Source organism: Ochotona princeps, chromosome 27, assembly GCF_030435755.1.
Source record: "Ochotona princeps isolate mOchPri1 chromosome 27, mOchPri1.hap1, whole genome shotgun sequence".
Lineage (NCBI taxonomy): Eukaryota > Metazoa > Chordata > Mammalia > Lagomorpha > Ochotonidae > Ochotona > Ochotona princeps.
In genome coordinates this window covers 26176935-26642482 of record NC_080858.1, presented here as the reverse complement: position 1 = coordinate 26642482, position 465548 = coordinate 26176935, and the positions used below count along the sequence as shown (strand labels likewise).

General features: G+C 47.7%; 4 protein-coding genes across 10 annotated transcripts; 2 read left to right on the top strand and 2 right to left on the bottom strand.

Moving 5' to 3' along the window:
- Positions 1 to 58875: 58875 nt before the first annotated feature.
- TMEM117 (transmembrane protein 117) lies at positions 58876 to 328752 on the bottom strand. 3 transcript variants are annotated; one of them, XM_058656042.1, is made up of 8 exons: positions 328484 to 328752; positions 321871 to 322175; positions 278801 to 278933; positions 200276 to 200375; positions 155137 to 155234; positions 107522 to 107681; positions 67896 to 68025; positions 58876 to 59867 (listed from the first exon to the last, which is right to left on the bottom strand). In XM_058656042.1, the coding sequence occupies exons 2-8, from the start codon at positions 322145 to 322147 to the stop codon at positions 59221 to 59223; spliced, it is 1545 nt and encodes a 514-aa protein (XP_058512025.1). In that variant the 5' UTR covers positions 322148 to 322175; positions 328484 to 328752; the 3' UTR covers positions 58876 to 59220. The 3 variants fall into 3 exon arrangements, with proteins under 3 accessions (XP_058512025.1, XP_058512027.1, XP_058512026.1); XM_058656044.1 differs by having other exon boundaries at positions 321871 to 322171; XM_058656043.1 differs by lacking the exon at positions 328484 to 328752 and adding an exon at positions 328073 to 328296.
- Positions 328753 to 341057: 12305 nt separating this feature from the next.
- On the top strand, positions 341058 to 351164 carry TWF1 (twinfilin actin binding protein 1). 2 transcript variants are annotated; one of them, XM_004597865.4, is made up of 9 exons: positions 341058 to 341203; positions 341791 to 341868; positions 343472 to 343650; positions 344608 to 344703; positions 346944 to 347048; positions 349100 to 349225; positions 349458 to 349608; positions 349769 to 349890; positions 350875 to 351164. In XM_004597865.4, exons 1-9 carry the CDS (start codon positions 341179 to 341181, stop codon positions 351043 to 351045), a joined length of 1053 nt encoding a protein of 350 aa, XP_004597922.2. In that variant the 5' UTR covers positions 341058 to 341178; the 3' UTR covers positions 351046 to 351164. The 2 variants fall into 2 exon arrangements, with proteins under 2 accessions (XP_004597922.2, XP_058511919.1); XM_058655936.1 differs by lacking the exons at positions 341058 to 341203; positions 341791 to 341868 and having other exon boundaries at positions 343472 to 343583.
- Positions 351165 to 359858: 8694 nt separating this feature from the next.
- IRAK4 (interleukin 1 receptor associated kinase 4) lies at positions 359859 to 381920 on the bottom strand. The gene is made up of 12 exons (XM_004597885.4): positions 381896 to 381920; positions 378481 to 378650; positions 376730 to 376875; positions 375744 to 375911; positions 374781 to 374941; positions 373561 to 373625; positions 368042 to 368156; positions 367480 to 367589; positions 364944 to 365127; positions 363739 to 363801; positions 360559 to 360717; positions 359859 to 360438 (listed from the first exon to the last, which is right to left on the bottom strand). The coding sequence occupies exons 2-12, from the start codon at positions 378639 to 378641 to the stop codon at positions 360403 to 360405; spliced, it is 1368 nt and encodes a 455-aa protein (XP_004597942.2). The 5' UTR covers positions 378642 to 378650; positions 381896 to 381920; the 3' UTR covers positions 359859 to 360402.
- Positions 381921 to 382078: 158 nt separating this feature from the next.
- On the top strand, positions 382079 to 401484 carry PUS7L (pseudouridine synthase 7 like). 4 transcript variants are annotated; one of them, XM_004597886.4, is made up of 9 exons: positions 382079 to 382149; positions 383205 to 384126; positions 388724 to 388883; positions 390563 to 390755; positions 393489 to 393587; positions 395561 to 395642; positions 397776 to 398056; positions 399585 to 399638; positions 401073 to 401484. In XM_004597886.4, the coding sequence occupies exons 2-9, from the start codon at positions 383217 to 383219 to the stop codon at positions 401397 to 401399; spliced, it is 2106 nt and encodes a 701-aa protein (XP_004597943.4). In that variant the 5' UTR covers positions 382079 to 382149; positions 383205 to 383216; the 3' UTR covers positions 401400 to 401484. The 4 variants fall into 4 exon arrangements, with proteins under 4 accessions (XP_004597943.4, XP_058511959.1, XP_058511961.1 ...); XM_058655976.1 differs by lacking the exons at positions 395561 to 395642; positions 397776 to 398056; XM_058655978.1 differs by lacking the exons at positions 382079 to 382149; positions 395561 to 395642; positions 397776 to 398056 and having other exon boundaries at positions 383208 to 383347.
- Positions 401485 to 465548: the final 64064 nt, after the last annotated feature.

Genomic DNA, 465548 nt, shown 5'->3' with positions numbered 1-465548 from the left:
CTTGCAAGCTAAAGAAGAATACATTTCAAGGTCTGAATGGGACATTACTTTGAAATATCCCCCGAGAACGCACTAGGCAAACTCTCGTTACAGAAAGCAGCCATCAAATTGCCAGGATTTGTCCCAGCGGCATGAGAACTAGACAGCAAGACACCGAGGAGAGAGATCTGTCTTCATTTGACTTTGTCAAGCGAACAAGCACCTGAGCTGCAAAACACCTCACTCGCAGGCTCAGACTAGAGTGAGGCCCATAAAATTAAATGATGGACGTGGGGGCTCAGCTCTCCTTTGTAAAAATCACACCTTTTGAAACATTTCCCAGGGATGCGTGAGAGGTGTTTATCTGAGCCCTTGCCCTGCTCAGCTGGAGCAGCATTCCCTGTGTTCCTAAGTGCAGGGTTGGCGGAGGGACAGGCAGCCTGTGCCCCGGGGCTCCTCCATCACAGAGCATGTGCTTGCGTGGGGAGGGGTGGGGCGAGAATCCCCCTTGGAGGTCAGGTGCAGGCTGAGCCAGTGGCTCAGTGGCTCCCTCAGCTCTCCTACACAGCACAGGTTCCAGGGAACATGTTCATTCTGCTCATCAAATGTGCCAGCACAGTGTGTGGAGGCCACCCCAGCAGCCGCGCCCTCTTCCGCCCCCTGCTGACTGTTTCCTCCTCAGCTGAGATGTCCACTTTACTTTTCTGTGTGACCAGTGGCAGCATCAGAGGTAGCACAGATCCAGTGGTGACCTACTGTTCTGGAACTATTTCTGAAGGCCCAGATTGGAACTTGACTTGTTAAGGAACTTTTTCCTATTTTATAAGCGCCCTGCTTCCTAAACCATCACATTTCCTGCCTCTCTGAATGGTTTCTGCCTCTTGTCCTGAGGCATGGTTAAGAACATGACATCAGGGCTCACAGTCCAGCAGCCGGCCCTGGAGCAGCCCCAGTGTGTGTGCCTCTCAGTGCACCACGCCAAAGAGAGGAACTTATTACTGGCACCAAGAAACCATACCACCTCCTTAACTGATACTCAGAGGGCAAGTGCTCTGGCCATCTGCCATCCTGCGCCATTATCACAGGCCCAAGGAGCCGGGGAGAGTGTGGCAGCTTCTCCCTGTAGGGCTCGGCCCCAGATCCCTTCTGGGAAACACGTCGGAGGTGAAGGAGGAGACGTGGCAGAAGGCACACCCAGGAGGTGGACGCGCTTGCCAGTCGTCCTCCCCTTCAGCACTGCAACCACAACACCTGCACTGGTGCCTGACCGTCAGCACTGAGTGAGGCGGCCGGCGCATGCCGACGGGTGAGGTGCCAGTGCATGCCGACGGGTAAGCTAGCCGGCCTCACAACTCCTCAGTGCAGCAGAGGGCCTGGAGCCACAGGTTGCCCAGGGAAATGGAGGATGAGCTGCGGGGTGGTTAGTACCAAGTGTGGGATCCTTGCAGCTCTGCCCTCTGTCCCCTGGGTGTCTCCACACCGCGTCGGTCCTCACTTTGAGGCTGTGCACTGGCATCCCACTTGGGTGCCTTCAGCTGATGCTTGGAGCACACCGTGAACTGCTGGCCCCTTCCGTCAGAAGGCCTGGTACTACCTTGGACTAGTGTTCTATACTGGTGCATCGAAATGAGAACAGCAAGGTCATGTGCAGGATCACAGCACCCACACTTGCAATTTCTACAGCTGTGTTGCAGTGGCCCTGAGCGCTGGGCTGGTCCTGTGTACCCCACCCCTGCGACCGTCAGACAGGGCCCAGATATCCTGAACAGCCCTTGACTGGTGGCAGACGTGGGGTTCACAGGAGCTGGCTGCTGTGTGAGGCGGGGCTGTGCTGGAAGCTTTGTTTCAGTCACTCCAACACTGGCAGATCCTTATCATCAGACACGGAAATCCCAAAGTTTAAACAGCTGGGAACTTGGGGTCAGAGTCTCCGCCATATGTGACTTGAACCTCCCTGCTGTGGTGCCCTGACGGCCACTGCTCACTCTCATTCCCCTGCAGCACACCTGAGGTGCTCTGAGCTCATGGCAGTGAACTGAGTGAACCGCAACATGCATGCCGTCCCCCAACCCCGAGGCCCCACTTGCAGCCTCCTCAGGGGCCTGCACGTTTCCTCCCATCTCCAGCCCAGCTTCCAGCTCTGAGCCGCTTTCCCATTTCCACAGAGCAGGCACCTTCCTAACTCCATCTCGGATTTGCCAATCTCCCTCAAAAACATCCTCCATTCTGATGTCAGAGTTTTTCTCCCACAACTCAGTGTTTCCAGACCACTCAATTTAAATCACTTTTTCTACATCTGAGCAAAAGCCCGGCTATTACATTTATAATACATGTTCCAGGAATTAGTGACCCTTGTACACAGCCCACTGATCTCACGTGGCAAACACCTGAACGTCCAAACCCGCACATGGAGCCAGCTCTGTGCCCCATCCAGGGTGGCAATGATGATGCCTGCCGCCTTCGCCCGTCACAGAGCTGCCTGTGGCCTGGGGGTCAGGTCCACAGCATACAACCAGAGGACGAAACAGAAGCGCCATGCAAAGTGAAGACCCAGTGTGGCAGACAGCGAGAAGGAAGGCGGGGACAGCAGACTGCCCTCTGTGGACCCGTGTAATGTTGGCTGTGTGCTGCCAGGGCCCGCACGATGTCAAGGACGTGCTGGCCGTGTGCTGCCAGGGCTTGCATGATGTCGCCGAGAGGGGACTTCCAGGGGTCCCTGGGCCTAGGCTGCACAGTTCACTGAAAAGGCTCATGGAATGGTATGAGGGCCACATACTCCCTTCGCTTACGGCAAGAACGGGAGTAGAAGCTGCAGTCCCGGCTCCAGTTGAAGGATACTTTAAATAGCACAGCTGCCTCCTTGATTAGCCATAAAATAATAAAAGGTCACTTTTGAAATAAAAGTTGTTCAGTGAAAGATTCTTTATTACACCCCAGGTATCTCAACGTGTCGGGTAAATTGCGGTAAGAAATTCCAGCTCTACAGTTTAGAACACAAAGCAAATTTCCTGGGAAGTCAGTATTTGACTTGCATGGTTAACAGGGTCACAGGTAGTTTTTGGTTGACCTCGTGACCCTGTAAGCTCTCTCACTGCACAGACATCTCCCAGACAGTCCTTCTGCCAAGCACCACCCTGGCTCTCGAGGGGCAAGGAGGGGACAGCATAAAGCAGCCCACAGATAAAGCTGTGCCCATTGCCATGCATCTGGATGGCAGCCCCACCACATCCTGCAATGCCAGGTCTGCAGCCATTTGTTCTGGATTTCTCAGTGCCACTGGGATGTACCTGGTGGGTACAGAGAGGAGCCTGCCACATCCCGCCTCTCCAGGTTAATGCCCCTCAGAGCACACGCCCCAAGGTACCTGTGTTCACCCTGCAGATTGAAACAAGGTTTAGTCTAATATGTGGATTCTGCCAATGTTATGGACCATGGTACCAACTGGGCTCTCCTAGCAGAAAATGACATGGGCTCCATCCCAGGTCACAGCAGTTGGTGCCACAGGCCCTGTGGGATAGTACAGCCACTCGTCTCGCTCAGCACCAAGAACATTCTCCAGGAAGCCTGACTCAGAGCTCTCTGAGTGCCTAGAATATACATCCAGGGAGCTCTGGCTCATCTCCTAGCCACACTTTTATCCCTGTGACTGTGGCAGACAGGACCCCTGTGCCTGTCAAGGTGACAGCTGGTGTTAAGACAAAAGAAATCAGAGGCAACTCTCCTAGGCTCACCTAGAACCAAAGAAGCAGCCGAGGAGGCCCTGCACTCCAGCTAAACCGTCCCAATAAAACCAACTCAATAAGGAGGGACGATTGAACCAGATGTGCAGCTGACAATGAAGGTCCCCAGGAGATGTGAATAAGCAAGGAAGCATGTCACCTCCCAAAGACACAATAACCCTCCAGGATTAGAGCCTGAACTGAAAGAAATCGGAAATGACAGACACACAATTCGAAATTATGAATGTAAGGAATTCAGATACAAGAGCATGCAGAAAGATTACAGAAATTAGGAAATTAATGACATGAAAATATTACCAGGCAGATGAAACTGATTAAGAAGAACCAAACAGAAATTTTGATATGAAATCTTCAATCAGCGAAATTAAAAAAAAAAAAAAAAGGACTCAGAGCTTTATCAGCAGAGCAGAACAAGTGCAAGAAATCATTTGAGACCTCAAGGACAAGAGTTTTGAGAAAATCAAACCAGATAAAAACAAAGAGAAAACAGTTTTTTAAAATGGAGACAGATGGCTTCTTCTGCTGCTGGCGTGGCCGGGCTCCTAAGGGGCTGGGGGTGCAGGCTGGCAGGGACCTGGGGGAGAGGATGGTACTGGTGGGGGCACATGGAGGACCTGAGGGCTCACACCTGAAGCAAGCCTGGAATTTTGCCACGTGCTTAGTCCTGAGTGGGGCTGGGGAAGGTGGATGGGAAGTGGAGCAGCTGAGACACAAACCGACGGCCATATGGGATCTCAGTACTTGCAAGGTGAGGATTTAGCCATTGAACTATTGTGCTGGGCCCCCACAAAAATTTAACCAAAAGGGTAAAAGACTTCAATAATGAAAATAATCAAACATTTGGGGCCAGCACCATGGCATCCTAGACCAAACCTCCACCTGTGATCCTGACATTCCATAAAGGCACTAGTTTGTGTTCCTACTGCTTGTGGCCAGGGAAAGCAGAGGATATATGAAATCCTTTGATCCATGTACCCATGTGGCAAATGTGGAAGAAGTATTGGTGTCTGGCTTCAGATTGGCTCAGCTCTAGTCATCACAGTCATTTGGAGAGTGAACCAGTAGAAGGCTTCCCTCTGTCTTTCCTTCGCTCTAAGTAACTCTATCTTTCAAATAAAAATAAAAGTGAATCTTCATAAACGGTATGGCAAAATTCAATGAAAATTTAAAATTTTTTTTAAATTAAAATTTTAAGAATTAAAGTTAAAATGAAAAAAGATTATCATTTAGAAAGAAATCATCAAGGACATAATTAAGTGGAATAATATTCCTTGCTCAAAGATTGGAAATCAATATCATTAAAATGTCCATACAGCCTAAAGCAATCCACAGATTAAAGGCAATACAATATCAAAATAACAATGGCAATTTTTAGACTTTGGTAGAAAATCCTAAAGTTCCAATGTTATCACAAAAGACCCAAAATAGAAAAAGTGAACAGGAAATATCAAGCTAGGGGCATCGCAATCTGACTCCAACACACACTACAAAGCTATAGTAATTAAGAGAGCATAGTTCTGCCATTAAAACCGATACACACATCAGTGGGATGGAATGGGGAGCCCAGTTAATCCACGTACTTACAGCCAACTGAATTTTACCAAGGTGTTCAGACCTACAGCACAATGAGAATAATTTCTTCATCAAATGCTGCAGGCATATTTAGAAATACATATGTCAAAGAATCAATTTAGATGCATATCTCTCACCATCCAGAAAAAAATCAATTCAAGATAGATCAAAAACCTAAATTTAAGTCTGCATTTCTGTGAAATGTCTGGAAGAAAATGTAGGGAAACAGTCCAACAATAGTGTAGTGTGTGTGACTTCTTACATAATACCTCCAAAGCCTAGGCAACAAAAGCCAAACCAAGCAAATGGGGCCACATTGAACTCAGGAGCACTGGCAAAGCCAACAGGACAACGATAGTGTGAAGAGACATCCAACGGAATGGGAAAAATAGTTGTAACCTACCACCCTGATGAGCGATTAATAATTAACCACAACAATACCAAAATAATAATGAACTGATTCAGCTGAGAATGGAGAAGGACTCCAACAGGCCTTGAAAGAAATACAGATGGCCAACACATGCATGAGGCAAACGCTCAACACCACACCACTGTCCACCACAGAAACACAAGCCCAGACCACAAAGAGGAATCGCTAAAACCCAAAATGCAGACAGTAACACACACTGGTGAAGACAGAGAAAAGGTAGGAATGCAAATTACTGCAGCCACTTGGGAAGGAGTGTGAAATATGCTCATCTATGATCCAACAATCCCAATATTGGGCATATATCCCAAAGCCTTGAGCATGCTGTATCAAAGACACATCTGCTTCCACTTTTATAGCAGCACTGTCTCCATTAGCCAAACTACAAAATCGGTGTCCATCATGAGAAAAATAAAATGTGGTGTATACACACAAATATTTTTCAGCTATAAAAGGAATGAAATTCTACCATTTGCAGTAAAATGGACTCAACTGAAGGACATATGGAGTGAGATAAGCCAAACCCAAAAGAACAATGGTGCATGTACTTCCTTAGATGGGGAACTAAAATTTAAACAAGAAAAAGAAAATGTCTGTATCAGTACCTCTGCAAATACAGTTTTATCAATCTTTGCTTTACACCTGTCACCAAGGGTTACGGAGGTGCACTGCAGTAGCTGAAACAACCTGTGATGCCTGGATGGTTCATCTTACGTGGGCGAGATGTTCATTGTTCTATATAATTCTATCTTACACTTGTTGTGTTTCCACTAAACTGAGGTCTTTTTGTTTTTCACTTGTTGAGTATTAAGCCTTTCACTGTGGCAAGTCTAGATTATGTTATGTCAATACTAAAAAAAATTTTTAAAGGATGGATGTGAGGGGAGGATGGGATGGAGGCAAAATAAGGGAGGAGGGGAATGCCATTGTGTTCTTAGAATTGTATCTGAACTGCTGAGTATTAATTAAAATTAAAATGTAAAAGAACAACGATAAAATTAAATCACCAAAAACAATCCTTTGCCTGTATTTTTTTTTTAAGATTTATTCATTTTATTACAGCCAGATATACAGAGAGGAGGAGAGACAGAGAGGAAGATCTTCCGTCCGATGATTCACTCCCCAAGTGAGCCGCAACGGACCGATGCGCACCGATCCGAAGCCGGGAACCTGGAACCTCTTCCAGGTCTCCCACGCGGGTGCAGTGACCCAATGCATTGGGCCGTCCTCAACTGCTTTCCCAGGCCACAAGCAGGGAGCTGGATGGGAAGTGGAGCTGCCGGGATTAGAACCGGCGCCCATATGGGATCCCGGGGCTTTCAAGGCGAGGACTTTAGCCGCTGGGCCACGCCGCCGGGCCCCTTTGCCTGTATTTTTACCTCTCTTAGGATGCCTCGTGTACATTGGTGTCTGCTAGCTCTGACCACACTGCTCAGGCTGTGCCTGCAATGTGGGGACTTACAAGCTAGTCTTCCCTAAGGACAATCTGCAGGGAAGGCGCCCTGTGGTGTGCTAGTGGGTGTCTCCTGCAGCAGAGGCCAGAGCATCTGGTCCCACTCAGCAGGGGGCCTCCTTGCCCTTGACCCTGGTTTCTATCAGAGTGGGAAGAATAGGAAAACAGTAAATGGAACTTCTGGCCTCCATCCAGATACCTAATGAGGAGGAAGCAGGCTAGAGTTGGGATTGCCCAGAGCACAGCTTGATTCTGGTGCTCAGGGTGTCTGCCCTTGGCAGTGAATTTCAGCCCACTCTCCCTCAGACACGCAGCTGCCGTGCTCACTGTGCCACGGGACATTCTAGAGCTGGTGTGACTGTGTGACCCTGAAGAGCTGATTGATATCTACCCTAACACCTGCTGCTGTCCTGACAGTCGCCTTACCCAAGGATGCCTCCATTGTTTAAGATGTCCGTAACATTCATTATCTGTATATTTCACACGTGCTCCTGATACGCAGCACAGATGAACTTTCCCTTCCTTTAAGCTTAGTGAGGTAGGCAACTACTCCAGCACAACATGAAGGACTTGTGTGACAGCCCGAATGACCACAGCAGAATGTATGACACAGCTTTCCTTTGTGTCTGGTGTGATAACCTGATTTATTACACTAAAACACATCATGGCTGATAAGTGGACTATAACCGTAGCATGCACAATGGCTTCCCCTTGTGTCTATAGTGATAACCCAACTGTAATACATTCAGGGCTGGCACAATGACCTGGCTCACACAGTGGCATACACACAGAGGTCTCCCTTTGTGCATGGTTTGACAGTGCTCCGTCACATCTGGGGCAAATACCTGATTTTTTTACAGCGGAACACACATCACGGCCTCAACCACCCTCTCTGGGATGACAATCAGACCTGACATGTGAGGACACACACAGTGCGCTCTGGTGAGATGACCCAGCTTGTTAGGGAAGTGCACACACACCAGAGCTTCTTTGGGCAACAGCCTGACTCTTTACGGCAGCACACATATCCTGGGCTCCCATCGAGGTTGGCGGCACAGCCTGACATCACAGAACGCACAGAAGAGCTTCGTTCCATGTCTAGTGGGATTATCTGACCTTCGTAAGGGAGGAAACACGCTGGGATCCCTTGTTCCGGTGGTGGTAGCTGAACTGTTAGAGCAGGATGAACACACAGCATCCCTGTGTGTCCGGCGTGGTGACATGAATCATTACTGCAGGGCACACACTGCGGCCTCGTTCTGACTGCTGTTGGTCCTCATCCCTGGCCTCCAGTTCGGCGTGGTGTGATGACCCAGCCAAGCTCCCCTTCAGCCCCCACTGATTACAGATGGACACACACCATGGTACCCTCCTTCACTTCAGAACACACACCCTTCCCCTCATGCCTCACTCCAGGAAGCACTTTCAAGTGGAGTGAACTTAGAACAGCAGCATACACTGTGCCTTCCCTGGTGCCTGGTGTGGCCTTGCCCTTCCTGCCTCGAATAACACACACACCAGACCTTCCCTTTGCGACTGGTGTGAGAAGCTGGCTTATTATAGCAGCATACGCTATGGAGTCCCTTTGATGGGGCACACCTTGGCTTCCCACCTTCTCAAGGTAATAACCTGCTTTATTACAACATCACACGTGTGGCTCTCCTCTCTGCCTAGACAGCCGCCTTTTGGCACACACACAGCATGGCTGCCCTGCCTGCCCAGGGCGCTGCCTCACTTACTACAGCAGTACACACTTGGCTCTCTTTCATGGCCGCTGTGACAAATGGACATATTACAGTAGAACACACATCTTGGCTTCCCCTCCTGTCTCATGTTGTTAGACTTACTGCATGTCCAGTGTGACAGCTTGCATTATTACAGTGGAACACACACAATGTCTCTCCTGGGTCATAACCCCGAATATTCCAGTAGGATGTGTACCCTGGCTACCCTTCATGTCCAGGGTGGGACAGAATCCAGTGCTTGCCTTGTCCCTCCAGGAATGAGCCCACTTCTTACAGCACGCATGCTGTGGCTTCCATGTCTCTCTGGCACTGTGGAACGCACAGCCTAAGTTCCCTTCCTTCCTCAGGTGACAGCCTGAATTATCTGAGTAGAACACCCACAATGCTTCCTCACCGTTCCAATGTAAAAGCCTGCTTTGCTACAATAGAGCTACACCACTGCTTCACTCATGTCTATGATAACAACACTTTCTATAAAGTGAAATGTGTATGTTTACTTGAAAAGCAGAGTTACAGAGATAAAGATCTTCCATCTGTTGATTCACTCCCAAATTGGCCACAGTGGCCAGGGCCGGGTCAGGCTGACCCCAGGAGCCTGGACTGCCATCTGGGTCTCCTACGTGGATGTCAGGGGTCCAAGAACTTGGATCATCTTCTGTTGCTGTCCCAGGTGCCTTAGCAGGGAACTAAATCAGAAGTGGAGCAGCTGGGAGTCAAACTGGCACAGCCTGGCAGGTGGCAGCTTAACTTACTGCACAACAATGCTGGTCCTGTGACAGGACTTATTACAACGGAATATTCACTATGGTTCCTTTGGACTCAGTGTAATAGCAGTACAGGAAAAAGCACAGCTTCCCTCAGGAACTGAGGCTGCCAAACCTATTTTATTTTAGCTGAACAGAGTGGCTTCCTTTCATGTTTGGTGTGATGACTTATTTCACAGAACACACACTATTTCACTCCATGATTTGTGTGATAATCTTTACAGTAGCACACACATGGTTTCTCTTCCTGCTTGAGTGATCACACGACTTACTACACAACACATACTTTGGCTTTCCTTTATATATAGTGTGATCACCTTATTACGGTAGAATATAAAAATGGCCCCCTTTGTGTCCGGTGAGGCAGACTGACTTACTGGAGTAGAACAAACATGGCTTTACCTTGTTTGTGGTGTGATAACCTGAATTATGACATAACCCACCAATGGCTTCACTCTATCTGCTGGAATAACTTGGCTTATTACAGTGGCTTCCCCTCACGTCTGGCATGATAAGTTTACTCGTTAGATAGAACACACACCAAGGGTTCTGTGTCTGATGTGACCATCTGACTACTACAGTAGAATTCATGCCATGGTTTCACTCCGTCTAGTGTGACAGCTTGACTTGACACAGTGGAACACACAATATTCTCAGGCTAACATTTGGCTTTTTACAGTGAAACACACACCACACCAATCTTTGTGTCCAGTTTTATTATGGAACACACATGCCTATGGTAACAATGTGATTTATCACAGAACACACACACTGGCTTTCATTGCCTTCTGGAGCCACAGCTGGACTTGTTACACTAGAATACACATCATGGCTGCTTGTTGGGGCCAATGTAACGGCCTGTGTTACTGCAGTAGAACACACAAGAAGTCCTCCCTTCATGTCAGGGAGACAACCCTGACTTGTTCCTGTGGATTGTTTCCCTTTGTGCCCCAATGATTCAGCACATTACCATACAACACATACCGTGGCCTTCCTTGTGCCTCGGGCAATTCACCCAACTCACTACAGGCCACCCTCGGTGGTTTCGTTACAACAGAACATACATCACACCTCCACTTTGTGTCTGTTGTGGTAACCTTACTACAGAACGGTATACTACATGGATCGTTCAGTGCCTCAGCTGAAAGCCTAACATACAATAAACACACAAGGCTTTTCTACATGTCCTGCATGATAACCTAATTTACATAGCACAACACAACACACTACTGTTTATCTCTGGTGTGAGAACTCAACTCAGTGCACAACACACACTATGGCTTCTGTTCACTCCAGGCATGGTAACCTCACCTATTACAGAAAGAGACAAGCTGGCTTTCCCTCAACTCTGTTTCTAAAACCTGGTATTATGGCAGAACACACACTATGGGTTCCCTTGTTTCTTGGGCAACAGCCTGACTTACTACAGCAGAACTCACCCACAAGCTTCCTTTCATGGTTTAAGAACCTATTACTCCAGTACAATACCCACCACAGCTTTCCTTCATATGCTGTATAACTGGAATTGGTATAAAACACACCATGACTTTTCTTCATATACAGTATGACAATGATTATAGAACAGTCCTTTGGCTTCCTTACTGCTTGGGATCCAATTTCCTGATGCATTACCCTAAAACAACTGTATGTAAACTAAAAATGAAATGTCAATGAAGTAGTCACAGGATGTGGTTAAGAACTTGCATTTTTTAACATATTGATTACTCAATACCATATCAACTAATTCCATAATGTTGTAAATTGTTGTTGATGCTGTGTTGGGGCTTTTAATTGATCAGGATAATATTCTGCCACCCCTACCTTCAGACAAGAAATGATGTCCCCAAGAAACCGTTGAATTTATCTGGACAATAAAATGCTGGACTCTATGCTTGGTATATGCTTGCATGCTTGGTATATGCTTGCAATGAAAGAATCTTGACTGGATTCGAACTGTAATACTGCAACAAGGTGGAGGAATCCACCATGGGGGAGGTATGGGGAGGGGTTGGGGGAATCCCAGAGCATACCAAACTGTGTCACATAATGCAATGTAATTAATAAAAAAAGAATACATATGTCTGGGATGAAAATTTGACTTTTGTGGCAGGACAGAGAGCCTAAACTTCTGACTCTGTAGTGGAATGTGTAGAGAGGCTTCCCTTGGAGAAACAATGACCTATTCACACAGAACACACCCAGTGGCTTCCCTCAAGGCCTGGGATGAAATCTGTACTACTACAGTAGAAATCATACCATGGGTTCCCTTAGTTTCCAGTATGACAGCCTGACCTATTACATCAAACATTGAAGTTTCCCTTAGTGTCTGGGGCTACAGGCTGACGGACAACATGTAATATGGATTCCCTTCATGTGGGGTGAAAGCACACCAGACAAAACTGCCCTTTGGTTTCCCTCCAACCTTGTGTGATAACCTGAAATATTCAGAACACATACTATGGCTCCCCTCCATCTCCAGTGTAACAATATACATTCATCATAGAAAGACACACATCATAGACTCCCTTCAGGGTTGGTATGACAGAACAGCTGGTTACAGCGGTACACATGGTACACCTTAACTTTATGTCATGAGTGATAGCACAATTGTTACACCAGAACACTCAACATGCCTACATTATCTCGGATACATACAAAAAATATTCAGAATATCATTCAAGGCAAGAAGCAAAGAAACAGAACGCACCTCCCTTACTGTGTCATGTGGTGGCCTGAATTATTACAAAGCAACATACATTGTGCCTCCCTGTTACATTAGAACATACAATGTCTCTTTATTTAGTACCTCAGATGATGTCCTGACTTGCTACAATAGAACACATGACACCCTTTCTCTTGCTACATTAGAAGATACCCTGGATTATTACAATAAAATTCAATATGCTTTCTCTTAGTACCTTAGTACCTTGCCTGACTTACCGCAATTGAAGGCACAATATATCATGCCTTACAGCAATAGTCGAATGGCCTGCATTACAAAGAAACATGCAATTATTACAAAATGAACATGGATGGTGCCTGATAAACAATAGAACACAAACCACAACATGCTTTCTCTTAGTACCTTAGGTGATGGCCTAGACTATAGAACATGCCTTCCTGAAGTGCCTTGGTGGATATGCTGACATAGGACACAACATAAAACATGTCTTTCTTTCACTCCTTGGACGAGGGCCTGACTTAATTCAAGACAGACAACATGTCTTCCCTTAGAACTATGAATAATGACCATAGTAAGCTCCAACTTCTTACGCTGAGATACACGACACGCTAGTGCCTTGGACAATAGCCTGACTTACCAAAACAGAATACACAACATGCATCCCCTTGGTGCCTTAGAGTATATCTGACATATTACAATGAAAAACACACAATACCTTCCAGTGATGCCTTGGGTGACAGCCTGACTTTGTACAGAACACACAACATGCCTTCCATTATACCCTTGGAAGACTGTCTTACAATCCCCCACACTGCATACCTTCCCTAAGACCGTCTAACAATCCCCCACACTGCATACCTTCCCCAAGTGCCTCGCATGACAACCTCACACAACACAACACAACACAACACACAACATGCCTTCACATAGTGACTTGGGTGATGGCCTGAGTTATTCCAGAAGAAAGCAGAAGATGTCTTAAAATAGTGTCTTCAGTGACAACATGACAATGGGACATACAACGTGCCTTCTCGTAGAGCCATGATGGCCTGAATTGTTACAGTGGGACACACAATCTGCCATCCACTATTGCCTTGGGTGATGGCCTGACACATCAAAACAGAACAGACAAGCGTGCCCTTAGTGCCCAGATTCTATTCTGACATAGTACTATGGAAAACATGTCATGGCTTCCAGCAGTGCCTGACTCTTCACAACAGCATACAACTTGCCTTCTCTTAGTTCCTGAAGTGATAGCTTGACTTACTACAATAAGACGCACATGTTTCTTCCTTTAGTACCTTGTGTAATGGCCTTTTACAGAAGAACAAGAAATACTCCTTCACTTCTGGCCTTGGAAGATGGCCTGACTTATTACAATGGCATATACTGCAGATTTTCTTTTACTATGGTAGATGATGCCTTGAATTGTCACAGTGGATCTCAACAGTGTCTTGATGATGGCATGACTTTCTACAATAGAACATATGACATGAATTCCCTTATGCCTTAGATTGTAGTCTGATACGTTACAATGAGAAACACAACATGCCTTCCGTTAGTGCCACGGATGATGGCTTGACTTATTACAGTACAACACGACCAGTGCCTTGGATGAAGACCCGACTTCCTTCAGGGCAAACATGCTTTCCCTTAGTGCCCTGGAAATAGCATAACAATTTAAAATATAATTATTACAATAGAACACACAACATTCCTACCCACAGTGCCTTTATGATAACCATACCTACTACAAAACACACAATATGTCTTCCCTTATTGCACTGGACGGTGGCCTGATCTGTCTCCTACCACGAGTGATTCGGATGATGGCCGGACTTACTCAAAAAGATACAACATGCCTTCCCGTAGTGAACCACACAAAATGGCCTTTACAAGAAAATGCACAACATGTCCTACCTCAGTACCTTGGATGATGGTCTGACTTTTACTGAGCAAAAAATATTCCTTTGTTTCTTCTTTGGATGATGTCCTGACTTACAACATCCTTACTGCATTACAAGATGCTCTGAATTATTACAATGGACTTCAACATCCCTCCTCTTAGTAGCTCGGATGATGGCCTCTCTACAATTGAAGCTGCACACACCTTACTACATCACATGATTACAAAGGACACACAACATGCCTTCCCTTTGTGTCTTGTTCACAGCCTCACTTATCACAGTAGAACCACCACACGCTTCCTTGGCTCTTTGGACTTTAGCCTGACTTCTCAAAATAAAACACATGCACTCCTTCATTGCCTTATAGCCTGACACATTACAACAGGAAACACAACTTGCTTTCCTTAGTGCTTGGATGATTGCAATAGAAAACAGAGTACCATGAATTACTAATTACAATAAAATATACACATGCCTTCCACTAGAACCCTGGGCTTACTTAAAAACAGGCCACAGAGCCTGCCTACCCATGGTACCTTGGATGATGTACTTACCTAGCAAAGAGAACACACACATGCCCATCCATTATGTTTTGGATGACAAACTGAATATACTAGAACATACAATGGGCCTTCAGTTAGTGCCTGGGGTGACAGCCTGACTTGTCTGAGTATAATGTCTACCCTTATTACCTTAGGTGATAGCCTACCTCATTATAACAGAACACACGTAATGCCTTCGATTACTGCCTTGGGTGATGGCCTTGATTTTCACCATAAGCACAATGACAATGCCCTCACTTAGTACACTGGATGACCATCGGATTTACCAAAGGTACACTACATTCCTTCCCATGGATTATGGATTATAGCAGGGCTTATTACAATAGAACATGCATGCGACTACCTTAGAGCCATGGACGAGGGCCTGACTTACTACAGCAGGCCACACAACATCCTTCCATTAGTGCCTGGATGATGGCTGACTCATTCAGGACACACAACAGGCCTTCCCTTACTGCCTTTAATTATTCCCTGGCTTGTGACAATGTAACACACAACTGCCCTTCTCGCAGTGTTTGGATGACAGCATGAATTATTACCACAGACCCACAGCAGCCCTTCACTTAGTGCCTGGCATGACAGACTGGCTAATTTCAGGGCATTCAACACGCCTTCCATTAGATCCTTGGATGATAATCTTACATTTTATAATAGAGTATGCCTTTCTGTGGTGCCTGACCCACTACACAGAACACACAGCATGCCTTCCCTAAGTCCTTGGATAACAGTCTGGTTGATTTCATTAGAACACATACTCTGAATGATGGTCTGATTTTCATAGAACAACAAAAAACAGTCTTTCATTGCTTGCCTTGGATGATGCCCTGACTTAGGCGTAACACAACACACACCATCCCTTCCCATAACGCCTGGCATGGTAGCCTACTTCATCACAGTACAAGACGCAGGCCTTCTCTTAGTGCCAAGGATGGTGTCCTGACATTAGAACACACCATGTCTTCCCATGGTGCCTTGGAGGACAGCTTGACTTACTACACGATACAGAACATGCCTCCCCATCGTGACTTGAAGGAGGGCCTTGATTATTACAATAGAACACACAACGTGTCCAACGCGTCTTCCCATAGTTCCTTGGAGGACAGCTTGTCTTACCACATGACACACAACATGCCTCCCCACAGTGACTTGGAGAAAGGCCTGGATTACAATAGAACACAACTTTCTTCCGTTAGTACACTTGCATGATGGTCTGACTTACTGAAATGAACACATGACCTCCTTGGATCCTTGGATGATGGCTTGACTTATGACTTTTCATAGTCTTCCATAGTGCCTTGGAGGAGGGTCTGACTGATTAGAGCAAAACACACAGGACGCCTTCCTTTTTTCCCTTGGATAATATCCTGTTACAACAGAACACATAACATGCTTCCCATAGTGCCTCGGATGTTAACCTGAACTATTATGATACAGCACAATACAAGACTTCCCTTAGTGCCTCAGATACCAGCCTGATTATTTCAGGACCCAAAATATGCCTACTCTTAGTGCCCGGGTGATGGCCTGATTTACCACAACAGAACACACCATGCTTTCTTTCACTTAGTACCTGAGCTGTGGCCTGAATTATCCCAGTAGAAGTGATAACATGCTCTTCATCAGTGCCCTGCCTGACAGGCAGACTTAGCACAACAGGACACATAATGTCTTCCTTTAATGTCTTTGACAATGACCTTCTTAAAACACAGTTTTCTTCATGCCTTGTGTGATAATGTTCCCTAATACAGAATGGCTGCATGGCTTCCCTTTCCTCTGGTGTGATAATCTGACCTATTGTAGAACACACAGCACACCTTCCCTGTTATGCCAAGGCAATGCACCAACTTGTTACAACAGATACCACACAGCGGCTTCCCTTCCAATCCACTGTGAGAGTCTGGTTCATCACATAGCACATGTGTTTTGTGATAGTTCAGGTTTTGGAAACTGTTACATCAAAACACACTGTAATGGCTTATATTAGTGCATGCGGTGATATTCTGCCTGATCACAGTAGGACACACCACATTATCTCGCTCCTCTCTGGTGTGGTAACGATTTCCAAACACACAATGTGGCTTTGCTTAGGGCCTGGTGTGACAGTCTGACCTCTTGCAGAACACGCACCGTGGCTTACTTTCGTGTCTGACAGGTTAGGGTAGAACAGAAGGTCATCCCTTTGTGCCTCACTGCAAGTCTGAGCTGTGACACCGATGATGACAGTGGGACACACGCAATTGTGCCCCTTCCATGCTTTGCTTGATAACCATTCTTACTACCAAACACATACCACGGCTTGCATTTTTGTGAACCCCAGGACACCTACCAAGCCTTTGCCCTGGTGCCCAGTGTGGTGACCTGGTGCATCACTAAATCACACACACTGCTTCCCCTTTCATGTGTGCCCAGTGTGGTAACCTGGCTTACTATTCAAGCACACACACCATGGTGTCACCGTGTCTGGCATGATAAGAATACACACAAGGGGGAACAGTGTGGTGCAGGAGCAGTCCAATCCTCAGCCTGCTAGGGTGTCTGCTGGTATCCCGACTGCTCCACTTCCCATCCAGTCCCCTGCTTCTGGCCTGGGAGAGCAGCAGAGGACGTGCCAAGTCCTAGGGCCCCTGCACCCATGTGGGAGACTGGCAAAAGGCTCCCGGCTCCTGGCTTTGCATTGGCTCTGCCATTTCGGAGTGAAGCAGCTGATAGAAGACCTCTGTCTCTCCTCCTTTCTCTGTAAGATCTGCTTTTCAAATACACATGTCTTTCAAACACATATATGCGCATGCGTGCGCGCTCGCGCGCACACACACACACACACACACACACACACACACACACACACACAGGCTTTCTCGTTTGCAGGCCATGTCAGAACCTTGGGATTTCCCAGCTCCATTCCTTCCTCTCCCATGCTTCTGCAGTGCTCTGTGGTAGAAGATGCTCCACTGTCCTCTGGCTTACGTCACTCCCTTCTCAGCTAGACTGGACCTTGCTTAAACCCTCTGTCTTGATGCAGCTAACTGAGATTTACTAACTCTTTGCCTGACGTTCACAGCAATTCCTGACTAACTCTGGATGTGCAGTGCCTGTTCTGAACAATGTCTGCCTTCACACCTTTGCCTCCATCCTGTGGATGCTCCCCCATTGCAGAGTGCCCTCCGTCAGCCTGCTCGGCATGTTCACTCTCACATGTCACTGATTGCACATCGCTGTTTTTCTTTGTGTTTGCGTTTGTCCATATCCATGTATTCATTAGTGTCATTTTAAGAGAATTCAAAACATCTCCAAGGGCCATCCTCCCTTCCCCCAGGTCCTCACTAGCTTAAACCCCGGGATACCACGCAGCAGTACCTAGCTGCCTGCAGAGCCAACCACCACCCAACTCTTCCCCAGAACAATGTAAGATCTGCCTGTCCACTGCTCAACACCAACACTGACTAGTGGGCAGTACTGTCTGAGCCATCTCACCCCACAACTCAGACCACATCCACAGCTGAGTTCTGAGAACCACTGCGTCCCACGGCCACTCAAGACAGACACAATGGCAGCCGCAGCCCTGGCGACCAGTTACCGACGGTCCTCACCCACAGCCTCCGTGATTCGGAGCACACCACCCCCCCAGCTCTGCAGTCCAGCCTGGGAGAGGAGCTGGTGCCACAGAGGGTGCAGGCAGCTTGGCCGACTCACCCCACCCTTCCCTGTCCAGGTGCAGCCACCAAAGGCCCTCCGGGAAGGCGCGGCCTCTGGGGCTAACAGCCTGGAGACGCGTACTCCTGAGTCACGCAGGGACAGTGCACATATTGAGGGGCAGGATGGAGTTGGCCCCAGCCTCCTCTCCTCTTCTTCCAGAAGCTTCTGTTTCCCTGAGCTTCTCCTCTGCACCAAAACTCCCGTTCTTTCCGCTGCATCTCCCAGCATCCTAGTCCAGGCTCCAGCCTCAATTCAAACAGATTGCCCTGAGCTTGTAAATGACCATGGAGGCTAGATGAGCAAACGGTGCCACCTGAGGGAGTTGTGGGCCAAAGGGACGTCTGTGGAGGGAGTTCCGGGGGGTGGTCAGGCCTTGGATGCAGCCAGCCCTCTAGAACGCACAAGGAATAAGCTCCCTGCCAGCACAGGGGCCTGCCTGAGCAGAGGGCAAGCCCTGAGTTCCGGCCAGCATCGTGGTTACAGAGCAGCAGTTACTACCTAACGGGAGGGAACAAACACGCGTTTGCGCACAAGCAGGCCTGCCGAGCACAGAGAAACACCCAGCATGAGGGCCACAGAGAAACTGCAAAACTTACCTGTAAACCAGGGCTGGAGCTCTAGGTGAGAGTGGGCTGGGCTGGCCCAGGCAGGTACGCGGCACAAGTCTGGAGCACATAGCCAGAAGAAAAGATTTACACCCCTCGTCCACCTCTTTATAAGCAAGGAGTGGTTCCCCAACCAGCTATGCCACAAGCGTGGGGTCCGAGCATGGTCCTGGATGCAACAGGTGCACCCTGGGAAGGTGGGCGTTTTAAGCCGCCTGTTAAAGAGACAGCATCACTGTGAGGGCCTGCAAGCGCTCCGGCTGCCTATATTTGCACTAACTGCCTCCTTACACCACCCAGCCTCAACGACTTGCAAGAGCTCCAGCTGCCTATGCTTGAGCTAATTGCCTCCCTACACCACCTAGCCTCAACAACTTGCAAGAGCTCCAGCTGTCTATACTTGAACTATCTGCCTCCCTACACCACCGAGCCTCAACAACTTGCAGTTGCTTTGAGCTCGGGGTGGGGGTGGGGGTTGGGAAGCAGGTGGCACACATGGGATGAGAGTTAAAGTCCCTCAAGGGGGTCAAAGGAAACTTCTTTGAAATGTGCCCCTCATAGATCACAGACTGCAAATGCCACCGGAGGGCTGCTAGACCCCCTCAACTCCTACCTTTAAAATCAACCAACCTCCAATCTTGATTTTTTAAAAAAATATTGATTTTATTTATTTGAAGGGCAGAGTTTAGAGAGAAAAAAGGGAAAGGTAGGGAGAGAGAGAGAATCTTCCATCTGTTGCTTCACTCCCCAAGTGTCTGCATCGGTTGGGCCGATGCCAGGCTGAAGCTAGGGGCCAGAAGCATCTTCTGGGGCTCCGACATGGGTGCAGGGCATCAAGGACCTAGGATATCCTCTGCTGCTTTCCCAGGCACATCAGCACGGAGCTGGATTAGACATGGAGCATCTGGGACTCACCTGGTACCTATTAGGAATGCCAGAACTGCAGGTGGCAGCCTTACGCGCTACACCACAACGCTGGCCCCCAACCTTGATCTTGAAAAAAAACAGTCATGTTCTGCATCACATACAGTGGACAGTGAGCTGCACAGAGACTGCTGTAGACAGGATGTGCAATCCTCCCAGTGGCTGCCACAGACCATCAACTCATGTCAGCCACTTTCCATGTACCCCTCCCTCACGCACCACACTTTAAGTAGGATTAGCATGGAAGAGAGACACCACCTGTGGCCTTCAGTGTGTGTGCACTTGTGTGCACATTTGCGTACTAGCATCCTTTTTTTCTTAACTTTTTATTATTATTTGAAAGAGTTACTGGAGCCAGCACAGTGGCTCAATATGTTAATGCTCTACCTGCAAGTGTCAGCGTCCCATATGGTCACCGTTTTGTATCCCAGTTGCTCCACTTCTGATCTAGGTCTCCATTTATGACTTGGGAAAACAGTGGAGGACGGCCCAAGTCCCTGGGCCCTGCATCCACACGGGAGACCTGGAAGAAGCTCCTGGCTTTAGATTGACTTATCTCCAGGTATTGTGACTATTTGAGTCAACTAGCAATGCAAGATCTTTCTCTCTCTGCCTCTCTCTGTAAATCTGCCTTTCCAATAAAAATAAATCTTTTAAAAAAAGAAAGTTACAGAATGAGAGAACAAACAGAGAGAAAGGGAGAGAGAGAGAGAGAGAATCTTCAACCAGGTAATTACTCCCCAAGTGGCACAACAGCTAGAGCTGAGCAGATCTGAAGCCAGGAGCCAGGAACTTCCCCTGGGTCTTGTGTCTCAGTGCCAAGGCCCAAGCATTTGGGCCATCTTCTGCTGTTTTCTCAGCCTATTAGCAAGGATCTGAATTGGAAGTGGAACAGCTGAGGTTGAACCAGAGCCCATATGGGATGCTGGCGCCGCAGGAGAAGGCTTAGCCTGCTACTCCATGGCACCAGCCCCTTGTGTATGTGTATGCTTTAATTAGAGGCATGTCCATGAACCAAGCACTTAGCTGAAAGGATAAAAAAACCACTGCTCTGGACTCAAAGCTGGAAAATATCAGGGCAGATCCTAACACACCTACTGTCCTTACTGTATCTCCTGGCTTCCTGCCCCAACAGCAACACTCTCAGGGGAGGATTCCTTCTCAGACGGTGGCAGCTCCACTTGTCCAGCTATGCTGCTGGTATCCTCCCCTCTGCTTTCAAAGCCCAGTAGGAGTTAAGGGTGAGCAGAGTTCACCTGGCACTTCACTGTTTCATGTCAGTTTTAAGCCAGGGCAGAATCAACGGGGAGGACCTTGGCAACTTACAGATTCCTGGGGTTTGGTCAGCAGCACTGTGGGTCCTGCACAGGCTGTGGCCACCCCCATGCGGGCCACCCTCTGTGGACACTGTCCTTAGAATCACAACCTTGTCTCTGGATGGACTTTGGGCCACCCAACGACTGTCACGCCACAACCTGGATGAGCCCAGAGATCTTCCCATCACCCTTGGGAGGCCTGGTAGCACCAAAGGCTGCTTTGGTTCATAGAGGGTGCCCTCATGTGCACACAAGGCAAGTGGACTCTCTCAGGCCAATCCCCACACAGGAGCAGAGTCTTACGACCTCAACATGTCCTCCACACTACCCCAGCAGGCACTGGTGGCACCAAAGGCTGCTTTGGTTCATAGAGGGTGCCCTCATGTGCACACAAGGCAAGTGGACTCTCTCAGGCCAATCCCCACACAGGAGCAGAGTCTTACGACCTCAACATGTCCTCCACGCTACCCCAGCAGGCACTGGCTTCCAACACAGGGACTCTGGGGACACCGACACAGTAACTGCTGTCTGTCTGCCCCATGCCCCGCGGTCTGGGGTCAGAGGAGAGGTGCAGCTGTCTCACAGACAAGGTCGCACCGTCAGACAACCCTGCAAGTGTCGGTTCACCAAGGATTCATGCCAGTGCACAACAGGAAATGAACCTGGGCTAACTTAGCTAATCCTGGCAAATCCAATCGGACTGTGTGTTCTAAATTCCCTGGATAAAAGATGGCCCTCTGGTTTGTCTGCGTCCTGATTCAAGCATATGTTGGGTAGAGGGGCTAGAGACTCTCTAACCGTGATGTCTCGGCGGTTAGAGGATTTCATCCACAAGTCAAATGGTACGAGCACCTTTTACTTGTCTTGTAGCCAGAGTCCCCAGCTGGGCACTCAGCTGGGCACCCCAGGAAAGGCTGCCTCTGGGTTGTGGCACAGCAGGCAAAGCAGCTGCCTGTGACATCAGCATTCTATAAGGGCACCAGTTCAAGCCCTGGCTGCCCTACTTACAATTCGATTTCTTGCTAATATGCCTGGGAAAGCAGTAGAAGATGGATCCAGTGCTTAGGCCTCTGCACCCACGTTGGAGATCTGGAAAACGTTCTGGGCTCCTGGTTCCTGGCTTTACGCTAGCCTTGCTCGGGGCCTTGCAGCCATCTGGGGAATGAGCCAGCACATGGAAGAGCTCTCTGTCTATTTCAGATAAATAAAAAGACCAATCTTAAAAGAGCACTGAGGGCCAGTGTGGCATAGGGGAGTAAGTTGTTAACTGTGGGACTGGCATCACATATGGGCACTGGTTTTAGTCCCAGCTGCTCCACTTCTAATCCAGCTCCCTGCTAATGTGCCCAGGAAAGCAGAGGAAGGTGACCCAATGCCCACTGGGAAACTCAGAAGAAACCTTTGGCTCCTGGCTTCAGCCTGGCCCAGCCCTGAATTCAAGGGCCATTTGGTAAGTGACCAGCAGATGGAAGATCTTTCTCTCTCTCTCTCCTGCCCCCATGAGCGTATAAAAATCAGTGTCTTTCAAATAAATAAATCTTTAAAAAAAAGAAGGAGAAGAAAAGGAGAAGAGAAGGAGGAGGAGGAGGAGGAAGAGGAGGGGGGAAAAAAGAGAAAGAGGATGAGGAGCAGGACTGGAGGAGGAATAATATGTTGGAAGGGAGCCGCTGACAAATGAGACTAGTTGTGTCATTCTTCGAGCAGCTCAGCAGGAGGACCTACTGTGTGCCTGTTATGGGCTCAGGCCACCAAAGACAGAGCTTGTCTAGGGGAAAGAACACAGCTCGGGCAGGACTGAGCTCAGAGAAAATCAAGCAGATCCAAAGAGACAACACATGTCCTCAACTTACTCTCCTCCAGCAGAGAGGCCAGGCCCACGTGCTCCCGTGGTGAGAGCATTCCCAGGTAGCAACAACAGACACCCTGGCTCCTGTGGCATCTCCCCCACCTGGGTGGGGTTTCCCACACAGGCGACCTGCAGCGTGGTGCTCCCCTCCTCGAGGGAACGGCTGCCTCCCACAGGCCGCGGGCTTTGGGACTCCGCGGGGAGAACAGGCAGAACGCAGCACTCAACGTGCTTTATTCACAAAGACAGAACTTACACATACATGGGCTTGTTCCCAGAAAAGAATCCATGTTTTCTTGAGAGTTTAAAAAAAAAGAAAGAAAAAAAATGTTGACAGTTGCTAATTGGTTAATTAGCGCTTCACTAAAGTGACTCCAGATTTGAGCACTCCCAGATGCACAGTAGGAAGAGTGAGCAGAAACAGCCCCATGCCTTGAAGAGGCCGCACGTGCTGGGAGTCAGAGAAGCAGCTGGCTTTGGTCCTCCGCCCTCCCCTGCAGAGGCAGCTCCATGTGCTCCTGCACCCCACCTCCTTCCTGGCCCCCCAAGAGAGAGTCCAAGGCTACTGCCTGCTGCTGGGAAGGAGGCATGCGCCCCTAGGATCCTGGCGCTCCATCACGTTCCATGGGGACCCCTAGAGCAAGCCCCAGCTGCAGCGGAAATGGGTCTAAATGCAGGATCATTGGCCAGCCCTCGCGATGCATGCCTGTGGCAGAGGGTCAACCACACCGAGTCCCGTGAGTGGAAAGGACCTGCGTCCAGCCCAGAAGCAGCTTCCCTCCCAATTCCTTCTTGTAGCCCCTCCCGCAGCTCAAGTTGTGCACCTGTCACCAAGGACAGGGGGTGGTGTGGCCGAGCTCAGGAGGGCAGTGCCCTGCCAGAGATCACTTCCCTGCATCCCTGCCAAGCAGCCACTGGTATGCTGCTTTGCACTGGAGAAGGTCCTGGAAACACTGCCGGAAAGTCGGGCTTCCTTAGAACAGGCCCCCTCTGAGACGGCCCTACTTGTTTGGGCATCAGTGAAGGACACTGGCATGGCACGAAGACCTGACCATCTATCATCTCTGTCCCCAGTGTGCCCTGCAGCTTCCTAGCTGGGCCATTGCTTCTGCCAGACACTGACCATTGCAAGGTCTTTAGAGCCTGCCAGTGCAGGCCTGTGAGAGCTTCATCATTGCAGCCACCCTGCATCAGCAGCACATGCCAGCCCTGCCCTCCTTCCGGCCCCAGGCATCTCCTAGGAGCCTAGAGAGTTCATTTTGAAAGCAGCCCTGGAATCAGAATCTCCAGCCCACATTTAACCCAAAAACAATGCTTTTTTTTTTTTTACGGCATCTGCTAGGGCAAGTCACTTGCCTTGTGGCACTGGCATGACGTCAGACCTAAGTCCTCGGTCAGTTTGACAGGCTTCCTAATAAAGCCCCTAGATGCTGCCTTCTCCACCAAAGTTGCTGCCCAAAAGAGGCCAGAGTCAGCTGCCATCACTTCAAGGGAATCAACCCAACCAAGATCCAAGGGAGCGCAGCAGGCTGCCACCTGTTCACAAACACTACTCAGGGCCTTTCTTTCCTCTTTGTCCTAAAAACGTTCTCTGGGCTCAGCACAGCCAAATGTCTACCGCATCCTTGATTTCTTTGTGCAACCATTAAAGAGAAAATCCTTAGAGTGACTTGCAAATTTCTCTGCTTCCATAAACAAACAAATGAATGCTTCATGCTCCAGCAGAGAGCTGAGCAAACTCATTTTGTTTCAGAGTATTTACGGAACGACTGGCAGAGGTCCTGCAAGGTGGGTTCTCTCTGATTTGGAATCACTGACTGGGGTCCGAGGAGCCATAGCCGCTTCAGCTGGGTGTGTCATGGGAGCTGTTCTTCCCTCTGCGTGATGCGGCGTTCCTTGGGGCTCTGGCAGCTTTGTGTGGAGGCCGACACCTAGAATGATCTATGGGAAGTCTGAGGGTGCATCCTCACCATGTCCGTGCAGACTCCACTCTCGGGCCGTTGAGGGCACCTGGGCGCACACTGCCTGGGGACTTCACCTGACTCCCAACATGGGCCCTCTGATCATTCCCGTTCATTCACCCCCTTCTGTAAACTCTCACCCCCACCTCCCAGTCTGCCTCCCAGCTCATTGCATTGGCAGCTGGGTCAGTGGCTTCCTTCCTGCTGGCTGCACTCCCCATCCCTGGGACCAGCAACCCCATCCCTGCACACACGCCCAGAGCAGCTCCCTGCCCTGGCTGCCTCCGCCTGCCTCCAGGCAGCCACCCCGTGTCCTCTATGTCCGCACCCTTTGTCACTCGCATGTGCAATGACCCCATTTGTACATCAGGTCCCATCGGAGAAGTTCAGCACCGGAATTTGAGGGGTGGGGGCACAATTTACCTCTCTGAACCCCCTTTCTGTTGCACCACACACTACAGGCTCCAAAGGCTTTCCTGGGACCCCCCAAACACACACACTGCGTCCATGTCCTCACACCCCTGGTTTTGCCCTGACAGACTCGTACTTACTACCCACCCACTCACTTGTCACTCCTCACTGAGGCTGCGCAGGGAGCATGAGGACTGCTTTCTTCAACAGCAAGTTCTCAGGATGGACACTGGAGACAAAGACGGGCCACGCAGGGAGACGTGGCAGAGGCCGGCTGGCATACACAGTTCATGTGCACACACGAGACACCCAGAGAATCAGAGGTCTCCAAGAAGTGGCTTGAAGGCCAGCGTGCCCAGCACCTGCAACAGAGGCCAAAGCCATTTTAGACAAACTTCAGGGAGGACTTGGGGCAGACAGGGCCCATGTCCCAGACGAGGGACCCAGAGGTGAACTTGTCACAAGCACTCCTCAGGCGCCCTAGCTCACCATCACGTCCATTTAAACATTTGTGTACATGCAAAAATACATGGTTTTGCATATATGAATTATATAAATACTTTTTACACATTCATGACATAAACAAGAACAACACATTCCTGTATTATTGAGCAACAGCAATGTTTTGACTGAGTTACTGGAGACTGTGCCTCAGTATTCACAGGGCTCAGCTCCAGAAAACCCACTAGAAATAAAAGCTCCCAGACACTGAAGTTCTTTGTGCGAACAGCACAGTGGGGTCATTTGCATATTACCCACACAATCCTCCCATGTGCTTTAAATCATCTCTAGGTTGCTATAACACCTCATCGATTGTAAATGCTTTTAAACAATGCTGCATTGTTCAGGGAAAAATGGCAAGAAAAAAAAAACCGGCTCACAATCTGCACAGATCCCACTTCCTCCCGAGCGCTTGACTCTGGCAGGCTGGAGCCATGGCGTGGGACCCAGAGAGGCCTGACCAGAAGACGGGATGTTCTGGGGACAGCTCCTTGACACAGCTTTGCTGTTGACCTTCCGCTTTGCTTTTCCTTCTGTGACTGACTAAAGCACTAGTTGCAGAGGTGAGCCCAGCAACCGCACGGATGCCTAATGGATGCAGGGCATATATGTGCTACATTCACATCATCACAATCACATTGTGATAAAATGAGCTTGGCACAACAGGACATGCGAGTGTGTTGTCACCGTGGGTGTGTGCCTCTCCCCTGCACAGACCACCACAGCATTACACACTCAATGACAGAAGCTAACGACAGGCAGAACTGAGCCTACGTCTCCAAGGCATTCCCCACCGGTGAGCAGATGTGAAGACACTGCTCATGTACTTCTTTACTCACTTGAATACTGCACAATGTTCAACATCAAATGTTCCTAATAAAAAGCTATGCCCTTTGGAACCAGTTCCCTTGGCCCCTGGAGGTCCCTTTGGGTGCCATAATCTTTGAGAAGGTTCCATCAGGCAGCACTGCCGAAGCAGTCAAGTCCCACAGTGGAGAGATGGGCAGGGGAGACGCTGCCTCCCAGTGTGGTAACTCAGCCTGTGCGAAACGGTCCCAGGACGGTGGCGACACTGCTTCCTGCCTTCTCTCTGGTTGCGCGTCCACGCTGGAGAGGGGCTTGAGACAGTGCCACATTCTGCTCTCTGTAACAAAGCCTTGGTGGTAAGCGTGTCTTCCCTGGCTCCTTTTCTCTTGAGGAGACACAGCAGTGCCCCGTGGATGAGGGCTCTGCAAGCTCTGGCATCCCTTGTGCATGGCAACTCCAGAGGGCAGCAGCTTAACGCTTAGCAGCTGTGGGTCACCCAGGAGAAGGTGTCCAAGTGAATATTGGCTACAGAGTCAGCAGGAGCCCCAGAAAGACCAAAGAAAACAGAAGGAAAATTCTGGAGACGGAGACATTGTTGTTATTGAGTCCTTTAGGTTTTAGTATCTGTCTCTATAAGATGGCAAGTTTTACTAGAATAGAGAAAAATCATAGACACACGTTTACTTAGAGCATAAGTTATGCAATATTGATATTCCCTTTTTAATCTTTCTTGACATGAAGTCCGTTGTAGAATCCTACCTCAAGGATGGACTAGTGCTTCACAAAGACGTCACTGGAACAGATCAGGACGTGACTCTTCTTGGCCCACGTTGTTCTTCTGCAGGGTGCCCTGCAGGTGCACGAGGGCAGTGGAGGACACTGGCAGGTGCAGAGCATCATGGGAAGCTGAGCTGCTCACACAGAGTACCTACCTTGCTGGACCGAGACAGCATGACTCAGCACAGGGCTCAGACAGCATGACTCAGCACAGGACCCAGACAGCATGACTCAGCACAGGGCCCAGACAGCATGACTCAGCACAGTTCTGCCATTACAGTGGTCACCCTCCAAGGTCGCTGTCAGGCTGATCCATTAGCATTCACTGTGAATGTTGGGAACAAAGCCCAGAGCAGACCACGCTCCTATGACCTGGCACACCAGCCTGGAAATTACAATCTCAGCCAGAGAATCGACTCTCCCTTCCTAACAAGACACCCAAATCACACCCACACTATTCCAGGAGTCACTAGGCGGGGCCTCTTGGCTGTCACATCCTGTTCCCCATTCACATGACGACAGCTCCCACAGAAGTCCTGACTGAGTGAAGGCACCAGGATGGGGTCTGCTCCCAGTGTCAGGGATGTCTGCTGTTCTGGCTGCTGGGCCACACAGAGCTCCAATGGGGGCTTCGGTGGTGGCCCCACAGTCTCCTTCCACCCTGGCCTGCACAGAACAGCTGCCTTGCACCCAGCTCCCTCCTCTGATCCTGCTTTCTCTAGAGTTGCTATAGGTCCTCTGACCTTGTAGACGAGAGGCAGTGGAGCTTTCTAATGGCTCCCTTCCTTGGGTATGGCTTTGGCTCTTTGAAGAGAGCCATTGACCTTCGTTCAAATCTGTGAACTCCAGCCTTTAGTTTCCTGGGTAAATTTATTATTATTATTCTGGAGCAGATACTCCCAGCAGTGGTGCCTCTGTTCTTGGTGACACTTCATGAAGTGTTCAGTTGAGGGAAAATCCCAGAGCGAAATAAGTGATACAGACAGACCTCCTGCCCTTAGCAAACTATCCAAGCCATGAAGTACTGGGATCCCATGGACAGTCTACACTCCAGGGTACTCCAGAAGGGGAGTTCACGCAGTTACCTGCACAGGTGCCCCTCCTTCTGCCTAGAAGTGGGCTGGAAAGGAGTTCATGCACAATCAGCAGTTCATACACGAAATTCCCTCTAAAACGTCAGTGTGCCAACCCTGTGTGCATGCCAGCCCATTCACTGAGAGACTGCCAGGAGTGCCTACCTTGCACGTGTCTGTCAAGGCACTGGGTACTGAGTGGTAACAGCAGCAGAGTCCTGATGCTAGCAGAGTTAAATGATCCATAAGCAAAACCTGGAGGGTGACAGGTGCTGCACAGCAGGCTGTGTTGGCGACCCCAGGCTGCCAGAACAAAATGCATTACACTGGGATATTGAAACAACAGAGCACACTTCCTCACAGTTCTGGGAGGGGGCAGGGGGGCTCCTTCAAGGGAAAGAGCTCTTAGGAGGTGCTGCTGAGGAAGCAGCAGGCCCCCAAGACCTTCCCCGTGTGGTCAGCAGGCATTGGCTGAGTACTAGGAGCTGGGCAGGCAGAGGTGGCTGGGGACAGAGGGGCAGCGCTGGTGGTGGCTTGGCCCAGAACATGGGGAGCTCAACAGGACTGGCCATCAAGGCTCGTGAATTTGCAGCAGAGGTGAGGCGAAGGGGGATCGAGGCGGCTCCTGGGTAGCTAGAGCCACGGACAACCCCAGAGGACATACCTGAGCAAGAGCAACTCTTCCTGAACTCAGAAAAGCAGCAAAACATTGACACCAAGGACCTTACCAAACCTGATCATCCCCGAATGTGACTAAGTTGTTTCTTATCTGGCATAGTAATTTCTTACTGACATAACTTTCAAAACTATTAGAACGGATCAGCTGAAAACCCAAAAACTGAAACTGATCAAGAACCAAATAATGAATCATGAATGTTGACATTTGGATGTGCCCTACCAATCCGTACTCCATTTTTATGATTTGGCTTGTGAGAAGCCTTTACTTTCTTTCTTAAAATAAATAATGAATTGTCCCACCATATATCGGTATAGTGCTTGCTCTCTTCTGGTTCTCAACACTTCACATATATTAGCTAATTTAATGAACTAATTAGAAACCTAATCCATTCCTTACAACAGTGCTGCCAAGCCCACGCTGTACATGGCAAAATGAAAGTGCACATACCTGCTATGATGTTCATCAGGGGCCTCAGCAGGCAGGTCCAGGGATTGGAGAGCCAGGCCCAGGTCTGTGCCCACTCATGGTCACGCTCTTGCTCATGACAAAGGAGACTGAGAGGCTGGGCCAGTGTGCCCTAAAGGTTATGTACTGTTACCTGCAAGATGGAGCACTGTGTAAGAGCACTTGCAAAGACGCCCCTACTGACCCAGTGCAACCGCACACAGCACGACTTCCCAGCATTTTCAGTTCTTTGTAACATGATAAGCCACATTTCAGACTAATCCAACTAGTTGGTTGGGACAAAAGTCCAGTCCACTTTGTGGTTTCTCTTCTCTTCTCTTATTGTTCTCTAAAAGATGTTTTGGCCATGTTCAGTTCGTGCCAATTAACAGCACTTCCCTGTCTGAGCAAGCTGCCAACAGTCGCACTGCCATCAAACGCAGAGCAAGCTAGCATTTTCCTCTGCTCGACAGCCCCGTTATTTCCTGGGTTCCTGCTCTGTGCCAGCTGCTGTCCTGGGCAGTCTCAGTTGCTCCTTGGTGAACCCAAGACTCACTTTCCTTTGGGCACTGACAACAATAATGTGACAGTTTTAGACTCAAAGTTCTCTCTTCTTTCTTCTTTTTTTTTTTTTTTTTTTTTTTTTTTTTTTTTTTTGCAGTGTGGTTTTGTTTTCTGGTAGCAGCACATCATTGCATCTGGAAGGTTCTGAGTGAGTTCAGTGACTTTCTGGAAGAAGCTTTTTCAAAGCTGTCATGTATTTGCAGAGCAGCAGGCTCTGCCCAACGCTGCACTGATCCGGAGTTGGGCCAGCCTTCTGCTGGCTGTCATCATGGTACGGCTGCTCTCTTTCTCATTAGCTCTATGGTGTACAAGATCTTCCCGCACCTCTTTCTTCTCAGCCTCACAGCCGGGACCTGCTCCGAACTGAAAAAGAGCCTGTGCAGACCTCCCTCACTGGGGTGTATCTTTCAGGAATCAATCGTTTATTTTTAACACCAGCGAGATGTCTGAGCCCAAAAGAGTTTCGGTCAAACGTTGTCAAGGAAATGCACCTCGTTCCTGCTTGCAGCTGCATGGTTTGCAAGCAGCACTGGGCAGTTTTGCCGGGCTTCCCGACATGAGAACTGTCTCTGGCCTTTGACAGTCTTGCTGCTGTGCCATAAGGCATCCGTTACCGCCCTTTCCTGCCAAGTTCTCCTCCCTACAAATTTTCTCTCCTTGAACACTGGCTGAGCGATAGGAAGATGCAATTGATCAGCCACACGGCTGGAGGGCAATGACTTCATAGTGAGCAGTCACAGCACAGTCAGCGTCACGAGGTGCAGGGCCGCAGCGATGGCGTCACAGAGTCAGGAGGTGCAGGGCTGCCGCGATGACGTCACAGCGTCAAAGGTGCAGGGCCGCCGCGATGGCGTCACAGCGTCAAAGGTGCAGGGCCGCTGCGATGGTGTCTCACTTGAAATGCTGTCATAGGTGTCCCATACTGCCACTTGCTGAATTCTGCTGATCGTTAGAGAAAGCCTCAGTGGGAAGTTGATTTATTCAGAGCTGGAAGCCATTCAGTGCACTTGTGCACAATTCTGCCAAACATGCAAATATTTGGATGCACCTATCTGATTGTTGCTGCTCTTCAGAACATGCCGGCGGAAAATTCACCGTGTTTGTGAGTGAACCAGGACAGGGAGACTCCTCTGTCTTCTTAGCTCTGACTTCCAGGCAGATGAACATGATGGGTGCCAAAACTGAGGGTGCCAGGTCAGCCGCGGACAACAGCAAACCTGCAAGGGACATTCTCAACAAGAGATGAAGATCCCTAAACACTTCTTGAAAAGCAATGAAACACAGCTCCACCAGCACAAGCCTGAAGAAAAGAACACCAGCAAAGCACTGCCATCACGAGGGCATGTGTTCTAATCAAAGCAGAATCGGGGCTGGTGTGCGGCACAGCACGCAAAGCAGCTGCCTGTAACACCAGCAGCCCATATGAGCACCATTTTGAATTTCAGTTGCTCTACTTGCAATCCAGTTCCCTGCTAATTTTCCTGAGAAGTTCTTGAATCCCTGCACACATGAGAGAGGCTAGGGAGAGGCTCTTGGCTCCTGGCTTCAGCCTGGCCTATCCCAGTTATTACTGCCATTAATGGGGTGAACCAGAGGATGCAGGAGTTTCTCTTGCCTCTGGGTGTGTGTCTTATTTTCTTTTTGTAACTCAGCTTTTCAAACATTTTGACAAATCTTTAGAAAAAAAAAGTAAAATTGGATGGTAAAGAGCAAAGGTCAAGAGGTTAGGGCAACAGCCTTTTTGATGAAGCTCTGTTGGCTTTCTGAAGGTCAAGACCACAATAACATCTACTTATCCCGAGAGTGTTTTGAGGAAGTTTGTCAAAGTGTTGGCAGAGGAACACCCAGGAAACTCCCCTTGAGAGTTCCTCTATACTTTGGTAATACTCTCGCTTATCTGTGATTAAACAGGGGCAATCTGTGAAAATTTCAGTGAGAAACTATTCAGAATTCAAGCTACAGCTGTAATTTTGTTCCTTCTGCCTTCTTTTTGCTTCTTCACTTTAAAACAGCTCTAAAGAGTACCCATTTTTCTCCAATAGAATTTGTAAAATAGAATTTGTTGACCTGGTTACATTCTTAAGACACTCAGTTTTTCCACGATGGACTAAATGGCATTTTTCTCTTTCAAAGTGTTTTGGACTTGATGGAACTTGTGCTGAGAAATGAAACTTACTTTTCTCATTTCATCTTGCAATTACTCTTTTTCACACACTGAACGGAGTCCTTTTGTATACAGCTCTTCGCCCAGGAACCCTAAGGCTCCAGGATTGTGTTGGGTCTACAGGATGTCATGGACTGTTCACAGTACGACTGGGCAGTATACAACATGGACTGTTCACAGTACGACTGGGCAGTGTACAACATGGACTGTTCACAGTACGACTGGGCAGTGTACAACATGGACTGTTCACAGTACGACTGGGCAGTGTACAACATGGCAGAACAAGTGCCCACGTGTGACCCTGTGTGAGGACCTGCATGTGCCCAGCCTTGGGGCATTTCAGACCAGTTTTATCACAGGCTGAGCAGGCACACAGGAGGCACCCCAGCGGGCTCTGCAGTGGACAGGGTCTACATTCTTAGCAGGGCTGAGACCAGCAGGCGTCACAACTGACAGGATCCTGTTTCCTGGAAACTTGGGAGGGAAGTAAGAACTTTCCAGATGAGCCAACTGGAGTAGACTGCAAAAGCAGGCTGCTGCTGTGCAAGCTCCCTGCCGCCCAGCAGCCAGTACCTCTACCTGTGGGCAACAAAACAGACTCCTCTGAGCGAGCACCCCGCCCCCACCGGCCAAAAGCTTGAGCAAATGAATGGAAGTAAAACTTGTGCCCTGTGACACCCAACATGAAAGCCTAACAGACTGAATGAAAGAGGTTTTCCAAAACACAGGAGGAAAACAAACACAAAAGATGAGAACGATCAGGTACATACAGAAAGCCTTGGAAGGCCAGCAGGGAGAACCAAGTCCCACATAATGAGAGGAACACTACAATTCAGGTGTTGAAAGAAAATTTACCTGAGTTTAAAAAGTGACATGAATTTCATCCTTCTTTTCAGAGAGGCATGAGTGAAAAAACAATAAAAACAACAACAACAACTAACCAGACCTAGGCCAATCTGGGATAACATTTTTAACTGCAAATGTAACAACAGAACACAATTTCCATATAGATGAGTGCCTCTTTGACCCCGTACAGTGAAACTGCTTCGTTCCCTGTTCCTCAGCAGTAGTAAGGGCTGAGGGGAAACCCCACAGGCTGGTATGGAAAAGCACCTCTGCCCAGAGAACCTTGGTCAGCAAGGATACTTCCCACCAGCCAGGACGGACAAGATGCTGTCTTGGCTATTCCCATGAGAAAAAGACTCAAGAATATTGGGCACCGCTATCGACGTAACAATTGGGTAGGACACGAAATTCTAGTAATTGAAGTTTACAGGGGATTGCTGTCCGTTTCATAAAGAACTAAAATGGGGGTGGTGGTGGTAAAAAAATTATAAGCACAAAGAAATGGAAAATATCAGGAACAGGACACACTGATCCCCCTGACTTAATCACTACTCATCATAAGTGTGAGTGGGGTTATCATACTGTAACCACAGGTAGGGACATTGTTATACATCAGCGAAAAGCAAGAAAAGAAGCAACCAGCTAATTTCAAAACTGCTAGTTATGTGCAAGGAATTCTGCACCATGTGTGACTACATCTAAACACACTACATGATGATAGAGTAACTAGGGCTAAACAGGAGGAATACCCAATTAAAGAAGAGACACACCATGATTAGGGCAATCTCTCTGGACTCAGCGACCCACAGCTCCTGAGCCACCGGGTGGCAGGGAGAGCAGTGCCTCTTCCCGCAGTGACCCTTGGCTCCTGAGTGACCCACGGCACCTGAGTGAGTGACCCACGGCTCCTGAGTGACTTACGGCGTCTGAGCCACAGGGTGGCAGGGAGAGCAGTGTCTCTTCCCTCCAAAGGCCCCAACGTGGACGCCCATGTCCTGATTCCATCTGACAAAAAGAATCTGCAAATGAGGCTGAATCATAAGGCTTATGATGACCAGGTTTAGTTTGATCTAATGATACGATTCTTTAAAGACACAGAAACACTCCCAGATAACCAGTGGGGAGTCCGCATACAGAAGCACTGTCAGAAGGTTGCAGCACTGCCAGCTTTGCAGAAGGAGTGAGAGGACAAATTCAAATAGCCTCCCTGCTACATCAGCATTCCTGCCTGCACACGGCAGAAAGGAGCTCAGGCACACCAGCACCTGGAGTTAGTGCATGAGGACTGGGGACTGGCGACCAACAGAACTCTACAGTAATGCATGTGCGTCTTAGAGTTTTTGCCTAGGACGGAGAGAGTGCGAAGGGGAAAGGAGGAGGGATAAAGAAACAGAGAGATTCCTACCCTCAGGTTTGGCATCCAAATATCTGCAATCACTGCACATGCAACCCAGACACCCAGGTCTCCCACATGAATGACAGCAAAGTGACGGACAGGGCCGCCACCATTCAGGGCCCACGTTACCTGGAAGCTGGGCTCAGGAACCAAAGCAAGGTGCACCAGTGTAGGACACAGGCATGTTCACACGAAGGTAAATGCTTGCCCCAGTATGTACTGTGAGTCACTAGGTTGTGGCTGTTAGCAAAAACAGTAATAAGAATTTAACACATAACAATACCCACTCCACATAGCTGTTTCTAAAATACTCTGTGAATATACAGTCAGATATGCTTTAAAAACCAAAAATGTATCTACCATATGACCCTGGTAACCCACTTCTAGGGGTCTAGCCAAAGGAAAGGAACGCAGTGTATGAAAAATGTACCTGCTCACCATATATACCGCAGCTGAATTAATAACAGCAAGGGAATGGAATCAGCTTAGATACCCAACTGATGATAAGACAAAATAATGCTAGAACATTATTCGGCCATAGAACAATGGACTCTTGACATTTGTAAGAAAACAGATAGACAAGTTTAGTAAGCCAGAAGAAAGATAGATTCCATGTGGAAGTGAGCGCATAGGTGTAAAACCTGTGTGATGTCAGATCATTTAGCACAGTTACAAATGGTGCCTTCACTGAGCCACACGTCCACATTCAGATATATCCTTCTCCCTTCTCTTCACGATGCTTGCCATGAATTCCATGTTCTGTGCTATGAATGTCCCCTTTTCAATAAAAGCAGTATTACCCCTTAATATAATGTTAAAGGTTGTTAAATTTAAAATACATGAATAAATATTTTGGAAAATTAATTGGGTAAATCTAAAAAAAACCCAAATGTTTCTAAATATAAATTTGAGTGGCTTCTTAAGGCATGTAGCCTGTAAGCGTTGCCATGTGACTGCTCAAAATCTCTCACTGGGTTGTCAAAGGAAATGAAGATCCTGACAGACCCCATCATGGTCAGAAAGCGCTGTCCAAGATTTGCCAGGGAGCAGAACAACTCTGTGTGGGAAAGAAAGTCACGTCTCTGTCAAATGAAGACACAGGATGTGAGGGAAGGGTTTGGGGTCAGAGTGAAGTTTGTCCCAGTGTAGAGTGCCTGGTGTTCCCTAAGGAGAAGGGGGAAGGTGCAGGAGAAACCAGGGGAGTGGAGAGGGCCGGGTGTGTTTCTGGAAGAGGAATCCCATGGGACTGTTCCTGCTGAAATGAGAAGGGAATCATGCTTGTGGGCTTCTGGTACACTGCCAGACCCCCAACTCCCACCCCCGGCATTGAAATAAAAAGGCTTTCAGAAAACAGCGACCCGTTAGTCCATGTCTGTGAGACGTTCTGTGCCCCGCTTGGCCATCTGGCGTGCGCTGTGCTTGTTCAGCCTCTGTGGGGAGGGTGGCTGTGCTGCTCGAGCTCAGGTGAGCTCCCAGGAGGCTTGTCTCCCTGCCTGCTCTGATGCTGCTGGGACTGACGCCGAAACTCCTGCATGTCCTGCTGCCAGACTTCTCTGCCTTCTGGAGACTGCACAGGGAGGCAAGCTTCTGCGTTGCGTGGGCACGGCTTCCTGGGCTGTTTGCTGCCTTCTTGGGCTTTGATAATACCACAAACGTGAGTCTTCAAATAATTGAGATTGCTTCTGGATATCTACTCATGCTGAGCTGTTTGAGCAGTCACCCTCGGAGCGATTAGATCCGGCCCACAGCTTGTTGAAGACAAGCCCATTGAATAGGTCATTATTACTGCACTATGAGCTGGGATCCCAAATCCGCTTCACCTTTCACAGATTACTTTTTTTCAGATTCCAACCTGCAAATTCAGTCTTTGGTAGTTGGGCCCCTGGCACTCCTCAAGAGGGCGTGTCTCATTTTGTAGAGACAACATGGACTAATGTGCATCATGTAGAAGGCCAGCTGGTGGGACGACGCTAACCTTGATGCTTGCACAGTTCTGCTGCTCTCTAAGGTTAGGTGAGGTGTGCCGTGCTCTTGCCGACACACGATCCATCATCACTGAAAGCTTAACAAGACGGGAGCTCACAGACCTTTTAGACATCTTCAAGACCGCCACTTTCCAACAGGCTGGGAGGGCTCAAGGGACAGAACTTGTATGAAAGGCTATTGTGCATTCTGAAATGCCATACACAAAGAAAATCTCTCGTGCCCTGGTCAATCGCTCGGCTGTCATCCATATCACAGTGGTTTGGGGCTTCTGTTGTTTGCAGCCCTGATGCTTCTTGGGAAACGTTCACAAACAGGAAGGGCTCCAACACTTTTTAATACAGGATTCTGAAGAAAAGATCAGTAGCCTGATGAAAGCTTCACCGAACTCTGATGCAGAGAGATACACAAAACTGCCAGCAGAGAACACACAAGACAAGCAGTGCTCCCCAGGCCTGGGTGAGCTGCCGAGAGCCGCAGGCTCCCATGGCTCTTCCGAAGCAGTCTTGGTTCTCTTGCAGAGTTTGTCTTCTGGGCTTCAGGCATTCCTCTCTTGACATTTCTAAGTTTTGCAATACCTTGATCAAGCAATATTTTGTAAACAAATACAGAAATCATTTATCTTTTCTTCCTACTAAAACCACAAGTGTGTGTGGGCACATACACACACCCCTAGGAATAGAAATCTTATATGGAATATCCACAAGGCAAAGTGATAAAATACAGAAAACAAATGAATTCAAATAAAGTTTCACAGGCAACGCAGAACATCAGGTAGGGGAGAATTTAAGACTAGAGTCCCCGGATAGGCAAAATGTTGAAAAATAATGAAGCACAATGTTTGAAGGAAAAAACTATATCATGTAAAAAACATCCGATTTTTCAGCAAAATGTTTGTATAAATCATTATAGCAAATGCAAGGGAAATACAATTTTGAAAATATAGCTATAATGGGATATTTAAGATCTCTTTCAAGCCTAGACAAATACAATAAACAAAAACCAAGCAATAATGGCACTTATAATTCAATCAATGAAAGAGCGCCTTTGAAAAGAGAACATATTAGTTTTTCATTATGTACCTTGAACAGTTATCAAATCAATTGTGTGTTCGTACACACACACATGCAGATTTCAGAGCACTGATGGATTTTTAGGTTCCTTTTTTTTCTTTCTTTTTTTTTACTCAGAATTTTAAAAGGCATTTGAAAACATCTTAGCTGTTTGGTAAGAGACATCTTCCCATACAACCCTTGGAGACAACATATGTGTTTGCTTAGGGAATAACTGGAAAGCAGGGAATGCATGATCTTGAATGGATTGAAAACAAAAGGCAGCTCTTTAAATCTGTCTCAGCAAACAGAAGGTAAACCAAATAAACAGCAAAGATACGAAGGAAGGGTTATTAAAGGAAGCAGCTGATTTGTTGAAGCAGGAAGGAAAAGTCAAAACAGAGACATCTGAATATACACATTAAAAAGACAAATAAATGGGGTCAGTGTGGTGATGCGGAAGGCTAGCTTTCTGCTGCAGTGCCAGCATCTCGTATGGGATGGTCTCTGGGCTGCTCCATTTCCACCTAGCTCTGTGCTTGTGGCCTAAGAATGCAGTCCACGATGGCTCAAGTCCTTGGGCCCCTGCACTTAACTAGGAAATCTAGAAGAAGCTCCTGGCTCCTGGCCAGCTCAGTCTTGACCAGTGTGGCCATCTGTTGGAAGATCCCTCTGTGTGTATCTCTCCTTCTGTCTGTAATTTGCTTCATGTGCACAGCCAAGCACTAGCAGAGAGCCAACACCTTCCCCATCCCTCCTCTTAAACACTGCCTTGGTCTTTGGACTCTAAAACAACACAGATTTTTCTGTGAGGCACCATTTGGCGCATAATCCCTCTGGCTAGAGGAAGGCTTGGTGTGCTCTGCTGTCCTCTGCTGCTGTCCCTGGGCCGCCTCTCTGTGCTCCTGGAGCTCTGGAAGACTCCTCAGAGACACTCAGCCACATTCCTTAGTTTACTCCATACACCCTTCTCCCTCCTGGATGTTATCACTTGATGCGCTGCTTTGATACCTTTGTCATCAGTGTGATGTCCAGCAGTCCCGATGCACCTGAGTCCAGGACACAGTCCCGAGAGACTCTGTCTGGGGCCAAGAAGCAAGCTGATGTTTTATCTGTTCTCAGACACACTCAATTGATTTCTCCTGTGATTGGCAAACAAATATCTTCAAGACAGTTCCCTAAACATGAGACTAACTTGGCATTGTCCCTGACCTCGTGGCATTGCCCTGTGCAGGCTTTCTGCCACTCTCCTCAGACACCTAGTTGCTTGCTGAAAAATCTTGCTTTCTCCTCTGCTAGAAAAACTGGACCAATGAGAACTGCCCGGACTCACAGCACATCTTCCTAGCTTACTAGATGAGGGTGTTCATCACAGGTAAATGAGTGTACACCATGGAGTACTACTTCATCCAATGCAGAGAATGAAGCCCTGTCCTCCACACACACAGGCAGGACATTCTGTGAAGGCAAATAACACCCTTTCTCCCTCATACATGGAAACCAATACTGATTGCCAGTTGCTGGGGTGCATGGGGAGGAGGGAGCTGGATTTGGGATACCTGGTTAGAGTTTGATAAAAGGAAAAAGTTCCTAGCGTTACATAGTACTGGGAGCCTGTAGTTAACAAGATGATTTATATATATGTATTTCTGAACAAATAGATGAGAGTAGTTCCAAAGTGCCAACCACAGAGTCATGACAAAGAGGAGGAGATGTTAGTTACTGATTTGGTCAGTACACACCACACACATGTATTACAATATTGCATCGTACCACGCATGTACAATTATTATTAATAAAGAACACAGAATTCTCTACCATTGTCTAATACCATTCTGTTATTTAAATGTATCAGTGTCATGATGAACTTTGACTATTGCTGAAGGACTATACTAGTGTAATAAAAGGGAAAGTCAGGGTTGTGGGGAGAGTGAAAGGGGCAATCCCTGAGCCTCTGGAACTGTATTATGAAAAGAAAAAGTTATTTAAAAAAAAAATAGCTCTTCCCATGATTCCACTTTTTTCACCTACAGCCGACTTCATTCCATCAATGAATGACAGAAACTCACTGTTTCCCTCCCGCCTCTTTCATGCTCTCTCTAAAACCCATCCTAACCCGTGTGTCACACTCACCATTTTCAAGGTAGGATCACAATGTAGCAAACACAAGGACCATTCTGTTCAACCTATTGTTGGATTCCACAGTGGTCACTCCTTCCAGAGAGACTGTCTTGACTGTCACACCAAGTTGGTCACTTTCAACTAGCCTTCTGTAAGTGTTTCTATGCTTGAGTAGTAAAAGTACATCACATGTTATTGATACTAATATAAACCCGTATTTAGATGTTTATAAATTTTGAATACAAATCTTGTTAAAATTGGGAATATTTTCTCCCTTTGGAGTTTGACTTTTCAGTTTCTTAAAATTATACCTGGTTACTTCAAAAAGTTTATTGAAAATATACATTAGGAATACAACTATGCATGGGTCTGTACTTTTTACACCAAAATAAATGTATTTGTCGGCTCCATTTTCCATGAACTTTTTCAAGTATCCCTGAATTTGAAAGAGCAGATGTTCAGGCCTGGCACAGTAGACTACCAGGTAAAGCCCTCACCTCACACACACAAGGATTCCATATGGGCCCCAGTGTGTGTCCTGGCAGACCTGCTCCCCATCCAGCTCCCTGCTTGTGGCCAGGAAGGCAGTCAGGGACAGCTCAGAGTCTTTGGACCCTGCACCCCCATGGGAGACCCGGAAGAGGCTACAGGTGCCTGTCTTCAGATTGGCTCAACTCCAGCCACTTGGGAAATGAATCATCAGATAGAAGATCTTCCTCTCTCTCCTCCTCCTCCTCACTGCATATCTGACTTTCCAACTAAAAATAAATAAATCTTAAAAAAAAAGAGCAGAAGTTCAAATAAGTATTTCTTAAGCTTTTTTTTTTTATGGTCTAAAAAATGCCTACCTTCCACAAGTTGCCATTTTAAACGCAAGCATTATCTAGTTCAAGGTCTCTCTCACAGGTGTGAGGAGCAAGGTGTGTGTGCTAAAAATGTTGATAATAGAGCTGCAGAAACAGATAGCACAGCGCACTGTTATCCCAGGGGCTTGCTGATGATCCAGGATTGAGGCAGCCAGTCGGGCTGCAGAAAGCACCACCACAAGGCTGGCATCTGTCACAATATCCCCAGAGCTCCAAATCCAGCAATGACTCCCACAGGCACCAGACACACAGCAGAGCCAGGCCTGCTCCCCACACAGATGCACCTTTAGCAGGCCACAGCAGAGCTCACATTCTGGGGGAATCTGCTGGAGCAGTGCTGGAGGGCAGGGCACTGCAGGCTTGAGGCCCATGGCATTTCAGGACTTTGCCAGGACATCTTGGCTGCCATCACCCACCTGTCACAGCACACGTTGACTGATCAATGTTCTAGATGTTGCAGTCAGACTAATGAACATAACAGGTGGAAATGCTGGCCTTCGTGAAGCTTGCGGTGCTGGGAAAAGGACAGTGGACACATTGAGTCATTCCTACGTGGCTAATACCAAACCCCAGCCGGCCTTCCCCAAAGTATGTGGGGGAAGCACCCACAGTGATCAAGACGGCCTCTGCATCACATATATGCAATGGGGGTTCCTCTGGTGTAAGGAAGGAATAGCATACCGGAGAGGAAAAAAGAAAGAAAAGAAAATGTTATAGCATGCCAACCTAAAAGACAGCTGAGTCCTCCTTACTATTTAATGCTTACTAAATAATTTTGTATTAGTAACAATATTCTACCATACAAGTTAGTTCCACATACATTACTTCTTCTTCATAGTAATCCCATAGGCCCTGAAGTACCAGACACCTTTTTTTTTTGATAAGAAGCAACTGGAATTGCCATGCAGTTGTTTAGGTCGCCCGAGGCTGAGGGATAGGGTTCCTATCCAGCACATTTGTTCCGGGTTCTGTGAGTTTTCAGCTGCCCACTCTCTTCCCCAGTAGACAAGTCTAGGCCTTGAAATCTCGATGATGGGAAGTGGATTTGTGCCCGTTCACTGTCACGTGGCTACTGTCCCTCACTCCACTCATGATAAATGCCACAATGCCTCTCATTCACGGTAGTGGCCTTTATGATGTTACAGCAGCCCTTGCTGATATATCAAAATAAGGACTGGTCCCTACTACAGTCCAAGGTGGACAGTTTCATTCTGGAAAGCAGAAGACGACAAGCAGTGGTTGTTATGTTTCTGACTGAGAAACACCAAGTCAGATCATAAAACACCCCAAAATGAGTCCACAATCACCAACAAGTTGAAGAGTGTCTTCCCTGACCCCGTAAGTGCCTGGGGTTGATGATGTGGGGGTCACAGGAAGAACCATATTGTCGCTTGCTTTCTTCCATTAAGTATTCATGCTTGCTATTCCACCCAGCCATGCGCTCAAGGTTATACTGTCAGTGAGATTGTTAGCTTTGCAATTTTTCAAAAGGCATTTGCATTAGCAAATGTTCTTCCCGCCTTCAGTGAGCATGTTTATGTGCAGGTGTAAATCCTGCTGCTTGAGCATCACTTGCTAATTGCACTGGGGTCGTTCTTTATCTCTCTGGGCATGAATTGGGCAGCGGAAATCCATCAGAAGCTGACATCTCCAGCCTAAGCTCGGGTTGCTGGGCCTCGGTGAGCAAAGGCCTGGGAGAGGTCAGAGCTCCATCAGCCCAGCGTGAGCAAGGCAGCCAGGAGAGGTGCCTGAAAGCGCCTTGAGAAGGCAGCTCTGCATGAAGTAAGCTGATCAGGGCTGACATGATGATCCCGGCAGAGTGCTAGGCTTCTGTCCCTTACACCACCAACAAAGACCACATGCGTCACCTTATGTGATCCTTGCAGTAACCCTGTCAAATTAGTGCTACAACTATTACTATTATTATTATTATTATTTCATGAATACAGAAGAAGAAACAAAGGGACAAACAGGCTAAGCCACTTGTCCAAAATACAAAAGACCCAGCACAGTGCCTGGGGTCTTCGTTACTAAAATGAGAAGGAGGATCCTGTGAGTGGCTGGTTTGCCAGGTCAGCAAAATTCAGCCATTTTCCATCATCAGAAAACCCGAAACTCAGGTTCCCACTTCCCTTGTCCCCACTCCCTGCCCCTCCTCTCTCCCTGAATGAACACTTCCTGTAAGGTTCCCATCACACCCGAATCCAGGGAAGCTTCTTTCTACACAGTACAGTGGCTGGGAAGTGGAGTATCATTTTCCTCTTCCTTCCTCCCATCCTCTGATTCTCTCCCTCCATCCCCATTCCTCCCTCCCTGCCGCCTCCCCACTTTCTTTCATCCTTGTTCACATTGTAGATGAGACCCTCACAAGGCATCAAGCAGAACAAACAACATGAGCATTTCAGGGCACTGTGACCTCTCCCTGTATTCATCAAACCAGCAGATCAATGCTTCGGGACATGCCATCTCTAAGCTTCAGGTTAGGGAAGACAGCCTACAGAAACAAGGGCTGGGTCCTCTCTCCCTGTCGAGGGAGTTAGGGCACACCGGCCTAGGGGCACATCGGCAAGGCTAGGACACTGAGAGAACCAAGACTTGCAAAACTCCTTGGTGATGGCATCCCTCTGGAGGGCGTACTGCTTCTTCTCTTTCTGCCAACGTCTTGCAAGAATGGACAACCCCTCTTTAGAAACTACCCAATCTCAATAGACCAACAGGAGACCTGGGACAAACCTGGGCTAGGGGAGCTTCTAAAGCTCAAACAATGACAACACATTAGGGTAGTGTGTGGTGCTGAAAAAGTGGGAGTATCCACAAGCTTGGCGAGAATAGACAGACTGTTCAGACTCTCTGAAGGCAGGCACAAATAAAGCCTGGTTATGAACCATGGAGAGGCCCAGAAGACGCAGCCAACAGGCATCATGGACACGCAGGGTGCCATGACTTCACCCAATGTCTGAAACGGATACATGCAAATTTGCTGATTCAAAAGTTAAAATAACTGCTTTTTTCAAAGATTTACTATTTTTATTGGAAAGTCAGATATACAGAGAGGAGGAGAGACATAGAGGAAGATCCTCCATCCACTGATTCACTCCCCAAGTGGCTGCAATGGCTGGAGCTGAGCCGATCTGAAGCCAGGAGCCAGGAGCTTTTTCCAGGTCTCCCATGGGGGTAGAGGGTCCCAAGGCTTTAGGCCGTCCTCCACTGCCTTCCCAGGCCACAAGCAGGGAGCTGGATGGGAAGTGGGGCTGCGGGGACATGAACTGACACCCATATGGCTAACGTTACTGTAGGTGTGAACTTGTTCTAAGATTGAAGCTGGCTCCCCTCGCTCTGCTCTGGCCCTCTGCTGCCTTGAGATGACCCAGCAGAAAGGCCACATTCAGGATCTGGTCCCCCGGCCCTGCTTCCCAACCCACAGAAATGGGAGAAACACATTTCTGTTCAGTACAAGCAATCTGCTTGCAAATGTTCTGTTGCACCAGCAAAACACCAAACTGCCTGGAGAGCTGTGCAGCGATGTTATTGGTCATTTCAAAGAACTGGCATTTTGTTTTGTTGATTTTTTTCCCTTTGACTTTTTGTTTTCAGTTTCATCAATTTCTGATCCAATTTTTATTATTTCATCTCTTCAAGGTTCCTTTAGGCTTAAATTGATCCTCATTCTATTGTTTCCTAAGATGGAAGCTTAGGTTGTTGATTTTACACATTTCTGTTTTTCTAGGACTAAATTTTGCTTGTGCTGCATTCCACAAACACTTTGTGAAGCTGTATTTTCATTTTCACTTATTTTAAAGCACTTTAACTTGTCTGAGATTTCCTTTCTTACCGTTTGCCAAAGGAGATATTTTTTGAGATGTTGTATTGCCCAGTTTTCTCCATGTTACTGATCTTAAATTGCATTGCATCTAAAAGCATCTTTAGCATAACAACGCTTCTTTCAAGTTTTTAATCTGTCTTTTATTTACTTCCCATAAGTGGCATATCTTGATGAATGTTCTAGATGAGCATATTAATTCCTATTGTTAGGTTCACCATCTAAAGTTTTGTGTGTGTACTCAGCTGTTGTTGGACAAAGTGTTTTACAAATATCAATGGGTTCCACTGGATTGATGATATTTGCTTCAACTATATCCTTATTGATCTTCCACCTGATAATTTTAATTACAGAAAAAAGGCGTGAAATTCTCTCACTATGAGAGTGGATTTGTCTATACATTCCTGTAGGCCTATCCATTTTGGTCTCATTTATTTTGATTTTCTGTTGTCAGGTGCATACATGCCAAAGAGTGTTGGGTCTTCTTGGATAATTCGCATCTTCCTCATTATAGACGATGCTCTTTCTCCCGAATGACGTTCCTCATTTTGAAGTCAGGGATGAAGTTAGTTTATGCACTAAAGCTTTCTCTGAGCACTTGCATGGTATTCTTTCCATTCATTCACACTTAGCATGGATTCCTTGTTTATAAGCAAGTTGAGTTTTGCTTTCTGTTTCACCAATTCTTTTAGTGCCTTTTTAAAAAGAGTTATTTTGTTTTTATTTGGAAGGCAGAGTTATAGAAGGAAGGAGGGACAGAGAGAGAGACAGAGAAATCGATCTTCAGTGGTTCACTCTCCAAATGGCTGCAGTGACTGGAATTGAGTGGATCGTAAGCCAGGAGCCAGGAGCTTCTTCTAGGTCTCCCACATGGGTGCAGGGCCAAGGACTTAAGCCATTTTCTGCTGCTTTTTGAAGCCATAAACTGGGAGCTAAATCAGAAATGAAGCAGCCAGCACTTCAGGCAGTGCCCACATGGGTTGCCAGTGCAGCAGGTGGAGGTCTGCCTTACTCTGCCACGGCACAGGCCCCTGTGCCTGTCTTTTAATTGGTCAGTTCAGACCATCTGTATTTAAACTCGCTACTGTGGAATGGATGTTTGTGCCCTCCACCCCAAACCATTTGTTAAATCCTCAGCTGCAGTGTGGCTGTGTCTGGAGTCAGGCCTCTAAGGAGACAATGAGGTTAAATGCGGCCATGACACAGGCCTTAACCTTGTAGCAGAATGTCTACTAGAAGAGCCACTAGATTAATCTCCCTCTCTCCTCTCTCTCTCTCTCTCTTTCTCTCTCTCTCTCTCTCTCTCTCTCCCCTCCCCTCCTCTCTCCCTGTCCCTGCTTCCCTTTCCCTCCCTCCCCCTTTCCCTCCCTGACTCCCTCCCTGCCTTTCTCCTTTGGTCCCTCTCCCCCTCCCTCCCTCCTCCCTCTCCTCCCCTCCCCTCCCCTCCCTTCTCTCATCTCTCTCTCCCTCCCCCCGTTCCTTTCCCCCTCTACATCCTTCTCTCTCTCCTTCTCTCTCTTTCCAGTGGTCCCTCTCCCCCTCCCTCCCTCGCTCTCCCCAGCCGGCCCTGCCCCTGAAGCACACAGCAGCGGGGAGAGCCCTGTGAGGACTGAGGACACAGAACGCAGCATGCTGTCTGCAGCCAGATGACAGCCTTTATTAGAAGCCAAGTTGGCCAGCACCTTGATCTTGAACATGTAGCCGGCAGAAGTGTGAGGAGATGATCGTCTCCTCTCTGAGCCAGCTGGTCTGTGCTGTCTTGCTGTGGCAGCCAACAGTGACGCTGTTGGTTTACCATCTGCCACGTCTGTGACCACCATGCCTTTGCTGCCACGTTGTCTCCTCTGGCTAGTTTGGATGGAGCACTGAGCAGATTTCCTTTTCTCTCTTCTCTTATCATACCAATAAGTCCCTTTTTCCCTGTGTTCTAAAGATCAAATCCTGCTTCCTCCATTGATGCTTCAACACTGTGGCTTTCCACACGTTTCTTGGCTGACTTTGTTTCTCAGCAGCTAAGCCAGAAAGCTGGAGATGCCTGGGAGGCCTCAGGCAGGAGGGACAAGGATCCGACCAAGTTATTTTCTTGGAGATCCTCATGTCGTGGTCAGTCAGGGAGCCGTCACACTAAGGCATTCCTGAAGATATTCCTCCAGAGTAGTGTGAAACAAGAATGTCAGAGGTCAGGCGGCTGAGCTGGCTTCACTGCTGAGACTCAGGACTCAGAATCCAGAGAGGACCCTGCAGCTTGGTCTCCCACCCCTGAGAGCGCCCACTTCCACCACGGCCTCAGCAGCAGGGAGCCCGGGACCCATCTGCCTCAGGATTTCCTGGGCTTGTGTCCTAAATCAGAATCCAAGGGGTTGGAGTGTGAGAATAACTCCACTCTCTTCTACTGCACCCCATCACCACCCCCACAGTTCTCACATAAAACTGAATGGCTGAGCTTTAAGATCAGAGTCAGGAAACCACTAAGCTAGACTAAGTATGAAGCATGTTGCCCTGTGAAAGGTGAGACAGAACGTGTAGACACAGATAGAGGAAGACCACAGGACAATGCAGGGATTTCAACCATGACTGGACAACCGGGGTAGAGGAAGGCACAGGGCAACCATGCTGGACTGTGACAGTCCTGGACCAACGTATGCTCCATTCTGCTGTTATGCAGGAGGAGCACTGGTGGTTTCTGCATGGTGGGTGGCATGGCTGGCCCTGTGAACTATGACAGAAATGTGGAAGGAAAGCTGAGGTGAAAACACTTGAGAGTCAGGCGTAATGCATGCGGCCAACCAGCAGCCTCCGGGCTGGGCGGGAGCCAGAACAGAGCTTGGGGGTGGAAGCTTGTGAGAAAGGTTCACTACTGCTACCCAGTTCAGTGTCTTAAAAAGTAACAGCAGGATCATTTGAAGACTGACTCAATGTCCTGGCGGTGTAAGTCATAGAATGGCAGCCATAACCTGTACAGACTCATGTTACTTGGTACACCTTTTGTAGGCACTTTCACACAGAAATGGAACCCTCAAAATTTGAGGTAGACAAAGAAGTTTGGCTCTTATGAAATCAAAGAAGCATTTGTAAAGAAAGCAGTTCTCAGATGAAATTATATCACACAGAAAATGGTTAAACATTTTCCAAGTGAACATAAAACAGTGCTAAGACTCACATGAAGGATTTGCTTGACGCTGACTGTAACATTCTAGAGGCTAAATACCCTCTCCTGTATCAGCGGCCTGGAGCCTGGGATCAACAGACAGCGGATTCCTGTCCTGAGGGTTCTTGCATGCCTCTCCAGGAGTAAGGGCCCACACACACACCCCCCCCCCGACATGCTTACTCTGGGCTAATTAATGCAAGCATGGGAAACAGTGAAAAACTACCTTTCACCCTTGAGTAGCCCTGAGTTCACCAAGCAGCACTTGCTTCCGGCATGGTTCACTCTCCAGTGGTTAATCACTGCAGAACCATCAGAGGTGTTCTGGAATGTGACTATTCTGAGGGTGGCACAGCTGATGGCTGGCCAGCCAGGCAGAGAGAGCGCCCCCAGGGCCAACCCGGGGATGCACTGTGAACAAGCGGGCCTGGATTCACACTGCTTCATCTCACACACAGCTAACACCCAAAAGAACAACCTGGGATTCTACAGGAACACAACCGGCCACAGAGGCGGCTGCTCTGCTTCCAGAAACACTGGGTCTTTGCAGATCCTCAACAGCATGAAAGCACACACCCACAACAGAAGCCTGGGGCCCAAGCCAAGCATAGCTCTCCACGTGCAGCTACTTCCTGGGGTTTGCGTTTGAGAAAAACCGGCTTCACAAAGGAGTGAAAGGGTCAGAGCCAAGATTTTCAGAACAACCGACTCCAGCACGGTGGGTACCCAGGGTGTTATTCCTCACGCAGGCCAGCAGTGTGCCACACTGAGACAAGGACGTCCTCACCCTGAACTCCATGAGGCACCAGGACACAGACAGAAGGAGCCGCCTGTGCCAGTGTTGCATGACGCCCACGCAGCTCACCCTGCTGCTGCAGAAAGTGACAGCACAGCCTCGAGTGGGGCTGCACACAACATAGATGCCCTTCACTGAAATCCAGTTTCAGCCCTTACCGGTTCTGCAACATTGTCCAAGCTCCTGGACGTCTCTTGGTCTTGATTTCCTAACCTACAGGAGGGAGAGAAGAATTGCATTTGCCCCAGAAATGTGGCAGTAACATGAGCTAATGGGTGTGAAGTGTGCCACAAAGGGCTGCCGGGTCCCACTGCCCTCAGCTCTGTGAGCCCCACATCCATGGAAATACTCAGAAAGAGAAACCGCATTGTCATCTCCCTAAGCACCGGGCAGCAGCCACTTACGTAGTACTTGCACTGTACTGTTTGTCACAGAAGGCAAGTAGTGGAGAGAGGATTCAAAGCATAGTATTTAAACTACACAAAGGATCTAAGGGGGTTATACACTCATATGATAAGGAGGAGTACAGTGAGCACCCTGATCTAGGAACAAGAGCTCCTTCTCCTCCACACCTGGCTCCCCTCCCTCAGCGGCCTCCAGGGTCCACACGGGCTCAGGTCTAGAGAATGGAAAGGCTTAGATTTTTCAGGTAACTACCTGAGTCTTCTGAACTGCATTTTCTCTGGTCAGTGAGGCCCAAGCAGCCTGATCTAACCATAGGCTGTCTCATATTAGGATATTCTGAGAGACACCCGAAATATTGCCAATAATCAAACAAATGAATGCATAAATCCTTAAATCTATGATTATACCATATTTTAAACATGCTTCTCAGAAATACTGTTATTTCCATCTTGCTTTTAGTGAAGGTGGCCTGAGATAAAAGCCAAAGCATTTTTTCCTGCCTTGGCATTATTTCTGTCCTTTTCTTGGGCAAGAACATCATTCCATCTGCGATGTGGCTGTATTCGGGTCACTGGGTGACTCCTATCAAAGCCCAGCAGGGTCCCAGGAGTCAAGTTCCACATGAGGTCTGTCCTCACTAGCCAGTTCTTCCTGCTAGGGAGCAACCAAGATGTTACTCTCCTCCTATAGTGTATTTGGCAGGAAGGGACTGGAATCTACTGGCTGCTATCTACAGTCCAGTTCCACTCTGAACCCAATATCCTCTGATAGGTGACCAAGGAGTTGGCCAATCACAAATGGCAGCCATCAGCCCCAGAGCCTAGGGGACCCCTGTCACTCCCCTTCAGCCTCTCCCAGAAATCCTTCCTGCTTTGAACTGGACTCATGTTTCTCTGGATCTGAGACAGTTGTTAACTGTCATCTTCAGCCCCATGTCAGACCCTTTGGAGAAACAGGGGCCTGGCCCAACGGCTCAACTTGCTACTCCTCCAACTGGAAATGTCAGCATCCCATACGGGTACTGATTTCTGTTCCAGGTGTACCACTTTGGGTGCAGATCCCTGCTTATGTCCTGGTAAAGTAGCAGAGGTGGCCTTGGGACCCTGTATCCTTGTGGGAGACTGGAAGAGGCTCCTGGCTTCAAAAAGCCTCAGCTCTGGCCATTATGGCCACTTGGGGAGTGAAGTAGCAGATTAAAGATCTTTCTCTCTTTTTCGCTGCTTCTCTCTGTAAGCCTGCCTTCCCAATAAAAACAAAATCTTTTAAGAAAAAGAGCTATATGTGCCCTCCAGGGCAGTCAGACATTTGTCTTCTCAAACAAGTGTGCTCACAGCACAGCTGGCCTGAGCCCAAGCTTGCCTGTGTGCAGGTTCATGGCCCGGCTTTTAGGCACAGGCTGTGGCACCCACATGTGTGTATTTCTAAGGAACTCTTGCTAAAATTCACTTTTTATGTGGGGGGTAGAGATCAGCCTTCCATTCATTGACTCATCTTTCATACCAGCCAGCACTAGGCCACACCAAAGCCTGGAGCTGAAAATGCCATGCAGTTTTTCAGCGTGGTTAGCAAGAACCCAGTTAGACACCTGTTACCTCCCAGGGTATACAAGGACAGGAAATCGGGAGTGGAGCCTTCCACGGTGGAGGCAGCGTCTTAACAACATCACCAAATGCCTGCTGCTCTGACAGATATCTAAGCTTTTAGGTCAGGGAAAATGGCTCTGCTGGTTCCCCTGTCCTGCCATGGTGGGGCAGGGCTGGAAGCAAGTTCAGAGCCACCAGCTTGAGGTGAGCGGTGACTGACAGCCGAGTGCCGGGGAGGCAGGAAGAGGGCACATCTTCTCCCTAATGCTCTAGTCCCCCTCTGGGACCACCAGGGGGCCAAATCCTAGGTCGGCCAGGGATTCACACTCTCAGACCCAGGATTATTGATTCACTCATGGCTGTGAGCCAGGATCCCCTTCCAGATCAGACACAACTAATCAGATTAATGGAAGCTGCTGCCGGTTCTCATCAAACGCCACTAAAATATAACTCTTTCATGAATAATTCCACACATCGACCCAAAGCAATTGATGACCAGAAGCACATCTTCCAAATGGGAATAATTGATGTTTTCAACACATAAATAGGCTTCTAAGAAATCCTGAGACACCCGTTGCAAGAGTACAGCTATAATCAGCTCATTTGGGCTTTAAAGCTTCCAACTTGTGTTTGTCTTTCAAGCTTAACTTCCAGAGAGCAATATGTAAACAGCTGCAAACCTGCCCCGTGATCCCAGCTCACTCTACCCAGCCTTGCCTGCGGGCTCCCAAGTGCTTGCATCTGCATTCGCAGAGCTGTGAAGGCTGACACTGCTGAGTAGCACAAGAGACTCTTAGGGTAGCTGCCTGGCCAGGCCAGCAGCCAGTCCGCCTGCACACACTTGGAGTGAAGGTCAGGGGGCAGCAGCTGAGGACTTTCAGCTGCCCCTGGGATGGGCTGTTCCTCTTACAAACTGTGCCTCTACTGTGTCCAGAATTGGTTCTCAATACCTCCCTTGGCCTTCAATTGTGTTTTGCAGATTTTTCTGGCTCAAATGGCATACTCCCTTTTAATTGGATTTTATTTTTTGCTTTTGAATTTTTAACTTTAGTTCTCTTCAAGTTAAAAAGAAAAAGACCTGCCCCCACCTCCCCTAAAGGGCTGGATGGGCAGCGTCTACTTTCCTATAACATCTATTGGGGAGGGAATTCAAGAGCATCAGAGGGCCACATTACTTCATTCAATGCACATAATTACCCAAATTTTTTTCAGTAAGAAAGTATGATTTTAAAAATGACTAATATAGAATGCCTCTTCCATCCCAGGCAAGCTGCAGTCTGACATACAGAACAGCATCTACAGACTCCATCCTGGATGAAGGGAATGTCACCCCCAACACAGCGCAAGGGCCATCAGTCCCACCTCGGAGATGGAAGGAACAAATCACAAGAAACAGAATCTGGAGCTGACCTGGCGGCCATGGCAGAAACGGGGCTACACACAGAGGGTCACGGGGGCGGCAGAGACAAGTGTGAAAGACTGGAGCTAGCATCTGCATTTTATTAATGATTTTCAGATTGTGATATACGGAGAGAGTCTCTTACGGAACTCAGCTTCAGCTCATTTCCACCCCAACTTCTAACTTCTCAGTCTAAGTCAGAGCTGGGCATGTCCTCGGACTCCAAGTTTTCCCAACCTGCTCATCTGTTGCGGGTACACACTCAGCACATTCCCCAGGCTCCCCAGCATTCAGGCTCACCCTGAAACTGAATTGGGACCTCAGAGTGCAAAACGGGAGCAATTTCACTTGTAGTGCAGTTCCTGAGCCTTCCTACAGGACCCCACTCTCCTCCCTCACTACCCGGCTGCACAGAGGCCCCAGAACCCTGGATCCCTAAAGAATCCACATGGAGTAGGAAGCCACGAGCTGGATGACTAACTCAAACAATACATCAACAAGAATCGGACTTCTGCTCAGTTAAGTTCTCTGGATTTGGGAGTTGGGCACGATGACATCCAAAAATACTGCTGGGCAGGACTTGCCATGCAAAGAAGGAGGCAACAGGATGAGTTCCAGTAGAAGCATAGAATGGACAAGGTGAGATTCAGGAGAGACCAACTAAGTAACCACAGTCCCCTGGAAAGAGGAGAGGAGATGCCTGCCTGAGAGCATGCCATGGCAGATGGTGGAGAGTGGGTCATTCCTGGGCCATTCCTGGGACACAGGAAGACCACAGAATCTGTCCATTCTGGAGATCATGTGGACATGGACATTCAGTATCTCAATTCTCTGGCATATTTGAAATTCCAAATATTGCTCCTCTAATGCAGGAGTATTATGATTTGTTCAAGTGCAATTTTACAGTAATTTCATGGGTATCCAATCCAGACAGTAACTGTTCTAGTCATCTTCCTCGCACTGGCCATCATTCTGTCTTTTTACATACTTTGCTACAATTGACGATAACCACATTTTAACTTAGATCTTTCCTAGTGTGGCTAGGTAGAAGTCAGTTGTTTAAATACAGTCAACAGACTCTATGGAGAGGAGTTTGTAGTCAAAGAGGGTAAGTCTGTTGCTGAATGGGACACCATGACATTGTGTTAGAGTGTTTTCTGCAAAGCCCTGCAGTTTGGTGGAAGAGCTGCTTTCTCTACACAGACACTAGGGTGGGCTCCCTCCAAGGAAAGGCTAGAGAGATGCCTGCAGTCAGAACCAGCCATGTGGATGGCAGCCAAATCCAAGAGGAAGATCCTCCAGTGTAAATGCCATTCTCTCCACATGCTGAAGACACAAGCAGTCTTCAGCATCTAGGCAAGATGCTCCTTTTAAGAGGAGCTGGTAAAGCAAGCGCATAAAAAAGCACATCATATAGAACTCCATTACAGAGCCTAGAAACCCTAGGGACCAGTCGGGCCCAGCAGCTTCACAAGATTAAGGCCACTTGTTTCAGACAGCACACCCAGAACTTTGAACATCCGCTAAAGTGGACAGGGACTGCACTGCAGCCCTCAGAGTTGAAGAGAGCCGCAGGGGCTGGCCAGCAAGAGCTGAGGACGTCCTCTGCAAGAGCAACAGCATAACTTTTGCTCCATGGCAACCCACCCTCCCCCCGCCCCAGAGCTGCAGGTGGGCAGAGGGAGCCGGTCTGTTACAGGCTACAGGAACCCCCTGCACCACTCCCTCATGGTGGTGTTCAGTGGGACTCTGCAAGCCCTGCGAGCTGTTCCCAATGAGGACCTTGCAAAGAACATCTATGCGTCAAACATCGTATTTCTAGAGTCTACATTCAGATGGACATTAGTTACTTGTGTTATTCTTGACTGAACATTTCTAACCACCTATAAGTCCTCTGTCATTCACCTTGCAAATGGGTTCAGAACATGCAGCAAACTTGTGGCAGAAACCAACTTCAGGGTCGAAAATTGTACAAAGACAAATCTGTGTTGTGATCATGTAAATATTGTAGAAATTGAAATGTCTGGCAATAAACCAATGTTACTTAAATCAACTTTTTCCACTTCCATCACACCATTTAGCTTGTAAATTAAATCCAGGAAGCTATTAGAAATGGATATTTAATGTAGGTTCTTGGGAGATAAGAATTGCTAGAAAAACCTTAGGCTCACCAGGTCATTCTTATCAAAGATACCTTTGAAACAGCAAATTACAATGTTTGGAATCAGGCAAACCTGATTTCCAATATCACTCTACAATTAGGCCAACTCTGTATCTTGGGCCATGCTCATCCTCCGTAGAATGATGTTAGTCCTGCTTATCTTTAGTGGTTAAGGGGATTAAGAGGGATAGTTTACTTGCACATAGAAACTACTAAAATGATAGAATTGCTAACATGTGAATAAGGAAGATCTGGGTAGAGTGCAAACTTTAGTGTAACGAACATCTAAAAATTGGTTTTGATTATATAATCCTCAAATATGAGTTATAGCAACCTTTTCCATCACAGTAAGTCATTGTACAGTTATTTGGTTTTAAGAAACTTATGACTTTCAGAAAATTCATCCAGGCAGAGAGCGGAGAAGAAAATGTCCTATTAACACCCACACCAAGCTAAAATGCTGCAGCACTTTACACACATCTAAATAATACAACTTTCTACCTAAACATTTTTCAGATAAGCACCTGAAAGACATTTTGTGTAAAAGATACCAGTTTTTGCTGCTGCTGATTTGCTTACAAGGAGGCCTGGCCCAAGGTTTGTTCTCTTCCTTTAGGATGGTTGAGTCTCTCTGGATGGTTAGGACAATTTTTGTCATTCTCTTCTCATGGAACCACTCCCCTCCAACTCTTACCTCTGCAGTTTCACAGGTCCTGTTCCTCATCTGTGACATTTCACCATGCTTCCTGGGTAGACACAGAGTTATTTCAATGATTGAATTCTGAAGAAATCACCCATCCATCCATCACTCACTCATCTGCCCTTTAACCATATATTACCTCTCCAGCTACCCAACCAACCAGCCAGCCAACCTTTTAGGTAATTCGCTCAGCTAGCTTGAACACAATTTTTGAGTCCCTTATTTCATATACAAGAGTATTTCACCCATAAGAATTTTGTTTTGAACTTGGCTTACAAGGACCATGATTCTCTATAGTTCTAAAACCCCTTCACAGTAAAATTACTGTTTCTGATTTAATCGCAACAAGTACTTGTTCTCTCCGTCTGCCTAACCTTTACTTGTGTTACAAATATCCACCTTTTTTTTTTCTAGTTATTTCCAATCAGGCCTAATGAGTTACAAATGCTACATCTCATCTTCTCTGGTTCAAATGACAGTAGATTTCCAGTTTAGCCCAAACAGTAGAAAAGTCAAACATTATGAGCACGATTTTCTTGTGGACGCTGGTTCCCATTAACCACAATCTGACGCAGATAAACCCGCTTCACAGTGAACACAGGGAGCAATGAGAGAAGTGCTATTCCACCTGCTACAAATCTGTGCTGCTCTTTCACTCCTGCGTAGAGGGCAGGCATGGACGGTGAGGGACAGTCCAGAGGAAATCAGGTCAGAGAGAGTAGGGAACCAAGTCATTGTCTCAGAGGGAAGACCCAGCTGAGCTGCACTAGCAAGAGGCAGGTCTGAGCGGGGACATTCAGAGAGGACAGGGGATGACCCGCTGGGCACTAGGAGCCCACAATTACAGGAGCAGATAAATATGACTGGTTAGCACTGTCTTCTTGTGTTGTATTGGGTTGGACTATGGGAACATGGGAACTGTAACCCAAGTGTCTGTGTCAGGTCTCTATCCATGTCATGGCCAGCCTGCAGGGCTCAAATGCCATGAAACTAAAAGGAGATTTGTGTGTGATGGACTCTTGAGGAAAATGGAGAACAAAAACATTTCTTAACATTCCTAACAGTCTCTTCTGATGACCTTGGATGTGATAAAAGACAGCATGATATGCAGCTACCTTAGGGAACGAACAGACCAAGAAACTGTGACTACATAACCTGGACAGGGGGTGAGGCTTAGGACCTACGTGCAAATCACCAGGCAAAAATTCATTTAAACTGCTAATGAAGTGCTTTGTAAATGTAGGATGCTAAAGTTATGTCAGATTAGTAAAATTCTGCCCTGCAAGAAAGAAAGTACTGTAATCACTTAATCGCAGAAATATAATTGTTTACAGTCCATAAGTGCCACTGCAATTAACATACACAATGCTTAAGCTCTTAGAATCCCTTGCTAGTTACTTTTACAGAAAACATGTATTTATTTCAAAGGCAGAGGGAGGGAGGTTCAGCGAGAGAGAGATCAAGAATGAGAGCAAGCTTCATCCACTGGCTTACTCCACAAATATCCATAGCAGCCAGGGCCAGGCCAAAGCCAGGAGCCGGCATCTCCATTCAGGTCTGCCACCGGGAGGCAGGAACCCAAACACTCAGTCTGCTGCCTCCCAGGAGTATCAACACGAAGCTGGTTTGGAAATAGAGGCGGGATTTGATATTTCTTTCTCTCTCTCCCTCTCTCTCTCTCCACACACACACATCTACATCTATTTATCTATACACATAGGAAGAGAGAGAATCATCCATCCACCCAAGTACCTACAACAGCCAAGACTGGATCAGGCTGAAGCCGAGCGCTGGGAACTGCTTGTATGTATGTAGGAGGCAGGGACTCACACATGAGCCACCATCGGCTGCCACCTGGGTGCACTTACAGGAATCTGCAGAGGAAGGCAGCACCACTCAACGTCAGACACTTCTATATGGGACGTGGGTGTATCCCAATCGGTGGTTTAACTTGCAGTACCACAACACCCATCCCCGGATTTTATGTTTGTTTTTTCCTTTGGTTTTGTTCAATTTTCTAATACTTGAGAGAAATAAAATATTACTTGAGAGAAATAAAATATCAGAAAAGATAATAGCAAAAGGTAAGAGGGAGGAGATTCAGATAAAGGCCAATATCAGGAGTGGAGATGAAGAGAAGAAGCCTTATAATGTTCAAGTCTTCTTTGCCTGTCAAAATGTCAACTCTGGAAATTATCCCACTTGCATTTATTAAAACCATAAGTATATATTTTCCTATTAGTTGACAGTTTATCAACCCACCTCCAGAGACATTTAACGATGGTGTTCTTGCCTTATGACTTTTCTATCTCACTTGTGTTAAGCAGACAGCCCACTAAAACATTTTCCTTATAATATGCACATGCGGATTCTTGGACAACATTTTACTAAGGAATGCATACTGGTAATAAAGACATTTTCTCTTTTTAATTTTACCTTACGAAGATTACTTATCTGTTTGAAATACACAGTTGCAGAGACCTGGAGTGGGGAAGCAGATCTTGCATCCAAGGGCTCATTACTCAAATGACTATAAGAGCCAGAGCTGGGCTGGATGGAAACCAAAGGCTTAGAACTCCAAGTGGATCTCCAGTGTAGGTGGCAGAGGCCCAGTCAGGCAGGCCATCTTTTGCTGCCCTCCTGGGTGCATTAGCAGAGAACTGCATTGAAAGTGGAGTAGCTAGGGCTTGAACCAGAACTCAGAGGGGATGCCAGAATCACAGGCCAAGGCTTAAATTGCTTTACTACAATTCTAATTTCTAAATTTACCTCCTTTTGGCTCACTTGAGATAGTGACTTTTAGAATCAATAAAAATGTATGGTCCCAGCAGCACTGTCTGCTTGTCCCATAGGTCCTAGGCTGTGGAAATCTGAATGTGTCTGTGAGATGGCCAGCACACCACCAAGGAGATCTTTGACTGTATTTTTAGTATCAGAGACGTTTATGATTCTAGGTAACACCACACACGACTCTTAAAGGCAAAAGAAGCAGCAGGTGCACAGTTCCAACTGCTTAGTAAGCAACAGAAGAAAGCTGTATATTAGAGCGGGTCTCCAACGGCAGGTAAAGGCACGGTTTGGTCATGCATGCTCAGTTCGGCACGTTGCAAGCTTGGGAACAGATTGATCAAAGGAAGAGAGACTTAAAAAATCATAAAGACAAAACTCAGCTTTGTCAGCATCTGACAAGAAAATAATTTTGTCTTAATCCTGATCTCCACTCTCCTCCTCAAGAAGCCAGATGCGATGTGATTCAGTGGCGTTCCACGTTTGAACTCACCAGGCACAAGCTTTAGGAAATGTTCTCTGATGGACGCTTTAGCTAAGGCACCACTGACCTGTCCCCAAAAACCGACATCACATAACTATGGTGTGTAAGTCTCATTTATTAATGTGTGATGTCCATTCTTTAAAAAAACAAAAACACGCACGCACAGAACAAGACACTAGAACAGATGCCGTCATGCACTGTTTTCCCCACTCCACAAGCCTCCCATCCTCAGAGCAGCTCGCTGGCTCAGCGCTGGCCTGCATCTCCAACCCCAATTGTCCAGGGACCCCAAGCTTTGGAGACGGTGGACTTGATGGCAACCACAGCCCTTGCTCGTCCAGTGCTCAGTGTGAACGCCAACACACTTGAGAGTTCACCCAGCTGCACCTCTTAACCTTTATTCCCGAAGGTGAAGGGCAGGAGTTTTAATGAAGCAGCAATTCATCTTTAATTAGGAAAACATAATTAGGTATTATTGCCTAATTATAGTTACTGGCTGGAGAAAGTCACATTTCACGAGCAGTGACCCATGTTGGACGACAGTCCTCCTACAAGTGAGGCTTCTCCCAGTTGGAAATTAACAGGCAAACACCCCCTAGCCCGGCTTTCCTGCACCCCAGCTGTCCAGTCAGGAACGCACAGCCTTCCAGAGTTGGCTCAGCTCAGACACCAAGGGAGGATCAAGACAAGTATGCACACAACTGCCCTGTAAAGCAGGCGAGAGCTGTTCCACACTCATTTCTGCTACAGTGAGAGACACTTCAATGTCTCAAGGCACCACTATGGTTAAACATCAGACACATGTGGAGGCTTGGGTCTTCTACCGCGTTGTGACGTCAGAAAGCAGCTTGTGCAGAGGGAAAGCAGCCTTTAGGGGAGTGTCGGATGTACTGGAGGCACGTGAATCATAATACAAATACAAAACAAGGGATTCTAGAAAAAGCATGTTGAGCACCGTTGTGGCATCATCTGTGTTTCTAATGCTACGTAAACCTGACATTGACAAAAGGAAGGACTAACATTCTAAAGTTGCACTCAAGGCTGCTGCTGCTGTGCTGTCCCAGAGTGAGGGGCTCTAGTTCGTTGGGGAGCCTTTGGGGGTCACGGGCTCCTGGCCGGCCTCTGCCACGCTAGCTGCCTCCTTCAGGTGTGAGCTCAGGTTTTCCGATGTCAGGTGCGAAGACTTGTAGACGATCTCGTTGAAGTCGGGCCCGATGCACACCATGGGTGGGTCGTGCAGTGGGTCCTCCACCGACGCCTGGGTGTTCTCTCGAGTTAGCCCCATGTCTTTGCTGTGTTCTGACGGGGATTTCCTTCTCATGCGAGTGTAAGTTTTGTCTTGGTTCTCCATGCCCTGCTCATTTTTCAGAAACCGCCCAAAGAACCAGATGAAGAATCCAAACCACACAAAAGCAATCAAGCTGGGAACAAAAGCCAGACATTTGACATCGAGACTGGCGCCCGTGAACCTGCTGTGCAGGAACAGGTCTCCCTCCGCGTACGTCTTGTTGGTCTGAGGGTTGGTATGATTGGACCGCCACTCCCAGGAAAGCCTGGTTCTGTTCAAATCCTTTAGGCTTTCTGAATCTTTCACCGTGTAGATCTTCTGCCCTGGACCAATGTACTGCCCATATTCGTGAGGTTTATAGAATATTTGGTTCTTCCACATATTAAGATCCAAAATCAAGACGAGGAAGATAATCCCGTAGTTAAACCATTTACCTGCATTAAAGAAGAGAAACACTGCATTAACCAGTAACCCATCGAGTTTTGGCCAGTGAAATGCAGGCATGGGTATGTGATAGGACAAACTGCTGGTGCTTTGGGCCTGCTAACAACCAACCTTTGAGAGTACTGTGCTGGCAGTAAGCAGACTGGCAAAAGGAATTCATTACATGGATTCTGGGCTTTTGAAAAAGACAATGGCAGGTCCGGAGCCAGCTCATGGCACTTTCACTAGTAGCACTAACAGGAGGAACTCTCCTTGTTTTATGGGCACCCCAGGCACACTCAGGCTTGGTTCCATGCAGAACATTTCAATTAGCATTGAAAATAAAAGTTCTAATGAAATTCGTAGAAAAGTCCTACGTGTGACTGAACATCTCTTACAGTTCTATAATTATGTCTGGGCAAGAAATAAATCATTTTGCAATGTAAGCACAGCAGTATATCAATTGAATTCACAGTGCTGTTTGGAGGTGACCTGTTGATTAAACCATTAGTCGGTGTGGTTCAGATCAATAATCCTTGAGCATTCAATTCAGGTCTAAAAGTAACTGCACCAAATTTTCACTGAAGAGAACACCTTTGTCAGACATATAAATACCCAAAATGAATGACTGTTTTAAAAGACACAATCCGTGGAGCTTGTAGCTGTGATTCCTTTGTAGTATATACACTCTAATCCAAGTCAGACATTGCTTAGTGATAAACTATCAAGTGTAAAGGTACAAGTGCAATGCACAGGGAAAAACTGTCAAGGCATGCCAGATTCCCCAACAGTATGTCATAATTTGCTGTAAGTTTTACAATATCAAGTCTATCCTGATAAAAGAGCAGACTGTAACACATGAGGTGGTCTATGCCACAGATTGTAGAATACTTTTTAGTTTTATGCATTAGCCCAAGAATATTTTCTTTAGTACTTGACATTAAAAGTGCAGAACATTACCAAGATATTACTTTGTATGATCATTTATTTAAAAATATACTCTAACGGACCACAAAATTGCATAAACTGTTCAGACATCGTGATTTTAGGAAGGCATCTCATCTTCATGGTTAGTATTTACTTTCAAGTTCCTATTAAGAAACCAAGGTATTGATCCTGACACCAAAATCTACAAGCTGTGTAACTTGGATGCAATGGCTTAAGTCCTTCCAGCTCAGCTTGTTTATGTTCCATAAAGAGAAGTACTCATTAGACTTGCAGCATTGTGGGAGACTTTCAGGGCCAAGCACATCTCTGCCATGAGAGAATCAGGAACTGCTCCTGCGATCAAGGCAGCTCGCCGGCTGCAGTGGCTGCTCCTTTCACATCAGCAGGTGCATCACAGTTGGAACTTCACATGTCAACATGATACAAATGCGTCACTCCATCTGGAAACAACGCTCTGTGTGTCTCTCCAGCTCAGCTTCACGGGAACAGCAGCTAACAGAATGGATGAGCAGTGGCCGGTCAGCAGGCATTAGTACGACCTCAGTACAGAGAACAGGGCTCCGACAGGCAGCAGCGGCCTCTGGGTCCCTGTTTGCTGGGAAGCAGGACAGAGAGCCTCCATAAACTGCCAGAGACGGCCAGGCCTGAACCAGCACAGAGGCAGAGAGCTAGAGGCCCACCGAGGGACACCGTCCTCAGCAGAAGCCTCGGAGAAAACTGCAGTTCACAGGGTGCTGGAAGGCAAAGCAAGACGGAACGCAACTCGGGAACGCTCAGCTTGTGCTTCATTGACACTGCAGGTGCAAGGGCTTGCAGAAAACCATGACAGCGCTGGGAGGAGCGCGAGCGAGGCAGGGCACAGAACAGCACTGGGAGAGTGGCAGGAGCTGGGCAGGGAGGCTCATCTATGCCAGGGAGCTGCAGATGTGCAGTTTCCCTCTCAGAATGAGGCCTGGGCTCTTCTCCAGCCAAGGAACCAGGCCAAGGGACAGCGGCAGGCCCTGGAACTCTCCAGGGTGACTGAATATCACCTTCCTGGAGAAGCAGGATTGGGGGTGTCTTATCCTAAACTCACACATCATAGGACTGTTCCGCAGGGTCACGCGCATGCAGAGGGGCAAGAGAGCAGGAATCAGACGCGTGACAGAGTCAGGAAGGAGGGTGACAGTGCCTGGGCCAGCCCGACAACCACGATTCCCTGACAGTGAGTAAAGGAGTGGCCAAGGGTGCAGGTGCCTCCTTCTGTGGGAACCAGCTGTCCTACACCAGCACATCTCCACTGCAAGGACAGGGTATGTGGACACTGCTGACCCAAGGCCTGAGACAGAGCTGCTGGCCGCTGCACAGAAGCCGCACAGCTTAAGTCGCAGGACTGACCCTCTTCAGCCCACAGCAAAGATTGTTTGCAAATGAAAGAAATGGAACCAGAAGCTTCCCAACTCCGCGCTCCTGCCTTCCTCCCATGGCTCCTTCCCCTCACCAGCAGGGCAAAGAATCCTGTTTTCTAATTCCATGAAATGAAGACTAATGCCAGTGTAAGTACATGCACGGGTTCCGTGTGTGTGAGGACAAAATGAGAGCTCCATCTGAAGTGCTTTAAAATTCGTTACATTTGCCAAAAATCAGGGTGCTATTATTTCGGCAATTTCTCTCTGCCTCTTTCGTCGCGATCACACAGGATCTGGGTGAGAAGGTGGGCAGCGAGTAGGGCACGAGGAAAGGCTGGCGACAAGCACGTGTCCTGAGAACACGCACACTCCTCTGCTGGCTACGACAGAGCTTAGTACTGCCCAGGAACTTCTACAGGCAGCACACAGGTGGCCAGAGACAAGTGGGGACCTGGGTACAGCTCCATGGAAACAGCCCTACAGTTAGCTGCAGCAGGTATTAAACCCTGCCAGCCAGGGGCACGGGGTCTGCAGCTTGCCTTGGCACTAACCCTGAGCAATGGTCTTTTATGTCTACATTCCCTTTCTGGAGATAGTGTACTAGTGCCCTGCCTTGTGGGAGATGGGCACTGGGGGCAGTAGGGAGGGAGGCAGGACCCTGCTCATCTCCACCATCATGGGAGCCCACGCCTCGTGTTGCTCGTGGCTAGGCGATGCAGGTTCAGTCTGTCTCTCCTTTCGCGCAGAGCAAGGCTGCCTCTGTCACGGGCCTCCCATCTTCCCACACAGAGTCGCACTAGCTTGTCTGGCTCCTTCCACCTAAAGTGAGTCCTTTGGCCCTGAAAGGTGCAGGCAGGTCAGAAAACAAAGGCCACAGGGAAGCTCGGCCCCTTGTTCCTGGCCATGAAGACAGAGAAAACTCCGGGAGCTTCTCCCGTGAAGTCTGAGGAGTGAGACTGCTTATTCTGCTGAAATCTTGGCCACACGTTCCAGGGAGTGGCACAGCAATTTCCCAATCACTTCCTAACAGGCTGAGAGACCACCAACGGGGAGCATCTTCCCCACAGGTTCCCACCCAGACAAGAAGGGGCCAGGAATGCTTAAAATCCTGAGATTCTTTTGAAAACCGTTGGTGTCTCTCCCTCCCTCCTTACAAGAGCCCCCACCTGCCGGTGCTCTCCTGGGAGGTACTTGCCCCTTCGCTATTCTTTCTGTGTTCATCTGGTCACTTTGCAAATAAAATTTCTCTGCAACCCATTCCCTGCTTTTTATTTCTGCACTAAGCTGAGGAAGGAGCCCACAGAGCTTCGCTGGTAACAACAAGGCTGGCGGGGTGTGCACTATTGCAACCTTCATTTTCATGATGGGTCAGGCAACCTCTGCACTAAAGTGGAGCGTGTGTAAGAACTCAACAACCTGCTGGCTCACCACAGCGCTGAGAGCCACAGGTGTCCCGTGAGGTGGGGCTGACACAAGGAGGACACAGGAAGCATGGCCTGGGCCCCCACATTTACCACTGCAGCGCTTCTGCGAGTGGAGCCCTCATGTGGTTTCCCTTAATCTCCATGCCGGAACATCTCACCGACTCTCTAATGAGAAATCACTGTGTGGTATTGGTGGGATGAATTTTTCCTTACACTTTGCGCTTTTAATGAGCATTATTGATGGCCAAAAAACGATAACATGACGGAGATTTCTAGCTTGTTTCTTTGTGGGAGTTTATGGAATCCTGGGATGGTTAATTTTAAAAGGATTATTCATTAAATGTCACCATCCACTAATAAAGCCAATGGTAATGATTTGAGCAAAGGTATTATTTTTTTCCACTAGGGAAGACTCTAAGGGCTGGCATTTCCATGCTGTAAGAAACCTCTCCTGCATCAAATGAGCAATTTCAATCGTTCAAAGTCTTTTGTTCGGCAAGCTGGCCCTGAACACGGGGACTGAGCCATGCTGGGGGATGCCTCCACACCTGAATGACACACCCTGGCCCGACTGGCAGTGCAGGTGCACCAGGGGGTCCCCTGGCATCCATCGGTTTGCTGTCCTGGTATCTCACAGGGTTAGCTTCTCTCTAGGTCTCCTCAGGCGGTCTAGGGGTGCCCAGAGGCTATGCTACATGCTTGGGCCCCGGGATGCCACTCTGTGACCTGGAGAGATTGACCTCAGACGAGGAGACGTCCTGGCAACAGGACTGCAGCAGGGGACCACTGGCCTGTAACCTGTGCTCTTAAAGATTTCTTTCACCTGATGTTTTGTTTTCTTGCGTTTCTATCAGCAGGTAATCGTAACATAGGAAGTTTAAGAGGTAGCCAATCTGAACCTGCATCAGTGACTTACAGAGTTGGGGAAAGGTGGGGAGGCGTCTAGAGAGAGGCTGGACAAACATGCTTGGGAAGGGCTCCAGCGTCCACAGCACAGCAGGAACCATAGCCATGATACCATGTGGCCTACCTATGCTGGGACGCTGCTAGCCACGGGAACCATGTTACACTGATTTCTGGGTTGCCCAGATTCTAGCTTAGCTCCCAACACACTGCGACTCAGAAAACATTTGTGAACAAAGACACAGATTGTGACAAAATACAGAATGGGGCCTGGCATTTCAGACCATGCATGTGTGCCACAGTCACCTGGTACCCAGAAGGGTACTCATGTCTCAAAGATCAGGACTCACAGTGCATCCAAATCTTCCTTGCCTGTGTGCAGCAGGTGAGCCTTGCTGTAAAATGCTGATTGTTTCTCACAGAACTGAGGGTGTGGTGACCCCACTGGGTTAACCCACTATTTATGGTGGAGCTTGCCAGCTCACCAGCTCCACCTTCTCTGTGGCATCTTGAATTTGATCTTCAGAGGCCTGCAGCTCCTCCCGTCAGGTCTGAGCTGTCCACTGGGCACATGTGCCAGTGGAAAGACGCTCAGGCCTCCGCCATAGCCTCCCACTCACATCGGTGTAGCCTGGACTCTTGTCCTCTCCTGGACAGCACTCCCGCTGTCCTGTTCCCAGTCCTCTGACCCTGAGCCAGACCTGCTGGGCAGGAATCACCTGGGAGGAGGGGCTCTTGTTTCTCCAGGGATTTGGCCAAACACTCTGCCAGAGTCTTAATTCTTCTCCCACCTTTTGGCCAAACTCATTCACATGCAGTCTCCACCACAAAAATTCAGCTATTCTTTCTTACTGAAAAACTTACTAAAATATCTATTTATTTGAAAGGCTGAAGAGTTCTTCTATCCACGGGTTCACTTCCCAAATGCCTACAAAGGCCAGGGCTGGGACTGCCAGCAGCCAGGAGCTAGGAACTCCACCCAGGCCTCCCACATGGACAGCAGGGAATCCACCGTTTGAGTTCGCTGCCTTCCAGGGTGCATATCAGCAGGAAGCTGAAGTCAGGAGCCAGGGTTGAGAACTGAACCTGGGCAAAGTGGGGTGCAGGTGTCTTAGCCAGGGCCCAATTACCTGCTCCCAGCCTTCCAAGTTTTAGAATGTGCTCTGAGAGCAAATGCAAGTCCAGTGTCTGCACCTCTCTACACACACCTGACACTCAGGCCAGGGCAGCTTCAGGCTGCCCCGCCCCAGGGCTCACTTCCAAGGCCCTGAATGGAATGTTTAGATGCAATGTTGTCCTCATTTTCTGAACATTCCAAGCTGTGTAAACTCGGAGCATCAGACACAGAATCTGCCTTGCCCATTTAATCACGATGTGCGTGAGCATACCAAAACCACACAAAACAGCCCCACATGAAGTACTTGTAACTGCTCAATCTTCCCCTACTAATACTGTCCTCTAGTCCTCTTCTTAAACCATGGTTTTCTGCTGTTAAACGATACATTGTTTGACAGATGTTCTGGGACTCGGTCATAGACAACATTAGTGCGATGACGCCCGGGGACAGAGCGGGTAGCAGGAACAGATGGCCCAGGCGAGGGCCCCTGGGGGAACGCGAGCCACCATGTGTATGATAGCTGTGCTAGTGTCTGGGAGGGCTGCGTGCTGCACAGATTAAGTGGGGACTCTGAAGCTCCATGATGTGACCAGAACTCAAATGGGTTGATTTCCTGGGTAATGTGCTAGCTAGGCCTCATTCACAACGAGGAGGGAGAGACAGGCTGTGGTTTCCCTGTTCATGAGCTCATTCTCTGAGGGCAGCGACGGTGCGTGCTAACAGCACCACAGCCTCCTTGCTGGCAGCAGAGGTTTTCTGCAGGATTCAGATGCTCACGTTGTCTGAGTTTGCGCTGTTTCCCGTCAGCAACACAGACGGCCCGTGCAGCCACAAATCTCGACCACAGCCTCTAGGCCAGCAGGAGTGTCTAGGCTACTGTCCCCAAAGCATGGCCCCATCAGCATGTGCACTGCCACCGGGTCGGGCACGAATGCCATCCTTCATCTGTGATCACTCAGATTCTTACCATCAGAGAACAAGGCATGAGAAAGTCCATCTTAGATGGAAATGCAGATGCTGTTTAAGGACACTGCCGCAGATCATACTGGAGCCATTTCAAAAGCAGAAACCACTGGAAAAGAAAGGATCTGGGGCTCCACGAGAGAATCCCTGAGACACACCTGGGCACCCCGGCGGGCTTGAGGCCATCAGTGGGAAATGACCTCAATCTCCAAGTGCAGGTGGGCTGTGGGGGCAGGGCACTGGGGTCCTGCTGCATCCCTCTCTGCGATAAACAAAGACAGGCTGAGCAGGGAATGCTGGAAATGCATACTGAGCAAGAGGCCAGGAGTGAAATGCATCCAGCAAGCACGGGAGGGAGAGCTTCCTCACACACAGCAGGCTTGTCCTCCCCCTCAGGAGGTGTCCAGACCACCAGACCTGGCTGGCCTTGGCCGCAGCTGCCCACTGGGGACAGCACATCTCTGTTCTTGCTGGCTGTACCTGAGCCTGTCACCAGCTACCACCAACAGAATGTGAGTACGGGAGACAAGGTTCTTCCCCAGGCTAGGCAGCAAGAGCCAGGGGACAGGGGAGGCCCCATGGTGCAGCAGGTGAAAATGTCACTGTCCCATGGGAGCACCTCCGCTTTCCATGAAACTCCCTGTCAGTTCACCTGGGAAGAGCAGAACAAGTACTGGAGTCCCTATCATTCAGCAAAGGAGACTGAGCCTGGCCCAGGCCTCACAGGGGGCAGCAGTGCAGTGAGCAGACCAGCAAAGGAAGCCTGGCCTGGCCCAGGCCTCACAGGGGGCAGCAGCACAGAGAACAGACCAGCAATGGAGACTGAGCCTGGGCCAGGCCTCACAGGGGGCAGCAGCACAGGGAACAGACCAGCAATGGAGACTGAGCCTGGCCCAGGCCTCACAGGGGGCAGCAGCACAGTGAACAGACCAGCAAAGGAAGCCTGGGCCAGGCCTCACAGGAGGCAGCAGCACAGAGAACAGACCAGCAAAGGAGACTCTCCCTCTCCAGCCCTCCCTCTCTGCCCATCACTCTTCCCTTTAAAGAGAAGGGAAACGTAAGAATTTCCTCCATTCTCTCCCTTCCTGTTTGTCCAGGTCTGAATGAGAACACTGTCAAGGCCATTGGCAGCCCATACCTCGGGGTGATGCCAGCATAGGACCAAAAGGCAGGGAGGCACCTGGCTCTGTCGGTGAGACGGGGAACTTGGGGGCATGCGGTGCTTTCCACAGCCTCCAGGGGCCCCCTCGCCCCCTTGGAGACTATGGCCCAGCTGTGCTCAGCCTTGCAATGTACCTGTGATATGGATGCGGTATTCCTCCTTGAAGATCTTCTGGAAGAAGGGAATCTTGAACTGCATGTGAGGTGTGTGCAACCCAGGAAGATTCACGTCCACGTCTCCCATGAAATGCGGGAACTCCCAGTCCTGCCACAGAAAGTCAACATGGAACACATTTGTGATTTGGTTCATTTCTGGACAGCGAGACGTGCCTGGCTTTGTACAAGCCTTTGCTCTGGAATCGACCCATTGCAGCCAGCTGTTGGACGTGTTTCCGCTGTGATGGTTATCTTACATAGGTGAGGCAAGCAGTAGGCCTCTGATGTGGTCATAAGAAACCAGTAAGCACAGAAGTGATTTGCATCCACACCTTCCTCTCTTTTCAAAGAAAGGAAGCTATCTGTATTCAATAAATATGGGGTAAATTTGTCAGATTTTGTTTTGCTACTTTTTAAGAACATGAACTCTGTAGCAACAGGTTCTATGTAAGAAGAAAGGGGAAAAGCTCTGACTGCTTAACCACGTCCTTCACTTCCCATCAGGAGCTGGTGGCAGGCTGTGGCAAACATCAGGAACATCCATGCCAGCTTCCTGCCCTGCTCTCTTGCACTCAGTGCCAACCCTGTGCCAGGCAGCAGAGAAACTCATGTGGCAGCATCAGAGAGCAGCAGAGAATTAATCCCAAAACCTCCACTGCTTGTTTCTTCACAGTCAGGAAAGAAGTTTCAAAAGGGAAATGTGCAGGCGAGACGTCTGTTCTCAGTTTCCAGGCACAAGAATTGGACAGCAGCTCGGAAGCAGCAGGTGCAGCAGCAGCACGCCACATGTGAAGCAATGTTCCAGATACATCCTGGACACTCACGCTCAGTTACTAAATGGTCACTACGCAATCACTGTCCTGGTTCAGCTAATATTTTCAAATATCTTAAATGAAAAATACTTAACAAAATATCAGAAAATCAAACTCAATACAAACAATGGAATTTATCCAAGACTTTGGCGTATGCGATCAAAAGAGCTGTGCAGATACACAGCGCCTGGAGATCTTACAAGTTTCCAGGCCCACCTTCTTTGCTGAGAACACTAGTTAAGGAGACACTTGGTAGGGAGAATGCTGGTTAGGGAGACTCGGGTTAAGAGGGAGCTCTTTGCAAACAACAGACATGTCATCTGGAAGTACAGAAACCCAACCAAGCACACCGAGTTCAGTGAGTCTGGAACACTGACAAAGAATATGAGCACAGAATGGACTGCTAATAATACCATGAACATTTGTTCTTCCTGCCCAGAGATCACCCTCTTCATTCTTTCTGTCTTTTGGTAGACTCTTTCCAAGAAAAGAGACACTGACTTTAGTCTTCTGTAAGGTTCCCTGGAGAGAAGTGTGGCAGGCAACAAAGAGCCTAACAGTCAGTCTCCCTCCATTCCTGGACTAATGACATGAAGTACCATCAGGACGCTGATTCTCCACCTTTGTTGCTGTAAATGGGAACGTGGGAGTCAACCCAGTTGGTCCTGGTGGTGACTGGACCAGCACAGTGAGAACTGGTGCTTAGGAGGGGCTATCTCCTCCTTTCTCCTCAACAGGCCAGCCTAGGCTACGGGGAGGGCTGTCTGCTTCAGAGACACAGCAGTGGCCCCTGAGGCAGAGGAAAGGCTTGGTACTTGTTGGATTCTCCTACAGAGTCACCCACTGGGGCCCTCCAGAAACAGGCACAGGGACTTCCAATGCTGCTGACAAGCATGCAGACAGCAACCAGATCTGGGAATGTCCTGCCATCACAGCCTGTGCCTAGCTGCCCACAGCGACCAGCACTGAGATGTCCAGCCATCACAGCCCGTGCCTAGCTGCCCACAGCGACCAGCACTGAGATGTCCAGCCATCATAGCCCGTGCCTAGCTGCCCACAGCGACCAGCACTGAGATGTCCAGCCTTCATAGCCCATGCCTAGCTGCCCACAGCGACCAGCACTGAGATGTCCAGCCATCATAGCCCATACCTAGCTACCTGCAAGCCTGGGATGTCACTGATATGAGCAGCAGCACGACTCGGCAGGTGCACATACACAAAGTACACATTCTGAGCATGTGACAAAAATGCAAGATACACTCAGCTGCTCAACCTGGGGCAGCCTGCCCAAACCTGCCACGGCATACTGGGCGACAATACACTCAGCTGCCCAACCTGGGGCGGCCTGGCCAAACCTGCCACGGCACACTGGGCTACAATACACTCAGCTGCCCAACCTGGGGCAGCTGGGCCAAACCTGCCACGGCACACTGGGCGACAATACACTCAGCTGCCCAACCTGGGGCAGCCTGGGCCAAACCTGCCACGGCACACTGGGCGACAATACACTCAGCTGCCCAACCTGGGGCAGCTGGGCCAAACCTGCCACGGCACACTGGGCGACAATACACTCAGCTGCCCAACCTGGGGCAGCCGGGCCAAACCTGCCACGGCACACTGGGCGACGTTCATCTGCATCGTTCTCAGCGAGTGTTAGCGGTGCTTAGCAACGCTCAGTGCTCTTACTGTTCTTGGAGGAGGTCGATCTCATTGGCGGCTCAGCGATGTGAGAATGATTTAGGCATGTAGCATTACGCTCCTGCAGTTCTCGACGCCTTGCGGTGCTATTCACAGTGAGAACAGGCTGCCAGCTCGGCACCTCACTTCTAGAGAGGAACTTGTTAATTTTCATTCATAAGGCCTTATTTCCCTCATAAAGCTAAACGAGCAGTACCTTGATACATATCTAATCTTAATCCTTAAGTACTTTGCCATACTTCTGCCTAGTGAAATAAAAATCATTTGATTGCTGCCATTTACGGGCATCATTGGTACAGACCTTTAGGACAAAGCTAACACTGTGGGCGAGATGGTCCTTCCTCCCCCGGCCCACACCTCAGGGTCAAGGAAAATGACTGGACGTGATTCCAAAGATCTCAGACTGGACACGCCCTCAGAGTCAAACTCCCCAAGACAAAGGAAGAGCCCTCATTTCTCTTTAGAAGTGAATGGTAATGGTATTGATAGCTTGCACTGGCAAGACAACAGCAAGAACGAACGGCTGGAGATGAGCTGCAGAGCAAATGAAGCTGTTGTTTAGGTTTCCCTGAAAAGTCAAGAATCATTCAGAAGAATATAGCTGACAGTGAGCTCTAAATGTTACCATAAAAGATCAACTTTTTCATATCATAAATCGGATAACTCCTCTTTCAGAGGTATTACATTATTGAGTTTTCAATTATTTTAAAAGTCAACTCGACAGACACATTTCTCTCTTTTTTAGGGCCAATCTATCCCTCTACATTTCAGAACTGAATTTAGATGCATGGCTGTCGGAGCACCATCCTACCAGAAGTGTCCCCAGTGTGTAAAGTGGCCCCTTGCTCTGCCACGCTCAGCGGTGTCCTAGCAACGGGGTCCTTAGAAGGCAGCAGCTGTGTGGCCTGGACGATTGTGCTGGCGCCTTGGGGGCCATTTTTGTTTCTTATTAAAAAAACAGAGTGCCAGATTTCTCCCAGCAACCCTGGATTGCTTCTAATTGGCAAGTTGCTGTCATATCACCAGTCTGAATAAATCCTTGGAAGCCCTGTCAGACAGCAGGTTTTGCTTTATTTATCGCCTGCTTTTCCCACTGGAGAGCAAGCTCTACAAAGCTTAGTGGAATTCTTCCCCCTGTTTTGTTCACTGCCGTATTCCCCATGACACTCACGGGGCTCAGCATATAGAGAGCTCAAGTATTCACTGAATCGGTGAGCAGCGCATGCTGCAGCTCTTTCTAGCTGCATGTAAATGGGAACGCAGGAGCCAGCCTGCTGGACAGCAAGGAGACCACCCAGGCTTGTGTTGTTAAGAAGCACACCCTGCCAACCCAGATCCATGATGCTGACCTCGGGTTTTGCAGGTCAGGATGGAAAGCCGAGGACTTGCCCTGTCCATCAGACTGCATGGCTTTCATATCAACACTCTCACTATTTTGGTCGTCAGCATTTAATGCTCCAGTTATCTACACACTTAATCCACCTGTGTTGCTGTTGTGTGTTTGTTGAATGTTAACTTACACCTGTAATGAGAACTTCCCGTGGAAGCCTGGCTCGGAGCACCATGTTCACCATGTTCTCAGGATGAGTTTGCCCACTGTGAGGAGGCAGTGCTGTGTGACTGTCCCTGAGAAGTGAGGGTGCGGCTGTGGGTCTATGTTAACCTGCCAAGGACACAGGCTCAGAGGTACATTTAACTCATGATCTTGTACAGCCATCTTAGACTTTTACTGCCAATGAAATGATCTAAACTTAGAGCATTTCCAGCAATCGATCCTGTCTCTCTGAGCTCTTGGCACTTGGGATTTCTCACTGGAGGGCATTTTTCATCTCACTCTGGCACTGTCACAGCAGGCCCCTGTATCACTGTATGGGACTGGGGGGGATTCAGTGGTGATGGTGGCTGATGGTGGCTTCCAAACTGTACAACTTGCAAAAAAAAGACACCACTTTTATATTTTTTGAGCTCCTATAATAGGAATATTTGTGCTGTTAATATATTGTGGCTGCACATGTCAGAACATGGTAAGACTTCTATCACGTGCATGACTTGAGGCAAAGCAGAAACATAAGAAAGCAATTTGTATGGATAATTACATACATAGTGTCAGTCCAGGAAACAATTTTACCTTAAATCTTCCTTCTGCTGTGTGTCGATGGAGTACTTGGAACATGGTGACGCAGGAGCTTCTCAAACCAGCGACTCCCCCTTTCCCCACAATTCAGATGAGGAGATGACAGAATGTTCATCTCTGTTCTACTCTGTGCCGTTTGCACACGGACTTTCAGGTAGAATTAGCAGTGCAGCCCACTAACCAGCACACCCAAGATGGTCCCTCAGGCTGAAGCTACACACTCTCTCTGCAACACAGAGATTTCTAATGGAATATGTCACAATCCCCAACGGTACAACCAAGGTCACTAGGGATATATGCAAACAAAGTCACACCTAACTTTGGATGGTGGGAAAAGCTATCAGAAAATAATTTTACACTACCTCAGGATAATATAATCTTTGTGCTGAAAAAACTGACGACAAGCTTATGGTTCTGAAAATCAACTCCTAATGTACAGAGACGCTATAAGGAAGCAATCATAAAAACTAAACATAAAGCATAAAATTTTGCCTTCCAGCATCAGATTGAACTTGGTGAGTTGTAGGTAAAAGTAAAATTATTACATTTCCTGGTTGCCGAGGGCTTTGCATTATGGATTTTTGCAATGCTGTGTACATAAATCAATTACTGTATTATATTCCTGATAGCAGCCCATGTGCACTTGATTTATTGTTCTCACTGCTGGAGGAGCTGGCAGGCTGACATCATTGCGGGACTGTTAAGGGATGGACCCTATTCAGAAATACGTTCCCTCAAAAAGCTGGTGGGCTTTATAAATGTATGGTTTGCTGACTGGTACCCATCCCCAATTCCCATCTTAGGAACTGCTGAACTTCCAGGACTGCATGTGTATTCTTACATGATCATAAACCACTCCAATGAACACACACAGATCAAAAACCTCACCTGCCACGCGATTAGCTTCAGCCAGAAGCAAAGGCTTCTGCCGTTGGGGAATAGGCAATCTTGCAGAAACACTTGCAAGGCATGCTAACCAGGAATCGGGGAAGGGTCTCTTTAGGTCTATTCCTGAAGCCCAGTTGTGGACAGTATGAGAGAACAAACATTATTATCATAATTAAGCATTTTTCCATTTCTATTTCACGTCAGTGGTTTATGATTCAGCCTGCCCCCATGAACACTTACACAGTCTGGTCAATAGCTCACTTCCGTTATGGTCCAAAATAAAGTGATGCCCCCTGTGGTTATTTCAGTGAAAGTTCTGTGCCTGCCACACCCCAGCAGGGCACCAAGCCACCGGCTGCCACATGAAGCAGCTTTTGGGCCAGGCTCAGTTCTGGACACCTGCCTTTGTCTTTAGGACAGCCTTTATTTGCTGCAGACGCTGAAATTCAAAGGAGATGTCTGATTGAACCTGAGACCCAAGATAACATGGCCGACATGCGGACAATGAGAGCCAGGCTCAGGCCATGCACCTGTGCACTCTGAGTGGCACTGTCTGTTCCGGCCCAGCTGTTGTCTCTCTTTCTTCTTCACTTTCTACATAAAAGGCAGAGTGACAGGGAAGTAAGACAGATGCAGAGCGGTCTTACATCCATCCTCAGCTTCACACCCCAAATGCCTGCAAAAGCCAGGCCTGGGCAGGCTGAACCCTGCTCTACTCACCCGTCACAACGCTCTCCTTTGGGGGTAGCTGGTGTCATGGCTATTCCCTGGCACCTTCTGCTATGGCGCCTCCCTCGGTGACTGTACAGTGCTCATTTCACAGGTGTTGTGTGAATTCTGGCTCCTTGAAGTTAGACTTCTGAGTCTCTATGTGTCCTCAGCACAGGGCTGACACACAAGAGCAGGCAGAAGGCGTTCCATGGCCTCATTATTCACCAGTGTTACCAAGTGTTCACCATGTGCCAGAAACACTGCTGGGCCCTGGGATGCCAAAGGCAGAAATCAAGCCTCCTGTCTCCAGGGCAGTGGGGGGATAGGTGTGTGAGCTGAACAACACCAACCTGTGGCCTTTCAGAGGGAATTGCCCATTCAAGCCCGGTCACTCTCTGTAGGCACCACAGGCCACTGCCAGCAGCGTAGAAGAAAGCTGTAGCCAAACTAACAATGTTCCTGCTCTACTTTGCACTATGCCCTTCAAATGTACTCCAAATGGACTTCTGCTGCTAACTCTGACTGACATCAGGTATCTGAAGACCATCTTCTCGTAGGCCTTTTTCTATCCTGACTACAGTCCCTTTTTTCCAGACAGACCCTGTTCATGAGACTAAAGGTGACCTGCGAAGCGCCATCTGCAGGTTGGCAGCAAAACACCATGCCTACCAAGTGAGGATTGCTGCCAAAGCATGGAACAGCAGTGGCCAGCAACCATGTCTCTAAGCTGGTGCAAATGTCCAGGGCACCCCACGCCACCCTGAGAGAAACTGCAGCACTGTGCCCAGCCACCACACAGAGAACAGCAGGCGTGTAACAGATCAGCCAGAAGACCTCCGAGAAACTGACTGACTGCAAGGTGTCCGGATGCCTGGTGCCGAGGCGCTGCTGGCTCACAGCTGTCATCACACTGGCTGACAGCCCTCTGGAGTAACACGGGCTTGGCAGCTTCCTTGGTCAGCATGTACATTCTACAGGAACATTTCTTTAACATTCTTGTTTTAACCAAAGTCAGTATTTTTCATCCTTTACCCCTGAGGTAACTACCTCTGGTCAATGACCATGGTGTAAATCAGACAGCTATCGAACAACCGACTTGGAAAAGTCAGACACTGTGACTTCCCCCTTCGGCTTCTATAATTAATGAAAAAAGTTGACGCTCATCTACCTTTCTGGAAATGCACGCATTGCACACACACACACACACATTTTCCTAATTACACACATGGATCATCTACAAATGTCAATTACAGTGAGGAAGGCAAAGAAATCACCTGTTCCACTTAAGCGAATCTACTTTTCTGCACCAGACACAAATTTCTGTTTCCTAAGACAGTGTCCTCTATGCGGGCTGCTTCACACTATCAAAGTAATTTAATTCAATGAGAATGTGATGGAAAAATCAAATCAAATCACTTGTTTGTGCAGAGAAAACAAATCAGTAAATGTGTGCTTTCACAGTCACTGCTCTGCTGACTTGTACACGTCGTCAGTCTGTGGGTGGGGTCATCTGCTCTTCCTTCTTACCGCACTTGCGTATTAATTCGGGAGCAGGTTCAAACGGTCATCATTTAGCACATTTATACACCCAACTTAAGTGGGTGATTCTAATCCTGGAAGGTTTCTCTACCAAAGAAGTAATTTTAAGAACTGAAACATACACGTGAACAAAGAGTGTTCAATCTTTTGTTATTTCTTTCTGAGGAAAACAACAACCCCAAAGCCTCCTTGCATCCCCGTGACAGGGAAGGCCACACAAAGTGAGTGTACCTTTCCAGAGAAGTTATGCAGCCCCTCAGTCGTAATATGCAAAACTGTGACATCACCCTAAGTGAAAAATACCTGGCACAACATGCAATATATGCTCTAATGTCGTGGAAAATCACAGATAGACAGAACACAAACCAGACGTGAGGAGAGCAGGCTGAGTCAGCTTTGTTACTGCAGTAAAATTACAACCTAAAATGATCTTGCTTTTAAAATTTCTAGATTGTTCACATACGACAATGTTGTGTACACCTTCACTCCTACATGCGTGCCCCCCTTTTTAGAACAATTCTTGCTTTTTGCTCTAAGTCTCAATTTAATTCTAACATAGCCAACATCTTCCTTTAACCTTATATTCTCAAAAATCCTGCTTTCATTCAGTCTTGCTTGTGACAATCCTTCTCAATTGTACTCAGTACCATGTCATCCGCCTCTCCCCACAGCGGACCACACTCCTTAGAGTGCTCGGAAAACAACACATTAGGCACGTTTATGTGCTCACATAAATAACAATGTCCAGAGAGAGACAGCGGGCAGTTCTGTCCAGGACAGAGGCTGGGCACAACAGTCAAGGACTTCTCAAGATTGGAAATGCAATATTTTGGATTTCATATAAAATTCACAGATAATCATTTACATTTATTAAGTAATCCTATTATCCTCTCTTAGTTCCAACTAAATGCTTTCCCATTCTCCATGTGGGAGATAACAGAGTCAGGTAACATCAGATGACTTGGGTTTGGGTATCAGAGAAAAATATGCACTCTGGCTTGAACAAGAGCATGTTGGCTGGGCCTCCTGCTGTCTGCTCCCCAGATCACTTCCTCTCAGAAGCTGAGGACAACTCCAACGCTTCTGAGGAAGGAGAACTTGCTGCTTTCCAGAAAACGGACCCCCAGCACCTCCACGCGACACTGACCAGACCCTATCCACCTGTCCTCCCACCCTCTGAAGCTGGTCAAGTTGCCCTTCCTCTGGCTCAGCCACTTGCCTGCGTTTCTTCAGCCAGGCTGAGGACCTCACATCCAGTGTAGACAGAGCCCCAGCACTCAGATGAGCATCAGTGTGGCCAAGGCTGTGAAGCACAACGGCAGAGCCTGGAGCAATGGTTGAGACCATCAGCAAGGCTTGTGTTGGAAACAGGAGTAAGGTATTGGTGTCCCCACCTGGAGAGGGTGCAGGCCCCTGCCCAGAACACGGAGAAAGTCATTGGGCTGGACACCATGGGTAGGAAGGACAGAGAAGTAGCTGGTGCTGGAGGAGTTTTACTGCCAAAGGCTTATGAGACTGGACTGCTCCCTGGGGACCCTGGCAGGAGGCTGGGGTGCAAGCAGCTATGACCCACAAGTGGAGAGTCAGCCCAAGCATGAAGCGACTGGGCTGAGAAGCCGTGCAAATGCATGGGCAAGATTAGGACCTGCAGCCCAGTGCTGGGAACATGGGAGTAACCACTGATGTCCGTGCTGGAGGTGGGAATCAGAGGGGAAGCCAAGGCAGAGCTCGGCTCCCTTCTGGAGGTGGGTGCCTGGATGGCTGAGCTGATCGCCACCAGCAAAGCATGGGAGGCTGAGCAAACTGCAGAGATGGAAGGTGCACAAGTGAGTTCGGACTCATTAGGAATGAGAAAGTTGGACATGTGGGTCTGTACCTGGAGGAAGAAATGAGGACTGAAAAACAAATTGAAAACCAAATAAACTATGTGCAACGACGCTCGGGTGAGTTCAGCTGAGGCGAAGGGTGGAGCTACTGCTGCCTCCCTTTTCCTCTTAATTCTGTTGTTTCTGCAAAGATACTGTGGACAGCATGAAAGCACACAGAAGGCAAACATGTAAACAGAAATAGTGCGAAGAGCTCAAATGAATCAACTTTTGTTCCTTATTTTATACTCACTGTGTTTGAGAAAGACAAGAGTGAGAGAATTTCCCAACTCCTGTAACAACCAGGGCTAGTTCATGCTGATACTGAGTCTAGAACCCAATCCGGATGTGCAGTGTGGTCGGCAGGCACCCAAGTACCGAGCCATCACCTGCTACCCCCGGTGTGGGCATCAGTAGGAAGCTCACTCAGAGGAGGCACTCTGTGTGGCAGACAGCCACCCCAAGCAGCGGCATTACTGCTGCCCCCTGTTGGTCCTGCACTGTGCCCTGGGGTTCAGGTGTGTCGTGAGCACTGCAGTGCCTCTACCTTGTCTGCCTAACATGCCGTCTGTTCACGGGTTGTGCTTTCCAGGTCACTTCTGCCAAGACACCTCCAGCAGAAAGAGTAACAGAACATCCAGGATCTCGTCCTTAAGCTATTGCCCTCTGCTCGCTCACTCACTCGCTCTCTCTCTCTCTCTCTCTCTCTCACACACACACACACACACTTCTGATAAACTAACTGTCAGACACAGAATTGTGTTTGAGCTTGGGTTTCTCGTCTACCAAGTGGCAGCCACCTTTCCCCGTCTTCTGATTTACAACAGGCATCTAACCTGGAAGATGATGCCCATGAACCTGCTGGGACAGTGCCACGCTTGGTCATCAGAGCTGTCTCGGTCCACTGCTGGCCCTGCCAGTGCCAGTGCTGCCATGCACTGCTCTCCTGGGTCATACTTAGGCTGTGCAGCCCCAGCTGCCCCCCGCTCGCCACCCTGACTTAGTGCCATTGCTGCTCTCCCAGGGCTATCACACAGACCTTCTCAAGGCTTCCAAAACCACTCTAAAACCTGGAGAGCTCACTTCAAGATTTCCTCAAGACACTGCCTGGGAACGGGACCCAGGAACCACAGGGCCGTGGCTTGGCCCTTTTGCTCAGCTTGCGCTGAGCTCTCAAGCCATCTCTCTGCCTGTGGGCTGGATCACTCCCCAGAATTTGGCTCAGTCCTTCACATACGGTGTGTGCGAACCTCATCACTCAACGACCCCACGGGCCCACCCTCTCAACACCTCACAGTGGGGACTCAGTTCCAACCTGGCCATTGGCTGGGACATGCCCTGTTCAAACCACAGGATCCTGGGTGGTCCATGCAATCCCCCACAGCTCACACAGTAATCAGCAAAGAGCCTACACAAGGTCTAAAGATCCATGACAAGGAAACAAGGATTCAAAGAACAAAATCCAGGTCTTCTGAGAACCTCATTCTTATAATTCCGACAGCAATTTCCATCTGCACAGTATCAACCAGAAGATGGACAGAGTTCTTGACAAACAGAGAACTGACAAGGCCAACTTGTACAAGGAAAACTTATTTTTCAAGTTACTGTGCATCATTTAATTTTTCCAACATTATGCAGGAAAATTCAGTTACCTCAGCATTTGGAAATAATAATAAAAATGCTGTGCCATCTATCCATTTACGTTGGGTCTGCTGACTTCATTATTTTTAATTCTAATAAAACGTTCTACGGCATTGAGTGTACTGGTCAGAGTAGCTCTAACTGCATGCTTTCCCCAGCTATTATAGCTGCACAAAGAGTTCTGAAGAGACCCGAAAGGACATAAAATTTCTCCCTGTGACTAATTCTCTTTACAGCTTAATGCCACTAAAAATTGTTTCCCAAATTAAAAGCACTTGACTTTCTTCTCATGGAAATGTTCATTTTACAACTTCTATTGACCATACACCTGCATCTGTCTTAAAGCAAGAAGAAAGGGAGGAAATGTAAGAAAAAAAGACCAGTGGAAGCGGACCAGCTCTGCCCTGGCCCCCGGGCCTCAGGAGAGAGAAGCAGTGCAGAGGAAGCCCCTGGGAATGGCACCTCGCTGCTGTGTGCCCATGCCACCGAGGCAAGAGTGGAGAATGAAATATCTACAACATCCTGGGCCCTACCCTAATGGCTGCAGCCCACTGGCTTCTGACCAGCTCGATAATCATTTCTAATGAAAATCCATAGGAATTTTCCTGTGCACTCTAAGTCCAATTTCTGTATCAGAACTGGAATTTACCTGTAGGCCTTGAATGAGTAAGGAGAAAGCGCATGAGGCAGACAGGATGTGGCAGTGACGAGCTGTTGCGGGGAGATGGGACGCTGTCATGAAGATTGGCTGATAGCATAATCCCACCACGCCACTCGTGCAAGCACCCATCCCGCCACTCCTTCCCTCAGACTGAGTTTTTGAGGCTCACCTTGCCTTGCCTGTGAGGCTGACTCTGCTGCTCCTGGCTCAGGCAGGTGGTCTCCACAGGAAGGCTGATTTGGGCATTGCACCTCTGTGATACTCTGTGTAGCCTAAAGGCAAACTCCGGTCTTACTCGGCTCTCATGTTCTTACACAGTCAGAGGATTCAAATCCTCTAAGCACAACAGATGGGGCAGTGGTGGAATACGGGACTAAGTGGCTGTCTGTGATTCTAGCGTCCCTTGTGGGTACCAGTTCAAATTTAGCACTTCTGGTTCTGCTCCCTGCCAAGGTTCCTTAGAAAGCAGCAGAGGATGACCCAACTGCTTGGGTCCCAGAGGAAGCTCCCAGCTCCTGGCTCGTGGGTTTAAAGAAACAGAGCTCCAGCCATTGTGGCCATTTGGGGAGTGAGACGAGACAGTATATGAAAGATCTCTGTCTCTCCCTGTGTGTGTGTATGTGTGTGTGTGTGTGTGTGTAACCCTGCATATCAAATAAACAAATTAATCCATTCTGCAAGGCAGCTGTGTCCTCCTAAACTGGGGCACGTTCAGGGTGCCAACCATATTCTCTCCAAAAGAGGGCTCAGCACTGTCCAGGAACACACAGTGCAGGTTCAGCATGTGTCTTGAGAGAGCAGCAGTCCCTGATCCCCCTGCTAGACACAAGGAGGTAAAACCAAGCTCACGGATATCCGCCAGCCTCACTCCACCCTCACTGTGAAACATAGATCACTCTCCCTGGTGCTGGCAGTTGAAGGTCTCCATGGCAACCCCTGGAAGCCACCCTATGGGGACAGAGAGGGGGTCGTAGATAGGCCTAGTTGCACACAGGCTGCACTGTCACCTGCTCTTTGCTACTTTCTCCAATGAAAATCCCTACTTCCAGTTTGCTGGCCTAAGACTGACAGAACCCGAGGACCTGCCTGGAACCAATATGGCTCCCACAGGGCCCCCAGGTGTGGGACATCAATTTCAAATGCAGCAACACAGAGCAGTGTTAGGCTAGGGCCAAGTAACCACCAATGTAGGTGGGGGAGCAGCATGTCCTGATGGGCCCAACTCACATCTGATATGCCAGGTTCGCCTATTCCCAAGTCTGCAGAACTCTCAGCCCTCTGCCAGCCTTGCTCTTAACTGTTACCCTAATCCTCCCCCACAGCTCCCTGAATGAGTGACTTCCTCTACACCGGTAGGGATCACAAAGGAATCCACTTATTACATAACGAAGAGAAATTAATTGCTACTACGGAGGCCTTGGGGAGTGAGGTCAATGGGTCCACTAACTAGTGGTTAATTCAGACACATAATACTGAAAGTGTGAGGATCCACACTCCCCTGAGCTTTAGGGAATGCTCAGGGATGTGTCACTGGCCTCACCAGCAGGGATTCACGGGAACAGCCACACGGCGTATCCAGCCTCCTACTGGAATGATAGGGTTCAAAGGTGTCACTGACAACTATATGGATTTGGTGCTCACGGTGATGGGGGTGTGGGAGTTGGGGGTACTGCTGCTTCAATGATCTCATTGGCAGCAGGCTTTGCACCTGGCTGGAAGGGATGCTCCACTGCCTAACACTGCCCCTTTAAGAATGAAGACTATAACTCGGAAAATTAAGTTCACAGCCAAGAGGCCAGGTCCCACCGTTCTGGTTCCACATCCAAGGTTGTTTCATTCTGACCTCTGCTGCCAGCACCAGCCTTCATCCAACCACACCAATGTACCAAAGTCTCCTTCCCTTCATCAGAGATGAAGCCCAGGAACTGCCATTGTACACTGCAGGCTAAACCGTTCCCTGTGATAGCAGAATCCTAAATCTAAGCTCCAGTGCCAACTCAACTCTCTGCCAATTCCCCTGGGAAAGTGGCAGAAGATGGCCCAAGCGCTTAGGGCCCTACACTCCTGTGGGAGAGCCGGATGCAGTTCCAAGCTCCCAGGTTTGCCTACCCTGACATAGGCCGATGGTGCGGTTCTGGAGTGGAGCCGTGGATGGAAGATCTTGTTCTCCCCCTCTCTGTCACTTGGCCCTTCAAAGAACTAAAATGAATCTTTAGGGGAAAAAAATGAACCAAACCCACAAATGAAACCAAATGCCTCTGGTCTTGCTCTAGCAGTGACTTTCCAAAAAAAAAAAAAAAAAAGAGTAAAGGAAAACATTAAGATTTATCAATACACAACATGTCAAAAGTAAGTGCATTCAACTGGATGCCTTGAAGACTGTCGCCAGCCAGGTGTGTCCACTGTGGCTCCAGGAAAGTCTGTGCCAGCAGCTCTCACACCCTCCTGAGGACAATCTTCCCCAAAGGGCCTGCATCAGACACACCAAGGCCACCTGCAGGCATCCACTTCCACTGTTCTAGAACAGGCCTCTTGGATAGGCATTCTTTAGAAATCCCCAAACTACACCAGGAAGCCAGTTTGAAACAGGTTCTTTAAGAGCTCCATGAAGAAAAGTCAAGAGAAAAACAAAATTCTGACCATAAACAGCTGGTGGCTTTTGTTCTGTCAAACACTGTGTTCTAACTTGGATGCCCTGACTCTTGTTGAAGAAAAAATATCCCTCTATTATTATTAAGCAGAACACAAGAAGTCCAAAGGAAGGAACATCTTTCTCACTTGTTGCCCTTTCAAATTCTTTTGGGAATGCTACCAGGTCTAAGAAAACAAACTAATCTTGTGGATGACTGTGTCTTGAGTGACTGTCCAAGCACAGAAACAAAGGCCATCAGGTTTATAACAAGAGAGGTTCCCCATGTAACGAAACAAAGACCCCATCCAATGAGAGGCTGTTTCCAAAGGCTGGAGTCATTCAGAGAAAGTGAGAGTTCATCTTCTGTGAATATTTAAGACTTAAGTGTCCTTGAACTCTGGGATACTTTTGGAAGCATACTTGAGATTTTATGATTCTATCACAGGCTGAATTTTCTGAATTTAAAATGTATGCCTACATTTTGGTATTCTTAGCAGCAATTTAAAATGCATAGCTTTTGAAATCCTTCCAGAATCTGTTACCTGTGAGAAAATGACAAACAACCAGGAAGGCTATTTGCCGTGGAATAAAAGGTTATGAGATAGTTGGGTTGATTAAACTGGAAGGGCAGACAACAGGGAAAAGGTTAATTCTCACTAATTTGCTGTGTGGGCATGTGTGTAAATTTGGGGTAAACTGTGTGATTCATGCTTGTTTAATTTTCACATTAAGATTGGGAAAGTATGCCTTATCTGCTTCATGAAACACGTAAATGACCTCAGAGAGGTAGCACACCCCGTTCACTCCTCACAATGCCAAGAAGTGAGTTGAAGTCCAGCTAAAGTCCAGGAGCAGCTCCCTGCCCTGCTCCACAAGGCAAAGACAAAACCAGTGGGACTGCGTACCCTGAGCCAGGTGTGCAGAGAAGCCAGCAGCAAGTTCACAGCAGACACAACATTCACAAACTCCCTGCAGACTCAGTTCAGAAAATGTCTCCTAAACAACACACTTTGCACAGTGAGGCTAAGTTTGCTTGCACCAAGCTCCCTACCCAGCTACACACCCCTCTACTGAGAGTGCCTTTCCTGTAGGCCAGTCTCTGCCTCTCAGCCCTCACCCAGGTACAGCCTGCAGCTTGGCAGCACCCTTCCCCTCCCCAGTGCCCAGGAAGCTGAAATCGCGGCTCCCGCTCCTGATGACTTGTCAGTGCAGCCCTCTTTGGGCAGGTCCACCTGCCTGGGGATACGGAAAGCCACAGCAAGTACAGGAAATGCAATGCAACGAGAGCCTGCATTAGTCTCCTTGCTGTAAGCAAACACCTAGCAAAGCCACTTGCCAAGACACAGGTTGATTTTGGCTCAGGGCTTGGAGCTCACAGGCCAGCAGTTGGGTGGGCTCCGCTGTCCCAGCAGCTGCTGAGGTTGGAGAAGAGCTTCAGGGGACAGCAATGGCAGGATGGGTGCAAACAGACAATCCCAATGCAAGTCAGGGAGCAGAGACAGCAGCTGGGCCTGACTCAGGCTTTTTCACTAATCCTCCTAGCAGGCCACCTTCCCAGGGCAGACTCTCGCTAAGCTAAGGGGTTCCCACTGAGGCCAGCTGCAGACAGACCCAGGACCACCCAGGACCTTCTTGGAGAACCCCCATGTTGCTCCTTAGGGGACCACGCCATGAAGGATGCACAGCTGTGGGCTTGCAGGCCTGGTCCTTGTACTAGTCCACGTCTATGCATTTAACACTGAGTCAAGTTTCTAAATGGCAGCTTACCATCACAAGCACAAGATACTACACACGTAACAATATTTTCTTTCTCTACCATGTCGAGGCGTACAGCCAAAGCTCGACTGTGTGAGCACAGTCCCACCTTGGTCAGAAGCAGCGTCGGCCACCTCCAGAGCCTGTCCTATTTGCCCAAACAGAAACTCCGCACCTGCTAAACTGTCCATCGCCCAGTCCCTAGAAACCCCATTCTGCTGTCTATTGCCTGGAATCACTCCATGGACTTCATGGGTGCGGGATTTGGGATTGTTGTCTTTCTGTTGCTGTCTTACTAGATTCTGACTTCTTGTGTAAACTTTTCAAAGGAGTAGGGAGAACTGTAGGAAAGACTTTCAGGGGCATAAATACTTGACTGTGTTCTAGAGAAATCTGCTTCTTCTGTGTGAGGGAGTGGGGTCTGGCCCTGGCTTAGAGCCGAGTTCTCTGCCACCAGAACCTCCGTGTAGTCTCTCTGTTCCTGGGCTCCCTATTTCTCTAGAAAATCCAAATGCACTAGAAGCCAAATACCCCAATCTCACATTTCTTAGGTTATTATAAGAGGAAAAAATCCTGCCTGTCTTATACTAGTAAAGAAAAACTGATAAGACCAGCTGACTGTCAAACCTTGCCTCTGTTTGGGAAGTGCTAGGCTCTCATCTCTGTTCACTCACGCTCAGCTCACTCTTGCAGGGGGACAACTTGCCTGATGGTGATAAATGGTTGTATGTGCACACAAGTGGGATGTGTGTGCACATGTTTGCTTGTGTACGTGTGTGTGTAGATTAGCTCAGAAGTCATTTGGAACAGAGGCAGGACCCTTCTTGGAGGGTGTTAAACATTCATTTTTTGGACTTGGGGGTCTGGAAGGAATAAAAGGTGAGCCATGACTGCTTTAGCTCCTGTGCTCTAAGGCTGCACTAGCTCTTGCCTGAGACAGCTGGAAGTTGGCAAGAAAGGAAGGGCTGCTTCTGCAGGCTTCCTGAAGGCCAACATGAGGTGGTGCTGGCTGGCCTTTACAACATGCAGAGAGCAGAGCCAACTGGCACAGATGGCACAGCAGTCCTGGGCTCGGCCTCGCTTCAGCCTTGAGGACCCGAGGGCACAGTGACTGGCCATGCTTCACAACATACTTGCAGTTCTAAGGCTGCACACAACCGGTGCTTTTTCATCTCTCGAAATACCCACAGCTGCTGCCTGCAGTGTGCTCCAGACCCTCTGGGAATCTCTGGTTCTCTCTGCATTGTCCCTGCCTCTCCCCAGCCTGGGCACTAGCTGCTTTGGGGAAGCTCTAGCAGGGAGCCTGCTTGCTGCCATGGCTGTCAGCTTCTTGCTGTCCACAGCTCTTCCTCCTGCAAGCCGGGGACGCAGCCCTTGAGCTCCTAGCATGACTGCAAGTCTCCTCAGAACATGAGTAGGTCCTGAGCTCCAGCTGTTTAGCAGCCTCAGACCTAGTGCCCACCCACAGTGACTGCTAGGGGTTGAGCAAGACAGTTTCCATCCCTCCTCTGTGGAGTGAGCAGACCTCCACACACAGGCGCCTCTGCACCAAACCAGCTCCCTCCACCTCTGCAAACCCAGCCCCACAGCTTCCTCTAGAGAAGACGCCTCAGGACCCATTCAGAGAACCAGCAGTAGGTGTGCAGGGCTGAACCTGCCTGCGGGACAATTTTCTCCTCTGGGCAAGGAAAGAGTCTCCAGCTGGGAACCAGGGAGGCTCCTGGGTGCCACCAATAGCTGTGGCAAGGCAGCTGGCCTCTCCAGACATGTGTCTCATGAGACCTGTGGTCTGGAATGGTACTTCTGCGTTTGTTTGGCTTGCCCTATTAGGAGGCTGAAGCGCCTTTGAGAAGCTGTTGTGCATCTGGCGGGCATGTCTGTGGGCCAGGTGTGGGCGCTGAGTCTTGCTGGTGCCCTGAACTTGCCCTTCCCAGCCTCCAGGTTTAGAAGAAGATGCACTTCAGTTCTCGTGCAGGGCCTGGTGCTGAACAAATGGACCAAGGCTGCTGCAGGCCTCTACCATGGCAAGGCACATCAGACACGGCAGAAAGGAGCAGACAGCCCCACTTCTTCCACAGAATCCCACGGGCAGGCTGGGAGGGGTCCTCCCCTCCTGGGCGTTCAGTCGGGGATACCAGTTCGAGCCATTCTGAGCCAAGTGCATCTGATGCGCCAGGAAAGGGAGAAGAATGTGCCTTCACCCTTTGATGCACTTGCTCCTGATAGGCCTGCTACTTCACACATCACTTATTTAGGGGAAAAGCCTATAAAACACAACCTCTGGGCGTTGTTCCAAAGCCTAATGGATCACAATGAAATGTTAAACAGGAATCCCGGAATTGTCTGTTTCTGGCTTCCTATAATGCTTCGTTAATCACCGCAGATCACTGGGAGCTAGTAAAAGATTGCAAATCTTCCTGTCCACGTCCCTGCACATCCAATGCTGACATTTCCGGGATGAAGGACTAGAGCAGTGAGTTGGGGGCAGGGTGGGGGGAAGGGCAGGCATGCCGTCATGTGCAATGTCTGAATCCCCATCAGAGTGCCGGGGTGGAACCCTGGCTCCACTCACCATCCGCTTCCTCCTAACACACACCCTGGACAGCAGCAGGTGGTGGTTCTAACGTCTGGGCTCCTGCCAGCCATGTGGGACACCGGTGCTGAGTTCACGGCTCTGGACTTAGGTCCGGCCCATCCCTGGCTACTGCAGGGACTTGGGCAGTGAGTTATAGCAGCAGATCTGACTCTGTCACTGCACCTTTTCAAATGAACTTTTTTTTCTCTCTCTCTTTTTTGAAACAAAAAAAGGGAAAGTGAATGGGTGAGATGTGTCCTGTAATTCAAGTGAGCAGCGAGTGACAAACAGGAATATGTGTATGCAGGTGTTGGTGTGTGAAACGGGAGTGTACCAGTGGTTAGATGTGTGCATTATATTATTAGATGTGTTATTATGCAGATGCATAATAACAGTTATGTGCTCACATAGCATCTGCATAGGAAATCAACTAACCGAGGCCATCAAGAGAACCTTCTGTTCCATACCACCAATTCTTTATTTCTTCCTGTTTTAAAAACAACCACAGATAAAAGCCTCCTGAACTATTACCCTGATTGTCCCGATAAAGACACTAAGACTTGCAGGGGACCAGAGTTGATAGAGCCATTAGGATATTCCGCAGGACACATCCCACACCGCAGTGCAGGTCATTCCCCGCTCACAGTGCAGGGGTCAGCTCCCCGCTCACAGTGCAGGGGTCAGCTCCCCGCTCAGCCACCCACTGCCGGGGAGAGGAGGTGCTGACGGCCAGCCTAGGGGCTCTTCCCCCAGCTTGGGAGATTCAGGTTGAGGTCTGGCCCAGCTGCTGTGCTTGTAGGCATTTAGGGAGTGAACCTTGGGGTAGGAAGCGCTCTCTCTCTCTCTCTCTCTCTCTCTCTCTGATACAAATTCACTCAATTTCAGAAACTTGTTATAAATGCAAGGGCCAGACCACAATGTGTATTTCAGCCACCTGACCCTGACTCTAGGCTGCCTTCTGAGCACAGCTAGGTACTAAATGTTCAGACCCGTCCCCACATCAGAAAGGGAGCCAACCTAACAGCACTCAAAGTTACGAGTGTTAAATGTGTCATGTTTCAATGTGCTCTGTTTACAGAATACAGATCTTATCTCAGCTACAGAAAATGCAGCTTTTACAGTCAATTCAAATTCATCTTATTTCTCTCACTTCAAGCATTTCCTCATAGACTGGAGTATATGTAGTAGCTTTGATGGAAAAATTGCTTCTGATTTCTACTATAGGAACTAATTAACATGTGTTTCTATTTAAGTATATGACACTTGGGTATTATAAATCTAGGTTAATCCAGCAAGATCTTCCTTGTTCTCTTCAATGCTTCTGTGTAGAATTATAAGGAAACACATTTTAGTCATAAGCAAACAATTCACCAAGAAAAACAGCTATACATTTTTTTGGTCAGGATTATGTGGATTGTGTCAATACTGGTAAACATATATGGAAATCCAAGTTGCTACCATTTGGCACATTTTCATTCTCAGCTGAATGAGATATGAAATTCTGGATTATTTTTTCTAATATGAGTTCTGCCATTGACGAACAAGATAACCTTGAACATGCCTACTACTCCTTGTAACCAGTTACAGCAAACGGAGCTGGAAGAATTCCTGTGGTTGTGAGCAAACATCAACAGTGCAAGGCGACATTGTTAAGAACTCTTACAAGAGATTGCTTCCTAATGACTGTTGAGAACCCTTGCTTAGACTAGTCCTGTGGGCTGACACCTCTCCTGGAATACCGAACACCCTTTTCCAGGCACATCATTTGCCACTTGAGTGTTCAATGCCACTCCTGCCTCCACATTTCTGGCCCACTCAGTCCACACTACTGAGTCGCCTGCCCACTCTAAGTTCTCCCATTAACCACCAAGCCCAGCCATTCCACGTGCTCCTGCCAGCCACCATGACCGGCCAGTTCCTGGTTCTGTGTCACCCACCACAGACCATCTGCACATTGACCCAGTCTGCTCATGTTCACCTCACGTGTTGAGACTTCTCCCTGCTCTCCTTGGACACTTCTAAATCCTAAATTTCCCAAGTCCATTTCTGCATCCCCTGGAGTAGTTATCTCGATTGTACCTTATATCTTCAGGCCCTCCATATTTCCTGAATTTTGTCTGTGTCTTACTGGTGCTCTCCTCAATAAATCTGGACTCTCTTTTGACTATGCAAGGCCACTCTATCTGCAGCGCTGAGCACAGGGCATTGAGGCCCACCCAGCCTGCAGGTGGGCCAGGCAGCTGCTCAGAGAAGGTGAGCTTTCAGCTGAAAATCTCAGAGACAAAGGATCTGCCTTGCTCTTCAGCTTGCCAAGAGGATCAATACAATGGGTTTGAGGCCCACTGGGGCCCAGCGCTGTCCCAGCCTTTTCAAGAGCTGTGACAATTGTGTCCACTGCATCACCACCTGGTGAGCTGCTTCTCCGGAAGCCATTGACTGCATACCCAGGCAAACACCCAACTAGAAACAAATCACTCTAAATGGAACATAGTATTTCCGCAGCAGATACAATTTCACAGTGTAATTGCTCGCCGAGGCAGTCTGGCCTGCACGGGGCGGGGGGGGGGGGGGGGGATTTGGGAGACTACTTGAGGAGAGCACAACTCTATTAGGCATTAAGGAAAGTTGGTCAAGGAAGCATCAAGGGAGCGATGGTGGGAAAGGCCAGGGCTACCGTTTAATGAGTGCATGCTGCGTGCCAGCCACCCACAAATCAATTTTACAGCCTTCAGGAATCCTAATGAGGCAAAGCCAGGAAGCCAGTTACGAAATTTGGGTCCCAGGAGCTTCACCTCAGCCTGTGCTGCCTGACCAGATTCTCCACTAGAAAATACCCGGCACCCCAGGGCCTGGTCACACACGTGAGCTGAGGCCGGGCTCCCAGACCACGCCACCACACCAGGTACCTACTTTGTCACACACGTGACCTGAGGACAGCCTCCCAGACCACGCCAGATGCCTACAGTGTCACACGTGACCTGAGGCCAGGCTCCCAGACCACGCCAGGTGCCTACAGTGTCACACACGTGACCTGAGGCCAGGCTGCAGACCACACCAGGTGCCTACAATGTCACACACGTGACCTGAGGCCAGGCTCCCAGACCACGCCAGGTGCCTACAGTGTCACACACACGTGAGCTGAGGCCGGGTTCCCAGACCACGCCAGGTGCCTGGTCACACACATGTGACCTAAGGCCAGGCTGCAGACCATGCCAGGTGCCTGCCATCTGGTGGCCTCACACCTCCCTGGAATTTCCCATAAGACTGTACCTATCTACGTATGTCCCCAAGTTACTGCTCAACATCCACTTCTTCCCCAAGGCCCAATTCCAGCAAGCCAGTGTCACTGTTACCCACACATTTTCAGGCCCTGGCTGTGTCCCTTGTCAGCATTTGGCATTTTCTGACCCAGTCAATGGCATGTTCAACACAAAGGCTCAGTGAGGCATGTGGGGCACTTTACTGCCTCCTGTAAGAACATGATCTCACACTGGGGACCAGCAGTACACTGGAGGGCACCCGTGTTGTCTGTCAGTTCTGAACCGTTAAGAGCCACTCTGCAGCAATCTTACGTCTTGGTCCACTGTAACAGGAATACAGACACGGCCAGAGATAGCCAACACAGACTTCCCAGTTACAACTGAACAGTCAAGAGACGTAGAATGATAGGACACTGATGCTGCACTGTGAACACTCCACCTTGAGCTGTGTGTGCAGCTCCACTCCCATAAGCCCCTAACAGGAAGCAGGCTCTGCCTAAGAGTTTTTGCCAGATCTTGCTCACCTTGCTTGAGAACTGAGGTTTTAATCGCACCCGGGTGGCAACTTTTTACCTGCAGGATCTGCAGTGATCCTACCAGCAGTCGTGGGAGGAACACGCCAAAGCTTGCATACCAGAAGCCTACACGGTTGTCTCGTGCCCCAGCTCTGTCCTGGGCACCAAGGAACCCAGCACCCGACAGGGACAGCTGCTTCCACCTTCGTTCAAGTGAGAGAAAAGCAGCTGTGCACGGAGCACTGTGCACTCTGCAGAGGGTGCGTGGGGCAGGGTTCTAACCACACAGCACGCAGCCTCCTTCTTCCCACTTTACAGCCACAGGAAGCTGAAGCCCGAACGAGTTACACGGCAGCTCGAGTGCCAGAGCAGGCATGTGACATAGTCCCTGGAGGTGACTTCCCAGGTCTCAGCTGACACAAAGGGAACAGGAGAGCGACCACTCAACCGTGCCTGGCTCCTGTGCCGCCGGTGCCTCCAGCAGTGAGGCCGTGCTGGCCAGGGACTCAGCCGTAATTACTGAGTGATTTTATTATTTTAACTAACTACATTTTATTCGGGGCAGTGGAGGCAAAGCCCAGGGGTCCAAGGGGACAGGCAGAGGAATCCGCTTCACCAGCAAGAGGATTATCGAATGTCACAGAGCCCTGCTGCCGGCCACAGACTCGGGGGCTAGAGCCAGGCAGCAGGGACAGCCTTGGCTGGCGGGAGGCTCCCCTGCCCCCCCCAGCCGGCCAGTGGCAGCGGGCAGTGCTCCAGAGAGGTGACACGCCTTCCACAGCACAGGGCGCTTGCAGGGATACTCAGCGGTACCCATTACATTTCAATGAACTGTGCCACATCATTAATTCATGAACACTTGCCCTCCAAGCCAAATTGTCAACGTTTAAGCTTATATCCACAAGAGGCTGTTTCTGAATTGCTGAAAAGCTCCCTCGCTTGCTGGCAAAGAGGACACGACAGCAGAGCCAGCACATACCCTGAGGAGCACAACCAGTGCCTGGAGCTGGGGACCCCGGGACCTGTGAGGGCCCCCCTGGACCTGTACCCCAGGACCTGTGAGTGAGGGACCCCAGGACCTGTGACGGCTGAGCCTCATGTGGGAAATGCTACTGCCACTGGACGGAGCTACTGAACATCTGAGCTCAGTGACACAGCTCTGTCTGGGTGGCCCTGGCACCTGATCCACATCAGAGTGCAGGAAGTTCTACAGGAATCGCAAAGCTACCTAGATGCTGAAAGAGTTCCAATGCAGCCACCTCTGTGATTCAATCACTGCTGACAAAAATAAAAAGCAAGGTCAAGTTGCCACCTGTGACGCCCGCATTCCACATGAGTGCTCGTCCGGCTCAAGTCCCAGCCGCTCCACTTGTGACCCAGCTCGCTGAAGTGCATCTGGGAAACCAGCACAAGATGGATCAAGTCCATGGGCAATTTCACCCACTGGGGAACTCAGACTGGGTTCCAGGCCCCTGGCTTTGGCTATAACCAACTGGGACTGTACCCGCAGATAGAAGACCCCTTTGTGCGCCTTCCTCTAGCTCTTCAAATACAACAAATCTGTTAGTGAAAGGGCCCCATTAGGACAAACAGGACAACTGCAGTATTTCACTCTAGCTCAAGCATTCAAGTGATTCAATTTATCAAGGCTGCGGATGGTGAGGTTCTAAACTGTACGAATCGGTTGCTGGGGAATCAACACTTTTGTAGCTAGGTTCCAGAGTAGCCAGGCACAACTGTCAACAGTATAGCTGAAATATGTGAGCTTGAGGCAATGGCCTTTACCTGACACTGGCAGAAGCACACAGAGGCTGCAGCGGCCACCAGGAAAAGGGCCTCCTGTCCTGGCAGCGTGAGCAGGACGAGGATGTGTTCAGGGCTGAGGCAGGAGTACCACCTCACCCGTGCCCAATGCCCACAGGGTGAATCACCTGTGGCCAACTGATGGCTCTGCCTCAGAATGTCTTCCAGCACTGAGCAGCTTCAACCGTTCAGGATGTGAGCTAGCAGCCTGTGTCCACCGAGGGCTGGAGATGTGGAAAGGGGGAATGCTCCAATGATTTGACCTTGCAGCAAGGGTTCAGCCTGGAGGCTCGGTGCCTGTGCCTCACACCGAGTACCTGTGCCCCTTCACGTCCTGACAAATGGGCACCCAACGAGACAGCCACTCCTCTGCTCCGGCTCCTGACCCCACGGAGGCAGCAGGTGGTGGTCACCCCTCTGCTCTGGCTGCTGACCCCACGGAGGCAGCAGGTGGTGGCTCATCCAAGTGGTTCTCTGCCTCCCATGTGACAGATGTGGATTAAATTTCCAGGACATAACTTTGTCACAACCCTCTACCAGAGAGTCAGCCAGTATGTGGCCTCTCCAATAAATACAATTTAATAATCAAAAACCAAATAGTTTTTATAATTATTGAGTCTAAAATCATGACATCTTGAATATGTTTGATTAAAACACAACTAAAATGTAGATTCCGCACTATTTTTAACTTGCAAATTTTTCTACTAGAAAGCTTGAGGTTACACATGTGATTCCTACTGCTTTTCCACTGAGCAGAGACAACCTGGAGGTCCCATGTTAGAAGGCTACAGGGTTCCATGTCACTAGGAGGCACAGTTCCAAAACACCCAGTTAGAAAGAATGGCTTATTACTATTATTATTATTATTATTATTATTATTATTATTATCATTTGAAAGACAGATTTTACAGCGAGAATGAAAGATCTTTCATTCAGTTGATTATTTCCCAAATGGCTGCAATGGCCAGAATTGAGCCAATCTGAAGCCAGGAGCCAGGAGCTTCTTCTGAGTCTGCCACACAGGTGCAGGGGCCCAAGGACTTGGGCCGTCCTCTGCTGCTTTCCCAGGTTAAAAGCAGGGAGCTGGATGGGAAGCGAAGCAGCTGGGACACCATTTGGAGTGCTGGTGCTGCAGGCAAAGGATTAACCATTGTGCTGGCCCTGTGTTTCTGTTTTTTAATTATATGAAAGTGCATAATTATAAAGAAAAACTAGAGTGGCTCATGATGAAGGAAAGCAGATGAACCCACAACGGGAACCTCTTCACACCGATTCCCAAGCTTCTAACCCAGGGAGTGCCAGTGCTGGGGAGGACATGGAGGAACTGGCAGCCTCCTGCACCAGCGTGGAGAAGGAACTTCACCAAGCAGCCTGGCGTTCCTCAGACAAGTCGGAAACAGAACCATCACATGCTCCACAAGTCCAGCTCTGAGAACAAACCCCAAACCAAGAAAGCACAGAAGGCCTGACACTCCAACCATTTCATCACAGTGTCATTACAGTGGCAGCAAGGCAGAAGGCGCTCAGATACCCACAATGCAACGCTCAGGTGTCCACGCATGGAGCGCTCAGGTGTCCACAATGCAGCGCTCAGGTGTCCACAATGCAGCGCTCAGATGTCCACGCATGCAGCGCTCAGATGCCCACAATGCAGCGCTCAGATGCCCACACGCAGCACTCAGATGTCCACACGCAGCACTCAGATGTCCACGCGAGCAGCGCAGGACTCTCAGTTCTAAAAAGGCAGGCAGTTAACCACAGGATACAACATGGGCGAAGCATTAAACACTACACTCAGTGAAGCAAGCCCCTCGGTGGTGCGTGAATATGGACAATTCAACTTCTGGAGCAAGCTCACACAGGCAGGAAACAGACTGGCGGAGGAAGGAAAGAGACATTCAGGCTAAATGAATACTGCATCTCAGGACCGCAAGAGAAAACTCTGGAGAAGGACATGAGGTCAGAGAGGGTTTCCAGACAAAAATCAAGGTGGCAGTTGTTAACATGGTGAAAAGGTGATTCTAACAGATGTCCAAATCACCACAACAAGGAGGAGAAACAGAGACGGGCCTGGATGGTGTTAGCAAAGACAGCTGGGGACGCACAGCGCAGGAGCCAGGCAGGCAGGGCTCTTGGCCCTAAAGCCAGTGGGAGGAAAACTAGGCAGAGGCGACCTCAGGAGTGGTGGGACGCCAGCAAAGCCAGCGGGACAGGACTCCTGCTGAGGGCAGGTCTGAGTGGCCCTCTCTCCAGGGTGGCCCTCTCTCCAGGGTGGCCCTCTGTCCAGGGTGGCCTCTGTCCAGGGTGGCCTCTCTCTACCTGACACTGGTGACTTCTGGCCACAGCCAGGGGAAGCAGTCACTATCAGGGATTTTTAAACAAACTTCAAATTCCTGGGAAATGAGATCTTTCTGCTATAGAAAGATTCTAAAATTGTCTAAAAGCAAGTAAGCCGACATGGTAGAAGGAGATAAAACTGGGAAGAGTGAGTCCAAATTCCAACCAACCATATCTTTTTCGAGGTAAATTACAGCACTAATTGCAACATGTGCTTTGTTTGGCTCTAATTTACTGCTATGGCTGCTTTTAATACTAATTTTCTGGAAGTAGCTGAATGAACAAACTCGAAGAGTGAACCGTTTTCTAAGGGAGTCATTTACTTACTGAAGGAAAAAATTCTTGTAGCTTTTAAATCACCCGTGACAGAGTTAATTCAGTTCCTTGGGAGTCCTTGCTCCTTTGTGGAAATCCCAGCACTGTGCTGGTCCTAGAGGCTACTGGTGTTGTGGAGTTTAATTTTGGGGGGTGGGGGTTCATGCACTGCTTTGAAAACCTCAGAGGAAGTCAGCTAGAGGTAACACAATTTGATCAATTCTCAAGATGTACTGGAGTGAGAGAATAGAAGCTTATTAATCACCCACAGAAAAACCCAGGGTTTTGGAGCCACTACAAACAACAAACCATCTCGGATGGCAACACTCTGCGGTTTCCAAAAGACTGAAGTGGCTCGCTGCTCCAAGGAGGAAAACACATTTATAACCTGTCACAGAAGCTGGGGCGGGTCTGGTCCTGCTGCTCCCTGGGAAGGTGGCAGGAAGCATCTTCCCTCCCTGGGCAGCCCAGGCTCCGAGAGGCTCTGGCAGTGTGACAGCATGGGGACTTCCACCTTGAGGAGTCTGGAAGACTGCCTCCCAGTGCAGCACAGCAGGCGTGCTTGGCTGCTTGAGCAGCTGTAAACCCAGACTGAGTGACAATGAACAAAAGGAAGCTTCCTCGGTGAGGGGGAAGGGAAATGATCCATTAATGGCCACCCAGAAACATAAGCATAACAGATGCTACAATCCAGAACAGGCTCATTATCCCCAGACACTCTGCACATTAACTATGCACGTTTCCTTTTGTTATGCAAAAACATGCAGGCACTTTATTGCAAGTTATCAAGATTTCTAAGCAAAGAAACCTGAGTGTGTCTTTCAGTGGACCAGGGACAGCATCCTCCCCTTCACCATCTCAGCCAGACCCTGCCTTTGGGTTCAGCACACAGGCCTCTCCGTCCTCAGCAGCACTCACACCAGTTCAACCTTTTTTCTCTTACCTGGCTTCCTGAACACTGTGTTGTGTGGGGCAGATTTATGCCCATCGGTACTCTAAACTCCAATCATAAAATGTGAAGTAAATAGTGGCAAACCCCTCTCCAAGTTTTAAATATTGATTTGTATCTCATAGGGAACTGCCATTGAGACATTGAGGATATAACAATAGAGGATACATATTTTATCTTTGTAGCCCATGTTACAGTACAGTTAATAAGTATTAACACATATAAATAGATGTAAGTAGATATAAAGGTGAAAGTGTCTTTAGACATTCATGGAGATGATGGAATTAAACGATGCCTCTGCATCGTAAAAGTCAATGCATCATTTTCCACGATGTATATCTGGATATTTTGAGGCCCCTCCCCCAATGACATCATTAAGGTTTTCAAGGACTTCTTCCAGGGTAAGATCACAGAGCTGACATCAGACAGAAGATCATGGGTGAGACTGACCAGAGGCCTTATGGGGCTCAGACAAGCGTCTGCCCAGGAGGTCAGCCCTGCCCAACTGGCCAAGAGCTCACATTTGAGCAAAGGGGAGAGGGCATGCTTTGCAGAGGGGGGGAGTCTGGGACCCCCACCTCAGGACACAGCAGAGCAGTGGGTGCAGCACAGCTGGGATTGTGAAGGCCTTCACACCATGTGGGCGCCTACAACAACAGAAGCTCTCCAAATAGGCAGGTGCTGCAAGCAGAGCTGTTTCCTAACGAAGATTCTCCCAGAACAGCCTGCTGGGTGACCCACGCCTGCCCGTCCACTCGTAACAGGCAGCAGGTCTCTTGCCTACATGACGGGAATGACGGGCTCCTCCCTGAAGCCTGTGTCCAACTGAACCTGCTGTCCCCCAGAGACAAGTGAGCGCATGCTCGCTGCCTCCCTCGCCAGGCTGGTCACTGTGTAACACCGTACAGAAGTCACCAGGGAACTTAAACTGGAAATGACTGTGAACACACCTGGCTGCCAGCCAGAGCAAGGCCGTCTCCACACCTGTACCAGGAGCACACCCATTCTGGAGTCCCAGTCACCTGGCACAGACAACTTCACCTGAGCTGCGTTCAGAATGTGTGTCTGCATCCACACCACACCGTGCCACACGTGGGTACATACCACGTGAGCTTAGAACAAATGACAAATCAAACTCAGAAAAGACATACATACAACACATGTGACAGGGAAAGGGGTAATGTGCAAAGAACTTTGATAAGCCAATAAGAAAAGCATTAAACATTCTTAAATGATGTGAGCATCCAATTCATGGAAGGAATAAATACTTCACTGACCTGTCTACCAGCTTATTTTGAAATATAAAAAGCTCTGGAAATAAGATTCTGCATCATTGTTTCAGCAGCAAAACCTCGCTGGACCAGAGCCAACTAATGGTGAGACTTGGGGCTGGACAGCGGAGGGATGCAGGACTCTGCCTGCCCACCTGGTGGTCACTCAGCTCTGCTTCTCCACAGACCGAGGGCTGGGTCTCTGCAGTCTGTGGTCTCGAGCCCCCCGAGGCAGCCGGCGAGTGCGCTGCTGCGGGACACCCAGCAAATCATCATGATGACATCCCCACTTTGAAAGAAGTGCTGAGCCCCAGAAATCACGGGCATGTGTGATTAAACAAGTCCCCTTTTGCTCGTGTTGACTGAGCTGCAGAACACGAACACAGACCCAGCATTGTTGGCTGGTCTGGGGAAAGGTGGTCCTTCCATGTCTGTGGGGGAATGTTGAATCTGAAACTGTCTTGGAGGAACATTTGACCAAGTGTTAGAAGTTCTTTTCTGTGCCACTCCCAACCCAACAAGCCAGCTCCCAGAACTTCATCTCCAGGAAAAAATCATCGTGGCACATCTTCTACCACATCATAAATAGAATAAAATAGAAAGACGTACTTAATAACAGGGGAGCTGTCAATACTATCACAGATAAAATGACATGTCATTCATTCACATGATGTTGGAAAAGAATATTTAATAGTACAGGAAATATTAGTAAGATACTACGAAGTGAGAAAACAGATCACAAAACAGTAATGAGCTAGATGATTCTGTTTTTGTAAAAATACATATGAAAGGCCCAGCGCAGTAGCCTAACATCTAAAGTCCTTGCCGTGCACATGCCAGGATCCCATAAGGGTGCTGGTTCTAATCCTGGCAGCCCTGCTTCCCATCCAGCTCCCTACCTGTGGCCTTGGAAAGCAGTCGAGGATGGCCCTAACTTGGGACCCTGCACCCATGTGGGAGACCCAGAAGAGGCTCTGGGTTCTTGGTTTTAGATTGGCTCAACTCCAGCCAGTGCAGTCACTTGGACAGTGAATCAGCGGACAGAGGATCTTCCTCCCTGTCTCTCCTCCTCTCTGTATATCTGACTTTCCAATAAAAATAAATACATCTTAAAAAAATCCATATGCAATATCATGGACGGACTGCAGCCTAAAATTAACTGTGGATTTATTTGGAAGCTCAGCCCATAAAAATTTAATATTTGCCTTTGTATCATTTTTACATTTGCTTTTCAAAGAACATATAGTATTTCTGTAATTTTGTGAAAGGTCAGTACACTGCAAATGTAATAGCCCAAATGCAAAACAGTTCACGGAGAAGCCCTGCCTCTGTCACTCGCCTCGTCCCGAACACTCCGAGCATGGCCCAAGTTCCCAGCAAGGAGTGAACTAACTGTTCCCAACGCGGTGCAGAGTTGGCAGCTTCTAACGCAAGGTAACACAGCGCATGGCAATGATGAGGACGATGACGAAAATGATAATAATAAAACCATCACCACAGGGAGGAAACGTGACAGACTGTCACCCAGTGGGTCCACACGGACAGCCCGGGGTCAGACTGCTACCCAGTGGGTCCACATGGACAGCCTGAGGAGAGCACTGTCCACGTGGCTGCTGCACTGACATGGCGGAACATGAAAAGGATGCACTTCCCTTCCTGTCATGGCAGATGCCAACAGCCAACACGTTACTACACAGACAGACAGACCAGTGACACGATGTCGGAGACCCCACAGTAAAGCTGGGCAGCGGACAGCACCGAGGCACACCTAGCCAAAGCAGAGGAAGAAGCCACTAGACACAGTGACAAGGCAGAAGTCAAACAGCGATGGTTCCAGCAGACTGGAGTTCAGGAACACCCAGTGTCAGCAGCAGCGCTGGTTACCACTCCATTTGGCTCACTAACTTCACACACGAAGTCTTCACATGCGGTTTTCACATGCCACCAACTCCACTGAGAGCAACACAGACCCACTGATTGTGGAGGAGGTCGGAGCTGAAATATGTCCTGGTTATAATCAGGCCAAGGTGTGCTCTGGCCACCCAGCTCCTTCTGGATGTCTGGGAGAACTGTTCCTCCGAGTCTCCCTGATTCTAGTGGCTGGCAGAGGCCTTGTTCAGCCCAGGCTGCCACCCTCCGTCTGCTCTCTGTGCTGCCTGTCCCCACTTTCTCATAGACCGTGCTCACAGGGGCCCCTGGTCAAGCCAGCACCGTCTCCTTACTTCCTGTCTGCTGGCCCACATCCCTCCTGCTTGGGCAGTAACACATACCACACAGTAGCTCGGGAATAGAAAGCAGATCCATGTGGACTGCTCTGCATCATAGGACTGTAAGCATCTAGGAAATTTTTTTAATTATGTATTCACTTGAAAGGGCAACAAAGAGATAGAGAGGGCGAGATAGAGATCTTCCATCTGCTGGCTCATTCCCCAAACGTCCACAACAGACAGGACTGCACCAGGCCACACTGGGAGCCAGGAACTCCATCTGGGTCTCCCACATGAGGGGCAAGGGCCCAGGTACTGCAGTCACTGTTCCTTTCCCTGTCTGGTCCATTCACTCTCTGTTGTGCTGGATCAGAAGCAGGGTAGCCAGGACTCCAAGCACACTCTGACATGAGGGTCGCCAGCTTAACCCACGATGCCCTGGTACCAGCCCCACAAGTACTGACAGCACTTATCCCTGCCTGCCTTCCTTGGTCCAGGAACGAGCCAAAACACTCTGTGCAGAGGATTAAATCAGGATCTTGTTCCTGAGAGATGGGGACCTCATCTTTGGATGTCCTGAGGCTCCCTGTGACTCTGAACAGATAAAGGGAGGGTTCCTGAACACAGGCTGCCTCCAAGAACCTCTGACTTCAAGAACAGTCCATTACGGACGTAATCGCCTCGTTGGGTCAGCCTCAGGAAAGAATCCTGCAGAAGGGGTCGGGGCTGCAGACACGCACGGCCTGAGGTCTTCAATGTCTACCCCATGATGGCCCTCAGCCAGCATAGAGCACTGACCGACTAATTCTCCATCAGATCTCATGCAACTTGCAAACAAATGGACTCAGCTACTGAGATTAAAAAGGGAAGTAACAGGGAATGTTTCAGACATACACACCACTGCCAGCAACTGGATATTTGTGAAATGCAGTCCAGTGCGGATCTGTTTCCTCAGCTTTTTATAACACACACCACGAGAAGAGGTCACTCTAGAGGAAGAATGTGAAACTCTGAGCACCAGCTTCATCGGCTGAGATGAGTCTGGAATGCATGTGGAGTTGGGCCTTTCCTTGGGGCTGCATTCCACGCCATCCTCGCAAGCAATACCACAAGCTCTGCACTTCAGTGCTTCCTAGGGCATGAGGTTCAAGGAACTGGGACTGGTGCTGGTGACAGTGCACTTCTGAGGGCTCTGTGAGATGGGATCTGTGTTGCTAGGCAGCAGGCAGGTTCTCCCAGGAGCCTCCTGTCACGAAGCAGACATGCAGATGTCCAGGCATCCTGAATACTTCCCAAACAAGAACCTTCTGGGGGACGCAGGGTCAGGGAGCTTACACTGCTGTGAAGGCCCTGGTGCTCCTCTGCTCACGTTCTCAGCTGGAAGCCTCCCTCCACCTGCACCTCACCCGCCAGATCACTGCATCGTGCCTAGGGTCCCAGACCCCGGGTGCTCCTCCACCACCATGCTTTCTTGGGCTTCCTGCGCTGACATCATAGGAAGTCTGAGCAGCCAGCTATGGCTCAAAGAAGAGCTGGGAAGCCCCGACTAGAGCCATTTTACCCTACAAAAGATGGACTGCTGAAGCACCAAGCCAGCACACTCCCAGGCCTTTTCAGGTGACCATCGCAGAATGCCACAGCAAGAGCCAGGGAGCACCATCCAACTAAGAGCAGGGCCAAGGAAACACCGCCCAGCGGAGAGCAGGGCAAGGCCCTATGGAAGCCAGGGAACATTTCAGAGTGCTCACCCACCCTGATACTGAGTCCCACCTGCAGGCTCCAGCAGGAGTGCCCACGCCACTCACCAGACTCCTGTCACCTGCTTGTGATGGTGTATGTTATTCCATCTGAAGTACATGAAACCTGTGTCAGCTCTGGAGTGGATATATCTGTTCTCTATTGCTCAGACTGCCTGCAGAAACTTGGTTTCTCCCGGTGATAACATTGTATAAACCAGCCACATAATCTGTGCAGGGACGTTTGGAAGGTTGAACAGTGCCCAGCATGCAGAAACGCTCAGCAAGCTGTAGCCTGTCTCCCCAGCTCCCCCACCCCAGAGGAGCTTCTTCCAGGATTCCCACATGGGTCAGGGGCCCAGCTACATGGGCCATCTTCTGCCACTTTTCCAGGCCATAAGCAGAGAGCTGGTTTGGAAGTGTAGCAGACAGGTCACGAACTGGCAGCCACATGGGATGACGGCACTGCAGGCCGAGGATTAGCTTACTACACCACAGCACCGGTGCCCCTCCTCTTACAGAACCTGCTGGGCTTTGGCTGTAATCCCAACTGTTCCTCCTGCTCTGACATCCTACAATAACACTGACTGTGTCTGTCTCCAATAGCTCTTCTCCGAGTCTTACTTAAGATTCACCTTGCCTGAGTGCTCTGAACTTGAGGACCACTGCTGCGGTGCCTCCTGTGGCTTCCACTGATTGTGGAGTCTCTTCTGGTTCCCTCACTTGCCTGCACCCTGTGTCTTAAAAGGAGACCAGAGAATGACCAGAGAGCCCTGACGCTCTCCATCACAAGTGACTGGAAGTGACCAGGTCACATGGAATGGGCACAGGAGTCCAAGGAATGTATGCATGTCTGGTTCCTATGTTAAGTGCCACAGTTCATAAGGCAACACAACCAGGTGGCCCACAGGTGCTGGGCCAGGGCAGGGTCTAGACATGTCAGGTGTACATGATGCTGTGTGGTGCAACGGAAAGCCCACTGCTACCCAGGACTTTCAGGGACAGGTGCACCACACAGGCAGACAGCAGGGAGGCAGGGCTCTGGAGGACTGTTAAGATAACAATCAGGCACTCAGCGCAAGACCTTCTTCCCCCCAAAACACGGATCTGCAGCCCAAGTTGGAGCACGGGGCTCTAGAACAGAGTGAGGGAAAATGCTGCCAATGTGCAATTGTGTAGAATTTATATCTTTCCAGTTTCTTAATCATGGTCTAGTTCTCGCTTCAAAAAATACCCTGGGGAGTGAAGCATTTTACTTTAAATTGGGATAAAACTTGAATACCTCCATTTTCCACTTACTCAACCGAATCTTGTAATTCCTTCCAGCTACAATCTTCCCACACTCCACATCAAGACTTGACTGATCCGTCTTGCTCACCGTCACCTTTCACAGTTTGCCACCTGTGTCAAATGCTGCTCTCTGTTCTATGCTAACTGGACTGTTAGCATCCTTTGCAGGTGAATGTCACCTGACTGTCAACAGGAGGAATGATCAGATACAAACAGTCACTGCCTAACATCCCTAACATCCATGACGTCATGGACCACCTGCCAAGATGACCCCCAGACACCTCAGGCAGCCTGCCCACCTGCACAGACTGGGACACAGCCCAACAAAGGAAATCTGTCTGCTCCCTGAAGACCAGGGCTGGGGACAGCTCATGACACTGAAGAGCTCCTCTCCACACTCCCCATTGGACATCCATCTCCTGCCTACACAGTGTGGCAGGGGAGACCTGGAAGAGGCTCCTGCTCTCAGCTTCAGGAGAGCTCAGTTCCACTGTGGCAGCCATGCGCGGAGTGAGCCATCAGATGGAACACCCTGAAGATCTTTTTATCTCTCCTCATTGAAAATCTGCCTTTCCAATGAAAATAAATATTCGTTTAAAAACTGAAGATTTAAACCAAGCACAAAGATCTTAAAAGACTTTATTGGAGCTCCTGAAAACATCCTTATACCTCAGGCATGAGGAAAATTGGGTGGACAGTTGCACAACGTTTGCCTTTTTGTAGGCCCTGGTTTCCCAAGGGTTAACTCCACAGCTGAGCTTATTTCTAAGGGGTAACAGGATGGGCAATCTTGGCCTGATACATTTAGCCCCAGGTTTGACAGCAAGTTCCCTCTTCCCTGCTTCCCCCTTGTTAAGATGCCCCCAGGGGAGCTTAGGAGTTGCTTGAGCATTGGGATAATACTGGGAGAAACTAGGAAGACTATAAAAGAGGCAGGCTAACCTCGAATAAAGGGCATTCTGTTTACAAGAATGACCCACTGCATGTTGTCTTGTGTGTTGTCTTTTTGTAACCCTAGTCCCTCCGCTTGGCTCGGGGTACATGGCGACTAGGGCATTGCTGACATCTTTTGAGTAGTCTGTAACCAGAACCAGCTGGAATAACTGACCCTGAAAATATCTCCCAGCTGTTTGGAATAGCAGAGCTGTTTAATTAGAACAGGTTGTTTTGATGCTCTGCCCTGTGTCTCACAATGACGGAAGCCACTTTCCACGGCTGTGACTTGACCCAAGAGTCCAGAGCGAGCCAGGTCAACAGGGCTTTAAAATAGAGCTTCCAGGATGCACCCACCGAGTGTGGCACCTGTTACCTCTTTCTGGGAGCCATGGCCATCAGAAAAGGAACATATTTCAAATCTACTACAAGCTTAAGGGTTTGTTAATGCAATTTTCACCAGGATTCAGTGCATTAAGAATTAATTGCTTTTCAGGAAACAGCACTTCTGTCCAAGTGCTTTGGGAACTGGACTACAGCCCTTTTTAACACCTCACTACACAGTTTGCATTTTTGTTTCTCTTTTTAAAAAAGATTTATCTATTTTTATTGGAAAGGCAGATTAGATTTATGGAGATAAAGAGAGACAGAGAGAAAGATCTTCCTTTGGCAGGTTCACTCCACAAGTGGCTGTAAGAGTCAGAGCTGAGCTGATCTGAAGCCAGGAGCTTCTTCCAGGTCTGCCAAGCGGGTGCAGGGTCCCAAGGCTTTGGGCCGTCCTCCACTGCATTCCCAGGCCACAGGCAGGGAGCTGGCAGGGAAGTGGCGCAGCCGGGACATGAACTGGCGCCACATGGGATCCCAGGGCTTGCAAGGCAGGCACTTTGCATTTTTCTTTAGATATTTAGTTGCTATAAGATCACATATCAGCAGAAATTATCTAATTTAGTCTTCCTGATTCTCCTGCTGTTAGTGAGCAACTCACCTGTGGAGAAATCACATGCTTTTGGCTTTTGTAAAATTTGTACATTAGCACCTTTGTTTGGCAAAGCAGCTACAGCAAACCCGCACTGCAGTGAACATGACCTAAATCTGAGAACAAAAGTGCTGATGACACATTCCCTCCCTCGGAGGAGCTCCGTGTGACAGCAGCTACTTGGGCGCAGGGGCCATCGGCAGGTGCCCAGATGAACTAGTGTGAAGGGGCAGCTGAAAAGCCACCTCCGCAGCAGGAGCGCCCCCACAGTTGGCTGCCTGAATCTGGCCCCTTGCCCTATCCCAGGTCCTCTGCACAGCATCTTACACACCCTGAGATCACCAGGCTGAGCCATTACTGCACAGACACACGCACAGGACTGGGTGATCACATGCATGCACAGAGATGTCTGTTTAGTCATTCAGAATGACAGGCAGACTTCTGTATTACAGGAGCTCCTCAGTGTCATGAGCTGTCCCCAGCCCTGGTCTTCAGGGAGCAGACAGATTTCCTTTGTTGGGCTGTGTCCCAGTCTGTGCAGGTGGGCAGCCTGCCTGAGGTGTCTGGGGGTCATCTTGGCAGGTGGTCCATGGCGTCATGGATGTTAGGAACGTCAGGGACATCAGGCAGTGACTGTTGGGATCTGATCATTCCTCTTGCTGAGTCTATCACTTTCCTGTTAATTCCCTCATTTGTCTTCACGAAGTATTTTATTTTAATTAATATAAGAGGTGGTGTGATGTAATGTGATGGTAAGTGTGCATATAGTGGGATGAGCAAGTGAAGTTAATGAAGGCATTTGCCACCTGCAGGCCTGCTCCTCTGAGGTGAGTCCCTGGCCAGCACGGTATGAGTGGCTCAGAATCATGTGCTGCACTGTCCTTACCAACACTTAGCTCCTCTGGGGAGCTGAGACGCTAGCTTTAGGCCAGCACCTTTTTTGGGGGGCTGAGAGGCCCACCCTTGGGCCAGCACCTCTTTTGGGGGGCTGAGAGGCCCACTCTTAGGTCAGCACCTCCTTTGGGGGGCTGAGAGGCCCACCCTTGGGCCAGCACCTCCTCTGGGGAGCTGAGACATCTGCCCTCAGGCTAGGACCTCCGCTGGGGGCTGAGAAGCCCACCCTTGGGCCAGCCATTTGCACACTGTGGTGTCCTGCCTAGGGCCAGACTTCACTGCTCACAAAATTCTCAACCTGCTTCTTTCATCTTATTCTTGGCCTTAGTTAATGGTTCCACTATGACTTTCCTGTGTTTCCTGACATCTTTCAGTGGCTTAGAGAGTCAACAGATGTTTATAACAGCTGTGAGGCTCCAGGGTCCTGTCTGTCAGTGTTTTACAGGGCAAGAAGCTCAAAGCAGTGAGTAAGGCACAGCCTCCACCTCACAGAGCCCATGGCAGCTGGGTAAACCATGGGCTAAGACTCTGTCTTTTCGCACCAACATACATCCACATATAACACACATGTGCCCATTCCTAGTCCTCAGACTGCAAGCATCCGCTAACATGCTATCCTCATGCGAACTCGACCTTCCTGTCCACATCATTCTTCAGAATGAAGTTAAAGTCACTGTTCATTTCTTGCATGAGTCACACACAGACGTGATTTTTCTCATTTTCCCTCAATATCGGCGGCCTTGTGTTCTCCCTCCATCTGTCTCTGTTAAACACTTTCAAAATGGAATCCATAATGGTGTAAATTGCAAGGCTACATTTTGCCACTTGAAAGCTCCAATTTTTGAGAAGATACCGGAAGGGTAATAAGAATTCGCAGGAACAGGGAAGGGGGCAGAGCGTGATAATGGATGACCAGCGGACAGATGCTCTTCCGCATTGGAAGGGAAGCAGGTGTAAGGAGCCAACAGTCTGGGCAGCCAGCACCTCTGGCGTCATCATGGGGCCAACTGCTACTAGCTGGCTGTGGGCCAGAGGCGATGTTATACATTAGGAAGCCAGGAAACGGAAGGAGATGAAAATGGCCTTTCTACAAGTACGGATGCTTAACTGCCTAAGTGCCACAGGCCAATTCCATAGCTACCCAGAGGTGGGCTGCAGCTGGCAGAAACAGATGTGGAACGGGTCCAGGCTCTCTCCATAATAAACTGCCTCACGGGCAATAAAAACAGATGAGATAAAAATAGCCCATCTCCTGGCTTCAAATAAATTTTAAAAACCATAACATCCTTCTTTTAAAATATTGCCTATTAAAATCGCGTGATGCCGGAGCATGCGTCTCAAACATCATTCTTGGCATACATTGTATCCCAAATAATCCTCAGAAAAATCAACTCTTCCCTTTAGAGGCAACACAGAAAGTCCCCGAGGAAGGCCTTGGTCTCTGGAGATGGAACAAAGCAACACAGTGCAGGCCCCTCCCCTGGGCAGTGCAGACCCTCCCTTGGGCAGTGCAGACCCTCCCCTGGGCAGTGCAGGTCTGTCTGGCCCCGGTGGCCCCTGGAGGGCAGAAGGTGGACTGGCCTCCCCCAAGGAACAGAAAGGTTGGCTTGCACAGACACTTAAAGAGCAAGCTGAAATGCCAAGAATCAGTGGCCAGTGTCTGCTCCTGCCCCAGTGACGGCAAACCCCTGGAAGCCGACACATACACCACAAGACCACCCATCTGACCTGGTTAGCAGGACGCCTCTGTCCCAGTGTTGGCTGCTAAGCAGGGCAGTCACACTGTTTCCACGAGCGGAGAATACTGAGGGAAAGCCGTCATTCGGTGCTATATAAAGAATCTGACCAGCTGTGCTAAGCCCCAGCAGCCCTGGGGCCGTCGATTAGCCCTGCTTCCATAGCTTTCCATTTACTCAGGGACTGTGGTTTCTCTCTCTCCCCGCCCAATGCCTGAAGTTCTGCAAGAAAACACCGTAACACTGTCTCAATTCCTCATGCCCGCTGCATCATCTGCACAGGATGAATTCTTGGTGCCCTTTTCGTGAGAAGTCAACTGGCTTTTCCTCCCAGTAAGATAGTTGGAAATACACCAAGAAGAGCTCCATGGACAGCCTTCTGTAGCTGGTGGAGGTCGTGGTCACACAGCGGGATGCCGAAGGAGGCAGGCAGGAGGCAGTTTCCAGGAAGGAAGGAGACGAGGCCACTTACCTGCATTACAATCAGCAGGTCAAAGACCAGGATGAAAGATGCCAGGAACGCCCTGGAGACTTCATCGCTGGGCAGGAATCCCCGGTTCAGCTTGTCCCAGCTGATCCAGTCGGTGGTGATGACGAGAACCACCACAGAGGTCAGCGTGAACAGCACTGTCCTGCAAGGGACAAAGAGGCATGACAGACAGCGTGACACAGTGTGACACAGCCACGCTGGTCCCAAAGAGTCCCTTCCCACCGCAGAGCTGACTGGCATTCAACACAAGCAAGGCACATGCTTTCTCTCACGAGCAATGAGGGAAGCCAGCATCTCTTCCAAGAGTTTCCCTAAAGAGCATTAAAATAGCAGTAGTTAAACAGGAAATTGACAACAAAAATATAACAAATGTTCTTGGGCAGGGCAGGGTTTGTCCCAAGGGGAGCCTCCTTACAGACGCAGTGTCCTACAGAGGGCAGTGGACAGAGGCAGGTGGCCAAAGGAAGATGCTCTTGTGTTCCACGACTGTTCTACAGGAGAGAGGCACATAGCCTCCAGCTCCATGACCATCCTAGTGTCTGATGGCCCTACAGTATACTCACTGCTATTCACACAATGCAGTCCACAGGACTTGGGCCAGGAGGCCTGTTCCCTAGCTGGATTGCCCATTCTCTAATACGACATGCAAAGAATCTGACAATGTTCTCTTATACAGGGTTTTTGTATTCATAAAACCTTGCACAGATGGAATCCACTGAGTATTTGCTGAAATTAAAGCCCTTCTTAAAAAATAAATACATTACTGGAATTAGTCTTTAATATTGTCATTCAAAGTGGATCAGAAGTGTGAGCAGAGAGAATTTAATTTTCCAAGAAGGGGCCATCAGGAAGCCTCCGCTCTCGGGAGTCCATTCGCCCCTAGGCATTGTGGGAAAGGCAAACGCGTTGCAAAGCCGAGCACTTGGAAACAAACACAGAAATGAGTTCATATATAAAGGGAGATAAAAGAAAATGGAGGAAAAAGAAAAAATATGAAGGAGGAAGACAGCTTCAGAATACCAGAAGCCCTTTTGGCACTCACAAGCTATTTTTGTCCTCTAACATCTTAGAATAAATGCTGCCCCCATAATACTGACATTAATCTTCCTACAAGTCTCTTCTCCAATTGAACAAAGGGCACATTTCTAAAATTTCTTCTTTTGGCCAACTTACATACTCTGAGATAACAATTTTTCCTACTGTACCCTATTCCTAGGAATAGAAAAGATTCTGATTTTTAATGCTTAGAAAACAATTGTTTCTTTGAAATCCTTTACTGTGTTAAAATCACAGATTCTCAAAACAAACTATAAGGTCTGTAAAGTGTCCCAGCTGCTCCATTTCCTCCCCAGCTCTCTGCTGATGGTCTGGGAAAGCAGCAGAGGATGGCCCAAGTCCTTGGGCTCCTGCACACACATGGGAGACCCAGAAGCAGCTCCTGGCTCAGCTGTGACTGTTCGGGGAGTGAACCAAAGGATGAAAGACTTTTTCTCTCTGTAAATCTGCCCTTCCAAGAAAAATAAATCTTTAAAAAAGATAGAAAACATGGTCTTTCACACAGAAAGCCTAAAGATACACACAAATGCACCAAACATTGCTAGAACTAATACAAATGAATTAAGTTGCAGAATACAAAATCAACATTGTGTTTTTTATCCACTAACAATGAAACATTTTAAAAGGAAATCAGAAAACAATCCCATCTATAAATGAAGCAACAGAGTAAGTATACTTAGGAATATGTTCCACCAAGGAGATGGAAGGCGCTTATACTGAAAATGTTAAGGCATGCATGAAAAAATTTGAAGATGACATAAATAAACAGGAAGATACTCTGTATTTACGAATTGGAAGAATTAATATTGCTAAAAATGACACTGCCCCAAGCAACCTACAGATTCATTTCAACCCCTATAAAAATTCCCATGGCATTTTACACAGAAATTAGAGGCAATCCTGAAATTCACAGAAACGATAAGAGACTCTTAAAAGCTTAAGGAATCTTTTTTCCCAGTATAAGATCCCAAACCCAAACCATGATAACCTTCCCCAACAAGCTCTCCTGGCAAGCAGGAGTCTTGGTTTTCAAATAAATCTACTTTTACATGCTTCACTAACTGCTCCCTGCCTTTATTGTTTGCTTTGCAATTTTTCTTTGCCCTAATTCCAAATTTCAGTACCAATAGGAGCTGGGCTGGAATCTGCTGCCCAGCATCACAAGACAGCCCTGGGACACACAGCACGGTGCGGCAGATCCAGGAGCAGTTCCAGGCGTGACAACCACGGGACACACACAGCTTTGGAACCATCACCAAGGAACAATGAAACCGTAAAGCTAGACAGGCCTTAAATCAGGGACTGCCGGTGCTAGACACCAAGGACAACCAGTGACGAACAAGCTCCAAGAACCGCACGGAGGTTGATGGACAAAGACTAGTGATGAAGCGTTAAGGTTGCTGTTTCCTTTAACACAAGACTGCTTGGGAAATACACAGCTGGGATCTAAACATGGTTTCAGATACTTTCTCTGTAAACTCCAATATGAGCTTAATTTGTACTTTGCTCCCAATGGGAAAGGAGAAGAGAAAATGATGAAATTATTTGGATAATTAATTTAAGATGATTTGGTTCAGCTGACCAGCTAATTGACATTTTTATTGGAGTTTACTCAAATCTGAAGCAAAAGTATTTAAACACTTCCATTTTCCCTTATGTTCACAGTCAGAGACTAGTCACATCAAGTTATCCCACTTTGGAGAAGTACCTCTCAGTGACACATTTGGACTTTGACTTGATCAACACAGAGTAGTCAACATGTACACTTTGAGAGACAACCATGTAGCAGCCTGAATCATACGCTGCAGATACTCACTGATGACCTGATAACAGAATTAGGGAGACTGGCTGTGATCCAATGAGGGAGACGGTGATGCGCTCACCTGTAACCAGGGTTAGAAGTGTGAGAGGAGCAATCACTGCCTTGTGGGAGGAACACGAAACAGGACCACCAAGGCCGGGAGCAGCTCCCACCAAGGGAGGTGCAGGGCCCGGTCTCCCAAGGGTTAACTCCACAGCTTAGCTTGTTTCTAAGAGGTAACACAGTGGGAAATCTTGGCCTAATGCATTTAGCCCCTGGCTTGACTGCAAGTTCGCTCTCCCTTACTTTCCTTTTGTTAAGATGCCCTCAGGGGAGCTTAGGTGTTGCTTGAACATTGGGATAATACTGGGAGGGACTAAGCAGACTATAAAAGATGCAGGATACTTGGAATAAACTTGGCATTCTGTGTACAAGAGTGACCCACTGCATGTTGTCTTGTGTTGTCTTATGTGTTGTCTGTAACCCTAGCCCCTCCGCTTGGCTCGGGGTACATGACAACGTGGGCGTTGCCGACAGGGAGGCCCATGTTGGGAACTGCAGCCCTGTACGGCAACGAACAGGGAAATCTACCCACCTACAAAGGGCAGTGTAGACAAGCATAGCGAGACTGGGTATTTACAGTGACACCTTGTTCCTGCTGTCTTTCAAAGTCTCCAGGGAAGACTGTGATCCAACTGATTGGCTTCTGGGGAGTAAGAGAGCTCAGATTAAAGAGTACAAAGTACAGTGCTCCAGGAACTTGTGAAGGGAGCCCTGAGAGCAGGAGACTTGTGTGAGAGCTTCAAAAGCCTGCACTCCTCGGGCCGGAGCCCTGCTCGTCCTTCCTAGTCAGTCACTGAGCTTTATACGGAACAGATGTCTTGTACTTCATCCCCACAACCTGAAGGACATTTTGAACCGTTCCATCTTCTCTGCCACCCTCCCTCCCTCTCTTTGCTTTCTTATTTTTCTGTTAATGTTTGAGATGACCTACCTTTAATTTACTTTATAAGCACAAGCCTCATTCCTCCACTAAATAAAGAATTCAACAAGTAGGCAGTAGAAAAAACTTTCAGCTGGTATGGAATTTTCAGTCTTTTTACAGTATAGTATAAAGACATTGCATCCTGTCCAAAGTGTAGTTTTTCCCATGTGATGATGAAGGTTTTTAAATTTTGTTTTCATTTTTTATTTTTTGAGGATACAGTTCCATGGGTTCAGGGATTTTCCTTCTGTCCCTGAGCCCACCCCCACCTTCCGCCCACCCCGATTTCTCTTGTATTATTACAAAGAGCTTCAGAAACTCAAGGAGAGTGAAATAAACAGCCTTGTGAAGAAATGGGTGAAGGAAATGAACACACATTTTTGAAAAGAACCAATCCAAACAATTAACAGACACATGAAAAAATGCTCAGGCTCCCTAGCTATCAGGGAAACGCAGATAAAAAGTACACTGTATTTTGCAAAGACAAGGATACTTCCAAAAGTGGATGGGTGTACTCAGGAAAATACCTTTACTTTGGTGTCCAGAAATTTCTGAAATCCACACACATCGGATCTTCAGGAAGTTCATGGAAAATGCATACTATGAAAAATCATTGCAGGGATTTTTTTAAAAACACATTGAAATAAACTTGCCATTTAAGCCCATTTTGTCAACAAATTCAAAGAGCACTCTCAAATTCCCTAGACCAGATATGGAAAAGAATATGAGTAGCTAAAAAGGTTCACCCCAAAGTGGAAAATAACACAATAAAAAATCGGCTTGAGAGAAACATGCGCCCAAAAGAAAATGCTCATTGAATTAGGAAATGAAAATTAGCATGACAAGAAAATCTGCTCCAAGTACTTGTCTTCAAAGGCACAAATAATTGCACAAAGAAGGCTACAGCCGTGTCTTAAACTATTCAAGCAGAACAAAACGCTATCTAGCATCTAACTGCAAATCCTCCTCATTCAGTTTAACAACCGTGCTCCTTAAGGCTGGTTGTCAGGATCTCCTCGAGAAAGAGTCTGTGTCTATTTAAAGACAAAATTTGTCACAAGAAAGAGAGGATCCAGCTATTAGTCACAACTCATACTAAGTATATTTTTATTTTAAAAGTAAAAACACAAGTACTTAGTAGTTTATAACATAGTACATTTATATACATGCATTTATAAATAGCTAAATCAAGATAATTAACATACGCCTTATTCAATGCAGTTCTTTCTCTCTGTGTAAGCAATGACCACTTAAAATCTTCTCTTAGAAATATTAAGTATACAACATATCATTATTAACTTCAGTCACTGCAAAATAAAACCAACTTCTAGAAATTAGTTCACCCCAAATCTCCCTCGGTAACCACCACCACTGCACTTCCTTCTTATGAGCTCAGCTGCTCAGTTTCCGTATGTAAGATCATGACTATTTTTATCTCTGAGCCTGGCTTATTTCACTTATCACAGTGTTCTCCAGTTCATCCATATTGTCACAGATGACAGGATTTGCATCTTTAAAAGGCTGAAAAGTATTTCATTAGATACAGAAGGCATAATTGGCCCATTCATCTAGGGGTAGACATTTAGATGGATTCTAGAACTAGACTAATCTGAGTAATGTTGCAAACACGGAACTACAGCTATTTCTTTGAGACTCTGATTTCAATTCCCATGGCTATATATTGAAATGAATCATATGCTAATCCCATTTTTATACTTTTGAGCAACCTCCATTCTGTTTGCCAAAACAGTACTAACTTATCAGCAATGAAAAAGGTTTCTGTTCCTTCACACTGTGTTAATCTCTCAGAGTTTAATATTCCTTATGCAAAAAGAAGCATTTACCTCATAAAGCTGGTTTTCAAACTAATCAAATTTATGGATATAGTAATATAATTTTAACCGTGCGATAAATTTTAGCTATCTTCATGTCCTCCCTGTTACCTAGAGTCTAAATGCAATTTCTCCGGATTAATTTTAACTACAGTAGCCCCAAAGAGTCTTAGTCAGAAAGTACCCCTTTAGAAAAACTCCTCACGTATTTAAAAAAGGAAACCTTGTTGTAGGAAAGAGATTCTATTATCCTTCGCCTTCCAAATCCTAGCCATTCCAGCAAGTATCAGCAACACTGGGATTTCAACTGGCATTTGCCTCATGGCCCGTGATGCTGATCATTTTAAATGATATTGTGTTTATTTAGATTCCTTGCCATTTTTAAATAAATGGGTTTGTGTGTTCTTAACACTGTGTAGCTTGAGTTTCCCATGTATTTTGATACCAACACCTCGCCAAGCGTAAGGTCAAGCAACACTTTCACGGTCAGTTGTGTCCTTGCTCAGACTGTGTGCTTTCCTTCGCCCCGCAGAAGCTGCTTCGCCTGGCTGACAATTACCACATTTTTCTACTTCTGCCTCCGTTGCCTGTGCTCTTGGAACCACACCAAAAACCCATCATACCAACAATATCATGAAGAGATTCCTTCTGTTATCTTCTAATGGTTTCATAACTTCAGGCTATACATTTATCTTTAATCCATTTCTATTGTGATGTGACGTTTCTCACACCACTAAAACAAACAAGTCTTTTTCGTTGTGTGCTCTTGGCATCTTTGTCAGCATCAACAGCCTGTGGATGCACAGGCCTATTTCTGGAAGTTACAGGGTTCCAATAGTCTGTTTTTCTTACTAATTATTTACATGTACTTTGAAAAGATCATATCCCACGCAAGCTTAATTTCTTGATCTCTGAAATGAAGGAGTAGGTGGAAGGGAACACGAAGCTAAGGTATTACAAGGTTATAACTACACTGTTATACCCATATATTTGAAGAGTTTGCAAGTCAATCTTACAAATGTTGGACTTTTGAGAGATGAAGTAACCTACCCCAGACTGCATGGCTATTAAATATAAATCTCCTGCATTTAAATTCTAACTTCTCTGACTCCAACAATGAAGTTCTTAGGCAGGATGATATTCTGATGTACCCGTTCATATTTTTTGGAGTGCTGAACAATACACAGCATGTAAAATCATATTTAAAATAAAGCACAGCAGGTAAGCTGTCACCTGGAATGCCCACAGCCCACGGTGGCACGCTGGTTCAGATTCCAGCTACTCTGCCTGCTCCTATTCCAGCTTCCTGCTGATGTGCCAGAGAGAAGATGGATGATGGCCCTAGTGCTTGGGTTCCTGGCAGCCAGGTGAGCGACCTGGCTGGAGTTTTGGGTTCTTAGCTTCAGTGTGGCTCGCCCTAGGTGTTGCAGGTTTTGGGGAACCAGCCAAGAGAAAACCAATCTCTGTGTGTGTGTCAGTTTGTCTTTCAGATAAAAAAAATTTTAAAACATAAATAAGATTTGAGCTACTATTATGTTTAGAATATATTAGCAGAATTACTCTTAATACTCGTTCTCCAAATTATTCTTCAGATACTCTAAGAAAAGACTACCAAACACGATCTCACAGGTAGTTAGGGAAATATTTCAAACTACTGGCCAGAGTTCCTCTTTCAGAGGTGATGTCTTTAATCTCTAGAGCCTGGTTTCTCATTGGTGGGTTTTCTGGGTTTTGTTTGCAGCAGTAGGTGGGTAAAGGACCATTTATTGTCAAACAGGCTCCACGGTGATTCTAATGCTTAACTATCTGATCTGGTTGAAAAAGGCAGAAAGTTTGTTCAACAATCAAGGGCTGAAAACCTTCCAAATCTAAGGAAAGTGTGTACATGAAGCTTAGAACACATTTTAATAAGTGTTCAAAAAAAAAAAAAAAGAAGGAAAAAGAAATTTGAGAACAGCATGAACAAGAGGATCCTCAGAGCAGCAAATCTCCAGGAAACCCTGCGTACACTTCCACGCAACAGTGAGATGCGTGTTCCATACACACTAAGAAAACAAAACCTGTGGACTGAAACACCTCACCCTGAAGAGCTGTGCTCCAGCTGTGAAGGCAAGAGAAAGACTTTCCCCGACAGACGAAACCTGAGAGAGCCTATGCCAGCGGAACTACCCCAGGGAAATGCTGAAGATCTTCACGCTTAGAGGCGAGAATGCTCACAAGTATTCTCCCCAGAACTACAAGAAAAGATGACTATATGAACTGATGAATGTGTTAACGAGCCTGATAGTGGCAGTGATTTCAATATATCAAAATATGGTAAAGAAGTCAACACATGCATAGAGTGTCGTCAATTATAGCATAATAATATTGGAAAAACTAGAAGAAGATGTTCAAGCACTGCTAGTGTAAATGGTGTGTAAATGGTGAGACTCCAAGCTACATGAAGGGCAGCTGTCTTCAGGCACCCTAGCCCTGGCACCGAAACAGACACACAGGTCAGTGGAACAGAATGGAAACCCCAGGAAGCAATCCAGGCCTCCACGGCGAACCAGCCCTGGAAGAAAGGCCAATCTCTGACAAATCACGCTGGGAAGATTAGATCCACATGTGCAAAGCACGAAGCCGACCCTGCCTTACACCTCACGAGAGCTGGGGCTGCAGCACTTGGCTCCTTCAGCCTCCATGAGGACGGGGTGCTCTGGGGGCGACCACTCTCCCTGACTGCTGAGGGAACGCAGAGCAGGCGCCTTCCAGTTTTCTGAGTCTCCATGTCAGACTGATGTGGCATTATTCTGGTGCACAGATGTTTTGACCGGGGAACTCCACATGAACATAAAAGGGTAAAAGGTGTGGGCTGCGTGTGTCTTCTGGCTGACAGAAAGCAGCCCCCCACGTGGAAGCACAGCTCAGCGCCTCAGAAAAGTGCATGGGAACAGTCCTCCCTCCCGCTAACACGCACCTGACGCTGCAGTGTCGCTGCTGCCAGATGAAGATCCATTCCTGAGTCATTTCTGCCTGGAAACTCAGAAAAGCCACTGCGTGTCTGCGCGCGGGGCGTGGGAGTGTGGGGGGGTGTTTGTGAGGCAGTGGGAGCGTGAGGGGCGTGGGGGGCTGTGAGGCAGTGGGAGTGTGAGGGGCGTGGGGGGCTGTGAGGCAGTGGGAGTGTGAGGGGTGTGGGGGGCTGTGAGGCAGTGGGAGTGTGAGGGGCGTGGGGGGCTGTGAGGGAGTGGGAGTGTGAGGGGCGTGGGGGGCTGTGAGGTAGTGGGAGTGTGAGGGGCGTGGGGGGCTGTGAGGCAGTGGGAGCGTGAGGGGCGTGGGGGGCTGTGAGGTAGTGGGAGCGTGAGGGGCGTGGGGGGCTGTGAGGCAGTGGGAGCGTGAGGGGCGTGGGGGGCTGTGAGGTAGTGGGAGCGTGAGGGGCGTGGGGGGCTGTGAGGGAGTGGGAGCGTGAGGGGTGTGGGGGGCTGTGAGGCAGTGGGAGTGTGAGGGGCGTGGGGGGCTGTGAGGGAGTGGGAGCGTGAGGGGTGTGGGGGGCTGTGAGGCAGTGGGAGTGTGAGGGGCGTGGGGGGCTGTGAGGCAGTGGGAGCGTGAGGGGCGTGGGGGGCTGTGAGGTAGTGGGAGCGTGAGGGGTGTGGGGGGCTGTGAGGTAGTGGGAGCGTGAGGGGTGTGGGGGGCTGTGAGGCAGTGGGAGCGTGAGGGGTGTGGGGGGCTGTGAGGCAGTGGGAGCGTGAGGGGTGTGGGGGGCTGTGAGGTAGTGGGAGCGCGGGGGGCGTGGGGGGCTGTGAGGCAGTGGGAGCGTGAGGGGTGTGGGGGGCTGTGAGGGAGTGGGAGCGCGGGGGGTGTGGGGGGCTGTGAGGCAGTGGGAGCGTGAGGGGCGTGGGGGGCTGTGAGGTAGTGGGAGCGCGGGGGGTGTGGGGGGCTGTGAGGTAGTGGGAGTGTGAGGGGTGTGGGGGGCTGTGAGGCAGTGGGAGTGTGAGGGGTGTGGGGGGCTGTGAGGCAGTGGGAGTGTGAGGGGTGTGGGGGGCTGTGAGGTAGTGGGAGTGTGAGGGGTGTGGGGGGCTGTGAGGTAGTGGGAGCGCGGGGGGCGTGGGGGTCTGTGTTGGGGGGTATTAGGTAGTGGGAGAGGCTGCAACAGATCTGGCTAAGGCATGGCTGCAGGTCCATATGCTATGAGGAGTAAGACAACAGTGTGAAAGAAGGTTGGCATTTTACCCTTTCTTTCTAATATCTAGAGTATGATTCTTGATCCTAAGAGAGCTTTCTGAATCTCTACCAATAACCACATTCTGCACTTTGCTTTTTCCAAATAAGCTCTAGGACTACACCAAATCCCAAATTCCTCAATGTGTAAATTTGTCAGCAAAGAACATAATTTATCTTTTTTACTGACAACTTTATTTGCAGTGGTCCAGTATTTGACTCACAGCAACATTAAACCTTAGGTAATTAAAAGGTGTGTGGTATGAGGCAGGTCCCATGCATTTTTTAAACTAATTCATTTGCTCTACAAAGAGAAGCTGAGTCTTCTCCACCCCAACAGGGAGACATACAAAGGGAAACAAAGGGCCACAAGCACAGGGAACATGAGTGAGAATGTGAGAAATGCTCAAAACAAGATGTGAGGCTTGTTTGCAAGTGGCACAGGAGAAAGCAGACAGAGATACAAGCACGGAGGCTCAGAAGAGGGGCCACCACCCACCATGTTCCAGAAAGATCCAAGGTGAGCGGTGGCGCAGATGAAAGGTGGGAAGGAATGTGCAACAGTAATAAACTGGTCTCTCTCCATGACCCTGGACAACTGACTTTGAGAACAGAGCTTCCACCTGACCTTGGCAATAGTTAGACTATTGCTAAGCTTGAAGGATTTAATGTCATCACCTTAATTACATTGACAGTCATATTATTTGATTCTTCAGCAAATCAAATTAAAAAATGCAACATATAATTTAAAAGCCATTAATGGATTTACAAATGTCGCACTGAATCAATACGCAAAATGGAAGGCAATTACATTTCTAACGACAGAATACGTAATTAACTTTAACAAGTATGAAGACAATATACCTCATAGAAATTTGGAGAATGAGGAAGGGAGAAGTCTGGGACCATAACTCAGAAACAAGAAATAGGAAAACCAAAGCTAAGAAAATAAATTGAAATCTTTGCATAGAATGTTCTGGGAGGGGCCTTGGGAAATAGTATAAGAGAGGAAATATCCAACCTTTGATAGTTTGTCGTTAATAATTGCTGTTTAAAGCAGACAAGTTATCAAGTTACAGCAGTTAGTCTTTTAGGGGTATGGAAACTCTAGGAACTGAGCACAGCACAAGTTCTGAGAATCCCTCTGGGGAGCGGGACACAGTGGATGGAGATGTGCTTTGCATGGGAGCCTGTGCAGCCATCTGGGCTCCGGCAGAGAAGCATCCCCCAGGGAACCTAAAAGTCATCCTGGTTTAAACGGCAGATAACAGAGAAAGCAGAAAATGTTCCATATGTATATATGGAACATATGTATATCACACACACACACACATATATGACACACACATGCTTTCCTGTGTGTTTGACAAACTTGAAAAAGGTCTTGCGAAAAGTAAAACTATGGACCACCACATAAACAGTGCTCATATTTACTGCATTTCAATGAAATTAAAACTTAACCCACCAAAAAAACCCCTTAGTATCCCAACTTAGTTTGCCAGAAATTAAAAGTCTGGCAAGAGCAAATACTATTGAGCATACGGAGCAGGTGTTAGGAACTGACCTCTACGGGAAACCAGGTAGTATCAGTACAGCAGTACAGCCACATCCACGCTCATGCTACACGTTTTGGGGTTCCATAAACCCAAAAAAGACTATTTCCAGCTCTATCCACCACCACTACAACAACAACGAAAATGCTGCAAGCAACAATAGCACAAATGGAGCTCTAAGTTATGTTGATTTAAGGAAACGTTTATAGCAATACAAAGGGATATCACAAAAGGGATGCTGCATGGAAAAACAAATAGAAGAATGCACACATTTTCATAAAATCTGAAATGAGCAACCTAGCCCCTCTCATTTAGGGATGCATGTATAGCGTTAAAATGATAAAGAAAATCAAGTAAGTGAGTACAAATAAAATCAAGTGCACAATTATTATAAAACGCAGTTTATGGTTATCTGAAAGAGGAAGGCCCGGGGTCTCCATAATTGTCTGTTTCTGGACTTACTGGATCGCTAGTACTGGACTAGTACATGCAAATTATGAATTCACAAGTTACAAAATGTTCAGCTTCATCTCTCCTTTCAATAAAAGATACCATCATCGAACAAAATTTCTTTAATCTGGGGTCAAGGTAGTGAGTCAAGCCATGACCTGTGATGCTGGCATATCCTACAGGAGCCAGTTCACTTCCAGTCCAGCTTTCCGCCAAGGTGTCTGTAGTGCAGCCGGCCCAGGTGTCGGGCCCCTGCACCCATGTGGGAGACCCAGGAGAGCCTGGCTTCTGGTTTTGACATAATCCAGCACGAGCCATTGCAGCCATGTGGACAGTGAAGCAGCAGGCGGAGACCCCCCGCTCTGTCTCTGCTGTTCTCACTCTCATTTTGGATTTCAGATGAACACATCTGAAAAGAAAAGAATATCTGACCCCTCAGATGTAACTGATGAATAACTCACAGTATTAAAAACATCTGATACAATTTAACATTTTCTGATAAAATTCTTGGCAAATACCAAATGGAAGGATATTTTTAATATAACTGCTTAGAACCTTTAAAATCATACCAGAAGCGAATAAAAATGAACACTGCATTTAGTAAAATTACCAAACTCTAATGAAGAACTCAGAGCAGATTCCAACACATGGAAAGCTATTCCACGCCTCTGAATAGGAAGGCTCACTCACTGCCCTGAAGGCCATGATCTCCAGAGCCAGGCACTTGCCATGGATGTCCCAGGAGCCTAGGGATGTGCTCACAGCTCCGTAATGCTGATGCAACAGGTAAGGACCCAGGAGCCCGGTGTGGTCCGCACAGCACACACTGTCTTCCGCACACAGTGGGAAACCTCTATTTGTTGTGTCAGCCTTGGACCCGTTCGCTCTCATGTAGAGACCACAGAGTGTGTTTCAGGACCATCCGAGTCAGACATTTCCTTCACCCTTAGAACTACGTCTGGAATGATCCAACATTTACTCACTCCTTATTGATCCTAGCAGAGAGCCAGCACCCTTACTAGCTGGGGATCTCTGGATCAGGGTGAAGGCCACAGCTCTCCCAGGGCCAGGGCAGACCTTATGCCTCCCTCTGGCAGACACAGACATTCATCCACAAGTCTAAGGAAAGCTGGACAGGCTGTAACTGCTCAGCCAGTCCATGTTTACCTTCGAGATGCATCCTCCTCTTTTACCCTACCAAAGACAATATCCATCAAAGCTTCACACTAAGAAAGGACCAAGAGCTGTAGCAGACAATCTCAAGGTGTGGGGACTTGGAAAGCCATACAACAGTCCAATGATAGGGATTCAAAAGCAACACGGAGAACGGAGACCAGAAAGGCATGCCCACTGGTCAATGAGACAACAGTGCCCTAACAGGCTGTGCTCCCCAGTTCCCACACCCTGCGTCTCACTGCTACTCTGGCTCATGTCTGAGTTCAGTCTTGCACAAACACAAACCTCTCAAAGTCGCCTGGCCTCTCCTAGAGATGACTCTGGCCTTTGTTCCAAGCTCTGTATCTTCAGCTTGGTTGGTAGGTTTGTTTCTCCCGTACTTGTAGTACGAAGACTCTAGAAGATCATGCAACTGGAACCTCACAAGGAAACAGTGCCTTTCGTTGGAACCCAAGTCCCCTGAAAGGTCCACCTTCGGCCAACCCTGGTCTGAGCATGGGCCCCTACTTGGCCTTCTTCAGCTTGAAGAAGCCAGAGCAGTTGCTGCACTGACCCCTGTCAACAGCCAGGCTTTCCACAAGCAGAGGGAATGAGCGAAACTGGTCGAAAAGCTGGTCACACTGACATACTGCACAGCTCCCTGCCAGCATGTACACACTGATAAAACACAATGGAATGCCCTTGTACCAAATACTTATTAACAATGACAAAAACAAACAATAAAGCCTCCATTAAGACTGCCCCGGCCTTCTCCTAACTCATATATAACCACTACCTGTGTTCCTTGGAGGCAACGTGGTGAGGATATGGATTCCCCTCCACTGAGAGGCCTCTCCTTCTAACAGCCCCTCCAGTCCTACTGCTTCGAGCTTCTGTTTTCCTTCCTTAAATAAAACTTCATATCTTCTTAAAAAGAAAAAGATCAGTTCTCTATGCATTTAATCTATGGACTCAATCTATAGGCTCAAGGCAAACTCAAATTCCTAAAGCAAGTTACTTTGTATAGATTGACCAATTGAATCTATGAATGAATGACACAGCCACACTACCCAACTTGCATTCTTACTGTAAGCCTACAGTAAGCAAGGCAGTGAAGCAGCAGGGAAAGGACAAACAGGGCAAACAGTAGAGTGTAGAAACCACAAAGATATTGCCATGAACACAGCTGATTCTTAAAGGATTAACAGCAACTTATTGGGGAAGAAACAGGGTTTTTAACAAATCTTATTGGAACAAATGGACAATCACAGATACTAGCAAACAATGTATCTAGGCAATGGCAATAAACTTCTTAAATAACTTGGGCCCAGCGCAGTAGCCTAGTGGTTAAATTATTTGCTTTGCTCACGCAGGGATCCCATACGGGTGTCAGTTCTAATTTCAGCGGCCCCACTCACCCAAGGCCTTGGGACCCTGCAGCCGCGTAAGAGACCCATAAAGGTTCTAGGCTCCAGGCTCCTAGCTTCGGATTGGGAGTGAAGCAACAAACAGAAGATTTTCCTCTCTGAGTCTCCTTCCCTCTGTATATCTGACTTTCCAATAAAAATAAAATAAATCTTAAATTTAAAAAAATTGACTCAAGTTGGACTTAAGTGGAAAATGCAAGAATGTAAGACTATAGTGCCTGGTACAGCAGCCTAGAGGCTAAAGTCCTCCCCTTGCACACACTAGGATCCCATATACGGGCACTAGTTCTAATCTCAGTGGTCCCACTTCCCATCCAGCTCTCTGCTGGTGGTCTGGGAAAGCAGTTGAGGATGGCCCAAAGCCTTGGGACCCTGCACTCATGTGGGAGACCCAGAAGAGGCTCTGGGTGCCTGACTTCAGATCGGCACAGCTCTGGCCAATGCAGCTGCTTGAGGAGAGAATCATCGGATGGGAGGATCTTCCTCTCTGTCTCTCCTCCTTTCTGTATATCTGACTATAGAAGATAACATAAAAGAAGATCTAGGTAATCTTGGATTTGTGAATGAGCTTTTAGCCATAATACCAAAGGTATAACCAATGAAAGAAGTAATTAATGAATTAAACCTTATCAAAAAATTTTTGAAGCCTCTGCTACTTGAAAAACAATTAAGTAGAAAACAACCCACACTACAGTGCTTTAAGGTTTTAACTGTTACTGCTGGGAATACCAGTATTAAAAAGAATTTGTAAATATTATAGTGAAAGAAACAAAATGGGAATTTAAATGACACCCTATAAAATATCCATCTAATACAAATGCAGGAATCAATATAAGCATAAAAGCCTAAAGAAGGCAAAGGAAAAGAGAAAATAAGTAACAAAATAGCAGACATTACGTCTGGTTACATTACATACAAACACTTTCAGACTGAAATCATTAGGTGGAAATCCACAAACTTTAGATGCCAAGACACAAACAGCTTGGAAGCAAAAATATGGAAAAAATGTCTCCAGCACACAAGGTGATCTGTGTGCTGAGTTGATCCGAAGCCAGGAGGCAGGAGCTTCGTCCAGGTCTCTCACAAGGCTGCAGAACTCCAACGACTTGGGCCATCCTTGCTGTTCTCCCAGGGGATCAGAAGAGCAGCAGCCTGGACTGAACCAGGGCCCAGAAGGGAGCTGGTGCCACAGGGTGGAGTATCAACCTAACGAACCACTGGAACGGTTCCACAAAAGGGCTTTTAAGACAACAGTTTGTGGCTTCAGTAACTCGCTTTCATGAATGCACTGAATCATAAGACAAAAGACCAAGGAAGCAGAAAACCTGAACATCATCAGTATATCCAACAGACAGATTCCACTAAAAGAAAGTGGAATACACACTGTCTTTAAGGACATCTAGAACATTCTTCAACATAGATCATGTGCTGGGCCATAAAACAAGCCAAAGTCTACTTGAAAGTATTCAAAAATGATGAAGTCCTCTAATGACAACAGAACCCTCCGACATCAACACTGAAATAGGGAGACCTCACCAATACACGAAATCAGCCATGAACCATCCCCAAAGCCAATGAATAAGTTGCAATAGAACACAAAAAATGCTTAGAAAAAAAAAGTGGAGCAAAAAACAAAACATGCCACGTCCTGACAGTGGTCAGTATTGATACAGATACTTTAAGATTTATTTACTTATGTAAAATGGAGAGTGACGGAGAGGGAGGAAGAGCGATAGAGGCGGAAAGGACACACAGAAGGAAAGTGTGGCCTTCCAACTGCTGGTTGTCTCCCCACACGGCCTCAGCGGCCAAGAGAGGGTCCCAGGACTGGGGCCTTCGCAGGTGGCAGTGGCCCAACTGCATGAGCTGGCATTCGTTGTCTCTGCAGGTGCACTAGCAGGGAACTGGACTTGAAGCAGCTGAGACTCAAACCAGCACACTGGGATGCTAGCATCACACATGGTGGCTTAACGTGCCACAATGCCCACTCTTATATCTGTATTTTTAAAGAAAGAAAGATCTCAAATAGATAAATGGGCACCTTAATACATCAGGAGAGGCAAGATCCATGTAAACCCCAAATAAACAGAAGAAAAATAAAAATAACCATGGAAATAAATATTCGCTAGACCAAGAAAAAAAGATTAAAATTCCAAAAATCAGAATGAAATAACAGACATCATTATGGAACTTACATATAAAAATCTAAACAAAAAAACAAAAACAAAAGAGAGAGAGAAAGGAATAACTTAACTCCAACGAGTCAAACAACATAGGAAAAATGGGCGTTTTCCTGGAGAGATACAGACTACTGAAAAGGAAGCAGAATTAATCAGAAAACTTAAGCGTATGGCAAGTAATAAAGTAGTATATAGTATTCAGTAGTATAGTACAGTCTATACAATGTTTAAAGAAGAGTTAATATAAATCTTTCATAAATAAATAAATCTTAAAAATCCCAATCCTGTGCAAGCCATTCCACAAATAGAAGACAAAACTTCTAACTCAAGAATAGTAAGAAATTTTCCTAAGAAGGCAAAATTGAACATAGGAAAGTCAGCCAGTGCTGACAGAAATATGAACAAAACACTACTGATCATTTCAGTAGAAAGAGAAAAATCCATTTCTAAAATCCAAAAGACTTAGTCTTTCACAACAAAAAGCATTCAAGAAGCTAGGAATAGAAGGGAACTTCTTCAACATGATGTAAGCAACTTAGGAAAAACTCATACATAATGGTGAAAAATGAAAGCTTTCACTTTTTAAGACAAAAAGAGAGAGTACTTGTGCCTACCACTTCTATTTGGAATTGCTGCGGAGACTGTGTCCAAGGAATTTGAGTATATACAGTAATAAAGAAAAGTTAGAAGGAATGCCATTTAAGTGGGAGAAAGGGACAGTATATCTGTGTATCTGAGGAAGATACGATCCTGCACAGGGAAGCCCTAAGGCGTACACGTGTGTACACACAGACACACACACACACACACACACACACACATCAACAGTTCAGGAAGATTTCAAGATACAAGATCAACTGCGGTCTGAAAGACAATCTGATGGGGCATCGGCGCTTGTTCTACCACCACCATGTGTTGAATAGCCATTTGCAGCTGAAAATGCTTTCATGAGCTCTCTGGAATCTAGGAAAGGGGACAGCATCCACACGAAGCACAAAAACAGTCAGAAAAGCAATTTCACTTTGCCAGAGTTTGCCCCTCCTTCAGGTGCCCATGGCCCAGGTTCCTGGGAGACCCCTCAGAGGGTGAACCTGCCGTGGAGCATAAGCAAAACAAAATGAGCCTCTGTGACTTCCCAGGCCCTGGTTCAAGGCTTACAGGCACACAGGCCTCATCACCTGGACCATGCGTCTGTGCCCCACGGCAACGGGCCTGCTCTGTGTGGACCTGTGCCAGGTCCCCTGCCCACCGTGTCAGGCTGGGGTGGCCAGGGAGGGGATTGCTCCGCTGAGCTCAGTGTGCGAAGGCTCAAAGAACTGACTGCCTCTTGAGACGTGCCGACACCAGAGCACGGTAACGGGATCCCAGAGGGCCAGGGATGTGAGGAAAAGCAGGGAATTAAAACCAACGAAGTGGACATACAGAAACTACCTAACCAACCAGTCCTCTCAAACAAACTCAGTGAGCTACAAGAGGACACAAACAACCAAACAAAATGTTGGAATGAAAATCAGTGATTAAGTCATGGATATCAAAAGGAACCAAGTTAACAAACATAACAGATGAGCTAGAAAAACTCATTGTAATTCTTTATTAATAGATTCATTCATGCACAAGAATTAGCAAGTTTAAAAACCAGTTATTTTGAAATTAGCCAGTCAAGAGAACAAAGATATCCCATGAAAGCAGTAACCACAGTAAAGTAGGAACGCTACACTCCTATCACACAATACAAATTTCACATCAAAAACTGTCGCGAGAGAAAAAAACCACCAACTACTGGTAAACAGGTGAACAACAGAAGGATGCTCCGTGTGCACGTGTAAGAGCGTCTAAACATAAAACCAAACACTGAACGACCGCGGAGAAGGTAACCAGCAGTGCAGTGACAAACTTCAAGGCCTGACTTACCATCAGGGGCAGGCCATTCGAGCTGGATGTCAATAAAGCAGCAGCACACTTGATAATAAGTGAGCCTAACAGAACAACAACAGCACACTATCCCACCTATTAGCAGCAGCACAAAGCGTGTTCCAAAGAGTACACCGTCCTTCCTATGGGACAAATCACACACTGGGTCACTAGATAAGTTCTAACAAGTCTAAATCCTCAAAAGCATATTTCTCTGCCCCCTGGAATACAACTAGAAATCAACAACAAAAGCAAATAACAAAGTTCAAAAACATTTCGAGATTAGGTGACATGCTCATAAACAACCAAGGCCCCAAGGATAAATCCGATGGAAATTAGAAAATGTCCTGGAGAAACCAAACCAAAACACCAACACAGCAGAGCTTGAAGGAAGCGACAAGAGCAGTACTGACAGGGATAAACACCTGAAGAAGAACAAGAACCTCCAACAATGCCTCATCATTCAAACTCCAGAAAGTGTGAGAAATAGTAAACCAAGGCCAAATCTGAGAATGAAACAAACACTAGAGATTACAGCATAAATAAGTAAAATCAAACAGAACAAGGGAGGAAGCAAAACCAAGAGTTAGTTTCCTGACAAGATCGTCAAAATTTATAAAGCTTTAGTTAGACTAAGAAAAAAGGAGACAGACTGAAGTAAAAAGAGATTTATTTATATTTATTGGAAAGGCAGGCCAGATTTACAGAGAGGAGAGACAGAAAGATCTTCTATCCGCTGGTTCATTCCCCAAGTGGCCACAACAGCCAGAGCTGAGCTGGTCCAAAACCAGGAGCCAGGAGTTTCTTCTGGATCTTCCACGGTGGTGCAGTTTCCCAAGTCTTTGGGCCATCCTGTGCTGCTTTCCCAGCCCACAAGCAGGGATCTGGACGGGTAGTGGAGCAGCTAGGACACGAACTGGCATCTAAATGGGATCCTAATAAATGCAAGGGGAAGATTTAGCCATTGAGCCATCACACTGGGCCCAAAAACCTTTTTTGACAGAAAAAGCATTTTTTTTAAAAAATAAAGATTTGTTTATTTACTTTGAAAGTCAGAATTACAGAGAGAAAGAGATCTTCCATTCACTGGGTCACTCCCCAGATGCCAGAGGACTCATACTTCTTAGCTTCTAATCTCAGCTCTTTGTTTCTATGGGGACAAACTATATTCTCTGCCCATAATTTATAAGGTTGTGGTAAAATTCAGCTGTGGAGATGTTTATAGAACATGCAGACACCTGGGGTATACCAGAAGGCTCTAGCATGTGCTAGCTATTGTTGCTCGTGGAGTTTTTCATGAACAGTCTTGTTCATGAAATCACATGTCATTTTTGTATGGTTGAAGCACATCTTTATCCATTTCATTGTTTCTGTTGCTTTGCTGGTGTCTGGCCAGACTTCAGAGGAGGCGGGAGAGTCCTGGTCTTCCCTCTGACACTGCACAACACGATGCCCAGGCTGCAGCCGCTTCATTTGTACCAAGAGGAGGACAAATCTGCTCTCCATCTCACAGGAGGGACCTTCGAATGGCCTCCTCCCTGCCACGTGTCCCCCACATTTCTACTCTGCCCTGAGAGCAGCAGGTTGAGGCTGGCAAGGCAGCTGGTCCTTCCTTCACCAGCACCACTGTAGGGAGGAGCTTGGCTCCCAGCGTGAAGTGAGCAGGTGGCAGGCTTCAGTGAAAATGTACTAGGTTTTGCCAGCTAGAGCGACAATCCACAAAGACAACAGAGAGGAAGGTAGTCATTGTATTCAAAAATCAAAACCAAACTCTTGCAGGAAAACCCAGATCAACAGTTTCCGATGGGAATTGGATCACCACACACACACACACACACACACACACACACACACACACACACACAGTCCTTGCTATCCTTTTTGCACATTCTCCAACACTAAGAATCTTCAAAGTCTGGAAAATTATGAAATTGAATTAGCAACATTCTAGAGCCTTAAAAAGAAGTTCCAATCATTGAGTAGAAATGTTACAAAGCATTAAAAGGTCCTCTTGGGCCCGGCGCAATAACCTAGTCGCTTAAGTCCTTGCCTTAAACGGATCAGGATCCCATATGGGCACCGGTTCTAATCCCGGCAACCCTGCTTCCCATCCAGTTCCCTGCCTGTGGCCTGGGAAAGCAGTTGGGGACAACTGTTGTGGATGGTTGGGGAATGAATCTATGGATAGAAGCTCGTCTCTGTCTCTCCTCCTCTCTGTATATCTGGCTTTCCAATAAAAATAACTAAATCTTTAATAAAGCAAAGTCCTCTTGCTCTCTAAAAGGTCTATGCGATCGTCCAGGGCATAAAGGCAACTTCACTAAGAAACCCAGAGCTGTGCCAGGTTCCAACAGGCAAGGGAGGGCAGGCAGCTTCTACTCACATACGCACGGCCCTGGCTACGTATCATACACGAAGAGTAGCAGTCTTTCTATTACTTTTCCTTGCGAGAGACATGATATGCAATGCTAAAGAAGGGGCAATACCACTGAAGGCAGCTCCATGAAATCACAGGTCACCGACAGGGACACTGACCTTATTTCCTGCCCTTAGAGACATTGTGTCAGGCAGGAAGTGGTTACCATCCTAAGCGCAGAAGCAATTTCATGTCTTTAAAATGACAGAAGGAATTAGAGGAAATAAATACAGGGAAATATTAGCTTTCTGAAACACTCTGTTATAAGTGAAAAGCAACTCTGAATTTATTTTGCCAAATCATTAACTTGCCCAAATGAAAGTACTATCTATTTCAAACACCAGGCTCTTGAAATGAAACTTTTAACTGTGAAGTTATAAATGCCATTATCTGTTTGTGACATAGCAAAAGAGAAGCCTTAGTCTTACACAAAGCACAATTTCAACAAGGAATTGCTGCACAGAAATAGAAGAGGGATTTACATACATCATAATCGCATTACTCTTTCTTACCTTACTTCTTTTCATTAGGTAATTGCCTATTAATAAGACAGTAGTATACTGATCCTGAATCCTAAGCAATAAAAATAGTGGTAGATCATAATAATTCAACTACTACAGAAGTAGTTGGGTACAGTTCAAAAAGTTCATGGAAACATGGAATTAAAAGGCAAATTTATTATGGGGTAAAATGATTTAAAACCTGTCCTTCATTTTTTTCATAGTAATGTTTCTTTCCATGAAGTTAAAAAGAACTTGTCGTGCATGGATTTCAAGACCCCCTGTAGACATGCAAAATGTATATTAGATTATAAAAAAAAACCTGCATACATATTTTTTGAAATGTATTGTTGCTTTTGGTGTGTTTTTGTAGTGGTAAAAAAGCATCTTTAAAAACTTGCTGAAAAAGTCAATATACCAGTGACACCTATGTTCTAGTCATGCTGATGTTTTCGGTAAAGAGCCAAGAAAGAGATCTCATAATCACAACCTTAATTAGTCAAGAAAGGGGTAGCATTCAAACACAGGGAGACCTAACTCAAACACGAATCACTCTGCTTGATCCAAAACTATGTGAACATCGCAAAAATAATTCATGAACTGTTGGTCATTACAAGCCAAAAGTCTGGATTTCTGGTGTGATAGATATAATATTTTTTGCAATGATTGAGGGTTTGACCTGTTTTGTCCTGCATTTTCTCAAAGGTTTAGAGTCAAAGATTTTGATGTTACATATGCATATAAGCGATGTGGTATGATGGGGAAGAATCATATTTAAAATCCAAGCTTTAAAAAGTAGCCCAACTTACATAACAGGACTTGGTATTCAATCAACCTGCTGTTGATACTATGACACTTGACTTAAAAAGGAAAGCCACTGCAATTTTGCAAGTTTTGTGGCAAATTGAAACCCAGGAGTCTTTGAAAAAACTCTGTATGTGTCAGAATGTTTAATGGTGTTAGGAACAAAGTACCAGAGTGAAATTCAATTAAAACGAAGTCCACAAGCGCTTCTGAATGCAGTTCTGCACTAGCTAGCTCTTTGTACTGTGAGATTCTTCTTACTGTAATTCTCCATTGATTTGGGTGTGACTTACAAGATAATCACCCTTGCTCCCAGCGAGAAAATGACCTTTTTGAATGAAATGGCATGTAAACAGCCCATGTTTTTACTATTAATAAAGAGACCTACGTGGACTTTTCAGGAAAGAAACATGGATGGGGACTCAGACAGACGGGAGCAAATTTCTCTAGAGTTCACTGCTCTGGGACACCCAGCACCTGGGACGTGCCAAGCTACTAAGACAATGAACTGTGAACTTCCGCAAGGAGATGCCAGCTCACAGGGTTCACATGGCACTCTGCACCTCTCCCAACAAGACTGCTTGCTGCTCAAAAAGAACCAAACTAGGCTCCAAACCCTCTGCCCTTGTCCAGAGAGGATCAACTCCTCCTCGCTCCTCCGTCAGTCATCCCTAAAATTAAGTTTCATCCATTATAACTGTCTCCTTGTCTTCATCAGACTCTAAAATCCTAAAACCTAATATATTTAAAAGATAGGAAACAACTGCATCGAAGAGATACTTTCCTCACCATGCTCACAACATGAAATCAACCAAGGCACCTATCATCAGACATACAGATAGAAAACAGAGTGTGTACACAGTGCAATACTGTTCAAATTACACAATGAAATCCTGGCATTTGCAGTTTCATGGATGGGAAAGGAGGGAATCACGTTAAGTGAAAGAAGCCAAACAACTCGTGTTCTCCTTAGACGTGGGAGTTAAAACACTAAGCCCACAGACCAGTGGGCTCACTGTGGCAAGGGGACTGAGCTGCCATGAGCATTGCCTGCACCCAGAACTGGAATGCGGCTTCAAGTCTCGGCTACTTTGCTTCAGATTCACCTTCCTGCTGATGTGCCTGAATACTTGGGCCCCTGTCACCCACGAGGGAGACCACATGGAGTTCTGGTTCCTGGCTACGGCCGGGCCCAGATCTGGCTATTAAAAATCATCTGAAAAATGAATCAACAGAAGCAAGATCTCTCTCTCTCTTTTCTTCTTTTTCTCTTTTTTCTTCTTCTTCTCTTCCCACCCCACCTCTCTTGCTTTCTTGCTCTATCAATTAAATAAAAATAAAAAAATTAAAAACACATGCAAAATATTGCAAAATAGTTGTGACTGCAGGCTGGGAGGGTTTGGTGAAGTTGAGTTTGCATAATGGGTACTACATCAGAGTTAGATCAGCGCTGAGTTACTACAGTTACACAACATGGTGGGTGAGCACCGCTCACAGTAACTACAGATATTTTCTCAGCAACAGTAGAGAGGAATGCCAAGGCTCCAAAGGAAGAAAATCCCAAAGGAGGGGAAATACTTATCACTCTGACTCGACCAGTACACATCGTATTTCAGTACTGAAATATGTAGTTATTGTTAATAAAATGTATTGTTAATAAATAAATATGTAGTTATTGTTAATAAAAGTTATATGTAGTTATTGTTAATAAAACAGTTCTAAAAAGAAACTTAAGAGACCTACTAACCAGCCACATGTATGCAATTCACTGCAATAATTTTCACCTTCATTTTAGCTATTGACATCTAACTGAAAGATTAAAAGTATATACTTTCATCGTGGATCGAAGCAACTGGGTGACCATGGTCTTTTCTAAGGACACTGGATGACCATGGTTTTCTCTAAGGACTTGGGAAGAAGTAACGCTCGCAGTGGAGATGCAAGCCTGTGCACACACCTGCCTTCACTGCCACAGTGGGTTTCCCACTGGAGGGTGTTGCAGGTAATCAGAGGATTCTTTGAAACAAGACTGAGCTAATTCCCCGTCTGTGAATGGGCACCTGCATCTTTTTTCTTCGCAACTCAAGAACCTGAGCTGCAAGCTGTTGTGGCAAACAGGGCTCGTGGAAGCAGCCAGTTCCAAGACAATCCCACCTCACAATAGCAGTTTTTGCTGAAGACAGCGTATGTGTGTGTGTGTGTTCCTGAATGAGCCAGTAACAGATGGAGTATTCATGGAGTAAGAAAAGAGGACATCAAGAAGTTCTCTCCCACCAAGAACTCTGCTTGGAGCAAATACAAAACACAGCAACAGATGACAGGAAGGGACAATTTCTCTTGAAATCACATTTCAGCTCGGGTGAAAGGAGTCTATACCTGCATTCTGTAGTCTGAGACAGGATCTGAGGTTAGGTCCAGAAGAGGCTCCACAGGTGCGAGCTCGAATGCAGGGCAAAGCAGAGGGCTTTGTATTGCGCTTCTCGCCCACCTCAACCAGCATCCACCTGCCAGGAGGGCAACGCTGACTGCAGAGCCCACACCTGGGCAACAGACCTGCACAGCAAGGGTGACCCTGCACTCAGCTGGGAGCAGCTGGGGCACAGTCATCAGGGCCATTCCTGGACAGGAGAACTACTCAGCAGGGGTGACCCCATTGCCACCACCAGTGCCCACGCTGAGAGCAGCTGGGAAGGCGCCCACTGCTGTGACACAGTCAGCAGTGCCTGGAGAAGGTTGGCTTGGGGCTCGTGTGTGCTCCAACCTCATGTAATGGCCATGGTGGCTGGTTTGGGAAGAGACTTGTGGCTCCTGCCCGCACTGTAGGAGATGACTACATGCTCTGGTGGGCTTCCACCCTCCCTCACCAAAAAGCAGCACTGCTACCTGTGGGCCACACCACAAAGGACTAGATACAGGGAGTCTAGCAACACTGACTTGCTAATGCTTCTTTTTCTCCTACTTCAAAAAAAAGTGTGTTTAATTCTGAAGAGGAGTGACTTTTTTAATAGGGTCAATGCTATGGCCTGGGTGCATACAGGCACATTTAGATGATTTTCTTTGCTTCATTCTGTGAGCACACAGTTAACTTTGGACTGACTGTCGTGCGTCGTCACCGTGCCTAACACCAGCTTGCAGGAGTCACCTCAGTGTAGGGAGAGAAGCACCTGCCCGGCAGGCGAGGACCTTTGCTCTGAGTCCTGATTCAGAGCTCCTCTTGCTCTTCTCAGGCAGTTTCAGCTACTGAGAAACAGCTTCCCTTTCTCCCCGCTGGGGCTGTGATAAGCACATCACTCCATGCCACACACTCAGAGGGGAGCCACTTAAGGCACACACGGGGTGTTGCAGGGCCTGTCCCACAGCTTGTTCTAAAGCAGCAGGCTCAGCCCTTAGGGGAGACACTCTACCTCACATCTGTAAGAAGCTGTGGCCCGACGGGAAATGGGCAAACACTTCACAAAGGAACAAACCCAAATGGCAAATAAACATATGAAAAAATGCTCAAGTTCCCTGGCAAAAAGGGAAATCCAAATTAAAACATCAATGAGGTACCACCTAACGCCAGTAAGACTGGCCCACATGAATAAAAACACCAACAACACTTGTTGGCGAGGTTGCGGGGAAAAGGGAACCCTACTCCACTGCTGGTGGGGCTGCAGGCTGGTACAGCCTCTATGGAAATCAGTATGGAGAATATTCAAACAACTCAAATTCAACATACCGTATGATCCAGCAATAGCACTCCTAGGAATATATCCAGAACACTTGTTTTATGAGAAACCAACATGCACTCCTATGCTCATAGCAGCACAATCAGTAATTGCAAAAACATGGAAGCAACCAAAATGTCCATCAACAGAGGATTGGATAAGAAAGCTATGGTTCATCTACTCCATGGAATACTACTCAGCTATTAAAAAAAACAAAATGCAGTTCTTTGTGGCCAAATGGGCCAGACTGGAAACCATAATGCTAAGGGAAATGAGCCAATCACAAAAGGTTAAATACCACATGTTTGCCTTAATTTAAGATGATATGATGTTATGTATAACATGCTATGTTTTGAATGTTATATGTTGTGTATAAACTAAAATTGAAGTATAGGTGAGGTGGTCACAGAAGGTGGCTTTTACTTTTAACATATTGGTTACTCATTACTATGTCAATTAATTCCATAATGATGTAAATTTTTGCTGATGGTATGTTGGAGCTTTCAATTGACTGGGATGATACTCTGCTGGCTCTGTCTTCAGACCAGAGAGGGTATACCTAAGAAGCCGTTGAACTTGACGGGACAATAAGATGCTGGACTCTATGTTTGGTATACGCTTGCAATGGGGGAATCTCAACTGAACTTGAGCTGTGGTTATGCAACAAGGTGGAGGAATCCACCATGGTGGGAGGGTTTGGGGAGGGGTGGGGAGAACCCAAGTATCTATGTAACTGTGTCACATAATACAATGTAATTACTGAAGTTAAATAATAAATAATCAAAAAAAAAAAAAAAAAAGAAGCTGTGGCCCGGAGAGGCTGGGAAGACAGGACACTCCAGGGAAAGTCAAATGCATTTGCACTGAAAAGCTTTCCATGCAGAAACAAAACACAAGACACAAAGGGGGAGCCCAATGTGCAAAACCGAATGTTCTAGTCCAACATTGTGACACCTAAGCAGGAAAAGCTGACGCTGATACAAATCCCATATATTCCAAGTCTATCACAACATATGATCAATATAAAATACCGATTTCAATGTTGCACACTTTCTCCTGCTGCAACCCAGACAGCCACCACTGCACATCTCAGCTCGGACAAGGAGAGCGCCGGGCTGCCGCAGCGGCTCCCAGGGGCTCCCACACCACAAAATGCAGAAAGAGGAAACCTCCGGACAAGGAGCTGGTCTGACACTACTCAAGTCCCTGTAGCCCGGCCACACCCGCACACTTGCTAAATCTGCACATTTCCACGCGGTTCTCAAGGAAACCTGCTTTTCTGTGGAAAACTCTTAACATCCGCTTCTCCAGCTGGATTGTGCAGGGCGTCCCAAGGTAAAGTGTAATTACAAATGCTCGGCACCTGTCTTTAATGTTGCTTCAAAAGAGCTTGACTATAGATTATTTCATCTAACAATGTTGGTTTTTCTCCAATAAGAGTTTAAATAAAAGAAATGTCAAAACACTCTAATCTTATTTTTCCCTGGTGATGCTTTCATGTTAAAAATGTTTCCCAAGAATGCACACCATATGTCATGAGAGAATAAGAAAATAATTTTTTAGATGTGAATGAAACTTCACAGTAAGACATAGGAGCTACAATCTTTCGGCTCTTAAAAGAGATAGAACAGCCATTATTCACTGAACCCACATCTGCTCACATACTACAGACAGTAACAAGAACTAATGCCAAAGAAAAACCATAAATGGATTTTGTCAAACATGCTAGCATTAACAGCAAGGTTCATTTGTGCTTCGGAAAGGTTTGTTCTAACACCGGATTTTATATCACAGATGTCTTTTTCTCATAAATGCCTACCTAATGTTTTGGTTCCCACTGAGCTGAATCCAAAGTTAAGCCAAGATGAGGAGATTCCTAGGAAAAATGTAATTAAATCTATATTACAAAAAAGATGATATTCAAACTAAACTCTATCTTTCCATAAAGGTAATAAATACTAATATTATTCCCAATTTACTTAGTTATTAAATTCAAATTATTCTAAGAAAGATGATGAAAACTAAAAAGTGATGATTTCAGCACAAGTAGGTTCAGAACCATGACAGCAGAAATGCTTTATTTAAAACAGAAGCTCTATATCTTCCCGTAAGATTCCTCCTTTGTTGCTGCTCTGAAATGAAGACATGATGTGAGAAGTCCCTCCTCTCGGGGTGCAGAGACCTGAGCGTCTAGAGCCATCTAGCTTTGGGCAGCAAATCTGACCTGGAGATGACTAACGGTACTTCACAAGGACATCTCTATGGTATTTTGCCCCCAACTCCATGAAAATTCTGATTCTGACTGGGAGAGAAGGCTTGAGGTAGAAGAGAAATTCAAAATCAAATGTTACTGCAAGATGATCTCCCAAGCTTCCCATGTTCTGGGTGGCCAACCCTGATGCAAGGTGGACTCAGGGGGAGCAGGAAACCACAGCAGACAGGAAGGTCAGACAGGAAATGGAGTGAGGACTGGAATGTAAAGTGTGAGCTGACACGTAAGGGGGTGTCAGCAACAGCTGGTGTGTGGAAGCACTTGGCTTAGCCCTAGCAGACAACACGTACTTCCTACAGCCTCTCTCTCTCCTCTCGTCTTTGCCCGAGATCTTAGTCCAACCACAACCTCAGACATGGGCTATCTGGGGATTCAGTGAGGAACACTGTGTACAAACATCGGGTGGGGGTAGACATTTTCTACGCCCTCTCTTCCTTTACTCCCACCTTATAGAGCTGGACATCACTCATCAGCAGGCAGGGCTGGGGACCCCATCACACACCTGGAGAAGCAAGGGCTCTCGGTCTGAACCCTGAACTCTGTGTAGAATAGTCATACTACAGATATAGTTGTTTCTTTACATTTTTTAAGTGAGAGAAAATAAAAATAAAAATAACAAAACCCATGAGTTGCAGCAAAAACAATTTTGAAAGGATTATTGATCTTATCATTTACATTACAGTTGCCTTCTATCACAGAGAACATACGGTATTTGTCCTTTTGGGACTGACTTGTTTCACTGAGCATAATGGTCTCTATTTGGGACCATTTGGTTGCAAATGGTAGAACTTAATTATTTCAATGACTGAGTAGTATTCCATAACAGTAAATGTACCACAGTTTCTTTATCCTCTCCTCTTTGGACGGGCAGCTGAGTTGTTTCCATGTCTGCTATTTTAGATTGTGCTGCTATAAATATTGGATTACAGATGCCTTTCTCATATGCTAGTATTTTGTTACGGATCTTTGCATCTATGTTCATGAGGGATATGGGTCTGCAGTTCTCTTTTTCTGTTGTGTCTCTATCTGGCTTTGATATGAAGATTATACTGGCTTCATAGAATTTGGAAGGATTGCCTCCCTTCCTCTACTGTTTGGAAAAGCTTGTCGAGAATTAAAGTAACCTCTCGAAACCTTTGGTAGAATTTAACAGTGAAGCCATCTGGTCCAAGGCTTTTCTTTGTTGAGAGGGCTTTAATTACCAATTTGATTTCAGGCCATTTTATACGTCTATTTAGATTATTAATTACCCCATAATTCAATTGCAAAATTGAAATAGACTGTATGTGTCCAAAAATCTATCCATTTCTTATAGGACTTCTGATTTTTTGGCATATAGTTGCTTGTAATAGTTCCTAATAATTTTCTGTGTGTCTGAGGTATCTGTTATATTTCCTTTTTTGTCTCTGATGCTATTGATGCATATCTTCTCCTTTCTTTTCTTTTCTTTTTTTTAAATTAGTTGGGCTAATAGTGGGGAATCTATTTTGTTGACTTTCTCAAAGAACCAGCTTTTTTCATTTTTGTTATTGTTATTATCATTTTATGATACTAACCCTAACCCTAACTCAATGTATTTGTGATCTCTATTTGACTTATTTCCTCCCTTATTTTGGCTATTTCTTTTTTCCTACTAATCTTGAGCTTGCTTTGTTGTTGTTTTTCCAGCTCCTTCAACTGTAAGATTAGCTCACTTACTTGGTGCTTTTCTAATTTCTTACCATAGGCATTGATTGAGATGAACTTTACTCTTAACACTGTCTTGTTCGTGTCCCATACGTTCCGTTTTTATTTTCATTTCTTCAAAATAGTTTCTTTTCTCATATTAAATTATTCACTGACTCAGAGATCATACAGCAGCATCATTTTCTCCAAGGTTTTTTTTGGTTTGTTTTCTTTTTCATTTCCTCATCGACACATTGGTTATTCAGTAGCATGTTATTAAACTCCATGGTGCTGTAAATCTTTTTTTTTTTAACTTTATTCCTGTTGTTGATTTGTTTTATGGCTTTTCATTTAAGGGAATGTATAGTAACTGTGTAATAGAGACTATCATATCCAGTTGTGAAGATACAATGCAGTATGCACCTCTACTTCCAAATCAACGATGGACTCCCAATGGAACTGTTGTATATATCTTGACAAAAGGATGCTGGACCGTCTGCCATTGTCTGTACCCAGAATTTCAGGACACATTTAAATAGCAGAATGACGGACTTCTGACTGCTTATGAAGGACTATACCATTGTAATACTATGGGGGAAATCAGTTGGGGAGAAGGGATTTGGGGAGGGAGTAAGGGAAATTCCACAGCCTCTGGAATTGAATCATAAAATTAAAAATAAAATAAAGGAGAAAAAAAAATAGCGCGCGACAACAACAGAGAGTGTGCAAGTCCCTGCCCAGTGGTTCTCCAAACGCTCCCAAGCCAAGCGTTGGGAACTCCATCTAGGTCTTTCCCTCGGCAGCAGGAACCTAGCAGGCACATTAGCAGGAACATTAGCAGACAGCTGGGTCAGAAAAAGCTGAAAGCAGAACCCAACACTCAAACAGATTCGAGTAAACAAAGCAATAACCTAACATCTATGCCAAGCACTCACTGACACACCTTTTGAAAAATACTCCAAAATCAATCAAATCGTCATCACATACTAGGAATGCTGGAGTCAACTGTGAAAAGATAACAATAACCCTTTGAAAAACATGATTTTTTAAAGAAGTTTTAAAAAAATTATTACAAATATTTTTTCCTCAGAAACAGAAAGCCACTACAATGAAAGCATGTATTAATATATTTTAATCACATCTATAAATTTTTCTGGGTATTTGTGATATCAAACTAAAATCTAATATATTATGTTTCTACTGGTTATAACTTTCCATAAAAAATCCAAGAGTGCACAGTAAACTTAAGCAGCAAATCTCACAGTGTATAAATCCATTTCAAGATTCACATGAAATACCCATGTATTATTTATAAGGGTAATTTCATCCTGTGATTCTGATCAAATCGTAAATAATGAGATGAAACCTAAAATAGAATTTAGCTTTATTGGGATATGTGATTGCATATTTCTTCCTTTCTTCATTTTTAAAAGGTTAGAACATGACATTTAGGGTCCACATTCAATAAAGTAGTAAGTAGTTTAAGTACAATAATGAGATTCCAGACGCTTCACCCACAGAGCTTTCAATATTGCAGGCTGGATGGGACAGCTACCAACAGATGCAGAAACACAATAGAAAACAGAAGAAATCACGGCCCTCTCAAAGTACATGTAGATTCTGTACGAATATATATCTATATACAATTCACACATACATTTAAGCATGTGTAAGTTTTGCATTGTCCTTATTTGTGTGTACACATATGTGTACATTATGTTTTTATACACTGATGTGATCACTTATAGTTTTCTCAAAACTGCCACACCCAAAGATGTCCCCAGTTGGGATTTCCAGTTGTATGACTGCAGCCGCATGTGATAAAACTAATGTGAAGCACCTCTGGGGATCCCGTGTTGTCCAGGGACCTCCAGTCAAGCCATGAGCAAGCAGCCTCCTCCACAGCCGTCCACGCCTGCAGCAGTGTGCAGCAGGAACCCCCCACAGAAAACACGCAAAGGTACACAGCGGAAACTAGAATGAGCCAATGGGAACGGGGCTCACTTTACTGCTGGGGCCTTGCTCTTGGGCTGGTCTTCATCCAGATTTTCTTAGAGGCACACGTGTGCGTGTTCTGTAAGAATGCAGTGTCCATGTGTGTTGTGAGCATGCTATGCCTGTGTACATGTGTGAGCTTTATGCATGTTGCTCATGTGTGGGAGTGCACGTGTGCTGTGTGTTTGTGCTGTATGCGTGTGTGTACATGTGCAGAGTGTGCACTTTATGCAGGATGCTGTAAGGATCTGTATGTGTACCTATGTGCTGTGTACAGCCGCACTCACATTCGTCCCGTGCATATGTGTGCTGTGTGCATTTATGCAAGCATATGTTTAATTATGTACTGTGTATATAGATAACAGCATGCATGCTCGATGTGTGCACGTGTGTCCATGTGTGCTATGAATATGGTTTTTGTAATTTTAAAGATGTTTATTTGTGTTTTATTTGAAAGGCAAATTTACAAACAGAAAAAGAGACAGAGATCTTCCATCTCTTGGCTAACTCCCCACAAATAGCAGCAGCAGCTTGAGCTGTGCCAATCTGGAGCCAGGAGCCAAGAGCTTCCTCCAGGTCTCCCATATGGGTGCAGGGTCCCAAGGCTTTGGGCCATCCTCGACTGCTTTCCCAGGCCACAAGCAGGGAGCTGGATGGGGAGTGGAGCAGCTGGGACATAAACCTGTGCCCACAAGGATACTGGCAGTGCTAGCACAGGATTAGCTTGCTATCTCACCATACCAGTACTTACATGTATGTTTTGCTCACCAAGCTTATGCACACATTGTATAAATGTGCACCTGGGTTGTGCATGCATGTATGCCATGTGTACAATGTGTTGAAACAGTGGCACCTACACTAGTGAGTACATGCACATGTGTTGTGGGTGGGACATAACTGTAAATGCTCTGTGTACAGGTGTACTATGTATGTTTGTGCACACATGTGAGACTGTGCACTATGTGTATAACTGCACATGCTTTATGTGTGTGTTGTACACATGCGTGCTGTCGGTGTGTTTTGCCAGGACACTAATGCACATATATGCATTTTTGTGTGTACTGTGTGTACACTGTGGTGTAAGTATCCTGTGTGTGCTCCATGCGCATGTAGGCTGTGTATGCTGAAAAAGCACAGCAGCTTCTCTGCAAGTTCTGAAGTCGTCCTGGATCATAACCGGGTTTCCACCAATTACTAAGGCATAACCTAGGACCAATCATGTGTTTCTCTGCCCAAGCTCTTCCATGTGAAGCATGGTAACAAGAACGCCAGCCTCACAGAGAAGCCTGTCACAGGGAATGGACTAGCACGGCCCAGGCCCCTGCTCAGTCAGTCTGGGCAGCCACTCTGCTCTGCCATAGCCAGGAGTCCACTGCTCAGTCGGCCTGTGGCCTGGAGCTCCCCGCAGACCCCACGGCCTGAGCCCTGTGGCTTTCACTCCCTGGAGTCTCTTCCTGGCCTTCCCTGGGCTCTGCGGGCCTTTGCTCCCCGGGAAGCAGGCAGCCGGCCCTCCTGGGCAGGCCCCTTGACGCAGATGGGACTTCCCAGGGAGCCTGGGATCTTGCATCTGAAGTGAATCACAGGACGATCGTCTCATCACTGCTGAGCTTGCCCCTTGGCATCCTTCGGCCAAGAACGCCATGTTGTCACTTCCTGAGCATGTCACTTAAAAGCCAATCTAACAGGTCAAGTATGTCTCCTATCCCACATATATTTGATCCATCCATTCACATTGTTGGGCAATTTTCAAAAGTTCCTATTTCTCTGTTCTTTTGCTGGGCTATGGCAGGAGGCTTCATGCGAACTGGGAGTGCTGGACACACATCATTTCATGCCAGAAATCAAACAGTTTCACTGACCTACAGGCACTTGCTGTAGACCTCAGTATTTTTATTAAACTTTAGTCACATCAGGGAATGGGGATGAGAAAGAGAAAGATACAGAGCAAGGGCTGCTTTTTCCCTTCCTTCTGTCCTTCATCTTCTCCTCCTGTCTCCTTTGCTTCTTTCTTTGCCATATGATGACTGTCCACAACAACCACCATCATGTCCTCAGGATTCAGTGTCCTGGTTTTACTTGGGTTGGAGATGGTTGCCCCTGGGAGGAGTGCAGCTCCCATGGTTAAGGGAGGTGCTCTGCGCCGTTAGGGCGGGAAGTGGATTCTATCTCAACATCAGCAAAGGCTGGGCAAAAACCAAAGCCAAACATGAGCAAATCATGCTGTCAGAATTCTCAGATTTGCATCCAGGAGCCACATCCAATCTGTTTCATCCACATTAAAAACACATCACCATGGGGCTTCCCCTTCAATATCCCCCTTTACCTCAGATACAAGATGGAAACAATGTGGACATAATAGTATTACCCACTTCCCTATCCCCCTGAACCTTCTTTTTTTTTTTTCTTTTCTTTTTCTTTCTTTAACTGTAATTAACTATGTAAAGATTGTCAACAACACAATAAAATAGATTATAAAAAAAAAACAAAAACACATCACCATGAGAACTGATGAGCTTTGTATTGAAGTCATTCCAACACATTGGGGATGTAACTTCTAAATAAAATCCCTTAAAGAGAAGAGTGAACCAAGGAGCCCTGGGGACCCAGACAGGATAGGAAAGAGGGGAACAGAGCAGAAGAGAGGCCTCTTAAGCAAGGTGGACCATGACTATATACCCCACGGGAAACATATCAGGACCTGGAGCAGCAGGCTGGAGTGAAGGGAGCCAGGTGAGTAAGGGATGGAAGGTTCCACAAGGGAAGGGTATAAGCAGACACCAAAGGCACTGAACATCCAGCCAAATCTAAGTGTCCCTGCACACAAAGAACCATGGGCAGGCAAGCAGGGGGGGCGAATGCCCTCTGTGCCACCTGGAGTGGGGGCTTCTCTGAGGGGCTGGACTGCATGCTCATTTTAAGAGGCGGGCACTGGCATTTTCACTGGTCCACTCCTTTTCTTTGCGTTCACGGGCTTGACGTATGCAGAGAGAAATGACTAGAAAAGCTGTGACTGACTGAAGACCTTAAAGCACTTGTGGGGTCAGGGTCTAACGCAGTGGGTTAGTGTCTCCCTTTATTGTGGGGTGTGGTTTATGCACTCTGCATAAATCCACCTAACGCAGGAGGGACTAAGCTGGAAAACAGGTCCTCTGTGATCTAGCACAGCAAGCTGCAGCCGGCCTCTGGCTGCTGCTACGCAGAGGACTGGGAGCAGCTTTCCGGGGAGCCGTGTCCATCATCTCAAGGCCACCCTCGGGATTCCCTCAGAATGAGAATAGCATCCAATCAATGGCCTTGGAGAACTCAGCAAACACAGCTCACAGGCGTTCACACTCATAAGCCAGCAGGGACAATCTGTCAAGGGCCTCCCTGGGTGTCAGCTCTGCACTTGAGGGCTCTCTGCATCTCCCCGCCAGGTGAATTATGGAGATGCTCATCCTCTCCTTTCATGAAGTCGTAACTCTGTGTCTATGAGGAAAGCCTGGGCATGGCAGGGCATCCCACAGGGGTGTCACTCACTGCATCCTTGGGTGATAACAAATTCCAAGCCACCACAGCAATCAATTAGCATCCTCACAAATTCAGGACCCTGCTTGGATTTTTTAAACTTATAACATGGATTCCAGTTGTTGGCCAGCTTTCATTCCTACATATTTCACTCTAGCGTATGAGTAAATCTGTCCAGGAAGAGACTACTTTAAGTATGCCACACCTCTGCATGAAAACTCCCAGAAAAACAAAACAAAAGCAGACCCAGTCCTTCCCTATGTTAAATACCCTGCCTTTTCTCACTAAAAAAAAAAAAAAAGAGGATTCTGTAAGAAAATCTTGCCTTCTCGTCTTGTCTTGCAAGCCTTTTTGGTAGCTGATCTAATCAGTGACATCACAGTAGCCCCAGTATTCACTGAGAGCAGAAACAGCAGCACGTTCCTCCAGACAGAGTTCTCTCTGGGAAGCAGCAAAGCAATGATCTGAAGATGTCACTGCTGTGATAACAAAGGCGGCTTGTATTAGCAAGGCCTAAATCCCACCACGTCAATGGAAATGGGAGACGCTGCGATGCTGAAGCTTTCATTCAGCAGGTGGAAGGCCGTCTGACACGCTCTCAATGGCACCAGGTTTACCAACAAGCCACTACTGGGCAGCTGAATCCGAATCCCAAACTCCCAGCTCCCTCTCTGGCCTGTTGTTGAAAGAAGAATAAGCACTATTTGTGAGCAACTGTCAGTCAAAGCTCCACCCAGTACATGGGGATGCAGGGCCGGGAATGTATTTAGCCCGTGAAGCATCAGCTCTCTGGAAGGTGCTGAATAAATTAAACCAACTTATAAACCCCAGGTTGATGTGTCTGAACTCCTCATCAAACAGTCCCCATCCATATTTAATTGTTCCATGGAGACCATCGGCAGTGGGATGAGGTTCCAGGCATTATTTCCATTCCATTAGCAAGCTCACAGGGTGTCTACTCCTTAACCCAAAATGATTGATTCTCTAAATGGCTTTCCACTTACTGACCTGAACACTAATTGAGTTTGCCTATAGATTAAAAGAAAAAATGTGTTTTCAGAAAATGTTCAAAATATATTGCTGTCACTTAAATTGCTCATAGCAGGAGAAAATGGCAGGTCTAAATGATGACACTAAACATTTTATCTGAATTGGCTTTGGAAAACATGGTGTGCAGCAAATGAAGTTAAAAAGCTGGGATGGGGAAGGTGGCTGGAATGGGTTATTTAATGGAAAAGAAGACAGCTATTTTTAACAAGGGAATAAATATCCATGGACGTATAAAGACCTTATGTGACACATCCCCGTTCTCCAGCTTGGTGTAAATGTGCTGCTTTAGAACATCAGGGTTGTCCTGTACCTAGCAGAGAGAGTATCACTAGCACCCCTGACCTTGTAGTCATTCCCAAGGTGAAGTGGGGACACGGGCTGAAGGCCAACGCGGGCAGAGGTGAGTGGGGACACGGGCTGAAGGCCCAACGTGGGCAGAGGTGAGTGGGGACACGGGCTGAAGGCCAACCCGGGCAGAGGTGAGTGGGGACACAGGCTGAAGGCCCAACGCGGGCAGAGGTGAATGGGGACACGGGCTGAAGGCCAACCCGGGCACAGGTGAGTGGGGACACGGGCTGAAGGCCCAACGCAGGCAGAGGTGAGTGGGGACACGGGCTGAAGGCCCAACGCAGGCAGAGGTGAGTGGGGACACGGGCTGAAGGCCCAACGCAGGCAGAGGTGAGTGGGGACACGGGCTGAAGGCCAACCCGGGCAGAGGTGAGTGGGGACACGGGCTGAAGGCCCAACGCGGGCAGAGGTGAATGGGGACACGGGCTGAAGGCCAACCCGGGCAGAGGTGAGTGGGGACACGGGCTGAAGGCCAACCCGGGCACAGGTGAGTGGGGACACGGGCTGAAGACCCAACGCAGGCAGAGAAACGCCAGCGACCTTTCCCCTTCCCTCACTGCAGTCTGGGAGCTGGATCACTACAGGGGCCTATCAGAGCAGAACACTGCCTGGGCCGAGTCTCCCAGGGTTCCATGCAGGGGCTGGAGCTGCCTGGGCCCAGTCGCTCAGGTTCGAGTGCATGCACAGCCAGCAGCGGTGCTGAGCGTCCAACTCACTGCCTCAGACACCTGCGTATGGCATTCTCATGCTGTGCACAGACAACTATGCACAGTAAAGTCAAAGATGGTGATGATGTTTACACAGAAGACAGACACCAAGGAAATACATAAATGCCTGCATGGGATGTGGGTATGAATTTTGGATTCAGTGGAGGTATACTTATACACCTATATATACATACACACATATATATACACACACTATAAATAAGGCTATATGTAATATACACTTACATATAAACATCCTATGTTAAAAGGAAAAATCAGCTCACATTTTCCTAGGAAAAAAGACATGCTAAATTACCACTTTTCGTTTCAACCTTGGCAACATTCTGCTCGTTTAATTCCAGAATTGCTATCACTGTGCTATTTTTGCAATGCCACCGGGGTGGCTGAACACATGCCAAGGACATGCTCACGCAGCTCCTGGCAGTCCTCTGTGATGCTTGCCCTGCATTTCCCTGAGCACGGGGCAGCTTCAGGTCTCACAGTGAAACCCCGACAGCTGCATCACCACGGTGTGAGCGGCACCCCAAGGCGTGTGTGCCTTCGGATTGGACACAACAGAGAGGCCTCTGTCCTCACACAGATCCCTCCATTCCTCCCTCCCCAGACTACTGGTTTCCCCAGGGAGCAGACATGGGAAGATGCTGCAGGACCAGGGCTCCCAGCATGACCCACAGCACCACTGTGCACATGGACTGGTCCTGCAGGGTCTGGCTCTTGGGACTCAGCTCTCCCACTCCCCACGAAGAGGCAGACGCTGTGCAGAGCCTACTGCGGGGGTTGTGCTCAGGACCACTTCAGGACACAGGTCTGGGGAGACCGAGGGCAGAGAAGAGGAAGAGAGAGACAAAGGGGGCCTGCGGGAAACAAAGCAATGACAGATGTTTTCACGAAGTCCTCCACTAACCCAACAAGGACACCTACACTCACCTGTCCATCAGAGCAAATGACATCGCCTGGCAGTAGTCTGGCTATCAACAGGCAGGAATCATGCAAACCAAAAGACAGTGATGTGCACGGGAGGCTTGGGAAAGACCTATACACAGAAGGCATGGGGACGAAGCCGGAGCTCATTGCCACAGGCGAGAAGAAGGGTTATCCGGGTTAGGCTGGGAGGCAGTGGGCTGAAACATGCTTCTTGGAAAATGAAGTTAAAAGAAAGTGCATTGGGACTGGCCTCATGGTATAGCGGGTTAAGCCTCCACCTACAGTGCTGGTTTGAGTCTCAATGGCTCCACTTCTAATCCAGCTCCCTGCTGATGTGCCTAGGAAAGCAGTGGAGGAAGGCCCAAGTGCTTGGGCCCCTACACTCACATGAGAGAGTTGGAAGGGGCTCCAGGCTCCTGACATCGGACCATCTCAGCTCTGGTTATTGTGGCCATTTAAGAAGTGACCTAGAAGACGGTCTTTCTATGTCTCTCCTTTTGCCTTTCAAACAAAAATAAATAAATACTCAAAAAAGAAAGATACAGCGCATTTTCCACAGACTTTCTGAAGTTCTAACATCCATATACACACATGTGTATATACTGTATATAACATGTGTGAGTTTCCATGCATGTATGTTTGTGCACATGCGTTGACTGCACGCAGGTGCATTTGCCTGAGACGCCCTGGCACTGAGAGGGAAGCACTGAGGGACAGTCACCAGCGACTCCGGGCTGCCAGGCCAGGTGGGTCAGGGCTAGCTGCACACACCTGCCATCATCAGCGAGGTGACTCAGTGCTTTGGGAGGTGGCCCTTCCTGTGACTGCAGAAGGGTGTGGAGGAGCTCCTTGTCACTGCGTTCTAACAAATACACAATCTTGGAAAGACTGATTCCAAAGAGACACAGAATGTTAAAATCATGTAACATTCACAGACCCTTGGGACTTAACCTGCAGGAGACTGAACAAACTATTGCTGACAGTGTTATCCACGGCAGTAATGTCTACCACATTTCTGCAGACTCCATGCTTCAGATCAAATCGGAAACCTCACCTCAGATTCAAGAGGTGGGTGTTAAGCTGCAGAGCCTCAAGCATTCAGTACCTGTCCACACCGGAGACCAGCTTCTTCACACCGGTGATCTATTCAGTCTACCTCTAAGTCAGTAAGGACGTAAGGACCCACAGAGATGTACTTGTACTTGATAGTCCAGGCTATAATCCAACACTGAGCAGCCTGTGGATCAGACTTCTCCAGCTGAGCCCGCTGGACACCCTATCAGGCTGATGCCTGTCTTTGCTTTTCCTCACTTTCTTCCTTTCTGGAACAGCAAAACATTCCTGGGTCACCTTCCACCTTCTCAGCTCAAGATCCAACCACTCCTCCCAGGAGCCCTGGCTCTTCTGTCCGGCAATGACAGCAGACACCAAGGTTGGGCCCCTGGGTGTGCTCAGTGCTGCAGGGCAATTAATCGGCTGAAACCCTCTTGTATTCAGAATGAGGAAACACACACCCACCCAGAATCTCACCCACAGATCTCTGTGTGCAAACCTACCTAGCATCCTCTGTGTCCTCGTCCGCCTGCCTTGCATGGGGACACCCACTCCTGCACTGCTCATCACCACCAGTTCCATCCCTTGCTTCTGAGAAACTCAGTCTCTGACAGTGAGAAGTCGGGCTTCCGCCATGCAATGCTCGTTACTCACCGATCACTGGCTGCGAAGGTAAGGCAGCCTCAACATTGTCCGCTGACATCTTCAGCAGAACTATCAGCCAACACAATGTACTCCAGTTCCTTTGGTCTTAACATTCCCCATTCAAAACATTATTCCCTAAAGTCATCTTGTCTGTATCCTTTTTTTTTAACTTTTAAAAAAATTCCCAGGTCATTAAATAACGTTCCAAAGTGTGACTTGTAAATCCCAGACAGCATTCCCTAGAATGAGTATGCTAAAGTTAACTTTGATTTAGGTTGTTAGCTTTAATATTTACTAGAAGCACTTTAGGACCTTCCCAAACACACAAACAACTTTAGATGAGAAAATGGACCAGCCAAGGTCATGGAACTTTACAAAATAAAGATTTTTTGATACTATTGTCACTAGAAGTCCAATGCGCTATCCAGTGTACTACAGAGCCACCTGCTTTTTTGATACTACTGAATCTACACTCATATCCATTTCTGGAATATGGGCTCTCCTGCAGGTGTTTTCTGATGGAAGTTTAAAATTCATTAGTTTCTAAAGGTACAGAGTCCCCATTGCCAGCACATGGTTGCTTTGGGCAGGACCGCTAAGAAGCTCTGGTCTCCAGACCCGCTGGATGCCCTCACTCGACCTGTCTCTAATTGAAGGAGTTCCCTGGGTCTCACTCCAGAAGCCCCTTTATTCTCACTTGATATCTGCTTACTTCCCTTCAAACACTGTAAACTTGTAGGTGGCACCCTCTCCAGGAGGGTAGAGGCATAAGCTGAAATGCTCCTATCAGACCATGTCTATCTCAGACGCTACTTCCACGCTCTGGGTCCAAATACAGAGTGTTTATCTGGACCCTGCCATGCCTCAGTGCCACCAGTGACCTCCCCCCACATACCTCCACAGCCCCATCAAACACACATCTCCTGCTGGCTCATTCCTGTGTATCCCAAGACAACATGGCAGCTCTTAATTCCTTAACAGAACCATCCCTGCAGCTCCCTGAACTCGGCATCATCGCAGCAAAGGCGTGCTTAGTGCTGCCTCTTCATTTCTGTTCTCATTGAAGCTCTCAGTTTCTCTTTCAAATGAATGCTCTTAGCACCACAAATGGTCTGGCACGAGTAACAACACAGTTACTTAAAAGCCTTGACAGCTCACAACAGTGAGGAGGGAGGCAGGGTTGGAAGCCAGGCAGGTGACGCAGGAGCATGCTCCTGACCGTGATTCTACATTGCGCTCAGCATTTAATAAGTGTTTACTTGGATACATTAACAACAACACAAAAAGTAACTCAGCAAGAACTGTGCTAATGCTTAGCTCCAGATGTAGAAGGAAGTATCTAAGGCGTGAATAGAGGATTTAATTTTTCCATGAACACCTCCGTGTAATATGACAACACAAAAAAATGCACCATTAATCTCATCCTTATCTGGAACAAGGAATCCACACACAGCAGGAAAGCCACCTGAGGCTCATCCTCGGTGCTCCCTGCTTAGGTCTAGAAGCAGACAGAGTTAAACAGAAGCCTGGTAAAGCAGCGCTGTGCTTAAGGTTACGGCAACTGACACAGCAGATAGCAACATCTGATACTGATTAAACATGTTCTCCAGTTAGAGGCAGAGTGTAATCAGAGATGGGAGGCTGCTAAGAGCCATGTGGAGACAGCCTCGCACCAGCTCCAATGAATATCACTGCTGTCTTCTCCAGTCACCAGACAGTGAAAAACACACAATACTTTTCCTGGTTGAGAATACATAGTCAGGGCTGGCGTTGTGGCACAGCTATTAAGCTGCCACTCGTGATACCAGCATTCCACATGGGGGCCAGTTTGAGTCTGGCTGCTCAACTCTGATCCAACGTGTAGCTTATGTACCTGGGGAGACAGCAGAAGCTGGCCCCAGGCTCAGGGCCCCGCCACCCATGTGGGGAAACCATGGTGGAATGTTCAACTCCTGGCTTTGGCCTGGAAGATGCCTGGCCATGTTGTCATTCAGGGAATGAATCAGCAGACGGAAGACAGATTCCTCTCCCTGTCGCTATATCCCTCTCTATCACTCTGCTTTTCAACAAATAAATAAATCTTTCTTCAAAAATAATGAATAAAAAGAGTATATACAAAATCTTCAAGTGTGACGGAAATTTCCAGCAATTTTTTCTTCTCAGTCATTGTGAAGATTTTTCAATAGCATGCCCACCGGATTATTATCCAGCCTTCACAGAAACACTTCTACTGATTGGGAATTCCAGACGCCATCGGGCAGGCTTATTCAGCATGAAGAAGCTCAGGTTTTTAGGGGATTAGTTCATGTCTGCTTCCCGGTGACTATACACATCGGTCTATATGCTGCCCTCTGGAGCAAAGCCGAAGAGAATTCTGTCCTCATCCGAAGCTCAGCCTTAGAACACAAAACCGCTTTACTGAGCTCAAAGAGGGCTCAGAAGCAACTGCACAGAAGAACAAAACTATCTCTTTTGCAAGCAGAGGAGGAGGAAGGGGTGGAGATGGAAGAGGAGAGAAGGAAACACTAAGTGGCAACCCAAGGTAGCTGTCCAATCACAGGCAATGGCAGAGCTCTGGCTAAAACTCTTTTACCTCACAGGCCCTCCGATTCTGAGTCTCTCTCTTTTTTTTTCTTAAGATTTGTTTTATTTTTATTTGAAAGGCAGAGTTGCTGAAAGAAGCAGAGAGAAAGATCTTTTCATCTGCTGGTTCATTCACGAAATGGCTCCAATGGTCAAAGCTGGACCAATCAAAAGGGTGCAGGGCCTCAAGGACTTGAGCCGTCCTCCACTGTTTTCCTAGGCCACAGTAGCGAGCTGGATGGGAAACGGAGTAGCTGGGACACTAACCGGCACCCATACAGGCTGTTGATAGTGCAGGCAGAGATTCAGACTTCTGCGCTATGGAGCCAGGCCCCTGAGGTCATGTTTATTTGTTTTATTGTTATGATTAGCATGCTATTTTCCCATACCATATTTAATGACAATAATAATATCTTGCTTAACTCTGGTATAGTGAGTGTTAAATAAAGAAATTCCTTCAGTTAGATTTTAATAACTAGGACATTCAGAGCTGGAGAAACACCATCAGTCTTGTTCCCCAGGTAACAACATCTAGCGCTGCCATTGTGTGTAGTGAATTAAGCTGTCACCTACACTCCAGGATACCATGCAGGTGCTGGTTTCAGTCCCGGCTGCTTCACTTTCAATCCAGCTCCCTACTAAAGTGCCTGGGAGAGCAGCAGCATAGGCCCAAATACTTGAGCGCCCCCAGATGAAGCCCCTAGCTCTTGACCTTGGCCCAGCCCAGGCCTTGAGGCCATTTGGGGAGTGAACCAGTGCATGTAAGAGTTCTCTCTTGCTTTGTCTCATCGTGAGACTCCCTCAGCTTTTCAGATAAAAAATGACTCTTCAAAGGGGGAATTAAGACTATCAAAGTCAAGAGATGCCCACCTAAATCGTTGCAGTCCTAGACAAAGTATTTTTCAAAATATGAGACACCACAACCCCAAAAGGAAAATAAAATGCAAACCATAATGGAAAACAAGTGTACACAGCTCACAGAGGAGCCCAGGACGCTGTTTGTGCCCAAGGCTTGCCACTAACCATGTGACCACACAGTCATCATTTGCATCTCTATTCTCAGTGTCCTTGCTGCTTGCTGTCCTGCCTGGAAGACACAAACGTGAGCCTTCCGCTGTGGTGACCTGTTCTGGGATGGGCCAGGCCATGCACTAGAATTTAACAAATCCCACAGACCTCGGGAGTGTGCCACTGCCAATGTTACTTTCTCAGCAGCCTGGCTGTGCCCTGAGCTGGAGAGGAAGCTGGGCTTCTCCTGGTCACTCTTCAATGACCAGCCGCCCCAACACGGGCTCCAGCTAGGCACAAGCTGCCACAACTGTCCCAAGAAAGAGTGTCCTCCCGCGCTCTTCCCTGGCTATTCCATGTTTGTATTCAGGGGCACCACAGGCCACCTGATCCACACTGCACTGAGCTCAGAGGGGCCAAAATGTGGAGTCTGGAGGGTTCGGCAGATCTCCCAAACTGCTATTGCATTTTCTCCACTAAGCCCAGAGCAGCATCTCCCCCTTACAGCAGCAGCAATGGCAATAAAGCTAAGCTTTCAGGAGAGATACAAGATGTTCCCCAGCAAAAGCAAGCAGGATGTGTCTGCAAGAGGAAACAAGTATGAGCCAGCAGCTCTCATGAGCATCCTAGTCCTTGCCTTATGTGGGTTTTTCCTCTTACTTCCCATACAAGCTAGTGGGCATGCCTGTCAGAAGCTCCCTTGCAAGCCCAAAGACAGTAGGGCATTGGAGCCTGGCATTCCCACTCATGTACACTGCCTAGTAGATGGCGGAATGACTTTGAAAGTGGTCAATGAATGTCCTTCCTTCCAGTTCAGTATTTTCAAAGGCAACCACAACTTGCTCTGCTCCTGGTACGGAAGCCTGGAGCCCCCGAGAGCAAGCTCTGGGCGTTCATGGGAAGTAACGGGTCCTAGGACACAGCACGCAGTGACCAGGCACAGGGGAGCCGAAGCAACCTCAAGCAGCTACAGAAAAGTGCCAGAACCAACTGCTTACGGCTCGCCTTGAACCACAGTGCATGGCAACCCAAAAAGAACTGTTCTCTGAATTTTTGCCACAGATGGCTCACACTAATCTCTTCCCTTAACTAGAGGAAATCAAAAGGAAACACTCGTTCCAAGGGGGCGACACACAGTATGTAAATACTGCCTTTTGTCTCATCTAAAACCTGGTTGATAATGTCTGTATTTTATCTCCTTGGGCTACAAAGAAAAGCAAATGCCCTTTATGCTTGCTAAATCTCTTTTATCTGAAAAGCCTGAATAGAAAAGAATATTTATTTATTACCCACGTAATTTTCATGCTCAACTTTTTACATCCAATTTTTCTCTTCTTCTTTTTTAAAAAGATTTATTTATTTTTATTGGAAAGGCAGATGTACAGAGAGGAGGAGAGACAGAGAGGAAGGTCTTCCATCCGATGCTTCACTCCCCAAGCGACTGCAACAGTCGGAGCTGCGCTGATTTAAAGCCAGGAGTCCAGAGCCTCTTCTGGGTCTCCCACATGGGTGCAGGATCCCAAGGCTTTGGGCCATCCTTGACTGCTTTCCCAGGCCACAAACAGGGAGCTGGATGGGAAGTAGAACTGCTGGGATTAGAACCAGCGCCCATATGGGATCCTACTGTGTGCAAGGTGAGGACTTCAGCCTCTAGGCTACTCTGCTGGGTCCAGAATTTCTCCTTTTAAAATCACGAATATTGTGCCAAGATAATCAAACAGTACAGGAATGAATAAACTGAAAAAAGTATTTTAAACTGGCATTTGAGCTTTTCAGTTAAATTCTTAATTCTATTTTTAAATAATAAAATGAAAATCTCTCAGTTACTTCAGTCTTAATTTTACTGAAAACATAATTATAAGAATACATATAGATTTTATTTGTTCCTCCTTTAAAGCTATAATCAATCAGTGAAACATTAAATTACTATTTCCACTTTTCCACATTCTTTAGGGGTAAGTGCTATGGCAAGGCAGTAAAGGCATTGCTTGACACATCCACACCCCACCTTGCAGCAGCTGGTCTGACTCCAGTTACCCTGCTTCCCACCTGACTCCCTGGTGAAGCACGTCCCGGGAGGCAGGTGACGGCCCAAGCAAGTGGGTCTCTGCCAGCTGGTGCTCCTGGCTCCTGTGTGCAGCCCAGCCCAGCTCTGGATACTGCAGGCATTCAGACAACAGGTCAGCAGATGGAAGAACTCTCTCTATTCCTCTTGCTCTTAAAATTTTTTAAACATAATATAAAGATAAAATCGTGGTTCTGCACTTAAAAACGTATGCTGTAGATTACTCACAGCGACCATGCTATAACAAATGCCCAAAATAGACCGATTGCATAAGACAGAACAGCAATGCTTAGAGCTGGGAGCTTCATTCATTCCAGAACAACCTGCTGAGATGGTTCAGGGAAGACCAGGTGGCTTCCTCTCTCGTGGGAGAGCAGCTGTGATGCAGAGCGGCTGAGACCACACCTGCAGGGTGTGACCCTACACGTGATTACAGGGAATGCTAAGCACCAGGTGACCAGAAACCAGGGCTACTACAACGACAGTCGGCGGGTGCCACCTTGAGAAACAGTCTGCAAATGCCTTCTCTCTCAGTCTGTCTCCTTTCACACTGTGGTTCTTAGAAACCATCAGAAGGTCTCTGTAGAATGCAGAGATTCCCCACATTCCCATTCAACACCATTCGTGCTAGAAATAATCATTGAAAATGTGCACACGGATGGAGCCTGGTCTCATGGTGAGCAATTGGAACCCCGGGGCCTGAGACAGTGCCTGCAGCAGTGGCCTGTGCAGGAAGCATACAGAATAGAACTGCAATTAGAGCAATTCCAGAGCAGCCACCTTAGCAAGGGTCCTGGAGCAAAGCCAACCCAAATATATGTCTGCCACAGTCACTGTGTTGTGTGTTACTCATTTGAACTACAAGGGACCTCACAGACAGCACAAAACATGGAAGTGAAACAACACCATAAAAACACATTGTCACACTTGACCCCTAGAAAAAAGTGCGAATTAACACCTACAGTTTTCACATTATTCAGAAATCCACTTTGGCTCACCTGCTAAAAACTGAGTTCAGAAGTCATGTATTATCTAGCAGCGTTTAATGACTGTTAAAGCACGTGAGATAACCCAGAGGGCATATATTTCCCTCCAAGTGCTTAGTTTCCCATAAAAAACAACCCAGAATTAAAACGAGGGGTAAGCAGATTTCCCTCCTGTGCTGCAGAGGGGCCTGAATTCAGCTTTCACCAATGCGACATGTCTGGGTGCGGGCATGTCAGTTTCCCAGAGTAGGCCCTGTGCCTATGGAGGGTACATGCAAGTGTCCTGCTTGCTGTCTGCTGCCTAAACTTGTACACACGCACAGAAAGTAGGGCCACTGTGAGGGCTGGCCCCTGGAGACCTGGGCAGGAGTCTTTAACGCATCTGAGCAAAGCAGCAGCCCTGGGAGCCAAGGGGAATTGGGGAGGAGGCTCCTCCGGCTGCACCTTCAGCTCAAAATCACACCCTGTTGAGCAGAGTGGGCAGGCTAGAGCTGGGACGAGACATCTTTCCTCCGTCACACTTCACCGATGAAAACTGCCACTTGTTTTGTTGAGCCAAAGCCCCACTTACCTCTGGTCAAACTCAGTGCTTCGCTCTGTCAGCAAGGCAGCTCTCCTGTAAGCATGACCCACAGCGAAGCGTAAGAAAAGAAGCAGGCACCCCAGCATTAGGAGAGGGGCCCGCAGGTGTGCAGCGTCCCCGGTACAGCCTCTCTGAGTAGCAATCTACCTACCCAAGGAGTCCTTGTGTGAAGGTGACAGGGCAGAAATAAACAAATAAAACCACGTCCTACCAGAACAGAATAATCCTAACGTTTCCTTTCTTCCAGAAAGCTCTTGCGGATTTTCCCCAGTCGGGGTAGGGCTTGTCCTGCAGCATCATATCCGTGACCTGAAGCCAGGAAAAGGGTTTACTCAGCGCTTGATGCAGACACAGGCTGCTGGGAACTGAACGTGTACGCACTTTCACATTACGGTCTATCAAGAGATAAGAATCAGAAGAAATACACTCAATCATAAATGTCACCCTTGTATTTGACTTGGACTATTGAATAAGCCTATCCAAGGACACTCAGCATGTCAGATATTCACAGGTTTTTCAAACATGACTTAAGGTCATCTTTAATTAGGACTTTTGAGAATTAGCATTTCTGTAGAAATAAGATACATATAACAAATAAAATACCATCATTCTTTACAAGTGTGCCTAAACCAGAGACTCTAAAGTCCAAATAACTGTTGCTGGGTCTAGATTGTTTTCATTTCCTTCAACAACGATAGCTCTAGTTCCAACCCTGGGCTGCCCGGTGTGGTCACTCAGCTCCATCCCCGGGTCAGGCACCTGTGCCCCCACCCTCTAGGCTGTGAGATCCGTGAGGCTTAGAGGTTGATTTTTTTTCTTGCTAATGTCTTCAGATACTGGACCAAAATATTTGTAGAAAGAAGAAATGATAAAACAAGCTAGGATGTAAACACTTGGTTTTCATGACCCATTAACAAAGTTAATTGCTCATTAGCTGCGTGACATAATAATGTTTTGGGCAAATGTCCAATTATCATAAATAGGCAACCTATTATCAAAGCATTAAAAAAGTCTCACAGGGATTTCTCCATCTGAAAAAAAAAAGAAAGAAAACCCAAACCGCGCTTGAGTATGCACATGAACACACAGTTTTCCTTTTGTCCAGAAAACTTACCGTTCCTTCAAAACAAGACAAACATTATTTCAGTAATTATGATTTTCATCAAAATTGCTCAAATTAAAAGGAAAGAAACATCCATACTCAAGGAAACTGACATAGAAGGAAGCAGCCTGCAGTGCCTTCGTAGGATTCCCACCATCCACATAAGTACCCTTTCTTTTTCTCTTGTTCTTAACACCTCAGCATTACATGTAACAGTAACAATGGACCTTGGAACAGGTGCAACTGCATCCTTTATGACGAAGGACTGTGACTCGATGGAGGTGGAGAGGTCCCTCTGTGACAGGCCCTGCAGTGGGCCTGGCAGCAATGCCACATCCAGGAAACGTCTCTTTGAACTTTCTCAAGGCTGACCACACTTCCTGATCCTGCCATGAGGCATCACAACAGCAGAAGGAACTGGTTTCCAGGAAAGACTGGTTTCCAGTTCTCTGCACTCCACCTCAGCATCATGTCCAGGACAGCGTCCCCAAGAGTGCCCTGGCTGGTGAGAAGCAACATGGAGAACTGCAGACCGCTACCATCTACGACTCACGCACTGCTCCATGGAGTTCTACCATCTACGACTCATGCCCTCCATGGAGTTCTACCATGTATTCTACCATCTAGGACTCAAGGCCCACACTGTTCGACTTGTGATGGCTTCACTGTTGATGCCAGATTTCAGAATCAGAACTGCCTTTAATATACACTCTGAATTCACTTTGGTAAATGCTCGATAAACATGAAAGTACCTAATCATAAAATATTGAGGAGGAAAAATGCTTGTTTCATTATTTGAAAGGGAGCTAGTTCACTGGTGGTTTTCTGAGCAATTTGCTTTCTTTCTGAAGCTCTAAAATTACCAGGTTTTGTTTTCTTAGACTAATACTCATGGATTGCATTTCCACCAAAAATGATTCATGATAATTATCAAAATGAGCAAGGTGAAGAAGACAGAATAAAAATCAACCACGAATCAAGTGAATTATATTGTTACTAAAAGCGATACAGGCAAGAGTAGAGAAAATATTAAAGTATCGACTCACTTATTTGAAAGGCAGAGTTACGCAGAGAAAGACTTACAGAGAGAGAGAGCACTTCCACGCTCCTGGTTCATTCCCTGAATAGCCACACTGGCTGCGGCTGGGCCAGAAACCATGAGTTGCTGAGTCTGTCCAGTGGGTGCAGGGACAATGGCTTGGGCCATCTTCTACCACGTTCCCAGGCCATTAGCAGAGAACGGAATTGGAAGTAGAGCACCCAGGACTCAAACCAGTGCCCATCAGGGATTCTAGCAGTACAGACAGTGCTTCAGGCACTGGGTCACAGCACCAGGCCCGACAGTGGGGAAATTCAAGCTTCACTGACTCTCCAGCATTGGGATGTTTCATAGCATGACTTCCCTTAAGGAAAGAACTGCTGTTTTTCCACCTACAAGAATCTCAGCTGCCACCCCTTCACAATTCTTGTTATTCTTGTGTCCAATATTATAAAAAAAAAACCCTCAAGGTTAAGTAAATAAATATTTATATAAACATTTTATGTTTCACCAGATTTTTAAAAGACTTAATTAACTCTCTTCAGCATTATTTATCTTGTCCCAGGAACAGTCCGCACAGCAGTTACTGTTTTCAAGGAACAGAATGATTACTGGGCGGGTTTTATTCAATTTTCAATGTTTTCTCCAGGGCACTTTCTGGGAAACACTCATTCTATTTTCTAAAAAGAGGCAGTCTGCTGTTCTATGGCCAATTATTACAGCAGCATGTGTTGTAAAAACGACATTCAAGGATGAAACATTTTTCTGAGGGAAATTGCAAGATGAGGCAAAAAGCCTTTTTGATGCCAGGCAACTGATCCTTTCACCCTTGCTGCAAGTCTTTATTTTAAGTCATGTCACCAGATCAATGTCAGGCACTTGCAGCTAAATTGGCAGATGCAGGCACAGTCATTAAAGGGATGCATTCAATAACGAAAAATCCAATTACCTTCTGCATTAGAGAAACCAAGTTCATTTCTGGTGTTGGTCAAGGACAGTCTGTGGGAAAGATGAGGGCAAAGAAATGGAGGTGAGGAAGACGCAGACAGGCAGTGTGTGTGTGTGTGTGTGTGTAACACATGTGTACGTGAGCACACACACACAGTACAAGGAGTGGCAGAGCCGCACCCACAGGAAGATGTGAGAGCTTGGAGTCACAGGCCTTGCTTTCCAAGCTGGGTGAAGTGTGTTGGATACTCTGTAATGCTTGCTACCCTAGCCTGCAGCCTCGCTGTGGCACTACCTGTGCTGTGCCTTGTCAAGCAGTCCTTTTCAATACAACATAAGCTATTTGGAGGCCTGGGCATTGTGCAGTCTGAGCAAGAGCACGAATTACCAGGTCCAAAAGTGAGTAAGGCATTGTAACAGCAATTTCTCTCTACGGGAATCTAAGCGAAATCCTTGTTCCTCTGTGAGTTGAGCCTGTGTAATGATGTGGCAATGACAGAGTGGCAACAGCGGTGAGAGCACCACAGATTTAAGATGTACTTTTATTATTACTTGTGACAGCAACTTTACAAAGTCACTCGGTGGTGTCCATCATTTGCCAGTGGAGCAGCCCAAGTCAAAGAGGCTTAATTACAGAGCACAGCCACACCTAACAACTGCGCTGCGCACCTGCTCTGAGCCAGCCAGCACAAGGTCTAGTTCTAGCCTGGCCTCATACTTATTTCCGATTTAGGGCAAGGCAACTAGCCCATTGTATCTCAGCTTTCCTCTCTTCAACTATGAGCATGCAATACATTCCAGCAGTGGTTACAGTGCCTGCCAACACCTGGGACTGGCAGCCAATAATGTGTGGGATTGTGAGTCACAGGGCTTGGAAATCAGTCTTACCTCTTTTGTAAAGAAGGACTCACATAAGCTACACTAACAGAATACGGGAATGATGTAACACAATGCTAAAGTACCATGTGGTCTCAAACTTGCTAGCAATGGAACGGAAAAATCACTGGATTTACAACAACCTTACGAGGCATCACCGAGCATTTATGTGACATAACCTACCCCATTTGCATCTTGAATCACTCTTTAATTTTGTCAGTCTTATCTTCTTAGCCTGAACACAAGTTACTCATTCGCAGATAGCATATGCTACATACTGCTTCTACAGTATAATTTCATGCAATTTTTTAAAAAAATTTTTTTAAAGATTCATTTATTTTTATTACAAAGTCAGATATACAGAGATGAGAGACAGAGAGGAAGATCTTCCGTCTGATGATTCACTCCCCAAGTGAGCCGCAACGGCCGGTGCTGTGCCAATCCGAAGCCGGGAACCTAGAACCTCTTCCGGTCTCCCACACGGGTGCAGGGTCCCAAGGCTTTGGGCTGTCCTCGACTGCTTTCCCAGGCCACGAGCAGGGAGCTGGATGGGAAGTGGAGCTGCTAGGATTAGAACCAGCGCCCATATGGGATCCCGGGGCGTTCAAGGCGAGGACTTTTAGCCGCTAGGCCACGCCACCAGGCCTAAAAATTTACTTTTAAATATTTTTATTTGAAAGGAAGATTTACACAGAGAGAGGGAGAGACAGAGAGATCTTCCATCCGCTGGGTGACTCCCCAAATAGCTGCAACAGCAATATGCTGGGCAGCCTGGAGCCTCCTCCAGGTCTTCTACATGGGCACAGGGGTCCAAGGACTTGGGTCATCTCCTACTGCTTTCCTTGGCATGTTAGCAGAGAGCTGTACTAAAAGCAGAGCATAAAGGGTTGCCTTCTATCAGAGAGGACATATGGTGTTTGTCCTTCTGGGACTGACTTGTTTCACTGAGCAAAATGGTCTCTAGTTGGGATCATTTGGTTGCAAATGATAGAATTTTATTCTTTTTAATGACTGACCAGTATTCCCACATGGTCCAGCCATTCCATTCCTGGAAGCACATCCAAAGGAAAGAAGATAGGCAGGTCAACGAGCCACCTGTACTCCCACAACCACAGCAGCTCAGTTCATATCAGCAATCAACCCAGATGTCTGCCCATCAGCATTGACTAAAGAAAATGTGGTATCTCTGCATCACAGAATATTATCACACCATTAAAAATGAAATTTTGACATTTTCTACAAAATGGATGCAACTGGATGGCATTATATTAAGTGAAATAAGTCAAACTCAAAAAGAAAATATCACACTTTCCTCTTTCCTGTGGTATTTAAAATACAGAGAAGAAATAAATATTGTGTGGATATCAGATTATTTGGTATACAGTTCCAAATACCACTATATAAATGACATTTAAAAAATCACATTAAAAAAAAGAGCTGGAGTGGGCTTATTGAGGACTCGGGGGATACTGGTAATGCTTTGTTCTTAATTTGGGTGTGGCATGACTATGATCAAATGAGAAGGTTTACTCCTCGTATACTCAGGGGATCTCTTGGCATGCACACTGTATACTGATATTTAAATAAAAAACAAACCTCCCTGCTTTAAAACAGAGATTCTGCACTATCACAGCCATGACAAGCCTTTTTGAAATTTTGAGGCTATCCCCCACAAAAAACCATGATGACTAAATATGTCAGATGCTCATTTTCATTTTTAAAAAGAGTATCTAGAAAACCTTCATTCAACTATGAGTTTTTAATTAACAATCTTCTCATTAATGTCTTCTTCAAATACAATTTTTTTCAAACTATTATAATGAAACGTAATAAGTGATTTCACAGGCATTTGAATGAAAGGCACTTCCAGCGTTTTTGAGCGGTGGTTTGGAGAAGACTCTTCCTGTCAGCATCTGTGCTGATGTGACATTCTGTAAGACAATCCCACTCCCACTGATGACGCAAATGACGCACAGAAAGTGGAGGGCTGAGTGACCGGCTCAGTGCTCTGTCATAGCATTTAGTTGGTAGGGTTTTCAACCCCTCTCTTGTGAGTAATTCTGTCTCCTATCTCATGAAAACTACAGAAATATATGCCAGCAGCAACTGTTCATTTCCCTGGATTTCTATAATTACAGGTTCCAGTATACTGCACTCATGGCTCACGACCAGTGTTTCCCCCACCCCCACACCTTTTTTTTTTAAACTCCCTTCCTAGCTAAGTTAATTGAAACAATAATAAATTACTGCTCCCATGGTGACATACTCATTTCCTGACATTACTGTCACTTTTCATTTAGATTTGACTAAGACTGTGGTCACTAGCAGTGCACTTGAGGCACTCAGGAAGCAGAGAGAGGCCAGAAACTGAGGCTCTCTACAGATAAAGAGCCTTTACACTGGCATGTGCCTGGAAAGTCCCAATCGTGACTCAGCCGTTGGGAACAGAGTGGGATGCTGCAGGATCACCTTTAATCTGCAAAAACAGACTTGACGTTTCAGGAGTAGAGGAGACTTCTGTGAACAACCTGGGCACTAAGCAGAGCTGGGAGTTTTCTGTCTTTCATCACCAACAGGACTTCAGACCATGGATGACACCCCCCCTCCGGATGCACCCTTCATACCCCACAAAAAACAGCCAGTCTTCTTCCAGGCCATGCTGAGCCCCCCATCCCCACCCCAGGGAGTTACAAAGGGCTCACTACTGAGGAACAGATCTTCTGCTGCTGTCTTGGTGTAAGTGGATATTGTGAGCCTCAACAATCAAACTCATACATGGTGAATCCAATTTGCACAGAATGGTCACAATACCAACAGGACAAGCAGAGAATTTCTGGTGATTTCTTTCTCCTATTCTTGTGAAATCTTGACATATTCTGCTGTGATCCTATTCTCATTACTAAACAGCAGAGCAGCAGGTCACACGAGACATGTTCCTAGGAGAACAGGTGAGGGAAAAGTCAACGGACTCCTGAAACCCTAGCACCACGCCTCAAAGGCTGATGTTATATAAAGACCAAAGTGGATGTTATATAAATGCTTCATACAAAATACTCAGAACACAGAAGATCCTGATTCCGGCTGACCGAAGCTGAATGTAAAGGAAAATGGCAGGAAATGAAAAGATCTGAAGTTGCAAACGTGCTCCCCACCAGAAGGGCCATCCAGGGTCACAGAGCTTCCACAGCCTCCTACGCAAGCTACGGTCACACCTAGCAGGCTGTAGGCTGCCACGAAAAAATCGGACTAAACGGTTGACCTAAAAAACACGGGAGAATCAAAGCAGTGTGGGAATAGAACAGACCAGTGGGGAGCAAATCCTCACAGCAGGAGCTTACTCAAAGCTCCTTCAGCATCCACCCTGGAAAGTAGCTCCAGCACTGTTGGTACGAATGATAATGGAGGTTGATGGTACAGTCCCAGCAGCAGCAGCAGTAGGCACAGCACTTAACACAGTTCTCCCAACCCTGATCCTTTGCCTACCTGGGGAGAACAGACACAAGGACTCAACTCCTGGAAAAAACAAAGAAATGAAATGGGATTTTCAGTTAAGAGAGATACTATCGCTGACACATGCACTTACTCACATAATTCCTGTGTAAGGAATATCTGCCTCACTGTTAATCCAGCCACTGATGAGCCAAACAACATCACATGGGAATCATAGTACACACTTTAATAAACTCACTTGCAACCCTGGGATGGCAGGGTGTCACTTCATGGTGAATGGTGGTCTCCAGAGTGGGTCAGGGCATAAAGTGTGCACTTGATCGGGGGAGATCCTGGGTGGCTGGCACCTTTGCACCTATGGTAGCACAATATGACTCTCATGCATGCACTCAGTCCCTCTGCTTGAAAGCAAAAGTCCACGTGGGATTTCCTTGACACCAGGACAACACTGTGTTGTGCACAACAACGCATGGAGATACTTGGCTTTCCTTTTCCCGTCCTTTGATCCCTACCACGCCAACCCCACAACATAGGCACATACAGCGATCAGCCTTAGCCAACAGCACTCACAGCTGAACTAAGGTCTAACCGGATAGGACTACGCACACTCACTGAGTTGTTTGCACAGTGAAGGGAATGGGAACCAGGGATGAGCGTTTCTTATATCACCTAGTGATGCCTTAAATGAACTGCTACAAGATGTATCTGAAAAATCACTAGCCAACACCTACTGGTGAACATTAACCCTGGAATGCATTCTGCAGCTTTAGTGAAGCACAACTAGGCTTCCATAATCATGAATATTAATGCACGTGCTTATTATCTCCAATGATAGCCTGCACTGCTTCTGTGATGCACTGCACCTTATTGCTGGATCCCTACTGATTTACAATGAGGCATGAGCTATTTTATTATTGAGTAAGGAAATTGGGCATGCCTTAGAATACAGAAGCAGGACACCAGCATCACCTGAATACAGAAACACACATAATCAAGAAGCATCTTTCCAGGAAAGTTCTGCAGAGTTTCCAACAGTGTGTTAACCAATACAGAATAAATATGATGTGCCCAGATACAATTTGCTTTCCACCACACTGAATTACAATTTAGAACAAATGGGAGAAATGAGAATGCTCACTGGTTCTGTTGAATAAGAAGACAGCAGAAAAAAACATTTACATTTGCTTTGTACACATGTTCCATGTGAGCGGCTGAAGAATCCAACAACAGTAGCTCAACACTACACGGCGAACATTTGTTTTGGGGTTTTGCCTGAAACAGTGGGTGGCTTTCAGTGTGATATCTTCTCTACACCAGTCATTACTTAGAAAATCAATCCTACAAAAAATACACATCATGATGACTTTGCAGCTCTGTATGTGAATATGGGTCTCAGAGAAGGAAAAAGAAAGCACAGCTGAGAAATAAGACCCTAAGAACCATGGTCCAACTAAATGCTCTCAGACCACAGAAACACAGCGTCATCCTGGCTTTCCAGTTTCTAAATGGCATCTCATGTGTCCTGGCCTGAATAACAGCAAAAAGAGATGGCTCAGTCACAGGCCTAGCACACCAGGCACCCTGCCTAAAAAGGTACCAGCAGCAGCTGGTTCAATCTCATCAATCCAGAGTTCATTCTGCAGGCCAGTCAGGGGACAAGGAGTTGGAATGGCTGTGTTTTCCTGAGATTTTCAAGCCGCAATGCAGATGAGACTGACCACTCAGTCATCTGGTCCAGCCATGAGCCCACCCAGCTTTGCAGGTTTAAGGAAGTGTGGTTCCATGTGCTGCTGCTGCCTGAGACCAACTGAATGGGCGCAGTGCTGATGGGACAGACATACGAAACAGCAAAGGCGTCCTAGGCATCAGCATACAGACAAATACTGCAAATGCCAATAAAAACGAAATATTGGTTTCTGGGGAAAACCGCACCTAGAAAATCAGTTTAATCAGACCAGATTTTTCATTTATTTGGCATAGCTACACCTTCACAATGTCTTGATTACAATTACTAGAAGTCATGTTTGTGGGTGCTTTGGTGGGAAATAAGATGAAAAGACAAAATTGTCTTGGGTACACAAATTTTGGCACTTACAGTCATAAATGGGAGTGTCTGTATATACGGTATAGAGAACAAAGATGCACAGCCAGCTCCCACCACCTATCCGGAAAAAAAACGCAACAAAACCAAAGGCCTTTCAGCCTTCTGTGAACTTTTCCAGCCCACGGCAGGGAAACACTAGAGCAGATTTTGTGTTCGCTATCGTCATTTGCTCAACTGGGCAGTGACCATAAAAAATGTTTCTGCACTTTCCATGCGAACAAACAGCAGTGTGAGGACAGGGGGACTTCCCACACCAAACACTTACTGCTGAGGTTTGCCACCATGAAAGCAGATCATTCCAACTTTGATTTCTGCTGCATCTCGATTGGCAATTTTTCAATTTTCATACCATTCATTTCAACTACTTTTGTTTCAATCTTTGTTGATCTTTGAAACTGTATTTTTCAATTTTATTAACTTTTAAAAATTTAGAGGCATTTTAACCCTCTGTAGTTTATGTTTATACTAATTTCTGCTCATATCTTTATTTTCTTTCTACTGTTTTTTTTGACTGATTGTCCCTTTCGCTAATTTTTTTCACCAAGTTCTTAATATTGAAAGCTTACCTCATTAATTTTCATGGTTGCTTCTGGCCACAGTGTTATGATACTGGAATTACATTCTGTCAATTTATTCCTTGTAAGTTTTTTAAGTGTGTTGTAGTGTGCATATAACTTTCAAATTGTTTTGCCCTCCTTTTGAGCATATCTTACAAAGTGCTGTTTCCTCCTAAAAGGTTATTTTGCTCAACATCAATGTAACTATACCAATTTTGCTTCAGAAAGTTCCTGGGACATAATTTCCAATCTTTGACTATCAGAATATCCACTTTATTATGTTTTTGGCCTGCCTCTGAAAATGGAAGGTGCTTGGCAGGATCCCAAGACTGACACCTGTGGGTGCAAGCTCCCGCCAGGAGGAGCTGTCACTTGCGCAACAATGCCATCCATGTGACCAGGTGGCTTATCCTGTCATTGGCATGATTTACCATTTACATACTATCATTTACACGATAGGTTGGCTCTAATGAATTGAGAGTCCTTTGAAAACGGTCAGAGATGCCTGAAGTTTGACAGGGATTCACTGCCAGGGATGTTCCCCGTGTCTGACAAGTGGGGACCCTGTGTAAGAACAGTGACCAGTGCCGACAGTGAGGAAACACACACCTCGGCCTCAGGGGGCAAACTGAATTCTGCAGAGCAGCCAGTGAGCTGGGAGGCAGCTCTGTCCCAGCTCAATCTCCTTATCCTTTAATTACATCTTTGCAAGACCCAGAGCTGAGAACTCAGAGAGGCCAAGCAGACACCAGCACAAGAGACCAGTGAACTGACTATTGGGTCTTAGTTTGCACAACTTGTTACACAGCCACAAAAAAACCTCAGCATGGAGGTGGAAAAAGAAGCTATCTTGAGAATGCTAGTCCTGTAGCAGAAAATTCGCATTAAATGTGCTTACTAATCACTGATTTCTACCGTTCACTGTAGACCTTCTATTGTTAATATATTTTTCTTCCAATTTCATCATCTTTCAAATCACCTGAACTTGTGTTAATTTTTTATTTCTGTTTTGCTTCTCTGTTTAGTGGATATGGAATTACTCGTATTCAGTAGGAAATTTTCCTAGAAGTTTTACTCTGCCTGCATAAATGAGCAAAATCTACTTCAGTGACAAAAACCTCTGGTTAATCAGTGTCTTCACTCTGCTGCGCCCTAACCAAAGCACCAACAACGACTGGGCTCCATGAGTTCCTTCCCAACTGACATGTATTTCTATTTTTAAGAAATAAGTCATTATGGTAGCTAGTTAGTGTAGTCAGGGCCTGTGGCTTGCATCCTACATTGCTTTTTTTCAGGTTATGTTTTCTTTATTCTTAACTGCAACTTGTCTTGAAAAATTTCTTCAGTGAGGGTCTACTAGGAACAAGAGACTCTTCAATTTTTCTGGAAATTTCCTGGCTCTTGCTTTTATAAGAGAATTTTTTTTAGCATACAGAAGATATGAGGAGACTTGGAATCATCATTGGAAATTCTTATTATGAAAGATGATGCGTGGAGTTCGGCCTTTGGAGTTATCACTTAATATCAATCCTCCAGAGCTTTCCAGAGTACCTACAGACCGAGACCCTAGCCTCCACTGCTGCTCGTCAGAAATCCGTCCTTTGCAGGCAGCTGGTGCTTTGTTCTCTCCTGTGATGACGTGTGGTCATACACGCACATGTCCAGCACGCCACAGCTTTTCCCATTTTGAACTTCCTGTGATGACCAAGTCCAAAGATTTACATATTTTAATCAGAAAAGGAACCACTAAACCTTTTTCTTTTTAAAATACTGCTTCTATCCCATCTTCTCTATTTTCATCTTCTAGAATTTCTACCAGTGCATGCTGGAACTTCTTGCTCCATTTGCCTTATCCTCTTTTAGCTCTTTCTCATTCTCCATCCATCATTCCGCTAAATTATATTTCAGTGTATTTAGTATAATTCTCCACTTAGACAACTGAACTTTTCATTCTAATCATTTCAGTCACTTATTCCCCAAAGTTCTCTGTGGGTCACGTCCAGGTGACTCAATCTTTATTCGTATGCTTTCAATTCCTTATGTATTTGCACTTTATTTAATGTCCTCCATGATTCTATTATTTAATATCTTTTACTGCATACATTGTGTAATTTGGATCACTGCAGTCTGTGTGGGTTGATTCTGCCCAGCTGTGCTCACTGCTGTCTATTTCCCTCTGGGTTTTGTAATTTCTTACTATGCTTTCATGTTTATCAGCATTTGATTTGTGGAGATATTTTAAGGGCTGATTATTTTTGGATCTATGAAGGGACTGAGGAAAACTTCCAACCAGAGGTCACTTTAAAATAAATTCTGAGTATGGAGGTTTTTTTTCCCCAAACCCGCAGGGAGTGGAAATTCGGCCAGCAGCCCGGCTGGAGCCGAGGTTTTCTCTCTCCAGGACCCAGGCTGAGATGCCCAGCTTTCCAGGGTGCCTCTGCCCTCAGGCCGTGCCCCTGCACTCTGCTTTCCCAAGGGTGCAGCTTTCCAGGCTTCCGATCCTGCCCCTCCCAGGAGCACAGCTCCAAGTCATCAGTGGCCAGCAGGAGCCCTCCAACCGTCTGCAGTCCCAGCCCTCACCTGCCGGAGTGTGAGTCCCTCTGCAGACCTGGCTAAACAAGGCCGTGGTTTCATAATCAGCCTGACTGCTTTTCTGCACAGGCTCAGGGCATCTGTGTGGGAGGCTTTGCTTCTGGTGCCGCTTCCTGGTCGCCTGGTCACCACATTCCCAGGGACAGTACCTATTATTCTGCGCCCTTTCTCCCACACTGTCTTAAGCACAATATAGAGCGAAACGTTTGCACAAAGAGCACTGGTTTTCACTGTCGATCCTGGGAAGACATGATGAATGCCTGAAAGAACTGGGTCTAGAGAGAATAAAGACAGTCAATAATTTCTGCAGCTCTTGGTTGAATAAACCCTAGAGATTACTCCTTTGTTTCTAAGGCTGGTTACACTAGAAAGCACAGCCCCCAACTCTCTCTCTCTCTCCCACCCCAAACTAGGCCTGTCTTATTTCTGTGCGGCAGGGAAAATGCTAATCAGGTGTTCCCTTCTTGCCACTGGGGACCTCCTGTGTGTTCAGTGAAGGAATGGGTATTCTCTCCATGATTCGTGCGTGAGCTTTACAGGACAGGAATAGGCAGCAGAGACGGGTCAGGTGAGCGGTTCAAGGTGCCTGAGGGGCATGGTCAGTGTGCAGATCAAACACAGGAATACCAGGCCCCAAGGCAAACCTCTAACCTGAATATTTCGTGTCTATCTCCTTACTATTCTAAAAGTCGCACAAAGCAATGCTTTATTTTCAAACTAATAGGCTATCTTCCATTTGCAGAAAACATGTATTGCCTCAATGCAGTCAACCAACAGATTAAATACAAAACATTTACACACAGATTTGACAATTCCATCTCCCCAGCGGGTAAGCAGGCAGAGTGGTTTAGTGTGGTGGCCACACCAGAACAGCCCATCCCGTCTAAATCCTCCCTCTGGCTCACACTGCATCAGAGAAGGCTGTGCACCCAGCGAGTCCTGAGCGGCCTTCCCGCTGGGCAGGGGGCACACTGCCACCCCCAGGGAGCAGAGGCTGCAGCTACTGTAGTCCTGAGCGGCCTTCCCGCTGGGCAGGGGCACACTGCCACCCCCAGGGAGCAGAGGCTGCAGCTACTGTAGTCCTGAGAGGCCTTCCCGCTGGGCAGGGGCACACTGCCACCCCCAGGGAGCAGAGGCTGCAGCTACTGTAGTCCTGAGAGGCCTTCCCGCTGGGCAGGGGCACACTGCCACCCCCAGGGAGCAGAGGCTGCAGCTACTGTAGTCCTGAGCGGCCTTCCCGCTGGGCAGGGGCACACTGCCACCCCCAGGGAGCAGAGGCTGCAGCTACTGTAGTCCTGAGAGGCCTTCCCGCTGGGCAGGGGCACACTGCCACCCCCAGGGAGCAGAGGCTGCAGCTACTGCGGTCAGAGGCCTAAGAGTGACGCACATCTACTCTGCACCCTTCACACCTATTTTTCCATTAGAGGTTGAGTCTGTCACGAGAAGAAAAAGTCTAAAACTGAGTGTGGTGGCCATACTGGACATGAAACATTATATCGCACATTTTGAATGTCAGAAGTTAGAGACATCCTGGCCTTCCACACTGAGGTTCACGCTTACAGACTCGGATCATCCACACATAAACGCTGGCCTTCCACACTGAGGTTCACGCTTACAGACTCGGATCATCCACACATAAACGCTGGCCTTCCACACTGAGGTTCACGCTTACACTGACCTGGATCATCCACACATAAACGCCTTGCATTTCCTGACCTTCTGCATTTGTTGATGGGTGTTAAAAAAGGCTTACATGTCTCATAAAAGGATTTGTTTTTCCACTTCACAGGCTTCTGGAATGACACACGTGTGTGTTCTTTCACAGACAGGAAATAATAATATACCAGTTCAGCTCCACATAAAGCAAGGATTAATCTACTCCACGCTTGGGGAGCACGAACTCCAGCCTCCAGTGAGCCCTTTGCTGGCCATTGGTTGTCACCACACTGTCCGTTCTAACAGAGATGGGGAGCCCTGTGTCCTGCCCAAGATAGCCATGGGCCTGGGCAGGCTCCATTCAGACATCCTACGGGAAAGATTACTGCAGTACATGGACACAGAGCCTCTGGTAGCTAAGAATTGGGCAGTGGTTCTTTGCACAGGACAGAATAAAGGGCCATTGTGGCACAGTGGGTTGTCATGACCCACAACGCTGGCATTCACATGGGCACTGGTTAAGTCCTGGCTGCTCCATTTCCAACACAGCTTCTTGCAAGCATCATACGATGGTCCAAGTGTCTGGGTTCCTACATCCATGTGGGAGAACTGGATACAGCTGCTGACTCTTGGCTTCTGCCTGGTCCAGCAGTAGCTGTCTTATCCATTTGGGGAGTGAACCAGTGAATGAAAGATCTCTGTCAGTCTCTCTCTCCCTCTCGCTCTGCAACTGTGCCTCTCAATAAATAAATGAATCATTTAACAAATAAAGAAAAGAAAAAAGAAAAAAGAATGCCAATGAAAGCCATTACAATTTAAAGACTCAGAATCCTCCAGAGTCTAGAAGATGCACATACAGTTTACCAGACAGAATGAGAACAAAATACATCCATAACAAAACATCTATAACAAAGTACACGGCCTCCTCATAGCACGGTGAGGCCCGCAGAGAGCCCAGGGCAATCACTCCAGAAGTACTTTGACTCAGAACTGCAGGAAGGCATTGCTGGCTCTCTGACATCTTTCGTTGTTTGGCTTTCAAAGCCTGCGAGGTGTGTACGTTATGGTGCAGAAGCTGTCAGCAGCAAGAGTGTAAACGTAGTGATGGCACAGTACCAGTGTACTGCCCCATGCTTCTGTGGGTCTCCCCCAGTGACTGGCTCCGATTCACCTGCCACAGTGTGACTGGGTCTCCCCCTTGACATGTGGAAACCTCTATGAAATGGAACTAAGGACCACGACAAATGATTGGCCACCTGCCCTTCACTGCCAATGGAATGTGAACAACCAGAAGACTATACTGACATACAATACTATAAGAAGACTAGAAGAAGCATATTGCTTCAGGTCTGTGTGGCTTCGGGGCATGGGGAACTGCAACCAGAGCAGTGCATGCAAAATTAAGCACTCCTCAAATCTTAGTACCTTGGATACTACCCAAACTTCCTGATCCACCAAAAAAGCTAGCTGTCCATTCTACTGATGTCTATGTTCATGACTATTATTTTCCGTGACTAAGTCACACTACGTGCAGCCCATATAACCCAATCCTTGGGCCACAGACAGCCTTGCATGACACCACGGACCACTCCCAGGCAGTTCCATCAGCTTTGGACTTGGCCAGCAAACACCGCATTGAGAACTCAGGGCTGGTTGCTATGCATTTAAAAGGGGATAACTCTGGCATTTCAGCCAGCTTACCTAGCACAAAATTCCTAAGACTTTAGAAGGAATGATTGAAACTTTATAGACTTTTATATATAAAATAAATCTAAGTTTGTGAAAGTCTCCACTGTTTCCCTTACGGTAATGCAGAGAAATTGATGCTGATAGCACTTCTATAGTCTATCCATACCTGCTGAAGAATACCAACCCTTTGCTACTTTTCTTTCTCCACAGGAACCTTTTTCTTTCTCTTTTATTACAACACATCTGTAAGCATTGCAGGTTACTCCAATTTTTGCCCTGTTTTTAAAGATTTGCAAGGCAATGTTTTATTTTTTCTCCCAGGTGTAGCACATTGTCATGCTCTATCTTTTTTAAAGATTTATTTTATTTTTATTGCAAAGTCAGATATACAGAGAGGAGGAGAGACAGAGAGAAAGATCTTCTGTCTGATGATTCACTCCCCAAGTGAGCCACAACGGCCGGTGCTGTGCCAATCCGAAGCCAGGAAGGAGTCAGGAACTTTCCTCCAGGTCTCCCACACGGGTGCAGGGTCCCAAAACTTTGGGCCGTCCTCAACTGCTTTCCCAGGCCACAGGCAGGGAGCTGGATGGGAAGCAGGGCTGCTGGGATTAGAACCGGCGCCCATATGGGATCCCAGCGCATGCATGACGAGGACTAGGTCACCGGGCCGGGCCCTGTCATGCTCTTTTTAAAACAAGTTAATAGAATCCAAGCTCATGATAATGGGAGCCTAAGGCAAATGCTTTCATTTCCGAAAGTAGACCGGTGGAAATCAACAAGACATTGTTGTAGTGTCTCCAGCCTATCAAAGCCATGCTCACATGTCTGTGACAGCTAATCCTTTCACACTGACAGAAAAATACCACTTCTTGGGGGAGAAGCCGGGGGGGGGGGGGGAGAGAGAGAGAGAGACAGAGAGAGACAAAGAGAGATGAGCCCTCAATCCTCAGTTTGACTCCCTGAATGCCTTCAATAGCCATGTCACCTTCCACCTTCTATCTGCACCTGGCAATTCAACGAGCGTGACAGCGAGCCAGCAACTGGAGCCATCACCTGCTACCCCCCAGGATGCCCATTAGCAAGAAGGCGGAGAAGCAGAGGTGGGCTCCTTCCCATGCACTCTGATACTGGATGTGGCATTCCAAACAGCAACTCCACCACAAGGCCTGCCCAACATAAGTCTTAAAACCAGGAAAAACTGGCTTTGACAGATACCGATCACAGGAACAGGTGGGACATTAAACATCATCATGGCCTTGATTTTGCTTCCCATTTACAAGTACCCATCTGGATTAGACTGATAAGGTGAAATAAATATGCAAATACAAAAGTCTGGATACAATTAACAACCACATATACATTAAATAGTTTTAAGAAGCTTCCCTAGAGAGCCCATAAGTGCAAGAAACTAATCTGTGCCTCAGGCATTAAACATGGATCCTAAACGCAAAAGGACCAATTTACACATGTTCCCACGTCCGACCCCTTCCAAGCACTCCTAGGAGCAAATCTCACTGCTTCAATACAGAGCTCCTTGTCCACCCGCAAGCCAGCACACAGAGGCGCCGTCCTGGTCTCAGAGCTGTGGCACCCACAGTGCAGGGGGCGCAGCGCCCACAGTGCAGGGGGCAACAGCACCCACAGTGCAGGGGGCAACAGCGCCCACAGTGCAGGGGGCACAGCGCCCACAGTGCAGGGGGCGCAACGCCCACAGTGCAGGGGGCACAGCGCACTGTGCAGTGACGACTTCTTCATGCAGAATGTAGGGAGCTCTTCCCCTTGGCACACATACAAGGCAGTGACATGGAGCAAGTTCTGGCAATGACATAGGTGATCAACACGTGCTCCTTATAAACCCAGGCTGCTACTTCCTGTCACCTGCCCCTTTCCACAGAAGACAGGCTCGGTGGTCCACGTCTGGGGAGACAGCAGTCGGCACTGCTCACATGCGAACCTTGGCCGCTGCCTCCCCTACTGCATGCGGACGCAAACAGGCCATGCAGGGAGCTCTGCTCCCAGTGGATTTGTCATTCTTGGTTTGCCAGACCCATGTCTCTGGAGAGAACAATGTTCTGCCTCCTTCAGTGAGGCCAAAGTCTGGCCACAGGGCCTCCTGTCAGCTCCCACAGGCCACAGAGGACGTGCTGAAGCAGTAAAAGATGGCTCAAGTGCTTGGGTCGCTGTACCCATGTGGGAGACCCAGATGACGCTCTTGGCTCCTGGCTTCGGCCTGGCTTAATCCGGTGTTTGTGGTCACAAGGGGCATGAATCAGAGGATTAATGATCTCTCTGTCTCTCTTCATAACACTGATTTTCAAATAACAAATACATGATATCTTTAAAAGAGCTGCTCTGTATTGGGTGGTAGGAGTCAGAGAAGAGGAACTAGGAATGATTTGCAAGGAAGTGGGGCTCTGAAGGGCGTGTTAGGCAGAGCTGACAATGAGTAGGACTAGCTCCTGCACCCCTAACTTCAACCAGCACACTTATTGTTTGCTGTGTGTCTTTTAAAGCGGAAGTGAGCAAACTGTGAAGTAAATGACCCTCATCCACATCCAGCAGCACACGTGAGTCTGGAACGCAAGACCTGGATGATACAGAGGAACCTCACCGAAGGTTAAACACAGGCTGCCATCATCATTGCCAGGAACCACGTATAGAATGGGAGAGGGGCAAAGGTCACGTGACAGAGTTAGCTGTCAGAACATTCAATGTATGGCAACATACATACGTGATTTCCAAAAACAAATGGCATCTTGAGTAAATGAATCACACCCCTGAAGCGTGAGAGGTGATGGGTGGGTGAGGCCACAGCTGGGACAGTGAATTCCACTGCAGCGTCTGCATTTGAAGAGAAACAGTGGTAAAGGACCATAACACTGTGGCCAAGTAAACTGAGAAATAGCTTGGAAAGCTGCAGGTGGACGCCCAGCTATGGTTTGTGTCTTTAAATAGGAGAAGCTGTCATGTGGACGAGGGAGCCGTGGTATGTCTGTGACACACTGACCGCAGGGACACTGGCTTGAGGAAACACTCTCCGGTGGTCACTCACCCAGGCCAGGTGGGACTGTCCCCTGGAGGCAAGGGGCTCCTGCTTTCTGCAGGCCAGCAGGCCAGCAGGCTGCACGAATGCAGTTCACTGAGGAGTTCATCGTCAAGAACAACCCCACAACTGCTCAGAGTAACAAGACAATCCCCACACTTCTGCAAATCTGAGGAGCAGTAACCGAATAGGTGATTTGTAACTGCAAATTCTCACCAATCCATAAGCCCAGCTAACCCAGCCCTAGCTCATCGATTGTGGAGTCTGAATTCATAACAACTGTGTGGAAGCGTGGTGAATCGGGCACGGCCCGAGTGAACCCAGCTAGCCCCAGCTAATTACATTGGCAGCCATCTGCTGCACTCCGCCTGCAGAGGCACAGCCTCGGGCAAATGCGGCAAAACAAATAAGCCATAAATAAATAAATATTTCAGTTACAGTGCAGGGTTGGGTGATATGACATGTCTACGGTGAAACTGCAAGAAGTCGTCCATTCTTCACTGAGCCTTGGAGGAGCTGTGACGGTCCACAAGACAAACGGGATGCATGCCCAGCAGAGGCCATGGGTTCCAACATCTCTCCACTTAGTCTGAAACAAGTGTGCATTTTTCACTGTAAAGCACAGCTCCTCTCCTACAAAGATAGGTGCAGCATTACAACAGAATGTCCTTCTAGGAACTCTGTAACAAACAGTTCTGGATAATCCGGTCCCACCTCTATTGTAGCTTGACTTCCATGCACCTGAGAAGTGTGGCTGAAGCCCCAGGTCATGATCATGAGTGACAAGACTGGTATGGGCACTGTATGGGTCACAAAGACTAACCCTTCCCTAGCAAAGCTGACCCACTTTCTTTTTTTTTTTTTTAAGATTTATTCATTTTATTACAGCCAGATATACACAGAGGAGGAGAGACAGAGAGGAAGATCCTCCATCCGATGTTTTCACTCCCCAAGTGAGCCGCAACGGGCTGGTACGCACCAATCCGATGCCGGGAACCAGGAACCTCTTCCGGGTCTCCCACGCGGGTGCAGGGTCCCAATGCATTGGGCTGTCCTCAACTGTTTTCCCAGGCCACAAGCAGGGAGCTGGATGGGAAGTGGAGCTGCCGGGATTAGAACCGGCGCCCATATGGGATCCCAGGGATTTCAAGGTGAGGACTTTAGCCGGTAGGCCACGCCGCCGGGCCCAAAGCTGACCCACTTTCACACTGGCCCCACCTGAGGGGCAATCTGGAATGTTCTTGATTTCATCATGTGGCTCACGCAGCACAGGGTTCTTTCCACCTCAGCAGGATTTCAGGAATGACAGAGGAGTCCCAGTGCAGAGAACAGCTGATAACATCATGGGGAGATCCCCAGACTTGAATTGCCCTGCAGAACTATTTCAAAAAACAAAACAGTGCCATCGTTGTGGCCCAGTGTGCTAAGTATCCCAGTATCCCAGGGTTCTAGCCCCTGCTGCTCTGCTCCAGCCCCATCTTCCTGCTAATGCATCTGGAAAGACAGCAGAAGATGGCACAAGTATTGGGGTCCCTGCGACCCTCATGGGAGACGCAGATGCAGTTTCTGGCTCCTGACTTCAACATGGCTTAGTCCTAGTTATTGCAGCCAACAGGGAAATGAACCAGCAGACTGGAAACCTCAGCTCTCTTTAATTCATTCACTCATATGTTCATTATCTTTCTCACTCTCTGTCATTCTGACTTTGAAATGAATACTTTTTTTTCAAGGCATGGGAGAGGTACTTTCTTTTGGATGCAATAAACCAGAGTTTAAGGAAGAGTTGAAATATCTCTGAACAATTTCCTGTAGACTTGGTAAATTACTTGAACTCTACCCATCCATACCCCATTTGTACAGTCAAAATTGGTTAACTGCACAACCACCTACACAGGCGCAGTAAGTGCCAAATCTGGCACCGAGTGATGGGAATCCGAGGATGAACAAAGCAGCTCTTGCCCTGGGAGTGGGCAGCTGAACGCAGACCTCCAGTCAGCAAACACCTGACCTCCATCACCTCAAACCAGCAAGCTGCATTCTGCAGGTGCGCGCTCTCTTCCTGCTCTCCATGTCCCCCGCCGCTCTGACACAGTCTCACCAGCACAACCTCTGAAACCACTGTTGCATCTGCCCTCTGTCTCCACCATCACCATCTGCATAGCAGCTCCCTCTCCTCTGGCTGGCACTACCAACATCTCTGCATCAAGCTTCTTGTCTGGCACAAGCAAAGTCTTAAGTAGGTTCCCCTACCCTGGAAATTGAAATACTTACAACTTACAAAAAAAGACACTTAAGACTTGGTCATTCTTCCTCCCCAGGCCGACATTGCCACCACTCTCCCTCCAGCCACCACGGCATGTTCCCAGTTCATGTTCTCACTCTCCTCCAGCCACCACAGCATGCTCCCAGTTCATGTTCTCACTCTCCTCCAGCCACCACGGCATGCTCCCAGTTCATGTTCTCACTCTCCTCCAGCCACCATGGCATGCTCCCAGTTCATGTTCTCACTCTCCTCCAGCCACCACGGCATGCTCCCAGTTCATGTTCTCACTCTCCTCCAGCCACCACAGCATGCTCCCAGTCTCTGTCCTTCTCCAGGTCTTTTTCTCACTATATTTGCAAACATCCTGTGCCTCATCTGAGACCCCAGGCCCCAGCTGTTCCAGCCCATCCGCCTGTTTCCATTCTGCAGGGATCACTGCTTTTCCCATGTGTCCTTATCTTTCCTTCCGGTTCTAGCAGGATTTTCCACTGTGTGTTACTCTCATTAGGTAAACTACATAAACCCTCAACAGATTTTAATACACAACCATCCCATGTCTCAGGTGGGGGATTTGTTCCCAGACTTCCATCAAGGACACCACAGTCTTCAGATATTCAGGTCTCAAATATAAACTGGCTTAGTGTCTACATGTAACCCGTAGACCCCAGATTGGGCACTTTCAGTCATTTCTGGATGACTGTAATATCCAATGCTAAAGTGTGTCAATGTCTCAGACAGTGCTGTTTAAAACATGACAAAGAACGATAGTCTGCCACAGTTGTACAGAAGCAACATTTGCCAAATCCTTCAAATCATGGAGGTCTACCCCATCCAGAGAGAGGCCTACTGTGCTGCTCTTTGCTAAAGACTGTAAACTTCAAGAAAGCAAAAACAATGGGCTTCTTGTTTATGAGTGGATTTTCAGAATCAAACACAGCACTGCTCAGAAAACAGGCACCCAACGGGTCAGTGTCGAACTGAAGAAGGAATAAAGGTAGGATTGTCTGCATGAAGGGAGTAACGAGAGATGGTCTAATGAAAGGTAACAGTAGCAGTTTATTGTCAAGTTGTATTGTAAAGCAGGAGTGAATTACTCAGACCATGAAACTCAGAGTAGTAAGGGGAGGCGAGAGGAGCTGGCGGCTGTTTCGCCATAATGTCCTGCATGGTGAACATTATCAACATTACACAGACAAGGGCCTTTGTCTCAATTTCCCAACTCCGCACACACATAGAGAGGGCCAGGAACAATTCATTAACAGGTAGAACACAAGTGTATTCTGATAAGATCTTATTTTCAAGACCAGTATGGCTTTGTCCCTGTTTGTTAACGTGTATCCCTTTGATGGTTTACATGCAGGGGAGTTGCTAATAATGACCGACAAAAAGTGTGTCCAATCAAGCACTCAGATGGTAATGCTAAAGAACATGAGGCTCTGAAAATTGCACGCAGAAAGTTAGTTACTATGGTTTAAAGTCGGCAAGAAAGAGATCTTAAATTTAAAAAAAAATGTTAACCACAGTTATCACTGGGTCATAGATCTATGGAGAACAGATTTCTTTTCTGAGCTTTCCTGAACATTCATAAACTAACAATTTCTTTTACATTTAGAAATAAACACAGAATACATTACTTTTAATGACTAAGGGAAATAATCATTCAGGATATTTACATATAAAAGAAACACACATAGTAGCTAGAATAAAATCAGGAATTAGGAAAAGAGTATTTATCTGGCATTTTCATGGAAGGACTCTCCATAATATCTAACAATATCCAAATCAAACATCTTAAGATGAATATTCAAAATACCCAAAACAAACTGAAATACTTTATCCAGAAAATCTGACAGGTGGAATATAATATATTTTCTGCTTTAAGAATTCGTAGGGGGCCCGGCGGCGTGGCCTAGCGGCTAAGGTCCTCGCCTTGAAAGCCCCGGGATCCCATATGGGCACCGGTTCTAATCCCGGCAGCTCCACTTCCCATCCAGCTCCCTGCTTGTGGCCTGGGAAAGCAGGAGAGGACGGCCCAATGCATTGGGACCCTGCACCCGCGTGGGAGACCCGGAAGAGGTTCCAGGTTCCCGGCTTCGGATTGGCGCGCACCGCCCCGTTGTGGCTCACTTGGGGAGTGAATCATCGGACGGAAGATCTTCCTCTCTGTCTCTCCTCCTCTGTGTATATCTGGCTGTAATAAAATGAATAAATCTTAAAAAAAAAAAAAAAGAATTCGTAGGGCCCAGTGCAATGGCTCAATTCGCTAATCCTCCCCCTGGGATCCCACTGGGATCCCACATGGGCACCGGTTTATATCCCAGCTGCTCCACTTCCCATCCAGCTTCCTATTTGTGGCCTGGGGAAGCAGCAGACGGCCCAAAGCCTGGGAACCTGCACCCACATAGTAGACCCAGAAGGTGCTCCCAGCTCCTTTTGGCGCAGCTCTGGCCATTGAGGGCACTTAGGGAGTGAACCAGCAGCTGCAAGATCTTTCTCTGGTCTCTGTTTCTCTGTAAACCTGCCTTTTCACTATAATGAGTAAATCTTTTTTAAAAAGAACTTGCAGACAGTAACAAGGAAGATCCAGTGTTGAGTCAGAAAGATGATTGTATGACATTCACTTTATGGATATGCTAACAATGCCATTCAGACTGAACAGGCCAAGGAAAGGTGGCTCCCAGTTATAACACCATTGTAACACTGATTCTAATCCACACCTTCAGGAAAGTGAATGAGCGACTCAACTGAAAAAAATAGGAACAGGTTACTTAAACAGGAGACAGTTGAATAGTACCCTATAACCATTTTAAGGTTTATTGCAGCTGGTTGTGTATATATTAAAATTGAGATGTCAAGGAAGTAGTTACAGGATGTGGTTAAGAACTTGCATTCTCTAACATACTGGTCACTCAATACCATGTTAATTAACTTGATGATGTTGCAAATTGTTGTTGAAGTTGTGTAGTGGCATCTCATTGCAGGGGATGATATTCTGCCAGTTCTACTTTCAGACCAAGGATGATTTCCCAATGAAACTGTTGAATTCATCTGGACAATAAGAAGCTGAACTCCTCCTGGTCCATGCCCACAATGAAGGAATCATGACTGGTTATGAACTGTACTACTGTAATAATATGGAGGAATTCAATATGGGGAGAGAGGTTGGGGAGGGGTTGGGGGAATCCCAGAGCCTATGAAACTGTGTCATAAAATAAAATTTTAAAAAGAGGAGACAGGAAAGCATGAGAAAGTTTTTGAGAACTGTACAGAATGCTAACATATATGTAGGAATGTGGAGGTGTTAGAACACACTGATGGAGGCAATGTTAGAGGTTTAATTAAGCCACCCCACTTACACACCCAACAAAAAGTATATGTTGAATCCTAAACTTTGGCTTTTGTTGGGAAATTGCATGACTGAATATGCAGTTGATTAGCTTGTCATTCTGGGATGAAGTGAAGTCCTAGTGCATGGATCCCACACTTCTGTGAAACTCATGTAGAAAAAGAGATGAGATAATCTTATATGAGATGCTGGCAATACCTTCAGGAAGAACATGCTTTGATGAATTGCTGCAAACAAATTAATTGATTCAGTAAATATTTATGCAACAACTACTGTGGGGCAGATATAATACTAGCATGAAGTGAAAAATGACAGGCTTGGAATTTTGACAGACTGTTCCATTTTATCCTCATAATTGATGAAAGTCTTATAAATTGTGCAGGAAGACTAATATCAGAGACAGACGCATTTAGGTCATTTCAATTTCTGGGCTGAAACCGCCCTTATTTATTCAACAGAGGAAGACAGTTCCACAGGAGGCTTGCATTTTGGGGCGCCTAAGAGGTTATCTAAAGGGCTAACAGATACCATCTTTCACTGTGAGGTTTGCAGCGGTGTGACCGGTGAAGCAGTAAAGCATTTTTGTTTTAGAAAACTTTATTACAAATGGAGTAGTGGTGTGTAATTCACTCCCTAAAGACTGAAATTGGTGCCAGAATGCAAGCGTTTTCAGTCTGTGTTAAGCAATGTTGAGATACCTTTGGTACGAGGGCTTTAGCTGCTAGGCTAGCGTGCTGGGCCCACACTGAATTTTCAAAAGTGAAGTTAACCTACCCAAATGAGCTTTGTTGGCAGGGGCATCATCGATGCTTGTGGAGGAGACGCTGTGTCCCTCTGGCTCCCAGGTCTCCAGCAGCGTGGCCCAGTTTTAGGCCCAAGGCTGGAGGGTAACCTGAAGTGCTTGAGGGACACCTGGCTGCAGAGTGGCTCTGAGAGCACTAAATGAAATCAAGGATGAGAAGGGCCAGGAGGTATCCAGGGGAGCGGAAGGGACAGGAGGTGTCCAGGAGGCAGCAGAAGGGACAGGAGGTGTCCAGGAGGCAGCAGAAGGGACAGGAGGTGTCCAGGAGGCAGCAGAAGGGGCAGGAGGTGTCCAGGAGGCAGCGGAAGGGACAGGAGGTGTCCAGGGGGCAGCGGAAGGGGCAGGAGGTGTCCAGGGGGCAGCGGAAGGGACAGGACAGGAGGTGTCCAGAAGGCGGCGGAAGGGGCAGGAGGTGTCCAGGAGGCAGCGGAAAGGACAGGAGGTGTCCAGGAGGCAGCGGAAGGGACAGGAGGTGTCCAGGGGGCAGCAGAAGGGACAGGAGGTGTCCAGGAGGCAGCAGAAGGGACAGGAGGTGTCCAGGAGGCAGCAGAAGGGACAGGAGGTGTCCAGGAGGCAGCAGAAGGGACAGGAGGTGTCCAGGAGGCAGCAGAAGGGGCAGGAGGTGTCCAGTGGGCAGCAGAAGGGGCAGGAGGTGTCCAGGGGGCAACGGAAGGGACAGGAGGTGTCCAGGAGGCAGCGGAAGGGACAGGAGGTGTCCAGGAGGCAGCAGAAGGGGCAGGAGGTGTCCAGGAGGCAGCAGAAAGAACAGGAGGTGTCCAGGGGACAGCAGAAGGGGCAGGAGGTGTCCAGGAGGCAGCAGAAGGGGCAGGAGGTGCCCAACGGGCAGCAGAAGGGGCAGGAGGTGTCCAGGAGGCAGCGGAAGGGACAGGAGGTGTCCAGGGAGGCAGCAGAAGGGACAGGAGGTAGTAGAAGGGGCAGGAGGTGTCCAGGAGGCAGCGGAAGGGACAGGAGGTGTCCAGGGAGGCAGCAGAAGGGACAGGAGGTATCCAGGGGCAGCAGAAGGGACAGGAGGTAGTAGAAGGGGCAGGAGGTGTCCAGGGGGCAGCAGAAGGGGCAGGAGGTGTCCAGGAGGCAGCAGAAGGGACAGGAGGTGTCCAGGAGGCAGCAGAAGGGACAGGAGGTGTCCAGGAGGCAGCAGAGTGCTGCCAGGGGACATGGCACTTGCAAACATCAGCTCGTTTAGGCAGCCGGCACAGTTCCTGAAATCAGTCGACCCTATGATGCTCACCCTGTCATTCTGGGGCAAGTCAGGGCAGCAAGTCTTCTGATAACTGTTTGTGTTAAAGCAGTTTACAGCAACAAATTCCCCTAAATGAAATGACTGATGAGCAGAAATCTCTATACCACTGCTTTCAAAAATGTCACACATTCTACTTATTGCTTCTGAGGCAAAGCATGGGAAGATAAGAATTTATTTACCGACTGATTCTCTTAACTTTTTGTACCTTCAGCAAAAGATCGTCTTGGAAATGCAGACTTGGCTAAAGATAGAAATCCTGGACTGTTGCTAGATAAATGTAGAGCTTCTTCTGGGTGCGGAGAGCAAGGTTTGGGGGAAAGCCTGAACCTTCCATGTCGTTCAATGTAACGTCATGAAATCCTTTGGAGATAGAAGCTGTTAAGAGGCATGAAAAGCTTCCAGGAGCACTTTGGAAACGATGCCCTGACAGGGCTGGCATTCACACAGTTCGAGTCCCAGCTGCTCAGTTCTCACCCAGTTCGCTGCTAATGTGCCTGGGAAAGAAGCAGAGCATGGCCCAAGTGCTTGGGCTCCTGTGCTGTGTGGGAGACTGTGAGGCCGCTCCTGCCTTCTGACTTCAGCCTGTTTCAACCCTGCTGTTGTGGCCACTTAGGGAGTGAACCAGTAAATGGAAGATCTCTCTTTCTCTATAACTCCACCTCTCAAATAAATACATCTTGGGAAAAAAAAGCAATTTCAAAGTTTCAATCTCATTTCTTAAATGTGGTCAATGCCTAATTTTTTGCTCTGTTAAAGTCAAGATATTATGGATGGGTAAAATCTTTCCTTCCTCCCCAAAAGAATGTGTTGGCTTTGTGGCTAGCCCGGTTCTTCAGAGGCAAAGCCTTACTTTAAGATGCCGCAAGAGGCAGCTGGGGCAGGAACCAGGGCCAGGCCACGCAGGTGGCATGCTCAGTCACGCTCAGCTGGTGTGGCGGGAAGTGTGCAGTGAAGCAGCCTGTGCTGCTGAAGCATCCTGAATATCCACTGAACAAAACTCGCTTGCAAAAGACTGTTCTTAAACCTTTGGTACAGGTATTAATCTAGAGAAAAGCAAGTATGCAACATCCACTCTGGGCTCATACCCGTCAGCGAGCGTGGAGGGAGATGACACCAACAGCATGTTCAGTGGAACAGGTAGAGGGCCACACATGAGCTGTGGTTGATCAGACTGACAGTAACCACTTTCCATCCATGTGACGGGCTCACAGACAGGCTGAGTGCCAGACACAGGGTGATCTAAACGATGAGAAATAAGTTACAGAGTCCAATATCACTGAATTCCAGGGAGGGAGAGAAAATGCCTCCTGAGGGCAGGATGCACTTGTCACTGCTGGAGAAAAAGGAAGAAGCTGGCTCCAGGGGGAGACCAAGGCAGCTGCAACGAAGAAGGTGCTGACTCCAAAGCTTGTACAACAGCTTAGAAGAAGGAAAGGTATGGGGAAGGGTCCTCTTCCTCAGCCACTCCCCACCACCACCTAGGTATTCGCTCCTGCCTATTTGTGACTCACCTATCAACCGAGAGGGCACAGTATTGCACTGTTGTGTAACAACTCCCCTCACAAGCCCCTTTAAAAGGCTCATGAAGCACGGGCTCACCCTCTTTCTGGTCAGGTGCTTCCGTTGCTCTGACCCTTGGCTGACCCAGGACAGGTAATCCCCTGAGCATGGTCCTGTGCACTGCTTAGATGGGGCAATGGATATAGCAATGTGATTTCTGGTCTGTGTACTATGAGGAGTCCCAGGAGAGGTGAGGCCTAGCAGTGATGGAATGTGGGCAGAGAAGCCAGGGAAAGGTGAATGTCTGCAGCTCTGTAAGTGTGTCCAGGTGATTTGTTGCAAATGTCTTAGGATAACTTATGTTGTTGGGGAAGCTGGGACATAGGTCTTCAGCTTAACGGACAGACTTAAGAGTAATGACCATTTGTTCCTCTTGGAGTTATGATTGGTTGGATTGCCATATGGACTTGTGATTTGCTATTTCTAGTGGGCCCTGTTATCACCAGCACTGGTTAATAAAGACTCCTTAATAAACCTTAGACATGTCTGGTGTGTTCTTGCTTGCAGCCCACAACAATTTAATTTAAAGCTTACCGAATATTGGGAGGCTTTGCTATACACACAAATGGCACAGACGTTGATTTAATTCACAAATCCTCTTTTAGAAGAGGTGGGCATTATTCTCACTTTCCATATAAGGAAATGGAAGTAATAAAAACAATCACAATACCTGGCTCTTAGAGTGCCTAACATGGTCCCTGCTAATGCATGCACAGGGTGAGAGCTACCCATTCACTCCACCCATAAGGCAACGGAGACCCCAGTTGTACTACTAGTAAAAGAGATGTGAACTGAGCTCTAGGACAATTCAAACATCTCTCCACTGCTGATGGGAAGCGGTGATCACCCACATCTTTTGTCTGTTAAGACTGAGGCAGACGCAATAACCTCCAGAAACGTTTCGTCAAGGCACAGCCGTCATTATGAACTTTCATATAACTTAACACTGATTGAAGAAAACATATGTCTTTAATGTTAAACAAACAATAACAATGCTCATGAAATATCTTGGATACAGTCACTTAAATCAATGAAATTTTATATATAATGCCTCCATTCTCTCAATACTAAAATGGGAATAATAATAAATGAGCTCAATTTAGCTTGGATCTCCATAAATGAAAAGACTTAGAAGCCAGAGAAGGGGCCGTGGCCCACTGCACCAATAAACTTGATATGACTGTGTTGCCATGGTGGATGTAATGATTTGCTTTGAATCAGATCACCATGTGACTTGATGTACATAAGCATGATTTCCTTTTTATTGTTTATTTTTTCATGTCTTATCTGAGATGGAAACAGAGACAGGCACACGGAGGAGCTTCCCCTGATAATCCGCACACTAACTGCCCAGCAGCAAAAAACATATTCAGGCGGCACAGCTCCAACTGCTCAGCCGCCAACTGCTGCCTCCCAGGGAGGCAGCAGCAGGAGAGGAAGTGGGAGCTGGGACTCAGCCCAGGCCGCTCAAGTGGGAGCTGAGGCCTGAGCAGCACCTGCCCCAGAGAACACAGCATGAGGCAGTAGCCAAATTCTGGAAAAATTACATCCAAACAAAGCTTTTAATAAAAGTATAATTTAAAAACTTACTTTCTGAAAGAAGCTTCCTTTGTGGCTTATTGTGCACTGTGACCAGTCATTTCCTTTTGTCATTTCTTTTCTGAAATAAATTTGCACAGGGGCGAGCAGTGGAGAATAATTATACTGAAGAGTAAATAATTACATTGAAGAGTAACATCTGTGCTATATACATGTGTGTCTACATGCAATGCACTTAGTAAGTGGACACAGTCATCAGGATGGCCAGCAGGACGCCACTGAATGTACTTGGTGACCGCGCACAAGTGCGGGGGCCCGGCCTGCAGGGCTTGAACAAGCACACACACTCAGCACTCTCATTGGTCCTTGGAGCTGCTTCAGGAATTGTCACACTGCGCTCGAGGGCAGCAGCAGGGCCCCACTAACCAACAATCTGCCACTTCTCTGTGCCTCCTTCTGGCCAGGGCTCCTGCGCTTCCCTCTGCTCTCTGACTGGAAACGAGGAGCCCGTGTGGAGATGAGCGCTGCTCTGAGTTGCCTCCATTTGTCTCTGTGCCTCCCCGTCATCTCTCCCCCACCCCCGTCACTTTGTTGCCCCCCCCCCAAGCCATCTAGTAGCCTGGATTATTTTTTAACTTAATTTGCAGGATCCTCAAGAACATTCTTGCTGAAGCTTATTCTGTTAAATTTTTTTTTAACAAATTGACAAAGTAATTGGTAATGATTTGGTAGGCATTTTGGCTGGTAATAGCATGCTTAGGAAGAATACTCATTTGCAGGGTATCAGTGCTAACTCCTGGCATGCAAAAATTGTATGTGTCACAGTTTGACACCCAATCTTGTGATTATCTGGCTCTACGTGATACTCATGAATTCAAGCACGAATGGCAACAGGCTTCATTAGAAATTCTGGACCCATTATTTAGGGGAGAAAAGGCTAATGTCCAAAAGGAGACTCGGATTTGGTGCGCGTTCCAAAGCAGAGCTCTGCAGTTGTTTCAGCCCGAATGATCATTCACACCTCTGCGTTTGTATTAGCGTGCCCAACCATCTGCAAGGTGAGCCTGAAATAAAAAGTCTTGAAAGAAAAAATAAGGCTCCTGGACAACAAATCTGTTTTTCCCACAGGTAAACAGAGCAAGAGCTCAAATCCAACTAGTTGATGGAGGGTGCTTTTCAAAGCAAAGCAAGTGAGAAGACGGCAGGCACTTGGGGGACTAAGAGCCATGCTGTGAGCAGGGAAGGGTCCCAGGACCCTGTGTGTGAGCTGCCCAGGTACCAGCCGTCCACACACCATGCCTGTGAATGTGGAGATCACTCCACGCCAGCCACAGTTCCTGCTGCTGAAACATCATCTGTGCCTTGCCCAGACCCTGCAAATCCCCCCGCTCAGTATGGTCTGTTCTGCCCTTTCCCAGTTTTCCCAGTTGCCACATAACCCTCGGAGACCTGCCCTCCCTCCAGCACTGGCTGCCACACATGCTCATGCCCGGCCCTTGGCGCCTGGACTCCAACCCCTCCACTTGTACTTGGCTGCCATCTGTCCTCCAGCGGCACCCAGCACGGACGCCAGGAGCAGACGAGCATCGCCGGCCGGCCGACAGCTTGGACAATGATCACCTGCCAGGGTGCAGCACTCCTAGCAAGGGAATCTGCATAACTGATTTCTTCAGACCGAGCACACAATTTTCTAAGTTCTCCACTGCAATTTAATATGGACAGTAATGCTCCTGGAGCTCACTGTCTTCAACCCATACAAGAACATCCTATATACACCATTTAAAACCCAACAACATAGGGTTCACTTTCTTGTAAGATGCCATAGCAACCAAAGATTAAATTTGAATTTGAATAAAAGAACTCAGCCTTCCTCAAAAAAAATCTTCTCTAAGCTGGAAAGAATACTAATACAATTTTATGTGGAGTTTTGTCAAATACATTCAGGAAATGTCAAACTATATTTTTAGCCCTGGAGTTGGCTTAATCCCATGCCTCTCCTACGCCTCCTTGTTGACAAAGAACAGGATGGGAACGCGGGGGATCGGAGCCATTGTCAAGACCCATGGTGTCAGGAGGTGTTGCCCCTGTGCAGTGGTCTTCTCAGACTCCAAGTTAAAGCCCACACTCATCCACCTTCACACCCCCCGAGTTTGCTCTGGATTCCTTTGTTGTTGCACCTCAACTGACTCTAGGTTTCACTTTCGTAGACAGGGCCAGGGAGCAGGAGGAAAATCAGAGACTCGAAGATGCTGGCTGGGGAGGAAGGCTCACCTGCGTGTGGTGTCACCTGTGGCCCACACCCTGAGCTCCCACCCTTGCTGTTTTTCTGCAGATCATCCACATTGCAGGATATAAAATTAGTGCTTTTTTAAAAACTGCCATTTGAAAGCAACTACAAGTACATAAGAGAAAATGACTTCAAAGAGCATCTACTTCTGGTCCCAAACACTCACAGACTTTACAAAGAACTTGTAATCCGCCAGCAGGCCCAGCTGCAAAGACCAGGACTTGCAGCCACTAACCATCTGTCTATTCAGTGCCGAGATGGCACTGAATGTCTTTTCCTGTTTAAGTCCCTGATTTTCAATAGCAGAGACCACAGATCATGCCCTGACTGCCTAATCATCTCTGGAAAGTACACCTGAGATAGACGCATTCTCTTGACACCATAAGCTTTTCATTGTGATTTTTATCATTATAATTCTATAATTCATACCTTAATTCCTATAAGCAGACAAAATTCTGTCAAATGACCTAACATGAACATCAGGAATAAATTTATAACTTAAAATGACTTACTTAAAGCTGACCTCATTCAGGGGAAAACAAAAAAAGATTTCCCTGTAAAATGACGCTTACAGAATCTTAGTATCAGTTAGGGTTAGCTGCTAAAGGAACCACAGTGGTTCACAATTTTAAAATGATAAAATTAGTAAAGAGTCATCACGCAGAACAAGTAAATTTTGAAGTATATTTTAAGGTGTCCCATTTTTGAAATACTGTACATAGTGTTCAAAATGAAGTCACACTGATAAAATGAACAGCCATCATTCTACACCCTTTGTCTCACAGCATTCACTTCTACTCACTCTATGGAGCCCACCCCGAGACTCCCCCCAGAGAGAATGGAAACCGTGCTTACAAACTAAAGCCCAGGGAGAACTGGAGCACGGCATTTGATTGTGGAGGATGTGCACGGAGGAAGTTTGCATTAGTGACGCCGTGGTCCAACAGGCAAAGCTACACAACCAGTGTTCTTTGTGTCAGGAGCTGGAGTAGACAGGGTGCAACCGTTAAGTGGGAGGGGAAAGCTTGATCCTGAATAATCAGAGTCATTGTCCGGGCATGCTGACATTTGCCAGCTTCTGGTTAAGGCTGAGCATCACCAGCAGAATATGTGGTGAGCACTGGAAGGAGCTTGCTTCTTCAGCTTCCCTTCGTCAGCTTGCTCCCTGTGAAGCCCACATGCACCAGAGGCTAGGCAGGCTGTACTGATGCTTAGAGGACCAGCGGGGATGTGTGGACCCAAGGGGGCTGCAACTCAAAGAGGAAGCTAGTTTCCTGATCCCTTGTTCCCATGACACCTGCTTCTTTGTTGTCTAGTCTCCCACCTCTGGAAGAGTCTTTCCCCGGCTTCCTTTGAAGCCTTAATATCTGATGATTATAACCCCATAAAATCTGAAGGTGTGACACAGCATATGTCAAACTGCTCCCGTGCCAGACTTCCAGGAACCACCTTTGAGAAAGGGAACTTGCTTAGAAGTTAGAATCTGGAAGCATCTTCTGAAAGTGCTGACACCCACATGACACAGACACAAATACAACCCCAGGCTGCACGAAGGGGCCAGGGCATCTGTGTCAGTTCCAACATGCAGTCAATCATGGAAGTGAAAACTGACTGAAGTCACCAGCTAAATATAAGTGGGCTCACCGTCTCCATACCCTGACACTCAGCTCAAGAGCTTCGCAGATTGATACTGCTTGCATTCACCCAAGATCTGTGCAATGCACGCCCATCAAATAACATCTCTTGCTGAGAAACCAGAGTTAGCAAGTCAGTCAGCAAGCACAGCATGGGCCTGAGGTCTCCGCACTCCTGGGTAGAGCTAACCTGGCCACAGTAATGAGTATGTCATTAAACTTCATCAAGTGTGATTATGAAGATCACTTGAGCCTTGATTGTGTGGGTGGAACAATCGCCAAGCCATGCAAGGATTCTGGCGGCTCTTATAGGCTCTGCTTGGAACACAGGGAGACATCCTGAGGGCAGGAGGACTAACCCTGGGGCGGATGGGTAAGTGGGTGGGGTGTGAGGGAGCATAGAATCTGGAATCCAGATTCAAAAGCAAAGAACATGAAAATCTCCCAGTTGACTGGCGGGCAGAATTTGTGCAGTTTACGGCCTTCTTGGCATTGACGGTATTTTTGTATTAAACTGAATTTTAATTCCTCTTTCCAGGGAATACACCTTGTGGCTCAGTGAAGCTTCCCTATTCCCCCACAGTGCCCTTTAGCTCAGTCCCCACTGCTACTATCTCACCCTGACCTTGGGGACGGTGAACGTGAATTCCTGCTATTATTCTTTATGCAAGGTGAACACAGAAGGCCGCTGTTGCTTAGATGTCTGACTATAAATCAAAGACTTGAGAGACAGGAGAAGGTTGGAAGATCTACAGAGATGGAGAACAAAGTGCAGGACCACGGCCTGAGATTCTTCCAACCCAGCAATCCTGTGAGGGGCTGGGCCGGGCGGACGTATCACATTCAGCATTGTCTAACTCCCTCAGTTAAAGGGATGACTTTGTCATATAAAACTATTTGAAGAAAAAAACTTAGAATAGAAGCAAGAAAATGCTAACATAGGAAGTACCTGGGCTAAAAGTAAATACACAGTGTTCTCTGTAGTAGAGCCAGTTCTGACTTTCTCAAGCGCCTAGACACCAGAAACAGTGTCTTCTTGGAAACACAGTGAACAGTTTCAACAAGATGCACATGGGACGGAATTGCGATGTACGGAGCTAAGAAAACACATACCAGGAAGACACACTTTGCTTGCCTTTTTTGGATGTTTTTAAGTCCTCATATAATCTAAATAAAACAATATTCTGGCTGGGCAGACAATTCATTTTGATAGTTTGATAATATAAGCAAAATAAAATGTGCTTTATATATCTTCCACTGATTCATTCACCTCTAGTTGAAATCAAAAATCCCCAAGAGAAATAAGAATGCTCCTAAGACAAATCAAAGAGACGTGTCCAGCTCTTGGGGGTCGTTTTCTTCCACAGTACCTTTGATCACATATTTTAAAAACTTTGAGAGGGGTTCTGTTTTTTCCTATGGAAACAGATGGTTTCTCTCCAGGTCTCTTACTCATCACAAGCCCTTCCCATTTATCCCACGGCTAGTGGGTTGATTGGAACTGCTACGCTAGCACAACTGGCACCTCCATGCTTTTGCTGAGTCCTGGTCCTTTACTACCGTGGAACCTAGCTTCTGCTTAGCTGACTTCCCTGGAAGGCTGCTCCTCGGGAGCCCCGGGACGCTTAATGACACTGCACACTTCATTCCTTTCCTTGTGCAACAGCACGTTCTAAAAGCCACTGAGGAGACATCATGGCAAACGGGTCAGGCCCAGGTCTGGGATAAGCCTTAACATACTTGGCAGATGAGGCTAAAGGAAGTTCTTTATTTTCTTCAGCCTTCAGCTAGACAAGAACAGGCAAAGATACATGCCAAATATGGCTTTACGAAAATTCTTATTTTACTATTTCTTATCAAAATATTCAGACACTTCAGTCTCTTGAAATCTGGCATATGACTTATAAAACAACAGCATCAGTACAAACTGCTACATGGCTATAAATTTCTTTGTTACGTTTACAGAACATTTAACTAGAAATGTGACACACTCTGTGATCACAAAAGTTTCAGTGTTCTTAAAGTCCTCAGGGACAACGACTGCTGAAGGATCGCCATTTCAGATAAACACACTTCGCACTTAAACAGCCAGGGACAGCACTTGGCTCATAACTAACAGTACGGCATGAAACCTTCCTTCCCTTTCTTCTAGTCCATGGACTCCAATGCATTCTGCCATCTATATTTTCCAAAAGGGAACAGGAAGAAACAGCTGAATCTGTTGGGGTGGCATGAGAGTGCCCAGCCTGGGTTGGCAGTGTGTCAGCGGGTACTGAAGGCTACACGATCCTCCCAAGCTGACATGCAGCAAACCAAGATCTGTGCCTATCCACAGGCAAACGAGTCCAAGAGAATAACTTGCCTGTCACTGTAAGACGGTTGTGGGGTCACCAGAAGCTTGGAAACAAACTGCCTGATATCAACCAAGATCCGCTTAAGAGCAGAGGTGTGACTGAGCCAGGAATTCAGTGCCTCAATGCTGCAGTGTCTCCACTTGAGAACACAAGGTTAAGAGTGAGAAAGCGGGGGCCGCCGTGGTGGCACAGCACATAAGGCTGCTACCTGAGACACAGGCATCCCATGAAGGCAATGCTATGTACCTGGCTGCTCCACCTCCAACCCAGATCCTTGCTAATGTGCCTGGGAAAAACAGCAAGAGATGGCTGAAGTGCATGGACCCCACACCCTCGTGGGAGACACAGAGAAAGCTCTGACCTGGCGTGACCGTGGCCACGGCAGCCAAAGTGAACCAGCACGTGGAAGGTATCTCTCTCTCTCTCTCTCCTCAAATAAATAAATCTCTAAAAAAAAAAAAATAGAAGAATGGCAAAGGACTTTACAGAAAACACAAACTCCACAATATAACAAAATTATGTACTATTAGTGTTACTTGAGATTAGAACTTGAATAAAGAAGTTCCTCCTTCACAGCACACTTAGAAATTGTTCTGTTGCTACCCTACTTATTTCTCTCTTTAATTTTTGTTATTATTTTTCTAAATTTTACTTTTTATTATATGATACAGTTCTATAGGCCCTGGGATTTCCCTTATCCCCTTCAAAATTCCTTCCCCCCTCACTGAGTTCCCCTATATCATTACTAAAGTATAGTTCTTCATGCACAGTCATATGTCCATTATTGCAGGTATGGACAATGGCAGAGTCCAGCATCCTATTGTCAAGAGATAGTAAACAGTTTCAGTGGGAGTCCATCTTTGTCTGGAAGTGGAGATACATACTGCACTGTATCCTCACATCTGGACATGACTGTCTCCATTACACAGTTACTATACATTCCCTTAAATGAAAAACCACAAAACATAATCAACAATAGTAAGAAAAAAAGAAATTAACAACACAATGAAGTTAAATAACATGTTACTGAATGACTAATGTGTCGCTGAAGAAATGAAAAAGAAAATCAAGAATCTTCTCGAAGAAAATGATGCTACTGTATGATCTATGAGTCACTGAATAATTTGATCAGAACAAAGCCTTTCAAAGAGATGAAACTAACAAAACAAATCAAAATCCATGAGATATAGTTTCCGCTGATCTTTGTTGGTAAAATGTGTCTCCTTTAAGCAACAAATACATAGGTTTTGTTTTTTTTTTTTAAAGATTTATTCATTTTATTACAGCCAGATATACAGAGAGGAGGAGAGACAGAGAGGAAGATCTTCCGTCCGATGATTTACTCCCCAAGTGAGCCGCATCGGGCCGGTGCGCGCCAATCCGAAGCCGGGAACCTGGAACCTCTTCCGGGTCTCCCATGCGGATGCAGGGTCCCAATGCATTGGGCCGTCCTCAACTGCTTTCCCAGGCCACAAGCAGGGAGCTGGATGGGAAGTGGAGCTGCCGGGATTAGAACCGGCGCCCATATGGGATCCCGGGGCTTTCAAGGCGAGGACTTTAGCTGCTAGGCCACGCTGCTGGGCCCAGGTTTTGTTTTTTAATCCAGTCTAGTAATCTATGACGTTTGATTGATAAGTTTAAGCCATTTACATTCAGAGTTAATAAAAATTGGTGGTAATTTGGTTCTGTCATTTTAGCAATGGATTGTTCATTGATTTAGTCTTCCGCTGTTATTTTATTGGGATGTTCTTCACATTTGCCTTTGGTTTTGGTGGGCACTATTCCTTTTCTCTGTCAAGAGAACATCTTTGAGTATCTTTTGTAGGGCAGATCTGGAAGAGGCATATTCTTTCAACTTTTCTTTCCTGTGGAAGAATTTTATTTCATTTTCAAAGACAAAGGAGAGTTTTGTTGGGCACATTATCCTGGGCCGAAAATTTTTTTCTTTTAGAATCTGGAATATATCACTCCATTCTCTTATGGCCTGTAGAGTTTCCTGTAAGAGATCTCCTGTGAGTTTAATTGGCATTCCTTTATATGTCAGTTGATTTTTTTTCATGTGCACATTTGAGGATCTTTTCCTTATGTTTGATTTGAAGAGAGCTTGATGATCATGTGTCTTGGTGAGGATCGCTTCTGGTAAACCTTGTTGCAAGTTCTGTGCCCTTCTGGATGCTGTTTCCCAATTCTTTCTCTAGATTAGCGAAATTTCCCCTTATAATTTAGTTAAATATACTTGTAAACCCAGCTTCTCTTTCTGCACCTTCTGGGACTCCCATAACTCTTATATTTGGCCTTTTAATAGTGTTTCTCAACTCTTAAATACTTTTTTTGGCCTGATCCAGCTCTGCTTCCAGCTTTTTGTTTGTTTCCCCCTGGTGACAGGAAATATCTTCCAATTCTGAGATTCTTTCTCCTGCCACCTTCATTCTATTTTAGAGACTCTTCACTGTACTTTTAATTTGCTTCACTGTATTCTTCATTTCTGATATCAGCTTTCATTTGATTCATTTCCGGTGTGACATATTCCTTGAATTCCTTGAATGCCTGCTTTACATGCTTCTCACTGTTGATAAGAAGTTTTGTAATACGTGTTTTGAATTCTGTATCCCCCATTTTCTCAATGTCTTCCTCAGTAAATTCTGAGGTTGGCATAGGGTTTTTCTCCTTTGCAGGAGATTCTTTAGTAATATTCATTTTGCCTTCTTAAACAAAATGGCTCTAGTGGGTAGACTGGGCTGTGAAATCCACCCTGTCCCACACTGCCTATCTGGGACCTGCCGCTCTGTCTCTGCTCCTGGTCAAATCAAACAAACCAGCAGGACAAGCAGTTCTTTGTCTGAGTTCACCTCCAGAGCTCCTGGTAAATGTCCCTTCCCACATTGTTGCTGGTGGAGTTCAGATAGCCTTTCGCTGAAAGCCGCTAGGGTATCAGTCACTGCAACTCCACACCGTTGTGTCTGCTGCTTTCCCGTGTCTGTCAGTCTCCGGGTGCCCTCTCTGCTGTCATTCTGTCCTCTCCTATTTCCTGGAATGTGCCCTCTCTGCTTCACACTGGCTGATATTTCTCTGTCTATTTAAATGTGTCCTCACCCTATTCCGTCATCTTGATTGTCCCCTACTCATTTCTTTGACCATCTACTTTGTACCTCCTGTGAGATTAGCACTACTCTCATTATGTATGTGTTTGTATGCATAAAATGTATTTATGTATAATAAACACCACTCTGAATAATTATATTAATATAAATATTAGTGCCACAGCAGGCACTCAATGAAAATAAAAGCAACAGGAAGGGAAGCGACCCAAGACTTGTAAATGCACGACAAATGCGGCACATGGCTTCCTTTTGTAAGGCTCCATCAGAGCACCCAGTGCCCACCACATCATGCCACTGACGTTCAGGGGAAATATGGAGCCAGAATGCCTCCTGGCTTTTATTCAAACACCTGCGGGTAACTGATAGATAAAACGGCTCTTTAGCAAGTAGGATGTTACGTTAGGAAAATCATAAAGCATATCAGACAAGAGGACACTTGCCTTCAGGAACATTAACCAAGAAAGAGAAATACAGCACAAGGGGCCAAGAGAGGCTTAAACTGTACTTGGTTGGTGGGATCCCAAGTGTGCACCCCTGGCTCTGCTGGGCATGTCTATTCCAAGAAATGTCCTCCGTGTTTGCCAAGAGTCAACTTGATACCTCTTCAACCTTGGGATAACACATTCTATAAATATTTAATAACTGAATATAAATTGCATACAATACACCCACTACAGACCACAGAATTATCTGACATCTTTGAGAGAGCTTGAAGTTGGGAGACTTAGAGCAAAAGCTAGAATTTAGACTTCTCTTAGCCATCCATCTACTACACCACACTATTTCTACTCAGAAATTCTCTCCTATTGCACATCTTAATCTAGTTATTTGTTAAAATCTAGGAGTCCTTAAAATTAAAAGACCCATGGTCACCATTTCTCACGTTCTCTGAACACAGGAGGCTAGACTTGCCTGTCTTATTAATTTTTTAGAGAGAACTTATTATTTTGAAGGAACATGAAACACAAAGCTAAAATATTTATAGAGACTTTAAAATATTTATACATGGCAAAGCAAAGTGACCACGTTTAGCTCCTTCTGAATTTCCTAATGAATAACAAGGAAATAGCAAAGAGGAACTTCTCTGCTGTGCTCTTGGCTTCCATCCAACGATCAAACAAACTGGCACAGCGTTGGGGTCACCATGGATGTCACAGAGTGGGCGTTCGCAGTCCTGGTGTCTGCCCAGAGGCCCTTTACCCACTGTTGCCCCAGCACACATGAGGCAGCGCAGGGAGGGACCCTACACCACACCACCACATCTCCACCAGCCTCTCTTCCCCTGCTTCTCCAATCTCCTCACAGGTTTCTCTAAAAAGAACTTTCTCCATAAATCACGTGTCTGTGAGTGTCTTGTGTGTGCTTTTTTGCTCATAGAGTCTCACTTCAGTAATTCGCTTAATTGAATGCTTGATTCCAGTTCCGTTTTCACGACACAAAGCCACACGATGTAGCCTACTCATTGATTAAACACGGAGTCTCCACACAGGCTCAACTAATTTGGAAGGAGGTAGAAGTCCTGATAGAGCCCAGTGACGTGGCAGAGAAAGAGAACAAGAGAGCGAAACTCAGACTCGGCGCTGGCCCTGCAGCCAGCACGAGCAGCTGCCATCTGGTCTGCTCTCACCTTTGGCTGCCACCCACTCAATGAGTCCGCTAAGTCTGTTCTCTAGCACACCTCGCAGTTTAAATTTTTTTCCATTATGAAGATCAGCAAAACTATTACTGTCATTTTATTCCAGGTGCTAAATCAAATTCAATTATGCTTTTCAGTCTGTCATTTTAAACTATCAAGTGGCAGAGAAGTAATGAGAAAACTGGCATTGATCATAATATGAATGTCAAGCTTAAGTCCTGAAGGAAGAAACTGAGTCTGATGCTGCTTCTGCTCAGGTTGTTGTTCATGGGCAGACTGAGCATTTGCAGGACAGTCCCACATAATATGAGGTGTGTGCAGAAAAGCTGGAGCTAAGTAAACGATTTTTAATGGAGAAAAAGAAGGTGATACAGACGGTCCAGGCTCTTCCTCAATGTATCGTGTGCAGATCACGACGACAAAAACACCTGACCACATTGCAGGTTTACATACACAATGTTAAATTCAACGATTTGTATCTTGAAGGAATACCTAACTTCCAACCTGCAGAAACACTCCGCCCTATGTTCTGTTCTGAATGTGTAAACAAGCATAAAACCAGGACTACAAATTACTCTCAGGAGAAGGAAGGGGCATGCCTCAGGCCAGTGTCCCTCTGCCCCAAGCCGGGAGAAACAGCACCCCATGGACGGCACTGGCAAGCACTCAGACGGAATTCTGGCAGCACCTCAAGAGCCCTGCCTCAGTGGTGCTCCTGGCCCCTGCATGCCCTCAGGACAGCACTACCATGGAGGAATTATCCTGATGCCCAAGGACTCCCACTCCCATGGCCCCCAGGTTAAGGGAACACCCACAGCATGAGGGATGTGGGAGAGGCGAGAAGCCGAGTTGATGTCCTTCCTTGATGGAGTCTCAACTGAGTGAAATATTTAAACAAATGTTAAACATTCATTTCTTTCTATAAACCAGCACAAAGCTATGTTTTATTCATTCAAAGGTGTTACTACACAAGTGTGTGCTAAGTTTGTCTGGTTGCCACAAAAATGAAAAAAAAACTATTAAAGCCACACACAGTTGCTATGGAAATGTGTGTACACACCCCAGATGAAGGTGAAGTACCCTGCGTATGTGTGAGCTGGGAGCACCATTGCCCGTGGACACGCATCCTGGACCAGCCCGGAACCAACCTGCTCTGCCTGCGCTTCTGAAGGATCTTGATGAATCCGTGCTACCCGTCAGGACCGTCGGCTTGCAGCATGACACAACCCAGCTTCTCCCCACACCAGACAGAAGTTAGACTGTTCACTGTTTTTGGGGGGGAAGCTACTAGAACAGAGTGCAGCAAGGGCTGTTCAGCAATAGTGAACAGAAAGTGCCTTTCCCCACTGGCATTGAGGGGTAGGAGCAAGTGCCACCAGGAGGCCCCAGAATTGTGATCCTTTGCATGGAGGACGTGCCACGGAGCCAGAATATGCCACAGCTTGCCTGGAAACTTGACCCACGGCTGTCTGGGCTCACAAACAAGAGGCCAAAGACATTTCTCAGACCAACTGATCAGCCTTATGTTTGGATTGCATGGTCCCAATTTGCCTTTTAATGCCAAGGTAAAGTTCTGAATTCTTCCATTTGGAAATCAGCGAGAGAAGGCCTTGGATGATTAATACAGTCACTCACTTCCCAGGGCGGTCACCCTTGTCAGTGATATTCACTTCATGATGAGAATTCTAGAGGAAGATGAAGGTCAAAGCCACCTTAGACTCCCCTCAGGAGGAAAAACATTACGCTTTAAATGTTATCAACACACACATATGCAGACATATAAATATTTATGTGGAAACACACAGCCCGCCCGGGAGGTGCTGGGGAGGCACACCTGCGGCTGCAGGCAGGGGAGCTCTCATCGGCTTTGCTGTCCCTGTGCATAAGCCCACGGGGGAAGGCTGTGCCTCTCCCAGCAGAGGCAGAGATGAGCTCCATACACTGCATCAATAGAAAGGAGGGGAGGGCAGGCCCCAGAGGCTGGGATGGCTTCTCCACAGTCCACCGTAGAGAGCAGTGAAGCCTGGGGCCCGAGACTGCGGGCTCTCATTTCAGCCCCAAGCTGGAGGTGTAGCTGTGTGTCTCAGTGCATTTCCTGTTGCTATACCACTACACCCAGGACTGAGCAATCACCGAGAAGAGGTCTGCCTGAGCTCCCGGGCTGAACGCTGGGATCCCAGCTGCCGGGCTTCTGGTGAGAGCCTGCTGTGGCTTCAGCTCTGGCTGGGAAGCGGGAAGTGGAAGGGCAGGCAGTGTGTGCAGGATGCAAGTGGTAACCAATAGACTCCTGCTGTCACAACTGAACCAGTCCAGGGAGAGCTAACCAGCCCATAGGAAAGGCACCGGTGCTCTTCTTCAGCTACTCACCCCTTCTCACCCCATGGCACTGTAAGAGGACCGTGCCATCAGGCTGGCTGGCAGGGGCATTGAATAGCTGATTCAGGAGATACTATGAAGACCAGCCCGCCCTGGAGAGGGGCAAGGAGCACGGGCTGGGCTGTGGAAGCAACAGTGACCCCTGGCCACCTAAGAGGCAGAGGAGCGCGTGGTGGAAACCCAGCCAGGAAGGGTTTAGCATCTTTGGTCAAAGATTTATCACGAGTCTTCCTCTTAAGGCTGCCCTAACAATTGGACTCCACTGCACAGTTAAAAACGTACAAACAAAACACAGCCTTAAGTAAAATAATAACGGTAATAATATAACAAAAACTTAATAGGAAGCACCATTCTGAAGGAACGCCTGAGAGACACTAGATGGAATTGGGTCCCAATAAATATGAGTGCCACATGGGAAAGGATCAAACAGCTGACGTGAGCCTGCAAGCTCTAGTGGAAGCTCCCAGGGACTGCTGCTCTCTCAGGAAGCCATGGGCCTTGCTGTCTTCGCCTCAAGCAGCAGCCTTGAACTCTGGTCCCCAGCCCGGGGTGGGATGCTCACAGTCCTGCAGCCCCAGGGAAGCCTTGGGAGCCCAAGGTTGGATGGGAAATCTGCTGGTGTCATCACTTCAAGGCCCCAAAGACAACTGGGACCAGAACCCCAAAACGCCAGCAAGCAAAAGAAAGCACTTGGGGAAACGACGCACTCCAACATTAGAGGCCCTGTCCCATTTGATCTCTATAAAAAAATGTACATGTGTGACAGAGCACAGCAAGAAACTACTGCTCTTGCCGGAGTCCGAATAAAGTACAAGCACAGCCTGCAAGCCACAAAGACGGTAGCTGTGCCGTGGGCAGAGTCCCTCCTGAACTGTTGGCCTAAGTATCTTTTCCATTTCATCAAGCAAATTCGCCATAAAGTCAAGTCAAAATCACAATCCATAATGCAAAATGTTCAAAAGATATCTCCTCAATTTCAAGAAACAGATTTCTCAAAGTCCTTTTCAATAGCTTTCCCCGATGGACATGAAAATTTTGACACAGGCGGCGTGGTCTCAATGCCTAGCCTATCCTAATGGCTAACAAAACAAGCCAATTCTGAAGCTTGTGTTTTAACACTGATTGGAGGGATCCCTCTGGTTACGGTCCTGTGAGCATCCTAATAGCCAACAGGGTGGCGAGGGCGAGGAGGCACAGCAACAGGCCTTGTCCCCTTCCAGGATGATCTCGAAGAGAGCAGTTAATCTATCCCTGCTTCCTGGTTCGGGGAAGCAGCTGGAAGCCTGCGTGGTATCCACTCCGAGCGCCTAAGACATCTCAGGAAGGGTGTGCCCCCAGGACCCTGGCCTCAGTCATCACCCTTCCGTTGGTATGGTCAAACCCACACTAGGGCACTGACAAAGCTACCAGGACTAACTGCACTGGGAGCAGGTGTCTTTGGCGTGGCTCCATTTTTATGAGAGCTGAGCTCTCAACACCCTGTGATCTTCTTAGAACATACAGCACACAGTGCATCCTAGCAGGGCGCTCTTGAGTATAATTAACCCAGGGGCTAAAAACACAAGTTCTTGCCACAGGAGCTCAGCACGAGACATGGTTATCTAGTGAACACAAGCTTGGAAGGATAAAGACTAGTCCCACTGAACAGATCACAGCAGGCGAATCTCACCGCTCTCAGATCCCATTAAGTTACTAGGCTCCATGAGATAAACAAATGAAGATAACTATTTTTCAAGGCCTTGAAGATTCTAAATTAGGCCAGGCCACATTCCTTACTTGAATGTTATACATGACAAAAGCATAAATGTCACAAAATTACTTCACAGGGAAGAATTTTCTGTTGGATTTACGGATGTGCATACACTTATATGCTCAAACGTGTGTGTGTGTGTGTGTGTGTGTTTACACACCACCTGGTGGAAAGTCCTTATTAATCTCATTAACATTCCAATTAACTGACACTTCCCGTGATGCACAGACAGTGCGATGTAATCTCTGGTCTCATCTATGCCCATAAATCTGCTCCACTTGAAAGAGAGGTGATCATTTCACTTTGGAGAAGCAGTGTTCCCAGCATTCTGCACATGTCTTCGACGTGGTGTTCCTGTGAACTAGGCCAAGGGAAGCTGCCTTACCATCCAGGCTGTGACGAAGTCCCCCATCCACGTCCCAACTGCAGCCAATTTCATGAAGCTCTCATTCCGGATGCCCATGTAGTCTGTGATGAGATAAGCCCTGTGGAGACAGCAACGAGCCATCAGAACTCAGCGAGTCATGCAGTCTGGGGTCCTGAGAGCAGCACCCACCCACACCCTCCACGCCGGCGTGCTAGCAAGACCTCAACCAGCGCCTGGGTCGGTTACCCGGTGAGTGTCACAGCAGAGCTGTAAGACAGGAGCTTCTGAAAAACCACACAAAAACGCAGCAGAGCCATCACACCGGCCCCACCCAAGTGCGAGGGGAGCAGCCACATTCCGGGGCAGGGAACTCAAGGGGGAAGTACAGAACAGGCGGCCCTTCAGCTCTGTCATCAGATCCCTGCCAGAGGAAATTCCCGCACAAGGAGTTACTGTCAAATACGATTCAGACCTGTGAGGGTCAGCTGTCACTCAGGTAATGCGTGGTAATTTTATCACTTTTTTGGGTGGGGGGACCTCATTCTCCTTTACTTGAAATACCCCGTTGATAGTCTCTAGAGCTCAGAGAAAGATTCAAGGTTATAATCAATTGCTAAATGCCTATAGCACTCCATGCTTATCACTTATTAAGCATTCTCACTTCCATATCCTCACCTCCTAACTTGTCTAACACCCCAGGAACCGGTGGGTGGCAGGTAGGACACACACTTGGAGCCACACCTAACTTGTCTAACACACAGGGAACCGGTAGATGGTGGGTAGGACACACACTCGGAGCCACACCTAACTTGTCTAACACCCCAGGAACCGGTAGATGGTGGGTAGGACACACTCGGAGCCATTACCTAACTTGTCTAACACCTCAGGAACTGGTGGGTGGCGGGTAGGACACAAATTCAGAGCCATCACCTAACTTGTCTAACACCCCAGGAACCGGTGGGTGGTGGGTAGGACACACACTCGGAGCCATCACCTAACTTGTCTAACACGCCACGAACCGGTAGATCGTGGGTAGGACACACACTCGGAGCCACACCTAACTTGTCTAACACCCCAGGAACCAGAAGATGGTGGGTAGGACACACACTCGGAGCCATCACCTAACTTGTCTAACACACAGGGAACCGGTGGGTGGTGGGTAGGACACACACTCGGAGCCACACCTAACTTGTCTAACACCCCAGGAACCGGTAGATGGTGGGTAGGACACACTCGGAGCCATTACCTAACTTGTCTAACACCTCAGGAACTGGTGGGTGGCGGGTAGGACACAAATTCAGAGCCATCACCTAACTTGTCTAACACCCCAGGAACCGGTGGGTGGTGGGTAGGACACACACTTGGAGCCACACCTAACTTGTCTAACACCCCAGGAACCAGAAGATGGTGGGTAGGACACACACTCGGAGCCATCACCTAACTTGTCTAACACCCCAGGAACCAGAAGATGGTGGGTAGGACACACATTCAGAGCCATCACCTAACTTGTCTAACACCCCAGGAACCGGTGGGTGGCGGGTAGGACACACACTTTTCTCTCTTGTTGTTGCTGCTGCTTTCAACTAAGAGATTTGTTTTTTTGTTAACTCACCATTTTTTTTAAATTCTATTCCTTTCTTATGTCATATAATGCTGATATGTTTTAGGGTATTGGTTCAGCTTAATTCTTACATTAATTTTTAAATGACAGAGAAAAGTTAATGATATTTTGTTAAGTATCTACTGAAATCAAGAAGCAAATGCTTAAAGTTTGATGAATGGAAAATTAATTCTAATTCAGTGTTTTCCTTTTTTTCTTGTTACTTCAGATGAATTTTTATCTACAAAATAAACACATTTAAATACATTTATTTAACAACAGAAAAAATTTTTACTAATTCTTTAAAAATCCTTTGCCACAAACTTCACCCACCTACTTTGGGGGATATAGGTAAACAACTTAAGGTCTCATCCTTAAGGATCCAGGATCTCAAACTGGGTAACAGCCAACACGCACACGAGCCTTACCCACTACCAGGTGCGTGCTGGCAACACGTCAGGGGCTTCAGCAAGCTCATTCTCCTGTCAGTACAATGAAGTGTCCTGGCTCACAGACGCAGAGTGGAATCCAGAGGAGTCCTGCTTGTTCAAGCTCAAGCACCCAGCAAATGGACAGGATCTGAACAGGAACCCGACCAACTCTCAAATCCAAGCTCTCACCATACTTTCTTTACACATGTAGTACTGAAGGTACTATAAACATGTTTACACAAAAGCACACGTGGGTGTGCACACAGACTATTTATTCTGTACCCCCGTGTTTTCAAACATTAAAAAAGCAACATTTACTTCCCTTGAGGATCAGCCACCACACAGTCAGCAATGGCCTGCAGAAGCCTCAATTCCTCCAAGCTACCGTCCAGCCCCGTGATGACTTGGGCAGCATGGTCTGCACCAGCTGGAACAGCTCATGAGTAGGGAACACTTGAACTCTCCAGAACTGTCACAGGTATAGTCCTTTCAATCATACCTATCTTAGAGAACACACCCAATGCTGCTTCCCTTCCTGTCCACCTTTCTGGCAAGTTTCAGAATACACTGGAACAGCCAGGCAATGTCACAATACATTCTCTGGGACTGTAAAGATACAAGACCAGTATCACAGATAAAAGCTGAGAGGGTCTAGATGCACTTTAAAACAGATCAATGGTGCAGCCAAGAACAATGAAAGAGAGGCTAAACAATATACAAAAATTATTCCCCCAAAAGCCTCTTAGAGACAGCAGAGATCAAGTGATAAGACTAGGACAAAGAAGATACCAATGTGGAGAGAGCTGTGGAAAAGTCAAAGCCAGGCCAAGGCCGGCTAGAAATCCTCCAGGGACACTTGCAGAGTCTGCAAGAAGCAAGAGGAGCCAACTGTGGGGTTATCTGGGAAGACACAATCACGAGGGCTGGAGACACAGGGTCCATTTGCCAGTGGAAAGTAGGAGTGCCGAAGAGGGTCTGACCCATCGCTGATGGCCCAGTCTGTACCTGCTCAGAGGGGCTGCTAAGGACATCTCCATAAGGTATCACGGAGATGTGGCAATGTCTCCATGCTGGAGAGACTGGCGTAGGTCACGTCCTGGCACAGCGTAACCCTGTAGAAAGCAGGGCTGTGGAGGGCCTGGGCTATCCTTGGGGACAGCGTGGAGAGACTGCCATAGGTTACGTCCTGCTGTCCTTGAGGACAGTGCCAAGAACCCAGACAACAGCCAGGGTTTGGCTTCTACTCTAAGCACCTAAAACAAGCAGAGGGGAATGTTCCAGGAAAAAAAATCCAGATCCTCTGTGCATCAGAAACTGGAGAACTACTTTGGAAGAAACAGAAGCAGCCACTGTAAACCAAGAGGTAAAAGTCACCATTTCAAATGAGATAACAGCTCCAGAGGACAGAGAGCTCTGTGATCACTCCTGAGTTTCTGGGGCCTGCAGCACTGCCCAGGAAATGACCCTAATTATTCATATTATTTGCATATGGTAGAGGCAGATCTACAGGTTAGTGTGTTAAATCTTAGAAAGCAGCAATAAAATGAAACGGATTTGGGAAGCTTTCCCCACAGAGACAGACCCTAAACATAGTATTTAATTGCTCTGCATGCTTATTTTATGTTCCCAACTATATGTGAAGATCCTTAAGTGCTGCACAGCCATCAAGAATCCACCCAGAAGGTTCTATCAGCATGGAAAAAAGGAATTCTCCTTCCCAGTGACTGCAGTACTGGAAGCTTTAACAGTGAAGAGGAGGCAGCACAGGACATTCATGAAGTAGCTCACACATTTAAACATGAATAGTGACAAATAAAAAGACTAGACACTGTTCTTATTACTGTTGCTTTTACAAAACAAGAGGAGGTGTTACAAATATGCAGATTGTCATGAAAATGTTCAACTGCTATGCCACTGATTTGCATATCTATTCACATAGAACAGCATTCTTTGCAAAACTTCGGTGTGCTGATCCTTGGGTCAGCAGTGCCAGCCAATGTGAAGGTCTTGCCATAATCTAAAAGCATGAAACAGCAGGGTTCTAACCTATGAGGTTTTCCCATGGCTTTGGGAAAGATTCCGAATTCAATCATCTTTGCCAGAAGTTAAAACCATCCAAGTTACAGTGTTGTGGTTTGGCTGGTTATTTCCACTACACAAGGATCTAGAAAATCTTGCAGTTTGATCAGCCTTCCAGGTCAGCACTGATCATCCATGTAGTCTTTCAAAATCCTTAAGGAGTTTCTTCTTGGGCTCTAACTTCAGTTCTTATTTTTTCATGAGATTTCAGACTTACCACAACAAATGTGTGGCACCTGCAGTTACATGCTCTGGGGAAAGTGAGTAACCATCCTCACGGGTCAGCCAGGTCAGCTACCAAGATGACTGTGGCCAGTGAGGCCTGAGTGCTCCGTGCCTCGCCAGGCCCCATCCGGAGCTAGAGCTCCACAAAGCTGCCACACAGGCAGTGGCTCTCAGATGGTCACTACTGACCACTAGCAATAAAAACTGTAGCTCATCCAGTCTATTATTCACAAATAACTGAGTGCAGAGGAGGCCTGGTGATTTAGGGGCCAAGACTCTCAGTAAATACAGATCACCAAGCCGACATGGCTTCATGCTTCACTGAAGACCCGTCTGTGGCCAGGTGGATCTACCTGTCACAGCTGTCTCGCTAAGCCACATTTGGGTGATTTAAAAAACACTGGAGATTTCACACACAATTAAATCATAATAAGGAAAAAACTCACATGAATATAGAACTGCATTCAACAACACAAACCAAAGCCAATGTAAGTATTCTGCAGGCACTGAGGGTGACAACTGTTGCTGCAAAGTGCCAGGAATCAAACCAAGGCGTACTATTGCTTTCAATATTTCTGAATATGTGTTAACACACATGCACGTGTGCATAGTACAATCATATCAGCCTTTAGTCGGTCAACTATAATGTAAATAGCCACATCTTAGTATTTTTGTTCAAGATTCATAGTTCTTGACTACTGAAAAACACTGTGTGTGTAAATCAGAGGAAAAACATCTTCCATTCATAGGGCATTCTTGAGGATTACACAGAATAAAGCAGGCAAAGTTTCTGGCACGACTATTTTCCAAGAAGTAGGCATACATGACAAACTTAACGGCTTCCGTTGTCTACCACAATGATCCCATCACCGCAGGGAAAGCTCCCCGTGCTGCAGGTCCCCTCCTCCTAGCTCCCCTGCCTGTCTCCCAGCCTCCAGCAGGAATGCAGCATCCCCTCTCCGCACACGGTGGGGCACGCCCTCCACCGCTCAGAGCATCTCTCCACCGCTCAGAGCATCTCCGCAGGCCTCACCCCGGCCCGAGAGCCCGGAGGAATCTCTCCTCAGAACATCACCCCTTCCCTGGTGTTGCCTAAACACTTCAAATACACTCCACGTCAAAAAGCCTCGGCACTCTAATGATTCCATCACCTCTCACTTCTCACACACACAAGCTATCACTGATTCACGGCAAATGAACACATTCAATTCACTCAGATGAAATTCTTCACCACAAATAGTAAGATTAAGAATACAATGAATATTTAAATAATTCAAGCAATCAAATGATTACTATAAAGTCATTACTTAAAAACTACCTGATACCAGGGTCAGACTGCGTGGGCACAAAAGCACAAAAGGTGAAGAGAATATTTGTAACATAAGATAAAACAAACAGAAACAGCAAAGACAAATGGTGAGCCGGGTAATTAAGATGTCCTAACCAAGTTAGAACACAATATCACTCCATCACTTTTATTACCGCCACTAGTGAACAGAGTTACAGGCTAGAATATAATAGAATCTCAACAAGGAACACATCTTCAGCTCTTATCACGTGCTGCGTATTTATTTGACTACGAGTTAGCTGACTAATAAGAAAACAAATACTGCAAATCATATTGTTTTAAAGCAATCGTTTAAGTGAAAGGAGATGTCACCACCTAATTTACTGTTCCAGTTATCTGCCACAAACAATATGAGAGCTATATAATAAAATGCATTGATTTTATCGATGAGAATAATACCCAAACAACATCCATTTCACTGCCCTTCAAAGAGAAACTGTCAAGATTATTTTGTTGTTTGTTCTTCAAAGACAAAATTTGGAGATTTATACGACTTCAAAAAACTGTGCAAGTATACCTGGAAATTTCACAGAAAATGGGATTAAGAGATAAGCTTACATTGGTGCCAACAATTTTGAAATACATAAAGTGTTTTCATGACCTACATTTACATGAGCTTATTGAAGAGCCCCCTCATTTAAACTGAATTGTAGTTTCAAAGTTAAATAATATTATATCTTCCTTCTTAGTTCCATTTTTGAGGGGGTCAACTTCACAAACACTACTCAAAATTAACGTGCTTTCTACTTCTAATGAACTAAACACAACCAAGCTGCTTTATTTAACTTTAGTAAAGTCATTATTATAAAAATAATAGAAAAAACAAGGTATTATAATACTAAGGTCATTGCTAATACATCCATAAATGAATCCACAGTAACAAATTACCTTCTAACTAGTCACATTGTTCATGTGAAATAATATTCAATGTGCTTAGAACTATTCAAATGTTATATAATGAACTGCAATCAATTTTTATTATTGCAAAAAATGAATTGCAAGCTAAGCCAAGATGTCATTCATTAATTTACTCTAGATAGTAATTTTCCAATGTAATTAGAAAGATATAAAATAACAGAGATTTAGCTAAGATTCTGTTGCTACTCAAAGTAGTACAGAAAGCAAGTTCAATATTAACAGGTGTGAGTCAGAGAAATAAAGGGAGGTCAGGCAATGTAAGGTCACAACAGGTATGAAACAGCTCATTGAAGACCACTGGGACATCAGCACAATATTTAGTTTCTCCAGGAATAAAATGAAAACAAACAAACAAACAAAAAACCTGGGAAACAAGGCTTTTTAAAAAACATCCTACAAAAGCCCCAAACCCAAAGCACTTGCGACCATTTTTCTTGATCTTTTCTTATTCCTCTCCTCCTCTGTCTTCTGCATTGAAATGGAACCACCTCCATTCTCCTGACCTCACATTCTAAGCTCCAGGTGTTTATTCTCTGTTCTTGGTGAGGCAATTTGAGGCTCCAGTGAAGTGCAGAGCAAGGAAGGGAACAGTCTTTCCACCCAAGAATTCTTCTCTCAGGTATGCATTATAGAAGATAAGCATCTCATTTCATATTTATTTATTCATTCAACAAATAGTTACTTATGTCTCAGTATGTTCCAGACCATGAACCTAATCCTTGTAATCTCCAAGGGGAAGGAAATAGCACCTGCAGTTGGTGCCACTTTCGGGGCTAGCCCCTGCCCGTCCCATCTAGCAGTCCCCTTCTGCCAAGTGGAAAGTCTGGGACAGTGTGGGGCAGGGGTTCCCACCATGCTGATAACCCATGCTTCCTTTTCTGTGATTTGGAACCCAGAGTGAAAAGAGACGGGTTATCTCCCTCCAGGGAGCTGAGGGGGTAGGAAGTGGTGATCAAGCTGTATTTCCTGAAAACTGGAGTACAAAGTGTGCAAAGAGTGAGAGAGGGAGAGCGAGAGAGAAAGAGTTCTAGAAGGCAAGGAGGGGAACTCCAGTGCCCTCAGTGGACCTGTACTCCTGCACTCTGGATTCTGTGATCCGCCTTGTCACTCCCTCCTATGTAACCACCTTCCCCCAGGTCCAGCTTTGTTCCACTGCTAACTTGGCTGAGTTTCTACAGCCTGCAATGAAGTGTCTGAAACTTTCCCCAATGAGAGGCATTAGAACCCCATAACGTGGTGTTGAGTAGCTTGCTCATTTTTTAACCATATTCAGACAGCAAGGAATGACAGCAAACTAGAAAAGAGCCACAGTGTGGCTAATAGACTGAGGCCATGTTCAATCATTCCAAGAATGAGAGCAAATGCTGTGAACCCAGTCTCCGTGACACTACCCCAAAACAACAGTGACCCTGACATTCAAGTCTTAAGTTGCTAAGCGTGGTAAGAGCCAAGCAAGCAAGCACTTCCTCCCCCCAGGTAAAAATGCCTGCAGATGCTCTACTCAGGACCAACCTGTTCGAAGGAAGGTACCTTGTTTTGAGAGAGCAACAAGTACGAGGTTATCTGCCCTGAACACACAAGAATCTGGGTAGAGGAGCTCCACCTCTTAGCCAGCTAGCCTAATGGGATCCTGGCTTTGAAATCTGAAGGACTGACAGTGGCACATGATGTGTGGCATGCAGAGAGAAGAGGCGGTATTGTGACAGATGAGGGATCCTAGGGTCTCTCATGAAGCTCTGAGAGCAGGGAATGAAAAGGTGAGGCTGACCGACATCTCCGAGCAATGCAGCTAGAGCTGGAAGGGAAGACAACGTGAGACAAGAGTCAAGAATTCAGTTCCCCACGGAGTGGACAGTAGCTCTGGTAGCAGGGGGAGGACCCTGACAGACGTCCCCGTTCGTGTCCACTGAGGAACCCTATACCCCACCATATCACTGTAATTGACAATGCCATCTTCTATCAAAAGCCCTTCAAATTAGAAGTGAGATGGATTTTATTGCTCCATAAATTTGTTCTGCAGTTTTTCTAATGACATGGCTTCATCCAACTGAATAGCAAAGAATCCCATACACCAAAGACATAGTGCCCAAGCTGCACCATACCAGGCTGCCGTTAAATCGAGACAGATGAAGACAGCCGTGCCACTGGCCATGTTGTGAACGCTTACAGCCAACAAGCACCTCCCAACAAACCCAAGGATGGTACGTATCTTACAGCTGGTGCAGTACAATGTTCTCTCCTCTTCATGGCAGTGAACGCCAGTCAAGGACACACTAGGCTCAGAGACTCCTTCTCCCACTCATGTGCACAAAGAGCCTGCTGCAGAGACTGACACAGAGGCGGCTGGCCTTGAGAAGGCAGCACAGGCAACGAGCCCAAAGACCCCAGGCGCCCTCCTTCAGCCCAAGGACATAAGGGCAGGGAGCAAGAGCTCAATAAACACAGATGTGTGTGTGTGTGTGTGTGTGTGTGTGTGTGTGTGTGTGTGTGCATGCCTGCAGAGAGAGAGAGAGAGAGAGAAAGAGAGAGAGAGAGAGAGAGAGAGAGAAGAAGAAGAAGAAGAAGAAGAAGAAAGGGAAGGACAAGGGCGTGCATGCCATCACAGTATCATCTGTCTAGGCTGTTTACAGAAGCTAAGTACCCTCACCCAAGGCTTTCTGACGAGGTCTTCCCAGCAACAATGCCGCATTCACTTCGGCACAGCAGCCTCTCCCACCCACAAGTCTCCTCCGTTCACAGACTGCTCTAGTAAAGCAAGTTGCACTCACCTTATTACCCGCCCTTAAACAGAAACAAACTTCGTATATTTGAGGAAGAGTTCTAAACGGGACAGGGTGGGGTAAAAACAACAAAACCAAGAACCTGAGAGAAAACAGGAGTAGGAGGGGTGAAACGGGGAGAAATGAGCTGAGGAGGAGAAGAAAAAGAAGGAAAGAGGAAGGGGAGGAGAAGGAAGTAGAAAAAAAGGAAGGAAGCAAAGGAAGAAAAGAGAGAGAAAAGAAAAAAGTGTGAGGACAGGATAAAGACCTTTTCCAAATATGCCAACTCTAAATTCAGTTGTATGCTGTCCATAAAAACCACATCTGGAGGTGCACACTGGACAAAGTGGCTGGAGCACCACTTTGTGTGCCCACGTGCCCAGCCATACACCTAGATATTTAGTGTGCCCACGTGCCCAGACACACACCTAGATATTTAGTATGCCCACTTGCCTGGCCACATATATAGATCTGAGTCCCAGCTTCCTTTCCTTCTTTTTTTTTTTAATTTATTTATTTATTCAAAGGGCAGAGTTTGACCACTCTCCAGATGGTCAAAATGGCCAAGGTTGGGGTCAGGCTGAAGCCAGGAGCTAGGAGGTGTCCCATGTGAGTAACGAGAGCACAAGCTCTTCTGCCACTTTCCCAGGTCATTAGAGAGCTGGATCAGATGTGGGGCAGCTGGGACTTGAACCAGTGCCCACATAGGAAGGCAGCATCACAGGCAGAGGCTGTACCCACTGCGCCACACCAGTGCCCAAAAGCACTGCTGTGACTGGTGCTCCCTGCACACTCAGTTCTGAGAGGCACCAGGTGATGACGCTCCGGCTGGGCCTGCTGTCCTTGACTGTTGCAGCCATTCGGGGAATGAACCCTGAAAATGGAAGCTCACGCTTGCACATGCATGCTCGCTTTCAACTTCTCTCTTCCCACTTCCCTTCTTGAAGAAATAATAAATAAATGCACCTAATTTTAAAATACACACCCAAAACCAAGGTTCTATAAAGGTTGAAAGTGGAAGCATATGGGAGAAAATTTTATATAAATGATGACAGAAAGAAGCGCAGTGCTGAGGTGTGGCTCATCATATCAACTGCTAAGGAAGATACCACTATCATAGCAGAGATCTTTATTGCTGATCGAAGTTGGAGCTTATCTGGAAGATGCAATGCGATCTCAAAATGTACAGACTAAAATGTATGAATAAAGGCTGTGAGCTATCCATCTAAATCTCGCAATAGCCAATGAAACAAAAACATAAATAAAACCAGTAAAAACATAAAGCGTTTGTGTAAGAGGATTAGCAAGCTCTACCTAATGAACAGATAAAAAATAACGCAGGAACGCTGTTGGTCCTGCAAGAAGTTCTAAAGCTGATGGTTCCCTGATAAGACTCATCAAAGCATAAGCTGAATTAGCCGGTGTCACAAATGAAAAGGAGGCATTTTGACAACGCTGTAGAGACCAAACAGGCAGCAAGTGTGCACAATAAGAACTTTCATGCCGATAAAAGGAAGAATTCAGATCACAGCTACTCAGGAAAACACACACAGGAATGAAGAGCAGTACAAAACAAAAGTACAAATACTGACGAAGTTCAATGTGTAGTAAGAAACTTCTCCAGCCCAGACGCACACAAACAGGCACCAGGAGCGTTGTTTATGACAGCCGGCGACTAGCGACAACCCAAGAGTCCAGCAGCAGAATCCCAGGCGCAGCCTACAAAGAACTAGAAGCAGAAAAACAATCCACACGGATTAAAGCAAGGGCTGAACCAGAGATGAGGAGGAACGCAAGAGAGCACTGTCAAAAACCACAAGCAAACTGAGCATAAACAGGGAGACCAGCAAAAGAAATGACTGACAGTATGAGATGCTTAAATGAGGTGAAAAAAATAAGAACTGAAAACGATCTGCTAAATGGGACGCTTAGATCACTGCTGACCTCCTAACAACAGCTTAATGGCTGCAAAGCGGCAAGTGGCAGAGTGCAATGAGCTGTATCCCAGGCAGGAATTAGGGATGGGAGTGCAGGCATTGATGCCAATGAGAGAGAAAGACACACAGCCATGCTTCTAATGCAGCAAACTGAGCCAGAGGCACTTTCCCTCATACCAGTGCGAGTTCTAGTCCACGACTCACTTTCTCTTTCACTCTAAATTGCTCCAAGACAGTCATCAGTCATTGCACACACAAAGAAGCCGCTTGCAGATTTTCCCAAGTCAATGAGTCTGGGAAAATCACTAGGAACATAGAGGACATTGGGAATAGAACGGCTGCAGCCAAACTTGAGAATCACAGACAGCCTAACGCCGTGAACAAAGCCGCAGTGGTGACATGTGTGTCTGGGTTTTAGTCCCCATGATGCCAAAAATAATAAGTTCTAGGACTTCAGTACAAAATCTTATCATCTTGGGCTTTAGATGATTCCCCTGCATATAGAGCTGACCACAAAGGGCCAAGAGGGCACTGGCCCTTCCCCCAGCTTCACGGACATCCCAGCTGCCCAGAACACCACGAGCACAGAATCCTGAGGTTCTGTCTCCTCTCAGGCAAAGCCTCCCGTGTGTGGAAGGAGGATCAGGGGCCACTGACACTGCATTTGCCAACCTGGGCCGAGTTCCTGTGCACACCCCTTCAAGATAATACATATCAAGCAGATGTGATTTTTAGTCTGTTGCCAAACGTTCATTCAGAATGCTTTTGAAGTCCAGTAGTGCACTGTGGTTAACATATCTAGGTAGACTTTTTTTTTTTAAAAGATTTATTCATTTTATTACAGCCAGATATACACAGAGGAGGAGAGACAGAGAGGAAGATCTTCCGTCCGATGATTCACTCCCCAAGTGAGCCGCAATGGGCCGGTGCGCGCCGATCCGAAGCCGGGAACCAGGAACCTCTTCCGGGTCTCCCACGCGGGTGCAGGGTCCCAATGCATTGGGCCGTCCTCTCCTGCTTTCCCAGGCCACAAGCAGGGAGCTGGATGGGAAGTGGAGCTGCCGGGATTAGAACCGGCGCCCATATGGGATCCTGGGGCTTTCAAGGCGAGGACTTTAGCTGCTAGACCACGCCGCCGGGCCCAGGTAGACGTTTTGTCAACAATCTAGGTTGGGTTGATAAATTCTGATACCAAGCTAGTGTGCCCACGATCCACGGAGTCCGTATACAGAGGATTTTGCAGGCAAGTACTTGCACAGGAAGCAGCAACGGTTGCTTTTTCTCCCTATCAACAAGGATGAAGGGAGTGATGTGGGCCCTCTCGGCCTTGCACTACACTGGGACTCGGGGCAAGGCTGCCCAGCTCGCATGCAGCACAGCGGGCACAGGCTGTCAGCAATCCGTGGTGGAGTTCAGGGCTGAGCAGGATTAGCCTCAGCAAGCACAGGCACCAACAAAGCACAGAGAACCAAGTGCTTGTCCAAAGCTGCAGAGCAAACTAGCGCTGGGTTTGGAAAGGAGCTCCTGGCTCACAGAAGGGAGCTGGTCAGGAACTAGTTTCAGAGGCACAGAAAGGTCCTCCTGGCATCGGAGCTGCAGCCCCTGAGACTTAGCATTGTCCCACTGCTCCCTCCAAGGGAGCCCCAACTCTGGGTGTGAGCCCCAGCCTCTCGGGGTCACGGCAGTGGCCACAGCCCCTGCCCCACTCCTGGCTGCCATCACAAATAAACATGAGCAGGACGCAGAAGAGGCGACTGCTGTCCCTTTTCTTTAAGATGCTTCATTTGGCACAAGTGGTTAGAGTTGCATGGGTAAAGAGAGAAAAGAGCTGGTAAATTGTGTTCTGCGCACTCACTGATCAGAATCCGACAAACCTGTGCTGGAAGATCTGCCTACATCGAGCCGCTCTAAGTTTGACTCATTTTGCTCCCAACTGTCAACCAGGTAAATACAGAGTGAACCTGATCTGCGGAAGCTGGATCAGACACTGGGGGTTCACCTCGTGTAGGATGCAAAGCTCACTCTCTCTCTTTCTCTGCCCTCAACTCTGACTCTCAAATAAGTAACATAAATCTTTTTTTAGACAGTGAAGGATAATAAAAATCATTAATCAAACTAAAGTTAAAGGAATTCATTGTCAGTAGACCCGTCTTGCAAAGAATGTTAAAAGAGCTTTCTCACATAAAAAAAGGAATTGTATGTTGGAAACTCAACTCTATGTCAAGAAATGGAAATCATTGGAGAAGGAATAAAATGGAGAGAATAAAACCAAATCCGGAGACTGCACACCTCAAATGAGCTAATAAACAAGGTAACACAGTAACTCACCAAGTAAGTAATTCAGTATTAGCTGTCCAATACAGGTAAAGATACAAAAGAAGAAACCCTAATCTGAACTTACTGAATGTGGCACAGTGTTAACTGAACTGTATTCAAAATATTTGATGAAGAAAATGGAAAGAGGGTTAAATAGCAATGGGAAAAGGGAGAGTGGAGGACAGGAAGAAGGGAGAACCCCAGAGCGAGCACGGCCATGACAGGTAACAGAGCAGGCACTCTTCCTGGGCGGGCGTCCAAGAGACCTTCGCTTCCCAGGACTTGCTGCGATGGTAGCGAGTAGCAGTCACTCCCACACTGCAAGCCCCTCTCATGCTGGAGCCCTGCTCCTTTCCCCAAGCTCGCTGGACGTGCCCATTTCACTCTTTTTGCTATAGAGTGTAGAGTTTTAGTTCCGGTTTCTTTGACTCTACTGGACACCGAATTGTTCTCTTCAACCATAACATGGGATTAGTAAATGTTTTTTTTTTTTTTTTAAAAAGGAGCAAAATTGATTTGCTGCAATCTTCCAAAGCACTTGGTGGAAAGCTCTAAAAAAACCCAAGATAAAACAGTAAAAACTGAGATGGGAAATGCAGGACACCAGAGTGCACCACACATACGGAACCAATCTCAGGAAAGGACACCGTGGGACTTGTCCCCAAAGGCCGAACATCAGAAAGGAATGAGGGAAAACCGTGGAACAGAGGAAACACGAGGCAGAGTTCATGAAATACAGACACACAGGATGGGCACCTGCATCCACTCAAGAAAGGACAGGAGCTACAGAGAGAGAAGACACAAAGAACATGAGGAATTCCACGGCGACAAGGGCAGCCAAAGCACACAGCACAGGTGCAGGGGTCGCACACCCAGAGAGAGACAGAATGAGACAGGAAAAAATAGGACTGCAGGAAGCCACGTGGCTCACCTTTCCCTACACAGGTCCCTGTGTCGCTAAAGTAGCTAGAAGCACCAAGTCTGGGAGCCTTGTGCACACGCTGCTCCCTGGAGAGGGAGATGCTCCTGGCACACATGTAACTCCTGTCAGTATTGCTGTGGAGCGCGGCTTCAATCTGTTCTCCAGGAAAGAATGCTTTTTGCATCTCCCCTCAGGCTCCTTCTTCTATCCCAGCTGAATAGCTGTTCCTTTTCGCATGCTGTATGGGTCTCATTTTCCAACATTTAATTATCTTTATTGGTTTCCTAACCATCCTCCAAGCATCCTCCCCACCCCTCCCCCACAGTCACCTGGGAGTAGTGTGGTAACCAGAATCACAAGAATACTTGACGGAGCAACTCACTGTAGCAGCAGGAATCCACCAGCACCACGGGCCTCATGTCACTCAACTACGATGGTCTCCCCTTGACACAAACACTGCAGTTATCTTGACATCATCACCAAGGAAAACGCATGAAGAAATCAAGGCCCTGAGCTATTCATGAGACAGAGCGAGAGGCACATGGACAGCAGTCTGAGCCCATCTAGGGGAAAAGAAGAATGGGAGACCATGACATGCAGAGGACCCAGGCTCCAAGGGGTCACGGCCCACTGCAGGGCAGAGGCTCCAGGCTCCAAGGGGTCACGGCCCACTGCAGGGCAGAGGCTCTAGGCTCCAAGGGGTCCCGGCCCACTGCAGGAACCTTTCATTTTACCCACTTGCGCAGGTGTTGGAAGCTCTCACTATAGGGATAAAGAGCTGTTCCCGCCAAGGACCATCTTGGTTTTTATAACATCATTCACAGGCCACAGAAAATGTCTTCAGTCAGCCTGCTCAGTAGGTTCATTGAATTTTGCGTCTCACCTGCTGTTGCCCTGGCTGAACTACACAAAACAATTTTATGTGTTTTATGTAGCTGGCTGGGAAGCCTGCAGGGGTGGCTGAGTTCCACAGTGTGCACTGTGACCTGGAATGGGTGGGATACACTTGTGCCCACCACCCTCTGGGGATCTCGGGAGTTTCCAGTGAGAGTGCTGAGTGCCACATGAAGGCAAAAGCCACAGAAGATCTGGACATGCATCAAGGGATGGACAAACGGAGGAAGGGCAGCCCAAGAAGCCAAACAGGAGCTACGGCGAGTGGCAGTCCTTGGGTTGGGCCCTAACCCACAAGGTGGTGGGTTTGGGGGGATGGGAGGTGGGCATGTAGAAGCCAATGAGGTCCCGGGAGTGGATCCTGCCCCTTGTAAACTCATGGCTGCGATGCCCACCACAAACCCGAAGCCAACAAACTTCAGACACGCCAGGGTCTTGATTCTGCAGACTGTGAGCCATGAGCTTCTGGAAAAAAGCCTTTTGAAGTATTTGGTTCCAGATGCCCAAGTCAACTAAGACAAGCACCAGATCCCAGGACTGGACCAGCTAGCTAACCCTAACCCTAACCAGCTGTGGTCCAGAGGCAGCCGAGAAGCCCTGCGATGCTTGCAGAGGATGGTCCTGGCCCGGAGGATGAGGGTCTCCCTGCGGAACATCCACTGGGAAGTAAGCACTGAGAGAACTACTTCTCTCCAGGCGGTGGGGAGGAGGAACAAGGCGAAACAACTTGAGGGAAACAGAAGGAGTCTGGCTTTGGGGCACATGAAAGACAGAGGAGAGCAGGTGAAATGCGAGCACAGTACCATCAAGCATTGTGCTTTTATGGGGTGAGCACACTGCCACTTGGCAGTGAGTAAGCCTTAGCTAAAAGTAGAATGAACCTGGCATTAAATAGCCCCACGATATGAAGTACTAAGCATTCATGTGTGCAGTAAATCTAAGAGACAATTAGGATGTTTAAATGGAATTTACTGGTCTCTGCTTGCATATATGTATGTATTTTAAATGCTTGTCTAGAGCTGCCCACGGACAGGAAAAAAATGACCAAAGTACTGAGAGTAAAATGTGAGATCCCAGTTTTTCTACATATCTTGGCACTGTGCATCACTGCTCCACAAGGTGTGTAACTAAAGACTCATGCCTCCTATCTGGCATGTTTACGGGACATAGAATAGCCCAGGACTTTTAGCCTCAACACTTTTTCCGGGTACCACAGTCTACCATGACTGGCCCAACCCAGAAGGTGAGGAACTGCCAGAGACTGTGTTGCCGTCTTACAGCCCTGCTGTCCTGAGACAATCCCAGAGAGTCTGTACAACTGGAAACCCTGCTGACAGCACCTGCTCCTAACCTTCCTCTCCCCCGCGGTCGGCACCCACACTCACACTTGCTGGCCGCACAGTGGCTTACCATCCTCCAAGCTGCCATGACTTCTAGGCGCATCTTGTCTTGCTGGACAGCTCCAGGCCCTCCCGCATATGCACATGGTAAAACACTGTCCTGTCTCTTTCTCTCTCCTACTCACCACCTACGCCTGACCGTGCCATCTGACCTCTGGCCTTGAAACCACATTTTCACAACTTGAAACCGAGGACTCCACCCAGTTCACCTGCCCATCCGGGCTTCCTGTAGGAAGTATCTGTATTTTCATCTGGTAACAGCCATGATGTTACCCGAACGTCTCTGACAGAAGCAAAAGTTGAAAGCTGCAGACACCTTACGCGCCTGAAAAGCTGCACATACCCAAGGGCCTCACCATCCCTGGGAGCAGCGTTCACCACTTGCATTTCCTTCCTGAGTTTGGACAGGATTTGTTCCCTGTGACAGAGGCTGGGTCCCCAGGGTAGCAACACTGGCAGGTAGCCAGACCTGCAGGGTGTGGGGTCTGGTGGGAACCCCAGCTGTGACTGCCAGAGTCCCTTACAAAGCAGGAACCCGGCCCCTCTCTGCTCTCCAGCTTTTGGTCTGCCCACCCTGAGGTGTCTCCCTCTTGTACACGTTCCACCTGTGACAGCATCCTCTTCCTTGTCCCCCGAGACACAGCTGGAGCTGAGCAGACGCCAGCACCGCACTCCCAAACCTCCCAAACCAGAGCTCAACACTGCATCTCATCAGAGGTTTCACTATAGTCATGGAAATGTACAAATGCAGATGAAAAGACCATGGAGTTAATAATAATCTCTTTGACCAAGTCCAAGGTGGTACATCATACAAGACATGTACAGTCACTAAAATATCACTGAGCTCTAGAAACGACAGTGATAAAAATAGAGTGGCTCACTAGCCCGGAATCTACTAAAGGGTTTCAGGCTGAAAGATGCTTAAAACTGATATCAAAGCAGGTGGATTTTGCTACAAGATAACACGCTGCTGTTCTCCCTAAGCCTGCTACAGCAGGTTGCCATTTTATTTATTTATTTTTTGAAGACAGCCTGAGTTTGGCTTTGCTAGGAACCAAATGACATCATACCTTTCAGAAGATAAACAAAACCAGATGTCAGCAGCAAATGAACACATCATGAGACAGTCCTGTCCCCCATGCAGTCCAAAGATAGCCTGCCCTGCCTGCCACGCTGAGTCAGCAGACAGTGTCAAGAGACAAGTTAAATGAACAGGCAAGGAGAGCAGAGGGGAGCCCCTCATCTACCACCACTTCAAAGGCTGCCCATGTGCGAGCCCCAGAAGAAGCTCCTGGCTTCAGCCTGGCCCAGCCCTGGCCACTGTGGCCATCTGCGGAGGGAACCAGCACATGCAGCGTCTCCTTTCTCTCTCCCTCTCTCAACCTTTCAAATAAATAAATAAATAAGTAAATCTCTTTTTAAAAAACTTTTTAAGAGCCAGATGTCCCAGATCCATCTACAACATAATCAGGAGGAACCACGTGAGACTCAGTTTCAGATCAGCCAACTGACAAGTGTGGGGCTGCACCACCACCCTACTCCTGAGAGTGACTCTAGCACAGGGTGTGGCCCCAGCATTCAAGGCTCCAAACCTGAGTTGGGCAGAACTCTCTGGAGGAACAATGGCTTGATGCTCCCACTGACGCACAGGATGAGGCTGACTCCCCCACTGTGAGGTATCAGGAGGCAGGATCAGAGTACCATTTCCTCATCTCTTCCATGGGCCTGCGGGTTTCCCTGAGAGGAGTCGCCCAAGGCAGACTCTGCCCTCTCCGCAGAGGAACTCTGCACCAGCTGGTGGCCCTGCAGAGGACTGCACCTGCAAGAAAAGTCTCACCAGCGAAGCCCCTGAACCAACAGTGAGCTGAGAAAACGCTTCTTTAAAATACCTCGCCCAGCCTGTGGTATTTAATTTCAGCCACAGGAAAAGATTGTAACAGGTGAATCTATCCCTAGGAGTGGACTCATGGTGGATTGAGGTGACAGTGCACCAACAATCACTCATGTAATAGCCCTTGTGTTTTACTGTTTTCTTTCCCAACAGCCAGACACACCTGGGAACCCAAAATACAGCTGGAGTCCTGTAAGGTTAGCACAGGTTAGAAAACAGAGACGCTAGATGATTAGTTCCTCAATAATAACGGTGAGAATGCCTGCTGCCTCTACCTTCAAAACCCACTGACAGCCTCTCTCCTGGGCACCGTCCTCCAGCTCCCTCTGTGGCTGGGAGACCTCAGCAGGACCAGGGACACTGTGTCGGTCTCATTCGCATATCCCGTCTGGCACCCACATAAATACTGGCTCTCTGAAGGCAGCTCACACTCTTCCCGATTTGCAAAGCTGATTCTATTTGCAATTGTGTTCATGAATATTCAGTGTCATTCCTTGGGCCCTGCTGACCTTGGAGCCTTCCACAGGAAAGCTGACTGTACCCATCTTCTCTCTAATTCATTCATTTCTGATTTCACAATTCATTAGGATAAGCATCCGAACTCCAGCAACTCTCATTTCCACCATTCCATGCTCATTCATAGCTGGTGTCATTCCCTAGTGAACTGGAATTCCTCTGAGTCTCGCTAAATGAGACCAGAGCTAGAAATACAAGCAGCCTGAACACAGCCCTTTCCTCCCTCTTCTCTGTCTCCCCAGTGATTCTCTTCCAGAACTTCCCTTTGAATTCAAAGTCCTGCTCTCATCTTTCTTTCCACTTCTGGATGATGCAGACTCGTGGTCCGGACTTCACTGCATTTGGCTCTTAATAAATAAGTTCTGCTTCTCCTCCACCTTTCTGCCGGCCTCCTGGTGGTCACATCAAATTTCAAATTTCTGTCTGCAGACCACCTACCCCCTTATTCAAACGCATTCCCAACAGGAGCTCTCTGCAAGACTTTCAAAACCTGGTCAGGAATGAATTTGCTTATTTTTCTTGTTTTTTTTTTTTTTTTTTTTTTGTCATGTTGTGAGGCTCTGTGCACTGCACAAAGATCCCAACCAAAAAAATTAAAATATAAAACTGCATAATGCAAATGACAATTTTAAGCAACACTGATGCTTCAGGAGTACATCAGTAGAGTGCTGCATGGGTTGGTCCAAGTCCGCTACATGTGAGAAACATTGGCTCTTTGCCCCGCCTTCCCCCAGGGCAAAAGAGGCTCCCTTTAAAGTTTGAGCAAACAGGCAAGGTCATTTCAAGATCTCACAGAAAAATTGAGACTAAAAGGCAAGTTTATTCTGGTACTAAAAATACTGAAAGCTCATTTTCAGAGTATACATTTTCCGGAAAGCTTTTGAAATCCTTCCCTATATTTTTTGCATTGATTCCATCCCTGACAAATAAAGTTGACCAGCATAGCAAAAAATTAGTTAATAAGTCTTCAAGAATGCTTACACGCAGCCATGACACTGCATGCATATGAAACAATGGCACGTCCTTGGAGACAAATAGCATTTGCCAGTTATTCATAAATTAGGCAGTCTCTCAGAATCCCCTGCACACAGGAGGATCTTATGAAATTTTCATTCCCGATCTTCCTCTTCTCTCCGCTCAAGTGCCCCTCTACCCACACATGCCAGCCTCTAGTCATTAATTAACAATGAGCACACTTGGAGAAATACTGACATGGGTACTCGCAAGATAGACATTCCTGATGATCATGGGATTCCTGATGGATCTTGCATGGCATGAATGGGAAGAAATGAAGACTGAACATGAAAGACAAGATTAAGGGAGCTGACTGGGGCTCCTTCTCAGCCATCTGCACCTGCTCCTGGTGCTGCAGATGCCAAAGATAATTTTTGAAAAATACTTTCCACTAATGTTTTCCCTTCATTACTCCTTCTGGAGTTTCCTGTACCATCTGAAAGCTAGTCAAAATAAAAATCTAGGATCTATCACTGTTAATAAATGCAGGCTCCTGGGTAAAGTGACAAAACACTTGTAAAGGGCCAGACTCTAGCCTCAATTGCATTCCACTGACATCTGACCAAATGCCAAGTGCAGCCATGCTAACTGAGCAGTACAGTCCACAGTGTAACATCAGATGCCCACACAGAGATCAGAACCGGGCAGATGCCCACCACTCACTATGATTTACATTCTTGAGGCATAGCGCGTGGTTTTAAAGTACTCTTCTCTCTCCCCTCCCTTTCTCCAGCCATTTAAATGAAATCAAGCCTAGGTACAACATTAAGTTTAGAGGTGCCCTCCCTCACTGAACGGTGAGGCTTTATTACAATCATGGATCAAAGACCTGCTTTCTTCTCTACTTGAGCTCCTGTTCACAAACCCTTTAAACATCATTGTGAATCCTTTGATAAGCTGTTACTAAATCCCCATGACCAAATCATGCCTGCCCAAGTCATAAACATCACACACACACAATAGCTCACAGCTCTCAACAGGGGACATTGAAAGGAAGGAGCCCCACTTGGCCAACCGGCCCATCTGCAGAGCAGATGAAGGATGGATCTAGAACCTTCCATAAATAAAGGAGGGTGGGGGAAAGTAGAACTTTCTGTGGCCAAACTGAGAGCTCAAACACAATTTGCCTTTCCTTTTATGATAAACATCGAACGTCTTCTAAAACAGAGCAGTAGGTTGAGCCAAGGCCCTCTTCCCGCCTTGAAAAGTCCCCTAGACAATGTGACCCGTGTATATAATAATTGTAAGAGCTGAATACAATGAAAGGGATACAAGTATATAGAATACTTAATAAATTTTAAAATGCAACACAATTACAGTAATAACTATAAAAGAGGGGCTGGCCAAAGGCATAACAAAGGGAGTAAAGCTAGAGAGAAAAGCTAGAGAGAAAGGCTTTTTAGTTTGACACTGTGGACAGCTACATAGAGATGATTTAAAGTGAAAAGTGGGGAAAAGATACGGTTGAGCCTAATCTGGCTCCAAGCCGCAGCAGCCTTCTTGCAGAAGGGGAAATGCACACCCCTCCCACAGACCCTGACCTGCCACAGCCCCTCCTGCCTCCTTTAAGGCTGGATTTCCAGGTGCCCCTCTGACTATAACCCCAATGCCCCAGACCACCACTCAAACGGGCCAGGGTAGTCCCCTTATTCTAGACTTTGAAGACACCCTGCACCCTTCTGCTACGTAGCATTAAACTGCCTGGCGGTCAGTGTGCACTCTGATCGTGACACAGGCTCAATGTGCACAGGGTTAGAGTTAGGTCAGCCATTAAGGCTCCCTCCCAGGAAGAGTGAGAGAAAGAAGTGAGAACTCCTGCTGAGCCTCACAGGCCCTGAGGATCTGGAGGAGCTCGCTGCGCAGGGAGCTCCAGAGACGTCGACCCCTAGCTTGGCCTCCATCTGCACAAGGCAGCCCTCGCGGCTAGGCCTCCCTGCAGAACGCAGGCCAGCGGCTCGGATCAGCACTCAGGACAGACACCACTTCTAGGCTGCATGTCCTGGGAGGGGTAATCTGCTGGACGTAGCTCACTCACTGTTTTGCTTTCTGGCCCCCAAGCAGAAGGTATGAGCGAGAACCACTTTCAGAAACTTCTCAGCAAGTACAGAATTGAGACCATGGAAAATTCCACATCAATCCCAGCTCACCCACGTCTGCACTCAGATATGTGCCACCTCCCCGACAAGAGCAGCTCCAGTGGAGAGCAGTGTCTTCCCTACCACCAGCTCTCCGCAAGGCAAGCTTGGCATTCCAACACCAGGCACCGAGCTGAGTGCCCTCTCCTGTCACTGGGAGTCACACTTCCCCTCCTGTCACTTGTACAAACCTAACAGCTCGTCACCAATCTGCTCCGTCTCCCTCCATGTCACCAGAAAATACAGGAGTAGCATTTACAATGAACAATTCATGCAGCCAACAGGTGGTTACAACACAGCATGGACAATATTGGTGATAGTTCTACACGGAGCAGAATTTTCTCACGACTAACAAGGAAATAAGACCCTGAAAACACACAGTTTTTAGGGGCTCCTGTCTCTATACCCCAGTTTCTCCTGCATGACTCGGGCAGCGCCAGGACTACCCCTTGTGAAGCTGTACCTGTAGGAAAGAATGCAAAATTCTATTCTCCTTGCCGCTGCCCCAGCAGAGCCTGCGATGCTGAGAATAGAGACGTTGCCCGTTCTGACCTTAATAGCAATCAGTGAACACTGTCAGACTTGACATTGGATTGTCCCTTCCTCCATGGCATGCTGTAAATAGAAACATTATTGTTATAAATCGTTTTAGAAGTTTGACATTGTACAAATTACTCTGGGTACTCTACCTGATTAAATGGAGAAGCCCGGCAGGCTTCCCATCAACCTATGGTATTTGTCCTCTGAAGGAGTGAATGCTGTGTCAGCAGCTAAGGGGTACCTCATCAAACCATTTTGTCAGCAGCAAAGTCGTAAGGTCTTCCTCTTAGGACATGCTTCAAGACATTTATCCCTATCCACGTTAATATACATCTTAACATAAAGACGTGACGTGTGATATTTCAACGTGAGCTAATACCTATTTTACACACACACAAAGACATGTAAACACAAGATCCAGTACACAAGGGCCCGGCACTGTGGCCCAGCGGCTAAAGTCCTCGCCTTGAAAGCCCCGGGATCCCATATGGGCGCCGGTTCTAATCCCGGCAGCTCCACTTGCCATCCAGCTCCCTGCTTGTGGCCTGGGAAAGCAGACGAGGACGGCCCAAAGCTTTGGGACACTGCACCCGCATGGGAGACCCGGAAGAGGTTCCAGGTTTCTGGCTTCGGATCGGCGCGCATCGGCCCGTTGCGGCTCACTTGGGGAGTGAATCATCGGACGGAAGATCTTCCTCTCTGTCTCTCCTCCTCTCTGTATATCCGGCTTTCCAATAATAATAATAAAATCTTTAAAAAAAAAAAAAAGATCCAGTATACAAATAGAAAAGAAGTTTGCAGGAGAAATCAAATCAGAAGGTTTCAGGTCCCAGGACTTTTCTACCTGGGTGACCAGCTCACCGTCCCCTGACTGCACAGATGCTGTGTGTGAGCTGGTCATTTGTCTCCCACCAGGCGACCAAGAAAACAATGCCTTCCAGTGGGCAATACAGAAGTTGTCCAGCCATTTTCTAATTGGTTAGAGACCACCAATGGGGAAAGTCTTCCTCAGGTTCCTGCTCAGACAAAGAAGAATCAGGGAACCCTTAAAATCAGGTACCACAACAGAAGAAGAACAGAACAAATTGGACAACTAGCCCAGCCAAATGATGACAGCAAAAATGTGGTCGAATGGAGACCATAAGGTTAACTGTGTTGGCCAATAGACATTGAAAGGTTTCCTCATCCTTGGATTGGCAAGATCAATAGCATTTCAGAACTACTGAAACCACCTGGGCAGAACCCTCAGAGCGTGTGTCACATTGGGACCCTGGGTTGATATCAGGAGGCTATTCCCCATCCCCAGGTACTGGGACAGCTGAGAGGCTGGGTGTAGCTTCTCCCCTCATCTCCTCTCTTCCCCCAGAAATATGAACAAGTAATAGAAAATTTGGAAACAATGATCACACCCACTTTTTCTTAACTCATCCAGGTCAACTATGCAAACATCATTTAAAATAAACTATCCGCTGGTCTGTCTGTCTCTCTCTCTCTCTCTCTCTCCCACCTTTCAAGAGACACCCCACTTCCCAGATCCCTCAAAGGAGGTGCTTTTCCTTTCTTCCTTCTTTCATGTTCACTCTGCAAATAAAACTTCTGCTCTATGAGTGATTCCTGGCTTAGTACTGCTATATTAAGCTGAGGACAAAACCCACCAAACTTTGCCCTCACTACGGTAACAAAACCTACATTATGATATCACTTCACCCCAATTAGAATGACTATTGTCAAAAAGACAGAAAATAGCAAACACCAGTGAGGCTATGGAGAAAAAGGACTCATGTGCTGGTGGGGACCCTCCTTGTTCTGAAACAGCACATCTGAGCAGCAGCAGGCCAACCAAGGGCCAACCTAGGGCAAACCTAGGGCCCAAGAGGCCAGCAATATTTACAGGCTCTTGAGCCAAAAAGGTTCCCGTGCTAAGTCTGGAGGTTAGAGGAAAGGAGCTGTCCAGCACTCATATGCTAATCCGGGCTGAAGAATGGGCGGAAATCTATGACGACAGCCAGTGAGGGACAGGAGCTCGGCTGTGAGACACCCCTGGGGCCCAAAGCAGAGGTGGGATCTGTGGGAAGGATGGCCATGGTTCGTAGAAGGGGAAGCCAGTGGAGTCTGAGTTTGACAAAGATTCAACCAACCTTGAAGGTTCAGTGAGGAGGCAGGGACTTTCTCTTTGCAGTGAACAAGGGCTATGCTGTGGTTTTTATTTGTTTTGCTTCACTTTTAGCAGAGAGATCAACCAATGAAAAATACAGTTTAGAAAATATAAACACTTTTATTGCAATAGAGCAGCTTTTCCCCCTCTAACTACATCAGTTCACTGCCCAAGAACTCCCCGAAGCCATCCTGGTCTTTCATGTGTTTCTTACCCGGTCCATGTCCACCTGCCTCACGCCTGTGATCCACATTTTCTTCATGTGTCATACTTGAAGAATCAAAGCCCTGAGCAGCAATGGGGAGAAAGCACGCTCTTTGACCCTCTCCTTTTTGATTTACAGGGAGCACAGGGGCTGTCATTTTGATGTGCCCAGAGGTCACAGCTCAAAGACAGCACAGAAAGTGCTCTCCTCCAATGAGACGAACACATCAGGGCCAGTTCCCAGGGAAATGGCCTTTGATACTTTAGTTCCTGGCTCCTGGCCACTTTACTCTAAGACTGGAGGCAACGTTCAACCAGCAAAGGCCTGGCAGCCAGGGTCCCTGAGTAGTGTAGCCCCTTGCTCAGAGCTCAGACAAGCTTATGGCAGATTCTTAGAATCATCCAGAAGCCATCTGAGAAGCACTCCCTAAGTCTCAGGTTACCCTGTAACCAAATGCTCCTCTCAAAGCAGTCACCCAGGACCCACCCCAGCACACTTGCTCACCAGTGTCAGTACCAGAGGCTGGGAATAGGCTAGTTATCCCTCAGCTAACCAGCCTCACAGAGAATGTTTATGCTGATGAGCACGAGGGGAAATACATGATAATGAGAAAAATCACAGGCTAAACATCTGAGTTTAACACTGAGTATCCTGAGTCAATCATTTAATTTCCCCAAGTACATTTTTTCCCTGCCCATAAAATTACATAGTCATCATCTCACATAGTTACCTGGGAAATCAAGTAAGCACCACCTGTAAAAGTACACTGGAAGGGCTGACTGGTTTTGTGTGCAGAGGGATGACGATGCCTGTGAAATGGCATCCCACACGGTTCCTAGCCAAAGTCCTGGATGCTCCACCTCCCATCCAACTTCCGGTCAATGTGCCTAGAAAAGCGGAAGATGTCCCAAGTGACTGGGTGCCTGTACCAACGTGGGAGACCCAGACGGGGTTACAGACTCCTGCCTGGCCAAGTCGAGACCTTCAAGGCCATTTATAGTGAACCAAAGGATCAAAGCTCTGTCTCTCCCTCTTTCTTACATAAGTCTGCCTTTCAAAACAATACATCTATTTTTTTAAAGCATAGTGGATGCAGCCAGTTTCTCTATAAATACTTATTTTTTTGTGTTCCTGATAACAACTTTATTTCCTAACATACGCTGCCATACATCATACATAACATTTTACATATAAACATGCTAAAATCCGTAGGAATGAGTCGCAAAGTATTCCCATGTTATTGATAAGAAAACTAAAACTCTCAAACTTAACTGACTTGGAACTATTTACACATTATTATTTGAATCCAATTTACAGTTCTAGAAATCACATTATTACTACATTCTGTATCTCTAATAGCTTAAGCCAACATAAACAAGAATCTGTATACAAATGACAACTTCAAGGAAAACTATCAGGGTTAATTTCTATTTACATTAATTTCATGATTCTAATTTAAAACTAATACCTAAATAATTTGATTCTCAGCTTGTGAAGCAACATGAATAATATCTGATGATACTAGGAAACAAGTATTTTACATATGTGTGTACAATGCATGCAAAAATCCCATTATTAAACCTTGAATAACAACTGCTTCATTTTGATGGGGGTTCCTTCATGTGACCAATGGATCTGGAAGACAGCAAGACTCTCTTAGCTCTGCCACAACTGAGCCATCCTGGTCACAGAACTGACCCGTTGTCTGACCACCTCCACATGATACTGGGGATTTATCCAGAGGCTGTGATATACGGCACAGCATCATTCTGTCAGTTCACTTGCAATTTCCAGAATTTTCTGAAGCAGATTTATGGGACCCTTACAGACTTCAATCATGCAAAGGAGTTTTGACATCGAAAAGTTTGAGAATGGCTGTTTGGTCAGGACAGAAAGACAACCATCTCAAGCTGAGACAGCAGCCAGGGTGCTCTCTGTACTTCACTGTACAGTAGGCTGCTCTAAAGCACACACAAGCAAAGGGAGGCCTATTTTCTGTTCAAAAAGCCTTGAAACACTTAGTTGATTGAGGGATATTTTATGGAGCAATGCAGTAGGTTTGTTAAAATTCTGACTGCACACCTGAATTGGGTAGAGGGAGCAGTACAAATGGACAGTTTGTTACCAAACGCTCTGATGGTGTACCACCAACAGAAGCAAGAAGCTTTGAGAAAGAAGCAAATCTGTGACAGTGTGTCGAGACAAAACAGGGACCCCGTGTCTTCTGCAATCACATGATGCATGACATCATAATGCCATAAATAATCGATACAGGTGTAATTCGGCGAGATAGACTCACTGCCCATGGCAGACCTCACTCAGTGTGGAAAGCTGGCAACTGCACCATGGGCCATGAGGGTGGCTGGGCTCTTGTGCTGAGTTCCTGCATTATGCAACTAAAAGTGAAAAGTATTTTTAAAAATTTGGCTTCAGTACTCTGTTTGACAGTAAAATAATCTCCCGAAATCTCACACATACACACAGCCCAGCTGCTTGCAAATGGCCCTTAACCATCGGGGTCTCTGATCTCTCCATGCAGATCTGTGCCTGGGTTTTGGGCCAGAAGCAGAGCACGTCCAGGAGGTCTGGATCTGAACGGAAATGGAGCTGAAATCAGCACACAGGACCAGCTGGCTCCAGAAAGGAAAGCAGGGCCAACACAAGGATTGGAAGCAACACCCAAGACTCTCAGAGCCCTACCAAATGGAAAAGTCGCGGCAAACAGCAGCGTTAGCTTCCGTTTTCTCAGCTCTCCGGACAGAATGCCTAGCTGTAGTTGACTGTCCTTAGGTGACTCGCAGCAGGAAACCTTGCTAAGTTAAGGACAAAAATGCAAGCGACTCAAAACCCAAAACCGCTCCCTCTTGCCCCTCTTTTTTCTTCTGCCCCCCAGTCCTTCCTTCTCTCTGCCATCTCCCACTGCTTCCTCTCACCGTCTCCTTCCTCCTCCTCTCATTCTCTCCCACTCTCCCTCTTCTCATTTTCTATCCCCTTCTCCCTCTCCTCTTCCTGCCCTCTCTACATTGTACCCCCCGCATTTCTCCTTTCAATCCCCCTTTTCCTGCTCTTACTCTCCCGCCCTTTTCAGCAAATGTAACTTCAGAAGTGACAATTTTCAAAGAAGTTTTATTTTAATTTTCCCCTCATTCACTCTGGAAAGTACAGTGTCCCCATACAATCCATAACTGCTAGCTTCAGGCACAAACAGGTGTGGGGAAAAGATCATTTCTGCCAGGGAGAGAATTCCAGAGGACAGACTGAATGATGTAACCCAGAAGGGCTAAAACAGGACAGCTGCCTTTACAGGCAGGATCCCCAGCTAGTCTCCCCCAAATGTGTTTTTCTGTTTATGTCCTGCACTCCTGGGAGCTGGCACTTGCAGCCCTGCTGGAGGGAGCTGCCACCAATATCAAGGTGGCCAGGAAGTAGCCCTGTGGAGGTGGTCACGACTCCACCATCACAACTCTTGTGTGCCAGTTCAGGGAATCCCGGGACACAGACCCAGAGGCTGTCTGCAGGGCTTGCCCCTGGCTGGCACACAGGATGCACTAGCAGCGATTTGTACCAGCACAGCCTTCACTAAGCTGTCCCCACCCTAGGCAGTGTGGTGGACACATGAATGTAACCTGAGTCTGCTTGCCCAGCGTGCACAAGCCAGCACCGACAGCGGCTGCTGGCACAAACCTAGAGCTTGCTCTGTGATGTGCAGAGCAGAGCTGAGCAGCCACAGCTCAATTCCTGGGTTTCTTCAGTGATGGAAGACAGTGCATCTTAAAGTCAAGATGAAGCAGGACTTGACCAGCCATCCTTAGACTGGCCATGACAGGTCAACCAGCACGTTCTTCCTAAGGATGTTGTTATGGCAAGATGCGCACCAGCCTGTGTGGGATCTGCAGGTGAACTGGTTACTGTTTTGCCTGATCAGGACCTGAGATGTCTCAGAACATAACCTAGCATTGGGGTGTCATGGCAGAGGCAATCTCTGAATTCTGAGTATGACCTGGGGTTTTGTCAGCCCATCCTATCTGAATACTAGCCCGTTAATTTACTGAATTAACCTTCAGTGAGAAAACCTTCTTCTTCTTCCAAAACTGGATAGGAAGGAATCTCTCATCTGACCTGGACCACTGGTTTACGGTGTAAGGACATCAGAGGAGACACAGCGAGAGTTAACAGAGGAAGCATGGTGAGAACACTCACACCAGGGAACCCAGCATGGCCCCTGCAGTCAGGGCATTGTGAACATCCTGAGCCAACCAGTAAGCGAGGTTTAGCACAGGGGCCTGGGAGACAATGAGGTGCCTGACAAAGGTAGCATCCTGCTAAGCTAGGCCACTTCTGTCGCTCCAATTCAGAATGCAGGCATGCTGAGCCATGCTGCAGCTGCTGCATGAAATACCCAGTGCAGGCATGCTGAGCCACGCTGCAGCTGCTGCATGAAATACCCAGTGCAGGCATGCTGAGCCACGCTGCAGCTGCTGCATGAAATACCCAGTGCAGGCATGCTGAGCCACGCTGCAGCTGCTGCATGAAATACCCAGTGCAGGCATGCTGAGCCACGCTGCAGCTGCTGCATGAAATACCCAGTGCAGGCATGCTGAGCCACGCTGCAGCTGCTGCACGAAATACCCAGTGCAGGCATGCTGAGCCACGCTGCAGCTGCTGCATGAAATACCCAGTCCCATTTCATATTGTCGATGTCAAGTCTACATGCCCAGATATCATACTAACAGAAAGAGCACCAAACTCCTGTTCCCACACACACACACATAATGGTGGCTTAGTCTGCTTTCTGCCTTGAACACATTATTATACCAGAGGTGCATATTTCCCTGTGAGAAAACATTATAAGTAAATAAATTGCACTAATTTAGATAATATGCACAATGTTTTAAAACTCTGCTAGGATCTTAATTGTTTGTTATTTTTCGCTGCTGTATTTAAGGATAATTTTACTTAGGAAAATAAGTTTAATGCAAATTAAGAAAAAGACAAATCAGATAATGAACAGGGGGAAATGGATAAAACACCCAATACAAGACATTTCACAAAAATTCAATAATAATAAAAACTGTAAAAGGTGTTCATTCTTTCTGGTGATCAGGCAAATAATAATTAAAACCACAATGAGGTCACGTTGCACCCAACTGGCACAAATTAAGCTGTCGGACAACATCCAATGTTAGCAAGGATGTGGCTCAGATAGACCCCTGCCAGGGAGAATGCGGATGGGCACAGACTGCGGAAGATCATTCAGCACCCCGTGGAGGAGCTAAGCATGTGGATCGGCTGTGACCTTCCAGTCACTCTGGGCGTGGTCGTGTAAAACCAGAGGCAGAACTGGAGACACAGAACATGATAAATAACCTGTGGAATATTTACACAGCGGAATATCACACTACACAGAAAACTAAGTACTCTTCAGTACAACATCAGGGTTGCAAAAAATAAATTGTAGAAAGAAAATCAAAGATAGTGCAAAATTGAACAACACAGTTTTGGCTGAGTGTGTGTGTGTGTGAGAGTGTGTGAGAGTGTGTGTGAGTGTGTGAGTGTGAGTGAGTGTGTGTGAGTGTGTGTGTGTGTGTGTGTGTGTGTGTGACTGGGAAAACAGAGGAACTGGGACAGCAGAAACAGACCGCATAACAGTCACAGGCTCCCAGGAGTCCCGGGTTATCCCATAACGCTGTTCCTACTCGTGGTCTGTGTGGCAGTGCACATGACATTTTTGCACTGTTTAATACATCCTCATTTATACAAATTAGTTTGTATCTATCAACTTGTCTATTTCAATGCCTATGAAGCTTTATATGTGAATATTATGCAATTATTACTCAGTTGTGTGTATTTCCAATTTTTCTCCCTTACCTCCTGGGAGATACTTTTATATATTTTCCCTTCACTCTACCCATATTGATCAACCATTCCTATGCTTTTAAAATCCCTGGGAAAGGAAATAAAATACGATATTTACTATTTTGTTTATAAGAAACGCATTTCAGAATACCTACAATCATATTTCTATAGACAGACTGACATGAAATGGAAACAGAAAATAGTATCTACAGATCTCAGATAGCATGTCCTTCACGCACGGCTACAGGCCACTTAAAACAGTTGGTAGTGTTGAATCTCACATATTCTTTGTAGGAAAGTGTTGGAAATATATTGAATTAAAGACCCTTAAGATGTTCATTATCTAACTCCCACTTAAATCTTCTACACTCTCTATAAACAACATGTGCAACACTGATTTTACACCTGTAAAGATTAGTAGAGTGTCGCTATCATTCTAACAAAATTATTCTGTTTTCCAGATGAAAAGTAGTTGCAGCGTATTGCCAGGAAATGATCTTACATCTTTATTATAAAATCTCACAGTCAGAAGTGATTTAAGACTTTTCCTATTATTCCCCAGGAATGCTTCTGTCTGGTCTACCTGGCTGCGCTAACCTGTGTCAGGGGTTTCTCACACATTCACATTTCCGCAGCTGCCTGTCTCAGAGGCTCTGGCTCTGACGCTGCATCTGTAACATTAAATTATGCTGATGCAATTTTACTAATGGAACTGTGGGACAGCAGGATTCTAATTTACAAGGCCCTGGTAAAGAACCTGCCTGATGAGATTAGAGATTTATTTGTTTACTAATTTGACCAGAGGTGGGTTTTTTGTTGGTTCCCCCCCACACATGTTGGACTCACTCAAAAGAAGCCTCGAGGGAGTCATTAACTTTAAAAATAATTGCAATCAATAAACCCGGATGCCTGAAACCCAGGACTCAGAGGAAAGCCAGTCTGCAGCAGAAATGTCAGATTTATAGCCCAAGCCCATCTGATTATTGATTCTCTACAAATCAGTTTCTTTATGTATAAATGGATGATCACAGATTGCAGAAGCTTTTACATCTCAGTGTGAATAATCACAGAGATTTGCATATATGTTTAATTCTGCACGGCACAGAGGAAGCTTAAAAAAATGAGTCGGGAGCACCATCAGCTAGAGCAGCATACATCTAATTAGGTTCCGTTTAGCTGAGTTAAGTCAGACACAAACATCCTCTGTGATTCTATGAACATATTGTTTTCAAATTAACAGCAATTGACTACTTCAGGAACAGGACAAATATTTCTAAATTAAGCAAGTCGTCAAGATTACAGCTTCAACCGAATCATGAGAATAAGTAAGTAGCTAAAATGGATTCTTTCAGTGCTGATTTTTTCAGAGTCGTGAGCCAATTTATTTCCCTATTTCTTCAAGGAATCTGTTGGGGACCTTCTGCTTGCTGTGCAGCTTTGTACACAAAGTAACACAATGGTCTGATGAAACAACCGTGAAGACATGACCATCATATCCATTCAGAAACATGAAAAGTCCAGCAAAACTATAACAATCCCTCACTTTCCCTATGCAATCACCTAACAAAGCCAGAATTTAATAATTTAGAACAGTAGTAGGCAATGTTTTCTGTAAAAAGGAAAGCATAAGCGTTTCAGAGGTCACCTCTGTAGCCGAAAGTCCACTCTGCATCACAGCACACATGAACTGACCATGGCAGCACACACCAAAGGACACTCAGGTGACCAAGGACTGCAGCAGTGGACAATTACACTTCAATTTCACGATATTTCCAGGGATCGCTACATACCATTTATCTTCTGACTTGTTTTCAATCATTCAAAAGTGTCAAGGTCAAGGGTCAGTGCTGTGCTCTAGTGGACAAAGTTGTTGCATGTGACAATGGCAGCCCATATGGCCACCGCCTTGTGTCCTGGCTGCTCCCTGCTTAAGACCCGGGAAATGCAATGGAGGATGACCCAAGTGCTTGGGACCCTACACCCACATGGAGACCCGGAACAAGCTCCTGATTCCTGCCTTTGGCATGATCCAGCTCTGGCTGTTGAGGCCACCTGGGGAGTGAATCATCTCTCTGTGTGTCTCTCCCTCTCTCTCTGTAGCTCTTTCAAATAAATCCTTTTAAAAGGACACAAAGATCATTCTTCACTCATGGAGTCCACCAAATGGAAGGAAAAGGGACTTGTACCCATGGGCTAGAGTGTGCTGACCTCAAACTAGGATCTAAAACTAGGAAGCATTCTCTTGATGCAGGACATGAAGAAACAACTGTGCCTCTCCACTGGCTCGACAGATTCTAGGCTGGCACTTCAGACAAAACTACTGAATCCCAACACACTTGGAGGGAGACCCCCATAATGCACTGCATTAAATGTCTTTTAAGCAACATCTCTCTGAGAATAAAGAGCTGGGGAGCTTGCTTCCTCTCAGTTTCATACAAATTGTACACTGAGTTGATCAGATCCTCCCCCCTGAAATATCTTTGTGTGTCTTTATGCATTCAAGATTGTAACACACAGTAGTTCTCCCTTTCCTGCCCTAGGCCCCCCAGCAGATGCCACAGACAGAATGGCACCAAACCCTACACCTCTCGGAGGTGTCAGCACACAGTTAAAGGGCATCTGTTCTGCCATGATTAGTCCCCGAATTCCCTCACTTCTCTTACAGCATCTGAAAGCACAATTAAGCCAACCAGGGCTACCTGCACACAAGCACAGCTGCACCCCGACAGTCTCCTGAGCACTTGGTGGCTGTGAGGGGGACTGAGGAGCAGCAAGCAAATACAGCGTGCCTACACCAGACAAAGAGACAGGTTACATCCTGGCCCTGATGTGGAGGAGGGGCATGTGCTTGAGAAATCACAAGTTGTTTGCTTCCAGAAATGTGGACCACTGCTGACCATAAGTAACCAAAACCAGGGCAAGTGGACCACTGCTGACCATAAGTAACCAAAACCAGGGCAAGTGAAACCGTGGAGAAAGGATGGCACCCCTTGAAAGTTGAACCCCAACGTGTCCTCTTTGTGTTCTGCCCAACCATGCCTTGGCCCTGGCATTGCCACACAGCGCCTCTCACTGAGCCATTCTCCACAGCGGGCAGCCAGGGATGGGTGCACCAGTGCCGTTGACATGGACAACTGGCAGTGGAGTTACTTCCCCAGGAACCGTCGAGAGCTGTCTTGTGTTTGGCATGATGACCATGCTCAGAAATTCAACTTTAAATCATTCCACCTGGTTTTGTTGTCAACTAGGACAACAATCAAACATCCCTTTGGGATCTTACTTTTTTTTTGGATGACTGCCACAGTTCTCTGCCCTGCAAAACTTTATGTGAAGAAAAAGAAAATGCTAATAACATGAAATGGTCTTTAAACAGTGCTCTGTTTCTCAAAATTCAGCATTTTGGATAACTGTACCATTGCCTTTTTCTAAATTTTAAATCTTTAATATAGAAATCTTTTTTTTGTCTTTTTGGGTTTTTTACATTTTATTATTATTGCTATCATTTTATGATACAGCTCCATATTCCCTTATCCCCTCCCCAATTCCCTCCCCCCCACCTAGTTCCTCTATATCATTACCAAAGTATAGTTCTTCATACACAGTCATATGTCCGTCATTGCGGGCATGGACAATGGCAGAGAGTCCAGAATCCTATTGTTAAGATATAGTAAACAGTTTCATTGTAAGTCCATCTTTGTCTGGAAGCAGAAATGCATACCACACTGCATCCTCACATCTGGATGTTAGTCTACATTTCACAGCTACTGTACATCCCCTTAAATGAAAAGTCATACAAAATCAACAATAGAAAGAAAAACAGAAATTTACAATGCCATAAAGTTAAATGACATGGTACTAGATATGACAGTCTCCATTACACAGCTACTATACATCCCCTTAAATGAAGAGCCACAAAACAAAATAAACCCATCTGTTTATTGTCTGGAGGAGATACACTTCACCAACAAAGATCAGTGGAAACTATATCGCATGGGTTTTGTTGTTTTCTGTTGGTTTCACCTCTTCAAAACACTTTCTTCTGATTAAATCATTCAATGACTCATAGATCATGCAGTGGCATCATTTTCTTCAAGAAGGTTCTTGATTTTCATTTTTTCAGTTACATGTTAGTCATTTAACAGCATGTTATTTAACTTCTTGATATTGTTAATTTCTTTTATCTCCCTGATGTTGATTTTGTTTTGTGGAACACAGAAATCTTAATGAGTCAATCCATATATTTTTCTGTGTCAATTCTATCTCTTGGATTTTCATTTCTTGAGTTACCTGTTTACAGGGAATGTCAAGAAAATATTGGAATTTTTCCCCTCTACTTGAGTTTGCATTAAAAAAGCAAAACAGTATATTATAGCATCAGATGATTTTTAAAGTCATGTGTTGGAGACAAAAAGATTTTTCTATAAATATGAAAACACAAGACCTGAACCGAGAGCCTGGAGGTGTCAACAACAGTGGGAATCATTAGTTGAGGCACTGTGGCCATCCTGAAGCAGCAGCGTCTGCCGTCTTTGTCATGCTCATAACCGCAAACAGAATCATCTCCGTGCTGACTTGTTCTTAGAAAGCAATCACTTTGTTTAAAAAAAAATAGTACATAAGTTAGCAATGCAGCAGACGGCATTCCAAAATGAGAACAGAATCTTCTAGGAGTTACTTCCTCCAGACCAACATAAAGGTAAAGTGAATCAGCCAAGCTCAGGCTAAAACATGACCTTAGATTGTGGTCCCCAAAAAGGCTTCAAAATATATCAGCACAAGCCACTATTTATCTTCCTAAGAAACAAATTTAAGACGGACTATTTGAAAACAAGCAGAAAATACAGTTCTTTTTTGAAAACATCCTCATTTAATCTTTAAACTCAAATGGCCCAAATACTAAATGAAAACAAATCTCCCTGAACTGCACAAAGCCCCAGGGCTGAAATCTTCACCCCATTGCAGGAGGCTGTTCCCATGAAAGTGGCACAGAGCCACTGCTCTGAACACGGTCCATGCAGCCACCTGAACACAACACACAGAGTCACCTGAGCGTGATCCACCCCGCCAGCACCCTGTACACGACACACACAATGCACACAGCCACTTCTGCCTCAGATTCCACAGCCTGCAGCAAGTTAGCACACGAAGGCCTTCTTCCTGGTGAGCATGCCTGAGTGTCTTCTATTTGCTACCCGCCCAGGAACTTGTTGGAACGTCTCCTGGTGGGTAGACAATGGTGCTGTTCACAGTGAGTGTCGGTGGAAACAAACACCTGGCCTCTGTACTTGTTCAACAGCATCTATCTTCCTGACGCAGGCTTGACAGACTGAGAAATCTGCTTCTTGGCTTGGCCTTTTGTTTATTGCCCAAAATGTCAAACCAATAGTTCAAGGCCTGTCTTCACCTCCCTGCTCCTGGAAACGGTGGGTGCTTGTTTATTTCGTCTCCCCTTGGGTTGATCATCTACAACCTGCTACAGCAACCCACCCTTGGTCGTTTGCGCATCACTGCTTTCCAAGGATTCCATTCACCACACCAAAGCTATTACTACACCAACTGTTTTCATCCACGCATAATCACAAAGTATCATATTGTTGTGGACACTGATTACATAAACACACCTCGGCGTGGGCTCATTGGGGATTTGTGCTGATCTGTCATTCAGATGTCAGCCTTCAGCACAAGCATAGGACCTGAAGCCAAACAGCTCACTCACCTAGTAAAATCTTTCAACTTCTTCAGCTGAAATATGCAAACAAGACACAAAAGGGCTCCTGACACTGAACTGAAAAGAAGGACTATTTTGTATAAAGTCAGAATGAATTAGTGATGCTTTTTTCCCAGGGCTGTGTTCCTTTGACTTTGGTGTTCATGCTCTGATTTGCTGGAATGTTTTGTTGTCTTACGTATCACAGACATACAGATCTTCTCATCACCCATCCAAGGAAGAAAAAGTTTCATCTCTCAAGGCAACTTCTAAGTCACAGGCCACAAGACAGGTCCTCACTTTATCGGTTTCTCCTTCTCTCATGCCATTTCCTCACTAACCTCAAAGTGCCTCCAGTTCTTCTGGCCACTTCTCCTAGAAAGCAAGCAATGGCTCATGTGCGGTTTTTACCCAGAATCCAAAGAACACCCTGGAGTCTCCTCCACCTGCTGCTGGTTGTGGCAGCAGTGGGTAGGTGGCTGCTTGGCTTCTGAGTCCTTCAAAATCTAAAAAGGACTTACCCCTGTTGTTGTCAGCACTTAGCCACAGCCAGGCTGCCACGAAGAGTTTCAGAGTTGCACTAATCCTGTGGTGCCAGGTCAAGTTTGCTAGAGTAGACAACCTGGGCCCAGCCTCCCCACAGGACACCTGGACCACATGAGAGCTGCATCACAGTGTGGACCAGGTGTGGCTGGGCTATAACACCCAACAGTAAGAATTGAAATGGATATGGGCCGGTTGAGCAAGGCCACTGTTCCTGCCAGGACAGGAGATGGACAAGTTAACCTGGGCCAAAGACCCACTGGTGTGCATGACTGCCACTTGGAGGAGACCTGATAGAGGAGCTTGGGAAATTCACTTGTCAGAACACAGTCTCTGCAGGTGAGCACAAGAACCAAAGCAAGGAACTTCTCAGGCCAGGACAGGTTAAAGTACCCACTGGCATATGTGTAGCTCAAGCATGGGGGCAGGCAAGGCTGGACCAGTTCATAACACCCACGGGCAGATCTGAGAACTGGAATTGGGTGAAGGACAGGCTAGGTCAGGCCACAGCATCAGCCAGTTCACATTAGGGCCAGGCCTGGGGGCTAGCTGGGCCAGGTTGGACAGCAGCACCCACCAGTGTGAGCAGAAACTGTAGGCAGAGAAGGCCAGGTCAGAGTACAGCACCCACTAGCAAATGCCTATGTGAGACAGGCCATGCCAGACTGGGCCGCAGCACCCACCAGCATATGCAAGACTAGGGGTGGCGGGTGAGTATGAGCCCAAGAGGGGAATTGTGACGACCCTCCTGCTGGGCTACTGCTCCTGCGGTGAGCATGAGAGCTGGAACTGGGGACAGGCCAGGCTGGGCATGGCTACGTAACTGCTTTACGTGGATTTTGCCAACGTTGTAAATTGGTAGAGTTTTACATGCAACAAATTAAAAATTTCTCTATGAAACATTTATCCACTTTTTTCTAGTAAGTATGCTTTGAGTGTTTCATTAATTACAGACAGTGCAACCATCAGCAGGTACCTACTGCCTGGAGTTTATACCACGACTCTTACATATTAATTTCACCCTAATTTGATTAGCTCACACTAGGAAAACTAAAGGACTAGGGTTCTTGGTTGTGAATATTTAAAACATACATGACTTTCAGTACTCTGGTATGCAAATGATTACCATAGTCAAGAAAATGACACTCTTCAGCTCACCTGCCTCCCCTCTATGTTGGTCCGGAGAGCACCTGTAATCTCTCAATGCAGTTACCCTCCACACGACGCATTACGGTAAGGACAGCCCCTCACGATCTCCAGACGCGGACCTCCCCCAGATCTGCATCTTGGCATCCTTTTGCCCTCCAGCTCCACAGGAAAGGGCTGTTACTACTGAACAGTAAATTACGCAGAAGCTCCCTAGTGTTTAAACCCAAAGGAGAAGGCAGAGCTTCATCACACCAGGCTTCACACAGTTACAGAGCACTCCCTTTGTCGGAAAGAACTAGCTTCTAAAGGAAGCTATCACCCGAATCATTAGACTAATGACAGTAGAAATCGTTCCACAGGAGGCAGAAGACGAGGCCATCAGAGGGCCACCTGCTAAAATTTAAACGGAATTTAAACAATTTTAGTACCAGTTAAAGTAGCTCATGAATTTGGTTTCGAAGTAATTTGAAAGACTTAAATTTACTGACACAATAAATGAGCGTGAGCTTCCCACTCCTCTGTCTCGTTCCCACTGTAGTGCGTGTGTTGCTGAGGCAAGCAGCCAACTCCTTCTCTAACTGGAATAAAACAAAACCATAACACACGTATGCACACACAGGTTAAGGTTTCACTGAAACATCCCTACTTCAGTGCATGCACGAGATGTCTTCATCAGGCTCATGGGAAGTGGGTATTATAAAGAATTACAAATGGATTTCAGTTTTCTTGCATAGAGGCTGGCGCTGAAGCATAGCACACGCAGCTGCCACCGGCAGGGCCGGCATCCCGTATGGCTGCTGCAAGCTGTAAGGCTTCCTGTGTCGGTCCAGCCAGAACTGGAGTTGCCATCTCCATGACAGCTTCTCAGCAAGGTCGCAGGGAGGCCCCCAAGAGACTCAGCAATCCCCCACCCAGGGCAAAACACCACACTTGGGGTCTCCCCAACACGACAGGAGCCCCTCCTTGCAACTGACTCATGCTGTGTCTGAGCAGAGCCAGCCCGCTGTCTCACAGCCCCTTTACCATTAGCCCCTGGAAACCAACTCTGCTCTCTGGGACCCTCAGCAGGGGGTCTTGTACAACCCTGGAAACAGCATGTGAGTGCAGGGGTTTTATTGTCTTCCACAAATAAAACATAGGAGAAACAATGTAGGCAATACAGAGACAGACCCAGGACTGGCAATGGAGTATGCGGTTCAGCTGAGAGGATGGCAGAGCTGACTCAGCATAGCACTGCATCTTAAAAGCCACTCACAGGTCAGTACTGTGCACAGCGCATTAAGCTGCTGTCTGCAATGCTGCCATCTCACACTGCAGCTCCAGATCCAGTTCCAGCGTTCCCTTCCCATCCAGCTCCCGACTCATGGCCTGGGAAAAGCGGCAGAAGAGGGCCCGATCCCTGTCTGACCGTAGGATTCCCACAATGATGTGCACCCCTCCTGCTTGCTTTCTGTAACTCCCAGAAAGGATGGAAGGTGTTTGGGTGGACACACGTGACACTTTGTTGTATACTCACTGTCTCCAAAACAAAAATTAGAAAGAAAGAAAATGGTTCTGGCCACACACAAGGAAAGGTAGGGTAAAATTCTGGGCTCCTGGTTTCAGTGCGGTCCTGCACTGTCTCGCGGTGAACCAGTGGATGGAAAGCCATCCGCTCTCTATGCATACACATACATATATAAGTGTGTGTATAAGTGTATATATATATGTGAAGCTCTCATATATATTCATATATATATACAAAGTCAATATTTTAAATAAAGGGATCCTAAAACTAGATCTTTAGGCTCACACTTCAAAGTCATTTTAGAAACCAGGACTGGTCTGTCAATTCTGACACAATGAGACTTTAAACATCCTTTCCATTCGCTGCCCACTGGCAGTGCTGGCCCTTATTAAATAAGGCTCCCCACTGGGCAGCCTGCGCTGACCCAACATACTCCTTCCTGCGTGGCCATGGATTCCGTCACTGAGTAACTACCTCTTAGCTGTTCCACAACAAGCAAACTCAAATTCCGGTCAGCCATGGTTGACATGGACCAAAAACCATGGCTCCCAGGCTATGCCTTCAGTGGGAATTTTAGTCAGAGAAGTCTCTTTACCAGGGGACAAAGGGTAGAGAAATGCTGTGAATGATTTGATACAGTTTCAGGAAGAAAAACACTAAAGCAGGCAATAGTGCGTATACGGATTACTCCTTCAGCATGAGTTTTGGAGGCTGAACAAAAATGCAAACATTCCACACACAGTACCAGCGACCAGATATCTTCATTCATTTTCCTGGAATATATTAATTTAGTTAGCTGGAATCTCCTTTAAGAAGACAAGTTCAGGGCCTGGCACAGTGGCCTAGGGGCTAAAGTCCTCGCCTTGCACATCCCAGCAACCCATATGGGCACCGGTTCTAATTCTGGCAGCCCCAATTCCCATCCAGCTTCCTGCATGTGGCCTGGGAAAGCAGTGGAGGATGGCCCAAAGCTTTGGGACCCTGCACCCACGTGGGAGACCTGGAAGAGGCTCTGGGCTCCTGACTTTAGATCGGCGCAGCTCTGGCCATTGCAACCGCCTGGGCAGTGAATCTCCACTCTTTCTCTCTTCCTCTGTACATCTGATTTTCCAATAAAAAATAAATAAATCTTTTTTAAAAATGAAGACTAGTTCAGGGCCTCCCACCTGGAGCTCGGATCAAGGCCCTGGGCCTTTGCTTCCAGCCCAGCTTCTGCCAATGAGCATCCCAGGAGGCAGCAGGTGATGGCTCAGGCACCTGGGCACCCACCACTGACACCAGAGACCTGCATGAAGTTCTCAGCTCCTGACGTCAACTTGGCCCCACCCTGGGAGTGAACCATGAACAAAAGATTTACCAACCTCCACCCCCATTTTCCCCTGGCTCTATGCCTTTCAGGCAAGCTAGAAATGTTCAGTTGGTCAAGTCCTCTTGATGCAACTGGAGCAGGGGCGTGTGGTTCGACCTGCTTCCCTTCTGGTTCTCTGCCTTCCCTTCAGCCTGCCCATCTCCCCTTTCGCATAAGTTTACTAACATAGTCACGAAAGGTCAAGGAAATGTAATGTAAAATAATGGCAAATCAATTGTCCAGTTAATGCTCCTCCCTAATGAGTGACTCTCTCAGAAATCCTCAAACGCTGTTTTAAATCCCCACACTTCTTACAGTCTGACAAAATCCTAATCATGCCAGGAACATCCCACATTTTGTAGTTTCACAAAGGCACAAAGGTCAGCAGGGGTTGGGGTCCCATGAAGCTCCAACACCCTCAGGCACATCCGGAGCACACACGTCTGTCCCTGGCCGTCCCCTGCAGCCTGGCCACTGGCCCTGGCTCACAACCTCCCAGCCAACAGCTGCCCAGCTGACCCCCATGATCCTGTGCTCCCACGGAGTCCTCTCAGACGCCTTCTTCTGACCCCGACAGCGAAGCTCTGCCATGGTGTTGTGAATACAGGCCTACTGATTTCCTAGAGAAGGGTTGGAGCTGAGGCGAAAGCCGGGGTACAGGTGTGGACTAAAGAGGCCACCCAGGGCCTGTGCTACCACCAGCCTGCAGCAGCCGCAGACAGAGGGTTGGGAGTTGGGTGCTATCCTAGAGCTGGACTGAGAGCACCAGGACTCTAAACTTTATTTTATCCAAAAGCTGCTGGAAAAGTAGTAAGAATGACTTATTTTTTCCCAAGGAGCAGAAAGGGGCAAATAAGCCCCTTAAGCTGTCCAAGACCCAGGATGAGCCCTGATGTGCACAGTCAGCAATACCAGTTTCTACTGGCGCAGGACTGAATGGCGCAGCCGCTGTCGGCTGAGTTCTCCCACGCACTGCACGAATTTCATGTGCAGGATATCTGTGTGAACTGCAGCTAACACAACCACCATGCTTCCATGGGAGAGGGAAACTGGGAGTCAGAGAAATGGCGGGACCACATAGGCTGCCCCCAGGGCCCGAGCGGGGCACCTAGCTCTCAATAGTAGCAGGACCACATAGGCTGCCCCCAAGGACCCTGCCCAGACATCCAGCTCACAGCAGCAGAGCAGCAGACACAGTGCCTGTCCATCGGGCACAGGATTCCAGAACAATACTGTCACATGGCCGACAGGACTGCATCCATGTGCTTCCTTGGGAAGTTGCTTCTACGGGAACCGGACCAGTGAGCAGGACTCCTGAGACACCCCAGTGTCTCATCACCAGCCCCAGTCACATGGCCTGTGTGTCCATCGTCGTATGTGTGCGCTGAGCACAGCACATCCACACGGATGTCTGAACGCTTCCCTCATCTACCCCCACAGGAAGGAAGTGTTCAATGAAAGGAAACATAATGTACAATTTCTTCCGACAACATGAGCTCTGCTCGAGCATAGTTCTACAATAATTTTTAATTATACACCTCCAGGCTTCAAGTACATTTTATTATTCATTTATTCTGGAGACATGAATGGAAGGCCACATTCCTTGCATATGCACATAGCACAGCCTTTGCCAGCGTCACTGATGCAACAGACTTCCATGATCACCATTATTACTGCTTTCCTCCCCTTAGCATCAGCCGGCCCCAGCCGGAAGGAGCTGCTTGTCACGCCTTCGACACTCCGCAGGATTTATATGCCCATTTTGAGGCTGCAAGCTCCCCTCTAGAAATCCAGGGCACACATGTGCACATCAGCATACGTGTCCTTCCCGCCCTGAGCTTCCTAGTCAGTCCACAACACCTTTGGGAATCCTTCAGAAGGAAAGACTCCTTAGCACAGGATACGTAATGGGATTATTGTTGTCGCTAATTATCTGAAATCCCAAGGATCATAACAAATGAAGTCTTAGGAAAAATGAAATCATACATTTTTATTTATAGGGAGCTGTAATCTGAACACACTCGATACATGCCATCACTCTCATTCTTGAACCTCCCCAGACACGGGTGACCTTGCCCACGAACATCCAGGGCCTGACAGTCGGACTAAACCTTGAATCCTTGCTAATGTAAATTCTTATTTAATGTTCTGCCACAGCCTTAACAACACTATAGAGTTAAAACATTGATTTTGATGACTCTTCTAAAATATCAAAACTTTAAAGGTATGTATACCATTTTCCTACTCTAAATGTCCCAGTGACAGTTTCTGAAACTATAATTTTCAAGTTCTTTTATAAATACTAAAACCATAAGATAGCATACTACCCTTTACAATGAAATTAAGAATATGAACAGAATGCATAAATTACTAAAAATAGCCAAAATTTACACTAAAATACAATGTTTCAACGGGACTAAAACTATAAAAGAAATTAAATTTGTAACTAACAGGTTTTTGCCCCAGAATTTCAGGCCCAGAAAACTGTTCCCAGGAAAACCAAGGCCAGGTGTGAACAGTCGCTTCCACAGAGCAGACGGAAGGGAAGCTTTTCCATCTTAGAACACCAGAGGGGACCACTGGAGAGAAACCATGGGGCAGAGTTCTGCAACACCTTCAATGGAACACAAATGAAAATGAAGAGCTTATTTCTGTCAAGCATATTGGGAAACAATTTTATGCTTTGCAAAATCAGTTTTTCCTGATCTAAGCTGATTCTAGCACACTACTGATTAAAATCTCATGGTTATAAAAGTTGTAAAGTTCTTAGAGGTCCTACAGACAGACATACCAATATTAATAATTTTTGCTTAATACTTCTTAACTTTGATAACAAAAATATTTTAAATTATGAAACATAAAACATGAGTATTTTAAATTATCTCTCATCATTGGGGGACCCAAAAGGGCACAGCAAGTCAATATGCAAGGGATGTTGTCGCTTCTTAGCTAAATTTTAAAACTGTCTCTACAGAATTGTATCTCACAAAATCCTGGAATATTTTGGTGATGATGTCTACAATTTCACAGAAATTAATCAAGTACTATTGATTTAAAAGTATAATTTGCTGAATATTTTTGGTATTTTGACTTAGGTAAAGGTACTAGCCTAGCAAAAAAGTACAATATTAGGGGTGTCGAAATATTTATGGAAATTATGTATTTATATTTCATATGCACAATATGAAAAAAGTGTGCAAAAAAATTTTTAAATCTTTGCACCAAACTTTAAATTCCATTTTATATGAACTTTTAAAGTCCCATTGTATATGTACTATATCTTGGCACTTTTTTAAAAAGATTTTTATTTATTTTTATTGCAAAGTCAGATATATAGACAGGAAGAGAGATAGAGAGGAAGATCTTCTATCCATTGATTCACTCCCCAGGTAAAAACAATGTTTGAAGCTGAGCCAATCCGAAGACAGAAGCCAGGAACTCCCTCAGGGTCTCCCATGTGTGTGCAGTACCCCAAGGCTTTGGGCCATCCTCAACTGCTTTCCCAGGCCACAAGCAAGGAGCTGGATGGGAAGCAGGGCTGCCGGAATTAGAACCAGCACCCAAATGGGTATATGGGATCCTGGTGCATTCAAGGTGAGGACTTCAGCTGCTAGGCCACCACGTCGGACCCTCTCAGCAATTTTAAAGTTAAACTGATTCTACAACCATGTGGAATGCTGGGCAAACTTTTAAAAAAAATCTAACGCGAAGATACTTGTAACTCATTCAGTTAACACGAGATTTTGAAAGCTGAATTGGATCAAGTACCATTAATAAGGTTGAAACTGAGCAAAATCTTAAAGTTAATTTTTGTTTTACTATGAGAGACTTCTTGCAAAATATGCCCACCTTACTTTAATTTTTGTCTTCGCATGATTTTACAAACTTACTCCAAGAATCCTGAGCCGGGAACACAGTCAGGTTTCAGGACAATCTGATACTGGCTTTTCTTAATTCTCTTCTAAGCATTGGATTTCAAACAGGGCTATCTACAGAACGCCATAAATTAACTGTTTTACTTAGATTTGGAGAGATAAATAAAATCAGAAGTGATTAGATACTGATGGAAAACTTAAGTTTTAAAAATTTTATAAAATCAGTTGTGAACAATGGATTCATTAAATTAAATGCTGACTTTCTAAAAATAAAAGTAAATTCCCCAAGAAAAAAAATCAGGCTGCAAGTGTATAAAAGATTAGTGACAAACGAAGCAACCATTCACGTTAGCTTGAAAAATTATAGACTCCTGCCTAAGCAAAAATTCTGGAAACACAGTTATAAAGGACAAGCTCTAAAATAAAACACACTCAGCAACACAGAAACAAGAGATGTATCCATCCTTCCCGAATCAGAACAGCCAGGCACTGAGGTCAAAACCATGCAGGAAACTGACATCAAGTAATCCAAGGTGAATGCAGTTCAAGCAAACCCAGACTCTCTCTGCAGTAAAATTCTTACAGAATGGTACGGTAAAATGCTACCACCAAACCAATGTATAAAGCAGTCAGAATGCAAAAACCAAACAGAACTAAACTTTGTACTTAGCAGATGTCCAATATAGAATAACTATGCTTAACAACATTTGAAAACATTTTTAAAAGCTTCTAAGACAGGCCCAGTGTGAAGGTTCTGTAGCTAAATCCTCACCTTGCAATAAACTGGGATCCCATACAGATGCCAGTTTTCTGTCCTAGCCGCTCCACTTCCCATCCAGCTCCCTGCTTGTGGTCTGGGAAAGCAGCAGAGACTGGCCCAAAGACTTAGGACCCTGCACCCACGTGGGAGACCCGGAAGAAGCTCCTGGCTCCTGGCTCCTGCTTCAGATCAGCTCAGTTGCGACCATCATGACCACATGGGAACTGAACCAGTGGATGGAAGATCTTTTTCTCTGTCTTCCCTTTTCTCTATAAATCTGCCGTTTCAATTAAAATAAGTAAATCTTCTTTTGAAAAAGTTTCTAAGAGATTATTTTTTTAAATGAAAGCATATACTCACAAATTTTTAAAAAGCTAACAGAACTTACAGAACTGAAAACTATAATTAAATATTAGACCAAATGAATAGGGTAAAAGGCAAATTATATGGAGTTGAAAACAGAATTTGAGAAACGGGAATACAAATATGAAGACATTACCATGTCTTCAGCATGTGAGGCTTGTCAGAAAAACGTGCGTGTGACAGCGTGTGCGAGACTTGTGAGACCTGCTTCCCTCCGGCCTGCTCACGCAGCTGAGCGCACCGTGCGTGCTGAGTGACTGACTGCACTGCTCTGTGTTTCCTCCGGCTCAAGGAGCTGTGCGTGTTACTCACAGGTATTTATTTTCAATGTATTATTTTTCCATTTCTCCAACGACTCCCGTCAATCATCACCTCAACATTATAACATCACGCTGTGAGGAATGTCATACATACTCTCGGCGACCTGGAAGCTTCCTGCCACACAGCATGTGATCTTATCAATAGACGCAAAATACTCATGTCATAAAACCCAACAGCCACTCACAATACACTACAATATCTATGAATAAAACTCCTTTTGTCACATGGAAATTAACAAATGCTGCAAACCGTTCCCTTTCTCCCATTCCCCAAAGAGCTCACTGTTAAACACATACTGACACATTACTGAGTTAAGGAACATGTTGATCAAGAGTTTTTAAAAAGACCTTTATGGAGAAAAATCTAAAAAACTGCTTGATTGGGCACCTACTAGGCACCAACTAGGTCCTATTCCAGGAAGTAGCCAGACCGGCAGAAATCTCTGTTTTGCTACATTATCCGAAGGAGAAACACTGTGTGATGTGGGGCTCAACCTTACTCAGTTGTCCGGTAGGCACAGAGCACTCAGGAGGAGGCTGGGGACAGTGCTTCTCACAGGCTGGCAGGGAGTCAGGACTGGAATCGGGACAAGGGCGCCGAGCAGAGCAGAAAGCACAGCATGTTCACAGAGCCCAGCTCCAGGAGGTGAAGGATGGGACGTCCCATGTTGATCTGCATGGATTGTCAGTCACAACGCCAAGAGGCCAGTGCTGTGGTAGAGTGGGTGAAGCTACCACCACCCTGCAAGGCGAGCATCCCACTGGACACAAGTTTGACCTCAGCTCTTCCACTTTCAATCCAGATCCTTGCTAATGTGCCTGGGAAAGCAGCAGTTCATGGCCAAGTTCTTGAATCCCTGCCTCCATGTGAGAGACATGGATGGAGTTCCAGTCTCCTGGCTTCAAACTGTTCCAGCCCCAGCAGCTAGCTGCAGCCAACTGCTGGTCCAGAACCAGGAGTTGGAGATAACGGTTTCTCTCTCTTTTTCTCTCTCTCTAACTCTGTCTTTCAGATAAATCCAGAAAAAAAAATCCCCAAAGTTTTCAGTAGAAATTTACATGAAAGAATAAGAGACTAAGAACAGAGATCCCTGAAGTACAGCAGATCTGGGGTTTTCTCCCTATTAACATTGATTTGTTATGAAGCTATAGTGATTCAGAGATAAGGGACAGATGATCCATAAAAATCAGAAGAAAATGACAGACCAGAGGAGCATCAGAAATGTGTATGTGTGTGTACATGTGTGCATGTGTGTGCATGTGTAGATGTGTGCGTGTATGTGTGCGTGTGTGCGTGCATGTGTGTGTACATGTGTGCGTGTGTGTGTACATGTGTGCGTGTATGTGTGCACCTACACAGAGTGACAACCAGGGCTGGCTGAGTGGCAGGGCTATAAACACCAATGTCTCAAGAAACTTCTACAACATTTAGGAGAAAACAGAATATCCTCATGACTTCAGTGTCTTAAACAAAAAATAAAATACAAACATTCCTTCCCTACAAGGAAAAAGGGGATCAATTCAACAACATGAATTTTATGAACTTTCATCACTCAAAACAAACATCAATAAAGCGAGAAGCGCCACAGTAAAATGATGTGGTCCATGGCATATCCTCCGAGGCAGAGGTATGGAGAGGATGAAAGGGACCGTGAAACAGCCGCACATCTGGAGAAAATGCCCATCACTGCACGTGCACTTTGAAAATTAGATTAGTGTCCAGAGTACTCAAGGAATCCTGTTTTAATGTAGCAAAAACGGAATTCAACAGAAGGAAAAAAAAGGCCAGCAGGTAGGAATATGTCTTCTACAGAACATGAAAATAAAAGGTCAATAAAGAAAATTGTTCAGTATCTTCATTATCAGAAAAATTAAAATAAAAAACACAAGGGGATACTGTAATACGTGACTGACACGGAGTTTGGTAAGGACACAGTACACGCGATGCGTGACTGACACGGAGTTTGGTAAGGACACGGTACATGTGATGCGTGACTGACACGGAGTTTGGTAAGGACACGGTACACGTGATGCGTGACTGACACGGAGTTTGGTAAGGACACGGTACACGCGATGCGTGACTGACACAGAGGAGTTCGGCAAGGACACGGTACACGCGATGCGTGACTGACACAGAGGAGTTCGGCAAGGACACGGTACTCAAGTGGAAGAGCACAAACTGAGGCCAACCTGCAGAACAAGCGGCCGGCCACAGAAAACCTGTGCTGTGAACAAGTGGCGCACAGATTGCACGAACTGTTTACACCAAAATAAGTTTTGATTTTAATTCCATCTTAAAAATCTTTTTGACTTACTCTCAGTGAAGTTTATCTGCCTGGACTACTTGACCAAGTATGATCTATACTGTTTATACTGGTTATTTGTGTTTAATATGAATATTATGATTTCTCTTCAAGGCCGTGAAAACCTAGGAGAAGCTGCTCCCGAGTCGGGCTTAGACCCAAGTCTATCAAAGCCAGGGGCATCACAAAGCTGCCTAGGCTGTCACCCAACATCACCCAAGAAGAGTGACAATAAAGTGTGCTTACTCTATTCTGTTCAGTCGTTCCTGAGGGAGAAAGAAGCAACAAAGAAGTAAATGTGAAAACAAGCTTCTACTCCTAGAAGCTTTTCTTCCCACTGAAGAGATGAAAAGGATGATCCAACCACCTGGGGAACATCATAAGCAGAAAGCCCCTAAATGCAGCAGGTGCAGGGGGAAACTCTGGAGAGGTTCTCCTGCAGCCCTGGGCCTCCGCCCCCTCCTCTGTCAGCCAAGGGGCTGGCTGCCCACCTGGGTCACGGGGGGGGTTCTATCCAGCATGCACTGTGGAGATGAGCCAAGGATGGCACATAAATATTCTGAAATAATGGTGAACCTGAATATGTTTGCTGAATTACAACACTGTCTTTAAGACTGAGTGGTTCTGAAACAGTGATGGAGACGCACACATATATACACACAGAATAAGAGAGAATGAGTGGCCTGCCCCAAAGGCCTGCAAAAACTGGGTTGGGTTAGAGCAGGAGCTAAGAACTCCATCTAGCGGTATTACGGACTCAAGCAGTGGGGCCATCTTCAGCTGCTTTCCCTGGCCATGAGCAAGAAGCTGGATCCTAAGTGGAGAAGCTAGGGCCTCAAGCAGCACTCAGCAAGGGCAGCACACAGGCCAAGTGGCAGCTTGATGTACTGCAACACACTGCCCACTCTGCCACACCTTCCATGAGATACAACCCTACAGCCCGTGGTGTTAGTGCACAGTAAAAATACACAGATCAGCTTCAGAAAGGGAGCACCCGGCAGCAGGCCTGAGCAGGGCCCTGCCCACATCTCCACCCGGGCTACTGCACAGGAGGCCCTCGTCCGCAGAACACAACCCTACAGCCCGTGGTGTTAGTGCACAGTAAAAATACACAGATCAGCTTCAGAAAGGGAGCACCCGGCAGCAGGCCTGAGCAGGGCCCTGCCCACATCTCCACCCGGGCTACTGCACAGGAGGCCCTCGTCCGCAGAACACAACCCTACGGCCCGTGGTGTTAGTGCACAGTAAAAATACACAGATCAGCTTCAGAAAGGGAGCACCCAGCAGCAGGCCTGAGCAGGGCCCTGCCCACATCTCCACCCGGGCTACTGCACAGGAGGCCCTCGTCCGCAGAACACAACCCTGCTCTTGGTTCTGTCATGGCTGAAAATCACAGGGCAACACAATGCCAGACACTGTGTGCGCCACAGGATACAACAGGAAGCAACATTTCCGTGAAAACCCCCACATCTGAACCCATTCCTCAGGAAAAGACGCGCCCAGCGTGAGGGGCAGCCTGAAATATTACCGACACATCCACATTACACAGGCAAAAAGATGGGGGGAGGTGCAAAGAGACAAAAGTGATGGGGCAACGAAGCCACGTGTGACCCTGGACTAGGACAGCCGTGAGTGGACAGCTGCCCAGCTCAGTAATCCGCCAACGCTGCACACAAACACAACGGCAGGATGAAGCAGTGCATACGCGACAACAGCACACGACAAGAGAAAGCAACGGCACAAACCCGCAGGAACGGTCATCGTGCCCAGCGCAGGTATGTGGGAGCTCCGCACTTTGTACAGCTTTCCTCTTGGTCCTGGAAGAACAACTGCTGTCCTGTGTGAACTGAAAACCCAAGTCAAATGCACATACACCGTGATCCACACTGATAAGAACTATGCAGTGGGAGGGAGGGGAAAACTTCCACGTGATGTGCAGGAGGCGGTGTAGACAGTTTCATAGCCTGAGTACAAAGCTAGTCCTTGGGTTGCAAGTCACAGTCCAACGTGCTAGAGAAACCAGGAGGAAGACCTGCGACAGAACAGCCCAAGGAACTCCTTCAACCCCGGGACCACAGCATTGTTCTCCCACCAGCCTTCCAGAGTTAGGGCCGTCACAAGACCAGCAAGCATAGCGTTTACATATAGGAATGTCACCTGCTACAGCACACCCCAGACCCCGTGCTCTGCCATACTGAGGGACAAGTAAGACACGCAGGCCACAAGCATTAATGCTGCCTTTGAGAGGGGAGGCGAGTACAGGGCCCTGGGCCACCTGAAACACGCCCAGAGCAGTGGGTAAGGCCTCCAGGAGGGGAATCATGAGTCCCGGATGGCACCAGATTTCACAGTCTCTCTACCCAGAACTGTAGCTGTGTAATGCATCTAAATTTGGAGCTCCATCACATATGTGGCTGACAGAAGATATGAAATACCATCTGTTATATTTAAACTTCAGAAAGTTTCTCTAGAAATGTTCCTTTAATTTTTTTTCAAAGAAAGAATTTTTTAAAATGAGATGTTCCAACAGGCTGCCAGCAACATTTTTTTTCTAAAAATACAACTGAGTTCACAAATTGTCTGAGTCTCATTACTACATGCTCCTAAATCATGAAAAATCCTTTCAACACCAATGGATACAGTGAGGGCCTCTCCCACTCTTGTTTCCTGGCTGTACCAGTTACACGGTCTTCTCCAGTCCTGATACACCCACACCGTTCATGTTCCTACAGCTTCACACAAGGTCTCAGCACCGCCTGTCTCCAAGTCAGCAGCAGCAGAATCCCAGCTACTATGAATATTCACTCAAAGATAAGCAACTCTAGAGTTCGTTCTTAGATGAAACACGGCATGCTATGAGCCCTCGCCTCTGATGGCTGGACGTCTCTGGACTGCGTCGGGTACACTGGACGTCTGTCTGATGGCTGGACGTCTCTGGACTGCGTCGGGTACACTGGATGTCTGTCTGTACTCAGTGGGGTCAACGTGTTGCAGGCACCACTGCAGCAATGCTGTGAGACAACCGGCTGGGGGTGATCGCCTCCATTCCAGAAAGGAGGGACACGAAGCTTAGCAAAGCCTAGTTACTGGCCTGAGCGTCACTCACTCAGTTACTAAGTACCAACTCCTGTGACATCCAAAGTTGGCACTGTGACAGGAAAGCTGGCTCCTGATTCAAGGGACTCGGCCTGCCTACATATAGGGATGGAAAAAAGCAAGGAAAAATGTAACCACACTGACAGATGCTACGGATGCACAGACACATACCTTTGGAAGTAGTACACCTCTATTGTCTGACAGTGAACTCAACCTTGCCTGTTAAAGAGCTTTGATATGAAATATCCGAATGAACCTGCCCTCAGCCACTGTAAACCTTGCTTGTCTCCTCCCTCTCTGTCCTTCCTTCTTCCTCCCTTCATCTTTTATTCAGTATCTCCCGCCTCCTCCCCAAAGTTTAGGGCAGATACACCTGTGCCCAAGAAGGAGGTACCGAGCAATCCCTCTGCCCTCTTGCCTCAGAATTCGCTTTCCCCACGGCAGTGAGCAACCCATGCTCTGTGGACCATTCGTCATGGAAGTAAGTGCCACAAGGCTCCCCAACAGCAGCACCATTTTTACCCAGCCTGCATCCCACCCAAAGTCGCAGGCTGCCGTCTGCTTGCTTAGCTCCGTTTCGCAGCAGAAGCATGTTCATTGCCCAGCATGTTCCCTGCGTGGGTGCCATCAGCTGACTTCTGAGCACCGTGATGCAATGTGTCAGACCACATTGCATCTCCCCAGCACTACCACGCATGGGCTCACCAACAGCAAATGCCAGCTGCTCCCTGCTTACCCACCCCCACTTTGTCACACCTGTCTTTGGCAACGGGCTTTCCTGGCTCTCTGTTGAGAACAGGTTCACCAGCCTAACATGAGTAGAAGCACCTGGTGTCACATTTAGTCACTGAACTGTAAGGCACCCATTAATCTGCCTGCTTTATTGCTAGTTTCTGATTAGAAGCCAAACCTCATTATGTAACCCATTATCTAGAAGTTAAATTAAAAGACTCCTTGCTCTTTCAATCCATCTGTATACTCGGCACTAAAGTTTTGGTTTAAAGACAACACACATGAGGACCACATCCAGGTGCCTGGGGCACTTTGTTCTTGGGAGGTTCTATTCTGTTGCACCCATCTCCGGGTCTGTTTTTATGCCACCACCATGTCATTTATCAGAAGCTCTGAAATACGTCTGGAGACCCAGTGCGGTGACTCCCCCAGCTACATTTTACTGCTCATGACTGCTTTTTCTTATGTATTTTCATACAAATTTCAGAAATGCTTTTTCTAATTCTGTAACAAATGTCACGGCATGTTGAAGGGGACTGTGTTGAGTCAGTAAATCACTTTGGGCGGCATGGTCATTTTAATAATATTTTAACAATATTAATTCTTTCAATCCTTGCGCATAGCTGACATTCCCATGTCTTGAGGTCTTCCCCATTCCGGGATCAATTTACCCTATGATACTTAGTTTCTGTAGTTACTGTGAATAAGACTGTTCTTGGGCCCGGCGGCGTGGGCTAGTGGCTAAAGTCCTCGCCTTGAAAGCCCCGGGATCCCATATGGGTGCCAGTTCTAATCCCGGCAGCTCCACTTCCCATCCAGCTCCCTGCTTGTGGCCTGGGAAAGCAGTTGAGGACGGCTCAAAGCCTTGGAACCCTGCACCCGCATGGGAGACCCGGAAGAGGTTCCTGGTTCCAGGCTTCGGATTGGCGCAGCACTGGCCGTTGTGGCTCACTTGGGGAGTGAATCATTGGATGGAAGATCTTCCTCTCTGTCTCTCCTCCTCTCTGTACATCTGACTTTGTCTGCGTGTGTATCCTGCGGCTCTGCCATGCTGCCAGACTCGCGGTCCATTCTGCTGGGCTCTCAGAGCAGCCCCTGCTGCCCCCGCGATGGAGCCTGCTGAGTGCCGTTACCAACCAGACTCCATCCAGGGACTGCTGTTGTACCGGGAGACGTGCCCGCTGGAGCTGGGGACTACTGTACATGAGACTGGGAGAATCAAAGAACTTTGGCAGATTTAGGAGTCACGTGACTGAAATCTTCCAGAACTTCCCAGAGCACAGTTCCTTCTTTTGATCACTAGGAATGTTAAGGAAGACTTCATCACATGCAAGCCACACAAGCCCTCCTGCGTGGTTTATCACCTGCACAAATGTACATGGATTGACAAACCTTGGACTTGCATCAGAAATTACACTTTGCCAAAACTTCAACTTCACTGCCTAAATGTCTTCACCCAAAAGGAAATTGAAAATAACACTGAGGCCGACAAAGAGCCAGCTGCAGGAAAGCAAGCGGAGAGTAGGCAGCAGCAGGCCTCAGCCCAGCGCCCTGCCTCAGCCCAGCGCCCTGCCTCAGCCCAGCGCCGTGCCTGGCAGACGTGTGCGAGTCCCATCTCCCAGCACAGCCCTCCAGGGCTGCGGCCGGTGCCTGCGCCTGGGAACTTGCTGAGCAGCGCAGCTGCAGGCCACAGTGACCATGCAGTGCAGGCCCCGGCCAGACCAGAGACATCTCTGAGGAGGACAGACGCGCCCAGCTCAGATGAGCAGCTGATCGCCCTAGCCGCCGCCCCCACAGGAGCACAAGCCTCCACCAGCCTCTGGGACGCATAAATCTCCTGAGCTGACCTCTGCCCTGAGCCGCAGGCCGAGATGGCATCCACTTAGGGCTCAGCTCTCAGCTGAGTGCTTCCTGGACAGGATAATTGATAAGGCCCCGTGGGCTCTCCAGAGCCGTGAGCTCCGAGAACTCCGCACAGTCCTCCGCTGACAGCACAGCCGGCATGAGCAGTGCGAAAAGCTGGTTTTATAACCTGAGAAATGTAATGCTTTTATTAAAATAACCATCTCTAAGGCACAGTGGCCAATTCTAATTAAAATGCTTTCAAATACCCCTCACTGGATACATTCTGTTCTCCAAAAGCATGAGAACAATGCTGAGAGCACACCGACTTCACTGTGCACTCCAAACTCTTGCAAATTTAGTGGGTCTGACCTTTTCTTTACAGCATTTAAACTGAAGCCAGCACTGTGGCACAGTCGCTTAAGCCTCCACCTGTGGTGCCAACATTCCATATGGGTTCTGGTTTGCGCTCTGGTTGTTCCACTTTCAATCCAATTCCCTGGTAACGTTTCTGGGAAGGCAGCAGAAGATGGCCCAAATGCTTGGGCCCCTGCATCCATTTGGGAGACCTGGACTAAGTGCTCAGGTCCCTGCACCCATGTGGGAGACCTGGACTAAGTGCTTGGGCCCCTGCGCCCATGTGGGAGACCTGGACTAAGTGCTTGGGCCCCTGCACCCATGTGGGAGACCTGGACTAAGTGCTTGGGCCCCTGCGCCCATGTGGGAGACCTGGACTAAGTGCTTGGGCCCCTGCAACCACATGGAAAACCCGGAAGAGGTTCCTGGCTTTTGGCTTTGAACCAGTCCAGATCTGGCCATTGAGGGAGTGAAACACAGGATGGATGACATATCTTTCTCTCTCTCTCTCTCTCTCTCTCTCCCCCTCCCCCCTTCCTTCTCTCTCCTCTCTCTCCTTCTCCCTCCATAATCTGCCTTTCAAATAAAAATAAAATAATTTGAAAAGATAATGTATGTGTGTGTGTATATATATATATACACTTACAAGCAATCCAAGAGAAAATCCAAAGCTTAGGAGAGAAGGCAACGGAGGAGTTTCAGTTTTGGTTTTTGCCAGCACTGTGAATGCCTGGTTGGCTAAGCAGGGTTAGTGCAGCTCCCACACTCCGGTGCAAAGGCAGGGAAGGCTTGTATGTGACACAGCTGTAGCGCACAGCGTGAGGCGACCCGGCAGAGTGGCCCCGCCACCAGGAGCAGCAGGCACATACCAAATTGGGAGTGATTAATGCGTGACGCACCAATTAGATAGTCTAATTAAATAACAGTTCTTAATTACTAATTAGCATGTGACTTATGTAGATGGAAGCACTTACACTCATCAGATGTTAAAAAGAACACTGAAAAAAAAAATCTAAGCCTTGTCACTTCCAGATTTCCGTAAAATGAAGCACCAGAGCAGGGTGTCTGGCGAGCATCCGGCGAGCCCCACACAGGGCAGGACCGGCCTCATCGCCCGAGCCTGACGACCACAGCACACTGCAGGAGGAACACCTGCTCCAACGTCCTCAGGTGTGCCTGGGGCGGGGCAGCTCCCGTCACCCCCTGGAACACCAGCACCCACCGCTGCACCTGCTACTCACCAGAGGGACGGGCCATGGGCTGTCCCTCCCCAAGCTGCTCCCACTGCGAGCCCTCTGGGAGCCAGCTTGGTGGCCAACGTTCCACCATGCAGCCCTCCTGTCCCCACGTCCTGCCTGGGCTCCAGGAAGTCCCAGGAGAACCCCCATCGCTGCTTGGACACTTTCTAAGATTTGCTTCCACCACTGTGAGTCTTAGGAGCTTTTTTCTTTTTCTTTTTCTTTTTTTTTTTTTTCTTGGCATCTACAGAGAAAAATACCATCTGCTTCCTCATTCCCCTAAAATAAGGCAGGGGAGGATAAGGGGAGTGGGCCACGTCAAGGCATGTGCAGCTACTCACCCCCCAGACACGCGCCCCCCACGTTCCCCTGCGGGCGGTGTCTGAGCGGGACAGGGGGCACCAGTGCCACCTGCATCTGCTCAAGTCCACACTGTGGCGCCTGGGCAGGCCCGTCCCATAGCCCTCCCAACAGACACCAGCAAAGCCTTCCCACACACACACGCTTTTGTCTTGCTGCAGCCACCCGCAAGCCAGAGAGGATACCTGGCCCCTTCTCCAGCTGGCCCCAAAACCACACCCTCAGCCTCATCAACCCCAGGCTTACAGGCGCTGCCTCTGAGAAGGACACATTTAAGACTATGTCATTGACTGGTTTGTAATTTGTCTATTTTAAAGAGAAAGATCTCTCTGCTGGTTCACTTGCCAAATACCCACACTGGCCAGGGATGGGCCCAGTCAAGGCCAGGAGCCGGGAACTCAACCCAGGTCCCCCACGTGGGTGCAAGGCCGCGAGCACTTGAGCCCTGAGGTTGGCGTGGGAGCTGGAGGAGCCCCAGGGCTCCAGACACCCAACCCCAGCAGCTGCTAGCAGAGCAGTGCTGGTTTCTCCTTCCAGGGCCAGGGAAGGGGCAGCAGGACGTCCGCGTGAGGAATCTATTGCCATCCTTTGTTTCCTGTCTGGTGTAAAATTCTCACTGATAGACAGACTGTGTAGACAGAGGCTGTGGAGAGGAGGAGCCACTGCTGGGAGCACGGGACCCACACCCATAGGAGACCAGGTCCTCCCTGCATCCCTGCTTCTCTGCTTCTGACAGCTGGAGGTCCCACCCAGCTGCACCTGCAAACAGGCAGCATCTGTCAGTGTCCCCTGCTCCCAGCAACAACTACAGGCCCCTCCGAGTCCCGATCTCTGAAAGCCTATTCTGTCTGGACAGGAGGAATGGCTTTATTCACAATTCCCTTGGTTTCATACTGTGTGCTTTTTATTCTTGCAAACAAACCTGAGTACTTCTAACAATAAACAAGTTATTGGGAAACTTAGAAACCCACTACTGCTGATTCCTATTGCTTTCATAAGAAAGACACATTCCAGTCCGAAAAAAATAACTCATACACAAATCCAAGGCCAAGGCTCACTCTTAAACTGGATAGGCCAGGTCTTCCTCTAAGAGCAAATTCCAGCCCGTGCCACTGCCAGATTAGCCACCAAAGGTTTGTCCACAGCGCCCCCTAGTGGTTCTGTTTCTAACTTCAGCACAGACATCATGCAAGCCCTGTGACGCTGGCATGGATTTCTGTCTCCGACCCACTTCTAAATTTTAAATTTTAATTTCAAACCCGGAAAAACATTCTGGAGAACATTACTTGCATGAATTACACTGTCATCAAGTAACTGCCAGACACCATCGGAAGAGGTCTTCCTAGGTTTTAAATTATTCTCAATTAAAGCCCTTAGAAGGGACACAGAGGAACTGAGTCTTTTTGTCTCTGTAGAATTTTTCTGTTTTTAAAGGTTTATTAATTTTAAAGGTTTAGAAAGTGAGAGTTAGAGAGCCAGGAAAGGAGGGCGCGGGAAACAGAGACCTTCCATCAGCTGGTCCACTGCCCATATGGCCACCACGGCAGATTCGAGCCAGAGCCAGGGACTGGGAACTTCCTTTGGGTCTCCCACGTGGGTGCAGGAGCCCACGCACTTGGGCAATCCTCTGCTGTTCTCCCAGGAGCATTTGCCTGGGGACAGAGCAGCTGGCAGGACAGTCCTGGACTTTCAGCCTCTTTCACTGAAGGGCAGTTAGGGACAAGGAGGTTGCCGTGACATCCACAAGTGGGTAGGAAGGTGGGAGTGAAAGTTGTCAAGAACTCCTATGAGTTCAGGAAGGACCTCATGGAGAAGGTGTGGCAGGCAAACCTTGATGGACCAGAAGCCCAGAGCCTGGGGAAAGGAGGTTAATGCAGGCTCAGAGCAGAGCAGAGCTGGGGGTGAGCAGCCCTCAGCATGCATGCAGAGCTGGCCACCGTGGCCACTGCAAAGTATGGAGGACAAAGCTGGCACACCAGTGTGGCGCACACCACCCTGTCATGCTTCAACCTTAACTGAAGGGCATGGCCAGCCCAGCAAGTGCATGCTTACGGAACACTGAAGGGTGCGGACTGGCAGATTCCGACTGCAGGGCACTGCACGCTCCAGCCTCCAAGCACACAGGCAAATGGCCAAGGCCGAGACCAGCACTACCGAGCCCAGGCTGGAGGCCACCAGAGTCATGCCCACTGAGAAAGGAGATGGCCTAACCCCAGCGTCTAAGATTTTTTTCTAAACTTCTAACCGTTTGCCAACCAAGCATAGTGTATTATTTTAGTTGACACAAAATTAGAATAACAATAGTCTGATTGAAATTGGCGGTATTCTGTGACTAACTACAGGTTTTAACACACAGAGTTGAAAGCTCTATGATCAAGTACTTTTGTTTTCCTACAAACACACAGATGAGTATTAATTTTCAACGTCCTGCAGAAGGCCAAGAAAGACTCATAAGCTGAAGGTGTCACAGGGCTCAGAAATGAATCACAGGGAACCATCGGGAAAATGGGAGACAGCTCACCGCGCTCGTTCTGGCCTTGGAAGTGTCATGTGAACAGCGCCCCTGTCTCTGCAAAAGCAGAGATGCATGCCACCAACAAGCCCATGAAAACATTCCAACCTGTGATAAAACAACACAAATAACATGCAATGCCTTTGTCTCCCGGTATGTGACTTTCTTTTTTTTTTTTTTAACTGACCCAGAGTGTTGTGAGAGACATCACTGTACAGAAGGGTAAAACGGTGACTTGAAATACAACAAGATACAATTTGCAGAGACAAAAACTGCAGTTTGAAATCTTACATCTCAGTGGTAGATGACACTGCAGCTCAGCTATGACTTCTAAAACGATCATTCCAGAACTGTAAGCGATCTGTAAATCATCTGGCATGGTCCAGACAGCCAAAACCACAAACAACCAAGACAAGGAGAAGAGGAGGTGATGGTCTGATCTAGAATTCACTCAAATTCCAGGAAAGATTCACAGACTGTGGGAGAGGCAGTATGGAAAGAGGCGATACCTACGAAGACAATGGCTGGGAATTTGGCAAAACTCGGAAAAAACTTGGCTTCCAAAATTTGGAAATCACAAAGCAGGAAAAACTCAAATAAATCCACTTTTAGAAATATGTGGTAGAATATAGAACTTTAAAACACAAAGAAGTCTTTAAAACCTTAACAACAGTCATGACAGTGTGGAAGGTGTTCACCTGCAATGGAATAAAAGTTACAAAGACATCAGGGTCTGAAATGTTACAGACAAGAAGATACTCTTCAGTGTGTGGAAGGAGGAGGATAGTCAATTTCCTTTTTTTCCCCTTTGCAAGACTTAGTTGGTTTATTTTAAAGACAGAGGGACAGAGACAGAGAGCGTACACCTGCTGGGACACTCCCCAAATAGCTACAAGGGCCAGTCGGGAACCGGCAGAAGCCTGGAGCAAAGGAACCCAGCCCTGGTCTCCACAAGGGCGGCATGGGTCCGAGAGGTTAAGCTCTTCTCTGTTGCTTCCCCAGGTACACTTAGCAGGGAGCTGGAGCGGAAACAGATGAGCAATCTGATACGGGATACCAGAATCCCAAGTGACAGTCAACCTGCCACCCTGCCACCGAAAAGGAAGACATGGAGGAGACACCAGGCTCCTGGCTCCAGGCTGGCCAGGCTCCCACAGTCATTTGGGGAGTCAAGTAGCAGAGGGAAGATTCTCTCACTCGCTATCTCTCTGTGTCTTTCCAATAAATAAATAAACCTTAAGATCAAGAAAATACTTAAGAAATAATCACACCAGAATTAGATTTAATGTGCACTTTGAAAATGTAAAAACTATCATAGTTAACCCCTTGGGGGAAAAAAAGCAATATTCTTCAACACAATCTCTTAATTTGGGACAATCTCAATCTTCCTTATTCACTACGATAAATTCACCTCATGACTACGTAGGGCACTGCAGGTGAGGGGCCGGATCTGCTCCAGACCCGGAACAGCAGGGGCCACAGGAGCCAGTTACGTCACCGGCCTGGCGGGATGCCAGCAGACCAATGGCACACCTGAACGGACATTCCTTATCTAATTAGGGCATAGACAGCCCCTTTGCCAGCCCATGTGTCTAGAGGGGTGTCCAGAGATCCTCAATACGTATCTCGGCCACCCCTTTTGCTTCCTCCTCCTCTCCGCGCTGCATGAAGGGGGCCCAGGATTTCCCAATAAAGCTTCCATTACAACTATGGGCAACCTGCTGATACTATTCCACCGGGGGTGGGCAGCAGAGGTCACCCATAACATAACCAACCACTTCTTGCAACATCTCTTGGAAATAGGTCACATTTTTCAGAATTCTATTAATTTTCCTAACATTATTTTCATGTAAATAGAAGGCTTGGACCTGGCAAGTGCCCTGTGGTTTGTGCTCTTTATGCTTCCTGGGTAACTTTGAAACAACTAATCTGAGAGGGAGGGGCTTCACCAGAGCCGAGCTGCAGGAATGTGTTTTCCTCAAAGAATCTTCTCCTGAAAACACCCGTTTCCTGGATGGTTCTCTCAAGTCTCCTTCCTGCAACTTTTAATGGAATAGCTTGATTTAGCGAATAAAAGGAGACAATTCAGCGTGCGCGCTGATTTAAAATGAAGCTTCCATTTTGTTTGATTGAAGAGAAATGAGATTAAAGGGAAACTGTGATGGATTGTGACAGAAAGCGTGTCTTCACTGCTCCAGACACGCGATCTGATCAGGCGAGGCTCTTCCCAGTCCACAGCACAGCAGCCGGACTAGTCCCAGGCCGCCTGCGCTCCGCAGCTTGTGAAAGGTCTGTCAACAAGGGAAATTTACAGCCTGCTGTCTTTCATCCCAGAATTTCACATCTTTTCCCTAAGGTCATATTCTCATTAAGTCGGGAAGAAATGTTAGTAGATGCTGATAAAAGGAGAGTAGCTGCAGTGGAAGAAGCCAGCTGCACATCACTTGATTAAAACACAGTGTCAGCATGCTGTCGTGTCAAGGCGTACCTCTCCGATCAACCAAGACAGGCAAGCACTGGGACATTTCCTTTTAAAAATATGTATTTACTTGGGAGTTCGAGTTACAGAGAGAATCTCTGATCCATGATGCACTCCCCCAGAGGGTCACAATGGCCAGGACTGGGCCAGGCACTTCTTCCAGGTCTGCTCCCTGGGCAGCAGAGGTTCAAGTACTCAGACCGTCTTTCTGCACATCTTCCTAGGCCAGTAGGAGGGAGCTGGCAGCACGGCAGACAGGGCACAGAGTGGTTCCCTATGGAATGCTGGCATTCTGACAGTGGCTTTAGCTCCTACACCATAAGGCCAGCTCCACTTCGTGGGAGAGCCGAAGGAAGCTTCTGGCTCCTGCTTTCAGATGAGTTCAGCTCTGGCTGTTGTGAGCAGCAGATGGAAGCTATCTCTCTCTCTCCATCTATCTGTAAATCTGCCTTTCAAGTAAAAATAAGTGAATCGTCAAAAAATAGTGCAAAAAAGTAAAAGTAAGGGTACTAATGGTTAAAAAGAAACAAACAAACAAAAAAAAAGGATTCCTGGCTATTTTAATTCATAGACATACAAGAATAAGCAAATTTTAAGATGTGAGTTATAACATGATAGTCCATAGGAAATCTGGGATATAAAACACATGCATGGTACAAGAAAAACAAATTAACATATCCCAAAACAAAAGTGGTAGATACAAGCGAACAGGCTTGACAAGTTAGTGTACAGCATTCTTTCCTTCCTACCAAGCTTAACGAAAGGGATTCATGGATTTCCAGGCCAGACCTGCCTCTTCCTGGGCCCACACCCAGCCAGTGAGTGGACTGAGCCTGCTGACCAGACAGCACCTCGTGTGGATGCGGACAACCCTTCAGGTGGACACACTGCAACGGGATGTCCTGAACCACCTGGAAAAGCACTCGCAGCAGCACTTCAGGTAGCCTGCGTAGCCCGCGGGAACGCAAGCTTGCTTGGGAAAGAAGATTTGAGTCATTCATAAGAGGGCTTCAAAAAACTTCATGCTGATGTGCAGTACGGGGTGCAGTACACGGGCCTCAGGAGTCCCTGCTCCAAAACAAACATGTCTGAAAAAGGAGCTTCTCTTGTCCCTCTGCACCCCAGACCTGCCTGGTCGTCTCTCCCTCAGCTAACCCAGCAGACAGCTGCAGGCTCAGCCTAACATAACAAACAATAAAAGCAAGTACAGCTCTTGGAAAGGTAATCTTTATGTAGAATCCAAGTTCCTCTCCATTTAAAGTTAATTTTACAAGACAATAGTGTGCTTTTTGTGTTTTTTTTTTTTCTTTTAGAATATTAAAGGATTCTGGACCAGCCAGACAACCAGAGGTCAGCAGGTGCAAACCTGCACTCAAAGTAGTCGCTTCGCTCCTCTCTCTTGGACAGTGGAGTAAGCAGGCTAGGAGCTGCTCCAACTCTTATCTGGCAGGGGACTCAGCACCGCACCCAGAATCAGGGAGCTCCACTTCCCAGGGCTCTAACAGCAGCTAGAAGCTCTGCTCGCACTAAGTGCAAATGGACCCTCTCAAACATCCGTTCTCCACCTGTCCACCAGCTCTGCACAGATCATTGTTCCCATCTGCGCAGGACAGCGCTCGACTATTTGAGGATGCTGCTAATATTCCTCAGAAACTCTAAAAGCCCCCAGGTAGAACTATCAGGAAAGCTTCCTTAGCATGGCCAGGCCTCCAGATGCAAGCCAACAGCCGATGAGCCTCAGGAGCAGGGTTGGAGACGAGGGCAGTGCGCCACATCCCGCTGGCTACAGCACAACATCACCCATTTCCTTGCTTCAGCAAACAGCGCTATGACAGCTGACAGTCACATCACTCCAGCGGCTCCCATTCCCCCCAGGCAATCAGCATTCAGTGAGCTTTACCAAGAGTGCACACTCTCTTTCTCTGCTAAACTTTTAATCAAGTGTAGGATTTAAAGTTACCTCTAATTTTACCCTTATTACTTTAAAATAAAAAAATTAGGGCCCAGCGCGGTGGCCTAGCGGCTACAGTCCTCACCTTGAACGCCCCGGGATCCCATACGTACGCCAGTTCTAATCCTGGCAGCTCCACTTCCCATCCAGCTCCCTGCTTGTGGCCTGGGAAAGCAGTCGGGATGGCCTGAAGCCTTGGGACCCTGTACCTGTGTGGGAGACCTGGAAGAGGTTCCTGGCTCCTGGCTTCGGATCGGCGCAGCACCACCTGTTGCAGTCACTTGGGGAGTGAATCATCGGACGGAAGATCTTCCTCTCTGTCTCTCCTCCTCTCTCTATATCTGACTTTGCAATAAATAAAAAATAAATAAATCATTAAAAAATTAAAGATTTATTTTATTTTTATTTGAAATGTGGAGTTACAAAGAGGTGGAGAAACAAACAAAAAAATCTTCCCACATGCTGGGTCACTCCCCAAATGGCCATGAAGGCAGGAGCTGAGTTGAGCTGAAGCCAGGAGCTAGGAGCCTGGTCTTCCAGGTCTACCACGTGGATGCAGGGACCCAAGCCATCCTCTACTGCTCTCTCGGGCTATAAACAGGGAGCTGGATTGCAAGTGTGTGCAGCCAGAACTGAAACTGGCGCCCACATGGAGTGCTGGTGCCAGGGGCGAAGCTTAGCCCTCAATGCCACAGTACGGCCCCTAACCTTGTCATCTTTAGCATGTCACTCAACCTGCTACAGGTTCTCGCTAATGCTGACTCCTTTAGCTTCTTCCCACCACCTCCTTCCCACCGAAAGTCAGCACAAACTCTTGGTGGCATCCACGACCCTGCAGGAGTTTCTCAGCTGCTAAAGTTTTCAATGCATGTTCCCATGTTGTCCTAAAGCTAGACATGCTCTGCTTGCTCTCAGCACCACAGTATGAATTTCTCCCACAAAGACTGAGTTTCCAGCCAGATGGCTTTGGTTTAATGGAGGAAGCAATGCACCCTGGGAGTTTCCTGTGTTTGATACATAAAGACTAATCTTGAGCAGAAAGACAGTGTATTTGCTAGACACACTGTTACAACAGGGTTAGGAGAACTGGCAAAACTACCTGCAGTGAACACCGCAGCTTCTGTCCAGGCAGAACTGCTGCATCTGGATTCTGACTGCCTGCTAAGCCACTGGACACACAGCCGTAGGCAAACTACCTTACCGGGTTAATCAGTGGTCGGTCTCCACTCCTAAACAGTGTCATGAGCGCTAACTAACATGGAACACACAAACCCCAAACCACAGGACTGGCAAACATGAAGGTCTCAGTGAGCAATTATCTGTAATTGTTATCCCCAGTGCAAAAGAGTTAGGGCTCAGGATAGGCAAGATTTGAAGCAGAGTCCATCCGATCACTACAAACACAGCCAAGATGCCAGGAACTAATTTTATTTTTCCTGTAGCAAATGCAATCTGTCTTCCTGACCATACCCCTTGACACAGCAACAACAACAACAAAAATAGAATTTGGAGACTAATAAAAGAAACAATGTATCCGGACATGGCCCACTTAGAAGTTCTAGAACAGCAGTCTGAAAACCAAGCAGGGCCAGGAGTAGGTCACAGAGAGGAGGCGCCGAAGGAAGGCAGGTGGCAGCTCAAGATGGGCCAGGGGAAGCAGCAGGGCTCATCTGCCAGAGAGCCTGAGGGACAGGCTGGCCGGGCTTCCGACGCCCACGGGTTAGACAAACCGTCCTGGCTCTCCACTCCTTCCATCTTCATGAGCAAAATCGCCACATCTGGGAAGTTCATCTTATGTGTAACTGACACAGCAATATGTATAACGATAAAAACAGGAATAGATATATTTGTCCACTTTGTCTTTTTAGTAAAAGATCTATTTCCATGTTATAGCAAAATCAAGGACGTTATATTAAATATATGGTGATTGCAATAAAGACAATAATGTGAAATCTGGAGCAAGGGCAGGAAAGCAGACCCAAACTTCGAGAGTCATTAGGGAAGAGGTAGCAAGCAAAGCAGAAAGTAATTCCAAAAAGCATTTCTCTGACTATCAGGTGCTAAGGTGTCTAAGGTGTTTGTGAGGCATGGGCATCAGGCAGTTGATATGCTGCCTAGGGTACCTCCTGTCCACACCGGGTCCCGGCGGCCAGGCTTTAGTTCAGCTCAGAGTCCAGCGTCCTGCTGATACATGTCCTGGAAGGCAGCAGATGGCTCAAGTAGCAAACGGAGACCCAGGCTCCTGGCTGCGGCCTGGCCCAGCCTAGGCTGCCGCAGGTATTCGGGGAGGTGAACTAGCGGGCGGAGGGTCCCTGTCATGAAGCACTCTTCAGGAATACATTCAGGAAACACATTCTCAACAAGGCAGCAACTTCCTCGCAAACACATTTCCCAAGGAACAGCACTCACCACCATATTCCTTAATTTTAAACAAGCAATATTAATATTCTCCTAGAAAATAAGATTTTATGAAATCTAAAAGATTAAGCTTTGCAATGCCAAAGGTCGGGACCCAGCTAGAGCACCGTCGGGGCCCGTGCGAGCAGGCAGTGTGGAGTTGAGGGTGCAAGGCTGGGTTCATGCGCCTAGGAAGCCAGTGGGAGATGGCCCACTGCTGGGGTCCGTGCAGTGGGTGTGAATAATACAAAGGTGTGAAGAGAACAGCTCCCCTGCTTGGCATGGCCCGGGGGAGCTTCCAGCTCTTTGGCAGGGCCTGACAGATTTCTCTCTGACCACCTTGACACAGTTTCAGCCCTTTTCACATGGACACTCAACCACCCCACTAAGAATTTCGTAATCTATTGAGGCATTGTTTGCCCCTGTGAGATGACTTTTGCAACCAACATGAACTTGAGCGTTAATGTTACTGATAATGCCTTGGTGAGTGGGCCTTTAACTGCACACAGGAGTACGATTAAGCCCATGCTGTTTCCAGACACCTTATTGTGTGCCTACCCATTGCCATAAAATCTGCCCCAGACATTCAGCATGCTTTCTGGGAAATGGCTTGATAAGAATTTTACAAACTAATGGAAATGATGGGAGTATGGGTTAAAACTGCCATGACAAAATATAGCTACTGGGACCCTAAAAGCTATCATGTTACTATGACCCTAAAGGCTACCCTGCTAAGGCAAAAAATATAGTTACTATGACCTTAAGGGTTAGCCTGTCCTTGCAACTCTTTAGAACACAGAAAATATAGTTGCTTTAGCTGTTTTTATAATTTTTTAGCTAGAGGAAATATAGGGTGATTTCATTAACATCATAAAGATATACTTTTGATTATTGTTTGCTCACTTATGAAGTTGTAGAGCCTGCAGTTGTAGAGGAATGTAATGTTTAAAACTTTTTGTCTTAGATCTTCATGTTTTTTCTCTCTTGATGTATTTCTCCCATTTAGTGATAGATAAGTTGAATAAGAATTGTAGCAAGAGTGTATTACTGCATAAGATGTGTTGTCTACTGAGAAATTCTTGGCTGCAACGTTGAAATGGATAATGCCTTGTCTAATAGTGAAACAATTTGTAGAATTGTCTTTGGAAACACTCACTCATCCATTGTAGAGTTGAAACTTAAATAGAGTAACTTAGCTCATTGCTAACTGCAATTCTTTCCATCGTTATAACCCTTGCTTTACTTGTTTGGTTAACAAATTGTGTGAGCTTACAGACCTAATGCCAACTAATGTCAATAACCCCAATCCCCATAAACCAAGGCCCCAGACCTTTTAACTCATACGTAATTCAAGGTAGGGGTCTGGTTGACACAGATGGCGCCTAGGTTATAGCCCAGACCTGAGGAGAGCAGATGAAGACTGGCAAGCCAAGATAAGCAAGGAATGTGGAATCCTTCCTCAATCATTTCTCAAGAAGTTGTAAATTGTGCCCCCCTTAAGCTATGTCAATATGCCCCTAAAAGAAAACTTTGTACTGCTTCTGTATAAATAAAGCGGACAGCTTTCTCGCGGGGTCCACAATCATCTTGGAATTGTAGTGGTCCGTCTCTCTTTTTCTTTCTACGCCTATCTCACGCACCCTTCTCGAGCTCCGAACTGAGCTGGAGCTGGTCTCCGGCAGCCCACGTGCCTAGGCTCCTCCACCCACGTGGGAGACCTAGATGAAGCTCTGGGCTCCTGGCTGCAGCCTGGCCCAGCCACAGTTGCTGTGGCCACTTGGGAGAATAAACCAAGTAGATGGAAAGGTCTCTCCCCCAACTCGACTGTTCAAATAAATACATCTTAAAAAAAAAAAAAAAACCAGCATGGAACAGAGAGGGCAGGCAGAGAGAGGGAGTGGGGGTGAGGAATTCCATCCTGGATTAAGGAGACTGAATATTGTTGTGATACTCCAATGGGTACTTCCAGAAGCTACTTTGATATTCAGCTAAAGAGAAAAACCATGGAGAGACAGGTCCATCTGAGACCCTCCACAGGAACACAGTCACTCAAGCCAGGAATGAGGGTCACATTCAGGGGGCATGGGCACAGCCTTGAGCGATGAGATGCTTTAGAAAGCCATAAACAATTCCTCAGGAACAGAGCAGGGGAGGGTATCAGAAGCAAGGATATGGAACCTCTCTTGGGAGCAGAGTTAGTGACACATGTCAGAGGACAGAGGGCAGCTGGTAGGATCGAACCTGTGGTCTGACAAAGAGGTGGCTGTTTGGCTCTCAGGTTGGCCCAGGGCCACGGGAGTGGCAGCCGAATGTGAGATGGGCAGTGCAGCCTTCCCATGTGGGGGGTGCTGGCCAGCAGGTGGTGGGATGACTCCCAGAACTCTGGGTTGTCATTTTTAATTAATCTTCACAGAGATGATGAATCTGCCCTGCACGATGACAAGCATCTGCCGCCAAGCGTACTCCAGTGCTCTCTGGTTCGAGAGCAGTCAGAGCGTTCATCGCTTCATCCTGGAAAGCACAAGGCCACGCCTGTGCCGTGCTGTCTTTGATTTGGAATGCTGGGACATCAGCCGTTGAATTGGTGGTGCTATCATCGTGTCTTCCTCATAATTCCTTGTGCAACATAACTCCTACGTGCTGAAGTGAAATTCAGACTCATTTCCCACTAAGAGGATATAAACGTAAATCTGTGTGTCGTGCCAAACTCAGCAGGAAGTGCTAAGTGATTTTAGTAAAACTGATTTATCCACATGCAGGCTGCTGTAACAACTGCCAGTCTGGAAATGGTTTTAAACACAGCGACCTGGTCCTGCCTGACGGAAGCAGGCTTCTGTTGCTCTTCCTAGGTTCAAGTGGCGCATAGCACCTGGCACAGCAGAGAGAGAAACCACAGCACTCAGGCCCTCAGCTCCCTGAGGTCACACAGTGTCACAAGTCACACAAACACCAAAGCTTTGTCCGAGCCGAGCCGAATATGTACCTTCTTTCCTAACAGATTCTGGTGCGGCACAGATAATAAATCAAAACGTTATTTAGCTACTTTTAAAACGGAAGATGACAACATAAATTACTTACCCTTCCTTGCCACTAGAGCCAGGAACTCCAAGCTAAGAGCTCAGAGCCCTCCTTTGTCGTGCTGGTCCGTGCAGCTGAGAGAGACAGTGGTGCCAGTCGCTCCCCTTGGGCCTGGTGCTGCAGTGTGCCAGCCGCTCCCCTTGGGCCCGGTGCTGCAGTGTGCCAGCTGCTCCCCTTGGGCCCAGTGCTGCGGTGTGCCGGGCGAAACTGCCCCACCACGACTGCCAGGGTGAGTGCTGGTGCGGTGCGTCTGATCCAGCTTTCTGCCCATGCGTCTGAGAAGACAGTGGCACTGGCACAGCTGCTTGGTTCCCGCACCGGCAGGCAAGACCCAGATGGAGCTCTCGGCTCCTGGCTGCAGCAGTCTGTAGCCTGGTGTTGTGACCACTTGGAGAGTGAAGCAGTGGTGGAAGATACTCTCTCCTTCTCCCTCTCTTCCTTCCTCTTCCAACCTTGTCACTCTGTCTTTAAAATGACTAACTGCATCTTGAAAAACCAACGTTGTTGGAGCTGAAGAAGTTCCCCTCGGCTGCCATCCCTCCACCCAGGCCAGTCCTCACACCCTAAGAAGACCACAGTGGCAGACGAGGGGGAGCAGGAGTCTGACATGACTGCTTACGGAAGGGATGCAACGGGCAACCATTCTCGACATCTTAGAATCCACTTCAGGAGAATCACAGGGAAACTCTCTGGTTTCAACCCAACAGATCAGTGGTGCTTCTCCCAACGCCTCATGTATGCTAGCACGACTCCAAGAGTCTTGGAACAAAATAAAAGGTAAGTTTTTTTTTTTTTTTTTTTTTTTGGTGCAAAATAAATCCAAATGTACTGAGTGCCCCTTGAATAGCCTGTGTGTCGGCTTTGCTGTGTCTGCCTGCAGGCTCCTGGCTACCTGTGTCTGCAGGCTCCTGGCTGCCTGTGTCTGCCTGCAGGCTCCTGGCTGCTATATCTGGCGGCTCCTGGCTGCCTGTGTCTGTCTGCAGGCTCCTGGCTAGCTGTGTCTGTCTGCAGGCTCCTGGCTAGCTGTGTCTGTCTGCAGGCTCCTGGCTGGCTGTGTCTGCAGGCTCCTGGCTGCTATATCTGGCGGCTCTTGGCTGGCTGTGTCTGTCTGCAGGCTCCTGGCTGCCTGTGTCTGCAGGTAGTTCTCTGCCAACCATGTGGACTTCTCCTGGACTACTCTTCATTTGGTAAATTCTTGCTTCCCATCTTCCTTTGCCAAACCCCACTGGCTACAACTGAGCCATTCTAGGCTCTACTTCCAAAAGAGGAAGGGTGTCCATCCACCCTCATCCACAAAACAGGCACAGTCAGGTCAATGTCACAGGGACCCTTCCTGATTCCAGTTAGAATCTGAGGGGAAAGATTCAGGCAAAACAGAACAGGTTCTCAGTTTCTGGGATGACATGGATGGGCACAGACACGGAATGAAGCTGGTCAGCAATCCTGCATCCATGACATGCTGTATCTTCTGGAAAAGCACAACGAACCCCTTATTTAAGCAAATGACACCACAGTCCCCAGTAGACGCTGGATTTGTCTGCAGCTTATGTAAAACAGTCTGCACACACTGAGCATGCGTCAGAGCCGGGAGTCCTTCTGGAGGACTCTCAGCCTGGACATCACAGTCTGAGCTGCTCCTTGGTCACCACAGTTCTCCCTCTCACTGGCTTGGACAGGAAACCCAAAAGCCTTGACAACTTCGGATGATGTTACTGGTGTTCTGGTTTTTATTCGGGTTGGCTGGGGAGGAGGGGGCGGACACAGAACAGAGCAGCGGCTTGTATCCTGTCCTTTTCCTAGTGAGCAGGGCTCGGGGTGGAGGCAGGTGCCCGGAGAGAGCGCTGTTCTCTCAGCTGACTCCCAGCTTTAGTGCCTCAAGTCCTCACGTGCATCTCACATCCATTTAAGAAACGCCCAAAGGTTCAGGCCATTAAGCTGAATTGGAGCAGATAGAATAGACCTATGGACAACATTTAAAAGGAAGTGAGTAGAATGCATAAAAGAATACAGGCCAGCCTGTGTTGACCCTGTCTCGGCCCTCTGAGCAGCTGGGAATTTTCTGGGTAAGTGTCAGAGCAGGCAGAGCCCTGCAAATAGCAGGTGACTCCAAGTCCAACCCATTCACATGGGTCACAACTTCCCAGCCCAGAGCCTGCTGTGGGCTACAATGCAGGATACCACGGCTGTAGATATGCAGCCACCTGGACCTCAACCAAGAGCATGGAGAGGCATGCCACAGGCAGTGCTGCGGCTCAAAGCTTCAAGCCTAAGCTAAGCATGGTCCCTTTGCTTCCCTTCGTGACTTTGATAACAGCGAGAGTTTTCCCCAACACACAGATGTTTCTCCCAGTTACCACGTTACACTGTAACAGTACCAGCATGGGCGCCCCTAGGCCGGAGGGGCTCCACCACAGCAGGCTCCTGTGTTCTGCAGGCACTGTCCCCACTCACTTCAGTTTTGCAGACATTAGAAGATGGAACACTGTCTAATTCCTCTTATTATTCATGCAGTATCCACCTCTTTCATACGGTCCTCCTGATGTGTCCCTTCTCTCCTGAGTTCATTCACTTAACTCATTTACTGACAACAACCAGGGATGACATCCAAAGTTGTGGGACGGGGGCGGCCGAAGAGCTGACTCAGCGGACAGTTTTCCCAGCTGCGGACCCCACAGCAGCCACCAGCCGAGCAGCTCACTAACTCCGAACTCCTCACCTCCCTGCTGCACCTGAAACATGCCTCTCCCCTGACCAGCACGTGTCTGAGGAAGAATTACATCTGATGTGAAATGTGTGCACGGTGAGTAGCCACAGGTACTCCCTCAGCTCGACATCTCGGCCTGAGCTGCTCCTTGGTCACCAACAGCTCTCCCTCTCACTGGCTTGGACAGGTACAACATTCTTTAACATTCTTCTTGTCTATGGATGGGCTTTTCCTCCACAGAAATGAGGACACTACATGCAAGCTGGGAGGGATATTACATACCTCACAGGCACCAAAAAAGCAAGGTACCAGGATATCCTTAACTGCCCCTGAGGGACACAGAAGCAGCCCTCGTGGTCCCAGTCATGTAACCTGCCTCCTTGTCTGCTTCGACAACAGATGTCCATAACGTGCTTCCTGAAGGAGTTCCAGAAACGTGCTTGATCTCAGAGCCTGTCTCTGTCGTAGTGATGGCTGCATGCTCAGAACACAAGGCTTCTCTAAGTCGGCAAGGTAACAGCAACATCAGCACATTTCCGGCTCTGTCTGAGACCTGGTTCCTAAAACCATTTCGCGGAAGCTCATGACACATCAGCTGCATTCCATAGTTTGCTTCTGCAGTATTCATGGCAACCCAACGGTAAGCTCACACCGAAGGGAATGGGCTGAGCTGGCTGAGGGCCACGGGCCAGAGCCTGTGCTACTTCTACAGTACCGTGCCACCTCCCAGGTACAGCCAGGCTCAAGGCAGCCAGCACCGTGGTGGCACTCCCCCAAGCCGATGCCCTGGGGAACAAGGACATGGATAGGAAGAGTGAAGCTCACAGCCTTTCCCAAAGACCAAAGGGGGAACGCTCACTCTCCCACATATTTTCCAGAAATGCACTCTAAGGGCCATGTCCAGGGGCTCTGCCACCTGGGTCCAAGTTTCCCCCAGACGTGCTCTGAGACATAGGGGTGAGCCACCTGAAGGAACAGCACAGCCCTCCTCTGGAGTGGACTAAGCCAGCGTGGATGCTGGCAGGGGACCAACCTCATGATCGAGGGCCACAGCAGCTGAACTGGCAACGGTGTGAATGAGCTGCAGAATTTTACACTTGCAGAGCCAACGCCAAGGATCGCAAAACTGAGTGGTGTTCAAAGAGAGGTGTGTACTACGGCTGCTCCCCTGTCTCTCTCCCACCCTCCCTCTTTTTCTCCCAGCCAGGCCCCCCAGGCCAAGCCTCCAGAAACCCACCACTCCGCAACATTTAGCTTTTCTTCCCAGGACCCCTTCCACAGCAAGCAGCTCTGCCCCTGGTCAGTCATTGTGCTATTATTGTGAGTGAATTATACCAGCAAACCAATGTTTAACTTAATTAAGAGTGAGCCAGCACATCGCTGAAAGCACCACCACTCCAGCAGCAGCTTTAGTAAACACAGCTTTGTCCTGGCACCAGGGATGCCACCCAGCTACAACCTGAGTCCTTGGGGTGGCACTAAAACCCACAGCTTAGCTTTCCCTCCACCCAGCTCCAGAGCCCTGCCCCACCTTCTATCCACCATTGTTTTGTTATGAGCCTTTGCAAATAGTATCTCTCCTTTTAAATTTACTACAATTAAAATCATTAGCTTTGTACTTCAGCAGTGCTGTCAATTTAGTTCTCAATAAAAACTATACTTAAAACTTACTAAAGACCACCTGATTTGCTTCCTTTTTCTCAAAATTTAATACCTTTGAAAACAAAGAAATAAATACATAAGCCCTCCTTCTCATAAGCAAGCTCCCAGTGTGTCCAAGAGTCCCCATTCTTTTTGTTGCTGTTTGATTTGTCAGAGGAGAGGGAGAGAGAAAGAGAGAAAATTACATTCTACCTGCAGGTTCACTTCCCAAATGTTCTCAGGGCTGTTCCAGACCAAAGCCAGGGGCCAAGAACTCCATCCAGGTTGAGCACAGGTCCCTAAGCACTGCTCTTACAGGAGCATTAGCAGGAAGCTGGACAGTCACAGAGCAGCCAGGACTCACAGCAGTGCTCCCTCATGGGCTGTCATGTCACCAGATCACCCTGCTGTCCAACGCTGGCCCCCAAATCCTGGTTCTTGACAGTGCAGACTTGCCCCTGGACTCCTTTTCCGTCAGTGATGACTAGAATGGACAGGGATCTGAAACTGTTGCTGATGGCACTTAAAACAGCAAATTCAGCCCTCCATCCAAAAACAGCCAGATACACCAGGTGGATGAAAACTCATCCAGAAATTTGTCCATCCAAGGGTAACTGAGCCTTCCAGAGAACAATGTGTTGGCCCCTGCACCTGTGCCCACAGCTACTAGAACTGCTCATCAGCCTTCTTCACCAGCAATGCAGACAGACAAAGCAAAGTACTTGTTCTTTAAAACACGGGCCAGCCATGTGCCTGGGCTTCGCTGAGCGTCAGACTTGGGCCAACAAACTTCCACCCACCGCACACTCAGCCTGTCTATTCTTGCCCGCATTGGCTGCCCGCTCTGTTCCCAGAGACCACGTGTCTTAGAGTCTTTCTAAGGTGCCCATTTCAGGCTGCTGCTCCCGCCCCCTGCCCGGGGTCTGACCGCTCACCATGGGCCCCCTAACCCGACCAGATGACCTCTCCCTGCGATTTCTTACACAGCTCAGGAAGGGGCCAAGAGAGACCGAGTCCATTCTGCTGTCCTCAAACCCACTGCCCACCCGGATGCGAACTTTGCAAACCACTGACTCACTCTTGTTTTATGTTGCTATTTCTCTCTGTAAATTCCTTGGCATGTAAATAATTCAGTATGGCAAAAATTCTATGGGAAAGCCTTTACCTCAAGGAAAAAATGCAACTTTTCTTTGTGATGAGCACAACAGAACAATCACTTCTTCCTACGTTGCCCTAAACAGTAAACACGAGTGGTCGGGAAGCTCCTACCAGTGAGGCAAAGGTCTGACTCCCTCGATGCTCGCCACAGGATCCTGCAATGTCTGTAATACGTGGATGGGTTCAGACACTTACACTGCCTCGGAAGCTCAAGCGAAAAAGGCTGGGGGACTGGAACTGTGGGTCACAGCTTATACTGCCACCTGCAGCACCAGCACACATGGGTGCCAGTTCAAGTATCAGATACTCCACTCCGATGCAGCTCACTGCAAATGGCTGGGAAATCAGTAGAAGATGGCCCAAGTCCTTGGGACCCTGACTCCACATGGGAGACCTGGAAGAAGCTCCTGGCTCCTGGACTCTAGCTTTGGACTGGTCCAGCTCTAATCTGCTGCAGCCATTTGGGGAGTGAACTAGCAGACGAAGATTTCTCTCTCTGTCTCATTCTCATTCTCTCCTTTCTCTATAACTCTTTCAAATATATAAACAAAGCTTTAAAAGCAAAAAACGACAAAGGGGGTGTCAGGCACATCTCAAAGCACTCGGTGTTTATCACAGCAGTCGCTATGTGGATTTCTTCAAACAGCCTCAACACCACGGCAGCTGAATTTCAGCACTGAGGTTAGACTTCACAGGGGGCACAGGTCCTCTGCGTGAGCACAGGCTGGACTCAGGGCAGCGCAGGCGCTGCAAACGTGCCCTCTGCTGCCCTCCAGTGGCTCTTGCCGGCACATTCCCGGTTCCTCCCTGGAGTGTGAGCCCAGCTTTGCTCCTCAGGCTTTATCTGCAAATGAGCTCATCTTTTGCGAGGTCACAAAGAGAGCCTCAAAACGTGTTTAAAATGCCCACAAACCACACATCCAGCCCAGTCCCATGTGACCTTGGCCGGACCCTGGAGCGTGCCTCTCCCTGTCGCTGCTAAGGACAGAGCTGCCCAGCACCTTACTGCCCAGGACTCCGCAGGTAGCGGGGTCAGACAAGCCATTCAGAGGCATCCTCAGTCCACCATGCACAAGACCAGAGCTGCGAGTCTGCACGAGCCTCTGACACTGGGCAGACAGCATCCCCTAAGGCAAGGCCACACACAGGGCAAGGTCACAAGGTCAGACGGCATGGCAAGGTCACGGGCTGACCATGATGACCACACAACCCACACTGGAAGGAGTCTGCTGCTTTGCCCTTTTCCTGTGAGTACCTCCCCTTTTCTGCCCAAAGAAACCACCTTCAGGGAACGCTGCCAGTGGCTGCTTGCACCACACAAAGATAAAACCCCTGGCAGTGGCCGGAGGGAAGGGGGTCTTGTCACAGCTGGCAGTGGCTGGGTGGGCGGCCGCTTGCCACCCCTCACAGCGGCGGAGGAGGGGAGCTTGTCACAGCATGACAAGGCAGGGACACTGGTCTCACACTAAGGCTCTTCTGTCTTTTGCTTTTAACAACACAAAGACTGATTTCTCACTTCATGCCTATTCCAAGTGGTCACAGCCCCTTGCCCCTGGGACACGGGGTGATGGAACAGCTTCTGCTGGTGATCCTGCTGAGCCCACTGAGGGAGAGCGCAGGACGGGACATCCGTCACCTCCCTGCACGCCTCGTGCTGGACCAGCCTGAAGCAGCAGAGGGGACAGCAGCCTCTCCTGGTGCGTGCGTGCTCAGGAATGCCAACTGCATTTCCTGTGCATGTTGTCACCGTCAGGATCCAGGTAGCTCCATTCGGGACAGGGCCCTGGGACAACAGGTGCTACCGCCTAGGTCACTGGCTGGTCTGTGTTGTTGGCTTGTAATTGGTCACCTGATGGGCTCTGCAGTATTGCCCGTCCTAATCCATCAAGGAGCCAAGCCATCCTGGCAGCTGGACCTGTAACGCCTGCAGGTTTAGCCCAGGCAGGACACGGGGTGCGCCACCTACTGGCCTCTCCCAGCTACAGCTGGGTCAGAGGCTTTGCCTGGGCTACATATCTTCTTCTCTTCATTTTAATGTTTAGTTAGTTTTTCACAGATATAGTGAGGTTTGTAGATGCAATTCTGAGAACATTATGATATTCCTTTCTTCCCTCACCCAGAGCATTGGCTGCTCCGATGATTAAACACATTAATGTGAGGCTGGCACTGCCTCATGGGACGCCATCGCCTCGTGTCAACACCAGGTCACCAGGGCTGCTACACTGCCCACTCAGGTTCTTGCCAATGTAACTTGCAAGGCAGCAGAAGATGGCCCAAGGGTTTGTGCCCCGCATCCACGTGGGAGGCCTAACAGCAGCTCCTGGTTTGGGCCTGGCTGGCCCAGCTCCGGCGGCCATTACAAGCATTTGGGGAATGGACCTTTCTCTCCTCCTGCCCTTTCTCTGAAACTCTCCCTTTCAAAAAGAAAGAATCAGTACATCTTAGAAAAATGCATTACTGTGATTCAGATTTTTGCAAAGACCCAGCTAAACCAAAGTGGACAGAAGCCAATCCAAGTGCCTGACACAAGAACACAGGGATGTGGGCAGGTTGTGGGTGGCTTTGGGGCAAAGCCAGAGCCCCAGGCTGGACAGAAACATAGCCAGCATCATGAACAGAAGGTCCCCATGTCTGCAGAGAGCACAGACCTGCACCCATGCCTCCACGTTCCCTGGAGAACCCTGGCAACACACACCCTGTCTCAGCATCCTCCAGGCTGGCATGTCAGCATCGAGGGGCTCCCCTGGTCAAACGACAGGGCATGGAGATTGGCAGTGCAATTGTTACATACAGGGACTTGGAGGTCACATCTGCAAAATAAACCATCTGTCACCAGGATGAAAAAAGAGGCGCCGTCACCTCTCAGAAAAGATGCTTTCCCAAGAAAACGAGGCGTCTTGAGGAAAAATCCAACTGTTCATACGAAGCTGTGGGACTGGGACAGAGTGGTGGCACAGTGAGTTAAGCCCCTGCTTGCTGCACCGTCATCCCGTCAGTGTGCTGGTTCACGCCCCAGATGGTCTATCTCCAACTTACCTCCCTTCCAATGGCCTGGAAAAGGCAGCAGAAGACAGCCCAAGAACAGGGAGATCACAGAGATTCCTCATGACAAGCGGAAGTGTTCAGTCAAGATCATTTCAATTCTGTATTAAGTGACCCACAGTGCAAGGGCGTTATCGTTGCACTTAATGTACAGCTTTCAAATCAGCTTCTTGCCTCAGAATAAGCACTTTTCCACAACACAAACCACACTCACAGCATAAAAACAAACGGGTCAGAGGTCAGCTTCCGAGAAGACACAGTTTGCAGGTTATACAACTTAGTTCAAGATTTTTTAAAAATGTGGTAATCTCACAGCCCTGCTGGCACTGGACAATTCCCACCACCGCTGTTCCTGAGGACAGATGCTCGGGCACGCAGCCTACAAGGGAGCACCCGGGGGACAGTCCTCCGGAGAGACCAGCCTTGTGCTTGGTTATCAAGTGAAACAACTGGAGAGGCTAAAGGAAACCCAGCCTCCTTGGAGGCCGATGGACTGGAATCACAACCCTAAACGCATGCCAAGTGGCCCACGTCTGGATGTTCTCTGCTGATCGGGGGTGGGAGGCAGCAGCAGCCACCGTGTGACACGCAGTCTAATTCTCGGATTCAGTCAAGCCTTGATGAGCAATGAGCTGCACCCTGCAAACCACCCTCAGGATGCTCCAACTCTAACACCGGCTATGCGAGCCCCTTGAGCCCCGTGAGCCCAGTGAGCCCCCAGACTCTCCTACTCTCCCACACCATGAGTTAGAAGCAGCCCTCCAGACACCCCACAGCAAAGTCCTGCAGAATAAGGAACACTAGCCGCACACTGCAGGACGCTGTCTGGTGCCGACAAACATCTCCACGTCTTGTCAGGAAACGTGTAGAGACTGGGGCCGAGCATCGCAACGGAGCTCGCGATGATCCCAGGAAGCACTCGGACCTTTCGGTCACCTACCCCATGTTTCCGTCCATCAGAAGAATCGTGTTGTAAATGTGGGAAAATATGAAGAGGAAGAGGATTGTGCTGAAGAACATCGTCATCCATGACCCATGGTCCTCTCGGAACATTTTTAACCGGAGCAGCTGACCTGAAACAGAGGCGAGATGAGAAATCAGTGGCTTCCTCTCGGGGACTCCGGCCGGCTCCGATGCCCTGGCGTGTTTGCGTAGCACTGCGTGAGGGGCCAAGGCGCGGCAGAATGTCTGTGAAGGACATCTGGAACCATCCATTCACCGCCTTCTGTCCTGGGACAGGCAGGCCTAGCACGAGGATCTCACACACACAGACTGTCCCGCCTGCAGAAAACAAGACAAAATAGAGCGCTGCTGTCCCCCATTATTTTTTTAATCTCTCAAACATGTATTTGGTTCACCCTTAAACTGCTTATGGCAATGGTTTAAAAGTGGCATAAACTGCACATCATTTAGTTTGGGTCCCATAGCCCCAAAGTTGCAAGATGACCAAGGTTGGACCAACCTCCCCTATGAGGTCTAACTGCTTAAGCTCCAGGAAAACTGGAAAGCAGGAAACCTAAGCCCTCCTCTGTTACCAGCCCCGAGCACCTCCCCTAAGCTGCACTCGTCTCTGGGCAGTGCAAGGGGCAGGCGGACGGGGACGGGGTGGCTACTGGACGCCAATGTTAACCCCTGTCTTATTTACAAACACAACTGCTAATAATCGGGTGGAAAAAATTATAGCAAAATGAACACTATGGTAAAAAGTCACTCAGGTTAGAGTGAATCCAGAGAAGTGTTTTGACATATGGCAAAGATGAGAAACGGGATGACAGGTATCGCAGAAGACCAGGAAGTAGAAACAAGAGAAGCAAGCAGCGAATGCAGGTGCACTGGCACCTCCTCAGATACAATTTTTTTAAGATTTATTTATTTTTATTGGAAAGTCAGATATACACAGAGGAGGAGAGACAGAGAGGAAGATCCTCCATCCACTAATTCACTCCCCAAATGGTAAGAACCAGAGCTTAGCAGATCCAAAGCCAGGAGACAGAAGCCTCCTCTAGGTCTCCAACATGGATACAGGATCCCAAGGACTTGAGCCATTCTCCGCTAATCTCCCAGGCCACAAGCAGGGAGCTGGATGGGAAGTGGGGAGGCCGGGATTAGAACCGGCGCCCACATGGGATGCTATCGCTTGCAGCCAGAGGATTAGCCATTTGACCCAACATGCCAGGTCCTCTCTCTGTGCCCTTCAAAAAAATGATGAACAAGTATTTCTTTTTAAGAAACAAAATAGGGTCCAGCACGATAGCCTAGTAGCTAAATCCTCGCCTTGCAAGCACCAGGATCCATATGTGTGCCAGTTCTGATTCCACCTGCTTTACTTCCCATCCAGCTCCCGGCTTGTGCTCTGGAAAAGCAGTGGAGGATAGCTAAAACCTTGGGACCCTGCACCTGCATGGGAGACCCAAAAGAAGCTCCTGGCTCCTGGCTTCAGCTCAGCTCAGCTCTGGCTGTTATGGCCACTTGGAGAGTGAACCAACAGATGGATCATCTTTCTTTCTGTATCTTCTCTCTGTATATCTGCCTTTCCAATAATAAAATAAAATAAATATTATTAAAAAGTAAATAAATAAATGAAGTAAACCTTAAGTCTCACAATAGGTTTTATCACTACATATTCCCTTTTGATGATATTTCAAAATAAAGAAATGTTGAGGCTGTTAGCATAGGAAGAAGCAGTCTGAACACTGAGCCCTAGGCTCCTGGATCCGACCCTGCAACAACCTGGAGAGCCAACCAAACATGAGAGGTTCTCTGGGTTTCTCCCCCTTCCTCTCCCTCTGCGACACTGCCTGACAAATAAACTTCTTTTAAAATTCATGTCCCGTGGCTAAAGAGGCATCTGATGTGGGTCCTCTGCCTACAGCCAGGCACAGTGCCAAGTGGTGGGTGCCTGGTGCCAGTGACTCAGCTGGCAGCAAACCAGAAAAGGTTTGCGGTCAGTCCCGGTGGCAGTGGTGGCCCGGGAAGGTGACCTCAGCCCGGACTCAGGGCTCTCTGACTCCTTTCAGCCTCCAACCAGGCTCATCAGTTACTGAAGAGCTGCAAGGACTGACAGTGTATGATTTAAATGTGAATTCTTAAACACATGTATATGTCATCAAAAAACCCCACCTCACTAATGGATGTACTTTCAGAATCAAATAATGGTGCTTGTGATTTAAGCGTGTGTTGCAAAGAACGCAGTGTGGCTTCTGTACCCTGGCTAATGTCACAGAGAGCCAGTGACAGCAGTGTGACAGCGCCACTTAAGCTGTCATTGTCAAACCCGCCATTCTGCCCTCATTTCAGCAAAGCAACAGGATAACATGACTCGAAATTTACTTGAAGAGCCTAATAAAGGTACCGATGTATTAAGACAAACTTCCTGCAGATGAGGAAAGGAGTACCAAGGCACTGTCTGTCTACTTCCTTCTCCCGTCATTCCTTCCTCCCTGGCCCACCCTGTTCCTGAGCTACATCCGTGTGTGTGTGTGTGTGTGTGTGTGTGTGTGTGTGTGTCTGTGTGTGTGTGTGTGTGTGTCATTTTATCATAAAGACCAGGAATGGTATCACCCAACTGTTGAGTCAAATTGTGCCATAAAACTTCCCTCCTGGGCTGACCTGTAGCACAGGGGTCAAGCTGCCATTCAACAACAGCACCTCACATGGGCATCAGTTCAAGCCCCAGCAGCTCCACCTGTGACCCAGTACTGCTAAAGGCCTGGGAAATCAGTGAAGAACGGCCGACGTGAGTGAGCCTGTGCACCCATGTGGGAGACTCAGAAGAAGCTCCCTCTCCTGGCTTTGGCTTGCTCAGCCCTGGCCACTGCGGCCATCAGGGAGTAAACCAGGGAATGGGAGAGCTCTGTCCCTCTCACACTCTGTAGCTCTCTGACTCCCAAATAAATAAATGAATAAATATTTTTAAAAGTTGATATCTACTACTTGAGAGTTAGCTCAGCAAGTGACCCATCTAAGGCTAAAACAGCCAAAAAGAGATGCCCACAAGAAGTCCTCCCACATTGTCTCAGCAAACCAAGCAAGCTGGAGCTCCCTGAGGCAATCATAAGAGCCTGTAAGATGAACATGTGAGGCTTGCGATAACCCACTGCTGTCCCAACATAATTATAACTACTAACCCTTTCCTTCTTAAAATTGACTGGTTTGGGCAATAAATTATATACCATCTTTATCACAAATCACAAAATTCAGAACTTCAAAGAATCCATCCGTTTATTTAAAAGGCCGAGTTAAACAGAGAGAGGAAGAAACAAAGTCCCTCATCTGCTGATCTACCCCCAAATGGCCGCAACAGCCAAAGCCTGGCCAGGCAGAGGCCAGGAGCCATCTGGGCCACAACAGCCAAAGCTTGGCCAGGCAGAGGCCAGGAGCCATGTGGGCCACGACAGCCAAAGCCCGGCCAGGCAGAGGCCAGGAGCCATGTGGGCCACGACAGCCAAAGCCCGGCCAGGCAGAGGCCAGGAGCCATGTGGGCCACGACAACCAAAGCCCGGCCAGGCAGAGGCCAGGAGCCATCTGGGCCACGACAGCCAAAGCCGCGCCAGGCAGAGGCCAGGAGCCATGTGGGCCACGACAACCAAAGCCGTGCCGCTTGCCCTCTGGATTCCCATGGACAGACCCCAAGAGAGTCCAAGAGAGCGAATTGCTCCCTATCATGGGCGTTTATGGGGGCTTGAGAGTGGTTACGCAGCAATGCAATACCTCTCGGGTTCCAGGTGACAACAGGTGAGCGTCACGCGATGGGCAGAGAGGACCACGCAGATGGGGGAGGTGTGGCTTCCAAGTTCATGACCCTGAAGCAGCTGCCTAAGACTGGGCTGTTGTGTTCTGATCAGCAAAAGAATGGAGAGGAACACTGCCCCTTTACCTTGCTGATGCACTTCCAAATCCATGATTCTGGTTCCATTTTTCTCCCATGTTTCTCACAGGGGGGACTGTGAGGGAGCGGAGCCGAAACGTGTGTTTGTCAGTAAGAGAATGGTGGTGTGAACAGAGAGGGAGCTCCAAGGTTCATGGAAGATGCAGCAAGCATTCAGGCCTCTTGGGCGGCAGCACCTTCTCTGCACAGAATCACCCAGCTACTGGTGAAGGCCACGGGCTCAAGGGACACAATCTTGGAAGTCCAAATCGCAAGCAGAGTGGTGATGGACTGTGCCAGGCCCTGTGCTTGCTAGAACATACAAGAATCTGGTCTGGGAATACCTCAAAGTTTCTTTGGAGATCTCCCCAATCGAACTGCTGGACTCAGAACCCTAGCCAAGAAGACAGAGGACAGAGCAAGTCAATCAACCACCTCAGCCATATGTTGACAGCGAAATACTGGGCAAATGAAGAGTATCTGATGGACTGTGTCAATCAGTGGACGACCTCATCGAGTGAAACTGGCAGCGATTCATAACTGGAGAACTATTAAAATCATTTGAGCAAGGATCTCAGAGCATGCCCCACATCCGGGACTTGGGGTGGGTGAGAAACCGGGTGGGGCTTCTCCCTCAATATCCCCCTTTACCTCAGATACATGATGGAAACAATATGGACATAATACTATTACCCACTTCCCTATACCTCCTGAACCTTTTTTTTTTTACCGTAATTAACTATGTAAAGATTGTCAACAACAATACAATAAAAAAAAAAATCTAAAAAAAAAATCGCAAGCAGAGCTAGACCCAAGGGAATGGGCTAGGAGGGCAGCCACACACCTCCACGGGGAACATGGTGATGTGAGAGCACTCAGCCCCCTTAACATTACGGAACCCAGGAGGTAGGGAAAGAGCATTCACAGCCCAGGCAGCACCGGGACAGGTGGGAGAGGCTGGGAGGGAAAGCAACGCAAGGCTTCCTTTTTAGCACCCCCAGCACCCCTGAGACTTCACTAAAACCCGAGGGGCAGGAAAGGTGATTGGAAAACGCACAGACCGACACTCACTGCCACCCACCCTGGGCAGGAATCGAGAGCCAAGCCAATCACACTTCGAGGGACACTCTCCCTGAGTGGACACCAAACAGAACCAACACCACTATCCACAAAAGCTCTGTTCAAAGCCTACTGAAATCAAAGATGTTCAGCCTAGCAGTCACTCCGTACACCAAAAAGGAAATGCTCAATAAAAACTGAATTCTTTGGCCACTGCCTTCCTCCTCAAGTTTTCTTTTTGTCTTAAGTTCATTCCTAAAGAAATCATCAATAATCTGCTTCTAATAAACGTGCAGAAGATAACACAGGTTTAGCTTAACTATAAAGGAGTGGCAAAAACTTCAACTCAAATATCATTCAGGCTGAATGTATTTCATCACTTTGTTCCATTAGGCTGGCCAAATCCTTATTAATTCCTTCCAGCTTCCTCCCAACACACACACACACACACACACACACACACACACACACACACACACACACACAGAGGCAGAGAGAGAGTTACATCAGGAATCAGGCCACATCCTCACCCCTCGCACAGCACAGCGCGACCCACCTCCAAGCCAACCATCCCAACCCCAAATCAATTCTACTTCCACCGGCCCTATCCCATCACTTTCAGAATAACTCAAGGCAGGACTCGTGGACTTTTTTTTCCGGACACCTTCCACTTCAATCAACAGTCCTGTTACCTTATGGCCTCACAGCCACACACTGCTCACATAACCAACATTCTTGTCTTCAGTGGCACTGTGGCCACAACTTTCGAAAGTGCTGTTTCTCTGTGTTCTCCACCTCCACTCCACCTGCTGCTTTGCCAGGAGGTCTAACTATAACATGAACACAGTATCATCACCCCTTCATTTAAAACACTTCAACCTCCTCCCAAGACCACACAACCTGAGATTACTGTCAGGGTACACAGGGCATCCCTTGATATGCCCTCTTGAACCCCTGCCTTCCCTCTCTCTCCTCTACCAGGAATACATCCCTTCTTTCCTTACCACCCGACTAACTCCTACATTTTCTGTAAGCCACAGGATGCTGCTCAGGGGACATGGGTTAAGCCATGAGCTGGGACACCACAATTCTCCATCACAGCACTGATTTGAGCTCTTGGTTGATCTACTTCTGACCCAACCCCCAGTTAGTGCATCTGGGAAGGCCCAAGTGCCTGGACCGCCTGACTCCCACACGGAAGCCAGAAAGAAGTCCCTGCCTTCTGGGTCTAACCTGGCTCAGGCAATTGCAGAATGAGCCACAAGACCAAGGACATGTCTCTTTCTGTCCCTTCCTCTCTGTCACTTTGTCTTTCAAATAAATCAAATACACTTAAAAAAAGGTGGGGATTGCTAGTCAAAGATGACTCTAAGAAGTCTTCATCTTAAATATTTCATGGTCAGGAGCAATAACACAAGGTAGGACTGGGCTTCCTCGGGAGGGGGTAATGACCCCTTGTTGTATATCAAATGCACTGTTTTTAAGAAGTAGTCTGCTTCCGGGATTGTGCAAATGTTAGCTCAAAATCCAATAACTCAAAAGACGTGAGTTTAAAAGAGTAATACCCTTATACATTAAAAGTGTAAGTTTAATGTTTTCTCACTGGATCCATCTCTAAAACATGAAATCTACAGTAATATCCTGACAATATTCTTTAAAGGTCAAGACAAGAGGCACCATGTTAACTATAAGAACATCTGACAACAAATGCAAGCCAAATTTCCTTATGGCTAGAACAAGAGACAAAGATGAAATGAAACTGGATCACAGCTCTTGAAGATTAATTCAAGCTCACTTCCATTCAGAGTAAAATAAGTATGTGAAGCATTCATTACAGATTTGTGTTAATTTATAAAAAAAAACAGATTCTCCCCCATTAAGGCTCACTAACTGAGAAATACTAAACAGAATAAAAATAGCTAAAATAAGGGAATTATTTCATGACTGATACATCAACAGAGAAAATTATCTCACAAACACATCAGAATATCACTGGGGAGAAAGGTCACCTTAGCTTGACAAACATGGCTTCATTTGGTAGGTACAGGAAGATAATGCTTTCATTAATATTCAGATCAAACCTTGGTCCTCTGGGGCACAGAGAGAACCACAAGCACTGAGCAGATGCTCGCAGCCCTGAAGGGGACCCAGCTCTTCCTCACAAAATGTTTGTTATTCACAGAATGTGACAGAACCGAGAACTGAAATATAATCCCACATAACACTGAAAATCTTATTACAGTGTGGACAGACAAGTGGCTCTAGAGAGGGAGACTAAATCTGTCATCAGAAACCAAGCAGAGCGAGCACTGCCAGACCAAGAGCTTACAGTCAGTCTCAAGGTATGAACTAACAAGGATAAATCTTAGTGAAGCATGACTCTACTAAATAAACTCTCGATCTAAATTATCATCAGGAAACGTCACGAGCCTTCCAGCTGTTGAGACTCTCCAATCCTTCTTCCTGCCTGTTACTCATCATTGTAAGGAGAAAAACAGCCATCTACTAAAAAAGAATGCTCAATTCATGTTTCAGCTTAGCAGGCAGTTCAAGATAAGAGTAGTGGCTTGATATGCAAGCATAGGATCTGTGCTCTGGTTTCGATGGAATCCATTGGCCCATATTTTACACATGTGGGTTAAGTGGAATTACTTGAAAGACCATTTTAAGGACAAACTTACCAAATACGAGTGAGTTCTATATTGAACATTCTAAAGAAAAACATAAGAAACTATCTTCAATTTAAAAACTGTTTTAGCAATACGACCTTCTCAACATTCAGAATTCAAATTTTTTATCTTGCATTTTGAAATGGGCAATAGGTTACTGACTGTAGCTCTCTGTATTTAAGAAAGTGAAGACTATACGAACAAAGCAAACGATGACACTAAAGCACAGGGTGCAGACAACGAAACACCCAGAATATGTACAGAATTTAAAAACAAAAACCCAAATAATCCCATTTTTCAACGTTTAAATGAAGGTACATGGGAATCATAACTTCTCAGTTTTTGTTCTTAATCTTTCTTCACAGTCTTAAAATTCTTGTGACAACCATATTCTAAATGGAATACTTATTGAGTCCACTTGCGCTTATGCAGTCTCTGATCTTTTGAGGTTTAAAACTATCACTGTGCTGTAGTGATTTTTATTTCACCTTTCATTCGTCTTCAGATAAGCCAAATATTTTTCATTTTTTTTCCCACTCTGCATACTCACACAGTTCCTTCTCTTGGTGACTGCTGGGACAGGCCACCTCCCGTCATCCTGGGGACAGGTCACCTCCCGTCATCCTGGGGACAGCCCACCTCCCATCATCCTGGGGACAGCCCACCTCCCGTCATCCTGGGGACAGCCCACCTCCTGTCATCCTGGGGACAGGCCACCTCCTGTCATCCTGGGGACAGCCCACCTCCCGTCATCCTGGGGACAGGCCACCTCCCGTCATCCTGGGGACAGCCCACCTCCCATCATCCTGGGGACAGCCCACCTCCCGTCATCCTGGGGACAGCCCACCTCCCGTCATCCTGGGGACAGCCCACCTCCCATCATCCTGGGGACAGCCCACCTCCCATCATCCTGGGGACAGCCCACCTCCCGTCATCCTGGGGACAGGTCACCTCCCATCATCCTGGGGACAGCCCACCTCCCATCATCCTGGGGACAGGTCACCTCCCGTCATCCTGGGGACAGCCCACCTCCTGTCATCCTGGGGACAGCCCACCTCCCGTCATCCTGGGGACAGGTCACCTCCCATCATCCTGGGGACAGCCCACCTCCCATCATCCTGGGGACAGGTCACCTCCCATCATCCTGGGGACAGCCCACCTCCCGTCATCCTGGGGACAGCCCACCTCCCATCATCCTGGGGACAGCCCACCTCCCGTCATCCTGGGGACAGCCCACCTCCCGTCATCCTGGGGACAGCCCACCTCCCATCATCCTGGGGACAGCCCACCTCCCATCATCCTGGGGACAGGTCACCTCCCATCATCCTGGGGACAGCCCACCTCCCATCATCCTGGGGACAGCCCACCTCCCATCGTCATCACTCCATTCGAGTCCACTTACTTCCCTCTGCCCTTTAACCTGCTTGTCACAAGCTCAGTACCTACACACTGTAAATCTTGGGATAGGCTCTTGCTGTTTTAGTTTTGACAGCTGTATGGAGCTGTGACTGACAGTCAGCAGCACATGGGGAAGCACGCCCTCTGTGTGTGTGCCTGTCAGGCCATCGCAACAGGCAGGAACAAAGAGTAGATCCAGTTCTTTGGTAAAATTCATCCTCTTACCATGTGTTTTCTTGAACCCATCACCTGTAGTGATTTGGCTGCCTGTTTTACAACATCAGTGAGTCTACTTTTATCACCTAATTGCTCTTGGTTTTCAGCTATTCTTGGCCTTGTGGTTTTACATGTTGCTGTATTTTAGAGTTAGTACGTGAGAAACTACAGGTTCATAATACTATGATTCCTCCTCCCTTGAGAAAATCTACACTTCTGGGCATGCAGATAGGAACTGGCTGTCTGGCTGTCTTCAGGCTGGTCCACTGCTAGTCCACGCAGCACAACTCCATGCCAGGACCTGGCCAGGCGCCTCTCAGACTCTGATGCTCCCTGGACTCTCAGTGTGTTTCCTCGGGATCAGGAGGCTGCCTGAGTCTGTAGTCAGCATTTCCCTGTGGTCAGCTGCTCTCTGCCTATTCTCGCTTTCTCTGGGGTTGCTCCTGTCTCAGCAAATCCTCTCCGGGAAAGGCACCGGATTTCTCAGTCACTCCTCAGCTCCACTTTTCTTTTTTTTTTTTTTTTAGTTTTAAAAATTTTTATTTCAAATCTTATCCTTTTTTAAAATTTATTTCTTTTTCTTGGAAAGGCAGATTTACAGAGAGAAGGGAAGACAGAAAGATCTTTCATCCACTGGTTCACTTCCCAAGCAGCTGCAACAGCCAGAGCTGAGCTGATCTGAAGCCAGGAGCCAGGAAACCCCTCTGGGTCTCCCTCACAGGTCCAGGGTCCCAAGGCTTTGGCCCATCCTCTACTAGTTTCCCAAGCCACAAGCAAGGAGCTGGATGGGAAGTGGGGCAGCCATGACACACACTTGCGCCCATATGAGATCCCCATGGTTGCAAGGCGAGAATTTAGTCACTAAGCCATCACGCCAGGCCCTGAATGTCCCTTCACTATTACTTCCAATCGAATCTCTGCCTCCAGCCTCTGCTGCCCCACATGGGCCCTCTAAAGCACTGAAAATCAGCCAATTTCCCCAGAGGGAAATCAGGAGTAAAAGGGGCTCTCCCACTAGCACTTCCGCTCCCCCAGATCTGTGCCTTTAAGCAGGGCTGTTTAGGTGCCTCTTTGATGTCTTCAGGCAACAGCCTTCCATGGGATGGATAATTTTGCTAGAGGCACTGTTCTACAAATTACTTAGCAGCACTGGACAGCACTGCCTTATGACATCCGATATTGCTGCTACTGGGAAGTCTTCTATTGGTACAATCCTTGATTCTTTCACTGTCTATCATCCTACTTTAAAATCTTCTCTTTGTCTTTTGGAATAGGTGAGCCCTGGGAATACCTGCAAACATTTAATAATTAAGTCCAGGTCCCAGCACAATGGCTAAATTCTCACCTTGCAGACACTGGATCCCATATGGGCGCCAGTTCATGTCCCTGTTGCTCCACTTTCCATCCAGCTCCCTGTTTGTGGCCTGGGAGAGAAGTCGAAGACGACCCAAAGCTTTGGGACCCTGCACCCGCATGGGGGACCCAGAAGAAGCTCCTGGCTCCTGGTTTGGGATCAGCTCAACTCCGGCCATGGTGGCCATTTGGGGAGTGAACCAGCAGATGGAAGATCTCTGTCTCTCCTTCTCTCCATAAAGCTGATCTGCCTTTCCAATAAGAATAAATCTTTAAAAAATAATAATAATTAATTCCAGTTTGTTTTACAAACCATTCTCCCTCAAGACCTTTTAATTCACTCCAAAAATCTACTTTAGAGTTTAGCTATTTAAAAACATGACTAATATTAAGTCAAATCAGAGGTTCTGGTACTGAAATTTCTATTGTTTTCCAAATTTATTTTAAAGTCTATCAAAATTTAACTCAGAACTAAGCACTAACTCCCTGAATTTCCACCTGAGAGCAACTAAGTGGGGACAACCCCATTGGCACTGGGAAGTAGGGGCTGAATCTCCAGGTGTGTTTCACTCGACATCGTGGGGGGGAAAGCAGTTACCCTTAACTAGGAAGAACCTGCCAGCCACAGGCTGGAGTCTGAAGCTCCCTGCTGATTCTAATGAGTTTAGCTAAGAATCTCACACAGTCAATATTGAACTGAATTATTTCCACTAATGTGCCAAATGTTCCTTGACAGATATATTTAATAAACAACTTCAAGATCTATGAAACCAAAACCTGGCTACGTTGTTTTCTACATATTTGTGGAGTATACAGGGTAATAATATTCAAACTTCAATGTTTTTCAACAAATATTTATTCAGCTAAAAAAGGTAGTGGGACTGTGTCTGTTCAAACACATTCTGTTACACATGTGCAAAAGGTGTGCTGGTTTGAGCCTCACACTGGAATTCTGACTAGTCTGATGGATTGAAAGGAAAGAACTCCAATAATTTCCATAATGTGCTTTTGGAAGGGAAAGCCATTCATGTTTGCAGCTATCACAGTGAATATGGTAGTGTGTCAGGTCAGGCTGCCATGCGGCTTCCTACATTCCAAATCAGAATTCTGATTCAGGTTCCAGTGGCTCTGTTTCTTATAAAGCTTCCTGCTGAGGCACCTGGAGGGGCTGGGGTGGGAACACAGTAGACACTGGTTCAAGTTCTGGGGCCCCGACACCCAAGTGGGAGAGAGAGACTGACTCTAGCCTCCTGGCTTCAGGATGGAAAATACTTCTTTCTCCTCTCTCTCAATTTCTCAATCTCTCTCTCTTTAACACACACACACATAATGACACACATTACCTTTCAAATAAACAAATCTTTCAAAAAAACATGTCAGATCCAAATTTGGTTAACAGATTCAATACAGCACTAGCGGTCTTTTGCAGTTATTAGCTAATCGATTTGGAAACTTGTTGGAAAGTGTAAGTATCACAACAACTAAAACAGTCTTAAAAATAATCAGAAAATTCACATGTCCTAAATTTATAATTTACTACAGAAGTATAATAAGTAAGATATGGAGATATTAGTATAAATATAGCTATAGATTAATAGACCCAAATTAAGCCCAGAAATAAACCCTTTTGCAGTCACCAGATTATCACCAAAGGTGCCAAGAAAATGTGATGTGGGAAGAAATCTCTTTTCAATAACTGATGTTGGGACAACTGGATATCTATATTTCAAATAATTAAGTTGAGTTGCTAGTCAATATTTTAAATTTTAACTCAAAGTACTTCACACACATGGATATTAAGCTGGTATTGTGGAACATCAGGTTAAGCCTCTGCTTGCCACACAGCATCCCACATCAGACCAATGGTTCGAGTCCTAGCTGCTCTAAGTAAAATCCAACTTCCTATTAATGTGTCAGAGAAGGAGGCAGAGAATGGATCCACACCACCTCTGTGGAGGACTGTGGGGAGACAGAAACTTGGAGAAAAGGACTCCTTGCTATTTTAAGACCATAATCAGCCGTTTTGTTGAGAAAGCTGCAGGAATTTGGGACAAAGGTCCTAAAGCAGTTGATATGGGAATACAAGGGTGGGAGCTCCCTGATCATCATGTTTACACAGTAGATCCAAGACAGGCGTTTCTTCTCCCTACACTGTTAATCATTAGTAGCCTGCTGGAAGACCACACTGCTTGCTGATGGAAGCCCCCTTGCGTGGCTGCACATAAACCACGTCTTGCTTCAGACCCCCTTCCTTACCTACGTGGCCCTCTGTCTTTGAGTCTGAGGCTGTTAACAAACTTTGGCTACCGACCATCATTCAGTAGTCCACATGTATTACTGGCCCCATGCACCAAGTCCATTGCTGCCGGAAACCATACGAAATTTCCGATTCTTGGCTTCAACCTGGCCAGGCCAACTATTGCAGCCTTTGCAGGAGTGAATCAGTAGATGGAAAATATCTCTCCCTGTCTTTCTCTGTCTGTCTCTGTTTCCCTTTTTCTCTGCTTTTCCAATAAACAAAACATTCTTTTAAATCTTCATAACAAAAACATCTGAGGCTGAGATAGGCTAGAAATCGAATGTTGCAGAGAGTCCATGAAATTGGGTTATCTACATAAATGTGACCCTCCTGCCAACTCAAAACTTTTAACCAAAAAACAGGGCACAATTGCAAAATGTGAAAGTCAGTAGCCAACTTGGCTTGCAGCCATGACAGGCCTGAGTGACAATGAGTGACTTTCAAGACAGCTAGTCTGTTCTCGGGTCTCTGCCTCAACTGGCTTACTCCCAAGCAAATCAGCTATCGCCCCAGGAACCAGCGCACACGGTGTGGAACACCCCACCCCAACATCCAGCACCAACTGCAACACCTAGGGGATCATCTTCAGTGAAGTTTATCGCAATGAAACTCCAACCCCAAAGCAGCCAAGCTGCTCCTACACAACTCACTGAAAAACTGAAATTGCAAAGGCTTGTTTGAAGATCACACTTCACAGGATCATTTCTACCGCTCATCAAACTTTGCTCCAGCTTGAAGGCAGAGCCACAGGGCTGCTTGCTACATTGCAATAGATAACTTGGTGCTCTCAGATCATTCTGGAAAGCAACAGGAGTCACTGGGGGAAACTGTGATGAAAATCTAACACAACATCATCTTTAGAAGGGAGATCTGAGCTCACAAATTGCAATAAAAGGATTACATCCGTGGTGGCAAGAGCTTGCTTTACCTGAATAAAATGTTTGACATTATAAAGTCAAAGTAAAAGAACCTTTGTAAAAATAACCTTCATAGCTCGAAAGCTTCGAAATAATTAAATATTTTGAAAGGGCAGCTCTCATGTTGCAGTAAAAGTCACTAACGCTGGGCTCCACACGGTGAGTCTCTTTCCTTGCCACATTTTACAGCCTTTTAGTCAGAACGTCAATACCTTTACACTACCAATAAAACAAGAGGCATGAACGTAGTCTTCCCCGATCGGGGTCCATGCAAACTGCATGACTAACGAAGCACCATCAGCTCCATGCTTCAGATTCTTCTCATTCACACGATACTGCCTGTGAGCGCCTGTCATGGACAGCTGCAAGTGCCGCCCACAAGGAAAGAACACAAAAGTAAAACCACACCACATTAACAAAGAGCTTACAGAACTTTGTCAGGTCCACTGTACCAAACCGGCATGAAATCCCAGCCCACGGAATTCAATGCTTGACTTTTTTTCAGCATCTATCAGTCACTTCTACAATAGAATCGACTTTCAGGCTTCTAAAAGTCTTACAAAACTGCAATATATCTGGTCACTATTCTAACTTGTGATGACTATAGTTTAATATTTATTATTTATATCTTATAAACTATATTTACAGCTTGAATAATGTCTATGAATTAAACACTTTTGACCTTTTTAGAGATTTACTTATTTGTCGGAAAGTCATATTTACAGGAAGAAAGAGGAAAAGAAGATTTTCCCATCTGTAGATGGCTGCCGCCAGCAAGGCTGGCTGCATCAGATCGAGGCCAGAGGCTGGCAGCTCCATCCAGGTCCCCACATGGGTGGCGGGAGCCCAGACACTGGACTGTTGTCTGTTGCTTTTCCCAGGTCATGAGCAGGGAGCCAGATCAGAAGCAGAGCAGTTGGGATATGAACTGGCAGCCACAAGGGATACTAGTGCTGCAGGCGGCAGTTCTACCCACCACATCACAGCTGCCTCTTGCAACCCTGTGTTTGCCCTGGGATGAGCTGAGCAGGCAGGGAGAGGACTGGAGACCGCTGCTGTCACACCCATGTCCCAGAGCACACGCCAGGATTAAGTCCGCTGAAGGGCACCAACACAGAGGAGCCCAGTGGCTCCTGGGTCCCACATTTAATGCCACCTGTAATGCACACGCTTTTGATTATAGCCCTCTATGTAACAAGAAATCAAGTCTGCTGCTGGGGTAGAAATAAATAAAACACCTATACTAAATTGTACCACAAAACTCAAAAATTCAAAATAAAAATATAACACAAAAATAAATAAATCAAGCACCCAAATGCTGTGCAAATCTTTGCACTTTATCACAGCACATGGATGGTGCTGTGCACACACAGTTTGCACGTATTTACAAAACAAAACAAAAACGCAGGCTGCACAGGCACGAACAGGGATGACAGAGTCTAGAGACCTGTAGCCACCAGGTTCAGCAAGAGCCACACCACTGTGCTGGCAGCCCCCAGCCCTCCACCTGCCAGCGACACAGCCCTGTGGGCGAGGCCCTCTCCCACAGGCGTGGTCAGCACCCACGCAGGATGTGCACAGCTCTGTGCGCATGCGCTCCCACCCACATGTGCACCGGGAGCTCAGCTCATAGCCATGAAGCACCACGAGGCTCCTTCACTGTGCACTGCCTCACTCCACCACTGTTTACCAAGCCCAAGGCACTTCCTGTGCTGAAGGGACAGTCAGATCAGGGTGCTGCCAGTGTGCCTCTGGCTTCAGTCAGCTTCCTGGTGGGACAGCATGGACCCAGGGCCATCTATAGGGAGCTTCCAGAGGCCAGCAAGGGGTTCATGTGTGGGTGTGTGCATGGGACCTAACTATGTTTGAGAAAATCAAATTCTCAGAGAGGAGAGGAGGCTGAGAGAAAGACAGGCAGAGAGAATCTTCCATCTACTGCTTTACTCCCCAAATACTGCCAACACCCAGGGTTGAGCCAGGGTGAAGCCAGGAGCCAGGAGTTTCACCCAGGTCTCCCAGCTGAGTGGCAAATGCGCAGAACTTCAAGTACCTGCTCCTGCTTTCCCAGCTCATTAGCTGGGACCTAAATTAGAAGCGCAGCAGCCGGGACTGCAGCTGGTGCACATTTGGGATGCTGGTGTCACAGGAAGCAGCTTAACTCTCTGTGCCACAATGCTGGCCCCTTAATGCCTTCTTCAAATCCCTCCTTCAGACACTTCCAGCCTGTTTGCCTCTGTGAGTGACCTCAGCCATGACAAGCCCTGGCTTTCACAGCCATCCAAAAACGCGAAAGAAGACATTTAAAGTGAGTCACTGATGGTTCAGTAAATTCATGCAAATATAAAATAACATCAATTTGTTTAAGAAATTAACATGGAAAGGTATTAGCAAAATCATAAATATTTTAAACATAAATGCTCATGGGGAGGTCATATCTTATTTGCTCACTCACTGAACAAATACAACATGTCTGTCATATGCTACTCACTCTGGCAAGCATGGAGGTTCCTGGTCATCGCAGACAGACAAGAATCTCTGCTCTCAGGGAGTTTCCTTCTCCTGTCTTCACCGAGAAAACCAGTTTGTCTAACGTGCACGGTCAGTGGTGAATGAGCGTCAGGAGTTTATGGATACAGAACTACCCATGGCATACATGATGTAAAGTCTCACACTGAAGCAAGGGTTATTTTGGAATAAGAAAACTGAAGAAAAGACTAAATTGCCTGGACTAAGCCCAGAGAATGTTTTCCATTGCGTACGGCACCAGCAAGATGGAAGTCATGGCACCAGCCCAGAAAGGAAAAACAGATCCCACAGAGCTGCCAGCAGGCTTGGGAAAAGAGGATGCAGCTTATTTTTGACACATGTGTAAGTCGTGTGATGCCCTCAGGTCTTCGCCAGGCCTCAGGCCAACAGCAGGTTAACAGGTGCGGACTGTGCAAATGGGCAGACTTGTTTGCTATGGGGAAAGGCGACCATTAAGGAACAGAACTGAGGTATAACCCGAGGGCCAGAACTGTGCCAACAGAGCCCTATGACATGAATACCCCAATGCTCCATGGGGATGGAGAAGCAGATTCCTGCGACGGGGACTGCATCGTGGTGCTGCAGCTAAGCTAACGCTGGCAACGCTGCACCCCTCATGACAGTGCCAGTGCCCGTCCTGGTTGCACCACTTTCGATCTAGCTCCCTAACTTGCCTGGGAATCAGTGGAAGATGGCCCAAGGGCTCGGGTTTCTGCTACTTAAGGTCAACCTGAACCAGCCTCAGCTCTGCAGCCACTTGGGGTATAAATCAGCCGATGTAAGGCCAAGAAAAGAAAAGAAAAGAGAAGAGAAGAGAAGAGAAGAGAAGAGAAGAGAAGAGAAGAAAAGAAAAGAAAAGAAAAGAAAAGAAAAGAAAAGAAAAGAAAAGAAAAGAAAAGAAAAGGAAAAGAAAAAAGGAAAAACAGGGGCCAGCAGTGGCTCCACAGACCAATATTCTACCTGCAGCACCAGCATCCCATACGGGCCACTAGTTCTCACCCCAGACAACTCCCTGCTTACGTACTGAAAAAGCAGTGGAGTATGGCTCAAATCCTTAGGTCCTGCACCCACAAGGGAAACCCAGAAGAATCTGTGGCTCCTGGCTTTGAATCAACTCAGCTCTGGTTGTTTGGATCATTTGGGGAGTGAGCCAGTAGATGGCTTTCTCTCTCTCTCTCTCTCTCTCTCTTTCTCTCTCTCTCTCTTTCTACTTTCTGTAAATCTGCCCTTCAAATATTTTTAAAAAGTCAATGTAATCCTCGGAAAAATAGACTTATTCCTAGACATGAATTTCCCATTGATTTCAATGCATAGTTCAAGCATTCAGAGTTCTCAGCTCTCACTAAGTAAAAAAAAGGTCATATTATGAAAGGGTTACAAATAATACAAGGTACACCAAGAAGTTTCTATTCAAAAAACAAAGATATTATTCAAAACAGTAAAAACGAGTATATGGAAAACCAGAGAGAAAAAAATCCTGCCAAAAATAACAGAGGTTGTTTATAAGAAACTTTTTTTTTAAATTTAGTGACTGAATCTCTTTGTATGATTTTTAAGGAAATTAAAAATCATTCTTCTTTATCTGTGGAGATGCCCAACTACTTGTGCAAAGTGATCTTGTAAAACTCAAAGGCTCTTTTGAAGTGATACTATCTGGCAAAATGACCACACATTCACTTGCAACCCAAGACCAGGGGATTGCACAATCCTTAGCAGGACAGCAGGACAGGGAGAGAATCAGATGTTGTTCGTGCTCTGGAAAGAGAAGTTCAGCCACCACAATGAGGGTATTTGAGAACATAAAGCAGCCATTGAGGCCAACAACTGCGCAGCCAGTCCCTGTGGTGGGAAGATGAGAACGACAGGCTAACTCGAGCACCAAGACCACATAACTAGCCCAGGTCTAGGCACTGGGTGAGGTGGAGAATTCTCGGTGTGCTGAACCATCCCTGAGACAGGCAGCAGACAAGACATGAGAAAAGGAAGGGAACGCAGCCACTTTGGCAGGTGAGCCTCTTGTCCAGGGTCAAAGCCCACTAGCCCACAGGTACCGAAGTTCCCATTGTCTTTATACTGACTGGGGTTAAGACCCATCAGTCCTCATCTAAGGTACTAATGTCCCCATTGTCTTTATAGTGTCTGGCATCAAGGCCCACCAGCCCTCATCTAAGGCATCAATGTTCCCATCGTCTTCAAAGTGTTCTGAGGTCAAGGCCCACCAGCCCACACCTCAGCCTTTACAGTGTCCCGGGTCAAGGCCCACCAGCCCACACCTCAGCCTTTACAGTGTCGGGTCAAGGCCCACCAGCCCACACCTCAGCCTTTACAGTGTCCCGGGTCAAGGCCCACCAGCCCACACCTCAGCCTTTACAGTGTCGGGTCAAGGTCCACCAGCCCACACCTCAGCCTTTACAGTGTCGGGTCAAGGCCCACCAGCCCACACCTCAGCCTTTACAGTGTCTGGGGTCAAGGCCTACCAGCCCACACCTCAGCCTTTACAGTGTCTGGGGTCAAGGCCCACCAGCCCACACCTCAGCCTTTACAGTGTCTGGGGTCAAGGCCCACCAGCCCACACCTCAGGTACTAACGTTCCCTTTGTATTTATGGGGAAAGATATTTACCAGCTTCAGCTGATTAACTTTTTCAACTCTCATAATTCTAAGCAGACACAGATCATCAACATAACACAACATTGTCATGCTGTTGTGGTTAGGGAAGACTCATTCTCAGAGCCTTTCAGCTAATTTGTGTTTTTCTTCATTCTTTATTCAAAACCTCCCTCTTCTACTTAACTGACCTCAAGTCTTCAACACTCAATTTTCTTAATAAGTTGTTTAAAAACCCAGAAATGCATAATTAGCAGTACTCAGTAACATTTCCCTAGCCAGCACTATCAAAATCTAATTCACCTTTTCATAATTGCATGGCATTCATTTTCTTCAATTTGTAGCCAAACATAATAATAGCAACAATAATGTTTATATCTTATTTTGGAAATAACCTGCCAAGTAGCAGCAAGAGAAATCTGATCAATATTTTATTTTTCTTTCAGCTGTATTTGGACTCTTCAAAATCTGGTAAATTTTAGGATAGTTTCAACTCTCCCAGAATAAAGTTATTAACGTCAGAGTTTAAGAATCTCATCAGATTTCCAGAAAAGGTCAACCAGAAAGTGAGACTTCCATGCTTTGGCCTGTAATTTAGAATAAATAACTCACTCGCAGCACGCACTCTTCTCCTCAAAGGCACTGCTGTGTCTCTCCCCACCCAGCTCCTGTAAGGCTTGAGTCACTTAGCCAGCTTTTTAAGGTGACGCTGAAATCCTATCTCACGTCCAAATATGGAATCACCTATTTCTATTTAATGTCATTTGGGTAATTGATGGCTGACTTCTAAGCTATCAATCCAGCGGAAGTGTTGAATAGCACTGAATCGGGCTGGCTCCTCCAAACCACCACGTATCCATCTCGTGTCTGAAACATTCATAGCCACCTCTGGCCAACACTGCCTCAGTCTGGCCCAACATCCTCCCACCCTCTGCCTCTCTCCCCGCCCGCAGGAGTCACCCAACCTTCCCTGGATGCTGATTCTTATTTCAGGTGCTGGACCAATAGCATCCTCATGAGAGGGGAACTCTAACTCCACACACTGCACTGAGTATCAAGTCCACCTGCTGCTCCTTCAGCTCAGGTAACTGACTCTAGCGGGGTTCTGACAGCAGGGTACTGTCCAGTTTCTGAAACCAAGTCCCAGCTGCTCTGTGATCCTTTCCCTCAGAGCCTGGTCTGCTGTCCTCAGAAGACCATGACGACTGGCCTAGATACCCCGAGACCCCTTCCTGAATGCACCTTCTCCCCAGTGCCTAGAGACAGGTCCTGGCCCATAGCCATTACACCTCCAACTGCTCCCACTGAGGGCAGATCTTCTCCCAACTTTGAGGTCTCCCAAAGGTCCCTGTCCCAGTGGAATAAACACTGCCATGCCAGACTGTCCAAGATGAAAGAGAAAGGCGGAAATTCACTCAGAGTACATCCTGGCTCACGAAGGATATCTGACAGGTTTGTACTACGCTGAGTACCCCAAAGCCTTGCCAAGGCCATGCCTTCAAGTATAACGAAGTACGGATCTGTTCGAGTCTGCTCTACCTCCTTGGTAAATCAGCAGGGCTGTTTTTCCCAAAGAGCCCTGCCCGCTGCTCTGTTTTCCCTGTCCACACCTGGGCCCCACCCACAGAACGCTGAGGTGCCTGGTAAACAAAATACAAGCAAATGAACAAGTCTGAAAGCACTGTGCCCAAGCCCTCTGCCCAAAAACACCATGGTCCAGCCCATTCCCACTATCAAATCCCACCACTGATTTAGGAGAGAATGCACTTGGGTAAGCCCCAAGTTTAACAGTTACAATTCTCCTTCAATTCTAAGCCACCTAGTTCATGAGGAAAGGATCAAGGCTAAGCTAAACACAGAGACCCACTTCTCGCCCATTTCAACCACCTTGTGATTAAGATATGTGAGGACACAACAGTGAACATAAACCCTTACGTGAGCCTCATCAGAATGGCAGGGATCACCAAGCTCCTAAGGCTGCATTGTGAAATACATGAAATATATTCACCTTTAATTTAAAACATAAAGAAAAGCATCTTGCACAGTGAGATCTATGGAGAGGCATGTCCAAGTTTGCCTGCGTCCAAAGTTTATTGTTTTGATCAATTTATTTTATTTGTACTGAAGTTTACAGAGAGAGGAAGACATGGAAAGAGCTCAGCTTTCCATCTGCAGCAGCCGGTGCCCAGGCTGAGTCCAGGTCTCCTTGTGGGTACAGAGGCTCATCATTTGGGCCAGCCTCTGCTGCTCTTCAGGCACCTTACCAGGGAGCAGGAACAGTCAGGACATAAGACGGCAGCCATTTGGGCAGCTGGCATCAGAGATGGCACCGTGACCCACTATGCCACGATGCCAGCACTCGCCCCGCCACTGCTTGTAATGAGCATGGGATCCGTGACAGTCATCTTACACCTGACAAAGCTAGTGACGTCTGTGCATTTCTTGCTTCAAAAACAATTAGAATGGCACAAAAACCTAAACTTAATTTCAAAGTTCAGTTGTTCATTGGAATGCTCACTTCAAACAGAGGGCGGTGTCACTTGGAAAGCGACAGCACTGAGAAAGACAGCATCCTACACAAGGGTGGTGACACGAGTCCCCCAAAGACGTCCCAGGAGGGAAGGACGGGGACCCTGTGCGATGAGCAAGCTTGCTTTCTTTTTCTAAATGGTACATACACAGCCACACTCACTCTATAAAAGTTCAGCTACCATATGTGGACATTTATGCTCTATTTCAATTAAAATTCAACCAACAAAAAAACACAACAAAATTTAGTCTGGTCAGTTTCTATTTGTTCAGAATGCTCACAACATGAAGCTGCTTAGGAGCGCTTCTTCAAGACACGTGCCACCAGCATCTCACGCAGCACGTGAGCATGCAGCACAAAGCAAGCAAGCAAGCATAGAATCTTCTGGATCAATCTAAAAAGAAGACCCAGCAACCAAGACATCCAGGGAGCTGTGAGCTCTTGCAAGGAAAATCAAGCAGCAGCCTATGTGGAACTGCTTCAAACACTGTCCACTGAGCATAAATGAAGGGGCTGGAGTAGTGGCACCGCAGCTTCAGGCACCAGCATCCCATAGCATGGCACCTGGGTTTCCATCCCACTTGGCTCCAACCCTGCTTCCTTCTCAAGACAGTGGTGAGCGCGCTCCAGTCCGGGCCTGTCACTCACATGGGAGACTTCCGCTTCAGCCTGGCCCAGTCCTGCTGCTGTGGGCATCTGAGGAATGAACTAATGGATGGAGACATCTCCCCCCTCTCTTCCTTCCTCCCTCCCTCTCCCTCTCTCTCCCCTTCTCTCCCCATGCACTGTCTCCTGTCTCACACCTTTGGGCTGCACCCACCCAGGGTCCCATCAAGACCTGAGGGCTCGGTTCCCTAGCTGACCCTGGGAACCCTGAGCCTCTCCAGAACCCCTGTCCATGTCATTCTCTGCCCAGAGTACCCCTCGCCCCACAGCTGGCTGGTGTCAGGGATCAAAACCCAGATCCCCATGGCAAGGGACCTTCTGGACTCAGAGCTGCCATGGGTGCAGCCAGGCCCTTGCTGTGACTGACAGACCCTGCCCCCGTTTACATAAAGCTGTACTGGCCACGCTCAAAGGGGCCAGCTGGTCACCCTGCGCTTGGGAGACCAGGGTGTTTCCCAGCTCACTGTCTCGCTTCTCTTAGTGGGATGTGACAAGAATGCAGATGGTAAACAAGCAGAAAGAGGATGGCAGATGAGGCAGCATGGCTTGGAAGACCTCGGGTGAACGAATGCTTTCCCACCATCACTGGCAGCGCCTGTGGTTCTGGGGACACTGTGTGGCGACCCCTCCTCACAACTGGGGGGCCACGATACAAGCATCCACCCCGCAAGCTCAACACAGCTCCCTGCCAATCGAACGCTAAGTGCAAAAGTCAACTTTTTGGGAAAGGGAATGTGGATGATTTTTTTTTTTTTTTGCACTCAGTCAAGAATTATCTAGTTAAGAAGGAATAAAAAAGAAGTTCCGTACAATATTAATTAAGCTGAAAGGCCACTGCCATGAGGAAACCCAGGAAGTCTTCTAATTAAAAAGCAGTAGACACCATTATTTCCACAAGAACAAGAAAGCTGCCGAGCTCTTGGCGGACAGCGCAGATGGACGCTGGCTGGCTCACTAATGGAGCAGACACCTTCCTGTTGGCTTCTGAGGACAGATGTCCTACCAACAAACACCAGCCTGTGTATTACAGCCTTGTAATCAGAATGGCTGTTCACCTTGTACTGAGTTCCAGAGAAACTTCACACATGAATCAAGCATGGCTTGGAAACAGGCTGCCAGGCTCCCCACATTGCAAATCCAGAACAGCTTCCTTAGCTACTCCAAAAGCAGGACGTGATCTGGAAACTCTACTGAGCGGCTTGGCTCCTTGCTGAACTGCGTGGCAGACTGGGTCACTCTAATTCCTTTTGTTCTGCATATTAGCATTTCGGCGACCTAACAGTTCCTTTCTGCAGGCTCGAATGCCACATCTGGTAGAGAGAGGACATGAATTAGTCATCAGTTCATGTGTGTGCATGTGACACAAGAAGGAGAAACTAACAGACTGAGTGCAGGATCCAGAGCCTCTCAGATGCCCACGTCAGCAAAGTACGTAAAGCAATTCTTGGAAAAGGTAGGCTGATTCGCTTCTATCCTTCCTCCTCCTCCTTTATCTAATGAAGCTTACTTGCACGTACAAAATATTTAAACATCCTCAACTTCCACATAGAAAAGGGACAAAAATATAGAGGAAAAACAAAACAAACAAAAAACCTGGATGAGAGCTTAGCATGTTCACAAAGCGTGCCACAGAACGCTCTTACGCCAGAGATCCAAGCCCGAGAGCTGAGCCAAGGCAGGTGAAATACGGGCATGAGTTGTCCCACTCCAGGCTCCTTGGGCTCTTCTGACCTTGGATCTGCTGCCATGTCCCACGCAGCCCACAAGACGGCGCCCTTTCCACAAGCAGCACGTCTGTCCCCCTGGCAGCTGACCTGTGCCGCATGCAAGCCCACCGGCCCAGGTGTCTAAAGCAAGCCTCCTACAGACGACTCCGCTAGTACTTCTAATGAAGCTGCTGAAGCACCAGATGAGACAACATGAAACAGTTATGGAAACTGCAGACCATTTCAAGCTGTCTGCAAAACCAGAGGTCACTTGAGGCCACTCGTAAAGAAGGGGACAGGATCTGAACAGCTGGCTTCTTGCCCCAGCCTGGTCAGAGCATCCCAGCGGCTCTGCAGGCAATCCTCCAGCAACCAGACCTCAAGAGCCAAAAAGAAATCAGTCTTAATAAATTTCACTTAACCCGACCTAGACAAAATATGGTTATTCCAACATGCAGCTCACATAAACATCATTTGTAAAAAAGTTTTGTCATTTGCCTGCACTCGTTCTGGAGCACACACAGCTCATAGCTGCTCAAGTGAACTTGGCTTGAGACTCCAACTATCTCACTGAGCATCAAATACAATTTTAGGACACTCGACCTGCGTTTCTTAGGTTACCTAGTTGCTAAATAGTTTGTTTCTTACGCTTACCACTAATGCAAAGGATTGCTCAAATGCTTCTTGTGCTGTTTCATAACAGGAGAATAAATACATAAATCCTAGAATTGACTGACAGCTTATAAAGTTTTCTACATTGTTGGAAAAGCCAAGTATAAAATATAAAGGAAAATTAAATGATTCTAAAGTTGTAAGCTCTCACATATGTAAGATGGACAGCCTACAGAACATGGATATAAAAATAAGTGTTACAGGACGGGTTTAATAAGCATCTCCTCACTATGAGTTATAAATTCTCTATTTAACCAGTTCCATGACTAGAATGTTCTGATTCACAGATACTGAAAGCATAAACAGCCTACTTAGTAGTCTTCTTCCACACACAGGATGGCAAGTTGACACAAAAGCATTCTTCACAAAATGAAAAGGTTTCACTTCTCTCTGGATTGTAATTCCTGCAGACAGGGGCTGTATTTTTCTTGTCAACCTTAAAGAAACCTGTGTTTCTTTTCCAAGATGTGCTTAGGAGAGCCATGAAACAGGATCGTTTTGACAACCTGCAGCAGCCCCAGGTTGCAGCACAGCAGGTGCATGGAAAAAGGCTCAAGGGAGACATGGCTCTGGCCCGTGGTGACTCCTCGGAGACCCCACACCCAGTTGCCAGGCACTGCTCATGAGGCTGAGACAATGAGGCCTTCCCTGTAGCAAGCACACTCACAGAGCAGGGCAACATTCACCACCGTGACCCCCACACCCCACACTGCTGCCGCTTGCAATTGGACATGAGCAACAGACAGGCTGGTTCTCTCACTGCACTGGGAAAATAGAAGGGGCAAAATTCCAAAAGCAGTAAAATTCAAACACAGTTCTGCCAGCATTATCCCACCAGGTTTTATGTAGCATTTAGTAATGACACATAGGTCAAGAAATAACCAAAAGAATTAAAAACCAGTGTGATGAGAAACCACGCACATGAGCAATGGTATGCAAGGGAGACGTCTCAGGAAGGCTCTGAGACGTGCAGAAGCGAGCACTGCTACTGCCACTCTGTTCCACCAACGAGAACACCAAGGTTCCATGGCGTCCTATCAAACACTCACAAAGGATGCCAACGGTGAGCTGAAGCTCTGGGAGCCAGCCCGGCAGCTGGGGGAGCTCCCACGTGACTCACTCCCCTTGGGCCAGACAGGCATCCTTCCCTTCCCTCGGAGGCCTGACAGTGACTGCAGTCTGCCACAGCTCCGCACAGCAGCAGATCTCAACAATTCAGGACAGTGACTGGTGACCCCAAACACCAAGGGAACCAGTCGACAGTGAGTGGGTCAGGCGAAGGTGAGACGGTGGGTGCTCCAGCTGAGCTTGCAGACAGCAGGGATGGAGCTGGAGGCTCTGCAGAGCACCACAGCTCCTCTTCAGACACGGACCCCATGCCACTGGGCGGCCGTGACTCCCCCAGCAGCCAAGTGACAGCATTCGCTCCCTCGGGGGCTGCTCCCGCACACCTTGGGAAGGGCTCTCACACAGACTCGCCAGCCTAGAGCAGGCATCGCCAGGAATCACACGCCTTCCCTCCCCCATGGCAAGCACCATCTCAGCATCCAGTTTCACCTAGGATGAACACAGGCTTCATACATTTCCCGATAACAACATAAAATCTCCCTTATGCCACTTTTATGCAATGTATAAAATTGTAAAAATTGCACTATGTGAAAACTGCAGTTGAAATTGTGAGGAATGGCAGGAATGATTGCAGTGCGTGCTTCCTACGTGCACCCAAACACACTCTGAAACAGCACGACCGTGATAGAACTTTCAGATTTCTCACGCAAAAAGTGCTTGGCAAATCGCTCATCAGCATGAGTGACTAAATTTTAAACAATGAACTCCAACTTCTTTGGATGATTGGCACAGGGAGCCCAGACACCCCAGGCCCCATGTCAGCACACAGCTTGCTCTACCGCCAGTGTCCTGTATCCACGGGTCACTTTCCTACTTACGCCACTGTGTCACCCTCTGCCCAGCTTTTTCAAGGAACAAGCTTTTTTTCCATGAGTAACAGTTTCTCTTTTCTCAATCCTTTTCTCCAAACGATCACATTTTTTAAAGTAATTTTTCAAAATTTATTTATTTGGAAGAGTGCAAGAGAAAGGAGAGATGGAGAAGGATCTTCCATTCACAGGTTCACTCCCAAAACGGCCACAAAGGCAAGGACGAGCCAGGACTGTCTTACATCTATTCTGATTCTCACAGGCACCAGCAGGTGCTGGAACCCAGCCCACATGCATGCTGATGGGTGCTGCAGTCTTGCCCAGCCTGCTCTGCCCAAAAACCCAACTCTTGGGAGTTGTAGTCCAGTAGGGGAGTCCACAGTCTTGCGCATGCTGGTGGGTGCTTCAACCCCGCTTGGCATGGCCCACCCATAGTCTCAGCTCTCACCAGTGGGTATTGCAGCCCAGCCCAACCAGGCATGGCCCATATCCTGTCCTGGCTCTCCTGCATGCCAGTGGGTGCCCAGGCCTGGCCCAACCTGGCTTATCCCCAGACTTGGCCCACACAAACGCTAAAGCAGTGCTGCAGCCTTGCCTAACCTGGCCCTTGCCCAGCCTTGGCTCCCATGCTCCGCAGAGGGAGCTGTATCCTATAGGGGAGTTCCATAAGTTCCCCTACCAGACATATTCCCAGCCCCGGATCTCCACTCGTGCCAGCTGGGGCTGTGGCTCTACTCGGCATGGTCTGCCCTCAGTCCCAGCCCTTGCATATGCCAGTGGGTGCTGCAGCCTGGACCTACCGACCTACCTGGCCTTCTCCCAGCCCCAGTCACCACAAGTGCCAGGTACGTTCCTGCCAGGTAAGCTCTGGGGTCCAGCATGACGTGGCCCACCCCCTGCTCCTACACTCATGGGCAGGTACTGTGGCCTTCTTTCCCTTCCCCTCCCCCCTCTTTGTAAACCTGCCTTCAAATTTCACAAACTATTTTTTAAAAGTATAGTTTTAATGGGCTCGGCAGTGTGGCCTAGTGGCTAAGGTCCTCGCCTTGATCCCATATGGCCGCTGGTTCTAATCCTGGCAGCTCTACTTCCTCTCTATCTCTCCTCGTCTCAGTATATCTGACTTTGTAATAAAAATAAAATAAATCTTTAAAAAAAAAAGTATAGTTTTAAGTGGTATGTTTTCATAACTTCCGGCATGCTCAAACATAAAGTATGCTCATGCGTGTGTGTATACACCTATGTGTGTATAGATTTTAGTTTTGCTTTGTAGTTTTGCAAAAACAGACCATCCCAACATCACTCTGCAACTCTGTTCCCTCTTAGCACCACTTGCTAATAGATACAGACCACAGCTAATGATGTCCTGGCACGGATGGCTCCCGTCTCATCCCTAACGGTGCTGTTTGCAGTCGCAGCTCTCACTGAGTATGCTTTCCTTTTGTTAAAGTCGTATTTATTTAATTGGAAAGCAGAGAGAGGGACACACAAAAAAGAAGCGATTTTATCTTCTGCTTCATCCCCTCCAAACGCCCACAGCAGCTAGGGCTAGGCCAAGCCACAGGCAGCAGTTCCATCTAGATCTCCCACACGGTGCTGGACGCTTAGTAGCAGCCATCATGTGCTGCCTCCCAAGACAGCAGCAGGACGCTGACCAGGAAAGCAGGAAAAGAAAGAGCTGGGACGTGAGCCAGCTACTCGGATACGTGAACACCCTAAGAGCGCTCACCACAGCCGCCCCAGATACTTACAGATCCTTTGTGTGACCCTAGATGTGACTGGAAACGCCCAGAGGACACAGAATCCTAAGCCCACAGCCTCGCCAGGACTACACATTGGGAAGCTCCCGTGAGTCTGTCTGAGACGTCAAGAACACCATCAGCCAGGGAAAAACAATCTCCTTCCCACACACACCACCGAGAGCAGCAATCGCCACAGCAGGCAGGACAAAGCTCCGCAGACTGCATGACTCATTCAACACCATCCAGGTCAGGAAAGGCACTCTCCCACACCGACAGATGATCCTTGCAGGAAAGAGAGAAGAAATCCGAGATAACAAAGATGCTACTCACGGGGCCAGGTCAGTTAAAGCCACCTCAAATGGCTTTCCTTTATATTTTTTGTCTTTTTAAAAGATGCATACAGATAATAAGAGACAGAGAGAGAAACAGAGACGTTCCATCTGCTGGTTCACTCCCCAAATGGCTGCAACAGCCAGAGCTGAGTCAATCTGCAGCTGGGAGCCAGGAGATTCTTCAGGGTCTCTCATGTGGGTGCATGAGCCTAAGCACTTGAGCCATCCTCTCTCTGATGCTTTCCCCACCAAAGCAGGAAGCTAGACGTTCATGGAGCAGCTGGGACTGAAAGTCACATCCCCACGGGATACCAGCACTGACATGCACACCACACCAGCCCCCAAGACAGCCTGTGTGCTGAGGCCAGCACTGCCCCCTAAGACAGCCTGTGTGCTGAGGCAAACACTGCCCCCCAAGACAGCCTGTGTGCTCAGGCCAGCACTGCCCCCCAAGACAGCCTGTGTGCTGACTCCAGCACTGCCCCCCAAGACAGCCTGTGTGCTCAGGCCAGCACTGCCCCCCAAGACAGCCTGTGTGCTGACTCCAGCACTGCCCCCCAAGACAGCCTGTGTGCTCAGGCCAGCACTGCCCCCCAAGACAGCCTGTGTGCTGACTCCAGCACTGCCCCCCAAGACAGCCTGTGTGCTCAGGCCAGCACTGGCCTTGGCCTGTTGTTTGGGCCGCAGGTGAACATGCTTGCCCCTCGCATGACGCTGCCCGAGTTTTCGTCACTCTAGCTGACAGCCAACATACACACTGGTGATAATGGTGACACTTCCACCTGCTGCGGGGACCTGGATCCAGCCCTGGCATCATGGACACGTGTGGGGTTCACCTGCAGGTGGGTGCTCTCCTTCTGTCTCTGAAACAAATTCAGCACCTAATCTTAAATAAAAGTTTGAACCACTGAAATCATTCCACACGAGCAAGATTATCAAGTAGGACAAAAAGCAGTCTCCCATACACAATGGATCAGGCTCACAGACTCATCACTTTGAAAACAAATGTTTTCCAAGAGCCTAGTAAGATGTAACTCATCACTCTTCATGCAGCAGCTCACTCGGCTTTTGTTCCAGACTGTTCCAACCTGCACCCTGAAACTTCAGCATGTGGATGATCAGCCCAACCAGATCCACAGGTGAGGCAGAGAACCAAGAAAACATCCAGAGACAGAGAAGTAAATTCATGAAGTCTACTGCACAAATTCCTATGTGGTTTTAAAACTGCAGTGGCAGACACACAAGCCAAGCCGGGGAACGCTGCAACACATCCCAGACCGGAGCGCAGGTGCGGGCGCCCAGCTAGCGCAGCAGAGCCAGCCAGACTCCAACACCCCCTCCACACCCATGCACGCACACCCATGAACAGATGCACATGCACTCGAACACGTGCACACGTACAGTAAGCACACAAACACGTATTCACACGTGAGTACAAGCACATACACAAACATGTGTGTGCACAATTAAACACACATGCACACACATTCGCATGTCAGTGCATGAACATATGCACACGTAAATACATACACCCACTTTCAGAGTTAAAAAAACGCATGTGTTTGCAGTGCATAAACATACTTACACAGAGACACACGTCTACATGAACATGCTTACACACACAGGTACACATGTACTCACTTTCCCTCCACTCTTCTCTAACACCCTATTCTAGGCTTATACACATCCATATTTCATTGTTTTTAACCATACAACTTACAAAATCACATGACACAACATTTACTATTGCTTACGGCCCCAACAGTCGATGCCAACTTATCTTTGCCAAGAATTAATGTCAGTTGTATTAACCAGGTCAGCTCTCCCCGGGGTCTCCCGTCACCTGAGAAACTCCCGGCAAGAACTTCTCAAATCTCAGGTGTTATTTACTAGAGACCCAGCAGCATTCCCACCTGCTTCCCCAGAGGGGTTCTGGCCCCCTGGCCTCATTCCATCCCACTGGTCCAATTTGGTATTGCTATTATCCTTCCAGAAAGGGGGGATTTGACACTGCACTTGGAAAGCGAAGCTGTCAGACTGTTAGGCAGCAGTGCAAGCTAACTGAGCTGATGTGCACAGAGCACTACAGGTGCTTTGCCAACTAAGAAACTGCCCGAACAACAGCAAGCACAAACTCAGAGGGCAGACCAACGGCTGAGGACCTAAATCCTGCGGACAGAGACCAAAGACACCATCTTCCAGGACTGGAGTCAGTTTATAAGCCTGTTGGAGCGCTGATTAAAGTAAAAAGTTCAAGTTCACACTCGTGATGTAAAAGTAGGACGTCCTGGGCCCAGCATGGTAGCCTAGCAGCTGAGGTTGTCGCCTTGCAGGCGCCAGGATCCCATGGGCGCCGATTCTAATCCCAGAGGCCCCTCTTCCCATCCAGCTCCCTGCTCGTGGCCTGGGAAAGCAGTCAAGGATGGCCCAAAGCCTTGGGACCCAGAAGAGGCTCTGGGCTCCTGGCTTCGGATCGGCTCAGCTCCAGCCACTGCAGCCACTTGGGGAGTGAATCAAGGGAAAGAGGATCTTCCTCTCTGTCTCTCCTCCTCTCTGTATATCTGACTTTCAAATAAAAGTAAAATAAATCTTAAAAAAAAAAAAAAAACAGGCAGAACACCCTTATGTACTCAGCACTCTCCCCTAAGATGTCACACGAGCGGGGGAGGGCTGCAGGGCTGCAGTTTTACCTTTCCACACGGAAAAACACTGCCACCACATGGGAAACAGCAGCAAGGGCAAACAGGGACAAAACAGAAGTGAAAAGAAGCAAACTAAAACAGGAGAGGATGAGAGTAAAAATATTTTTTTAAAAATCTCAAACTATAGGCTCAGGCCCATGGGCCTGCCACATGCTCCGAGCCATAGGGGCCAGCTAGCCGGGGAAGGGTCCCGGGCAGCACAACTCAGGTCAGGTGGCCAGGGCGCCAATGGCACCAGTGAAGCCCTCTGGCCACTGAGCGGTGAAATCTTCAGGGGAAAATGCAAGGACCATTATGGGTCAGACCTAAACAGCAGCCCGTATGGGACCAGAACTGGGGTACTTATAATCAACCAATGCCACATACCCACTCACTGCTACTGCCTATCTGGCAGAGCAAGCTCATAGTACCCACTAGTGAGAGTCAGAACAGGGATAAGAAATGTTAGGCTGGGTCGTGGCACTAACCAGCATATGAGAGAACTGGGTCTGGAGACAGATGTGGTGGGGGAGGTGTGGGCTCACCCCTATGAATCTGCAATTTCCTCCAGTTTGCTTGGGAGGTGGGGTTGGGGACAGGCTGAACTAGGCATGACCACGGAACGCTCTGACACTCATGGGTACTGGGGTTGGGTACAGGCCAGGCTGGTTGCAGCAACCACAGGCTCACCCAAGAATATAGTGTGGGTGGGCTGGAACACAACATCCACCACTCATACAAAGATGGAGGGGTAGTCTATGCCTGGCAAGGGTGTAACACCTGCTAGCACGTGCAAGGTCTGGGTCTGGGGTTGGGTCTGGTGGGGGAACTTGGGAAACTCCCCTGGTAGGCTGTAGCTCCTGCTGGTAGCATGTGATTCAGGCTGGGGTTTTGGTAAGATCGAGCAGGGTAACTCTAATTAGCAGTATGTGGGTTAGTTCTAGAAGGCGATAGACCGGACAGGGCCAGGCCAACCTTAGCTCACTGGCACATGCAGGAGCCAGGCTGGAATGCGGGGCATGCCAAGCTAGACTATCACACCTACAGATCTGCATTAGTCAGGGATGGGAGCAGACTAGCCAGGGCCAGGTTATAGCACTCATCAGCAAGAACTGGGACTGGGGGTGGATCGGAGCAAGCCAGGCTGCAGCATCTGATGGCAAAAGTCATCTGATGGCATAGTCTGACCTACGCCAGGCTGGGTCAGAGCAACCACTGGCATGTGCAAAATCTGTGGCAGGTTTCGGCTCCCACCGGATCACAATAACAGCTGCATCAGGGCGTGGATCAGGTGTAGCTGGGCTGTAACACCCAATAGTAAGAACTGTATTGGGTGTGGGCCAGTTGGGCAAGGCCACTGTTCCTGCCAGGACAGGAGGTAGACTAAGTCAGCATGGGTCAATGATTCACTGGTGTGTGCAACAGCTGCCACTCGGAGGAGACCTGCTAGAGGAGCTTTGGGAATTCCCTTGTCAGGGCGCAGGCCCTGCAGGTGAGTGCAAGAACCAAGGCAAGGAGCAGGCCAGACCAGGCAAGGTTGCAGTATCCACAGGCATATGTGTGGCTCAGGTCTAGGGGCAGGCCAGGCTGTGCCAATTTATAACACCCACTGACAGATCCCAGAACCAGGATGGGGTACAGGACAGCCTGGAGTGGGCTACAGCACCAGCCAGTTCACATTAGGGCCAGGACTGGGGGCTAACTGGTTGGGCAGTAGCACCTGTCAGTGCAAGCCAGAACAGGGGCAGACCGGGCCAAGCCAGGCTATAGTACCTGCCAGCAAATGCCGAGGTGAGACAGGCCATGCCAGACTGGACTGCAGCACTCAACAGCACATGCAAGACTGGGAGGTAGGGGGAGGGGAGGAAGTGTGCAAGCCCCATAGGGGAGTAGGAGATACTCCACTGCTGGGCCACTGCTCCTGCAGGTAAGTGTGAGAGTTGGGACGGGGGGGTAGATCAGGCTGGGCAGGGCTACCACACCTATGGGCCTATATGCGAACTGGGTTAGGGGAAGAGCCAGGCTGGGCTAACCGATTGTATCCACTGGTACAAGCACGAGCCAGATTTTGGGCAGGCTGCTTGGGCTTTGCCACAGCATCAGCTGCCAAGGGCTGGGACTGTCGAGTTAGACTGCTCAACCTCCTGGAGAGTGCAGGATCCGGGGTGTGGAGTGGGTTCAGGGGAGGGATTGTGGGCACCTCTCAGGTGGGCTGCAACTGGCACTGGTGAACATGAGAACCAGGACTGGGGGTGGGCCTGGCTGGAAGGCTGTAGCACCTCTGTCATGAGTGTGGGCTGGAGGGTGGAGTCGATTGGGTTGAGTTAGACTTCAATGCCCAGTGATGTATATGTGATCTCAATGGGGTGTAGGAAAGGCTGGACCAGTCCACTGCACATGCTGGCATGCACAGGAACCAGAGCGGGGGGGGGGGGGGGGGGGGGAGGGGCATGGCGGGGGAGGGCTGGTCCATAGGATGTTATTGGGGGCCGCTCTGACTGGGCTGCAGCTCCCCCTGGTGTACGTGAGGGCCTAGCATGTGGTAGGCAGGGCACAGCTGGGCCGCAGCACCCAATGGTTTGCAGAGGAGGAAGGGCAGAACAAATCGAGCAACTAACCCAGCAAAGCTTGAGAGGAAACTTCTGGGCCAGTGGAGACTTGGAGGTGGACTATGACAGCCAATGGACCTTGGAAGGATTTCCTCATCCCTGCAGTGGCGATATCAGCAGCATCTCAGAACGATGGGAACCACCTGAGCAGAACTCTCAGCGCACAACAGGGGCCTGGGATGACACTGGGTGGCTGTTCCCCATCCCCGGGCACTGAGGGAGTCGGGGAGCTGGTGTGGTTTTTCCCTTGTATTCCTTCCTCCCCCAGATACAGAAAGAAGAAAAAGAAAATGCGTAAACAACGGCCTCACCCAGTTTCCCCTGATCCTCGACGCTTCCAGCCATAATCAACTACATAAACATCATCAAAAATAAAATAAAATAAATTCAAATTTATAGTTGAGCAAACTGCATCAAAAACAACCATAATGCAGTGCTGTAACAATAGATGACCCAAAGGCGGCCAGGAGAACCAAGGGAATAAAAGACAAACATACCACGTGAGCTTGACAGCATCAAAGCAGACAGCACACACTTCAGTTCTGATGACGGTCAATGGACAAAAGGAAATTCTCAGAGTGAGAAAAAATAAACACTAGCTGGAAAGAAAGATGCAATAAAAATAAACAAACAGTACCAGGAGAAAACAGAAGATTAAAAGATGAGAATGAAGTGGTTTTTTATTTGAAGTGACAGATTACTAACTGGGATGCTTCCTTGCCTTAGAACGAGCTTCGGACTTGGATGCTTATTCATGGTAAGCACAATTACATTTCATTGTCAACATCGTTCCATGGCGCTGTGAGCCTCTGAATACTGGGCTCCTTTATCTCATCCGTTAGTTAATACAACTTCAGACATATTTGCAAATTGTAAACACACAGGCATATTCTACCGGGTGGATCACAGAGGGCTCTCAAGTGAGTAATTAATTTTAAGTAATCCCTACGCTGCATGCAGCACTTGTTAAAGGTGCCAGCTTATACTGTACTAAGCCTATTAATGAAAAATGAGATTTCTTTCCTATCTACAAGGTGTCCTAAACACTGGAGGGGTACGCATGGACAGAGCTCCCATCCTGCAAGGAAGAGAAGGGAGCAGGCCGTGTGGGCTGGAAACTGCCACCTCAGACCCCAGTCAAAGGCAACCGCTCTGCCACAGCACCCTGCGCCTGCCACAGCACCCTGCGTCTGCCACAGCACCCTGCGCCTGCCACAGCACCCTGCATCTCTCCTAGCGCTCATCTCTCCCTTCGTAAGGCCATTATCCACTGGGTCTGTACATTGGGCTCAGCAGCTGCTGCTGTGCAATAGACTCTCGGAATATTCTATTTCTGGATATTTCTCCGGACAGTAACACACATGCGCACACACACACACACACACACACACACACACACACACCAGTTTTGCATTGCCTTTTCTTATCTTTGCCAAAACAGAACCATCTGGGGAGGAGAGGCAAGCTGTGATCTGTGGGTGTTACAGAAACTTCATCACACTTATAAGGGTATTAAGAATCAAAGACCAGCTCAGTTCCACGTTATGACACAAGTATCTGCACACCACAAAGTCGGACACCCTACTTGAAGGTAGCGCGAGAAAGCACATTCCGATTTTAGCTGTCATTACCAAAAGACAGGAAGACCGGAAGCCGCCCTTCGCAGGAGTGTCCACATGATGTGGCCAGCCTCCAGCCTCATGCTTTGCACAGTGTCACACAGTGGCTTAGGACGGCAATCTTGCACAAGCTGGCTTCCCGACAGCACTGAAACACCCACACACGCTCTGCTACGGAACGGATCTCAATTAAAAGTTAGCAAACTGGATCCCCAAAATAAAGTGTCCTGAAGTGAAGTTCCCTGCTTCTTTGTGCCTGCTGTGTCACTGAGCTCCCACTGGCCCACCAGCCACAAGGCCTTAGTCACAGGCCTTCTGCCATGAGCAGCACGGGAACTGTTCTGATTTATTTTTAGAAAGTGCCGAGGCTTATAATGGTGCTGGCGCCAGCACTGTCTGCCAGCCAAGCGCTGATCTCTGCAGGCAGTGATGACTCGCTGGCAGGTGGTTCCCGAGACGAGTGCTGGGAAATGCCTGAGTCACACAGCTCACTCCACTGAAGAGGGCAGGGCCATCCTCTTACATCAGTGACCCCTGAGCAAGGGCACAATCGCATATGTAATCATTAACCAATACGTTGACCGAGGAATGAAGACAAAGTTCAGCAATGGAGAATGTATGCTTGCGGATACACCCAGGAACCTCAAAAAGTTCACGAGAATTGGAGCTGAAAGCCAAGTTTGCCTTGATGAAAAGTCATTTTGAAATCCATGCATAGCTTTTAAAAATGTTTTCCATGAACTTCCTAATTTAATTCTCGCCATATATCACACACCCATTCCTTTGTTGGTATGGGCTTGTTTTCCCATTGGAATCAAACCCAGAAGAACTTCTGAAAACTACGTAGTGCCTATGAGTGCTCAGCGAACATGAGAAAACAGATTTCTCTCCAAATGCTTCAGAACTTCCTCCAAACAACCCGTTCTGAAGTACCAGCCTCCAGCCGGAACGCCTGCATGATCAAGAGTGGCCAAACCAGTCGCAGGCCACACCCAGGCACTTCCGGTGGCCTGCGTGGGGCGGGGTCACACAGGCATGCTAAACACACTGGCAGTCAGTCACTCCTGGCAGTCAGCCAGGGGTAATTCTGTGATCCAGAGAGATCAGAGCCACAGAGAGCAGAAAGCTTCTATAGACACAGGCCACTGGTAACAGGACCTATTGTATATTTTCAAGATCTATTTATTTTAATTGAAAAGTCAGATTTATAGAAAGAAGAGAAAGAGAGAAAGATCTTCTATCTGATGGTTCACTCTCTAAGTGGCCACGCCGGAGCTGAGCCAATCTGAAGCCAGGTGCCAGGAGCTTCCTCCAGGTCTCCCACATGGGTACAGAGTCCCAAGGCTTTGGGCTGTCCTCCACTGCTTTCCCAGGCCACAAGCAGGGAGCTGGATGGGAAGTGGAGCAGCTGGGACATGAACTGGCACCCATATGGGATCCCAGCGCCTGCAAGGCGAGGATTCTAACTGTTAGGCTACCATGCCAGGTCCCACGGGACCTGTACAAATGATGTCTATGAAACCCCTGAAATGAGCAAGATGACTCAAGTTTGGAACCAGCATTGTGGTCATAGGTTGAGCCATCATACCCATACACTGGTATCCCACATGGGCACAGGTTCAAGTCGCAGCTTCTCCATTCTTATCCAGCCAGCTCCCTACTAATGAAACAGAGATGTGTTTGATGGTGGGTCACAGAGTAGCACAATCTACACACACCATCTTGAGACATGGCTAGCGTCAAGGCCTCAGACACAAGGACTGGGCCTGGGTTAGGCTGTGCAAACACACACACTATGCTCTCCTGAGGTACCTGGAGTCATCACTGACTCGTCTGCCGCTCTCCCCCAAGCACATACTCACTGAGCTCGGTCAGCCCCCCCCCCACCTCATCCCTGCCCCTCATAAGCCATCCTCACCGGGGTGGGCAGGGGCATCCTGTCCATTCTCAAAGCCTCACCAGCCCAACCCAGTCAGATTTACTGCTGGTGAACCGGACAGTGCCTTCCTCCCTTCCTCTGACTCCCCCAGCGCCTCTGCCTTCCTGTATCCCATCGCTCCTGCTTCAAGACCAAGCTCAGCATTTACGGCCTATTCCGACGCTTTCCCTGATTCAGAGACTGTAAGGGAAGTGGCCAAGTGCAGCGTCAGCACCCCGGCTTGCGTTTCCTGGCACTGCCTGCCCGTCCCTCTCTCAAAGCCCGTCCAGGAACGCCGCCGTGCTGGGTGTGTCCCTGCTCTCAGATAAGCCGAGCTGGCCTCACCGCCCTGCTCTCACCATCCGCCCCTCGTCCTGAACTCAGCAGAGTTCCCTGTAGTGTACCTGCCCATCTCATCCCAGGTGTACAGGACTGGCTTTAGCACCATGATCCTCCTTCTCAGTCTCCCTAGCGCACAATCCACACTGGTTACTTGGTACTGGGTAGGCACGGCCTCCTGCCATCAGAGCACTGAATGCTGGGAGCATGCCTCTTGGCCCCTTCCCTAGCTTCCAACTGCTTGGGAGCGAAAACCCTCCTGGAGCCCACAGGGAGGCAGCCCCACCCCAGACAGCACATAGGAGGAAGAAAGGTTAATGTGTTTATTCAGTCAAATCCACAGGGCACAGCCATGACAGGCCTTGCTGCCAGCACTTTAAAAATTAAGAGGCAAAATAATATTGATAGAACCCCCAAACCCCCAGGCTTAAGTGGCAAGTGATAGCAACATGACCCCTGCCCTTGTGGTCCAGCTGGGAAACCAGGCATCCCCTAAACCATCTAATATCTGAGAGCTTGTAGACGTGTGTTCGGGAAGGAACCGTACACTAATTATAGCGGCGTGTCCACTCGTGCCGAGCCCACTTGCCTGTCTGCCACAACATGGACAGCGCTGCCTGGTGGGAGACAGACAGCCCCTCCCAGCGGAGTGCACGGGATGTGACAGGGCCAGAGAGGAACAAATATCGCCCCTAACAGAGGCTCCCTGCATGCGTCAGAAAAGATAAACAAGCAAGGAACACAGTCAGGAGAGGGGTCGTTTGTTTGTTGCAGCCCTGATGTCCTAATCACCTGAGATGAGGTGATTTAATCACAGTGCATCCCTCGGTGCCCGGCTGCCCTGACCTGCATAGAGCTACATTCACACAATGAAACATCATCGAGTTCCCACACTTACACCTGGGACAGCGGGAAGCAGCTCTGCCTTCAGCCTGGCACAGCCCCAGCCGCTGTGGCCTCTCAGAGCAGCGGTGATGCGGTGGATAGCAGATTCTCTCCCTTATCCCTCCCGCCTCTCTCTCTCAACTAAATACATCTTTTCTTACAGACTTTTTATGGCTATTATTACGTTCTATGACACAGTTTTGTAGATACAGGGTTCCCCTTCCCCTTCTTCGCTCCCCAACTTCCCCTCCCACTATTTCTCCCATCTTATTTCGGTAATACAGTGCTTTAATAACGCAAGTTTAACATCCCGCTGTATAAGTACATCACGGAATTGTAGGTATAGACAAAGGTAGGAAATCTAGTATCAAGATAAATTTAACAGTTTCATTTCCTTTTGTTCAGGAGTAGAAATACATGCTGCAATGTATCTTCACTTTGCGGTATTCTAGTCTCCATTATACAGCTAATCTATAAAATACAGGTACATGCTTGTTTACCTACATATCCATTTAAATAAATCTTTTTAAAAGTCACAACACAACAATATGACATCCATTTCCACTTCCATTTCGCCGTCTCTCCTATATAAAACGCCATGATGAACAAATTTTTTTTTTTTTTTACCAAAACTGAGGGCAGAAAATTCCAGAGTTCAGTGCAGGAAGCACTTGGCTACACCCCTCCCAGCAGCACAGCGAGGCCTGCACTGCATTTCCCCTCTCCCCCAGGCTCCAGGGCAGCTCCAAAGCAGGCAAAGTAACTGCTCAGATACTCAGCTCTTACATACACGCTGTCAACATTTCAATTTCTCCTTGGAATTAAACTTTCTTGTATACAAATTCAGAATAGAAAATCTCTTAGGGGCCTGGAGCAATAGTGGCTAAATCCACATTGTATGCACTGGCATCTCATATGGGCATAGGTTCAAGTCCCGGCTTCCACTTCCCATTCAGCTCCCTGCCTGTGGCCTGGGAAAGCAATAAAAAACAGCTCAAAGCCTTGGGACCCTGCACCTGCGTGGGAGACCTGGAAGAAGCTCCTGGCTCCTGGCTTCGGATCATCTCAGCTCTGGCCATCGTGGCCACTTAGAGAGTGAACCATTGGATGGAAGACCTTTGTCTCTTCTTCTCTGTGTAAATCTGCCTTTCCAATAAAAATAAATAAATCTTATTTATAGAGAAATCTAAAGTACAATTTCCCCCAAAACTAAAAAGCATTTTAAACACATATTAACAACAAAAACCTACCAGAATTATCCACAGAAATGGAAGCTAGAGTACACCCTGACACTTGCGTGCCATCTAATTCTCGCAATGCTACATGTAATACTTACCTAATCAAGAGTCAGCTTTGAAACTGAAGAAATGACTCTGAACACACCAACAGTTATTTCACTTATCCCCCTAAACTGTGTTAACTAAACAGTCACAAAGCTATAATATTATTATCTCACAGGAAAATTAAATGTATAACCACAGTAGCCAGCAGGATTGAATAAAGTGCTCAGGGTCCTGCCCTCTTCCTCACGCAGGCTTTCCAGGGTGGGAGCACATGACCCTTGAAAGCCAACGATAAGAGAACTCCCCTAACTGAGGAATGACTTACAGACATGACAGCAGCCTTCCATTAACATTTATGATTGGCATTTTATTAGAGATTCGTTTAAAAAAAAAAAAAGAACAGACACCGGAAAATGATCTGGTCATTTTGTAAAACATCAGCTTTGTAACAAAGTTCTTTGAATGTTAACAAACACAGCTGCATCAGAGGCTCCCGCCACAAAGCGTGCGTCGACCCCATGTCCGAGCTTCCAACACGGCCTTCACTCCAGGAGCTGTGTAGAGAAACAACAACTCAGGAGTGCAAACACTGCTCTTACAGCAACCCAGCAGGAAGATGCAGGCTCTAATGGACACGGGGACCAAGCCAGAGGTGGGAGCTGAAGCCCAGCAGATGAAGAGGGGAAACTGCAGATGGACTGGGAAGATGGACACACAGGCACACATGCCAGGTGTGAAAACCAGCAGGAGACTCTGTGATGTGGAAAATCGGGTAAAGCAGGTCTCACAGAGTGTGGCCCTCCCATCACAGGGGTCGGGGTTTCTTCTCTAGGCCACAGGAGCCATTTAGCACTATACAGAAAACAACTCGCAAGCAAAATCAACTGCCAACTAGCGGAGGGATCCACTACTAGGAAGAGGTGATTCAGAGTCCATGAACCACAGACAAAGCAAAGAAGGGACCAGGAGGACAGTCCAGCAGCAAACGGAATCAGTAGGCCACCTCTCCTAACCAACAAAATCAGTGCTTCTCTGACAACCCACAGAGCTTTGGTGTAAAGAAAAACGAGAAGCAAAGTACACAACAGAACCCATACACCTGACTACTTCCAGTAATCCATGCTATTGTGAGTGGAAAACACAAAGATGCACTTTCATCTTGCAGGATTTTGAAACCACTGGCACGCCACAAAGCACCTGAAGTCTGCAGTGCTTTCTCAGGACTGCAGAGCACACACCCACAGAACTAGACATTGCCCACGACTGAAACGGGATTTCAGCAGAAAAATCTGCAAAAATAACTCCACAAGATGCAGCCACTGCAAAACCAAGTGTCTCCTTTTTGATTTTACTCTGTAAATCACACAAGCCCCGATCAATCTTAAATAAGTAAATCCATCTTTAATCTAGATTTCATCTTTAGTCTGTCTGGTCTCTGAGAGGAATTTCTGGACAGGTCACAGTGACAATCAGCTCTTGCTTGCCACAGACTCTGCTACTGTGCTGCCCAAGCTCCACCCACGTGGGGAACTGACCCCTCCTCACCATCACCGCAGCCCTCTCGTAGTTCCTAGGGACACACCATCTGTGCCAGTGACCGCTTCTCCTGCTCGGGAGTCATACTGCCCACAGTCACACCCTCAACTCATTCCCTTCCCCTTACTCCCAGGTCCCCTGGCGGGGTCACTGCCAGCTCCAGCCCTGGACCACTCCTCCCAGACCATCGTGTCCCTCACAGGCTCTCCAGTCCAGCCAGGACCCCTGCTAAACAAACTAAGACCCCTTCTACTGGAACCCTCCTTTCTTCCCAACACAGCAGGTTTGAGCAATCCTCACCACAGGACTCCCGCTCACATTCCCTTCCAGGTGACTGACATCTCAGAGAGAAAACTGCTGAGGAATTGACCGGCATCATTCCAGGGCACAAAGGCTCAGTTCAACAGCGCCAGCTATCATCAGCAGCCCTCCCTCTCGTCCCAAGTTCGTTCATCCTGGCACTCCCAGGGTCACTGACCCCTCACGTTACCAACGCCTCCTGTCTGCAACTTCAGTTTCTCCTCTGCCTAGCATCAACTCCAACATCCCTGGCAACAAAACGGACTCCATCTCGCTCACAGCTGTATCTTGCAACCAGGTTCTCGCATCCTTCCTCATTCAGACCTCCACTTCTACTGGTTCCCGTGCCAGAGACACATCAGGCATGCTGACTCTCCTTTTTCTTTAGTCTGCATCTCAGTCTGGCCCCCTCCCCCACAACCATGAGTTGCTCAAGGAATCACCCTGAGACAGAGTGACTGCTGCTCCCAAAACTGCCAGCAGGTCCTTGGTCCCTCCTCCACGTGTAACCACTTCCCACTTCTTCCACTGCCCTCCACACTCCTTGAATGTATGTATATATAAATAAATGTGGATATTATACGCACACATAGACAGTAACTATAAAATACAGGTGCTTCATATACTACAGGGACAAATGGCAAAGGCTTGAGGAGTCAACAGATGAAAAGACACGGTGAATACAATCTTACGTACCCAACGGTACTGCAAGAATTTTGTGGAAAACACAAGCTAAAAATAAGCTCATTCTGGGGCAAAAATACTGCAGTCCACTGATGCACATGCACATGAAAGTGTATTTTACTCTTTAAAACACTGGCCCTTGTTTCTAACCATGTCGAGACTGAAGACACCTATACCAGTGTCCTACAGCCTCAGCCCTGCTTAGCTCAGGGGCCACTTCCAGTACGTACACCCTCGGCCTCTGCAGCCTCCCCACACCCTACAGTGACTTTTCCAACTCGGACCAACCGGCCTACAACTGTGCTGCTACTACCAGGAGAACCCTCACTCACACACTGCTGTGCGGGTGAACCGGCTGAAAAGCAGTAAGTGCTCACAGGAACATGAGCACTGCAAGCTAGAATTCCAGTTCTGCATGTCTGAATGAGCACCCTGCCTCCTCTAAGAAGCAGCATCCTGTCGGGATCTCCCAACTGCTCACCCGCCAGGTTTTGGAAAAGAAATCTCGTACCAATTTTTGCTGCAGGCAGTGTGTAAAGGGATCCCTGAGAGACTGAGGAACCTCACACAAGGTTTCCCATTGCACTGGAGGGAAAAGGGAAATGCCCTGAGAGCAACAAAACTAAAACTCTCCTTGACAAACAATCAACCCCGTACTCACCAAACAGGCGCTGGTGGAAGAGAAACTTGCCGGCTATTAGTCCTGTGAGAACGGCCAGCAGCCAGAGCAGCACTTTCAGCACCCTCCAGCCAACTCCACGGGGGTACTTATTGGTCACAAACGAGAAGCAGTTTCCAACCACAATGACATTGGCTTCGGTCTGGCTGTGAGAGACTGGGTCCTCAGCAAATATGAGGAAATTGAAGAAGATCACCAGGTAAGCCACAATCATGCGCGACCAGGGATGCTGGAAATAGTAGCGGAAGTCTTTACCCATCCTTCAAGGCTTCAGGGCCGTGGTCTACCTGGTCGAGGAGAGACACACAAGGGTCAGCGCAGGAGAGCAGGCCACAGACAACGCCTCTCCCCGTCGCCTGCTCCAAACCACAGCAGCTCAATCAGGGCAGCACGCGGCCCGGACGGTTCCTGTTTACGGCTCCTGCAAGGCTGCGCCGGAACAGAGTCCACGCAGTCCCTCCCCCTCACTCATCGCTCCTCTGCTACCTCAGGGATGTGACCAAGGGGAGGTCAAGAGGGCAGGGTGAGCAGACATCACAACCTCTCCACTGGACGGCTCCTTCCCTCTCAGAGGCAGGACACAGGGTCACATACAAACTGAACTACGCACAAGTCACACACACACACAAAGACCACATCCTCACAGTCGGGGGCCTTCCTCACTCCCTGGACATGGGCGTGAAGCTGGTAGCAGTGGCCACCGTCTAGTGACCACACCAAGTCGGCACAGAGTCTGCTTTATGACACGGGGAGTCTAGGACTGAGCTGTTGCCTGCAAAAGGGCCTGGGGGGGTCCACTCCTGCGGAAGGGCAGACACGGGAAGACGGCAGAGAAGTGAGCCCGTACAAGTTTGGGGTTGACAAGCAGGATTTCCCTCCAGTGAAGGAGGCAAGGGTGCTTGGTCTCAGGATGCTTAGGGCAGATGCAAAGTCCGGGAGGCACGGACAGCACAGCACAGGACAGGCCCAAAGCACTGGCCCCAGGCAGAGGCACATGCCATCCCCAGGCCCCGCCTCCAAAGTCTGTCCACACAGGACAGGGAGACCGCGGCCACCCCCAGGGCTCGTGTGTGTGCAAGTCTATCTACTCTGGGGATGGTTATGGTGGGCCCACGTGGCTCTGAGATCATGCTACCTCTGTTCTCTCAGCAATAAAACTGCGTAAATCTTGGGGAAAAAAATACAGCCAACTGCCCTCTCATTCTTCTTTTGTCTCAGCTGAGACAGAGAGAACCTTGAAAAGGAAGAGACCCCTACCAGGGCTATAGTACTGACCAGGCTCCGCACTGGGCAGCCACACATCACCACCTTGCCCCGCATACTGGTAACCTCAACGCCACCTCTTCACTCACACGGAGGCCAACCAGCAGGAGGGCCCTGACCTGAGTGTCTGCAATCTGACCCTAACCCGACTGCCAACCGCACAGATGGCCAGTCCCGCTCAGGAGCAGCACCCGGCTGAAGCACAGACCCAGGACGAGGCTCCAAGACACGGTGCCCTGAATGCCTTCTGGGGGCCCACTCTTCCCTGAGACATCTGTCAGTCCCACAGGAAACAGTGGCCGACATGAAGGAATACCACGCACTTCTGGGCACTTTGGGGAAAAGCAGCCACAGACATACATCCTCAGTTTGACAAGTGGCTGGAAGAGTAACAGGCCTAAAGAGTTCCCGGTCCATGGAAGATCCGAGAACAGGCTCCAAGGCACCCTGGTGGTGGTCCAAAACCCCTCCCCGGGGAGGCCAATGAGGTCACAGTCTCTGCTGATGAAGACCGACTGTGACTACCGCAGGAACACAGCACCCACACAGAAAGGGCCTTGGAAGCCAGCCAGTCACAAGGCCTGCTGTTCACGGGGCTGGTCAGCAATCTCAAGCCCCTGGTGCACTCTGGGAAACTCCCAGGGCTGGCCACTCAGACCACAGAGGAAGGGTGACGTGCTGAGGTCCTGGCTATTGTGTTGGCTTTGTCGGAGTGAGGCCCATCGCCCACTGCAGCTGCAGGGACCTGTCTGCCATGGCAGGGAGTACAGCGCCTCAGAAAGAACCCAAAGGCCCAGTGCATTCCTCTCAATGGGTGGGCAAGAATGCCCGGGAGGGGTGTGGGTGGGGCCCTCGTCAACTGAGCCCCAAGCAACCCCTTTGCAAACGTCCAGAGACCGCCACCAAGAAATTCACTAAAACATCTCAGGGCAGAGTCCTGAGGGGACCTAGCCCTGCAGAAGCAGCTGCAGTGACTATGGTGCCACAGGACGTCTCTCACACACACACACACACACACACACACACACACACACACACGCCGGACCCTCCTTCCCAGCAACACCCCTTGCTTCACTGTGGTTCCCAGCTTCTGAACTTTGCGTCGTTTTCACCCGTTATATCAGGCATTCGAAGACTTCAAGACAGGTGTGATTTCAAGAGTAAGAACCAACCGCACCAGCACACACTCTTCCAACCCTCGGGCACACTGTGAATGCACACTCATGCCATGCCACAGGTGAGCAAGTGCTGCTCCTACCTGTCCTGAATGGCTCAGGTGTGCTGCAAGTGCTTCTTCCACAAGAGACTTCTCCTAACACTCACAGCTCACTCCTTGTTTCCACAACACTTGCCTCCCTCAGACGCCAGCAGAATAAAACAGGACCTTGTCATCGATCATTTGGTCTGTTTGCTTGATGCTAAACACAGCTGCTATTTATTCTTGCCTCTTAATCGAGAGCCAAAGCAATGTCTTCCAATGGGTCCACAATTTCTCATAGTACACTGAGCAACACCTCTGCCCATCACCACTTCCTGACCTGCCAGGAGTGAGCCTGCTCCCCTTGGCCCAGCTGCCCACTCTCTCGAGTGCTGACACAACCCAGAGCACCCTAACAGGTTACACCGCCATGGTTCACACAGAGCCCCTGATGCTTGACACTATCACTGCCTGACTTCACTCCTTAAATAAATATCGGGACTCAGGTTTTCAAACTGACTCTGCTCCACAAGGCACACACTTGGAAAAACCTGGTAATTTTTCACAATATAATTCTGAACTCCTCAATGAGCGTGTGCTCCCCTCACAGCCCTCAGATCACAGTGTGGGATGGCGTGTCTTCTGTGTCTTGTCCCACGCGGGGAAACCACAGCCCAGAGGTGAGCTCAAGGAGGAGGACAGAGGCTGGGACGGGAGGACAGCAGCAGGCATCTCTTGAGCATCCTGGACACTGCCTGCACTCAGCAAGAGACGCCCCTTGTTTGGGGGAGGCTAGGGGAGGGCAGAGCAACCTGCCATTCAACTTCTGCTACGGGAAGAGGCTAGAGAGCAGCCGCATCTCCTGCGGCTGCTGACAATCCCCAAGTGGCCCCACTCTCAGCAACTTACCCTGCATTAGCAGTGTTTACAATGTCCAGCACATATCAAGTGCTAATAAACTTCACAACCAGCCTCTTTAAATGTTATAGCAGCCCAAAGAAGAAAATACTTGGGCCCCAGGTTAGCAATGAGACTTCAGAGTCCAGCAGCCCCTCAGGACAACGTTAGTCTGTGTTTCCAGCACCCACACAGGCACTTTCCTCGGTTAAGTCCCCTGCACAGGGTGTTTCTGATGAGCACGTCGTCTGACACCAAGGTCCCCCAGTGCTTCCAACAGGAGTAAGCTTGCCTTGCCACTCAGGCTGACCTTGGCCGGGGGTGGCCACAGGGTCCTGGCGGGGTGGCCTTCTTCTCAGGGCAGCCCTGGGAGGCCCTGAGTGCATGTGCTGGCCTCTGCCACGCGTCCCTGATGTCCCTTCCATACTGTCCCCACGCATCTCAGAACCAGACTGACCCACACTGCTCATCTGCTCTGACAGTGGTGACCCCAGCAGGCAGATGCCAGGGCAGCCTCCTAGAATGCAAAGAATGTAAGGAAGCACTGGGAAAAGTGAGAACACTCCTGATGGGGGACACCTGCCTGGGACCCACACAGAGATGCACAGTTGGCTCTAGAAGGTGGAGTCACAGGGGCCGGAGCGCACCTGCGAGAGGCAAGGAAGGTGCAGCCAGGTCCGGGGAGGCAGCTCAGAGGTAGTGGTTGCAGGCATCGTCCGAGGTGTCAAGCAGAAGAGCACCCTTGTCACGGCCTTCTTCTGTCACTTGTTCAGGGTTTCCTGGCCTTTGGGGGAGGGGCTACTAGCATATAAAGCCCCTACTGCCAGGCACTCCATATCCTTTTATCAAGGGATGAGAACAGGCACTAAACAGATAAAAAGTTGTGTGCACAGCATTTTGGGTAATTCCCAGAGAAGAGTTACCACGCAGTAGCCAGGAGGGGGTCAGCTACAGAAGGCCTCATCCAGGTGACTCCAGCAGATAGGTAGGGAAGAAAGGAGGCCAGCACTTCAGAGTGACTGGGGCTGGGGACTGGAACTTACAAAGGTCTGGGCTGGCACCTGATGACTGCACACCAGATGCTGAAGGTGGCTGTGTGGCTGGAGGAGGACAGGGCCAGGGCTGCCTGAATGAGGTGAGGGGTAGGAGGGAGTTTTCCATACAGAATGGCCCTCAGGCAGCTCTCTCTCACAGGGCACAGAGAAATATCACAACTTGCTAGCAGGCATACAAGATGGAAGGTCTGGGACCAGATGCAGGGCAGCCACTGAGGAACGCACTGTAGGCGGGGAGGCAGGAACATGGCCTGGCAGGTGGAGGGTGAGGAGTTCAGGCAGCCTGGCTTCTGAACACTGTGAAGGTAAGCCTTGCTGGTGCACACCACATGGACATGTGCAAGACAAAATCCCCAATGGAGCGCCCCTGCTTAAGATGATGGGTGTGTTTCTGAGGCGAGCGGGCTCCAGCTGGCAGACTCAACCCCCAAATAATCCTAGGGCTGGGAAAGCACTTGTCCTGGATTGTCCCGGACTAGCCCTGAGGACTGACCAGGGAACAAGCGGACACTGGGGGCGGTGATCATGTACCCAAGGTCATATGGCAGCGCACAGTCAGCCACAGGCACAGCTACCACTACAGAATTCAAAGCAAACGGCTTCCCTATACAGAGGAGCGCAGAACACAAAGTCCCCCCAAGAAGGAAGGAAGGGGCACGAGGAGGCAACTGCGTGCACCTACAGACACTCACTGAGCATCTGCTAGTGCCATGAGTGAGCAGACAACGGAAGGGCAGAGAGTGGGCCTGTGTGGGGTGAGAAAACAAAGTACCACTACGGGCTGCACTCCAGAGAAGGCAGGCAGGGGGACTGGACACCCAAGTCGGCCAAGGAGGAGAAGCCTGGCGATGTTTGCCCAACAGGCCCACCTTCGTACATCCCAAAACAGATGGGACCCCCAAGATGATGCTGGCTTTTGACCTCACACAAGGGCTCACCTGGGTTGCTAAAGACACCAGCAGCAATGACCTCAGACGTTAACGCTAGAACAGCTCACTTTTCATAGGACACAAAGACCACACAGCCTTTTAAGTAAAAAGCAACCTTTTAGCACAATCAATGAAACCACTTTCAGCAGCCTGCTGACTTGGGCTGGCACTGGGGAATGGCTCCCAGCTGGCGAGATGGGGTCCAGTGGAAGCTTCCAACACTGCCCAGGTGCCCTCTCCTCCTGTCTCAACCTTCAGTGGGGCTCTTCCCCACCAGCTAGCAGCCTTCGGGACCACAGAGTGTTCAGCCATCAACCAGTTTCAAGACAGAAAACCTTCTAGCAAATCATGGCTGAGGCCCTGGGAAGACAACCTTCTCAGGATAAGAGGGGGACACCTTGTCTGTGAGCTGTGCCACCTGCACCAGCTGAGAACATGAGCACCCAAGGACTCTTTGCCAAGTTCAGGTACTCTCTCCCGGGGCTGATAAAGAACAGTGGGAAGGCAGGGGCCAAGCAGGAGGCATTCCCACCTGAAGTCCTTGAGTAAATGGCAGGCAGCTAGCAGAAGCAGACAAGAACTGAGACAAGTCCTGCCTTCAGACTGTGGGTGGGATAATCTCTAAGACCACCAAGAACAGCAGGAGAAATACCCGAGACCCTGCCACAGCAGGTCCCCGGGGTCCTGGACTTAGGAGGCTGCCAGTCCTGGGCAAAGCCAGCCCTCCCACCCGCCTCCCCCGCTCCCTGGGCAGGACGCCTCCGAGAAGCCTCGCTGGGATCCGGGAACCCCATCACCGGCACTCCGGAACACACGGCCGTCCTTGCCTGCCGGGTCCCCACCTGGCGTCCACGGCCACGCACGGATGCTGGAGTGGCCGGGCGACGTTCTCTGTCCCCCGCGGCTCCGCAGAGCGCGCGCCCCGAGCCCGGCGTGGCCACACGTGTAGGCCCGGGGCATGGGCGGAGGCAGGGACGCGGACACGGCCGGCGCCAAGTTAGCCGGCACCCAACGCCCACGTCTCCCCTGCCTCTGTCTAAGCAGCCCAGACGCGAGCGAGCGGCAACCTGTTAGTGTCATCAGCTAGCCTGGGGCCCAGCCTCGCCCCCACTGACCCAGCCGCCCCTTCCCCGCCCCCGAGCCCGCCTCAGGAACCCGCCCGGGCCCCGCACGCCTGCCCGCCCGCACGCCCGCGCAGCATCCCCGGGGAGCGCAGGAGGGCACGGGGCCGCGGGACCGCGCACCATACTCACCAAGGGCCGCGAGCGACTCGCGGGGAACGGCCGGCTGGGCCTGGCGGCGGGCGGCGGCCCTGCTGTCGCCGCTATAAATACCGGGCCCCCGCCGCCTACGCCGCGCCCTCGCCGCCCGGCCCTGCGCGCCGGCTCCGCCGCAGGCCCTCGGCCGGCACAGGCCAGGGCCGCTCCCTCCCTCTCCACCGCCGCGGCCGGGCCTCTGCGGAGCGGCCGCTGCGGGGCCCCGGAGCGCGGGCCTCAGCCTCCGGGGGCCGGCGCGCCCCTCCCGCTGCTCGCCATCCCTCAGCACAAGGGAACCTGAGGCTGGTGTGGAAGAGGGGAGGGGGGCTCAGGGCCAACTATCCGGGGCGGCCTTGGCCGCGCATCATCCCCTCCAGCTCGCCTTTGGAGGTGGGGGTGGAGCAGGACACGGCCTGGCAGGACCTGGAGGTCCACAGCGTCCTCCCTCCCGACACACATGTGTGCAACGCTATTCATACACACACCGGCCCCTGCACACCTGCCCAATCACACATGTGTGCACACCACACATACCACACTTACACATCCGTGCATGTGCACACTTAAACTGCACATACGCGTCTGCTCCCCGTGCATGCACCACACATTTACATGCGCACGCACATGTGCAAAATACACACGCGTGTGTGCACACTTCTACACACACACGTGCATACTTTTTAGCCTTTCTGCAGACCCTGGGCTGAGGGCTGGTCAGCCGTGCAGACCTTTGGCTTTCGAACCCTGACTGCACGTGACAACTTCCTTCCCCTTTGGCTCCCTCCACGCTGGACATGGGGCTGCCTGCTGCCCAGCTGGTGGACATGGGGCTGCCTGCTGCCCAGCTGCCAGTGCAGGCTGACATCCCTGCAGATGGAGAGGACCCTGTTTTGTACAGTTCAGTGGGCAATGGACTATGCACGCAAGCGTGCAGGGGCAGGCACGTAACGGGAGAGCCAGGGTCTTCGTGCAGGGGCAGGCACGTAACGGGAGAGCCAGGGTCTTCGTGCAGGGGCAGGCACGTAACGGGAGAGCCAGGGTCTTATGGCCTGGAAGGACTGAAAGGAAGTAGCCCCCCCCCCCAGGGGAGCTAACCCACATGGGCACCACGGGAAGCTCCGTGCCGGACTTCCCACTAGTCTGACGCCTGCCATGCCTCTCACAAGAACCGCCTGCAGCTGCAGAAGAGTAACTCAGGGGTGGCTGCCAAGGGTCCCAGGAAGGATCCTGGAGTGTGGCCTGGGTAGGATGTAGCCACTGAGCCATCACCCAAGGCCCTCTGCTGTCCTTTTAAAATTACCATCTGGGGGGCCAGTATGATAGCTCAACTAGCCAATCCTCTGCCTCCAAGCACTGGCATCCCATATGGCACTGGTTCGAGTATGCTCTACTCTATCCGGCTCCCTGCTTGTGGCCTGGGAAAGCAGTGGAGGACAGCCCAAGTTCTTGGGATCCTGCACCTATGTGGGAGACCCGGAACAAGTTCTGGGCTTCTGACTTCAGGTCAGCTCAATTCTGGCCATTGCAGTCATTTGCGAAGTGAACCAGCAGATGGAAGACCTTTCTCTCTTGTTTTCTCCTGCTCTCTGTAATTTTGTTTTCCAAATTAAAAAAAAATAAATCTTTGAAAATTGTAATCTGTACTATTTTCTAAACAGTGTTAATCTGTGTAACTGTTTAAAATGGGAGCCACATCTCATATGTTCCTTGAATTCTAAAGCAAGCGTGTTTCAGTCTGCTAAGACTGGAAAAATACTGTATACAAATTACATAATGGAATATTATAGTCCAGGGATGAGCACTGTGGCACAGTGGGCAACGCAAACATCCCATGTGAGGCCAAGTTCAAATCCCACCTGCTCTATTTCCAATCCAACTCAATGCTAACGTGCCTGGGAAGACAGCAGAAGATGGCCTAAGGACTAGCTTGCCTGACACCTACACGGGAGTCCTGCACAGAATGTAGCTTCCACCTGGCCAGGTCCCAGCCGCCATGACCATTTGGGAAATGAATCAACAAATGAGAACTCTCCCTTTTTCCTTCTCTGTGTAACTGCCTTTCAAGTAAGTTTTTTTATAGGACTACTAAAGTCTATAACTTATTATCTGCTCTTGTTCCAAAATACAAGAAACCAGAAGTCAAAGGCATCTTCACAGCATGGAGTGATGGCCAGGAAATGCGTTCTTGTTCGGCTGTGTCTCCTGGAGAGATGGACCTCACCTCCTCCCCCAAACCAAGGTCACAAGTACCTGCTGCCATGACCTTCAGTCCAGCAGGACCCAGAGCCGCACCCTGTGGATGAACATGAACATGCTCCCTGTCTTGCCTCTCTGCATCTGCCCCAGGGGCTGAGGAATCCGGGTGTGCAGCTCCACTGCATGGCAAGCAACACAGGCAAGATCTGTGTCAGCCTCAGGGTGCCCCCGACCACCGACCAGGGAGCACAAGCCCCTCGCTTCGCCAGCCACCCAGATGGCCAGCACAGTGCCACTTCAGGATGAAGCTGCGCAGCAGTGTGAACTCTCGGGCCTTCGCCCCAGTGGCATGGAATGTTCTGGGTTCAGCTCATTCAGCTGTGTGTGCGGCAGGTCTGTGAGCTCGCAGCAGGCTCGGGTCAGGGCCTCCACCGCCACCTATGAGAAAGAGGCCACACAGAACAAGGAGGTTCCTCAAGCTTTCCTAAGAGGTGGAGGAAGGGTCAGGAGCCAGACCAAGCTGTGGCTTTAAGGGGCCACATTCCTACTCCTCCACAAACTGGGACAAGAATGTAGGGCTCACGACGAGCAGACCAGGAGTAAGGACTACTGGATCAGAATTCTGCTGCCACCACTTACCAGCTATCGCCGTTGGCAAACTGCTCCTGTGATGTTACAACTGAAACGCCCAGATCCTGCTTTCTCTGTCTGTCAAATGGCAAGACGTGAGAGCAGGCATGGACACTGGGCCAGCCTAGACCAGCAGGGGCTGAAGGAGATGGTCCTGGCTTGTTCACCCAAATCTCCACCACGTGTCAGGGTATCAGCACCAGGCTCATAACAGTCACTCAGTGAGCACCACTCTTCCTCCTCACGGAGCCCGCTGTGCCATGAGTGTATCCCTCAGGGCCAAGCCCTATGGGTCCAGTACACAGTGGGGAGGAGCCATTTTCTCACAAAGACGGCCCATTTCTCTGCTGGCCAGCAGCAGTCTTCAAGGCACGCAGAGGCAGGTTCCAGGTAGAAGCCACCGCGGCAGGGTCCTGGTGCTCCCATGGCTCCTGCACCTGCCACTGCACCTCTGCAGTGCCATTTCTCTCGTGCCGGCGAGATCAACTGCAGACCAAGTCTTGGGGTGCCAAGATGGGGAGGCCTTCAGAAGGAAGCTCTCCAGGCACACCAGCCCAGCACCTGCCTCCTACACAGGCACCAGCAAAGTCAGCCCCGTGGCCGCCGGGTTCCCAGTGCGTCTTGTTTACTCAGCTTGTCTTCTTCAGAGAGTTCAAAGTCAGCAGGAGCCACCTGAGACACAGTGTTTTCCTGCTCGCCGCACAGTCCCAGGAGGCTAACAGCATGGTCAACTCTGTCACTGAAAACAGAGAAAGTAGGGTCAATATATACGCTGGTGAAAAGCCCTGATGACCGCCCTGTGTCCTGCTTGTGTGGGCCTGTCACAGCAAGCCCTGCAGGAAGCCTCTGGCGTCTCCATGACAGGGCAGACTCTGAGTGCAGCCATATTTAACTCCCAAGAGGTCCATGCATGGCGTTGCTGTGGAAGCCGACTGCACATCACAGCACCAGCTCCTCAGTGCCAAGCAGTGAAAACATAAACACGAGCAACCCATGCTTCTTGTGGTATTCTACAGGCACAGACTCCACCGCCAGAGGTTCCCTCAGCAGCCCTTGTTTCAAAGATCCACTCCTGTGAAACCCAATTGCACTGATGCATCTTAGGCCACACACCCTGAATCTGACCTGGGCAAAGATGGTCATCCCAGGCTCCTGCCTGGAACGCCAAGCCCACTCAGCAACCTGGATCTGCCCTGGAGTGGCTCCCGGTCCCGAGAAAACGAACAGCGCCTTGTGCAGCATCAGTGTGCGCTTCACAGGCTGTCAGCAATGCAGGTGCTGCTGCCTCCCCCGACCCCGCACCGGGTCAACTCTGCATTCTCCTTTACCAACCTGGCCCCACTCAGAGCACTCCCCCGAGTCTCTTGAATAAAAGGAAGATTCACCCATCCTTCACGCCATGCTGCAGAGGGCTACGTGAAGGTTCTTTGCTGAGCAAATTTTAGAGCGAAGGGTCCTATGACCCAGCAGTAGTGGGCTTGGCCCTGCAGTGGTCAGTCAGGGGCTGAAAACCTGAGCTGGGATGTGGAGCAGTGTCTCAGGAAGACCCATTCCCCCATGCTGACGGTGGAGGGCAAACCTGGCATGACCATGCCCTCCTTCCACGGCCTCTCCTTTCCTTCTCCTATGCCCCACATCCACCGCAGCGTGGACCAAGGCAGTGCCGAGATAGGGTTAGCAATGGCCTCATCCACAGCTATGCAGCTTCTTGGCCCACAGGCCATCTTGGGCTGACGTCTCTTGCTCTTGCTTTCTTCCTGGTTTGGATCTCTTCAAACAAATGGCCTGGCACTTACAAAAACAATTCCCTCGGAGTCCACTCACAGCTGTCCCAGGGCAGGTACGAGGCTCGATGGGGGACTAATATTGGCCTTGGGAAGCTCTGGAACCCATGGGAAACGCAAATCATCCCACCCACATCCTAGAGGTGTTCTGGCCACTGCCTGGCCAGCCAACCAGAGGCTGATGCATCTGTGGTGGCCCACCAACAGCCTTCTCAGTCCCACAAATGAGCGAGAAGGGTCACTGACCCGTACCCAGCACAGGTTCATCCTACCGAATGACAGGACTCTGACGGACAACCCTGACCCAGCTATACCTGGCACTCTCCTCTTAACCTTCGTCGACCCCTCAGTGGCTCTCGGCCTCTGCTTCCAAATCTAAAAAGTAATTTAGACTAGGCAATCTGCAAGTTCCATGCTGACTTCCACACTTAATGCTGGAAGTGGCAGCAGCCAAGCATCCACTAGCTAAGGATGTATGCCAAATGTGACTCAGCTCAGGCCAGTGGTGAGCCTGGAATCATGAAGAGAACACAGCCGCAGGTGAGTGAGCTCATCCCGGGCAGAGAGGGACATTATCCAGTGGCAGCAATAGAGCTGCTAGTGGTAGAGTTCCCAGTGGAAGCATCCAGTGGCTTCCAGAAACAATGAACACCTGTGGAAACACCCAGCCCAGGGAACCTAACAGAAAGCACAGCAGCTGCTACTGGCCTGTCTCACCAAAAGTGGGTGACCCTTACAAGGCCAAGAGAGTAAGTCAGCAGACACAAGACCGTGCAGAGAAGGAGCTGCCTGGAAGCTTGCTGCAGCCCCCCTCCCACTCCACACACCCTGCCTGCTGGTCCCACCCACCCTGGGTCCCTGGGCCAGCAACGGTGCAATCAAGCAACAGGCTGTGTGCAGGCTTTGGAGGGGAGTGATCGGTTTGGAGGGTGACAAACAGTAGCGTTAGAAGGAAAAGAATTGGTAGAGACGGGGATTCCTAAGGCCTGTGGGATGTAGGAGCAGCCATCAGCAGCTGTGAGTCAGTGTTTCCCCCAGGGTGGCCTCAGACCATCTGTGCCATAGTAAACGAGGGTGGCTGTTGAAGAGCTAATCCAGAGCCTAGCCTCCCCTGGAGAAGGGGTGACTCATTTCCACTAAGCAAGCTCTTAAGGAAGAGTTTTGATTACAGCATTGTAGGTTGAGCTCCCAGAGGGGAAGGAAGGGAGAAGGCTGGCAAGCCTTGCTAAGGGCCATGAAAGGGTCAGTATCGCATCATTTATACCACCCAACACATAGTGCTCCATCTCAATGGCACCTGGAGACCATCCACGCTTGGGACCCCATCTAGACCCTTGAAATCTGCGATTGTATTGAGCACAGCCAAAAGCACAAATAGGGAAAACTGTCCAAAGGCTAAGAGGAAGAGGAAGGTTGAGTCAACGCACCTCCTATCAGAGGAGCAGAATGCCCCCAAGCAGGGGATGACTTCCTGCACGCAGGTTTAGTTTTTTCTCATAGACTGATGGCAAAAATAAACAGCTTTCCTGTGACAGTCCAGGACAGCAGCACATCAGCCACAAGCTTCGCAAGTGCAGGGGCTGAGTCTATTCCGTCCATCTTATATGTTTATCTTCCCTTTTAGCGTCTGGTCACTGATGCTGATGCACTCAACAAACATTTGTCCTAATCCCTGTGGGCTTTCTTCCTTGTCTTCCCTGTAACTTCCAAAAATAGCTGCTATGACTGTATCCAGAATTTCTATAGTCCCATCAGCCATGCAACTCCTAGACAAAATCATCAGATTTTTAAGAAGAAGATCATTGAGTTATTTGAAAGAGTAACAGAGAGTGAGGGATCTTCCATCCATTGGGTCACTCTTTAAATACCTGCAACGTGTATAGATCTGTGTCAAGTCAAACTCAGCAGCCAAGACACCATCCAGTCTTCCACAAGGGCAGCGGCAGCCCAAACATCTCAGATTGTTGGGTCTGAAATTTATCCCACCGCCTTGAATAGAGGAGTTCCACATGAGATAAGGCAAAAGCAAAGGAATTTCATTGCTAGCACGCTGGGGTCCAAGTCTCATTTAACACAGTGGAATCTTGACAAGGACCCTGACCATACATTTCATATAGTTCATATAGGGTTTTGGCTGCAATTCCAGGAATGGGCCATTGATTCTACGAATAGGCATTGGCAAGATTGTAATTGGTCAGTTTCTATCACCCATGAATCACTCCGGTGGTCAGTCTCTCTCTTATCCATGCCCACCCTAGGGGTCAGCCTCTAACGCCATGACCACTTGATGACTAGGGACCTTTCAAGTCTCCTCTGATCGGCTGGCTCTGTCTAGGGTGTGTGGCATCCCACTTCGGGGAAGCAGGTACCTCAATTCTAGGGACTGAAACTTAGGCCTAGTCTGTGTGAGGCCTGTCATGGCTTCACCTTGGTTCCCCTTGTAGCAAGCAAAGCTCTCATTACAGAGGTCAAACTCAGCGGTTAGCTTAATAGTTGATTGATCAGCATCATTCTACCATCATTTATCCTATCCTATGTTCTAATTACCATTACTTATCCAAGCCTCTGCCAAGTGCTGTCTCTTAACACCTACACGTTTATTTTAATTACCTTATTACTAGCTACTTATTTAATGCTATCCCTTGACCGTAATCTCTATAATCATCTAATGTTATCTTTTAACACATATTTTTGGCATTGACTTAGCTTTAGTTTCTTTATTGCTAGCATTCATTTATTATTGAACTATTTCTTGATACTATTCCTCATTCCTCATTACTATCATGCTAGTACTATTTGTCTATTGCTTAACACACTATTTTCTTAATTTACCTGTCACTCAGCACACTTCAGTACTACTCAGTTCCTATTTCAGTTCCACAGCTCACAAGATGTGTTACCCTGCTTCCCTGGATGCATCTGCAGGAAGCTGGATCAGACGTGGGACAGCAGGGGAGGGGAAGGGGCCCGGCGTGCCAGCACAGCGGCTTAAGGCACTGCCTGCAACAGCAGGCATCTCACACGAGTAGCTGTTCAAGCCGCAGTTGCTCCACCTACAACTAGGTCACGGCTATTGTGCCTGGGAAAGCTGCGGAAGATGATCCAGGTACTTGGATCCCAAATATCCCACGGGAGGCTGGATAGAGTTTCAGGCTCCTGGTTTCAGCCTGGCCCTGACAACTGTGCTCATTTGGAGAGTGAGACAACAGACGGAACTCTCTCTCTCTCCCTCCCCTTCTCTCTCTGCAATCATAATAATAATAAATTTAAGAAGCAAAGAAATGTAAAAGCTGGGATGCAAACTGGCATTAAAAATTGGATGCAGTTGTCTCAAGGGGCAGCTTAACCCACCGTCCCACAACACTGGCCTCAGGGATCCATGTTTTATAGCAGTTTTATTACTTTAAGATTTGTTTATTTTTATTGGAGAGGCATATTAGATTTACAGCGAGAGGGAGACAGAGACAAAGATCTTCCATTCACTGGTTCACGGCCCAAATGGCCGTGATGGCCGGAGCTGAGCTGTCTGAAGCCAAGAGTGTAGTGTAGGAAGGCACACAGCAGTTGTAAGAGGAGGTGCTGCTGCAGTCAACAAAGAAAGGAAGCTGGGCTGAGGTGGGAGCAAGCTGCTCTTAGGTCCCTGGTCCCGGTCCCGCCGGCCACACGTGGCGAGGGCTTTGTCTCTGGGGGAGATAAGAGCACACACTCAGGCCACGGGGGAACAGGACCAGACGGCACCCAGGGCTCAGAGGGCACAGCACGCACAGAGGGCAGACACTGCCTGCCCGCAGCTGTGCGCGGCTGCCCCACAAACCCGGACCCAAGACACTGTAAGATGCTGAAGGCCTTCCGAAGTCTTATGTAAGCCTAACCTGAAGACAAGTCAATCTTGAAGGAAACAGTGAAATCCTGAAATATATGTAACTCATGTTTTCAGCTACTTTAGAAGTGAATCCCCCTATAGCTTAAAAATGCTTTTCACACACAAAGCTACGCAGATCTAACAATAACAAAAAGAACCTATGCAGATCTAAACAGACCTGACAAACACATACTAATCTGCTTTGGACAAGTGGCAGTGCTCGGACGGAGGCAGGTCAGCATCTCTGGGAAGTTCTGGGAAACACTGGACACTCGCGGAAGAAAGTCTTTTCCCAGAATTGCTCCTTATTTACAAAACACACCAGGCTTCTAGCCATGGAGACTGGAAGCAGCAAGAAGTTGTTTGTGTTGGGTATAAAACAAGTGTGCAAGTGGGAGTCTGAACTGGGGAGTCACGGTCATTCATGGTCGGCTTCCTTCCAGTGCTGTCTCTCTGGTCCACTGCTATCCCAACCCCACCCCCTGCCCTCACCCTTGCCCACTGCCATCTCCCCATCCATTGGTGCCTCCCCCGCCCACTGCCGTCTTCCCACCCGCCGCCATCTCCCCGCACACTGCTGTTTCCTGTCCACTGCTGTCTACTCCTATCCTAGTGCATGATTTCTGTCCCCAAGGCTGTCTCAGGTACAGTGCAATGTCTGGGACTCCACCTTCGCATCTTCACCCAAGGAGAAACTGGAGGAAGTGGGAAGAGAATCAAGCAGGGTTCTCAGCAGCTCCCCAGCTCCATTTTGGGGGACCTTCTGAAAAGGCTCACCCACCTGTTGGATCCCATTGGGTGGAACATGATCACATGACCGCATTTAGTTGGAAGGAAGAAGAGAGGTAATCTTTGAGCTGAACCTCTTTAACACCAAAGAAAAATCAGAGTTCTCCTGTTAGGAAGAGTACAGGGCAGCACAGTGGCATATCCTGCTAATCCCCGGCCTGCAGCACTGGCATCTATATTAGCACAGGTCTGTCCCGGCTGCTCCACTTCCCATCCAGCTCCTTGCTTGTACCCTGGGAAAGCAGAAGAGGATGGCAAACATCTCAGGAGACCCAGAAGAAGCTAGAAGATTCAGCTGTGGCCACTGCAGCTATTGGGGTAGTTAACCATCAACTGAAAGTCTGCCTTTTATTTGAATAAAAATTTTTTTAATAGTAAGACCATTGTGTAGTTAACTGTCTTTCTCACTAAAAATGATTACTGAAGTATTTATAAATGCATGTGATCTGAGCTTAGTATTTTAATGGGCTTGAACAGTCCTTTTCTGAGGTTCACTGTCCTACTGTTTCCATTATCAGCATTAAAAATCTTCAACTTCAAGCAGTCCTGAGGCAGAGGCTAACCGTGCCAGATCAAACACTAGCAGGTTACAGCTTTCAGCGTGTTCCGAAGAGAAGCTTGGGGTGGAGGTAAGACCTACAACCCTCCCATGACTTCCCTGAGAATCCTGAACCCTACCCCACCAATTTCTTCTTACTAATGATTTCCTCGTTTATTTTTAAAAGTAAAACAGCAAACCAAACCCTGCCCTACCAAGCACGGGTCACAGCTTCACTGGCACCGCCTGCCAACCAAACTGCAGACTCCAGCCCCAGGTCCTTCAGCTGTGGAGAGGCCGCAGTTGCCTCTGTTGTGACAACAAACGACTCAGAGGCCATGGACATGGACTCCGCATTGGGCAGTGTCTTTCACACATGCTATTTACATTCACAGAGCTTTTTTTTTTTTTTAAGTGTTGGCAATAATCAGAGAAAAGACAGAGCCATAGGAAGGCAAAACATGTCCAGACGGTTTGCAAGTATGGGCTTCAGACTATCCTACCCCATATGAGATATGTGAAGCGAAGGAGACGGAAGGAGGGAGGAGAGAGACACCCAACTCAGGTACTTCTACAACCCAGACCGCAAGTTCCACCACAAGTAACAGATCAAACTGTTGTTTTGCTCTGTTTCGCACTGTGATTTCAATTTGCACCCTTATCATTATCAACAATTCTTTTGAACTAAATCGTTCCATTTCGTTCATGACACAGTACCTATCATGTATCAAGATTCAGTCCAGATTCCACAGGGAGAATAAGGAGCTTGTTTGATGGCAGTGACCTTTCCCCCAGGCTTTGTTCTGTTCCCTTAGTGACTCACTCATTCAAGCACCAGAGTTCGGTGAAAATGAAAGGATCTTCTGTCAAAAAACCCCATTTTGTTAGAAGTTTTAGAAGTGTTGCCATTGTTTTATTTGTGGGTTGCTGGAGATATAATTACTTGCATATAATAAGTTCATTTTAGTTAAAGTATGTTGCTCAATTATCTGGTCTTTTATGATTGAATTCTCATTTGATACTTCATAAATCTAAGGCTATGTGACACAAAGGTACTTCAAAATACTTAGGGAGAAATGGATTTTTCTGGGGGGGTGTAGGCAGCATTGCAGTTCAACAGGCTAATCTACCTTTAAGCACCAGCATCCCATACTGACGCCTATTCGAGTCCTGCCTGCTCCACTTCCCATCCAACTTCCTGTTTATGGCCTGGGAAAGCAGCAGAGGCTGGCCCAGATCCTTGGCATTCCGCACCCAAGTGGGAGACCCAGCAGAAGCTCTGGGTTCTTGGCTTTGGATCAGCTCAGCTCTGGCCAAAGTGGCCATTTGGGGAGCGGAATACGGCTCCCCCGGTCCACACCTCAGGTTCCAGTTCTTTCAGATGTAAAGACGTAGCTGGATACTGCTGCAGCCTGTCCCACAGGATCACCTTAAATTAAGTCCTTGAATAATGTTAGAGGTGATCAGGACAGCTCTGGTAAATGCTGCAGGGCTGAGAACACCAGAGAGGCAGAGCAGGGCTCAGGTATAGCGAGCCCCGCGGCCTGGGGGCCCAGCTCCCGCGCGCACCCGTGGCCTGGGGGCCCAGCTCCCGCGCGCACCCGTGAACTGGGGCCCAGCTCCCGCGCGCACCCGTGAACTGGGGCCCAGCTCCCGCGCGTACCCGTGAACTGGGGCCCAGCTCCCGCGCGCACCCGTGAACTGGGGCCCAGCTCCCGCGCGCACCCGTGGCATGGGGCCCAGCTCCCGCGCGCACCCGTGGCATGGGGCCCAGCTCCCGCGCGCACCCGTGTACTGGGGGCCCAGCTCCCGCGCGCACCAGTGAACTGGGGGCCCAGCTCCCGCGCACCCGTGAACTGAGGGCCCAGCTCCCGCGCGCACCCGTGAACTGGGGGCCCAGCTCCCGCGCGCACCCGTGAACTGAGGGCCCAGCTCCCGCGCGCACCCGTGAACTGGGGGCCCAGCTCCCGCGCGCACCCGTGAACTGAGGGCCCAGCTCCCGCGCGCACCCGTGGCATGGGGGCCCAGCTCCCGCGCGCACCCGTGAACTGGGGGCCCAGCTCCCGCGCGCACCCGTGAACTGGGGCCCAGCTCCCGCGCGCACCCGTGGCATGGGGCCCAGCTCCCGCGCGCACCCGTGGCATGGGGCCCAGCTCCCGCGCCCCGGCTCTCCGGGGGTCGCGCCTGCCTGGCACCCCGACACCCGCCAGGGAACATTCGCGGCCCCTGGACACCTGCACAGCCGGAGCCCCGAGAAGCCGTAGAGCGCTGACGGCACACAGGGCGGGCAACCTCAACCAGAACACGGCACTGGGCTGCGTAAAGCACTACTGCAGACGCCGTATTCGCAGAGTGGCTTTATTTTTTGTTAACGGAAACTTCTATGGTTCGCTTGACGCCCCCCCCCCAAAAAAAAACTCTCTCTCCCTTACCGGACTGCCACTGTGTACCTTTGTTAGACCAAGGGCCTAATTAAAACCAAGAATTTCTCTGAGGAAATGGTCGCAACGCATGGTAAAAATGGCTAAAATTACCTTTCGGAAATTAACTCTAGACCCTATCTGCTGTGACCGGACGAATTTAAGCAAGTGAGTCGTGAATACTGTCCCGATGAAGAGAACATTACACTGGGGCTCGGTCTGAGGTAGACGGGCGCCCGCGGCGTCGCCAGCTCCGTCTCACACACCCGGGAGGCCGCGCGTCGCGGGCTGATGACGCGCCAAGGGCGCTCGGGGCGGCCCTGCGCGGCCTGTCGCCGAGGGATGACGCGCGGGCGCCGGGCGCCGGAGGATGACGGGCGCGAGGCGGGGCGGACGCGCGGCCGCCGCTTCCTGGGGCCGCCGGCCGGGGCGCTGGCCGCACTCGACGCCGGAGCCGGGAGCCCGCCGCCGCCATGTCCCACCAGACCGGCATCCAAGGTAACGGGCCCGGGGCCGGGCGGGGCTCGCGGGTGGCGCTGGCCGCTGCCCAGGCGGACCCCTGGGGCGGGGGCTCCCGCGGCTCAGCTTTGACGTGGACACTGGCCGACCTGAGCCGCGGTGCCCCCCGAGGCTGCACCTGCCCGCGGCTGTGGCCGCGAAAACTGTCGCCAGAAGCCCAAGATGGCATGCGTTTGACTGGCTTTGCTTTTCATGAAAAAATACAGAAAAGGAGCCGTTGAAGGAAGTGTCTTTGTAAAAAAGCTTGAACCTGAAGTAAGAGAGCGAAAGGAAGTTTGTGACAGTTCTCAACCCTACAAGTTGCTTTTCCAAGTTAGGCTGTGGCCATTACTGGACTTGCTCACTCCCGTGTTCTGCTACAGACTTCCCAGCTAAAGCGGATGCGAACTGATACACTTTGGCACTTGTGTTGCTACTCCTTGGCCGTGTCCAGGGTGCACTGTGTCCTGCTTTTATGATGTTACACATCCTAACTTTTTCCTTTGTGTTCATTTTTAGGTAGCCGGAGATTGCCACCTAAAATGTGAAACAGTAGGGTTACTTTATTGTTTCTTTCTTTTCCACAGCGAGTGAGGATGTTAAAGAGATGTTTGCCAGAGCCAGAAATGGCAAGTACAGACTTCTGAAGATCTCTATTGAGAATGGTGAGTTGAGCCGCTGCCTCGGCGGGTGTGCCATAGTGGTGCGAGGCCAGGTCGGCCTGTGAGCCGCAACCTGAATCCATCAGTGGCATTTTCGGTGTGGTGTCTCCCTCTCTCTGACTCGGCTTCAACACCACAGTCTGATATCCATGCGTCCTGCTTTCCATGCAGAAAAAGTAGACAGGTGATTATCAGACACACAAACCAAACAAACCCACACATCAGAAAGCTAAGTTATTTGTGAATTCTTTTTCAGTTAAAAAAAAAGCTTTAAACAGACCTTTGTTAGAAACACAGAAGCTCTCTTCCCTCCCTTCCCAGCTGCAGCCCGTGCCCCAGAAACGAGGAGGGCGGCGCGACACGATGTCACTTGATTCTCTGAAAACAGTTCTGTCCGCAGGGAGACAGGTTCACTGGAAGGCTGCGTCAGGTAGACCTGAGTGGAACGATCACATTATTGCTACTTGGTCACAAATCTCAGTGCTTAAGTACTCCGTCGGTCTAACTTCTTAAGTAGTGTGAAATATTTTGGGGAGCATGTGACTTCTTTCTAAAGCCGGAAGTAAATCTGTTTTCCTTTTTTTTTTTTTTTCCAATGCAAGAATAATTTGTAAAATCCAGGCAGTTGTCCCGTGCAGCGTTCACTTAATAGCAGCATGGGTTAGAAATATTAAGGAAAAACAAAAACCCGCCATCAATTCTCAAGTACTGGTTGAGTAATACCAGCAGAAAATTGGAAATTTCCCTGGTGCTCTGTGAAGGAGGAAAACACAGCTTGCACTGAAGAATTATTTCCTGGTGTTACTTTTTGTTTCGAGGAAAATTACTAAAATAAGCAGGTTCCAAAGAAGAAAATAATGGACAGATGCTCATGTCTACCCTTGATAACATCTTGTGTTTCTGATTCAGTTCCATGTGCTGCTCCGTTCGCTCTAAGACGACAGGCTTTCTGTTTGTGCAGTGCCCTTCCACCTGACTCCCCACGGAGCTGTCGCCAGCGCTTTGAGCCTCCGTCACTGAACTTTCTGTTCCTCTCACTCCTGTAATTGGCTCTGGTGGAGCGCTGCCTAGTTGTTCAGCACATGCGGTGTGTCCCCAGGGTTCCCAGTGGTGCTCAGGCAGTCCCCATGCTCACGGCGTGGGCTGCAGAGCACAGCCCCTCACGGACCCCCATTGTGCAGCCCAGAGTGAGGGCACACACTTCCTGGCATAAGATCAAGCCGGAGCAGACCGTGTTCCTATTTGTTCTGTGTGGATTTCAGAAATTATGCTTTCGACTAGCAGTGAAATTAAGTATGTTTGGTTGATTATTCATAGTGCAGACATTTTGGAAAATAGAAATGTAACCATTCAGCTCGACTGCTAGGGTTGTTTTTATGTCTCCCTTCCTTGGGCTGTATATTAAACACTTTAATCTTCCCATTGTTAGAATTTTTATGTCTGTTTTAATAATACTTTCTACTGCAGCTATTTTATTACCACTTTGCTTTCCAGCTTTTGATGTAGCAGGAGTTAGGAAATAAGTATACTAATTAATTCTTAGTGCTTGTCACATTCCACTTAGAGCCTCAAGTGTTTGCATATCTTGAACAATTGTTTTCCACAGAGCAGCTTGTGATCGGCTCATCTCGTCAGCCTTCAGACTCCTGGGACGAGGACTATGATCCGTTTGTCCTGCCCCTGTTGGAGGACAAGCAGCCGTGCTACATTCTCTTCAGGTTAGACTCCCAGAATGCCCAGGGATATGAGTGGGTATTCATCGCGTGGTCTCCAGATCATTCGCATGTAAGTAATTGTGTAGGTTGGTGTGATTGTTCAGTGGTAGAAGGACGTCTGAGAGGTGCTTGTGGAGAAAATGCTGTGTTCTTTATGTGAAGTCGGGATCATGCACTTACCTTGCCTTGCCCTTGAAATCAAGAGAATTATCGTTTCCCTAAAACTTTTCATGTTACTATCTGTGGCATATTGACCAACGAGAGGCCTCTGAAGCAGGAACCACCCTGTCCTGAGACAGAATTAATTCTGAGGACTGTCGGAGCATTGTAGTAAACTTTGTTAGAACCATTCAGTGAGGGATGTGGCTCATGAGTGGACTGTGGGCAAGGGGAAGGTGTGACCCGCACAGATGTGTTCCTCTGTGGCAGCTGTTCCGTGTGAGGAACACAGAGGGAGCAGTGCTTGAGTGGTCATGCCCTTTGAGATGATCTAAATGTCACTCTTCAAAGATTATATCCACACATCTCATCTGAAATACTGGATTGGATTATGTCTGTGTTTGGGTAGTTGTTGGCAGCTTCCCATACATCCCTCCAGGCTCGGTGTGTGCGAGGCTATTGCATTTCCCTCATAGAATGGTATACTGGTAAGCCAGGGGTATTTCATGTTTAATCACCTAATTAGCAATATCTGATCCAGCTTTGAGTAAAATGCCACCAGCAAGGTTACTTTATTTCAATGTTTCCTCCTATTTTAAGACATTATTTTGAGTAAATTGCTTTTTTTGAGCCCGTTTTATGCTTCTAAAAATGAGGAATTTTAGAAGTTTGTATTTTTTCCATTAAAAAAGTGACATAGATTGATCCCTGCTTTAATAGCCGTGGATGGTGCAGAGGTTCCTGTTTTCATGGCTGTTTGTACACACAGTCCGTGGGCTTCAGGGTCAGCACAATTGATCTGCAATGTGCTTTGTATTGTAATTATCTCTCTTCCCACTTTTACCTTCTGTAACTTCCACCTGAACAGGTTCGTCAAAAAATGTTGTATGCAGCAACAAGAGCAACTCTGAAAAAGGAATTTGGAGGTGGCCACATCAAAGATGAAGTATTTGGGACAGTGAAGGTACAAAGTTCGGTTTACATGTGGCTTCTGTCTGCTACAGCCAGCAGGGTTAATGAACTAGAGTGATTAACTCGTGAGGAATGGGTAATTGATATGGAAATGATATGAATTGATAAAAGATGGATGCTTGCTTAAATCTAAGAGAAAATGTTGTGTTATATGTCAGTAAGTTAACGCTAATGATTGTAAATTTGAATTCATCCATTTGTACCTTTGACATTGAGAATAGGGTATGAATGAATATCGGGAGAATCAGGATGGCAGAATAGGGTGAGGACACGTTTAAACAGACGGAGAAACATCAGCCGGTGTGAAGCAGAGAGGGCACATTCCAGGAAACAGGAGAGGACAGAACAACAGCAGAGGGGCGCCTGGAGACCGACAGACACGGGAAAGCAGCAGATACAATGGTGTGGTGCTGCAGTGACTGATAGCCCTGCAGCATTCAGCAGTCAGCGATCTGAACTCCACCAGCAGCCAGAACTCCACCAGCAACAAGGGAATGGACGTTCACCTGGAGCTCAGGAGGTGAACCCAGAGAACTGCCCGTCCTTCTGGTCTGTTTGGTTTAAACAGGTTCAAAGACAGAGGCAGGCCCCAGATGGACAGTGTGGGAACAGGATGGATTTCACAGCCCAGTTTGCCTCCTAGAGCTGAATTAAGCGCCCTTTTCTTTAAGGAGGCAAAGGCTATGGAGCAGGACTACGCATGCACTGAGCTGGGAGTGAACTCGTTTCTGATTCAGTGAACTGCAACAACATGGCATGCCACAGGTTCCACCCAAGACAGGTCCAGGTAGCCCTCAGACCTGACGGCTAACAGAACAAGAACTCTAGTAGTGGCACATCAGGCTCTATTTCTTACAGTGTGGCAAAGAATTTAAGACTGCAGGGGACAACAGTGAGCTGTGCATGCGCTGAACTGGGAGTGAACTCACTGAGCTCAAAGCATTGCACTGGTCCCACAGGAAAATGATACCGTTTTTGGTATCATATGGGTCAAAATTGGTTCGTGTGGCTCCCAGACCCAACGGCCAACAGGTTCCGGCAAGATCAGCACCACCTAGCTATTTAGGACAACACCTGGTTTTTTCCTAACCTTGGGAACTTTTCAAACTGGAAGTGGAAGAAATGTACAGACAACGGTGCAGCCTCAGCATAGTATCTCAGGAGGTGGAGAGTGGTGAGCCAGGAGCTGGGGCTACGGAGACCATGGTGGAAATCTAACGTAAGAACCCAGACCTGGAACTCCCTGGAGGGCGTGGCACAATTGGCTGCAAATGAAGAGCTGTGTACCAACAGCAATAAGTAAAATTGAAGTGTAGACCTGTGGGTGACACAGTTTAGAAATCTGCCCCAAGAAGAAGAATCTGATAACCAGAAGTACAATGACCAAGAGAAAAAGAAGAGACAGAGGCACAATGAATATTACTGAAGACTCCCTTGCAAAGGAGCAAAACCCTTTGCTAACCTCAGAGTTAACTGAGAAGACATGGAGAAAATAGGGGAATACAGAATTCAAAACGCTTGTTATAAAGCTGCTTATTCACAATGAGAATAAGGGGTATTGAGACATACTTGTTATAAAATATTTAAATGTTAAGCACATATATTTATATATACACATAGAAATTAAGAAAGTTGAAATATTAAGTTTTGTGATGTGAAGAACTTTTCTGATTGAGAAGGTAGTGTATTCGAGTGGGTAGAGTATATAACAAAATGGGAGTGTGTTCACTGTTGAGGTGACTTCTTTAGCATAGTCTTACGAGTGGGTAGAGTATATAACAAAATGGGAGTGTGTTCACTGTTGAGGTGACTTCTTTAGCATAGTCTTACGAGTGGGTAGAGTATATAACAAAATGGGAGTGTGTTCACTGTTGAGGTGACTTCTTTAGCATAGTCTTAATATAAGAACATGGCAACTTTTCTGAATGATGATAGAAAAATATGTGAGTCCTTGTAATAGAGAACTCAGAAAGTGAAAGTGAGTTACTGGTAGTTATTGGGCAGCTCCCCCCACAGATTGCCTGTAGTTGTTTCGTAGCCTTGAGCGTGACCGGGTTCGTGTCTGGCTGGCCTCAGCACCATCCTCTGGGCATAGACTTAGCAGATGAACGGCAGGTGTTTTCCTCCCTTAGAAAGTTTGGGAACTTTTAAAGTAGAGGATTAAGGAAGGCTAAGAAGAAATGTTAAAATGACCTCTTTTCAGAGAGTAACTGATCATTTTTATACTTACAGGAAGATGTATCCTTACATGGATATAAGAAATACTTGATATCACAGTCGTCTCCTGCCCCCCTGACTGCAGCTGAGGAAGAATTACGGCAGATCAAAATCCATGAGGTAAATTAGATCATTTAACTGAAAATTCTGTATTTTTATTAGGTATGATATTAACTACAGACACAAAGCTATATAGTTTAGATTAATGCAGTTAAGAAACGTGACCGTGTAATATATTTTTCAAACAAAAGTTAAAAACTAAGATTAAACTATATGTAAGTTTCATAAGTTCCAGTAATGTCTGTCAGACTAATAAATCTTCCTGTTGGAATTGTAAGGTTAAATTTGGATTTTGAATAGTTTATAAATGGGAAAATTGTGTGTTACATGTTTAGTGCAGGGAGTATGGCTAGTAAGGTTACCTGGAGCAGATTGTATTGCTGTTTCAGAGAGCAGTGACGGCCTCAATACAGCAAAATACAAACAATAGAGAATGTTCAAGCTTTCTTGAAGCTCTGCCAGTTAACTTTTGCACACTAATAGGCATGTATGTAAAATTGTTATTTGAGTCCAGCATGTTAGAATTAATAACTTACAGCCATATTAAGATTACCATATTCTTTGTCATTTTGGTAGCCATTCTAATTGTATGTTACAATAACTGCTGTATTTCTAGTGAGACGAGATAGAAAAGAAGAAAGAGCTAAAGCAGCCAGACTAGTAGCAGCCGGACTAGTAGCAGTCAGACTAGTAGCAGTCGGACTAGTAGGAGTCAGACTAGTAGCAGCCAGACTAGTAACAGTCAGACTAGTAGCAGTCGGACTAGTAGCAGTCAGACTAGTAGCAGTCAGACTAGTAGCAGCCAGACTAGTAGGAGTCAGACTAGTAGCAGTCAGACTAGTAGCAGCCAGACTAGTAGGAGTCAGACTAGTAGCAGTCAGACTAGTAGCAGCCAGACTAGTAGCAGCCAGACTAGTAGCAGCCAGACTAGTAGCAGCCAGACTAGTAGCAGCCGGACTAGTAGCAGCCGGACTAGTAGCAGTCGGACTAGTAGCAGTCGGACTAGTAGCAGCCGGACTAGTAGCAGCCGGACTAGTAGCAGCCGGACTAGTAGCAGCCAGACTAGTAGCAGCCGGACTAGTAGCAGTCGGACTAGTAGCAGTCAGACTAGTAGCAGCCGGACTAGTAGCAGTCGGACTAGTAGCAGCCGGACTAGTAGCAGCCAGACTAGTAGCAGCCGGACTAGTAGCAGGCAGTCAGGGAAGTGGCCCAGTGTCATCTGGGACTGCGCTGATCTGCCATTGTATGATTGAAGTCAGTTAGGAAGGGCCTTGGATGTGATTCTTGTTTTACAAGTTTGATAGTTTGTTTTATTCCTTGCAATCAGAACCCAGAGGACCGGATCGGGGTATGCATTTGCATATGTTCTATGATGTTCTCATTATCCGGTACCATTTATGCTGTAGAATCTCCATTCATTTTTTTTAAATAAAATTTCAATTTGACTTTCAGTCACAACACTGCAAATGACACCCTGCACTAGCTATAATTTACCAAGTGTGAAACTTTAAAGCGTGATTCGAAAGCTTTCTTGAAGTCTCCCCCTTTTAAAACCCGCACAGCTACATTCTTAGTAAGGAAAGCTCTTGGTCTGGCCCTTCTGCACTAGTCTGCCTTGCTAAGTTGTGTTGTGTCTGTGTAAACTGTTGTACTCCTTGCAATTCAGTGCATGTTTGTTGCCTTTTATGTGCCACAGCACAAAGTAAAGTTCTGTAGATGTTGTATGTATGTTATCATTAGTAAAATTCTAAAAATAATCTGAAGACACTTGACAAAGGTTATGCAGCTCTTTGAAATGTGCCAGATCAAACCTGTGAACCAAAGCAGAGTCAGCCTCACCCTGCACACCTGTGCAGACACTCCACTCCCACATTTCCCGAACGATGCTGCCATGCACACTGAATGCTGGACACTGCGGGCACACTGCGGGCAGGGCTGTGGCAGACGGGAGAAGCAGTTTGCTTTTGCAGATGGGAGCGCTGGTAAGCCTTTAACAGTAGGCTGGGCGAGAGGTTAGAGCTGTCTCTTACAGAGTCTGATTCTTATGTTTTTGCCATTTCATGCCCCCAAATGCCAAAACTTTGCGAGTGAATTAAATCTGTTACACGTAGGTGCAGACCGACGTGGGCGTGGACACCAAGCATCAGACACTGCAGGGAGTAGCGTTTCCTATTTCTCGAGAAGCCTATCAGGCTTTGGAGAAGCTGAACAGCAGGCAGCTCAACTATGTGCAGTTGGTAAGGGATGGGCACGGTTGTTGCAGTGTGGCTGTTCTGGTCATTTAGGGTCATTTAGGGCATAATCGGATTAAAAAGTATGATTTATTTCCTGATCTAATTACAAAAGCAAGAAATGTTCATGATCAAAAAGTCGATCCCGAACTAGTCCTCTTGTCTCCTAGTTTTTCAATTATGGAATTTTAACTTAATTTGTGCCTGTGTCTTAATGTATTTTGTTTCTTGTTGTCAGGAAATAGATATAAAAAATGAAATTATAGTTTTGGCCAGCACAACAAACACGGAACTAAAGGATTTGCCAAAGAGGATTCCCAAGGATTCAGCACGCTACCATTTCTTTCTGTATAAACATTCTCACGAAGGGGACTATCTCGAGTCCATAGGTAATGATCCTGTGGAACAGGTCGCCTTCAGTTTGCTTGTTGATATTTCTATGGTATCTTCTTACTTCTTTCACAGGAGAGTTAATTACACTTTCATGGGATCTGTCTACCTGGTTTAGTTGATATGCTGCTAATTGTATATTGTTATTTTAATTTTCAGTTTTTATTTACTCAATGCCTGGATACACATGCAGTATAAGAGAACGGATGCTGTATTCCAGCTGCAAGAGCCCCCTGCTGGAGATTGTAGAAAGACAACTGCAAATGGATGTAATAAGAAAGGTAGACCTGCCTGTTTCAAATTCAGTTTTCGCTAGACTTTTCTTGCATGTAGTAGATGAGATATAATTGTGACTTATAGAAATGACAGTAAGCTCTTCAGAACTCCTCACCGGGCTGAGGCTGACCCGTGAGGACTGCCATCATTATAGACGTGTGCTCTAGTATGGTAGCCACAAGCCACATGTGACTGCTTACATTTCAAACTAAACTTAAGTAAAATGTGGGATTCTATTTCTTGGTCCTGTTGATGACGTTTGGGGTGCACCCTGGACACATGCTGTTTGTGGCTGCTGTGTTGGGTAGTGCAGAGCCCTCTTGTCCAGTGCCTCTGTGGCTGCGTCCGTGTGATTGTTGCTGGACCTCTTGGTGACACAGAAGCACTGGCTCCATTCGTAACTGTCCATCATGGGGCGGTCAGGAGTCTTTGCACTCAAAATGGAAGGAGGGAATTAACCAACCATTTTCTTAAATTCACTTTCTTAAATGAAAATTGACCTAAAATGATGTCCAGACCAAGAATAAACCATCTTTTTAGGGCATGAATCTGTCTACCTTTTAAGATCTTAAGAATCACTTCAGCCTGTATGGTAGTATCTTCTCAGGGAAGGAGGCCAGTTATTTTTAACCCTTTAAAATGTGAGTCATCTGACTTGGGCTGGAGGTGCCCGGCATCCTGCGCTGTGTGATGAGGGCCTCAGTGAAGCTTCTGAAATCTTTGCGTGTGGTGCACCAAACCAAAAGCAACAGGAGAATGCAGCAGTGGCTTCTCTGAATGTGGCTTACACTGGAACAGGAAAACTCAAGTGGTAATAGTTGAGGCAGTATGAAAGCACTTGGCCTTCTTCCTTGCCTTCCAGGAAAGATGCAGTGTCTGTGGACACGGAGCCCAGCTGACGGAATGGGGGCCTGTTCTTGCCTGAGAACTGGCTCGTTGCTGCTGTTGGGTTTGCAGTGGCATGCTTTTTGATACGGTCTGTCTTACAGATGGAAATAGACAATGGGGATGAGCTGACTGGAGACTTCCTGTATGAAGAAGTGCACCCCAAGCAGCACGCGCACAAGCAGAGCTTTGCAAAGCCAAAAGGTCCTGCTGGAAAAAGAGGCATCCGAAGACTGATTCGGGGTCCAGCTGAAACTGAAGCCACTGCTGATTAAAAATTGTTGCATTAAACATTGCAATACTAGTTTTTTCAAAGTCCAGCATTTAGTACAGGAGAACTGAAATCATTCCATGTTGCTATATAGTAGGGGGAAATTATACTTTTTGAAAAATGGCACTTTTCACTTTGGTGTGATTTTAAAATCAATGTTATAGAAGACTCAAGATTTCTATTTTTGAGTTCAGATTAGAAAAGGGTTCAACATCGTAATGTTTAATTTTGTCACATTGTTTTCAATGAGTGTTGATTCCACAATTTCACATAATTTTTAGTTGATGGAGTTGGGCCAGTTCCAGAGAATTCTAATGTGTTAAAATAAGACATAGTTCTTACCACCCTTCCATGCATCGCTGAAGCAAGAGAGAGCTGACTAGCGCACACTCCCTGGTGAACGTGGTAAAGCCCGGGCTGGATGACTTCACAGCCTGGGTTCCAGGCCGAGTGGTCACGCTGGTGTCCTGCCTCAGGCTGTGGGATGGAGTCTCTTCTTTCTCACTTTTTTTTTTTAAATGGCATGAAACTTGAGAAGATGGGCTCACTCTGAAACTTAAGGGTACCAGGTTGTTTTCTATACTGCAGGATTTCTGAATATAGTGAGACTTTAAAATAGCCTTAGGAAATTCTGGTGCTTCAAAAATTTTCATTTCCGAAGTCATTTCATTGTAAGTGCTGTGAGGCCAGATATGTGTGTTCAGGTTGAAATTTAAATAGCTTTCCACAAGAAAGCAAACTAAATTTTTAAAATAATGAAAATGTTAAAATATTAAGATTGTTGGATTTCCTTATGGAAAATCTGTTTTTCTAAAAAAAAAATGTCTTGAAGCCCTCTTTATTTAAAGACAAATGTGTTCTTTCAAGGAAATGCTCAGATTTAAAATTGTTCTAAAGTCCTACTGCTCATCAGCCTGACAGATCCACACTAGTCTTAGGAATGCTATCTCAGTTAATACACTATCTCAAAATACACTCAAGTGTTGCTAAAGCTTTGCATTTTTGGTTATAAACTAGAAGGATTGTGAGCCTCATCTTTCTCTGATACTTGAAGTCAAGGGAGCATGAACACTTGGTGGTGAGCCTGTGTAACCTGCTGCAGAGCCAGGGTTGTGAGGAGGCTTCAGAGTCACCTGTGGGCATCCGGGGCTTGGACTTGATTTTGATCTAAACTTGATGCTGCAAAAACAAGTATCAGAAATGCACATTTCATAGTGCGAAATATGCACTCATTTCTAAACCTTACTGTCTAAGGTAATATATGCACCTTTCAGAAATTCAGTGTGTGTTGAAACGTATTAGAATAATTATGGGTTGACAGATTATTAGCATTAAGAGTGTGTGGGGTTTTTTGTTTACAGATAATCAGACTAGTAATTGACTCTAACATTGCACTTGTTTGCTGCAGGTAGACTTTAAGTTGCTCCATGGGTGCCCACACTGGCACTCACACACAGTCATATTAGGAAAGGAGAAGCCGTGTTGACAGTCGGCAACTGAGGCTGGAAGCCTGTGGCTGACTGACTAAACTAGTGAATGTTTTCTGGACCATCCATGTGCAATTATACTTTAGATTCCCACTACACTACGGCAAAGTAATGGACATTCCAGAATATAGATGTGATTATATAATCTTAAGTTTTATGACACCAATGATTGCTAAAGTCAGTGAGTCTAACTCATTGTTTACAGTCTGTTTTCAGTGGCACTAGATGGTGAATAACATTCCCAGTACTAAGTTTATAGCAGTGGAGAGTTAAATGCCTTCTGTGGATGTTTTATAAGTGCTTTTTATATCACAATAAAAATTTTCCTGTTTAAGTTGTGTATGTTTTGGTTTTTATTCCTCTAACTTTAAAAAAACAGTTGGATAATTTTGCATAATTGAATACTTGGTGATAGGTTAGAAATCCTATTCATCTGTTCATTTATTAATTAGCCTGCTTCACGTCCAGAAAAGATTTTAATTGTCCTGAAACCTAAGTAAGGACATTTATAACTAAGAATGCAGCCATGATGAAAATGCCATGGGCTGCACTAACTGTAGGGGTCACTGCTCACTTGACACTGCACGCAGGAGACCTTTGCTGTTCCTCTGTCCAAAAAACACTGGCTGCATTCCTACGGTGCACAACTCGGTACCTGCTCACTTATATTTAAGGATACATTATGAAGGGGCCCGGCGGCGGCTAAAGTCCTCGCCTTGAAAGCCCCGGGATCACATATGGGCACCACTTCTAATCCCGGCAGCTCCACTTCCCATCCAGCTCCCTGCTTGTGGCCTGGGAAAGCAGTTGAGGACAGCCCAAAGCTTTGGGACCCTGCACCCGCATGGGAGACCTGGAGGAGGTTCCTGGTTCCAGGCTTCGGATCGGCGTGCACCGGCCCGTTGCGGTCACTTGGGGAGTGAATCATCGGATGGAAGATCTTCCTCTCTGTCTCTCCTCCTCTCTGTATATCTGACTTTGTCATAAAATAAATAAATCTTAAAAAAAAAAAAGGATACATTATGGAATAGAGGCTTTAAGCAGTTTTACAAAAGAAGGAGGAATGTCACTAAAAGGACTCAACGTGAAAACTTGTTGAAGTTCTCTAAGGCTTAGATCCTCAGAACCTGAGAAACGGCAGCTTCCACTGGCAGTTCGTGGGCAGACACGCCTGAGAGCTTTGCTGTCGGGACGTAAACAGTCTCTCCTCCCAGTGTAACAGCTCAGCTAAGGAAGTGTGACAAGGTGTGGTACAGTGGTTAGGAAGGTGACCATGAAACCCAGTTCTTACCTCCCCAGATCCAGTGGTCCCTGGCTCTCCCTCCAGCTTCGTTGTCCTCGTGAAGGGGAGCCTGTGTGACCCGAAGGCACCTCGCTCACTGGCGGTACCAGCTTGTCTCACTTGATGCTGGTCTGTGCTCAGATGCCATCCTGGTTTCCCCAAGAATCGCCAGTGAACTGCTGCCTCCCCCCACTTGAATCCTGCCTTTTCCCTCACAGCACTTAGATGGGTCTGGAAACGAAGCTCAACGGGGCAAACCAAGGTTTGCTTCACTGCTGAGGATTCAGTGTTGGGGTTAAGTTACATTTCTTGTTTTTCTGTTACTAAGCTGTGTTAGATGACCTGGGCCATGTCTCTGTGTGACAGAATCAGGCACTGCAACAACACTAACACGGAAGTACCACACCACTGTGGTTTGAGGCAACCATCGTTTCTTGCAATGTATGTACAACTGACTAATTTCTTGTTTATATCTGTGGTCAGCTGACAGATTGACTACTAAATACAGCCCATTTCATGTACTCATTATCATGCAACCTTAATGAATTTGCTTATTAGCTCCAATGTTTGTTCCCCCGCCCCCCCTGCTAGAATTTGCAGGACAACATTGAATGCACAAAGTGAGGACAGACAGCTTTGGTTATGTTGTCTTAGGGAAAAGGTTTTCAGTTTTTCACCATTAACTGTGCTTTGTATTTGTAGAAATTTCTTAAATTTACACAGAGAAACAGAAACAAAGATCCTCCACCTGCTACCTCACTCCCCAAATGAGCGCAATGGCCAGAGCTGACCTGATCCGAAGCTAGGAACCAAGAGCCTCCTCTGGGTCTCCCATGTGGGTGCAGGGTTCCAAGGCTTTGGGCCGTCCTCGACTGCTTTCCCAGGCCACAAGCAGGGAGCTGGATGGGAAGTGGAGCTGCCAGGACACAAACCAACACCCATATGGGATCCTGGCACATTCAAGGCACGGACTTTATCCACTAGGTTACCGTGCCAGTCCCGTGAGTTCACTTTTTAAACAAAGTATCTTCAGGAATTTTACTCCTTTCTTAACCTAAGTATTGAGTGGATTCGGCTTGCTATAATTTTCCTTGGAGGTCTTTGTTTTAAAATGAGCACTGCTTCCTGCATGATCTCACAAGTTAATTCATCCCATGATGTGTTCCTGACTCATTTTTAATTTGGGAGTGAATGTATATAATTCCCCTGTATTTGTGAAATTCCAGAACTTACTTCTGTTATTAATCGGTAAATATGTCTTTCCAATGTGACAGGATTCTGACATGAGAATGCTGGGTTGGGTCACTAGGGGTCCTAAATGCAGTCCAGATGTTCCCTTACAGGAGGGACACCGAGAGAAAGCTGACTATAGCCACAGGGGAACAGGGTGACGTCAGAGGAAAGCACAGACTGGAGTGGCCGGTGGTCAGGATACTCCAGGAAGACCCTGCTCAGGCAAGGGATGGGTTCACCTTCTGCCCAGTCATAGTGTCTTGGATTTCTAACCTCAAAGACCGAAAGGATAAACTAATATCATTTTAAGATGCCTTGTGGCAATTTGTTAGAGCAGCCACTGGGAACTAACACTCTTGTTTGGCAGACTAACATTTGATACATACAGAATTTCCCATGTGCACCTGGTAAGAAAGTACTTTCTACTATTATTGCGTGGAATGTTGTATAGATGTGTTTCAGTGAAATTAATTTACGGTATCTTCTGTTTCTGCGTAATCTAGTGTCTTCGTTTGATTCTGAGTTCTGCAGCTGTTACTGAAGTATCGTCTCTATCACCATCAACACTGTCAGTTCTAGGGTCAGATAATTCGAGGTTTTGTTGGTGCTACCAATGTGTTTGTGGTGATGACATTTCTTCAAGGACTGACTACTCTGTTGTTAGTAATGGCTCTCACCCTCGAAAAAAGGCAGAGACACAAGCAGCCAATCCCATCCCCACATGGCTGTAAGTGCAGGACGGGGTCTGGTTGAAGCTAGGAACTCCATCTGGGTTCCCAACATGGCTGGCAGGAACTCACGTCCATACTTGACCTATCCTGTGGTTCCTGGATGTATTAACAAGGTCTGGACTTGAACTAGCACTCTGATGTAGGTGATAGGTATTCTAAGTAGTGTCTTAACCCTGTATGCCACAAGGTTGGCTCCTGGGAATGACTTTCAAAATTTACTTATTTGCCACCAGCCACTCCAATTCTGTTTTGCTTATTATTTGTGTGATGTGTTAACTTTCAACCTAATGACACCTTTGAATCTGAAGAAAGTGTAACTTACAGGGCCAGGGTTGTGCAGTGTAACAGGTTAAGCCTCTGCTTGGGATGCCTGCACTCCCATTCAGATGATGGCCCAAGCTCTAGGGTTCTTCCCATCCAGGTGGGAGTCCTGGGTAGAGTTCCTGGCTTCAACCTGTTGCAGATCAAACTGTTGCAAGAATTTGGGGAGTTAATCAGTGGATGGAAAGCTTCTCTTTCTCTTACCCTATTTCAAATAGTCTTTAGGGCCCGGTGCAATAACCTAAGGCAAGTCCTCACCTTGCATGCTCCGGGATCCCACATGGGCACTGGTTCTAATCCAGGCAGCCCCACTTTCCATCCAGCTCCCTGCCTGTGGCCTGGGAAAGCAGTTGAGGACGGCCCAAAGCCTTAGAACCCTGCACCTGCGTGGGAGACCCAGATGAAGCTCCAGGCTCCTGGTTTCAGATCAACTCAGCTCTGGCAGTTGCAGCTGCTTGGGGAGTGAATCAGTGGATGGAAGATCTTCCTCTCTGTCTCTCCTCCTCTCTATATCTGACTTTGCAATAAAAATAAAATAAATTTTTAAAAAGACAAACAAAAACCAAATAGTCTTTGAAGGGTATATGGTTTTTATCCCTGTGTCATTACTTTATTCATGCTTTTGATTTCTTCCTCTGACTTTCTGTTATTCTCTGACGTCCTTTTACATCAGCCTGACGGAGTTTTTCATGGTAGGTTTTCAAATTGCAAATTCTCTCAGTTTTTCCTTTTTTCCTTCTTTCTTTCTTCTTTTTTTTTTTTTTTTAAGTCTGGGAGTGTGCTATTTGTATTTCATTTTCGAAAGAGAACTCTGTTAGAATTATTGGTTGGTATTGGCAATGTTTTATATGTTGTCTCATATCTGGTTTCCACAGTTTCTGATAAGAGACCTTTATCTATAGAATCATTTCTTTCTTGTAAGATTCCTGGTGGCGTGGCCCAGCGGATAAAGTCCTTGCCTAGAACGCACCAGGATCCCATATGGGCGCTGGTTCTAATCCCGGCAGCCCCACTTCCCATCCAGTTCCCTGCCTGTGGCCTGGGAAAGCAGTCGAGGACGGCCCAAAGCTTTGGGACCCTGCACCTGCATGGGAGACCCGGAAAAGCCTCCTGGCTCCCGGCTTTGGATTGGCACAGCACCGGCCGTTGCGGTCAGTTGGAGAGTGAATCATCGGATGGAAGATCTTCCTCTCTGTCTCTCCTCCTCTCTGTATATCTGACTTTGTAATAAAAGTGAGTAAATCTAAAAAAAAGATTCTCTTTAGTATTTAAAATACATATATAATTTTTCCACACCTGGCACGATGGGTCAGTGGTTAAATCCTCATTTTGCATATGCCAGGATTCCATATGGTCCCGGCTTGTCCAAAGCCTTAAGACCCTGCACCCATGTGGGAGATCTGGAAGAAGCTCCTGGCACCTGGCTTCGAATTGGCTCAGTTCTGGCTACTGCAACCACTTGGGAAGTAAACCAGCGGACGGAGGATCTTTCTCTCTGTAAATCTGTCATTCCAATAAAAAGAAATAAATCTTTAAATTTAAAAATATATATATTTTTGAAAGAAAATTGCTCAATTCTTGGCTGGGTCAAAAAATACCATGTGAAAATTGTGCTATCTTTGTAGAGATACTCTGGGTAGGAATCAGTGGGGGAAAATCAGCCCAAAGATAAAGAAGCAGTCTTGCTGGCTTACTGTTGAAGGTGTCCTTGTCCTGATCAAGGTCTGGCCTGGTCTTACTTTCTGAGAATGTGCACAGCTATGGATTTCTTTCTCCTATTTTCAGTCTGCTTCTTGAATATTTTTTCCCCACGTTTGGGAGCATTCTGGGTCTTTATTTCACAAATACCTTAGCAAATCACAGTGTCAGAGAAATGCAGAGGATGGCTGATCCTCTGGCAATGGGCAAAGCCAGTGGTTTTCAACCTCATTGTTGCCACTCAGTCGTTCACACAACCAGTGTGCTGAGATCACCAGTGGACCTCCTGGTGGGCCACAATGCCAGGTCTCTCAAAGATCATGCTCGTGTTCCACACTAGGTATCAGCACATACCTGTAAGGGAGTGTCACACGTCCCGCCTGGAGCAGGGTCAGGGTGTGGAGGACCCCCTCACACAGGCTCACAGGTCCGTGACAGACCACTCATGGTCAAGGGAAGAACATGCAACATGGAGTCTCACCCTGGCTCACTGTGCTGAGTTCCTTCTCCTAGAAGGACAATGACCAACTGCCAGCCTGGCATGCAGCTACACCATTACGTCCAAGGGGTAACACGAGTCCCAGCTGCCCCGTGACGGGCATGAGTACATGACCGTGCTTCCGTTGCTCCTCGGCTTTGTACTCGCACTGCCACTTGCTTCTGCTGCAATCCTGCACCCACACTGTCTGAACAGAGTCTTCATTCCTTCTCTGTTCTTGGATCTCAAGACTCAGCCGCAAGCTTCCTCCAACACTAGACAAGCTGTGGCTTATTTCTGCTTCACATTGTTGAGCGCCTGTCTCAGAGAGATGCTAAACCCAGTTTTGGTAAAACTGGTATTCGTTTCATTTGATCAAATGAGACATCAGATTATAATGTGAAACTTCCCAAATTAATAAAAGTCTATTTTCCTCATTTTAACCTGGTTGGGTCATACTCCATAAGCAGAGCTACATATAAGCAATAAAACAGCGCCATGGCCTAGTGACTGAAGTCCTCATCTTGAATGTGCTGGGATCCCATATGGGTGCCTGTTCTAATCCCAGCAATGCCACTGCCCATCCAGCTCCCTGCTTGTGGCCTAGGAAAGCAGTCGAGGACGGCCCAAAGATTTGGAACCCTGCACCCATGTGGGAGACCTGAAAGAAGCTCCTGGCTCCTTGCTTCATTTTGTCTCAGCGCCAGTCACTGCGGCTAACCAGACAGAAGATCTTCCTGTCTCTCTTCCTCTCTGTATATTTGACTTCACGATAAAAATAAATAAATCTTTAAAAAAATCAATATGTAAGCTATAGCCATTATGCGAATGAACAATGGCAAGCCTTGGGTTTCCGTCCCTGTGTAATTCTTCTATTTTTCAGTGTTTATATTCAGTAAATTCCTTCCTTCTCTTCAAAAAATTTTCAAAGAATATATGTCAATTAAGAATTTAGAACTTAGACTGGTTAAAATCACTTAAAAATCAATTTGTCACTATTTCCAGAAGTTCTCTTTATGGTAAAATGAGCTACAGTGCCACAAGGACTGGTAGGGAGAACCTGAGCGGAGATCAGCACTCGGCCGACCCCCATCGTGCGAGCCCTTCAACGCAGCGCAGCCCTGGAGCCAGGGCAGAGCTTTCAACACGCAGGATTACCAGCGGGCATCTGTGCACACCTCCTGCTGTATAATAAATAACTGCCCAGTTGGTGTTCAGTGCAATTCGTTTACTGTCTCACAGTTGGCTATGTAAGAGTGTGGGCACAGCTCGGATGGGCTCTCGTCCTGAGGGTCTCACAGAGCTGAGGGGCTGGGTACCCCAGAAGCTCAGAGCGCACTGCTACGCTCATTCAGGCTGTCAGCAGATCCAGCTTTTCAGGGTCACTCAGTGGACGTTCACTCTTCTCTCCTGGCTAGGAGCCGGAGGACAGCGCCCGGCTTCAGGAGCAGCTCGAGGCTTCAGCCGAGGTGGCCCTCTCGACATAGCTCCATCTTCAAGGCCCATGAGGCCTGACTGCTAAGGGTTCACGTAACTAGGCCTGGCCCTACCCAGGCCAGGTAGCTGGGTATCACCTGCATCTACAAAACCCCTTCACTTTTGCCGTGTCACATCAGCCTAAGAGCCAAGTCAAACTGGGAACACCACCTGGGAATTCTGGTTTGTGGTGACTGCTGTGACAGCACCTCGAGCGCAGGAAGCTGTAAGCGTACGACTGTAACAGCTCTCATTATTGTTTCTACAAACTTTTAATTTTACATCACTGCATCATTCAGTTTTCATGATTACATGTCGGAAAGGCAGAGGTAAAAACAAACCAAACTAAACCAAAACAAAGCTCGAAGCAGCCAGTGGTAATGGAGTCTGCCAGGATTCCTTCCATCTCAGGGCCCCTTGCTCTCCTGGCTAGTCCTGCAGTGCCTGCAGGACCTGAGCCGGACACTGCCCACTGAGCCCTAAGTGCTGATACAGTGGCTCTCTTTTATTTAATCTGAGTATTGCAGGCTCAGCTCTGTTTAACCACACAGCACTTCACTCTGCTGCCTTGTTAAAAACATTTGGAAAAGAATTTAGTTTAAAAACTAGTTTAGAAAGCTGCATGAAGAAGCCAGGCATCCGCTGCAGTCAGGTTTTAGGAGGGCATCATCTCTTGCAGCAGCTGTTGAACCTTACAAAAAGCGGATGGAAGAAAACAAAAGCATCATATCACACACAAGTTTGCAATGTCCACTTGGGAAAGAATGACAAGCCCACCGCCTCACTTTGTCCCCAGGTGTAGCAGACGCACCTTCTTACTGTCCGGCCTCCGGTTCTTCTTCTCCTGCAGACACTGACAAGCTACAGAGAACAAACTTTCAACTGAGGACACCTCGGCATCACTCAGCTTCGGATCCACGTAATCTTCGATAGTCTTTTCTTCATCTTCAATTTCCTCTTTAATGTCCAGCTTTAAAAGAGTGTTAAGACTTTGTTAGGAGTGTAAAATAAAAGTGAAAGAAATGAGAAGACAATTTTTGAATCATCTGTTTCATTATCAACATTGACTCTGATTTCCCTATCTTCTTTTGTATTCGGGCTAAGAACTGACGACACGCCGGACAAGCCGGATGGATGCTTACGGACACGCCGGATGGATGCTTACGGACAAGCCGGATGGATGCTTACGGACAAGCCGGATGGATGCTTACGCACACACCGGATGGATGCTTATGGACACACCGGATGGATGCTTACGGACACACCGGATGGATGCTTACGGACACACCGGATGGATGCTTACGGACACACCGGATGGATGCTTACGGACAAGCCGGATGGATGCTTACGCACACACCGGATGGATGCTTACGGACACACCGGATGGATGCTTATGGACACACCGGATGGATGCTTACGGACAAGCCAGATGGATGCTTACGGACAAGCCGGATGGATGCTTACGGACAAGCCGGATGGATGCTTACGGACAAGCCGGATGGATGCTTACGGACACACCGGATGGATGCTTACGGACAAGCCGGATGGATGCTTACGGACAAGCCAGATGGATGCTTACGGACACACCGGATGGATGCTTACGGACAAGCCGGATGGATGCTTACGCACACATATGCATGTGTTCCTGTGTCACCCACCTGCCTTCCGCCACTTGTCCTGTTGGGGTGAGTGACCTGCCCGCATGCGCCCAGCACTGGCGCTTATTTCCAGAGGCACCTCAGAGGACAGATCCTACGACTGCACCCACACATCACCTCCTTCACCTGGCAATCTCCTCTAAGTACTCGGTTGTTTACCCAAAAACACAAAATGTGGGAAGAAAACGCAAAAGGATGGACTCACAAAGCATGACCCAGGACAGAGGCGCAGGAGGAGCATGGGGTGCTGGGCTGACTGAGGACAAAAGTTTAGCAGCATGGGGGTGCTGGGTTGACTGAGGACAGAGGTTTAGCAGCATGGGGTGCTGGGCTGACTGAGGACAGAGGTTTAGCAGCATGGGGTGCTGGGTTGAAAGGTAGACCCCAAAACATGACTATGTGCTTAACGACAGAAACCTGAAAGTGAACTCAGCAAAAATGGGTCTTTGAGGGTTTAAATAGTTGTGATGAGACCATACTATGCAATGCTCCAAATGGCCAGGTAATACTCAAAAGGAGGGCAGGAACAGACCCGAGGCAGAGGCTGCTGGCATGTGGGTGGCAGCAGCCAGGTGCCCTCCCCTAAGGTCCCCAGAGGGAGCAATGCCTCGCTTGTAACCCTCATTTCAGACTTCTGGCCTCCAGGGCTGTGACAATACATGTCTGTCACTTGAGTCACCACTTTGTGGTCATTTTTATGCCACTAGGAAACTATGCCACTAGGAAACTCATTTTATGAGACATGAATCCAAACTTTCCAAAAATTAGTTTTCAAAATGTTGAAAGCAGCAGAACTCAACTGACTGCTTTACCTGTGAAATCCCATTATTTCTGGGGCGGGTGAGACACGGCTCGGGCCGCTCACCTCCCCCCGTGGAGCAGGGGTTTAAGTCTTGGCTCTGCTTCTGGCTCTGAGCTTCCTGCTAATGTGCAGCCTGCAGGGCGGCAGGGACCAGTCATGTAGCTGGAATCCTACAGCCATCTGGCACTCTGGATCGGGTTCCCGGCTCAGGCTGCTGCCAGGCCCAACCTTGGCTCTTGTGAACATCTGGCAAGTGAACCAGTAGACAGATGTTTCTTTTTCTCACTTTCAAATAAAAAAGTAATAACACATTACTATACTTTACAGTCATACTAGATACAATCCTTAAGGACAGGTGAAAGAATATAATCTTCCTTGAATTTTTGTGATCGTCATTGTTATGAAATGTAACTGTAAAATTGATGACTGAGATAACCTGTGGTTTTCTGCACTTCAGCCTTAGCTTTGAGCAAAAGTTTTGAGGCTTTAAAAAAATTGTTTAAAGATCTATTTATTATTTTTATTGGAAAGGCATATCAGATTTATGCAGAGAAGAGACAAAGATGTTCTATTACTGGTTCACTCCATAAGTGGCAGCAATGGCCAGAGCTGCGCCATTCCAAAGCCAGGAGCCAGGAGCTTCTTCTGGGTCTCCCACATCAGCGCAGGGTCCCAAGGCCTTGAGCCACCCTCTACTGCTTCCCAGGCCACAAGCAGGGAGCTGGATGGGACGTGGAGCAGCCAGGACACAAACTGGTGCCCATATGGGATCCCAGTGCTTTCAAGATGAGGATTGGCCATTGAGCCATCATGCTGAGCCCTTGAGGCTTTCACATAGTGTGAATGTGAAAAAAAAAATCTTAGGCCAAAAAATGGACCATGCAGACAGGCAGGCCTAGTTTAAAAAATATCAGCTCAAATTAGTGAAACACCAGGGTCTAGCCTGAGCCCTCCCTTTCCCCGGGTCTTGTAGTTTTTCTTGGGCAGGGAGGGTGCAGGAGGTGGGAGTGAGCTTCTGTTGCTTTACCCAAAACCAAGAGCCAGGAACTCATCCCAGGCCGACCCCACGGGTGGTAGTGGGCCAACTCCTAGAGCCATTATCTGCTGTTTGCTACGATGAATATTAGTGGAAACTGCAACTGGGAGCAGAGCTGGAACTCAGACCCCGGCACTGTGGTATGGGCTGTGGGCATGCCAAGGGGCACTTAGTTCTGATGCAAATTTGAATAAAACCCATATTTTTCCTTTTTGGACTAAAAAGGCTATTAGCAATCACCTTGAAAATGACAAAATAAACCTCAGAGGCCAAGGGGAATCTTTTAGTCCCAACCACACTTTACCACAGAAGGATCAGATAAAGCACACACAGATGACTCTTTCAGGCTGCACCAGTCATGGCAGAGCTGACATTAGAAATGTTTCCTGCTCTTTCCATGTGTCACCATGTGACTGTCAGTGGAGAACGCCATAGTCAGCTGTTTACATTGGGATTGCACAGAGGAAGGAATGGGAACAAGTGAATTCCAATTACTAATAACTGAGGCTCCCGGTGTTCATCCACAGCTGGGAGTCCAGTTATTATTTCCAGCAACACCTGTGAAGACAGAAACAGACCATTAACAGAGGAACTAGAGCAACTGCAAGGAACACAGATCTGAGCTTCTCTGTACAAATCACATCTTTCAGTGGAAAGAACATGAGCTGTGGAGCTGCCTCATCATCCTCCCTTGCAGATAAGCCGGAGGCCACCAGGCCCACAGCAGTCCTGTTCTGTCCCCGAACGAGTGAGCTCTGTGATGGCCCCGAGGCACAGGGAGTTAAGCCACTGTATGCAATGGTATCCTACATGAGAGCCAATCCAAGTCCCGGATGCTCCACGTCTGGTCCAGCTCCCTGCCAAAGCACCTGGGACAGCAGTGGAGGATGGTCCCGGTGCTCGGGTCCCTGCTCGCCACATGCGCAGCACGGAGTTCCAGGTCCAGGCTGCAGTCTGCCCAGCTCAGCCTCTGCGGCCATTTCTGCAGAGAACCAGTAGCTGGATGAGCTCTTTCTCTTCTTTCTCTTCTTGTCTTTCACTTTCTCTAACTCTTCTTTTCAAATAAAAATCTTTTTTTGTAAAACAAATAAAACAAAACAAAACTGCTACACAAGCTCTGTGAACTCCTAAACTTTCCCTGTCGTGCAGAGGTTTCTTCATATGAATAACTTTTCCAAACTCTTGGAGAACATCTGTTTCTAAACACAGCATATTCTGCAAACCTATGCCATAACTTTATAAAGCTACACTTTTGTTTGCAAAACATGCAGAAACAAGTAAGATACAGAAACAGTTCCCACTTTCTGCAACCACTTACATATACCCCCTACTTTCTCTCCCAGATTATCAGGAACAAAGAGGTCGAACAGAAACACCATGCAATCTGAGAGTAGAGCATATACCATATATACCATACGGCATGACTCACTGCATCTAACCAAAGAGGAGAGGAGACAAATTCATGATTTCAAAAGTCAGCTCAGTTGTTTCACACATTGGGGGGAGTTTCTATAAACCCAAGCAGAACTAGAGCTTAGTGTGAACATTTAAATCTTTTTTTTTTTTTTTGTATTTTTAGCTTTTATCCTTATAGAAGAGAGCTAAGCAAAGCAGTATTTTAACATTCTGCAACTTCACAGCTAGGGCAGAATGACTGCTATTATTAAGCACATTTTAATCACATATGAGCTAGAACTCACCACACCAAAGCTGTAAATGTCAGATTTGGATGTTATTTCTCCTCGCAAGGCTTCAGGCGCCATGTAAGCTGTTGTTCCCATGATTCTGCTGGTCATGACCGTCTGGGCAAACTTCTCAGATGCACGCGCAAGCCCAAAGTCAGATATTTTGGCGGTAAAAGCTTCATCTAATAAGATATTTGCACTGAAAAAAAAATTCAAGGTTTGGAGAAGTGGTGTGTAGGGTCAGCACTGGGAAACTCGTGTCCTTCACTGTGACAGCAACAGGAACCAGCCGAAGATGTCCGCTGCGATGACAACCAGCAATGCAGCGATGGACTCGCAAGAACTGCTATAGGCTGGCTTCAGGTTCATGGAGGAGGGTTACAGTAAGGCAGAGGAAAGACAATGAGGGTTTCAACAGCACAAGACTGTATGGGTGAGCAGGAAGTGCAAAGTTCACGGCTGATGCAGCAGAAGTCATGAGCCTGGGGGGAGTGCTGGAGGGACTTCGCTGATCAGCAGGGAAACAGGTAGGTCTCCATGGGGAGTTGCTGAAGACAGATGTCCTGATCGGGAGGCTCCTGCGGAATGCCCCAGGTGAGCTGACTCTGGGCTGTGGCCACGGACAGCAGAATCTCACCTACAGAGTCGGAGACAAGAGAAGAGCATGCCACAGGACACGGGGCAGCAAGGGAAGGGCCGGAGCAAAGCAGGCCTGAGCATGACAGCGCTGCTGACTCTCACCGAGCCACACCCTCTGCCCGGGCTCCTTGCTACCCTCTCAGGAACCTTACTCCAAACTGTCTTCACAGGCTACTTCATATCTCCACTGCCCTAACTTCAAGAAACAGGAAGCACAACACAGGCGAAAGAGAGCTCCGCAGCTTCCGCTCCCCTCTAGCTCAGTCCACTTCCGTTCCTTTCTATACAGTGAATCACGCCATATCCATTCCAGACTGCAGTTTGGGAAGCTGTAATCCCAAAGTCATTCCTGACACCCCTGTGTCCCAGCACCCTCCACACCCTGCCCGTCGGCTAGCACTCTCACCTCACCTCGTATCTGCTTGCGTCTCTGCCTGTGATCTGCCCCTCACCAACACTGCTCGACCCAGCTATTCTTTTGTTTTAAGAGATATGTTGATTTATTTTTTATATTTTAAGATTTCTAAAAATTTATTCTGTATAATTATAGCACTTGATACACAGTAAGTGCACAATAAATATTTGTTGAATGAACAAGTCTTCATTCTACTATTAGACACCACTGCATATGAAGGGTCTTAAAATGTTCATGAAAATGTTTTTTATATATATATTTATTTATTTAAACTTGTTTTTAAATTATTATCATCATTCTATGATATAATTCCATAGGCCCCGGGATTTCCCTTGCCCCCTCACCCCTCGAATTCCCCTACATTATTACTATAGCAAAGCTCTTCATGAACAGTCCCACATTCATCATTGCGGGCCTGGACAAACGGCAGCTATTTTTACACACTGCTTCCTTATCTCTGCAGGCCCATGCTGTGGAGCAGCCAGTTGAGCCTGGTATTCCCTACTGGAGTCCCAGCATGAGCCTTGGCTGGCCTGCTCTGACCAAGCTTCACACCCAGGTTCCTGGGAGGGCAGCACATGATGCCAGCAGCACTGGGACCCTGTCACCCTGTCATCCAGGCAGGAGACCAAGACAGAGTTCCTGGCTTCTGCCAGTCCAGCACCATCTGTTGCTGGGAGTGAAGTTATCGATGGAAAATTTATCTCTTTCTGTCCATCATTCTGCATTCCAAACACATAAACCTTTAAAAAACAAAGAAGTAATCTCTGCAACACTTAGGCATGACACATTTCGGTTTAATTTCCGGTATATCTCATTACACGTCAGGGTTCTATGGGATTTAACCCCTGCCATCCCCGTCTTTTCTCTGCAGACCCCCTGTGCTTGTCACACATCAGCCATGCTGAATCATGTCACTGCTTACCCCAGCACACGCGTGGTTCCCTTCACAGACACATTCCTTCTGTTGAGAATGCTGCTCTTGCATGGCTGTCTCATGTCACGAAGACTTACTGCTGCCTCATTTACTGGTTTCAGCTTAATGTTAACACTGTTACTATACACTAAAATTGCAGAATTTTGTGCTAATCTGATTCAAGTCCATGCTGTATATGCTGCTTTTGAAAACTACCCCATCCATACCTTGCCAACTGTCAGGAGTCCTTAACAGGGAGACACAAAGCAGACAAGAAAGCACCCACACAGGAGGACAGCAGTTCAGGAAAGTAAAGTGACCCCAGACCAGGAGTCAGGCCTCCACAGGGCTGAGTGGTCAAGGACAGAGCAACATGCTCCAAAGCAAAGAGCACGGCTAAGCGGGACGAGTCCTGGCCAGAAGGTGCCAGGCCTGTGGGACAGAGTTCAGGGGTCATCTGTGGGAAGAGCAGGCAGAGGCTAATGCCTCTAGTGGGGACATGCATGCTGACAGGGAAGAAACAGTGAGCATGGCAGTCTTTGAAGGCCACTGTCTCCAAGTTCTTCAAGAGTAGCATTTACCTTTTAATATCTCTATGAATATGGTGGTTTTCATGTAAAAAACCGATGCCATTCGCAGCACCCCGAGCAATGTTGCATCTCATGGGCCATGAAAGCGGTGCAGTATCATCCTTACAGAGAAACAAACCAATTAGAAACAGCAGGGCAAAAAAGGTCTATGGAAAATACACACTTTAACAGGTTTGTGGGAAATAAACATCTCTTCATTCCATTTTCTCACAAGCCTTTTAAATACCCTCATTTTATTTTAGCAACAAGTAAAAATGATGTATTACTATGAATTTAGGATCATAAATTTTTAAAACTTCTTAAAGACCAAGTAGATCAGCATTTCTTGTTTGAAGATAAAATATAAACTAGAATCTTGAAAATCTAGCCTTGAGGTTTACGTTTGAGATTAAGTATAGGAGCGGCTATCTCAGTGGTGTACAAATCACCTCTACGATGTCCTACAGCAGGAGGACACCAAGTTAAACACGGTTTAAGTGACCTCAGCACAAAGTAACACCAATATTCTGGCAAAGAGACAGAAAGCTGCATGGCCAGATGGCCAGGACCTCACCATGCAGGACAGTCTGTCCAGCAACGAGCCGTTGGGCATGTAGACATACACAAGGCAGAGGTCATCTCCATCCTTTGAGAAACCAAGCAGTTTTACCAAGTTTTCATGCTGGCACCTGTGATAGTTCACAGAGAAAAACTATTACATTAAATACTTAGAAACTCAGTTGTAGATCAAAGTTACTCAATTGGGAGTTTTAAGTGACAGGAAAACTGTTATATATCATGAACAAGTCATGTATAGTATCTTTTTTAATATAGATTTATTTATTTTTATTGGAAAATCAGATATACATAGAGGAGGAGAGACAGAGAGGAAGATCTTCTGTCCGATGATTCACTCCCCAAGTGACCGCAATGGCCAGTGCTGCACCTACCCGAAGCCAGGAGCCTAGAACCTGTTCCAGGTCTCCCACGCGGGTGCAGGGTCCCAAAGCTTTGGGCCATCCTCGACTGCTTTCCCAGGCCAGAAGTGGGGAGCTGGATGGGAAGTGGAGCTGCCGGGATTAGAACGCCAGGATTAGATCCCGGCGCATTTAGGGCGAGGACTTTAGGCAGTAGGCCACCATGCTGGGCCCAAGTCATATATAGTATCTTTATATGTTTATTGCAGTATTCAGAATCGTCGGTAAGTATTTTTTCAGTCAATATAATCAACATTAGAAGTAATGTTTCTTTTGGTTTATACTAAAACCTTAATGATTCAGACCACTGGAAGGCCTAGGCTGATGATCATCTATGTAGAGCAGAATTCGTGTCTCTTCAAACTTTCCTGACAACACTTTTAAGAGTTTTCCAATACACTCAAAGCACTGCTGCACAGACACACAATTTGATCTCCAATCATAGCTGATTATTTAGGCCCTCGTTTGAGTTTTAGATACTTGACAGCAGAAAACAACACAACATGAAACAAAACAAACAAACAAAAAACCCTAGAGTTGTGGTAAAACAAGCACATTTCTGGGACCAAAAGAAAGCTGGTCAGGCTCAGAATCCCAAGTCCCAGAATACAGCCAGACTCACTGCCTCCTGCAGCCATTGACCTGAGACCCACCACCCGTACCTGCTCTACGCAGGAAATACTGCCGGTGAGGGTGATGCGGCAATGGAGATCAGAGCTGCGAGCCACGCCTGGCACGTGCTAAGCAGGTCTCTCCAGTGCCTCTTCATTTCGTCCATTCACAATATTCTCCAATCTCGCCCTTTCATTATGCCCCTGCAGACCTCCTCCACTCCGGTAACAATCTTCCAAAGCACAAAGTAAAGCAGGAGGTTCTCCATCTGCCACCAGGTCAGTACAGTTTCAACACAAGAGGTTAACACCAAGTCTGTGGTAAGTGTCTGATCTGCTCTATCCTCACAAAAACTCACTCAAGTTCCGCTATCATCCCTTTTTATAGAGAGAAAAGTAACGAGCAGAACTGAGTTAGTAAGGCAAAAAGATTGATATCTACTACAAAACAGGTAACAATATTCAGTGGTGGTGAGGGAGCAGTGAAGTTTGATGCTTTAATTATTTACTAATTAAAGGTTTATTCATTGACTTGGAAGGCAGAGCTACACAAAGAGCAAGAGCCAGTCAGAGGTCTTCTAGCCACTGTCACTCCCCAGGCTGTTGCAAAGGCAGGGGCCGGGCCAGGATGAGGCCAGGGGTGGGCAGGTTCTTCTGCGTGACCCAAGCAGGTTCAGGGTCCTAAGCATCTGGGCCGTCCTGTGCTGCTTTCCCAGACACATCACCAGCAAGCTGGAACACAAGTGGGGCAGCTGGGACCTGACGAGCCAAATGGGGTTCTGGCATCACAGGCAGTGCTATGACCTACTTCAACAGAATGCCAGTCCCAAAGTCTGATATCTGAGCACACAGCTGACCATTACTTCGGTGGCTCAAGTTGTGGTGCAGCGGAAATGAACCAGCAAATGAGAGCTCCACCTTACTCTTTCAAATATATATATATAAATGACCATCTGTTATCTATAAAGACATCTGGATAACTATTTGCAAAATCTTTAAAAAATTTATGCATACTGAACTACTAATTCTTCTTCTAGGAATTCATTCCCAGAGAACATAATTGCACTTAAAGATTTATGTACAAAGAACTTTAAAGATGCTTTAATTTATAATATCAAATATTGAAAGCTAATATGATCCTAATGCATGCTGTAATATTGTACATTTTAAATTTTAAACTTCAAAAAGTTTTGATGCATAGGGGGCTCCTGAATGCATCATAAAACAGACACCAAACTATGAGCAATGGTTCTCGGTGCACATGTGAGGTGCTCTCCACTGCTGTAAAAAAAATGACTGCTCGTATTACCCGCTCTGCGCAAGTCAGGTTGGGACTGGAATGTGAGGACAGGGGTAAGGAAAATAAATTCTTAACAAAGAAAAATGTTTTGGTCTTTCCAGTGTATTTATTTTACTGCTCATACATTCATTCCAGTCTATTCTTTCTTGAGGTTAAGGAACTAGAACTGGTGACTTAAAGGCAGAGGACTAATGTGTGAAACTTGGAAAATCCCATTAGGATTCAGATCAAAAGCTCAGGCTTTGGATTACAATCCTATTTGTCAGAACTTACTGGCTGTGTGACCTTGGCAGGTTATTTTACAGTCTCTATTTAAAAGAAAGAAGGATGGTTGAAGAGTTGTTGTGAAGGTTAGGATTAGGTAAGACTACCCATAAAAAGTACACAGGACAGGGCCCGAGGGACTGCAGGCACTCAGGCACACAGGACAGGGCCCGAGGGAATGCAGGCACTCAGGCACACAGGACAGGGCCCGAGGGAATGCAGGCACTCAGGAGTCACCCAGTAAATCATGAGAATAAACACCTTGCCCTGGCCCGCTTCCACTCCTGAAGGTGCCCAACAACAGTCCAGTTCACAGGGCAATGCTTTCTAAGCAAACTTGCACCCTTCCCAGCTCCTTAAAGGCCACTAGCTTCTATCAAAGGCCTACTGTATAAACGGGCCACCCTAACTAGGTTGAGGTTCCCACCAAGGGGCTTATGTGCTGGAACTGGAGCTGCGTTCTATCTAGGAAACAGTTGCAGTCACCCGAGGCACTAGTGTGGGCTGGGATTGGATGCACCAGGCCAGTTCAGACCCCAACACCATCTGGTGGCATGGAGAACCAGGGGGTAGATGTGGGACTGACTAGGCTGGGTCTCAACCCCCTACTGAGCCATGCGTGAGCTGTATGTGGGTATGGACGAGCCATGGCTGGGCTGAAACATCCAACAACAAGAACCAGAATGGGGTGAAAGCCAGCCAGGAAAAGCCACTGTTCCTGCTAGGGCAGGAGGTGAACTGAGTTGGGTTGGCTCAAGGACCCCCTGGCATGCGCAAAACCTGCCTTTGGGAGGGGATCTGATGGAGGAGCCTGGGCAACTCCTCTGGCAGGACACAGTCCCTGCAGGTAAGCGCAAGAAGCATGATAGGAAACAGTCCAGAATAGGCCATGGAAAGTTTCCCACTGGCACACATTCAGCATGGGTCAGGAGCAGACCAGGCTGAATCAGTCCATATCACCCACTGGCAAATCCGATCACCAGCTCAGAGTGTGGGATGAGCCGGGTTTGGTTGCGACAAAACCAGTACACATTATGGAATGCCAGGGCGTGGTTGCCTGTACTGGATATGAATGCAGCACCCAACCAGCACACATGAGATCCAGGAAGGAAGGGAGGGGCAGAACTGGCAGGGGGATTAAGGGGCTGGTTCCCTCGCCGGACAGCTACTCCCAATGGAGAGCGTGGGCTGGGATAGAGACAGACCAGACTAAGCAAGGCTACAACACCTGTGTGCTGCATGTGGACTAGATCAGGGAAAAGCCAGGCTGGGCTGATTATTCCTGCTGGTGCAAGCATAAATTAGAGTGGGTGAGGGATGTTTGGGCATAGCCGCAGAAGCTGGCACTGGGGACTAATTCTGTCAAGTCAAATCACAGAACCACCTAAAGAGTGCATAAACCGGGACAGAGAGACCTGGGAGGGAAAAAGTGGGTTCCCCCTTCTTGGGTCACTATTCCCGTGGGAGGGCATGAAGACTGGGACGGGGGCTGGGATGGCTAGATAGAGAGGTACTCAACAATATCTGTGAGGGCTGGATGGTTGAGTTGGTTAGATAAAACTAAGCTTTAATACCCATTGACAAGTGCCAGAGCCAAATGGGATGGGGGACAGACTGGTCTTCTGCTACACATACTGGCAAATCAGGGTAGGGGGCGGGCCTGGTGGGGGTTATTGTGGGTCGCCCCGACTAGGCTGCAGCTCCCACTGGTTTGTGTGAGGGCCGAGTACGTGCTGGGCAGAACCAGACTGGACTGCAACACCCATTGGTTCCAGTGCAACTCGGGACTGAAAACAGAACCAACCCAGCAATTGCAACCACCAGCTGATCGTGGTGATGGACTGTGCCGGGCCCTGTGCTTGCTAGAGCATACAAGAAACTAGACTGGGAATACCTCAAAGTTTCTTTGGAGATCTCCCTAATCGAACTGCTGGACTCAGAACTCTAATCAAGAAAAGACAGAAGACAGAGCAGATCAATCATTCATCTCAGCTATATGTTGGCAGCGATATATGGGGCAAACGGAGACCTTATGATGGACCATATCAATCAGTGGACGACCTCATCGAGCGAAACTGGCAGCGATTCATAACCGGAGAACTATTAACACCACTTGAGCACATATCTCAGAGCATGCCCCACATCCGGGACTCGGGGTGGGCGGGAAACCGGGTGGGGCTTCCCCCTCAATATCCCCCTTTACCTCAGATACAAGATGGAAACAATGTGGACATAATAGTATTACCCACTTCCCTATCCCCCTGAACCTTTTTCTTTCTTTTTCTTTCTTTAACTGTAATTAACCATGTAAAGATTGTCAACAACACAATAAAATAGATTATAAAAAAAAAAAATAATAAAAATAAAAAATAAACGGGCCTTTTGAGAGCCCAGAGCAAAGGCTCAGTGCCTTGCATGTGTAGGGATAACATGGCACCAGTTCACATTCCAGCTGCTCCACTTCCCACCCAGCTCCCTGCCTGTGGCCTGGGAAAGCAGTGGAGGATGGCCCAGAGCCTTGGGACCCTCTATCCATGTGGGAGACCCAGAAGAGGCTCCTGGCTCCTGGCTTTAGATCAGCTCAGCTCCGGCTGTTGCGACCACTTAGGGAGTGAACCAACAGACAGAATCTTTCTGTCTTTCCTTCTCTCTGTAGATCTGCTTTTCCAATAAAAATAAGAAAATATTTAAAAAAAGGGGGGGGGGGCTCTTGAAATTATCTCTACAATCCATAGCTCATGAATTCTAGGAAAAGAAAACATGGCAATGGAAGATAGCTGAAATTCCATAAAATTTTACTTTGATTTAAATATTGCTATTTAATTTACAGGCAGGTAAAATAAGTAGGCAAGGAAATGTAGAGAAGGAAATATTTTAAATTCCTGTCATCTTAGTGCTGTCCTTTAATTTCACGCACCCGCATGCACTTTCATGTACTTACGTTGCCATTACTTTTATTTCTTGTTCAAACTGTTGCCTCAGTTCTTCTGTACTAATATCAACCATCTGAAAGAAAGAGATAAGTATATAATACAATAGCCATTATAAGTATATAATACAATAGCCATTATAAGTATATAATACAATAGCCATTGGCTTCGCTGATGATTCTGATTTTAAAAAACAGTCAGGTTTTACTGACTGCATAGAACAAGTGAGATAAATAAATATTCATAATTTGCCTTATGCTTCATGACTAGTTACTGAAGGAAAAGAAAAACACCCTACTAGGTCACTACTGTACCAAAATGGGAAAAAAAAGTAATATTTAGTCATATTAACTGCATAAAAAAATTGAGGGAAAGTTACATGTAAAAGAAAGCTTAGGCAAATTTGAATGTAAAAGAAATCAAAAGCCTATGAAAACATTTTCCAGATATGCTTCAAACAGTAATTAATTTATCATCCGCCTATACATTTTGATATTTTTAGGATCTAACTGTACATTTAGAATAGGAGAAGTAATTAAAAGAAAAATACTCTGTAGAAATAAGTAGGAAAGTACAGACCAGAAACATTTCAATCTTTTTCCTTAATGCATGTTTTCTAAATTTTATTTTTAGGTGAAAAAAAAATAACACAACAAAAATCTTGTAGAATTTTCTGAGGAGTTTGCCATTTTATCCTTGATCACACATGAAGTGCTACAGAAAGCGGAGCATCTCTACACTACAGGTGCAATATATATGTCTGTGTGCATACCTGCATTTCTCTAGTGACACCCAGGCTCTCAACCGATTGTCCAGTGTCAGAGCCAGGCTTGTGGTGCATGGGATTTTGCTGCTGCCTGTTGACACTGCTCCCTTCCAGGCCCACTCCCTGCTCATGTCCTGCCAAGCAGTGCAGGCAGTTACTGTATGAGTTTCTATGACTCAAACTGAAGCTTCTGCTACCGGCTTCAGTTTGGCCCAGCCGTGGCCTTTGTGGGTCTCCCTGGCTCCCTGCATCTCATTTTCTCTGTTGCTAGGCCCTACAAACACATACTTTTCTTTCTTTCATTTAAAAAAAAAAAAGAGAGAAACCCCAAAACTAAAACTATGAATTTAGATTGGATTTATTTACAGAAGACACATGCTGAATAGTGTGCTTCCTAAAGATTAACCTTGTGACGCAGAAGCAGCTAAGTGACCGTCCCTTGTTCCTCCGTGGAAACCTACTCACCGCAGCAAGCTTCTTCACGGCCACGGGAGTGTCGCGCACACAGCCTTTGTACACCACGCCAAATCCCCCCTCGCCCATCTTGTTGCCACCAACAGACACGGGTCTTTCATCAAAGTTATTGGTGATACTCTTCAATTCATAAAATGAGAAATTGTGAAAACCTGGAATGTTAACAAGATACGGGAAATGTGCTTAAACAAAAAGGGAATTACCTCCAATAATTCCACGACTTTCTGAATTCAAAGAGTCTCATTTATACTTGCAAATATTTACATGTTCAGATTAGGCAGAAAGGATGAAGTTAAACCATTATTAAAATATGAACTGTGTGTTCTAACTTCAAAGATTTTTATTTGCTGTTTCTACTCACTAAATACTCCAGTCCCCCATTCAGGATTCTAGTCCTGGCGTGGGGGTCTGGGCTCCCACCCCAAGTATTAATCACATGTTTTCTGTAAGAACATGTACATGCGTTTCTGGTAGATTCTGTGGTTTTCTGCCTATCCAACTGCCTGCACTCATTGATCACACAGTGATTAACACAGTGAAGAAGGTACTTAATACATGAGGAGGGAAGACAGCCACAAAAGAGCTACTGCTTCTGCCAGAGGGAGAGGAATGACTGATTCTGAATGCTATTCTTTTTGAAAGTGTTGTTTGAAAGGCAGAAGACAGAGATCCTCCATCTGCTAACTCATTTTCCAAACACAAGAGACATGGCTGGGCCAAGGCAAAACCAGGTGTCTAGAGCTCAAACCAGGCCTTCTGTGTGGGGGGCAGGTACCCGAGGACTTGAGCTATCATCGGCTGTCTCCCAGAGAGCGCGGTAGCCAGAAGACGGCACCAGGAAGTGAGGCATGGTGATTTACGACACGAGTACCCCACGGAGGGTACTCCCCAGTGTCCCCTTCCGCCCTGGCCTTTACAAACCCTCAAGCGGAAAGCACTGAGAACACAACTTACGTGTGTCACTGTCTTCTAGACTTGTACTGACTGCACTTGAGGAGTCGGGGGGAGGATTCTGTTCAGGGGTCACAGATGTGTTGTCCTTGCCATGGAAAGGAACTGGTTTCTGCTGCACAGTTACAGCTGCCTCGGGAGGGAATGTGCTGACAGCTTTGGGGACAGCATCTGCCAGAAGAAATAAGGCACAAATCGTCCTTCCATGGAAAAAATAATTTCCGACAAAGTTAAATCAGGAGCAAGGTTCACTTATTACCATTTCAGTTCTCTGACGAGTGCACGGCCCAAAGCAGGGCTGCCGAGGAAGGGTTTCTAAGCTGTGACAAGGATGGACAGAGGGCAGGGCAGCAGGCTCACCAGGGCAAGGCAGCATGTCCACCAGGGCAGAGCAGCAGGCTCACCAGCCGGCTCTTGGACTACCTGCATCAGGCCCTGACGCACTTGCTTAAGAATGCAGAACTGGAACCCAACCCAGAATTCAAGTATGTCCACAATACAGTCCAGGAATAACTGAGCAAAAATTCTCAGTTGACTCACACACAATAAAGCCTGAGAACCACTAGAGTAAGTGGCACCTAAGAGGAAAAAGTAAGGAAATAAAAGAAAGCAACTAGATATTAAGCCACCCTAGTAAGTGTAGGGAGTCGTGATTACAGAGTTCCCTCGGGAGAGGAGCTGAAGATGACCAGCAGCGAGAGCTCAGAGGCAGACCCGCAGTCCGCACTAGGTGTCGGAGGCCCACGTCCCTCTGAACTTCCCACCAGCACAAAACTACTTTCCCGGTGGGACACAACTCAACAGCGAGGCCCCCCCCGCAGCAGAGTTCATGGCAGCCCATGTCTGGGGTGCTTGGAGAGCTGGGGACAGCATCAACAGTGAAGGGATGCTGAAACGCAAGGACTTCTACTATAAAACCAGAAATGTTTCTACTGCTGCCACTCGTCTTCTCACCTAAATAGCTGACATCCTGGTCACACTCAGTTTACCTGGTAGCAAAAGACTCGCGGGAGCAAAAAACTCATTTTGGATCAAAAGATCCACAAGATCACCAACTGTGCAGTTTGTTGTGCCCCAGTCAAACAGTAACTCGCAAGTGGGACTTTTTCCAGCTTGAAGTAATGCTTCAAACCTCCTTAAAAGCAAGCAATAAAGAAGCAAAATCAGTAAGTTCAATTCATGTAGCTGGCTCACCCATTACACCTGTTATGATGTGTATTCAAGGGAACAGACAGCAAGGCAGACAGGGAGAAACAGGGAGAAACACGCAGAGCAGCACCAGGAAGAGGGAACAGGCAGCTCCGCAGCAGAGGCCCAGCTGGACCTGACTCCTTTCCCGTGCTTAACGACACTCTGTGGCTGATCCCATACGCTTTCCACCTTATCTCCACGGGCACTCTGTACAGTCAGCAGTGACGCTGTCGGGGAGCGCACCTCACATTTTTGTCATTACAGAAGACTCTTTCCTCAGTGATTCATAGGTAATTTCTGAACAACATCTTCAGTGCCTCAGAATCTTTTGCTTGCCCCACTCATTAACAAGCAGACAGCTTTTGACGCAGGCTTTAACTGCAATGACTGACAGTAAAATCTGCATTTGCATTTTACACAACAGCAAGCAGACAGGAGCGGAGCAGAAGAATGTAAATTATCTGAAGACGCTGTCAAACAAATTTCTAAGATCTAAGCTTTTATTCTTTTAAAATATTAATTTATTTTTATTGGAAAGGCAAAAGAGAGAGAAGGAGAGTCAGAGAGAAAGATCTTCTGTTTGGTGGTTCACTCCCCAAGTGCCTGCAATGGATGGAGCTGAGCTTCTTCCGGGTCTCCCACACGGGTGCAGGGTCCCAAGGCTTTGGGCCGTCCTCGACTGCTTTCCCAGGCCACAAGCAGGGAGCTGGATGGGAAGCGGGAGAGCTGGGACATGACCCGGGATCCTGATGCATCTAAGGTGAAGACTGAGCCGTTGAGCCACAAGCTAAGCTTTCTGTTCTTGGTTGTTATTTGCTTCAAAGCAACAACTTTCAAATCCATTTGAATGACTCTCCAAACACGTTGTCAGAATGCATCGGTAATTCACCTAGTTGGAAATGCAGAAGTTACTAGAGTCTTGAAGCAGTCTTCAGTTTCCTTGTTCCCTCAGTTTGGAAACAAGAACTGTGAGACATACTGACCCATTCTGGGCTTACCAGAGACCATGAACAAATCTAACCTCAAAACCTAGTTTGCAGGATGACACTATCAGCTTAGCTGACATACTGGAACAAAAACTGCACAAAAGATAAGATTCCTGCGGCTAAGCATCCTGACTCAACTGGCTAATCCTCTCTTTGCAAGCGCCAGGACCCCATATGGGCACTGGTTCTAACCCTGGCTGCTCCACTTCCCATCCAGCTTCCTGCTTGTGGCCTGGGAAAGCAGCAGAGGACGACCCAAAGTTTTGGGACCCTGCTCCTGCGTGGGAGACCTGGAAAAAGCTCCTGACAGCTGCCTTTGGATCAGGCTAGTTTTGGCCATTGCAACCATTTGGGCAGTGAACCAGATGATGGAAGCTTTTATAATGTATAAATCAGCCTTTCCAAAAAAACATATTATAACTAAATAAATCTTAAAGAAGGAAAAGAACATTCCTAACAGCATCATTTCTTCCACATGAGTTCATACGAAACAACAGATACCTGCAAATCTCTGCACATGCTGATGTGACAATTTGGAAGAAAAAAAAAGAATTTCATGTCACCTGATGTGGAACTGATTGTATCTGTCGTCCCCAGATGGCTTTTTAATAGATGCAGCTAATTTCTTCCATCCTTCCTGAGGATCAATAAAATCTGACAGCTTTCGAATCATTCCAACATTGAGGCAGCGCACATATGTTGACGGTGCGATGGGTGTATTCATCTTCTATGCCTAAAATACGGAAGATACTCCTCAGGGTTCATGGTGGTTCTGGAGACACACCTTGCCCTTTTCTGCATCATATGAAATGTTGGAAACAAACAACACCAAAGTCAACTAGCTGATTCCTAAGGAGAAATTAAAATTGTATTTGTTTAATCGGAGGACTTTTTTCTGATACTGAGGTTTTCCAAGTGAAATTTACAATAAGAGAAAAATTTTGATTATCAGAATATTCCTTTCAGCATACCCAGGAATCAAATCTCTTAAAAATAAGATTTACCTCTGTATTTAAAACATTTTTCTCAATCAGTAATTATTAATTATTAACAATTCATGTAATAGTCTTGTATAGAAATAAATAAATAGTTTACTGATACAACATCCTGGTATTCAAAGATAAGACCCATGTACCAGCTTTTCACCTGGCATGCACTCCCTGGAATCCTGCACTCGTTCTGAGTCCATGACAACTGTCTGATGGCTTTTCCTTAACACACCCAAAGCTGTGCCTCACTTGCAGCTTTTCCCCATGTTTCTGCTACTCAGTCCTGGAGAGCTGCAGGCAGGGACAAATCTGATGTGACTTGGACATCAGCCTGCTGAAGGCGCTCTCTGGACGGAGTGAGTGAAGCCTGTCCCAGGGGCTGCCACCCGCCCTCATCCTCTCATTCCCCTTCTCCCTGCTCTCAGAGACCTCCTGCTCTCAGAGACCTCCTGCTCTCAGAGACCTCCTGCTCTCAGAGACCTCCTGCTCTCAGAGACCTCCGGCTCTCAGAGGCCTCCGGCTCTCAGAGGCCTCCTGCTCTCAGAGGCCTCCGGCTCTCAGAGGCCTCCGGCTCTCAGAGGCCTCCGGCTCTCAGAGACCTCCTGCTCTCAGAGACCTCCGGCTCTCAGAGACCTCCGGCTCTCAGAGACCTCCTGCTCTCAGAGACCTCCTGCTCTCAGAGACCTCCGGCTCTCAGAGACCTCCTGCTCTCAGAGACCTCCTGCTCTCAGAGACCTCCTGCTCTCAGAGACCTCCTGCTCTCAGAGACCTCCTGCTCTCAGAGACCTCCTGCTCTCAGAGACCTCCTGCTCTCAGAGACCTCCTGCTCTCAGAGGCCTCCTGCTCTCAGAGACCTCCTGCTCTCAGAGGCCTCCTGCTCTCAGAGACCTCCTGCTCTCAGAGGCCTCCTGCTCTCAGAGACCTCCGGCTCTCAGAGACCTCCTGCTCTCAGAGACCTCCTGCTCTCAGAGACCTCCTGCTCTCAGAGGCCTCCTGCTCTCAGAGACCTCCTGCTCTCAGAGACCTCCTGCTCTCAGAGACCTCCGGCTCTCAGAGACCTCCTGCTCTCAGAGACCTCCGGCTCTCAGAGGCCTCCTGCTCTCAGAGACCTCCGGCTCTCAGAGACCTCCGGCTCTCAGAGACCTCCGGCTCTCAGAGACCTCCGGCTCTCAGAGACCTCCTGCTCTCAGAGACCTCCGGCTCTCAGAGGCCTCCTGCTCTCAGAGACCTCCGGCTCTCAGAGACCTCCGGCTCTCAGAGACCTCCTGCTCTCAGAGACCTCCGGCTCTCAGAGACCTCCGGCTCTCAGAGACCTCCGGCTCTCAGAGACCTCCTGCTCTCAGAGACCTCGCCCTCTCCACATTCCTTTCAATCAAGACAGACTCAGATACTCTGCATCATTTCTGCCTCTCTCTCTACTTCTATTTTATTTAGAAAAATTGCTTTCTGAAGTAAATAATACATTTATATGGCACAAAATTCAAAAGCAGTAAGAGCATGAAGCAAACCTCTTGGTACCCAGAATTCTAAGTTAGTAGGGTTTCAGTTCTTCTCTTTGGCACCTTGCTCTTCAGCCACTGGTCTATCACTGCACACGATGTTGCATCTGCCCGCCTGTGTTTTCACTGTATCCTGCACAATTCTTTAAGCTCCATGAATTCAGCGGCCAAACCAAATTTTTTCAGTAACAGATAATTATGACTTGTACACATTAGTGCTATTAGAATTCATATCAGGAATGAATTAAACCATCACATAGTACCACACTAAGTGACTTAGACATTTCACTATATTATAACTTTCCCTGCATTATGTATTTCTACGGACTTTTTAAAGACTTTTTACGTTTATGATTTTACTGGTGGTTTTTTCCTACCTTGCTCATTCTCATTTTCAGTGATAAAATACAGTATTTATACAAAAAAAAAAAAGAAAAAGATTCCTGTTTCAAAGTGCTCTAGACGTAGTTAAACATACTTAGGATTGCGGAGGTTGCTCAGGGCTCACTGCACTCAGATGCAGAGATAACTGCCTCCGGGTTACTCCCTCACACCGTGACCTCGAACAGCCAAAGCAAACCATACAGAGTTTGAAATAAGCCAACTCAGACAAGTATGAAAGGTGAGGTGGCCACAGGAAATACACCAAGACCAGAACCTTCCTGTGGAACCAGCAGGAAACTCAACTACATGTGTGTACACATGTGTGTGCCTCGCATCGGAGCTCAACACTTCTGGTCACAGGATCGAGGCCGGCCAGGCACCCCGGGGGGGGCTGAGTGTGTGGGGGGGCCCTCAGCACCCTCCAAGGGCCAGGTGAGAGCTGGGGCGCCCAGTGGGCAGGGGCAGCGCTCTGCCTGTGGAAAGCAGACAGCAACAGCCCAGACGCGCTGTGACCCTGAAACTCTGCAGGTGCCACGGCCTGCTCTGCCAGGGCACCAGGAGCCACAACAGGCAGCGAGGAGCAGCTTCCGGCAGAAGCTGCTTTTACATCGGGCTAAAATCAAAATCGGGCAGAGTTCTGGGTTAGCCCCCGTGCAGCTAGCGCGGGTGCAGCAGGGGGTCTGGGGAAAGGGCCGAGCCCCTCAGTCCTCCCAGGGATGCCCTCGCTTGGCGCTGAAGGAAAACCCGGGCCTGGCGTCCATGCTCCCCGCGGCCACCACACCACTCACTCCCCCGGGCCCCTTTCCCGCCTGGCCATCCCGCCTCTCCCTCAGGACGCCGCGCCGTGTCCAGCCGAGGGCCAGGCCCCAGAAGCGGCTCCCCGGACCTGCGGCCCCACAGCAGGCAGGCAGGGGCGCGGCTCCCTCAGCTTCGCCCAGCGCCCTCAGCGCCCCGCGCACTTCCCACACGCTCACATCCCCGCCCGCCGCTCCGTTCCCGGAAGCCAAGCGCCCGAGGCCGGCCTCCCCGCGGGAGCGCGCCTCCGCACCCGGGGGCCAGCAGAGGCGGACGGCCGCGCGGACCCCTCGGCGCCCACCGCGGCTTACCTGCCGGGCCCAGGCTGAGGGAGGGACCAGGCCCGGGCCGGGCGGCGGGCCACGCCCACGCCAGCCCACGCCATCCTACGCCACGCCCACGCCAGCCCCCGCTGGCTCGTCATTGGATGGGGAACTACCGGATGGGTGTCTGCCCCTTTTCAAAGCTCTGCGTCGGAGACTACGGAAGGCCAACTTCCGGGCTTGCGCACTGCGCCTCCGCCGGGCATTAGCGGTCAGCCCGTGCGGCCGGCCCAGCTGGCCAGGTAGGTGTGTGAGGGGGAGCGCTGGCCCCGCGTGGGCGCTCGCCTTCCTAGCACGGAGGCCGCCTCGGGATGTTGCACCCCGTCCGTCGGGGCCACGCCAGGCTGCTTCTCTCAGGGCCGCGCGCCGCCCACCTCACGGCGGGTTCTGTCCCTGGCCTATTTTTCTAGCACTGAGCGAGTTTAGTATGATGTCCGCCTGCTTGCTTGTATCTTTCCATGCCTTCCCAGGCCCCTTCTTGCATGTGGCTCTCTGTGAGCTGGCCGGAGTGCTGTTTCTTTCTTCCCTTCTCTCTCAGTCGGTTCTGACGTCAGACCGGCGGTGTGCTTGACGCCATCCCAAAGTGGGCCAAAAAGCAGCGGAAACGGCCCGGAACATTCTTGACCACAAAACTCACATTCAGTCCAGGGGTATGGACAACAAAGAATTTTAAGGGAGAGTTAGCTAGACATATTTTGGGGGAAATTAAACAGCATATTTTTTGTGTGTGAAAGAACGCCCCAGCGGGGCGGGGTGGCCTGTTGGTTGGATACCCTCTCTGGGGTTGAGGGTGCCGCTGCCCCCTCGGGAAGGAGCGTGGGCGAGAGCTGCCTCTCCCCTCTGGCCAGTGCTGCGGCTCTCCTGGCCGAGATGCCACCTTGGGGTGGGACCAGAAGGTAGGAGGGGTTTAGAGCTTCACCCACGGTCGTTTCCCTGTTGTGTCGCCAACCCTGACCGTGAAGTTCTTTGGAATTAGCTGAACATTTGACGCTTCCAGTGTGGGGTTTAGGCAAATCACTGTAAACATTCCTGGTTTCTTGTTTGTGGACCCACAAATACTGAAATGGCCCAGTTGAGTCCCAGATGGCGAGTGGCGTCTGGAGCGTGGAAGGCAGGACACAGGTCAGCACTTATCCGGACTTGTCTCACCTGCTGGTTCACCCAGAGAGCTGGAATATACAGGCATAGGTACAAGTTATTCAGTTCTCTTCAGGGAACTCAGAATTAAAAATGATGCCGAATTAAAGAAGTGCCAACCTGTTGCTTTGTGGTAAGTGTGCCTGTGCTTCTTTTGTAGGGATAGCTGAGAATGGAAGAGGATGCCCGTGACAGGAGCTGCTGTGATGCTTTGTGTTTCATGAGTGATCACATTGGCTTCTGCGGCACTATCAGAAGCTCTCCAAGTGACTTCGTGGTTACTGAGCTTGATGAACGGGGAAGGTTGGTCACTAAGCCCCTTGATGAACTTACTAACAAGAGCCACGTTGTTGAGCCAGACAGTTTGGCCAAAAGGCCAAAACTGGATCTTCAAAATGTGTCCGTTGATGAAGGTAGTAGTCAGGGGGCTAATGCTGCGGCCAGGTGCCCCAGTGGGGACCCCTGTGGTTCAGACAGGTCACCTGGTGACCAGGAAGGTCCCCTCAGTGGTAGGACATGCCAGACTGAAGAAGATGCAGAGGACGTGATAAGCTGGTTTTTAGATGGAGAAACAAATGAGCAGCTGAGTGAGTTTGCCCTGGATTTGAAAGAGAGGTGGAATTCAGGGACTGAGCTGGTCGAGTCATCTGAATTTCCCTTGGCCAAAACTTGCAGCAAAAACCAGAGGGCTGCTTTACATACGGCTGTGAGACAAAAATTTCCTTTTTTAATAACTTTAATAAAAGACAGTACAATTGTTGTAAAACCAAATCTTAGGTATAAAGAACTGTGTCACTTGGTGTCTGAAGAAGAAGCAGCTGGCTTTTTTACATATTTGAATGCAAAGGAAGAAAATTCCACCTTTTCTTTTAAGCCTGATACAAACAAAGAGCGCAGAAGAGCTGTCCACCTTTTTGTCCACAAAAGGTTTGGGGGCCTCATGGAGTCCAAGTCTTTCCCCGAGCTGGGTTGCAGTGCCAGAGACCCGAAGGTGGTGGTGACGGTAAGATTTCGGGACAGAACGCACAAGGCCAGGAAGAGGTCCCTGCTGGACGGCCAGCGGCCAGAGGTCGCGCACACAGGTACTTCAGTACGTTATTGTCGCTTTCCTTCATGAGTGCTTTCAAAGTGAAGTGTGTGAAGGCAGAAGAACTTCAAGTGAATGAACTAGAGAGGAACCGGAGGGAACACGTGGGTGTGTTACTTAGTGGAACGTGAAGACTTAGCTTACACTGAAAGCAAAAATGCTCCTTACTGATGAAAGAGTGGGTAACAGACACGGGCAAAGTGGAACTGGTTATTTTGCACTAAGAATCAACAGTGAGTGCCAATTTCATATATATATATATATATATATGTATATATATATATATATAAATAATAATTTGTTTTATTTTTGGTGATGTTTCCATAGTTGAGAGGGATCCGTTCAGCTAGGTGCAGAGGGAGGAGGAATGGGGGAGGTGGATGAGGTAGCTGCCCCCAGTCTGCTTGTTTCCTCCAGTATCTGGGAAAGTGGGGAGGGAAGGGGAGAGGGCCGCTCCCCACAGCCCAACCCCGTCAGTACCCGGATTTGAAAGCCTCTTTAACTGAAATGAAGCATTCAGAGAGAAGAAGGAATTTTTGCAGTGTGTGAAGGTGGGAAGATCGCCTCATCTCTGAGTCTGCTGGAGGATGTGTTCAGCCAGGAGGGGATCTCTGCACGCCATTCTCTGGGTGTGAAGGTTAGAGTGGGGCTGCCAGATGCTCGGGCAGTGCTCTCGGGGCTGCTGCTCTGGGGCTGTGTTGCTAGAATTCGTGTTTTAGGAGATGGAGTTAAGACTCACCATGGGGTGCAAATCCAGGCATAACTTTTCTGTTCCCTATTTGAAGGATGGAAAGAGTTTCTTTTTTTCTCTAATATTTACTTTTTAAAAATATTTGTTTATTTGAAAGATGGAAAAGCAGGGAAAGACAGAAAAGGGGCTCTTCTATCTGCTGGTTCTCCAGGTAGATGAACAGGCAGATCTGGGCCAGCTATAAGCCAGGAGCCTGGACCTGTGTCTCAGTCTGCCATGGGCCCCAAGCACTTGGGCCGTCATCCGCTGCATTCCCAGGCACGTTAGCAGGGAGCCGGGATGGAAGCAGAGCTGCTCTCCTGCATGGTGCGCCTGTGTTGCCTGCCGTAGCACCGCATCAGCCCTGCGATGGGGTGAGTTTCGGATGGCTGTTTCAGGAATTCATTTAGCAAGTGATTTCTGAGAAAACCAGCAAGCCAGATTTGTATAAGATAGTGCTTGTTGGACCGTGGTGCACGTGTTGATTCCTGTGTGGGTTTATTTTGCAATTATGACCTTAGTTCACAAAAAAGGCTAATGAAACGTGGATTGTCTTAAAGACTTGGTTTCCACAAATGTGAAGTGGGGCAATAATGCCAGGGCATGTTGCTTAATTACCAGATGATTGTTGTACTTTAACAATAGTATTCTTAAAGTTGAGTGGGCTCATTAGGGAATGATTCTGTAGCAGAAACAGGTTAATTTCCTTTCCCTCCTGGCGATTTCTGGCTCATCGTGTGGCTTGCCTTTCTCAAGGAGAAAGCTGCAGCTACAGGGCTTGGCACAGAGGGCAAGCAATAAAAGTGAACAAACGTATTAGCGTTATATGCAAGTGCAAGAGTCACTGACGAATGCTGTATGCTACTTGAAATTTTAAGAGTATAAGTTTGGGTCAGTAGTCTATAGAAAGTTTTTTTTTTAATGTATGTTTATTTATGTTTGAAAATCAGAGTTGCAGAGAGAGGAGAGACAGAATCTTCTACCCACTGATTCACTCCCCAAGCAGCTGCAATAGCTGAAGCAGCATTGGTCTGAAGCCAGGAACTTCTTCTGGGTCTCCACATGTGTGACAGGGGCCCAAACACTTGGTCGTCTTCCATTACTTTCCCAGGCACATTGACAGAGACCTGGTCAGAAGTGGAGCAACTGGGACTTGAACTCGTGGTTTAGGTGCAGGGTGAGCCTACTGTGCCGTGGCACTGGTCCCATACTTTGCTGAGGTTACGAATAGTTACGAGGACACAGCGGAAGGAGGAGCTGCAGAGTGTAGAGGAAGTGAGAAGAAGGCAACTTGAGACCCAGCGTGGCAGCCTGCACGACCTGAGGAGGCGAAAGGGATGCTGTAGCCAGAGCTTTCCACTGCGTGGCTTCTTTCTGCATCCAGAAGAAATTTAGAGGAAAAACAAACAACCCTCCCCCCCAAATGCCCCTCCAAGCTCCCAGGATGATGTGGGTGTTTAACAAATGGCTTCCAAGAAGCAGGTCACCCATGAGATGGCAGAATCTTTTGTCAGAATCTCAGCTCTGTAACAGGGGAGACGGTTCAGGCCTCCCAGGGCATGGCTTGCGGAGCCCTCGGTTGGACTCGCCCCTGGAGCAAGGTGGCTGTTGAGATTCTCTCTGTAGCCCATCCAGGTCCTCTCCAGCCCTGCCAGGGCTGCAGCCTCATCTCGGACAGCTGGAGCTGAAGCGACCCATCCAAGGCATCTCGAATTCTGACCTTCGAAGCCTGGAACGTGCTGTGAGCCCTTAATGCTTGAGGTGGCCTATGACACAACAGGAGAGGCACGCCTGATTCTAGACACACGTGACATACAGAGCCTGCTAGCCACAGCTGAAGCGAGCACCTATTCCTGGTTTCTGGACACTCCCAGCCCACTTCCACTCTCTTACCTGGGTCTCCGCCTTGTGAATTCCAGGCCACTCGTTGTTTTTTGTTTTTTTGGTTTTTTTTTTTTTTTTTGAAAGGCAGATTTTCAGAGAGATCTTCAACTGCTGATTCCCTCCCTAAATTGCCACAGAGGCTGGATCTGAGCCAATCCATAGCCAGGAGCGTCTCCTGGATCTGTCATGGGTCTGTCATGTCAGTGCAGGGGCCGAAGGCTTTGGGCTATCCTCCACTGCTTTTCCATGCCACAAACAGGGAGCTGGGTGGGAAGTGGAGCAGCCAGGCCACAAAACAGCACCCGTATGGTATATGAGCTCTGTAAGGTGGAGAATTAGCATGTTGAACCACTTGCCCTGCCCGCCCCCCTTCTGTCACATCTCACCCTGCTACCCTGCAGGATTACTGTGCCCTCCTGGGGTCTGGGGCTACACCAGGAGGTTTTGGGGGTTCACACTGGCTCTTTTCTTTGGGATCACAGTCTTGAGGTGCCTGTTCCTCATTGTCTGAAAGCGTGTGGTTTCAATGTTTGCTCCAGTTTTCTGTTTATTTGCCGTGGGAGGTCGTCTGATTCCAAATTATTTCAGCATGGCTCAAAGTATAAGCCTCTGAAGTTGAATTTTAAAGTTTGATTTAGTTGTTTTTATTTTGAATACTTTGATTTTCCCAAGTGATTAGGGATATGTTATAAACTTAACAAATTAAACTCGTAAATTAGTGACCATTAAGTTTATATAAATGTTTCCATATTGTTCATTAACTTAAGAATTAACATGAAAAAATAAATATAAATCAGTTAAATGTTTATAATTGAACAGATCTCATTCTCCTTAACATTCAAAGATCTGATTGTCTTAAATGTTACTATTCTAAATTTTGCATTTTTGTGGCTAAAAACGTACTTTTGTACTCGGGCAGTGGGCTAATATTGCAAACTAGTCAGGCAGGATTGTCCTGGCCGATTGGAAGCCCTGGCTGCTGGTTCTTGGTGCTTGCGGTGAGCGGCCCGCCGTGGAGGCTGGTGCGGTGTCGCCAGCGCGCTGCTGTCCTGGGGCTGCGCTCCCTGGGAGAAGCAGACGCGAGGGTGGTGTGTGTTGCAGTCATTGCTCGTGGAGGTGTGCGGAGTGCAGCAGTCATCGCTCGTGGAGGTGTGCGGAGTGCAGCAGTCAGCTCCTGTCCAGGCCGCACATTTCCCATCATGTCCACAAGTGCTTGACTGTTCTTTCACATATTCTAGAAGGAGGATACAGTAATGGTGAACAAAAGCAGCTTAATCCTTGCCTGGGGTCTTAGTGTCTGAAAAGAATTCTTGGGCAAGGTGCTGCTGTTGTGGCATTCTGAAGAAGGAGCAGGAGTGTGAGTGAGGGAATTCATGCCTTTTGGGGCCCGGCATGCCAGACTGCTAAGCTGAAGAATGTTCTAGTGCGTCTCTAGCTCAGGATCACGGAGGTGTGAGTGGAAGTGGCACTTGGGAAACCAAAGTGTATTTGGGCTGGATATAAATCCCACATTAAGGAACTTGATTTTTTAAATCTCTGTCTCTTTTCCTAAGCATCTGTTTGTTGAAAGGCAGAGTGAGTGTGTGGAAGGAGGAGAGACATCTCCCACCCCCCAGAGTCCCCCAGATGCTCAGTAGGCTAAGGTGGGAACCGGGACCTGCACCCGGGTCTCCCGCCGGGTGGCACAGACCCAGGTCCTTGCCGGTAGCATCAGCAGGAAGCTGCATCAGAGCAGAGCAGGCGGGACGCTGGCTGGGACTCTGCTGTGGGGTATGGGCATCTGTGATGCTGAACCCACTGTGCCTGAGCACCCACTCTGTACATCTGCAGTCAGCTGGTGTTTTCAGATAATAGTGTTTTGTTTAAAGATAGTCTTGTGTAATTACTTGTGTCATTACACTAATCCATTAGTCGGCTAAGAATGTGATTGGTATGTGGAAACTGCTTTTCTTATAACCAAGGATTAATTTTGTTTCAGCTTTTACCCTCCGAAAGGAAAATGTGGAAATGTTTGAAGCAATTGATTTTCTAGCTGCCAAACTAGGTGTGACTCCTGCAGATTTCAGCTATGCCGGCCTGAAGGACAAGAAGGCCATCACCTACCAAGCCATGGTGGTTAGGAAAGTGACCACGGAGAGGTAATGGCTGCTGCTCCGTGGGAGCTCCTTCGTGCTGCCTCACGCACAGTCAGCATGGGCTTGCCCGCAGAGCGGTACTGCGCACTGGGGGAGCTCTTGTGACTACAGTCCTCACCAGGGACCCAAACACTTGGACTGTCCTCTGCTTTCCAGGCCATAACCAGGGAACTGGATTGCAAGTGGAGCACCTAGGATGCAAACCAGTGCCCATATGGGATGCTGACACTGGCAGGCAGAAGATTAGCCTGTAGAGCCACTGTGCCAGTTCCCCATCTCTGCTTGCTTGCTTTTTTTTTTTATTAATAATACATTTTATTTTTGATGATGCTTCTATACAGTTGAGAAAGATGCATGCCCGTGTGGAAAGCCAATTAATGTGGGAAGGGTGGAGGAATGGGTGAAAGTAGATAAGACAACTGCCTCCAATATCCTTTTTTCTTCCTGTATCTGGGGAAAGTGGAAAGAGAAGCAGATGGTATCTCTAGTGCCTGGGTCCCTGTGCTCGCGTGGAAGACCTGGGTGGATTTGTGAGTTTCTGGCTTTGGTGTGGCTCCAGTGCCTGGGTCCCTGTGCTCGTGTGGAAGGTCCGGGTGGATTTGTGAGTTTCTGGCTTTGGTGTGGTCCTGCCCTGGAGCTTTCTTCTCTCACTTTGACCTTCTTTGCCTTTCAAATGAATAAACTCTGAATGTTAAATATTGCTATATAAAAGTTTATGTCACAAAGTATTTCAAAATTGTACCTATCATCAGACTGATTTGTTTTAGACTTCCAGCTTTTTCTGTCAAGAGGACTGTGCTAACGGTTCTGGCACGTCTGTGTCTTACGGATATTGACTAAGATAACTCAGGAAAGTTGAGTGAGGTAATCCTGATGCGCCGGTCACTGCTTGTCAGGTGGTCAGATGTCCACTCTGCGTGTGACTCGTGTGTGCGCTCATCTCGTCCCAGGCCTGGAGCCGAGTGGGTCCGAGAACTCCAGGTGTGAACAGGCACGTTTAGGCCAAAAGCTGCTTTTTAATCATGAAAGACAGTGACTTATTTTAGGAAGGGGGATGCCTTTGAGTTAGCTTATGGATGTACATTTTGAGTTCCTTTTAAGTACTGGTAGGATTTTACCAGATGTAAAACCCCAGAGCTCTGAAGGGACACTCAGCTCAAGTAAAGGCTGTCTAACAGAGCTGATGACTCCCTGAAAAACCCCAGGAAAGGTGGATGTAATGGGAGGGTTCTGTCATCTCCTACAGAGTCTGAGAAGTTGGGCTTAGCCGCCTGGAATGTGTTGCAAAAGGACTGAAGAGTAAGGGGGAAAGTGTCAGTGGAATTTTAGGAAAGTCTCGGTTCTGAGGAATTCTGCTTGGTGTGTTGTCAGGACAGTCTTAGGAGAGAAGGGGCAGATCTGGGTGAGAGCGTGAAGAAACCTGCCTGCAGGTGTGTCCTGGCCTGATGCGCATGTGCCGGGCCAGGGCGGTGGGAAGTATGCTTTGACTAACCTCTTAGTATTATCCACCAGAGGAAGTAGTAAACATTTATTGAAATAACAAATGTATGAATAAGAATGCAAAATAAACTCTATTAATGTTCTCATACAAGGGTCACCCAGCAACTAGCTTTTAAACCCTTCTATTAAAGCAAAATTGAAGTGTAAGATTTAGCTGAGTTTGTGTGATATGTGACCTGCAGGTTTAAAGATATTGAGAAAATAGTTGAGAACAAGAGAATGAGTGTGTTTAACGTGCGGCCTGCAAGCGAGGCCCTGAGGCTCGGCCAGCTGCAAGGAAACCACTTTGACGTCATCATCAGGGATGTAAGAAGTCAGAGTGGCGACTCTGCACCCGTGGCCGGGAGGGTCCTGGAGGCCATCGAAAACGTGAAGGTAAAGACCGCCTGCACCTGCTCCTGGGCTCCAGGGCCGCTGGCCAGCCCCAGGCCCGCATGACACCTCTGTAAAGTGATCATTGGGGTCATTGACCTAGTTGGTATTTTTTTTTCTTAACATACTTTTGTATTAAAGCAAAACATAAAGATTCATTTTAGGAACTGCCCAGATAGAAGGGGGTTTATTGTTTGTAAATTTTGCTCAGCAATTCTCTTCAGAAACTTTTGGTAAATGATGATATTTCAGAATTGTATGCAATCTTTTTTTTGTTTTTAACCTAATTTTGAATTTTCTTCAAGATTTTCTTCAAATGAGTTACAAGTCATATTTTAATATCTTATGATAAGACTACCTACATTTTTCCATGAGAGCTGCCTGGCATTTTGATCCATATGTACAGCTGTAGGCTTCAGTCTGGTTGTCTCTACTGCGAAGGGCCCAGTGACGATGTGTCCAGTGATGGTGCATAGAGGCACACAGACAGGCATGAGCTGTGTAACAGCAAACCTTATTCACAGAAATGCACGCGGAGCCGATTACCTGTAGGCTCTAGTTGTTTGACCTTTGACCTAGACCAATAGTTCTCAGCCCAAGTAGGTTTTTTTCTTTTTAAGATTTATTTATTTTTGTTTGGAAGGCAGACTTCACAGAGAAGGAGAGCTAAAGAGAGAAGTCTTCCGTCCTCTGGTTCACTCCCCAGAGGCTGCACAAGCCAGAGCCCAACTGATCTGGAGCCAGGAGCCAGGCGCCTCAGGTCTGCCACGTGGGTGCCGGGTCCCAAGGACGTAGGCCATCCTTGCTGCTTTCTCAGGTGATAAGCAGAGAGATGGATTGCAAGTGGAGCAGCTGGGAGAAGCACCAGTGTCCACAGGATGGACAGTAGGCTGCAGCACCACTGCGCCGGGCCTTCAGCCTGAGCAGCTTTTTAAAGATCTCAGCACCTTCCAGTTTCAAGCCAGTCAAAGGACAATGTGTTGTCTAATGACTTAGGTATGTTTATATATTGTCTTAACATTTATTTATTTATTTGAAAGGCAGGGTCAAGGAAAAGAGTGAGAGAGAGAAAGGAGTGAGAGATGTACTCACTAGCTCACCCCACAAATGGCTGCAGTGGCTGGTGCTGGGCTGGGTGGAAACCAGGAACCAGGCATGCAAGCCAGGGCCCCGGAACTTGACTGTCTTCTGCTCTCATAGGCACATTGGCAGGAAGCTGGATCAGAAGTGGAGCAGCCCAGTCTCGTTCTAGAATCCGTATGGGATGTTGGCACTGCTGGCTGCTGCTTAACTCACCATGCCATATTGCTGGCCATGGCATGCACCTTTTCTAAAGCTGTTGAAGTGATTCTGCCCTGTAGTTGACACTGAGAAGCAGGTTAGGCCTCTCGAGCAGGTAGACATCCGCAGTAAGCTGACTGTGGCTTCCTTGGGGATCCTTCCTCAGGGGCCCTTCGCCTGCATGTAGACGGGCCTTCTCAGGTGAAATGCCCCGGTGTGATTTGGACCTTTTTTCTTGATGGATCTTGCTGTGGTTCTGCCTTTGTTCCCACTGAAAAGCTGCTGCTAACATCTTCTCTCCTGAAAATGGAGGTGGCCTCTCTGAACTCCGATGGCGTTGATTGTCTATCTTTCCTTGGTACTTATAAACAAGCAACTAAGAATTAGGACCTCCTGCTAGAAGTCATCTTGGCTCTAGCCAGTTTTGGGGGGCGTTTCATGATTAGGGGAATATATTGAGAAACCTTGAAAACAGGAGTCTGCATATTTTTTTTACAGGGGGGTATCTCCATTGTAAGCCTTTTTTTTTTTTTTTATTGGTAATTTGCTGGGGAAAATGATTGTTCAGAGGTTTTATCTGATGTTGCTTTGTCCAAACTCAGTATCATCAGAACCTTTGAGCTGTGAGGTTTGATGCAGGGAGACCTTATTTGGTCTGCAGCTGATGTCCATGAGTGACAAAAGGAAAAGGTGCAGTTCCTTTCGTCCCCTGCCCAGGACGGCTTGTGTCGGCCCTCCGGCCTGAGCAGGCCTGGCGATGGGCAGCAGCTGCTGGCTGAGGCAGTGAATGTGCTCGCAGAGAGGGAGGACAGCTCCCCTGCCCTTCCAGAAACTGGCTGGTGCTGGTGGACAGTCTTTAAAGCCTGCAGTAAGAAGCTGGCAGTTTGAAAACGTGGCCTCCAGATTGGCTCTTGTCCAGATGTGAAGTGTGTGTCCATTTCTTGGAATCCAGGGCCACCTCGGGGCTGCTGTCCCCCAGGACCATGTGGCATTTTCTTGGCTCAGGATTTCAGAAACTGGGGCCTCCTGAGGAGCATGTGATTGCGTAAGGGAGCCGTAACTTGCAGGATTTGGACATAAACCTGCTTCTTGTTCCCATGGTCAGAGGGAAACAGAAGAATCCAGAAGTAATAAGGCTCAAGCCCTGAGACTGTCCCAGCTGGTCCCAGTGTGTGCAGGACTAGCCTGGATTTAGCATTGACTGTTCCAGTGTCCTAGACGCCGCTCAGGAGCAAGGAGGAAGTTTGCGTATTAAAACTTGCTTACACTGTGCCCGTGTGCCAGCTTCTAGCTCTGTGTTCTTGCTGTTAGAGGAAATGAGCACTTAGTATGTCTCAGACAGTACGGTCCTGTGCAGTTACTGGTGATTGCAGAATTTTTGCATTAAAACTGTGATGACATAGTTTGCCATAATTGTGTTTATTTTTCTCTTAGTTGGTTATTTTGTCTTTGTAGAATAAAGGCTTTGTGAATTACTATGGACCTCAACGATTTGGGAAGGGAAAGAAAGTTCACACAGACCAAATTGGATTGGCCTTGCTGAAGAATGAGATGGTATGAGTTTTAAAAAGCAATTTGGTCTGTTTCGTTATTGGTGTTGTATGGCCTGTAAATGATGTTATAATGTCATATGACCCTTGGCACGAAAGAAAGGCTCCTGGCCCTGGCAGTCAGGCATTTCTGTGGCATCCTTCCTGAGACTTGGCAGTCTGGGAGCGCCTGGCAGGGCTCAGGAGCTCAGGGGGGCCGGGCTGCCTCTCGGTTGTCCCTTGGCATGGGTCTACTGCCAGGAGAACAAGCATGGTGTCGGCTCGAGATTTGGGTTTCCACAGCAGGACTACTTGTAGGGTGGGGACCGAATGAGAGAAAGAGCAGAAACCACTGTATCTCTCTCTTTTTTTAAAAAAGATTTATTTATTTTTATTGCAAAGTCAGATATACAGAGAGCAGGAGAGACAGAGAGGAAGATCTTCCATTCGATGATTCACTCCCCGAGTGACCACAACGGCCAGTGCTGCACCGATCCAAAGCCAGGAGCCAGGAACTTCCTCCAGGTCTCTCATGTGGGTGCAGGGACTTTGGGCTGTCCTCGACTGCTTTCCCAGGCCACAGATAGGGAGCTGGATGGGAAGTGGAGCTGCTGGGATTAGAACCGGCGTCTCTATGGGATCCCGGGGCGTTCAAGGCAAGGACTTTAGCTGTTAGGCTATGCCACCGGGCTCGACCATTGTGTCTGTTAATAATCTGTGATTTTAATGATTTCCTCTGTGCTCCACAAGCTGGTGAGTGTGGAGAGGCCGCTGCCAAGCATGAGTTTCAGGTGGTACAGCTATTTGGGGACTGTCCGCGAGGCTGATCCTGGCACTCAGAGCCGGGTCCTTCCTGTGCCAAGAAACTCTGCTTCCTGGCCTTTGCGGTCTTCTGAGTGTCAGGGCAGGTGGAACCCCTGTAGCCCAGGGCTGCAGCATCACGCACCTCTCCCCTGAAGTTGGTGTGTCTTGTGGTTGTCACCGAGTGTTCCTTTGCACGGTGAGCATCTGCCGTCTCCTGCTCAACACCCTATCCCTGGTCCCTCACCCAGCACCCAGCACATGGCAGAGGTCCCTGGTCCCTCACCCAGCACCCAGCACATGGCAGAGGTCCCTGGTCCCTCACCCAGCACCCAGCACATGGCAGAGGTCCCTGGTCCCTCACCCAGTACCCAGCACATGGCAGAGGTCCCTGGTCCCTCACCCAGTACCCAGCACATGGCACAGGTCCCTGGTCCCTCACCCACACCCAGCACATGGCAGAGGTCCCTGGTCCCTCACCCAGCACCCAGCACATGGCAGAGGTCCCTGGTCCCTCACCCAGCACCCAGCACATGGCAGAGGTCCCTGGTCCCTCACCCAGCACCCAGCACATGGCACAGGTCCAGTCCATTTGCTACTTTCATAATGAATGTCTCAATGAGTGAATGCTGAAAAAAGAAAATCAGGTAGGAGTTTGGGTTGGATAATCTCTGTTAAGAACCTTCTCTTCTTTAAGACACATAGTCGGGAATAAATCTTAGTGCTGGAGACAGTGATAAGATACATAAACTAGTTAACAACATGCAAGAAAAACACATCTGGTATTTGTTTTTGGTTTACCATAAAATGGTAACGCTGGCAACTTCTTGACGTTATGGCAGTTATTTTTAAGATCAAAGAGTTTGGGGAATTATGAACGCTAAGTAATGTGTGGCCTGATGTTTTTTCCTGTAGGTATTGGTGAAATCTGAGGACTTAGGTGCTTCCCTTACATTGTGTCTGTAGCACGGCAGCACAAGTGAAGAATGAGAATTAGAAGTCCCAGCCCATGATACTTTAACCTATTCATAAAGTTATTTTGTACAGAGGTGTTTCTATTTATAATGTGGTTTAGTTTTTGAAAGCCTGTTGAGAAGATCATAGCATCAAATATCCTTATTCAATGCGTATACTTTTAAGTTGCCAGAGTTTGAATTTTTTCCTTTTTTTAATTCAGTATCTGCTTGATTTCTCAAGGTGAAGTCTGTAAAATTATTTTTGACACCAGAAGATGTGGATGATCCTGTAAATAGAGCAAAGAGATATTTTCTTGAAACTGGTATGTTGTGTAACTGCTTTAACCTAAACAAAACCAGGTAGCTGAGTGATGTAAGACATGACTGAGAAGGCGGAGGTGGTTGTGTGCTGTATGATGAACCGTTTTATCCCATGACCCATGCATTCGTTGCCAAATCTCTGGGATTCTGTCTGTTCTGACTCTTGCATTGAGGTAGAGGTAACAGAGAAATATTTTTTTCGGGTTCCTTGGCCAACATCCTGTGGGAAGAGGGGAGTTCAGATTCTGAGCCTGCCCTGGCGATTGTGTGTAGACCAGCACTGATGAGGATGCACACACAGAACGATGGCAGTCATTCATCGTGGCTGGAGGAGACAGGTGTTAACTGGGGAGAGCTCGTTCACGCTGTCTATGCTTCATGTCTGGTTTTTGATGCCATCACTGCTCAGCCCTCTTGATTTTGAAAACAGTGAATGTGGTGGCAGCTGCTGAGTGCTCAGCAGGAGGAAGGACCAGTGTCTGTGTGACTGCACGTGGCTGGCACGGGCTTGACTTTGGTAATCCCATGTGAGCAGGTGTGTGACTGCGCGTGGCTGGCACGGGCTTGACGTTGGTAATCCCATGTGAGCAGGTGTGTGACCGCGCGTGGCTGGCACGGGCTTGACGTTGGTAATCCCATGTGAGCAGGTGTGTGACCGCGCGTGGCTGGCACGGGCTTGACGTTGGTAATCCCATGTGAGCAGGTGTGTGACTGCGCGTGGCTGGCACGGGCTTGACGTTGGTAATCCCATGTGAGCAGGTGTGTGACCGCGCGTGGCTGGCACGGGCTTGACGTTGGTAATCCCATGTGAGCAGGTGTGTGACCGCGCGTGGCTGGCACGGGCTTGACGTTGGTAATCCCATGTGAGCAGGTGTGTGACCGCGCGTGGCTGGCACGGGCTTGATGTTGGTAATCCCATGTGAGCAGGTGTGTGACTGCACGTGGCTGGCACGGGCTTGACGTTGGTAATCCCATGTGAGCAGGTGTGTGATGCGATGACTCATTTCCTCAGCCTGCGTGAGAAACCCCAGGTGTGTTGAAGTCCAGTCCAAGGCCCCACCCAAGTAAGCATCTGCCGGCAGGTGCAGTGGGCTACATTTTAGAAAGCATCACCTTGGCTGGTGACTGTGCCCTTGCAGCATCCAGATCACAGTCCTTTGTGGTTCTAGAAATTCTGTGTAGCAATTATCACAGCTGCCTAGTCTCTAGCTCCTGGGATGGGCATTTCACATCCTTAGGAGGGTCTGTGTCGCTCCTGCCCCTGACTCCAGCTCCCTGCAGATGTGTGTTTTGGGAGGCACCAGGTGACGGCCCGAGCAGCTGAGTCCCTGCCGCCCTCCTGGCTTCAGCTGGACCCGCTCTTGGCCAGGAGGGGCTGGTCATTTAGGCAGTAAACCAGTGAGTGAGAGTTCTCTAGCTCCTTACCTACGCAGCATCCATCCACCTGTCTCTCTGAAATATGTGTATGTATGTGTGTGAGTCTTGTGTATATGTACATTTATGTTATATATATATACATATTAATGTGTGCATACATGTGTTTATGTGTGTGTACTTATGAAGAAATCACCAGTAAGGAATTGCCAATCCCTACCAGCTCAGCAGTTTATTTAAACTGAGTATTTTGTTTGTAGTTTATTCTGATGTGAAGAACTGTGGCACGCAATTACCAACGCTTGGCTTCTTTGCTTAATTTTTATTTATTTATTTGAAAGGCAGAATAAGAGAGAGAAGGAAAGACAGAGAAGCTTTCTCTCTGTATTGGCACTGCCAAAGTGCCTGCAACAGTAGGACGGTGCCAGGCTGAAGCCACAAGCCAGCCACTCCAGCCCAGGTCCCCGCTGTCAGCCGCTGCCTCCCAGCTGTGCAGTAACGGAGAGCTGGGTCCGAGGTGGAGCAGCAGGGCGGAGGAGGCGCTGCTGTCCCAAGTGTGCCCACAGCACCTTTCTCTGCTGCTCTTTGTTGAAGCTGAGTGAGTCCTAGGAGTGCTGTTGTCCCAGACCTGCGTGTGAGTGGCTGGGCTTAGAGAAGCGTTAGCATGTTCATGTTCATGTGATGTTCATGATTCTTGCCTGGCACAGGCCTGCAGGGCTGGCCTCCCAGTCCAAGGGGCTGACTCTGGTTTGCTCTTTCAGAGGATGCCAAAGGCACGCTCGCAATGATGCCTGAGTTCAAAGTTCGAGAGAGAGCGCTGCTGGAGTCCCTGCGTCGCTTCGGCCTGACGGAGGAGGGCTGTAAAGATGTGTGGTTCTGTTTGCCCTACGCCATGCGCATGTTCTACGTCCACGCCTACAGCAGCCGAGTCTGGAATGAGGCTGTGTCTTACAGGCTCGAGGCCTATGGAAGCAGAGTGGTGGCAGGCGACCTGGTGCGCCTGGGCCCCGTTCCTAACGAGGAGCAATCCTCCGACACCAAAGTGCGTACTGCGTGGGAGGCTCTGCAGTGACACTTTCAACACGCTGGTTATTTTCTTTTATTTGCATTTCCTCATCACCGTCTTCTGCTTTGCTGCCAGATGAGGCTTGGTGCTTACCCGTAAATGGTACAAGAAGTGCTGTGGAGTGAGGGCCGTAAAGCTTCCTTCAGACAGTAGTGCAAGCAATGCCCCTGCGGTCCTCTAAAAGTAGGCATCTGTGCTGCCATGGGCTCTGGTCCTGACTTCACAGTAAGGGTTCTTCCAGAGCAGCAGTCTTGTTTGGCCATGTCCTGCTAGAATTTTCTGGATACTTTCCTGTCAAGTCTGTGCCACCAGAGATCGTATTCTGTTAACACCGAGAAGAAAAAAGCAGGGATTGGAGGCTTAAAACTCAAACTCCGAAAGGGCAGAAAAAAAAGGTTTTTATAGTAATGATGTATGGGGCATGTAATATGTGTATTTTATTTCTAAAGATTTACTTATTTTTATCTGAAAGGCAGAGTTTACTGAGAGAGAAGTAGAGACCCAGAGAGGTCTTTCATCTGCTGGCTCACTCCACAAATGGTTGTAATGGTCCCAGCTGAGCCCACCCAAAGCCAGGAGCCACGAGTTTCTTCTGGGTCTTCCATGTGGGTGCAGGGACCAAGGACTTGACCCATCCCCTGCTACCTTCCCAGGCCATAAGCAGGAAGCTGGATGGAAGTGGAGCAGCCGGGACTTGACCCGGCGCTCCTGTGGATTCTCAGTTCTGCAAGGGTAGGATCAGCCTGGTGTGCTGCCCCAGCCCTGAGTGTGACTTGGATAGGCAAGGTGTGAGCCAGATTTGCCGTTTTCCTGTTAGTGACCTAGAGGCATTGCCTTCAGTGTAGTGCTTCCGGTTTTGCTGTGCAGGTGGGTCCTTCCCTCTCCTGTCCTTCACTTCTGTGGGCCTGAAGTAGGTCATTGACCTGGAAGTACATTGCACGACTCAAATGCAAAACAGCTTACTGTACTCCAGCATCATCACCTCCACTTCACAGACAAGTTCCAAAAATCAATGAAAGCATTGGAGCGTATTTTATATAGTTAGCACCATAAAATTACTGAATGTTAAAGCACAAAAGGATAATACAGACGTTCACATATGTCTGTGTGTATGTGTATATATATATATATATATATATATATATATATATATATATATATATATATATACTTATCTAAATTTGAAAGGCATGGGTCCGGCACAGTAGCCAAGTAGCTAAGTCCTTGGCTTGCACACACTGGGATTCCATAGGGATGCCAGTTCAAATCCCAGCAGCCTCGCTTCCCATCCAGCTCCCTGCTTGTGGCCTGGGAAAGCTGTCAATGATGGCCCAACTTGAAGAACAGTCTGGTGCTTGGACGGGCTCATGCGAGTGCAGCTCTGGGAGACCCTGATGGGAGTGTGCTTCTTATCCAGGAGTCAGGTCGCACAAAATGGGGCTGGGGGTGCTGGGGAATCTGGGACATTGGGAATCGTATGCATTTTCATTTTTTTTTTTAATAGGTCCATCTGGTTACCGAGGAAGAGGAATTGGCTAATATGTATGCAATACATCAGGTAAATTCACTTAAAAATCATGATCACTTGGATTTGTTTCTGCACATTGTCCCTAAAAGACAAAATGTTGGCTCTTTTTTAAAAAATACTTTCCTTAAAAGAGACATTGATCTCCCATCACACGGGTTCATGCCCCGAGTGTCCACAGCAGCCAAGGCTGGGCCAGGCTGAAGCCAGAAGCTATAAGCTCCTGCTGTCCTCCCATGTGGATGGCAGGTGCCTAAACATTGGGTCATCTTCTGATTTCCTGGCCGTTAGCAGGAAGCTGGATCATAGGCCGAACCGTGGAGGCCAGGGCCTGCGCGCTGACATGGAGCCACAGTACTTACAGTGCTGGCCTCTCACCTGCTTTTTTTTTTTTTTTTTTTTAAGATTTATTTATTTTTATTGGAAAGGCAGATATACAGAGAGCAGAGACAGAGAGGAAGATCTTCCGTCCAATGGTTCACTCCCCAAGTGACCGCAATGACCAGGTCTCCCACACTGGTGCAGGGTCCCAAAGCTTTGGGCCGTCCTCCACTGCTTTTCCAGGCCACAAGCAGGGAGCTGGATGGGAAGTGGAGCAGCCGGGATTAGAACTGGCACCCATATGGGATCCCGGCGCGTTCAAGGCGAGGACTTTAACCACTACACTATTGTGCCGGGCCCCTTGCCCTGCTTTATTTAAAAATAAAACAATGTCATCATACTCACTGGTTTTGGTTTACAGTGCTTCGAGGTGGATAAGCTGTACTCAAGCACTTTGAAAATGAAGCTAGAGAGCAGAGCATTGCCCCCTCTGCTTAGTTCGCCTCTGCCTGGCCCAGTCCCAGGACCCGCCACTGCTCCACTGCTCCCTGACTCTGCTGAGAGGTCGTGTGATTGGACTCGTGCGTCTGTGCCTGGCTGTAGCCTTCACTGCGCGCCGTTGGGCTTGCTCGCTGTGCTCCCCCTTCCCTGCCTTCGCTGCTGCTCAAGAAGCTGTTGGGCGTCCTCAGGGAGGGCGGCTCAGCCCAAGGTGGCGGGGATGACTCATGAAGCCGTGTTTTCTCAGCTACTTGGGTGCTTTTTTATTTTTGAGTAAGAGAAAATATTAAATTACCACCAAAAGCAGTGATTGTGCCTTTGAGCAGTACATTTACCTGGTGTTAGAGAAAGTATAATCTGTTGGGATTGTGTAATTTTTGTAGAAATTCAGTCTCTTTGGTTAATGAAACGTACCTGCATTTTATGAGTGTGGTCGGCGCCCTTGGTTAGATGTATTCATCTGGCAGATGGAACAAGTACCATTGCACAGTGTCCGGAGCCTGGCCTGCCCTGGGCTGCCCGTGAGGTGTGCATCCTAGGCCCTGTTAGAGCCGGGCTCAGTCATGAAACAGACGTAACGTACAGAACTAGGCTGCCGTTTCCTTGCAGAGCCTGTGTCCTGTGTGTGTTGTTGCTTCTCTTTCACAGGTGGTTCTTCCTGTGCCTGGCTACAGTGTTCGGTACCCAGAGAACCTGGTGGGGCGGTGGTACCAGGAGCTGCTCAGCAGGGATGGCCTGCAGACGTGCAGCTTCAGGCTGCCTGCTCTGGCTCTGAAGGTACCAGGATGCTACCGACACATCGTGAAGCAGCCACACAACGTCGTGCACCAGCTGCTGGAGGACCACGGCTCTGAGGTCAGAGGGGAAGGCACCGCCGGCACTGGAGCGCCTTTGTCTCTTAGGATCTCGTTCGACCTTGATGCTTCCTGTTATGCCACAGTGTGCCTGCGGGAAATGATGAAGCACGAGGGTTAACGCTGACACTGCGGGTGCTGGGGTCTGTGTCACTGTGAAGGAAAGGGGCTCTGCTGCCACCTGAGCATGTGCCATCTGGAGGGGTTGACTGGACGCTGCAGCGTGGGGCCCGAGGGTGTCCGTGCCTGGATATGAGTCATGTCCGGCCGTGGCTCACGGTCTCTGTTACACAGCGTGCCAGTGGTCTTCGTTCCATGTCGGGAGAACTGCACTCTTAAAATCCTTTGAACATCCAAAAGTGCGAGCTCTAACATTTCAGGGAGAAGATTGTGAAGTCATGTTCATGTTCTGTAGCTCCTTGAAGGCACACTGGCCAGCGGGTTGGCGGCAGTCAAAACATCTTGATAGGAGGCAGGAGCAGCCATCTGCTGCCCCTTGATTCTGAGTGGACTGGTCAGACCAACCATCAGCAGGCTATCCTGGACTTAGGCCTTCATGACACGAAAAGCAAAATAACACTCGGCTCACCATTCTTCCTGTGACAGGCACTGCCCTGTTTACTGTCTGTTTCCCATCTATAAAACACAGACTTTGGCTAAGCCGATCTCTGCTCAGATGACAGCGCCAACACTGACACGTGTCTGAGGGCCGCCAGCACGTGACAAGGGTATGTGTTGAGTCTCTGAGGGCTGCCGGCTGTGACTAGGGTGCGTGTTGAGTCTCTGAGGGCCGCCGATGCATGACTAGGGTGCGTGTTAAGTCGTCCTGGGGACTGCTTTCAGGGTCCAGACACCACTGTCTTCATCAGCCATCTCCCCCTCTTTCCTGTTCCCCTTTCAAATAAATAAGTTCATCATCATCTTTTTTTTTTTTTTTTTTTTTTTTTGAAAATGCAAAGGATTTAATTACAGATGACAGCACTTTGCTCCTGAGACGGAACAGCCTTTGCACACGGGAGGGGTGCTGGCAGAGTGGGCTGAGCCCAGGCCTGGACCCTGGCTTGGCTGCGGCCTCGGGCAGCTTCCTCTGACCTGTGGGCTTCCCTTCTGGGTTCGGTCCAGTCTGCCTTGGGAGCATCAGTGTGAGGGCTTCCTGAAGTACAGACCATTTTTAAAAATGCCTGGCAGGCAGTCCTTGTTGAACAGGCATCAGGAGAAGTGCCTTATTGTCATTATATATTCCAGCAGAGTCTCAGCATAAAAATTGGATATTGTACCATTGCATTTTACTTTTTAAAGTTTATTTAGTTATTTGGAAGGCAGAGAGATAGGCAGAGATCCTCCATCTACTGGCACACTGTCCCAAGCTTAGAATAGTTTAGGCTGGGACAAGCTGAAGTCAGGTGCCTGGGACTCTGGGTCCCCACCTGGTTACAGGGACTCAAGCCAGCCCTGCTGCCTCCCGGGGCGCACGGTAACAGGAGCTGGAATGAGGAGTGGAGTGAAGCCTCGAACCCAGGCTCTGGGATATGGCACGTGGTTGTACTGCATGGTATCTCAGTGGCTAGGCTGAGCACTCACTCCGTTACCATTGACTGAAAAAGTTTTAATATTTATCAAGAATAAAATGATGTTCTACATAGTAGGTAGTCCATTTTAAAAAAAACTTAAATTGTTTTTAGATCTATTCTTTTGAAAGAAATAAAGTGAGAGAGAGAAAGATCTTCTGTGTGCTGGTTCAGGCCAGGCTGGGCCAGGACAAAGGCAGGAGCTGGGAGCTGTATCCGGGTCTCCCATGTTGGCGACCAGGTTCCAAGCACTGAAGTCAGCTTCCACTCTCCCAGGCTGTTAGCAGGGAGCTGACTCGGAAATGGATCAGCCAGAACTTGAACCAGCACCCATATGGGATGGTTATAGTTTTACCCACTATACCACAATGCTGGGCTCAATTATATAAATTATTAAATCCTAATGTTTAAAATTTGGAGTTCTTAGAAAATGTGAACTGTTAATAGATCTTTGGCCACTAGGTGGCACTGCAATTTTAAATATTTAGTGAATGGCTTTGCCACCTATTTCAAGTCTTCATAAATGTACTTACATATTGTTCATGTGAAACCTTATTTTATTCACCAGTAATATTTGCTGTGACAAATTGTTTTCAACCTAGACCTTTTTGTACTGTGGACCGTCTGAAGGCTAGTCATTGAGTGGGTTTCTGCAGCTCTTCTGGGGTCTTTTGTAGCTTCCTAATTCCACTTTTTTGAATGAATGAAGATAAAAATAAAAATATCAAAATATCTTCTGAGATGTAGCCAGTATTGCAGGGGCTGTTGATCTTGTTTTGCATGATGCTTGCCTTTTATCAGAAAGAACACGGGGTGTCTGCTGCAGAGCCAGAGTGCACACCCACACTGGAGGATGCTTTGTTTGAAACAGCATTTCTTCCAGGTGACAACACCGAGGCGCCATCCGGACCCCGTGTTAACCCCTCACAATGCAGCCAGTCAGTGCTGTGTGGGACTTGGCAGCCAGATGAGAGGCCAGGCAGTGGCTGGCCCCTGTCATGGTTGTGGGTCTTTGCCCTTCCAGGGAGTGAGGGCACAGCTGCATCCTGCCCAGCTCCCCGAGGGCAGACGTTGTGTGAGGTGTGTATTGTGTTGGAAACACAAGAGGCTTACTAAGATTCAGAACAAAACCATTCTTCTCACTGCGGTTTTATCAGAACATTTTCTTTGCCCTGGATGGGTTGTGTTTTTTAGATGTGAAGGGTTTCTTGTGGCCATTTTAATGAATTGATGCTTCTAAGCATTTGAGTTTTCATTCTGCTGCAGTAAATTCTGAGACACAGTCCACACACAATAGCTCTTTGAGGTCTGTTTTGATGCTCAAAAGGACAGAATGACTTGGGTAAAAAGTTTGAAGCACCCAGGTATAGAGTGAAGTTCATTTCTTCCTGTGTGGTGTATGAGACAGAACTGGGAATACAAGAAGGAAATACTTTAGTATGGCCGCCTGCAAGGTTTAGAAGGAGGCTGATCTGTGATTTTGTAACTCGAGTTACAGCTGCCCCTGCTTGTCTGCCTCCTCTAGACCACTCCAGAACTTTCCTCCAACCACCAGAAGTAGCCCTCTGCATGACTTGTGGTAGTAGCGGCTGTCTTTGCTCATTTCGTTGTGTGAGGAATTGAAAGCCTTGGTTAAACTGAACACATGTTACCTGGGAGCAGTATATTGTGTAAGAGCTGGAATATGCCAGAAGCAGCAGGATGCTGGCGCCTGCGTCTCCCCCAGTTCCCTCCCTTGGGACTCGGAGAAGCCACAGCCTCAGCAGTGTCAGACGATGTTTTGAAATCACCTGTGGCAATTGTTACCTGCTCCGAGTGCCTTTCCCCAATGTGCTGAGCCAGCCGCATCCTCGCCCTCTCATTGGAGTGTCTCCTGTAGGAATTGCGAGGTCTGCCCTGGGTCAGGGACCCGTGCCCTCCAGGAGAGTCTTTTGTGGGGGCACTTAAGGCTGGCTAGTAGTGGACCAGGGAGCCATAGTTCAGGTGGAAGCCCCGTCTCTGCCACATGTGTAGGAAAGTCTTCTGGGTATCTTTGACTGATTCGTTTTTCTGTTGACACACTCGGGAAGAAGATTTGTTTAAATAGAATACTTTCATAATGAGAAAGTTTTAACCTTGGTGTTTCAAGGATAGGCAGTTGTTAGCTTCTTCATATGTAAACTTCAGCTGTGCTAAGTGGAATGACTCTAAGGATTTTTTTAAAGCTTTTCCCACTGTCCTGTGCGCAGTTGAATAGCATTTAAGGTGTGCGAAGCATTGTCACTTTTTTTTTTTTATTTTTATTACAAAGTCAGATATACTGAGAGGAGGAGAGATAGAGAGGAAGTGGAGCTGCCGGGATTAGAACCAGCGGCCATATTGGATCAAGGCGAGGACCTTAGCCACTAGGCCACGCTGCCGAGCCCGCGAAGCATTGTTGTGAATACTGCCTATCACTGCAGGAAATGTGTGGCCATTTCACTCACAGAACCCTCTCAAAGAAACAAGCTCAAACTTACCAAACTTTAAAAAAAAATCTATACAAATGGAATAGATTTATGTATTTCATATTTACAGTTTCAAAAGCACAATGATACTTCCCACCTTACCCTCTTTCTCCTTCTTTTTCTTTTTCTTTTAACTTTTACGATGACATACTTCAATTTATGATCACAAGCTTAACCCTCTAGTAAATGAAGAATTAAACAAGCAGTAAGCAGAAAAGCCACGTTCCTGCAGAATGTAGGCAAGGCAGTAGATAATAATCAAATCCCAAGATGCTAAAACTTATTAAAGTTTTAAAATACTTTGAAACCCATCCAGATGCACCACTTGATATTTTCCCTTCGTAGCTGTGTTTGTCTTTCCCATGATAATCACAAACGTAAAAGGTGCGATGCTCTCATTAATTAGAATTCCTATTTCCTGGCAGCTTCAGGAAGATTCAGTATTTTCTACCTGTGGTCAGTTGAAGTTGGAGAGCCCTTGGCAAAGGGAAAGAGGTAAATTCAAAACTCATTGCCCTTAATTCTTCTGTATGTTTAAACTTTATTAAAAATTTATACAGCATAATATCTACAAACTGTTACTATTGGTGTCAATTTCCTTGTGTATTTGTTCTCTGTTGTTCTACCCTCCCTTTTTCTGACTTATGCTTGTCTGTCTATAGCCCTGCCTGTCTGTAGCCCTGCCTGTCTGTAGCCCCGCCTGTCTGTAGCCCCGCCTGTCTGTAGCCCTGCCTAGGCCTGCCTGTCTGTAGCCCTGCCTGTCTGCAGCCCTGCCTGTCTGTAGCCCTGCCTGTCTGTAGCCCCGCCTGTCTGTAGCCCTGCCTAGGCCTGCCTGTCTGTAGCCCTGCCTGTCTGCAGCCCTGCCTGTCTGTAGCCCCGCCTGTCTGTAGCCCTGCCTGTCCTCTGTAGCCCTGCCTGTCTGCAGCCCCGCCTGTCTGTAACCCCGCCTGTCTATAGCCCCACCTGTCTGCAGCCCCACCTGTCTGTAGCCCCGCCTGTCTGTAGCCCTGCCTGTCTGCGGCCCCGCCTGTCTGTAACCCCGCCTGTCTATAGCCCCACCTGTCTGCAGCCCCACCTGTCTGTAGCCCTGCCTGTCTGTAGCCCTGCCTGTCTGCGGCCCTGCCTGTCTGTAACCTCAGAGCATCTCCAGGGTCCGTTTCCAAAGTGTTTCTCTTACCTTCCTGCTGACGGTGTCTTACTGTTCCCCAAACAAAACTCCCTATGAACTAGCCTTCGACTTTAGGCCTTTCTCTCATTTCTTGGTGAAACTTAATCCTTGCACTTATAATCCCTCATGACTCATCTGCTTCTATTGGCCCACCCGCCTTCATACCTCAGTGCACTAAGGAAAGCGTAGAACTGTCCCGTAATTCTCTGTGTAGAGTGCCTAGTTCTGTTACACTTTTACTTTCTTTTTTTTTTTTTAAAGATTTATTCAGTTTATTACAAAGTCAGATATACAGAGAGGAGAAGAGACAGAGAGGAAGATCTTCCGTCCGATGATTCACTCCCCAAGTGAGCCGCAATGGTCAGTGCGCGCCTATCTGAAGCCGGGAACCTGGAACCCCCTCCGGGTCTCCCACGCGGGTGCAGTGTCCCAATGCATTGGGCCGTCCTCAACTGCTTTCCCAGGCCACAAGCAGGGAGCTGGATGGGAAGTGGAGCTGCCGGGGTTAGAACCGGTGCCCATATGGGATCCCGGGGCGTTCAAGGCGAGGACTTTAGCCCCTGAGCCACGCCGCCGGGCCGCACTTTTACTTTCTAGATGACACAGCGAAGAAAATGTTTAGATGGTCAGATGAATTGTTCAAGTGTGTGCCCTTCAATGTTTTGTCCTAGCAGGAGCTATTGAGAAATATTCCATATACACTCTTTGATAAGACAAGTTAGTGATTTCCATATACACTCTTTGATAAGACAAGTTATAATTTCCAGACATTGATACTGTGTGTTGCAATCATGTTTCACATTATCCCAGAAGATAAGGCCTGAGTTAGGACCCAGGTCTCTGTGACTTCCAGGTGACTTCCAGAATGGTAGGTAGGATCTCCTCTTTTCCCTAGAAACCTTACCACAGCAATAAGGAAAATGGCAATTCAGAAGACCCTGTGAACAGTTTCATGAGCAAGCCTGGAGCCATGAGAGCTGCTGAGAACAGGTGAGACCTAAATGAGCCCACATCATAGGAAGCAAAAACTGTGGTAAGACTCAAGTAGCATCATGTCCCAGCCCAGCAGGAAGTACTTTCCCTACAGAGAAAAGGGGCATTGTGGGCCTTCAGGGTGGTAGGACTGAGCGAGTGAGCCTGGCAGCAGAAACCCCCCTGGAACTGGTGCTATGATACAAAGCATGACCCCCAGTGTGCTGTGTCTGTGTCGGGAGGAAGAGGCAACGTTTGGGTGACAAAGCTTGGGGGAGCTATCCAAGGACTTTCTGCAAATACCCAGTTGGAATTAAACCCATTCAGTCATGAAAAGTGAGGAATGCTGGCCCAATCTGACCACAAGGGCAGTGTTGTAAACCTGAGGAGGAGGGTGGCAGAATTTACTGAGAGACCAAAAGGCTTCTACAAAATGGTGACAGTGGAGACCAGCCCTGCTGATTTCGTTACTCTGTGAAGGAAGCCTGCACGAAAGAAACGGAGCACACAAGATAAGCAGATGGAGAAGGTGTGACAAGACCGAGGGGAGCAGGGGACCTTGGAGGACACAGCTGAGTAAGGACTCGAAGTGCCGAGGCAAGCTTGCTGGAGAGGATGATGGACCATGGGCAGCAGGTGACCCAAGACGTCACATTCATGATGATAAACCAACATCTTCATGATTAGAAGATGGAAGAACTTCATGTTTGTGGTCATGGAATGTGAGGGACGGAGTATCCTCTTTTGGCACCTGCTGAGTCTGGGCTGTGCTGGGAGCCTAATGGTTGAGGGACTGGGGCGGGAGGAGTTCCTGGCAGCTGCCTTCAGCGGTGAGCACATTCAGCCCAGCCAGAGCCATGGGCCAAGTTCAGTTCAGAGTAAATGGCCTCTTCTCCAGGAGTTCCTACTGCTTGGAAGTACGGCAAAATGATATTAGTATTTTTTACACAGCACTGAGAAATGGATTTGTATGTATTCATTTATTTGTTTAATCAAAAAGGCAGATTTACAGAGAGAAGGAGTGATAGATCTTCCATCTGTTGGTTTACTCCCCAAGTGGCTACAGTGGCCTGAGCTGAGCCAGGAGCCTCTTGTTGGTCTCTTAACGTGGTACAGAGGCCCACGGCTTTGATAAGATCAGTATTTTCATATGTTAACAATAACTGAGCAACAAAGAATTTGGAACAATATTTACAATAATATAAAACATTTATGGAATGTACTGTTAACGGAGTACACATAAGAGAAAATGAAACAGTTGGAAAGACCTCAGTAAATGGAGAGACGATGTTGGAGACCGGAAGACTATGCTGTTACAATGTAAGTTCACTCTAAAGCTGATTTCAAGTTCATATCTTGTCAATACCATTTGTCAGTTTCTTGTAAATTTAACAAAACTCAATGTATGACTCAGACATCCCCTTCTTGGTCTTCCCCAAATGCTCAAGCAAATGCATAGCCACATACACACTTCATATTGCCCACAGTAGCTTTTGTTTTACTGTCAACTTGAATCAGCCAAAATGTCCATAAATGGATAAACAGTGGCATCTTATTCATTCAAAATTTCTGATACCTGCAATAGCATATATGAGTAGCAGAAACAGACTGTTGCATGAGAGAAGCCAGAACCAGACACAGCTGTGATTCCATGTCAGCGGAGTTCAAAGCAGGCAAAACTTGGTCATGAAAATCGGAACTTGGTTGCGTCAGTGTGCATGTGAGTGGGTGGGCGGGAGGAAGCAGGTTGCAGCCGAGGCCCCGGCACCTTTTCTTGTGTGAAGCAATCTTTTCTGCTCTGTATGGGAAGGGTAAGTGGGTAGATGAATCTGTCTAGACTTGTTAAGCTGTGTGCCCTGAAGAGCTGTGCAAATCTGTATGTAGATTATATTTGAATAAAAGTCCTGTGGGCTGCATGTGACAGCCAGGGCACTTTTCCCTCACTGCTGCTGTAAGAGCCAGCCTGTGGCAGGTTGTGCAGTGAGGTGTAGCCTCCAGGTGTAGGCGTGGCCTCCCGCAGCTCCCCATCTCTGCTCCCTCCAGGCCTGGCTCTCTCTCCTTACTGTAGCTCTGCCTCTGTGTTCGTCCTGCCCCACTGTCCACCCCAGTCCCATACCTCAGTCTAAGGACCAACTCCTGCCTTCTCTTCCTCCTAGGTTATCTGCTGCCGGCATTGGCCCCGAGACATTTTTTGTGTGTCTGATTGTGCTTCGGCTTCTGACACAAGCCATCAATTTAAACAAAAGTCATGATGCAAATGAGATGAGGATCATGTCACCCCAATGCATTTATTTTCGTTTTTTGCAGAGAATAAGTCTCACAGGATGCTGTGTGGCAAAGGCTCACCCAAACCTCAGGGCTTTGACATGACTGCTTGTGAAGTAATGAGTGAAGGCCAGTGCCAACACAAGAGGTTAGGACCTCAACACCAGGTTACGAGAAAGGATCCAAAACACAAAGCCGAAACACAGAGTGAGACTCAAAAGGCTGTTCTAGATTGGTGAAGTTTAGAAATCATGGACTCACCGTGGCTTAAGTTTTGCATGGGAAACGGTTGCTTCATATATCAAAAAATAGCTGTTGTACAGATGGGGACAGAAATACACCACTCAGGGCATTTTATTCCCCTTCATCTCAGAGATTAAGTGACAAAGATATATTTGGATGTAGAAGAATTATGTCAGTTAAGAAAGTGGATTATTTATGTGACAGAAAATGAACAAAACACATAGTAGAAGATGGGACTGTGTCAACTAGTGTTCATTATAGAGAAACTGTTCTGTCATTGATTTAGCAACACAGAAAGTAGATTTCTAAGTGTCCCGAAGATAAAAGCATTCTTCTTTTTAAAAAAAGATTTATTTATTTTATTACAAAGTCAGATATACAGAGAGGAGGAGAGACAGAGAGGAAGATCTTCCGTCCGATGTTTCACTCCCCAAGTGAGCCGCAACGGTCGGTGCGCGCCGATCCGAAGCCAGGACCAGGAACCTCTTCCGGGTCTCCCACGTCCTCGACTGCTTTCCCAGGCCACAAGCAGGGAGCTGGATGGGAAGTGGAGCTGCCGGGATTAGAACCGGTGCCCATATGGGATCCCAGGGCATTCAAGGCGAGGACTTCAGCCGCTAGGCCACGCCGCCGGGCCCGATAAAAGCATTCTTAATCACAAGTCGGTAGATACAGATCCTAAGAAGGAACCTAGAAAGACCAACAGAAGAAATACCAGTAGTGCCAAACATGCCTCATTCTAACAGACAGTGTCATGATCCGTGGGGAACCTTATACGAGTTCTTACAAATCAAGGATCCTTGGTGTCACTGCTATTACTCAGCACTGTGCTGTGTTGGTCAACTAAAATGCTAAGTGTATGCAGCCATCTCTGTTACAGAGCTTTTCCTAACAAATGCAGCACCAAAGACTGCAATACACGGAGTACAAAAAATAAAACGCCACATCAATGTTACTAGGATTAAGTACATAAAATGGTAACACGCGGGTGCATGTGTTGGTCTCATCTGTCATCAGAACCCAGAAGCACAGATGCCCACGCACAGTGTTGCAGTGTGGACTGGGGTCCTATTTCCACTCCTGGTTACAGCTCCCTGATAACGGGCCACATGGGATGCATCCCTGCCGGCGCTGAGCTCCTGCTTCCTGGCTGTGGCCTGTTCCAGGCGTTATGGGCGTTTGAGGAGTGAACCAACAGAAGAGATTCTCATTCTCTCCTTCTCTCTCTCTCCCTTTCCAATAAAATAAAGCTGAGAACTAAAATTATTTTTAAATCCCCTTGCCGGGCCAGTAACTTGCCATAGTAGGCGAAGATAAAACCGTCACTCTCTGAGGATGCTAGGACTGTGCAAGGAGTCTTCGAAGCTTTTATGTAAAATCTGTGTTGTGAAAAATCTATGAATTACAAAAATTTTGAAAAACATCTCTGTTCCATTTCCCATGACCTTTTTGAAGTACTCTAGCGTGCTTGGAAAACCCAATCAAATCTATTGGAAAACTACTACATGTTTAACAAGACAATGGGGTGTATGATAAATAAATAAGGAAGAAGAAAGCAAAGAGGAAGGGAAGGGATGGAGACTGGGAGGAAAGGGGAAGCGAGAGTGCACACAATGGAGAACAGTGGATAAGGAATGTTCTCACAGCATGCAACTTATCACAATTGGGAAATTCTGCCTAATGAAAGAATAGATGGTAGTTTGTACTCACAGACAATGTGCTTATCAATGGAATTCATTCTTGCCTAGCAATATAGGAGATGCTGATAGAAGAAGCTATAAGTTATATAAAATATTCTAATGGTTTGCTTGTAACCAAGATGAAAGGTTTTGTCATCCCCCCGCCTTTTAAAAAAAGATTTGTTTATTTTTATTGCAAAGTTAGATATACAGAGAGGAGGAGAGACAGAGAGGAAGATCTTCCATCCAATGATTCATTCTCCAAGTGGCCACAACAGCTGGTGCTGCGCCAATCCAAAGCCAGGAGCCAGGAGCTCTTCTGGGTCCCCTACATGTGGGTGCAGGGACCCAAGGCCCTGGGCCGTCCTCGACTGCTTTCCCAGGCCACAAGCAGGGAGCTGGATGGGAAGTGGCATTGCTGGGATTAGAACTGGCGCCCATATAGGATCCTGGCATGTTCAAGGCGAGGAGTTTAGCCACTACACCACCGTGCTGGGCCCTAAATTCTTTTTTTTCATAGATTTATTTGTTTTTATTGGAAAGGCAGACATACAGAGAAGAGGAGAGACAGAGAGGAAGATCTTCTGTCCAATGGTTCACTTCTCAAGTGGTCACGATGGCTGGAGCTGAGCCAATCTGAAGCCAGGAGCCCAGAGATTCTCCTGGGTCTCCCACGTGGGTGCAGGGTCCCAAGGATGTGGGCCATCCTCGACTGTTTTCCCAGGCCACAAGCAGGGAGCTTGATGGGAAGTGGGGCCTCTGAATTAGAACTGGCACCCATATGGAATCCTGGCGCATGTAAGGCGAGGATTTTAGCCGCTAGGCCATCGTGCTGGGTCCAATTTTAAATTCTTAAATTGAGTTATTAACCAGTCCCTCTAACATGACAGGGTCCAGTGAGACCAATGTGATTCCTAAGGGTCAATACCCCCTCTGAGCCTCAGGAGCTCTCCACATAGAGGAGCCTGGAAGGGCAACTGGTTAACTTTTAGACATGAAGAGACTGAAAACAAAAATTTGAACATGTGGGTAGGTCTGTGGTTAATCAGTAAATCTATGTGATTGCGCCAGCAGTAAAAACTTAGTCTCTGTAGATCCAGCTATCTCTTTAGAAGAGTAATTTCTTTAATGACCAATACATGTGTTTTGTCCAAAAAGCTTGGCAACATCTGGTTTAAATAGCTTGTTTTATACCCAAGTAATTTAGATCCTTTCCCTCCTACTCTGCTCTAAGTGCACATTTATTTCAGTAATCATTTCATTCATGTCTTTTCATCACGCTATGAGAGGCCTTGAGAGGAAGGACCTGTGGGCTGGCTGGCTGTGTGGCTGGCTGGCTTTGCTCACTATACCTGCAGTGTTTGTCACCTTGTCCATTAGACAGTCGGTACTCAGCAGTTCTTATGAATGAATGAGTAGAAAATCAAACGCAATTGAATCTGTTGCATTGAGTGATGGATTGAACCTGTGTTGTTTTGCAAGGCAGACACCCTGCTGGGCATGGTCAGGAGGGGAATGGGCTTAGGAATGGGTGTAGCTTCCGCGCTCCAGGAGCTCACGGTCCTGGGATGGCCCCTTGGAAGTTACCCACTGTTTCCAGCATCTGAGGGAGACGTGCGATGCTGTGTGTGCAGCCATATTGCACTGGGGGCTCTGTAGGCTGTTTGGTGATTTCTAAGCATGGCTGTCATATCTATTTCTTAGAGAAATGGAGACAAGAAGGTCATGCTATGTATTTCATCCCATTTAGGGCTGTCTAGTCAGTGTCCAGGGTAGGAGACAGTTCCTTCTAGTGGGTGGCAAAGTGAACAAGCAGACAAGGGACATGTAGACGCAGTCTAAATGTTGCCTGTGAAATAACGCAGGAATGCAAATCAGGGAAAGATGAGAGAGACTTCAGGGAGGGACCGCCTTGCACTGGTGGCTCTGAAACGGGGCAGGGAGCTAGGAGTTAGAATGAGCGTGGGGAAAGTCTTCCAGGGAGAGTCGGGGCCAGGCAGAGCTCAGGAATGGGCTTGGCAGCATCAGGGAAGGCTGGCAGTGCCTGCAGCCAGACCCTGGCTCCCATGGTGAGAGGCGAGATCCAGGAAGCACCCTGTTCGGCACTGCAACTCGGAGTGAATGGCAGGTTCACACAGGACAGCTGTTCACAAGAGTGGGGGGCTGCAGCTTTCACAGGAGCCAAAAGAGCGAAAAGGATGCATGGGGCAGCCATTTGTCCCATTTGTCCCAGGAACTGCTCGTTCAAAGCTTCTGGCTCTGTTTTTGTTTTTTTTAAACATAGGTTATTGTATTCCTACATTTGTTAGACTTGTGTTTGTAGTTTCAGTTTCAACTTAGTGTTTTCCAAATTTCTAACATATATGGAATGTAGTTTTTATGGTTTACAAGACTATGCCATGAGATTTAACTTTTTCAATACTATAAAGAAGTCTTAAGATTGAAATTTCCTTTTAATCATTTCTTTCATAGCCAGTTGAAATTAAAATTATAAAAATGGGATTAGGCCTGGCGCTGTGGCCTAGCAGCCAAAGTCCTCAGTTTGAGCATGCTGGGATGCCATATGGGTGCCAGTTCTAACCCTGGCAGCCCCGCTTTCTATCCAGCTCCCTGTCTGTGGCCTGGGAAAGAGGTTAAGGATGGCCCAAAGCCTTGGGACCCTGCACCCATATGGGAGACCCAGAAGAGGCTCCTGGCTCCTGGCTTTGGATCAGCTCAGCTATGGTCATTGCGGCTGCTTGGGGAGTGAATCAACAGATGGAAGATTTTCCTGTCTCTCCTCTTCTGTCTATATATCTGCCTTTCCAACAAAAATAAATAAATAATTTTAAAAATGGGATGGAACTGATAGGATAATTTTTCAGGGTGGCTGGATACAAAATTAATGAACATAAATCAGTGGCACTAGTGTACACAGTAACTCCATGGCTGAGAAAGAAATTGTAAGTGCAGTCCCCTTTAAAATGGTGGAGGGGAATCTCCAAAACCTTGGAATTAACCTAAGCAAAGATATGGAAGGCCTCTATAATTACAAAACATTAAAAAAAAAAGAAATAGAAGAATACATTGAAAAAATGGAGAAATTTACCATGCTGCTGGCTCGGCAGGATCAACATCATCAAAATGTCCATATTGCCAAAATTAATATACAGATTAAAAGTGATCCCAATCAAAATTCCTACAGCATTTTATTCAGAAATAGAAAAGAAGATACAAAAGTTCATTTGGAAACACAAGAGACCACGAATAGCCAAAGTTATCCTAAAGAATAAAAATCAAGCTGGAGGAATCACAATTCCAGACCTCAAGACATACTACAGAGCAGTGGTCATCAAAACAGTCTGGTACTGGTACAGAAACAGAGATCAGCGGATCAGAATAGAAACACCAGAAGGGAGCCCTCACATGTATAGTCAAGTATCTTTGACAAGAAAACTGAAAACAATCCAGGGAAAAGCCTGGTCTATTCAACAAATGCTTTTGGGACAACTGGATGGCAGCCTGCAGAATTACGAAGCAAGAACACCTGTCACCTGATACAGAAATCAGCTCTAAATAGATCAAGGACCTAAGTTTGCACCCAGAAACCATCAAACTAGCAGGGGAAAGCAAAGGAAGCACTCTCCAAGATATAAAAATTGGGAAATACTTCTTAGAAAAGACACCAAAAGCACAGGCAGTCAAACCGAAATGAACAAACAGCAGTACATCAAGCTGAGAAGCTGCTGTACAGCAAAGGAAACAATGAACAAATTGAAGAAGCAACCAGTGGAATGTGAGAAAATCTTTGCACGCTATACAACCGATAGAGGACGAATATCCAGTGTTTACAAGGAGCTTCAGAAAATCAGTGACAGTGAAACACCATGTGGAGAAAAGGGCAAGGGAAATGAACAGACGTCTTTCAAAAGAACAAATTCAAATGGCTAATAGACATGAAAAAGTGCTCTGGCTCCCCAAACGTCAGGGAGTTACAAAGGAAAACCACATTGGGGTACCAACTAGCTCTAGTAAGATTGGCCTACATTCGGAACTCTACTGGCAGCACCTGCTGGCATGGATGTGTGGGAGTGCTGGCTGGTAAAACCACGATGGGAGTCAGTATGGAGAGTGCTAGGAGAAGTGAAGATGATCTGCCGTATGATCCAGCTGTCCCACTGCCAGGGACTTGCATGTGAGAAGAGGATGTGGCATCCTGTATTTGCAGCAGCACAATCTAATAGCAAAGACATGGAAATAGCATGTTATCCGTCAAAAGAGGAGTGAATAAAGAAACTGGAACATCTACTCCATGGAATACTACTCAGCCATTAAAAAGAATAAAATTCCACCATTTGCACTGAAATGGTCCCAATTAGAGACCATTTTGCTTAGCAAAATAAACCAATCCCAAAATGACAAATAGGAAACCTGTATGCAAAATACAAAATCAATAGCACTTTCAATACAATCTCATGGATTTTAATATTTTTGTTATTTTCATTCATTCAAAAACTTTTTAAAATTAATTTCCTCTCTGACTCATAGGTCACACAGTAGTGTTGTTTGCCTCAAGAAGGTTTTTTTATTTTCTTTTTCACTTCTTTAGTGACACATTGGTCATTTAGTAGCATGTTATTTAACTTCATGTTGTTAATTTTCTATTTTTTCTGTTGATTATTTTGTTTTATGGTTTTTCATTTAAGGGGATATATAGTAACTGTGTAATAGAAACTATCATATCCAGATGTGAGGATACAATGTAGTAAGCACCTCTACTTCCAAGTCAAAGATGGACTCCCAATGGAACTATTAAATATATCTTGACACTAGGATGCCGGACTCTCTGCCATTGTCCATGCCTACAAGGTCAGGATACACTTAGATAGCTGAATGAGAGACTTCTGATTGTTTATGAAGGACTATACTATTGTAATAATATGGGAAAAATCAGTTGGGGTGTGGGAATGTGGGGTGGAGTAAAAGCAAATCCCAGAGCCTATGGAACTGTGTAATAAAATAATTAAATAAATTTAATTTTAAAAATGGGATGTAATTCTATATTTTTTAAATCTATTTTAAATACTTGAAAGGCGTAGTTACAGAGAGAGGGAGAGACAAAGAAAGCTCTTCCATCTGCTGGTTCACTCCCCAAGTGGCTGCAACAACCAGGATGGAGGCAGACCAAAGCCAGGAGCCAGGAGTTTCATCCAGCACTCCCAGATGAGTGAAGGGGCCGAAGGACTTGAACCATCCTCTGGTGCCTTCCCAGATGCATTAGCAGGGAGCTGGACAGGAGTGGAGCTGCTGGGACTCGAGCTGTTGCCCATATGGGATGCCAGTGTCACTGGGAGGGGCCTTACCTGTGAGCCACAGTGCTGGCCCCAGTTCATTTAAGCCTTAAATATGAAGTAGGTGTTAGAATTAGTATGTGATATTATAAGATGAGATTATTTTCTAATGTATTACTTTGCCTAAATATAAAATACTTAAAAAGGTTTGTGATTATGCTCATTTTGGTATAGATATTTTTCTTTGGTTTCTAGTGTATCCCATCATCATTGATTTTTTATTAATTTTTAAAATATTTTATTATTATTATTATCATCATCATCATTTTATGATACGGTTTCATAGGCCCCTGGGATTTCCCTTACCCCCTTCCCAATCCCCCCCGCCGAGTTCCCCTATATCATTACTGAAGTACAGTTCTTGATGCACTGTCATATGTCCATTACTGTGGGCGTGGACAGTGGGGAAGAGTCCATCATCCTGTTGTGCAGCCGCCCCTTGTCCTGGTCGCCTTCCTGCCCTGCTCAGCTGGCGCTCTGCTTCCCTGCTCACTGCTCCTGTGCCTGTGTCCTTTCCTCCCCTCAAGCTATGACATCTGTCCTTTCTCACCAAATGTGTTTCTTGTTGGTTGAATCTGTTTTTGATTGAGTCTTCAGTCATTTCCATTGCCTGGAGTACTTACAGCTTGACTGAAATCCCATTTGTAATTGTATCCTTCTCTTTTTTCTTGCAGGAATCTTGTTCTTTTGATTTCATATGGTATGGTTGCTCTATCCGCTGCTTGTTTAGGCTTTGCTATTTTTCTGTGCTGACTAGAGCAGAACAAGTTGAAGTTTATCTGATAATAAACATATATCATTAGAGTTCATTTTACAATGTATATATAATGGGAAAAACTCTGCCTCTTTGTATCAAAATTTTAATATTCTAGTACTTTTTCATATGTATTTAAAGATTTATCTTACTGTTTTAAAAGGAAGAAGGGAAGAAGAAGAGAGGAGGAAGAAGGGAAGAGAGAGAGAAAGAAAGGTCTTCAGTTGCTGATTCGCTCTCCGTCCTGATCTTCCAAGCATCTGGGCCCCTCTCTGCCATCCTCCCAGGCACATGGAGAGGGTGTGGAGTAGTCGGGAATCAGACTAGTGCCTGGTAAAGGACACCAGCTTTGTAAGTAGCAGTTTAACCCATTACACCACAATGTTGGCTATGAATTTTATGTTTCAGAATGATGATTGAATTCTAGGAGTCTGTGAAATTCGGATGATAGGAACCATGGTTGTGACTGCGACCAGCACCCTGTGTGGGAGCGCCATTTCAAGGCCTGGCTGCACTGCTGCAGCTCCAGCTCCCTGCTAGGAAGCAGAAGGTGGCCCAGTGCTTGGAGCCCTGCACCCACATGCAAGACCTGGTTAGGGTGTCTGGCTTGTGACTTCAGCCTGGTCCAGTCCCAGCTGGAAGATCCTCCTGTTCCTTTTCACTCTGCCTTTCCAATAAATAAGATAAATCCTTAAAAACATATGGATAAAATAGAAATTTCAATGGAAAGCTTTGGGAGATGCATAACAGATGTTGATGAAAATGAGCGCTCAGTGTGAGCATCTCTGTGCCAGTTCTGGGAGCTCAGCTGCTGCCCGTTCCTCTGTCCTGACTGCTGGACTTCCTCGCAGCAGCTGTCAGGACTCCAGATGACTCAAACTGTTGGTTAAGACATTTTCTTTTACATGTAGAACCTAAGAGCGAAACTCCACAGTCCCACATTTAAAACCCAATGTCTTCTTTCTACTTTTAAATGATAATTTAGGGTTTTTTTTCCTTGTTCTTTTGATAGCATGAAGCTAGTGGGCAGTACTTAATTCTACCCATTAAGAATGTGGTGTCAACAGGGGCTGGAGTGACTAGACAGACACCCAACAGCATCTGTGTGGGTTGCATAGCTGGTTAGAGGGAACAAAGCTTTAATACCCATTGACACGTACGAGAGCCAAGTGGGGTGTGGGACAGACTGGACTAGTCGGCCCTTGAACCTTTTTACCCTAATTAACTGTGTAAAAATTGTCAAAAGTATAATAAAAATAAATTTAAAAAAAAGAATGTGGTGTCAGATGTGCAGATACAATACAGTATTCATCTCTACTTTCAAATCAAAGATGGACTCCCAGTGAAACTATTAAATATATCTTGATAATAGGATGCTGGACTGTCTGCCATTGTCCATGCCTACAAGGTCAGGAAACACTTAAATAGCTGAATGATGGACTGATGACTGTTTATGGAGGACTATACTGTTATGATAATATGGAGGAAATCAGTGAGGGGGAGGGGATTTGGTAAGGGAAATCCCAGAACCTATGGAACTGTATCATAAAATAATAAACTAAATACTTAAAGGCAGTTCTAGGCATTACAAAGAGAAGAAAAGAAAGGAAAAGGAAAGGAAAGAATGTGGTGGCAGGATCTCGAATAACACCAATTCTCCCCGATTTTGAAGGATCCTTATTGGACAACTTCATCTGTAGTTGGCTGTTGGATAAAATACAACCATGCTGCTGAAGTAGCTCAACAAAGTCTAGCATAGCTACAGATTGGCTCCCTGCTTCAAGAATTGCCTTGTTCTGCATTCTGTTACATGTGAAATCTCACTCCAAGCCTCTCCCCTTGGGCTAAATACCTGGGGAGCCCCAGGTTTACTTGGTGTTTGGTCCCAATGGTAACCCCATGTCTGCTACCCTGTTTTCTGCTGGATGCCTGAGCTCTTGCTGCCGGCTCTTTGGCTTGAGTCTCTGACCTTGGGAAGCCTGGAGCCTCGACCTTTGGTCCCAGTGCCTGGTACCACTTCACCTCCTTCCTGATGGCTGATCTCCCAGGTGCTCCCCGGCTGCGGCCTTTCCCCCCCCTCCCCCGCCCTCCTGCTTAAGTTAGGCCTTGGTTGGCTCTCAGGGCTAAATTCCAAGTTGTGCTCCTCTCACCTCCGTCTTTCTGTTTCAATCAGAATTCTGGTGAAACACCCTTGTCAGTCATTTTATAATGTAAGCAGTTTGTGTAAGGGAAGGAATGTTGGCTTTCTCAGTGCATAGCCTTTGTAATCCAATCAGATGTAACACTGAGTGGTAAATCAAGAGACTGATGAATGCTCACTGCAGCACACTTGGTGAATGCACTCATGCATTAAATAACCTGCGATCATGAAATACTAACCTATCTATTCAAATGCCCATTCAGTCATTAAATCTGAATAGATTAAATAGCTTCAGATTTTCAGCAGGTTTTGATTAAGCTGATTCATATTTAATTTTGCAAGGCCAGCTATGATTATTTCTGATATAAGAATGAGGCATTTATTTATCTTTAGATATAAAAATGAGTAATGGAGTAAAGGGAAGGGCACCAAAGGGGCCTGCCAGCCGGATTCCTCCTAGTGCTTTTGCTGCACTGCCTAGGTATCCCTTTCCATTGTGCTCCATCCACATTCTACCAGGTGGGAGGATGACGAAGGAAGGGCCAGAAGGTGTGGACCAAATGTATTTAAAGAGAGGTTTTGTTTGCAAGTTCTTGGCAGAACTTGGCCTGGGAAATACAACTTTTCTTACGTTGTTATCCTTACTTTCCACAAAACTGTTTTGTAGGTATAGGGACCCACCCCCCCCCCCAACCTCCCTTTCCTCCGTCTCTATCCTACCAATACCACCATTTTCCCCTATTTTTTTTTTTTTTTAACAATAGTATAGTCCTTCAGCAACAGTTACAGATCCAACATTCTGCTGCTTAAGTGTATCATGACATTGTAGGTATTGGCAAAGGTGGAAAATCTAGTATTGTCTTGTGAAGGTATATTTAATAGTTTCATTGGGAGCCCGCTTTCTATGAACTGCTACTTATTGTGGGAGTCAGTGAGTATAACTATACGTCGGAGAGGTTCTTTAATCACTTGAGGAAAAAGGACATTAATGGAGCTGACACTGTGTTTAGTAGGCTCAGCCTTTGCCTGCAGTGCCAAATTTCCATATAGGCACCGATTTGAGTCCTGGTTACTCCACTTCTGATCCAGCTCCCTGAACTTATGTGGGGGACCCAGAATCATTCCCATCTCCCAGGTTTAGACTGGCCCAATTCAGGCCTTGACCATTTCAGAAGTGAGCCAGTGGATGGAAGATCTTGTTCCCTCTCTGTCTCTAATTCTGATCAAATGAGTTGCAGTGAACTGCTAATGAAAATCTTTGTGTCTGTAACGTTAATTTGTAACTAGATAAATATATCCATTAATATGTAACATTTTCATAATGTATTTAAAATTTTATTTTATTTTTATAGGTTTATTTATTACTGAAAAACAGATTTACAGAGAAGGAGAGACAGAAAGATCTGCCATCCCCTACACCTTCCCCAAGTGGCCGCAGTGGCCAGAATAAAGCCTGTCCAAAGTCAGGAGCTTCCTCCGGGTCTCCCACACGGGTACAGGGTCCCAAGGCTCTGGGCTGTGCTCAACTGTTTTCCCAGGCCACAAGCAGGGAGCTGGACGGGAAGTGGAGCAGCTGGGACAGGAACTGGCACCCATATGGGATCCCGGCACATTCAAGGCGAGGATTTAACCATGCCCAGTTCCATGGTGCATATTTAAATGAAAAAATAAATTGTAGGAATAATAACAACACTTACACTCAAGCAGCTTATACTTAACATTGTATATTATAAAATATGAAATATATAATATAAGCTACACCAGTATATGTAATATATGATATAGAAGGACAGTATATTTATAAACAAAGTTGGGCAGGAATGTGTCTGAAAAGGTATATCGAATTATTCTGGACAAGTAATTATTAAGATGTTGATTGCTATTCCTTTTTGATTTTCTAGTTCCTAAAATAAATACATGTAACAAGTAGCAGGACTTTTACAGTTCCAGATGAACATAATTTTTTTAAGTGGCTAAAAATCCTGTGGGGCTAAGTCTGATGAATGAGGTGGATAATGCTACACTATGGGCGACTATACAACAATAAGAGAGGTTTACTTGGTGACTTACAAAGAGGTTCTGGGGACATGGCCAACAGTGAGGGCCCCAAAGCACACTCAGTGAGGCATTGCCCCAGGAAGGCCACTCTGACAGAACACTCATTGGAATCAATTCATCATGCTGTGTGTTAGAAAAGATTTATTTTCATGTAAGAATTGCCTTTATATATAGAACAATAGTAGTATTAGAGTACGCTAGTGTACTAACATGTGTCACATTGTACAGGGACTTGAGGTCGGATGGATGAGAGCTTCCAGACACATCAATTCCTAAGCCTTGGAACCTGAGAAAGTCATTTCATGTGGACAAAGGGGCTTTATGGGTGTGATTAAGTTAAGGGTCTTCAAGATTATACTGGGTTTTCTTGGTGCTCAGGAAATGCAGGTTTGACCCAGAAGCAGAGATGCCCGTGTGACCATGGAGGCAGAGATTGGAGCTGTGTGACACATGATCTTGGAGGTACAGATGGAGCAGTAGAGCCTTAGGTCAAAGATTGCTGAGCTCCCAGGAGCTGGGACCAGGCCCTGCCAACCTGAGCTCTCAAGTTGCATGAGAATCCGTGTTGTTTGAAGTCACAGATGTATGTGATCTGTTGAAACCATTACAGAAAGCTTAGCCCAGTTACATACCATGATCCCTAGAATCTGATCTACATTCTTGCCTTAGGAAAAAACTAGAAACAGAGCTGACGCACACTCTTCACAGAGTACTTTAATGCTATTTGTTCAGTAGTAACATATGGAGTATAATTCACATTTCTTAAAATCTACCCTTTGAAAATGTGCACTTCAGAAGTTCCACTAATTCACAGAGTTTGGCAGCCCTACATCTGTACACCTACATCTGTTAGGTGTACACACACTTTCTGTTTTCTCAGGTTTGCACCTAGACATGGAATCCCTAAGTTATAAGGTCGCTCTGTGTTTAACTGCTCTCCAGAGTGGTCATGCCACCTTGTATGTTCGTCACCAGTGTGTTAGGGTCGAGTTTCATACATCCTTGTCAACACCTGTTGTGGTCTGTGCCCTAATGTGAGCTCTTCTAGTTCTTCACAGTGATACTTCATGATTTTGTTTGCTTTTCATGCAAGATTAGTGACATTGCCACCTCTTCACGTGCTGGGTGGCCGTTTGTGTGCTTTTTGGTGAAATGTCTATTCAGGTCCTTCACCTGTTCTGGGGTAGAGGTTGTGGGTCTTGTTGAACTGCGGGAAGCATTTGTGTTCTACGTGCAAGTCTCTCGTTAGACACCCGGCTCATGAATGTTGCTCCATTCTGTGCATTGTCTTTTCATCTTGCCAGTACTATATATATATACATATATATATATACATATACATATATATATACATATATATATACATATACATATATATATACATATATATATATTTAAAGATTTACTTATTTTTATTGGAAAGGCAGATTTGCAGAGAGAAGGAGAGATGGAAAGATCTTCCGTCCATAGGTTCACTCGTCAAGTGGCCACACCAGCCGGAGCTGAGCCAATCTGAAGCCAAGAGCCAGGAGCTTTTTCTAGGTCTCCCACAAAGCTTTGGGCCATCCTTGACTGCTTTCCCAGGCTAGGAGCACGGAGCTGAAAGGCAAGGAGAGCAGCTGGGGCAGGAATGAGATCCCAGCGCATGCAAGTGAGGACTTCAGCCACTAGACTACCATGCCAGGTCCTAGCACTATCTTTTGAGGCAAAAAGTTTAAAATTTTGATGAAGATCAACTGTCAATTTTTCTTTCATTGCTTATGCTTTTGATGTCATATTTGAGAAACCAATACCTAATCCAGGGCCATAAAGGTTTATGTCAGTTTTTCCTTCAAGATTGTATTGTATTGTGTCTATATTCGGCTCTTTACTGCATTTCAAGCTAATTTTAAAAAATGGTATAGGATGCTTGGCTCACATTTGACTAATCCATTTGTCCCTGCATGATTTTGATTTTTCAAACCTTATTCTTTCTTCATTGAATTTTTTGACACTCTAGCACAAAAATCCGTTTGTGTGAGTGCTTAGTTTGGACTCCCAGTTCTAGGCAGTCGAGCTCTGTGCCCATCCTTGAGCCAGCACCACACCGTCATGACTTGGTGGATTTGCAGCAAATTTTAAAGTCAAGAAGTGAGACATGCCCGGTTTTGTTTTTTCTTTCTACCTTTATGATTCTTATTAAATCTACATGCCAATTAATGTGTTTTATGAAACAGGATACCCTCAAATTTTAAAAAGTTGATGTAGAAGGAAAACATTTAAGCTAATAATGCATTAATGTTTGACTATGCATGACCACTAATAGGCAACTATGAAAGTTAAAAATGAGATTGACTTACCACGTGAAGTTATGTTCATCGGGCATGTGCTAACCTCCATCAGCTACACGAGAAGCAGCCTAATTAACTAGATGAAATGGACACGTCACTAAATCGGTTTTGTGGGGACTGATGTCCAAGCCGAGAACCTGGGTGGCTACCAGAACCCCTGTGCAGGGGACAGGAGTGGCTCCTGCAGCCACTAGTGCCTGTCCTGGAGGCCCCATGAAAGCTGTGTGCCAGGCAGCGATGCCCTCAGGAAGGCATCTGCGGTCTCGCACGCCACGTGGATGACATCACGCTGCCGCCTGAGAGAGGAGTGTTCTCCTGTTTAACTTGTCTCACACAGCATGCACCACACCATTGTGTTCATCTGGGGCCTGGTAAATGCAAGTAGATGATAAAGTGTGTTTGTTAATTACCAATCATCCTGAAAAATAATGATGTCCCCAGTGTGGAGGGTGCACCCTGGAGTTGTCTTACTGCGAGTTGAGCAATATCAAGAGAGGCCTCCAGTTCGCAGAAAGCACAGCAGAAAATTGTTCTACTTTTCAACAAAAAGATGGAGCTTTTGTCATGGCTATTCAAATTCCTTTTTGAGCCGAGAATTACCACACCATTGATTTTTACTTGGAGGAAAGCAGTATTTATGTCAATATCAATTTAAAGCCCTTCATCCAGAACAGAAAATGGTTCTTTTTTTTTTTTTTAAAGATTTTATTTTTATTACAAAGTCAGATATACAGAGAGAGGAGGAGAGACAGAGAGGAAGATCTTCCGTCCGATATTTCACTCCCCAAGTGAGCCGCGACGGCCGGTGCGCGCCGATCTGATGCCGGGAACCAGGAACCTCTTCCGGGTCTCCCACGCGGGTGCAGGGTCCCAATGCATTGGGCCGTCCTCGACTGCTCTCCCAGGCCACAAGCAGGGAGCTGGATGGGAAGTGGAGCTGCTGGGATTAGAACCGGCGCCCATATGGGATCCCGGGGCGTTCAAGGCGAGGACTTTAGCCCTTAGGCCACGCTGCCGGGCCCAGAAAATGGTTCTTGTGTAAAGGTTTTTTTTGCTTTATTCTTGTTTTCATTAAAGATTTATTTATTTATTTATCTATCTACCTATCTACTTATTTATTTTTGGAAAGGCAGAGTTACAGAGAGAAGGAGAGACACATGGAGAGATCTTCCATCTTTTGGTTCACTCCCTAAATGGTTGCAACAGCCAGAGCTGAGCCGCTCTGAAGCCAGGAGCCTTTTCTGGGTCTCCCACGTGGGTGCAGGGGCCCAAGGACTTGGGCCACACTCTGCCGCCCTCAGACCATCAGCCGGGAGGTAGATGGGAAGTGGAACAGTCAGTACACGAGGCAGCACTCACTCGGAATGTAGTGGTGCAGGTGGAGGCTTAGTGTGCCATCCGCAGTACCGGCTTCTCTTGTCTGCTGTTTTAAGCAACCAGCTCTAAGAACAGGTTTCAGAATTGTTGGGGCTGTGAGTTATACGAGTGGTAACAACGAGCAATTTCAGGAAGCGTTTTGATAAAGGAACAGGGACTGTAACAAGTAAAGCCTATGGGTAATGCAACCCCTGATGAGATTAGGGCAGCACAGTCTCCTGTCATCTATTCATGCTCAAGGATGGGTTTGAGCAAGACACACAGTCCATAGACCAGGGTGGCTGAGTAGGACGTGTCTCTGTGGGAGGGGAAGTGGACCCACAGAGAAGGCACGTGAGGGGGAAAGCGTGCTGTTTGGTCTGCATCATGAGGTGTTCTTGGATGCTTAGAAATGGATTACTTGAAGCCTGTGCCATGGCGGAGTAGGTAAGACGGTCACCCGAGACGCAGGCATCCTGTACAGGTGCTAGTTCTTGTCCTGGCATCCCACTTCTAATCCAGCTCCTTGCCAACATGCTTTGCAAAGCAGCGGAAGATGGGCCAAGTGGCTGGTCCATTGTCCCGCGTGGGAGGAGACCAGGATAGCTTGTGGCTGCTGGTTTTGGTGTGGCCCAGTTCTAGCTGTTGTAGCAAAAGAAAGATTTTCTCTCTCTTGCTGTCTCTGTCACTCTGATTTTCAAGTAAAGAAATAAGTAGATGAGTCTTTTATTAAAAAAAAACACCCTGCTTGTAAAATTTGACTGTGGAGTGGAATCGTGGGAGGCCCTGGCACCCCACGCTCCTCGTGGCGTGGAGTCTCTGGTGTGATCTTGGTGTCCTTTGCCCTTTGTTCTGCTTGCAGTTTGGAAAAATCCCTGAATGGGAAGAAATCCACGCGGTTTACTTTCTGGCTTTTTCGCTTTTGTCTCTTCTCTATGTGTGTTCTTTTCAGTGGTTGCATAAGTAATGTATTTCATTAGTGTCCTGTAGCAGCTGTCACAAACCCATCAATGGGGTGACTTAACACCATTGGGCTGTCGCAGTGCTGGGGGCCCTAGGTAGGTCCAGCTCCCAGGGTAAGCACACACAGGTATGGGTAAGGGAGGAGTGGAGCTGTTGCTCCTACCTTGTGCGGCTTAGCATGGCTTAGCCTTCTGGGGCTGCGTCTACACAGCCCCTTCCCCCTGTGTCTTGTGATGGCATTAGGCCCAGCCAAACAACCCCGAGAAGGCTTGTCATGCAGGCCTTTAGAGTGATCGTGTCCCTGAAGGCTTTGCCACACACGAGAGTGGCTGAGCATTCCAGGAACAGAACTTGATCCCCTGGGGGTGGTGTATTCTCAGCTTGCTGCCTGAATGAATTACAGTCTGCTCAAGTTAGAAGCCAGGCTGTCCACATTGGAGCTGAAATCCTGTCTGATCTCTGCTCCCAGCTGTGGTCCTCTCCACAGTCCCCAAGGTCAGCAGAAGCCCTGCCCTCTGTGCGCACACATCCCCAGCGTTATTCTGTGCACACATTAAGGCTGTCCCCCAAATATTAACAAGCTACGCAGGTAATTTTGCAAATTGCCTCCTTTTTAACTTAAAATGTCCTTGAGATCAATTTACATTGGTCTATTTATATATCCTTTTCATTTTAGTTGCAAATTCTATCTTAAATTTCTGCCACAGTACATCCTTGAAGGACGTTTGAATTACTTCTAGTTTTTGCTTCTTGGCTTAGCATGTGGCCACCCTCATTCCCAGTTAATTATCCTGAGAGTTTAGAACATCATGAAGTCAAAAAGGAATTTAATACGAGCAGCCTAGTGAAGATTCCAGTGTAGCCCAGCACAGTGTGACTGTGCTTGGAATACTTCCAATAACTTACAGTGGGTTATCACAACACACATGTTGTCTTAGGGTAAAGCGGTGACTGTCTCCTGGAAATTGTTGAATACTGGACTGGCTCTTCCATGTCACAAACCCAGGCAAGAATTAGCACTGGACATTCCCAGGATGGTTTCTATGGCATGTGTGTCTGCTTTTGTGCCACCAGGAAGTGGATAAAACACAAATTGAGCCATCATGAAGTTAGGGGCGGGTGTGTGCATGGTGCTGCTCTCCTGACCAGCGTTGGTCCAGCTGCCCTTTTGTGCGCATGTGCGGTGTGGAAAGAGTGTGCTGGATGGACAGCCAGGACTACAGTTCATATTCTCTCGGAGCTGTTTTGAGGTTTGTTCAGGTTATTAATGCCTCTAGGTTTTATCTGTGTGTCTTATCTGAGGAAAAGATAAGCTTTTGGTAGGCCATTTTCAAACACTAATTAGCGGCCTTCCGGCCCTTCCCCTTTTGTCTGCTCTGTGAAGCGCCACTGCAGTTCTTATGCCAGAACCAGTGTTTACTGTTTACTCTGTCTATTCTACACTGTGAGGCAGTTTTTATGTTGAGTCATCCATCTGCTTGTCTCCAGGCACTTGTCTACACTTTGCCCGCTCGTTTGTGTTCTCTCTTTGCCGCCACAATGAGCAGTCTGTTGATTTTTGCGTTTGGCATTCCAGCCTGGCTTAAGCATGCCCTGGAGAAGTATACATGCTGACTGAATGTATACTTTCCAATAGGTGTCTTGCACGCAGTCATTTAAAATGAGTTTCCCTAGTGTATGATTGTTTTAGGCAGTGTTTTGCAACTAACTTAAACTAGATTTAAACTTTAAAATAAGCATCCTCAATGTGCTGGGTCTCTCTGAGTTTGTGTCTGAGCGGATTATTGATCAGTGGGCTACACCTTGTGAATGGCCGCTGCCCATACAGCGTTGTGGTGCACAGCCAGAAATGAGTTGTTTGGGGGAATTCAAGCATGTATTTTGCCAGTGCGTGAACATGCTCATCTTGGTTATGAACACCATACTCAGGGATCTGCCAAGTTCTTGACTGCCCAGGTGACAGGCAGCGGTCTCCAGGTGGCATCCGCTCCTGAACTCGTGGTTGTGTCTAGACCCCAGCATACACCCACCGGCCAGCAGCTCACGGTGTTCATTTGGCTGACCCAACAGGAGTGTCTTATAAATGCATGATGCTGCTCCTCAGCTGTCTTCTTTTCTTTCTTTCCTTCTTTTATTATTATTTTTTTAAACAAAGGACAAGTAATCGGAGTAACTTCTGGAACTACAGAAAGTCATCATGTTCTTGCAATTGCCCAGCAAATCCCTGGGCCTGTCGTCTACCCTGCTCATGTGAGGTTTGACTCCGTGCAGTGTGCCCACCAGAGAAAAGGGCATCAGCAGGAGCCGCCTGCAGGGCTGAAACAGGGGAGTCGGGAAAAGTGATTCTGCTGGTGAAGGGAAAATGGAAGCTGAGCCATAGCCCTGAATGAGGTCCCTGTAGACGGAGGGGAGGAAGGGGAGGGGCTCTCAGCAGCTACAGAGCAGGGAGGGGTGTTCTGACCACCCTGGGGCTCCTCTCCCGCGATCTCTGACCCGGCAGCTGAGGTTCTTTTAATTCTTCTCCTTTTTACTTAATCCTGTCCTAGGAGTGGGACTAATCCTAGCCTGGGCCAAGGAGGTGTCAGGAAATTGATGGGAGGCAGCTGGAAGAAAAAAATGGGCTGAGTCCAGGGGTTTGAGAACTGAAGGTTTAGTGTCAAGTCCCAGCTCCAAAGTTTGCTAGGAAAATGTCTCCCTGTTAGCCTCTGTTTTCCTCATGTGACATGTCAGCTGTCCTTCCACCTGTGCGTGTATTGTTGTGATGACAGCTGGCATCTGTCAGCTGGGCATGGGACTGCAGCTAAGGCAGACTTGGCAATCTCAAGGTCTTGATGACCAATGCCAGTGCCAGGCCCGCTGGGGAAAAGCACTTGAGAACAGGGAATGACCCCGTGCAAAGTACTCCACCAGTACTTCCCCAGTACTTCCCTGTGCAAAGTACTCCACCAGTACTTCCCCAGTACTTCCCCGTGCAAAGTACTCCACCAGTACTTCCCCATGCAAAGTACTCCACCAGTACTTCCCCAGTACTTCCCGTGCAAAGTACTCCACCAGTACTTCCCCTGGTGCAGTTGTTTCACTTGGGCCGCCTCACACTGAGAACTACTCTCGTGACTTGAAAGTCATGTTTACTGTGGGACACAGCTCTCACATCCCTCTCCAGTCTTGAGGCTCACAGTCCCAGCGTTGAGCGTTGTCTCAAATTACAGAGAAACCCTAATGGGACCCAGTTCCTTCTGCTTGGGAAACCCTGGTGCTCGCAACGCTGGTGAAGGTGCTGTGAGCTCGCATGCCCAGAGTGGCCGTCTTCATGGCTCAGGGTAATGATTCTGGGGAAGCCAGGGTACTTGGACACCATCAAGGGGACTTCTGCAAACATCTGCCTCTGTGCTCAATTCACAGCACGGAGGCAGCAGGTGCAGGTGGAGCTCAGAGGGCAGTTTGTCGGTCACACTTCTGGAAATACTGGCTGAGAACAGTGCTGCAGAATTGCACTGGCGGAACCCTCTCACATCAGCCACCCTCTGAGGTACTGAGGTTGGCCTGGAATTCACACATGTTTAATGAGGATCTACCGGTTGTCATGTGTTTTCACACTGTCCAAAGCCTCCCAGGAGTCCCCTGTATAAAGGGCCAGATTAGCAAGAGCACGTACAAGGTAATAAAGCTACAGTTCCATCTGCTCCGGTTTCTACATCTTGCTCTTGGCCCTCTCAGCTCCCATTCACGCTGATGACTTTGTCTGGTTCTCTCAAACACCACATGTGTCTCTTTTGTTGTAAGTTAACATTTTGGAGCAGGGGAGGGTGTGCTTACTCAACTCTTTCCTCTGCACTAGACTGCTTCTTAGCTCAGAAGTGACTGTTTGCCAGACATGCAGTGAATAGGTGACTGAGTGAACACCGGGAAGGGTGCACGTCACCGGCAGGACAGGTGTAGCCAGGGAAGGCATGTAGCCTGGCCTTGCAGGTCAGCGACAGTCCTGCTTGTTCAGGTTGTGCATCCTTCACCTGCAGTAGCAGGGCTGGGGCCCACACTTTCACCCCGAGGAGAGATTGCTCCGACGAGCTTTCCCAAATGTGGATCCGACACGATGGTTCAATGGATAAATCCTTACCTTGCACGTGCGGGGATCCCATATGGACGCTGGTTGTGTCTGCACTGCTCTGCGTCCCATCTAGCTCTGCTTGTGGCCTGGGAAAGCAGCAGGGGATGGCCCAAGGCTTTGGGACTCTGAACCGTGTAGGCGGTCCAGAAGAAACTCCTGGCTCCTGGCTTCAGTCAGCTCCGCTCTGGCAGTTGCTGCGGCCATTTGGGGAATGAACCAGTGGATGGAAGATCTTTCTCTTTGTCTCTTTGTCTCTCCGTCTCTCCTGCTCTCTGTAAGTTGACTCTGCCTTTTCAATAAAAATAAATAAATCTTAAAAAAAAAAAAAGCACAGAGTACAGACCCGTGCATCCTGGGGTTTCTCTTCTGATTCTTTACCTCCTGTATAAAAAAGTTGCAAGACGGTGTTAGAACCTGAACAGATTTACTGAAACAGTGAATTTTTGCCATTATTATTATTATCATTTTATGATACATAGGCCCTGGGATTTTCCTTATCCCATCCCCAAACTCTCCCCTCCCACTGAATTCCCCTGTATTATCACCACCATAATATAGTTCTTCATGAACAGTCATATGTCCATCATTGTGGGCATGGACAATGGCAGAGAGTTCCGCATTCTATTGTCAAGATATAGTAAACAGTTTCATTGGGAGTCCATCTTCGTCTGGAAGTAGAGAAGCATACTGCATTGTATCCTCATATCTGGATATGATAGTCCCCATTATACAGTACTATATATATATCCCCTTAAATGAAAAGCCACAATACAAAATCAACAACAGGAAGAAAAATAGAAATTCACAATGCCATGAAGTTAAATAACTGAATGACTAATACATTGCTGAAGAAATGAAAGAGAAAATCAAGAACCTTCTTGAAGAAAATGATGCTACTATATGGTCTATGAGTCAGTGAAGAATTTAATGGGGAAAAAGTGTTTTGAAGAGATGAAATAAAAAAATCAAAATCCATGAGGTGTAGTTGCTGCTGATCTTTGTTGGTGAGATGTATCTCATGTAGGCATTAGATAGATGGTTTTTGTTTTCTTAATCCAGTCTACTAATCTATATGACGTTTGATTGATGCATTTAAGCCATTTAAATTCAAGATTAATATGAATGGGTGGTAATTTGGTCCTGTCATTTTTCACAATGGGTTGCTCATTGATTTAGTCTTCTGTTGATATTTTGCTGGGATGTTCTTCACATTTGCCTTTGGTTTTGTTGGGTGCTACTCCTGTTAAGAGAACAGCTTTAAATATCCTTTGTAGGACAGGTTTGGAAGAGGCATAATCTTTTTTTCCCCCATTTTTTATTATATTTTTGACAATCTTTACATAGTTAATTAGGGCACAAAGGTTCAAGGGCTACAGGAAAGTGGTTAAGACTACCATTTCCACACATTTTTTCCCCCTGTTTCTGGGACTAAGGGGGAGGTAAAGGGAGAAGCCCCACCGAGTCTCCCACTCATCCCAGGTCCCTGATGTGGGGCATGCTCCGAGGGTCTTCCTCAAGTGGTCTTGATAGTTCAACAGTTATGAATTGCTGAGCCGTATTCCTTTACTGTGGAAGTATTTTATTTCATTTTCAAAGACCAAGGGAAGCTTTGCTGGATACGTTATCCTGGGTTGACAACTTTTTTGCTTTTAGAATCTGGAATATATTGCACCATTCTCTTCTGGCCTGTAGAATTTGCTGTGAGAGGTCTCCTATGAGTTTAATTGGCATTCCTTTATATGTCAGTTGATTTTTTTCACATGCACATTTAAGGATCTTTTCCTTATGTTCAACTGAATAGAGCTTGATTATCATGTGTCATGATGAAGATCACTTTTGGTCAACCCTGCTGGGAGCTCTGTGCTCCTCCTGGATGTTGTTTCCCAATTCTTTCTCTAGATCAGGGAAATTTTCCTTTATTGTTTCATTGAGTACACTTTTAATCCCAGTTTCTCTTTCTGCATCTTCTGGTACTCCCTTAACTCTTATATATAGCCTTTTAATAGTGTCTTTCAGTTCTTGAACACTTTTTCAAGCTCTTTTAGTTAGCAGTCTTGGGGTGGAGTAACCCCAAGAACACAGTTCATGCACAACCCCTGGACAGCTGTTTTACATCTTGCTGTGCTGAGCTCCTGGTCTTTATGCCGCTCAGCTTTGATCCAGGGGACTCCTTATCTGTGGTCTGTGAGGGAATTGAAATCCCCCCCTTTCATCTCCGGTGGGCCAACCCTGTGGATCTTGGCCTCGCCCTGCTCCTCATGAGGCCCTGAGTGCCTCCTCATCGCTTCCTGCGTAGGATTTTTTGCTTTTTGGTTTTTTCCTTCTCCTTGGTGAACCAGTCCGTTTATCCATTTCTACAAAAGGGCCCGGTGAGTGTCACTTCACATTTGTCAAGCCTGAACCACATAATCTTTTTAGCATGGGATATTTGACAACGTTTTCCTGGGGCTTTCTGTTTCTCATCTTTAATTAATCCCCACAAATAGCTGAGCCGTTGAACTCCACAATCAGGAAACCTTGGCAAGGCCTTGAAATGAAAGCACATTTAGGGAACATTGTGTGAATGGTTCCAGGCAGCCCACACCTAGGCTGAGGAGCTCAATGCTTTTGGATCTTAGGGTTGCCACCTTTTAAATTTAACCACAAAGCTTATAAGCCTTAGATGTTTAAGTCATTGTCTTAATGTATCCATTGCAGCAAACAAACACTGTTGTGTAAGGTAGTTCTAAGCAGTACTAAAAGCTAGTCTCTCATGGTAGCAATAAAGAATAAAAATGGGACAAATGTTTGTCCTTACCATGAAATGGAGTTCCACGCTTCTGGTTGTTCACTGTTTAATTTTACCCCTTATTAAAGCCAGTGTTAAATGTGTAATTAGCACTTCACTCTAATTGTTCCCCAAAAGTATATGTAATTCATTTATACATTCATAGGCAATTAAAACATGCATTCATTTGTCCTAAGCAGCTGCTAGAGTTTAAAAGAATTTTATGATTTAATGTCTAAAATTGGCTCTACTTTAAAAGTGATGGTACTTGGCCCATCCTATCCTTATTGGCCTCTAAAATGATATTATCTTAATCGACAAAAGCTTCTGAGGCATTTCTGCATCAAAAAAATAGGACAAGTTGGGAAGGTGTTTTTCCTCTATGATCACTGTATATGTAATATATTTCTACCACTATTGAGTAACTTAACAAGCTCTATGTACAAACAGTTAAAGGAAAAGCAAAAATCTTAACTACTGTTATTTTAAACTTGACTTTTTCGGAATGCCACAAAAGCAGAAGCTGTACCAAGTGTTAACAATCCGAACAAGTCCTTGATACTGAGCTTTTAAAAACTGAACTCCTAGAAAATTCTATGTGGCTCTTCTCGTGGCTACTTCTTATGGTTCAATTATAGCCACTCCATATTGAGCTTTAGCTAAAAGTAAAATTGCTGATCAGGTTACTAACGACTCAATGTAAGGAGTTGAAAGGAAATGCTTGCGGCCCGTGAATTAATCACTGTAGAACTAATAGTTCTGCTGTAATTAGAAGCCAGTTTAATCCCGTAATTCTGTAAAAGTACTTAGCTTAATTGTAAGACTGTCTTGCTAGTGTGGTTTGTTTGATGAGAGTGGCTCCCTATATTTTGTTCCAGTACAGATTAAATCTCTTTCTAGGAACGTATGTCACTACCCCAAGGTAATGTCAAAATCCAAGGAACAGTTTGTAAAAACTCTCACAGACTCAGAAAATTTAAGGTGCCAGAGCATGTTTTGATTACTGAAGCCTACTGGGCCACGTTTTTTTTTTTTTTTTTTTTTTTTTTTTGCCTATATTTTCTTTTCTGAAGTTGTGTGAGTTAGCATAGGACTTTTCTGAAGTTTCTGAAGCCTTCTGCAGATGGCTTGCCCTGTCTTTTTTAGAAGGACTCATATAGTTGAGTAATTCATTGTTTAGTGTCTAAGAACATGTGACCTGTCTGAAAGGAGGCAAGTGTATGTGTAGCAACTAGAAGCCATTATGCTCAGTAGAATAAACCAGTTTCAAAAAGACAAATATGATATTTTAATATGCAACAGCTAATACAGAATACATAGGAATGAAACAGTCATTTTGGGATAGGATTGTCATTTTTAGCCTGTGTTTGTACTCTAGCAAAACTGTGGTCCTTCCACTTTTTACTTATTGGGTATTATGACTAGTGGTGCATTAGGCCTGTGAATGGAGTGGGTTAAGAAGCTGGTGAGAAGAGGGGCCGGTGAGTAGTGAGGGAAGCACAGAAGCAAGCAGGACAGTGTGGTCATCCTCTTTGAACTGTCCCCGGAGGATGAGCAAAATCTGTTCTCTTTAGGAAAAGTTCAGTACCTGATAGCCTCACTGATGAATTCTACTAAAAAAAGGAAGAAATACCAACACTTTTAAAACTGTCAACAAAATGGAAGGATTGAGAATACTTCTAAACTCATTTTGTGAGTCCAGAATTATGCTAATACCAAAGCCAGAAAAAAATAAATTACAAAAAAATTATGGGCCAGTGCCCCAAACGGACATAAATGCAAACATCTTTAATAAAATGCCAGCAAATTATGTCTAATAGCACATTAAGAGAATCACTCATTACAAGCAAATGAGGTTTACTCCAGGGATGCAAAGACATTCCATATATTTGAATATTTAAATGAGATACCCTATATTAAGAGAACCAAGAATAAAAACTACATGATTATCTCAGTAAATACAGAAAAAGCATACAACAAAATTCAACACCTGGTCACAATAAAACCTCTTAAACCATTTGGTATATAAGAACTATACCTCAGCAAAATATTGGCCATATGTCACAAATCCACAGCTAATACCATACACAGTGGAAAAAGGCTGAAAACTTTCACTCTCAAAACTGGAACCAGTCCCACTGTGCCTACTTACATTAAACATGAACTGGAAGTACAATCTGGAGAAATTAGGCAAGGCAAAGACAAGGCAACTGACTTGGAAAGGAAGAAGCTAAGCTATCCCTGTGTGCACATAACATGATTTCATGCCCTTTAAAATTAACAAATGAGTAAAGTTGCAGGATATAAAATCAACATATAAAAGCCAGTAGTTGGCACACACAACAAACCAAGTGAAGAAATAATCAAGAAACAATCCAAGTTACAATAGCTACAGAAGGAAGAAACTATTTGGGAATAAATCAATCAAAGTATTAAAGAGTTACACATTTAAAAACTGTAAAATATTCATGAAATGGAAGTTGCAAGTAAGTGGGAAGATATCCTATATTTATGAACCGGAAGAATTCATGCTAAGGTGTCAATACTATCTAAATAGATCTGCAGATAAATGATATTCCTTTCAAACTTTCAGTGACTTTTCCCCACAGAAACAGGAAAACATGATGCCAAACTTTATATGGAACGATCCCCCCCCAAAAAATCCCAAGTAGCCAAAATGATCTACAGTAAAAATTAAAAAGCAGTAGTTATCACATCACCTTACTTCAAAATACTGTAAAACTCAGATAATCAAAATGGCATGGTTTTGGCACACAGATACACAAAAAACAATGTAACAGATCAGGGAGTCTAGAAATAAATTTGTGCATTTATAATCAGCTGAATTTCAACAAAGATGCCAGGAACATACAGTGTGGAAAGCCATTCTTTTCAAGGAGCGGTTCTGGGAAAACTGGATATTCCCATGTGGAGAATGAAATTAGACTCCTAGCAACACCATACACCCAGATCAAGGAAAAATGAATCAAAGACTTAAATGTAAGAGATTTGAAACTGCAAAACCACTAGAAGAAAACAGGAAAAGCACTCCATGACTCTGGTCTGGAAAGTGGTGAGCTCATTGTGAACCCAAACACAAAGGCAATAAGAAACAGACAACTGAGAACACACCAAGCCAAAGTGTGTGCATTGCTGATGAAAATGAACGGACAGATGAAGCATCCATCTTGGGAGCTGGAGAAAAGGAGAAAAAATTCTGAAACTAAACATTGGTTGATGGTTGTTGTACTGGATTTCGAAACCATGAAATTACAGTCTTGTATTCATAATATAGAATTCAGATATAGAACTAAACAGAATACAGAAGTAGAACTATACATATATGAGATAGAGTTAATATTCCAAATATATCAGGAATTTGAACAATTGGATGTCAAACAAAAAATAATGTGGCTAAAATATTCAAAGTGCCTCAAAGGATATCTCTTAGGACACACAAATGGCCAGGAAGTTTATGACACTTGCTTAGCACCTAACCCTAACCTTAAACCTAACTCTAACCCCTAACCCTAACTAGTCATCAGGGACATGCAAACTGAAGGTGCAGTGAGAGTTACCCTCTCCTCTGCGTGGCATTGCCGGTCCTGGCTTCTGTCTGTTGTGGAAGGAGGCCCTCGGTGGCTTTGCTTGGGTCACTCTGTGAGTTTACCTGGACACCTCAGAAGCTGTGTAATGCCAGAGTGACAGGGAAAGAGAAAACTTTGATTTGCTGGATCACTTCTGTGATCAGACTGGGCTAAAACCAACATCTAGAAACTACATGCACATCTCCACTTGGGTCTGGAAAAGGACTGAAGTTCTTGAACTGTCAGCTATTGCCCCCATGATGCACACTGGCATAGAGCTGGAGCAGAAATGGAGTAGCATGACTCATACAAAAAGCTTCCAGGCCCTGAAGCTGTATTGATTCGGCTTTGCCAACTCTGAATGTATCTCTGAGACCTCTACATGTATTCAAGACCAGAGAAAATGAATGCACCTCTAAGATTCAGAGAGAGAACTCCCTTTTAGTAGTTTACTCCTCAAGTGCCTATCACCACTGGAACTGGATGAGGTCAGCTGCTACACAGTGCAAATTTTCCACATGTGGAGTTGGAACTCAACCACTTGGACCATTGCCAACACTGCCTACAACTGCTCAGCCATCCCAGGAGCTGAAGTTGGAAGGAAGAGCTGGTCCCGAAGCCTGGATGCTCTGGGGCCTGGGTCTTCCATATATTTTCTGCTTCTTGTGCTTCCTTCCCTTGCTAGGTTGCCGGTCTCAAGGCCTCTCATTTCATCATTTGTTGATAGACTTTCACTGTCTCTTTCCAGTTTCCCATGGATGCATACGAGGCCGGATGCTTCTTGGCTAAGGAGTGTCGCATGCTGATGCTGATGTTCATGTTAAACCACTTACAGGTCACAGTGTAACAGTGGTGTGCCAATAGTGTGGTAACCCAACCCAATGAGGGGCAGCATGGCACAGAGTCAATACACAAACTGAACACCTGTCAGCTAAGATATGTGCACTTGTAATCAACACACATAGTTAGCAAGGTTGTTGTCAAGGAATATGAGAAAGATTTGAGCAGAAGACTCAGGGAAGTGTTGGCAGTTGAGCTGTTGAAAGCAGGTCTCTTCTTTAGACAAAACTGAAATGATAGGAGCTCAACTGTCCACGTCTCTTCTTCATCAGCTTGTCAAAACTGCTTGATACACAGAGTAGTGTCTCGCTAAAGGTTTATATTTTCCGAAGCAAAAAAAGACAAAAGATAATAATTCTGGCAAAGATGTAGAGAAAAGGGAACTCTTGTACAATGTTGCCTTTTCCACAGCCATTGTGGAAAATTGTGTGGAATTTCTTCATGGAAGTAAAGGTGGAGCTACCATGTGATCCAGAAATCCCACTGGTAGGTGTGGATCCACAAACCCCACATCGGTGTGCTTGCCCATGTCATGGCTTCGTTCACTAAGATCATGAAGAGGAATCACCGTGCGTGTTGGCCACAAGATGAATGCAGAGAGAATGTGGCGTGTGTTGAAATATTATACTCTAACCCACAAAATGTAAAATTAGTATATGCTAGTCCAAATTATATCTTTAAAAAATTGAAAAGCAGCAAAGCATAAAGTTTTTTCAAAAGATTTATTTATTTTTATTGGAAAGCCATACACAGAGAGCAGGAGAGACAGAGAGGAAAATATTTTGTCTGATGATTCACTCCACAAGTGGCTGCAATGGCCAGAGCTGAGCCGATCCAGAGCCAGGAGCCAGGAGCTTCTTCCGGGTCTCCCACGCGGGTCCCGACCTCGACTGCTTTCCCAGGCCACAAGCAGGGAGCTGGATGGGAAGTGGAGCCGCTGAGACAGGAACAGGAACCCATATGGGATCCTGGTGCATGCAAGGTGAGGACTGTAGCCACTAGGCCACCACACCGGGCACAGCAAAAAGTTTTTTAAAAATTTGATCAGATTATATTTGGAAAACAGGGACAGCATGAGATTTAGCTTATATATTAAGTTGGGAGCCTCTTAGGAGAAAAGGAGCCTGGCTTTTATGTCCCCCTCCCCCTGGCCTTTATGGTGACATTAATGAATTCTTAATGCCTATTTTATAAGAACATTTTTTATTAGACTATACAAACTTGGGAATAAGTTATTCCACCTTCTCTGTTGTAGACTTTTGCAAGAGTGAAATACATATGAGGATGACAGAATTAAGGGAGAATTGCCCAGAAAGATTTCTTTCTTTTTTTTTTTTTAATATTTTGAATTTTATTTGAAAGGCAGAGATATGGGGGTGGGAGAAGATGAGTGAGAGCTCCTCATCTTCTTTTTTTTTTTTTTAAAGATTCATTTTATTTTTATTACAAAGTCAGATACACTGAGAGAAGGAGAGACAGAGAGGAAGTGGAGCTGCCGGGATTAGAACCAATGGCCATATGGGATCAAGGCGAGGACCTTAGCCACTAGGCCACGCTGCCGAGCCCCGCCCAGAAAGATTTCAATGGAACAAATTTATCTCTACTAAGACCATCATTGTCCACAAAGCACTTGAACTTGTAAAAGCCTTTCAACACACACACACACACACACACACACACACACACACCACACACACACTTTTATCTTTGCAATGAAGAAAAGGAGAATCATAAATTGGAGACCCCTCATTCTGTATTTAAAAACAACCTACAATTAACTTGTGAACCAGTTACTTGATCCTGACTAACTGAAGGGTAAATGCCTTGAAAAAGCCCAGCTGTTGCAGTCTGAGCCTTCCTGAGTTGAAGCCACAGGGCAAGCTTGGAGACGCCTATTTCCTGCCCCACACAGAGAAAACTTGCTTCCTACCCCGTTCTGCACCCTGCCTCTGGCTGGCAAGGGATTCCCAGCTAAGGACGCCTGACCGAGCCCTTCAGCAATGCCTTTCCATGTGTGATTGCTGTCTGTTGGCTGAGCATCTTTAGGCAAGAGCAACAGCTTCAAGAAGCTCTCCTCTTTCGCTTGTTTTTGCCTCTGGGGGGCAGTGGAAAGGCTCGGAGCAGAGGGCATTTGTATACAGTTTTATGGTACACAATACATCAGACCCTTTCACATTCCAAAGTGCTGTTACAATTCTTAAATAATACATTGCTGAAATTTTGTCTCAGTGTGGAACATTCCAGTCCCCCACAGACATTTATGAGCTCCGTTTCTTTCTGCTTATTAAATTGCAGTCTTCTGGCACACATATTGCACTGTGTCCCATCCAAATAAACTGCTGTCAGGTGAAATTAGTTAAATTTAATACATATTTCATGTGATGTTACAAACTAGTTTAATGTGTGCCTTCTATAGATAAGACCGTTTCCATGTGGTCAGCTTGAGTTTTTGAGTTGCAATCATCCAACTGAAAGTGGATCTTTGAAACATGTGGTACATTTGGCTGGTCACTGGGCCTATGGGGCACAGCACACAGAGGCAGGGCACAGCACACACAGCTGTGGGAATGAGTGCCAAGAGTTGTGCCCTGCCAAGAGCTACCCAGCTGGAAGCGCGTGAGCCCTTACAGTCCCTTGCCCTGTATGAGCACAGCCATGTTGTGTGAGGCGGCCTGGGATCTTTGAAATTTGCAAGTTGCTTGGAGCCAGCAGAAATAAAAGTGAAGTTAAGTGGGGAAGTTTGAAAGTCAGTATTGACAAATCATTCCCCTAAAATACTGACAGCCAGAAAATCAAAGTGGGAGGCAACCCTCCTGTCCAATTCTGTCTTCTGTGCTTCAGAGAAAGATTCTGAAATGAAAAACTTGCTTAGCTGCCTATGTTTGAGTTACAAGGGCTCATACAGACACATCCTCGTTTTCCGAGTTCTACTCTCAGGGCAAGTATGAGAAAAGACAAGGAGGAATGCTGGCTTTGCTGTTCAGCAGCTGCTGTGAGACAGAACAGGGTGTCCTTGGCCCTGGCCGTGGCTTGCTGGAATTTATGCCAGGTCCCCAAGCACACCTGCTTCTATGGCAGCCCCATCCCACTGTTTCATTCCAGGAGAGGTTTTGACCTGCTAATGGGAAAAGACTGACAGTGAAAGCAGACCACAAGCATGGCAGGAATTCATTGTTAAATTGATACCACTTATGCATAAAGAAACAGCTACAGGGGCAGGCGTTTAGCCAGGCAGTTGAGTGCCAGCAGGGACACCCACGGCCCACAGCAGAGTATGTAGATTGGATGCCCGGCTCTGGCTCCCGACTCCAGATTCCTGCTAACCCACTCTCTGAGGCAGCATGGATCAAGTCCGAGCCCACACAGGAGACCCGGGTTGTGGTTTTGGCTGCCGCCTTTGGCCTGGCCCAGCCCTGGCTGCAGTGGGTGCTTGCGGAGTGAAGCAGGGGAGGACAGCTTCCTCTCTATACATCCCAGCTAAAAATCAAGCTGTATGTATTCAGCCAAGCAACTTTAAACTGTCCCCATTCTCCTGCGTAATGTTGCTGTTTCTGTTCATATTTCGTCTCACCAACACTACTGTCTCTCTTGAAATTATTTTCACTGTGGACTGTAGGGGAAAAAAATTCTGTCAGAGTTGAAAGGGACTTTAAAGACTAAGTTTCTCATTCTGCTGTTGAGGCGAAGTGGATCTGAGACATACATAACTCCCCTGAGAGGATGAAGAGCCCAGGGCCGGCTTTGCAGTCTAACATTGTTCTTGTGAGCTAGTTATCTCAGCACGTATCCTCCATGACATGACTTGGCGGCATCGGCGACCTGGCTTGAAGCAGCCTCGCTGCATGCTGCCCAGTGTACAGGGAGTTGCCAGCATGACACCGTGGAAAGAGGGCTGCTGTTACTTATGAATGCACACTGGGGCTGACACCCAGTGTTGCCCTTTCAAAAACTCCTGTAGTGATTTTGGCAAGTGGGCAATGGTCTCTCCATCCTAACCCCCTCACATTCCTTAATCCTTCGTCTCATCAGATACCAGGAAAATTGCAGTCATGCTTTCTAAGGGTCTTGGTTGCCAATCCGGAAACACAGACAAAGGAGTTTCTTATATTACACAACTGAAGTATGTAGATTGTACAAGGATTCAAACAAGGAGATGTTTATGGGGCGCTGTGTCATTGGTTTAACAATAATCGGAAGGAAACTTGGAAAGAAGGGAGGAGGAAGGGCGGGGGAGAAGGAGATTGAAAGACCATATAATGAGGAAAAAATAGCAAGAGAGACAGAAAAACCAACCCCTGAGAGTGCAATTATAAATTGTTGTAGGGTTCCTTCAGCTGGATGTGATCACTGTTGACACATTCTTTGGACAGGTAGAGTCACAGTGTGTTCATGTAGAGCTCAGAATTAGAAAAGACATTGATTATGTTACTGCATGCTGCACTCTGCTGGGGGTATTAGAAGGATGAAGAATCTGAGATGAGTAAGAATGGCCGCACGGGAGGTGTCTGTATCTGTTATAAACGGACTTGCAGCTCCTGGCACTGCCCCTTAGGACAGGAGCGAAGCTTTCAGGGAAAACCTTGGCTTTGTCCATGCAAGGAAGACTGCCTTTCCACCCAGCCATGCTGGCGTGGACTCTGCTCATTTCCTTCTTTTTCCTTTCTTTCTTTTTAAAAATGTATTTATCTTTATTGGAAAGTCAGATACACAGAGGGGAGGAGAGAAAGAGAGGATCTTCTGTCCTACGATTCAGCACACAAGTGGCTGCAATGGCTGGAGCTACACTAACCTGAAGCCAGGAGCCAGGAGTTTCTTCCAGGTCTCCTATACGGTTGCAGGGTCCTAAGCTTTGGGCCGTCGTTGACTGCTTTTCCTGGTCACAAGCAGGGAGCTGGATGGAAAGTGGGTTTGCTGAGGCAAAAACTGGCGTCCATATGGGATCCCAGTGCGTGCAAGGTGAGGACTTTAGCCACTAGGCTACTGTGCTGTGCCCTGCTCATCTTCTTCTTAACTGCTATTTAAGAAAAGTATTTACATGATGGATTAATCTTCCATCAGCTTAACACATTTCTGTTTGGAATAATTTAAGGCATTTCTTCCTCAATTTTAACACACATTGGAATCACCTGGGGATCTTGTATTTAAAAAGAAGGTTTGTAGCTGGTTGCATTCCTAACAGGCTGCCAGTTCCCACAGAGCACTCTGAGACCAGGCACCTCAGATGCTGAACATGTTCAGGTGGTCCCGGGAGCCCTTCCACCAACACAGGGCATACCAGTGCCACTTTGTCCTGGGACTGCACGTCATGGATGTGAGCCCGATGTACCGTCCCACCAGTGCCCTGCAGCAGGGGCAAGGACCAGAGCTGGTCTAGAGAGAGGCAGCAGCTGGGGCTGGGGCTGGGGCAGCCTCCACATGCATGGCTTTGGTAGGATGTGGTGTCACCAATCCTGGGAACACGTCACGGCTAATGAGAGAGCAACCCTGGGTTCAGAGAAGTACAGAACACGTGATACACAGAGGCCTAACGAGGCGAGGTCGGTAGAGATCCGCGCTTCTTGATGTACATTCTCTTCTTTTTCTGTTTTCCCAAGATTGTGTGCCAATTATGAAGTCTAAAACTGTATTGAATACAATAACTCCGATTTTGAAGGGCAGAAGGAATTAGGTCAGAAGCCCAGTAGTCACCCTTGATTTCCTCGCACAGTAGTGATTTTTTCTCTCAGTCTGAGTGCTCAAAAGAAGCTGAAGTTTGCAGGCCATCCATTTTAAGGAATCTGATAAAACCTAACAGGTTTATAGTAAATGCACCAGAGCTGTTAACTATAATTCCATGGAGTAATGAAAGGACTGGTTTCTTACCAAATGTCTGGACTCCTGGTTATGAGAGAGAATTTGTTGAACAACTGACAAAATGGTCAAAACCATTTCATGTCTATTGAGGACATTCTACTGTGTGACCCACACAATGGATTTGGAGATCATAAGTCTGTTCCCATAACTGGAGGCAGAGAGCAAGCACCTCTGTTACGGCGAGTGTAGGGGTGAGGCCTAGTGAAGGCTGGGGGCTGAAACTGGACACTAGCTAGCTAATGGGAAAGCTAGAGACATGTCCGTTAGAAAGCAGCCCACCCTTACTGTCGCATTTTCTCAGTCATTGCCTTGGGTGCTGCTGTTCCACATGAGGCAGTGGGAGCAAGAGTCACTGTGCCAAGCTGGGAGCAAGCATGAGGGGTGGCATGTTTCTCAGTAGAGCAGCCCCATGCTGTATATTCAATCTGCAAAGGGAGGCGCTGTGATTAGTTTGCAAGTGTTGCATGACTGAACAGCTCTGCCCAACTTCTGCCGGGAGCAGGAGCAAGGCTGCTCTGACGGTTCCTGTCCACAGGCCAACCTGCGCCAGGCCCGTGGAACGCACACAAGGAGCCGACCGGAAGATCCAAGAGAAAAGCAGCTGCTCCCCAGCGTGGTCCTGCTCGGACACAGCACACCGCAGACCGCCAAGGGCCGCCTTTACCCCGTTGTGTGCTGCTCCGTGCAACACCTGAGACAGAGGTCCATGCAGAACAGAGATCGGTTTCACCATTCTGGAGGCTGCGGAGACCAAGGCCCGGCTGGTGAGGGTTTTGTTTTGTTTTGTTTTCAGCATCATCTCTTGGTGAAAGTTGGGAGAGATTGAAAAGGAGGGAGAAAGGAGAGGCAAAACAGACAGGTGACAGGTGGGTGACCCGATAAGGACAGAGCTGAGTTGATGCTTTTATCGGAAACCCCAGCTCCTGTGCTGACTTAGTGCTCCTGTTGATCACAGTGTTAAGCCGTCCTGAGGGGAGCACCACTCTCCCCATCACCTCCTGCAGGTGCCGCACTGTGCCACGAGCTGTCCAGCTCTCAGGTCGCAGCTCAGTCCCTGTGTGGATTAGGGGGTGTAGGGCTGTGCGCTGTCCTAATGCACAGCTGGCGTGACGCTTCTGAAGATTGTGGTCTTTTTTTTTTTTTTAATTGTTTATTATTTAACTTCAGTAATTACATTGTATTATGTGACACAGTTACATAGATACTTGGGTTCTCCCCACCCCTCCCCAAACCCTCCCACCATGGTGGATTCCTCCACCTTGTTGCATAACCACAGCTCAAGTTCAGTTGAGATTTCCCCATTGCAAGCGTATACCAAACATAGAGTCCAGTATCTTATTGTCCCGTCAAGTTCAACGGCTTCTTAGGTATACCCTCTCTGGTCTGAAGACAGAGCCAGCAGAGTATCATCCCAGTCAATTGAAAGCTCCAACATACCATCAGCAAAAATTTACATCATTATGGAATTAATTGACATAGTAATAAGTAACCAATATGTTAAAAGTAAATGCGAGTTGATTGTGGTCTTTTTTTTGTTTATAGATTTTTTTTTTTTTTTTTGGAAAGGCGGATATACTGAAAGGAGGAGAGACAGAGAGAAAGATCTTCCATCCGATGGTTCACTCCCCAAGTGGCCACAACGGCTGGAGCTGAGCCGATGTGAAGCCAGGAGCCAGGAGCTTCCTCCAGGTCTCCAATGCAGGTGCAGAGTCCCAAAGCCTTTGGGCCATCCTCAATTGCTTTCCCAGGCCACAAGCAGGGAGCTGGATGGGAAGCGGGGCTGCCAGGATTAGAACCGGCACCCATAAGGGACCCCAGTGCGTGTAAGGCGAGGACTTTAACTACTACGCTATTGCGCCGGACCCAAGATTGTGTTTTTGAAGGAACTGAACTACAATTTGTTTCCTATTTCAGGGTACCTAACATGATTATAAACTGCTACAACAAGGTAAGGCATCACTTATTTTCATAGTATCTGTAATTACAGATAGTTTGCAGACAAGCCGCTTGGGATAACCACAGCGTGCCTCTCATTCCCAGGCCCAGTTTCCTTCAGATACAATTCCATTGTAAACACTAGTGGGGTTTGATCTACATTATTGGGCAACTAGAGATCTTAATCAGAATACGTGGCAGTAATTGGAACTCACTGTGCAGGAACAGACCCCGAGGAGTAAGAGCAGCAATAAAAGTCTGAGCGTGTGGTTGGCTAGCAGAAGTTAACACTCATGTTAACAGCTAGCAGCTCACAGGGGAAACTGACTCTGATTTGAAATGTGTTTAATTTTTTTTTCTGTGAAAGCAAAGCTAATGGAAGGAGAGTGGTCACTATATTAGTTGTTGGAAATTCTGACAGTGGAGTTCAAAATTGTCACCTTGTCTTCTGCCTCCTCCTCCTCTCCAGGGTGGCGACCTTCTGATCTGTCTGTCTTGTTTTTGTTCCTTTGATGTTCTTTCCTGCAAGAGAGACGGGTCGGTGTGCGGGATGGCTTCTGCCACTGCTGGGACTCGTTTGCCTTGTGTCCTCCTGTGACCCCATCCATACCTCGCCCTACTGTGTGCCACCCAGTCAGTCCCAGGCCCCTGAAATCTTGTGACCATCATTTCTGCTCTGTGCTGCAGACGTCCCTCCAAAGAGACACACTGCTTTTCTGCACTAAGTGAATCATGAAAGCATTGTTTACAAAGAGTTGACAGTCACTACTAATCGGCAGGCCAAAAAGCAAAGACTCCTCCACTAAATCATCCTGCTCTCGATGATAAAAAAACAAAACGTAAAGCGGAAGCTGTGCTCTATCCCGAGTTCACTCCCAAACCAGCTGTGGCTGACATGTCCGCACCCTGTCCTTACTTTGAATGTTCTTATGTAGCCTCTCAGCGGGCCTGTGAGTGTATTTCAGTTGGTTAGAAACCTCTGAAAAATATTACAGTACCTGAGACAGAATTGAAGAACTACACAGGAAAATGCCTGTGGGACCCCATTTTAACTGATTGCTCCTTTTTGGACGTTTGCATTATGTTTGTATTTTGAAAAATAGGTCCACAATGGATCTAGGACTGATGGAACCAAGCCCGTGTTCCCCGCTCATGTCCCATCCTAGGACATGGCCGGGTCCTTTTCCTCCACGCTTTCAGCTGACACTTCTGCTCTTTCTGCCTCAGCCAATCCTCTTTGTCTCCACTGGAGACTCACAGTATTTGGTGTGCATTTCTGATCGCCTGCAGGGTGGTTGATGACATGTGTGCCTACCCCACTGGTCAACGCACTCCATCTATTAGGTTAGAGACGGAAACTTGCTCCTCTCTCCCCAGGGTCTAGAACAAGTCCTTGCACACAGCAGGATTCCAAGAAGTATTCAGTGAGTCCCGTGCTCTTGAGAGAATTCATGAACAAAAGAAGTCAAATGACTTACTATTTATACTCATTTGCTAAATGAGAAAGGAATAATAGGTACCAAGATTCCTTCCATGTGTCTTAAGTAGCCTGGCTTATTGAAAACAATAAAAATATTTGAGGATTAAGAAACACGAGGAAAAAAATAGCATTGTTCCATTGTGGACTGTTAAAGACCAATAAGCACATGCTGTGGTTTAGCTTAAAATGAATTGCAAAATTAGACTATACACAACCACCTATTTGGACATTAAAAAAAGAAGAAAAAAACCTGGAAATTTGTCATGACTCACCATCCTCAAAGGGTTTGGGGTTATTTTAATAGGTAGTAAGAAAGCAGGTTGCAGGAAGTGAGTCCAGCAGGCTTGCCATGAAGAGGACCCTGCGTATCTGCTGGCTGCTCCGAGTGCACCGTGAATGAGGGTTAGGGTTAGGGTTAGACACAGCTTTCTGGTTTCCACTCTGTCTTCTTCCCTCCACATCATATCTCTTCCAGGTCAACTTCTTTCTCTTTCAAACACGTGCACCATGGCGAGATAGAAGTTGTCTTTCCTTGCCCACAGCAGATGATGTGTAAGGACTTGACTTCACACATGCGCAGACATATGAGTGTGAAAACAGTGTTATAATACTGAATAATAATAGCTTCTGTCTACCGATTCCTGCTGTGGTTGGAGTGTGTCCCCAAGGGTAATGGCACCAGGAGGCAGGGCCTTTGGGAGGTGATTAGGACCTGACAGTGGAACCTTCAGGAATGGGGCTAACACCTCCTCCAGGAGGCCCCAGGGAGCTGCCTGCAGGGCACAATGAGAACCAATAGGTGGGCTCTCAGCAGACACCTCACCCATGCCCCAACCTTAGAATACCGCCTCTAGAACCGCAGGCACTGAAGCACTACTGTGTCTGAGCCACGCTGTGCAGGGCACAGGGGGATGGGAGCCCGCGCAGCTGGAGGCCAGCTCGTCAGCCCACACTGGCCCGAGGGCCAGGGACAGACTGCACCAGGCCTTCTTTATTTTTTCTAGGTCTCTTGAAACAAAGCGGCCTTCCCTTTTCCAGATGGCGCATGCTCTCTGCGGAGCTGCCTCGGACTGCGGCTCCTGGTCCTCTGCAGAGGTGTAAGCTGTTCTCTGTACCACAGAGTGAGCACACCCCGCGTTGGTGGGGGAGGGTGAAGAAGCCCTGCCTTGCTCAGACATGAGCCAGACGAAGGGCAACCCACACAGCCATGAAGCAACCATGAACTGCTGTCAGGGCCTCAGGTAGTCAGACCAATCCAGTGTATTCTGAAAGGGCCATTTCCTGGTGGACACAGAATGTTCTCTCCCTGCCCCCATCCACGTACAAGTCTACATTGGCACATGCCTGAATGCGCCCACTGTTTGGGAGGTGCTTGTTTGCAGGAGGGAAAGAGAATTTCTCTGCACGGAGATCACAGTCCACAGACAGACCACAACAGAAGAGAAGTGGACACCTGATGCTCCATCTCACTCTGGGAAAAGCTAACAGATGAAATGGCCCCATTTGCTGGCTGACTTGCCTTTGGCCTCCCACAGAGGGTGTTGTGTGAATACAGTTAGCACAGCCTGGGGAAGCGGGCTCTGTTGACCCTTGTTTCTTCTCTGGCTCCTTGGGCCGAACCCCCCTTGGCCACCGCAGGAGGGGGCCTCTCTCTGGGGGATATGTGTTCCCACAGAAGGGGCAGGCTGGGGACTTTGAAATCCCCCTCTTTTCTCCAGTACTCTGGGTGCTTGGTGGACAGCTGTACTAGTACTGTGTCACGCAGAGTCTCCCTCTAGCAGGTGTAAGTAACGGAGGTGCGCAGGTCTCGGTCCCTTCGTCCTGGGCTGCGTGTCCACTTCTCAGAGCCCTGGCTGTGCCTGCCTTGAAACAGAGACGTTTCAGCCTTCTGGAGCTAGGCTTGGGAGCTGAGCAAGGCACCTGGAGCAGGTGCGGTCCCTACGCTGCGAGTGTCGCTCGGCACGGTGGCTTTACATCGTGTCAATGCAGCTGTTCCGAGAGGACACCTCCCAGAACCTTTGCTGTGTGTTTCACAGACAGCACTGACCACAGGGACACGGAGGTGAGAGGCTGAGGTGGAAGCAGAGAAGCAGCAGCTCTGCTCTCCCTGCTGATACTGTAGCAGAGGTGTTTGGTGCAGGGCTGTGGCTGGCCTGTGGCTGCAGCAGCCCCTCTCCCTCCTGGCTTCCTTCAGTTTCTTGGGGTTCCCGGGCCAGATAGGGGTGGAGGAGAGCTCTCCACAAGGCCCCTGTGTCTCAGGATGGGGGATGCTGAGAGACAGACGTGGTCTAGTTTGTGCTCCTGGTTTCCGGTTTCACCAGTCACAGCTTGTGTCATGTACTTGAGGTCAGCTCTGCTGACAGTGCCACACCCCCAACCTCTGCAATAACTTCCTTATTCCTCAGGGATGTAGTGCCTCTGCCTCTCACTGTACGCTTAGGGAAACCTGAAGGCCAGAGAGCTCTGTATGAACTGTTTCTGTATTTGGGAAAATGACTGGGAATACTGTGACCATTATGCAACTAGAAAAGAATACCTACCCCACTTGTGGATCACGATTCTTTCCATGGCTCCCCCGGGGTGTAAGCAGCCGTCTTAAGCAGGCTCATGCAGCATGTGGTCCATAGCACCAGCCACGAGCCAGGAGCTTCCTGAAAAACGCAGATCCAAGTGGCCTTGTATCAAGTTCAGATTCAGATGTGTTGCAATTTAAGTTATTATTAATCACCCACCAAAGAATGTTAGTCCAGGCCCACAGGTGACTAGTGCTCTGGTCTGGTCAGCTTTTTAATGTGCTCTGAGCACTGTGTGGCACTGTGTCTAGGGAGAAGACACTGAGCTCCCTGGGGCTCACTGCCTGCAGGGACCTCAGCCCTGCTCACCCTGTCAGCCCGTCAGTCCGGCCATCCATCACTGACTTGCAAGGGGCTGCTGTGCTGCTCTCATCCGGCCCTTGACGCCAGCCACACTTGTTCTGCTTACCCCCCACCCAAGCTGCTCGTTGGATCTCCACCTTGCATCAAGCTGAGCTCCTCCTTGTCTCTGACATCTTCTGCAGTGTTCTCCAGTTCTAGCCTGAGATACCCAAGGCATAGCTAAGTCTCAGTCAGTCTCCTGGCTGAGGAAGGAGCTGGAGGTGGGCCACAGAAGTGTGGTAAAGCAAGATGAGGTCTGCCCTGCCCTGCCCCTGTGATCAGCCCTTCGAGGCGTGACTGCGCCAGCTTCCTGCCCTGTACCTACCTGTATGCGCACCTGCACTCCTCCACGGTGCCATTCATCCCACAAATACGCATTTGCAGCCACCCACGGGCACCCAGCCTCACTGTTCTCCCTCCATCCTATGCATGTCCCTTCAGCTCTTACAGGCTTCAGGGAGCAAGAGGGGACAGGAATGAAGCATGGTTAGCTGATCTGTGTGCTTCAAGTCTCGACTCCCACTCCTGCTTGATTTAGTTTTTAAAATTTTTTAAAAATTTATTTTTTTATTGGAAAGTAAGATATACCGAAAGGAGGCGAGTCAGAGAGGAAGACCTTCCCTCCATTGATTCATTCCCAAGCGGCTGCAAACAACTGGAGCTCAGCTGATCCGAAGCCAGGAGCCAGGAGCCCAGAGCCTCTTCTGGGTCTCCCATGCGGGTGCAGGGTCCCAAGGCTTTGGGCCATCCTCGACCTCTTTCGCAGGCCACAAGCAGGGAGCTGGATGGGAAGTGAGGCTGCTAGGATTGGAACCAGCACCCATATGGGATCCTGGCACGTGCTAGGCTAGGACTCTAGCTGCTAGGTTATTGTGCTGGGCCCACCTGTGTGATTTAGTTTTAATCACACCAATTTCCCAGCAATGTTAAGGCTGATACACACACACACACACACACACCCCTACCTGTACTTAGAACAGGCAAATGCTCAGTGTGCATAGCTATTACTGATCTCATCTTTTCATCTGCTCTAAAGCCAGTTTTTACATTGGACTGGGTTCAATCTCTGTTTCCAAGTTTTTACATTGGACTGTGTTCAATCTCTGTTTCCAAGTTTCTTCCCTCTGGGTATCCTGCACTACGAGCTCTTATCACATGTCTAGTTCGATGTCCCTTTCCAGCTACTGCCCTCTTGTTCTGACGTGGCTGTCCTCCAGCTGCCTGGTTGTGTGGACCCTGACTGCTCCCCTTTCTTTGGATCTGACTCATCTTCCAGCTGCCCAATCTGCTGCCCCGTGATGACCACGGATCCCACCGAGTTCCCAATGCCACCGTCCCTTTGGTTCCCCTCTCTGTGAATCCCTACAGAAATCCTGAAACGTTCCCTTCCCTTGGCCTTGCATGCTGCTCTCTCTGGTTATGTACTCAGTGTCAGCCTCATCCCCGTCTCTGCTGCCGATTCCCCCAATCCCTACCAGGGCTGGTAGAGTTCTGTGGTTTCTGAAGGTCACCTTGTGTAAAAATCCTGCAAGTGGCCCCAAGGAGGTAAGGAAGGACCCAGGAAGAGGCCTCCTCAGGGCAACTTTGGGGCAGCAGGCCCTAAGCAGGAGTCCACTGGAGGAGAAGGGTCACTGGTAGAAGGAAATGCCTAAAGCGGAAAAGGAGGTGTGGGAGGAAGGGAACAAGTCAAGGTGCTGGTCTTGCTGCAGGGGCTGAGAGGGATTCCAGGTGAAGAGCCCCTGGGAAATCCCTGAGGCTCCTGTCTCCCTCCAGGAGCCCTCATCACACCATGGGAGACATGCAAACACACGGATTCCGGGATGGATCCTGGAGCTACTTTCTGAGTTTTAAAAAGATGCCAAAAACAAGAGTGACCACTGCTGGACTGTAGGGAAAGCCATTGCCAAGCCTTTCAGGGCAATGGACTATTAACTGGGTGTCCCCAACCTGAAGCCTGTCTCTGTTAGGAGGTGACCTGCTAGCCAACTCAAATGCCAAGGTGATCCTTGCTGCAGGACTGCTAAGCAGGCTGCCGCGCTCCAAGCTGCTCCTCTGACAGCATCCTGAGGAACATCTGCACACAGCTGGCGACATCCTGATGCTGGTCAGTCCAGCAGCGTGGACTGACGTGGGACTGGGCAGAGCAAGAGCTGCCCTGACTTGCACATGCGGTGGTGGTAAAGCTGGGTGCCCAGATCCCCAGGAAAAAGCACGATGCCTTCTGGGAGCAGCCAAGGAGGGGTTGCAACCCGAGGTTACATCCTTCCCAGAACTCGGCCACATCCCTCCCCGCCGGCCTCCTGGGGACACTCCTGGGCTGCCCCTTCAGATGCCAGCACATGTGCACCGTTCATTGAGTACTCGAGGGCTGCAAGTTTACTGGGTCAGACATTTGTTTGTTTCTGGACCCTGAGTCACAAGAGAGATTTTCCTTTGGAAGGAAGGACCCAGAAGCTTGCAAAATTAATAAACTTGCCCCAGGACTCCACCCTACCCAGCTCCTAGCATGTCCCCCTCCCTCAGCCCCATCCCTACGTAGGAGGTACTTGACAAAGACTTAGAAGCTAGCTCCAACTTTAGGAGGGTTAAAGCTCTCACCCACACCTTCTGCCTTGGAAGGGGCCAGAGAATAAACAGCTATACCAACTCTAAGTAGACTTTTCCCATCACATGTCCATGACCCCTTTGGAAGGCAACAGGACTGTTGACTTCAGGGAAGCAAACAGGCAGGCATAATTCGGGGACCTTAAAGTTGCTGGCGCCTGGTGGCAGTTAGCACCGTGTGGGTGCTGGACATGGGAAATCAGATTCACTCTTGTCCCGGGGAGCAACAGGCCTGGCCAGGGAGCAAAGAGAGCTGCCAAAGTGTCCGCTGTCATCCCAATCAGATCCCTTGCAATGCAAGCCCAATCGTCTCTCGGGGTTTTGGTTTCACAGATCCAAAGCCTGCTTCCGGCTAGTAAGTGATCCTGGAGTGAATTGGGTGCCTGAACACCCACCGAAGCACCCACTACAGATGTGATGCTGCCTGCAGTGGATGACAGAACATGCCATCAGCCAAGGCACACAGAGAAGCAGATAAGGAGTCTCACAGAAGTGCGTGGCTTAGGCACAGAATGACCCAAAGTCAGGGCCGCACCCTCCGCAGCTGAGAGTGCAGGCTAGCAGACAGGGTCCGGAAGAACAGCAGGTGGACTTGAGCAGAATGCCCTGAGCAAAAGGAAATCGCAGGCTTTGTCAGTGGCGGGGGAGGTTTAGCTCCCTGGCGCTCAGAAAAGGCATTTGGGTAAAGGGTAGCATTTCCAGAAGCACTACTAAGTAGTAGGGATTTGGAACCCTGAGAGGAACATCCCAGTTGTTAGCTTTGCAGCCTTCAAGTCTTTTATTAATTGGTGTATGTCTGTACCAGGCATCTGAAGGGGCAGCCCAGGAGTGTTCCCGGGAGACCGGCGGGGAGGGATGTGGCCGAGTTCTGGGAAGGATGTAACCTCGGGTTGCAACCCCTCCTTGGCTGCTCCCAGAAGGCATCGTGCTTTTTCCTGGGGATCTTGGCACCCAGCTTCAACTTTCCCGTCTCAGCTCAGAGAACTGGCCGCATGCCTTTATTGCTAGTATTTTGCTAGGAGAATCCAGAAAGCTTGGAAGTTACTGAAACTTGCTGCCTCCTGGAGACCCCAGACGACAGGGAAGAGTGGAAGACCGACAAGGGTTAACACGCTCGGGGAAACCACCTTGACTCAGCGGAGGTGAAGTGGGGCTCTGGGGGGTGGCCCTGTCCGCCTCCTGGAAGGAGCTTCAGCTGAGCCCGGGTGAACAATGTGCTTTAACACAGAGTTGGGCACTGTTAGCTGCATATGGTCCCGTTGATGACCGTTGCAGACCTTAGCTGGGAGACTGGGGCAGGGGTGGTGCTTACCAGGTGCTAGTAACACAGTCACCTGTTAAATCAGCAGAAGTCCAATTATGGGTTCCTGTGAAGCCAGTACCAGCTATACCAGAGACTCACAAGCCCCAACCTGGCATGAGCCCACATCTGGACTGAGGTTGGGGACAAGTGGAGAAAGCTGGGCTGAAAATGCTCCCAGGCAGGATGGTCCGTGGAGCTGTCCTGACATTCATGCCCTCACTTTCTTAATAGGGAGAGATGGATTCCTTGGGCCCAGCAACTTGACCCCTGGAGGAAAAGCCAACAAACACTCCTGCTCACTGGTTGGGATGTTAAGACAGATGATGCCACACACACGTACACACGCACGCACCAGAATGGCATGAAAGATTTATTGCTCACATAACGAGACTTTCTGGGAGAAGCAGAGCAGGCACACAGGCCTGTCTGGAATCTTCACTGCTCCACTCCCCAAGGACTGCGATAGCAGGGCCTGGGCTTGGCAGAATCCAGGAGCCAGGAGCATGTCTGGATTCCTACATGGGTTTGGGCCATCCTCTGCTGCCTTGCCAGGCACATTAACAGGGACCTGGATGGGAAGTGGAGCAGCCAGGACTCGAACTGGTGTTCTCGTATCGCATAACATATCAATAATCTGCTGCACTACAACATTGACCCCAAGCAGTTTCTTGAAAGAAATGCCTACAACTTTCTGAAATACTTCCACTTTCCCCCCTGACAGTGAGTTCATCAGAGCAGCCATTGTCTACTTCCTCGAGATCGATGAACCACTAGAACTGGGGTGCACTGAAACCAAACCCCTATACAGGTGCCCTGAGTACAGAGGCAAGATGTCAGCAGAGCCTGGCTTCCCAGCCTCCCAGCCTTCCCTCATGGTGTTCTTGTCATTTAGCCATTTACCAGAAGGAATTCCCTGCAATGAGGGAGTGGTGGAAGTGGCCCAGCAGCAGCCTCCAGCAGTGAATGTGTGCGTAAGCTCTGTGCACTCCCAGGGGAATTCTGGCCAGGTATGAAGCAGCCACCACCTGCAGGCAAGTCCAGTGCACTTTTCCACTGCAAAGAACACGGAATCCTGACCTACCAGGAACCTGGACATGTGCAACACCCCCACATGTGCCTCATCCTCCAACAATGAACCATCAACTTCCCTGCCTTTACTCCCTCAGTGAGTCTGGGAGTCAAGCAGTAGCTGCCCAGCTCCTCTCTGCTCAGCAAGTAAACACCTGTTGTCTTCCCCCCGTACCACCATCAGACTTCGGCTTTCTGCATGTCAGGCGAGTGAAACCTGGTTTGGGGTTCAATAGCAACTCTTCCAACTTGTTTTGTGGGGGAAGTTGTTCAATATTTTGGGGGAGCCCCACAATACACCTGACTAGAGCTCCCCCTGCCTTCCCAGGTCATCAGAAACAAGGAACCTCAGAAAACATTACAACCAAGAGGAGCCTAAAGAATCATGGCTACCAACCACAGTGTGGTGTCCTGGACCGGGAACTAACTGTGGCCTCGCATGGCTAGTCCTGGGTCTACAGGGGCTCATGAGGTTAACAGGTGGACTAGGAAGAGGCCACCAATGGGGGTGCTTGAACATGTGGAAATAACGTATATTCATGAAAGAGTATTTCTGGAACCGGCCTTGTGACACAGCTGGCTCGGCTGTAGCCTGTGACGCTTATTTTCTGTACCAGGGTGCCAGTGTAAGTCCCAGCTGCTGTACTCCCAGCTCAGCTCCCTGCTGATGCCCCTGAGGAGGCAGTGAACAGGACCAAGTGTGGATATCGACAGACCTGGGTGGAGACGCTCGTTCCTGGCTTTGGCCTGGCCCAGCCTTGAGCATTGCAATCATTTGGGCAGTGAACTTGTTAATAGACGGCAGATCTCTCTGTCTCTCTGCCTTTCAAATAAATATATTTAAAAAATAGCATTTTAATTTTTTTAACCTATACTTCCCTCTGTGGGAGAACATTTAGAGCCGTGGAATCTGTCCCTGATTTGGGGGCCTGGGAGCCAGTGACGTTTACTGTGAGCTCTGAAATAGTCCGCTGTTTTCCACCCTTCTCTCTCAGTCTGGCTCTCAAAAAGGAGCTCAAGGAGCTAGCATGCTGTCCAGTGCTCAAAGCGCCCAAAGTTCTTCTAAGACTGGCACTGACTGGCTTCTTGTGAAACCCACCGACAGCCCGGCTGCTGAGCTGATGGGACCGCATAGAATCTGCGGTTCTGTGAGAATCAAGTGAAGTCGTTCCCCGCTTTCCTTGTTTGCCATTGCAGGTCTTCTCCCTCCTGCCCCTCCCCAATCTGTGGGGACTTTCAGGAGTCCAGGACCCCAGCAGGGCGAGGCTCAGAGCCTGCTCCGCTCTCCTGATCCTGTGAGGCCTACACCCACGGCGGGGGCGGGGTGCTGTGCACAAGCACATGTCCCAGGAGCAGAAGCCAACAGACACTCCTGCTCACTGGTTGGGATGTCAAGACAGACGATGCCACACACGCACGCACCAGAATGGCATCAAAGATTTATTACTCACATAATGAGACTTTCTGGGAAAAGCAGAGTAGGCACACAGGCCTGTCTGGAATGGCGAGTGGAAAGAGAAGCCAGTGGCTTTGGTTTTTATTGTAGTGAGAGGGTGGGCTGTGGCAAGGGTTCCGATCCTGCACTGGCACTGAGGCAGGCAGCCCCGCAGCACCCTGTCCCCTTGTGCTGATGTGGGACAGCAAGGCATCGAGCGACAGCGCGAAAGCTGTCAGGACCAAACAGCATACGTGGAGCTGGGTCAGGCTCCCTGTGACTGCAGCTTGGTTCGATGTGCTACCCTGCTGAGTGCAGGGCAGTGGTCCATCTACTAGTCTGTACAGGGAAAAAACACCATTGTTTTATTTCTTAAAAGATGTATTTATTTGTTTGAAAAGTAGACTTACAGAGAGAGAGAGAGAGAGAGAGAGAGATCTTCTATCCACTGATCCTCGAACTACCACAATGGTTGAAGCTGGGTGGACATGGTGCAGGAGTCAGGAGCTAACTTTTTTTTTCCCCCAGGTCTCCTTTGGGCCTTCTCCCACTGCTTTCCCAGGTGCGTTAGCAGGGGGCTGCTTCAGAAGTGAAATAGCCAGGAGTCGAACTGGTGCCACAGGCCATGGGTTTGTGCTCTGTATCACAGCACTGGTCCCATTATTTTATTTTCATGTTCTCAGTGTCCAGTACAGTGGCTGGCATACAGTCCAGTACACAGCCTCCCTCAGACAGTGTTCAGTGACTGTCAGAGTGACTGAACAGAATGCCTCTGTCTTGATGCTTTATCTACCTGTTGAATATCTATAATTCTCCCAGGGTTCAGTGTGGTCATTACCTTCTTGGTGGTGCCTGCTCAATCTGATCTCCACTGAGTTGCACTGTCTACCCCTTTCTCTGTGCTCAACCGTGCTGGGCAGAGACCTCTGTTGTGCGAAGGAGGCCTCCGCCTTCGTTTGACTGAAAACCCCTGGAGGGAAGTAGCTGTTCTAGTCGTGTTTGCCCTCTCGGTACCTACTGCAGTATCCGACACGCTAGGTGTTCAGCTCATGCTGTAGGGGCGTGTCGTTCATTCTACAGCCATGGAGGAGTGAAAGCTTGACAGAGGAGATGGCCCACGGATCTTGAGGACGACATCAAAGCTTTATAGGAGGCAGTGTCGGGGTGGGGGCAGCCTGAGAGAGGGGATGACGCACGCACAGTAAGTATCGGGGTGAAGACGGAGAACTGGAACAAGTCATGGGGCACTCAGACGGCGGTAAGACCGGGAGGTGAGGCTGACAGGAAGATTCTGGGCAAGTTGCAAACCTTGTACACAGTGTCAGGGTGGCTGGGGTTGTTCTTGAACACAATGGGGAGGCGTAGAAGGCTTTTTTGTTTCGTTTTTAATTTGGAACAGTCATAAAATGGGTCTCAGCAAGGAAGGATCTGGAATCAGTCAGAGATGAGGAACTGGTAATTCTCTGGGCACAACGTGAACTCCAACTAGAAGAACAGAGGGGGTAGGTGGCAGCCGGGCCTCTCTGTCCTGGAAGCTCAGGCAGGACAGGGAGCTCTGGACGGGGCGGGTGTCGGGCCTCGGGAAGCCGCCCTTAAGAGGCGTGTATCGGAGTATAGACAACACAGAGAAAGACAGCATCTCCCACAAGAGCCGGAGCAGCTCTAACTCCTTCAAAGGTGGTCAGTCTGGAAACTTAGTGAAGGCCTGGGCTCCCTTTCGGGTTAGCCAGCAGTTGTTGCAGGTCTGGGTATTTTCTTACATAGTAGGGAAAGAGAAACAGTTATCCTGCAAGTTTCCATGTTCCTAGTCCAAGGTTGGAGTCCACATGTGCCCCTGGGGCTCAGATGTGGTCTGTCCGCGCCGGGGAGTTCTGATTCACAGTGCAGTGGCGTGACATGCCTTGTTCCTCCGAGGAACCAGAACTCTACGCCACAGAATCAGATTATCGTTACAGCACAATTTTTGGACTTACATTGTCACAACAACAATAACAAGAGATACCCTAAACTAATGTCTTCTTAATACTAAATTTGGCAAGTACAGACAACGCTTCAAGTTATTGAACATAGTTGTAGACGTATTGTTGATTACAGATTCTGAGAGCCAGAGAGATGACAGGTACTGGCAGAATGAAAATACATGTAGTTATTACACGAAACAGTCAAGTCCCCTTTTTTTTTTAACGATTTTTTTTAAAGATTTATTATTATTGGAAAGCCGGATACACAGAGGAGGAGAGACAAAGAGGAAGATCTTCCATCTGATGATTCACTCCCCAAGTGAGCCGCAACGGTCGGTGCGCGCCGATCCGAAGCCGGGAACCAGGAACCTCTTCCAGGTCTCCCACACAGGTGCAGGGTCCCAAAGCCTTAGGCTGTCCTCGACTGCTTTTCCCAGGCCACAAGCAGGGAGCTGGATGGGAAGTGGATCTGCCGGGATTAGAACCGGCACCCATATGGGATCCCGGGGCTTTCAAGGCGAGGACTTTAGCCGCTAGGCCACTCCGCCGGGCCCCAGTCAAGTCCTTTTTACCCTTGATTTGTGGATGAGTTTTATAATTAGTATGTTTGAAAAGGTTTGGATGCACACTCCTTCAAAACAAAATGAACACATGGTCTTAAACGTGCCAGACGCCCTGTTGTTAACCAAGAACTCCTTTCGGAGAGGAGTTAAAGCAAACAGCCGCTTGCTGACACTTCAGATGGGCACTTGGTCCGAGAGGCGGTAATGCTGGGCTCTGGAACAAAGCCAGAGGGTTTTGTTTTCTTTCCAACATTTTATTTCCCCAAACTCTAGAAGAAGCGACAGGTTATTTTGTCTGTAATGGTGGTTATTTCCAACTTCAAAAAACTCTCCTGTGATCTTAAAACCTTATAATTTGTTCACAGCTACAAGTTAATACAAGTACTGACCAGCATCTGTAGGTAATTTTAGCCCAGAGACTTGGTGGGAACTTGAAGTCCTTCTCAGCTCACTGCGTTCTCTGTGCCTTGTCCAGAACAAGCCTACTGCAAGATCCACGCTGACCTAGCCGGGGTCCAAACTGGTGTTGGCAGTGCGGACCTTCGTTTGTCAGCTGGGGGGAGGGCTCCGGGGCATTCCCCACCCCACTTGTTCTCTGGCATGTGGGGGACCAGGAGGGAGAGGCTGGGATGAGGAGTCTGGGTCTTTATCGTGCCCTGCTGCTCGGCACTGCTCTCCCATGTTCAAACCCTTCCTGTTAATATCATGAAGCACCTAGGCCGGGCAGCTTTATGAAGAGAAAGGCTCTCCTCAGACTCCTGGTTCTGGGCCCAGGATAAGGTCTGCAGGATGGTTCTGCTGGTGGGGCCGGGGCCCTGTAGGGACAGCAAATGCATGCTCTGCTGGTCTGTCTTCTGCTCACCAAGCCTCTGCCTTTGACCATGGGGCGTCACGCCAGTGGCCTCAGTGCTCCTGCCCACCTGCCAAGGACCCCACCGCTAAGCTCCTGCTTGGATGGAGACCCCAGTGGCCTCAGCGCTTCTGCCCACCTGCCAAGGACCCCACCGCTAAGCTCCTGCTTGGCTGAAGACCCCAGAGCGGGGCTGAACCACCATGTGAGCTTGTGTGGGATCAGCTGCCGCAGTTCTGTTGCGTCACTCAGTCCTGCAGCAAAGCCCTTGGCATTCTTGGTGCTGATGAGAAGAGCAGCCTGGACCGGAGGGCAGCAGCCCCTCCAGCCTCCCACTCTTCTCCCTGCTCTCCCTGAGGCTGCCTGGCCTCTGGATATGACAGCAGCTCAGGAAGTGATCGCAACTGGCCTGGGGACAGACATGCCTGCTCTGGGCGGGCTGGACCCTCTGGGGTCAGCCTGTAGGGCATTTCAGAAAGAGAAAAAGATGTTTTGTTTTGTTTTGTTTTGTTTTATTTTGCTGATGCACCTGGGAAGGCAGCAAGACGGCCACTCCGAGGACCCCTACACCCGCCCCAGCAGGGACCTGAATGGAGTCCCAGGCTCCTGACTTGGTCCAGCCCTGGCCATCCTGGTCATTTGGGGACTGAAGCAGCAGATGAAAGATGAATTTTTCTCTTTGTGTCTGTCTCTCTAACTGTCTTTAAACAAAGAGATGAATAAATAAATACATCTTGGTCCGAAGTGAATGGAGTTGGCGAGTCTGGGGACCTTTGGGTGAGGGGGTCAGAGAAGACACTGGACGTTGATGAGACGTGTGCAGTCGCATGTGTATTTCAAAACTGCCTCCCGTATGGGGTCCAGTCTTTGTATTTGTGCATGAAACAAGGATGCAAGCTCTCTGCGCAGGAGGCGTGGATCATTAGCCAAGTCTGCCGGGTCAGGTTTGCAAGCAGCAGCGGCTTCCTTGTACAAGAGATGATTCACTGCTAACAGGACCAGCCTTGGCTTGCTGGCTGCTGTGCCAGGCGCCTGCTGCCTGGTCAAGGGACAGAGACAGGGCGCTTTGTGGCGGCAGTGGAGGGCTTGCATCGAGATGTATGGAATAATGCTCCTGTTATCTGCTTCCAATTCTTGCAGCATTGAGCTGGAATCCAGAAAATTTGCTGCCTTGAATAATTCTGCTTTCAAATTGGGCGAGGGTTCAAGTAGCTTGATTCACTTTCCTTCAGCATTTCAACTCTGCCTCCTTTTCATCCCAGAGCTTCTGCCCCTTCTCCTTTATTTCAGATTCTTTAAGTTTGAGCATCAGAGTGATGATCTGCTTCAGAAAGAAGAAGCAGGGGCCTGGCAAGGTAGCCTAGTGGCTAAAGTTCTCGCCTTGCATGCGCCAGGATCCCATATGGGTGCCAGTTTGTATCCTGGCAGCTCCACTTCCATCCAGCTCCCTGCTTGTGGCCTGGGAAAGCAGTCGAGAATGGCCCAAAGTCTTGGGACCCTGTACCCATGTGGGAGACCCGGAAGAAGCTCATGGCTCTTGACTCTGGCCATTGGGGAGTGAACCAGCAGACAGATCTTCTCCTCTGTATCTCCTCTCTGTATATCTGCCTTTCCAATAAAGATAAGTTTTTTAAAAAAGTCAAAGCAAGACTATGTAGCCAGAAATCGGATGCATGAAGCAAGAGAGATGAGAAAATAAGATTCAAGATCTCCTAAAATTCAGAACCAGCTGGCATTTTACACGTGCATGGCTCTGCTCCTCTCACCCAACTGCGATGGCCTAGGAGAGTGTTGATGTTCACCTTCCGCTGAAATTTCCTATGCATTTAGGGGTTTGGCATGCCTTAAATATTTGTATTGGACTCTGGAGTGTTCTGGGAAACAACTCAGCTTTTAGCACAGGTCGGGCCAGTGAGCCTCCTTGCTTGCGTCACATCGGAAAGCAGACAGGCAGGCCCGCCCGACAAACGGGGCTGGACGTGCACATGTGGTTTCCCCGTGAGAGTCTGCTGATGCATTTGTGTTTTCTTTTAACTTCAGCAAACAATTATTGCTTAAGTAACATGGAAGTGCTAATAACAACATAGAGAGATTTGTAAATACTATCTTCCCTCATGTCTGTCTCCCTCCCCCAACTGTCCACACTCACCCCTACGCTTGTCCACACTTCTTTCTCTCCTGCTTCAAGCAGGCTTTGTGCACCTGCTAGAGGACTGACCCTGTGCTACCGAGAGCTCCTGGCTCTCAGACGTGACAACTCTGGCACTCTGGAGACGGAGACAACAGTCCTGTCCCTCTGCCTCTGTACGACAGATCCACAGGACAGTCCTCATCAACCCAGACGAGGATTGTTCTGTGCCCATCCTTCCTGCTGAAACAGCGAAGTACCTGGGATAGGGCAGTGACTTCATAGGCTTACGTCAGGCAGCCCCCTTAGAAGCTGATAGCTGGAGCTGGGGAGGACTGGTTCCCATAGCGGCCCGAGGGGCGTGCTCAGCTGAGTATGTGTCTGCGCACTGTAGGGGCCAGAGGATGGAGTGAGGACCCGAGGGCAGCTGGATGACGCGTTTCACAAGAACTGGCACTGACGCCACTGGCAGAATTTTGTCATTGACTCAATTGACGTCTGCTAAGTATCAACGGCATTTCCTTCTTGCTGGGACCTGGGACTATGTAGCAGCTTCCCCTTCCCCACTCGGCCCTCCCAGGATTCAGAGCTAGAGCAAGGTCTCCTGCCCTCAGCAAAGAGCACTGAGTCCCTTTTGCAGGGTGCCCGGGAGGGGTATGTCTCCTAGGCTGGCGCACTCCCCTGTTCACTGCTAGGCCCTGCCTTGCTCAGAGCGCCTGGTCACGGGGCCTTGGAGCCATTCTCTGACTGGGTGGTCCATGCTCTTACACGGGCCACATTCTCCTTTCCCGTCACTGTTGTCTTCCCCTGAGGGAAGCAGCCACCTCCTGTCCACTCCCAAAGCATCCATTACTAAATCTGGAGATTTCAGAAACACAGCTTTCTGTTCCCAGCCTTTCCCAAAGCCCAGGAAGAACCACTGTAGGTATCCTTGGGCCCTTCAGCTACCGAGCCTGCCACACTCCTGCTGGGCCCCAGTGCCTGGCCTGGAACCTCCACACAGCGCATGCAGGTCTACCCGGATACTTCCGATCCCCCAGCCAGGAAGTCGGGCCTGAATGGACTAGTTCAAGTCTCATTTCCTTCTTTCAGGCAACATGTGTTTAGGAGTTGGCATGCAACAAGTAGACTCCTCTAAGTCCTTTCCTCCTGTTCCTTAACGTATGTAAAAATTACAGTGGACGTCCGTGCTGGCCTTGTCTTACATCCTGGCCACATACGGAACACCTGACTTTAAAATGAAACAGAACCAAGTAAGATCAAAACCAAGAGTGTGGAGAGGGACAAGGGAACACAGGCAGATGACCCACGGATTCCGCTGGGTGTGTGAAGAGCTGAGCTGGGGGCAGGGCAAGGTGCACTGGCCAGTGGGGCAGTCGGAAACGTGCCTGGAAGTGGGCATCCCAACCTTGAACATTACAGACTCCAGTCTTCATTGGGAGAGAGCAGCTCCTGTGAGGGTCCAAGCAAGGGGGCAAAGGGTTTAGCTGCCAACCTGAAGCTGGCTACTGAGCAGCTGCATTGTAGTCAAGGAACGCAGCTCAGGAACCGTGTACTTCGGGAGCCAGGCTGAACTCCAAGGGAGACCCCTGGGACAGTGCCGAGGCCAGCATGGAGCTGAGCTCCACGGAGCTGGGAGGGACAGAGCTGAGGGGGACAGAGCTGGGGAAGGGTCACGTTGTATGAGCTCAGTGGTCCAACTCAGTTATTCTCCCGGAGGAATGGTTGTGTGTGTGTGTGTGTGTCTGTGTGTGTGTGTCTGTGCACGATCTGCACTCCTGCGGTCTTTGGCCTGCTCTTGGGGTGCGGGCAGAGCTGCGACCTCACTGGCTTACATGAAGCCATGCCTAGAGAGGAAACTGTGAGGCTGATGTGGGTTTGCACATCGCTGGACATTGACTTCCTTCAGCAATGCCACACTGAAGGGGATTTTATCTTTGAAAACACACGTGAAGGCATCTTGGCCAAGCAGATATACGAGGACAGAATGTTCTAGTAATCCCAAATGGAAGGCCGTCTTCCTGCATAGTACATTCGAATCCAGAAAATGCCAGACTACAGGGTAAGAAGCCCTAGTCAGCGTCTCCTCCAATCAAGTGCTGATCGTAACTTGGTGTAACCTTTGTGACCAAGTGCACCTGGGGGGCCCTGCAGGCAGCTTCCCAGCAGAGTGATGTGATAAATCAGAACTGGTCATTAACACACCTGTCACCCAAATCCCATGAACCACTCACCATGCCTCAAAGCAGTCCTTTTGAAAACATTACTTCTACACATTGACTGGAATTTTCCTCCAGGTCTGTAGCAGAGACCTGCCTCATTAAAGGTCCTGCCTCATTGGAAGCCTCCAGGGTCTTCGTGGGCTGTGAATGGGCAAGCAGTCAGCCACCCGGTTTCCTTCTGCAGGCCCTGGCTGGGCTCTGAAACTCATGAGGCCCCAGCTATTGTCCTTGCAAACAGTCCATCCAGTGTCGTTCTTGCGGTTGCCTCTCAGAAGCGCGTACCTGCCCAGGACGCAGCAGCATGTTTGACCCTAGCTGCTGTGACCTCTCGCCATTTGCCTTGCGGAGCCTCAGCATTTCTGTGAGGACAGTCAGGGTTTTCATCACACTCACAGTTAAGGAATGTCTTCAAATCTGTGTGTTGTACAGAAGGATAGAACACATGAGGTCAGTTTGCATAAATTCCGTTTTTACACAATATCTCACAATAAACATCTAGTGCACACTTTTCTCCCTAGCCTGCGAAACTTAACCACTTCTTTCCAAAACCTTGGCTGGGGCTGGCATTGTCGGGCAGCAGACTAACGTCTCGAAGACAGCAGTTCAGGGCCGGCTGCTCCCCTGCCATCAAGCTCCCTGCTAATGCACACGGGAGAGCGGCACAGGACTGCCGAGTGCTTGGGCCTCCACACCACACAGGAGCCTGGGGAGAAGGTCCTGGCTCCTGACTTCAGTTGGTCAGCCCTGGCAGTTGTAGCCATTTGAAGAGTGAATCAGTGGATGGAAGATCTCTCTCTCTCTCTTCGCCTTGCCCACTTTCAATATAATGCTACCTTCCAAATATTCTTTAAAAGATTTTATTTTATTTTTATTGGAAAGGCAAATTACAGAAATAAGGAAAAACAGAGAGAAAGATCACCCACCTGCTGGTTCACTCCCCAAGTGGCCGCAATGGCTGAAGCTAAGCCAATATGAAGCCAGGAGTCAGGAGCTTCTTCTGGGTCTCCTACATGGGCACAGGGTCCCACAAGTTTGGGCCATCCTTGACTGCTTTCCCAGGCCACAAGCAGGGAGCTGGATGGAAATGGAGCAGTTGGAACATCAACCGGCACCCACATGGCAGGTTCAAGGTGAGGATTTAGCCACTGAACTATTGCACAGGCCCTCAAATGAATCTTTAAAAAAAATCTTTAAAATATAAACCACAACAAATTTGACTATGTGCAATTCACTGAGCTCACAGACCTTGGACTCCAAAATGCTGGTTCAGCTTTTGGTTTCCACCTTATTTTGTTTCACCAAGAAACAAGATATTTCTTCAAGCCCCTAGAAGGGTATT

Excerpts from the sequence above, each read along its gene's own strand:
- TMEM117 (XM_058656042.1), bottom strand. The coding sequence starts at position 322,147 with ATGGGTAAAGACTTCCGCTACTATTTCCAGCATCCCTGGTCGCGCATG. Across the intron at positions 200,376-278,800 it reads CTGATGGACGGAAACATGGG|GGCTTATCTCATCACAGACT; the intron begins GTAGGTGACCGA and ends CTGTCTCCACAG. Across the intron at positions 107,682-155,136 it reads GTTAGGATTATTCTGTTCTG|GACAGTGCTGTTCACGCTGA; the intron begins GTAGGACGTGGT and ends TGTCCCTTGCAG.
- IRAK4 (XM_004597885.4), bottom strand. The coding sequence starts at position 378,641 with ATGAATACACCCATCGCACCGTCAACATATGTGCGCTGCCTCAATGTT. Across the intron at positions 368,157-373,560 it reads GAAATAAAAGTAATGGCAAC|GTGCCAGCATGAAAACTTGG; the intron begins GTAAGTACATGA and ends GAACTATCACAG. Across the intron at positions 360,439-360,558 it reads GGAGGCCGGACAGTAAGAAG|GTTCAACAGCTGCTGCAAGA; the intron begins GTGCGTCTGCTA and ends GCTTTTTGTAAG.
- TWF1 (XM_004597865.4), top strand. The coding sequence starts at position 341,179 with ATGTCCCACCAGACCGGCATCCAAG. Across the intron at positions 344,704-346,943 it reads AAGTATTTGGGACAGTGAAG|GAAGATGTATCCTTACATGG; the intron begins GTACAAAGTTCG and ends TTATACTTACAG. Across the intron at positions 349,226-349,457 it reads AGCTCAACTATGTGCAGTTG|GAAATAGATATAAAAAATGA; the intron begins GTAAGGGATGGG and ends TCTTGTTGTCAG.
- PUS7L (XM_004597886.4), top strand. The coding sequence starts at position 383,217 with ATGGAAGAGGATGCCCGTGACAGGAGCTGCTGTGATGCTTTGTGTTTC. Across the intron at positions 390,756-393,488 it reads AGGCCATCGAAAACGTGAAG|AATAAAGGCTTTGTGAATTA; the intron begins GTAAAGACCGCC and ends TTGTCTTTGTAG. Across the intron at positions 395,643-397,775 it reads GAGATATTTTCTTGAAACTG|AGGATGCCAAAGGCACGCTC; the intron begins GTATGTTGTGTA and ends TTGCTCTTTCAG.